The sequence below is a fragment of the Hypanus sabinus genome, chromosome 8, assembly GCF_030144855.1.
Source record: "Hypanus sabinus isolate sHypSab1 chromosome 8, sHypSab1.hap1, whole genome shotgun sequence".
In the NCBI taxonomy this organism is placed as follows: domain Eukaryota; kingdom Metazoa; phylum Chordata; class Chondrichthyes; order Myliobatiformes; family Dasyatidae; genus Hypanus; species Hypanus sabinus.
In genome coordinates, this window is record NC_082713.1 from 127,084,841 (window position 1) to 127,559,937 (window position 475,097).

The window sequence follows — 475,097 nt, forward strand, 5'->3', positions numbered from 1 at the left end:
TTGCAAGCTCCTAAGCAAGTAGAGGTGCCTTTGTGCTTTCTTTGTAATTGCACTTATGCGCTGGACCCAGGACAGGTCATCAAATGATAACACTGGAAAATTAAATCTGCTTACCCCCTCCAACTCTGATCCTGTGATGAGTAATGACTGCTTATGTTTTCCTTCTCTTGAAGTCAATCATCAGCTCCTTTGTCTTGCTGACATTGAGTAAGAGATGGTTGTTCTGGCACCAGTCAGCCTGATTTTCAATCTCCCTCCTATATGCTGATTCATCACCACCTTTGATTTGGCCAGCAACAGTGGTGTCATCAGCAAACTTGAATATGGCAATGGAGCTGTGTTTAGCCACATAATCATAAGGGTAAAATGAGTAGTCCAGGAGCTAAGCACACAGCCTCATAGTGCACCTGTGCTGATAGAGATTGTAGAGGAGATGTTGCCAACCTGAACTGACTGGGGTCCACAAGTTAGGAAATTGGATCTAATTGCACAAGGGGGTAATTGAGGCCATGGTCTTGAAGCTTATTGATTAGTATTGAGGAGATGATGGCAGTGAATGCCAAGCTGTAGTCAATAAAGAGCATTCTGATGTATGCATCTTGACTGTCCAGATATTCTAAGGTTGAGTGAAAAGCCAATGAGATAGCATCTGCTGTGAACCTGTTGTGCCAATAGGCAAATTTGAGCAAATCCAAGTTTCTTCTCCATCAGTAATTGATATGTTTCATCACCAACTTCTCAAAAAAACTTCATCACTGTGATTGTAAGTGCTACTGGATGATAATCATTGAGGCAGGTTACCACATTCTTCTTCAGACTGCCAAAGTGAGGGGTTAAAGGTTTCACTGAACACTTCAGCCAGTTGATTAGCACAGGTCTTTAGTACTTGGCCAGGTACCCCGTCTGGATAGATGATTCTCATGGGTTCACCCTTCTGAAGGATGCTTGCACATCAGCCTCAGAAACTGAAATCATATGATCATCATGGGCTGTGGAAATTTGTGATGGTTCCTCCATGTTTTGATGATCAATGCAAACATAGAAAGTATTGAGCTCTTCTGGAAGTGAAGTCCTGTTGTTGCCTATATCGCTTGATTTTACTTTATAAGAAGTGATAGCATTCAAGCCTTGCCAAAAATGTCGAGCATTTTTCATTGATGCAGTTTTAGTCCGGAATGGTCACTTCATGCAGGAGATAGCTTTCCAGAGATAGTACCTGGACCTCTTGTAACTTAATTGGTCACCAGACATGAATGCCTCTGATCTGCCCTCAACAGATTGTGGATTTCATGGTTCAACCAGGGCATCTGTTTGGGGAAGACTCTGAATGATTTTGTGAGGTCACGCTGATCTACCACTGTTTTTATAAAGTCTGTGACAACCAATTCATTCAGATCCACAGATGAGTTCTGGAATACGGCCCAGTCCATTGACTCAAAGCTATCCCATATCCACTCCACTGCCTCCCGTGACCTCCTCTTTGCTGTCCTAAACTCTAGAGCCTTATTCTTTAATGTCTGCCTGGATGCAGGTAGAAGGACAGCCAAGTGATCAGATTTCCTGAAATAAGGTCTGCGTATAGAACAGTAGGCATTCCTCATTTTAGTATAGCAGTGGTCTGGAGCATTGGGACCTCTGGTGTTACAGGTCAGCCAACCTATATAGTGATTTAAAAGTGCCATCCGTGGACAGCACAGGTTATGACTTGTGCAGGCAGAGATCTTTATAGCATGTGGCAGCATTACATAGGTACCTCTGTGCATTTGTATTGCAGATGCATAGAGGAGAAAGAAGGAAAATTGCAGGCTTTGTGCAATTTACAACGAATCCTTAATCTCTGAAAGTGATAATGCAAAGCAGAGCAAAATATAATGATGCCATTTAATTTCCAAGCATCTGCAATTCATCATTCAGTGCAACGGAAGCTTCACCAAATTCCTCTGTTTTATGTAGTTGTCCACAGCTGCACTTATTGTCCTGACCATAGAGACTTTTTCTTAGTTTCCCAAATATTTACAAAACTGCTCCTTGGTTCAGTTGCTCTTCACTGAGCTAGCAAAGAAATAAAATTTCAGAATAATGAGTCTGACATTACAGCTTCCCTTGTTGAAATGAGTAACTTTTACCTATGAATTCTACATGCTGAAAATGATAAGGAGTACCCATAGGTTCCACAGACAGGAATGATCATAAAGCCAGAAAACATAGCAGCATAATTAGGCCATTCAGTCTATTGAATCTTCTCTGCCATTCAATCATGTTTTTTTTCTCATTTAGAGCAATCTAGCAGGGATACAGGCCCCTCAGCTCAATGAGTCCAGGCAGACCATCCCAACTGGTTCCAGTTTCCTGTTCTCACCCATTTACCTCTAAGCTCTGCCTATCCAAGTGCTTATTAAATGATATTATTGTACCTCTTTCAACCAATTCCTCGGGCAACTCATTCCATATATTCACCACTCCTGGTCTACAAGAAGTTACTCCTCAACCTTTACTCAACCCCATTCTCCTGCCTTCTCCCCATAATCCTTAACCCCTTTACCAATCAAGAACTTGTGTATCTCTGCCTTAGATAAACTCAATAACTTGCCTCCACAGCACTCTGAGGCAATAAATTCCACAGATTTATTGCTCTCTGGCTGAACAAACTCCTCCCCATCTCAATGCTAAATGGCAGCCATTTACTCTTGTCTAAGCTCTCAGATATAAGAATCTCCTACTAATGTAAACATCCCCTCTATGTCCTCTTTTACCCAGGCTTTTCAATATTTGGTAGTAATCTTCCAAACACATCTTTCTGAAGTAAACCTTCTCCGTGGACACATTTTTCCTTAAATATGGAGGCTAAAATTTTTCATAATATTCTAATGTAGTCAGATCTATACCTCATATATACCTGGCAGCACAACCTTGTCTTTATATTCTAGTCCTCTCAAAATGAATGCTAACATTGTATTTGTCTTCCTCACTACAGACTCAACTATCAAGTTAATCAAGGGAATCCTGAAAAATGACTCCCATGTACCTTTGTACCTACAATTTCTGTTTTCTCTCCATTCAGAAAATAGTCTACAGTTTTAACCTGCCACACTCAGGTTGGAGAAGCAACACCTTATATTCCGTCTGAGTAGCCTCCAACCTGATGGCATGAACTTTGATTTCTCAAACTTCCAGTAATGTCTCCCCCCCCCCACCCCCTCACCATTCTCTCTCCTCATCTCCTTTCCTGCCCATCGCCTCCCTTTGGTGCTCCTCCCCTCTTTGACCACAATGCTTTCATCTCTTTCATCCAGATCATTAATGTATAAGGTGAAAAGTTCTGGTCTCAACAATGATCCCCGTAGAACTCCAGTAGATAACCTGTAGCCAACCTGAAAAGGCCCACTTTATTCCCACTTTTTTTCTTCTGTCAGTCAGCCTGTTTTCTATCCATCTAATATCTTGTCTCTAAACACCATAGCTGCTTATTTAGCAATCTTTGGAGCAGTGCCTGGTGAAAGGCCTACTGAAAATCCAAATAAATAACATCCACCTACTCTCCTTTGCCTAACCTGCTTGTTGCATTGTCAAAGAATTCTAACAGAATTGTCAGGCAAGTTCTTTCCTTGATGAAACCGTGCTGACTTTGCCCTATTTTAGCATGTATTTCCAAATACTCCTAAATTTCATCCTTATTAATGGACTTTAAAACTTAACAACTACTGAGGCCTGACTTGATGGCCTAGATGTTCCTGTCATTTCTCTCCCTCCTTTCTTGAACATGGGCATTATATTAGTAATGTTCCAGTTCTCTGGGACCCTCCATGACCAGTAATTCTTATACGATCAATACTAATGTTTCTATGGCTACCTTTCTGAGAACTTTGGGGTATAGTTCATTTGGTCCAGCAGATTAATTCATCCTCAGGCCTTTCAGCTTTCCAGCACCTCTTCAGTCATGGCCTCACCTCTGATTCCTGACTCTTGAATGGTACATCTGTTACGAAATCCCATAACTGGATCACTTACCAGCAAAGATAGAGAGGTCCGTTGAAGTCTGATGATACTATTTTTAAAAGTATTTATTGATAAAGGGCACAAAAATAAGATTAATGCAAACATACAGGTAATATACGTCGTCAATGCTAAATCTAAAGTGCGGGTTTAATAATAACCAAAAAGAAATAGCTCTATCGTTGTCTAGGGGACAAATGTATTGTCCAATGGAAATATAACAGTCACTAACAGTTCGTTCAAGCTGCAGCGTTGTTGGGTTTAAGAGCGATGCGGTTTAAACTTGCCCAGGTCTTTTATGATGCCAATCCGTTGAGTCAGGGGAACGGATTCCCCTGTTGTTAGCTAAAAGCTGTTTTCCGTGGTTCCAGTCACCAATTCCAGCCACGGAATTGAATGCACGTGGCCTCCTTCAGATGACTTCCTGCTGTTACGTGGTCGCTTAACGTTTCTTCTGGTGCATCTGAGGGACTGTTCCTACAGACCCTCTTTTATCCTGACTCGCAGGGTCGTAGATGTCAATCAGGTTGGGGGTGTGCACTCTCTCCCTCAACCAGCCCACTTTGCCTGAGGGCGTTCACGTAGTATAGTAGCTCAATCCACAAATTGGTCTCCAAGAGACAATGGCCATGTCCCGTAGCTTTACATCGCCGGGGAAACGAGCCAGCCTGCATGTCTCTTTTCCCATTTCCTGGGCCCCTTGACCCAACCCAACAGTGATCTTGCAATTCTCACAAAGGAGGGGGCTATGGACATAACACCTCCTAGCTTATTTGTCTCCAATGGTAAATAGTCATTTAGTGAAGATAAACTGAGAAAGCTGATTTTGAGCCCTGTATACCTGAGGGCAGGAGGGCCTGGACTGATAGAAGCCATGAACACAAATCTCACCATCAAAAAGTTCATATAGTGAAAGGTAAATATTGCTATTACTTATTGCAGTTCATGTACTTGACTCTTTGTTACATTTTATTGTAATTAATTTTGCAATTTAAAAATATAAATTTCCCATGACAGACTGATTCTGTGCCTCTACAATGCTTCCTGTGTTTGTTGTCAACAAGACTGCAACATACTCCTCAAGGTTTCATCACATGACCTACTTTCAACAAGCCTGCCCCTTCCCCTGCTCCACATCATCTAACATGTTCCCATCGTCAATATGCACCAACTTAGTGATGAGAAAAGGATGAAATATTTCAATAGTCAATCGGCTCTTTTGTGACTGTCTAGTAGCAGTGCCCTGCAACCTCCCCCATAACCCCCAACAATAAGGATGTTAATATATTTAATATTTTTTAAAGTTCAAATGAAAACTTTCTAAAAACTTTTTGGAGTAACCTATGTTTTTCCTCTAGGGCTCCTAACAGCACTCTCCTGAAGATTTGTCTTTAATGTCTGGAAACTTGGAGAAAATGCATTCTTCCTTCTCTCACTTCCCTAAGTCTCCCAGCATTTACATCTGTTTCTGTACGCAAATAGTTCCGCAGAGGTAAAGTGGCAGATAAACACCCAAAGGTTAAAAACAACTATCAAACTATGCCTGAGCTTTTGCTGAATAAGCATTAACAAATTAGATTTTTTGCTCTCTCTTAAAACCCTTTATTAAAGTACAATCAGGCCTACCAAAATGGATGCTTTGAATCATTCATTAATGGCTGTTGGCTGAGGAGTTATGATGATCACTGAGAGCTGCTTGTAAAGATCCAATCACAAAAGAATGTTATTGACTGCACCCTTTTCTTAATAGCGGTAAACAGCAAGTCTGAGGAGCAGGGCTAGATGTTAAACCCATCTGGTTTATGATTCAGTTAAATTATGGTTGTTCTGTATTTGAATTTATTTAATTGGTTATCAATCACATCCCTTGCTACACTTACTTAAAACTAATATTTTATGCTTTCTTGCTGAGAATTTTAATTGATTTTAAAATTTCTGGACTTCCTTAAATCAGCGATTTTAAAATATACCAGAAATGTAGCTGGAAAGTACAGCCTTCTGAGGGACTTTTGGGCCAAAAAAAAGTCTGGAGCATTTCTAAATGTGACACTGGGCACCTGTCTATTGAGAACCAATTTGTGATGCCTCATTCATCACACTCTTGAAATTGATAATATTCTTTTGTCCCTCTTTTCACACATATAGATAAATCACTTTGAACAAAAGCACCACAAAGGATTTTGAACCAACCAATATAGAGTGTCCAGTCCATGTTTCTATTTTTACACAGGAAACCCAAAATGTCTTCTGTAATCAGGATCCACTCCTCAGGGCATATTAATAATAGTCATTACCCGGAAGGTTGAGTTCAGCAGAGATTAAAAGTTTACAGGTTGTTTGTCGGGTGACATACCAGATATCAACCATTATCTGTGTAATATGACACCTCAGATCCTTTTTAATTCATCCACCTCCTACCTTAAAACTATACTTCCTTGTTTCTAATAACCTTATCATGGGGAAAAGATCTTGAAAACCCACCAACTGGGAGTACCCGGAACATAGAACAGCCTTTCCGCCAATGATGTTACACCAACCTAATAAGTAATTAAATGCCTAACACAGTGAATCCTTTCTGCTACATGGCATCCCTAACTCTCCATTCTCTCCTACTAGAGGGACAAGATTATCCAATATGAAAGGTGTTTAAAAGTGAAATAGTAGGAGTCAGGATTAGTGTGAATTTTGTTCATTTTGTGAATTAGGTTCATTTTGGTAGATCAAATATGATGGCAGAATATAGTATTAATGGTAAAACTCTTGATAGTGTGGAGGATCAGAGGGATCTTGGGGTCTGTCCATAGGACGCTCAAAGCAGCTGCGCAGGTAGACTCAGTGGTTTTGAAGGCATATAGTGTATTGGCCTTCATCAATCATGGAGTTGAATTTAGGAGCCGAGAGGTAATGTTGCAGCTATATAGGGCCCTGGTCAGACCCCACTTGGAGCACTGTGCTCAGTTCTGGTCGCCTAACTACGGGGAGGATGTGGAAACCATATAAAGGGTGCAGAGGAGATTTACAAGGATGTTGCCTGGATTGGGGAATATACCTTATGAGAATAGGTTGAGGGAACTCGGCCTTTTCTTCTTAGAGCGACGGAGGGTGAGAGGTGACCGAATAGAGATATATAAGATGATGAGAGGCATTGATCATGTGGATAGTCAGAGGCTTTTTCCCAGTGCTGAAATGGCTAGCATGAAAAGGAACAGTTTTAAGGTGCTTGGAAGTAGGTACATAGGAGATGTCAGGGGTAAGTTTTTTTGCGCAGAGACTGGTGAGTGTGTGGAATGGGCTGCTAGCGACAGTAGTGGAGGTGGATACCATAGGGTCTTTTAAGAGACTTTTGGATAGGTACTTGGAGCTTAGAAAAAGCTATGGGTAAGCCTAGTAATTTCTAAGGTAAGGACATGTTTGGCACAATTGGCCAAAGGGCCTGTATTGTACTGTAGGTTTTCAATGTTTCTATGTTTTTGTATTGCTGTAAGGATAAGAAGCAAGGATGGTTAGATTAGAGAACCGTGGTTAACTGAGCAAATTGAGGATGTGATTAGGGAAAAGAATTAAACCCTTGTCAAGAATGCAAAATTTTTATCATGAGCCCTTTGAGATTTAGACCATAGAATATGGTTTATGGTCTGCACAGTATTGTGCATTACTGCACAGTACAAGCAATTGGCATATGATGCTGTGCAACCATTTTAATCTACTCTTCAGATCAATCTAACCCTTCCCTCCTACATAGCCTTCCATTATTCTATTGTCCATGTATCTATCTAAGAGTTTCTTACATGTCCCAAATGTATCTTCCTCAACCACCACCCCTGACCAGGTGTTCCATGCACCCACCACTCCCTATGTAAAAAAAAACTTACAGCATAAAATCATAACGAGCAGGGTCCCAGAGCAGATCTCTGTGAAATACCACTGGTCACTGACCTCCAGGCAAAGTATGTTTAATCTACAACCACCATCTCCCTTCTATGGGCAAGCAAATTCGGAATGAACACTGCCAAATCTCCCTCGATCCTAATCCTCCTGACCTTCTAAATGAGCTTAGCATGGGGATCCTTTTCAAACCCCTGACTAAAATCTATATATAGTACATATACTGCTCTACATTAATCAATGTGCATTGTCACATCTTCAAATAATTGAATCTGGCTCGCGAGTCATGACTTACCCCTCACCAAACCATGCTGACTATCCCTAGCTAAGAGAAGATAAAAGAGATTAAGAAAACATATAGGAGGACAAATGAAAAGGCCCTGGAAAACATAACTAAAAATAAAATTCCACAACACTTTTAAAAATACATTAGAAGCAAAAGGGTAGCTAGGAGAGAGTTATTTCCCCAGGGTAAAGCTTTGTTTAGAGCCAGGAATATGCATGGTCTGCTGAATGAATACTTAGTGTTAGTATTCACTAGGGAGATGATGAGGGAAGGTAGGGAAGAGAGAAGGTAGAGTTGGGGAAAATGTTTGCTGATTAACTGGAACATGTGCATGTGAGAGATATTGACGTATATTAAGGTGACAAGGGCCTGATGACATCAATCCCAGCGTCTTATGGGAAGTAAGATACCAGTCTGCTGGGGTTCTGAGCTACAGGTAGGGACCAGAATGGAGGGTAGCTAATGCTGTAAGTATATTGAAGAATAGTGGTGGGGATAAGCCAAGAAACTACAATCCAGTGAGCCATATGGGAATAGTCGAAAAATTATTATGGAAAAAAGACTCTTAGTAATAGAAGTAATTATCACTTGGAAAGACGGGGACTGTTGATGGAGTCAGTGTGATTTTGTGCTTGGGAAATTCTGCCTCACAAATCTGATGGAGTTCTTCAGAGGAGGCTACCAGCAAAGATTGATAAAGGCAACTTGATAGATATGGCCTTAAGCAAGGTTTTTGACAAGGTTACACGTGGTAGGCTGGTCCATGGGATCAAAGTTTCTTGACAGACTGGATCAAGAATTACAATGATAAGAGACAGGAGGTAGTGATGGAGGTTTTTCTCCTAATTGGTAGTCTGTAACCACTGATGGACTATGGTGATGATGCTGGGATTTTCAGGATATATATATATATATATATATATATATATATATATGTATATGATTTGGATGAGAATGGCTTTGGTCTGATATATAAGTTTGCTGGTGACAGTAAGAGTCTTGGATACGTTTAGGAGCAGACAATATGGGAAAGTATTTAATTGGTGGGGGATGAATTATGATGAGTTAGGCAGGAACATGGAAGTATAAATTGGGATCAGATGAATTCAGCAAAATGTGCATTGTAAATGTGGAGGTTGATTAGAAAGCACATAGAGTTCTCAATAGGCTTGTCTTATTGAGCCAGTTGAAGGATGGTGGAGTGAAGGAACCATGGTTGACCAGATAAGTGGAATATCTAGTCAAGAGGAAGCATATTTAAGGTTTAGGAAGCAAGGATAAGATAGTTATATGGTAGCTGCGAATGAACCTAGGAAGGAACTTCGGAGAGCTAGAAAGGGACATGAAAAGGCCTTATTGAGTTGAATTGAGGAAAACCTGGAGATGTTCTACATGTACATACAGAACAACAGATGACTAGAGTGAGGGCAGGACCAATCAGAAATAAAAGTGGAAGCATGTGCCTTGAGTTGGAAGGGGTAGGAGAGGCCTTTAATGAATACTCTGCTTCAACATACACCACTGAAAGGGATCATAAGAAATATGAGGTCAGTATAATACATGCTAGTATGCTGGAACATGTAAGAAAGAAAATGTGCTGAAACTTCTGAAAAACAATAGAACAGCTATGTCCCTGGGTCTGAATGGGATATACTCCAGGCTACTACTGGAAATGAGGAGATGAGTTTGCTGCACATTAGTTGATAACCTTTGCATCCTTACTGGCCACAGGAGTAGTAACAGAAGATTGGAGGATGGCAAATGTTATGTCTTTGTTCAAGAAAGGTAATAGGGATAATTCTGGGAATTCTAAACCAATGATGGGAAAACTATTAGAAAGGATTCTTAAGAGACAGTATTTATAAACATTTGGAAATGCATTGCTGATTGGTGATAGTCAGTATGGCTTCATGAGAGGCATATTGTGTCTCATGCTTCTGATCGACTTCTTTGAGGGTGTGATGAAACAAACTGATTAAGGTAGAGAGTGGATGTGGATTTTAATAAGGCATGCAAGAAGAAGCCTCATAGTAGACTCATTCAGAAAGTCAGGTGGCATGGAAACTAGGGAAACTTGGCTATGTTGATTCAGAATTGTCTTGCCCACTGAGTGGGGAAGATAACAGTAGATGGAGCATGTTTTATCTGGAGGTCAGTGACTAGTGTTTCTCCACAGAGATCTGATCTGGGACCTCCGCTCTTAGCTATTTTTATAAATGACTTGGATGAAGTGAAGGGGAGAGGTAAGTTTGCAGATGACAGAAAGGTTGGTGGTGTTATGGATAGTGTAAAAGGTTGCTGTAGGTTTCAACTGGGCATTGACAGGATGCAGAGCTGACCTGAGAAGTGGCAGATAGAGTTCAAACTGGAGAAGTGTGAAGTGGTACACTTAAGAAGGTCACACTTTAAGGCCACAAGATTTATGGCAGGATTCTTAGAATGTTGAAAAACAGAGAGATCTTTGGGTCCATGTCCATAGATCCCTCAAAATTGCCACACAGGCTGATAGGGTGGTTAAGAAAGTGTATGGTATGTTGGCCTTCATTATTTGTGGATTGAGTTCAACAGCATGAGATAATGTTCTATAAAACTCTGGTTAGACTGCACCTGGAGTATTGTGTTCAGTTCTGTTCACCTCTTTATAGGAAGGATGTGGAAGCTTTAGAGTGCCAAGGAGATTTACCGGATGCTGCCTGGTTAGCGAGCATGTCCAAAAAGGATAAAATGAGTGAGCTAGGATTTTCCCTTTGGAACAAAGATCAGAGGTGACATGATGGAAAGTGTATACAATGGCAGTCTTACAGCCTTAATATCGCGAGGGAGAAGCCCCCAAACTATCTGGGCTGGTGTTGAAATTGTTCAGACAATTTAGGAACTGGCCCTGCCTCTTGGTATATTGTTCAGGGCCTTGATTTTGCTGCTGAAGGAGCCGTTCTTGACCTCTCCATATCTGCTTGGTGCACTGAATGATCCAGCCCTGCCTGACGCTCAGCACCTTGCCTTTCCAGTTTATATGAGCCAGCGTCTAGATTGTTCAAACAGAGGATTTTACCTCGCATTAGGACCCAGGCCTCACCACAGCATATCGCTCCGGGCCTTGAAGAAGCCATCCAGTGATTTGCTTTGGACCTGGATTTTGTTGCTGAAGAACTCGTTTTCCGCCTCTCCAATTTGGCTTAGCGCTTAGAGCAATCCACCCTCGAACCCAGATTAGTTGGGCATTGGAACTCTTCTGTCTTCTCCCCTTCAAATCCTTCACTCCAACCAGCACGGCTCCAATTCCAAATGTGTAAATTTTGGAACAGAATAAAAGTTTGGCACAACATCATATGCTTAAGGGCCTTTACTGCGCTGCACTGATGTATATCTATACCTAAAAAAGTAAACCCAGAAAAGGCCCCATTTGTTCCCACTCTTTGCCTCTTGTCAGCCAATCTTCTGTCAGTGCTAGTATATTTCCAGTAATATGATGCAAGATGAAGCTGGTGGAACACTGCAATGTTCTGCGGCCTACATACAATACTTTCACATAGACCTCTTTTGAACTATTTGCACTGCAATCTGCAGCAAGTAATTTCCCTTTAAGAAATTTACTTCTATATCAACTTGATGATCTACAGATTTCATGATCCTTTGAAGGACTCGACAGACCAAGCAAGTTTATCACCATTGCCAGAAATGAGGCAAGAATGGGGGAGGCCTCCAAGCCAGGCTGAAACACAGAAGTATGAGGCTTCCTCTACTCAGCATCTTGTTAGCAAATGTGCAGTCACTGGAAAATTAAGTTGAGGACCTGAGGGCAAGATTGCTGTATAAGAAGGGAAATGAAATTTTGTTGTGTTCTATATCTGAGTGAGACGTGGCTTTCTCCCAGCACACCAGATAGAGCAGTCAGACCTGACGGCTTCTCAATTTACCAAACGGATCAAACTGCTGCTTCAGAAAAGGCAAAAGGTGGAGGCATGTGTTTCATGATAAACTCTCAATGATCTTCTGATGTGTCAGTTTTGTTGAATTCATGTTCCCCTGACCTTGAACACATAATGGTCATATGCCGTCCATCCTATTTACCTGGCAAGTTCTGCACCATAATCTTAACCACAGTTTACATACCACCAGTGGCCAACTATAATCAAGCACTTGAGATACTGCATGATGACCTCTCCAAGTCTGGTGACCAAGAAAGTTACAAGAGGTCCAGGTACGATCTCTGGAGATCTCTTTTAAAAAGATGAATCAAACCACATTGATGACAGCAGATCTTTGCTTTCAGATTAGCTGAATTCCTTCCATGCTTGTTCTGTCAAAACATGAAGGAACCAGCACAAACTACGACAGCGCCCGATGATCCTGAGATTTCACTGTCTCAGGTCGACATGTGAGCAGTCTTCAGGATGAACCCATGAGAAGCATCCAGCCCAGACAGGATACCTGGAAAAAAAGCAGAAAACCTGTGCAGATCGACTGGATGGAGTGTTCACTGAGATATTTAACCTCCTGCATCTGAGGTATCCACCTGCTTCAAGCAGGCTTGAACTGCAGTGTGCCAGTGCCTGTGAAGAACATGGTAACTTACCACAGTGACTATTGTTCAGTAGCACCTATGTCCACAGTGATCAACTGTTTTGAGAGGTTGGTGATGAAACATGCCAACTCCTGCCTGAGAATTGACTTGAATCTGCTCCAATTTGCCTACTGGAGCAACAGGTGCACAGCAGATGCCAACTCATTGGCTCTTCGCTCAACCATGGAACATCTGGGCAGCAAAGATGTATACATCAGGATGTTCTTTATCAACTACAGCTCATATTCAACAACATCATTCCCTCAAATCTAATTAATAAGCATCAAGACCTCAGCCTTAATATCTCCATGTGCAATTGCATCCTCAATTTCCTCACTTGCAGACTCAGTCAGTTTGGATTGGTAATAACGTCTCTTCCATGATCTCCATCAGTGCAGGTGTACTACAAGGCAGTGTCCTTAGCCCCCAGTCTACTCACTTTACACTTATGACTATGTGACTAACTTTCAAGGACACTTCATCTTGCATTCTCAATATCTATTGCTTATTTATTATTATTTTTTCTTTACTTTTGTATTTGCACAATGGTTGAATGCCCAAGTTGATGCAATCTTTCATTGATTCTATTATAGTTCTTATTCTACAAATTTATTGAGTATGCCTGGAAGAAAATATATCTCAGGGTTGTATATGGTGATATACAGTGCCTATAAAAAGTATTCCCCTCCCCCCTCCCCCAGAAGTTTTCGTGTTTTATTGTTTTACAACATTGAATCACAGTGGATTTAATTCAGCTTTTTTGACACTCAGCAACAGAAAGATTCCTTTCTGTCAGAGTGAGAACAGATCTCTACAAGGTGACCTAAATTAATTACAAAACACAAAATAATTGACTGACTAAGTATTCACCCCTTCAAGTCAGTTTTAGTAGATGCACCTTTAGCAAGAAATTACATTCTTGAGTCTCTGTGGATAGGTCTCTATCAGCTTTGCACATCTGGACACTGCAATTTTTCCCCATTCTTCTTTACAAAACTGCTCAAGCTCTGTCAGATTACATGAGGATCATGAGTGAACAGCTCTTTTCAAGTCCAGCCACAAATTCTCAATTGGATTGAGGTCTGGACTCTGCCTTGGCCACCCCAGGACATTAACTTTGTTGTTTTTAAGCCATTCCTGTGTAGCTTTGGCTTTATGCTTGGGGTCGTTGTCTGACTGGAAGACAAATCTTCTCCCAAGTTGCAGGTCCCTTGCAGGCTACATCGGTTTTCCTCCTGTATTTCCCTGTATTTTGCTGCATTCATTTTACTCTCTACCTTCACAAGACTTCCAGAACCTGCTGCAATGAATCATCCTTATGGCATGATGCAGCCACCACCAAGCTTCACAGTAAGGCTGGTGTGTTTTGATGATGCGCAGTGTTTGGCTTATGCCAAACATAGTGTTTAGACTGGTGGCCTAAAAGCTCAATTTTGGTTTCACCAGACCATAAAACCTTCTTCCAGCTGGCTTCCCAGTTTCCCACATGCCTTCTGGCAAACACTAGTCAAGATTTCATGTGAGTTATTTTTTCAACAATGGCTTTCTCTTTACCACTTTTCCATAAAGTTGCAACTGGTGAAGCACCCGGGCAACAGTTGCTGTATGCGCAGTCACCCATCTCAGCCACTGAAGCTTATAACTTCTCCACAGTTGTCTCTTGGTGTCCTCCTTCAATAGCTCCTTCTTGCATGGTCACTTAGTTTTTGAGGACAGCCTAGTCTAGGCAGGTTTACAGCCGTGCCATATCCTTTCCATTTCTTGATGGTTGATAATTGTACTCCAAGGGATAATCAGTGGCTTGGAAATTTTCTTGTATCCATCTCCTGACTTGTGCTTTTCAATAACCTTTTCGCAGAGTTGCTTTCAGTGTTCTTTTATCTTCATGGTTTAGCTTTTGACAGGATATTGACTCACCTGTAGTTGGACCTTCTAGATACAGGTATATTTTTACTACAAACAATTGAAACACCTTGACTGCACACAGGTCTCCAAAAACAGATCTCCTTTTAACTTATTATGTGACTTCTAAAACCAATTGGCTGCACCGGTAGTGATTAAGGGGGGAGGGGTGAATACTTACGCAATCAATTATATTGTATTTTATATTTGTAATTAATTGAGATTACTTTGTAGAGATCTGTTTTCACTTTGACACAAAAGTGTCTTTCTTGGTTGAACAGTGTCAATAAAGCCAAATTAAATCCACTGTGATTCAATGTTTTAAAACGTGAAAACTTCCAATGGGAGGGAATACTTTTTATATGCACTGTATATGTACTTTGATAATAAATTTTCTTTGAACTTTGATTACTTTTATCTTGTTAAGTAGCCTCATGTGTGACACCTTGTCAAATGCCTTCTGTAAAGCCAAGTAAACAATATTCACTAACTCTCCTTTGTCTACATTGCCTGTTATTTCCTTGAGTAATTCCAAAAGATTGGTCAGGCAAGGTTTCTCCTTAAGGAAACCATGTTGACTTTGGTCAGTTTTAACATGTGCCACCAAGTACCCTGAAGCTTCATCCTTAGTAATAGACTCCAACTACTGAAGTCGTTAACTGGCCTATAATTTCCTGTCTTTTGCAATTCACCCTTCTTAAAGAGTAGAGTGAAGTTTGTAAATTTCAGACCTCAGAAACCAATGTACAATCCAGTGATTCTTAATAGATTACTACTAATGCTTCTACAATCTCTTCAGCTATCTCTTTCAAAACACTGTGGTGTAGTTCAGTTGGTCCAGGTGACTTATTTACCTTCAGACAGTTCAGCTTCCCATGCAGCTTTTATTTAGAAATAGTGACTGCACTCAATTCTGTTCCCTGATACTGTTGATTTTCTGGCATACTGCTGACTGACACAAAGTATTTATTGAGTTAATTTTCTGTCCCCATTACTATCCCTCCAGTGTGATTTTCCAGCATTCTGATATCCATTCTTGTCTCTCTCTTATTCTTCATATATCCAATAAAAGTTTTGGTATCCTCTTGAATATTATTGGTTGGCTTACTTCATATTTCAACTTTTCTTTCCTTATTACTTTTTTGAATTGCCTTCTGTTTATTCAAAGGTTCCCACTAATTGTTGCTATATTATATGCCCTCTCTTTTGCTTTTATACTGTCTTTGACTTCCTATGTCGGCTACAGTTGCCTCAACCTCCCTTTAGAATGCTGCTTCTTCTTTGGGATGAACCGATCCTGTGGATTTCGATTTACTCTCAGTAACTCCAGCCATTGTTGCTCTGCCATCATCCCTTCCAAACAATTTTGGTTAGCTTCTCTGCCATACCTCTGTAGTTCCCTTCACTCCACTGTAATACCGATACATCTGATTTTAGCTTCTTCCTCTGAAACTGCAGACTGAATTCCATCATATTATGATCACTGCCTCTGAAGAGTTCTTTTATCTTAAACTGTCTAATCAGACCTGGTTCTTCTTAACCTTGCAGTTTCTTAATCCAAAGGGATGTGACACTTTCTGTTTCTAAGTCACTTCTTTCTAAGGATTTGATTTTTTTTTACTGATCGATCCTTTACTCTTATGCCCACCTGCCTGCTTTTTCAACACAATGAGTATCCGGGAATATTAAGCTTCCAACTGTGACCTTCTTTCAGCCACAACTTAGTGATAACCACAACGTCATACCTGCTAATTTCTAACTATTCTATAAGATCATCTTCTTAAACTATACTTCATGCTGATCTTTGCCATTGCACTTTCTTTTATCCATTTTCTTTCATACCTTTACTCTTTCCACCTTTCATCTTATTTTTCTCCATCTCCATTCTCTCACAAAAAAAATCTGCCTACTCCCTGATCTCTCTGCTCTTTCTTTTCTACCTTTGTCTCTTCTAAAACTGTTAGTCATTTTTATCCTCTTTTTTACTTCCACAAGCTTACTTGAACCAAATGGAATAAGTTCACTCAATTTCACTTGCCCCATCATTGAAATGTTCCCACAACCTACAGACTCACTTTCAAGGACTCTTCAGCTCATGTTCTCAATGTTTATTATTTATTTATTTATCATTGTTATTGTTTCTTTATTTTTGTATATGCACAGTCTGTTGTCTTTTGAACACTGGTTGAACACTGAAGTTGGTGCGGTCTTTCATTGATTCTATTTTGGTTATTATTCTATTACAGATTTATTGAGTATGTCCACAAGAAAAAGAATCTCAGTGTTGTACATGGTGACATTTATGTGCTTTGGTAAAAAATCTACTTTGAATTTAGTCAATCAAATTAGGTATCTCATTTATCAAAAAACACTGTAGCCAATGTGAAATGCCCACTGGTGCAATTCAGAGAGCAAAGTGCTTGTCTTAGCACAACACACAACTCTTCAGGAAACCAACTCTGAATAAGACTCAATATTTGGAAAAGCTGCTTTATCCATAGCAAATGAAACTGGAAATGTTGACGATACTAGGTGAGTGAAGCAGCATATGTGGAGAAACTTCTTGATCTGTATTACCTTTCAACTGCCTCATACAAGGGGAAGCTTATTCAAATATCTGTTATTAGCACCACTAACCACAGACAGCATAGTTCATGAAACATATTCACTCACCTTCCGGCATCCTCTATTTATCAGGCCTCATATCTAGCATTTATTTACTCCAAATGAATGCCACAAACCTAGAAGAATGTGATTTGTGCAGGAACATGATAACTGCAAATTTCCTTCCATGTCCACCAATATATATAACTTTGCAACACAAACTGGCAAATGAAATTAATCAGCAAATTCTAAATGAGGCATTCTGTATGCTTCTTCGGCAATGTGTACTTAAGAATAGTAGTTGGAATAGTGAACTCCAAACTGACAGTAATGATATATCAGCTTTGCACTGACTGAGATTATGATTTACCAGTTTGGCTATTTTTTGAAAGCATTCATTGTGGACATCCTTGCTAATATGTCTACCATGGCTTATTCATGTCCACACAATTTCGGTGTTGTTTCAGTGCCTGAGCAGCATCTGTAACATTCAAAATTAATGATGTCATTGTTTTAAATTTCAGATTCCACCTCTGATCATCTGACCATGAGGGTTCCACAACTGTTATCATTTTGCTATTACCTCCACAGACAAAAATCACTTGTGAAGATTGACCAGATTAGGAAATGAGGAAGAGGCAGAAATTTGAATTAAGTTGTTTGTGATGATGGATTTCCATGAGAAAGTCTTGATAAGATAAGGCATAATAGACACACAAGTGTCAGAAAATGGAGAGTTGAGACTTAGATAGTTGAATGTTGGGTACAAGGCAGTAGGTAGAGAGAAGGAGATAGCTCAGATTAACAAGAGATACAAAGTGGTATTCCACAAAAATTGGTGCTGAAAATTGCTCTTCACTTATATAATGGATATGCAAGTGTAATTTCAAAATTAGTGGATAAGCCAAATTTAGGTATATAATAGAATAGAAGTGGAACAATACATAGGAAGATATTAATAAGCTTCCACAGTAAGAAAATAGCAAAGAATTGACAAGATACATGTGAAATTCAGAGACGTGTATTTTTTAAAGCTACACTAATAAACATTTCATTTTGAAACAGATTGTATTGTGACTATTTCCATATGGAGATTGGCTAGAAAGATTTAACAGATTTAGTAGCATTTGTAGAAAGAGAAACATTTAACCTTTCAGATCATCCATCATTGATCAGAACTTTGGAAATTTTTTTGGGCACTTTATATTGTGATAAAAGTGCTGCATTACTCTATAACATTAATAGTATTCGTGCTGATTACAGAATTCCACGTCAGCCAGGTGTAGAAATTATATCACATTGTTCTGGGGTACAGCTGTCATTGAACTTAAACAGAATAAAACCTTAATAACACTACTATTTTTGGGAACTAGCCCCAGCATAGTCTCTTTAATATAATTACTTAACATCTTCCTCACCCCCAAATCCAATGGGCTCTCCATCTGCACACTGCAAGATTACAAAGTTTGGCTAATTTGCCACCTACTAATCACCAAATGGTACCAACCATCTTTCACCCTCATCTATTTACAACCAGCATTGAATTTATGACCCCTTTCGACCTCCAGGCCCCAATCAGTTACACCTCTCTAATAGAACATGATCAACTTCTGGATCAACACCTCAAACTCCTAATGAAATATAGCTGCTGGTGTGCCTTCTTCATAATTGCATAAAATGTTGAGCCCAACAAACTTCCGAGATGTTGACTCCTAAGAATTTGAAGCTCCTCACCTTTTCCACTGCTAACCCTTCGAAGAGGACAAATGTCTGTTCCCTCAACTTCTCCTTCCTGAAGTCCACAATCAGCTTCTTGGTCTGACTGATACTGAATGCAAGGTTGTTGTTTTGACACCACTCAACCAGCTGACATATATGTCTCCTTGTCGCATCTGAAATTCTCTTGTTTCTTGGTGTCTATTTTGATTCAAATGCCTGCAACACAATTAATCTCAGGGTGATGTACTGTATGTACTTTCACAATAAATTTACTTTGAAGTCATCGGCAAATTTATACATGGCTTTTGAGATGTGCCTAGCCACACAGTCGTGAGTGTACAGAGAGCAGAGCAAATGCTTTTTTCTCAATTCCAGGAGACAAAGAGTTGTTCACTTTGATGTTCCATAATTCCATGGGGGACCAGAAGCATTTCAATATTGTCATTAGCATCAAAGTAGTTGAAATTTCATCAAATTTCTACTCTTTACCTGTTGAACTGCATTGAGGTTCAAAAAGCACACAATCTTCTTTGATACTTCCACATACTCCACATACAATGGCAATTTGCCAGTGCACTACTAGTAAAAGTTAGTAAGTCAATCCTCTTTCTCCTCGCCCCCGCCCCCGCCCCCCCCCCCCCCCGAATCCTTGTTGTTTCAAGAAGTCAAAGCATTGTAGGGCAACTTTCTTCCAGTCATGTGTATCTTGATGCTCAGTTTAGCTGCATTAATGATCTACAGTGTACATTTAATCTTGAATAATTTGTTTTTTGTAAACACCCTCAAGCCATTAAAAGGAAACTTGATCTGGTGCCATTGTTTTGATCAGTGGCTCATTGAAAACAGTACATGTAGCTGCAAAGGCAAATTGTTCACAGTCTTCTGAGTAATTTTCCATTTGTGTTTAGCAGACCCTGTCCAACTTTGCTCACAACTCTATTTTGAGCGATGTCGTCATCTCCAGAACATTCACCTAAGTCATAATGTTTGGGTCTATTTCAATAAGGTAGCTGTAGAACCGAGTCTGCAATTCTTTGGAACCAAATAGTGGAGGCAAGTAGATGCTTATTGTTGTCAAAAAAATAACTGCTGCAGGGCAATGCCATTGCACACTCAGATAGTGCTGTTGTAGTCTGTTAGCACTGACGTTTGTACTGCTCAAATTGCAGATGTACTTGCATAAGTTTAGAGTGGTGCCTGAGAAAATTGCAAATGCCACAACATTGTTCAAACAAAAAAAGGCATAGCAATAAATCAGATAACTATAGATCAAGCCATACTAATGGGAACATTTCTAAAACAATGATAAGGGTCAAAATTAGGGTTATTAGGGAATTAGCAGTTATTTGAACATGTGGATAGGTTAATATGGATACGTTGGAGGCAAATCACATCTAACTTATGTTTTTTTCCATAAATTACAGGGTTGATGTGGGAAATGCAGTTTCCAATAGATGTTTCATGAGATTCAACATAATAGGCCTGATAACAAGACTGAAATCCAATAAACAACGGGGGCTACTCCAGAGATCGCTCACACCAGCCAAAACCACCTGGCCAGAAATATCTGTCTTGTACTCTCAGTTGCCTCATGCCATGGAAACTGGCATAAGCACCGGCCTGATGAATTTAAAAATTTAAAACTTAAAAACAAAATCTTTTGAAAATAGTTTACAGAATTGGTATAATGTGAACAAGCTATCAATGAAAAGGCTGAGGAGCCTTCAAAATTTTAAAGACATTTGAAAGCAAGCGGTGATTCCAAGTCTAAGGGTAACAAATATATGATTTCATAAATAAATTCAATAAAGAATTCAGAAACTCAGTAGCAGGAGTGTGGAACAAGTAGTAGTTTAACTGTAGTTGAGTAGAAGCTAGTTAAGTGCATAGAAATAAAGAGAATAAAGGGTATATTGACAGCATTACATGAATTAAAGTGGAGGAAGCTTCATGTGTTGCATAGGTTATAAGAACAAGTAAAAACATGATAGGCCATTGTGTCCATGCATGTCTACTCTGCACACCAGCTGTCTCCACAGCTATCTCCTGCAGAGCCATGGGACACAGGACATAGTGTCCTGGCGATTTATATACAGCCTTCTAGTTGCATTAACTTTTTCCAAAAGTAATATATTTATTTTTTTACATTTTTTGCTCTTTTCTCTGAGCTCCTTATTTACACTAGATCCAGGATGAAGAAATCCCATCTATCACAGGAAACCCCATCTAGTGCCTAGGGAAATGGTATGATGACAGCCTGAAGGATGTTAACAACGGCAGACGCCTGGAGCAACAAACAACAGAAAGGCTGGTAAAGATTGACAGATTATGTTTACCAGGAAAGTTCAAGCCATGGATCTTCCAACATGGGCTCCTACCCAGACTAATGTGGCCAATGATGCTGTATGACATCGCCCTGGACATGGAGAGGAAGATTAACCGGTATCTGAGAGGTGGTTTGGAGTACCGTGGTGCTTCTCTTCAACAGGGCTCTACAGCAAGTCAGCCAAGTTCTGATTTCCCCTCTCCTCGGTTGAAGAGGAATTTAAGGCAGGGAAAGCACGCCTCATTATGACCCTCGAAGACTCCAAGGACGAGAAGGTCAGTGAAGCAGGAGTCAGGATACAGACAGGGAGCAAATGGAAGGCGGCGGAGGCAGTAGAAGAAGCAGAGACCCGACTTCGCCACAGAGATGTTGTCAGAAGAGTGTGTCAGGGCAGACAAGGCCTGGGATGTGTCAACAACCAGGTGGAGGGAGGCCAACCCTAAGGACAGACGGCACTTGGTCCAGCAGGAGATAAGAAAGAAAGAGGAGGAGGCTAGATATGTGTCAGCAGTGGAGATGGGGAGTCAAGGGACCTGGACAAAGTGGAAAACAGAACAGAGAGTGTTGACATGGGATGACATATGGAAATATACATCTTACCAACTTGAGTTCTTACTGAGGGCTGTGTACGATGTACTACCAACTCCAACAAACCTGCGGAACTGGGGAATAACAGAAGACCCAATGTGCCATCTGTGCCAGAAACCAGCCAACCTAGAGCATATTCTTTCTTCATGCCAGGTTACCCTTTCCCAAGGACGGTACAGATGGGGACACGACCAGGTTCTGAGAGCACTCGCCAACTTTGCAGACAGAGAGGAAGAAGGACCACAAAAAGGATAGCCAACCAAACTTCATCAACTTCATCAGGACCAGGGAACATGCTGCAGCACAAACAAGCGCAGAGATGGTATCCTGAGCATCGCAAAGGATTGGGTGAAGGTCGATTTTGAAAAGAAGCTGGTGTTCCCACCAATAGTAGAGACCACACTTCGACCAGACGTTCTGCAGAAGCTCACGGTGATAGCGCTAACAGTACCATGGGAGACCCGATGCCAAGAGGCCCATGAGAGGAAGCTTGTGAGGTATGAAGACCTGGTGGCGGACTGCAGACGGCAAGGCTGGCAGACATGGAACTTCCCTGTCGAAGTGGGGGCAAGAGGATTTTCCATCATGTCATGCTGGACGATGATCGCAGCTTTAGGGAGAAAAAGGGAGAACCAGGAAGACAGCCACTAACTCCATGGCTCAAGTAACAGAGAGAGTGTCCAGTTGGCTTTGGCTGTGAAGGGACGATAGTAGCTGGAAGTCTGACCATCAGGGGTAGAAGATTGATTACCTTCTGCTGTCCTACCATCCCGAGGATGTCCTGGAGACGGGGATGAAATGTCTGGAGACAGATGGACCTGGCTGATGACTCGACGGTCCAGCAGCAGAAACAGCACGGCTGTTTAAGGTAATGTTTACTATATCTGCGAAATTTGGTCCAAACCTAACTCAAGTTAAACCAATTCAAAGGAAACAGCTTCTTCCTTCATCAGTCTGACGTCAATGTCCATGAACTGAAAGTGGCTTCTCTATCAAGTCCAAAGATTATTACCTTTGTGGTTTTGATTTTTTTTTCTATAAAAAGCTCATATTCTTCCAGCCTAATCTTACTTCTATGTCCTAGGTTCTTAGAAGGACCAAACAAAAGTATCTTTCACTTCTACTCCATTCCTCTCCAGCTTCTAAATGTCCTTAGCTTCTAATGCCTTTGGAACTCACATTTACCGCTGCAGGGAACAGTATCTATCTCATATTACAACCACAAGAATAAGAACTGAGACTTCCTCAGTGTTTCCTTCTAGATCTCCATTCCTGTGTTTACATAATATTCGCTGATTACATAACTTTGCGCTATGGAAAATCACAACGCCAACTATTTTTAAGGAATGTAAACCCTCACTCCTGTACCTTCCTCTTGAATAACATGCTAAAGAGCACATTCAAAATAATTCCACGCTCCACATTTACTGTGGCAAAAAAGATGTGTAAGGTATGATGTAATGGAAATGAACCATCAAGATACTCAGTAGGTGCCTTGGACATTAAAAAAAGAATTGGAAACCACATTATCAGAAGCCAAAATTGGATAGCATTAAATCAACTCAATGCAATTATGGATCACAGTATGAAATTTGCTTCAAGTTTACCAGTCCCACTGAGCGGACCTTGACATGACTTATGTGATGAAAACATCATATTGGTGCAGTAGTGAATATTCTTTTTCATTTAGGGAGATATACAGTATATCGTTAAGAAAGAAAAGAAAGTACATTTATTTTCATCTTGCTGAGCTATATTTGATTTAAAGATTGAAGCTGGTGATTTTTTTCCCCCCACAGTAAGATAGAATTCAGAAGGGGTATTTCCAAAACTACAGCCATCTGATAATTTCCCTTCTTTGCCTACCTCCTTTTTCTTTCAAATCTTTACCAATTTCCTCTCAATAGTTACCTGAGAGTTTATTCCTACCAGTTTTCATGGTTTTTACATTATATTGTAATAAATTACAGTGTAGAATTTGTTTACAAGTTAAATATTTTTTTATAATTTAGTGTATTCATGTACTTACTTAATTTAAAATGTAAAAAAAATTTTTTACTGTGTCCTAATTGCACCTGAATATTAGTGAAATTGACTTCTGCACTGAAAGAATGCTGCTCTTGGCGGAGCTGAGAGAAGGGCTCTACCAGAAGTCTTCTCCACCTTCTCTCAGTCAGCACCATCAGCATCCAGTCTCTCTTACTCTCCACCCTAACACACACATACCTTCTTTGAAACTTAAAACATGTTTGATTTCTAACTTTTATCTGTTCTGATGTAAGGTCAAAGACTGAAAATATTGATTCTCATTCTCTTTCAACAGATCTTGCTAGACCTATAGAGTATTTTCAGAATTCCTTGTTTTTATGTTGGATTTCCAGCAAATTTCGTCTTTTCTTCTTCAGTCTGTTCTGTTCAGAGGCACCAAAGATTGACTGAAGTTGAAGGGTCTTGTAAGCTTCAAAAAAAAGGGCATTGTCTATGAAGGTCATATTATAGCCAAAGACAGACTATATATTTAGAAAGGCATAACTATTACAAATCACATAGGGCTCTGAGTTCACATGCAAGTCAGAACTCCATGGGCCTTCAGAAAGGAGACCATAATGCTAACAGTTGCTGGTCAGCAACATGGTGATGTTCATTCAGTACAAGCAAGAGTAACAAAGGCAACAATGAGCCTGAGTCTATGATATATATCACCGATCAACAGTTAACATTTGGAATGATCCAAAGATCAACAAAACAATGTACCTCCCTCACCAGCACAGGCATAAGTTGCTGGAGCTGTTTCCAGAATAAAAGGTAGCTCTGTCACCACTAAAAGAAAACCTTGGACTTGGGGAATTCGCATTGTGGACAAGGTGCCGCTGAGTAAGATTTTTTATTAACTTTCTGCAGAGAGTGTGTAATAGTACTCCAACGCTTTTAGCCTCTCCTCTTACTACTGGTTGCAAAGTTTACTCAGGTGGACCACCATTAGAACACTTATAGCAAAAGAAAAGAGATGAAAAATGTTGTTTTGAGCTCTCTAGCTCAAAAAATTATTGTTGCTTCATTCTTGGTCATCCAAGATGCTGTGTACAGGGACATTAACAGGGGACTTTATTAAGTGATCTATACATTATCTTAATCAGAAAGATGTGATGTCATTTCGGTAATGTTGAAAAACTTTTGTACAGTGATTAACATTAGCCCACACGCAATCTCCTCCATACCCTAATGTTTCCACATTCAAAAGTGTTGCTAATAATATTGAATGCTGCATAAAAGTGTGTTTTTTGTGCTAAACCTGTCTTGTAAGAGAGGCTTTCAACTGCATGGTGTTTAAGAAACAAGAGTTGAGGATAAACTTGTTCATCTTATTGTACAGCACCATGTGAGATATTTGCAATGGAAAAATTTGAGCAGCAGAGGGAGGAATTTCTCCACCATTAGTAACAGATTCCGTCATACTCCGCAAGTCTCAGAGTGAGTAATTGTTTCAGAAATTGGCCGATATGAATAGTGCCTCATAACTACATCCTTCTCTGGATGAATACCGCAAATATCCCAGATATTAAACATATTAGTTTGGCTCTGTGCTTGCTCCAGATATTAGTGCTGCTCTCAACTATGAAGTAAATCAGATTTTGTAAAAGTCATTCATAGGAAATACAGGGAAAAAAAGCCCAGGAAAGTATATTTTGGAATACTCTCTTTTTTAAAAGTAAACTTGCAGTGGTCCTAGCAGAGATATTTAGAAGTCCTTAGCAGCATATGAAGTGTTGGAGGATTGGAGGATAGCTAATGTTGTTCCATTGTTTAAAAAAGGCTGTAAGAATTAGCTATGACATTATAGGCTTGTGAGCCTAACATCAGTAGTGGGTAAATTAATAGAAGATATTATAAGGGACTGGATATATATGTATTTGGATAGACAGGGACTGATTAGGGATAGTCAAGTTGTCTTTGTCTGCAGTAGATTGTGTCGAACTAGTCTTTTAGTTTATCGAGGAAGTTCCGAGAAAAATTGATGAAGACAAGGCAGAGGATGTTGTCTACATGGACTTTAGCAAAGCCTTTGCAAAGGTCCCACATGGGAGATTGATCAAGAATGTTCAGTCACTTGGCAATCAGGATGAGGTACCAAATTGGATGAGACATTGACTTCATGGGAGAAACCAGAGAGTGATAGTAGATGAAAACACAAAATGTTAGCAGAACTCAGCGGGCCAGACAGCATCTATGAGAGGAGGTAGTGATAGTAGATGGTTGCCTCGCTAACTGGAGTCCAGTGACATGTGGTGTGCACAGGGATCACTGCTGGGCTCTTGTTGTTTGTCATCTATATCAACTGTGTGGATGATGATATAATAAATTTAATCAGCAAATTTGCAGGTGACTTTAAGATTGAAGGCGTAGTGGATAGCAAGAAAGCTTGAGGCGGTATCTGGACCAGCTGAAAAATAGCAGATGGAATTTAATGCAGGCAAGTGTGTGGTATTGCACTTTGGGAGGACAAATCAGAATATAATTTACACAGTAAGCAGTAGGGCACTGAGGTGTATGGTAGAACAGAGGGATCTGGGAATACAAATCCATAATTCCTTGAAAGTAGCATCACAGGTAGATAGGGTCATAAAGAGAGCATTTGGCACAATGGCCTTCATAAAACAAAGAACATGAGTTGGGATGTTACATTGAAGACACTGGTGAGGCCTAATTTGGAGTAATTGTGTGCAGTTCTGGTCACCTACCTACATGAAATATATCAATAAGATTAATAAGAGTGGCGAGAAACTTTGTAAAGATGTTCCCTAAACTTGAGGACCTGAGTTATAGGGAAAAGTTGAATAGGTTAGGACTTTATATCCTCAAATGTAGGAGAATGAGTGGAGCTTTCATAGAGGTATACAAAGTTTGAGGAGTATATTTCCACTGAGGTTGAGTGAGACTAGAACAAGGGTTAACAGTGAAAGGTGAAATGTTTAAGGGAAATATGAGGGGGAATAGTTTCACTCAGAAGGTGGTGAGAGTGTGGAACAAGCTGCCAGTGGAAGTGGAGAATGGGGTGGTTCAATTTCAACATTTAAGAGGAATTTGGATATGTACCTGAATAAGAGGGATATGGTCTGGGTGCAGGTTGATGGGATTGGGCAAATTAATAGTTCTGTTTGGACTAGATGGCCAAAGGGCATGTTTCTGTGCTGCAATGGTCTATAATGCTAAAGTACTTACGTTTGTTTATTTTTTATCCAACAATTATCTGAAATTTGACTAAACTATCCAGATGGGTATGAGGTCTCTATCATTTACTCCATACACTAATGCATCACAAGCCCAACAGAGAATCTCTATTGGTCAAACCAAACATTATTATTCCCAGGTGATAGAATCCACAAGAGCAATGCATTCACAGGTCACTTGTTGTTGGCAACCGTCAGTCTTGAGAGACCATGGATCTGTGCCTGGTTTTTCCAGGGCGCAGGCCTGGGCAGGGTTGTATGGGAGACCGGCAGTTGCCCAAGCTGCAGGCCTTCCCCTCTCCACGCCACGGATGTTGTCCAAGGGAAGGGCACTAGGACCCATGCAGCTTGGCACCGGTGATGTCGCAGAGCAATGTGTTATTGAGTGCCTTGCTCAAGGACACAAACACGCTGCCTCAGCTAAGGCTCGAACCAGTGACCTTCAGGTTACTAGTCTGATGCCTTGCCACACGCCAACACCACAGGTCACTAAACACGGTCATTAAAGAGAACAAAGGTCAAATTTACAAGTGTAATAAATTAAGGAACTCTAGGATAATAATATCAGTTAATTTGATAGCCTCTGGGTCTAGTTAATTGAGAGATTTCTCTTATTTTCCACTGACTTCAATTGTACTAGGTCCTTGACTCCAACAAGGCCAAATGCTACACTGACGTCAAGGGCACGCACTTACAGTACACCATAGAACTGTAGGTATTCTTCAGAAGAAGTTATAAATAAGAGGTTCTTAATTGATAAGGTTTGAAGCTGAGTGGTACTTGAAAAATCAGACCTGAGAATCAATGATCAATATACCAATTCAAATCACAGTTAATGATTAGAATCAGAATCGGGTTTATTATCACCGGCATGTGATGTGAAATTTGTTAACTTAGCAGCAGAAGTTCAATGCAATACATAATAAAGAAGAGAGAAAAACAAACAAGCAAATAAATAAATAATCCATTATAGTACACATTTATTGAATAGATTAAAAACATGCAAAAATCAGAAATACTGTATATTAAAAAAGGTGAAGTAGTGTCCAAGGATTCAATGTCCATTTAGGATTCGGATAGCAGAGGGAAAGAAGCTGTTCCTGAGTCACCGAGCGTGTGCCTTCAGGCTTCTGTACTTCCTACCTGATGGTGACAGTGAGAAAAGGGCATGCCCTGGGTGCTGGAGGTCCTTAATAAAGGACCCTGCCTTTCTGAGACACCACTCCCTGAAGATGTCCTAGGTACTTTGTAGGCTAGTACCCAAGATGGAGCTGACTAGATTTACAACCCTCTGAAGCTTCTTTCAGTCCTGTGCAGTAGCCTCACCCCCACCCCCCAATACCAGACAGTGAGGTAGCCTGTCAGAATGCTCTCCACTGTACATCTATAGAAATTTTTGAGTGTATTTGTTGACATGCCAAATCTCTTCAAATTTCTACTGAATTATAGCTGCTGTCTTGCTTTCTTTAAAACAACATCTATATGTTGGGACAAGGTTAGATCCTCAGAGATCTTGACACCCAGGAACTTTAAACTGCTCACTCTCTCTACTTCTGATCCCTCTATGAGCATTGGTATGTGTTCCTTCCTCTTACTGTTCCTGAAGTCCACAATCAGTTCTTTCATCTTACTGATGTTGAGTGCCAGGTTGTTGCTGCAGCACCACTCCACTAGTTGGCATATCTTGCTCCTTTATGCCCTCTCATCACCACCTGAGATTCTACCAACAATGGTTGTATCGTCGGCAAACTTATAGATCATATTTGAGTTGTGCCTAGCCATACAGTCATGTGTATATAGAGAGTAGATCTTCTATCATGTTGCTAGTAAGACAGTCATTGTTCAGATTGGAATTTTACTACATCCAACGTTAAATATCCCCACATTCCAGGCCAAGCCTTCTTCTTGCTCCTACTGCTGGGAAGAAGGTACAGAGCCTTAGGTGTCACACCGCACATTTATTACCCAACAACCATCAGGCTCCTAAAATGGAATAGCTAAATTCATTTACTACTGCTCTAAACAGATTTATGACCTATAGACTCACTTTTAAGGACTCTTTACAACTTATCAGTATTAATTATATTTGCACAGTTTGTTTTACTTTGCACATTGGTGTTGGTCAGTCTTTGTCTGTTTATGTACGTTTTTTCATAAAATTCTACTGTATTTCTTTTGTCCTGTAAATGCCAGGAACAAAAGTAGTAAAGTTCAAAAGTGTCAGAGTTAAGTCAAAGAACATTTATTATCAAAGAATGTATATTTTATACAATCTTGAGACTAGTCTTCATACAAGCAGCTATAAAACAAAGAAACCCAATTGAACAGATCAAAATAAAAGACCATCAAGCACCCAATGTGCAGAGAAATAAAGAAAAAAAGTGCAAATAATAAAAATAAGGAAACAGTATTCAGAACTGCAGTTCACAAAAGTGAGCCCACACTGTGATAGTTCCAAGCCACAGCCACAGTTCAGTATAGAGTTGAATAAACTTCGTGGAGCAACCAGTTGAAGTTCCTCCAGAACTTCACTGTATTTTGCTGCATTCATTTTATCCTCTACCTTCACAAGCCTTCCAGAGCCTGCTGCAGTGAAGCATCCCACAGCATGATGCAGCCACCACCATGCTTCATAGTAGGGATGGCGTATGTTGTTTGGCTTAAATAAAATTTAGTGTTTAATCTGATGGCCAAAAAGCTCAATTTTGGTTTCATCAGACCATCGAACCTTCTTCCAGCTGACTTAGAGTCTCACACATGCCTTCTGGCAATCTCCAGCCGAGATTTCATGAGAGTTTTTTTCAACAGTGACTTTCTCTTTGCCACTGTCCCATAAAACTACAACTGGTGAAGCACCTAGACAATAGTTGTTGTATATGCCGTCTCTCCCATCTCCCCATCTCAGCCACAGAAGCTTGTAACTCCTCCAGAGTTGTGTTAGGTCTCTTGGTGGCCTCCCTCCCTAGTCTCCTTCTTGTATGGTCACTCAGGTTTTGAGGACAGCCTGCTCTAGGCAGATTCAATCCACTGATTCAATGTTGTAAAACAATAAAACATGAAAACTTCAAAGGGGAGTGAATACTTTGTATAGGCACTGTATATCCTGAAATGTGTTGTTTTGTGGCAGTACAGTGCAAATCATTAAAAATTACTTTAAGTTACAAAAAAATAGTGAAAACGAGGAGTAGTGAGGCAAAATTCATGGATTGTTCAAAAATCTGATTGGAGAGGGGGAGAAGCTGATCCTAAAACATACAGTGTGGGTGTTCGGGCTCTTTGACCTCCTCGCAGAAGGTAGTAACACAAAGCAGGCAAATCCTGGATAGTGAGGGTCCTTAATGATGGATACCAACTGCTTGAGGTAGTAACATTTGAAGAAGTCCTTGATGGTGGGGTGTTGTGTCTATGATAACGCTGGCTGATCCTACAACACTCTATGGCATCTTTTGATCCTGTGCATTGAAACCTCCATTCCAGGCAGTGATCCAAACAGTCAGAATGCTCTTTGCAGTATATCTGCAGACATTTATTAGAGTACTTGGTGACATACCAAATCTCTTCAAGCTCCTAATGAAGTATGGATGCTGGGTCCCTTCTTCTTGATCATGTCAATGTTTCTGGAGCCTCTATCTTCTCTCATTAGTTGTTTCATATACTCCTAGAATCATAGAAACCTACAGTGCAGAAACAGGCCCTTCAGTGCATCTAGTTCATGCCGAACCATTTAAGTTGCCTACTCCTTTCAACTGGCACTGCACCACAACCTTCCATACCCTTCCCATCTATGTACAGCACCTATCCAAACTTCTCTTAAATGCTGAAATTGAAATTGCATCTACCACTTGCACTGGCAGCTCATTCCACACATTGATCACCTTCTGAGTGAAGAAGTTTCCTCTCATGCTCCCCTTAAAATTTCACTTTTCACCTTTAACCCATGACTTCTATTGTATTCTCACCAAACCTCAGTGGAAACAATCTGCTTGCATTTACCCTTTCTACATCCCTCACAATGTTGTATATCACGATCAAATTTCCCCTCAATCTGCTTTGTTCTAGGGAATAAAATTCCCAACCTATTCAATCTTTCCTTATAACTCAGGTCCTCCAGTCCTGGCAACATCCTTGCAAATTTTCTCTGTTCTCTTTCAATCTGATTTACATATTTCCTGTAGTGAGGAGACCAAATTTGAATACAATACTCCAAATTAGACCTTACCAATGTCTTATAGAACTTCAATATAACATCCTAACTCCTGTAAATACTTTTGAAGGCCAATGTGCCAAAACATTTCTTTCCTGGTAACTTCCTCAAAAAAAAAATTCCATACGATTGGTTAGACATTACGTACCATGCACAAGACCATGTTGACTATCCGTAATCAATCCCTGTCTATCCAAATACTCGTATTTGATCCCTTAGAATACCTTTCAATGATTTTCCCACTACTGGTGTCAGGGTCACTGACCTATAACTTCCTGGTTTATTCTTAAACAGCAGATCAAAACTAACTCTTCTCCAATCCTCCAGTACCTCACCTGTTGCTAAGGATGATATAAATATCTCTGCTATGGCCCTCGCAATTTCTGCACTTGCCTCCCACAGGGTCCGAGGAAACACCTGGTTAGACCCTGGAGAAATGCCTACCCTGATTTGCCTCAAGACAGCAAACACCTCCTCCTCTGTAATCAGTACAGGGTTCATAACATCATTGCTGCTTTGCCTCGCTTCTATAGATTCTGTGTCAGTCTCCCGAGTAAATGCAGATGCAAAATATCCAATTAAGAGATCCCCCATCTCTTTGGCTCCATACATACATTAGCATTCTGATCTTCCAGAGAACCAATTTTGTCCCTAACAATCATTTTGCTCTTAACATATCTGTAGAAGTCCTTATTCTCCATCACCTTGTCTGGTAGAGCAAACCTATGCTTTCTTTTAGCCTTCTGATTTCTTTCTTAAGTGTTCTCTTGCATTTCTTACACTCCTCAGGTACTTGTTCCTACCTGCCTATACCTGCACCTTTTGTTTCTTAACCGGGGCCTCAATATCTCTCAAAAACCAAGGTTCCCTAAAGCTGTCATCATTGTCTTTTATTCTGATAGGCACATACAAGCTTTGTACTCTCAAAATTTCACTTTTGAAGGTCTCCTACTTACCAAGTAGATCAATGCCAGAAAAGAGTCTATCCCAGCCCCACTTGGCAGATCCTTTCTGATACAATCAAAATTGGCCTTTCTCCAATTTAGAATCTCAACCTGAGGTCCAGACCTATCCTTTTCCATAATTACCTTGAAACTAATGGAATTATGATCACTGGATGCAAAGTGTTCCCCTACACAAACTTCTGTCACCTGCCCTATTTCATTCCCTAATATGAGGTGAAGTATTGCACTCTCTTTCATTTGGGACTTCTTATATACTAATTAAGGAAGCTTTCCTGAACATATTTGGCAAACTCTATCCCATCTAGTCCTTTTATAGTATGGGAGTCCAAGTCCACATGTGGAAAGTTAAAATCACCTGCTATCACAACCTTATGTCTCTTGCATCAGTCTGTGACCTCTCTACAAATTTGTTCTTCTAAATCCCATGGATCATTATGTGGTCTATAATATATCCCCATTAACGAGGTCATACTTTACTTATTCCTCAGTTCTACCATAAAGCTACTCTAGATGAGTTCTCCAGTCTGTCCTGACTGAGCAGTGCTATGGTATTTCTCTGAGTAGTAAAGCCACCCTTCCCCCTTTAATTCCCCCCCACCACCACTCTACCGTGTCTAAAACAATGAAACCCCAGAATATTTAGCTGCTTGTCCTGCCACTCCTGCAACCAAGCCTCACTAATGGCTACAATATCATAATTCCATTGTTGATCCATGCCCTGAGCTCATCTGCCTTTCCTACAATACTTAATGCACTGAAATATATGCAGCTCAGAGCATTAGTCCCACCAAGCTCAACCTTTTTATTCCTGACTTTGTCTGAGGTCTTAACAACATCGGTCTCCACAACCACTCTATTATCTGTTCTGCCACTCTGGTACCTTCCCCCCACAACTCAAATTTAAACCCCACCCCATGTAGTACTAGCAAACCTTCCCTCTTGGATTTTAGTCCCCCTCCAGTTTATATATGAAACATTGTATTGGAACTTCACCTCATTGCTATGTATTTCTGGTCCAATTCCTGAACTTGTAAAACATGCTGAAATATAATTATACACCTAGTCATGGTTCACAGTGCTTCTTGGATATAGAAGTTCGATTTGCTAGAATCACTAAATTGGTTTGCTATACAACTAAATTCAACGGCTGTGTCTAACAACAACATTCCCATTTAGCTATGTCCATACATGGCCTCCTCTACTGCCATGATGAGGCCCATCTCAGGTTGGAGGAGCAACACCTTATATACCGTCTGGGTAGTCTCCAGCCCCTTGGTATGAACATCGAATTCTCTAACTTCCGGTAATGCCCTCCCTCTCCCTTCCCCCATCACACTTTCACTCTGCTTCCTCTTCCAGCTGCCTATCACCTCTCTCATGATTCTGCCTTCTTCTACTACACATAGTGCTTTCCCCTTACATTCCTTCTTCACCTCTCCTGCCTATCCCCTCCCTGCTTCCCCTCCCCCACCCCTTGATCTTTCCTCTGATTGGTTTTTTACCTGCACCTTCCTCCTCCCCCCACCTTCTATATAGGGCCCCTACCCCTTCCTTCTTCAGTCCTGACAAAGGGTCTCGGCCTGAAACATTGACAACTCATTTCAACGGATGCTGCCCGACCTGCTGAGTTCACCCAGCTTGTTTGTACGTGTTAAAAATGGAGAATCTTCTTAATACTTCAGTCACCATAATTTCTGACTTTGAATTTATATGCCACTGGTAAGCAGTCTTTATCTTACATTCATTAAATACTATTAATATAATGAATATATAATGAGTGCAGGTTAACAAAAGCAGTACAGTAGCATCAAGAGAATACCTGAATCAGCTGTTGAACAACCAACAAATGGCAGGCTTTCGGTCTCCACCTATGATGTCCTGTTTTGATTAAAATGTTACAATATACTGTATTTGCATTTTACTCTTTTTAAAGTTTTAAGTACGGTATAAAAACAGCCAACATTGTAGACTTATTCTGGTGTTAGATTTTCATCAGCGACAACCTTGGTAAACTCATCAATGAATTTCTCTGCTGGTTCATGATCAGTAGACCCTCTAAAAATTTAATGCCGTGCCTTTTCTTAAATTTCTTGCTGAATATTCACAATTACCTTCAATTTTCAGTTTATCATGATAGATCTTTGCTTGTTTCATGATCAACATATTGTTATGTCACCGACGCTGACAAATCAATTTTCAATATATGATTGAGATCTTCATTTTTCACTTTGTGCAGTTTTTTTCTATTTTTCTTTAAATTCTGTTCATTATGTATGTGGGGTCACTTCTCAAAACTGTCTGTGGTATGCAGAAACCTACACATTGCCTGGGAACCTCCCCAGCACCTTAGGAATTTTCCATTTATGACGTGTCAGAGTTCAAAAAATTCGGTTTTCAGAAGTTTTTGGATATTGGATTTTTGGATTAGTGGTACTGAACCTGTATTAGGATTGGATCTTTTCTCCATGATGACTAGGATTTTTTCTCTTAGGTTAGTTCTCTAGTCACATGTCATTTTGTTTCCTCAGAGATTTACAACTTAATGTTTTTTTTTGGTTTATTATATCAACAATATAAAACAATTATATTGTCACTACTGCTCATTTCCTGAAAATATAGGAAAAATAATGGAGACTTAAGAGCACATCATTGAATATTTTCTGAAAGAAATGGATTCAGCACAAACATATTTGGTTTTGAATGCTTATGCTTTGTGTAAAGTTCATTTATTAACATTATTCTGGACTTAAATCCAGTTTCCTAAGAATTAAAGGGTAATGTTATAGTACACAGTACACCAGTCAAATGTATAATAAATGATTGCAGTTAACATAGTAAACTATTACAAGTTCTTGATGCTCCATTAGCATTAAATGCAATGATGCATGGAATTGGATTGTATGCTCCATTAAGCCTTAATGATTGTAGAATATTTTGAAAAATAAATGTATTTTAGAATTACCTGAATGTGCAAATGACAATTAGTGTTTGAGAAGAACAAATTAGGCAAAACTAAGTGATGACAAAGTCTGATTTACCCATGTTCTAAATATTTTAGAAACACAAAAGGTGCTCCTTGATTTATCCACACCTACTCTTGGAAAAAAATATTCTTTTTAAAGATGTTTTAAAAGCTACTTCATCAATTAAGTACTTGGTCATTTAACTTAAATCTTTAACGAGACGCTACGTTTTTATTTGGTGATTCATGATGAAGTGTCTTGGAATGCTTTTCAAAATTAAAGATTCTTTGAGGAAATAACAAGCAGGATAGACAAAGGAGAGTTAGTGGATGTTGTTTACTTGGATTTTCAGAAGGCCTTTGACAAGGTGCCACACATGAGGCTGCTTAACAAGATAAATGCCCATGGTATTACAGTAAAGATACTAGCATGGATAGAATATTGGCTGACTGGCAGGAGACAAAGAGGAGGAATAAATAGGGCCCATTCTGGTTGGCTGTTGGTGACTAGTGTTGTTTGCAGGGTTTTGGTATAGGGATCATCCCTTTCTACATTATATGTCAAAGACTCGGATGATGGAAATGATGGTTTTGTGGCTAAGTCTTCATATGCTACAAAGATAGGTGGAGGGGCGGATACTGTTGAGGAAGCAGGGAGTCTGCACAAGGTCTTAGCCAGATTAGGAGAATGAGCAAATAAATGGCAGATGGAATATAGTGCAGGATTGTGCATGGTCATGTACCTTGGTAGAAGAAATAAAGGCTATTTTCTGAATAGGAAGTTACTTCAAAAATCAGAGGTGCAAAGGGACTTGGAAGTCCTTGTGGAGGATTCGATAAAGGTTAACTTTCAGGTTGAGTCGGTGGTAGGGAAGGCAAATGCACTGTTAGCAGTAGTAGCAGAGAGTACTGTAGTAACACTGTAGATGCATACAGAGTGACATGCATTCAGCAGGTCACACAGAATCATGGAGGTAGGGAAGAAAATTTCAATGTTTTAGGTCAAAACCCTGCACCAGTCCTAATGCAGGGTTCCAACCCGAAACTTGGACAATTTCCTACCACCAACGTTGATCAATCTGATAAGATCCTCCAACAAACTGTGTTGTCCAGATTCTAGCACCTGTAGTTTCTTGCATTTTTGTATGTAGAGAGCAGTTATTTTGCTGTCCTAGAATCCCAAAACAATGGACCAGAGATATTTTCAATTCCATCATTGCTGTACAATTCAAATTAGTTAATTAAATCTGGGTGTAAAAAAGGTGATTGCAATAATAGTGAATCCAGATGTCATGCAAATCCATCTGTTACTGTTTACTACTGTCCATTTAGGAGAAATTCTATTATGCTTAACCAATTTAGCTTATGTTTGATTCTAGATCCAATACAATATAATTAACTTTTATTTGCTCTCTGAAATAGCAAACTATTATTACATGTTGTTCTAGTAAATAAAAAATCAGAGACACCTCCATTGATTGATGTTTGGACTGGATTTATTAAAAGCCAAAGCCCAGTACACCATTCACTACTGCAAAACTGGTGAGATTGCCCTATAGAGTAGGCAAACTCTGATAATAAGTAACCTTTATAACCATGCCTTTCTGTCAATACACCATAGTCCTTGCAAAAAGAAATACCCATCGGACAAAAACATCCATTGTAATGTATGGTGGGCCAGAACATCTCTACCCATAGTATTTTCTTATCCAATAACCCTGGTAGTGACAGAATATTGCTCTGTCAGGTGTGTGTGGTTTTCGGAGTTTTCAATAATAACTTTAGATCACAAGGAATCATAGAGCAAAGAAACTGTTCTTTGGCCCATAATGTTCATGCTGGCATTCAATCCCTACCTGTATTAATTCCATTTTCAATTCATCTTATATTTCATGCCATTTCAGATATTTTTCTAAGCCCATCGTAAAAGTTGTGAGAATAACAGTCTGTACCAGGTACACATACTTCAATCACTCTGGGTGAAAAAGAAATCATAACCCCTCTCATTCTCCTACCTTTACCTTAAACATCTGTCTTCTGCTAAGGAGGAAAGTTTCTCATGATCTACACGATCAATACCCTTTGTAAACCTGTATCAGTCAATCCCCACCACCCCTCACACCCAATCTTCTTCAATCTAAAGAAAACAAACCCAATCCATGCAAATTCTTTCAGCTCCAAACCATGCAACAGGCTGGTGAATCTTGTCTGCACAGTCTGCAGCACAATCACATCCTTCTTATAGTACTCATTCATGTTGAATGTAAATTTTAAAAAGGGTTGAAAGGAATGAGTGCATGCAAGTAATTTTGATGATGTTTTTAATGTAAATCATCAGGAACCCCCTGTGACTGAGATGACTGAAGAATTCAACTATCAGATGAAGCTTTCAACAGGTCAACATAAAACCAATATTGGGGGGGAGGGGAAGGGGATGGTGTGGGGGGCAGGGTTGAGGAGGGTAGGCATGTGAGAAATCTACTATACTCGATCTTGCTCTCATCTACGCACCCATTGCAAAAGAACGCTTGAATGACCCTCACATGGTCCATACGAAACAAAACCGTTTGAAGAAATCCTCTTTTGTGTTGTATACTACAACTGGGAAAGAACAGATCTAGCAGCTCAAAAGCCCTGTGGACCATCAACACCAGAATTTAATCCAGTCAATTGCAAGCCTGCATGATCCTGATTGTAATATTATCATCAAGAGATGGACCAACCAGGAGGAGAGTGGAAGACTATCAGAGGTAGCAACAATGCATACTAAAAAGCAATGAGATACCATTCTGAGAAACGTACAACTCAACACACGTGCTTGACTGTGCTAGCATGAGGCAATATTCAAAGCTGTGATGCCATTACTTTGTGGGTGGGTTACTATATCTGTTCACTAAATATGAAACAATTGGAGAAGTTTCTGAAAATATCCCCATCCTTGGAGATGTTTGGTGCCTACATGAATGCAAAAAGCTGAAATGTTTGCAACTGTCATCAGTCAGAAGTGCTGAATTCATCTCACAAGATCCCCACTGCACAGAAGCCAATCTTAAACCAAATTAATTCACTGGTGTCATGACATCATTGACTGGACTAAACGCAGCAAAAGTGAGAAAACTGATTTGTACTGCAGAACTAACAAGAAAAAAATCTGCAGATGCTGGAAATCTAAGCAACGCACACAAAATGCTAGACGAATTCAGCTGGCCAGGCAGCATCTATGTAAAAAAAGTACAGTTGACGTGTTGGGCTGTATTTTTTCCATAGATGCTGCTTAGCCTGCTGTTCCTCTAGTATTTTGCATGTGTTGACTGCAGAACTAACTTCACTTTTTGCCATTCCAATGTACTGACAAATACAATGTTTGACAATTTTAATCTGTTTTTCTCTCGAGATTTAATCTGAAGAGACTGTTCATGAATTATAGAAACCACTAAGTCTACAGGACATATTGATTATAATCACTAAAGATATATTATGTGGCATCCTGTTCAAAGAACCAGACACAATGGTTACAGTGCATTCTCAAAATCCTGATGGCTAACACCGTGTGACCACGACAGTCTTGTTCTGCAACCCCCATCCCCCACCACTGCTGCTTCGGTGTTTAGTGTACTCAGGTTCTTCTGATTCTGTTTGCTTTGTTTCTCTCACTGTGATCTCATACTTAGTACACTGCTTCTCTTTGATTTTCATAGTGAACAATCAATTCCTTATCTTACTTGTGGTCATAAAAATTACACTTTATGTTTCATTCATTACTCTCCCCATCATTTCTTTTACAAATTAGCTTCCTTATCATCCTTGCTGCTATCTGGCATAAACATGGATCCCTAGCATTGCAAAGGATGCCTCTGGCTTCATTGCTGTGTAATATCCATTTAGTTGGACCTTGCTGGACTACCTGACCTTTGTGAAGCAATTCCTTCAGGAAAACATCTTGGACTGAACGTCTGTCATGTCGTGGTGCCATGTAATGTGTACGGTTGGGAAGGAGGAACGGAGCTTTTTTGCTGTTGTTGTTGTGCTCTGTATTGTTCTGCAAGCATTGTGGACATGTTATTCTGGCACCAGAATGTGTGGCAATGCTTACGAGCTGCCCTCAGCACACTCTCAGGTGTGTTGGTTGTTAACACTAAAGAAGCACTTCATTGTATGTTTTGAGGTATGTGCAACAAATAAACTTGAATCTTGGTCAGCATAGAAAATCCTGCATGCCTTTTGGGAGAAAGATATAACTGATCCTGTGACAGTTTCCCAAGCAGACTGTCAAAGTCATTTGATAGAATGCCTCATTACCAGAATTCATCAACAAGCATCAAGACCTCACTTAGCTGGTGGTGAGAGAGCCCTTCCTCATTTGATCCTTCCCGCACAGTCAGTTTATCACTTGCAGTGCATGCTGGCCTTGAAATGGCTGTGATGAATACTTCTTTATGGGCTGTGGTTTTGCAGAGAAAGTCCGTTGAGTTTCATCCTGAGCAGGGGCATTACAGACGATGCTCTGATCTAAGGCTGCTCCTAGGGATACATACTGAGCAAATGTCAAGTGCCTTTATATGATGATCAACTTTCTGAAAGAAGTACTCTGCTCCACCCAAAACTTGCACAGTACAAAAAGATGCCTGTCAGGGAATGTGCCATTTGGCACATTCAAGACTGCAGGAATGTATGCTAAGCGATTGAATGAAGCTTCATGCAGATGATGCAAGGCTTTTTAGAGGAGAACAGTCTATTGTCCTACTGCCACAAGACTACTAGATGATCCACTAGATATTTCTTCTTAACGATGATCACTTCAATTGGTCGTCTTTAATTTCCCTTTTAGAAATGTACTTTTGAACTGTCTAAATGAACTAGTGATTTTACAATCTCCTGAAGGATTTGGTGAATTTTACTCTTGAGAATGCAGGTAGGGCCATCTCTATGGCGACCATTGCTGGAGGTAGATGCTGCATTGAGGTCCAAGAGCAGATCAGAAACTTGTGCTCAGCTCCATTACTCTGTGCCAATTAAAGTGCTGAGCTAAATTAAAGCATCAAAGTCCGAGAGTGGAAAATGAACTGGTGTTTAGTGCCTGCCTATGTTTGAGGTGTCTCCCTTTTTTCTCACTACTACCATTGGAGGGAGGTGCAGATGTCTTGGGTCCCATGCTGCCAGGTTTAGTAGCAGTTGTTGCCCTATAGCCACTGGGCTCCTGGACTGGTTTCACTTGCCTCAGTGCTGAACTGACTCTGCAGCTGTGGACTCATTTTCTGGTACTCTGCAGCTCATGTTCTATGTATTATTTGTTTACCTTTTTTTACTATTTGCATGATTTGATCTCTGTTATATATTGGATGTTTGTCAGTCTTTGTTTTGTGTGATTTATAGTGTTTCTTTGTTGTATAGGTGCCCGCAAGAAGATGAATCTCAATGTCATATTTGGTATATATATTTTGATAATAAATTTGAACTTTGAAATTGAGGGTTAACATTTCCATAAAAACCTCCCAAGCACTTGAAGCATATCATCCTTGAAGGCCACGAGTGGCAATAATACCTCTTACATAGAATGTGCTAACAGAATCAATGCATATACTTGTTAATGCTGGGAATACATAGACTGAATGATGTTATGAATGCAAATAAGATCGATACTGTTTTTCTATTATATAAATATTTTTTGACAAAAGGTTTATGTTTGAAACAAAAAAAAATTCTGTCCCATGCTATGTCAGCTTCCAACAAAAACTAGTCCAAATCAGCACATTACCTTCACAGCATTCAAGGTTTTCATATAATTCTATTTCTTCACATCATTGCAATTGGTATCTTTGTTTTTAAATTAATGGAACATCATGTTTTGACTTTTGATCTTATGTTAATACATGCAGAATTTGCTTTAATAATCTTTGCACTGTTCCATTTCAGCAAAAATAAAACATAGGCACAACTGAGCAACACACACAAAATACTTCAGGGTCTCTAACCAAAATGTTAACAGTTTACTTCTCTCCATAGATACTGTCTGATCTGCTGAGTTCCTCTAGAATTTTGTGTGTATTGCTCAAGATTTTCAGCATCGGCAGAATCTCTTGTGTTTATGACAGGCACAACAGAAACACTTCATATTATGTTTATTTAAACATGATTTACTTAAATTACTCCTTACAGTAGGCCCTCTGTATCCGTGGATTCTGCATCCGCGGGTTCAACCAACCACGGATCAAGAATATTCAAAAAAAAAATTCCAGAAAATTCCAAAAAGCAAAGCTTGAATTTGCTGCACGCCAGGCACTACGCTGAATCCAAGCGAATGAAGTGATGTGTAGGCATACCCTGCTGTAGCCTCCCGCCATTTCACAGATCCTCAGTCTCTCTCTCCAGCACTCATTGTTTGAACATTGTTCACCTCACGTCTTGTTCGTACGTTACTTGTGTTGTGAGCGAGAGGAGGGAGTTTAAGGCTAGTAAGGGATGGCTGGCTAGCTATGTAAAGCGTTACAGCCTCAAGAACTTAAAGATCACAGGAGAATCAGCATCGACTGATGCTGAGGCAGCATCAGCGTTCCCAGAAGAGCTGCAATGGTTGCGTCTGTACTGCACATGTAGAGTCTTTTTTTCTTGTCATTATTCCCTAAAAAATACAGTATAACAACTATTTACATAGCATTTACATTGTATTAGGTATTATAAGTAATCTAGAGATCATTTAAAGTACATGGGAGGATTACATGGGTTATGTGCAAATACTATGCCATTTTATATAAGGGACTTGAGCATCCACAGATTTTGGTATCCACAGGGGTTCCTGGAACCAATCCCCTGCAGATACCAAAGGACAACTGTATAAAATATAGACTGCTAACTGCCAAATTAGAAAATTGACCATGTTTCTCTTATCCAAGAATGTACAAATCTACAAAGTATTTTGACTGTTCTCTAATTACAATTACTGTATTAGCGAAATAATGGAAAGGGTATCAACTATGATACCCAACTTTGCACATTACCCAACCCAATGATGCAGGGTTTGCACTGCATGCATTGGAAGTGTTTCATGGCAGATCTCAATGCTTCCTTGCCTGAAATACTGGCAAAAAGAATCAGAATCAGGCTTGTTATACATACATTGGCTTATATAGGCTTATTATTACATATGTTGTGAGATTTGTTGTTTTGTGGCAGCAGAGCATTTAACTGACTGTAGCAGCAAGAACTCCTGTAAAATAGAAATTAGTGTGAACCATAGAAGAAATCTTCTTAGCTGGAGGCACAAAGCAAGGCATTTGTAATTGGCCCTGACATCTATAAGACATTATTGGCATGCTCAACTGCTTCATGAAAGGCATTCCACCATCATAAAGTGGGATTATATGCTGATGATTGCAATGTTCTGCACCAATCACAACTCTTCAACAAGAGAAAATCTCACACCTCCACTTGACTTTCAATGCTATCATCAACCTCCCACCACCAAGATCCTGGCAAAAACCACTGACCCGATACTTAACTTTGTAGATCACAACCACTGTGTCCGTAAGAATTGGTCATTGAAAGGTTAGTCTATGGTGTATGTCTCACCTTCTCATTCTCCAAAGAATATCCAGGAGGTGCAAGCATGTTTGAGTGCACATTCCAGAATAAAATGGCTCATTTAAGTTCTTCCAGCCTTAAATATCTGACTCTCTCCACCATGTGCATGCAATGTGGTTCTAATGTCCATGTGTACATTCTGTGTCATTTGCCCGATTCGTTGTCTGCAATTCCCTGCAACATATTAGGACAAAGCACCTAGGTACATATCAACGCTATACGAGGTGATAGTGTCAAACACTACTAAACACTATCCTCACTTAGAAATATAGTATCACACCTCCATCACTGCTGAGTTAGAATCCTGAAATCTACTACCGTGTGTATCTGTGTTAGGAATGTAGTGGTTCAATAAGGTGGCTCTTTTCTACTTTCTCAGGTGCATCCAAGAATAGGCAATAAATGCTGGAACTCACATTAATGCTCAAAATTGCCAAATGAAAAATCTTACTTTGAATGACAGAGAGGGACAGGAGCTGTTCTGATATTGTCAATTACGATGATAGTAAGGGAAGGAAAATGAGTTAAAGGAAATATTTAGTTCAAAGTAATTCTAATATTGGCAGAGGAAAATCAGGCTGGCAGTACTTGACGTGGTTCAGCCAGATAAAAAGATGAATTAAATCAACAGAGCACTGAATTACTTCAAGTTTCTGCAATGACAAAATGAACACAGGAACAAACAAGATATGAAAAAATAAAGAGGATTTTGGCATCAAAATGGGAATAAATTTTTAGCTACATGACTCAAGGTTCAAAGTAAATTTATTATCTAAGTAGATAGATGTCACTAAATACAAACCTGAGATTCATTTTCTTGCTGGCATACTCAATAACTCCAATAACTATAGCAGAATCAATGAAGGCTGCACCAACAGAGTGGCAACCATGTGTAAAAGGCAAATACAAAACTGTGCAAATACAAAAAGCAAGAAATAATAAATAAACAAATAAATAATCAATCAATCAATACTGAAACCATAAGATGAAGAGCCCTTGAAAGTGTCCATTGATTGTGGGAATAGTTCAGTGATGGGACAAGTGAAGTTGACTGAAGTTATCTCTGGTTCAAGAGCCTGATGTTTGCTGGGTAATGACTGTTCCTGAATCTGGTGGTGTAAGTCCTGAGGCTCATGCACCTCCTTCCTGATGGTAGTAGTGAGAGGAGAGCATGACCTGGGGGAATGGGTGATGCTAATGATGGTTGCTACTTTTCCTGAGACAACACTGTATAGATGTGTTCAGTGGTGTGGAGATGGTCCTGGGATGGACAAGGCAGTATCTACTACTTTTTGTAGGATTTTCCGTTGAAGTGCGTTGGTGTTTCCATACCAGGTTGTGATGCAGCCAGTCAGTATACTCACCACTATACCTCTATAGATGATTGTCCAAGTTTTAGATGTCATGCTGAATCTTTGCAAACTTCTAAGAAAGTAGAAGTGCTGCTGTGTTTTTTTTTGCAATTGCACTTACATGTAGTTAGGTGTTGAGGCCAAGGTCTTAAAACTTATTGATTAGTTTTTAAGGGACGCTAGTATTGAATGCCAAGCTGTATTTGATAAAGAAAATCCTGATGTATGTATCCTGTCCAGATGTTCCAGAGTTAAGTGAAGAGCCAATGAAATGGCATCTGCTGTGGACCTATTGTGCCAGAAGTCAGATCCAAGCTACTTCTCAGGCAGGAGTTGATATGTGCTACTGGACAATAGTCATTGACAGTTTACCAAGTTCTTCTTAGGCACCAATGTAATTGAAGCCTACTTGAAGCAGGTGGGTACCTCGGACTGCCAAAACGAGAGATTAAAGATCTCAGTGTACACTCCAACCAGTTGATCAGCATAGTTCTTTAGGACTCAGCCAGGTACCCCATCTGTGCCAGATGCTTTCCGTGGGCTCACCCTCTTGAAGGATGCTCTCATGTTGGCCTCAGAGACTGAAATCACAGGGTCATCAAGGGGTGAGGGAGTTTGTGATGGTTCCTCCATGTTTTGAAGGTCAAAGCAAGCATAGAAGGCATTGAGCTCATTTAGAAGCAAAGCACTGTTGTCACCTACTGTATGTCACTTGTAAGAGGTGATAGCATTCAAGCTCTGCCACAGCTGTTGAGAATCCTTCATCGATTCAAGTTTAATCTGGAATTGCCACTTGGGAGATGGCTTTTTAACAATTGTACCTGGACCTCTTGTAACCTTCTTGGTCACCAGACTTGAATGCTTCTGATCTGGCCCTCAGCAGATTGTGGATCTCTTGATTCATCCAGAGCTTCTGATTGGGAAAGACTCTGAATGATTTTGTGGGGACACACTCATCTATGACTGTATTTATAAAGTCTGTGACAAATGTGGTGTATTTTGGTGCATAGATGAGTCCTTGAACACAGCACAGTCCACCAACTCAAAGCAATCATGTAGCTGCTCCTCTGCCTCTTGTGACCACCTCTTTGTTGTCTGAATCTCTGTAGCCTGGCTCTTTAGCCTCTGCCTGTATGCAGGTTGGAGAAGGATAGCCAGGTGATCAGATTTTCCAAAATGCAGACTGGATATGGAACAATAGGCATTCCTTATCTTAGTACAGCAGTGGCCTAATAAATTGGGACATCTGGTGCTACAGGTTATATGTTGAAGGTAACGCTGATTTCTTCAAACAAGCCTGTCTGAAATCCCCGGTATTGATACGAAATGCATCCGAATGGACTGTTTCTTGTTCGGTAATAGTATCATGCAGTATTTGAAGTACTTGTTTATAGTCGGCCACTAATGGTATGAAAACTGTGGTCAGGATCACAGAGGAGAACTCTCTCGGTAAATAGAATGGTCAGCATTTGATTGTTAGGTGTTCAAGCTCGGGGGAACATGGGAATGACAAAATCACCACATTGGATCACCATAGGGAGTTTATCATGAAACAGACACCTCCACCTTTTGCCTTTTCCAAATCAGCAGCTCAGTCCATCCTGTGTATTGAGAAACCTTGGGTCTGACAACCATTATCTGGCACATACTTAGTAAGCCATATCTTGGTAAAACACAGAACACACAACTCCTCATTTCCCTACAATACAGCACCCTTCTCCTTAGGTCCTCTATTTTGTTCTCCAGTGACTGCGCATTTGCTAAAAAGATGATGGGTAGAGAGGACCTCATCCCTTTCAGTTTCAGCCTGGCTTGGAGTCTCCCTCTCCTGCTTCACTCTTGGTCATGGTAATGAACTATTGTAGCGAATGGAAAGCCAAAATCTAGACAACTGTTAACTTGTCTCTCAATTTGAGCATATATGCTCTCTGGTCTGAGATCACATTTTGTAAAAATGTTAGAAGTCCTGAGGGCATTAATCTAATATTGATATTATGTACTGTGATCTAGTTCCCGGGATCTTAAAAGCAAAAAAAAAAATCACTTCACAGTTCAAAAATATGACAGAATAGATCTTGACGAGTTAGGAAGATAAAAGATAAAATGAATGTGCCAGAGGGAAATGCAACAGCTATTTCAGAAGTTGAGTCCCTTGGTATGTATTTGCTCAATCCTAGTTATCTTTGGCCAAGTTTGTAATTCATATATCTTCATATTTGGTTTTATTTCTCCAAAAAGAAACATATGTTCTCCTTTGTAATTCATGTCCATTTCCTAAGCATTGCATATTCAGACTATTATGTAGGAATTTTCCACTACCCATTTTAAAGCCTTACTTTGAAGATGACTTTAATCTCTAAGGTATGCATAGAAATTCTATATATAAATATTGATCACCCACCAAACAGTAGTGTTCCACCATCTTTATTTTGTTTTGTCCTGATAATTTTCTATCTCCTCCACATTTCAATTTCAAGATTCACAGCTTATTGGATCTTCTGATCAATATCTTTGGTTGTGGTTAGAATTACTGCAATGAGAATTAGTTTTAAAAATTATTTAAATATAGATAAAACACTTAATAAAAGAATAATTTTTCTAAATAGTATCTATCAAATGTTACAAAGATATATTACCAATAATTTCTAAAAGGTTAGAGCAACTTGAATTTATAATCAAGGGTCCATTCAGCGCATTATTAATGCACCATGAATGTCAGACTATAGAGTATCTTCATGTTGATGTTAGTATGTCTCACTATCTACCACTAAAAGTAAAAATAATATAACTTAAATGCTTATACCATCTTTCAGAATGTTCTGAAGTATTTTCCAGTTATATATGGTAAGTCCTCACTTGATGCAACATTAGCTAAAGTGGCAGCTGATAAATGTAACATTGGAATAAAGCACAAAATTAATTGGATAGAAATACTTCAGAGATAGGAAATTGATGTTATAGTATGGGATCATTGGCCTTTGCCAGCTTTGCACATGTACTCCTGACAATAAAATATCAAGCATGGGGCTCAACAATGAGCAAAATTTGTTTTTAAATGGCCATTACTCTGTTAATTTTGCCTCCAGCTGCAGAAAGAGAGCAAGAGAAGGACATTGCAGAGCGGGAGAATTCAAGTGAGGATACAGGTCATCCTGAGGTAGGTAATACATTGGTTTTGTGTTTACAGCCGACTTTGTCCTTAAGTCAGCAAACACCAAAATCACTTGATGTGGTAACCATACCTCCACAGGATTGTAATGAATGGCATTAAAAACACACAGGATCAAAAATGACTAAAAGTGGAGAAATGGAGTGTTCCAGCTTTCACAGGAATGAAGCTATGTATGTCAGACTTTGAAATTAACATTATGTAGGAGCCCTCCATAAATTCAGCAATCTGAACTCACAAGCTTCAGTAAGAAAGAATGTAGCTGGAAAGACACTTCGGTGGAAGGGTAATCAAAGAAGGGTAATGCTGATGATAGCATCAATGGGTGGACACAATGGTGGAAGCAAATGTCAAAGGATGGTTGTGACTCTTGGGTATGGAGAATTAGTTAGTCCAAGGCAGCAATAGTGAGATTCATTGTGGGAAACATTTTGTGTCAGGTCATTATGCTTGACTGGTTGAGTAGGATCCTATCAAATAGTGGGAGATATCTGCAATTGGATTAAACAGAAAGCAAACAAAAGGGAAGTGGTTGATCTCACAATTAAATGCTATTTAGTGTCACTGGTTTAAGACAACACCCAAATGTCAAATGCCAGAAGAGGACAATGGAATCAAAAATTATATGAAACGAATTGCAGGTCTTTCTATAGGATAATAGGCACCTTGGATTGCCAAATGGCATATCCAAGTTTGTCCCCTTTAACTAATGCCAATGCAGATCTCAACTTTCCAGTTGTGGCTACACTGTTTGCAGACTTAAAGCATTCAATTTGCATAAAAAGCATGAAATTGTGTTGTGAAAATGCACGTTGAGATTGGTACATTTGCAAAAAGTGCCTCAGCATATTTAGCATTCTTTGGGTAAAATACGTTGTGTGCTGTATAACATCTACAGTAATTATTAATAAAGTTTCAATAGCAGCCCCAGCCCAGGTCGCCTGTTTATCTTCAAATATTGTTATGAAATCTTTCGCATGCATGAACACAGACAAAAATAACTTCAGTTTTAACTTCTGGAATTGACAACGTAGTATTATCTTAATGTTTATAAGCCACAATCAAGTCTGGATATTTCACGCTTCCTGGGTTGATGGCTATCTTGGCGATCTTGTGCATGCATGGATAGTTGATTGAAAATTCAACAACTTGCAGAAATCATTGATTAAGTACCTTTGCAACATTTTCTGGAATACTCCGAGGAAAGCGACCGAACTATCAATCTAGGTTGAGGAAATTTCACAGAGGTGAAAGGCTAACTGCTGCGGTTCACTTTTAACAGAGGCTGATCATCTGCAGGTTTTTATTTCGGATACTTCAAGGCCGGGAGCGGTGGCATGGGACTAATTTCACCTCCCTAGCCGGTGGTAACGGCGCACGTGCCCAACGGCCCCCAGTCCCGGCGGCGGGAGAAATCCGGGACGGGATCAGGGATTGGTGGGATCACAGTGACGTAACAGGGCGCGTTCACTGGGAAGTCGCGGTCCGGAGACGTTGGGGGAGACACTTGCTGCCGCCTCGATCGATTAGGCGGGCCCGCGCCTCGGAGCGGCAGCGCGCTTGGCCTTGTGAGCGAGCAAGGGAGAGCAGAGCAGAGGGAAGCATCGGGGTCGAAGCAGAGAGGGAAGAGTAATTATGGAAAGTGCTGATGTGCGGCGGCGGCGGCGGCCGTGGCTCTCTCCCCTCTTTACGAGCTCCCGAGCTCCGGCGCGGTGCAGACTGCTCGGGAACTGCAGCCCCCTGCTCGTGGCTTCGCTTCTGTTATGGCTCCAAGCTCCTGGCAGCACATCTGGTAAGTAGCGGTCCTGATCTGTTGTTCGCTCAAAATGCAAAGCCAGCCCTTACATTGCTCGTCATTTTTTTTTCCGCGTTGACGGATTTAGTCTGTTCTTCATTTGCTGTGAGATATTGGTTGTACGTATCTTTCTGTGCGCCATAAACGGTATTGTTTAAAGTGCTGTTAAATTTCTTGTCCAGTAGAGCGGTGATGTGGCTCGCAGTCTGACCCCCCGAAATTATCATCTTGCTGTTCAAAATGCTCACGTTATTGGTACCGATGAAGTGTTACATTGTGTGCGAAGTTCATACCAAGGTTGGGTTTGAAACTAGTGTACTGGGTATCATTCCCATTGTGATTGCTTCCCAACTCATTACAAGTAGCGTTGCTGTTCGGTAGGCAGGATTGTAACTGTGCCCCGGGTACTATGGATAGAAATTAGCATCATATCTGCGGTTGGGCGAGGAAATACAGAGTGACAATGTTGCACTAAATTCTATAGTGTGTGTGTGGGGGTCTCTGGATTGGTTCTCAGTCTTAGTTGAAAGCAGCCCAGCTGACATTTGGGCAAAACTGGGATGATGAAGGAAATCATTGGTCGGATTTCTCTTTCTAAATGCCGCCCAAATGGCTCGTGAAAGCCAGGGTAGGATTGTGCTTGGCTGTGATGTCTTCCATTGCACTGATGTTCATAGGTAAAGGCTCTTTTCCTAAAGGAAAACAACAAAATAAAAACGGTAGAATCCTGAAATAAAAATGGAAATGCTGATGGGTAGTAATTGAAGAGAGTCATTGATCTGAGGTGTTAAAAGAATGGGGTTGAGTCTGGCTGTAGTTTATTACAATAAAGTTTTGGTTTAAAAAAATAAGAGTGAAAACAAGCATGTGCTACAACATTGACCAAGCTGTACACTTATTGTTAATGGATTCTATTGTGATGATGTTTTATTTGAAGGGTGACACTGATAGAGCTGTTGGATAGGGAGAATGGGTATTAGAAATATTTTTCAACCCATTTTTTGTTTGGGTCCCTGTTGGACATTGTCTTGATTGGTGAGTGTGTAGATTATTTCAGTGAAAATACTGAAATGCAATTTGATTAATTTGTAATAACTTCCCAATTTCCGTGTATATTTCTCTTGGTCTTCAACTTGTAAGTAGTATCAAAGTCCCCTTTGCTGAAATCTTCACAGAAAGTATAATAGATAACAGTTAAGTAAGCTTGGCAATTATGTCTTTCTTCATCCTTGCCACTGAACAAAACTTGTATTTATTCAACACTAAGTGCTCCTGCATTAATGTCATTGAGCTTGTGCAACAGAAAAAATATTGGAGAGTAATGGTGGCACCTGTATCGTAAAATTGGATTTAGCATAGTGACAACAAATGGACAAATTTTATGCCAAATGTGATGAACAACAGCATCCAAACTCTTTGGTTAATACAACAATGCAGGTCTGTGTATAAGGTCCTCATGCTGACCAAGCATGTGCTACAACATATTATTGTTGATATGACATTCAGTCTTTGATGAAGCAATGGAACAGTAACAGTTACAGCTAGGAGAGTGAATGAATAGGATCAGTTTTCAAAGTTATTACCTAATTGAAGCCTTCAGATTGCTTTTGGTTCTTGGGTCGATTGCAGTTTTAAATATCGTATTCCACCTCAAGATTAGATTACAGTTATAAAACTCTAACATACTATCTTCTTTTCAATAGTATTAAACACTTTGTTTAACCTTATGCAATTCACACATTAACAGAGCTTGATGTGTGTACAATTTCATTTCCTAAGGTGCAAACCACATGTAGAATTGTTTTTGTTGAACCTCCTTCCCCAACACCCCATCCCATCTTTTGCACCCAGTCTACACAGCCCTCTACTGCTTGGCAGTCCTGACCATCACTCCTGTCTCCATTCACACCACCTATGCTCCATCTTTCTAAGAGTATCTATTTTATGGAAACCAAATCCTTGCCCTTATTTGAGCGTCCATTCTGCTGATCATTGTGTGTCTTCACTGGAAGATATTGCTCTTTTGTAGACATTGCTAATAATCCTTTAAATAATTCATACATAATCTGTGTCATAACAGTATACAGACAGAGGAGCAGGTTTAGTGCAATCTGGCCCAGTAACTCATTTGAAATGCAATTCCTCTGTATTTGCGGCAGTTAGTATTGAAGTGAATTGTCAGCTGAATTGTACTGAGAAACTGTGTTGGTCATAAATCCAAATTTGCCTTGAGGTGAGAATGTTGTCACCATGTGATGGCCACACGAAATATTCATTTGAATGAACATTTTTTTTTTGTGTAAGCCTTTTTAGTTTTTTCTTTGGTGGGATCAATGTTCTATTTGCTATATTTAAGGTTCAAGTGAATAATATGTTCAGAAAATTTTACCAACATGTTATTGCATTTTAGTGAAATCCTAGAAACAAACCTTTTTTTATCCAGGATGGAATACACCTGCTGTTGGCTGAGATTTATTGTGTCTCCTGCAGCCCATCTTTATTTTCTGTGGCCCTTAACAGAGGTTGCTCTACAAGCTACACACACAAAGTGCTAGATAAACTCAGCAGGTCAGGCAGCATCTATGGAAATGAATAAAAAGTCATTGTTTTGGGCCGAGATTCCTCTTCAGGTCTGAAAAGGAAGGGGGATGATGCCAGAATAAAAAGGTGGGGATAAGGGAAGGAGGGCAAGCTAGAATGTGATAGATATTTGAAGAACAAAAATCAGATTCTTTCTTCCCCAGTTCTTTACCTTTCCCACCCACCTGGCTATAAATAGTGGACTGAAGTGTTGATTTCTTTACTCTCTGACTCATTGTTTAAAGAAGCTCTTTGAAGAAAGATAAAATTATGTCACACGCTTTAAATGATTCAGATTGTACACCAGTAAATTTTGTAGGGTCAGAAAATATAACGGCATAGGTTAACTGAAATAACTATAACAGATGAACAGATTATCAAGTTTTTACTGTCTGCTCCAAGGAAATTCCCTAAATAGATGGAACGTTTTACAGCATTGGATCATTAATTTCAAGATATCACAAGCAATGGTACCGTTCTCTCAGTTGTTCAGAATTTAAATTTATGTTTTGGATGAAAAAGCAATGTGTGACTTATCCAAGTTTGCAGGTGATTCAATACTGTTTTGTCAGTAGCTATGAGAAAGACATGGTCAAATGTCTCTATTACAATAGGAAAATTGATAGCAGATGACCTTGAATGTGGGAAAATGAGGTTTTGTTATGTTTGGGGATAGAGTATAATCAGGAACTGGTGAGAAAATGTCCAGTGGAATCTTGCTGTGCTAATTCCCAGGAAATGACAAATAAACAGTCAGGAACAGGAAGCATTTAAGAAGGAGCAATGCAGAGGAACCATAGTTATATTGCAGAGAAACTGAATTGGTTTAACTTATCCATGCTAACCAATGTGCCTACCTAAGCAAGAGTCTGAAATCCTTTCCTATAAATGTATTTGTCCAAATATACATTCAAGGGGCACTTTTTGTTATGTACTAATTAGCTAATCATGTGGCAGCAACTCAATGCATAGAAACATGTAGCAACAGTCAAGAGGTTCATTTGTTTAGATCAAACATCAGAATGGGGAAGAAATATGATCCAAGTGACTTTGACTTATGGAATAGTTGTTGGTTTCAGACAAGACAGTTTGAGTACCTCTGAAACTGCTGATGTCCTGGGATTTTTCATGTACAGTATTCTCTAGAGTTTACAGAAAATGGTGAGAATTTTTTTTAAAAAACACAGTAACCGCTAGTTCTGTGGGCAAAAGTGCCTTGTCAGAAGAGAATAGCCATACTGGTTTGAGCTGACAAAAAGGCAACAGTAACTCAGTCACCACTCAGTCTCCTTCACTCCAGGAAAGATAATCATGGCCTATCCATTAAAGTTCCAGCAACGTTCTTGTGAATCTTTTCTGCACCCTCTGGCTTAATCACATCCTTCCCTCAGCATGGCAACCAGAACTGCACACAATACCTAAACTGCAGTCTCTCCAACATCTTGTATGAATGTAATATGACATCCAAATTTATTTGCAACACGAGTGAATCTGCAGATGCTGGAAATAAATAAAAACACAAAATGCTGGCAGAACTCAGCAGGCCAGACAGCATCTATGGGAGGAGGTAGTGACGATGTTTCGGGCCGAAACCCTTCATCAGGAGGGTTCATCATCCACACTCCTGATGAAAGGTTTCGGCCCGAAACGTCGTCACTACCTCCTCCCATAGATGCTGTCTGGCCTGCTGAGTTCTGCCAGCATTTTGTGTTTTTATTCCAAATTTATTTACTCAGTTCATTAACTGGTGAAGCCAATGATTCTTTTATGTCTTTCTAATTTCCTTCTAAAGTGTACTTCTACATCCCTTGTACTCTTCAAGACATTAACTTGATCCCAGTTGCCTAAACCTGGAGTATGATTCCTTTTTTTTTGTAAACAGCACAATGGTACTTCACCAATGTACAGCGGCATTCCACTGTGTCGGCACCACCTAACATTGTGGTGAATCTGACTGGCTGTCATTAATTCACTCACTGTTATAGTGCTGGGTGAACTAGATGAATCCTGCAGGTCTAAGCAGCTTCTGATCCAGTAATGTATGTTGGTTTTTATTGCTGAAGGAAGTGTTGGTGAAACTATACAGAACTTTGGTACATTATGTACGTTATGTATTTTTAGCTTCTGGATCTAAGGACAATGTACATGCTCGATGATGAAACAATGTTGATTCATTACATTATTTTCATTGAGGCAGAAGGTTTGGAAAGAAATAATGTAGCAGAGTCAAACCTTCTTTCCATGGATTGGAAAATCTACAACTATGAAATATCTCAGGAAATGGTGTTGACAACTTGGGTCTATGACCTGCAGAAATCTTTCTGCACATGATTTTAAATCTTTGGTATCAATACCACAGAGTGTTGTAGTATTAATCTTTAGTAATGCACAGTTGTTGAACATATTAAAGGCTCAGACTGAAGAAATCTCTAGATACAGAGTTGAGAAAAGAGTGGATGGAGTGCAAAATTAATTGGACATACTCATCTTTAACACTGAAACAGGCCCAGGGGACCACGTAGCCTAATTCCTTTTTGTTTCTTTTTGTGGGAGGGAGATCTGATGTATGAATACTGTGTCCATTTCTAATTAGTAAGCTGAAAGGAAGTATTTGAATCTCTGGAGGCCATTGGCAGGTGAATTGTGAAACTGTTGCCCATCATTGAGCTGGGAATGAAGAAAGAAATGGTAATTTGGGCTTTTTCCTGGAAAACTTAAATTGGGATTGAGAGAACTAGAGGTTATTGAGAATATAAAGAACAGTTAGTTTGAAATATTACTCTTAAATTGGTTTAGGATCTGAGAGAGAAGAATATTTGCTATCAATGCTATGAAATCTCAGCCAGGTTCTGGCATTATAGCTGGATTTCATGAGCAAACTGCAGTTGGGGATTGGCAAATCGTATGGAATGCATTGTGTTACTCAGCATGGTAAAAGAGAATTAATTACACATTCACCTTTATTTTTTATCTCTTGGTTGCCTCAGCAGACCACATTATCCTCCACCTGATGGTACTGCTCAATACGAGTGTTCCCCAGATTTCCTCCTCCTCTATATGTTTATCTGCAAAAAAAATATTGATAATTAAAGCCACAGTGCTAATTAAATTGTAAGTCTAATAATTGGTTAAAATTAAGTGGCTGTTTAAAATGGGATGGATGTGATTTATAGAGAGGGCTATGCAATCTCTTTTACAGATAATTTTTGACAGCCAAACCAAATTTCCATTGACTAATGTTTTTTTTAAGAACACTTTATTATACAAGGGCAAATCTATATTGTAGCTTTGAGGGAGTAGAAAGTATACAATATTTGGGATTTGACATTCCATCAACCCAAAAGAAACCTTGTTTTGAACTTGGGCATCTAAACTGAGCCTATTGCTGTTAAGTTGTGTGTAGCTCTGTATATTCTCTGTAGTAAAATGATTTGGAAAACACTTGCCCATGCTACCTTGCCACTGCTCAGTTTTTTTTTTCTCAGGTGAAAGATATTAAATATACCAAGACCAGTCACAAATTACCTAGTTTATGAGGCATAATGGAAACAAACAGGCCAGTTCTTGAGTCACCCTAATCAAGCTCTTTGTTTCCTTCCCATTGCGAATATCCTGACTTGTGAAGAAACAGTTTCCAGTAGTGTGCACGCGTACACGCACACACACTTCTTATAAGATAGTGGGGTTATTCAGTTGTAAAAGCATTCTTCGATAACTTTCATACTCAGAGCTCAAGCCCAGACCTGGCAAATAGAAAATACTGGAAACACTCAGCAGATCAGGCAGCATCTGTGGGCGAGAAATATATTTCAGAAATGACCAAGGGGCTATGATTAGAAATGTTAATACTGTTTCTTTTTCCATGGTTACTACCTGGCTAGCTGAGTGTCTCCAGCATCTTCTGTTTCTCTAAAATAGTGAACATTGTTTCAAAAGAACTTGAAGCCATCAAGTGGGGCATTTGTGTGTGGGGGGGGGGGGGAAATCAGTGATTGGCCAAATAACCTTGTTTATGCTGTCAGTGATTTGTGGGCTGTCCAGCTGTTATCTCTTGGTCACATAGCGTACTCATTCACATTTGTTCACGTAAAGTAACTTAAGGCATTGGCGTATCAATTTCTACACCAACAAGTTTTCCTTTGTATGGAAAGGGTGGAGAGAGGGATATGAATGAGTATCACCCCAAAATGTACCTTTTTGAGGATTAGAAGTGTTCGAAATCGGGTATAACTTCTGAATTGTTTGAATCACGACATATAATTAATATTTACAGAAAGCATTTAAAGAATTCCAATATGATGGTTGTTTCCTCACATCCAATATAAGTTTAGCAAAAACAGTCTACAGTAATTTGAGTGATGAGATGATTTTTGGGACACTCCTAGGGTCATTTATAGTGGAAAATGGCTTGTAAATATTAATGTCTCATTCACAATGAATGGGAGGACTGTTGGTTTTTGTCCTTTCGTTAAGATCAGATGTGGACTCTTACACTGCAAACACTATTCAGTAAATTGATCATGCAAAACTTGTTATATGGAACTCTATTTAGGAGATAGTAGTGTTTGTTTGAATCATAATCCAGTCAAACCCAAATGTATAAAGATAGCATAACTGAAGACACTGGTTGATAATAAATTACCCTTGGACTTTTCAGCTGCACCAAGACTGCAGTCATTTCTCTTTCAATCTTTTACAGTTAATCATCAAATCACAGAAATTTTTAAAGATAATGGTACTAAGATATCCGACCATTCTGAAATTAACAATATATTTAAAGACTTTTACCTGAAGTTGTATCAGTCTGATTCTTCTTCAGATGATATCTATATGAATGCTTTTTTCCGTAATATCAACATTCCTACATTGTCTGCTGATAGCCTAACACAGTTAGATCAGCCTATTTCCGGTGAAGAAGTGGCTGAGGTTATACATGCTTTACATTCTGGTAAGACCCCAGGACCTGATGACTTTCCTGGGGAGTTTTATAAAACTTTCACTATGTTACTTACACCTTATTTCTCCACTGTTTTATCAGAGTCCTTTAAATCAGGTAAACTCCCTCAATCTTTTTATGAAGCTTTTATTTCTCTTATTTAAAAAAAAATCCAGCTGAATGTTCTTCATACAGACCGATTTCTTTATTAAATGGTGATGCAAAAATTTTATCAAAAATATTAGCTCGACTTGAAAATATTTTACCATCTATATCACATGACCAGACAGGATTTATTAAAAACCGTTACATTTTAATAAAGTCTGTTATTGAATATGATATATTCACCATCCAAAAAAATATCGGTGTGTATTATCCTTAGATGCAGAAAAAGCCTTTGATAGGGTTGAGTGGAATTATCTTTTTAAGACCTTAGAAAAGTTTAATTTTGGGCCTAGTTTTATTTGTTGGGTTAAATTAATTTACTTGTCTCCTACCGCTCAGGTTATTACTAACTCTCAAATTTCTAAGCCCTTTAAATTACAGCGGGGAACTAGACAAGGTTCCCCTCTTAGTCCTTTACTTTTTGCTTTAGCTATAGAACCCTTAGCAATAGCATTTCGAGAATCTAAGGACATTTCTGGTATACTAAGGGAAGGTATGATTCATAAAATTTCATTATACATTGATGATATTTTACTTTTTATCTCTAACGCTGAAACTGCTTTACCTTTGGTTCTTTTTTTAATTTCCCAGTTTAGCTATTTTTCAGGATATAAGCTGAACTTACGTAAAAGTGAGCTATTTCCTTTAAATTACCTAATGTCATCAAATGCCAAATTTCCGTTCCAAGTTCTAACAAGTCAATTTACGTATCTAGGTGTAACAATTGCTAAAAACTTCAAGAATTTATTTAAAGAAAACTTAAACCTTTTATTGAATTATGTAAAACAAGATGCTTTCTAAATGGTCTCCTCTTTCTTTATCCCTAATTGGCCGAATTAATTTGATAAAAAAGAAGATTCTTCCTAAATTTTTATATCTTTTTCAGGCATTACCTATTTTTATTCCTAAGACCTACTTTGATTCTTTAGTTTCAATTTTAACATCTTATATTTGGAATAATAAACAAGCTCATTTAAGTCAGTTTACCTACAAAGAAATAAAGAGATGGGTGGATTAGCCTGACCCAATTTTAGGTTTTACTATTGGGCTGCCAATATAAGGAATATTACTTTTTGGTCCTATTACATTTATTGTAAAGATTGCCCATCATGGGTCTCCTTAGAAGTTAATTCTGTAAAAAAAAAATCCTCTATTGTCTCTCTTCTTGGATCATACTCTTCTTTTTCAGCAAATAAAACAACAGATAATATAATTGTTAAGCAAATTTTAAGGATCTGGTCTCAATTTAGAAAAAATTTTGGTTTAGCAAATTTTTTCATTATCATCTCCCATTCTCCTTAATTTTTTTTTATCCCTTCCATGACTGACAAAGTTTTAAGGATTGGGATGAACTAGGTATTGTGTTTTTGGGACCTGTTTATCTCAGGGTCTTTTGCTTCATTTGATCAATTGTCAACTAAATTTGCACTGCCAAAAACACATTTTTTACAGATACCTTCAAATTAGAGATTTCTTACGTTCCCAATTAACTACTTTTCCTATTGGTCCTGATAAAAAAAATTTACTGGGCGATCTTTTAAATTTAAAACCTTTTGTTAATGGCTCTATTACCGGTATCTATAACTTTTTGATTGATTCTAGACAAGACTTTTTAGATAAAATAAAAAAAACTTGGGAGGATGTCCTAAATTGTCAGATTTCTGATGAAAGATGGAATAAAATTCTTAAACAGGTTAATAAATCATCTTTCTGTGCTCGTCATTCTCTTCTACAATTTAAAGTGGTTCATAGAGCTTACATCTCTAAACAGAAGCTGTCCAGGTTTTATCCTAACGTTTCTCCACTTTGTAATAAATGCAGCTCTGCTGATGCCTCTTTAATCCATATGTTTTGGTTTTGTCCTAAAATTGAAAAGTTTTGGCAGGAAGTATTCCATACCTTCTCACAACTTTTTAGGGTCCAATTTGACCCAAATTCCCTTACCGCCTTGTTTGGTATTATTGCAAATGAAGATATAACTTTAAATACTCCTAACTTACAGGTTTTAGTTTTTAACCTCTCTTTTAGCAAGGAGAGCAATCTTGCTTAAATGGAAAGAGTCTACCCCTCCTACACATCTTCAATGGCTACGTGATATTATGTCTTATTTAAATTTAGAGAAGATCCGCTGCTCATTCTTAAATTCGAAACAATCCTTTTATGATATCTGGGGACCTTTCCTAAATTACCTTTCCAATTTATAAAGCTGAACAGTGCACAGACTTTTATGGATATTTCTATCTTCTCCTCTCAAGCGAATATCTTTTTTTCCCCTAATTATCCATTATCATCCATCAGCTTTTTTCTGTGGTAGTTGGTAGGGGGTGGTCTTTTTTTATATAAAAAATTTCTTCTATAATGTATGACCTATCTTTAAATTTTTGATTACGTAGTATACCTTTGTGTGATGTGCTATAACATTTTGATCAATTTTATTACAATATATGAATGCACACACTTTATGTTGAGATGTATCTGTAAATCCTTGTTTTTTCTTCTGAATAAAAATATTGGGGGGAAAAATATAATATATAATTCTGTTTTAGTTATCCTGTATCAGCATCAAATAATAACTTGTAAGAGTTATTTGGATAAGTAAACTCTGTCTATTATGTCCTGGTAACTTGAGGTACAGTGTGTTCAGTTTTAAGCCAATACAGTACAGTGAATCTGAACTAGACGAGACTCTAGGTGCTTAAAAGTGTTTTCATTCCTAACCCAACCCATGAAGATAACAATCTCAAACATGCTATTCGAATGCAGTAATACAAAGCAAATCATCCTGTACTCAATCAAGCCTGAACCAGGCCAGCATAATCCAGCCTGGCCTGGCACAACTCAATTAAATGTTTCACTAGTATATCCATCCAAAGGCAACGCACACAGCCAGGTTTTGTCAGGCTTGGATCTGGAAGCCAGCAATGATGTGTTTTGGCCACTTATATACTGCTGAGAATTCTTTTTGTTTCATTTTCCATTCAAGCTTCTGATTTAGATCAGCTGGTCGTGGTATCTTGGTCCCACTTTGTATTTTGTTTCTGTATGCACAGATTAAGCATTGAGACAGATAATCTTATTTCCTAATAGGCATTCATTCCATTAATCTTAGCTGGATTTGAATGTGGTCCTTTTGGAGACCTAACAAAACAATTTGATCATGAATTATAAATGTTTCTGTTATATGACATCCAGATTTGAAATACTTCATTTTACCTTGTTTAACAAAAATTTAAGAAGTAATTTCTGTCTAGAGTTTAGATGATAATTATGGCTTGTGAAAGGCTACTACATCTGTTGTAGTTTAAGGAAATGTTGGTCAACTGACGTGTATCAAACTGTCAGTGCTTCTATGGAAAATGTTGCACTTCTTTTCCAAATATTGTATTGTGCTTTTGATTTATTTTGAAGTGCATGTAAATACTGTTTTTAATTTTAATAATAATTTCTTATTTATTTTATAACAATGACTTGGAGAAATAGTACTTCTGGCTAACAACCATGAGTATTCTCTTTTGGAACTCCTTTCTATAGTGCCGTCTTCTTTGTCTTCTCATTATGACTGGAGTGCCTGTTTGACAGAATTTGTTTAGACCTTGCCTCTGAAACTATGGCGTTGTAGATTAGGCCCGTGAGTCTCTAGACATTGGAACCGTCATAATAATGTTAGTCTCTAACTGTAAACACAAGAGATTCTGCAGACGTTGGAAATCTAGAGCAACACACACAAAATGCTTGAGGAACTCAGTAGGTCAGGCAGGATCTGTGGAGAAAAATAAACAGTTGAATTTGAATCTTAAAAAGGAGTTTCAGGAGAATTGGTATGTCACCAAGGATGTTCATAAATTTCTACAGATGTAACATTGAAAGCATTCTAATTGATTGAATCACTGCCTGGTATACAGGGGCCACTGCACAGTATTTGAATAAGCTGAAGAAGATTGTAAACTCAGCTAGCTCCATCATGGGCATGGGCCTCCCCAGCATCCAGGACACCTTCAAAAGGTGATGCCTCAAAAAGACATCATCCATCATCAAGGACCCCATCACCCAGCACATGCATCCTTCTCAATCCTACCATTAAGGAGGAGGTACAGGAGCTTAAACACACATTTAATGTTTCAGAAACAGCTTCTTCACCTTTGCCATCAGATTTCAGAATGGACAATAAACCCATGAGCACTTCTTCAGTTCTGTTCACTCTTAGTTCTACCCCACCCCCAGTGCACTACTTAATTTTTTTAATATATATACTTAATATAATTTAGTTTTTATTATTGTATATTGCAATGTACTGCTGTAGCAAAACAACAAATTTCACAACATATGCTGCTGCTTTTAAACCTGTTTCCAATTTATTTCCTTTAAAATACAAACTCCATTTCCAGAAAAGTTGGGATATTTTCCAAAATGCAATAAAAACAAAAATCTGTGATACGTTAATTCTCGTGAACCTTTATTTAACTGACAAAAGTACAAAGAAAAGCTTTTCAATAGTTTTACTGACCAACTTAATTGTATTTTGTAAATATACACAAATTTAGAATTTGATGGCTGCAACACACTCAACAAAAGTTGGGAAGGAGTTAAAATAAGATTGAAAAGTGCACAGAATATTCAAGTAACACTGGTTGGAAGACTCCACATTAAGCAGGCTAATTGGTAGCAGGTGAGGTATCATGACTGGGTATAAAAGTAGCATCCATCAAAGGCTCAGTCTTTGCAAGCAAGGATGGGTTGTGGCTCACCCCTTTGTGCCAAAATGCGTGAGAGAATTGTTAGTCAGTTCAAAAGGAACATTTCTCAATGCAAGATTGCAGAGAATTTAGGTCTTTCAACATCTACAGTACATAATATTGTGAAAAGATTCAGAGAATTCAGAGACATCTCAGTGTGTAAAGGGCAAGGTCGGAAACCACTGTTGAATGCGCGTGATCTTCGAGCCCTCAGGTGGCACTGACTAAGAAGCCGAAATGCTACTGTGACAATTATAGCCACCTGGGATTGGGAGTACTTCGGAAAACCATTGTCACTTAACACAGTCCGTCGCTGCATCCAGAAATGCAACTTAAAACTGTATTACGCAAGGAGGAAGCCATGCATCAACTCTATGCAGAAACGCCGGCGAGTTCTCTGGGCCCGAGCTCATCTTAGATGGACCAAAAGACTGTGGAACCGTGTGCTGTGGTCAGATGAGTCCACATTTCAGCTAGTTTTCGGAAAAAACGGGCGTCAAGTTCTCCGTGCCAGAGATGAAAATGATCATCCTGATTGTTATCAGCGAAAGGTGCAAAAGCCAGCATCTGTGACAGTATGGGGGTGCATTTGTGCCTACGGCATGGGTGAGTTGCATGTATGTAAAGGTACCATTGACTCTGAGACATATATTAGGATTTTAAAGAGACATATGTTGCCATCAAAGTGACATCTCTTCCTGGGACGTCCATGCTTATTTCAGCAGGACAATGCCAGACCACATTCTGCACGGGTTACAATAGCGCGGCTTTGTAGACACAGAGTGCGTGTGCTTGACTGGCCTGCTGCCAGTCCAGATCTATCTCCTATTGAAAATGTATGGCGCGTCATGAAGAGGAGAATCAGACAACGGAGACCACGGACTGTTGAGCAGCTGAAGTCTTATATCAAGCAAGAATGGACAAAATTTCCAATTGCAAATCTACTACAATTAGTATCCTCAGTTCCAAAATGATTAAAAGGTTTTATTGAAAGAAAAGGTGATGTAACCCAACTTTTGTTGAGTGTGTTGCAGCCATCAATTCTAAATTTGTGTATATTTACAAAATACAATTAAGTTGGTCAGTAAAACTATTGAAAATCTTTTCTTTGTACTTTTGTCAGTTAAATAAAGATTCACGTGAATTAGCATATTACAGATTTTTGTTTTTATTGCATTTTGGAAAATATCCCAACTTTTCTGGAAAAGGGGTTTGTATAAATATTACTTCTCTCTTTTTTAATTCTGCCTTAATCGGGTATCTCTTTCTTATACCTGATGTGGCATTGGACAGTTATAGATAAAGAGCACTGAAACAGTCCACAGAGTATCATAATCATATAGTGTAATGCATCTCAAAAACAGGCACTTCAGCCCAACTGGTCTACGGTGACTGTGGCATCCTCCCTGCTAGTCTTAGTTGCCCAAGTTAGCCCATCAGCCTCCAATCCTTCTACCTATCCAAATGCCTCTTAAATGTTGTAATGTATCTACCTTGACTAATTCCTCTGGCAGCTCATTCTAGGTACTTACTCCACGCTATGTAAAGAAGTTACCTCTTGCGTCTCTTTTAAATCATAGCAGGTATTTGGACAGAGGCTGGCTGTCCACCTAATCCATACCGTACATGATTTTATAAACCTGTAAGATCAATCCTCATTTTTCTCTTATGCTGCAAGGAATAAGAACCAGCGTTGTCAAATTGTTCCTTATAACACAGACCTCTAGTCCATGCTTGATAATGTCTTTCCAATATCAAGATGACCAAAACTCTACTCAATACTCCCAAGTTCGTTTACACCAATGACTTATAAGACTACAGCATAATATATTTCTAAACTTGATGCTCTGACTAATGCTAAAAGCCACCTTCACCGGGCTGCTTAATTGTCTGGTGGCTTTCAGCAAACTGTGCACTTGTACTCCACATCCCTGTATTCCATAACACTCGTCAGTGCCCTGCCATTCATTGTAGGTCCTACCCTGGTTTGATGAGACACAATAAATGAAAATAAGATAAAGGTAGAATTGACTTTTGAATGAAAGAAACATTTTTGACTAGTAAGTACAAATTGACTTTAATTATCATAACTGTTCTAATGGGTACAGGTGAAGAGAAAGGACCATTAATAATTAGTCCAGAAATTAAATTATTTATAATAAGTAAAATCTTCCACATAACCACGACAAAAGGTGACCTGATGGTACAAAAGCTGTACCTGAACTATTAAATGAAACTGAATAAGACTAACATTTTATTTCATATTTCCTGGATTTGAATTTTCTTTTTTTTTTTAAAAAAAAAAGAGGATCCACAGAGAACATTGTTTGGCTTTGTTCAAATAGATCACATTAAGCACATCAGTGTTTAAATCTTGAAGTCACATCAGCATCTTACTATGTGCTGTGTCTGTTGTCAAAAAGTGAAATTGATTCTGAAGTTTCAATGACCAGAAGAAGAGTTAAAACAACTAAAATCCTGAAGCAGAAGGTTACAAATGCAGGAAATGTAAACAGAGCGGTCAGTGACTGCAGAGGGAATAATGTGAACTAAATTTCAGGTCGATTATTACATTTTGTCAGGATGTCTCTGTATTCTAGCTCAATAAAATGAGCCAGGTCCAGATTAGAGAAGTTTCATTGTAGCTCCAAGGATAAAATTGTTTTCAATCTAAAATCTGTGGTCAAATATCAGAAGATCATTTGAATTCGATTTCAAATAACTGAATCAACATCAAACAGATTAAAATCAAGAGATTTGCATTTATTCTGTTCTGTGGATTTATATGTATGAATTAGCAGTTACAGTACTTAAACTCTTTTATGTAGCCTTTTAATTGTAATGAAGTTCAAATCATATAAAACAGTAGGAATAAACCTGCAACACACACAAAATGCCGGTGGAACGCAGCAGGCCAGGCAATATAGGGAGAAGTACAGTCAACATTTCGGGTCAAGACCCTTCATCAGGACTAACGGAAAAAAGAGATAGTAAGAGATTTGAGGGGGGAGGGGAGATCCAAAGTGATAGGAGAAGACAGGATGGGGAGGGATTAAGCTAAGATCTGGGAAGTTGATTGGCAAAAGGTATACAAGGCTAGAGAAGGGGGAGTATCATAGGACGGAAGGTCTTGGAAGAAAGAAAGATGGAGGGGAGTACCAGAGGAAGATTAAATACAGGCAAGGAGTTATTGTGAGAAGGAAAGAAAGAGGAAAATATATAATAAATAGGGATAGGCTAAAAAGGGGAGGGAAGCATTAATGCAAGTTAGAGAAATCAATGTTCATGCCATCAGGTTAGAGACTACCCAGATGGAACATAAGGTGTTGTTCCTCTAACCTGAGTGTGGCTTCATCTTGACAGTAGAGGAGGCCATGGATTGACAGATCGGAATGGGACGTGGAATTAAAATGTGTTGGCACTGGGAGATCCTGCTTTCTCTGGCGGACAGAGCGTAGGTGTTCAGCGAAATGGTCTCCCTGCCTGCATTAGGTCTCACCAATATATAGAAAGCCACACCGGGAGCACCAGACACTGTATATCACACCAGCAGACTCACAGGTGAAGTGTCGCCTCACCTGGAAGGACTGTCGGGCCCTGAATGGTGCTGAGGGAGGAAGTGTAAGGGCAGGAGTAGCACTTGTTTCACTTACAAGGATAAGTGCCAGGAGGGAGGAATAAACCTGATTCTGATTCATTTCCATTACTTGATGATTAGAAGAATCTGATGTTCAAAGTAAAGTAACCTCCAGATTCATTCTTGCAGGCAGGCACAATTCAAGGAAATAAGGTAGAATTCATGAAAAAACCCTTACAGCCAAGTCCAACAAACATCCTGTGTGTAAAAAAAACAAAACAAAACAAAAAAAAAACAAATTGTACAAACAAAAAAATGTAAATAAATAATACACAAAACATGAACCACAGTTCCCAAAAGTGAGTCCAGAGCCATAGAACCAATTCAATGCTGATAGCAGTGAGAATTGAGGAAGACTGGTCAAACCCAAGCAGGTGGGATGGGGGAGTCCAAGCTCAGGTGGGGGATCTTGGCTGGCATGGAGAAGTGAGCTGAACACCAGTTTGACCTTTGCCCTTGGCCTCAACACCTTAATCCTTTCAATCTGGTTTGGCGCTTAAATCAGCTAAACAATGGTTCATTTTTTTTGCTTTTGGTTCCCCGTGTTCTAGTCGCAGCAGTGCCTCGAGGGTCCACATCACTGAATCCTTCAGATGGATCATTCAGACAGTTGAAAAGCACACTTCCCAAAGAGAGCGCACATTTTCCAAAGGTGGGGAGCACACCAACGTAGTGGTGGAGGTTTTGTATGTGCTTGCACTAACTTTCTGGCAATGTATTACATATATATCAGACTTTTGAATTTTAATATTATAGGAGCTCGTACATATGTTAAGTGTTACATGGAGTTGTTGCGTAACATAGAAACAGGCCCTTTGGCAAAACTGGTTCATGCTGACCACAGCATCTTCCTGCTAGTCCTAGTAGCCCACATTTGGCCCATAAGCCTCCTTGTGCCTCTTTATGTCACAGTGGTACCCACCTTGACCACTTCTTCCAGGTATTCATACTCAGTTTTTTTAAAAAAAATAGTTACCCCTGTCGGGTCTCTTAAAATCTCTCTCTTATTTTCTATGTGTCCTCTAATTAAATGTTGCATATCAACAAGTCAACCGGGGACAGCCTATGGTAAACTTTTTAATGTTTTTTATGAACAAGAGAAAATCTGCAGATGCTGGAAATCCAAGTAACACACACAAAATGTTGGAGGAACTCAGCAGGCCAGGCAGCATCTATGGAAAAGAGTACCCTTTGGGTCTTGACCCGATACATCGACTGTACTCTTTTCCATAGGTGCTGTCTGGCCTGCTGAGTTCCTCCAGTATTTTGTGTGTGTTAATGTTTTTTTTATGCATTGTTTTAGAAAACCATATACATTTTTCAATTTAGTGTATTGAAAACTTAGAATTTGCAGGTTGCTCAAAAGGTTAAGCAACAGTCTTACTTTTCCACCCTCTTCTTATTTCCTTCAGTGAAAGTAGACCTCCAGCCTCAGATTAGTAGTAGATAATGTTATTAGCATGGAAATTCAGACTTTCTCCAGATAGTGAGGCTTTCTCTGGATTTATGTTATCAATATGTGAAACATTTAATGAAGATGCATTAGAAATTAACAATTTATTATTCCCAACTCCCTTAAATATTTGCAGTTCTTGTGATGAAGCCACTTGCAAATTACTTTTTGGGAGTTCCTTGAGTATGACCCAGTAAAGATAAAGAAGCAGACATATATTTCTAAGTCAGGATGGTGTGTGAGTTTGGAAGGGAACCTCAAAGTGATGCTATTCCCTTTGGCTTGCTATCCTTGTTTTTCTGGGAAGTAGAGGTGGCAGATTTTGTAAGTGCCACTGAGATGTTTTGTAACTTGCTACAGTGCATGCTGTTGATACACATGTTGCAACCATGATTTATTGTTTGTTGAAGGAAGGAATGGTTTAATTGGTGATTGTGAGCAGTCCGGTGGATTGCTTTGTCCACAATGATGTCAAGCCTGATAAGTAGTGGAGCAGAGCTTCAAATATTCAGACTACAGGAAAGTATTCCAGCAACACACACAAATTGCCATATGAATTGGTTGAATGTGTGAAGAACTGCAGGTGGAATAGATTTTTGTGCCAACTTAAGCATATATTTCCATCTGATCCTTTGAATGTCTTTGATGAAGTGGTGAGAAATGTCTCCTATTAGCTTCAATGCAACTTGCTTTTTTTATATATATATATATATATATATATATATATATAAATAGGTCATAACCAGGAGTTAAGGGCACACACACATCCCCCCCCTTTACAAAGGTAGAGCGTTCCTATGAAACCTTTCTAAAGCCAAAATGGCATAAAGTGAGGCAACATTAATTTATATGGGAAAAATTTTCGTAAAAGCGAAAATCCTCTTTGTAATGTGAAAACAGGTTACTAATGTAGGCCTTTCGTAAAAGCGAAGTGGTGTAAAACAAACATTTGTAAAGCGGGGGACGCGCGCGCGCGCGTGTGTGTGTGTGTATATATATATATATATATATATTTGGTCAAATGTTGCCTCACTGCTGAAGACAGTTACTTTTCGCTTACCTGTGGAATTTAACTTGTGTACGTATTTAGACCAAGCCCTTAAGTACTGTACTGGAGCTGAGTATTAATGACACAATCCAAAGTCAACATCACTAAGTACATTGCATAATTGGATTGTTTTTTTCCATCAGAATCTGAAGATGGCCAATTAAATAGCACATGCTTGAAGATTCTGCTTAAAACTAAAATGCTTATGTTCTTAGAATGTAGTCCACTGAGCTGGTCTTTTACTTGCTATACTTTGCATCTATTCATTAGCATAATAGTTTTTAAGCAGAGGGCAGTGTGTGATCCGCATTTCAAAATGGGGTTAAACTTGGGATTTTACAATAACTGTTGCTTGAAGTTGTGTCAAATCCAAATAATCTTTAGTTTAACTTTTGATTCTCATTGATTTTGTTGGCAGCAATTCCAAATGTCTGATCTATTTATGACAGTAGTTTCCAATCTTTTTTTATGCCATGGACCCCTACTTACCATTAACCAAAGAGTCCATGGACCCCAGTTTATGACATTTCTTATCTTCACAATTCGTATTGTAATTTTGCTGTATTTGAGGTTATTTATTGATAACCTCACTATTGATCCTTGAATCCAGTTTATAAATCATTCATTAACGGTCTCAAAGTGCAAATATATTATGAACTGGTTATAGAATAGTCACTAATATATTGCATTCTTATTATTGTCATTTTTTTTACTCATTAGGAATTCTGCTACTTGTTCCCAGTAATTATTCTAAATACATTCCATGTTTTTACATTAACTGCCGTTCTCTACCATCAGACTTTTAATCTATGAAACATAGTAACATTACAGTTGCCCGCTTCTAAATAGACCATTGCCAAGCTAACTTTGTCTTTGTTCATTTCCTGTTTCTAAATTTTCACAATTCCCTATAGGCTTTGTTTTATTGCATGCATGGTGAACTATTTCTAGCAATAGTTAAAATACCTCATTACATGACTACTTTGAGATTCATTTGTGTTGTCAACAACTGCTGAATCAACTGGGCTAAGTTGGTGTTATTTTTCTAGTGCAAAAATGTCCAAACCCTCTGGAAGAAGGATGTGAACCAATTGCATTCTCTTCTAGGCAAACAAATAGAACATTGCAACTCTCATGACACTCAGTTAGCTTTGTTGGGAAGTCTATGTTGTTGGCATGCATTAGAATCTGCAAGCAGTTTCAGACTCCTGGGAGTGCACAGCACACACCTCAGACACAACTTTGCACATCCCTACTTGTGTCATTCTACGGATGCGCAGTAGAGAGCATCCTAGCAAGCTGCATTGCTGCTTGGTACAGAAAGTGCACTGCAGCGGACTGGAAGGCTCTACAATAGGTAGTCGAAACTGGCCAACTCACCGCTGGCATGTCTACCCATCATCAAAATCATATATACGAAAAAGGGCCAGTAACATCGTGAAGGATTCCACACACCCTGCTTATGGGCTGTTTGTCCCACTCCCTTCAAAGAAGAGGCTACATAATTTCCACACCAGGACCTCCAGATTCAAAAAGTTACTTTCCCCAAGTAGTAAGACTGATCAATATCTACACCTAACAACACCACCACTACTTTATTATTTACCATCAGACATCTTATGTACAGCCTAGCATCAACTATTGGCCATATAAACAATCTGCGTTTGTAAGCTATGTTGTGTATTTATATTTATTCTGTTTTTTATTATTATTATTTTCTTTATCTTCCGTGTTTTTTTTTGTGCTGCATTGGATATGGAATAACAATTATTTCATTCTCCTAACACTTACAGTGGCATTCAAAAGTTTGGGCACCCCGGTCAAAATTTCTGTTACTGTGAATAGCTAAGCGAGTAAAAGATGACCTGATTTCCAAAGGGCATAAAGTTAAAGGTGACACATTTCTTTAATATTTTAAGGAAGATTACTTTTTTATTTCCGTCTAAAGACTCTTAGCTGGCTACAGAAAGTGTTTACAAGCTGTGATACTTGCCAAAGTGGGTGTTACTAAGTACTGACCATGCAGGGTGCCCAAACGTTTGCTTTGGGCCCTTTTCCTTTTTTGTTATTTTGAAACTGTAAAAGATGGAAATAAAGTAATATTGCTTAAAATTTAAAGATGACACATTTTTTAAATCTTTGTCTTTTGGAAATCAGGTCATCTTTTACTTGTTTAGCTATTCACAGTAACAGAAATTTTGACCAGGGGTGCCCAAACTTTTACATACCACTATATATACAAAAATTAAACAATCTTGAATGTTCGAATCAGGAATTCGAAACAATTACAAACGAGAAAATCTACAGATGCTGGAAATCCAAGGAACACACACAAAATGCTGGAGGAAATCAGCAAGCCAGGTAACATCTGTGGAAAAGAGTATAGCTGACATTTCGGCTGAGACCCAAAATTCTTCATAGTTTTTGGACACCAGTTGGCCTTTTTTTTCCACTAGAATAGCAACCTTTTCAGCTTTTCCTGATAAGAACAATACCAAATTGTAAGGATGTACTTGAGAATCATTTTTGCATATATCAGAGTTCCTCTTGCCTTTTATTTACAATATGGAAAACAGAGTTGTGCATTGTCCACCCATGCATGACCTTCAGGCCTAGTTTTATAACAGATAAATTTGCAACATAGCAAGGAAACAATTTAGAAATGAAACACAGGTGGTAGCTTGTCTCCCAGGTGCCAGGGTCCTGGATGTTTCTGATCGTGTTCACGATATCCTGAAGTGGGAAGGTGAACAGTCAGAGGTTGTGCTCCATGTTGGTATCAACGACATAGGTAGGAAAAGGGAGGATGTCCTGAAAACAGACTACAGGGAGTTGGGAAAGAAGTTGAAAAGCAGGAGACCAGAAAGGTAGTAATCTCAGGATTACTGCCTGTGCCACATGACAGTGAGTAGAATAGGAATAGAATGAGGTGGAGGATAAATGCATGGCTGAAGGATTGGAGCAGAGGGCAGGGATTCAGACTTCTGGATCCTTGGGACCTCTTTTGGGGTACGTGTGACCTGTACAAAAAAAGATGGGTTACACTTGAATCCAAGGGGACCAATATCCTGGTGGGGAGGTTTGCAAAGGCTATTGGGGAGAGTTTAAAGTAGAATTGCTGGGGGGTGGGAACCAAACTGAAGGGACGGAGGAAGGGGTGGTTGGCTTACAAATAGAGAAAGCTTGTAAACTGTGAGGGGGAGGATAGGCAGGTGATAGAGAAGGGGTACTCTCAGACTGATGGTTTGAGATGTATCTACTTTAATGCACGGAGTATTGTGAACAAAGTGGATGAGCTTAGAACAGGGATCAGTACTTGGAGCTATGATGTTGTGGCCATTACAGAGACTTGGATGGCTCAGGGGCAGGAAAGGTTACTTCAGGTGCCAGGTTTTAGATATTTCAGAAAGGACAGGGAGGGAGAGAAAAGAGGTGGGGGCATAGCACTGTTGATAAGAGATAGTTTCACAGCAGCAGGAAAGGTGGACGCCAGGGAGGGATTGTCTATGGAATCTCTGCAGGTGGAGGTTAGGAAAAGGAAGGGGTCAATAACTTTACTGGGTGTTTTTTATAGGCTGCCTAATAGCAACAGGGATATCGAGGAGCAGATAGGGAAACAGATCCTGGAAAGGTGTAGTAATAACACAGTTGTCGTGATGGGAGATTTTAATTTCCCAAATATTGATTGGCAACTCCCTAGAGTGAGGGATTTAGATGGGGTAGAGTTTGTTAGGTATGTTCAGGAAGGTTTCTTGATACAAAATCTAGATAAGCCTACAAGAGGAGAGGCTGTACTTGGTGTGGTATTGGGAAGTGAACTTGGTCAGGTATCAGATCTCTCAGTGGGAGAGCAATTTGGAGATAGTGATCACAATCCTATGTCCTTTACCATATCATCGGAGAGGGATAGGAACAGACACGTTAGGAAAGCATTTATTTGGATTAAGGGGAAATATCAGGCTATCAGGCACGAACTTGAAAGCATAAATTGGAAACAGATGTTCTCTGGGAAACGTATGGAAGAAATTTGGCAAATGTTCAGGGGATATTTGCTGCGTGGGGTTGTGCATAGGAACATATTCCAATGAGACAGGGAAAGGATGGTGGGTACAGGAACCATGGTGTACAAAGGCTGTTGTAAATCTAGTCAAGAAGAAAAGAAGAGCTTGTGAACGCTTTGGAAAAAAAACAGGTAATAATAGAGATCTGCAAGATTATAGGGCTAGCATAAAGGATCTTAAGAATGAAATTACGAGAGCTGGAAGGGGTCAAGAGAAGGTCTTGGCAGACAGGATTAAAGAAAACCCCAAGACATTCTACAAGTATGTTAAGAGCAAGAGGATAAGATATGAGAGAATAGGACCAATCAAGTGTGACAGTGGAAAAGTGTGTATGGAACCAGAGGAGATAGCAGAGGTACTTAATGAATATTTTGCTTCAGTTATTCACTATGGAAATGGGCCTTAGTGACTGTAGGGCTGATTTACAGTGGACTGAAAAGTTTGAGCATGTAGATATTAAGGAAGAGGATGTGCTGGAGCTTTTGGAAAGCATCAAGTTGGATAAGTCACTGGGACTGGATGAGATGTACCCTAGGCTACTGTGGGAGGCGAGGAAGGAGATTGCTGAGCCTCTGGCAATGATTTTTGCATCATCAATGGGGATGGGAGAGGTTTCAGAGGATGGGAGGGTTGTGGATGTTGTTCCCTTATTCAAGAAAGGGAGTAGAGATAGCCCAGGAAATTATAGACCAGTAAGCCTCACTTCAGTGGTTGGTAAGTTGATAGAGGAGATCCTGAGCGGCAGGATTTATGAATATTTGGAGAGGTATAATATGATTAGGAATAGTCAGCACGACTTTGTCAAAGGCAGGTCGTGCTTTATGAGGTTGATTGAAATTTTTGTGGATGTGACTAAACACACTGAAGGTAGAGCAGTAGATGTAGTTTATATGGATTTCAGCAAGGCATTTGATAAAGTACCCCATGCAAGGTTTATTGAGAAAGTAAGGAGGCGTAGGACCCAAGGGGACATTGCTTTGTGTATACATAATTGGCTTGCCCACAGAAGGCAAAGAGTGGTTGTAGACAGGTCATATTCTGCATAGAGGTTGGTGACCAGTGGTGTTCCTCAGGGATCTGTTCTGGGACCCCTACACTTCATGATTTTTATAAATGGCCTGGATGAGGAAGTGGAGGGACGGGTTAGTAATTTGCTGATGACACAAAGGTTGGGCATGATGTGGATAACTTGGAGGGCTGTCAGAGATTACAGCTGGACATTGATAGGATGCAAAACTGGGTTGAGGTGGCAACAGGAGGAAATCTGCAGAGGCTGGAAATTCAAACAACACACACAAAATGCTGGTGGAACGCAGCAGGCCAGGCAGCATCTATAAGGAGAAGCACTGTCGATGTTTCGGGCCGAAACCCTTTGTCAGGACTAACTGAAAGGAAAGATAGTAAGAGATTTGAAAGTGGTGGGGGGGGGGGGAGGGGGAAATGCGAAATGATAGGAGAAGACTGGAGGGGGTGGGATGAAGTCAACAGCTGGAAAGGTGATTGGCGAAAGTGATACAGAGCTGGAGAAGGGAAAGGATCATGGGGCGGGAGGCCTCGGGAGAAAGAAAGGTGGGGGGGAATTGCCAGAGGGAGATGGAGAACAGGCAAACAACTAAATATGTCAGGGATGGGGTAAGGGGAGGAGGGGCAATTAACGGAAGTTAGAGAAGTCAAAGTTCATGCCATCAGGTTGGAGGCTACCCAGCCGGTGTACAAGGTGTTGTTCCTCCAACCTGAGTTTGGATTCATTTTGACAGTAGAGGAGGCCATGGATAGACATATCAGAATGGGAATGGGACATGGAATTTAAATGTGTGGCCACTGGGAGATCCTGCTTTCTCTGGCGGACTGAGCGTAGGCGTTCAGCAAAACGGTCTCACCAATATATAAAAAGTCACACCAGGAGCACCGGACACAGTATACCACACCAGCCGACTCACAGGTGAAGTGTTGCCTCACCTGGAAGGACTGTCTGGAGCCCTGAACGGTGGTGAGGGAGGAAGTGTAAGGGCAGGTGTAGCATTTGTTCTGCTTATAAGGATAAGTGCCAGGAGGGAGATCGGTGGGAAGGGCTGGGGGGGAATGAATGGACAAGGGAGTCGAGTAGGGAGCGATCCCTGGAGAAACAGGGAGGGAGGGAAAGATGTGCTTGGTAATAGGATCCCGTTGGAGGTGGTGGAAGTTAAGGAGAATTATACGTTGGACCTGGAGGCTGGTGGGGTGGTAGGTGAGGACAAGGGGAACCCTATCCCAAGTGGGGTGAGGGCAGATGTTCAGGAAATGGGAGAGATGCGTTTGAGAGCAGAGTTGATGGTGAAAGAAGGGAAGTCCCTTTGTTTAAAAAAGGAAGACATCTCCTTTGTCCTGGAATGAAAAGCCTCATCTTGAGAGCAGATTTGGCAGAGATGGAGGAATTGTGAGAAGGGGATAGAGAAGTGGCAGATGGATTTCAACCCAGATAAGTGTAAGGTGGTTCATTTTGGTAGGTCAAATATGATGGCAGAATATAATATTAATGGTAAGACTCTTGGCAATGTGGAGGATCAGAGAGATCTTGGAGTCTGAGCCCATAGGACACTCAGAGCTGCTGTGCAGGTTGAGAAGGCATACAGTGCATTGGGTTCATCAATCGTGGGATTGAGCTGAGAGGTAATGTTGCCGTTATATAGGACCCTGGTCAGACCCCACTTGGAGTACTGTGCTCAGATCTGGTCGCCTCACTACAGGAAGGATGTGGAAGCCATAGAAAGGGTGCAGAGGAGATTTGCAAGGATGTTGCCTGGATTGGGGAGCATTCCTTATGAGAATAGATTAAGTGAATTTAGCCTTTTCTTCTTGGAGTGATGGAGGATGAGAGGTGACCTGTTAGAGGTGTCAAGATGATGAGAGGTTTTGATTGTGTGAATACTCAGGGGCTTTTTCCCAGGGCTGAAATGGCTAGCATGAGAGGGCACAATTTAAAAATGCTTGGAAGTAGGTACAGAGGAGATGTCAGGGGTAAGTTTTTTTTTAATGCAGTGTGATGAGTGCGTGGAATGGGCTGCTGGTGGCAGTGGTGGAGGCAGATACAATAGGGTCTTTTTAAGAAACTCCTGGATAGGTACATGGAGCTTAAAAACTAGAGAGCTATGGGTAACCCTAGGTCAGGGGTCAGCAACCTTTACCACTGAAAGAGCCACTTGGACCCGTTTCCCACAGAAAAGAAAACACTGGGAGCCGCAAAACCCGTTTGACATTTAAAATGAAATAACACTGCATACAACGTTTTGTTTTGCCTTTATGCTATGTATAAACAAACTATAATGTGTTGCATTTATGAAATTGATGAACTCCTGCAGAGAAAACGAAATTACATTTCTGCATGCAACAGAAACATTTTGAACTCCGAAAAAAAGACGTTAGGTTAAAGGTTACTTTTAAGTAAAATACTCAACGTCTATTTGAGTCCTTCTTGTATTTATGAAAAACGCCAAACTTAAATTTGCCGCCAGCAGCAAATCAAAAATAACATCAGCCAGCTGTCAGCCTGAAAAATAAAAGGACTATTTCACTGAACAATGAAAACATATGAATATACGTAAAATAATAGGCAATTAAAATATTTATCATACTTGTTCAGGTTGACTCACACCTGACAATGCAGTCGTATTCAGTAGGGATGGATCGATGCTTAGGGGAGTGACCGGGAAGGATAATGTGTTTTTTTCCTCTCTGAACTCACAGAAGCGTTTCCCAAACGATGTTTGCATTGCGATGATTGCAGAATGTAAATACTCCGAATTTATCATGTCGTGACATTGTTTGAACTCTCTCAAATTGGGGAAGTGAGACAATGTGCCTTTCTGTAAATCTCTGGCAAGCACTGTCAACTTGCGCTCGAATGCCAAAACATCCTCCAACATGTGCAGGCCTGTACGTCCTTACCCCGTTGAAGAGCTGTGTTCAGCGTGTTCAGGTGCGCTGTCATGTCTACCATGAAGTGTAGCTTTTCCAGCCACTCTGGCTGTTCCAGCTCAGGAAAGGTGAGTCCTTTGCTGCCCAGGAAAGCTGCCCTTTGCTGCCCTTTTCTTCCAGACACGCGACAAAGCGTTTCAGCACCTTCCCTCTGGACAGCCAGCGATAAAAACACGTAGCGGTTGCTACACGCAGTCAGTAAACTGCAGTCAAAGATAGCTTTATTCGAACTAAACAGCCTTGCTTTTAAGCCTCCCTCAACCCGCCCCCCATGGGCGCGGATGCTGCAAAAGACACGTACTCACAAACCCCCGTAGGCTATCTCCCTTAGCCTGAACGCTGGCTAATTGTGAGCCGGTTCGGATGTGTCAGGAAATGGGTCACCACAACGTCTTATTTAGATTGTACAAGATCACCATAATCTTCAAATTTAGATTTACATTTCAAAAACTAACAAACTAACATAAAATACATTTTAATTAAATACTGACCATGTAGCGGTGTGCTACACGCAGCGCTAAAATTACGACACGGAGTCGGTAACTGCAGTCGAAGGAAAAAACCTTATTCGAAATCTTCAGCCTCACTTTTAAGCCTCCCTCAACCTGCCCCCCATGGCGCAGAGGCTCCAAAGCTCTGTGCTCGCAAACCCCCGTAGGCTGTCTAATTGTGAGTCGGTTCGGATGTGCCAGGAAAAGGGTCGCCACAACCAATTATTTCCCAAAGTAACAGGGAGCCGCAGCACAGACGTAAAAGAGCCACATGTGGCTCCAGAGCCGCGGGTTGCCGACCCCCGCCCTAGGTCATCTCTAAGGTAAGGACGTTTGGCACAGCTTTGTGGGCTGAAGGGCCTGTATTGTGCTTTAGGTTTTTCTATGTTTCTAAAACTAATGTTAATAATAGTAATCCAATTTATCTGATAAAGTGAAAGTTTCAATTTGTCTTTGAACACAATATGCATTGTGTTCTGTTTTTGAGCTACATCAATCAAAGGTTTTCAGATGTTGTTTGATGTCATGAGGCTTGGCTCCTTGACATCTATTTGCTGGATGAAAATGTAAACTGAGAAATTTCGGACTCGTTTTTGATGACATTGCTCCTATCTATACAGAGTTAAGGTGGTAATATAGTGTTTATGTTGCTGGACTCTATATTCAGCACCAAGTTCCTTCAGCTGTGGGAATATTAATTATTAACAAAAAAATAATTATTAATAGTTAATTGTTAATAATAGTTTTTATTACTCAGTAATTTTCTACTTGTAACTGGGGCAACTACTAGATCGATTTCATTAGCCCATCTGGTTCACTGTGGGGGAAAAGCCATACTTGCTTGGTGTGTGCATTAGTATGTATACAGGTGACTCCAACTGTGTAGTTGGTTTTTATATCTGCTCTGAAATGGGCTGGGAAGCCACCTTCTTCAGGCATTTGGGCTGTACAATAAATGCCTTATGACCCAACCCAGTTCATCTTAAAAAGAATCCATTGCTTTTGTGATTGTGTATAATGTGAATTTGCAGTAAAGTGTGTGTAGAATAATTCTTGTGTGTGTGGGGGGGGGGGGGGGGGAAATGCCTTGATGAATGAAGAATTGAGAGTTACTGCACAGGTCTTATAGTACATCTAGATTACATTCAATTCTGAATAGCATAAGCATAACTACAAGCTAAGAAACAAAGTTGTCAATATTCTTGGCAATTTTGTAATATGAATCTAATTTTTTGGAAACCACAGTTCAACAATAGAAGATCTAGAGTTCTTCAAGACAGCTCAGGATTATCATCTTGAGAGTAATGGATTAGATGATTAATGATGGTTTTACATAAAATTACATGGTACATACTGTACATAAACGGGCAGTTTGACCTAATCAGTTCCTAACAATGATGTTCCATTCAGTCCTGCTCTTATCTTAAGATAGAATCATCATCAATTTCTCTCACATACTTCTCCAGCCTATTAAATACACCTATACCGTTTGTGTCAACCATTTCCAATGGTAACCAATATTGCATTCTCGCCATTTCTTGAGTAAAGGTGCTTATTCTGAATTCACTACCCAAATTTCAAAGTAAAGTTTATTATCAGAGTACATACATGTCTCCATATACAGCCCTGAGATACTTCTCCTGTGGGCATACTTAGCAAATTATAGAACAGTCACTCTAGGCAAACTGTGCAAATGCAGATATAAATAAATAGCAATAAATAAGGAGCATGAAATAACATGAAATAAAAGAGACCTTAAACGTGTCCATGAGTGTAGCTATCCCTTTTTTTCAAGAGCTTGATGGTTGAGGGGTAGTACTGTTCTTGAACCTGGTGGTGCAAGTCCTGAAGCACCTGTGCCTTCTACCTGATGATGGCAGCAGCAAGAGAAGAGCATGGCCTGGGTGGTGACGATCTTTGATGATGGATGTTGCTTCTCTATGGCAGCATTTCATGTAGATGTGCTCAAAAGTTGAGAGGATTTTACCTGTGATGTGCTGGGCTGAGTCCACTATTTTTTTGTAGGATTTTCTGCTCAAAGGCATTGGAGTTCCCACACCAGGCCATAATGCAGCCAGAGAGCACACTTTCCACCTCACTTCTATAAAAGTTTGCCAAGGTTTTTGACTTGTTGATCCTGAGGAAGTAGAGGCACTGTTGTGCTTTTTTTGCAGTTATATTTATACAGTGGCATGCAAAAGTTTGGGCACCCTTGGTCAAAATTTCTGTTACTGTGAATAGCTAAATGAGTAAAAGATGACGATTTCCAAAAGACAAAGTTAAAGATGACACAATTCTTTAATATTTTAAGCAATATTACTTTTTTATTTTCATCTACAGTTTCAAAAAAGGAAAAGGGCCCAAAGCAAAAGTTTGGGCACCCTGCATGGTCAGTACTTAGTAACACCCCCTTTGGCAAGTATCACAGCTTGTAAACGCTCTCTGTAGCCAGCTAAGAGTCTTTCAATTCTTTGGGGGATTTTCGCCCATTCTTCCTTGAAGAAGGCTTCTAGTTCTGTGAGATTCTTGGGCTGTTCTCCATGCACTGCTCTCTTGAGGACTATCCACAGATTTTCGATGATGTTTAGGTTGGGGGACTGTGAGGGCCATGGCAAAACCTTCAGCTTGCGCCTCTTAATGTAGTCCATTGTCGATTTTGAGGTGTGTTTAGGATCATTATCCTGTTGTAGAAGCCATCCTCTTTTCATCTTCAGCTTTTTTTACAGACAGTGTGATGTTTGCTTCCAGAATTTGCTGGTATTTAATTGAATTCTTTCTTCCCTCAACCAGAGAAATGTTCCCCATGCCACTGGCTGCAACACAAGCCCAAAGTATGATCGATCCACCACCGTGCTTAACAGTTGGAGAGGTGTTCTTTCCATGAAATTCTGCACTCTTTTTTCTCCAAACGTACCTTTGCTCATTGCGGCCAAAAAGTTCTATTTCAACATCATCAGTCCACAGGACTTGTTTCCAAAATGCATCAGTCTTGTTTGCAAACTTCTGACGCTGAATTATGTGGTGAGGACGCAGGAAAGGTTTTCTACTGATGACTATTCCATGAAGGTCATATTTGTGCAGGTGTCACTGGACAGTAGAACAGTGCACCACCACTCCAGAATCTGCTAAATCTTCCTGAAGATCTTTTGCAGTCAAACAGGGGTCTTGATTTGTTTTTCTAGCAATCCTATGAGCAGTTTTCTCGGAGAGTTTTCTTGGTCTTCCAGACCTCAACTTGACCCCCACCGTTCCAGTTGACTGCCATTTCTTAATTACATTATGAACTGAGGAAATGGCGACCTGAAAATGCTTTGTTATATTCTTATAGTCTTCTCCTGCTTTGTGGGCATCATTTATTTTAATTTTCAGAGTGCTAGGCAGCTGCTTAGAGGAGCCCACGTCTGCTGATTGTTGGGACAATGTTTGAGGAGTCAGGGTACTTATAAAGCTTTGAAATTTGCATCACCTGGCCTTTCCTAATGATGACTGAACAAGTCATAGCCTTAATAAGCTTAAGGTCTGAGACCTTGGTAAAAGTTATCTGAGAGCTCAAATCTCTTGGGGTGCCGAAACTTTTGCATGGTGCTCCTTTCCTTTTTCTCACTGTAAAATAGTACAAAACAAAAATAATACACTAATCTTGCTTAAAATGTTGAAAATAATGTGTCATCTTTAACTTTATGACTTTCGGAGATCTTCAACTCAACTATTCACAGTAACAGAAATTTTGACCGTTGCATGCCACTTTATGATCTAGGATAGGTCCTCTGAGATAGTGACACTTAGGAATTTAAAGTTACTGACCTTCTCCACCTCTGAGTCCACAGGACTCGTGGACCTCTGGTTTCCTTCCCTTGAAGTCTATAATCAGTTCCTTGGTCCTGTTGACATTGAGTGAGAAGTTGTTGTTATTACACCACTCAGCTGAGTTTTCAGTCTCTCTCTTGTATGCAGATTGATCACCCCCTTTGATACAGCCCACAACAGTGGTGCCATCAGCAAACTTGTATATGGTGTTGGAGTTGTACTTAGCCACACAGTCATAGTGTAAAGCGAGCAGAGCAGGGGGCTAAACACACATCCCTGCAGTGCTCCTGTGCTGATGGAGATTAGTGGAGATGTTTTTGCCAAGCTGAACTGGCTAGAATCTGCAAGTGTGGAAATCCAAGATCTACTTGCACAAGGGTGTATTGAAGCCCAGATCTTGGAGTTTACTGATTAGCTTTGAACGGATGTTGGTGTCAAATTTGAGCTGTAATCGATAATGAGCATCCTGATATATGCATCTTTGCTGTCCAGGAGATCCAGGGTATTGTGAAGAGCCAACAAGATAGCATCTGTTGTAAACCTGCTGCTTCGGTAGGCGAATTGAAGTGGATCAGAGTCACCACTCAGAAGCTGATATGCTTCAACACCAGCCTCTCAAAACACTTCATTGCAGTGGATGTAAGACTCACTGAGTGATAGTCATTCTGACAGGATGCCGTGCTCTTTTTTTAGGCACTGGTATGATTGAAGCCTGCTTGAAGCAGCTGCGTACCACATACTGCCAGAGCGAGAGGTTGAAGATATCTGTGAATATCTGGTGTGGTTTACTGCGTCTGGTGCTCCCGGTGTGGCCTTTTATATATTGGTGAGACCCGACGCAGACTGGGAGACCGTTTTGCTGAACACCTACGCTCTGTCTGCCAGAAAAAGCAGGATCTCCCAGTGGCCACACATTTTAATTCCACATCCCATTCTCATTCTGATATGTCTATCCATGGCCTCCTCTATTGTCAAAATGAATCCAAACTCAGGTTGGAGGAACAACACCTTATATACCGGCTGGGTAGCCTCCAACCTGATGGCATGAACTTTGACTTCTCTAACTTCCGTTAATTGCCCCTCCTCCCCTTACCCCATCCCTGACATATTTAGTTGTTTGTCTGTTCTCCATCTCCCTCTGGTGCTCCCCACCCCCCTTCTTTCTCCTGAGGCCTCCCGTCCCATGATCCTTTCTCTTCTCCAGCTCTATATCACTTTCGCCAATCACCTTTCCAGCTCTTAGTTTCATCCCACCCCCTCCGGTCTTCTCCTATCATTTCGCATTTCCCTCTCCCCCCACTACTTTCAAATCTCGTACTATCTTTCCTTTCGGTTAGTCCTGACGAAGGGCCTCAGCCCGAAACGTCAACAGCGCTTCTCCCTATAAATGCTGCCTGGCCTGCTGTGTTCCACCAGCATTTTGTGTGTGTTGTTGTTTGAATTTCCAGCTTCTGCAGATTTCCTCATGTTTGTTCAGTGAATACACCAGCCAGCTGGTTGGCATAGGTCTTCAGTACTCAGCCAGGTATTCCTTTTGGACAGAATGCTTTCCTTGGATTCACTCTCTTGAAGGCAGCCTGCATGTCATCTTCAGATACTGAGACCAAAGGATCATCGAGAGGCATAGGGGTGTGTGATGATTCATCCCTGTTCTGGTGGTCAAAGCGAGCATAGGAGGCATTGAACTCACTTGGAAGTGGAGCTCTGCTGTCCCCTATGATGCAAGATTTAACTTTGTAGGAAGCTATGACATTCAAATCCTGGCACAGTGCCGAGCATCCCTTGTTGATTCCACGCTAGCCCAGAATCTCCATTTTGCTCAGTGATCATACCTGCACCTCTTGTAATATTCTTGAACTCCAAGTTTCAATGCCTTTGATTTGGCTAACAGCAGGTTCTGGATTTCATTGTTCATCCAGGGATTCTGATTGGCTGAAAAACCTGAATGATTTTATGGGGACACACTCATCCACAGCTGTTTTAATAAAGTCTCTAATGACTGTGGTGTAGTCATTCAAGTCCTCAGATGAGTTCTTGAACACAGCCCTGTCCACTGACTCGAGGCAATCTTGTAACTGTTCTCTGCCTCCCGCAATCACCTTTTAGTTGTTTTGATCTCTGGAGCCTTGCTGTTTAGGCTCTGTCTGTATACAAGTTGCAGGAGTACAGTTAAATGATCCGACTTGCCAACATTCGGTCTGTGGAAGGAATGATAGGTTTTCCTTATAGTAGTGTAGCGGTGATCTAGTGTGTTGGGATCCCTGCAGCAACAGCTTGTGTGCTTGTGATAATTAGGCAGGGTTTTCTTCAAACAGGCCTGGTTAAATCACAAATAAGAGAAAATCTGCAGATGCTGGAAATCCAAGCAACACACACAAAATGCTGGAGGAACTCAGCAGGCCAGGCAGCATCTATGGAAAAGAGTACAGCTATCGTTTTGAGCTGAGACCCTTAAGAATTGGGTGGAAAAAAAAGATGAGCAGACAGAGTTAGAAGTTGTGGTGGGGGGGGGGGGGGAGGTAGAAACACAAGGTTAATGGTGATACCGGTGGGTGGGGGGGCAGTGTCAGCGGGGTGGAGTAAAGAGCTTGGAAGTTGATTGGTAAAAGAGATAAAAGGGGAATCTGATGAGAGAAGACAGAAGGCCATGGAAGAAAGAAAATGGGACAAGAGCACCAGTGGGAAGAGATGAGCAGGCAAGGAGATGAGGTGAGAAAGTGAAAGGGGAATGGTGAAGGGGTGGTGGGTGGCATTACCAGAAGTTCGAGGAAATCGATGTTCATGCCATCAGGCTGGAGACTACCCAGATGGAATACAAGGTGTTGTTCCTTCAACCTGACTGTGGCCTCATCACGATGGTAGAGGAGGCCATAGACTGACATGTTGGAATAGGAAATGGAATTAAAATGGGTGGCCACTGCGAGATACTACTTTTTCTGGAGTGCGGAGCGTAGGTACTCAGTGAATTGGTCTCCTAGTCTGTTGGGTCTCACTGATATACAGGAGGGCACACCAGGAGTATCAGATATGGTGAATGACCCCAAAAGACTTGGGTGAAGTGTTGCCTCACCTAAAAAGACTGTTTGGGGCCCTAAATGGTAGTGAGGGAGGAGGTGTAAGGACAGGTGTAGCTCTTGTTCTGCTTGCAAGAATAAGTGCCAGGAAGGAGATCAGTAGGGAGGGACAAATGGACAAGGGATTTGCATAGGGAGCAATCACTGTGGAAGGCAGAAAGTGGAGAGGGTGAGGGAAAGATGTGCTTAGTGGTGAGATCCTGCTGGAGATGGCGGAAGTTATGGAGAATTATGTGTTGGATGCGGTGGCTGGTGTGATAGGTGAGAACAAGAAGAACCCTATCCTTGGTATGGTGGTGGGAGGTTGGGATGAGGGTAGACGTGTGCAAAGTGGAAGAGATGCGGTTAAGGGCAGCATTGATGATTGAAGAAGGGAAGCTACTTTCTCTGAAGTAGAACATATCCTCTGTTCTTGAATGAAACACCTCATCCTGAGAGCAGATGCTGTGGAGACGGAGGAATTGGAAGAAGGGGGTGGAGATTTTACAAGTAACAAGGTGGGAAGAGGTATAGTCCTGGTAGCTGTGAGAGTCAGTGGGCTTATAATAGACATCAGTAAATAAGCTGTCTCCAGAGTGTCAGAAATGGACCAGGTACATTTGAGGGCAGGGTGGAAGTTGGAGGGAGAATTGAAGTCGATGAGCTCTGTGTGGGTGCCAGAAGCAGCACCAGTGCAGTCGCCGATGTAGCATAGGAAAAGTGGGGGAGTAACACCAGTGTAGGCTTGTAACATGGACTGTTCAACGTAGCCGACAAAAAGACAGGCATAGCTAGGATCCATGCAAGTACCCGTGGCTACACCTTTTGTTTGAAGGAAGTGTGGGGAGGACAGGGAGAAATTATTATGAGTTGGAACAAATTCCACTAGACTGAGGAGAGTGATGATGGAGGGGAACTGGTTGGGTCTGGTGTCCAGAAAGAAATGGAGGGTTTTGAGGCCTTCCTGGTGGGGGATGGAGGTGTATAGGGACTGGACATCTATGGTAAAAATAAGATGATCGGGGCCCGGGATCTTGAAATCAATCCCTCTGTCATCCCTCTGGAAATTGACAGATTTAGTTTCATATGCAAAATGCTGGAGGAACTCAGCAGGTCAGGCAGCACATGTGGAGGGGAATGAACAGTCAACATTTTGGGCTAAGTCCCTTAATCAGTACTGGAAAGGAAGACAGCATAAAGCAGAATAAGAAGCTGGGGGAGAGGGCAAGAGGAGAAAATAAAATCTGGCAGGTGATGGGTGAGACCTGGTAAGGGAGAAGTAACTGGGTGGGGGAGGGAGGATGAATTAAGTAGTTTAGAGATGATACTTGGAAGAAACATTATTTTTTGGATCTAGTGTTTCCAGTATAGCTCCTCCATGTCGGCAAGATTGCAGATTGAGGGACTACTTCATTGAGCACCTTTGCTCTGCTGCAAAACAGAGGATCTCTCTGTGGCTACCCATTTTTAAATTGACATCCCATTTCCATTCTGACATATTTGTTCCAGGCTTCTACTGCCGTGATGAGGCCATCTTAGGTTTGAGGAGCAACACTTTGTAGTCCATCTTTGTAGCCTGTAGCCTGATGGTATGCAAATTAACTTCTATAGCTTACAATAATTACTCCCCTCCCTATTCTCTTTTTTCCATTCTGGTTATCCTCTTGTCCATTATCGCCCATCACCTCTGGTTCTCCTCCTTCCCTTTCTTCCATGGTCCACTGACTTCTATTAGCTTCCTTATTCAATCCTTTACCTCTTCCACCATTCACCCCTCAGCTTCTTGCTACATTCCCCTCCCCCACCCATCCACCTTCGCTTTCACCTGGCCACACCTGTCACCTGCCAACTTGTAATCCTTCTCCTCACCCCACCATTTTATTCTTCCTTTCCAACCTGATGAAAGGTCTCAGTCTTAAACGTTGGCTGTTTATTCCCTTAAGTAGATGCTGCCGGACTTGAGTTCTCCAGCACGTTGTGTATGTTGCACAAGATTTCCAGCATGTGCAGAATCTCTTGTGTTTGTCATTTTCAGTTTGCTTTACTTGGTAAATATTTTCATGGTTTGTATGTTTCTGTTCTAAGGTGCCTTTTGGTCTGCTTCCTAATCTAAATTCACAGCTTCCAAATAGCAATAGATCTCCTTATTCTGAGGTGGATTTTTATCTGTCTGGAAACTTGTATGCTGATTACTGGCCCATTTTTCTGATTTATGAATGTCTTCCTCTAACTTACTGAAGTATCAGCACTTACCAATGCTTTACTACCCACCACAACAGTCCCATTGCCCATCAGTATTAGATATTATCCATCAATGTTGATAATTGTGTTCTTGATTCCAAGATTTAAATTGTTAATGGATTTTGTGAATAGCAGTGTTAGCATTGATTCTTGTAAATTAATTGCTTACATTTCTCACTGTGCTCTTCAACTCCATTCAATGCTTTGTCTTCAAACCAACTAGCAATCCATTTTACTTCACATCCCCCCCCCTCCACTCTGTAATCTCTGACCTTATTAACTTTATTCATTGCTGTATCTGATTATAGATCCATTAAACAAACAGTACCTGCATCTTGTGAATTCACTTTTAATGAACTAGGTATCATTTTCCCTTCACCACGCCTCCACATTTCTCTCATTTCTGTAGGATGCTCGTTTAAAATTCTTTGACCAAGCCTTGAGTTGTTTGTTTTAACATCTTGCGATGTTTTCTGCCAAATTGTGCAATCCTGCTCAGTTTGTCTTGCAAACAGCACAATACAAAATTGTTGAAGCTTGTTTAGCAGAGTCAAAATGGCTTGGGACTGAAATATGAAGCAGATTGCAAAGTGCAGCAGGAAAACTATTTGTACAAGCAAGATGCCAGCATGTTTATAGGCTACTGTCTATTATGTCAAAGCATTCACTTGCAACTTGGAGTATCAGCTGTCTAGCTGCTTTAATAATGCCACAAAAATTATATTCATAGTTTGGATATATTGATGGAATTAAACAGATGAAGGAGCAAATCAAAATGTGCTTTTATGTTGATAATGGTTGTATTAACAGCTGGTTAAACAAAATCTTGTTGTTGACCCAAAGACAGGAATTGTGACAGATTTTTATTCTTTATTTCCTTATTCATGTAGATAACAGTGAGGAAGACTATCAAAGCTTGCAGTGAGATCTGGACCAGTTGGAAAAACTGGTCTGAAAAGTGGCATACAGTATTTAATTCAAATTCAAGGTACATTTATTATCAAAGTATATAGTATACAACCCTGAAATTTGTCTTCACCATAGACAGTCATGAAACAAAGAAGAACCATGGAATTAACTCGTTAAAAGAAAAACATCAAACATTAAACCCCCTCTCTCTCCCACAGGCAAAAATTTGCACAGGCAGCAAAAATAAATGAGTGAAAATACAGAATATAAAACACAAAATCAAAAGACATATTTCAGTTCAGTTAGGTTCAGTGCATTTCAGCTCGGCGTTACATTATCTGCAGGCGGCCCCAATTCAAAAATCACCCAGAAGTAGTTGCAAAGATTGACCTAGAAACTAGAACACTCATAATCCTGAATTAGTCCAAATCCACAATCTGTGTCAATTAACCTTTGCTCCAGCACCACCCGCCGACAGTATCGAGTAAGCGACAGGTCACTCTAACACGGGTCTTCCCTTGAGAGCAGCGAGTGAGGCACTGCCACTTGCAGACACCTTCTCTGGTAACAGCGAGCGAAAGGCTGGCAGACGTTGCTGAAACTTGCTCACATTCCTGGCTGCCTCAATGATTTCAATCTTCCTGAGCATGTTGATCAGCAAAAGATGGAGTCAGTCATGGGCTTGTGCCCCATCTCCTGACTTCCTGGCCTCGGTGATTTGGTTGCAGCCTCGTTGAACACTCTTGGAGATATCAAATACCTGATCGGCCCAAAATAACACTGCTAGAATGTAGATTACAGGCTCAAACAGTAGCAGAATCAGATCTGAAATAAAAAAGATGTAAATTAATCGAATTGCTTCGTGACCCATCTTGAGGATGTCACTTTGGTACCGTTGTTCGCTGGCACCACCTTCTTCTGGATCCTCCTGAATGCAGATAAATGGGAGGTGTTGCACTTTGAAGTGACAAAGTTGCTGTGTTGAGGAAAATTAAACTGTACAGGCAGTCCCCGGGTTACGTACGAGTTACGTTCCTGAGTCTGTCTTTAAGTCGAATTTGTACGTAAACAAGTACATTGTCGAAACAAGTAAATCGGTACATATTATTTAACGTCAGTTCATCAAACGTTTGTCTTAGTAACACACACAAAATGCTGGTGGAACACAGCAGGCCAGGTAACATCTATATGGAGAAGCGCTGTTGACGTTTCGGGCCAAGACCCTTCCGTCAATGGAACAGAAGCACTGCGGGCTCCGCTGGACCCTAAGGACCACCGCACTGAGACAGGTTAAGTGGAACAAGGGAGTGCTGTGCTGGGTTTGGGTATTTGATCCTCCACAATATTCTGCGTGGGAATTTAAACTGGAAGTGGCAGTGTTTTTTTTAACGAGGTAGAGTTGCGAGCTCGTCATCAACCTGGCACGGATGGTGCAGGAGTCACTGGAATGACGTCAACCTGGCATGGGAGCGGTCTGTCACTGGATCGAACTCGGGAACCCCAGCACTGATCTCACTGTGCTACCAGCCGACCGGAATGGTGGGGGCAGGGGGGCTGTCAGGGTGAACCTTACTAAGAAAAATTTAAGCCAAATACAAAGTTAAATACTCAACACAGTGTCAACAGCAACGACTTAAAATGGCGGACAGCGTTCTCTTTCCTCGTTTCGTATATGCGAGTTGTCTGTAAGTCGGACGTTTGTAACTCGGGGACTACCTGTACATAAGATGTATGATGGTCACATTGCTAATTTTCAGTAACTATGTATCCAGGTAGAGATTTAAGCACTTTGACAATATTGAAGACCTCTATCGAGTTATACTGCTGGTTTTTTTAATTAGAGAAAACAGCAATTTGTTTAACCTTACCATTTTTGTATAGTCCTAATACAGTGAATAGTGATTAATTGGGACACATTGGGAGTAGTACATTTTTGCCCAATTAGCCGAAGTTTCATAAAAATAGTTAAGGCATAACAAAAATGAACTAATTTTTAACTGAGTAACAAATTATGTATTTAAATTAAAAACAGAACAAATTGGAACACTATCAATGTTACTGCAGTACTATAAAGTTATGTATTAGTTCCTAATACAGTAGTTTCGATGGAGGTATTTGCCCAGTGTACACTGCTGAGTTTTTTTGACTGCAAATTAACATAATCAGTGCAGACACGTAATATAGATAATGGACTGTCTTCACACAATTCTGTGATGATTGCATCCTCCAAATCTTCATTTTCTTTGTAACATTCAAGTTGATTGCTGATACCTTAATTCTTTGTAGTTCTTAACTTGTTGAAATAGTGAAATTATTTCATTTTTGCTCCATACCATTTCTGGCATCTCCAAGCTTGAATGCCTGTAACTGCGGTGAGCAAACAGCTCCGAATTATCTTGCTGCTTATTTTTCATCAACTATCAATGACAAAAAATACCTGCTTTCTGAATACGAGCACATGCAACTGACACTGTTTAAAAATTATTCACTCTAAGCACGATGTAATGTAACGACCATGCAAGTGCATGTGACTGACACTAGTTAGAAACTGGCAACCGTCTCCTGTCCCAATTAAGTGGCATAGTGTTCCAAATAAATGAAGAAAATCCCAATTATTTTCTGTATTAGTTTTTCATTCTTTGGGAGTTGTCACAAATAAGTGACTGCTCTGATTAACCAGTGACCTAATTATTTGGGCTTTGTATCTTCTGTAGAATATACTTTATTCACTTTGTACTATGGAGATCAGAGCTAATCACAGCACACAAGATTGAATGGTCTCACATTTCTCCAGATTATACAATTTTAATTTCCCCTCTTAATCTTAATCCTTGTGTCCTCTTCTCAACTTGATTTACCTACTGATCTTGGTATCTTAAAAAAATTTGGTTGTTATCCACTAAGTACCTTCATTTAAAAATGAATAAGCCTCAACAAATAATGCCCTCAGTCAAACATCAGCCACAAAAGATGAGGAATTCACAATAATTTTGAACAACAAAATTACCTCCATTAGGGAGAGTATTGTTACAGATACTGGTAACCCCCATGTCATAAAAAGATGACAACTGTGTCAAAATTTACAAGTATTTCTGATGCAAAACTCTATAAGATTGTAATAAAGTGCAAGCTGTCTATTTGCAGTCTCAGCCTTGTCCTGTCACATTTTTTAAGAACTCTTAATGGTGTTTTCAAATCTGTTGGAAAAATTAATAACACAACCCTTGAAACTGGAGTTTTTCCAGATGCCTGCAAAATTATGGAGTCAGCTACACCACCTCCCATGTCATTAAAAGCCAAACCTTGATAATGTGATAGTAGCTAACTACACAGGCTTGTATCAAATCTTTGCTTCTTGTGCAAGATTCTTGAAAGTAATTTTCAACCAACTCAACAATTTTCTGAATGAGAATAATATTCTAGAAAAGTTTCAGTCAGGTTTTGGAGTAAACCATAGCACAGGGATGGCCCTAACCCAGGGGTGGGCAAACTTTTTGACTTGTGGCCCACAAAGGGTTCTAAAATTTGACGGGGGGCCGGACCAGGAGCAGATGGACGGAGTGTTTTGGTAATACACCTCATAAGAGAAAATAAAATATCATGGGATATGTAGAAAACATGTGCTTTAATTTCAATTGAAAATGAACAAATGCATTACAACAAAATATCTGTCTTTGAAGTCCCATGGTATTTAGCTATTTATTGAAATGACTTTTAAAACACTGAAAATTAAATGAATAAAATACAGCTTTTTTTAATAGTAACAGTTATTATTTTAAAGCACTGAAAATTCTGTTATCCTTCAAGATATTATCATCATCACTCTCCTCCTGACTGTCTTTATTTCAAAAACGGTAGGAGATGCAGGTCTACTTGTCCTGCTGCTTCTTATTCAATTGTCCCCTGTGCCAAAACTCAACAACGACCAGCACAAGGACAGAACAGTGACAGTGCGCCAGTATGCGGAGCGCGTTATTTGATCTGGAGCGCATTTTTTATTTTGAGAACGTACGTGCACCTGCGCACTACTCATGTCCATCACTTAACAGAAATGACATGTAACATGTAAGGCTTATTGAAAAAAATATTTTCAAATGCATTTTTTACATAACACAACGAAGAAACTTATTTTTAATTTCAGGGGGAATAGTGTTGTTGGTCTCCCTTTTTAGCCAGCGCATCAAAGTCTGGATTTAGTTTTGTTGTGGCGATTCTCAGGATGGATCTGAGGTGTTGGTCAGTTAACTTGGATCTGTGGCTGGCTTTGTTGATGTTCATGACGCTGAACGCCTGTTCACACAAATAGGTCGAGCCGAACAAAGAGTAAAGCGCAAATGTGGAGTAATACGCTGCACCTCAACAAAGCTCAATGTATATAGAGTGCGTCATCTATTGGGAAAATGCCAGAATGGCGGGGAAAAAACGTTAACAAGGTTTATTAATATTATTTCATCAAGTTCTGCGGGCTGGATTAAAAAGCTTAACGGGCCGTAGTTTGCCCATGCCTGCCCTAACCAAAGTTGTCAGCGGCCTTTGGCTCAGCATCTATACCAAAACAGCTTCGGTTCTAATTCTTCTGGATGTAAGTGCTGCTTTTGACACAATTAACCATAACACTCTCCTAGATTGCCTTGAGAACTAGGTTGGCCTCTCTGGTGGTGTCCTTAATTGGTTTCGCTTGTATCTCAGATGTTTTTTTTTGGTCTGTCTTGAAGACTATTTTTCTAAGAGATATGATGTACCTGTTTCTGTTGCTTAAGGAAGCTGTCTTGGTTTCTTACCCTTCATTTTATACATCTTCCCCTTAGGAGACATCATTAGAGGGCGTGAACTTGATTTCCACAATTGTATATCTCGGTCGATCCTGGTGATGATAACACCCTATCTGGTTTGACTTCTGATAAGGCTGCAACAAACAAATGCGTGAGCATAATTTCCTAAAACTATTTGAAGTTAATACTGATATTTTTAGTTGGCCCCAAAGCCAAAAGAGATGAACTTCTTGGAAACTTTGCTCCCCTTGCAACATCAGAAGTGACAAGATTGGGTGTTACACTTGATTCATATTTGAATTTTAAATCCCCCATAACAAACGTGACCACTCCAGCATTTCTGCACTTACGAATTATTGCAAAGGTACATCTGCTTGTCACGCAGTGATGCTGAAAAAATAATTCACACCTTTATATCAAAAAGGCTAGATTACTGCAATGAACTTTTTACTAGCCTTCTAAAGCAATCTATTGACAAACTTAAACTCATTCAGAATGTCGCTGCTAGACTTAAAACTAAATACAGCATGAAGGAGCATATGACTCCAGTCCAAACTGCTCTGCATTGGCTTCCTATTTCTTTTAGAATTGATTTTAACATTCTTTTACTTTTCTTTAAGGCTTGTGATGGTCTGGAACAGAAGTATATCACAGAATTGCTTTTGTTTTATAGTCCTTCTTGAGCTCTCAGATCTTCTTTTGCTTGTCCCTTAAATTTAAACCATCTCCCTCAAAAGAAAATTGGCATGTCAGCTTTTTATTAACTGTGGAGCTCAGTATCTACAACTTTAAGGATTGCTGACTTAGTTGATACTTTAACTAGCTCAAAACCCATTTACTTAACCCTGATTTTACCTATTTTATCTTTAATTTTTATGTTTTCATTTTATCCCATTATAAAGCACTTTGAACTACATTGTTGGTATGAAAATAAGTTACTATTACACCAAAAGATTTATAAATAATTGAGATCCCAGAGTGATCCCAGTGGCATCCTAATAATTACAGCTATTCAACCTGAAAATTATCTGTTTATTCCCACTGTTTTGTTTGTCATACAAAACTAGTCTGTACTAGCATATTACTCAGAATTCATTGAGCTATTGTGCAGTAATCTTTTTACTTTGTGTCTTAGTAAATGTCTTCCAGAAATTTAAACATGCTGCATCTACTGGTTTCCTCCATCCAAGCCCTACACAACTTTTATTCATCCTGTTTCTTACGTCCTCATAAATGCTAATATATTTGTCAGAGGCACACTGTTTCTGCTTGAGTCTAATATGCTTTTCTCATATGTCCTGGTACTAGAGGGGCTCCATATGTTGTAGATGACCCAACGTGCCACATTCTGACATGATGCTAGTTCTCCTGTGTTTTTAAAGCATTTTTCAAGATAGTAATAATAAAAAATGTTTTTCGTATTCACTAATGATGGGATTCTGTATTTATTTTGTTGGTTTAATTACGTGTAGTGTTAATGTGATTATTCAATGAACTGAAGCAATTATAGCAAGTGTTTATAGAGAAATATGATATGGGTTGCTGTAGAAAATGGACATTTCTGACTTGGCAGTTATGGACTAATGGACAGTTCTCAGGAATGGATCCCTTGCATAACTTGAGAAGCAACTTGTATACTCTTCATATTTTCTAGCATTTACTCAAGAGCAGATGTTGGGATGTTTAGGCAATAACTTGCTTTCTCTCTCCTACCGTTTTTTGAAAAGGGAAATTACAGTTGCAAGAAAATGTTTGTAAGCCCCTTGCAGTTACCTGATTTTTCTGAAAATAATTACTCATAAAATGTGTACTGATCTTCATCTGGGTCACAATAATAGACAAACACAATCTGCCTAGACTAAACTAATAACACTTTCCTCTTCAATACTGAGTGCATCATTTAAGCAATCACTGTCTAGGTTCAAAGAAATATGTGAACCTCCGGGGTGATGCCTTCTACAAAAGCTATTTGGTATTCCAGTCAATGAGATGAGATTGGAGGTGTGGGTTGTCGAGGTGCCCAGCCTATATAAAAACAAAGACCCGCTATGTCAGGTTACTGACAGATCCTGCTGCTCTCAAGAAAGATCTGTTAATGTGCTCCATGCCTCAATTAAAACAACTTTCAGAGGACCTTGGGCTGCATCCACACTAGACTGGAAAATTTTGAAAACGCCGCTTTCACATAAAAACGATAGGCGTCCACACCAAGCGTTTTTGAAAATATCTCTATCCACACTGAAACGGAGATTTCGGCGAATCTGCTCCTGCTGCGCATGCGCAGGACACGTCTACCAAAAACAAGCGACATGTTTGGTGTCAAATCTTGCCGTAGAAGTGCGTGTTTGTGTAGTTACAGACTAGAAAAACTTAAAACGACGGATGGCTGTTGAACTTAAAACTAAAAAAACAAATACTGGAGCGTACGGCAGCAACCAACAGGGAATTCACGGACAGATTGACCCGGCTGACGACGAACATTGAAATACTGACTAACTCTGTTGCATTAATAAAGCACCTTGTTAAATGTGTAAAACATGTCTGCATCAGTGTTATCTTGTATTTCCGTACAATGTTACATTAGGCTGTTACACATCTATTTTCAGAGAAGTACTTGCATAAATAGGTAAACCACCTTCATACGATCAAGGACAGAAAACAGGGCAAAGTGAGTATACTTAGTTATTCAGTAAGTTATGGGTCAAAGTACAGAGGTGCTGCTCGCAAAAAAAAACATTGCTGCAAATGTCAAGTTTGCAAAAGACCACCTGGATGTTCTACAGTGCTTCTGAGACAATGTTCTGTGGACAGATGAGACCAAAGTTGAACTTCCTGGCAGAAAAAGTTATGTTTAGAGGAAAAAGGCACAGCACACCAACACCAAAACCTCATCCCAACTTTGAAGCTTGGTGGATGGAGCATCATAGTTTGGGGCTGCTTTGCTATTTCACGGCCTAGACAACTTGCAGTCGTTGAGGGAACAATGAATTCTAAATTGTAGTAAGGCATTTTGTCGGAGAATATCAGGGTAGCAGTCCGTAACCTGAAGCTTAATGGAAGTTGGATGGTGCAACAAGACAATGATCTACAACACAAGAGTAAATCAACAACAGAATAGTTTAAAAAGATGAACATTTGTGGTTTGCAATGGGCAAGTCAGAGTCCAGACCTTAACCCATTTGAGATGATATGGCATGACCTGGAGGGTTGTTCATGCAAGACATCCCAGAAATATTGATGATCTGAAACAGTTTTGTGTAGAGGAATGATCTAAAATTCCTCTTCGCCATAGTGCAAGTCTGATCAGCAACTACAGAAAATGTTTGGAGAGGTTATTGCCTCTAAAGGAGGTTTTACCAGTTATTAAACACAAGAGTTCACATACTTTTTCTAGCCTGGACTGTGAATGATTAAACAATATGTTCAATTAAGACAGAAAAAGTACAAACTTTTTCTTACAACTGTATATTTGTAGTTTTCTAGTTCACTGGAGTTTGCATCCACAGTCTTTGTAGCCACTTCCTTTAAGGCATGAGAATATAGTACATCGGGTTCAGAGCCATAGTCAGCTTTCAGTTTCAGTGGTTTATAGAACCATAGAACATTACAACACAGAAACAGGCCTTTTGGCCCTTCCTGGCTGTACTGAACCATTTTTCTCCCTAGTCCTACTGACCTGCACCTGGACCATATCCCTCCATACACCTCTGATCTATGTACCTGGCCAAGTTTGTCTTATATGTTAAAAGTGAGCCCGCATTTACTACTTCATCTGGCAGCTCATTCCACACTCCCACCACTCTGTGTGAAGAAGCCCCCCAATGTTCCCTTTAAACATTTCCCCCTTAATCCTTAACGTCTATCAAATCTCCCCTCATTCTTCTACGCTCCAGGGAATTAAGTCCTAACCTATTCAACCTTTCTCTGTAACTCAGTTTCTCAAGTCCCAGCAACATCCTTGTAAACCTTCTCTGCACTCTTTCAACCTTCCTGTAATTCAGTGACCAAAACTGCACCAATGTCTTGTACAACCTCACCACAACATTCTAACTCTTATATTCAATACTTTGATTTATAAAGGCCAATGACCCAAAAGCTCTCTTTACTACCCTATCTACCTGTGACGCCGCTTTTGAATCTGTATTCCCAGATCCCTCTTCTACTGCACTCCTCAGTGCCCTACCATTTACCTTGTGTATGTTCTACCTTGGTTTTTCCTTCCAAAGTGCAATACCTAACACTTGTCTGTATTAAACTCCTTCTGCCATTTGTCAGCCCATTTTTCCAGCTGGTCCAAATCCCTCTGCAAGCTTTGAAACCCTTCCTCACTGTCCACGGCACTTCCAATCTTTGTATTTGCTAATCCAATTTGCTACATTATCATCCAGATCATTGATATAGATGACAAATAACAATGGACCCAGCATTATTTAATAACATTTCTCTCTTCTGTTCAACTCTGATCATCTTGACGTTTGTGCTACTTTCCATGTGTTCTTGTATCAATACAGGTATCTTTGTGGTTCTGTAGTTTAATTCAGACTCCGATTCCTCAGTCCTTACTGGAGTCTCTGTAATTAGTATGTATGTGGACACTGACAACTGGATCTTTCTAAGCTCATGATGATATTATGAAAGGTTAGCCCAGTTGTTTTTTTTATCTGCTTCCTTTCCTCTTTATGCTAGTTATCTTCCCTCGCCACACTTGGGTATTGACCTGAAACTTTGACAGTTCTTTTCATCCATTGATACTAGTCAAACCATGGAATTCCTTCAGCAGTTAGATAGTGGCTATTGATTCCAGCATCTGCAGTTTTGATTGTTCCAAAGAACTATCTATAATCCTAACACCTGACAAGAAATGCATCCCTTTGGACCAGTTAATGAGAACAGAGAATTTCCTTTCCTACTCCTTACTACTACAACTGGATGTCCAAAATTTTCCTTTTCATTTGACTAACTTGTTTGGTCCTGTGGACCACCCTGATATGCTTAGAATGTTCATACTCCCTGTGATCTCTCCACTCAGAATACAACTTCATACGCATGCTGTATTAGGAATCCCCACAACTTGTCCTGTTTGCAGTATTCTAGTGGCCAGATTTAAAGCACTTAATCCGTAAATGCCTCTTGAAATAGTGTCCATGGAACCTTCCTCCTCTATGATGCATTGCCCAAAGCTCAGACTCCAGCTCAATAATAAATTGAATTTCTTGACTACAGATACCTCTTAAAAGTGTGGCCTCCGAGTGGTTTCTGTCAACTGTCACATGTTATGACACAACTTATCACCTACTTTAATTAGGTTTTCCTCCTGGATATTTATAATTTTGAGTTCTAATTTAATCTAGTTAAAATTTAGTTTTAAAGTCCTAATTTTAATTACACTGTTTTAATAACTGGACTATAATTTAGTGTGAATTTTTTCAAGATGAAGAGTAAAATATGCTGCAGAACTTAATTATTTGCTTGCCATTTTATAATGTCACATTTTGATTTTTTTTACTCAGTTCCGCAACCTCTTGATCTGGGTTGCAGCTGCTGTTGTGTTCTCTTTTAACCTTTTGTTTAAGAATGCAAAAATAATATTTTTCTTTGAAGTTTTCAGTCTCACCAAAATGTTCAGATGGTAATACTTGTATGCAGTGGAACCTGATTTTTATGCATTAGTTATTGTTAGTAGAATTTAATAGAATGGAATGCTGCTTAAGTTCAAAGGTTCAAAGATACATTTACTGTCAGAGAAATGTATACAATATACATTCTGAAATCCTTTTTTCTTTGCAAACATCCATGAAAACAGAGGAGTGTCCCAAAGAATGAATGACAGTTAATGTTAGAACCCCAAAGTACCCCCCAGCTCCCTCCTCCCGTGCATAAGCGGCAGCAAAGCAACAAACCCACCAGCAAAAAAAAACATTGGCACCCCCCCACTGAGCAATCAAATGTGCAGCAAGGATCAATAAAGACACAGACTTGCAGTACCCCAAAGACTACTCGTTCACCTGGTATTTGATATATACCCCCCCTCCCTCCCACCTTTCTCTCTCTCCCCCCACCTCTCTCTCTCCCCCCCACCTCTCTCTCTCCCCCCCACCTCTCTCTCTCCCCCCCACCTCTCTCTCTCCCCCCCACCTCTCTCTCTCCCCCCCACCTCTCTCTCTCCCCCCCACCTCTCTCTCTCCCCCCCACCTCTCTCTCTCCCCCCCACCTCTCTCTCTCTCCCCCCCACCTCTCTCTCTCCCCCCCACCTCTCTCTCTCCCCCCCACCTCTCTCTCTCCCCCTCACCTCTCTCTCTCCCCCCCACCTCTCTCTCTCCCCCCCACCTCTCTCTCTCCCCCCCACCTCTCTCTCTCCCCCCCACCTCTCTCTCTCCCCCCCACCTCTCTCTCTCCCCCCCACCTCTCTCTCTCCCCCCCACCTCTCTCTCTCCCCCCCACCTCTCTCTCTCCCCCCCACCTCTCTCTCTCCCCCCCACCTCTCTCTCTCCCCCCCACCTCTCTCTCTCTCCCCCCCACCTCTCTCTCTCCCCCCCACCTCTCTCTCTCCCCCCCACCTCTCTCTCTCCCCCCCACCTCTCTCTCTCCCCCTCACCTCTCTCTCCCCCCCACCTCTCTCTCTCCCCCCCACCTCTCTCTCTCCCCCCCACCTCTCTCTCTCCCCCCCACCTCTCTCTCTCCCCCCCACCTCTCTCTCTCCCCCCCACCTCTCTCTCTCCCCCCCACCTCTCTCTCTCCCCCCCACCTCTCTCTCTCCCCCCCACCTCTCTCTCTCCCCCCCACCTCTCTCTCTCCCCCCCACCTCTCTCTCTCCCCCCCACCTCTCTCTCTCCCCCCCACCTCTCTCTCTCCCCCCCACCTCTCTCTCTCCCCCCCACCTCTCTCTCTCCCCCCACCTCTCTCTCCCCCCCCCACCTCTCTCTCTCCCCCCCACCTCTCTCTCTCCCCCCACCCTCTCTCTCTCCCCCCCACCTCTCTCTCCCCCCCACCTCTCTCTCTCCCCCCCACCTCTCTCTCTCCCCCCCACCTCTCTCTCTCCCCCCCACCTCTCTCTCTCCCCCCCACCTCTCTCTCTCCCCCCCACCTCTCTCTCTCCCCCCCACCTCTCTCTCTCCCCCCCACCTCTCTCTCTCCCCCCCACCTCTCTCTCTCCCCCCCACCTCTCTCTCTCCCCCCCACCTCTCTCTCTCCCCCCCACCTCTCTCTCTCCCCCCCACCTCTCTCTCTCCCCCCCACCTCTCTCTCTCCCCCCCACCTCTCTCTCTCCCCCCCACCTCTCTCTCTCACCCCCACCTCTCTCTCTCACCCCCCACCTCTCTCTCTCACCCCCCACCTCTCTCTCTCTCTCTCCCCCACCCCCACCTCTCTCTCTCTCCCCCCTGCTCCATAATAAGGGAAAAAGAGGTGTCCCTGTTTCACAATGAGAGGTGAGACATAACAAGCAGCTCGCTGATTTACGATGTTAAAAGTCTGTTGCGTTGCTTTTTCCGAGCTCTGTGCCCAAAGAACTTGGGTCTCTGGGCACACAGCCAGCTCTCTGCTTTCGATCTTCCATCTCCCACGACTCACCAGTTTCCTGTGGCGGCACTAACCTCAAGTCCGCCTGCCTCCAGAGCCTCAAAATCCCGCAACCCTGAACGCTGGTCTTCTAGGCCGTGTCCCTGGCATATCAAGTAGCGGCCAGTCGGGAGACCACAAGAGCGGGTCACATTCCTGCAAAGAACCGAAGTCCGCGTGCAGTTCCAGGTCAGGGTCTTCAAAAGAACCCTGAAAGGGAAAATTATTAAAGATAGAAATAGAGCTGTTTCCGAAGATGCAAGCACTGTTAGGCACTATCGTTCTCCTAAACTCAGATTTTTATAACAATCTGCATCGTTGTTCAGAAAAACTGGGAATAAAAGACAGTATCTTAGGAAGGATCACATGTTGTATGTTTATAGTGCAGTGAGAGGTTTAGATGGAATTGTTAATTGAATTTTAAAGACTTTACAACAGAATTCCAAGGAATTGAAACAACAGTGCTATTGTTTACTGAGAATATCTGGAGCTAGATTCCCTAAGGCAGTCCTACGTTATCAGCACTAACTGATAACTGTTGCATGAAGAGTGGGAGCCTGCTATATGGACAACAGCTTGCTCTCCATATCATACTGCCCTGGTTTGCGTATCACAAGGACAGTTGGGACACAACATGTATGGTCAACTCTGACCAACCCCAGATTACTGTGATCAAGGGACACAATTTCCCAACAAATGATTACATAAGTAGTTACACAACTTTTCAGTCATCTAAATTTATAGTTCAAAGTAAATTTGTTAACAAAGTACATGTACTACCTTGAGATTCATTTTTTGCAGACATTACAGGGAAAAAAATAATTCTATGAAAAACTACACATGAAGACTGACAGAACAACCAATGTGCAAAAGAAGACAAACTGTAAATAAAAATAATACTGAGAACGTGTTTCCAACAGTCCTTGAAAGCAAATCTGTAGGTAGTATTATCAGTTCAGAGTAGTGGTTGACAGAGTAGTTATTGACACTGGTTCAGGAGCTAGATGTTTGTAGGGTAATAACTGTAACAAAATTTGGTGGAGAGGGACCTAAGACTCCTGTACCACCTGAATGAAGCAAGAAATGGACTTGTCCTAGATGGTGAGGATGTGGGGTGGGATGGTACAGTCTTTGATGATGGATGCTGCTTTCTTGTGGCAGTGTTCCATGTAAATGTATTCAGTGTTGGAGAGGGTTTTGCCTGTGATAGAACAGGCTGAATCCAGTCAGGATACATTGTACATCTGTAGAAGTTTGTCAAGTTTTTTGGTGACATGCCATATTCTATGCAACCTTCAGAGAAAATAGAGGCATTGGAGTGTCTTCTTTGTGCTGGTAGTAGGACAGATTCTCTGATCTGATAACACCAATAAATTTAAAGCTACTGGCCCTTTCAACTTCCATTCTCCTAATGAGAACTGGCTCATGCATCTCCGATTTCTTCCTTCTATCGAAGATGTTGTTATGGCATGACACAACCAGATTTTCTATCTCCCTCTGTCTCTCTGTCTTATAAGTTGCCTTTGTGCCTTTCATACTTTCCCTCCACATTTTTGGTCTCTGTTTTATTCCCTTCTCCAGCTTTCTCATTTCTCAATGCAGTTCTCACCTCTAGCTCTGTCTCATGTTCTCAATACTCTCCCACCATCTGTTCCTGGGCATTCTCTTCCCTATTTTCATCTATTCCTTCCTCTTCCTTTGTAGTTTGACTTGATTGTTCTATGCCTTTCAGCTGCATGCCATGAAGGATTAGTGCAGGTCAAATAATTTGTTCTGGGTATGTTAACGTTGAGGTCCCATAAAAGTGTTTTAAAGGAAACATATCAAGCAATTTGTAAGGTCCTTCTTTGTGCTCCTAAATATTTGCAGTGTAGTTCCTTCATTTAAAAATCTTCCTCTTGGAAGTGAAAAAATGAGTTGCTAAAGACTTTTAAAATGTAAAATTGGACATGCAGCTGGAGATGCAAGCTGACTTTACTTAGACTTGAAGGGAAAGGTCAGGTCATATTTTGTTTTAAGCACTGAAAGCTGTGTGAAGTGGATTGGCTCACCATGAATGATAATGGAAATATGATCCATAATGTTTTAAGTAGATTCAAAATTTGAGAAAGAAAATCTGAAAGGTCAATGGAAATGATTATTGAATGGACAGATTTTGTGGGAAACTTGCTTGGATAGAATATCTTCATGGCAAATGGAGAGTTTGCATCTGAACTGCTATGATCTATTCTGAATTTCATGTTGAAGTTTATTGCATGACAAGGACAATCATGTTCACTAGCTGAGGAAAACTACAGAGACCTCTTTTGTAGCTGGTATATGGGATATAGCATCAGAAATCAGGTACACAAATTAAAAGATGTTTTTTTAAAATAGCTCATCAGAGAATTTTGGTATAAGTCTAAATTTTTGACAAAATCTATTTGTAATCCTAATTGGACCATTTTTTCCTCTTTTAGTCAAAGTGACTTATAATAAAGCATAAATTAAAGCTGTGAGGCACTGATAGATTGGGAAATTGTTCCTCTGATCAGTGTTCCAGAGAATGAGTTCCTTGCTGTATGAACACACACACAAAATGTTGGAATAACTCAGCAGGTCGGAAGCATCTATGGAAGGAAATGAACAATTAACATTTTGGGCTGAGACCTTTCATAAGGACTGGAAAGGGAAGCAGGCAGAATTTCTTTTCCATACAATCATCAGGAAACTGTGAGTTGATGTCAAAGTATAGCTTGGATTTATTATAAATAATTGGCCCAAGCAACAAATGTGATGCCTGTGTTGAATGTGCATGCCAGATACACTTGCAGGTAGATCTATTAAAATGCAGAGTTCAAAGTAAATATATTATCAAAGTGCATACATGTCACATACACTACCCTGACATTCATTTTCTTGCAGGCATTCACAGTAAAACAGAGAAATACTTTAGAATCAATGAAAAACTACTCACAAAGCCCAATAAATAAAGATTGACAAATAGCAAACAAAAACTGGCAAACAATCTCAAGGAAATGAATCAAGAAAATGAATGTCAAGGTATTATATGGTGATTTGATAATACATTTACTTCAAACTTCCAAGATTTTGTTTTGAACAACATTTTAGTACATTCCATTTGAAAATAATCAAACTGGTCTGGCCCAGCTTTAAACTGCTTGAGTAATGTTAATAGTTCTGTGTAGCAGTGCCTGGGAGGGGCAGAGGTTTAGTTTTGTGTTTCTTTCAGGCTGATTGCTGACCATCTTTTAGGGTTATTTTTAACTTTCCTACAATCATTTCACTGTCTGGTAATTTGAATTACTCAGAATGGCTCAGACTTATCTCTTCATCAAAGAGCTCACAACAAACTTCTAGCTCTCCACCTTCATAGAATACTTTTGCTTTCTTGTCATAAGGAAAGAATCAGACCATATGCTTCGTGTTTGAAGTGTAATTGTTTAATGTAGCAAAAGGGAACAGCTGTGAGCACTAGATCAGTTAAAATGTGATTTTTTTTTGTTAAAAGGGTATTTTTTTCCTGCATACTCAATATATGAGTGCTTCCCTGCATGCATATGACCCAGCATTAGGCTGCAAATGCAGTTGGGTTACAGGTTCAAAATTCAAAATTGAAATCTTGATTACTTTGTTCTCTATATTACATGGGCTTTTCCATTGTTATGTGAAATTAACTTAAGTAATGTTCTCAATTGGCCAGATTCTTTTTTGCTGCATGGGTCACTGTGGATAGATTTTCCCACTCTCTCCAATTTCACAATTTTTTTTGTGTTTTCCTCAAACCACCTCCATTCTTGTCCAAGTCATACATATGGATCCCGCCACTGAACTTTGTGGAACATCACTGCTCACAGACCTCCAATCAGAGTAACACCCATCACTACACAAATTTTGAATCTGAATTAACAGGATACAATGTGATTTAATCTTCTGGTTCAATCTACCAGGAGAGACCTTGCAGATTCTTCACTAAAGTTATGTGGACAACATATACACTCAGCTAACCTCATTAGTCATAAAATATGGGGATAAAATTGTCAGGATTAAGCAGAAATATGGAATTAAGTTTTCAGTCAGGTTAGCTATGATCTCATTAAATGGTAAAGTGGACTTGAGGAGCCAAAATAGCCTCTTATTGCCCTAATCTACAGATTTGTATGGTTACAAAATAGCTAGATGTTCAATGAGAAATAGGGCTTGTAATTTATGAGTTCCATCTTGGCCTATCTCATCAGTAGAATAGATATTTTCATTGTAGTTCGCTGGTGTGAATAATAAAGAACATTTGTGTTGCTGACTTGCGTTTTGTGGTTGAAGTAGTATTGTCATTATTTATGTCTAGGACACAAACTTCTATAACTGATGACAAAGTAGCGAATCATTTATGTGGCTTTTAGCATCTATCTTTTTTAATTAAATCTGAACATGCAGAAGCTGGATTCCCTTCCAGCCATGAAATGATATAGTTTTTAATTAGAATGCCAACAGATATAATATAAAAGCATTATTATTTAATTATTTATGGTTTTATATTGCTGTATTTCTACACTATTCTTGGTTGGTGCGACTGTAACAAAACCCAATTTCCCTCAGGATCAATAAAGTCTGTTTGTCTGTAAGGAAGGTCTTTCAGGTTGGGTATTTCCAAGCAAGTCTTAACTAGTGGCCAATCTAGTTTGGTCCTGCCATGAGTGAAAAGAGTACTTATTGATATACCGAGCCATATAGATGAAGTCCCAATGATGTTTTCTCACTGCAACTACAAACGAAATACAGGAGGAATTCAGTGGTTCAAGCAGCATCTTTGGAGGGAGGTGGTCAATAAATGTTTGGAGTCGGAGCCCTTCATCTGAACTTGAAAGATTCAGGGGTGATGGCCAGTATCAAAAGATGAGGTGAAGGGGTGGAGCAAGAGCTGAAAAACAAAAGTGGAGGCAGGTGAGGAGGAGTGATAGGAAGAATGGAAATTACTGTAATAGGTAGAGGCAACAAAATGCAGAAAATAGGACCTAATAGGAAAGTAAGGTGGAGCATGTAATCAAATAAAGAAAGTGGTGTGAGCATATGGATACACTAGAAGGGAGGGGGTCCCATTGGGAACAGTGTGTGGAAGATGGATAAGTGGCATGGGTGGAGGAAGGGAAAGAACGATGATGAAAGTTTAGGGGTACTTATTAGAGGACCTGAGTAGATCAGGAGGGGTAAGTGAAAGCAGACAGGTAAAGACAGAGCAATTTATCTGAATTTGGAGAATTCAGTCTTCATGAGGTCTGGTAGTGGAGGAGGTCATGAATAGACAGGGAGGGGGATTAGAAGGGCTATTAGTCAGGAGCTCCAGAAGGTTATAGTGAATAGAGCACAGGTGCTTGGCAAAGCAGTCACCGAATCTTTCTTTGGTCTCACTGATGTAATAGAGGCCACATTGAGATCATGGAATGCATAAGCAAGGTTGGAGGCAATGTATGTGAATCTATACCTCACCTGGAAGGGGTATTTAGGAGCTTAAATGGTGGTGAGGTGGAGGGACATTTCCTCTGGCTGCAATGCCTGGGGAGAAGATTTCTCAGTCATTTGAGCTAATCTGAAGAGCTTCATTTGGTTTTATTGCCTTGGGACCATGAGATGGAGTGAAACAAACTTTAAAAAATGTATCGAAATAGCGCAGATTGGTCACAGCATTCAGGTTCTGAATGCCTTAACATCTCAGCCTTTAGCTGTAAATTAGTTAGGAACCTGGAGAGATATAAAAGTAATTCCTGCATGTCAAGTTCTTAGGGTGATTAAGTGGGAGGAGACTATATTAAATGTTTTTATGGGTGTTTTAAGCAGTGGCTTTGACCTTGAAGTGATGCCAACTTAAGGGATTCTGATGATCATTAAGAGCTGTGTATCTTCTGTTGTTTAAGCTAGTAGAATCCTGCTAATACATTTTATACTGAATTGGCTTGTGTTTAAATTGCATCTGAAGTTAAAAATTGATGTTCACACTTGTATTCATGCCATGCATTTGTTTGCTGCTAGAGAATTTGTACAATGCTATGACCACAGAGTCTTCTTGTGCATTTGTACATCAGGCAAAACATTTGTGAGGTGTGATGGATACAGTTCAGAGTTATCTAGGTAAGTCACCACTTCTGGGTAGAACACGAAGTCACTGATTTTCCATATATAATCAGGAGAAATAATCAGCTAGAAAAAGTGTCATTGCCTTCCTGGAATATGTTTGTGTGTGTGTGTGTGTGGAGAATTACAGATGAGTTGTGTGCAGATGGCTCTTCATGACTGCTGCAGCTGGAATTTCAGAGTCAGCATGGAATGACATCATTGTTGGCAATTTATTGATAGTCAAAGGAATGGATATTAAAAAAATTGTATTTCTCCTCCACGAGGACGTGTGTGTACACTGGAGTCTTCTAGAGACTACAAATAGGTTGGACCAAATGCATGCAGATTCACTACTGTTGCCATTATGGCTAGAGAGAGGTGTTGGGGAGTTGGGAATTGGGCATGGGTGATTAGCATACATTTCTTTCTGTTCAGGGTGCCAGTGGAGGTCACATGCAGTGAGATGGTCATAACTCATTGCGAAAATTAGTCAAGATTCAGAGGGAGGCCATTAAATTGATTGACAGGAGGGAAAGATCATGAGATGAAAACACTGACGGTAATTCATGCCATAGATCATCATACAAAACAGAAATACACCCTTGGGTCCTTACCTACCGTGTTGCCCATCTCAGTTAATCTCGTTTATCATGTTTGTTCAATATCCCTCAAACCTCTCTGTCCATGTGATAAAGTATGTAAAGGGTTAACAAGTCAGTTAAACATAGCAACCTGTTTTTCTGCAAGAAACAGCTGATGATCAATAGATGTGTTAATCTTGCTATTCAAAGCTGAGCCATGTTTCTTCTTGCAGTGAGACATTTAGTATTTCAAGGTCCTTGTCTCTTTGTACAGTCATGCACATAGGTAAGATTAGTTCCAGCCTGTCCTGTGTACGTGAGCCATTATATCTATTTTGTAATTTGTCTCTCTGCACTGTCATGCACATGGATAAGACCAGCTCCAGCCTGTCCTGTGTAGGGGTATCTGAGCAACTATATCTGTCCTGCAAAGAGAAACTACCAGTTAGTTGGTGGACTGAGTAGGAGCAGTCGCAGACTGTTGCTGTTAGAGCAACTAACCGAAGTGCCCCAGAGGTTTTGAATAAAGGGTTTATACTTAGACGGTATATACTGAGTGAGTTTATCCAGATTCGACTTCCACATATGTATCTGTTGAAATGTGTTGTAAATGCTGTTACTGTATTATGTTCTTACTGTTTTTTCCTGCTGGGAACTAAACAAGAAAAGGAATTCTACTCGCATGATTCTTGACATCAGTTAGATAAATAATGAAACCAATGCTTGTCATTAGTTTAAGTGAAATGTCTCATTGAGTGAACTACACACAAATTATCTTCTAAGTTCATGTACAATTTGGTCAACACTTTCAGAATGTAGACTCCCTTTCTCATTCAGATTTATAAATAAAATGCACAGACATTGTCTGATTGAGACAGTACATGATGGGTGTGAAAGTGAAGCAATTATGACTTGCAGTTGACCATTCTGACTAGAGTTCTCTCAATTATAGGTCTGATTTTGGGAGATCCTAACAGCTAGGTTGCAAGATTCATTTAAGAGTACAACAATCTTAATATTTTCACATCCTAGTCATTCTAATTGGTGGTAGGGAAAGGGTGGAAGAATTGATAATATGTGCCCTCCTAACTTGCAGGCTACAGAGAAACTGACCAGGGTTCTCACTCTGAACTATTGTGTTGGCATGCATGCAACTTCCACTGTCAAAATGCCAGGAATGGACTGGGCCAGCACATGTGAAGTAAACTAGCTGGGCTTGGTTCCTGTAAAGCTGTTGATGTTGACGAAATTGAATCCAGGCAAGGGTTAGTGCCTTCAAGAGAGGAGAATGGAAGGTGGAGAGAATGACATTAACAGTAGTTTTGAATACTTTGAATTCTGTGATTAAATTAGAATGGTGTTACTCTTTCTAGCAAGCTGCATGAAGTCCTGAAGTCATTTTCAGCCTCAAAGTTCAAAATACTTAACTTTAACTTGGATGCATAACAATTGCAGGACAAAATCGCCTTGTTTTTAAATTTAAAAAAATGATGAGGCTGCCTCAGGCCTTGCAAAGTGATGAGATTGCAGGGAGCGTAAAGGGTCTACTATTCCTGTTATACATACCCTTTCAATACTGATATATTTAGTGCTTCCAGGAAGTATTATACAAAAATTTTGGTTACTTGATCAGCAAGTCACTGCACAAGTTGTGTAGGTATGAATGTGAAATATTGCACTCCAGACCACATAAAAAGCCCTGAGCCACCCAAGGAGTATGAGACAAATTCTCTGTGCAGTCCCACTTACTGGCAAAGTGCACATTCTTAATATTCATGTGGTCTTCCTTTTTCCCTTCTACCTCTTTGTGCACTTCCCTGCCACCCCCTCCCCATTTCCAGTCATCTGGGCTATGAAAATTGGTGCATTTACAGAATTGACTAATTACTACTTTGAGATGTTCAGGTTTAGTTGTCATTTAACAATGCACATGTATGCAGCTAAACAAAGCAGCTTTTCTTGGAGGCCAAGGGAAGATGTTGGAGTCCATTATTAAGGATGTTGTTATGGGGTACTTGGAGGCACAGGATAAAATAATCAATAGTCAGCATAGTTTGCTTAAGGGGACATCTTGCCTGGTAGATATTTATTTACAGTGCGGAGTAGGCCATTTCCAGCCCTTTAAGCTATGCCTTTCCAGGAACCCCCCTACACAGCTGATATAACCTGAACCTAACCACAGGACAATTTGCAGATACCAGTTAACCTACCTGGTACATCTTTGGACCATGGGGGTTATGTACAGAAACTCCCTCACAGAATGGCACCAGCGATGAACTCCAGAACATCCCAAGCTGCGATAATGCTGTGCTGTCGCCACTGTTTGAATTCCTTGTGCTGTCACTGGACTACTTGTGGAGTCCATTCTCTGAGTATGATATGAATGACAGCTTGAGGGCATGGGGTCTTTAATATCTGCAATAGTATTTTAGTTTGTCACTGTGGCACTTATGGAAAAGTAAGTTGTGTATAATTGAGTTTTAAAAGTAGAGCAGTATTGTGGTTTTATTACTAGAACAGTAGGTCAGAGGTTGTCAGTACAGATTGCACCATTAACTGTAGAGTAGTGTGTGCAAACATTAAATGATGTTAATGCTGTCTATATCCCAAGGAAATAAACACAATTGAATGTTATGTTGAGAGAGTTTTATTGAGTGAATAGCATTAAATCTGACATTTGAGGTTATCTATACCTGAAGTTTTTGTATAAAAGATAATGGTTCAATTGACAGCAAACAATGATTGGGGTGTAATTGGTGTTGATTTGGTACAGATGTTTTTATTAAATCTCTAGTACACTAATCTGTAGAACGATGCTTTTTTTGGGTTTAAGAGAGAAAATGATTGTGATATGAATTCTGCAGGCCAGTTTGTTAGATTGTATTTAGTTCTGTGAAAACATGCAGAAAATTACAGACTGATACCCACTAGTATTCATCGTTTATGGGGAAGTCCTGTGGTTGGTGCCTGAGACTTCAAGGGTTCTAAGCCTGCTTTTGAGAGATTCACAAAGGTCAGCCTCTTGTGAGTATGTTCTTGCCAAGTAAGCCTTTTGTCTGTGCATTATCATTGAACTGTCTCCTAGGGTGGATTTCGCAATTAAGTTTTGTAGTTAGGCGTGAGTGGCCTGTTAAAGTTTTATTAAATATAGTAAAACAAAGCAGTGTCATCATATCTGGAGAAAATCCTCTAATGTATGCTGTGTGGTCTCCTATTTAGCTTCCCAGCAAAGCTATTAATCAGAAATGTTCCTGAGTACAGTCTTTGATGAAACAGAATTTGACATTGGCTTAACACCAGAAATAATCAATGTTTTATATTGGCTTGAGAATGCAATGTTCAAACAGAATGCTGAAGGCTGGAGCCTTTAAGATTTAGCCACATCAAATTACTCAGATATGGAATATAATATTGGGCTAGAAGACATAGGAGCAGAATTAGGCCATTTAACCCAGCGAGTCTCTTCCACCATTCAATCATGGCTGATTTATTTTCCCTCTCAGCCCCATTCTTCTGCCTTTTCCCCTTAGACTTTAATGCCCTAACTAATCTAGAAACTATCCACTTCCACTTTAATTTAACTTGGCTTCCAAAGCAGTTTGTGGCAATGAATCACAGCCATCTGGCTAAAGAAATTCCTCCTCATCTCTGTTCTGTAGGACGTTCTTCTATTCTGAGGCTGTGTCCTCTGGTCCTGGACTCCCCCGTTATTGAAAATGTCTTCTGCACATCCACTGTATCTGAGCCTTTCAGTATTCAATAGGTTTCAATGAAATTCTCTCCTCATTCTTTTAAACTCCAGCGAATACAGGCCCAGAGCCTTCAAATACACCTCCACATGTTAACACTTCATTCTCAGGATCATTGAATACATTAATCCTTTCACTCCCAGTCCATTTGTCCCAACTCTTCCACACAGGATTCCTAAATTCCATTACAGGAATAAGCTGTGTCTTATTCTTTCATATCCCTCCATTTCCTTCCTATTTTTGCATTTGTAGCCTTTCCTTAATTGCTGTAGATATTTACCGTAATAATAAGTTGCAGCATTCTCGCCAATCATCTTCAGTCATTTATACAGATTTCCCTCTTTTATTCCAATATTATATTGGTGATCTCTGCATTTATTTCTTCCTGTGGTATAACAACAAGTGTTGTATCCTCACAGTACTAAGGATCCAGGTTCAGCCTGATCTCTGCTGATCCTGCTGACCACATGGATTATTGTCTGGTGTTCTGTTTTCCTCTTAAATTTCAAAGAGATATTGGGAGGTTAATTTGCCACAGTAAATAGCCCTTAATGTAGATATACAACAAAAGAATAAGAGAAGATTGCTCATCAGAGGGAATAAACTACAAGAATGTGTATGTTGAGAGGTAATGGAGCTTGGAAACTTTCTCTGCTGGAAACTGGCATGGATGAGCAAAATTAAGCCAGAATTGTACAGGTCTCTACCCTGACATTTGGTACATTGTTATATGTATAATATTGCTTTTCCATCACCATGATTTCTTTCATCTTCTTTAGGTTCTTCAAATAATACAAAGGCCAGAGCTGTACTGTCTCCAGGTATGATCTAACCAACATTTGGTACTGATACTTTTCAATTTTGAGGCTCTCAAATTAAAACTTGATATACATTTATCTTTTAAAGCAGCCTCTTAGAAATTTTACACATTGTTTTTTTTTTCCTGTGCTGCCAGATCCCTTTGGCCTTTCAATTAATTTTCCAATATGTGACTTCTTCATCTCACCACCATGAAGCACTTTGAAATATATTTAACCATTGTGTGTATGTGTTTATTAATCCCAGATGACTTGTTGCAGTCCTCCATGGAATTGACTCCAGACCTCTTCTCCCTCACCCCCAATCAAAACAATGGCTGTTCAAATCTAGACATTGTATTTTTTTAATGGAGCACTGATCCTGTTAGGTCCAAGCCTTTAACTCCGCAATTTTTGATTGAAATCGTAGTATTTCATACATTCAGATGGTTTAAACGTTGTTAAAATTCCAATCAAATGGTTGATTGCAAGGAATGTAATATTCTTACCTGATTTGTTTAAATTGTGACCAAGATATTCTATTACGTGTAACATTCAGTCAAAAAATGTGTAGATTTGTCTGCAGTGAAAGAGATGCCTGTCATGATGTAGAAATAATAACGCTAATAGGTGAGTATGTTTCATGTGGGTTTCTCATATTTCTGCTCGATGATGCTGTACAAATGAACACATATCATGTGGCATACTTTATATTTATGGCCTGGTTTATTTGCTTTGGGAGCCCAGCATCTCATCCTTGCAAATATTGTTTCCTCTTTTGTTTTAAGATACATGGACCTCATTTGAATGGAATTGAGATTTTGATTTTAAGTGTATTTTACACTTAATTTGGAGAGTCACACGAAATCAAATCAATTTGTTTATTACTGAAGATTTTAAGTTTTTTTAGATCCTTAAATGTGATTCCAGAACATTTATTTGCTATTTTTCTTAAATTTGTACTTGGGCTTGAAATGCTTGATATAAACATCAATTTTCATTGTCATTTGATTTTTTTTTCTAAGACCAGCTTTGCTGACAGCTTATGAGAATCACTTTACTTTTGAAGTTTCCTTTTTTAAGTTGTTTCTTTCTCAAAGCTTGAGCTCTGTTGTTGAGATAGTGTTCAAAGGGATCTAGATGTCTTGTGACATGTCACCCAAGAAGCCTCTTATGATTTTGAAGAACTTCAAGTGTCTGCTCAACTCTTCCACCTGATAGTGACATAAGCGGTAGCCACTGAACAGAAATGGGAAGCTTTTTTTCTCTTTTATTTCTTACAAACTAAAGAAGAGTCCAATTGGTGCATTACTTAGAGGCAAGATGAAATCAATATTTAATGTGCATATTGCCTTTGCTCTTCCCACTGCATTGAGTTTGAAATAGGTCAGCTATTCTAACAAGGTAGCTAGGAAAAAAAGTCCCAGACAGCTAATGCTGTTAGAATGTTAACCCAAAAGGAGAGTTAATAGGGTTGGCCTGGAGAGGGGTGAATGTGTTGATTGTGGAGGAAGTAATATGCATAAATATAAACCGTAGTGGTTTCTTTTAAAGAAGTTAACTGTTCAAAATTGATGGAAAATTACACTCTACAGTGTTGACAATATTTACTGCCAAGAATGTCAACATTGAGCAGGGCACAACACTTTCCATTTACAAACCAAATAAAGTCAAATGTTAAATCACATCAAGTTCTATGAGATATGTAAAACACTGATCTATTTTACACCTATTAACCAACTTCATTTCCTACTACTGATAATATACACAAATATTAATGTTAAAAATTCTGAATCGACCTGTTGAGAAGAGGAAGGTGAAATTACCAGATATGATGGTTACAGTGGTTGTTCTTGAATAAATCCAATGGAATATGAGCAGTCATTACCTAATTTACTGATTCTTGATTGTCCTCACATTTTCCAGCATGCATGCCCAACTATCAAAACGGCTACTAAAAAGAATATAAAAAGTAAATTGTTTTTGTAACATGGCCTTGGAAGTAACAAAGCTGTACACTCATCTGTAATCCAGACAACGTTCCCCTCACTAAAATTGCAAGTGGCTGTCACACATCATACTGTCAATTTGCATTCAGACTTGAAGATAATGTTTGAAATTTATCTATCACCAACCCAGTGAATAACCTGAACCATTGGTAGCGGTAAGTTTATCCTACACTGAGTTAAATCTATATTCTTGAGGATCATAGTATCATGTTGCATATGTGAAGTAACCCTGTTTATCATAAACTGTCCTCCCACAATTAATGAATCAGCACTCTGGAAGAAGCACAGGTGTTCTGTATAGGATTTTGGTGTCTATTTGCAGTTGTCACTTAGTAGCATCCCCACTGATCAAGGTGGCCAAGACCTAGTGCATGGGTTCCATACTGGACCTCTGGGAGGTGGTAAGAAAACCAAACAAGGAAATAACACTTTGACCATTCTATGTTTGTGGTTGGTCCTTTTAATATTACTGTGAGTGAAAACATAATGGCTCAAGACACTCAACACATCAGGCAGCATTTGTGGGAAGAAAAATAATTAAATCATTAAGCCTAGGACTCTGCAGAACTGGGAAGGAGAGAAATAAAACTTCGCAGTATGTTTAGATGGAAGCTGAGGTGCTGTTCCTTAAACTTGAGGTAGTGGAAAAAGTGATAATTGTGCAGGTTTTGGAGAAAGAAGGTATCAATCACAATAATGACGCCATTAGTTGTTTTGAGTGTCACCTCAGCTATGCAGATACATTAAAAACAATTCGTCTCTGCACAAAATTGTATTCCAGAATATACAGCATTCTCCATTCCTGATAATATCTCTCACTTTACTACCTCCCTCTTTATTAAACTTCATTATCGTCAAGCTAGCACATTAGTCCATGTTTAATGAAGGTAGTGGTAAAACCTGCCTTATGTGTGGGACTAAGGGGGCAGGAGGGAAATAGATTAACTGGAGGGCAAAGTTGGTATTGCATGAAAATAAAGTATCTCAAACAGACACATGCAGACGGATATGACTTGGGGGAAAAAAGGGGAAAAAAGCGGAAACAACTTGATAAAGATGAAATTCCAGTCTGCAGTCTGTTTCTTTTACATAAGGGTCTATTATGATATGATAGAACAACAGCAAATATTAAGGATGTTATACAATATTTCTTGAGAGGGAGTTTAATATTTCAGGTCAGTGACCTTGCATCAGAACTGGAAAAGTGAGGAAATGAGTTGGGTGGAGAACAGAGGGAAAGTCAGTCATAAGACGGATTACCAAGATTGTATGGGTAATACAATTACTTTTGGTGTTATCTAAACGAAAATGAAATTAGCTAATAACTTGAATTTTATGGAGGCGTGTACATAGTGGGAAATAAACTATGAAGTAAGTAGGAAGGGAAAAGCATGTAGCAACAATTAGAAATAATAGAATCCTGAAAATACTTGGCAGTTTGATATCCTTAGGGAGAGCAAAGGATAATGCTGTGTGCATGACCTTACATGAGGACAGGCCAGTTCAGGCACAGACAAGAAATGGTGGTTATTTGAAATGGTTGAAATTAGTCCATAGGAAAATATCCCAAGGTGGAAAATAAGGTTCCTTGAGCTATAATTGGTTTTATTGGAGTAGGTAGGTACTCAATGACAGGAAAGTGGGATTGGAATAAAGTATTGAAGTGACAAGCAGCTGAAGCTTTGGTTTACTTTTTGAAAATTCTCTTTCCTTTTTCCAATAGGAGTTCCCTGAACTGGAAGAAGTGCAAATGAATTGCATTTCATCTAAGAGGATTGTTTGCATCTCTAGATGATAAGGGAATAGGAAACAAGGGAAGTGTTTCATCCCCTTGAAGTGTTTCTGATAAAGCTCAAAGATGAATATTGTTACAAGGATATTGAGGTACAAGGATATTGAGGTACAAGGATGATGGATGGACTGGAGTGTAGGAGTAATAGGAAACTTATCCTTTCTCTGGCTGAAAGCAGAAGGTGAAAAGCTAAGTTGAGGAAGCAGAACTGATGTAGTTAAGAGCCCTTGACAGCGATGGTATAGTGGACAGGATGTCTGAGGATAAAGGAAGATGCATTAGAAGAGATACAACAAAGTCAGATTTTGAGAGGAAATAACGGAATCCTTACAGAAAGCAGGGTAGGAAGATGTGAAATTGATGCAAATCTAGGGATTTTGATCACTAACTCATCCCCAAGATAGAGAAATCAAGAAAGGGAACAGAAGAGTTGGAAACTGGCAGAAAATTGTAAGGAAATTCTTGAGTTCTGATGGATTGTGGGAAGCAGCATCAGATACAGTTAAGTGTACTGTTGAGCCCAGAAGAGAATGGGAAAGTGTTTGCTTCACATATCCTATGAAGAGATGAGCATAGCTTGGGCCCATGCAGGTTTAAATATATCCAATGACTTGGCCTCCACAGCGGTCTGTGGCAATAAATTCCTAAGATTCGTCACCCTCTGGCTAAGGAAATAGCTCTTCATCTCTGTTCTAAAGAGAATTCATTCTATTCTGATGCTGTGCTCTCTGACTCTCCCACCATTAGAAACATCCTCCACTCCATCTCTCCCTTTCAGGATTGGATAGGTTTCAGTGAGATTTCCCCTGCCCTTTATTCTTCAAACGCCAATGCCCCAGAGCCGTTAAATACTCGTATGTTAACCTTTTCAGTTAGCTTTTAAAATACAGAACATTGAGAATGAATTGACTGCTTCCATGTTTATAAAAAGTCAATTCCATAGTTTGAACATAGCTATAGAGTCCTATAAAAGTACAACACAGAAACACACCTTCTGACCCATCTAGTCCTTCCTGGACCATTTTAACTACCTACTCCCATCAACCTGTACCGTGTCCATAGCCCTCTATATCACTACCATCCATGTATCTGTCCAAGCTTCTTTTAAACATTGAAATCGAGCTCACGCACCACTGGTGCTGGCAGCTCATTCCACACTCTTATGACCCTCTGTGATGAAGTTCTCCCTTCATATTCCCCTAAACTTGTCACTTGTATTCCCACCCAACCTCGGTGGAAACTTGAAAAGCCAGCTTGCATTTACCCTATCTGTACCCCTTGTAATTTTGTAGACCTCCATCAAATCTACCCTCCGTTTTCTGTATTCCAAAGAAAAAGTCCTAACCTATTCAATCTTTTCTCACAACTCAGGTCCTCCAGACCCAGCAACATTCTTGTAAATTTTCTCTGTACTCTTTCAAATTTATTATATCTTTCCTGTAGGTAGGTAACCAAAACTGCACACAATACTCCAAATTAGACCTCCCCAATGGCTTACACAATTTCATCATAAAATCTGATCTCCTATACTCAGTGCTTTGATTTATGAAGGCCAAAGTGCCAAAAGCTCTCTTTATGACCCTATTTATCTGTGATGCCACTTTCAATGAATTATGGACCTTTATTCCCAGATCCCTTTGTGCCTGACTGTTCACTGAGTAAGGCCTACCCTGGCTGGTCCTACAGAAGTGCCACACTTTACACTTTGCTTGTTGAAATCCATGTAGACAACATCCACTCCTTTACCCGCATCAACTTCCTTGGTAACTTCCTCAAAACTCTATAGGCTTGCTTAGACACAACCTACCAAGCATGTCTACCCAATTGCTCATATATCTGGCGTCTTAGAATACCTTCCACTAACTTTCCCATTAATGATGTCAGGCTCATTAGCCTGTACTTTCCTGGTTTATTCTTAGAGCCTTTTTTAAACAGCAGAACATCATTGGCTATACTTCGATCCTCTGGTACCCCACCTGTTGCTAAGGATGATTAAAATATTTCTGCTAGGGCCATGGCTGTTTTTACACTTGCCTCCTACTGGGTATGAGGGAACACCTTGTCAGGCCCTGGGGATTTATCCACCCTAATTTGCCTCAAGACAACAAGCACCACCTCAATAATAAGTCATAATTATTCTGCATAGATTTAAAAACGAACATTTTCTAGGTACTAATTTCACGATTAGATTTTGTACTTAATTAAAATTGTCAATTTCTTACCTTTCTTATGATTGCCATTTGAGGGGGGAGCATTTAAATGTATAGAATCATTACAATGGAGGTATTTGGGTATAATTTTTACAAAAATTTTAGTTGCTGAAATGCAAAATGTATACATAGACTAATATTTTTTGGATTTTCAGTCAAATCCTGAGTCATTGTATTACAGTGTTTTGAGATAGCTTGTCATTTTGATATCCAATCACCATATTGGTACCAGTCTAAAGGAAAGTGTTTTGGGATGTTGGTAAGGAAATTCCTCTTACTACCATTGTTCTATTGAACCCCTTGTTACAGTACATCGAATGAATGTTGAACTTGTTTGGTGAAGGGTATTTAACTTTAATTGGAAGAATTGCTTACTTTGTGTCATACTAAAATCAACTTAACCTGTTCACAAAGTGGGCACTCAATTCAAGCAAGTGTTTCACATCAAGTTTAATATAATATAAGAGTATTTGTAGGGATTGAATAGGGAGCTATGAAAGAAGATTGAGTGCATTTTAAAAATGATCATTTGTAGAGAGATGGAGCAATGGGCCATTTTCTTACAGGGGAATTAGATTTCATGATCAACCTTCTTGAGCCATGGATTGAATTTGAAGCTGGATTCAAAGGTGAAAAATTCTTGTCTTGTTCATCTTTTTCCATGCAAGTCATTTGGAGAATTTCTTAGAAGTCGTACAATAAATTGCAGATAACTGACATATTTAATGATTTTTATGAGAAAATGAAAAATGCCAATGCATCTTAGAGTGTGCTTTTTACTTGGGTGCTGAATTACCTTGTGTGACAAAGTAGATGAAATTTTAGTTATTAGGTTTAAACAAGGTGATTTTGTTTACATTGAATCCTTAAAAGTTCTTGCAGATGCTGGTATATGTGCCTCAATCATTGAACTACTTGTCGTATGAGGAGTGTTTGATGGCTCTGGGCCTGTTTTCTCTAAAACTTGGAAGAATGAGAGGGGACCTAATTAAAACGATCGAATGGTGAAAGACCAGAGGACACAACTTCAGAATAGAGGGGAGTCCTCTTAAATCAAAGATGAGGGAGAATTTCATTAGCCAGAGAATGGTGAATCTTCTACTTCAGGAATTGGACAGTGCTTCTACTTCCTCACGAGTCGGCAGAGATTCAATATCAAAACCCTTGGCACACTTCTATCGATGTGTGCTGACTAGCTGCATTATGGTCTGGTATGGGAATACCAATACCTTTGAGTGGAAAGTCCTACAAAAGGTAGTGGATTCGATCTAGTACATCACAGGTAAAACCCTCCTAACCACTGAGCACATCTACGTGAAACGTTGCCATAGGAAAGCAACATCCATTATCAAAGATCCTCACCACCCAGGCCAAGCTCTTTTCTTGTTGCTGCCATCAGGTAGAAGATACAAGTGCCTCAGGACTTGCACCACAGATAAAAGATCAGTTACTACCCCTCAACCATTAGGCTGTTGAACAAAACTTCATTCATTTAAGGACTCTTAGATTATTATTGCTTGCTTGTTATTTATTGCTATTTATTTATTATCTACATTTGCACAGTTTGTTTACAGTTCCAGATACTTTCGGGTTACAGTTCTATACATTTGCTATGTATGCTCACAGAAAAAATTCTCAGGGTTGTATGTGGTGACGTGAAAATAAAATTTATTTTGAACTTTGATTCTGTGCAATTCAGTGCACAGGCAGCTGTGGCAGCCAAGGCTTTATGTATATTTAAGGCAGAGGTATAGAGAAGATAGATGTTTGATTGGCCAAGGCATGAAAGGGATATGGGAGGAAAGTTGGTAATTGGGACTGAGAAGAAATGGCAGAGCAGACTCAGTGGACTGAATGGCCTTATTCTGCACCTATATCTCATGGTCTCATCAAGAAAGCTGTCCCACATGGTCAATTCAAAGTCTGACGTTGATTCATATGCAGAATCATAACTTTCAACTGATGTCCTGCCATCTTCCTTCATGATCATCGCGTGCATCCTGGAGCACTGGTAGGATATACCTACTAGAGGTGGTGGCACAATCAAAGTTCTCAACATTGACCCTTGTGTCATCAACAAGAAAATATGTTTATTACTATTTGTACTTATTGATTAATTAGTATTTTTCCATCTTGAAAAATATAAGGAAAAAACATTGAGTAACACAGGCACAAATTAACTCTGGGTACCAAGCGGGGCTTTTATTCAGATTGTATTGATCAGACTGCCATTGATCAAAAGGCTGGTTTCCAAAGGATATATCTGGACCTTTGGTGGGAGAACACCTTGAAAGAGAAGTCTACTCAACTTTGTTCTCAGTAATTTAATTAGTGCAGATGTCATTGGAACTATCATAAACTATATTGGCCGTGTATATGCTTTGTCTATTATACTCAATCCAGAGAAGTGACCCTGATTCATTGAGAAGTGTTGATATCATACTGTGAGTACATTAAGAATTTATTTAAATCCAAATGAAGTTCAAATTTGATGATGCACAACATGCCCATTATTAGAAGCAGTATCCTTTAGAAACAAAAATTGAAAATGCTGGATATACTCAACATATTAAGCAACATCTGTGGGAAGAGAAACAAACACAACTTTCCACTGGCTGAATATAGAGTATATTTGTCACATGGAAAGTTTGTTGTGACTGTTGGAAGACATTATCTCAGCCTAGAATAATGCTCTAGAGATTTCTCAGTATCCTGTCCTTGGTCTAGCTATTTTTAACTCTTTCATCAATAATCCTCCCTTAATCATATCAGAAGAAGAGATGTTCACAGATTTAATAGTCTTTTGCTCTATTCACAACTGCTTAGGTAATGAAGTATCTTTGCATACTTGCAGTAAGAATTTAACAAAATTCAATTATGCATTAACGAGTCTTGAAAAGCAAGTGCCATGTTCTTCAGGATGACCTTTAAACACCCCATATTACCATTTCTAGGGCGTAATTGCCCAGAAAGTAATTGGATCAATTGCATAAATAATATTGATGCAAAACTTTATCAGAGGCTGCATTTTTTAAAAATGAAAAGTGACTTGCTTCCCCATATCTTAAGCCCTTAAGCCAAGTATGGTGAAATAATCTCTATTTAAAAGAATATTGTTCCAAAATCACATTAGTTTGGAATCCTATTCACCAATCAATTGAACTACCTGCAATCCTGGCTTAGGTTTGAAATGTTTATCATTTAGAAGTTACAACATAGTCAACAGTACCTCCCAGATCTAGGACTTTAGCTGCCAAGCAGGCTAGAAGAGCAATCAGTATGGGTGTACAATAATCAAGTTATTCTTAAAGTTCTTTGGGCAGATCACTCTTCCTTCACTGGAACTGGATCAGAATCCTGGATCTTCCTGCTTGTTAGCATTGTTGATGTACAGTACTGTGCAAAAGTCTAAGGCACAACATGTGCATCAAAGACTTTTGCACAGTACTGTAGTAATTTTATCTATTGTAATGTTTCTGCAAAAACCCCCCCAAATTTCTTGACATAGGTGACTGATGATAAACCGGATTCTGATGCGGGTCTCTATTGTGGACCGAGAATGGGAAGGTGGCAGGGAGAAGGGAATCATGTTGGGAAAAGGGAAAGGGAGAGGGAAGCACACAAAGAGACATTCTATAATGATCAGTAAACCAACTGTTTGGAATCATATGACCTTGCCTGGTGTCTCAGGGCTGAGTACATAGGCACCCAGCGCAACCACCCCCCACCCCTCCCCCGCCACCTGACCCACACCACCCTTTCACGGTGCGCCATCCTCAGTTCCCAACATCCTTTGCTTCTGTCAGATTTCCAAACTCACTCTCCACTCCACGTTAACAAATATAGTGCAGTCCTATGCACTATATATAGGTGTTTGATTTGGGATGTGAGATTGGGATTTTGCAGTGAAGGGGTTAACTTCTGCAATAGATCTTTAATCAGTTGAAAGCATTTTCATCAGCAGTTTGTTCAAGGATTATATTTAAACTATTTAGCCTGTTGCCCAAACAAAATATTGTTATACTAATCAATGTTTTTTTTTCCAATGTTATGTGGATTAGAATTATTCTCAGTGTTTAATATTCACAATGGTGAGAATGAAACAAAAGCAAATGTTGCACCACTGTTTGCAGTACAGAAAATCTATAAATTATAAGATTTTAAGCTGACAACAGAATATGTGCAAAGGCACATTGTCCTTGAAGTATTCCGACTTGAAATCTAAAACTAAGTTCCTGTTTGACAGATAAATAATCAGCCAAGTGCACATGTGCAATTTTTTAAAAAAAATTAGAAGCTAGATTCTGTTATTAGCATTTCTGGAGCCTGTTTTTATTTCCTTTTCCTTTTTTGTTAACTGAGGTTTTAGTGTTATTTTTCTGCTAGTTCTGGCTAATTAACTTCATTACATTAATGTTATACCATCATTGTAAACAGAAATTGTGGAAAATTAAATCTCATTCTAATGTTGCATCTCACAATTAATCAAGAACACTCTAATAATGTAACCACAGTAATCTTTAAATGTATTGCAAATACTCCATTGTGTTTACCAGCCAATTTACATGAAATCATTTAACAATTTATTCAATTATATTTTTAAATTCATTACCAGTTCATTTATATCCAATGACAGATGAAACAGTTGAGAATTACAGAGGATACATTTATACTTTTCCCCCAAAACTAGTAAATCTAATTTGCAAGAGAATATAATAATAGCCTTATACTCAAAAGATCTGCTAAAAAGGTTCAACTGAGAAAGATTGTGGTGAGGAGAGGAGAGGAGAGGGAGAAGACTTGATTCTTTGCTGTGCTGAGGAAGCCCCCCCCCCCCCCCCCTGCAGGAATTATCTGTTTGCTTCCCATTGAATTTTGCAGATAAGATGGATAGGGAAAATCTTCCATATGCCTCTTTCTTTTGTTTTGGGATGTTGTGTTTCTTTCAAGTGACATGCAGAGTTGCACATGTATTTGACTGACATACTCAAATACTTGTTGACCATGTCTGAACCACATTGGTATTAGGAATAGGAAAAGTCAAAATTTACTTCAATTCTTTGAAATTTCATTAATATTGAATTTCCCTCTGCTAGAAAGAGTATAAAAGTATTTAATAAGTGTCCATGTCCGGTATGTCTGCACATCCTGTTTGTCTTCACAGCCAGAGGAATGGTGTGCAGTGGGTTCAAGTGTTGCTGAAGTTGTTGATGTTCCCTTGGGTGGAAATACCTGATGTTGTCTATTTAGTTCAGGTTGCTAGGTTGCAATGAACTAACTGAAGCAAACATTTATGCAGTGTACTTTGATACGACTGTCTAAGCTGCTGTCAAAGGAGATTTGTTACTACTTTGTCTTTCTATATGGCTCTCACCTTTCTCCTATTACCCCCTTCTTCCAACCCCCACATCCTCACAGTTTGTGCTTTTGATAGCTTTCTCTTTTCTCCCTGTATTTTCTTTCTGACTCAATGCCTTCATTCTTTTTGCATCCTTACAAAAGAGGTGTCTGTTTTCTCTTTACAATATTTTCCCATAGCATTCATCTTTTCACTCTCGTCTTAGTATTTTTTATTCCCCATTTTGTTGAAATAAAGTAAGGTTTTGTTGGTGTCAGGATCTCTATTGATACAAGAACATGTGAATTGTGAGCTGAATTATAATTTAGTTTGGAGACATGTTCATTAGATTTTTTTGCATTCTCTTGTTAAAATTTGGATCACTACACTGAGCCTTTTGAATCATGTTAAAGTGTGGAATTAAGTTGTGAGTAGCAGCTGCAATATTTAGTAATTGGATGGGCTTGTATTTCTTCTCTTAGAAGGTTGTACTCGTATGTGGAATGTGGTAATGCTTGAATTGAAGAAAAATAGTTTTCCATTAAGAAATAATGGAAATAGGGAAAACAAATTCCAGAGGAGAAACAATTTGGGGTCATAAAGAAAACTTTTGGCACACTGGCCTTCATAAATTAAAGGAATAAGTACAGGTTTTGGGATGTTAACTTGATGGTGTTGAGACTGAATGTGGTGTATTGTGAGCAGTTTTGGTCACCCAACTTCATGAATGATATCAATAAACCTGAAAGAGTACAGAGAAAATTTATAAAGATGTTGCTGGGTCATGAGGACCTGAGTTCTAGGGAAAGATTGAATTAGGTTATAGTGGTGCTAGAAAATTGCAAACCATGGAATAATCTCCATTTCTGCATAAATATTACCTAAAATGTGATCAGATCTTCATGCAAGTCCTAAAACTAGATAGAGAACCCAATTAAATAAATAACAGAAAAACATTATATGTACTTGTTCGTTTATTTGTTGAGAAAAATGATCCAATGCTACATGTATTTGTTGGGGAGAGTATCTAAACTGTTGCTTTCATTAACTGGTGTGACCTCCTTGTACAGCAGTAACTTTAACCAAACATTCTGGTAACTGTTTTGCACATCGGTTTGGAGGAATTTTAGGCCATTCCTCCTTACAAAACTGCTTCAACTCTGGGATGTTGGTGGACTTGCTTCAGGAACTTCCACAACATCACTATAGAATTAAGACCAGGCCATTCCAAAACACTCATTTTCTTCTTTTAAACCATTTTGTTGTTGATTTACTCTTGTTTTGGATCATTGCCTTGTTGCATCATCCAACTTTTATTAAGCTTCAGGTGACAGACTGTTACCCTGACATACTCCTGTAAAAATGTCTTGATATGATTTTGAATTCATTGTTCCCTCAATGATTGCAGGTTGTAAAGCAAAGCAGCACCAAACCATGATGCTCTTTCCACCATGCTTCACAGGTTTTGGTGTTGGTGTGCAGTGAGGCTTTTCCTCCAAACGTAGTATGTATTTCTGCCAAAAAGTTCAACTTTTGTCTCATCTGACCACAGAACGTTGTCCCAGAAGTGTTGTGGAATATCCAGGTGGTCTTTTGCAAACTTGAGACGTGCAACAATTTTTTGTTGGAGAGCCGTGTTTTCCTCCGTGGTGTCTTTCTGTGAATACCATTCTTATTCAGTATTTTTCTTATAGTGGACACATGAACAGAGACTTTGCAAATTCTAGAAATTTCTGCAGTGCTTTTGCTGTTACCTCTGTTTTATTTTCACCCCTTTCAGCATTGCATGTTGAGCTCTTGGTGTGATCTTTGCAGGATGCCCACTCCAAAGGAGAGTAGCTAGTACTGAATTTCCTCCTTTGTAGACAATTTCTCTTACTGTGGACTGATGAACACTTAGGTCTTTAGAAATGCTTTTGTAGCATTTTCCAGCTTTATGCATCTCTACAGTTCTTCTAAGGTCCTCTGAAAGTTGTTTTGATTGAGACGTGGTGCACATAAACAGATCTTTCTTGAGAAGAGCAGGCTCTATCAGTAACCTGACTTTGTGTGTTTTAATAGGGCAGGGCACCTCCACAATCCACACCTCCAATCATAACTCATTGACTGGAACACCTGACTCCAATTAGCTTTTATAGAAGGCATCACCCCAGAGGTTCACATACTTTTTCTAACAAATACATGTAGTATTAAATCATTTTTCTCAATAAATAAATGAACATGTATAATTTTTTTGTGTTACGTATTTAATTGGGTTATCTTTACCTTGTTTTAGGACTTATTCACACTTAAGGTCATATTTATGCAGAAATAGAGAAAATTCTACAGGGTTCACAAACTTTCTAGCACACTGTAGGACTTTATTCCCTGGAGGATAGGAGAATGAGGGGAGCTTTGATAGAGGCTAAATTTTTTTTGAGTGGTAGAGATAGTTAATTCAAGCAGCCTTTTTGTCTGAGACTGGGTGAGACTAGAACTGGAGGTTAAAGGTGAAATATTTAAGTGGAACTTTTTCATTCAGAGCTGGATGGTGCAAGTGTGGTATGAGCTGCCAGAGGAATTGATGGATACAGATTTGATTCAGCACTTGGAGAAGTGTGGATAAGTACATGGATTGGAGGGGTCATGAGGATTGTAGTTCAAATGTTGGTTGATTGGACTAGTTATAACAGTTTGACCTGAGCTAACTGGGCTGAAGTGCCTGTTTCTGTTCTGTAGTGCTCTGTGACTCTTTATGTATTTAACTTACGGGGTGGGGGTGTGTGCAGTGGCAAATATATACAGAACTTTACAGATTTGTAAGAAAAGATCTAGCAGCAGCAGTGTTAAGAGGAAGATGAAGGATAGAAATTTAGATGTTTACATTGCCTTTTGTATCCATTTCAGAAGATTCCAAAACACTTCCATTGAAGCTTTACTTACAAGTATGGCTGCTTAAGGCTCAGTGGCATTCTCTCCCTCTTCTCCACTGTAATATTCTCTTCAATCAATACTGTTCTTCTGTTCTTTCTTTCCCTGTCCTTCCTGAATCACTCCTAGCATCTCTCCAGATCTTGATGACCTTACCACCATTTGAGATTATATTTTTTGTCTCCAGGCAACTGCTAGATGGAATCATTCTGAAATTAATCATGCTGTGATGAAAGTAATATGGTTGCTAATGGTTGTGTCTGTAAGATGCAATTTTGAAATGTTTAGAGTACAGCTCTCTCTTTCTGACTCAGTCGGGACTAATAACCTTTTGGTCTGCTGCTGAATTGAATGTTACTGTGTGTGTGGTTTGAATGCCATTTCTATGAAGTTGCATCATGTATTGGCAGTGCCTTAACCCAGCCCATCTGTTTATATTACTGCTGCTATTTTGCTTTGATTATGGTTGACACAGGGTTGTTTATAGCATCTAAAACCTAGCTTGCTTGAAGATTGTAAGCTTTTTGTTTTAGGAAACTTTGTGGATGTTTTTCTGAAGGCGAGGCTATGAAATAGAGGAGCTTTTGGAAAACTGAATCAAAATATTTGATCTCTGCCTTAGATTGTTAACTAGATGAGGTGTATCATCCACAGAGCTGTTTCATTTTTTTTTAGTGTTTCATGCTTGAAACCTTTATTTTAAAGGAATGTTGGAACTTTACATGGAGATTGAGTGCAGCTTTATAAAGTTAATGGTAAACTAGCATTAATGCATTCTTCCATACCAAGTATTTCAATTCAGCTGGAACAACAGTTGCCTTGTGCCTCACAGCTAGGTAATATGAAAGTCAGTCGTGGTTTCCTTCAATTAATTTATTAATTTCGTTATAGCATGATCAAACGTGATGTCTATGTTTGAGTTGCATTTTGGTTCTCCAGCCACTATGAAGTAGTGCTGGAGAGTAACTGCCACCTATAAGAACTTACTGCACCATGACTTTGCTTTCCAGAGAAAGAGTAAGAGACCAGAGCAAGAGGCTAACAGTTCTAGTGTTCTTTTCTTGTTAAAGATTCCTTGACATGAAACAGCTATACACCACTCCTTAATTAAATGCCTATTTCCAATCAGCATCTAAATTAGTTCAAAATTGCCCAAAAGACCTCAAGGTTGGGGAAAACTGCATATTTTCCATGCTGACGGTATTAATGTTATTGTTATATATCTAATTAATTAGTATCTCAGTAGTTAACAACAGTAGGTACCTCCACCAACCTAGAAAGCCCATAGCCTTTGTCAAAGCTGGAGGCCAACCACACTCTCAGCCCAGATAACCAGTAGACTTGCTCGCCATGGCATCAGACTGGCAACTGAAAATCTATCTTGGCAAGCAATTAAAGTTCCCTGACTTCACCACTTAATCATCCCTGAGGCCTGACGTAGTCGTTCTGTCAGAAATCTCAAAGTGGATGGTCACGGTAGAACTGACAGTTCCTTGTGAGAAAAAAAGGCTTCCATTTATGTACTGCATTTATAGGTTTTCAATACCAGTTATATGGGCTTTACATATTAAATTATTTGAAAATATTGCCTGACTATTCTTAAGTGAAACTGCTAAACTGCAGTTTTCCTTTGGATGTGCCATTTTACAAGAAATAGAATATTAAGATTTATTAAATTTTCCAGCATCTTTAATTCATATTTCCATCAACTGCAATATTTTTTACTATTGGTGCTGAATTAGTTACATTCATGTACTAAATTATTATTAAAGTTGGTTGCTATGTGAAATAATTCACTTCATTCCAAGTAGAGATGACCTGATGGTATTATAAATTAAAATCTGTAGAGTGGACCAGTTTTACCAAGCTCTTCAAAACCATACTTGTTCAGATTCTGCCTGATGTTAATATGGAATGTTATAAATGTACCACAGCTCTGAGGGGCCGAAGGGGCGGGAGCAGCCCCCTCCTTCCGGACAATCGCAAGAGCACTATTAATTCGGGTCTCGGTCCCAGGCAAATGAGAGACAATGTAACGGTTTTGGCCGTGGCTCTTAGAGACACCTGTGCTGAGGACATGACCCTGCTATGTAACAACTGGGTGGGGATTGCATCACCCTACTTTGATGGACATCTACAACTCTGCAAGTCAAGATAAAAGGGGATTGCCAAAGGCGGTACCCCAGAGAGAGAAACGCACCAGAAGGACTCAATTGCTCAATGCTCCCGTGATAGCTGGAAGCCAGTCAAAAGCAATGTGCGCTCTGTAACTTCTCTGCCTGGGGAGCAGGTGGCTGATAACACCTAGAAGGACTTCGAACTAATAACAGGGAAACAACGCTCCCCTGATTCAACGGTGTTGCTTCGTCAAAGACCCGGGCAAGTTTTTCCCGTTTTCTCCTCACTCTCTTTGAAACACGTGAAACCCAGCGATTCCCCAGAAAGGACTGAAGGCTGCAGACTTCTGAGTGACTTTTGTGTTCCCAACGGACAATATATTATCCCCTAGACAACAGTCAAGATTATTTCTTAATGATAATTATTGCTATACCTGCGCTTTAGATTGAGTTTTGCCAATGTATATGTTCTGAATGTTTGGTTTAACCTTAATTTTGTGCCCCCTTTATGAATAAAACATTCGAAAATAGTGCCATCAGACTCCAACGGACCTCTCTATCTTTGCTGGTGAGTTATCCATAAAATATAGGAGCAGGAATAGGCCATTTTGGGCCTACCTTTTGCATGCTATAGCATTTAATGTGATCATAGCTGCCATCTACATTGGTACCCGCTAGCTGCCTTCTCGCAAAAATTTACCATCACTTTGGCATTAAATAAATGCATTTCCTTTGTGGATATATTTAATGACTCAATTAGCTTCTGTTGTAGAAAACTACAGATTCATCCTAATCTGGATTAAAAGTTCCTCTAGCATTTTTGTGTTCATTCCAAAAGCTGTTCCAAATGCTCTACTCTATATCTTGAGGTATCTTGAAGTATCTTTTCTTTTGTTAAATTATTTTAACAGGTTCTGTTACAATAATCAGAAAGGATTATCAGAGTTGATACAAGATTGGGATCCCTGTATCAACTCTGGTCCTACTAGATTATTACAAATTCTTCTATGAGACATCTGTCCATTCCGTATTATAACTAATTTCTCCTAAGACATTAGTCGCCATCCCAGGAATCATTTTAGGAAACCTAGGTTCACTTTCTCCAGGGCAAGAACATCCATTCTTGTATAAGAGGATGAATACCAGTATACTACTTGCCATCCAATCTGCTGCACCAGAATACTTCACCAGCTGCAATCAATCTTTAAAGTTCAGTTGTTTATATTTAGGCCAAAACTGTGATGAAGCCTGGAATTTTATGTTCCTGGCAAAATCCGAGTGAAATGTCAACGTCAAGTCTTGCTTGATAATACTAATGCCTTCTTTCATTTTCATGTTTGAATAAATTGCTGAGTGGTTTTTTTAGATGTGAAAGTTAGTACAAGAAGTCTGTGATGAAACATTTTAAAAGTAGAATGAGGCTAAGTAATATATGGTATGGTTTAATAAGATTTAAGACTCTGGCATAAGCCATGGAGTTTGTTGTTTGTGGCAGCAGTACAGTGCAAGCATACAAAATTATTATAAAGTTTCAATAAAAAGATAAATAAGTAGTATAGGAAGAGATGGTCCATGAACTCATAAACACCATTCAGAAATCTGATAGCAGAAGGAAAGAAACTTTTCCTAAAATGTCATGTGAGGGTCTTCAGGCTCCTATACCTCCTCTCTGCTGGTAGTAATGAGAAGGGAGCTTGGCCTGGGTGGTAAGGGTCCTTGGTGAGAGATGCTGCCTTCTTGAGGCACCTCCTTTTAAAGATGTACTTGATGGGGAAGCTTAAAGCCTATGATGGAACTGACTGAGATTTCGACCCTCTGATTCACGATTCAGATTTATTTACTACATGAATCAGAATCAGGTTTATTATCACTGGCATGTGACATGAAATTTGTTAATTAAGCAGCAGCAGTTCAATGTAATACATTATCTAGCAGAGAGAAAAAAATATAAATAAAATAAAACATAAATAAACAAGTCAATTGTGTATATTGAATAGATTTTTAAAAAGTGCAAAAACAGAAATACTGTATATTTTTTAAAAAAAAGTGAGGCAGTGTTCAAAGCTTCAATGTCCATTTAGGAACTGGATGGCAGAGGGGAAGAAGCTGTTCCTGAATCAGAGTGTGTGCCTTCAGGCTTCTGTACCTCCTACCTGATAGTAACAGTGAGAAAAGGGCATGCCCTGGGTGCTGGAGGTCCTTAATAATGGATGTTCCCTTTCTGAGACACCACTCCCTAAAGATATCATGGGTACTTTGTAGGCTAGTGCCCAAGATGGAGCTGACTAGATTTACAACTTTCTGCAGCTTCTTTCGGTCCTGTGCAGTAGCCCCTCCATACTAGACAGTGATGCAGCCTGTCAGAATGCTCTCCACAGTACATCTATAGAAGATTTTGAGTGTATTTGTTGACATGCCAAATCTCTTCAAACTCCACAAAGTATAGTGGCTCTTTTGCCTTCTTTATGACTACATCGATATGTTGGGACCAGGTTAGATCCTCAGATTTTGACACCCAGGAACTTGAAGCTGTTCACTCTCTCCACTTTTGATCCCTCTATGAGGATTGGTATGCGTTCCTGAAGTCCACAATCAGCTCTTTTGTCTTACTGACATTGAGTGGCCGGTTGTTGCTGCGGCACCGTTCCAATAGTTAGCAAATCTCACTCCTGTACATCCTCTCATCACGACTTGAGATTCTACCAACAATGGTTGTATTGCCAGCAGATTTATAGATGGCATTTGAGCTATGCCTAGCCATACAGTCCATGTGTATACAGAGAGTAGAGCAGTGCGCTAAGCACACTCCCCTGAAGTGCACCAGTGTTGACTGTCAGCAAAGAGAATATGTTAACACAAATCCGCACAGACTATGGCCTTTTGGTTAGGAAGTCAAGAATCCAATTGCAAAGGGAGGTACAGAGGCCCAGGTTCTGCAACTTCTCAACAGGACTGTGGGAATGATGGTATTAAATACTGAGCTATAGTTGATGAACAGCATCCTGACACAGGTGTTTGTGTTGTGTAGGTGATCTGAAGCCATGTGGAAGGCCATTCAGATTGTGTCTGCCATGGACCTTTTGTGCCAGGTCCTTGCTGAGGCAGCAGTTCAGTCTAGTCATAACCAACCTCTTAAAGCATTTCATCACTGTCACTGTGAGTGCCACCGAGCAGTAGTAATTTAGGCATCCCACGTTATTCTTCTTGGGTACTGGTATAATTGTTGCCTTTTTGAAGCAAGTGGGAACTTCTGCCCGTAGCAGTGAGAGGTTGAAAATGTTGAAACATTGAAACATACAATGAAGTGCTTTGTTTACATTCACAACCAACACATCCAGAGGTTGTTCTGGGGGGCAGCCTGCAAGTGTCACCACATATTGCAATGCCAACATAGCATGCCCATAATATGCCCACCCATCCATGCACTTGCACTGCCCTCCAATCCTAGGACAAGCTATCTTCAGCCTCCAGTGACACTCAAACTCTGACTCACAGACATTTTCTCAATGTTCTCCCTGGGATTCACAGCGATTTGCAGTCACAGGCTTTGAACTCTGGATTTGGTACTGTTAGGACCCAGAACACTAGGACTCAAACTCTATTCTCACCAACTCGCGTAACCAGGGGTCATCAGACCTCGTTCATTCTGCCAGCATGGAATTCCAACTACAGAACCAACTGAAAACTTGCAGAACCGTGTGGGGGGTGCGGAATAGGACCAACCCTCCCCTGCACTGGTCTGGCAGCCTGAAATCTGGTCATGGATGTCCCACATGCATGTCACTGGCCTTCAAATATGGAGTGGAGGCTTAGGCTTCAGCTGATCTCTCATTCTTCCCCATCCTTCAACCCTAACTCTCCTCTTTGTACCCCTAACTTATCCTTACACACCTTAAAAAACAAAACTAAATTTGAGCTGTGAGCTCGGTGCCATCTTGAAAAAAAATGCTTCCATGCCAGGCGGTGATTCAACTAATCAGAATGTTCTCCAGCATATATCTTCTGTAGATTTGTTAGTCTTTGATGACATACCAAATCTCCTCAAACTCCTGATAAAGTATAGCCTCTGAGATGCTGATAACCAGGAACTTGAAACTACTCACCATTTCCACTACTGACCCTTCAATGAGGATTAGTTCATATTCTCTTGATTTTCCCCTTTCTGAAGTCCACAGTCAATTCTTTGGTCTTGCTGACTTATTTATTGTAACTGCTGTTCTATTTCACTCATGAACACTTCCTCATCACCATCTGAGATTCTGTCACCAACAGTGGTGGTATTAACTAGTTTATAGATGGTGTTTGAGTTGTGCCTAGCCACACAGTCATGGGTGTAGAGTGTAGAGCAGTGGGTTTAACCATACATCCTTGAAGTGAGCCTGTGTTGACTTTCAGAGAAGAGGAGATGCTATTTTTGATGTGCAATGACTGTAATCTGATGGGAAAAGTCAAGGAACCAATTGCAGAGAAGTTACAGAGGCCCAAGATTTAAAGTTTGTCGAATAGTATTGCAGGCATGATGGTATTGAATGCCAAGCTATAATCAATTTTAAAAAGCAGCTTGACATAGGTATTGCTGTTTTTCGTAACAAACCCTACCAATTCCGTCTCTAACTTCACACAGAATTGCCTTTTCGCTCTCACGGCCTTCCATAGAAAAGGAACCTGGGGCAGTTTAAAAGCCAGAGATGAGAAATGATGTGTAATTCTCTCCAGATGTTGAGATTAGCAATGAATTCTCATGGAGTTATATGAAGCTCTACAAATCGTTCCGTTATTTTTAGTAGTACAAAGCGTATCCTAGCTCATGATGTGCAGTAGACAAACACATTTTGAGATTCTCCTGAATTAGTGTCTGAACTAAAGCTTGTTGACCATCAGTTCATGCATAGATTGTCTCAAGATCTGTGAAGGAGAAGAAAGGTCAGTCGCTAGCATATCCTGGAACTTTACTGATAAATAAAGACATTTCCTGAGATCAAGCTAATGCCTCAAAATTATTTAGACAGCAACTGGAGATTAAATTCATTCTGAAATCTAATCTTACTTTCACGCTTCAAATTACTCAACTAAACTGTTCTTGATATCTTTACCACAACTTGATAGCCAATGTATGACTAAAATTCAGTTAAGTCCTTCTAATTGAATAGCAATCCTAACCATGCAACACAACCAAATCTAATCCACCATGTGGTCTTCTGATATGTTGACTTTATTGTACCACCTGTAGAATCCAGTTTAACAGATGTCAATGTATCTCACAGGATGCCAGATAAGATAACACTTAAAATTTTTACAGCATCTGTCATGTGCTATAACTCCTAACATGTTTCTCCAAGCAGCAACTAAAGACAAACTCTACAAGGAGATTCGGTAAAGATATCTAAATGAGCTTGAAAAGGCAGAATTTATTGACATTCAACAATGCATCATTGTAATCAGAATCGGGTTTATTATCACAGCCATGTGTTGTGAAATTTGTTAATTTAGCAGCAACAGTAGAATACAATACATGATAAAGAAAGCGAAAATAAATCAATTAGTAGATAGATATATGTATATTATATAGATTAAAATAGTGCACCAACAGCCGTAATACAGAAAAAAGAACTCGTGTTAAAGTGAAAACAGATCTCTACAAAGTGATCTGAATTAATTACAAATATAAAACAATAATTGATTGCATAAGTATACACCCTCTTCCTTCAAGTTTGTATTTAGTAGATGCGCCTTTGGCAGCAACTACAGCACATCAGGACATTGCAATTTTTCCCCAATCTTCTTTACAAAACTGCTGAAACTTTGTCAGATTGCATGGGAATTGTGAGTGAGCAGCCCTTTAAGTCCAGCCACACATTCTTAGTTGGGTTGAGGTCTGGACTCTGACTTGGCCAATCGAGGACATTAACTTTGTTGATTTTAAGCCACTCTTGGGTAGCTTTGGCTTTATGCTTGGGGTTCTTGCTTTGCTGGAAATCAAATCTTCTCCCAACACCCAGTTCTCTTGCAGAATTCATCAGGTTTTCCTCCAGGATTTCCCTATATTTCGCCACATGCATTTTACCCTCTACCTTCACAAGTCTTCCAGGGTAGGGATGGTGTATTTTTGATGATGTGTGGTGTTTAGCGTACAGCAAACATGGTATTTAATCCAACGGTGATAAAGCTCAATTTTGGTTTCATCAGACTGTAGAACCTTCTTCCAGCTGACTCCAGAGTCTCCCAGATGCCTCTGGCAAACTCTAGCCGAGATTTCACCTGTTTTTTTCAAAAGTGGCTTTCTCATTGCCATTTTCCTGTAAAGCTGTGACTGGTGAAACACCCGGATAACAGTGTGCATGTTGGCTCCCATCTCAGCCACTACAGCTTGTAACTCCTCCAAAATTGTCATGGTAGCCTCCCTCACTTGTCCCCTTCTTACACGGTCACTCAGTTTACGAGGAGGGCCTGTCCTAGGAGACTTACAGCTGTGCCATATTCTTTCCATTTCTTATTGATTGACTTTAACTCTACTCTAAGAGATATTCACTAACTTGGAAATCCTTTGTATCCATCTCTTGACTTGTGCTTTTCAATAACATTTTAGTGGAGTTGCTTGGAGTGTTCTTTTGTCTTCATGGTGTAGTTTTTGCCAGGATACTGACTAACCAGCAGTTGGGCCATCCAGCTACAGGTGTATTTTTACTAGTCAATCGAAACACCTTGATTGCACACAGGTGATCTCCATTTAATAGTAATTTGACTTCTGAAACCAATTGGCTGCATCAGTGATGATTTGGTGTGTCATATTAAAGGGGTGATTATTAGTAATTAATTTAGATCACTTTGTAGAGATCTGTTTTCACTTTGACGTGAAAGAGTCTTTTTCTGTTGATCAGTGTCCAAAAAGCCAGATTAAATTCAGTGTGATTCAATGGTGTAAAACAATAAAACATGAAACCTTCCGGGGGGAGGGGGAATACTTTTTACAGACATCATATATATTTGTAAAAAAGGTGATGTCATGTTCATGGGTTCAGTGTACATTTAGGAATCAGATGGCAGAGGGGAGGAAACTTCCTGAATCACTGAGTGTGTGCCTTTAGGTTTCTGTACCTCCTTCCTGGCGGTGACAATGAGAAGAGGGTGTGCCCTGGTGACGGCGATCCTTGATAATAGCATCATCTTTCTGAGGCACGGCTCCCTGAAGATTGGTACTATGCAGGCCAGTACCCAAAGTACAGCTGACTAATTTTATAATTTTCTAGAGCCTTCAGTCCTCTGTAGTAGCCCTCCACACCCCCACTCCCAAATACCAGACTCTGGTGGCAGCCGATTAGAATGCTCTCCATTGTACATCTATAGATGTTTTCGAGTGTTTAGATGACAAACCAAATCTCTTCAAACTCCTAATGAAATATAGCAACTGTCTTGCCTTCTTTATAGCTGCATCGACTTGTTGGGACCAGGTCCTTGGAGATCTCATCCCAGGCTTTTACCATTATTCACCATATTTGAACCCATGAAGCATGAAAATTTGAGATTTGGGGCTGCAGTCGTAATGTGGAGCAAAAACAAACAAATGGAGGAGAGGGATGATGGGAGGGGAAGGGAAGTGGAATTGAGCAACAGTGGCTGGTAGGCAGGCACATATAAGGAGAAAGAAGGCAAAAAGGGATAGGTGGAGCAAGGTGGAAGGATGGAGGTAGGGACAGAGGCTAAAAGATGGTATGCAGAGACTTTTGAGGTTGCAGATACTGGAAACTGACTTAAGGAAGGTGATAAGTGAAACCAGGGAGGGATGGTGACAGGTGGATTCAGTTGGAGGAGGGGCTAGGAGCCCCAGTACATAAAGTATGTGTGTCACAAGCAGTTGGGACCAGGTAGGTAAGAGGAGTGAAACTGGAAGACAAAGGGCTATTGCAACCTGAATGGATCAGGAGAGAGGAGGGAGGTCATGAGGAGCAGGTTGCCTGAAATTGGAAAATTCATCATTCATACTCAGTGCAAGGTACTATTTTTCTAGTTTGCATTTGGCCTAATGCTCGCAGTGGAGAAGGCCAAAGACAGACAGGTTGCATGGGAATGGAAATTGTCATCTGGGCTACCAGATGCATGCCACTTCAAAGGATCTTAATACAAATAAAAAAGAAGGCAGGTAAATCCCTTTGTCAGCTTAATGTGTTGTAAATAGTGTAATGTCTTGTGGGTTTGGATTTGCAGGTGGTACAGACTGTGTAAAGGTAGCAGATTTCCTGAGTTACTTATCTAATAATACAGTTGCATTTCATTTTTCACTTGATTTTTCAAAGCTTCCACTGCGGCCTTCTGAAGCCTTGTATCATTCTTCATGTTTTCCCAGGTTGGAGCACTCATTGGGGATGCAAATCTAATCTGTCCAAGTAGTTTTAGGTTGAGAGGGAAAATAAATCAGCCATGATCAATTGGGGGAGAAGACTTAGTGGGTTGTTTGGCCTAATTCTGCTCTTGTGTCTTAATGGTCTAAATGTATTTTAGCTATGAGATAGTTACTACACTTGCTATTACATTCAGTGTGTATGTTTTAATAGGATGTTGTGTCTAATTCAAAATGATGTTTCTTATTCTTCAGCTGGTGAAATTGAAAAGTAGCCATTGGACAAATTTGATTAAAACATTGACCCACAATAGTCAAACTGTTTAAAAAGTGACAAGTGGAACATGAAACTCTAAATTTGATTGTAATTGTAGATTTATAATGTTTCTATCATCAAGTTCAGCTTTCTCTGTTTGCCTTACAATTGATGTTCACTTGATCTCTTTTAAAAATATTTTTGTTCTTCCACGTCATTTTAAGGACCTTGAATTCAATTTCCACCCTAGTTCTGACATTTAGAAGTGTACTTGAAGCATAAGAACGTGCAGGTCCATGGTGTTTGGTTTTTGAGATGAGACTGGTAGTGCTTTTTTAATGACATGAGCCATTATTTTACAGTTAAATATATATTTTCTGAACTTGCTAAGGCTTCCCATGAGTTGTATCATTGGAAGGAGGTGCTGTACAGAAGAATGGAAATACACACTCAGTGATTCAGGAACAGCTTCTTCCCCTCTGTCATCCGATTTCTAAATGGTTACTAAACGCATGAACACCACCTCACTATTTTTTTAAAAATTAGTTTGGTTTTTTTTGCACTACAGATTTTAACTTTAATATATATAGTTACTGTAATTCAGGCTTTTTAAAATATATTTATTGCATTGTACTGTTGCCATAAAGTTAACAAATTTCATGACGTGATGGTGATATTAAACCTGATTCTGACATAGTAAGGTTGTACTAACACATTGTTGTACTTAATTATGATTTTTTTAAAGTGTTGAAGTTCGCTCGCCTAAAACTAATGAGACCCGAAGCCAGGAGATAGAACACAAAATAATACACACAAAATGCAGGAGGAACACAAAATAAACCTTTATTCTGTAAACCATGCAACTACAAACATCTCCAAATTCAACAGTATGTCCCAAAACACAACTGTTTAAATAGTTTACCCAAGAACATTTGAGACGTTGACAGGACCAATGTCTAATCTGAAAGTCAACCTGACCAATTGGTGTAGGCTGATCAGTAAATGTTGATCCTTTCAGCTCGCTGTAACACCTACCTCTTGAAGGTGATTACTTGAAGGTTTTGAGCAGAGTTGATTGGGATTGGAACAACCGGCTATGCTAGCACTGGTAGTTGGTTTTGGTCTGTGTAAATTGAACTCTTCCAGGAGATGATGAAGGTTCATCTCTGATTGATGATCTGTCTGACAAATTTATGCCTATTGGGATATGTGGCCATAACTAGTTGACGTGGGGACGCCAGCGATGTCTGTATATGACAACTTTTCCATTTGTGTTGGATGCAATGGTGCCACAGCATCCAAAACAGCAGATGGTCAGGTGCACAAAGGCAACCACACAGGTTCAAGCCTGTGGTTGCAGTGTGGGCCAGACAGTATTGCAATGGGCAAGGCTGATCATGCCCAAAAATGATTGTAAAGTACTGACATCTGACGGTGGAGGCATCTTTTAGCTAGCAGTGATATTTTTTGGGATCTGGACGATGACCATGCTCATCTATGTTGAATGCTAGATACACTGTTGAAGACATTAGAAGACTGCATTTTTCTACCTGAAGTTGAAATCCAAAATGTGGTCCAGGTGTTGGCACAGTTCTGTCTGATCCATGCCTATTACAATGATGTCGTCAAGGTAGACATCTGCTCAGCATGGTGTCTGTAAGCTGTTAGAAAATTGAAGGAGAGACCTTTAGCCTGAAAGGCAGACAGAGGAAGGAAAACAACCCCTTATATTGTAATGGTGAAGCTTAGTGAATTTTCTACCACTTCTACCTGGAGATAGGTTTCACTCAATTTCAACTTCGCAAAGTAGTGACTGCCGTTCAAATTTACAAAGAGATCTGGTGGCAGGAATGTATGCTAGTGTACTCCAGCGTAACAATGAGACCAGCTGGGAAGTCTGTTCATAATCTGTACTTTTGGCTTTTTTGATGAAGACTGTTTGTTGAAGAGTGCCTAAGGTGAGTAATTGACAGTTTTGATAACATCAGCTTGTTACAGGCAATCTAACTCTTGCTTTATGATTGGTAAGTCTGCTTTATACAGGTTTTTTGGAAGAGAAGACTGGCTTTGCATCTGGACAGAGGAGTTCTGCATGCATTTTGTGCAGCAGCCTAAACCTTGAAACACTTGCATAGTGCTGTTACAATTGCTTTATTGGCTTACATACTGATGGTAGCGTGGCGTTGACTGACATGGTCAATATCTTTGTAAAGACCTCATGCAGAGAGTTGTTCCAGAGACAGATCTGGCTGGACTGTTGGGTAAAGCACACCATTGACTTGGTTATCATTCATCTTCACCATGCAGTTCAGTTTGATAATCAGCTGGAGGGCTGCACCTGATGAACTGCAGGCAGAGTGATGAGTGTATATGTATGTGCCACAGATGACTTCTTCACAGACTTGTACCGCCTAGTATTGAGGCCAAAATGTTGCACTTTTATTTCATCCGACCACAAGATCTTTATCCACATCTTTACAGTATCTTCTAAGTGACACTTTGCAAAGACTTGGCAGGCAAGGATTTTTTTTTTAGCCAGGACTTCTTTGTTGCTGTTCTTCCTGAAGTAGAACAAGGAAGGCCTTGTACAAGGCCTTAGAGATTGTGGAGCCATGAGCTTCATCTCCAGTTGCAGCCACTGACTTCTGCAGCTTACTCAGAGTCACTCTTGGTATCGCAGTAGTCTCTCTTACAAGTGTCATTCTTCCCTGATGACTAAGTTTAGAAGGATGGCATGATCTTGGCAGTGTGGCTATGGTCTCAGAGTGTGAACTGAGTTGAGAGTATGCTCAGTGTGGTGTTATACCCTTCTCCAGATTTGTGCTTCTCTATTACCATTTTGCTGACTTGTCTTGAATGATCTTTTTCCTGCATTTTGGTTTGGTCTGTTGAAAGTCTATCGTAGTGTTGGTACTTGAGAGAGGGGGGATTTGAGTGAGCTTGTAAGGTAATACTGTATATTGCAACTAAGGAAAGTTAATGTAGCAATTAGAAAGGGGATGAATACTTTTCCAGCCTCAATTTTGGTTTCTAATTTTTCATAATCTGACAGGTTTTGGAATTTTTATTTTGACATGCACAACATTTTGTAGATTAGCTCAAAAAATCCTACTTCAATATATTTCAAATTTGGACAATGAGACAGTAAAATGTGAAAATAGTTGTGGGGGCTGAATACTCTTTCAAAGCACTGTATTACTTAAAATCTGAATAAAAATAGAATTAGTTCAATGCAAAATCAGTTATGAGAAAGATTTGATTTAGGAAGAATTAAAAATAGAAAGTAATGTTTATTTTAAAGGAAATCAGAGTCAGGTTTAATATCACTTAGTGGGCGTATGTTGTGAAATTTGTTGTTTTGCAGCAGCAGTACATTGCAATACATAATAACTAAATTACATTAAGTTTATACTAATAAGTAGTGCAAAATGAGAGGAAAAATAGTGAGGTAATATTCATGGGTTTATTGTCCATTCAGAAATCTGATGACAGAGGAGAAGAAGCTGCTCCTGAAACATTGAGTGTGTGTTTTCAGGTTCCTGTACCACCACCTTGATGGTAGCAATGAGAGAAGGGCCTGGTGTGGGTGATAGGATGATAATGATGGATGCTGCCTTTTTGAGGTTCATTTTTATTTTGAAGGTGTCTTTGATGCTGGGTAGGTTAGTGACCATGATGGAGCTGGCTTGAGTTTACAACTTTCTGCTGCATTTTCTGATCCTGTGCAGAGACCCCTCCATTAAAGACAGTGATGCAACCAGTTTGAATGCCATCCACGGTACATCTATAGAAATTTTTGAGTGTCTTTGGCCTTCTCCTCAAACTCCTAATGAAAGATGGCCACTTTTGTACCTTTTTAAATGCATCAATATGTTGTGCCCAGAGTAGAATCCTGGAGATGTTGACACCCGTGAACTTGAAACCACTCAGCGTTTCCACTTCTGATCCCAGGATGAGGACTGGTGTGTGTTCCCTCAACTTCCCCTTTATTATCATTGGCATGTGTCGTGAAATTTGTTAACTTAGCAGCAGGCAAGTTAAAATAAATAAGTAAAACAATTACATTATATGGATATTGAATAGATCAAAAATCGTGCAAAAACAGAAATAATACATATTTAAAAAGTGAGATAGTGTTCACAAGTTTATTGTCCATTTTGGAATCGGATGGTTGGTGGTGGGGGGGGGGGTGCGGAAGAAGCTGTTCCTGAATTGCTGAGTGTGTGCCTTTAGGCTTCTGTACTGTACCTCTTTCCTGTTGGTAACAGTGGTGTTACGAACCCCGTAACTGGGTGTCTTACCAGCAAAGATAGGAGTATCCATTGGAGTCTGGTGATACTGTTTTTAACAGTATTTATTAAAAATACACAAAAATAATATCAATGCAAATATACAGATAATATATGTCGTTAATACTAAACCTAAAAGTGTGGGTATAATAATAATCAATAAGAAATAAGCTCTATCATTGTCTAGGGGATAATGAATTGTCCGATGGAAATATAAAGTTCAGTTCAGTTCATATGCAGGCTGCGGTAGTTGTTGGTCGCTGTGTTGCAATTGTTGGGGAGAGAGAGAGAAAGCAGTAATAGCTATTGACTTGCTGACTTTCCTTTACGATCTTGATCCGTCGATGTGTTGTTGTTGTGGCCTTTCACGTATGATCCCTCCGTCCTTTAGCTAGACTGTTCCGTGGTGGACTTGTCACCCAGGCAAGGGTGGACACACACACAAGCCCCCACCGGTCTCGTAGCGTCTCTCCTGGTGCGTCTGAGGGGTGTTGCCTTCTTGACACCCAAGAACTTTTATACCCACTCACGGGGTCTCAGGTGTCAATCAGGTTGGGATGATGCAACCCATCAAACCCAGACCACTCTGGTTGCCCCCTGGGGGGGTTGCAATGAATAGAACAGTACCTAGTACACAAACCTTTTCCAAAAGGCAATAGCAGTAATCAGTGATTCCGTTCCGCTTTTGTTAGGAGGAGACATTCCACTTTGTGTATCTCTGCGTTGTCTCTCTCTCATTAACTGACGTGAGCTGTTTATCAATAACAACTGTCTTGGTAGATTTCCTTTTGTCCCTTTCATTTCCTTGGTAGCAGCCTTGAAGCAGCCTTGCGATTTCTCCAAGGGGAGGGGGGCGACTTTGTACCCTTCTGCCCATCAGAGTTGCTCCTCATTCGTAACAGTGGAAAAAGGGCATACCCTGGATGCTGATGTCCTTGATAATGGACATTGTCTTTCTGAGACACTGCTCCTTGAAGATGTCCTGGTACTTGTTGGCTAATATCCAATATGGAGCCGACTAAATTTACAACCCTCTGCAGCTTCTTTTGGCCCTGTGCAGTAGCCCCCCCCCCCCACCCACCATCCCTCTCCCATACCAGACAGTGATGCAGCCTGTCAAAATGCTCTCCACAGAACATCTGTGGAAGTTTTTGAGTATATTTGTTGACATACCAAATCTCTTCAAACTCCTAATTGCCTTCTTTATAACTGTGTCGATATGTTGGGACCAGGTTAGGTCCTCGGAGATCTTAACACCCAAGAACTTGAAGCTCCTCACTCTCTCCACTTCTGATCCCTCTGAGGATTGGTATGTGTTCCTTCATCTTACCCTTCCTGAAGTTCGCAATCAGCTCTTTCACCTTAACTGTTGTTGAGTGCAAGGTTGTTGTTGCGACACAACTGCATTGGTTGGCATGTCTCGCTCCTGTATGCCCACTCATCACCACTGAGGTTCTACCAACGATAGTTGTATCATAAGCAAATTTATAGATGGTATTTGAGCTATGTCTAGCCACACAGTCATGGGTATATAGAGAGTGGAGCAGCGGGCTAAGCACCAGTGTTGAACATCAGCGAGGAGGATATGTTATCATCAATCTACACAGATTGTGATCTTCCGGTTAAGAAGTTGAGGATCCAATTGCAGAGAAGTACAGAGGCCCAGGCTCTGTAACTCCTCAATTAGGATTGTGGGAATGATGGTAGTTGATGAACATATGCTGACGTAGCTGTTTGTGTTTGTGTTGTCCAGGTTGTCATATAAGAGCCATTGAGATTGCATCTATTGTGACAATAGGCAAATTGCAATGGGTCCAGGTCCTTGCTGAGGCAGGAGTTCAGTCTAGTCGTGACCAACCTCAAAGCATTTCATCACTATAGATGTGACTGCTACTGGGCAATAGTCATTAAGTCAGCTCACATTATTCTTTTTGGATGCTGGTATGATTGACAAAGGTGGGAACCTCCGACTGCAGCAGTGAAAGTTTGAAGATGTTCTTGAATAATTAAAATATGATGGAAGATAGAGCAATGGTTGAAGAACTAAATACAAGTGTCAAATGTAGCTCAAAGCACAGAGTGAAATGATTATGTAGACAAAAGTGCAGAAGGCATCACTTTCTGTGCTGAATATATTTTATTGTTTTATGTAAATGCGGCACCTTTGTCTGTTGAATGCATTTCAGTATACTCTACTGTAAGATTTCTGTTAAATTTGTTGAAACATAAAACAGTACAGCACAGGATGGGCCTTTCAGTTTCAATGTTGTGCTGACCTATATAAACCTACTCCACAGAGTCTCTTGCATATATGTCCTCATTGCATCAGCCTCTACCACCACTCTGGCAATGCATTCCAGGCACCTGCTACTCTCTGTATATTTAAAAAAAACCTTCCTCTGACGTCTTTCCGACATCTTCCTCCACGTGGTGGGAGGAGCTACAAAGTAATATTTTTAAAGATTTCCTGTGACATGTTTTAACAGCATCTTTAAAGAGTACTTATAGAGCATTTTAACTCTGTTCTAAGTTGCTTCATGGGAAGATTACTTTGAGACAGAGCCATAAAAGGAGATATTAATAGAAGTAACTAGGTGGTTTTGAGGAACATCTTGAAAGAGAGAGGTAATAAGGGAGAAAGGTTTAGGAATGGAATTCCAGAGTTGGTGCATGGGTAACTGAAGGCGCAGGTAGGTGCTAGTGATGTTGGAATGAAAATGATCAACAGGGGTTGTGGAAAAACATGGATCTTGGAGAAGGATAGTTTGCACAGATTCATCTTTTGCCATTGTGGCACCTTCCTCCAAAGGATTTGGTGGGGGTGGGGGAGAATAGCTAAGAATTTTAAGGTGATGGTATTGTGGGTTCAAGAGCTAATACGAGCTAAGAGCTGATTAGTGCGTGTAGTTCTATAGTTGGTTTCCATGCTTTTGTTTTTGAACAAAGTCATATCGGCCTGGAGGATTGCTCACTATTTCTTTTATTTATGTTCACAAAGCTTCTGTTTCCTTAGAAACTGTAACTCAGCAACAGATTACCAAATGCAGGGTTGACTGCCTCCTGTGATGTGGTCATCTTGTAAGGAAAAGCCTTAGAAAAACACTCAATCTACAGCTGCTTCCTGAATGAATTAATTCAGTTGGTATTGTTTAATGTATTGAGAATACAAGGAAATGTGTAATGGTGTGGTGTTTTCTACTTGCTTCACGTTACCTGCTAGTTTATCCTCAGCCAGTGGCTTCTTGGACATCATCACTTTAATTTGTTAATTCAGCCTTGATTAATGATCTAAACTTTTGATTGAACAAAATTTCTACCTGAAAATTGGCAACTTCCAGTCTGTATTGGTCATTGAATACCATTTCTATCCTTACGAGGTTTTGATTGTGTTAATATTGTTGTATGCCTCAATAAAGAATCCAGATATTCAGATATAATTATGAAAGGAAACTAAATTATTTTATCAGGAAGCAGAAACATAATGGAGTATAGTTCAGTGGAAAGCCGTTTCTTTTTTCTTCGTGCTTTTGAAGTCTCATTTTTCTGAATAACAACTGCAAGGTTCCCCATTTGTTCCAATTCATATTAGTAATTTTAAGAATACACATTGTGCTTAAAATTTAATCTGTGATGCTAAATGACCCATAATGCAAGTGATTATGTTTCAAAGTATGACAAACACTTAATCAAAAAAGAGATTTCAGTCATTCAGAGTGGAATCTCTTTCTCAGTATTGACATAAAATTGATAATCTGCTGTCTAATTGTTTGGCACCTAGCTTAATGAGGCCCTGTTTCTAGTGCTCTTTTTAAACTTGGACACCATTTCCAATGTTCCGTTTTTAAACCCACTGGCGTCTGATTTGCTGCAAACCCTTTAAGCCTGCAAAATTTATAATACTGTTATGTAACATCTTTTTACAGATTTGTATGCTATGCTACTAATTTGACAGCATTTTGTTTTGGTCTGGAATATTTCACCACTATCAAAATCCTCGGCCAGCTGGATTATCAGGTTTTTTTTGTATTTGGTATCACATGATTGTTAGTATTTAGAGGAAATTCTCAAGAGACGTTTTTGAAGGTGCTTTCTGCAAATATTTACAAATAGTTGTCTGCAGGTAGTTTTGAATCTGTTGTCTTACTAGGAACTTTTCTTGTCAGCTTTGAAGCATATAAGTGTAACCAGTGATTAATATCTGGTAGCTTCTAATACTCAAGTCAAGTCCCAGTAGATCCCTGATTACTGCACTGAACATGTACAAGTGATCATAATGTGCTTTCCGTCATCTGTCCGCTAAAGTGTGGCCCGTAAGTTATGGTGATCCTATTTTAAGGAAACATGGAGCTTTGGGAAATAAGACAAAGAGCATAAGAAATAAAAACAGGAGTAGGCCATCTGTCTCGATGAGCCTGCACCCCATTTAATAAGATCAAGGCTGATCTAGATGACAAAAGTCTGCAGATGCTGGAAATCTGTAGAAGCACACAATGTTGGAGGAACTCAACAACTCAGGCAGCATCTTGCGATGGTAGTGTGCACGATGTGCCAAGACTCTTCTTTGAAATGAGAATGAAATAGGCCAGAAGCCAGAATAAAAGTTAAAAGCTCAAATTCAAAGTGAATTTATTAACAAAGTGCATACTTGTCACTATATACAACCCTGAGATTCAATTTCTTGTGGACATTCGCAGTAAATACAAAGAAACACAATAGAATCAGTGAAAGTCTCCACACAAGACAGTCAAATATCCAATATGCAAAAGACACAAAGCTGCAAATATAAAAAGAAAAAGTAGTAATAAGTATTGAAAACATGAGATGAAGATTCCTTGAATGTGAGTCCATAGGTTGTGGTAACAGTTCAGTGTTGGGATGAATGATGCTATCCCCTCTAGTTTAAGAGCCTGATGATTGAGGGGTATTAACTTTTTCAGAATCTGGTGGTATGTGTCCTAAGGCTTCTGTATCACCAACTTGATGGCAGCAGCAGGAAGAGAGCATGGCTTGGATGGTAGGGGTTGTTGCTGATGGATGCTGCCTTCTTGCCACAGTGCTCTGGGTAAGTGAGCTCAATGGTGAGGAATGCTTTTACCCCTGATGGACTAGGCATAACCATTACTTTTTGCAAGCTTTTCCATTCAAGGGCATTGGTGTTTCTATTCCAGCCAGTGATGCAGCAAGTCAGAGTAATCTCCATCACATATCTTTAGAAGTTTGTCAAAGTTTTAGGTGGCATGCCAAATTTTCTCAAACTTCTAAGAAAGCAGAGGTGTTGCCGTGCCTTTTTTGTAATTGCACTTACTGTTCATGCTTGGCCCAGGAGGACAGATCTTCTGAAATGGTAAAGCTGTGGAGGGAGGGAGAAGATCACAAGCTGGCAGATGATGGCTGAATCCAGATGAAGAGGGGGAAATTGGAAATGGTTTTTGTTGTAACTGGCGAAAATTGAGCCACACAGATGCTGCAAATGGGAAATGTAAAGGTCTTTATTCACATACCAAACCTTCAGGAGAGAAGGTAGGGGGGTGGTGGAGGAGAAAGTGAGAGAGAGAGAGAGAGAGTCCAAGAGAAACTCTTGCACTTGACATACTGTTTGAAACTTCAACACAGATAATAAAGGGTTAACTAGTTTCAATTGCTACGATCACCTTTTTAACTTTAACATTTTGAATATGGTCAAAATGCTTGCTGGTACTTTGCACCCATTTTATCTACCAGGTTAGTTTAGCCACACCATATTGCTTGCTTACATTCCGCCTTCCTGATGCTGCACGTGACATCGTATACACTACCATCGCCAGACTCCAAACTCAACACCCCAATGTGTTCATTGCAGTATCGGGAAACTTCAGCCATGTTTCTCTCTCGACAATCCTACCCACCCTCGATCAGTTTATCAAGTGTCATACAAGAGAAAATAAAACACTGGATCTTTTGTATGCAAATATTAAATATACATACAGCTCCACAGCTCTCCCCCAGTTGGAAGATCAGTTCACAAACTGGTTCATCTCATGCATTTGTATGAGCCCAAGGTACAGCAACAGCTAGCTACCACCAAGGTTGAAAAGAAATTGTGTTCAGGGGCCTTGACTGGCTGTTTTGAGGTTACTCAGTAAAATGTGCTTTGTAATCAGATGGGGAGGACATTTACAGACTTGCTGATTGCATCACTGGCTACATCAACTGTGTGGACATTAATACCATCAAGGACTGTATAAAGGGAGTTAGGTTTGTAAAGGGAGGAAGAGGATGAACACGGGGTCCTGGTGGAGGACTTTGTCAAATGGTGCACACTGAATCATCTGCAGCCCAACATCAGTAGGACAAAGGAGATGGTGAAGGACCTTAGAAAGACTAAGCCTGCACTGCTCCCTGTTACTATTGATATTGAGGACGTAGATGTGGTGAGGACCTCCAAGTACCTTGATGACGCATTTGAGTGGAGCACCAGCATGGAGGCTGTATTCAAGAAGGGCCAGAGTTGCCTCTATTTCCTGAGGAGACTGAGAATCTTTGGAGTATGCAGGCCTCTCCTTCACATGTTCTACCAGCCTGTTGTTGACAAAGCAATCTTCTATGCAGTGGTGTGCTTGGGCACATCAACATGGGTGATACCAACTGGATCAATAAACTAATTAGAAAGGTTGGCTCTATTATAGCAGTCAAACTGGACACACTGGAGGCTGTTGTAGAACTAAGGACCCTACGGAAAATCCTAGCAATTCTGGACAATGTTTCTCACCCTCTACATGCCACCTTGGCAGAACAGAAGAGCACTTTTAGTAATAGACTAAGACAAATACGGTGCTCCAAATTCTTGCCCATGGCCATTTCTATAATGAGTCAACCTCTTGCCAAGGAAGTGATGACACCCCACCTCCCCCAGAGGAGAGTTTGTCTGTTTGTGGTCACTTTTTATTCTTCTAATATTTGTAAACTTGTATATTTGTGCACTTGTACAGCCTCTGTGACCCTGTAATATTTCCTTTGGAATCAATAAAGTATCTATCTAGTCAGGTAAATTTATAGAATTACATATTTACAACAGTAGCACATCCCAATGATGAGAATGCTGTGAAATGAGAATATTTAATACCGTGTCTGTTCCAGAGTACTCTGAGTGCAAACTGCAGACACCCAAAATATATCCATTTTGTTACAGTGTAGAACAATGGCTCAATGAAGGTTGAGTGATAAAATAGACCTGATCTGAATTGAACATTAAGTAACAGGGACCACTTTTAACAATGTGCTAATTGCAGCAACATTCATCCACTGTTTTTCCCATATGTAATTTCAATGGAACAAAATCAGAACAATACTCAACATTGGGTTCTACTAGCCTCAAATTACAAGTTGGAAGTTAAATTTCCTGAACACTGGTGCTCATCTTAGTTCATCCATAGTTATGCTGCCTACAATGTTATAACTCCAGAGTGATCCCTCACTGTTTGGGGGGGGGTGGGGTATGGGAATGAAGTGTGAAGCTCAGAGGTGAAGGGTGGAAAAGACAAAGGGCTGAAGGAGAAATCTAATTTGAGAGGATAGCAGACCATAGAAGACATCAATCCAATATCATCGAGACGGCAGCGATTGGTGTTGACTCTTTGTGAGCAGCTCCGATAGGAATCATCATCTTTCCATTCAGGACTGCTACAGCTGGAATCCATAGTCACAGCCATGCTAAGCAACAACTTTTTATGACATTTAAACATTAAATATTTGATACTCAAAATCAATGTTTCCTGGACCGCAGACTAAAGTTGCAAGTGCAGTCCCCTTTTAAGAAAATGGAAACAAGCTGGTTTGCAGGGATCTAAGTTGGCTTTTTTGAGCTGATCAACAGAAAGACTTGTGTCAAAGTGAAAACAGATCTCTACAATTAGATCTAAATTAATTACAAATACAAAACACAAAATAATTGATTGCATAAGTATTCACCCCCCCCCACCCTTTTAACATGACGTGCCAAACTATCACTAGTGCAGCCAATCTGATTTAAACTCAAATAATTAGTGAAATGGAGATCTGTTTTTAGAGACTTGTGTGCAGTCAAGGTGTACCGATTGATAGCAGTAAAAATACACCTGTATCTGTAAGGCACAGCTACTGGTGAGTGAATATCCTGGTTAAAAAAGATCAAGCCCTGTGCGGATGAGTATGGTCCAGAAGATACCTAAACCAAAGACCTTAGAGGAACCAAGAGATTTGTAGTGCGCTGAGGTCTAGATGTGTGGTATTCAAGAGAGGATACATTGCTATACAAGAAGTCCAGCTATGACCTACGGAAGGCTATTTGAAAGAGCAAAAATACTAATCTTATTGGGATTAGAGACAGAATCGGATACACAAAAGCTTCGGTAGAGTTTGCAGGCCATTAATTCCTAGAAAGTAAAACCTAACATCATGTTTGGCTATGTTGCTTCACTTCAAGTTGACCTCAACACTGAAAGTACAAGCAACACATACAAAATAGTGGAGGAACTCAGCAGGCCAGGCAGCATCTATGGAAAGAAGTATATTTGACGTTTTGAGCCGAAACCCTTCAGCAAGACTTGCTGCCTGGCCTGCTGAGTTCCTTTGTTTGTGTGTGTTGCTCGGATTTCCAGCATCTGCAGATTTACTCTTGTTTGTCAATAACTTTCTATGTATGTTTTGAAAGGGAAAATAAAACTACACCTGTGCAGATCCCTGCAGCGTCTGGTGATCCTGTCTTAGAAGCCAACGTCAGAACATCATCAAGAGGGTAAATCCTCACAAATCATGAGGCCCTGAAGGTCTTTGCGCCAATTAACTGGCGGGAGTGTTTAAAGACATCTTCGATCTCTCACTGCTACGGTCAGAGGTTCTCACCTTTTTCAAAAGAGTGACAATCATGCCAGTGCCCCAGAAGAGTAGGGTGAACTACCTCAACAACTATTGTCCATAAGCACTTGCATCTACTGAGGTGAAGTGCTTTGAGAAGTTGGTAATGAAAAGAATGAACGCCTACCTAAGCAGGGACTTGCACCTGCTGCAATTTGCCTGTCATCACAATAGGTCCACAGCAGATGTAATCTCACTCTCCACTTGGACAGTAATAATTCCACAGACAATAAGACATAGGAGCAGAATTAGGCTATTTGGCCCATCAAGTCTGCTCCATCATTCAATCATGGCTGATCCTTCCCCCCCCCCCCCCCCCCCCCGCCCCCTTTCAGCTCCATTTCCCGGCATTCTCCCCATAACCTTTGACGCCGAGGCCAATCAAGAACCTATCTGCCTTAAATACACCCAACAGCCTAGCCTCCAAAGCTGTCTGTGGTAACAAATTACATGAATTCACTACCCTCTGGCTACAGAAATTTCTCCACATTTCTGTTTTAAGTGGACGCCCCTCTATTCTAAGGTTGTGCCCTCTTGTCCTAGACTCCACCACCATGGAAACCTTCCTTTACATCTGCTCTGTCTAGGACTTTCAGCATTTGAAAGATTTCAATGAGATCTCCCCTTATCCTTCTGAATTCCATCAAGTACAGAAACCATCAAATGTTCTTTGTATTATAACTCTTTCATTCCTGGAATCATCCCTGTGAATCTCCTCTGCAATGCCTGCACATCCTTTCTTAGATGAGGACCCCAAAACTGTTCACAATACTCAAGATGAGCCCTCACCAGTGTGTCCCTGCTCTTGTATTCTAGACCTCTTGAAATGAATGCTAACATTGCACTTAACCTTCCACTCCACCAGCTCAACCTGCAAGTGAATCTTTAGGGTGTTCTGTACAAGGACCTTTGCATCTCAGATTTTTGGATTTTCTCTAATTTATAAAATAGTCTGCAAATTTAATTGTACTACCAAAGTGCACCACCATGCATTTTTCAACATTGTTTTTCATTTGCCACTTTCTTGCCCATTTTGCTAAACTCTCTAAGCCCTTCTGCAGTCTTCCTGTTTCCTCAACACTGCCTGCTCCTCCACCAATCTTCATATCACCAGCAAACTTGGCAACCAAAGCCATCTATTCCATCATCTAAATTATTGACATACAACATAAAAAGCAGTCCCAATATCGACCCCAGAGGAAGACCACTGCTTCAGCCAACTAGAAAAGGATCCTTTAATTCGCATTTACTGCCTTCTACCAATCAGCCAATGTTCTAACCATGCTAGTTACTGTAATAAATGGGCTGTTAACTTGGTAAGCAGCCTTATGTGGCAACTTGTCAAAGGCCTTCTGGGAATCCAAATATGTATCCTCTTCATCTATCCTACTTGTAATCTCAAAGAATTCTAACAGGTTCGTCAGGTAAGATTTTCCCTTAGGGAGACCATGCTAACTTTATCCTATCCTATCTTATCCTATCTTCTCCCATGTCGCCAGGTGCTCCATAACTTAACAATTGTCTCTGACATCTTCCCAACCACTGAGGTCAGGCTATCTAGTCTACTATTTCTTTCTGCTGCCTCTTTGCAATTTTCCAGTCCTCCGGAATCATGCCAGAGGCCACTGATTGTTGAAAGATCATTACTCATACCTCCACAATCTCTACCGCTACCTCTTTCAGAACCCTAGTTTGCAGTTCAGCTGGTCCAGGTGACTTATGCATCTTTTAAGTCTTTCAGCTTTTTGAGAACCTTTTCCCTAGTAATAGTAATTGCACTCATTTGTCTTCCCTTACACCCTTCAACACCTGGCACTCTGCTCGTGTCTTCCACAGTGAACACTGATGCAGAATACTTATTTAGTTCATCTGCCATCTCCTTGGCCCTTGTTATTATTTCTCCAGCCTCATTTTCTAGCAGTCCTATATCCACTCTCATCTAACACACACAGACTGCTGGTGGAACACAGCAGGCCAGGCAGCATCTATAAGGAGTAGCACTGTCGACTCCCATCTCTTATTTTTTTAATACTTGAAAAAGCTTTTACTATCCACTTTAATGTTGTTTTCTAGCTTGCTTTCATGTTTCATCCTTTTCCTCCTAATGATTCTTTTGTTTTCTATTGGCTGTTAAAAGCTTCCCAATTCTCTATCTTCCCACTAATTATTGCTTTGTTGTATGTCCTTATTTGTTTTTACATTAGCTTTGACTTCCCTTGTCAGCCACAGTTGTACTATTTTGCCATTTTGAGTATATCTCTTTTTTTTGGAATATATCTATCCTGCATCTTCCTCATTTTTCCCAGAAACTCAAGCCATTCCTGCTTTGCTGTCTTCCCTTTCACCATCACCTTCCAATTTACTGTGGTTAACTCCTCTCTCATGCCACTGTAATTTCCTTTATTCCATTGAAATACTGCTGCATCAGACCTTAATCTCTCCCTATCAAATTTCAAGTTGAACTTGATCATATTCTGATCACTGCTGTTGAAGGGTTCCTTTACCCTGTGGTCCCTAATCGCCTCCAGTTTATTACATAACACCCAATCCAATATAGCTGATCCCCTAGTAGGCTCAACCGTTCAACAGACGACGCCATTGCCATCACCCTCCACCTGGTCCTAACCCACCTGGACAAAAAAGACACGTATGTTCGAATGGTGTTCGTAGACTTCAGTTCAGCATTCAACACAATCATTCTTCAGAAACTGATTGGAAAGCTAAGCCTATTGGGCCTGAACACCTCCCTCTGCAACTGGATACTAGACTTCCTGACTGGGAGACCTCAGTCATTTCGGATCAGAAGCAGCATCTTCAACACCATCACACTAAGCATGGGGGGCCCCCCAGCTCTGTGTGCTCAATCCACTGCTGTTCACTCTGCTGACCCACGACTGTGCTGCAACACACGGCTCGAACCACATGATCAGGTTCGCCGATGACACGACCGTGGTGGGTCTCATCAGCAAGAATGACGAGTCAGCTTACAGAGAGGAGTTGCAGTGGCTAACGGACTGGTTCAGAGCCAGCAACCTGTCTCTGAATGTGAACAAAACAAAAGAGGTGGTTGTTGACTTCAGGAGGGCACAGAGTGACCACTCTCCGCTGAACATCAATGGCTCCTCGGTGGAGATCATTAAGAGCACCAAATTTCTTCATGTTCACCTGGTGGAGAATCTCACCTGGTCCCTCAATTTCAGCTCCATAGCAAAGAAAGCCCAGCAGCGTCTCTACTTTCTGCGAAGGCTGAGGAAAGTCCATTTCCCAATCCCCATCCTCATCACATTCTACATAGGTTGGCTTGAGAACATCCTGAGCAGCTGCATTGCTTCCTGTTTCGGAGATGGTCCCATCTTGGATTGCAAGACCCTGCAGCGGATAGTGAGGTCACGACAGTGGCTATATTTTATTTGCAGTTTGAGGAGACTTGGGACGTCACCAATGACCTTGTCAAATTTCTATAGATGTACCATGGAGAGCATCACAACTGGTTGTATCATCATCTGGTATGGAGGGGCCACTGCATAGGATCAGAAAAAGTTGCAGAAATTTGTAAGCATCGAATTCACCTTCAAAAGGTAATGCCTCAAAAAGATGTCATCAATCATTAAGGACCCAGCACAAGCCCTCTTCTCATTGCTACCATTAAGGAGGAGGTACAGGAGCCTGAAAACACACTCTCAATGTTTCAGAAATTGCTTCTTTCACTCCACCATTAGTTTTTTAATGGACAGTGATCCCATGAACACTACCTCACTATTTCTTTTCCCTCTCTTTTTACACTACTTAATTTAATTTTTTAATATAAATATTGCAATATGTAGTTTATCATTATTATATATTTATTTCACGGTGTACGCCAGTGATATTAAACCTGAAACTGATTCTGATTCCAAAGGTGGATAAATCAGAAGAAGGAAGGTGTAGGTGATGGAGAAGTCATGAGGGTGGACAAGGGAGTACAGAATGGGTAAAGGAGTCAGAAGGGTAAGGGAAACAAAGGGGAGGGGACATCAGAGTAATCTGTCGATGCCATAAAGATGGAGGCAGCCAATGTGTCATATAAGGTGTTGCTCCCCATTTATGTTCAGCTTCAACGGGGCAATAGAAAATGGCTTGGGCAGACATGTCAGTACTGGAGTGGGAAGTGCAATTGAAATGGATGGCCACCATACGACCCTAGTTGTTAAAGCGGACAGACTGCAGGCTGTTTGGCGAAGTGAAGCCCCCAATCTGCATCAGGTATCACTGATGTTGGGAAGGCAGCACCAGGAGCACTGGATGCAAAAAATTAATTGAATTGACTTTATATCTTACATCCTTCACGTGCATGAGGAGTAAGTATCTTCATGTTATGTCTCCATCTAAATGTGCAATGTGCAATCATAGAAATTTATAATAAATAGAACAGGCAGTGTAATATAGGGTACACTCAAATTAGCGTGAGTTCATCAATCTGATGGCCTGGTGGAAGAAGTTGGCCCGGAGCCTGTTGGTTCTGGCTTTCACACTGTGGTACCACTTCCCTGATGGTAGCAGCTAGAATAGATTGTGGTTGGGGTGACTCAGGTCCCCAATGATCCTGCGGGCCATTTTTACACATCTGTCCTTGTAAGTATCCTGAATTATGGGACGTTCACAACTACAGATGCACTGGGCTATCCGCACCACTCTCTGCAGAGTGCTGCGATTAACGAAGGTACAGTTCCCATACCAGGCAGTGATGCAGCCAATCAGGATACTCTCAATTGTGCCCCTGTAGAAATTTCTTAGGATTTGGGGGCCCATACCAAACTTCCTCCACTGTCTGAGGTGAAAGAAGAGCTGTTGAGCCTTTTTCACCACACAGCTGGTGTGTACAGAACACGTGAGATCTTCAGTGATGTGGATGCCGAGCAACTTAAACTCTTAACCTCAGATCCATTGATGTCAATAAGGGTTAGCCAGTCTCCATTCCTTCTGTAATCCACAACCAGCTCCTTTGTTTTTGTGGCATTGAGGGAGAGGTTGTTTTCTTGACACCTCTGTGTCAGAGAGATGGCTTCTTCGCTATAGGCCATCTTGTTATTGTTTGAGATAAGGCCAATCGCTGTAGTGTCATCAGCAAATTTAATTAGCAGATTGGAGAACCCTAAATAACACAGCTGGATTGACGTGTTCAAATTCAGGTTCAAGTTTATTGTCACATGACTGTACATTTACACAGCTAAATGAAACAGTATTCCTCCAAATATGGTACACCCACAAAACATATAACACATAGCACATAAAGCAAAATATTGCCATCAGTAAGTTAATAAAATGTAATTCAAAATGCATGTAGTACACATCGCAGGTAAACCATACAGTAAACTAATTTGCTCGCTGATCTAGTGACAAGATCTTGGTTGTGGCAGGGTGTTCATTAGTCTCAATGAGTGCGGGGAAGAAGCTATTACCCAGTTTGGCACTCCTAGTCCTGATGCTCCAGTACCACCACCTTGATGGTTGTGGGTCAAAAAGGTTGTTGGATGGGTGGTAGGAAAGATCAACAATGCTTCAGGCCCTTCATATACAACATCCCCAGTAAATATCACAAATGGGGAGGGAGATCCTGGTGATCTTGTTTCTTTTTACTATCCCCTGTAGGGTCTTGTGATCTGATGCCTTGAAGCTTTCATACCACTTAATGATGCAGTCAGACAGGACACTCTCAATGGTCCTCATGTAGAAACTTGCTAGAATCGGGGCATGGAACCTTGTACGCCTCAGTCTGCTGTGTTTTCATGACAAAGGAAGAGAAGTTGTCGGTGCAGGTTAGATAGTCTGTTATATGCACACCGAGGAACTTTCCTCTTCATGCTGTCCATGGCAGAGCCGCTGATGTCCAATGGAGAGTGGTCGATCTTAGCCTTACTGATGTACATAATCATCAACTTTGTCGTGTCTGCATTGTGACATTTGCCTCACCTGGAAAGATTGTTTAGGTCCCTGAATGGTGGTGAGGGTAGACGTGTAGTTGCAAATGTAGCACTTAACATTGTGCAAGGATGAGTAGATGGACTGGAATCAGTGGAGAGGAACAAACACATGGGAGAGGGCAATCCCTGTGGAAATGTGAAAGGTTTGGAATTCTGGTCTGTCTTTTAAATGTCTAGCTAGAACTGTGGTGAAATGTTGCATGTGCATACAGTGTACAGTGAAGTGCCATTGAAAAGAGTGGCTAACACTTAAGTACTTGAATAGGTACAGTGTTCATTTTGGATCCAACAGAGTAGGTTTTATCTGCTGTTTAATTTTGTAATATTCCACCTCATCTTTTAAAAATGTTTGTATCTCAAAAAAAGGCTCAAATAATCTAAATTTGGTGGGAATCACTGGTAAATAGTATTCATACTTTGTGTAACAACATTTGTATTAATTCTGTTACTCAGGCTAGGAATGACAGTCGAGTTATGTTTTATGTAATTCTGAACTGCAGGTAAAATATCTCGTGCTATTGATATTATTGACTTACATGGACCTAGTTATTTCCAACATATTTTCTGTTGCTATTTTAAAATAACTGATTTAATGACTTGTTGAGTATTAACAGCATTTTCATTTCTTATTTCAGATTCTTGAAATGCAGCACTTTAATTTAAATTCAAAGGCCCAATTGTGGAATGACAGTATAGTACCGTCTACTCTAGTGCTCTAGTAGCTTTCTAACTCACTGACTTCACATCTCTACCAGGCATTTGGGCTAATAGCAAACACAGACAAGTTGCAAATAAGAGAATTCACCATTACACTCTTGAACAATTTATAGTCAGTGATAAAATATAACAATTCTCAGATGGGCCATTTGGCAGGTGTAGAGCTTGTTTTGCTGCCAGTTCATGTCGCATGAACATCTATGTTGAAGTAGCCAATCGTGGGAGTAGCTGTGTGCATGTTGTGCTAAATTAACTTCACTGTAACCTTTTGGCATTCTCTTATTCAACATTAATATGCTTCTCTCAGTAAATACACTAGTCATGCTGGTGGTTGTTAATGAAAAATGAGTTTCTCTGTCACACTTGCATCAAGCAGTGTTGTAATTTAGCTGTTGGATACTAAAATAAAATTAGATTTGTATGAATGGGATTTAGATTTGTGTCACTGTCTATTTCATGGGGCTTAGAACTCACTGGGAAGAGAGGATCTGTTGCTTAAGATGAAAAATAATGTTTTCATTAGGACAGCTGAATGGCTTTTCAAATTGCTGATAATTAATGCTTTTAAATAATTTGAGCATGCACAATTATTTCTTTCCTCTAGGTTGTGAATTTTATCATCTGGGAGTGTTCAAGCCTGCCGCCATGCCATGGAACATCATATATGACAGATCGCCATGCTGGTTTAGTAGCATTCATAAGAAAAGAAATTCCAAGTCTGTTTGCAATCCATCATGTAATTCATCATTAACATCTCACAGCCAAAAACCTTAGACAGCGATTTTTTTTTCCCAAGCCTGACTCTTGTAATTTCTGTGATCAACTAAATTAAAGCCCAACCATTAAATAGCAGAATATTTTGCCAGTTATGCAAGATAATGATGAAGTTTGAACACTTGCTTCTTCACACTGAAGTGCGTTAGCTATAAAAAGACTACTACTTAAAACTTTTTTAAAATCTTTTTGATGCTGTGGTTGAACTGTTGCTCAAAGTCAACAGGAGCTTGAGAAATGGGATTGAACTTGTAGTTGGAGATGTGACATACCTAGCCAATCTGTACTGTTACGTACCCGTGACACGTGACAGTGGTGTACTTGTCATGTGACGGGGTTGAAGCTATACTGGACTTGAGGTAATGGTCTTGTAATGGTGGAATGATGTCATTTTCCCACCAGTAGAGGTCACGTGACAGGTTTTTTTTACAGGGTGTAAAAGGAGGACCCCTCCCTGTGAGGAGGGGCAGTTCGTGGCTGGATTTGCCATGTTGACTTCATGCCACTGCGTGATTTAATGATATGACGCAGTTTAGTTGGAAGATGAAGTTTTATTTAATGCCTAAAGTTAAAAGGTCATTGCCAGCAGTTTCTTTCTATTACTGCTAGTTGAGAATCAGTGGAGAGTGAAGATTGGAGTTCGGGAGTTAAAAAATCGAGGAGAATCGATTTCGACGATGAAACAGGTTCGACCTTGTTTGATCCTCATTCGGAAGGAATTCGTTGACTGTTCTCATGTTAATCCCTGTGAAATAGCAGAAAGGATTGGGAACAGTTTTGTAAAGGAAAGGTCAGTGCCTTTAAGCCGTTTTGTTACATAAATTCTTCGTGGGAAAAGTTTGATTTGGGAACCGAAACAACACGACGTGGAAGAGAGTTTAAATCGTCTTAAAAAAGTCTCTCCCTTAAATGGACTGTAAGCATTTTGAACTTTTGCAATACTACTTTGAAGAATTGTTTTTGCAACATCGCTTTAAGAACTGTTTTTGCAACATTGCTTTAAGAACTGTTTAAGCTGCCGGACAGCAGCTGATTTCCGGTTATGTTAGTGATTTGTTTACTTTTGGGGGGTTCGTTTTCAGTGTTTAATAAACGTGTTATTTGTTATAAAAACCCCTGCCTCACTCATATATTTATTGTTGCTTGAATCCGTAACAGTATGACAAAATGAACAATCTAAATATGAAACTGCAGGGTGAGAATTTCAATTTAATCCAGGCAAAAAGTGCAGTGTCCACTTTCATCAGAAGATTGGAAATATATAAGTAAAACACTGGGAGAAGAATGTTCTCCTAGTTTCCCTGCATTGAAAGTATGGCATACTCTTTCACAGACGGTGATTTGCAAGAGTACTGCTTACAACTACATTCTCTGAAGATGGATTTTCAGAATTGTTTTGCAAATGGGATGAAGTTTTAGTGTTGGTTTGCAGTGCCGTTTTCCCTCCAAACACAGCAGTGCGCATTTCTGCCAAAAAGTTCAGCTTTTGTGTCATCTGTCTCCAGAACATTGTCTGAGAAATATTTTAGGACATCCAGGTAGTCTTTTGCAAACTTAGACATGCAGCAATGTTATTTTTGGAGAACAGTGGTTTCCTCTGTAGTGTCCTTCCATGAACATTCTTGTTCAGTGTTTTTCTTATTGTGGACACATGAACAGAGACTTTAGAAAGTTCTAGAGATTTCTGCAGATCATTTGCTGTTTTATCCTTGGGTTCTTTTTCACCTCCTTCAGCATTACACATTGTGTTCTTAGTATGGTCTTTGTAGGATCCCCAGTCCTAATGAGAGTAGCAACAGTACTAAATTTCTTCTATTTGTAGGCAATTTCTTTAACTTGGACTGATGAACACTCAAGTCTTTAGGAATGCTTTTGTAGCCTTTACCAGCTTTTCGTGCATCACTACAGTTCTTAGGTCCTCTGAAAGTTGTTTGATGGAGGCATGGTGCATATAAACAGATCTTTTTTGAGAAGAGCAGACTCTGTCAGGCTGAATTTGTGTGCTTTATTTTTTTTATAGGGCACGGCACCCCCTAAAACCCACACCTCCAATCTTATCTCATTGATTGGAAAACCTGTCCCCAAATAGCTTTTGAAGCAGGCATTACCCCAGAGATTCACATACTTTTCCAACATGCATGTAATATTGGATTATTTTCCTCAATAAATGAATAAGTATAATGTTTTTTGTGTTACTTATTTAATTGGGTTCTCTTTATTTAGTTTTAGGACTTGCATGAAGGTCTGATCATAGTTTAGTTCATATTTATGCAGAAATAGAGAAAATTCTACGGGATTCACAAACTTTGTAGCACCACTGTATGTCAGGATGCTGCTTTTGACTACAGCTCAGTGTATAACATCATCATTCCTACTGTTCTGATCAAAAAGTTCCAGAATCTGAGCATCTGTACCTCTCTCTGCAACTGGACCTTCAACTTCCCAACCAGAAGACCTCAATCTATGCAGATTGGAAATGATATCTCCACCTCACTGATACCACTGGTGTGCTTCAGGGATGTATGCTAATCTGACTGCTCTACTCCCTCTACACTCATGACTGTGTGGCTAGGCTCCACTCAGATGCCATCTATAATTTGCTGATGATACAACCATTATGGGCAGAATCTCAGATGGTGATGAGTGAATGTACCACCCGTTGAGTGGTGTAGCAGCAACAACCTTGTACTCAATATGAGAACTGATTGTGTGGACTTCAGAAAAGGGTAAGATGAGGGACCACACACCAGTCCTCAAAGAGGGATCGGAGTGGAAAGAGTGAGCAATTTCAAGTTCCTGGGTGTAAATATCCCTGAAGGCCTAACCTGGACCCAACATATCGATGCAGCTATAAAGAAGGCACAACAGGGGCTATATTTCATTAGGAGTTTTAGGGGATTCAGTATGTCACCAAAAACACTTGCAAATTCCTAAAGATGTATTGTGGAGAGCATTCTAGCTGCAGAGAGTTGTAAAATTAGTCAGCTCCATCATGGACACTGGCCTAGGTAAAATCCAGGCCATCTTCAAGGAGTGGTGTCTTAAAAAGGTGCAGTCCTTCTTTAAGGGCCTGTCACCTAAGACATATATACTTATGGTAATTCAAATTTTTTTCTCTTATTATGTATTGCATTATACTGTTACCACAAAGTCAACAAATTGCACGACGTATGCCAGTGATCTTAAACCTGAATCTGATTCAGATCTTTGCTTGTTTTGAGATCAGTATACTGTTAAGCAGCATATGTTCACTTCAGTGCTGATGAATTTACTCTTTCAATCCACTATTGAAATCTTCCTTTTTCTGTTTTATGTAATATTTTTCTATTTTCATTAAATTTTTTCATTACATATATGAGCTAAATTTGTTCATTACACCTCAAAGCTATCTGTAGTGTGTAGAGTCCTGTGGATCATCTGGGAACCTTCCCAGCACCTTGTGAAATTTTCCAGTTGTGACGTCATGTCAGTGCTCAAAAAATTTTCGTATTTGAGGTTTTCAGATTTTGGAAATTTGGGTAAGTAGTACTGAACCTGTATTTTTAAAATTCCTAGTTCAATTCCATTGCTTCTAATTACCTTCTATTTGGTGGGTTCATTTCACATAGTTGAATAGATACAATATCCCTCACTTTATAGATGCTTATTTGGCTAGCTTTTGCTATAAAGTGATTGATTATTAAGGATGCATGTCCTTGATGTACGAAGCAATTTGCAGTGCAACAAACAATGCTTTCTGCTAGGGGAATGAGGAAGAGATATTTTATCAATATTAGCCTGAAGTAGCAATTGCAGTCCTAAACACAGCAGTATCAAAGAAGACAACAAGACTCCTGTCCAATAGTAGTGATGAAATACACTGCTATTTACAGAAACTATTGACAAGGACCTATTGAGGCAAAAACTGCATCTTATTGACATAATTGACTGCTACAAGTAGACCTCAGTTTTAGCACGACATTACACCAGAAATGATTTGTGTTGTGAAGAGTGGGGATATTATAATGGAGAAAATGAAAAATAAAGTGTATAGTTAGATCAGAATTAATAGGATGTTAACCAGAGTTTGATGAGATAATGATCCAGGAAAAATTGAACCTTTACGGCAAGAAGATAAGGGAATGTGGTGGATAATTTTCGAAGAAGCATGGAAATCTACATACTAGTTCATGAGATAGCTAGTGTGCAAGTTACTTTAGCTGAACCAAAGTAACTGATGCAGATCTTCAAGAAATATGGCTATTCATCTAAACAACTGTTTTACAGAGATGAGACCCTTTTGGAAGAGGATGTCCTTGCACATGTTAATCTCATGGGATGAGAAAACTACTCCAAATTACCAGATAAAGATTGCTTTAACAAGGATAACTAAAGATAAACCCGATCAAATACTGATCTTCTAGTTGTGACAATCTAACAAAACCTCTAGATAATGGCACTAATCTTCCATGATTATATTGATCTACCACTTCCTTGATCTATATTGTGTGCAGAATAACACAACAGGGTTTTAGTATTTATCAACAATGCTGCTGGACATCTGGATTACGTCAAAGACTTGGATAACATCCAGGAAAGGTTCTAACTCTTTAATCTCATTTCATTGTTATACCCATGGACTAGGGTGCCATTATTACATTCAAGATTTACTCCCTGCATTGCTTGTTATCATATCATTTTGGAGTGCAGTGATAATAACAAGCTTGCTGCTTGAAAGAGGTTTACAAACCAAGAAAACTGGAACTCTTCAGTACCTCTTGGAATATACTGAACTGTGTCAGTATATGAAGTAAATTATGGTCAAGTGTGTACATGTTTTTGCTTGGTTGGTTTACAAACTTGAAGTATCTCAAAGGAAACATTGTCAATTTGTCAAATAAGGCTGAGTTTGATGGAATAGATCAGGATGATGCTAGGAGAGTTACTGGAGTCACGAGGTGAAGGATTTGTTCGAATTTGCACAAATGGGTGTGCACGGAGCCAATATCATGTTGAGAGAGCAATGTACATCTTCAAAGTTGACGATTTCAGCTTGTGCACAGCACAGTTTTGTAGCCACATGTTGGCAAATGCTTGTTTATAACCAACTTTGATTTTAAGAAAAGGTGAGTTGTCCAGATGTTTGTTTATGCTTTCATTATGCCTTATTGATCAATCACCCAAGAAGAAACTTTGGCTTAAACTTTGCTATCTCCATCAAGTTCCGATTCACCATCACCACTTGCTGTCAGAACTTGCTGTTCTAAGGACAGGCCATCACATGAAGGTTAGTCACAAGCCAACTGTTAGTGTTAATTCAGGAGTTTGAGATACATACCTTTGTTCGGGGAATAGGCATAATTAGTTTTCTTCTGAATATAGTGGTTTTCTCAGCATTGAATTTTATTGATAAAGTTTTTGAATAGCAGTTTAGTAAATTTTTAGTTTCTTGGGTTTAGCTGGTTTCACATACTCTGTCAATTACATAATACTGAATAATATGCTGGGTGTCCAGTGGAAGATAACTGCTTATTTAACTACAGTGATTGCATGTTTCGATTTGCAGTTGAACTATTTTCATTTGATTCGTGTTTGTAATCAGAACTGAAAGATTTCTCCATATTGGTATGAATGATTAGAGTGTACTTGGTGCATCTAAAATAACAGCTACTAAAGAAAAACTTGTGTTGTCTTTCCTCTTTGGTTTGAGTGAGTGAAATTCTTTAAAACATAATGTAGCACGAGCTGTAATGAATGATCTATATGGCATTTGATATGTTTAGGATCTGCAGATTTAATTTGATTGTTATTGCGTAGAAAACTCTTTACGGTTAAACTGTTAAAAAGGCAACTGGAAAGAACGAAGTACAGGTTTCCCCCACTATCCGAAAGTAGAGAAGCCAAAATGGCATAAAGTGAAGAAGTAATTACCATTAATTTATATGGGAAAAATTTTTGAGTGTTCCCAGACCCCAAAAAATAACCTACCAAATCATACCAAATAGTACATAAAACCTAAAATAACACTAATATATGGTAAAAGCAGGAATGATATGATTAATACGCAGCCTATATAAAGTAGAAATAATGCGTGTGGAGTGTAGTTTCACTTACCAGGATTGGGAAGATTTAGCCAAAAACCGATTTATAGAGGAAAAAAATCTGCACATACATGCATGTGCACACCCTTGCCCACGCAATGCTTCACGGTCATAGTAGTCTTTCTCGGAGTAAACACAAGTTTAAAGTGGGCACCTTTTCTCGTAAAAGTGAAAATCCTCATCGGATTTCTTTTGTTTTTCAGTTTCGAAAACAGGTACTAATGTGAGTCTTTTGTAAAAGCGAAGTGGCATAAAGCAAACTTTCTTAAAGCAGGGGACACCTGAGCCATTTGTTTAGCACTTTCTACTTTTTGCCATTTTATCAAGTTTATTTAAACTCCAGCATATAATGAAGCTCAAAAGTTTGATGTTTTGTAGTTTGTTCTAGGATATTTAGACAGAATTTCATTATTAATCCAGCTGGCAGTTTAATTTTTAATAAAATTATTTGGAGAGAGATCAGAGGAAAGTAGTATTCATACTATTGTCTAGGCTGAAGATTCTCTGAAAAAGATCAGGTAACTTTTTTTTGCAGTTGTGCATTTCCATATTTTTGATGTTTGTTGTTCTTTTTCATTTCATTAATGTAATTGATTCCAACAAGTGATGAATTGTTTCATTGAAAGTGACATTTTCTGGAAACTATACTCAGTGGAGTCTTTATTAGGTACCTCCTATACCTAGTAAAGTGGCCACTTATGCTTAAGGTCTTCTGCTTCTGTAGCCTATCCACTTCAAGAGTCGATGTTTTGTGCATTCAAAGATGTTCTTTTGCACACCATTGTTGTTGCGCATGGTTATCTGAGTTACTGACACCTTCCTGTCCGCTTGAACCAGTCTGCTCTGACCTCTAATTAACAAGACTTTTTTGCCCACAGAACTGCTGCTCACTGGATTTTTATTTTGTTTTTCACGTCATTCTCTGTAAACTCTAGGGACTATTGTGCGTGAAAATCACAAGGAGATCAGCAGTTTCTGAGATGCTCAAACCACCCCGTCTGGCACTGACACCGACAATCATTTTACCGTCAAAGTCACTTGGATCACATTTCTTCCCCATTTTGATGTTTGGTCTGAAGAACAACTCTTGACCATGCATTTATGCATTGAGTTGGTGCCACATGATTGGCTGATTATATTCCTTTATAATAATTAGCAAGTTTGCAGGTGTACCTAATAAAGTGGCTGTCAAGTATAGTTTGAAGATTTGAGGAATTTATTTATACATGCCTTGTAACTAGAAAACTTACCAGTTCATTAAGTTCAGTTAGGACCCTCATTATCTTGGACACTGTCTCCTCATTGCTACCTTCAGGGAGGTACTCAGCTTATTTCACTCCCCCCCCCCCCCCCCCAACCATTATCAGATTCCTGAATAGTACATAATACTGTTTTGTGCATTCTTTGTTTTCTGTAAATTCTTGTCTTGCACTGTACTGTTGCTACAAAACATATTTCTTGTCATGTGTCAGTGATACTGTACTTCTAATTCTGAATTGTGGAACTAAACCTATTGTTTCTGTTTTGCTAAAATAAGAAGGGTGGGGAGGGGTGGTGAATCTGGCAGATTAACGTGTTAGTTTAGAAGAGAGTTATACATCGAGTTTTCTCTCCAATTAATATTGACAATATTAAAAGTTCAAACTTTGCCTGTTACTGACAGATCTTTAGGAACTATAAAAGGGCCAATACTAAATATGTAAAGTAATAGAGTAATTACATGATAGATGCAAAACAAATTTTATGGAATCAGTAAGCAATCCACATCCTATATTCAGTTCATATTTCTGTTGGGCTAGTTCTTAAATGCTGTAAATTTTAGCTATGCCTTCTACTCCGGAATCCCTATTGTAAAAAGCACAGCCTCTGAGATGCTCCTTAAACCATGCAAGTTCTTGATCATCAGTTCAAATTCTTTTTTGTTCCCCCCAGGATGTAGCTTTCATGAGATGGATTAGTAGTTATTGCCCAGCCCAAATTAGCTCATGAACTGCAATGCTAACTTTGGTGTGGATTCGGGCCAAACTGCTTTAAATGAGTAATTGGTGGATTTTGGTCACAGTTAATCCCACTGGTTTGTTTCTTTTTATTGCAGATATGTTTAAATTAATGTTGTAGAAATTCATGTTGTGCCTTCAGATTAAGTCCAAGTCTCTGGATACCTGTCTGATCACTTAATTACTTCAAAACAATGATGCACACAACTGTGGTACAATAGTGAAGTGTTTTAGTAAAGCACACGTTGTTGATTATTGGTATTAATGAAGAAGGGAATACTGTCCCAGATCACTCTTGAATGTAATGATTCAAAGGATCATATAAAGAAACAACATAGTGAATTGTAGCATTTGCCAGCTAGCTTCTTGTAAAATCACATGTAATACTATCAAGAGTTTAATTGAGTGAAGGGGCACACTTGCACTCCCAGCTTTTAAAGGGATTTCAGTAAAACAGAATCGTCAGATTTCCTGCAAGTTCAGATATATTGGTTGAAAAATATTTGGATATAATTATTTCTTCATAAATGTTCTTTATCTGATAATAGAACTACATTTTTTGTTACCTAGTGTTATCTTTTTGAGACTGAGATTGTGAGGGGTCTTGAAATTTGCTAGTATTGATTAGAGTTAGATCTGTATTGACAGTGTTTATCTTCTTTCAGATTTATTTGCCCCAGGATGTATAACAATTTTTGTAGAGATTTGCAGGAGATGTAAGGCCTCTCCAAGAATTTACTAGTGCTTGCAGGGTCTTGGTAGGAGCATGCCTGTTTATAGACACCTGTTTGGGATTTGCTTGTGTTTGGAGCAACATCTGAGGAATGTATTATTGACAAAAACACTCTGGAAATTTGCCAGTTTTTGAGTCATTTCCAGGTGGGTGTAACAGTAATTACAGGAGTTGGAAGTGTGGCAGTAATTGCTCGAACTTCTAAGGAGTGTGCTGCTAATTGCTAGGGCACCTTGGTAGCATGCCATAAATTGCAGGGGCTCCTTGGGGCTTTGCCAGTAATTGTTAGGACTCCTCAACAGTGCGCTGTTAATTGCTTGGGTTCCTTAGTCTTATATCAGTAATTGCTAGGCTTCCGCAGCAAATGTGATGGTAATTAACTCTGCTCGTTGGGGATGCTGTAGTTTTGCTGAGACTCATTGAGAGTAATTTCTGGGGGTTTTTGGAGAGTGTGAGTAACTTCAGGGCTCCTTGGGCATTTTTATATTAGCTAGGACTACACAGAAGGGTCACACTTCTTGCTGACATCCTTTAAGAGTGTGTGATTCATTTTGTTTTGGCTCCCAATGTAATGTGCTCAATGTATTGCTTTAGAAGGTACACAGGCCACTCTTCATAGATGTATCAATGTTTGGTCAACTCAAGGTAATTTGGAGTTTATTGGTAATGTTTCTACTTGTTAGGTGTTTATCATTCACTCTTGCTGTTCCTTAGGAAGGTCCTCCATTGCTGAAGCTCCTCAACTAACCTGATCTCCTCCTAGTTTACTGAACAGGACTAAGGCTGCTCTATAGCTGAAACTTGATTCCAGCTGGTTCAGTAGTAGTTAACAGTGCATCTGGCAGCTTTTTTTAACCACCTCAAGATCCAAAAGTGCAAACTGTGATAGAAGTGCTTGAGTTCTGAATGGTAAATCTGTAATAGATTGAGATTTGCATGTGTTCCTTGATTAAAGACTACACACTGTTACTAATTTGATTGGGGACTTTACTCTTGAGACTCTTATTCAGGCCTGCTAGAGATAAGTGCAATACACACAAAATGCTCAAGAAACTCAGCAAGTAAGGCTAAATCTACACTACACCCGATAAATCAGTAACCAAATCTTTTTCTCTTAGTTTTTACCCGCCGTCCACACTAAAACAGCGCTTTCGTCTCTTGAAACAGGAGCTTTTCAAAAACGCTTTCCAAGGTGGATATTTTTGAAAATGCTACTTGGGCAGATCAGTGTGGACGGGGTAACCGGAGACTTCTGAAAACGCTATCAGACAGCAGCACGCTATTTCATTGTTTTCTTGAACACAACCTAACGATTTCAGAACAGACGGCAATGAGACTGAAGCCAGAAGAGTTAGAAATACTTTGATCCATAACTTACTGAGTAAATAAGTATACTCCCTTTGCCCTGTTTTCTGTCCTTGCTTGTATGAAGGTGGTTTACCTATTTATGCAGGTACTTCTCTGACAATAGATGTGTAACAACCTAATGTAACGTTGTATGGAAATACAAGGTAACACTGATGCAGACATGTTTTACACATTTAACAAGGTGCTTGATTAATGCAACAGAGTTAGTCAGTTTTTCAATGTTCGTCGTCAGCCGGGTCAATCTGTCCGTGAACTCCCTGTCAGTTACCACCATACGCTCCAGTATTTGTTTTTTTTTAGTTTTAAGTTCTCCTGCGTGAGAGCCAACAGCTGTCCGTCGTTTTAAGCTTTTCTAGTCTGTAACTACACAAACGTGCACTTTTATGGCGAGATTCGACACTGAACATGTTGCTTTATTTCAGTAATGTGAGAGTAGGAGATTCGCTGAAATCTCCGTTTCAGTGTGGATAGAGATATTTTCAAAAGCGCGTAGTGTGGACGCCTATCGTTTTTATGTGAAACTGGCGTTTTCAAAATTATCCGGTCTAGTGTGGATGTAGCCTTAGGCAGCATCCATGGAAGGGAATAAACAGTCGATAATTTGGACAGAGAACTTTCATCAGCACAAATGAAGTCCTAATGACTTCATCATTGTTCCTGATGAAGCGTGTCGGCTGAAACGTGAACTATTTATATCTCTATAAGTGCTGCCTGACTTTGAGGCTATATCCACACTAGACTGGATAATTTTGAAAACGTCGGTTTTGCGTTTATATAAAAAAAAAATAGGCATCCACACCAAGCGTTTCTGTAAATATCTCCATCCACATTGAAACAGAGATTTCGGCGAATCTCCTCCTACTGCACATGCGTAGGACACATCTACCGAAAACAAGCGACATGTTTGGTGTTGAATCTCGCCGTGAAAGAGTTGATGCACATTTGTTCAGTTACAGACTAGAAAAACTTAAACGACGGACAGCTGTTGGCTCTCGCGCAGGAGGACTTAAAAATAAAAAAACAAATACTGGAGCGTATGGAGGCAACCGATAGGGAGTTCAAGGACAGTATGACCCAGCTGACGACGAACATTGAAAAATTGACTAACTCTGTTGCATTAATAAAGCCCCTTGTTAAATGTATAAAACATCTCCATCAGTATTATCTTGTATTTCCATACAATGTTACATTAGGCTGTTACACATCTATTGTCAGAGAAGTACTTGCATAAATAGGTAAACCACCTTCATACGATCAAGGACAGAAAACAGGGCAAAGTGAGTATACTTATTTATTCAGTAAGTTATAGGTCAAAGTATTTGGTGAGTACATTTCTAACTCTTCTGGCTTCAGTCTCGTTGCTGTCTGTTCTGAAATTGTTAGGTTGTGTTCAAGAAAACAATGAAATAGTGTGCTGCTGTCACCATCCGTTCCCGCACGTCATGACAGCATTTTTAGATTTCTCCGGTTACCCCGTCCACACTGCTCCGGCCAATCTAGCGTTTTCAAAATTACACACTCTGGAGGCCGTTATAGAAAACCTCTGTTTTCGGTGGACTAAAACGCTGTTTTAGTGTGGATGGAGGGTCAAAACGAAGAGAAAAAGCTTCGGTTATGGATTTATCTGGTGCAGTGTGGACGTAGCCTGAGTTCCTCTAGCATTTTGAGTGTTTTGCTCAAGATCTCTAGCTTCTGCATTCCCTCTTGTGTTCCTGCCAATAATATGCTAGATTTTAATGTTAATCCAGCCTCTCTGAAGCACTTCGCCGTGGTATTAAGATGTATAGTCCCACTTGGATCTAGTGTTTAAAACTCTCTGCATTGCTCACGTCCTTGTATTGCTTCTACTTTTCTTCTTGCAACGAGCGTGCTTTTGATTTGCGCAGATTGTAAGAACATGATTCGTATTTCGATTTCAGAGTTTCAAATGAAGTGACAAAGTACTATCATAGCTGTTTTTCCATCTAAATGTTAAGGATTCAGTGGGATTCTTTAAAGTATGATCAAAAGAGCTTCTCTGTTGTTCTCATGAGAAATTAATTTTCAATTAATGCTACCTGAATGGATTAAATGTTTGTTAGTCTTATTGATGTGTATATGACTACACAGTGTACAATTCGAAACTATTTTAGAAATTATCAAAGTTCACTGGTCATTATTTCAAAATAGTCATTTTTTTCTTTCTGATTTCAGAACTCTTGCTGTAAATGTTTGCATGCAGTTATTAAGACTTCCAGTACCATTTATCTATGCTTAATAAGAACATTATTTCTTATATTGAGCTCTGTAAATTAATTTAGGTACAAAAATATATGTACAATTGCAAAATTCAATAATAATTAGAATAAAATGGTCTAAACTATGTTTTGCATGCATAATATATATTTTAAACTACATTGAATTTCAGCCAGGTCACATTTGTTTTTCCTCTGTTCACCTGCAGATGAATACTTCTCCAGCCACTTATTACTGTCGAGCACTGTGCATGAACAGAGTTTGGGACTGAATGACACATTGGATGCTTCAATAATAAAAAAGCAGGACAAAACTGTAAACGCAAGTTCCATGCAGTCAACTTTGCAGTCCAGTTTGAAGCTGGAAGAAGAAATTCACCTGAACTTTGAAGAGACCACAACACAAGTAAAAGATATCAGCTGGTCAGGAAAATTTGTGCTCTCTGATGACTTAGAATCCTCAGCTGCTTATAACAGCCTGGACATGGTCCCTTTATCACAATCTTTCACCACAGTCATTACTAAAGAATTCCAGCCAACAATGCCACTGCCTTCGATCACAGCAGTATCATCAGTATCTTCTAGTTTTTTGAGAAATAAAGCCACCAGTCAGTTGTCAGATCTCTTCATCTCATCAACTTTTTTCTCCAGTTCCAATTTGGTTCATTCGGTATCCTTTCTAGCTAAGTCTGCTATGCCGATTCTGCCACCAAGTGAACAATCATCTCAAGTTGTAAGTTCATTCTTTTCTTCATTTTTGGTCAGTAACCATGGTACATGGCAATCCACCGTCATTACGACACCAACAAATTGGAACAGCTTGGATTTTTTGGAGGAGTACAGTGAAACAGCTTTGCTTAATTACATTGATGTGGCATCCAATAGAACAAAGAGCCCTGTTAACTATACAGAAGGAGAAAATGAGCTATTTCCAATTTCAAATGGCATTGCATTACTAAATAGCACAGGAAAGTTTGAAATCATTGGAGAATCTACCATTGATCAAGTTGAAACTTTTCATATTGCTTTAACACCAGAACTTGTTTCTACAAGTTCAACGTCTGCCTTGCCTCCCTTGGAAACATCTGATGCTGCTTCATCTGAAAAGAATTCAATAAACTATGGAGTGATGTTAACTGAATTTAATAGGTCGATGCTTTCCATTCATTCGTTTTCATCACCTTCTACTCATGGAGCTATATCTTCTTCACATGGCTTGTCTCAGACACAGTTGTTTGATAATGATTTTGGATCTGGTGATAACCCGGAAATGACAACACTCAGTATATCAAAGACTGCTGAGTTTGTTCCAAACTCCAACTTGATTTTTGATTCATTTGATCCAGATTTACTAGAATCCCAAGTCTACAACACCTATTTTCTAACAAGAGCGGTTCCAACTGTTTCAACAAAATTCACAGCTTGGCCTGTGCCTTTGTTGATTTCCTCATCTTTGAACACCATCAATCCTCCAACAACCCATTCTTTAAATCAGAAATTGTTTTCATCAATTGAGGATAATTTAGTTATTAGTTCAGTTACTCCCTCTGTGTTGATAAGTGAAACCCCAGTATTGGTACCTACAGTCAATGAAAATTTTTCATTCATTGTAGCTGATATGAATCTAAAACCAACAGTATCACTGAAGGCAAATATAAGTTATCCTCCACAAGTTACAAGTTATTTAACAAATTTCATAGCAACTGATTCCCTTAAACCAACTAGTGGGTTAGACTCTTCAATGGACTTTGTTTCATCTTTGAGAAGTGTTTTGTCGATGGAATCGGGTTCTGTTTTGTCGACTGAATACTCAAGCTTATTTGAACAACAGATAGAAACTCCAACAATGTTTGAGACAGTATCTCCTGGAACATTATTTAGTATTTTAACACAGGAGTCCACATTGATAGAACCAGAGCCTACAGCATCTGATTTGTTGGTAGAAAACAGTAATAGTACAAATCTTGTCATAATTCTTGAATCTTCATTTAGCAAATCTTATTCCAGTAGTACTTTTGAAAGGACCTCTTTCTTTGAGGCATCATCACTTTCAGTTGATGAAGTACAACCCACATTAATACCATCTACTTATGAGTCAATTTTTACTGCCAATAGCACTACAATAGCTGATCACACTACTGAAAGTTTGGAGCACTCTTTGCCAAATGTCACGCTAGTCAGTTCCAGTTTGATGTCTTCTACAATTGCTACCACAGCAGATCCTTTAATTATTCTGAACTCTACTGTTGAAATGCCATTTTCTTATTTTCCAACTTCAACCGCACATGTCTTTCCAGATGTTCTCCCATCAACTACAGAGACAAGTTGGATTTCTGCTTCTCTCCTGTTGACTCCGCCTCCCCCATCAACTGGAAACTCTTCAAATCCTAACCCTGTGGAAACTTTGCCTGCAACAACCATTGCAATCCCAGTCCACAATCTCACAGCTACCCCAAACAGTGATATCACAACTGCGGTAAGCAGCAACACAGGTTCAAAACCACCCTTCCCCATGACAACCCAAACTACAGTTTCTGCAACAACCAAGAATTTTGTGTGTGACGTTAATGAACTCGATTCCTATCTTGTAAGAGCAGGTAAGCTATTTCAGTTGAATGTCCTAGATTTCACTGCACTGTGAAGGGCCTTTGTTCATGACATATGATTTGTTTGGTCATATTGAGACAAATTTAATAAAAGGATACATTGTGATCAGTATTAATGTAAAACTGTGCCATTGTGGTTGAGGATATTTTAAATGAGATTTGCATGAAACTGCAAGATGGGAACTATTTATTACAGACAGACATACTTTATTGATCCTGAGGGAAATTGGGTTTTGTTACAGTCGCACCAACCAAGAATAGTGTAGAAATATAGCAATATAAAACCATAAATTAAATAATAATAAGTAAATTATGGAAATAAGTTCAAGACCAACGTATTGGCTCAGGGTGTCTGACACTCCGAGGGAGGAGTTGTAAAGTTTGATGGCCCCAGGCAGGAATGACTTCCTATGACGCTCAGTGTTACATCTTGGTGGAATGAGTCTGGCTGAATGTACTCCTGTGCCTAACCAGTACACTATGGTGTGGATGGGAGACATTGTCCAAGATGGCATGCATCTTATGTAGTAAATTAGTCACAGAGTGTAAGATGCTTTTATCCAACTCCATTTTAGATTATTCATAGCCAGTTACATGACACACTAAACTTCATGCTGGCTTTACAATAAATTTGGAACAATAAAGTGGAACTTAAGTTAATTGGCCTTTTAGACGATTCGTCTGAAGATACCTTGTAACACTGACTACAGCTGGAGTTCTACGCAACTCCATAGTTCACAAGGGATGATAGCATTAATGTGTAAGTTGTCCTTTTTAAAGAAAACTTCAGATTAAATTCTGATAAGACATCTGCCAATTTATCTTCAATATCAATATATATTTATCACATCATTTATTAAGTGTGTAGTGAGACATATTAACCTAATTTTCAACTTGAGTTCACTGAAAATAAGTGACTTTCTCAGTTCAAGCAACAAATGTATTGTTTGGAATTGATTGCAAATATAAAGAGGTTATATTTGGTAGGTAGGTTGTTGGTTAAATCATATTTAGAGTACTGACTTAATTAAGCAAATATGCTAATGTATTGATAATGGGACAAGAGTTCTTAAACTAATAAGTTCAAGATCACACAGTATATACAACGCACCATGCACAACCACAATTAAATTGACAAATAATGTCAAATAGGTCAGTTTGGACATATTAGGCTTGAGTAAATTCAGCACATAATTAAAGTACTGATTCAGTAAAGCTGCTTCTCTTTGGGCTAACCCCTATTGACATTAATGGATCTGGGTTTGGGATTGTAACCAGCTTTAAATTCCTCAGCATCCACATCACCAAGAACCTCACATGGTCTGTACACACCAGCTGTGTAGTGAAAAGGCACAACAGTGCCTCTTTCACCTTAGGCAGTTGAGGAAGTTTGGTATAGACCCCCAAATCCTAAGAACTGTCTACAGGGGCACAGTTGAGAGCATCCTGACTGGCTGCATCACTGCCTGCTATGGGAACGGTATCTCCCTTAATTGGACGACTCTGCAGGGAGTGGTGCAGACAGCCCAGCGCATCTGTAGTTGTGAACTTCCCATGATTCAGGACATTTACAGATAGGTGTGAAAAAAAGGATCACTGGGCACCTCAGTCACCCCAACCATGGTCTATTCCAGCTGCTACCATCCAGGAAATGGTAGCACAACATGAAAGCCAGGACCAAAAGGCTCTGGGACAGCTTCTGTCACCAGGCCATCAGACTGTTCAATTCCCTCTGATTTGAGTGTGTTTCTATGTTCTATTGACTGTTCTATTTATTATAAATTATTATAAATTACTATGATTGCACATTGCACATTTAGATGGAGACATAATGTTAAAGATTTTTACTCATGTACGTGGGGGAAAAAAATAAAGTCAATTCAATTTCCAGCCTTGTCCTGTTTTCCAGCTCTAGGTCCACAGCCTGTTGCACTTCAAGTGCATAGCTAAGTGCTTTTTAAGCCTTTTGTCATAGGAAATGTTAAAGATCCTTCATCATCTTCATTTGTCATGAAACTATAATATACTGGCACCCGCAGACCAGCAGACTTTTCAAACTGATGGATGTTATTTCTATTACTACCCCAAAACATTTTTCACTTTATTTGTATGTTATCTTTTATTACAATATATTTCCAATGAGCAGGTAATTGTGAAGGAAGTTCAGGGACCAGTTGTAGACCTCTATCACTGGAATGGAAGAGAAAATCAGTCCTCAAACTCTACTACGTTTTATATCTATCCCTTCAGTTGTTTTTCTGCAGGGTAGAGGTAGATCTATTCTTATCCATGACTCACAAATTAATTTGCAGATAAATTTCCCTCTGCCTTATTTGTTTCAGAACTGAAACCTAAGCCATATTCTGTCCATTCTAATGCAGTTACCAATTTCCTGTTTCGGGATGATCAGAACCATAAGATTATTTGAGATGTAATTTATCATTTGGCACAAAAATTGAAAACCAAGAGAACAGAAGATGCTGGAAATCCAAAATAAAAACAGAAAATTCAGGAAATGTTTGAGCTTCACACCTTTTGTAGAGAGAAGAAGAATTAATGTTCCAGGTCAAAGACTCGTCATCAGAGTGGATTTTATAGGTCCTAGCTTATCTTCCATGTTTGTATTTCATGCTGTGGCTAATAAAGGAGAGTTTTCATAAGCCTCTTTAATCACTTTATCTTTCTCTCCTCCAGCATGTGGACATAGGTACAAGTTGTGGGATACTTTCCACGCTGTTTAATTTGTAACCAATTTGTAAATGAAAAATATACTATAAATTTATCTCAAATGAACAAACCCCAAAAAAGCAAATTAATAAAGCATATTCAGGAAATTATTATTTTGAAGGCTCGAATATATATTGCAGGGATGATAAATAGACATTTTCTGTCACACTAAACCAGAAAACTGGGACAGCAATTCCTTGCATCTGAGTGTAGTTTTACAAAATTAATTCTTCTTTCTTGATGAATTGTAACTTTTTGGATGGATGCCCTGCCTAGAGAAACCTCAGCAGTGTAATTAAATTCTTGACAAAGCAATTTTAAGAAATGGTCAGTACAATGAATGTTTAAAGAAGATAGGTTGCGTCATATTCATGCTTCTGGTACTCATTCAATTCAGTGGGCTGAATGATCCATTTGTTTTGTCAACATGCATACCAAAAAGAGTTGGGAGAATATTTTCATGAAAGAACCGCAAATATAGATTTTTGGATTGGATATGTTTTTGAGTTTGGTGCAGAACTTAATCTGGAATAACCAGAGTGCCTCCACTTGTTCCATGAAAATATAGGTAGGTCAAATTGCTTTTGTCACATACAGTTATATAGCAGTATGTTATTATGTACTATACAATTCCCCACTCACTAGAGTCAAGGTGAATTAACATTCTGCCTCGTAATTATGGAGGCGTTAAGCAAAATGATATTTATTGTGTCAAGTAATATCATTTCTCAACAATATAATTATTATTTACAATTTTTACTATTTTCAGTGCCAGAACAGCAGAAAAATGAATGTAAAATTGATGCTCATTTTCACATGATGAAATATTGCCTATCTCTTCCAGTGTTGTCAGATCACACACCTTTTACAGCAATATATTTTTAAATAGTCGCAGTCTGATACATAAGTTACCTGCCTGTAAAAGTATATATGTTGCTTGCAGACCAGTTTAGATATTAATAGCCTAAGCTTTATTTGTTTGTGTCAAATTCAGTAACAGTGCTCACTTAAAAATCCTTTCCTAATGTAGCTTTTTCTATCTTATAATATATTTGCTATTTAACACATGCACCAGATCTAACGAAGTAGAATGACATGTTTTCCGTGGGCTGCAGGAGAATCTAATCAAGAAAGACCAGAAAACATACCAACTTTTGTTTTTGAGGAATAATGGGATCTTAAGCATCAGCAAGAAAAAAAATCAGAACAGTTAAACTGGCATACCCCAAGGACAGCTCACACAATGTCCTTTAAAATTGTGTCTTCCATCAGGATGGGGATCAACCCACAGTCTTCAGACTTGAATTTAGCCAGGTTGACCCTGACTATTATTGACTGGCAGTGCAGCAGATTATTAGATCAGAGTACTTGGAGTATGCATAGTGCTGAAGTTTCAGCATGATGAGGTAGTACACCTTAGTTGGATCTATTTAAAAAGGGTTTGTTTATTTGGCTTTGACTTTGCTAGGAAAAAACTTAAAACGAATTGGAAACCTTCCTGATCTATGTGAACCATCTGTGCTATTTGCTTTCCCAAGTTGTTGGTCAAATTCAGGCCATGTGAAAGTTTATTGGAAACATTTTAGAAAAGGCAACTTGCAGGATTGGTAGTGTCTGTAATGATTTTTCCTGCCTATTTCTTTCTCCGTTCTGCAACTAATGACCTTTACTGCAGATTACTGAGGGAAGGATTAAATTCATTTTGTTGGTTAAAAGAATGACACAACATTATGGGCCAAATGGCCTGTACTATGCTGTAATATTCTATGCTCTATATACTTGGGACATACCTGAGTTACTACTTCTCATTCATAATGACCAACACTTGTTCCACATTCCCTGTTTAACGTGGTAGATTATTTCAGAGTCCTCTTCCTTCAGGGTCAGTTACATTGTTTGGTACACAAGAATAGCATATAGTCAGGTATGGAAGACAGATTTTCTTTTATAAAGAACACTGAACCAACAGTGTTTTTGTGACAATTAAGTGAAGATGATCGCTGTTGCTAAGACAGATTTAATTAACTGATTTTAAATTCTTCAGCTGTCTTAATAAAATTGAAATTTTTGCTTCCACGTTATTGAGCCAGACAATATTGACTTGGTCTGCAAAACCGGAGTCACTGCTCATTGCTGCTACTGACTTAAGCACTGAATTCTGTCCAATGTATTAAAGTTAGCCATGCATATTAATTTCATTTTATTCCTCATGTATTTTTATTGACACTTCCTCCCTAATTGTGCTGGACACAATTACACTGAGTATCATTGATAACCTTATAATTCATATCTTTGTCATGTGGTAGAACTTTGTGCACCCAGGAGAAAGTCACATTATTTTGAGTTGTTATACAAGCTTCACACAGCAGCATTCAGCCAGGGTGGATGTAGAAAGCCAGTGTTTCAATATGTTTGCACACTGATTTCAGCATTAAGCTCTAATTAAGGATTGGGTTGCAGGTATCATTGCCTGGTGATCCCAATCCTGCAATGTCTCTTGATTTTATTTTATTTTATTCATTGATATAGTGCGGCATTGGCCCTTCCGACCCTTTGGTCCTTGGTACCCCAGTAACCCCCGACAATCACAATTAACCCTAACCTAATCACAGGGCAATTTACAGTGACCATTTAACCTATCTGGTACATCTTTGGACTGTGAGAGGATAATAGAGAAACTGGGGAAAACCCACACATTCCTCAGGGAGGACATTCATCTTCACTTAATTGTCACATCCTTACAGAATGGCACCAAAATGAACTCCAAACTCCAGAACATCCCGAGTTGTAATCACATTGTGCTAATCACTATACTACCGTCCCTCATAATAGAAGACAAAGCTGGGGGTGGAGTATTGTTAAGTTTAAGCTTCCAGATATCTTCAACATTTAGAGGTAGATATAACTAAAATTAAAAAAAAACACTAAGTTAAATAAAAACATTTTAGAAATATAAATAAAAGTAATGCAAAAAAGGTGCCTTTCCCATTCTAAACTTCTAAACTCCGAATTCCTAAACTGTTGTCCTCCACAACATCTCCTCCATGATCACAATCAGCACAAGTGCACCACAAGGCTCCAATGCTCCAATTAAGTTTGCTGATGGCACCGCTATTGGCCAAATGAAAGGTGGTGAAGAATCAGCATATAAGAGAGAGATTGAAAATCTGGTTGAATGGTACCACAACAACAACCTCTCACTCAACATCAGTGAAGCCAAAGAGCAGATTATTGCCTGTGGGGAAAGAAACCATGGTTCATGAGCCAGTCCTCATTAGAGGATCAGAGCTGGAGAGGATCAAATCTTTAAATTACTTGGATTTATCATCTCTGGATAGTGTATGGTGGCATACGTTCTTTGATAATGAATTTATTTTGAACTTTGAACTTACAAACCTAATTGAAGTCAGTGAGAATTTGGTTCCTATGCTGGTCAGACAATGTTCCAGATGGTGATTTTTCCCAATGTTATGCAGTAGGCTGTACTGACAGATTAGGTTCCCCAAACCCGTCAGTCAGTTCTATACTTGAGTGTTTCTCAGCACAGGCCAGGACTGACTTCATTACAGCTGGGTATGGAAACACCAAACACTTCTGAATGGAAAATCCTACAAAAAAAGTAGTAGATTAGGCCCAGTCCATCATGAGTAAAGTACTCCCAACCATTGAGCACATCTACATGAAATACTATTGTAAGAAAGCAGCATACATCATCAGGGATCCCCACCACCCAGGAAAAGCGCTGTTCTCTTTGCTACCATCAGGAAGAAGGCACAAGAGCCTCAGGACTTGCACCTCCCGGTACAAGAAATTACTTCCTGTCAACCATCAGGCTCTTGAACAAATGATGATAACTGCACTCAACTTCACTACTAATAATTGAAATGTTCCCACAACCAATGAACTCACTTTCAAGGGCTCTTCATCTCATGTTCTCATTATTTGTTGCTATTTACAGTATTTATATTTGCAATTGCACATTTTGTTGTCTTCTACGCTATGGTTGATCTTTCATCGATCCTGTTGTCGTTACTGTTTTTTTAGATTTGTTGAGAACACCCACAAAAGAGTGAATGTGAGGATCGTACAGGCACAGTGCTTATAAAAAGAATTCATCCCCACCCGGGGATTTCATGTTTAATTGTGTTACAACATTGAATTACAGTGGATTTATTTTGGCTTTTTTTGACACTGATCAACAGAAAAAGACTTTTTTGTATCAAAATGAAAACATCTCTACACAGTGATCTAAATTAATTACAATTATAAGACACAAAATAATTGATTGCGTAAGTATTTGCCCCCTTTAATATGACGCACCAAATCATTACTGATGTAGCAAATTGGTTATAGAAGTCATATAATTAGTTAAATGGAGATTACAGTGTGCTGTCAAAGTGTTTCAATTGATCATAGTAAAAATACACCTGTATCTGGAAGGAACAACTGCTGGTGAGTCAGTATCCTGGCAAAAACTACATTAAGAAGACAAATGAACACTCCAGGCAACTCTGCGAAAAGATACTGAAAGCACAAGTCAGGAGATGGATGTAAGAATATTTCCAAGTCACTGAATATCCCTTGCAGTACAGTTAAGTCAATTATCAAGAAATGGAAAGAATATGGCACAGCTGTAAATATGCCTAGAGCAGGATGTCCTCAAGAACTGAGTGACAGTGCAAGAAGGAGACTAGTGAGGGAGGCTAGCAAGAGACCTAGGACAGTTCCGGAGGAGTTTCAAGCCTCAGTGTCTGAGATGGGAGAGACTGCACATACAACAGCTGTTACCCGGGTGCTTCACCAGTTGCAGCTTTATGGGAGAGTGGCAAAGAGAAAGCCACTGTTGGAAAAAAAAACTCAAATGAAATCTCTGCTGGAGTTTGCCAGAAGGGATGTAAGAGACTGAAGTTAGCAGGAGGACCAAAATTGAGCTTTCTGGCCATCAGACTTATCACAATGTTTGATGTAAGCCAAATGCCACACTTCATCAAAAGCACGCCATCCCCAATGTGAAGCTTTACTGCAGCAAGTCCTGGAAGGCTTGTGAAGGTAGGGGGTAAAATGCAGCAAAATACAGGGAAATCCTGAAGGAAAACCTGATGCAGTCTTCAAGAGAACTGTGACTTGGGAGAATATTTGTTTTCCAACAAGACAATGACCCCAAGCATAAATCAAAACTATACAGGAGTGGCTTAAAAACAACTAAGTTAATGTCCTGGAGTGGCCAAGTCAGAGTCTAGACCTCAATCCAATTGAGAATGGCTGAACTTGAAAAGGGCTGATCACTCACGATTCCCATGCGACCTGACAGGGCTTCATCAGTTTTGAAAAGAAGAATGGTGTAGCGGTGTGCTACACGCAGCGCTAAAATTACGACACGGAGTCGGTAACTTCAGTCGAAGGAAAAACTTTATTCGAAATCCTCAGCCTCACTTTTAAGCCTCCCTCAACCTGCCCCCCGTGGCGCAGAGGCTCCAAAGCTCTGTGCTCGGAAACCCCTGTAGGCTATCTAATTGTGAGCCGGTTCGGATGTGCCAGGAAATGGGTCGCCACATAACCCCCCCCCCCCCAGAACCGGCGATACACCCCCCAATGTCCACAGTCTGGACCAGAACCTGCTTGGGAGGTCGGCCTCTGCGCCGAGGTGCCGGAAACTCGGCCGGTTGCGCCAGGTCCACATGGGCCGGTTTGAGGCGGTCCACCGTGAAAACCTCCTCTTTTCCCCCCAACGTCCAGCACGAACGTGGACCCGTTGTTCCGGAGCACCGTAAACGGCCCCTCGTATGGCCGCTGCAGCGGTGGCCGATGCCCGCCCCTTCATACAAACACAAACTTACAGTTCTGTAGGTCTTTGGGTACGCAGGTCGGGTGCCGCCCGTGCTGTGAAGTGGGTATGGGGGCCAGTTTACCGAGCTTCTCGCGTAGTCTGCCCAGGACTGCTGCGGGATCTTCCTCTTGCCCCCGTGGGGCTGGTAGGAACTCCCCAGGGGCACGCCGTATACCAACTCGGCCGACGAGGCGTGCAGGTCGTCCTTGGGCGCTGTGCGGATGCCGAGTAGGACCCAGGGAAGCTCATCCGCCCAGTTGGCTCCTCAAAGGCGGGCCATGAGGGCCGACTTCAGGTGACGGTGGAAATGCTCCACTAGCCCGTTCGACTGTGGGTGGTAGGCAGTGGTGTGGTGCAGCTGAGTCCCCAAAAGGCTGGCCATAGCTGACCACAGGCTGGAGGTGAACTGGGCGCCTCTGTCGGAGGTAATGTGGGCTGGTACACCAAAGCGAGATATCCAGGTGGCGATCAGGGCTCGGGCGCAAGATTCGGAGGTGGTGTCGGTGAGCGGGACCGCCTCTGGCCATCTTGTGAACAGGTCCACGATAGTCAGGATAGTCGCGCTCTGCGCGACACTGGCAGGGGCCCCACGATATCCACATGAATGTGGTCGAAACGCCAGTGGGCGGGATGGAACTGCTGCGGTGGGGCTTTGGTGTGCCGCTGCACCTTGGCCGTCTGGCAGTGCATGCACGTTTTGGCCCATTCACTGACCTGTTTGCGGAGTCCGTGCCAAACGAACCTGCTGGAAACCATCCGGACAGTTGTCCGGATGGGGGGATGTGCCAAGTTATGAATGGAGTCGAAAACACGGCGCCGCCAGGCTGCTGGGACGACGGGACGGGGCTGGCCGGTGGCGACGTCACAGAGTAGGGTCTTCTCACCCGGGCCCACGGGGAGGTCCTGGAGCTGCAAACCGGAGACTGCGGTTCTGTAACTCGGAATCTCCTCATCCGCCTGCTGCGCCTCTGCCAGTGCCTCAAAGTCTACCCCTTGGGAAAGGGCATGAACGGTAGGGCGAGAGAGCGCATCCACCACGACATTGTCCTTACCCGAGACGTGCCGGACATCCATCGTGTATTCAGAGATGTAGGACAGGTGGCGTTGCTGGTGGGACGACCAGGGGTCGGACGCTTTCGTAAACGCAAAGGTAAGCGGTTTGTGGTCCGTGAATGCGGTGAAGGGCCGACCTTCTAGGAAGTACCTGAAATGCCGGATTGCCAGGTAGAGCGCCAACAGTTCCCGGTCGAAAGCACTGTACTTGAGCTTGGGTGGCCGCAGGTGTTTGCTGAAAAACGCCAGGGGTTGCCAGCGACCTGCGATGAGTTGCTCCAGCACCCCACCAACTGCCGTGTTAGGTGCGTCCACTGTGAGGGCGGTAGGGGCGTCCATTCTGGGATGTACTAGCATTGCGGCGTTCGCCAAAGCTTCCTTCGTTTGAACGAAAGCGGCAGCGGACTCCTCGTCCCAGGTAATGTCCTTGCTCGGACCCGACATCAGGGCGAACAGGGGGCGCATGATCCGGGCAGCTGAAGGGAGGAAGCGGCGGTAGAAATTGACCATACCTACGAATTCCTGAAGGCCTTTGATCGTGGTGGGTCGGGGAAAGTGGCGGACCGCATCTACCTTAGTGGGCAGAGGGGTTGCCCCGTCTTTAGTAATCCTGTGGCCCAGGAAGTCAGTGGTATCGAGTCCGAACTGGCATTGGGCGGGGTTGATTGTAAGACCGTACTCACTCAGTCGGGCGCAGAGTTGACGGAGGTGGGACAGATGCTTCTGACGACTGCTGCTGGCTATGAGGATGTCATCCAAATAGATGAACGCGAAGTCCAGGTCCCGTCCCACCGCGTCCATTAACCGCTGGAACGTCTGTGCGGCATTCTTCAGGCATGCGGAGGAACTCGAAAAGGCCAAACGGGGTGATGAGAGCCGTTTTGGGGACGTCGTCAGGATGCATCGGGATTTGATGGTACCCTCGGACGAGGTCTACCTTGGAGAAGATCCGTGCGCCGTGCAGGTTTGCTGCAAAGTCCTGAATGTGCGGCACAGGGTAGCGGTCCGGTGTGGTAGCCTCGTTCAGCCTGCGGTAGTCGCCGCACGGTCTCCAGCCTCCCGTCGCTTTGGGTACCATGTGCAGGGGGGAGGCCCATGGGCTGTCGGACCACCGGATGATCCCCAATTCCTCCATCCTCTGGAACTCCTCCTTTGCCAGTCGGAGCTTGTCCGGGGGAAGCCGCCGAGCGCGGGCGTGGAGGGGTGGTCCCTGGGTCGGGATGTGGTGCTGTACGCCGTGCCTGGGCATGGCCGCTGTGAACTGCGGTGCCAGAACCGATGGGAAATCCGCCAGGACCCTGGTGAAGTCGTTGTCGGACAGCGTGATGGAGCCGAGGTGAGGGGCTGGCAACTGGGCTGCACCCAGGGAGAACGTCTGAAAGGTCTCGGCGTGTACCAGTCTCTTCCTGGGCAGGTTGACCAGTAGGCTGTGAGCTCGCAAAAAATCCGCACCCAGAAGCGGTTGGGCTACGGTGGCCAGTGTGAAGTCCCATGTGAACTGGCTGGAGCCGAACTGTAGCTGCACTTGACGGGTGCCATAGGTCCTTACTGTGCTGCCATTCATGGCCCTCAGGGGGGGACCCGGTGCCCTGCTGCGGGTGTCGTAACTCATCGGAGGTAAAACGCTGATCTCAGCCCCAGTATCGACCAAAAACCGGCGTCCCGACCTTCTATCCCATACATACAGGAGGCTATCCCGATGGCCAGCCGCCGTAGCCATCAGCGGCGGCTGGCCCTGGCGTTTCCCGGGAACTTGCAGGGCGGGCGACAACGGCGGGCTTCTGCGCCCCACCGCTGGTGGTAGAAGCACCAGTGTTCATTGGGCCGGGGGTTGGCGGGCTCTGTGGCCAGGCCTGGACTGGTTTGCTGCTGGGAGCGTGGCTGGGAGATCTGTGCGATGGATGCCCCGCTCACCTTTTTGGCGTTCCACAGCAAGTCCGCCCGGGCTGCCACCTTCCGGGGGTCACTGAAATCCACGTCGGACAGCAGCAGGCGAATGTCCTTGGGCAGCTGCTCCAGGAATGCCTGCTCAAACATGAGGTAGGGTGTGTGTCCGTTGGCGAGAGACAACATCTCATTCATTAAAGCCGATGGGGGTCTCTCGCCCAAGCCATCCAGGTGCAGTAAACGGGCAGCCCGCTCGCGCCATGAGAGTCCGAAAGTCCTGAGGAGCAGGGCTTTGAATTCCGTGTACTTGCCGTCTGCCGGGGGCGACTGTATGAACTCTGCGACCTGGGCCGCTGTGTCCTGGTCGAGGGAGCTCACCATGTAGTAGTAGCGGGTGTCTTCTGAGGTGATCCGGCGAACGTGGAATTGGGCTTCGGCTTGCTGGAACCATAGGTTCGGTCGCTGTGTTCAGAAACCCGGCAGTTTCAACGAAACCGCATGAACAGAGGCGGCGTCGGTCATTTCTGGTCCAAAAATCGTTTGGACCGTTGGGGTCACCAATTGTAGCGGTGTGCTACACGCAGCGCTAAAATTACGACACGGAGTCGGTAACTGCAGTCGAAGGAAAAACTTTATTCGAAATCCTCAGCCTCACTTTTAAGCCTCCCTCAACCTGCCCCCCGTGGCGCAGAGGCTCCAAAGCTCTGTGCTCGCAAACCCCCGTAGGCTATCTAATTGTGAGCCAGTTCGGATGTGCCAGGAAATGGGTCGCCACAATGGGGAAATATTGCAGTGTCCAGATGTGCAAAGCTGATAGAAACCTATCCACACAGACTCAAGGCTATAACTGCTGCCAAAGATGCATTTACTAAATACAGACTTGAAGGGGGTGAGTAATTATCCAGTCAATTATTATATGTTTAATAATTGCAATAAATTTAGACCAATTTGTTTTCACTTTGTCATGAAAATCTAAAAAGCCAGATTAAATCCACTGTGATTCAATGTTGTAAAACAATAAAGCATGAACACTTCCAGAGGATGAATACTTTTTATAGGTACTGTATGTGGTGACATAAATGTACTCTGACAGTAACATTTACTTTGAACTTTAAACTGACTGGCAGCAAGCATCGCATCTCAGCTCATTAGTCCAAATCTTTTTTAATCCTGTATTGCAACTATTATGCCACCAAATCCGATTTTATAGTTTCCCATAATCTAAAATGATGTTATATTGCTTTATATTAACCATCTCAAATAAATGAGTCAGGAGTTATTTGGGGAGAAATAGTGTCTTACGAAGCATCTATTAATAAAACATAGTTAACTTGATGTGTCAAATAATTCAAATGCATGAATTTGTATGTCCTTTCTATAATCTCCCTCTCACTTCAGAAGCCGTAGACAGAATAGAATTCTAAAGATCATTAGCCCCGAACATTGCTACATAATGTACATCTCAAAAGCAATATTCAGAAGTGGAAAGAAAGTAATGGCACATACATTTTCTTCCACAGTGCTCTCTGACAAAGTGACATCACTTCAGGATGTGCTTACACCATTAAAGGATGTACTGAGCCAGCTTTTCAAACGGGATGTGGAACTTCAGGTATTCACTGCATATCTGGTCTTGACCCAGGGATTTGGATGTGATGGTTTGTAAGTTTTTAGTTCAGGTCCATTGTTTGAACTATATTGAATATAGTTAATTATTTATTATTGAAGTTTGTTTCTCATTGTCACAGTGTGAGTCAATGTTATTTTAATTTTGTCTGTTTGATCCCCAAGGTATTTCCCGGTGACTTTCCAAATTTGTTGGTTACACATTGTTTATGTTAAGCTTGTGGGCTATATTCCACTGAGGGCTACATTGTGTGATTTCTACAGAAGATGTAGAGTGTCAGTGGGTGAAATGATATCTTAAATGTTTATGGTACACTTGTGCTAGATACCTGGCTAATTGTTGTTAATATAAAATTTTATTATTCCAATAATGCAACTTTCCTTTTTATTCTAATAATGTCCATTTAAAAAAACTTGAACTTAAACTCTTTTTACTATTTCTTAAAACATGATTTATGCTAATACTAAAGTCAGGATGTTGTGCCTGCATTTCATGACTTGAAAATAGACTCCTTGTGAGATGAGCTGGAGTATTATGTTGGTGTTGTGGTGCCTGTCTCTCCTGTCATAGAAGTTATACTTGATGTTGGTGGTATTGTACTGCTATTGCTACTCTCTGCTTTGTCAGTTCTAGTATCAGCCAAAGATCCTATTCCATTTCATTTGCTGGCTTGTCTTGCTCTGGATTATGTATGTCCTTGGAACATCAACATTATTGGTAGCTTTAATTGAGTTCTGTGTCTTCATGACTCTATCATGTAGACATGTCCTGTGTCTTCTCAACAACCTGAGTGATGATTTAATACAATTATCATAGTGTTGACTTCCTTTTTTCTATTGATAGTTATGAACTTATTGTTACTTGTTCTTCTGAAGGGTAGATTTAGCCTGGAAATATTCTGCTGTACTTTCTGAATTCTGTAGCTTGGCTGGAAATTTCCTGACAAACTTAAGAAGTAGTATGAAATGACATATACCGTTTGGAACTTCCTTCATTTATCTGCAGTTCATAAGGATGCTTCTGACCATTTGGATATTTACTTGAAACCATGTCATCTTCTGCATGTGGGAAAGAAATACTAGCGTTGAACAACAACATACACAAAATGCTGGTGGAACACAGCCGGCCAGGCAGCATCTGTAGGAGAAGCACTGTCGACGTTTCGAGCTGAGACCCTTCGTCAGGACTAGTGTTGAAGCTATGTCACTTTGCAGACTCTCAAGATAAATTGTCACTTATAGGTTTCTCAGGAATCCCTTATTATGCAGTTATCTTGCAAACATGATTGAAACTGCTGTGGTAATCATGCAGCTCTCAAATCTTTAATTCCTGTAATGAATGGGAGCATATTATACTTGTCTACAATGACGTAATGACTTTGATTGTATATGCATGTATTGATTCCCAATCTCTGCCACATTCCAGGTGGTAGCTTGTAGTGCATTCTGTGTTTACAGCATTCACTACATACTAGATCTTTTATCAGTTAATCAAATATACAACAACTTAGGCAAGGATACATCAGATATGTAACTTTTGGAGTAATTTCCTTTAATCTTTTTTGGTATGATGATTCCAGATCCAGCTACTTGAACACCAGCTTCCACTGAAAAATTTTTTGATTGACCAGTAACATCTTGTGTTCACTGTGTTTGTCTCTCCTTTTCATTCCACTCATGAATAATGTGCTGAGGAAGTATTGGTTTTACTTCTGATCCATTTTTGGCACAGCTTGTTCAAATTTATTAGTCAGTGTTATTTTCACATCTGGATCTCTTGTGCTTCTCCTGTAGCCACATTGAGATAGGGTACTTGCTATCACCATTTCTTTGCTTAATCTATTTTACAAAGTAAAAATCATAACTAAATTGAGAGCAATTTTGTAGCTTTGTGGGCTCTATAGATTGTTTTTGCAGTTAGCAAATAATTTATATAAGCATACTATTTCATTGTTATATTTCATTACCAATATGAAGTAATGCTTCTCTATTAAGGTTAATTAGTAAGGTTTCTCTATTAATCGGGATAAGAGTGAACTAATGCTAGTTGCTACAGTGGTTAATACAGAGTATTTACAATCTATTCCCTTTAAAATAACTTACGATAATTTTATCTATCTTGGTGTGTCTATTACAAAAAACCCAGATGACCTTTTGCAAGTGAATTGGTGAAACAAAGTTGAACAGGTTAAACGCAATATTGACTTTTGGAAAACCCTTCCAATTTCTTTGGTGGGGAGAGTTAACACAATCAATATGATTGTACTGCCATGATTTCTTCATCTTTTCCAGTCAATTCCATGTTTTATTCCTCTGTCATATTTTAAGCAATTGGATTCAAATATTATACCCTTTATTTGGATTTATAATGCCATTAGATTTACTAAAAAACACTTGTCAAAGCCCAAGGAAGCAGGAGGTTTTGCCCTATTGGACATTAAAATGTATTACTAGGCTGCCCACCTATCCATTCTTGCATGGTGGAAAAAAGGACCACCCTCTACCTCAGACTCGTGTCCAGCATGGTTACTCATAGAGCGAGTGCTTTGTAAGAAGACTTCCTTACCAGCTCTCCTTAATAGCCCCTGCAGTCAATAAGTCACATTTTAGTAACAGCTTTGTGGTCAGCAGCACTATAAGAATTAGGAAGCAGAGTCAACTACACATTAAGGCCCCAAAGACTTGTATTGACACTCTGATTTGTGACAATCATTCCTTTTTGCCTGGCCTGAATGATTCTGTTTTTTTCATCCTGGAAACAGAGTGGTATCTGTAGTGTAGGTGACCTATATATTAATGGAAACTTTGCCTCATTTGCGCAGTTACAAGCAGTTTACAATATCTCTGCATCTAGTTTTTTATAGATATTTACAAATTCGAGATTATGTTAGGAAATATATACCTAATTTTGACATTTTAGACGAACATGAGTCCCTGGAGGCAATAAATAAATTTGATCCGGTTACTCATAGTGCCGTATCCTGTTTTTATCAAATCCTACATAATGGAGCTCAGGTGAATACTGCAGGTCTTAAACAGGCATGGGTGGATGAATTGGGTATAGAACTGACAGAGGCGGTCTGGGATGAGTGTTTAAAGAGTATACATGATGGTTAGGTCAATGTCAGACACAGACTTTATACAGTTTAAGACAATATTAGTATTGAAGGGAAACATTTTAGCCTGTTAATTCATGCCAACTTGGAGAGCAATCCCCATTTTTCCGTATTTTTACTGGCAATTTCAACTCCTTTGTTTCTGTCAACTCCCTCACCCCACTGCCTCCAGATTCCATCATTATCTGACTCTCATTGAAAATTTACAGTGGTCAATTAACCTCCCAACCTTATACATGTGTTTATCTTTATGGTTCAATACAGTATGCAACTGATATAGCTCAGTTGTCATTAATCATGACCCAAGAGGTCATGTATCTTTTGGATTGATACTCCTTGCACCCATAATCACAGGGTGAATGCACAAACTCCACATAGTCAAGAACAGAGGTCAAGGTTGAATCTAGGTTACTAGAACTACAAAGTAGTGTGCAGAAGCAGATGTAAATGTTCATTGAGATCATGGTTAATTTTCAAGTTTGTCCCTTTTCAGTACTATCACCATATCCATTGTTTCTTATATTCAGAAACTTAGATTTTGGTTTTGAGTGAACAAAATGACTGAGCCTCCAATGTCCTCCAGGATAGAGAATTCCAAAATATTACCCATCTCCTGGTAAAGGCACATTTCCTTTTTCCTATTGTTACGAACCCCGTAACTGGATCACTTACCAGCAAAGATGGAGACATCCGTTGAAGTCTGATGATACTATTTTTAACAGTATTTATTAGTAAAAATACACAAAAAATAATATCAATGCAAATATACAGAGAATATACGCCGTCAATACTAAATCTAAAAGTGTGGGTATAATACTAATCAATAAGAAATAAGCTCTATCGTTGTCTAGGGGATAATGTATTGTCCGATAGAAATATAAAGTTCACTCAGTTCATGCAGGCTGCAGCGTTGGGGACCGCTGTGTTGCAATGGTTGGCGAGAGAGAGATTTGGAGAAAAACTTGCCTGCTTTCCTTTCATGATTTCGATCCGTCTGGAGTCTCGTTGTCGTGGCCATTCACTTGTGGCCTCTCCTTTAGCTAAACTGTGCTTCCGTGATGAGCCCGCCATCCTGGCAAGGGAGGATGCACATGAGCTCTCACCGGCCTTTGCTATAAAACGCTATCATGGGATTTCTAGCGTTTCTCCTGGTGCATCTAAAGGGGTTGTTCCCTAGACCCTCTTTTATCCTTAGTCATGGGGTCTCAGATGTCAATCAGGTTGGGATGATGCAATCTCTCAACCAGACCACTCTGGTTGTCCCCTGAGGGGTTTCAATGAATAGTACAGTACTCAATACACAATTCCGTCTCCAAGAGACAATGGCTCAGTGGTTCCGTTCCGCTGAGGCCAGGACACATTCCAAACCTTGTGGATTCTGCGTGTCTCTCTCTCTCATTTCCTGGGTCCCAGACCCGAATTAATAGCGATCTTACGATTCTCAAAAAGGAGGGGGCGACTTTGTACCCTTCGGCCCCTCAGAGTTGCTTCACATTCATAACACTATCTTAACTGGACTACCTCTTATTCCAAATGGCATATTAGTCCTGGATACCTCCTGCATGTAGGTATTCTAGTCCTTTAAGAATTTTGTAAGTCTTGATGAGATCCCTTCTTGGTCTTCTAAGCTAGGCAATATTTTTCACACTTTGAGAACTCAGATGTGGGACTGTGAGAGACCATCGGTCTCCCTGGTAACTAATCTGGATGAAGTGAATCAAACTGTAGCTCCTTGGAGACAGTGTTAGGGAACTGGAGCTGCAGTTCATTGACCTTCAGTTCAAATGGGAGAATGATGAGATGAGAGAGAGTAGCTACAGGGAGGTAGTCACCCCTTAAGTTGCAGGAGACAGTTGCATGGCTGACTGTTAGGAACAAGAAAGGGAATAGACAGCTAGTGCAGTATTAATCTGCAGCAGTTTACCTCAATAATAAGTATATCACTTTGAATACTTTGGGGACAACCTACTGGAGGAAGCTGCAGAGGCCAGGGCACTGGCTGAGAATGGAAGTGGATGGAAAAAGAGTGCAGTCATGATAGGAGATTCCATAGTTAGAGGAGCAGGTAGGAGGTTCTGTGGATGTGAAAAAGACACTGGGTGTTTTTTTTGCTTCTCAGATGTCTGGATCAGGGATGTCTCAGATTGGGTCTACAGCATTCTAAAAGAGGAGGGTCAACAGCCAGAAGTTATGATACATATTGGTACTAATGACATGAATAGAAGGGAGGAGATCCTGAAGAGAGGATATTGGTAGATAATGTAGAAAGCTGAAAAGCAGGACCTCCAGGTTATTAATCTGTGGATTGCTACCTATGCCACATGCCAGTGAGTGAGAATAGAATAATTTAGCAGATGAATATGTGGCTGAGGAACTTGTTCAGGGTGCAGGGTTTCAAATTTCTGTATCATTGGGATGTCCTCGGGGGAAGATATGACCTGTACAAAAAATGCAGGTTACACCTGAACCCCAGGGGAACCAATATCCTTGTGGGAGAGTTTGATAGAGCTGCTAGGGAGGATTTAAACTAATTTGGCAGGGAGATGGGAACTGGAGTGATAGGGGTGAAGATGGGGCTGTTAGTATACAAGTATATGCAGTGTGTGGTGAGACTGTGAGGAAGGACAGGCAGATGATTGGGCAAAATTGCGGTCAGTGGGCTGATTTGAATTGTAACATGGAGGCAAAAATTGAAAATGGTGATGAATACAGGACGAGTTAGTATATTTGAATGAACACGTTATACGGAATGAGATATGTTCTCGTAGCACAATTAGAGATTTGCAGGTATGATTTAGTGGGCATCGCTGAGTCATGGCTGAAAGAAAATCATAGTTGGGAGCTTAACATTCAAGGATACACATTGTATTGAAAGGACAGACAGGAAGGCAGAGTGGATGGTGTGTTTCTGTTGGTTTAAAATAAAATAAAATAAAATCCTTATAAAAGATAATCAGAATGTGTAGAACTCTTGTGGGTAGAGTTAAGAAACTACAAGGATAAAAAGATCCTGATTGGAGTTTTTTCAGTAGCCAGGATGATGGGCTACAAATGGTAATAGGTGAAAGAAAAGGGCAATGTTACTATAGTCATGGAGGATTTCAATATTCCCAATATATGCAGGTATATTTGGGAAAATCAGATTGGTACTGTATCCCAGGAGAGGGAATTTGTAGAATGCCTATGAGATGGCTTTTTAGGGCAGCTTGTGATTGAGCCCAGGGAAAAGGCAATTCTGGATTGTGTGTTGTGCAATGAACCAAATTTGATTAGGGAACGAACCTAAGGTAAAGGGACCCATAATATGATAGAACTCATCCTGCAGTTTGAGAGGAAAAGGATAAAGTCAGAAGTATTCTAGTGAAGTAAAGGGAATTACATGGGCATGAGAGAGGAGCTGGCCGAAGTTGATTGGAAGGGGATTATGGCACAGCAGCAGCAATGGCTAGAGTTTCTGGGGGCAACTCAGAAGGGATTGATCAAAGATGAAGTATCCTAAAGGAAGGAAGGGGATGCTGTTTTGGATTATGGCACAACAGCAATGGCTAGAGTTTCTGGGGGCAACTCAGAAGGGATTGATCAAAGATGAAGTATCCTAAAGGAAGGATGAGGCAACCACGGCTGACCAAGGAAGTCAAAGGCAACATAAAAGCAAAAGAGAAGGCATGTAATATAGTAAAAACTAATGGAAAGTTAGATTATTGGGAAGCCTTTAAAACCCAACTGAAGGCAACTAAAAAAATCCATAAGGAGAGAAAAGATGAGATGTGGAGGAAAACTAGACAATAAAATAACAGGATATCGGAAGTTTTTTTTTCTCAGTTATATGAAGAATAAAAGAGAGGTAAGAATGGGTATCAGTCTGTTGGAAAAGGACACTGGGAAGGTAGTAATGGGGGACAAAGCAATGGTTGATGAACTTAACTATTTTGCATCGTTCTTCACTGTGGAAGTCACTAACAGTCTGCCAGAGGTTCTAGAGTGTTAGGGGCCTGATGTGAGTGTAATTTCTAATAATAAGGGGAAGATGCTTGGGATGCTGAATGGTCTGAAGGTAGATAAATTACCTGGACCAGAAGGACTACACCCTAGGGTTCTGTAGGTAAAGATTGTGGAGGGATTAGCAGTGATCTTTAAGTAATCATTAGATTCTTGATTGAGGTTGATATACTCTTGATTAGTTTAGGCGAGAAGGATAATAACTCAGGCATGATGGAATGCCAGAGTAGATTTAATGGGCTGAATAGCCTAGTTCTGGTCCTCTTTCTTATGGTATTACTTCTCATTCATTATGCATACAGTACGCTCATTATACTTGGAACCAATATGTACTTCCTCTGTAGTATGTCTTAAGTGGGGGGAGCAAAACTACAAGGTATTCCTGGTGCATTTTCACAAAGGGCCTATAAAGTTTGAGCAGATTTTCTTCAGGGCCAGTGATCATCTTCTTTGAGATGCAGAATCTCACATCCCTATTTTATTAATGTTAGCATTCCTTTTTTAAATTTGTGCGCTTGTTTCTGCATTATTTGAATAGAAGTGCTATGAGCTTGTACTAAGGTAGGCTTTAACAGAAAATCTGAATGTTATTGATTGTTTTTGTTTCATTTAGTGTAACGTTACAGGCTTGTTTTGGTGTACACCACCTCCTTATTAAAACATAATTTCATGGGATTGTGAGCATCTGATATTAGTTCTTTCAGCTTTACCTTCTGATCTAACAAAGGAGGAAATGAAAATATTTATTGGAACAACCCTCACCTCAACCTCCAAAATCTTTCCTCTTATCCTTTCATATTTTCAATTCAGTGTTAGATGTGTTAGATTTTTCTCGACTTGGCATGATTTTTGACTTGTCTGCAGAAATGATTCTAAGGACAGGCATTATTTTCCTTTCTGATGTATTTCTTTTGCATCCAGTGTATCAGGTTTTTGCATTATCTTATGGAGATAACAGTTGTGGGTTTTGCCATACACTCCATAAATCTGCATGTCATTTCCTTTGCATACTGCTATATTTCATCCTCTGTAAATATCATCTACAGTATTTACTACTGAACCACCACCACGTTGGATATATATTGGAACTTCTACTGTCAAGGGCAGTGGTAATTGCTGAAAATGGAGATTTTTCATTAAACTTCATACTTCATTACATGTTTCTGGTAAATGTTTCTAAGGTTTCCCAAAAATCTTGACCTCTCCAAGCGTGACATGCTTTTATCCAGTGTTGGATTTTGTTAATAGTCTCTCTTAGTCACCCATATTCAAGTCTTTTTTTGTTTAGGCAAATCCTTACTGCGCATTAGGTTTCTCCCTGAGCAATGTTCACCTAGTTGTTTGACTTTGATTTTTGCCATTATACCACTTGTTCCACCTCAATCCCTGTTGAAGCTTTCTTTAGTACGTGACATGAGAGTGAATCACTGAATTCACGGACCAATTTTCAAAATAATCATAGCATCAAAGGATTTTGGATACACTTGAATAAAGTCTGTTTTGCTCCTTTTATAATCAGCACGTTACTGTCATTTTTTTCTTTTCTTTATCTGCTTGTTTAGTAAAATTAACTTCAATTGTCCACATCTTCTCAGAACCACGGTAGCTATTCTTATAACACAGGATACAAGACTATTCTCCTTTTAGCAGGTCTCTTTGATGTAACTTGTTGATAATTGTGGAATGTTAGATCCTGCATATGACTATGCTTCACTTCAAGAGTTTTTGTAGGTAACCTTCTTCCATCTTCTTTCAAGATTGCGGAAAACCTTTTGGTGTAACCTGAGTGGTATGACATGTCCTGCCCTCCCATACCAATTTCTACTTTTATATTTTTGGTGAGTTTGCTTCTCACCTACTGATCTGGGTGGTGGTGTGAATTTAATTTCTCTAGGAATTGGTACATCTTAGGAATTGATATATTCCACTCTAAGCAATGGTATTGTTTAAGTATTTCATGTGCCTTTGCATTATGCCCTTTTCCATGGTATGGCTGTTCTGATTTCTCTTTTTTCCCATCATTCCTCTGTGTTTTCATGATTGACAGATCTTTTATCATCAGTAGTTGGCTTTCCACATAATTAGAGGTCTTCCATATAAGGTGTACTCTTTTTTTCCCTGTGAATTCATGTGGTCACATCTACTGGACAGCTGCCTTTCAGCTGGCTTTCATTCTCTTCCTTATGATGTATTAACTGAATCAGCTCTATTTACTTTTCTAAGACTGATATGAATGCTGGTCGTTTGACTAGTTGGTGTCTTACTCTGTAATCAGTGAGCAAGAAACTATATGCTGGAAATTTGAAATTAAAACAGAAAATGCTAAAAGTTTACTTGTCTATCACAATATAGACCCCTTTTCATTCTTTTGATAATTCCTTAGAAAAAGTGCAGAAAGATCTGTTTAAATGTTCTTCTTAGGTTATCCTTTCAGGCAGGAGGAGTGGGAATGTACTTCAAGCTTCACAAAGCAATCAATGGGACTATTAATCAGTGATTCCTATTTATCTCCATGTAATATGTAATCTTTTTTGAGTGCTCATATCACCATTTAAATTGACTTTCTTAGGGACTTTAATATCTGTATCATTGATGCCTGGTAGAGGCATGTCTTTCCATCCAACTTCTTGACATTTTTATGGCACTGACAGGGTTATTGGTGAGACAGTTTTCTCTAGATTGGAGGGTTTAGAGCTGGGGAGCTTTGTCTCAGTAGCAGAAACTACACTGTTTGGATAAAGATGAAAAGGAGATCTTTTCTCTGAGGATTGAATATATTTGAAATCTCCATGCAGTGGATAGCATGTTGAATATTGTTAAGCCTGATCTATAGATTTTTGGATATTTTGGTGAAACCAGAGGAATTTCTCAGGAATATTCAAGCAAATCAATGGCCTACTTTTGTTTCTTATTTTCTTGTTAATGTGGAAGTGCAGAGAAATTGAACAAATAATCCGTGACTTTACATAAAATGTGCTGTATTTAAGACACATTTTAAAAGAATCTGTTGTACTTGTGAGAACTCTGAACATAATAAGAGTGACTCTCTCCATATTGAAGCAGCAAATCTGATTAAATCTCTTGGACCTGATAATATGGCCCATGAAGTTTTCAAAGATTTTCGACGTTTCCTTGATTCTATAATAGTATCTGTAGATTGGAAAGTAGCAAATGCTAGAAAAGAGGGAGGGAGAAAATGGGTGACACAGTGATGTAAATTCAGTCACATCCAATGCTGTCTGTGTTCGGAATTTGCATATTCTCCCCGCGACTGTGTGTGAGTCCTCAGTCTGCTCCAGTTTCCCTCAACATGGGTCAGTCACTATAAGTTGCTCTATTGAGTGCTCAGTCTGTGGTAAGTGGGTGGTTATTGAGCACATGAGAATAAAATGGGTCCGAATACAATTAGTGTTAAAATTGGTTGGTGAATGCGATGGATTTACAGGTCTGTTTCCATGCTGTATCTCATTGACTGTAATTTTACAGGTGCATTACGGAAAATAACTTATACAGGCGCTTTCTCATCACAGCTTGTAATGGCAACTGCTCTGCCCAAGACCACAACAAATTGGAGAGAGTTGTGAAAATGGCCCAGTCTATCACACATATCAGTCTCTCCTCTACTGACATTGTCTATATTCCCCGCTGCTTCCAGAAAGTGCCTGTTATAATCAAACACACACCCCCCCCCCCCCCACCACTCTGGTCATTCTTTCTTCTCTTCCCTCCCCCTCCATCAGATAGAAGATGCAAAAGAAAGTGTACTGCGAGGCTCAAGGAAATCTTCTTTGTTGCTGTTATAGCGCTCTTGGACAGATCTCTTCTAAAATAGAGAACTCCTAATCTCTGTGCTGAATTTCGTCCGCTGAATCTTAGTTGAATTACCTCTCTTTTTTGTGTGCCATACTCTGCCAGAGCCTCAGCGACCACTTTTTTCAAAGTGGTTGTCTTGGAGGAAAGATTCTGTGAGTGGTCCCCCAAGTCCTTCTCACATCGCAGTTTTTATTTTACGACCCAAGTTGTGAGCTCGACACTCAAACTGGCACGGATGGAAAGTATGCACAGGAGCGGCCTGACTGGATTTGAACTCGAGAGCCTTCATTTCGGAGTCTGGCGCTCATGTCACTGTGCCATCAGCCGGCTGAATTACCTTTAAGATCAGATAAACCTGATTCTGAGTCTTTAACTACTCCAATTTCAATGACTACAACCCTATTTTGTGTTGGCTGTCCTCAAATCCAGATACCATTGAGGTAAATCTAAGCTGTAATCAAAGCCAATATATTATCCCTAAGGTATAGTGCCAAGATTTGCCCAGTACTCAGTTTTTGGAGTTTTTTTTTGTCAGATACTTGAAGGACATGTAGCTAACTGCATTGAATTGAGGGCCTGGTGGGAATGTTTGCTTGGAAGATTACATTGACATTGAGCTAGCTTATCATGTTAGTAAATTAGGAGGATTTTGTGAAGGTCGTCTTGTTTTTCCAGTGTCTTGAGATACCTAATATAGGCAGTCCAAGTTGCAGATATAAATAAAAAGAGATTATGAGTTTTGTCAGTTCACATGCCTAAAGTTTCAGATATATTTTTCCTTCATTCTGTGTTGCTACATTGAAAGTGATCATGACATTTATCATTGATGGCTACCTCTGCCAAAAGGTCACTGCTGAGATACAGAGTACTTATGTCTTGCACGGTTTGTCTATGAGTCTTTATTATCAGAAGGCAATGTGATGCAGCAGGGCCAGGTTGTTACAGGATCTTTGACTCGCAGATGTGGATTATAAACCTCCAATATCTTGGATGCTTTTGTGAGTCAGTCCTACCTAAATTCCATCAACATGCTGGTTTCACTACCACAGGCTATGTTACATCAGACCTGGTTTATATTACCATACCACTTGTATGTAAAGCAGCCACTCAGCCCCACATTGGACTCTCTGGTCACTTATCTGTAATGTTAATTCGAGCATACAAATCAGTGATCAAGAGGGTCGAACCAGTTCTAAAGGTGGTGGAAACTTGGCCTGAGGGTGCAGTCTCTGCACTGCAGGACTGCTTTGATAATACACACTGGAAAATGTTCAGGGAAAATGTTGCAGAGAATTTCCAGCCACTTCGGTGATACCAGAGACACGAGGCACATATGACAGAGAATTCAGAGGTTTACAGACTATAATTCTACCCTGTGTATCAGTGACCAGGATGCTTCACTCCTTGAGAGACTGAATGTTTTCCATGGCCAGTTTGATGTACAGAATGAAGAGCTTGCAAAGAAGGCACTCTATCACCCCAGGGGAGCAGACACTCTATCTGATTCAAGCTGAGGTGAGGAAGGTCCTGGCTGGAGTCAACACATGTAAAACTGCAGGACCTGATAATATACCAAGTCGGGTTCTGAAAGACTGTGCAGCCCAGCTGACGGATATATTCAACATCTTTCTGGAACAATCCATTTTCCCCTTGGTTTTCAAGGTGGCAACCATCATTCCAGTGCCAAAGAAAGCGACAGTAACCTACCTAAGAGACTGCCGTCCGTGGTATTAACATCAGCCATTATGAAATGCTTTGAGCAACTGGTCATGGAGCACATTAAAGCCTTTCTCCCAGCTAAATTGGATCCCATCCAGTTCACTTATTGCTCAAATTGATCCACCGATGGTGCAATAGCTTCTGGCTTGTCCCACCTGGAAAACCAGGTCTCTTATGCCAGACTGCTGTTTATAGACTTCAGTTCGGCGTTCAATGCCATCATATCCCAGAAACTGGTGGGAAAGCTGTCCTCGCTGGGTCTCAATACCTCCCTCTAAATTGGATATTGGACTTCTTACCAGTAAGGCCACAGTCAGTCTATGTGGACAGCAACATCTCTTGCCTTGCACTGAGCGCTAGCGCTCCCCAAGGCTCTGTGCTCAGCTTACTGCTGGTCACACTGCTGACACATGACTGTGTCCCAGGATCCAACTCAAACCATATCATCAAGTTTACAGATGATACAATAGTGATTGGTCTTATCAAGTATGATGATGAGATGGAGTATTGAGAGGAAGTGGAGCGACAGGTGTGAAGAACAACCTAAGCCTGAACGTGGAGAAGACCAAGGAAATCATTGTGGAATTCAGGAAGATGCAGACAAACCATCCTCCTCTGCAAGAATGTATGTTTCCTCTGAAGAGAGAATTGAGTGCACCAGGTTCTTGGGAGTTCACATCACAGATGACCTGGTCCCTTAATATCACCTCACTGAAAGAGAAGGTACAGCAGCACCCTCACTTCCTTAGAAGATTGAGGCAAGCAAGGCTTCTTCCTCCTCCTCTTCCCCCCTCCCCCCCCACAATTTTAACTGCATCTTATTTTACAAGAACACCATTGAGCATCCTGACAAGTTGCAACCCCATCTGGTATTACTAGTATGGGAGCAGTCGAGCATCGGACCTCAAGCCCCTACAAAGGACTGTGAGAATAGCTGAGAGGATCATAGGGGTCTCCCTGCAATCCTTTGATGATATTTATCAAGAACGCTGTGTCCACAGGGCCCTTTGTATTATTAAGGATCCCATCCATCCATTCAGTATAGTCTTTGACTTTCTACCATCAGGCAGGGGACTATGATGCATAAAAGCAAGAACAGTCAGGGTAAAGAACAGTTTCTACCCCAGGCCATTAGGCTTCAAGCTCCGTGCTGCATCATATTCAAAGTGTCACTGGTTAATCTGTTCCGTATCTTACATTGTTTAATATCAGTGTTAGTTAGGTATGATTCATCTGTAAATTTTACCCTTGCCTTCATAAGTAATCATGCGTTATGTGTACTACTGTGCTTTACACCATGGTTCAGAGAAACGTCTCATTTCTACATACATTATATGGTTGTATACATGTATGTAGTTAAATGACATTAAACTTCACTTGAATGTTGACTTGTGAGCTTCTGCAGAATCAAATATCATTTGTATACTGCAGCTCAATTACTGAGGTTTGAGCAACTTTGATTTTGGAGTGTGCCTCCATATGTTGAATAGCTTCCTATTAGTTCAAAAGACTTGATTCATTTCCATGGAAAGTGTGTTGAGCTGAGACTCAACATTGCTGTAAGAAAGCTTGAGGAAAGTGCTGAAGCAATGATGCAACTTTGTTTATCGCCAGTTTTCAGTGAGAATGGTTCTGTTGTCTACTTGTTGGTTACAATTATAGTTTGTCCCCATGAAGGAAACAAATTTCTAAAGTCAGCTGATTTGAGGGAGGTATTCTACATTCATTCCTGATTGATGGAGTCAAAAACTTTAGTGAAGTCAAGAGAAGCCACGTGCTGCTAGTTTACATTTGCTGGTGTAGTTGCACAGTAAGAATCATGTTCCTTTGTGCCTCTTGATGGGCAGAATCCACACTGTGGATCTGTCCACTGGGAGGAGGCAAATGAGAAATACCTCGTGAATGACTCTCTGTTGTGGACTGCAGGAAGATCACTTTGTATTTACTGTTGACATGTCTCGGGTATCCTTGAATAGCATTCTAATGCACCTTTGCCTTGAATAATTGTCCATTGAAACATGCTCTTTTTGTATTCCCACTGTGCTCGCGTTCCTCAAATCCTTCCTGCTTCATTTCTAATTTATCCTGCTATCTTTTTCTTTACCGTTCTAAGTTTTTATTGATTTATAAATAACTTCATGATTTTACCATTTGTATTCCCTTTTCCCTAAATTTGTTTCTCCTGAATTAGTTTTACCCAGCAAAAACTTCTACTTCTCTTACATTACGAAGTCCATAATTTTGTGTGTGCCTGTTTTTAACTCATTTTAATTGCATGTCTGCAATTAAATCCTAGAAGGTCCCACTTTTCCTGGACTATCTGTTCTTGTGTGAACGTGTCTGGTCTGTACTATAATCATCGCCAATACTTTCATTTGAAGGATGGCATATGGAATTCTCTTTAAATTTTATTACTTCATTTAAATTTGTAGATCTTTTATAGATATCCCATTGTCCTCCTACTCAGACAAGAATTTCAATGGGAATAAAATTGAAGGGATGAGGGTGGGTGGTGGTCTGGGGGCAGAGTTTTATAGGTGCAAATATGCTCATATACTGTAGAGCAGAGAGAATGAGAAACATCATGGAGGACAGAAATTGAATTTTCAAGTTAGGTGTAACACTGGGAGTAGAGAACAATGATATGGATCACCAAGAACTAGAAAAGGGAGGAGGTAGAGCACAAAACAATTGAACTTGTATGGGAGAGAACAAGCCAGAGTAACAATGAATTGCAAGGAGCGCAGTGGAGAGCAAAGAGTAAATTTGATATGAAATTATTCTGCTGATTTATCTGAAAACATAAGGTTGGTCAAACTGCCAACACATTTAATTAAGTTGTCAACAATGAAGGATTTGGTTTTAAGATGTGAAATTTTTAAATATTAATAGTGCAACTATAAAGATAGTCATGGCTGCTGGTGCTATTGTTGAGTTAAAAATGAGTAATGTACACATTCATCACTGAGGTAGGAAAATATTTTGAGGTGGAACTAATTTGAAGAACAATATAGTCAAATTCACATGTAAGCTGACTAGCTAAAAAAAATTGATGTGGCAGAATGCCAGGGGAACTGCAAAAGATTGGAAGCACACAAGCACCATTTTATTCTGTTGATCTCTTATGCCTGAGGTTATAAATAATTCAGATAGAAATGTCATTATCAATTGTAATGAAGAGTTGCTGAACTACAAAGTCTAATTCAGTACATGCATTGAATTTTCCAATATAGTCAATGAATAGCCAATTAAAAATTTATTTAACTGTAAGTTAATTATTAAACAGTGAATAATTATGACAATGAGTCAGTTAAATTTACTGAGTAGGTTATTTATAAATAGTGGCATCATAAAAAGAATTTTATTTAAACTTAGAACTTTGAGCTTTTATTTTAAAATTTAGTTTTGAGATTATTTATTGCAGGTTGTACATCATTTTTTTTTAAAGATTACTAGCAATGCCAACTTAAAGGCAGTCCCAGCAGATTTATGCCAACATTTTCCCAAGAAAATGTGTTTTGTAAAATACAGACTTTTTTTCATTTTTATACAGTACTTAATTAAACTGGTTTCATATATTGTACATGAATGGTTTGGAACTAATTATTGCTGCCAAAAAACATTGAGTCTTCGTATGTTTTTAAAGCAAAGGTAGGTATCTTTTTTGACAAGCAGTAGGTGGAAGGTTACAGGGAATGTAGAGTTGAGATTACAATGAGATTAAATATGATTATATTAAAAGGTAGAGAAGGCTTGAAGGACTGTATCGTCTATGAAATTCATACATTTATATGTTGGTTTATTTTTGAAACTTAATTCTTGTTAATTACTTGATATTTGTATGTACAAGCAACTCATTACAGTCTGTAATCTTGAGAAAGGTGATGACCAGAAATTTAGAAGAGACCCTGTTCCTTTACTATAGACCATTTATATTCACTCCAGCAGGCACATGGAAGGAAAAGGTGGTGACTTGGAAATGCTTCTCAGAAAATATTTTTTTGTTTTTTTTTTGGAAGGGGTGGGGGAATACAAAACCGAACTAACAAAATACTTGCAGGCAAATGTTATTTTCATTTTTGTGAGTCTTCCACCCTTTAACATGTAATTAGGATCCGTTCAGCTGCAAATGGGAAATACAGCTTTAGGCAGTGATTATTTTCCTGTATATCTCCACACATGTAGCCATGATGATTGTTAATAAAATAACTGTCATCACCCTTTAACATAATTTAAGTTTTTCAAAGTTACTCAATTTGGTTTAACGGTTAGAGAAGCAACTTAACAGATCTTGTTTAACACTGAAGAGAAATGACCATTTAATTGGTATCAGAGGAGGTTCTACCCACTGTTAAATTCACTGTAAAATCTCATCAATTTTTCCTAGTTTTCCAGAAGTCTTGGATAAAAGCATCAAATCTAAATCTTGGCTTGGATTTGACACTTATTAAAATGGTGCTTGTGAGTTTCCTTGTTTTTTTTTACCTTGCCTTTGAATAAAGACATAAAAATTACTTTTACAGAAATTGATTTAAATCTACTTGGGCTACACAACAGAGAATCACTGGTTAGTGCCACCACACAGTACACTGATTCATAATAATCTTTTGCTCATCCAGTTTGAAGTCTGGGATGTATGTAGATCCCTGTCAAAAAGACATCTGGGACTGTATGCTACTGTGCCAAAAACCTGACACCTGACATGAACTCCTGTCGCTAATATTACAATACAAAATTATATTTCAAAAGCCTTTCCAGAGATAATTGTATGTTAATTTCCCATCCACCCCATTATTCTGATCACTTGCTTATTAATCAAAAAAAAATTCTTTCTTTGCTCAGACTGTCAAAGCTCTGTATAATTAGCACAATCCATTGAATCTTCAGCCTTGTGTTCACTATTGGTAATGTGGAAAACATATCAGTATATTTTCCTTCAGCGAGAGTTCTATCTTATGGAATCTGTGGAAGGCGTGCTTTAACTGTAATCCCCTTACTTGAATGCATCATTCAGAATTGCACGTTATAATCAATGTTCAGTATACCATCATTATCCTTTTTGCTTTATTGCCTATTTGTACAAGCCAAATTCTGCTGGCCTTGCTATATTATATGCAAGGAATTCTGTAAATCTGTAGGCTTCTATGCAAATCTTTGTCTGTGCCTAAATTTGCATACATATTCTGTGATTGGTCAAAAAAAGATCTCATTTATTTATCCCCTCATGCTTTTCCAAGAAGGTCGAAATGTCTTCATACTGGCCAAACAGTCTGTCTTCCTACAGTTTCCTTGCATATATCTTCCTTTTGAGTTGCCAGCAAATCATTTTCACCATACAGCCATCCCTGGGTTACAAATACTCTGGATTTATGGTCACCAGTATATAGTCATAAGCAGCCAGATTGTTACATTTGCAAGTCTGATGTACATACATACAAAGAACAGAACGAATTTCCACAATGGCTTTCCCTCATGCTCTCTCGCGCTCTGACACTCTCAGGTATGTTTACCACATAATGATTTTTGTTTATTTTCTGACTTGTGCACAAAATCAACTTCTGAATGTCTATATCGGTTACCTCAGGATAACCTACATTTGTTGAAGTAGTTCCAGCAGAAGGCCCATCATTTCAAGGGAAGCCAAGAATAGCCAATAAACGTATATTATTTTTGAAAAATTCTAAAAATGGACTCCAAGACTCCATGTGCTCATTTCCAAATACTCATTATAACAAGAACAAATCTTCCAGCCCACAACCTTGAGTATACTGCATTCTGTTCAGGTTGATACCCTAATCCTGTGTCAAAATGCAGTAGCTATTAATTGAAGAAAAGAAGCAATTCTTCCCAATTCTTCTGGAAATGTTCCTTCATTATTTACCAGAAATAGAAAACTCATGACACTTTGGTTTATCATATCTTGTGGTCCTTACCTACTTGATAGTTATCATTTTGGACAATAACCTATTGCACTCAGGATTCATTGAGATATTGAATGGCATGATGTTTTTCTTATCAAACTCGTTCTTATTTTTTCTTAAAGATCAATGCTATTGTATACTGTGATCTCCCTTCTTTCTATGAATGAACCTACTTGCCATTTATGTGAATAATTTTTATACATTTGAATGGTTGACCTGAATTCTGTGCATAATTTTATGTTTAATCCAGTTGTTTAGTGTATGCTATGGAATAAAATTATATCAAAATATGCTTTCAATCTTAGGATCTAGAAAATAAAATTTCAATGTGTTATTATTAAGATAAGTAATATAAACATGGCTTTGTTTAGTATTTTTTTTTGCTTTATTTTCTCTCTTAATTTTCTGCTACTAGGTTTTTCAACCGAATCAAGAGTTCATGTTCATGGTGACGGCAGGCCCCGTTGTTTTCTCTGCTCCAGCTGTGCTCAATGCTCTGTCTCAAAGCACACTTGTTAGTGGCACTTCTCCACTTATCCTGTCTCTCCAGCCAGCTCTGACATCACCAGACCACCAGGCGCAGGTTCAAATCGGTGAGAGTCTATAATGTTGTTTGATTCTGTAGCAAACTGTACATGCTGTAATTGTGCACCTTGCTGGAGATGTTTGTGTGTTCATGGCACAATAACATTGCAGCCAGCTATCAAATAGGTGACATCTCAATATAGGGTCATAGTTCAAAAACCAAAAGGATTAGGGAGCTTCCTGTATAGTGTGTAATTGAGTGGCCTGGGTGAAAAGGGCCTACGATCAAGCCATTGTCAGTTCTAAATTGATACTTGTAGTTGCCTGAGGCACCTAAACTCAGAGATTTGCCAGGTTTTCCTTGTCTTAGTGCTGTACAGTTAAGTCAATTTTGGTCTTAGTTTTCCTGGCCAAGTTGGGAAGTTGAGGGGAAAAGACCACTGATGTTTCAGTACATAATCTACCACAATGTATGCATCTATGCAGCCAATTTTTGGGGCCTTGAAGGATTGAAATCAACTGAAGTTTGACAGCATGTCCAATAAGGAGATGATGCCCTGAGATTCTAAGATGCATTTTGGTGGAAAATGACTTAGCCTTCACAACTGTCTTTAAATTAATCATTTTCTCACTAAAGAAATTCCCCCTCATCTCTGTTTTAAAAAGACATCCTTCAGTGCTGACCCTGTGCCCTTTGTTCCTAGAGTCTCCCACTATTAGAAGCATCCTCTTCATGACAGTCTATCTAAGCCTTTCAAAATTCAGTAGGTTCCAATACGGTTCCCCCTCATTCTAAATGACTGCAGGCCCAAAGCTATCAAAGGCTCCTTATACATTAAGCTGTTCTTTCCCAGGATTATTCTCATGAACCTCCTCAGCACCCTGTCCAATGACAGAATGTCTGTCTTATATATGAGGTCCAAAACTCTGCCACACCTTGTCAAAAGAGTTCTGAAAATCCAAGTAAACATCCACCGACTCTCCTTTGTCTATCCTGCCTATTATTTCATCTAAGAATTCCAACAGATTTGCCAGACGAAATTTCCCCTTAAGGAAATCATGTTAACTTTGGCATAATTTATCATGTGCCTCCAAGTACCCTCAACTCTTTTTTTTTTCTCTGTCTCCTGTTGGAATTTGTACTCCACATCCTCGCTACTTTTGGAAGCTCTATATAACTCCTGTCAGGGTCTTTTTACTGTTGCAATTTCTTAACTGTACCCATGAAGATCCTGCATCTTCTGATCAGATTTCACTTCTTTCTAAGGACTTAATTTCAATTTTTACTGACAATGGCACCCATCATCCTCTGCCACCAGCATGTCTTTTCAATACGATGTGCATCCTTGGGTATTAAGCTCCCAACTGTGACCTTCTTGCAATCGTGACTCAGTGATGCCCACAAAGTCATAGATTACCACCAATTACCAGATGTTGGAGAAATCAGTGTTCATGCTATCAGGTTAGATGGCATATGAGGTTGGAGGAGTAACACATTATATTCTGTCTAGGTAGCTTCCAAACTGATGGCATGAATATCAATTTCTCCAACTTCCATTGATATTCTCCCCCCCACCCCCACTCTCATGGTCCCCTCTACTCTCCTATCAGATTCCTTCTTCAGCCCTTGACCTTTTCTATCTATCATCTGCCAGCTTCTTACTTCATTCCCCCTGCCCTAACCACTTGACTTCAGTTACCATCTTCTAGCTTGTCCTCCTTCCCCTCCCCCACCTTCTTATTCAGGCATCTTCCCCCTTCCCTTCTCGTCCTAATGAAGAGTATCAGCCCGAAACATCAACTGCTTGTTCATTTCAATTGATGCTGCCTGACCTGCAGAGTTCCTCCTGCACTTTGTGTGTGTTAACCTTATTTTGTTATCTTTTTCTAATTCAATCTTGTTGTTTTAACCTTTCTTTCAGCTCAGTTCCCATGTTCTCTCCTTTTATTGCATCCTTGCACCACATGGGCCGATGACAAGATGGCATGCTTCATCTGCAGCATGCTTTTCTTACCTTTTGAAAGTTGCTTCTTTAATGAGGTTTTTTAAAAGGAATTACAAGTGTATACATAGTAGAAAGCAACATGACTGAAAATTTTTGAAAAGGTGTTCTCATTGATGTATGTGCAGAACCATATGTTGGGATTAAAATGATCCGGAGAATAGAGCTTCTGTATTATGCAGGAACTAAAGGAACTGACATTGACCTACTTAAAATAAGAGTGATTTTGATAGAATGGAAACAGTTATTAACACTGGCAGAAGTGTCAATAGATAGAAGTTATGAATTGAAGATAATTGACAAAGGAACTGTGGATGGGGGAATAATGAGAATTGCTGAGCAAGTTATGTGGAATTTGGTCTTGAAACCATTGCATGATTATGCGCAGGAGGAATTATCTTTAATTATAACATTAATGGCTGGTTTAGTATTAGTTGTCTGTTATATTTCCTTCGAAAGAAAAGTATTGGGCAAGTTTAATACTGCCATCTAAAGTCACATTTCCTACCCCAACAACTCCACCCTATTGACGATAAAATGCCACCTACTGATCCAACTGTGTATCTACAGACAATAGGTTTATATTCATACTTTCTTAAATGTGGGCATTTATGATAGACTAAAATAGAATAAATACGCAAGACAAAGGTTTGCAGGAGCTCACCTTTTTTAAAAAAAATTATAATCTAAGCTGCTACTTGTCACTGAAATGGGGACTGTATTTCAACTTTAAAATCTTGTACTTCATATTCTGAAACCATAATTCAGTTTATTCAGTGACTCAGATGAACTGTGATCAAAGAAAATCATCGCTCCTTTGTTGTGTAGCAGTGGTGTATGCTGTTGACACTACTACAAAGGGAAATGAAACAGGAACAGTTTTTGAAGTTGTATGAGTCGTTCATTAATTCAAATGGACCAGACCTAATTAGTTACCAGTTGGACCCATTTGAACTATGATTCTACAGTGCTGTTGGCAGTGAAGTGACAGCATAATCACTGCAAGTGCCAAAGATTGCAGTTGGTTTGAAAGGAGCATCAAATCAGGCTTAACCCTCAAATTTAGAATAACAAGGCTAGATATGCCCCATCCTACAGCATTTCTGTTAGCCAGTTGAGATCCCCAGCAGCCAACCATTTAAGAAAACCATTGTTGCCAATCAGCAGAAAATAGGACCAATTAGCAGATGCAGTTCTCCAATTATAGAAATGCGCCACTTCCAGCCTCCACAACAGCTCTGGTCCAAGTCAGTCCCAACAGCTCTTCCAGCACATAACTGAAGAGTTACCTGGAATGAGGCTAGGTCATTGGGTGCATTTAAGGCAGAGCTTGATAAATTCTTGATTGGACACGGCATCAAAGATTACAGGGAGAATGGGGCTGAGGAGGGGAAGAAAGGGTCAGCCATGACCGAATGGTGGAGCAGACTCAATGGGCCAAATGGCCTAACTCTGCTCCTATGTCTTATGGTGTTATGGAATTGCCATTTCTAGCAACAGCAGCCTAATTATAGCGGAAATCAAAAACTGTAGGTGTTGGAAGTTTGAAACAATCAGAAGACGATGGAGAACCTCAGTAAGTCAGATAGTGTCTGAAAAGAAAATCAGTCAATAGTTTAACTCTGACCCTTTGTTAGAACAGTTGTAGTGATAGTTACCTGCTTCCTGTCTCCCTTCTGTATCAGGCATTTGGAAAATGTGTCACAGGATAGATATTATCGGAACCAGCTACATTGAATCGGGAGTTTAGTGATTGCGAAAATGTTGATTTCTTTTTTATTTGAGTTGAGTCCATGATGGCTTGATTGCTTAGAATGAAGTGAACTGCATTTTGTCAAATGAAGCATTTCTTCCCAGGCCAAGAGGGGTTCCTTTCAGAGCTGTGTTGCTCTGAATGCCATGTGTATTTGTCCTTTTGAGAAGTTGTAGGTAGTTAGATAGCTCCTATTCCTACTTTACCATATTTGGCCAACTGTCACTACAGTGCATTCCTGGATAACTGATGAAATGTTGGAAAGTTATGAGAAATGACTTCATTCTAGCAAATACATAACCTCCTGATGTACAGCGTAGGTAACCAAAAGGATAAACAGGTAGCTGGAGTAATTACAAGACCAATAATGAACATTGTTTTTCAGTAGACCAAAGTAATTGATTCAGATTTATTTACACGTATATCAAAACATGCAGTGAAATGAGTTGTTTGCATTAATTACCAACACAGCAGGGGGCAGAGGCAGTTTGCAAGTGTTGCCACACATTCCAGGGCCAACATGTCAGCTTGCTCAGTGTGCTCAGAATGTTCAAAACAACAACACAAGCAGTAACAGAACAAAAACACGACTGCAACAGAACAAGCAAATTGACTCTGTTAATGAAGAGTTCTAGGTATTGCCTGCATTGAGTAGACGTACCTTTGAGAGAGCACTTGATTGTTTTCATTCACTGAGAAATTTCTTCATTTCAGTTCTTCCTTTCACTTGCTCGTACTGCTGTCAGATTTGTGTAAGAGCTCTCTGAGTCACAGTAATATATATTCATGGACATTGCAGACAATGTCAGTGCTTGATGTCTATAGGGCCCAAACAATAATAGTAATGTACTGTTCTGTATACCTCAGGAAATTAGAGCTGCAAAAACCAGGGTTAATACAATGATCATTGGAGAGGCTTTAATCTACCCATGATCTGGGCTCATCAAACATGGTAATATAGTGGAGGTCGAACTCAAGGATTGCAAGATGGTTCTCTAGATACCATGTTGTGGAATTTGCAATAAAGCCATAATCAGTGCGCCAAATGAACTTGGCAGGTCACACAGCATCATATTTTTCCAAACTTCAGCATCTACAGTCTCTGCTATGTAATGAAATAAAAGGTGAATCAATAATCTTCAGTAAAGGAACCTTGGAAAGGAAGGTCAAATTGTGATAGAATTTTATTTTCTAACGTTATTGAATGTGAAGCTGGCTATGATGCTGCCAAAAAAGGTAAAATTTTGAAGTTCAAAAGAAGTCCAAGATATTGATAACAAGATGGGAAATACCATAATGATACTGGTGAGTCTGAAAAGAGACTAAAAGCTGCTGTAGTTACCAAATGGTAAGCTTACAGCTCAGAACTATTTCTGAGCTGTTTGGTGTGCCTCTTGATTTTTGATACAAATTTTATTTGCTTAGATTTACTAAGGAAGCAAAACAATACATTTGCTTCAAGAACAAGGACATTTTTTTGGGATTATTGGCCTTGAGATATTTGATGCCATTTGAGAGTTCGGCTGATTATGGGATGACTACAGGAATTTTCAAGGATAGAACACCCCTGAATTTTGTCATTGTGTTAACAGTAATATTATACTGCTGCCAAAAATTAAAATACACATGTTGTTTGAAGTGGAGTGAATGGAGTTTGGTAATTCAAATCAAATATAGTTCATTTTCAATCAGACTCATTTGATGGTATCGACAGTTAAGCAGCCAGATAATAGTGTGGCGCTATTGCAGTTTGAGGCGTTGCATTTTGGAGTTCAGTTCTGGCACTGTATGTAAGAAGTTTGTATATTCTTCCCCTAACCATGTGAATTTTTTCCATGTGATCTGATTTCCTCCACCGTCCAAAGATGTCCCCATTAGTTGGTTATTTGGTCATTGTAAATTGTCCTCTGATTAGGCTAGTGTTAAATAGGTAGGATAGACAGATGGAAAGAATTATCAGTGTATGACACCAGACAAGACTTGAGTTTTGCCTCTAAAACATAATATGGTCACAGTGGAAAGACTAGGAAGGCAGGGACTGTGATTTGGATAACGACAGGAAAATGAGCAATAACACTACAGAGTTAATTCTACCACCTAATGAAAAGCGGTCTTTAATGGGGATTACTGTGAAAAGGCATGATTATTATCACTCATCTTGAAACTGATAGTATTTAAAGTTGTATTCTGTTCCAGTCCCTTTTGGTTCTCCTAGATAGCCTATTCCTAGACAAGAGTCATCGACTTGTGAGATCCATGCTGCTCACTGAAATGTTTGTGGTACTCAAGAAAGACTCAAAGTTCCACAGGAACTTTGAAAACCTTAATACCCTTTAAGTTCTCCCATTTTATTCTGACCTTCTAGTCCTGAGGCCCAGCTGTTTGTTTAAGCAAAGCCACATTCCCTAAGGTCTAGTAAGCAGAGGCAGCATCTGGAGCATATGAGCCAATCACTTCTGGCTTCAGCTGCAATATGACATGCCCCAAGTAGATGATCTAACCTGCCACCAACAGCAGCACAAGCTCAGGGCAGTCAAAACAGCCTTGCTTCCACAAAGTGGGCTTTGCCTAAGTCACTGCTAGTTCAAGCAAATGTTCCTGTCCAATCTCTTATCTCCACTCTGGAGCACATGTGTCCAGCATCCTGTGTGGTGAGTAATGAAGATTTACTTCAAAAATACACCCAATGTGAAATTCCTAATCTCAGGATAGTGTAACTGTTTTTTTCCAAAGGTGGCCTGCTAATAAAATGTACTTCATAAAATGTCAGTGCTTATAGTATCTCCTTTCTCCTCAGTTCTTCAGTTTGTCCCTCGTTACGTTGATGTGAGATTCTGCAACTTCACTCAGAGAATTGAGAGGGGACTGACAATGGCATTTGCAGAAGTGCGCCGAAGGCAACATGAAACTGAAGGCTTTGTCATTCAGGTGAGAATGAATTGCAGTGTTCAGATGAAATATACAAAGGTTTCAAAAAGGAAATGTACTTCAGAAAACTAGGTTTTTAATCTCTCCTTTCTCTTTAGTTGGCTATCTTATGACATATCCATGCAAGCCAGAATAAATAACTATTTTCATAATATATTTGAAGTTAGATTTAAAGTAGTGTATTTAAGGGTCAGAGTGGCAAGGGCCAAGTTAATAGCATTCTGTGATATCATACATCGGTTAAGTGTGAAGATTCAGATTTATTTATCACATGCACATCAAAGCATGGAGTGAAGTGCATCATTTGCATTAACAACCAATACAGCCTAGAGATGTGTTGGGGCAGCCTGCAAGTGTCACCATACATTCCTGCACCAGCATACCAACAATACTCAACAGAACCCAACAAGCAAACAAAACAGCAACAAACAAGCCCTGCTTTCCCCCTCCTACCTGCTCTCTCACTGATTAACACATATGACAGTCTTTCAGCTCCAAGACAGGCAGGCAGCCTCTATTATCAGGCTTTGACTTCCAGACCACCAGTTGACCTTTGAGCTCTGATCTTTGGTATCAACCCCCCCAAACTAACTGATAAAGGGAACCCAAACTCTGGGTATGCCAACTGACCAGCCCTCATGTCACCAGCTTGCATAGACTCCTAGTCACTGGCCTTTGCGTGTTGAGCAAAGGCCCAGATTGCAGACGTCCTTTGTCACTTGTCCACGTTGCTGGACTTCAAATGCAGAGTGTGGAGCAGAGGCCTGACTTCACATTCGATTCCTTCACATCACGGTCCCTAAACCCTAACCTGACCTCTAATTTCCCCCTCTGTTCCCAAGACCATCCCTACAAAATTTTTTTTTAGAAAAGCAGCTAAGCCATGATCTCAACAGATACTGCAGCTCAGCACCATTTTAACATAGGAAAAATTACCAGAAGTTGGAGAAATTGATGTTTATGCCATCAGATTAGAGCATGACGTGTCACTCCTCTAACCTGAGAGTGGCATCTTTTTGGCAGTAGAGGAGGTCATGAACTAACATGTTGAAATGGGAATGGTGACTAGAATTAAATTGGTTGGCCACCAGGAAATTTCACTTGTAGATGGAGCAAAGATGATCAACAAAGTTCAAAGTAAATTTACTATCAAAGTGCACCCAGTATATCTCAACATATACTACCCTGAGATTCATTTTCTTACAGACATGCACAGTAAATACAAAGAAACACAATGGAATCAATAAAAAATCACAAGTAACAAAGATGGGCAAACAATCAATGTGAAAAAGATGACAAATGGTACAAATACAGAAAAAAAGAAATAATAATAAAAAAATAATAAAATATGAACAATAAATATCAAAAACATTATGTTTTGAAACTCCTAAATTTAAAACTAATTGGAAGAAAAACAAGTGAGTCTAGAATGCAAGTCTAACTTCATTTTCACTTTTAAGCGAGGCGCATACATGTGACATGGTAGCTTCATGACGTATGCAATTCACTTATTTTTACATATGACCAGTAATTGAATTACTTAAATAAAGAATACTTACTTAAACAATATGTTTACAGTATTACTGAAATACTAAATACACAGCACTCCTCTCTGCTTAGCTGCAAACTCCAACTCAATGGAGAATGCATTCAGCTACATACACAATATACTATACAACTACTATATACAGACATCCACAGCATTGTAAATTTTTAAGTGTCCTGTTCAGGCCTAAAGGTTTCATCGCTGTGGAAGATTTTTTACTATTGTCTCCATCTACATTAACGGAGCTGTAGTGGAGCATATATCGAGCTTCAAATTCCTTGGTGTCCACATTTCTGATGATCTCACCTGGTCCCTGAACTCCTCCATCCTGATCAAAAAGGCGCAGTAGCATCAAGAAAGTTCACCTCTGTCCCAGGATACTGACGGACTTTTACCGCCGTACCATTAAGAGCATACTCACCAACTGCATCTCAGTGTGGTATGGCAATTGTCCCGTATCGGACCGTAAAGCACTCCAGTGGGTGGTGAAAACTGCCCAGCGGATTATCAGCACCCATTTGCCCACCATTGAGAACACCTACCATAAACGCTGCCTGGGCAGGGCAAAAAGCATTATCAAGGATGCATTTCACCTTAACCATGGACATTTTACTCTCCTTCCATCTGGTAGGCGCTACACAAGCCTCTGCTCCTGCTCCAGCAGGCACAGAAAGAGCTTCTTCCCTGAGGTTGTGACCCTGCTGAACCTCACATCACAGCGCTAAACAGTATTGCACCCATATTGTACTGTCTCAGTACTTTTATATTTGTATGCTGTAGCACTTATTTTTTATTCACAGTTATTTTGTAAATAACACTATTCTTTTTCACTTCTGGTTAGATGCTAATTGCATTTTATTGGCTTTGCATCTGTACTCGGCACAATGACAATAAAGTTAAATCTAATCTAATGGTTTTCCTGACAAGGGAAGTCACTCTGCTTGGCAGGTGAGACTTGTGGCTGTGAAAACAATCTTAGTTCTGGAGCCTCTTCCGTGGTGGTTGTACAGGTTGACTCTGAGACTGCAAGACGTTGGTCTGACAGCTCTGGACAGCTTTCTTCTTTTCTTTCTGGATCTACTTCAATCCTTCTCTCGTGGTCCTTGTTTCTTTCTCTCTATCACAGTTTCACTCATGGTCTTTCTTGCTATCTCTTCTCTCTATTTTAACTTCGTCTTTTTTTTCCTCAACTTTTTTCTTCAAATTTCTTGTGAGTATCTCTGAATTTACTAACTTCTCAAGAAATTAGGTCTCGTTTACCCTCTTCCTTTTCCATAGCATTTATATCATCATCCTCTTCCCATTTCTTCTGTGTAGTTTGTGCATCTTCATCTTGAGGAGGTGCATTTAGTTCACTGAAGTATTCACTTATTCGTCCTTTTATTGCTCCCCATTGCAATCTGATCTCTTCTGTTTCCTTGTCCACAACGTCATCTAATGAATCTTTTGTTTTCATTTCTCCTTTCAGTCTTTTTGGCCTTCCATTCATCCCCCTGGGCTTTGGGCTTTGGTCTTTGCATGCACTTTTTGTCTCTCCTTGAAGCTCATGCTATAACTTTAAGATACATAGATACTTTATTGACCTCAAAGGAATTTACAGTGTCACAGTAGCATTGCAAGTGCACTTAAATACAAATATACAAATGTAAAGTATATTCTGGTTTTTCATACTCACAAAAGCCAAATGCTTGCAACTTTACTGAAGTTCCTTTAACTATCTTCCAGTTTAAACCCAAGCCACATTTTGCAAGTAATTGTCAAATGAACATTATAGAAACTTTCTTAGATATGTTGCTTACAAAAAAGCAGTTGAACCACTGCTTTTGTCAATCACACTATTCCTTTGAACAGCATGGTCCTTCCTTAGTCCAATATGCTTTCCATCCAAAGGCACAGAGTTTGGCACCAACATCTGTTTGCCCTCTGTTGATAGTAGTTCATGGTGTACAGCATGGGGACAGTTGTGGCATCATCCAGTACCTTTCTTAGTTCACTTTCAGTTGACTCTATTCAAGTTGTAGTTGTCTCAGCCACTCATGCCCTCACAATGCTGGCCCTCCTGTTTTTACCACATACAGTACTGTGCAAAAGTCTTAGGCCACCCTAGAGAAAAGGATGTTGGAAATGTGAGGGTGGAGGGGTGTGGGGCAGATGGTAGAGAAGGAGTACTGAGGTGGGGTTGGGGTTTGTGGTAGTGTGTGTGCAGGAACAGACAGCCCTGACACAACAGGCACAGTCATTTGATTCCAATCAAATAGTTTATTGATCATTACAGAATGTCCCTCTGGTGCTTCCTGCTCCCTCCCCTCTCCCTTCCACTTTTCCCAACCATGATGCCCTTCTCCATGCCCCCTTTCCCCTTCCCACTCTTAGTCCACAATGGAGACCCATATCAGAATCAGGTTTGTCATCATTCACACATCATGATTTTTTTTTTTGCAGTATCAGTACAGAGCGTTACATAAAATTACTGCGGTACTGTGTAAAAGTCTTATGTACCCTAGCTGTATGTATGTGCCTAAGAGTTTAGCACAGTACTGTACAAGCCCAGTGTGGCTTGTATTTCACTGCTACAAATGTCATTTCATAGAAGTTATCTTTACAGCAGTGTAAGTTCTTCATTGGATATCTGCAGGCTTCAGTTCAGTATCTTTGAAAAGCCATTCAAACTAATTTTGTGGAATAACTGAAGCAGCTGAGCCAGTGTCCAATTTCATTTTAATTAATTTGCCATTCACTTATGGTGTAAGGTGAATTGCACATCTTTTGCTAATTTTCATTTTTATTCTTAATGTTATCTATCCGGTCTTGCATCACTCTCATCATTATCAGATTTTTCATCAACAGCATTTAGATTAGTGCTCTTTTTGAAACTTCAGCTTTTTATCTCTTTACTATTCCCTGTACAGTCCATTTATTTTTTTATCTGCCCAGCATGCTCTTTGAAAGTGTCTTACTTTGTTGCATTTTCTGCAAGCTTCACCTTAAATCTGCATTGGTCTGTTGTACGTAAGCCTCTGCCACAATGCTAACGCAGCTTGTTCTGCCAGGCCAGTTTCTGTTTAGACATTGCAATTGCAATTTTGTTCATGCTTATTTTCATTCTTGACTTAACTCAAATCGTGCCTCTTTGAGTTTTCTGTTAATACATCTATTTCAACTGCTCTTTTAAATGCAAGTTGTGCTTTGGATGCCATTTTTGGATGTGTTCTTGAAAGACTGCACAAACTGAATGATCTCTCAGTGAATCATTAAGCCCATTACCGAACTGAGAATGCTCATAAATTTCAACTCAGCCATGTATGCTGGAATAGAATCCCCTTTATAAGCAAAATCAAAAGGAAGCCTAAAGTATTCTGCAGCCAACAAGGGTTTTGGTTCTAAATGTTCCTGCTTTCATGATATCAGCAAAGCTCATTTTGGATTGTTTGGTTGGAATAGTCAAACTTTTAAGCAAACTGAATGCCTTTATGTCCAATGCACCCCACAAAGTTTGTACTTGTTTCTTATTTACTTTAAAATACTATTCAATCCATCCAGTATGCAAAATCCAGTTATCACTTGTGCAGTCAAATCAATCTTCTCAATGTAGTCAGCCATTTCTGCATTTTAAAAAATTGATTATTAACATTAACGCCTGATAGTTACTATTTATGAACCTGTGAATACATCCATTTTCTGCATTTTTCTTTTAACTTGATCATCTCCTTTTCCAAAGAAACCTCGTGTTGCAGTTTTTTTTAACTGAACTGTTTCCTGCTATGCTGCCTCTTTTTTTTAAAACTCGATTGTTTCTCGCTGAGCTTCAACACATGGGTAGTTGTCTTCAATTTGTTTAATACTTCCTCATAGTCACTGTTATGTTTTGTAACTCCAAAACATAAAACTAATTGAAAGAAAAACAAGGAGGTCTGGAATGAGAGTCGTAAGTTCATTTTTACTTTTAAACGAGAGAAGTATGTATGATGTAGTAGAGTGGTGCTATACGCAAATCTCATATGTTTTACATATAACACATAATGAATTACTTAACAAACAAAGAATGCTTACTCATACAATATATTTTCAGAATTGCACAAATATTACTGAAATATTAAATGCACAACAAATGTGAGTTGTAGAGTCCTTGAAAGTGAGTCCATCGGTTGCGGAATCAGTTCAGTGTTGGTGTGAGTGAAGTTCAGTGAAATTATCCACCTTTAGTCAGGAGCCTGATGGTAGAAGGGTAATAACTGTTCCTTAACCTGGTGCTGTGGAATATGTGGCTCCTGTACCTCCATTCCACTGGTAGCTGTGAGAAGAGAGCATGGCTTGGATGATGTGGGTCCTTAATGGATGCTATTTTCCTGCAATGGCACATCTTGTTGATGCGCTGAATGGTATGAATGGCTTTATCCATAGGCTGCATCCACTGCTTTTGTAGGCTTTTCCATTCAAGGGCACTGCTCTTTCCATACCAGACCATGATGCAACAGGTCAGTACACTCTCCACAGCACATCAAGAAGTTTGTCGAAATTTTAAATGTCATCTGGAATCTTCACAAGATTCTAAGAATGTAGAGGCACTGCCTCTAGTACAGACCCTCTGAACTGATAACACTGAGGAATATAAACTTGCTGACCCCCTCCATCTCTGATCCCCTGAGTAGGACTGGCTCATGTACTTCCACATCAATAATCAGCTTTTTGGTCATGCTGACATTTACTGAGAGGTTGTGGTTGTGGCACCACTCAGCCAGATTTTCAATATCTCTTTTATATGCTGATTCATCACCACATTTGATTCAGCCAACAACAGTCAGCAAACGTAAATATGGCATTGGGGCTGTGCTTAGCCTCAGTCTTAAGTACAAAGCAATTAGACCGGGCGACTAAGCACAAAGCTTGGAGGTGCACCTGTGCTATTGGAGATTGTGGAGGAGATGTTGTTGCCATTCAGAACTGATTGGGAACTGCAAGTGAGGAAATTAAGGATCCAATTGCACAAGGAGGTATTGAGGCCTGGTTTTTGGAGTTATTGATTTGTTCTGAAGAGGTGATAGTGTTAAATCCTGATGTATGCATCTTCACTGTCCAAATGTTCCAGCATTGAGTGGAGAGCCAAGAAAATGGCATCTGCTGTTGACCTGTTGTTGTAGGCAAATTGGAGAGGATCCAAATCGCTTCTCAAGCAGGAGTTGATATGTTTCATCAGCAACCTCTCAAAATATTTCATTAAATGGATGCATGTGCTGCTGGACGATAGTCATTGCAGTAGGAACCATGTTCTTCTTGGGAACAGGTATGATTGAAGCCTGTTTTAAACAGTTGGGTACCTCAGACTATCGAAGTGACAGGTTAAGGATGTCATTTAACCTCCTGTCAGTTGTTCTTGTCCAGGCACCCTGTTTGGGCCTGATGCTTTCTATTGGTTCGCCCTCCTGATGGTTGCTGTCACATTAGCCTCAGAGATTGAAATTACAGAGTTGTCAGGAGTGGGGGTGGGGGGGTGGTTAAGAGAGTTCCTGAAAGTGGCTCCATGTTTTGTTGGTCAAAGTGTTCACAAAAGACATTGAGCTAAGCTGGGAGTAAATCCTTTGTGTAATTTATGTCGCCTGATTTTACTTTGTAGGTGATGATAACATTTGAGCTCCGGCTGAACTGTCAAACATCACTCTGTGATTCATACTTAGTCTGGAATTATCACTTCGCATGTGAGATGACTTTCCGGAGGTTGTATCTGGACCTCTCGTATTTTACTTGGTCACCAAACCTGAACACCACTGATCTGGCCCACAGCAGTTTGCAGATCTCTTGGTTCATCCAGGGCTTCTGGTTGGGGAAGATTCTGAATGATTTTTTTAGGATACACTCATCCACGACTGGGTTCATGAAGTCTATGATAATGGTAGTGTATTTGTTCAGATCCTCCCTTCTGAAGCGGTCCCCCAATATACACGAGGGCACACCAGTGTAGAGAAGGCCTCTTTGTTTTAAATTTAATCTCAGCTCATTATTAAAGTGATGCTGTGGACAAGAGATGGTCATTTTCCATCCTGTATCAGTAACTACATTCCAAAACATTCTTTATTGTGTGCATATTCCTTCAGGATATTGAGGGGAAAGCTGCTGTATGAAGACCTATTTATCTCTCCAAATAATTAGAGATTTCTGATAAAAGGATATGTTTTATATCTTTCTGTTCCTTTTATGTTAGAATACTGGAAAAGATGTTATGTATCTCCACATTTTTAAATAAGCTTGTATTATCCTCAGATGTGTGATACCAGATGATGTATGAGGAATATGAGGAAGATTAGAGTAGATAGGAGAGCTGTCGTTCCATTAAGAGGAAACAAGAGCAGAAGGTAAATACCATTGTATTCGATTTATGAGTTGCTGCTCACTTTGCAAGTTATTGAGACTTTTGGTGATCACATGCAGCAGTCTGCCCTTTTAATAGTGGGTAGCTCTGAGCAAGATAATCTAAGTATTGAGGAGAAACCATTTGGGCATCGTGGGCATAGTTCCATCATTACAGAATTCATTGGTTATTCAAGATTCAAGAGATTTTACGTTTGTTAATTTATCTGAGAATGTTATGTGTGAAGATTATTTATCTCAATTTTTTTTATTAATGTACTGTAAATTTTGTAGCAATAGTTCTATAGGTTCTCTAACAATGTCTTTCTGAATAAACAAATCACTTACAATAATGATATTGCAGTTGAAATAAAAATATTTCTGAATGAACAAAGTACAGTCGGCCCTCCTTATCCGTGGGTTCCGCATGCACGTATTCAACCAACCGCAGATCGGAAAAACCCGGAAGTTCCCTCTCCAGCACTTGTTGTTTGAGCATGTCCAGACTTTTTTCTCTTGTCATTATTCCCTGAACAATACAGTATAACAACTATTTACATAGCATTTACATTGGATTAGGTATTATAAGTAATCTAGAGATGATTTAATGTATAAGGGGGGATGTGCATAGGTTACTGCGGATTGGGAATTGAAAAAAAAAACGGAGGTTCTCTAAGTTGGAACAGGTACATCCGGTATAATTTAGCGTCAGTTAGTCAAACGTTTGTCTTAGTATATAGTATATATTTTACCTTTCTATGCATATAAAACACCTAAGAAATACATGTATTTCAATAATTAAACCACTGCATTGCTTAGTAATAATTGTAGCTTTCATCGAGGCAGGGCCTTCCATTAATCTCACTTTTTCCCAACTGTAGCTTAACATTTTTCCAATGACCGATGGTGTTTCACCTCTTTCCGATCGCTTTATTGTTTCCATTTTATTTTCAATCATGATCATTTTCTGGAACAGAAACACTGCGGGCAGCAGGCCCCGAGCTCCACTGAGTCCTAAAGTCCACTGCACGGAGACAGGTTAAGTAAGCTCCAGAGCTCCGCCGGGCCCTAAAGTCCACCGACTTGAGCATCTGTGTTTTTTGGTATCCGTGGAGGGTCTCAGAACCAATCCCCCATGGATAAAGAGGGCCGACTGTAATAGTATGTATTTATATGCACTAAATTTTGCTGTAAAATGACTTTTATTTTGAAATACGTTAGTAAAATTGTAGTAGAAGACATTAAATTGAAAATATGTGAAGGAAACATAAGAAATTGTTTATTTTATTGCAACAGAGTACATACTAATAAGTACTTTACCTTTGCCTTTTGCATTTGTTGGTTCTGACTCCTGCATCATTTGTGGGAGTAACTTCATCAGCTGGTCTGCAACAACTCAAGGGCAGCACAAGGATAATTAGGAAAAAGCAGTTTGTTGGCCTTGCAAGAGATATCCGATGGGTTTCTATGGGCAACGATGCAAACTTTGTAATAGCTTTGTGAAAACATTGTACAGAAAAATATGTTTGATTTGTAACTAAACACAGCAAACTAATGTTTTGAGATAACATTCCCTGGAGCAGAATATAAATTTTCGATGTCTTTCCAATAAGGTGTATCGTGGATGACCTAGTGAATTGATCCAGTGTGTGGCATTTCTGAAAAAGGCGTAAAGAGAATCCCACATTATAAATTTTTTAAAATGCTGATAATAACAGACCAGGCAGCAACTGTGGGGAAAAGTTAATATATCAGGTCAATGAGTTTTAAACAAACTAACATGTTATTGATTTGTGAATAAGGAACTATAGACAATAGACAGTAGGTGCAGGAGTAGGCCATTCGGCCCTTCTAGCCAGCACCGCCATTCACTGTGATCATGGCTGATCATACACAATCAGTACCCTGTTCCTGCCCTCTCCCCATATCCCTTGACCCCGCTATCTATAAGAGCTCTATCTAACTCTCTCTTGAATGCATCCAGAGACTTGGCCTCCACTGCCTTCTGGGGCAGAGCATTCCACATATCCACCACTCTCTGGGTGAAAAAGTTTTTCCGCATCTCTGTTCTCAGTGGCCTACCCCTTATTCTTAAACTGTGGCCTCTAGTTCTGGACTCACCCATCAGCGGGAACATGCTTCCTGCCTCCAGCGTATCCAATCTCTTAATAATCTTATATGTTTCAATCAGAGCCCCTCTCATCCTTCTGTTATAACCTTGAATAGTGACTCTGTTATGGCCCTGCAGAAAATCTCCACTCTGCCGTTGTAACATTGGTTGAGAGTTCAAGTGCTTTGGACTAATTTTCAGCATCACTGGCTTTGGAACTTAGAAGAATGTACTTCACAATTTTTTGATCAGAATTGCATGCAGAGAGATATTCCAACCTGATGAAGTCCCTACTCATTCATTAGGCACCATGGTAGCATAGTGGTCAGCATAAAACTGTTCGAACTCGGGCATCGGAGTTCAGAGTTCAAATCTTGCATCATTTGTAAGAAAATATGTATGTCTTCCTGTGTGTGCATAGGTTTCCTCTGGTTTCTTCCCATAGTCCAAAGTGCATTGAGTTAGAAAATATAAAAACAACAATAGATGCAAAATCAAGTATAACAACAGCAGAGAGGGTACAGTGCAGGTAGACAATGAGGTTCATAACTATTGTGAAGTTAAGAGTCAATTTTATTGTTCCAGGGAACCATTCCATCGACTTCCAAACAGCAGGTTAGAAGCTTTCCTTAAGCCTAGTGGTACATGCTGTCAGATGTTTGTGTCTAATGGAAAAGGGGAGAGAAATTGCCAATGAAAATGAAAGTGATGCTCATTATAAGCCATGGTAGCAATTAACCATTTCAAGGTGTATGATAGGAAAGAACTAGTGAAGTTTCAGTGTTAAAAGCACAATGGTTCACTACCTTCACAAGTTTGTTGTATCACTCTTCCATGGAAAAGTAATTATTTTTCCTGCTGCTTTCCATCCTGCACACAGGGAGGACTGTCAGAGAACAGCAGCATAAAAGCGATACTGTGGCGACCCACTTTCTGCGCAGGTGAACTGGCTCACAAATAGCCAGCGCGCGGGGGGAGACTTTGGTAATGCACCTATGATGTCATTTCCGCCCGGAGAGGGCGGGCGCTAGGGATTAAATGCCAGCGCCGCGAAGTTTGAATAAACTAGTTTCGAAACAACTTACAGACTGCGTGTTGTTACTTCAGCACTGTGTGTGGCACATTGCTACATTGGTGACCCCGACAGTCCAAACGGGATTTGGACCAAAGATGACCGACTCTTCATCTGTTCACTCAGTTTCGCTAAAACTGCCGACTTCCTGGACGCTGCGACCACGCGTGTGGTTTAGCCAAGCAGAAGCCCAGTTCCAGATTCAGCAAATATCCTCTGATTCCATGCGTTACTATCACGTGGTGAGCACCCTTGACCAGGAGACGGCTGCCCAGGTTGCGGATTTCATGCAGTCGCCCTGGGAAGAAGGCAAATATGAAGCATTCAAAGCGCTGCTCATTGAGACCTTTGGCCTCTCACGGCGTGAACGAGGTGCCTGCCTGCTTCACCTGGACGGTTTGGGAGACAGACTGCCCCTTGGGAGATGCTGTCCCTGGCTGATAGACACAACCCCTGCCTCATGTTCGAGCAAGCGTTCCTAGAGCGACTGCCCGAGGACATACATCCGCTGCTGGTCGATACAGGTTTCAGCGACCCCCCCCCCCGGAACGTGGCAGCCCGGGCAGATGTGCTGTGGAAAGACAAGAGGGAGAGCGTGGCGTCCGTCGGTCAGATTACCAGGTCACGCGCCAAACAGCGGACCAAACCAGGCCCGGCAGGGGGGGGGCGCACACTACACAGAGGCAGGAGTGAGGATGCCAGTGAACAGTGGTGTTTCTACCACCAGCAGTGGGGCATAAAACCCCGTCATTGTTGCCCATCCTGTAAGGGCCAGGGCCAGCTGCCGCTAATGACAATGGCAGCTGGCCACCAGGACAGCCTCTTGCACATCTGGGACAAACAGTGGGGATGCTGCTTCTTGGTCGACACCGGAGCGGAGATCAGCGTCTTACCCCCAGCGGGGTACGACACCCGCAACAGGAAGCCAGGACCCACCCTGAGGGCCGCAAACGGCAGCACGATACAGACCTACGGCACCCGCACAGTGCAGCTGCAGTTCGGCACCAGCCAGTTCACGTGGGTCTTCACACTGGCTGCGGTGGCCCAGCCACTCCTGGAGGCGGACTTCTTGCGAGCTCACAGCCTGCTGGTCGATTTGCAAGGGAAAAGACTGGTATATGCTGAGACTTTCCTGGGTGAAGCCAAGTTGCCAGCCCCGTACCTGGACCCCATCACGCTGTCGGACAACAAATTCACCAGAATCCTGGTGGACTTTCCATCGATTCTGGCACCGCAGTTCACGGCAGCCATACCTAGACACGGGGTACAGCACCACATTCCGACCCAGGGACCAGCCCTTCATGCCCGCACTCGAAGGCTCCCCCTGGAAAAGCTCCACCTGGCAAAGGAGGAGTTCAAGAGGATGGAGGAATTGGGGATCGTATGGAGGTCCAACAGCCCATGGGCCTCCCCCTGCACGTGGTGCCCAAAGCAGCCGGGGGTTGGAGACCATGCGGTGACTTCCGCAGACTGAACGAGGCTACCACTCCAGACCGCTACCCTGTGCCGCACATACAGGACTTTGCAGCAAACCTGCACGGGGCAAGAATCTTTTCCAAAGTAGACCTCGTCTGGGAATACCATCAAATCCTGGTGCACCCTGAAGACATCCCCAAAACAGCACTTATCACCCCGTTCGACCTGTTCGAGTTCCTCGGAATGCAGTTCAGCCTGAAGAATGCCGCACAGACATTCCAGCGGCTAATGGACGCGGTAGGACGCGACCTGGACTTTGCGTTCATCTATTTGGATGACATCCTTATAGCCAGCAGTTGTCGTCAGGAGCATCTGTCTCACTTCCACCAGCTCTACTCCCACCTGAGTGATTTCGGGTTCACGATCAACCCGGCTAAATGCCAGTTCGGTCTCGATACCATCGACTTCTTGGGCCACAGGATTACCAAAGACTGGGCAACACCTCTGCCCGCCAAGGTGGACGTGATCTGTCACTTTGCCCGGCCCAACACAGTCAAAGGCCTGCAGGAGTTCGTTGGTATGGTGAACTTCTCCCACCATTTCCTCCCCTCAGCAGCCCATATCATGCGCCCTTTGTACACCCTGAAGGCAAGGACATTACTTGTGTCGAGGAGGCCGTGGCCACTTTCATTAAAGCCGAGGAAGTCTTGGCAGATGCAGCGATGCTGGTGCACCTCAGAACGGACGTTCCAACCGCCCACACAGTGGACTCATCCGACACAGCAGTTGGTAGGGTGCTGGAGCAGCTCATCCAGGGGCGCTGGCGACCCCTGGTGTTCTTCAGCAAGCACCTACAACCACCCAAACTCGAAGTACAGTGCTTTCGACCGGGAGCTGTTGGCACTGTATCTGGCAATCAGGCATTTCAGGTACTTAGAAGGCAGGCTGTTTACCGCGTTCACAGACCACAAACCACTGACCTTCGCGTTCACAAAGGTGTCCGATCCCTGGTCGGCTCGCCAGCAGCGGCATCTGTCCTACATCTCTGAGTACACGACGGCCATCCAGCATGTCTCGGGAAAGGACAATGTCGTGGCGGAGGCACTCTCCAGACCAACTGTCCAGGCCCTGTCCCTGGGGGTGGACTATGCAGCACCGGCGGAGGCGCAGCAGGCAGACGACGGGATGCCCAGCTACAGGAGTGCAGTCTCGGGTTTGCAGCTGCAGGACTTTCTCGTAGGCCCAGGTGAGAGGACCCTCCTGTGCGACGTGGCTACTGGCCAACCTCACCTCATCGTCCCGGCAGCCTGGAGACGGCGAGTTTTTGACTCCATACACGGTTTGGCGCACCCATCTATCAGGACAACCGTCTGGCTGGTCTCCAGCAAGTTCGCGTGGCACGAACTTCGCAAGCAGGTCAGTGAATGGGCCAGAACGTGTGCGCAGTGCCAAACAGCCAAAGTGTAGTGGCACACTATAGCCCCACCGCAGCAGTTTGAACTCACCCGCCGGAGGTTCGAGCACATTCACGTGGATATCGTAGGCCCCCTACCAGTATCCCGAGGAGCGAGGTACCTCCTTACTATGGTAGACCGGTTCACGAGGTGGCCAAAGGCAGTCCCGCTCACCGACACATCTGCCGATTCCTGTGCCCGAGCACTGATCGCAACCTGGATAGAACGCTTTGGGATACCGGCCCACATTACCTCCGACAGAGGTGCCCAGTTCACCTTCAGCCTGTTGGAAACGCAGCTACACCACACAACTGCCTACCACCCACAGTTGAACGGACTGGTGGAACACTTCCACCGTCACTTGGAAGTCGGCACTCATGGCCCGCCTGAGCTGACCTAACTGGGTGGACGAGCTTCCCTGGGTCCTGCTTGAAATTCGTACAGCGCCCAAAGAGAATCTGCACTCCTCGTTGGCCAAGGAAGAACCCGCAGCAGTCCTGGAAAGACTCGGCAACCTGGCCCCCGTACCAACTTCACAGCATGGATGGACCCCGACCCATGTACCCAAAGACCTGCAAAACTGTAAGTTTGTGTTTGTACGAAGGGGCGGACACCGGGCACTGCTACAAGGGGCCATTCAGGGTGATCAACAACAACAGGTCCACATACGTTCTGGACATGGGGGGGAGAGAGGAGGTTTTCACGGTGGACCGACTCAAACCAGCCCACGTGGACTTGGCGCAGCCGGTCGAGTTTCAGGCACTGCGGCACAGAGGCAGACCTCCCAAACAGAGGCTGATCCAGACTGTGGACATTGGGGGGGGGGTGTATCGTCGGTTATGGGGGGGGGGGTTATGTGGCGACCCTCTTTCTGCACAGGCGAACCAGCTCACAAATAGCCAGCGTGCGGGGGGAGACTTTGGTAATGCACCTCTGATGTCATTTCTGCCCGGAGAGGGTAGGCGTTAGGGATTAAATGCCAGCGCCGCGAAGTTTGAAACGACTCACTGCGTGTCGTTATTTCAGCGCTGTGTGTAGCACATCGCTACAATATTTCTTTTTGCAACATGGCCCTGTATTTCTCAGTCTCTCATAGCAGTCCCATTGTCAGAGGTTGCCATTATTGGTACTGGAAGAATAGCCAAACAGAAAAGAAAATTTCCAACATAAGGATAATAATATTCCACCATTGCAAGAATAGCTGACAGCTACAACATCAATTCCTTCAATTTACAATTCTATGCTCCACAGCTGTGATGCAGGCCTCATTTATTTGTAAAGCACCCTGCACTGGCTAACAGATAACAAATGTGATCTTGAGCTACTCTACTAGGAAGGCAAAGTGTTAAACAGTCTTACCAGGTTATGCACTGAGGCAAGCAGTTCACAGACCAGTAAGATATCTCTATGTACCCAAACATATCATTTTCCAACATTTGAACATTTGTTCTTGGTGCTTGGGACAGATTGAGGAGAATGTTTGAGTGGTTGGAATGCAGGTACTGAGGAGAGGATAGTCACAGCTTCAATGAGTATCTGTGTTTATTTATGTCTGTTTTTTAAGTAGCCTGCACTTATCTATGTATATCTTGACACAAAGCTTATTTTGGTCTGCTCTTTGGTACAAGTATTTTCATTACTGGAAGAGTCTGAGAGTCACTTCCTGCTGCGGTCCTTGTTGCAGTGGCTTTGGAAGATCTGGTGCACACATGCACAGGATCTAACTCCTATACATATCCCATTGACCAGGACTTCAATGTCCCTTTGTGTGAATCTGGAATCTGTGTCTGTCTCTCCCCAGCCATTGCATGTGTGGCTGTTACAGGGAGTGCCAGTTGAGGGGCTGATGGTGTTCTGTGATTTCTACACAGCAAATTATTAGATGTGCTCAAGTGAGCACAGTCTCATGATGAAAAGCGTATTTCAGTATTGCTTTCTCGATATAAACTATACTGGTGCTCTTTTAAGTATCTTTTTGACCAATTTCTTTATTTCTTTCATGTGATACTTGATTTGCTGCTAATATTAAAGTGAACCAAAAAGGGTGAAATCCACTTTCTAGATTGGTATGTTTGGGGTAACTTATTTAATAGATAAAGTCATGGTTCTCCCTTTTTGTTATGTAATGTATTTCCAGAAAGTATTTTTGTGATTACTTTTGGGAGGATGTGAAATGTAAGCACGTGCTTGTCATATAAATGGGAATGGAAAGATGGTTGGAATTTCAAGTAAATTTACTATCTAAGTATGTATATGTCACCATATACGACCCTGAAATTCATTTTATTGTGGCCGTATGTAATAAATGTGGCGTGTGGCCAAGTAGTTAAGGCGTTGGACGAGCGATCTGAAGGTTGTGAGTTCGAGCCCCAGCCGAGGCAGTGTGTTGTGTCCTTGAGCAAGACACTTAACCACCCAGCTGAAAATGGGTACCGGCAAAATGCTAGGGGTTAACTTCACGATAGGCTGGCATCCTATCAGTGGGGGTGGAACCTCGTGCTCTCAGTCACTTCATGCCATGAAAATCAGCATCCGCCTGATGAGCCTTTAAGGCTCGGGACAGACTTTAACCTTAATATGTAATAAATCCAAGAAATATAATAGAATCAATGGAAGACCACATCCAACAGGATGGACAAACAACCAATGTGCAAGGAAAAGCATTACAATAAGGTAACAGTTTCGATACAATTCGCAGCCTACGATAGGAATGTGCTGCTTCATGGTGTGGCTCACTGACCAGTGAAATTCTGTAATGTTTCACAAAAGCTTTAGAAGGGTCATTAGCTGAAGAGTAATTGGTTATACATGGCTTTGCATCAGGGTGTGAAAATATGCTTGTGTTTCTTTGATTTTGCGTGCTCATTGGATACCCTTTTTTCTTGAAAATGAGCATCAATGTCTCAAAGGCATCATCTGTAAATGTACCTTCACTGCCTAGTAACATTTGTTCTGCAGCAATAAGCACCTCCAATCACTGCATACTCTGTTAATTTGAAATATGGTACTACTCATTTCATTTCGACCCCTCAGGGACTCTTATTTCATCTGCACTGCTAGTTAGTAGATATCCTAGTAAAATTCATGACCTTGAGCACCAGACTGATGGTTCGGAAAGCAGTGTTAAACTGAAGCTTCATCTTTGTTTAAGTAGATGTTGAAGATTTCATATCCTGTGATGATTTCAAGCAGCGTCTTTTAGTATCTAGTCAGCATTTATCCTTGAACCAGAAGCACCTAACTTTTTGTTAGTAATATTAGCGCCTCACTGCTGTAGAATGGAGACAGCATTCAGTGCCCCTTGTGATTAAGAATGCCTTGTTTCTACTTCAGTTCTGTAAGTTCTGAGATGGCTCATGAGACAAATGTGGAAACTACAGTCTTTGCAACATATGACAGAAGATACTTGATGGGATGCATGATTTTTAAAGAAATACACTCTTTTGATGTATTTCCCTGTTTTTGATGAATGGAGTCAAAGCTTTTGGTGCCATTCCATTTGCTGCTTCTCCACTTGGGAAGCTAAGGGATCAAGGATTCTAAGGAACCAGACAGTGATGGTGTACTTTTACCAAGAAGTATCGAGATCAACCTCGGAGCTTTCTTGAGTCCAGCTGGAAATTTCTTCCCACAATGGAGCTAAGAATAGTTATGCCTGTTTTGAGAGTGGACAATATGGCTTGATATCAGGATCTTAATATTAAGTACTTGGTTTGATGGAGGATGCTATTGTTGTTTAACTTATTTTGTTGGTGGTATTTCTTCAATGCCTTTAGGTGCCTGCTGTAAGTATCTAAATCTCAGAAGCATTTGGAAGCAGCTGCCCAGTAGACCATGTTTGTGCTGAATCAGAGTGTTTATTTTCTAGTACTCTTTATCTGTAGAAACCATAGACTCTGTTGGTGCACTGAAGGCATCTCGTCATTGATTTCTGATTTTACTGACAGGTGGCTCCTGCGATATGATCCACGTTATCCAGTGGATCTTTATTTCCACTCCATCTTCCGTTTGTGCACATTCAGACAACAGTTTCCAAGTCATTGTCATTGTGTGCACTTAAGCATATGAGAGGATGGGCCTAAATTCAATCTCCACAAAATATAGGTTCTCTACCAGCTAATCCCTGCAATAGAACATTACAGCACAGTACAGGCCCTTCAGCCCTCCATGTTGTGCCGACCCATATAATCCTTAAAAAAAAGTACTAAACCCACACTACCCCATAACCCTCTATTTTTCTTTCATTCATGTGCCTGTCCAAGAGGCTCTTAAATACCCCAAATACTATGTCAAAGTAATTCCAGTCCTCAATATTTGCATACTTGATTAAACAGCAGTTGCTTGTTTCTGAAGAATGATTCATTTTTCAGTACCAATTAAAAAAGTTGCCACTTAAATGGCATTGGTGCCATTCCATTTGTTGCACCTCCTGCATAGATAGATGGCTATTTGTCCAGCTTTGCTGTACACACCGCAGAAATGCAAATTTTAAACAGCTTATTTACATTTAGACAAAGGTCTTCAATGTATTTCAAATAACTTTTTATACCAGATGGAGTAGTGACTACGGTGATTCTGGATCCAAATCCTCTCTAATAGATGTAATTATAAAGTAATATTTTACAAATGTATGTTAATAACAGTTACAATTGCACTGTCGTTCATGTACCATCAGCAAATCTCAAACACACGAGGCAATTGTGTGCAAAAAAAGGCTGCTAGGATCTAGATACAGTATGTGTCTCATCTGGGGTGAATTTTAGGTGAATTCCATAGCCCAAGTCTCCTTTAACAGTTTTGTCTTTGACTGATAATTGTTATGATTAACTATTTTATTGGGAAGATGAGAATTTTTGTCAGTATACATCAAAATTTAGACCTTCTTCCAGCCAATCTCTGCTGTGTCAAAATTATCTTGAGGAGTAGAAATAGAAAACATTCAAGATGAAATGGCTAACTATAGACCACTGATACTGAAATTTGTGAGAGATGAAGTTCTAAACAACCTATTTTCATTAATTCATGCTCCAGTTAATTTATGTCATAAACAGGCCATTCTAAGGAGAAAATACCTTCTTACCCAGTGTGAAGTAGGACATGAAGCTGTAAAATGCTTATCCGTTTAACTTTGTCTTGCCAACGTCCTGGTCTTAAATTTCCATAACTGCTGTTATACCTTGGTGCACAGTTAACTTTTATTTGGCGTCATTTCTTGCAGATAATAAATGTTACACATACAGTGCAGAATTTCGGAGGATTGCGGCAAAGCCCCGTTAATATAACCTTCGCTATTAACAGTCAGCGGGGATTCCTGAATGGCTCAGATGTCAGCGACTTGCTGAGGATACTGAATCTGGTAGAATTTAGTTTTTACCTTGGATTTCCTGTCTTTAAGACAGCTGAACGTAAGTTCTTTTCCCATTTATTCAAGTTATTTAATTATTTTGATGTAACAGTGCTCTCAAATTTGTGGATGCACATGGAAGCAAATTAGTTGAACTGATTTGGAAATTACTTGTGTATGATCCAATTTAAAAAATATACCAGCCAACTTGTAAAAAAAAAATTAGTTTTTAAAAGTGCTGAATTTTCTAATTTAGGTATTTTAGTGTCAGAATCAAACACACTTATTGGGTATTCAGAAACAAACTCTGACCCACAACATACAACACATCAGAATCAGGTTTATTATCACTGATGTATATTGTGAAATTTGTTGTTTCTTGGCTGCATTATAGTGCAATACATACTACATACTGTAAATAGTTATAAGAAATATATATTCAAAAATTAATGCAAAAAGAGAGCAAATGTAGTGAGGTAGTATTTGTGGGTTCATTGTCTGTTCAGAAATCTGATGGCAGAAGGGAAGAAGCTGTTTCTGAAGCAGTATGTGTCTTTAGGCTCTTGTAACTCCTCTCTGATTGGTGGCAATGAGAAGAGAATATCTCTTGGGTGGTGGGGATCCTTAATGATCGATGCCACCTTTTGAAAGTATCTTAGATGCTGGGATGCTCGCGCTCATAATGGAACTGGCTGAGTTTAAAACTTTCTGCAGCTTTTTCTGATACTGTGCAGTAGCTCCTCCATACTAGGTGGTGATGTAACCAGTTAAAATGCTCTCCACGGTACATCTGTGGAAATTTGCTAAAGACTTTGGTGACATACCAAGTCTCCTCAAATTTGTGTTTAGAATTTAAAAAAAGCCCAATATTGTTCATTCAATTTCTACATGTATCAGAAATGTATCATTCAATTTCTATATGTACATGTATCAATACATGTACATGTATTGGCAAGGAATGCCTGTAATTCACAGTGCAGAGTACTCGATGAACTTTTTCCATTAATGCTGAACCTGAGCTGGTTCCATGCAGATGTGAGAAATGTTCAGTCTAACATCCACAGAAGTGGCTATCTGCATCTCACTGTTCCCATTAGAATCAATGACTTAAGAGATGGTTAACATATTTACACTGAGGCCTGCTCTTTCCTCCCTGATTAGGGAAATTAAAAGTTACATGGTTGTATTACAATGAGTTTGACATCCTTAAGGATACTCAACCCTTAGGAAACATGATTTATGAGATACAGTCAACTCTTTAAAAATTAAATGTAAATAATCTGCTTTATACTGACATTTTAGATATGTCATCCTTAGGAGGTGTCAGTTAGATTTAGATGTTCTGTAGCCAAAGGCTCTCAATTTTCTAAATTCAAGAGCCTAGTAGCCTTGCTGCCAGAAAGTGCTACTGGTAGGAATTTAACACCAAAAGCTATCAAATTTTGAGCATTTTCTATTTTGCTACTGTAGTCAATAGCCTGGTTATCTTTAAAGATCATTACACAGGCTTAATAAGCACACAGCTTCCTTCCGTAATTAGGAAATTTCCAGCAAGAAAAGTAAATCATACACAATACCTGGGGAGTATGTTTAAGAATGTATTGTACACTGCTATATCTGCTGATGATATGGCTGACATTTTCATTTTTACATTACAGTCTGGTGATTGTCATATGGATCTGGCCCTGATAGAATTTCATTTTATGCTTTCAGTAATTCTAGTAACAGAGGTGCTGCATGAAAACAAATCTAGGAAGAATTGACTGTGAAATATGTGACAAAAATAAGCACGCCATGTGTTTTAACTCCTATGAGGAGAAATCTGTAGAGATGTAAACTACTTGAAATATTCAGTTTCACATAAAAAATCTGCATTTCTAAATTTTCACAGCTATCTATTACCCTGAACTTAACCGATCATACTTACTGATGGCTTCTTGGATAAAGACAGGTAGGTTTCTGCACCTCACGCATTTGGCACATCTACAGTCATGTTAAAAGATTTAGTAATGTGGACTCCTGTTGAAGACTTGACAGCACTAGGCCTAAATAGTGGAAAAAATAACTAGCCATATGTTCTTAATTGCTGAGGTAACATTTTACATTGACTAGTCACTCAGAAAGCTCTATGTGTTAGCTGCTAAACAGGACAGATGAACCTTACAAATTAAGGTTTTTGACAACAGGAATTGTAGCTGAGCCTGGTCCTTTTCTAGTTTTAAAGCTTCAGCTAAGATTAGCTACCTGAACACAAATTAAAATCATGCTTGAGACCCAGTTAAAACTTCTCATTGCCTCCAATGCAGCCCAGTCATTGGCCAAATGAACCATGGAACTGTAGAGGTGTTTGTTTTGGTTTAATCAAAGTAACTTAACCAAAATTGCTGAGGTTGAGATGAATACAATAACAGTTATCATGTGAAAATGAGAAAAATGTAACAATCCCATGCTGACTATGAAGAGAGGGCAAATCATTATTAAAAGCTTGTTCATAGATGATAAATATGCCAACAGCTCCTAGAGCTGACTAAAACTGTTAAGATTAAATACTGGAATGGCCATTGGAAAGGAAAGAATTCACAAAGATTCATACAATTTTGGACATGATCATTCCTACTATCAGAGTATGTATACAGTAACACATCCTCAAATGATACTGGAAAGACCTAGGAGAAGATTAAACCTCAGGGATTACTAGGAACTATGAAGCCCATCTCCAGGGAATTGATCTACGAAGTAAAATTAGATAAATCACAATTTAGCCATGAAAAGAATATATTGATTTGATCATGCAAAGTTCACGTGAATACATGTCACTCAATATGTTGTTGTAATCTGGTGTAGAAAATAGGAGCAGGTGTAGATCATTAGACCCTCTGGACTTTCTCTGCCATTCAATCCTAGCTCATAATTCACGGCAGTCTTCAGTCCCTACTTTTTGCCTATATTCCTTGATGCTATTAACATTTACAAATATACCTACTTCCTTCTCAAATATATTTAATAATTTCCTTCTGCAATGAAGAATTCCAAAGGTCTTGGGTGTAGAAATATTTCCTGATCATTATTCTAAAAGACACGCTTTATGTTTTGAGCCTGATTTCTGTTTTGGACTCTGCAACTCTCGGGAACATCCACTCTCTATCTTGTCTGTCTACTTCTATTAGAATTGTACAGGTTTCTCTGAGATCCTCTCTCATTTTTCAATTAGTCACTGAACCTAAGCAGTCAACCCTCCTTTATATATCAGTCCTTGCATCGCAAGAGTTAGTCCTGTAAACTTTTATTACGTTCCTTCTGTGGTAAGAAATTTGTACCTCTGATAAGGAGAGCAGAACTGCCCACAAAACTCCAGATAGGCTCTCGGTGAGGTGATTGCGGCTGAAATGTACATCCTTATTCCTTAATTTAAATTCTCCTACACCGAGGGATAACAGACTACATACTTCTATCTGCCTGTTCAACTGAGTGCTTTGCTAACAGCAATTGATACACAAAGACCTCTGCATGTTATCTTTTCCCATTCTATCACTATTCAGAAAGGTTTTTTTTCTGATTTTCAGACCAAAGTTGATAGCCTCACATATATGTATGTTGAACAAATTTGCTATGTATTTGCCCATTCAACCAACATCTGTTATCTTGGAGCCTCTTTGTATCCTATCCTATCTTTGCATCTTGTACTCTACACACATGTTGCATTTAGTCTTTTCAATATATGTTGTAAATAACTGAGTTACAGCCACTGACCGCTGCGGCATTCCTCTAACCATCCAGAGAAAAATGCAGCTTTTCTGAATCTCTCTCTTCAATCTGTCAGCCAATTCTAATTCCATGCCATTATAGTATTTGTAATCCTACGTGCTTTAATTTTGCACATGAACCTCGTAAATTGCAATTATAACAAAAGGGAACACAAACAAGAGACAATTTGCAGATGCTGTAAATCCAAGCTTCTTAACAAAAGGAAAAGTGAGTGGAATTGCTCTACTTATGGAATAATCAGCATAGAGTAAACTCTGATATTGTTAGAGGAAATAGTTTTGGTTGAAGATGCAAGAATGTTGAAATTGGCAAGAGTTGCAAAAGGCTTTTCTAGAAAGCATCCTTATTTATATTTTGTTTCAAATTGTCAGTTATCCTCGCAAAAAGCTTCTGATGTGTTTTAGCGATCTGGTCAAATTTTATATCACTGTGTGAATACTGCTTTTTAATTTGAGTTTGTAATGCTGGCCATTATTTCTCCACTCAGTACTTCTGGGTGTGCATGACAACCATATACAGGACAAGACCTTTCAAGCTGAACTTGAGCGAAAGCTAGCCCAACTGATCTGCGAAGCAACTGGGTCAGCAAGGCGTTGGAAGCGAGCAAGCACCTTGGGGAATAATACTGTTCAGGTAGGCAGTGCCTTGCAAATATCAGGCATCATGCAATGACTTGCTTTCTTCATTCTTCAAACTTCTGCTTCTGAATGAAAGGCAAGGTTGGTCTGTCAGTATATTATTTTCCTTGGTAAGCAACTAATGTAAAGAACATTCAGAACAAGTTTGTCTGTGTAAAGATGGTAGATGTGAAAAAACTAATCAATTTTGTATTACTTGACCATGCTTTGGAACTTGAATGGCCTATAATCTTTTTGTAGTTGATATTCTGTCCTATTCATATAATATTAATCTGATATAGGGAACTTTTTATTGCTGTATTAAAATCTTTTGTACTTGTTCAAAACTTTGGTATACTCATGACTTTCTATAAACTTAATTTAAAATTAAGGTATCATTGTAATTTGGAACTAATATCTGATTATTCATTAATTTACAAATATTTTATTTTATATTGGACAGTTGATGCCTGAAACAGATTACCATTCATTTATGGAATGTTACTTCACTCAAGACAGTCATTAGTCTTTTTATGAAGCTGCTTAAACTGATTTCACATTTCTCTTTGCTTCTTATACTTGACAAAGCTATCTAATTTGGGTTAGCAAGTTGTAGATTGATACAAACAAAAATAGTAATGTCATATAGGAATTCCATAGACTGTTGAAGGAACATTACTTGCAGGGAAATTTGGAGGAGATGTGACTAGCGTGATTGTTTGGTGGGGAGCTGGATCAGAATGAATAGGCTGAATGGCTTCCTTTAGTGCACTTTGTGAAAGATGATCAAGGTGCTTGTAAGTCTGCTTCATTCACAGGGGATTTGACCAGTATGGTAGGAGAGGCCTTTATTCAGTATTCACTATTAAATGCTTTCTATTGCTAATGCAAAATTATGGGAGTAATTCAATATTGTTTACCCAGTACATGAGTATAAAGGAAAGTGAAATAATTGTTACTCCAAATTTGATGCAGCACAAAAAAAAACACAATAATAAAAAACACAATAAACATAACAACATAAAATAGATTACACTGGACAACAAATTTTCTTGACGCAGTTGCTTCTTCAGAAATGTGTTTTTGTTTATGATTGATTCCTTGAAGCTGAACACAAATATAATTTCAGACTACTTGTGTCATGTAGGAATTTGGAGAAAGAAGAAATTAAGTTTTAAGGAATATAACACATTTAATTACATAATGGTGCTGATACTTGGCAGTAGTTCAACTAAGCTAAAAATGTTTCCATGATTTTCATTTGTACTTGGTGTCTGAGGCTTCTAAGGCTATGTCCACACTTCCGTAACCGAAGCTTTTTCTCTTAATTTTTACCCTCCATCTACACTAAAACAATGTTTGCGTCCCTCAAAACTGAAGATTTTCAGAAAGGCTCTCCAGAGTGTGTAATTTTGAAAATGCCGGATTGGCTGGAGCCGTGTGGACGGGGTAACCGGAGAAATCTAAAAACGCTGTCATGACGTGCCCGAACAGATGGTGACGGCAACACAACTTTTCATTGTTTTCTTGAATGCAACCTAACAACTTCAGAATAGACAGCAACGGAAGCCAGAAGAGTTAGAAATGTACTCACCAAATACTTTGACCCTTAACTTACTGCATAAATAAGTATACTCACTTTGCCCTGTTTTCTGTCCTTGCTCGTATGAAGGTGGTTTACCTATTCATGCAAGTACTTCTCTGACAATAGAGGTGTAACAGCCTAATGTAATATTGTATGGAAATACAAGATAATACTGATGAGGACATGTTTTATAAATTTAACAAGGTGCTTTATTAATGCAACAGAGTTAGTCAGTTTTTCAATGTTCGTCGTCAGCCGGGTCATACTATCCGTGAACTCCTTGTCAGTTGCCTCCATACGCTCCAGTATTTGTTTTTTTTTAGTTTTAAGTCCTCCTGCGCTAGAGCCAACAGCTGTCCGTCATTTAAGTTTTTCTAGTCTGTAACTAAACAAACGCGCACCAAGTCTTTCATGGCGAGATTTGATACCAAACATGTTGCTTGTTTTTGGTAGATGTATCCTGCGCATGCGCAGTAGGAGGAGATTCACCGCAATATCCGTTTTAATGTGGATAGAGGTATTTTTAGAAATGCCTAGTGTGGACGCCTATCATTTTTACGCGAAGCTGGAGTTTTCAAACTTATCCGGTCTAATGTGGACATAGCCTAAGTTAAGTGTCCAGCAATAATCATTAAAGGATAAAAGGAATAAAGCAATTAGCATTAAAGGCAACCTTTTACCATGCTCGTCACTGACAGTGCTGAGATTTGGACAGAAGAAATCTGAATGGAAATACAGAAAATGAACCTTAAGTGACATGTTGTACTTCATGGTTTTATATGCTTGAAGTATGTTTTCAACTAGATGCACATAGTTTGGTGCTCTGTAGTGGCCAAGAAAATTTTCAACATCCTTGAATGTCTCCCGTGCAATTTCCAGTCCAACCAGAAGTTCTTTGAATTGCCTGTCATCGATGACCTGTTTGATTTGTAGATGAACAAAAATGCCTTCCTTAATTTTGGCATCAATATAGGCAATTTCAAAAAAATGATTCACGGTAGGGAAATTTTATGGTGATTTTTCATGATTATCAGTCCAAAATCCATAAGTTACACACAATTATATGTACATAAAGTGACACTAGGTACAGTATCTGTACGTAAGATGACAGACAGGAAATGATAAAGGTGAGGTGGGTTAATGGGTAGAGGTGTTGATTAGCCTTAATGATCAGAGAAAGTACTTTTATTTGAGTTTGGTGGTCCTGGTGTGGATGCTACATAGCCTTCTCCCCTATGGAACTGGGACAAAACAGTCCCTGAGCAGGGTGGATAGGATCATTCATGAATTTGCTAGCCTTTTTCCAGCACCATTCTGTGTATATATATATATATACCTTTGTTGCTGGGTAGGCTGGAGCCAGTGATGCATTGGGCAGTTTTGACTTCCTGTCATAGAGTCGTCCTGTCCACCACAGTGCAGTTTCTGTGCCATGCACTGACACAGCATGTTAGAATGCTTTCTACTGTGCATCTGTTGAAAGTTGTAAATATTAATGAGCATAGTCCAACTTTCTTCACAGTCTCTGCAGAAAGCAGAGGTGTTAGTGAGCTTTCTTGATTGTGTTCTTGGGCCAGAAGAGATTGTGTGAAATGTGCACTCCCAGAAGCTTGAAACTGCTTATAGTTTCTACTAATGTGCTACTCATATGTAGAGGGGTATGAGTGGTTTGAATTCTCCTAAAGTCGATAACTATGTCCTTTGTCTTAACGACATTGAGGAAGAGGTTATTTGCCTGGCACCAGGCCACAAGGTTTTCTGTCTAACAACACACACAAAATGCTGGAGGAACTCAGCAACCTGGTGAAGAGTAAACAGTCGACATTATGGGCCAATACCCTTCATCGGTAAACACAAAGTACACTGCAGATGCTGTGGTCAAATCAAGAAGTACAAAAAAGCTGGATGAACTCAGCAGGTCGGACAGCATCCGAGTTCATCCAGCTTTTTTGTACCCTTCATCAGAACTGGAAATGAAAGGAGAATTTAGAGTTAAAAGGAGGGGGAGTAGTGAAAGTACAAGGTGGCAGATGATAGGTGAAACTGGGAGAGGGGGTGGGGGTGAAGTAAAGAGCTTGGAAGTTGATTGGTGAAAGAGTTAAAGGAATGGAAGAGGAGGAATCAGACAGGAGACCATGGAAGGGAGAGAGAGAGAAACTCTAGAGGGAGGTGATGGATGGGTAAGGAGATGAAGTGACTTCCTCTCTGTAAGCTGTCTTAATGCTGGTGATGAGACCTGTCATTGTTGTGTCATTAGCGAACTTGACATTGTGATTACATTGCAGTCGTGTGTGAGCAGAATGTACAGCAGCGGGCTCAGCTTACAGCGCTGGGGGGCACCTATGTTCAGGATGATGGAGGGAGGAGCAGTTATGCAGCCTGACTATCTGAGGTGTGTTATTTAGGAAGTCCAGCACACTGCAGCAGAGTGGTGTATTTCGACCAAGGAGTTTGTTCACCAGCGTCTGGGACAATAGTGTTGAATGCCAGACTGAAATCCACAAAGAACATTCTGACGTAATTGTCCTTGTTTTCTAAGTGTGTCAGGGCCAGGTGTATGACAGATGCTATGGCATCTGAAAGCAAACCTCTCAGCTTTCTAATTAGACAAACAGAAGTTTGAGAATCCCAATTGATTGAGACCTCCAGTTCCAGAAGGATCACAAGCACAAAGCCCTTCAGTTCTCAAAAGAGCCAAACTGCTCATTTATTAAGAGTATTGAGTCACTTTTTTTCCTTCAATTTTCTTTACTTTCAAAGCTGAAACCAGTTCCCTGGATACCCCAATCTGCTTACTGGTTGTTTTCCATTAATAAAGGCAATATCAACTTATTATGAAGCCTGGAGTGCCAGCTGTGATCTGGAGTGATGATTATGACTGATGTGCCCATCCCACTGTGCAAGCTCAAAAATGTGATGACCATTATTAATGCGCAGACTGTAACATGAAACGTGATGTGGTGTACAAAACAAGCACTGCACTGTGGATTGTAACTGGGTATTAATTCACAGTCATGATCAAACTCATTTCTTTACCTGTGATTTGACATCACAAGGTAGTGTTATCAGTAAGTTATAATCACTAATAACCTCTACTACTGGCACATACATCACACCTCCAGTATATACCTTCAGAAGAATGGGGTTGAGAGGGATAATAAATTGGTCATGATGGTGTGGTGGAACTGTTTTGTTGGCGGAATGGCCTAATTTTGCTTTTGTGTCTTGTGGTCTTAAAGAAGTGCAGTACATGCCACTGCTGCTGCCAGTACCTTTATATTTATGTTTTTATCTCCAAACCTCATTAGAATAAAGAAATATGTGGTAAGGTGCTTGCAAACAAAATTTGCAGAAGAATCAAGGAATCATAAGGTGGGTTCAGTTGAAAGTATTTTGGCCCATTTGGTCCAGTCTCCCAGCATGCTTTCTTAAATTGTTCCTGCCTTCCTACCAGACAATTACAGCTATTCTGCTCTCTTTCAAGCTTATGATATCTTTTCTGCTCGTAAGTTATCAGAATTGCACACAGATTTGGTCTCACCAATGTCTTGTACAACTGCAACATAAAATACCAACTTCTCTACTCAGTACTCTGATTTATGAAGGTCAATGTGTCAAATGTGCTCTTTAAAAATGTATCTACACGTTACAACTCTTTCAAGGAATTCTGAGTCTGTATTCTCAGGTCGCTCAATTCTATCACTTTCTTCTGTGCCCACCATTTACTGCTCTAAATTCCATCTGCCATTTTTCAGCTTATTTTCAGAGCTCATTTTGAAAGCCTTCAACACTCTCCATTATACCCCCAATCTTGATGTCATCCATAAATTTGCTGATCCAGTTTACCACATTATATTGATTTGGGGTTCCCAACCTGGGGTCCATGGACCCTTCAGTTAATGGTAGGGGTCCATTGCATAAAAAAACATTGGGAGCCCCTGATATAGATGATATACGAAAATTGACCCATTATTGATCCCTGCAGCACACCCTTAGTCACAGGCCTCTCTGGCTTCTCCCACTAAGGCAATGGTGAATCCAGTGGACTGTATCACACTGAATCTTCTAGACCTGTGTCTTATGCAGGATTTGGTATAAGGCCCATTATACTCTTATACTCAAGGGTCTTGGTAAAGTTCATGTAGACAATATCCACTGCCTTTTCTTCCTCAAACTCCCTCAAGAAACTCCCTATAAGAATTGTTGGACTCAACCCACCAAGTAAAAAACCATATGATGCGCATAGAAGGTTCTTTTACTTTCAAGCTAGGAAGTCCTTACTTGATTGTGCATTGTTGATAACTTATCCATCTATAACTGAGAAAAGCCCAACCTTCAAATGTTGGAGATCTGAAATACAAGCATGAAAATCTGACCACATCAGATCAGCCAAAATCTCCGGAGAGATTATCTTCCGTTAATGGCCTGTTATCAAAACCAAGAAAAAATTCTATTTGAATCCAGTGAAAATGGCTGAAATTTACCAGGCTACTGGGCTGATTCCTGAGGTGAAAGGATTGTCCTTTCAAGAAAGGCTGTACAGCTCGGGTCTGTATTCCTTGGAGTTGTGAAGAATGAAGGATAACTCTAATCGAACATATCAGATCTTTAAATGGTTTCATTGGGTAGATATTCAGAGGCACATAAACGGCTAAAGTTTTAGAGGATTGTAAACTCTGTCATGGACACAAGCCTCCCCACCTTTGAGGACATCTTCAAAAAGTGATGCTTCAAGAAGGTGGCATCTAACTTTAAAGACCCCCACCATTCAGGACACGCCCTCCTCATTACCACCATCAGAGTATATGTATAGAAACCTGAAGACACACACGTAATGTTTTAGCATCAGCTTCTTCCCCTTCACTGCTGGTTTTCTGAACTGTCCATGAATCCATAAGCTATCTCAGTGTCTCTCTCTCTCACACGCACACGCACGCACGCACACACACACACACACACACACACACACACACCTCCTCCTCCTCCTCCTCCTCCTCCTCTTCCTCCTCCTCTCCCCCCCCCCCCCCCCCCCCCCAGGTAGCATTAATGGAAAAAACTAAACTGATGTTTCAGGCCAAGACCCTTCTTCGGGACTGGAAAAAAGAGGTGTCACAGGGCACCTGTCTCGCTAATTTTGCTCTCTTTTTGCACTTTTTACTTTGTATTTTTTATTTTAAGAGTATTTTTCATTCTGTATTGCACTGTGTTGCTGCTACAAAACAACAAATTTAAAGACGTATATTAATTGATAATAAACTTGATTCTGTTTCCTGATGAGTCCTGATGAAGGGTCTCAGCTTTAAACATCGGCTGTTTACTTCTTTCCAAAGGTGCTACCTAGCCTTCTGAGTTCCTCCACCATTTTGTGTGTGTTGCTTGGATTTCCAGCATCTGCAGATTTCCTTGTCTTTGATTCTGTTTCACTGGTATGTAAGTTATGGGCAAGGAAATAGAGCAGCAAAGTAAGAAGCTGCTCATTTGAAAATGAGGAATACAAAATGGTGAATCACTGAAATTCCCTGCTCCCCCAGAGAGGGAGGCCATGTCATTAAATATCTTTAAGGTGAAAATAGGTAACTATTTGAAAGATTGAAGAACTGAGTGTAATGGCGAAGAGGAGTTGAGGTCAGATAGGTGTGTTTGATGGGGCAGGCTTGAGGGGCTTGGTCTTGCTCCTATTTTCTTATGTTGTGAAATGGTAACTTTTTACACATGTTGTCTAACCTGCTAAGTAAATATGATAATTACTTTTAATAAACTGAAGCAAATCTATCAGAATTCCCTTGGGTTTATTTATCCCCATTATGTACTTTGCTTTCTGAACTTTTCTTTCCATGCATGTAGGATAGTAGCTTATTTTACCTCCGACCAAATACACTGAAGTTGCTGCTGAGCACTTTATGATATGCTCCTAAGTGCTATTTGTTTTTATTAAAGTTGGTTACTAAATTGTGCAAAGAAATTTGCATTGTTAGGATTATGATCCCAACAAAATTTAATTTAAAGATTTTACTTATTTAAGACTTGCGCAGTGTGAATTTTATTCAGGCCAAACCTCTTCCCTTGTGCGGCTTGTAATTGTCTCATAAATATTCACTCAATCTCACTGTAAGTACCCTGGGTTTATTCGTATACTTCGTAATAGTTACCTTTGAAATGTATTCCTTCTGTGGGAGTGATTTTGAATCTTGACGATTGATTTTACTTTCTCTAAGCATAGCTACTTTTTCCTCTATTTTTCCCCTTTGCATGCCTGATAAAGTGTTTATTGGAAAAAATAATAGTGATTTCAGCAGTGGAAAATGAAGTTAATGACTCAGCAATATTATCCCTTCTGCTTTCTGTGGCCTATTGTATGCTGCCATGGGTACAAACTGTCCTCCAGTAACTTGACCTAGCATTCATTCTCAGTTATCGCAAGAAATCAGCCAGCATCAATTGAAGCATGTGCTTTGGCATTGATATTTGTATGCACACCAGCTGATATTTTAAACTTGATATAATATAGGATAGTCAAAACAAAAGTAATATTCATTAAATTGTTCTTTTTGCAAATATCATTAATGCAGGAATTCCCATTGTACTTTCATTTTGGAGAGGTTACATTTAGTTTGGTTTATACATAACCACAGAGAATGTGTTCAGAGTATTTTTTGGAAAGCTCTATTTTGAAGTTTGTCTGAGTGTTTTCTTTCCACTGCAGTTAATAATATAAATTAACTGAGTCCTCCTGCTGTAAATGCCTATTAAAAAAAAGTAACCCACCCCCCTCCCGCTTTGGAAGTTTTCACAGTGATTTGAATTTGATTGAATTCGGCTTTTTTTTCCACCGATCAGTAGAAAAAGACTTTAGTGTCAAAGTGAAAACAAATCTCTACAAAGCTACCTAAATTAATTACGAATGCAAAATGCAAAATAATTGATTGTATTAGTATTCACTCCCCTTTAATATGATACACCTAATCATCATTGGTGCAGCTAACTGGTTTTAGAAGACACATAATTAAATGGAGATTTGTTTTTGGAGATCTATGTGCAGTCAAGGTGTCTCAATTAATTATAATAAAAATACACCTCTATCTGGAAAATCCAACTGCTGGTGAGTTAATATCCTTGCAAAAACTACAGCATGAAGACAAAAGAACACTCCAAGCAACCAAAATTGAGCTTTCTGGCCATCAGACTAAATGTTATGTTTGGTGTGAGCCAAACACCACACATCATCAAAAACACACGAACCCTATTGTGAAGACTATGGTAGTTGCATAATGCTGTGGGGATGCTTCACTGCAGCAGGCCCTAGAAGACTTGTGAAGTTAGAGGGTAAAATGAATGCAGCAAAATAAAGGGAATTTCTGGAGGAAAGCCTGATGCAGTCTGAAAGAGAATTGGGTCTTGGTAGAAAATATGTTTTCCAACAAGACAATGACCCAAGCATAGAGCCAAAACTAGACAGGATTAATATGGAATGGCTAAGTCAGAGTCTAGAGCTCAGTCCAACTGAGAATTTGTGGCTGGACTTGAAAAGGCTGTTTACTCATGATCCCTGTGCAATCTGACAGAGCTTGAGCAGTCTTGTAAAGAAGAATGGGTAAAAATTAGTGTCTGGATGTGCAAAGCTGATAGGAACCTATCCACACAGACTCAAGGGTCTAATTGCTGCCAAAGTTGCATCTACTAAATACTGACTTGTAGGGGGTAAATACTTATGCAATCAATTATTTTGTGTTTTATATTTGTAATTAGGTCACTTTATAGAGATCTGTTTTCATTTTGACTCAAATGTCTTTTTCTGTTGATCATTGTCAAATAAACCCACTGTGATTCAATGTTGTGAAACAATAAAACATGAAAACTTTCAAAGGGGTGAATTCTTTATAGGCACGGTATCTGCACAATGAATGTGTATAGATTTGTCCCATTTCATTTTTTGAAATAACATTGGATAGAAGTATAGGTTATGCCTTTGGAGGACAAAGAAGTTATCCAGCATTTCACTATTCTGCCCCTATCTCTGTGACATTCTCCCTCACACAAAGAAAGGGTCAGCCATGATTGAATGGTGGAGCAGATTCAGTGGGTCAAATGGCCTAATTCTGCTCCTATGTCTTATGATCTTATTTACTTAAACTCTTCTTTGATTCTTCTACCATTTGCCTGCCTTAGGGGGTAATTTATAGTAGGCAGTTAATCTACTGGCATGCTTCATGGGAGAAAATCCATCTGGTCACCGAGAGAATGTACAAATACACAGGCTAACTGCTGCACCATCATACTATCCACAAGCAATTTATAAACGATTCTGTCATGGAAAGTATTGCAAAGAGGCAAAATATATCATTGCTATTGAAAATATTACTCCCACTTGATCATTTTGTTTCTTAAACTGTCTGCTGTAGAATTTTGAACCTATCAATTATAATCAATCATTCTCAGGGGACTTCTCCACTGGCTGTTTAAGAGACCAACTAATTTACAAGCTCTTATTGGGGTGTGCTGTTACTATCCTAATTCATAACCTTGCTGTTTTAATCATTTCTGTTGAACTTCACTAGGGACATCAGAAGGATTTTAAAAATTAAACAGAATATGTAAATACTTTGTCTCAAGCAGTTCTGCAAAAAAATAAGTTACTGTTTAACATGAGCATATTCAGCAAAGATACACAAAGTTAAATTAATAAGCAACTATATTTTGCATAGAACTAGGAAGGAATGTTCTCTGTAACACTGTTGATTCTGAAAAGTTTGTATATTCACCTGAGCAAACATCAAGAGCCACAGGTTAATATAATTGGCATTTCCATGATGCAGTGCATGACACAGCAGAGTGCTTTAGTGGATGAATCAAGGCTATGGTGCAGTATAAAACTTTGAATTCCAACTCTGTAGTAAACGTGCAGCCAACTACGTCAGAATTTCAGAATAATTATTGTTGGCCTCTTGGGTCACCACCATCTTTTCCCAAAACCATGATGTTGGTGTCCTCCATTTCTTCTCAACAACTGTCCTGCAGTTTGCTGTTAGTCTGCCCTGCTCCGTCGTAGATTTGCAAACCCTTTCTATTCCGTATTTCTTCTGTTATTGTTGAAAATGCCTAAATGCATTAGCACCACTCGGTTATGAATCTCAGTTAAGTTCCAGTAATGCATGTTTTAAATCGAGTTTCAAAATCTCCACATCTCTGTTGGTTTGCAGGTTGTGAATATCACTAAGATTATTGGTGATGGGAGTCCAGCTGAACTCATATACTTTGTGGAGAAGCAGAATGGGGAGCGCCTCAATGCAAATGAAGCAGCCAACCTCATCAACAAAGTAGATATACAGAGAGCAGCAATTGTTCTAGGCTATCAAATACAAGGTGCATTGGCACAACGTAAGTCTGGCTTTTATTTTACAAAGCTCAAAAAATGTAGAATGTACAGAAAGTAAGGAAGTAAGTTGATGGTACTGATCCAAAAAATTATTCCCATCATATCTCTCTGTTGTAAATCCAAAAATCAGTCTCTTTGATCTATCGGTGACCAGCTGAGCCATGCAAACTAATTTTGTGCTAATCCAATAGGTTGATATTGGTTATGAGATTTCAGGATTCTGTAGTTAATTCTGGCAGCTCTTGAGCTTTTACCACTTAGCTGCTTGGCCGGGCAGGGAATATCTGCCAGAGATAAGGAAGGTTCATTTGTGTTGTCCACAGCTCTTGTGTGCTGCATCTTTATACTTATCAAGCAGAGGTCTCCAGAAATCTATGTATTAATAAGGAACATGTGCTTCAGTATTTAAAGAACAAAGAAAAATGTACAGCAGTTGGGCGATTTAGGAGAACAAAGAAAAGAATTAACAAGTAGGAAAAACTGTTCCAATCAAAATCATGACGTTCAGGAAATATTTGAGGTTCAAAAAATCTGCATGGTGTCCTGACTATTTATTGGCCATTCTGTGTGCTTTGCAAAAGTGATTTTTCAGGCTACCCCTTAAACCACGGTAAGTATGCCTTGTGGAATTTCGCATTAATCCAGCCATATCAGACAAAGGAGTAGGACAATCAGTCCTTCAGTCCACACTGAGATTCAACAAGATCAATTTGTAAACTACTTGTGTTAACAACAACCAATGACTGCTTTATACGAATGTCACTCTGCACCTTGAATATTTGCAATGACTCCAATTCCACAGCACATGGAGAAGAAAATTCCAACAACTCAACAAAGAAATAGCTCATCATCACCTTAGCTGATTAGATCCTTATTCTGTAAGCATGCTTCTTTATTCTAGAAAACCCCAACGCAGAAAAGTCTTCCAGCAACCAACGTGTACTGCATATCTCTCTCTCAAAACTATTTATTTCCATAAAATCACCTCGTATCCTTCTAAACAAATATAGGTACTGTCTGTTCTACACATCTTCTGATGTCAATCTTGTTTGCCCAATCATCAACACAGTGAACCTTCTCTGAATTATCTTCAATGCAAGAATATAATTCCTTACATGGAGATCCACCCCAGATAGGGTTCTATTACTGTGACCTGTCCATAATCCAATCAGTTCATGTCAGAAACATACTGTGAACTGAGTTCCTATTGGCAGAAGATGCCTGCTGAATTACAAACATGAAAACATAAGAAATAGGAGCAGGAGTAGGCCATCTGGGTCGTCAAACCTGCTCCACCATTCAATAAGATCATGGCTGATCTGGCCATGAACTCGTCTGCACCTTCCTGTCTTTTCCCCATAACCCTTAATTCCCCTACTATGCCAAAATCTATCTAACCTCGTCTTAAATGTATTTACTGAGGTAGCGTCCACTGCTTCATAGGACAGAGAATTCCATAGATTCACCACTCTCTAGGAAAAGCAGCCCCTCCTCATCTCTGTCCTACACCTACTCCCTCGAATCTTGAGGCTATCTCCCCTAGTTCTATTCCCAACAACCTGTGGAAACAACTTTCTTGCCTCTATCTTATCTATCCTTTTCATAATAAGATCTCCTCTCACTCTTCTGAATTCCAGTGAGTACAGTACCAGGCAACTCAATCTCTTCTCATAGTCTAACCCCCTAATCTCAGGAATCAACCTGGTGAACCTCCTCTGCATCTCATCCAAAGCGGGTATATCCTTCCTCAAGTAAGGAGACTAGAACTGCACCCAGTAATCCAGGTGTGGCCTCACCAGTACCCTATGCAGTTGCAGCATAACCTCCCTGCTCTTAAGTTCAATCCCTATAGCAATGGCCAACATCCCATTTGCCTTCTTGATAGCCAACCTTTTGTGACTCATGCACAAGCACTCCCAAGTCCTTCTGTACAACAGAATGCTGCAATTTTTTACCATTAAGTAATAATCTGCTCTTTCATTTTTCCTTCCAAAGTGGATGACCTCACATTTATCAACAACTGCCAGACCCTTGCCCTCTCACTTAACCTATCTGTATCTCTTTGCAGACTGTCTGTAATTTTGCAGAATTTGTTTTTCCACTCAATTTAGTATCATCAGCAAACTTAGATACACTACACTCAGCCCCCCCTTCCAGATAGTTAATGTACATCGTGAACAGTTGCGGGCCCAGCACCAACCTTTGCGGCACACCACTCACCACTGATTGCCATCCACAAAAATACCCATGTATCCCAACTCTCTGTTTTCTGTTGGTTAATTAATTCTCTGTTTGTGCTAATACATCACCTGGAACTCTCTGCATCCTTATCGAATGGATGTCTTTTATGTGGCACGTTATTGAATGCATTCTGGAAATCCACTTAAATAACGTCCATCTGTTTCCATCTGTCAACACTCTCCTTGTTATATCCTCAAAGAACTCCAGTAAGTTTATCAAGCAGGACCTGCTTTTGCTGAATCCATGCTGCATTTGCCTGATGGATCCATTTCTTTCCAGATGCCTCGCTAATTCTTCTTTAATGATAACTTCAAGCATTTTCCCAACTACAAATGTTAAACTAACTGGCATATAGTCACCTGTCTTTTGCCTACATCCTTTTTTTTTGAACAGTGGCGTGACATTTGCCTTCTTCCAATCTGCTGGGACTTGCCCATAGTCCAGAGAATTTTGATAAGTTATCACTAGAGCCTCAACTATAACCTCTGCCATTTCTTTCAGTACCCTGAAATACATCCCATCAGGACCAGGGGACTTCTCTATCTTTAGGCTCAGAAGTTTGCTCAGAGCTACCTCTTTAGCGATAGCTATTGTATCAAGGTCCTCATTTCCCATCGCATCCATGTCATCTCTCTTCAGCATGTTAGACCACTGAAAATTGAAACTAAATAGACATTCAAAATTTCCTCCATTTCCTTATTAACTAATATCAATTACCCCTTCTCATCCTCCAAGCGAACTACATTCAGTTTGTCATCCTTTTTTATATAATTACAAAAGCATTTAATACCCGTATATTTTGTGCTAGTTTATTTTCATAATCTAGCTTCCCTTTCTTTATTGCTTGCTAAGTGGTTCTTTGTTGCTTTTTAAAGTTTTTGCAATCTTCCAGTTTCCCATTACTGTGGACGACTTTGTATGCACAAGCTTTTAGTTTGATGCCATCTTTTATTTCCTTCGTTTTTCATGGCGGGCTTTCCCCACCCTTACTGTCCTTGCTTTTAACTGGAATATACTTCTGTTGAGCACCATGAAAACTCTCTTTGAACATCTTCCATGCCACTATTTAGAATGTGTTCCCAGTCTATCCTATCCAACTTCTCCCTCATCTGAGTGTAGCCTCCCTTGTTTAGGCATAATACACTGGTTTTAGATTGAACGTTGCACCTTATGAGAAACTTGATGAGAACCCCAATCTTCACACTCTTATACAGTAAATTTTTATGCTGCACCTTATTAAGTAGAGTCATAGTGTATATAGCACCAAAAAAGACCCTTCGGCTCATTTCATCCACGCCAACCTGACCTGCCTCATCTCAACTACTTGACCATATTCCTCTATACCTACTTCATCCATGTACTTGTTCAAGCTTGTCTTAAACAAATCACATTAGCCACTTCTGCTGGCAGCTCATTCCACATTTGTACCACCCTTTGTGTGAAGAAGATTCCCCTCAGATTCCAGGAAAGTTTGCTAGTACTGCACCAGCACTGGGGGGAGGTGCAGGGTATAATTTAAAATTGTAGTGGGATGGGAACCAGAGCACCATATCAGTTAGTGGAGTAGGTGCGAGGAACGATTTTGTTAGGCCTACATACTTTGTCAGGAATTGAAAGGTTGAGCATGGTGAGAAGTAATGTTCTGAGTTGTATATTTTGATGCAAAGAGTATTGTAGGAAAGAGTAATGCAAAGAGTATTGTAGGAAAGAGTAATGCAAAGAGTATTGTAGGAAAGAGTAATGCAAAGAGTATTGTAGGAAAGAGTAATGCAAAGAGTATTGTAGTATTTTGAGGGTTCTAAAAGAGGTGGCTCAGGAAATTGCGGATGCATTGGTAATCATTTTCCAATGTTCCTTAGATTCAGGATCAGTTCCTGAAGATTGGAGAGTGGCTAATGTTGTCCCACTTTTCAAGAAGGGAGGGAAGGAGAAAACGGAGAACTATCGCCCTGTTAGCCTAACGTCAGTCGTGGGGAAGATGCTTGAGTCCATTATTAAGGACGAAATAGTGGCACATCTAGATGGCAGAAATAGGATTAGGCCGAGCCAGCATGGATTTACCAAGCGCAAATCATGCTTGACTAATCTGTTGGAGTTTTTTGAGGGTGTAACAAGGATGTTAGACGAGGGTAAGCCAGTAGATGTTGTGTACCTAGATTTTCAGAAGGCATTCGATAAGGTGCCACATAGGAGATTGGTGAGTAAAATCAGAGCTCATGGCATTGGGGGCAGGGTTTCAACATGGATAGAAAACTGGTTGGCAGATAGAAAGCAAAGGGTAGCAGTGAATGGGTGTTTCTCAGACTGGCTGGAGGTGACTAGTGGGGTACCACGGGGCTCTGTATTGGGACCACAGCTCTTTACGATTTATGTCAATGATTTAGATGAGGGCATTGAAAACTATATCAGCAAGTTTGCTGACGATACTAAACTGGGTGGCAGTGTGACATGCGAAGAGGACGTTAGGAGAATACAGGGAGACTTGGATAGGCTGAGTGAGTGGGCAGATACTTGGCAGATGTCATTCAATGTGAATAAATGTGAAGTTATCCACTTTGGAAGCTGGAACAAGAGGGCAGAGTATTGTCTGAACGGTGTCGAGTTAGGTAAGGGAGAAATGCAAAGAGACCTAGGAGTCCTAGTTCACCAGTCAATGAAGGTGAATGAGCAAGTGCAACAGGCAGTGAAGAGGGCAAATGGAATGTTGGCCTTTGTTACGAGGGGAATTGAATACAAGAGCAAGGATGTTCTTTTGCATTTGTACAGGGCCCTGGTGAGACCACACCTGAAATATTGTGTACAGTTTTGGTCTCCAGGTTTAAGGAAGGACATTCTGGCAATTGAGGAAGTGCAGCGTAGATTCACTAGGTTGATTCCTGGGATGGCAGGGCTGTCTTACGCAGAGAGATTGGGCTTGTACACGCTGGAATTGAGGAGATTGAGAGGGGATCTGATTGAAACGTTTAAGATAATTAAAGGATTTGATAGGATTGAGGCAGGAAATATGTTCCAGATGTTGGGAGAGTCCAGTACCAGAGGGCATGGATTGAGAATAAGAGGTCAGTTATTTAAAACAGAGTTGAGGAAGAGCTTCTTCTCCCAGAGAGTTGTGGAGGTGTGGAATGCACTGCCTCGGAAGACGGTGGAGGCCAATTCTCTGGATGCTTTCAAGAAGGAGCTGGATAGATATCTGATGGATAGGGGAATCAAGGGATATGGGGACAAGGCAGGGACTGGGTATTGATAGTGAATGATCAGCCATGATCTCAGAATGGCGGTGCAGACTCGAGGGGCCGAATGGTCTACTTCTGCACCTATTGTCTATTGTCTAAAGATGGATGCATTTAGGGCTTGGATCAGTATGTGGAATTATGACATTGTAGTCATTAGTGAGACTTGGTTGTAGTAGGGGCAGGACTGGCAACTCAGTGTTTCAAGGTTCCATTGTTTTAGATGTGACAGAGTGAGAGGGATTAAGGGGAGAAAGGTGGCATTGCTAGTCAGGGAAAATGTCACAACATTGCTCATTTCGAACAGACTGGATAGGTCATCTGGTGGGAGTTTATGGGGAGCAATGAAGAATAAGAAAAGTATGACTGTGTTAATGGGATTATATTATAGACTATCCAGCAATTATATTATAAACTACCCAACAGTCCATAAGATTTAAATGAACAAATTTGTAGAGAGGTTGCATGAAATATAAGTTTGTAATAATAGGTGATTTTAACTTGACACATTGACTGGGACTCTCATACTGTAAAAGGGTGGGATGAGGAAAAAGTTCGTTAAATGTGTTAAGGAAAATTTCCTTAATAGAGGTCCCAACTAGAGAGAGTATGATGCTAGATCTCCTATTGGAGAATGCAACAGGGCGGGTGACAGAAGTTTGTGTAGGGGAACATTTTCCATCTAGTGATCATTGCAGTTGGTTTCAAGCTAATTAGGTCTAGGCCTCGGGTTGAGATTCTAAATTGGAGAAAGACCAATTTTGACAGTATCAGAAAGGATCTGGCAAGTGTGGTTTGAGATAGGTTGTTTACTGGCAAAGATGTTCTTATTAAGTGGAAAGCCTTCAAAAGTGAAATTATACAAGTACAGAGTTTTTATATGCCCTTCAGAATACAAGCAAGGAGAACAGGTTAATGGAACCTTGGATTTCAAGAGACGTTGAGGGCCTGGTTAAGAAAAAGGAGGTGGTGTATAGCAGGTATAGGCAGGAAGGAGCAAATGAGATACTTGAGGAGAACAGAAATGCAGGGGGACATTTAAGAAGACAATCAGAAGGCCTAAAAGATCAGGAAGTTCCACTAGCAGACAAGGTGAAGGAGAATTCCAAGGGCTTCTACAAATATATTAGGAACAAAAGAATAGCAAGGGTTAAAATTGGTCTTCTGGAAGATCAGAGATATCTATGCATGGAGTGAGAAAGATGGGGAAGATAAATGGACTTTTTTGCATCTGTATTTGTACAATGAGTCATAGATTTGAGGCAGTGCAGCAGAGAGGGCATGGACTCTATAAGATCACTGTCTTGGGGCAAATTAGGGTGGATAACCCTTCTAGGCCTGACGAGGTGTATCCAGTGCAGAAACTGCAGGGGCCATAGCAGAGCTATTTACAACATCCCTAGACATAGGCGAGGTGCCGAGCTAATGTTGTTTAAGAAAGACTTTGAAAATAAATCAGGACATTATAGGAGAAGGAGCCTGACAGCCATAGTAAGTAATGGAAGGTAATCTAAAGGACCAGATATAAATAAGTATTTGGACAGACATGGACTGATTAGGGATAGTCAGCTTGGCTTTGTGCATTGTGAAACCAATCTAATAGTTTTTTGAGGAAGTCACCAGGAATAGTAATGAAGGCAAGTGTGTGGATGTTGTCTACATGGACTTTAGCAAGACTTTTGACAAGGACCCAACCCACATGGGAGGTTGTTCAAGAGGGTTTGGTCACTTGGCATTCAAGATGAGGTAAATGAATTGGATCAGACATTGGCTTCATGGGAAAAGCAGGAGGCTGATAACAGGTGTTCGAAATTTTTACAAGGATGTTGCCAGAACTTGGGGGCCTGAGTAATAGGGAATGATTGAATATTTTAGAACTTTATTCCCTAGTGTGTAGAAGAATGAGGGGAGATTTGATGGAGGTATTCAAAATTGAGGGGTATAGACAGGGTAATGCCAGCATGCTTTTTCCACTGAGGTTGCATGAAACTACAACTAGAGGTCATGGGTTAAGGGTGACAGGTGAAATGCTTAAGAGAATATGAGGGGGAAATTTTCTTTCACTTGGGGTAGTGAGAGAATGGAACAAGCTGACAATAGAAGTGGTGAATGTGGGTTTGATTTAAACATAAGAGAAATTAGATAGGCACATGGTTGAGAAGGAAATGGAGGGCTATGGTCCAGGTGCAAGTCGAAGGGACAAGGCAGATTAATAGCTTGGCATGGACTAGATGGGCCGCAGGGCCTATTTCTGTGCTGTAGTGTTCTATAATTATTTCACCATTCGCCTAAACCTGTGACCTCTTGTGCTAATTTCTTTAAATATACTGGTAGTACCCTTTTATGTCGGATCCCAATGTTACATATTAAGCTATAACTGCACCATAGTTTACTCCTTTCTGAATCCCTCTATTATATTTGATGCTTTTCAATGCGCTGGCACTACTTCAGAGTCCAGGGAATATTAATGGACTACAACCCACAGAAGGGCTAAAGAAAATTAGTAGGAATGTGAGAAAATTTTATTGAAAAGATTGAGCCTAATAACTTGCAAATGTAATAAATTGTAACTTTAGAATTCTTGCATTGGCCTCTTCAAATCAGTACTGATGCAAGAATATTGGAACTTTGTAAACTTGAACACATTTAATGTGTGTTTAAAAACTTCAGTTTTGGTGGGGGAAAAATCAGGTGACACTTTATCAAAGCCAGGAACAGTTTATCTTAATTTAAGGGGCCGTGGCCTGGGACTTGTTCATAGGGTATCTTGGACTATCCAAACTACCAAACACCAAAACCTTGTGTTTTCTCACCAAGTACTGGGTACTCTTCCCTCTATCAACTTCATTGCTACACCTAGGTACTTGTCATAAATGACTCATTGTCCTTGAATGAAAAGAATTGTTGTTGTTTCTATTTTCTTGATTAACAAACAATTTCAGCTCCTTTTGATTTCTGCAGACCATTCAAATAAGTGACTACTTTGTTGGTGGTATTGTAAGGTTTATCTTGACACATTTATGGTTTATTTCATTGTTCCAGAGGCATTTGAAATTCCTATGATACTGGATTGAGCTGCATTTGTTCTTAATTTTGAAGTGATAGACAATGCTGAAAGAGGATAATTAATAATGCACTTTATCACATTCCAAAATGCTTTACAGTCAATTTTATAATGTAAACACATCAATAAGCAGAGAGCAAAGATCCACAGTTTGTTTTGATTGATGGAGAAGGTGCAGGTCTCTGGCCAAGTTCCAAGCTCTTGTATATGACTTGACATCACCTGAACGATGGACAGAAAAAGAGAGCAGTCTGTTATTTATGGGATATTGTAATGCTGCCTCAGTTCTGAATTGAAGTCGCAGTTAAAATTGTCTTCCGATGTATTGCTTAGACATTCACTCAACCAGAAAATGATTCTAGCACGAACTGTATACAGTGCCTGTATTCAGCCCCCACAACAACTTAAAAATTTTACTCTCATTTTCGAAATTTAAAATATACTGAAGTTGGATTTTTGAGCTAATCTACCCAATGTTATGTATCATGTCAAATCAAAAGAAAAATCCCAAAACCTGTCAATAATTTACTAAAAGCTAAAGCATGAGAAAGTCTGCAGCTGCTGGAAATCTAAGCAGTACATGTAGGAAAATGGAGGAACTCAGCAAGTCGGGCAGCATCCATGGAAATGAATAGATAGTTGATGTTTTGGTAGAGACCATTCTTCAGGATTGAGAATGAAGTGGAAAGATACAAAAACAAAAAGGAGGAGGGGATGGAGGCAAGCAGGAAGGTGAATAGTGAAGTCAGGTGGATGGGAAAGGTCAAGGGCTGGAGAAGAAGGAATCTAATTGGAGAGGAGAGTGGATCATCGAAAGGGAAGGAGGGGAAGCAATAGGCAAGTGAAAAGAATTAAGAGGCTTAGTGGGTGATAAAAGAAGAGAGAAATATAAGATGTTGCTCCTCCGCAGGTGGAGGCCATGGACTGACATGTCAGAACAGGAATCAGAATTAAAATGTTTGACCACTGGGAAGTCCTGCTTGTCGCAGATGGAGCGGAAGTACTTGACAAAGCAGTACCTCAATTTATGAAGGGTCTCCCCAATGTAAAGGAGGCTGCATTGGGAGCACTGGATGCAATAAACAGCCCCAGCTGATTTGCACCTGGGGCCCTGAATGGAAGAAAGGGAGGAGATGTATGGGCAGATGCAGCACCTTGACCACTTTCAGGGATCAGTGCTGGGAGGGAAATTAGTGGGGAGGGATGAATGGACAGGGGAACTGCGGAAGGAGTGATCCCTATAGAAAGTAGAGAGGGTGGGGAAGTAAAGATGTTTAGTGGTAGGATCCCTTTGGAAATTAAAAACTGAAATTGAGACTGAAAAAATATACATTCCCTTTGTAATTACTATACTAATATTCCTCATTAGCTTACCAGCTCACCCAGTTTTATGATTTAGAAATTGGAGGATATCCTGTTTTCAATGATTTCATAAGAATACTGCAAATGCACCCTCTCTCTCCAAGGTCCAACAGGATGGTAGATTTTCAACAGACCAAACCTAATCTAAATGAAGGCAAAAGCACATTCAAAAGAAGTCAAGGAAATGAAAATAGAGAGGGACAAATCTGGGGAAGGATACAAGACCATCTCAAAGGCACTGAACATAACTTGGAACTCACTGTGATCCATTGTTTTAAGAAACAGTGATAAAAAGTATGAAACCATAGCCACACTGCCTAGGTCAGGTTGCTTCTCTAAACTTAGTCACCAGAGAAGAATTGCACTTGTTACTGAGGTTACTGTGATGCCAGTAATCACTCTGAGTGGGCTGCAGAAGTCAGTGGCTGCAATTGACGATGAAGTTCATGGATCCACAGTCTCTGAGGCCTTGCACAAAAAAGAGTATTTATGGAAGAGTGGCATGGAAGAAGACCTAGTGCATATCTTTGCCCGAAAAGGCATTGCGAAGTGTCATGTAGAAGATACTGTAAAAATGTGGAAAATCTTGTGGTCAGATGGGATTAAATTGGAACTTTTTGGCTTCAACAAGCGGTTATGCGGTGTAAATCCAATACTGTGCATCAATTACGCAACACAATCCCTTCTCTAAAGAATGGTGGAGTTACCATCGTGCTGTGGGCATGCTTTTTCAGTAGCAGTGACTGGAAATCTGGTCAGGATTGAAGGGAAGATGAAGATGAATGCTCCTAAATACAGAGATCCTGGATAATAACCTGCTAGTTCTGCCAGAAAGCTTAAACTGGGAAAGAAGTTCGTCTTTCAGCAGGACAATGACTCAAAGCACACTGCCAGGGCAACCATGGGGTGATTTCAACTGAAGAAAGTTGATGTCCTTAAGTGGACCAGCTAGAGTCCTAACCCTAATGCGATTGAACATCTCTGGAAAATCCTGAATATTGCTGTCTGTCACTGTTCACCAACTAACCTGATGGAGCTTGAGCAATTGTGCAGTGAAGGATGGACAGATCTTGCTCCATCATGTTATACAAAGCTAATAAAGACTTATCCAAAAAGGCTACTGGTTGTAATAGCTGCGAGAGTTAGTTCAACTAAGTAAAGGGGATGAATAGTTTTGAACTTTTAACATTTCAGTTTTTGAATTTTTAGTTTTCCTTCCTTACAATTTTCCCAGTTTATTGGGCTGTACCATTTACAAAAAAGGAGCATGTGATTTACAAATACAAATTCTCAGATAAAATGATGAAAATCCCTAGTTGTAATACCCATTCATATGAACACAGGATTGGGGACTGAATACTTTTTCAAGGCACAGTATGCAATACTTCTGGGTTGAATCTCTAAATCATACATTGATAGGCTGTTTATACCAAATATTTTCTAGCTGTAGGATATGTCTACTCCAACTGCAAAACAATTAAAGATCTTGTTAATTTTTCACTTCATATTTTGGGTGATTAATTTCCTGAGTGAGTAATGGAGAATAACAATAATTCAGAAAAATAATGGAGAATTTGAGCAAGATAATTCTCCTACTGAATAGCAGTGAAGTTGTACATAGAATACCCCTCCACTACCATTTGGTTGATCTAGTAATGTGCCTCAATAAATTGTAAATTGTTGCAAGAGGTGACATCTATCAAGTTGCCTTAAGCTGCATTGAGTTAATTAACAATTTGGTAAGCTCTTGCATATAACATACTCCTGTGATCTTATTCAAGGTATGCTAATGTAAACACTTGTGGTATGTAAGCAATGATATCTTGGCATGTGAGTCCAAGATTGTGCTCCAGGAGCACTGGGTGAAATGAGCAAATTTTAAGCTTGCTTGGATTTATGATATCCCCATTAATTACTTAATTATTCCTCCCTCATTTCCCTGTAGACCCGCAACTTATTTTCTCTCGTATGTACACCATTTGTTTTCTTTAATTCCTTTTTTCTTTGTCTAAACATAAAGGATAATTTTCACTAACTAATTAATCTTTGCAATGACATGGGTTTCCACCAGATGTTCTGGCTTCCTCCCACATTGCAGAGAGATTGTGCTGACTCTACACAGATAGCACTCGAGGTCAGGATCCGACCTGTGTATATAGAGTTAAGAGGCAGTGGAGCAAATTGCTGCACCATTATGCCATCTGTATGTGCTACAAAATGAAAAAGGGAGAAGACCACACTGCTAGCTCTGGTCACTTGTCCCGTAAAGTCTTTCAGAATCCAAAAGTCACTGTTAGTAATTTTAGTCCAAGTAGAATCTATGTTGTGTAGTGCAATCAATTGTACTTGTGTTAAATATGAGTGAAAATGAAATAATTCATGCCAGTGTATGCTTTATCAGAGAATTTAGTAACATAGTTTTTTAAGAGTTTCATTAGGTGCCACATTTGGTTGTAATTTTCCTTTTATAGCGGTAGAGAGAGTTCCGACCTCATCTCCAACCGATGAAAATAGAAGTATGTGGATCATTGTGGCTGTGCTTGTACCAGTGATTGTGGTCATCATCATCATCATGATTCTGTACTGGAAGTTCTGTCGAACAGACAAACTGGAATTTCAGCCGGACACCATGAGTAACATTCAGCAACGACAAAAAGTAAGAAATTATATAAATCAAAGTCTATTGATGTTTCTAGTTGCAGAGCTTATGGTGAAGGACTGTAGTTGGATTTGAAAAGAATTTGGTGTTATATGTAAGGAAATAGTAATCAGGTTAATCGTACAGTAATTTTATAAGAAACAAAAGGAACGACAGTTTGAGTCATGAATTTGATAAATCAGAATTAGGTTTATTATCATATGTTGTAAAAGTTGTAGTATTGCAGCAGCAATACAGTGCAAGTCGTTTAATGTCATTTAACTATATACGTGTATATAATGTATATAACCATATAATGTACAAAGAAGTGAGACAAAATTTCTCCAAACCTGGATGTAAAGCACAGCAGTACTCATGACATACAATAACTTATGATGAGGATAAAATCTGCAGATAAATCACATGTAAATAACAAACTAAAGTGCATTAATATTAAATATTGTAAAGTACAGAACAGATTAACCAGTGGCGCTTCGAATACAATGAGGCAGGGAGTTCAGAAGCCTAATGGCCTGGGAGAAGGAACTGTTTCTCATCCCGACCATTCTTGTTTTTATGCATTGTAGTCTCCTGCCTGATGGGAGAAAGTCAAAGAGGATGCTGGATGGATGGGTGGGATCTTTAATAATACTAAGGGCTCTGCGCATGCAACACTCCTGATAAATGTTCACGATGGATGGTAGGGAAATCCTCTCAGCTGTTCTCACAATACTTTGTTGGGATTTCTAGTCTGAGGCTCGACTGCTCCTATACCAGATGGAGATTCAACTTGCCAGGATGTGCTCAGTGGTGTTCCTGTAAAATGTAAAAAAAAACTACTAAGTTACAAAAATAAATAAGCAGTGTATAAGACAAATAGTGAGTTACTATTCATGGACCATTTGGAAATCTGATAGCAAAGAGAAAGAAGCTGTTCTTAAATGTTGAGTATGGTTCTCCTGTACTTCCTGTCTGATGGTAGTCACAAGAAGAATGGTGAGAGTGTCACAAGAAGAATAATGGGCAAGGAGGGTTATGCCCATGATGGCTGAGTCTACAACCCTCTGCACCCTCTTGTGATCCTGTGTATTCGAGGCTCCATACCAGGCTATGATGCAGCCAGTCAGAGTGCTCTCTACTGTACATCTGTAGAAATATGCGAGAGTCTTTAGTGGCAAAACAAGTCTCCCCCCCCCCCCCCAACTCCAAATGAGCTAGAGCTGCTGTAGTGATGGATTCCTCTGAGGCATTGACCCCAGAACTTGAAGCTGCTCACCTTTTCAAACACTGACCTCTCGATGAGGATTGCTGTGTGTGTTCTCCTGACTTCCCCTTCCTGAAGTGCACAATGAATTTTCTTGGTCGTTCCGAGGTTGAATTGCAACATCATTCAGCTAGCCAGTTATTGCTACTCCTGTACACCTCATTGCAATCTGAGATGCTGCCAACAGTATGATGTCATAGCGAATTTATAAGATGGGGTTTGAGCTGTATCTAACCACACAGTTATGTATAGAGAGACAGAGTCCAGTAGGCTAAGCTTGCATCCTTGAGGTGTGCCTGTGTTGGTTGTCAAAAAGAAGGAGCTGTTATCTGCACTGACTATGGTTGCCTGATGAGGTTAAGGATCCAGTTGCAGAAGGAGGTACAGACACCTGGGTTTCAGCTTATAGGTTAGTAGTAAACGCCAGGCTGTAATCGATAAACAGTAGCCTGACATATGTTTTGCTGTTGTCCAGGTATTCCATAGTCAATTGGAAAGCCAGTGAAATTGCAACTGATGTATTGTGGCAGTAGTTTCAGGACTGTGCTCAGGTAGGGGTTAATTCTAGCCATGACCAACCTCTCAAAAGCACTTCATCACAGTAGATGTGAATGCTACTAAGTGATCACTACTGGAGCAGCTCACCCTGCTCTTCTGTAGCACTGGTATGATTGATGCCCTTTTGTAGCAGATGGAAACCTCAGACCACAGCAATGAGAGCTTGAAGTTTTCCTTGAACATTTCAGCTAGTTGGTCATTACAGGTGTTCAGTGCCATATCAGGCACACCATCTGACTCTGCAAGGGTTCACCTTCTTGAAGGTGTTCTGATGTCATTCTCTGAGATAGAGATCACATGGTCACCAGATGCAGATAGCGTAATAATTTAAACAGTAAAGGTGTGAGGAGGGAAAAGACATTTTATTTCATCCTAGAATGAAAGGTACAGCAAAAGGCTGTTAAGTCTCTTTTGTCTCATTCATCCATGCAACAGAAATCTGTTTTGGTTGAATTACAGTCAGGTGATAAGAATGGCAGTTGAACAATAATGGAAAGGTTATGAGGATAAAAAGAAATAAACTCTGTGACAAACCTGTGTAATTAATTATTTTCAGCACCTATTTTTAATTCAGATTTCCACTATATTATATTTTTGCTTCTGTGTTGTTGAATCAAGCAGTATGTTTTCTGAAATCTTGCTCCAGGATCTGTAATGGAATAACCTGCCGAGAAATATTATGTCCTTGGAAGATGTTTCTCAGGTTGAAAACTTTAGAAACATACTGGAATTTGGTGATGTGACTTAAATAGAAAAGGGAAACAATAACTAAACAGAAGGAGGAGGGAAAAATTGATGCTGGTGGAAAATGTAGCTCTCTCTTATGTAGTCATTAGAATAGTCCTATTTCCAAACTGAGGTTTTGCTTATCTTTATGAATACGTTGTTTAGAAAATGTGGAATTTAAACACTCAAAAGGAAAACGAGCTCTCTGTTTCTAGTAGCAGTATATCCTGTTACCCAGCAACTCTTAGATAATGTCAGTCATCAATAATAGAAAGGATGCTTTGTGCTAAAGCAAGGGATCTCATGTTTCCAGAGTTCTATAAAATGGGCAAGTTGGAGCGATTAAAAGGATGAAGTATTCTCTGTGTGCGCGAAAACACGGTATTTAAATGAGAAATAATTTTATCGATGTGAACAATTAGTGCACTAATTGTGAATATATGGGGATGGGAATAGGCTACTTGGATTCAGTAGATAGTTCCATCTCTCTAGATCTTAGCTGACCTGAGACCTAATCCGTATATCTACCCTATTCTCCGTCTGTCCTTTAGTATCCTTGCTATTTTAAAATATGGAATTGAGCATTTTTGCAGAAAATGGCCAAACTTTCCTGTCACAAAGAAGAGAAAATCTGCAGATGCTGGAAACCCAAGTTACACACGAAAAGTGCTGGAGAAATTCAACAGGCCAGGCAGCACCTATGGAAAAGAGTACAGTCAACGTTTTGGGCTGAGACCCTCAGCAGGACCTGCAAAAAAAGATGGGGTCAGAGTAAAGGGTGTGGGAGAGAAGGAGATGGAGAAGCACAAGGTGATAGGTGATACTGGGAGGGGAAGGGGTGAAGTAAAGAGCGGGGAAGTAGATTGGTGAAAGAGATACAGGGCTAGAGAAGGGCAAATCTAATAGGAGACCACGGAAGAAAGAAAAAGGGAGAGGCACACCAGAGAGTGGTGATGGGCGGACAAGGAGATGAGGTGAAAAAGGGAAATGGGAATGGGGAATAGGGAAGGGGATGGGGGGATTAGCGGAAGTTTGTGAAACCAATGTTTGTGCCATCAGGTTGGAGGCTACCCAGACGGAATCCAAGATGTTACTCTTCCAACCAGTGTGTGGCCTCACGTGACAGTAGAGGAGGCCATGTCTGGACAGGTCGGAATGGGAATGGGAAGTGTATTGTGCTGTAGATTTTCTGTTTCTATGTTAAAATGGGTGGCCACTGGGAGGTCCCTCTTTTTCTGGGGGACGGAGTGTAGGTTCTCAGTGAAGTGGTTTCCTAGTCTGCACTGGGTCTCACCGATATACAAGAAGCCACACTGGGAGTACTAGATACAATAGATGGCCCCAACAGACTCACAGGTAAAGTGTCGTCTCACCTGGAAGGACTGTTTGGGGCCCTAAATAGTAGTGAGGGAGAAGGTTTAGGGGGCAGGTATAGCACTTGTTCTACTTGCAAGGATAGGTGACAAGGGAGGGAGATCAGTGGCGAGGGACAAATGGAACAGGGAGTTGCATAGGGAGCGCTCCCTGCGGAAAGCAGAAAGTGCAAGGTACCCAGAGGGAATATGAGGTGGTGTTCCGCCAACCAGAGTGTGGCTTCATCGCGACAGTAGAGATGGCCGTGGATTGAAATGTCAGAATGGGAAGTGGAATTAAAATGGTTGGCCACTGGGAGATACCGCTTTTTCTGGCAGACGGAGTGTAGGTGCTCATTGAAGCACCTTCCATGGCCTTCTGTCCTCTCCTGTTAGATTTCCCCTTCTCAAGCCCTGTATCTTTTACCAATCAACTTCCCAACTCTACTTCACCCCTACCCCCCTCATGATTTCACCTATCACTTTGTGTTTCTCCCTTCCCTCCCTCCACCCTTTTACTCTGACTCCTCATATTTCTTTTTCCAGTCCTGATGAAGAGTCTTGGCCCAAAATGTCGACTGCACTCTTTTCCATTGATGATGCCTGGCCTGCTGAGTTCCTCCAGCTTTTTGTGTGTGTTACCCAAACTTTTCCCAATCTGCATATGAAAGTATTTCTTAACATTATTCAAGTTAGATATGTTTCCAGTTTTCAAGCCATGCCGTCCAGAATTAGACTTCACAGCAGTGGCAGTGATTTCTGTTTATGTATCTTTTTCAATTATTTTTAATGTGTTAGAAGTTTAAATATCTTCCTTGATGAACTCTTCATTTCACAGGCTGCCTTGTTGTGGTCCTTGCACCTTTTTGTTTACCTACTCTGCTCTTTCTCTGTAACTATAACACTATATTCTGCAAACATGAGGAAATCTGCAGATGCTGGAAATTCAAGCAACACACTCAAAATGCTGATGGAATGCAGCAGGCCAGGCGGCATCTATAGGGAGAATCACAGTTGACGTTTCAGGCTGAGACCCTTCATCAGGACTAACTGAAAGAAAAGATAGTAAGAGAATTGAGAGGAGGAGGGGGAAGTCCGAAATGATAGGGGAAGACAGGAGGGGGAGGGATAAAGCTAAGAGCCGGAAAGGTGATTGGCAAAAGGGATACAGAGCTGGAGAAGGGAAAGGATCATGGGATGGGAGGCCTAGGAAGAAAGAAAGGGGGAGGGGAGCACCGGAAGAAGATGGAGAACAGGCAAGGAGTGATTGTGAGAGGGGCAGAGAGAGAAAAAATGGAGGGGGGGGATAATAACTAAATAAGGGATGGGGTAAGAAGGGGAGGAGAGGCATTAACGGAAGTTAGAGAAGTCAATGTTCATGCCATCAGGTTGGAGGCTACCCAGACGGAATATCAGGTGTTGTTCCTCCAACCTGAGAATGGCTTCATCTTGACAGTAGAGGAGGCCATGGATAGACATATCAGAATGGGAATGGGACGTGGAATTGAAATGTGTGGCCACTGGGAGATCCTGCTTTTTCTGGTGGACAGAGCGTAGGTGTTCCGCAAAACTGTCTCCCAGTCTGCGTCAGGTCTCACCAATATATAGAAGGCCGCACCGGGAGCACCATACGCAGTATTTCACACCATCCGACCCACAGGTGAACTGTCGCCTCACTTGGAAGGACTGTCTGGGGCCCTGAACAGTGGTGATGGAGGCAATGTAAGGGCAGGTGTAGCACTTGTTCCGCTTACAAGGATAAGTGCCAGGAGTGAGATCGGTGGGAAGGGATGGAGGGGACGAATGGACAAGGGAGTCACAATAGGGAGCAATCCCTGCGGAAAGCAGAAGGGGAGGGGGAGGGAAAGATGTGCCTGTAGTGGGATCTTGTTGGAGGTGGCGGAAGTTACGGAGAATTATATGTTGGACCTGGAGGCTGGTGGAGTGGTAGGTGAGGACAAGGGGAACCCTATACTGAGTTGGGTGGCAGGAGGATGGTGTCAGAGCAGGTGTGTGTGAAATGGGAGAGATGCGTTTGAGAGCAGAGTTTGATGGTGGAGGAAGGGAAGCCCCTTTCTTTAAAATAGTGGTCGCTAACCCATCGATCACAATCGACTAGTCGATCTTTGAGACTTTCCCAGTAGATCCCGAAAAAAAAAAGAAAAATAAATGCACAAATACTGTTGAGAGATAGTTTCTGGGTTGCAGGGTTTTAGTTCCGTTCTTTCTGCCCAGTGCGCATGCGTGTAGCTCCCCTGCACTACACAGTATAATTCAGTGGTCCCCAACCACCAGGCCACAAGGAAACGATACGAGTCAGTTGCACCTTTCTTCGTTCCCTGTTATGCCCACTGTTGAGCTTGAACCCACGCGAGGTCATCAGTTGCCTAAATGCAGTGATACCCTTGCGCCTTGTGGCTTCGCACGGCCGACGGGAAGTGCCGTCGCTACTGACCTGGAGCGCTGCCTCTAAACCTGTTTAACACACTGAATGTTCATGGGGAACCTGGTGCTAAAATATTCGCAGACGACCTAATTTGGGCTCAGCGATTTGTAAGTATCAGAGCAGCTACCTCGCTGCAATCTACTGAAACAAACTTTTGTCATCCTACAAGGGGGGTGCGCGTGCCTTATTGCACTCCTCGCTTGGTCACTTGCTCACTCTGGACTGTGACCGCCGCAGCCCCGGCACAGGGACCTCCGGCCCTGAGCTTGTCCTCTCAGCCGACCCACGACCAACTGCACTTGGCCAAGGCGTCTGGCCGCGGGCGGGCAGGAGGCTGTCCGAGGCAATGAAGCCCTCAAAACTGCTTCGGTACCTTGAGTCCAAGCGCTCCGCACTTAAAGACAAACGCGTTGAGTTTTGTGAGTGGAAAAAATGTGAGCAAGTGGGACAGAAGCTAAGTGCCGAGAGCTGCGAAAACTAAATTGTGGAATAGACTGGACATAAGGAACCTGCTTCGAGTATCGCTGTATTCCCGTCGTGTTTACCCCCCCCCCCACTGTCGGCCGGTCCACAAGAATATTGTCAATATTAAAGTGGTTCGCAGTGCATAAAAAGGGTGGGTACCCTGGTGTTCATACATTATTTCTACTTCCGGGTTGCGGGGTTTTACTTCCAGTCTTTTCTGCCCTGGTGCGCGTGCGTCTAACTAATTGATCTGGGGTCGATCTTGCCTTGAACTAAGGCTGAGGTAGGGGATCTTGGGCTTAAAAAGGTTGGTGACCACTACTTTAAAAGGAAGACACCTCCTTCGTCCTGGAATGAAAAGCCCCATCCTGAGAGCAGATGTGGTGGAGACAGAAGAATTGCGAGAAGGGAGTGGCATTTTTGTAAGAGACAGGGTGGGAAGAGGAATAGTCCAGGTAGCTGTGAGAGTCCATAGGCTTATAGTAGATATCAGTAGATAAGCCGTCTCCAGAGATGGAGATAGATCAAGAAAGGAGAGGGAGGAGTCGGAAATGGACCAGGTGGGTTTGAGGGCAGGGTGAAAGTTGTAGGCAAAGTCAATGAAGTCAACAAGCTCAGCATGCATGCAAGTGCAGTCGTCCACGTAGCGAAGGAAAAGTGGGGGACAGATATCCGTCCTATATTCTGCATGCTTTTGTGCTTTTCTCTTTGTAACATTTCAATGCACATGTGTTTTGAAATTATCTGTATGGACAGAAAGCAAACAAAAGTTCTTCACTGTATTGTGTGTGACAATAATAATATGAAGAAAAGAAAGATCAAACATGGTTTGTATGGTTGTGCATAGCTCAACCATTTTTCTTGTTGGATGTTTGCACCTCAAAAGTATATACTTGTTGCATATAAAATACTAATTGCTGTTTATGATGTATATAAATGACCTGGATGAAAATATAGACGGATGGATTTGTAAGTTTACAAATGATACAAAGATTGTTGGTGTGGTTAGCGTGAATGACTGGCAAAGAGTACAGCAAGATAAAAGTCAGTTGTAGATTTGGACGGAAATGGCAGATGGAGCTTAACCTGGCTGAATGTGAATTGTTGCACCTTGGAAGGTCAAGTGTAAAGCGACCCTTAACAGTATTGTGGAGCAGAGCGGTCTTGGCATCCAAGTTTGTAGCTCCCTGAAAGTAGCTACACAGGTTGATAGGTTAGTTAAAAAGGCAAATGGCATGCTTGCTTTTATTAGTTAAGGCACTGAGTTCAAAAGTCAGTAAGTTATGTTGCAGCTTTATAAAACTCTTATTTGGGCTGCATCTGGAGTATTGTATACAGTACTAGCCGACCCATTAAAGGAAGATGTCAAGCCTTTGGAGTGGGTAATGAAGAGGTCTACTGCGAAGCTGCCTGTATTAGAGAGCATGTGCTCTACTGAGAGGTTGGACAAACTTGGGTTGTTTTCTCTGGAGTGGCAGAGGCTGAGGTGAGATCTGATAAGCGGTTTATAAGATTATGAGAGGTATAGACCGAGTAGACAGACGGTATTTTTTCCCTGAGTTTGACATGTCTAATTCCAGAGGACATGCATTTATTGTGAGAGGGGATCATTTCAAAGGAGATGTGAAGGGCAAGTTTTTTTTTGCCCAGAGTGGTGGGTGCCTAGAATGGGATGATGGTAGAGGCAGATACATTGGAGACTTTTAAAGAGATGTTTAGATAGGCATATAAATGGAAATATATGGATGTTGTGTAGGCGGAGGGACAAGTTTAGTTTGCAATAGATTACTAATGTACTTGGTTTAGCACAGCATTGTGGGCTGAAAGGCCTGTTCCTCTGCTTAATTGTTCTGTGTTTTATTATGAATGTTAGTCATTGTGTATGTTATGCCTAATAATGTAGTTTTCCAGTGCACAAAAGCCAGCTTGTGCCTCATATCTTTGTAATTTGCTTTGTTTGATTCATGGCCCAGCTTTTGAATTGAACCAAGTCATTTCCAAAATTTTAAATATTTTGATTCATAGTCCTGCTTTTAAAATAGCCTATTTCCCATAAGTTCTTTAATATTCTGATATAACAAACCACCTCAGGTACATTTCATGAATTTGTCCTTTATGCTGTTCCTCAATTGTTTTTATCTGGTCTATGTGAAGCTATGATTATTGTTTTATCCTTATTGTGTCTTTGATTTACTGTTTTATGTTTTGCCCTGCATTACCACTGTAGTTTTCTACCTTTAGTTATTTCTTAACTCAACTGAAATTGGTATTGCCTCTTGGTTTTCTCCGATCTGTTCTCTGTACTGCCTTCCTCCCATTCTTGATCACCAGGATTATCCCTGCTTTTCCATTTTGCCTGACTCGTGTGAAAGTTCAACATCCTAGTGTATTTAATTCCCAATTTTAATTTTTTTGTTTGGCCTGTCCTCACTAGATGTTCATGTCTACCTTCCAAATGTGGTTGGACACTGGTTGGAAATCAAAAATACTTATCTGATCTTTTAAAACATATTTCTCTTCAACTTACTCTCTTTTAAGTACGCTTATTTGCAATTTCCTAACCCATCAAAAACCAGGAAGGAGTCTACTGCAGTAGAGTAGAATAGAGAAAATCATCTTGTTTTTAATTCTCAGCAGTGAATCTCAGCAATGAATTTCCTAGTATATTAATTCCATTCAAATTAACTCTTCACTACATTTTGACACTTTTTTATATTTGAGCAACAAATTTTCTTTCTTTTTCAATCTTTTTATTGAATTTCATATATATAAAGAGAAACATAACATAATATAAATAGGTTATAAATGCATTAGTTTTAAAGTTAAATTTATAATAGGATAACAATATCTTATTAAATATCAACCAAAGAAAAAACTTATAATAAACAATCAAACCTATTTTGATTGAACATGAAAAAGAATAAAAATAGTCATCAAAAGAAAAAAAAAGTAAAAATGCACGAAGAAATGTATATTACAAAAAAAATAAACCTAAACTAACATGGGCAATAATACCAGTTTATATGAGTATGATAGTGTCAAAAACTCCGGAACTCCATACCAGAACAAGAATAAAAAGAGAAAAGGTCTGGAAGAGGCCAAATTAATTCATATTAAAGTGTTGAATGAACGGTCCCCAAGTTTCTTCAAATTTAATTGATGAATCGAAAATAGTACTTCTAATTTTTTCTAAACTCAGACAAGAGATAGTTTGAGAAAACCATTGAAATGTGGTAGGAGGGTTTACTTCTTTCCATTTTTGTAATATAGACCTTCTGGCCATTAATGTTACAAAGGCGATCATTCGTCTAATTGAAGGGGAAAGTCGACTACCATCCTCATTTGGTATACTAAAAATTGCAGTAATAAAATGAGGTTGTAAATCAATATTCCAAATTGAGGAAATGGTAGCAAATATGTCCTTCCAATAGTTATGTAAAGTGGGACATGACCAAAACATATGGGTCAATGAGGCCACATCTGAATGACATCTGTCACATTGAGGGTTAATATGAGAATAGAATCGAGCAAGCTTATCTTTAGACATATGAGCTGTATGTACGACCTTAAATTGTATTAAAGCATGTTTAGCACATATAGAAGAAGAATTAACCATTTGTAAAAATTTTTCCCATTTTTCTGTTGATATATTATATTGAAGTTCTTTTTCCCACTCTTGTTTAATTCTACCTGATATTTCTGGTTGTATCTTCATAATCCTATTATAAATAAAAGCCACTAATCCTTTCTGACAAGGATTCAGGGTAAAAATCATGCCTGAAAAATCTATCAAAGTTGAATTGGGAAAGGATGGTAAAACTTTATATAAAAAATTTCCAATTTGTAAATATCTAAAAAAGTTAGATTTAAGTAAATTAAATTTGTTGGAAAGTTGGTCAAAAGACATCAAACTACGTTCAAAAAAGGGATCACGAAAACATATTATACCTTTCCTTTTCCATATGCTAAAAGCTTGATCTGTTAAAGAAGGTTTAAAAAAGAAGTTAAGTAAGATAGGGCTATCAAGAACAAAGTTTTTCAGAGTAAAAAACTTACGAAACTGAAACCAAATTCGTATTGTGTGTTTGACAATAGGATTGGATATCTGTTTATTGAGTTTAACTAAATCAACCGGAAGAGAAGAACCAAGAATGGAGAATAAAGAATATCCTTGTGCAACATTACATTCTAAATTTACCCACTGTGGGCACAATGGTGAATCCAAATCTAGTTTCCAATATATTAAGTTTCGAATATTATTTGCCCAATAATAAAATCTAAAGTTAGGTAAAGCTAAACCACCATCTTTTTTAGATTTCTGTAACTGTCTTTTACTTAACCTGGGATTTTTATTTTGCCACACAAATGAGGAAATTTTTGAATCAATGTTATCGAAGAAAGATTTAGGAATAAAAGTTGGTAAGGCTTGAAATAAATATAAAAATTTTGGTAAAATCATCATTTTAATAGCATTAATCCGACCAACTAATGATAAGGATAAAGGAGACCATCTAGTAGTAAGTTGTTGAATTTGATGAAGCATGGGTAAAAAAATTCAGTCTGAATAAATCTTTATACTTCTTAGTAATTTTTATACCTAAATAAATAAAGTTATCAGTAACAACTTTAAATGGTGTCCTGTCATTCAATAAAGTTTGCTCATTAAAAGGAAATATTTCACTTTATCCAAATTTAATTTATAACCAGAAAAACTACCAAATTGAACCAACAAAGATAGGATAGCGGGAATAGACCTATCAGGATCAGAAATATATAACAACAAGTCATCAGCATAAAGTGATAACTTGTATAACTTTTCATTACGAGTAATACCAAAAATATTAGGAGATTCACGAATAGCAATGGCTAAAGGTTCTAATGTGATATTAAATAATAAAGGACAAGGGACAACCTTGTCTCGTACCACGAGATAATTGAAAAAAAGAGGATCTATAATTATTTTGTAAAAACAGAAGCAACAGGTTTATAATATATTAATTTAATCCATGATATAAAATTAGAACTAAAATTAAAATTTTTCAAGGCATTAAATAAGTATGTCCATTCAACTCTATCAAAAGCTTTTTCAGCATCTAATGAGATAACACATTCTGAGGTTGTGGGTGAAGAAGTATAAATTATATTAATCAATTTTCTAACATTAAAAAAGGAATACCGATTCCTAATAAAACCAGTTTGGTCTTCTGAAATAATCTGTGATAATACTTTTTCTAACCTAATAGCTAAAATTTTTGTAAGAATCTTAGAGTCTACATTTAATAGCGATATAGGGCAATAAGATGCACATAAAGTAGGATCTTTATCTTTTTTAAGAATTAGAGAGATAGTAGCTTCATAAAAAGACTGAGGTAATCTCTTCTTAGTAAATGCATCATTAAAGATTTCACATAACCAAGGGGAAAGCAAAGAAGAAAAAGTTTTTAAAAATTCTATAATATAACCATCAGGACCAGGAGCTTTCCCTGAATTCATTGATGAGATAACCTCTCCTACTTCGGCCATAGAAATAGGAGCATCAAACACACTTCGATCTTCATCTGTCAGTTTGGGAATATTTAAATTGTTAAAAAAATTATCCATCATGGACAGATCGCCATCAAATTCTGATTGATATAAAGATTTATAAAAATCTTGAAAAGTATTATTAATTTCTTTATGATCAGTAGTCAGATTACCGTCTTGTTTATGAATTTTAATAATTTGTTGCCTAGTCGAAATAGCTTTTAATTGGTTAGCTAACAATTTACCAGTTCCATCACTATGAATATAAAATTGAGCCCTGGTCTTGATTAATTGATTCTCAATTGAAGAAGATAATAATAAGCTATGTTCCATTTGAAGCTCAACTCTCTTCTTATAAAGTTCTTTGGTAGGAGTAACGGAATAAATCTTATCAATTTCTTTAATTTTATCCACCAATAAAGCTATATCTAAATATCTTTGTTTTCTTTTACCAACGGAATATGAGATAATTTGTCCACGGATAAAAGCCTTGAAAGAGTCCCAAAGTATTCCTCTGTCAATCTCTTCGGTATAGTTTGTTGAAAAAAAATAAGTCAATTTGTTGTTTTATGAAGGTAATAAATTCTGGATCTTGAAGCAAAGTAGCGTTGAGTCTCCAAGATCTAGTATTAATGGAAGAGTCCGAAATCTTGATAGATAACTTCAAAGGTGCATGATCCGAAATGGCAATAGAATCATATTTACAATCAGTAACATCTGTTAATAAACGATGATCAATAAGGAAATAATCAATTCTAGAATAACTATGATATACATGTGAAAAAAATGAAAATTCTTTATCTTTAGGGTTCAAAAACCGCCATATTTCAGTAATTCCCGAATCAACCATAAAAGAATTAATAAGTAAGGCTGATCTATTCGGAAGAGTTCGAATAGATTTAGATCTATCCATCAAAGGATTCAGACAGCAATTAAAATCTCCACCCATTATCAACATATATTCATTTAGATTAGGAAGGGAAGTAAATAAATGTTTAAAAAATTCAGGGCAGTCAAAGTTTGGAGCATAAATATTAACTAGAACCACTTTTCGATTAAAAAGTGAACCAGTAATCAACAAAAATCTGCCCTGTAATAATTTCATGATGTGTAAACGAAATTGAGGGGTCTATAAAAACAGACACACGCCTAATTTTGGCGGTACAATTCGAGTGAAATTGTTGATCCTTCCAGAACCTAAAAAAGCGTTGATTATCCTCCCTCCTAATATGGGTCTCCTGTGCAAAGATAATATTAGTATTCAGTCTATGGAATACTTTAAATATTTTTTTACGTTTAATCGGATGATTTAAACCATTAGTATTCCAAGAGATAAAATTAATAGACTTATCCATCATGCCAATATTGATTGTGTATATCATAAAAGGTTAAGAAGACACATAACCCATAATTCAGGAAGAAGAAAAAATGATTCAGGAGCAACTGGAGAAAATGACACCTCAACAATATTAATAATTTAAAGTTGGCCCATAAACTAAAAGCAAAAAAATAAAAAGCAAAAGCGTGAGAAAAGATCCCTACCCCCTCCCCCAAACCCTTGAAAAAAAGCCAAGTGGCAGGCGCACAAACTAATACTAATATTACCCCCATTTCAAGATAGCATCTCTATGAAAAGATAAAAAGAGATTATAAAACACCCAGATTTAAGTACAGGGTTGCAAAAAAAAATAATATTTATCAATCAAAATAAAAAAAAGTAATATAATAAAGTAAAAGATCATTAATTAAAAAAGGATAGACGTTAAAGTTTGAAACAGTGTAATATGCCTTTAAAAAAGATTCCATATTCAAATACAAAAAAATGACATTTCAAAAGCAAAGACTTATGGGAAGAAGAAACGACATTTTGAAAAAGCCATATTACAAAATATAAATGTAAATTCACCAATCTATTAAAAAAAGTTTATAAAAAAGGTTATCAAAATAGAATTAAAAAAGGATTCAATAATCACTAAAATATAAAAAAAGGGTCCAAAAATCCAAAACATTCGTCCCATTCTCAAATACAAGCAAACAAATGAATGCTTACAGAAAGCAAAGTCTTATGGGAAGAAGAAACGACATCTTAAAAAAAGAAATCATTATTACAAAATATAAACATGTATATCCAATTCAGAAAAAAAAATAAGAAAAAAGACATTATAGTAAAATTAAAAGAGCATCTATAAACCATGATAGTAAAAAAAAACCCGGGTCTACAGACCAAAGTAAAAAGCTATAACGCAGCTTCACAAGTTAAAGCCCAAAACAAAATAGCATCCTCTCTCCAAAAATTCTTCAACATAACACATAGTTCAGTTTATGCTGGAAGATCGATGTTCTTCAACGAATTTCTTCGCATCTTCCGGAGTATTAAAAAAGCGCTGAGTGTCGTCACTCAACGTAACTCTGAGATTCGCTGGGTATCTTAAAGCTTGTTTAAATCCAATCGAATGACTCTCTGCCATCACTGATTTAAAAGCTATTCTTGCTTTCATTACTGCAAATGAATAATCTTCAACAATACGAAATGTGTTGCTTCTGTAAGAAATCATACCTTTCTGACGAGCTAGTCAGATTAAAAGTTCTTTCTCCCGAGGATAATGGAGGCGAACAATCACAGCTCGTGGCTTGTCTCTCGAGATCGAAAATCTCGAAACTCTGTGGGCACGATCAATAGTAGGTTTAGCTTTCAAAACATCAGCGCCAAAAACTTCCCATAATAAGTTAGAGAAAAATTCAGTTAAGTCACCAGATTCAACATTTTCGGGAAGCCCGATGATTTGCAAATTCTGTCTGCGAGATCGGTTTTCAAGATCGGTGATCTTAAACTTATAATGCTCTACTGTTTTAGCAGTCGACAATACCTTCTTCTCCAGTGTTTCGATTGTACGTATTTTTTCACAAATTAACTTATCAAGAGCTGCGAACTTTTCTTCATGTCGTTCAATATCTGCTGCCTGCGATTGTAACTTGGTATCAAACGATCTAACGACTTCTTCGAGCCCAGACATTTTCGCAGTAAGCTTATTTTCCAGACTTGTTATTTTACTTTCCAAACTTGCAAGTTTAGTATCCAGAAGATTAGAAATTGCGTCAATAGATAGAGGCTCTTTAGACGATTTCTTAGGTGCAGACATTTTAAGTTTGGAAAGATTAAATCAAGTATTATTTTAGAAAAGAAATAAATCGTAAGTATCAACCCATGTAATAAAGATGAAAAGATTTGATTAAAGGGTGATTATAGTTTAAAAAATGAAGAGGGCCTAAAAGGCAGATGTTTACGTCGCCATCTTGAAACTCCGCCCCTGAGCAACAAATTTTCAGATCTGTACAGAAGTACTAAATGTTAGGTTAGAGCATCCTATGTGTTCCCTTATCCCTAATGCATGTGACAGTTTAGTGAAGAGAGCTTCAAAAGGAGACATTATGTCTTTTGAAAGCAATGTTTGGAATGGTTTAAACAGCTAGTTCCTTGTATAATTTGGAAAACTTTTGAGGAACCGCAAGCATGGAAATTAATTGCATGAGTTCAACTGTGAAGAGAGATAGATGCATTTTCTTTGTAATTTTAACATTTTGGCTAAAATTTTGGCTTGTGATTGAATTAATTTTACTTGTAGAGGATGAATGCACAGGCACCTCCTGGCAGGTGGCTTGGATGCACAAAGTTGTCATTTTTGCTAGCATATATTTGGTTCAGAAGAGCTTGATGTGCATTGCCTGAGGATAGGGTGATGAGCTTTCATGCTTTAAAAGATTCTAGGTGAACTTTGGAAGTCAGTACTGTACAGAACACCTTCCCATTGTGAAAAACATCCTGAAATAAGAAGGAAAATAAATTACACCTTGTCCCATGACACTTCCGTACAAAGAATACAGTGCCAATGTAGTCCAGTGCATCTGTAGCACTGACATTGGACAGTAATCTGTTCCATTTTGTCAGAATAAAGAAATATTATCTTTTCTCAAACCTGTCGGACAACACCAAGAATGCTAGAATGAGTAATGGAATAAAATAAATGAGGTCACATGCTGTTAGCAAGAGATAAATTATAAAAGGTTGTCTTAAAAGTATCAAATTATCAAATAAACAGGAATATGTTATCCTTCTATTTCAGCTAAAATGTTGTCTTGCATTGGCTAAAACAAAGGGATTGAAAGATAAAATCATATGGCAGAGGCTTCACCACAGTTGTTTATATTCATCTAAAAGGCTTTCAAATTCTTTGTCTCTGTGAACATGAAAGATGAATTAGGAAATCAAATTAAGCTGGCAATAAATTTTGCCTGGTTTCTCCAACCTTTTGCTGGATGGAACATGAGAACAATTGGTTTTGTCTATTCTATCTCTTTCTTTTCATTGGATATGATAAAAAGCCTTCTTTAGAATTTTGTTCAGGATCTGTGCACCACTGATAAAGCCAATGTGATTGACCTCAAACATCCACAACCATCTTTCTTTGTTAATGATTTCCCCCTCAGTGCTTATTATAACACAGAAAGGAGTCATTCAACTCATCCATATGACATGGGAGTAGAATTAGACCGTTTGACTTAAGTACCCTGATTTCTTTCAGCTTTTTGAGCACCTTCTTCCATGTAATAGTAACAGCACTCACTTCTCTTCCCTCACACCCCTCAACATCTGGCACTCTGCTAGTGTCTTCCACAGTGAAGACCGATGCAAAATATTCATTTAGTTCATCTGCAAATCATTGTCCCAGGTTATTATTTCTCCAGCCTCATTTTCTAGCTGTCCTATGTCTACTCTCATCTCTTTTTTTTATTTTTTACCTACTTGAAAAAGCTTTTAATCTCCACTTTGATATTGTTTGCTGGCTTGCTTTCATATCTCTTCTTTCCTAATGATTCTTTTTGTTGCTCTCTAAGTTTTTAAAAGCTTCCCAATTTTCTATCTTCCCACTAATTTTTGCTTTTTTTATGTCCTCTCTTTTGCTTTTACATTAACTTTGACTTCCATTGTCAGCCACAGTTCTGTTATTTTGCCGTTTGAGTATTTCTTCATTTTTGGCATACAGCTATCCTCATTTTTCCCAGAAAATCCCACCATGTTGCCATCCCATCCAGCATCTCCTTCCAATTTACTTTGGCCAATTCCTCTCTCATACCACTGTAATTTCCTTTACACTGAAGTAAAGGAAGTCCACTACACCAGACTTCCCTTTCTCCCTCATCCGCAGAGCAATCTGGTCAGTTTTAACCCTGCCCCACTTGTATCCTCGTAACTTATTTTCCCCTCAACTCCTCTTTTGAGTCTTTGCCACGAATCTACATCATGGTAAATTTTCAGGAGCCAGTTGACCTTCCAGTGTATCTTTGAGACTTTGGAAGAAACCAAAGTACCTGTTGAAAATCACATGGCCACCAGGAGAATGTGCAAACTCCACACCGGCATTCCCTGAAATCAAGAACAGACCTGCGTTGCAAGAGCTCTGAACCGGTGATTCTAAGAGCTGCATCTCTGTGCCAATTGAAATGCATAATGCTGCTGGGTCATCTTGATTAAGCTTTTGGATTAACAAATGTTAAAATAGTACATACGTTTCAAAATAGTTCACTCTCCCAATCACACTGCAAACTGTTAGTAATGACGATACTTGTAGATTATTTCAGTGTAATTCTAGAACGATTTTCTAACTAATTTACATTTGAACTTCTAAAACATAGTCTCAACTTCATTTCCTAACTTACCTTTAATGGCACATATTGCTGGTGCCTGCCCAAAAAGAGCTATGTGCAAAATATCTTGAAAAGTTTCAAATATTAAATTGTAATAATCCCTTTTAAATATGGAGGAATTTAGATACAGCTCCTGTTAAAATTTTAACGTACAGCCATCAAGATGATAGCTGTTGTACTTTTGAAAACTTAGTTTAATTCTGTGCTAACAGTTTGTACTCAGCAATGAAAACCGGATGCTCCACAAACCACTCAGCAGCAGTGGAGAGAAATGAAGTCAATGTTTCAGATCCTCTCAGCAGAACTGTCCTTTGCAGTTTCTTGCAAATAGAATTGCATTGTCGTTGTCTCAGCTGACAATGTCCTGAATAGCCATTTGCAAAGCGATAACCACTAGAAGTATTTCCAGCAAGACAGCAGAAGTATGTCAATAATTCCTACTGGTATTCAGAGCTGTCAGTATTTGGAGAGAGCCTTTATAAAGTGCCATTGATTGCACGAGTAATAGTAGAGATACGAGAGATGAATGTTGGCCAGGTCTTTGGGGAGATATGGCTGCTGCTTCTTAAAATGCTATGAAACCTCTTCCCTGACAAGACTGGCTCTAATGACACCTGAATTATGGCACTTGCTTAAAGTTGTTTCAATAACTTTTCAAAGTCCTGTAAGTTTTGTGAACAAGGATGAATTAATAAAATATTTAAATATAAAATTTGTTTTTGGGAAAAGGGTGCAGTGGTCTAAATATACACAAGAATCAATGGAAAACAGAAACTAAACATTAATTCAAGACTAATTTATAACTGACAATTGGATACAAAAGACTAAACTATAACTAAATTCCTTCAAAAGAGATGAGTCGAAACTTGATATCCAACAGTACAAGTAAAATGTGAAGAATCTAGGACAGAAAGAACACTTGAAGCTGTCTGGGAAAAGACCTTTATTGCATTCACATTTTTTCTTTATTATTTGACTCTGACAAGCAGAAATACTGAAATTGACATTTTTAGGGCATGGAATAAGCAAAATTGTTGATCATGGCCCTGACTTACAAAGACACTGTTCTGATTTTTTTCATTCTAGGCTACGTATTAATTCAATAAACAACAGTTATCTTGGTTTAATGACAAAAACAAATATTGAAGCTAAGGCCATTTTTCTTCAGTACAGTCAGATATAATGGTCAGAATTTAGTAGAGTGATATTGGAGTAGCCTGTTTTTTTAGCAATGCTGATGACAACTTTAGGATTTCATGTTTGAAGATGGAAGTCCAAAAATAGCTATGGTGTGAACATACAAGGGTTTCAACACTGAATTCAGCACAATGTTCAACAAAGTAGTATAAATTTGAGTGAGATGCTCTCTGCTTATGGGGGAAACTTGTCTGATGATTTGATGTGAGATCTTAAGAGGAAATATACAGTGTTTTGCTAGCTATACAGAGGACAAAGACTATGAGAAAGTTTGAGCAATTGTTAGTTTGATTATTTTAGAAAAGATTCTCCAATGCATTTTAGCTTAGTTCTCTTTTGACCTTAAAGTGTTGTGAGGATTAAAAGTTCTTTTGTTTCTTGTGTATTGAACATTTTAAAAATATTGGACCTATTTACTACAGCAATGCTTAGACTTTTTATAAGGTTAGTGTTTGTAATAATTTAGTTAAGTCTGGCTCTGTATTATTTGTGAGCAACCCTGGTTTTGGCCAAACAAGTGATGCCACTTTCCACCTTAGTAATGTGAAAGTTGGATGTGCAGGATTATAGCAGGATAAGCTATAATAATAGAAAGAGAAAAAGTGAGTCAAAGTCACAGATAGATCACACAATAGTCAGTTCTGATACTGGAAGAGTGTGTTACCTAAATTTGGAAAATTTTATATTGAGTTCTGAAAACTATAACATACCCAGACAGAGAAGCAATGTTGTGCTGCCAGGTTTGTCTTGTGCCTTATTATAAAGCAGATAAAAGGGAACACCACCACTTGGAAATCCCTCTCCAAGTCACTCACCATCCTGACTGGGAAACATATCGCTGTTTCTTCATTGTCACTGGGTCAAAATCATGGCATTCTCTCCCTAACGGCACTGTGGGTGTGCCTACACCTCAGGGACTGCAGTGGTTCCAAGAACACAACTCATCACCACCTTCTCAAGGGCACCTAGGGATTGGCAATAAATGGTGGCTTAGCTGGCAATGCCTACATCCCATAAATAAATACAAGCAATCCCTGGGTTATGAACAAGTTCCGTTCCTGAGTCCGTCTTTAAGTCAGATTTGTACGTAAGTTGGAAAAAGTACATTCGGTATTAGCATCAGTTAGTCAAACATTTGTCTTAGTATATAGTATATATTTTACCTTTCTATGCATATAAAACACTTAAGAAACGTATGTATTCCAATAATTAAACCACTGCGTTGCTTAGTAATAATTGTAGCTTTCAGCGGGGTAGGGCCTTTCACATGCTCCATTATTCTCACTTTATCCTTTATCCTTTAAAATTGTTCCAATTATTGACCGACTGTAGCCTAACGCTTTTCCAGTGACCAATGATGTTTCACCTCTTTCCAAACACTTTATTATTTCCACTTTATTTTCAATCGTGATCACTTCCCGTCAATGGAACAGAAACACTGCGAGTGGCAGGTCTCAAGCTCTGCCAGGTCTTAAGGACCACCACACATGTTAAATGGGACAAGTGGGGGCTGTGCTGGATTTGCGTATTTGATCCTCCACAATATTCCGCGTGGAAATTTAAACTGGAGGTGGCTGTGTTTTTTATACGAGGTCAAGTTGCAAGCTCGACATCAACCTGGTGTGCTCAGGAGCGGTCTGTCACTGGATCGAACTCGGGAGCCTCCATTCTCGAACCCGGCGCTGATCTCACTGCACCACCAGCCGACCGGAAAGTGGTGGGGTGGGGGGTGTCAGGGTGAATCTTGCTAAGAAAAATTTAAGCCAAATACAAAGTGATGCACTCAACACAGTGTCAGTGGGTTGGAGCTTCAGAACAGAGTAGACAAGCTGCTTGAGAAATGCAGAATGTTCCACAATAGAAAGACAAACCATTCAAGAATTAAGTAGATTGAAATTCTTCAACTAAAACCACTGTCTCAATTGTACTGCTGGATTTGGCATGTGAAATAGGAAAGGGAAGTTGATGTTTTTGGGAGATTCCTTTCAATAGCAGTAGAAATTCATTGAGGATTTCTGGTCCCATTTAGTCATTCCTATGTCTCAACTGCTCTGTATCCCACCTCAGTGGCAGAACCTTTTAATGTCATATCCCTCAGCTTCAGAATTACACCCCCCACCACCCAAAGCCCAGGTCATTTGTAAGGTCCTTTTGTTCAAGTTCATTATAAAGCTGTGCCTACATTGAATGGAAGTCAGGACAGAATATCCATTGTAACTCAGATTTAAAGTGGCAGCTCTGTCTCTGTGCAATATACCGTGATGGTGCAACCCTTGTAGTAAATTTCATAATTTAACATTTTTTCATCGTTCTTTAGATGTGGCTGTTCCTTTCTCTTTCAGTTGATTGTTTTTTCACCTTCTGTTTCTAAACGTCAGTTTTTAATGTAATTGATACCTTAAGAACTTTGATGTATCCTGTAACAGACATTCTCTTCATTTTTTTCCACCCTCCCACCCTGCAATTTGTACATATTTGCTTTTAAATTTTCCAGTCTTGAATCAAAGATCCTTGATATAAAATGTCATCTCTGTTGTCTTTCCATGGATGCTGCCTCATGGATTGTGTTTTTATTTTGGATTTTAACCATCAGCAACTTTTTTCTTCCAAGAAAAATATTTGATGTGTTTTAAGGTTTGGCAGTTTAACTGTACTCTGAGTCCAATGCTTCAAGTCAAATAATATGAACTGGATGCAACTTGCATCTCAACCATTTGTGAAATGAACATCATGATTCTTATCATTTGGCAGTTTGTTTTATCATTGATTTGCAAGAAAACATAAACAAAAAAGGTCCACTTTGCAAAGGGACCCAAAAGCAGAGCTTAGATCAGAGACGGCATCCAAATAATGCCACCTTGGACTGATCAACTTATATGTCAGATGGCCACCTACTTAACAATCCCAAAGTCCTTCATACTTGAAGCTACAACCCATACAGATAGTCACCATACAAGTTGCTGATGGTGGCAGGAATCGTGCAACAGGGCATCATATTTCCACAAATAAAACTTTCACATTGCTGCTTTTACTTTCTCAGTATGTCATAGAGTAAACATGTTTGGTAAACCCAAAATTAGAATCCATTACATCAATGCTGACTACTCAGTTTTTATTTATTTGTTTGCTTATTATAACTTATAGGAATTTGTATGTCTTGCACTGTACTACCACAAAACAACAAATTTCATGACCTGTTATTATATGATAGTGATAATAATTCTGATCCTGATCCTCATACTTCTGATCTTTGGAAATGACTGGTCCTTTTGTATCTGAGTGTGAATTTGCAGTATTGCTGATTCTTCACTCTGAGTGCCTACATCTGCATTCATTATGATCAGTGTAAGCATCACCATAGTCTATCTACTGCATGGATTCAAATTTGGGGTACCCAAATCAATCAAAGTTCTGTTAGCTTATTGAATCATTTAACTATGTAGATGGCAAATATCAAGACCAGCACCAAGTTTTGGGAGTGCACATAAGGGACAATCTCATCTGGTCCCTCAACACCACCTCTTAGGTCAAGAAATCACTGCAGCATCTCCACTTCCTTAAGAGATTGAGGCAAGCAAGCACTTCCCTCCTCCAATTTTTACATGAGCACCATTGAGAGTGTCCTGACTAGCTGCTTCCCATGTCTAGTACGGGAATTGCAAGGCATCCGAGGGCAAGACCCTATATAGTATTGTGAGGACTGCTGAAAGGATCATGAGTGCCTGTTTTCCATCTATCCGAGATATTTATTAGGAGTGCTGCATGCACAGGGCCATTAGTATTATTAAGAATTCCTTCCATCCTTCCGACAATCTCTTTGACCCCCTGCCGTCATTCAGGAGGTACTGTAGATTAGGACAAGGGCTGTTAGATGGGAAACAGCTTCTTCCTTCAGGCTCTGAGACTAGTGAACTCCCTGCCACCATCAGGTGTCATCACAAATGAAGCGCCAGTCGCATTATACTTTTTAACTTGTGTCATAAGTTCACATTATTCTTTAAGTTATTTGTAGTAATTGAATGACAATAAATTTAAACTTGATCTAAGCTGAGATTGAATGCCTGTAGTTAAGAGCTTAAGAATATTGAAGTTTCCTCAACCATAAGTGCTTAGAAAGTCATCTTAGAAACTTAGACCGTGTCAATGCAGAAAAGAAAGTGAGTGAAGATGAATGGTGTTTTAAATTACAAAGGCTAGCTTAGTAAGAATTTTTTTTAAAAAGCTTGAGTTTTGTCACTACTCCAGGCTATATTTGAGCATGATGTTCAACACAGTATATCACTTAGGTTCTCCATGTGTTATAATATCTATATCATCAGTTCTAACGGATCATTACATTTGTTTTGTCAGCTTCAAGTGCCAAGTGTTAAAGGTTTTGACTTTGCCAAGCAGCATATTGGTCAACATGGTAAAGATGACATTTTGGTCATCCATGAAGGTTTGCCACCTGTCTCAGCAAAGGACAACTCACCATCTGAGAACGGTGATGTGTCCAGTCCTCAGCCGAAGACAGCCAAACTGTCCAAAGGGCTTCGACAGAGAAGTCGGTAAGCATAATCCATTACACAAAGCATTAACTGCTCAACAGCTAGTGTTTCTTTCATTCAACGTGAAATTCCAATAAATGATGATGCCACTTGAGTTTATGCCTCACTTCTCATGAGAAGTTGAAAAATGGCAGTGTCTTAAGCAGATTTGCTTGTGCACAGCGGTGAGGCATTGACCAGATTTAATGCAAAACTTGATCCTTGGCACCAGAGGATGAGGAAGGAAAAGAGAAATGTAAGTTTTACATCAAGAATGTGTAACTTGGGTGTTAAGAATTTTCCATTTTTACTTGTAAAATGCATTGCTAGAGAATTTAACGAGTACAAGTTTTAGAACATTTTGTTGAATTCCCACATGTTATGGTAGAAATACACTAGAAATAGTCAGTGCAGACCCAGTTAGATTTTTCCAAGATGCTAAATGTAGAATTGAAATGTTTTATTTGAGACTTAGCCTGAGGTCCTGACATCCTCATGACCCTAAAATCCTCCCTTGATGGCCTGTTTCTTGCTGATTTGATCTCTTCACTTATCTAATATAGAATAGTTATTCTGAGAGCTGGCAGTCCAGAAACCAACCCATTTCTTCCTGCTTTCCTTGAAATTGACTGAAGTCTTACTTTAGCAGCATTACCAGTTATCGACAAGAAAACTGGAGTAAAAATTGATGTTTAAAGTTATTAATTAATGATGAGCTCTGCTGCATGTAAGACTGATGTTTAGAAAGTGAGATAAGAATGTCAGTGTTAATTATTGAACTTTTCCACACACATAAGGAATGTTTGAAATGGTGTCGATTTGGTGTGGATTATGGTCAATTTCTCTTGGAGCCCTATCCCTGTGACAGTGGTCCGTGATGTGTTTAATCCTTAACACAGTCCTTATCGCTCTTGCATTTTTCTAAGTATTGATTTGTTTTGACAAGTGGATCATTCCACTGTGAAGTTAATGACAAAGTATTAATTGCTATCTGCAATTACAGTAATAATGTATTTGTGCGGAGACTCTCCCTTTTGTCACAATTGAGTGCTCTGATATAAATTTTTCAAACTAATCTTCAAACTTCAGAAGTCAAATTAGAATCCCTCATTTCCTGATGTTGCAACTTGTTTTGGCTGACATTTTATTATACTAAGGCATTTGTGATGTATAACAGCTCCTAATCCACTATCATGAAGAAAGAGACAGCATTTTGTAGTGTAGGGGGGAGAATAGGTCTATAATTGAAAATTCTGATACATTCTCTGAAGCTAACTGTGGCTTTTGAAGGTTATTACACATCCTGCAATCTGCATTTTAAAAACAATCAGAAATCCAGTTGCAGTTCCAGTGAATTTATCTGAAATCTGTCTCATGTAAACTGGGCGAGTGGGGGGGCGGGATTTGATGTTTTAAATGCAATGTCTATCTTTGCAGTGTTTCACCTTCTGAAGCTGAATCCACTGCCAGTGAACAGTCCAGTGACAGAGAATCTGTCGAGGATATTCCAAGAGCTCCTGCAATTCCTAGTGGCAATAAACACATGACAATCAGAAATGGTTTGTATCCTCTAACATATTAGTAATACATTGCAAATTTATACATGACATATTTTGAAATGAAAGAAATAAATTAAGCAGGAGCCAGTTAACATTTAGTACAGTAATTACTTGCATGATTTGGAGTTGACTCTGAGTACAGCCTTTGCAGAAGATGTTTTACCTTTAACGTGCAAACACATGTATTTCCTGTACAAGATTAAAGTGGAACCATTTCTTTTGGTGGCCTTTCCCACCTATTATTCCGAACACATGGATGAGCCTTTTTTTTGTGTGTGTCATTTCCCAGTTGACCCCAAAGGCATTTTGTTTCTCAGCTCTATCCTAGGGATATTCCAGTTACTGAGGTAAACCCAGTGGCATTCCAGTTTCCCATGAACCTGTGACTAAACTGTTTACAATAAACCAAGTTTATTTTGTACATAGTTCTTTCGGGAGAAGGATAAGAAGCCTAAGCAATTAAGGTAGCGAGAAACTCTGCAGTTAACAAAGGCAACATTCAGCTTTGTTTTGTGCATTATTCTCAAATTCAAGTTCTAATCCAAATACTGTGCACTTGAGGTTACTATATAAACATAACTGCAGCCAGTATCTTTACAGTGAATAGGCAAATGCAAACTGTCCATGAGATACAAAATTACAGGCAACATTTTTACAGCTATATGAATGGCTGCAATATCATTAAACAAGTACACTGTTATTTACAAGATCTCAGTATACGCCATTGTTACTTATGTAGATATATTTGTACATGATCACTGACTCTAAAATATTCTGTCCTGCACCAATTTGGAAGCATTGTTTATCCATGTGCTAATGTTTTCAGAATCAGGTTTAATATCACTGACATATTGTGAAATTTGTTTTATGACAATAGAACAATGGAAGACATAAAATATTACAATAAGTTATAATAAGAAATGTATTAAAAATAAAGGGTGCAAAATAATGAGTTAGTATTTGTAGATTCATGGACAATTCAGAGATGTTTTAGAAATAAGTGCCCAATTATTATTACAAAACCATTATTTTTTATTTTGATATATATAATATGTGTGTGTATAAGTAATATAACCATATAACAATTACAGCATGGAAACAAGCCATCTCGGCCCTTCTAGTCCATGCTGAATGCTTACTCTCACCTATTCCCACTGACTCACACTCAGCCCATGACCCTCCATTCCTTTCCTGTCCATATACCTATCCAATTTTACTTTAAATGACAATACTGAACCTGCCTCTACCACTTCTATTGGAAGCTTGTTCCATACAGCTACCACTCTCTGAGTAAAGAAATTCCTCCTCGTGGTACCCTTAAACTTTTGCCCCCTAACTCTCAACTCATGTCCTCTTGTTTGAAACTCCCCTACTCTCAATGGAAAAAGCCTATCCACGTCAACTCTATCTATCCCCCTCATAATTTTAAGTGCCTCTATCAAGTCCCCCCTCAGCCTTCTACGCTGATAAAGACCTAACTTGTTCAATCTTTCCCTATAACTTAGGTGCTGAAACCCAGGTAACATTCTAGTAAATCTTCTCCATACTCTCTCTATTTTGTTTCTCTTTCCTATAATTCGGTGACCAGAACTGTACACAATACTCCAAATTTGGCCTTACCAATGCCTTGTACAATTTTAACATTACATCCCAACTCCTATATTCAATGCTCTGATTTATAAAGGACAACATACCAAAAGCTTTCTTCACCACCCTGTCCACATGAGATTCCACCTTCAGGGAGCTATGCACCATTATTCCTAGAGCACTCTGTTCTACTGCATTCTTCAGTGCCCTACCATTTACTATATATGTCCTATTTGGATTATTCCTACCAAAATGTAGCACCTCACACTTATCAGCATTAAACTCCATCTGCCATCGTTCAGCCCACTCTTCTAACTGGCCCAAATCTCTCTGCAAACTTTGAAAACCTACTTCATTATCCACAACGCCACCTATCTTAGTATCATCTGCATACTTACTAATCCAATTTACCACCCCCTCATCCAGGTCATTAATGTATATGACAAACAACATTGGACCCAGTACAGATCCCTGAGGCACACCACTAGTCACCGGCCTCCAACCTGACAAACAGTTATCCACCACTACTCCGTGGCATCTCCTATCCAGCCACTGTTGAATCCATTTTACTACTTCAATATTAATACCTAACGATTGAACCTTCCTGACTAACCTTCCATGCAAAACCTTGTCAAAGGCCTTACTGAAGTCCATATAGACAACATCCACTGCTTTACCCTCGTCAACTTTCCTTGTAACCTCTTCAAAAAATTCAATAAGATTTGTCAAACATGACCTTCCATGCACAAATCTATGTTGACTGCTCCTAATCAGACCCTGTCTATCCAGATAATTATATATATCATCTCTAAGAATACTTTCCATTTATTTACCCACCACTGATGTCAAACTGACAGGCCTGTAATTGCTAGGTTTACTCTTAGAACCCTTTTTAAACAATGGAACCACATGAGCAATGCGCCAATTCTTCAGCACCATCCCCGTTTCTAATGACATTTGAAATATTTCTGTCAGACCCCCTGCTATTTCCACACTAACCTCCCTCAAGGTCCTAGGGAATATCCTGTCAGGACCTGGAGATTTATCCACTTTTATGCTCCTTAAAAGCGCCAGTACTTCCTCCTCTTTAATTGTCATAGTTAACATAACTTCCCTACTTGTTTCCCTTACCTTACATAATTCAATATCCTTCTTAGTGAATACCAAAGAAAAGAAATTGTTCAAAATCTTCCCCCATCTCTTTCAGCTCCACACATAGCTGTCCACTGTGATTCTCTAAGGGACCAATTTTATCCCTCACTATCCTTTTGCTATTAGTATAACTGTAGAAACCCTTCAGATTTATTTTCACCTTACTTGCCAAAGCAACCTCGTATCTTAGCTTTTCTAATTTCTTTCTTAAGATTCTTCTTACATTCTTTATATTCCTCGAGCACCTCATTTACTCCATGCTGCCTGTATTTATTGTAGATATCTCTCTTTTTCCTAACCAAGTTTCCAATATCCCTTGAAAACCATGGCTCTCTCAAACTTTTAACCTTTCCTTTCAACCTAACATGAACATAAAGATTTTGTACCCTCAAAATTTCAACTTTAAATGACCGCCATTTCTCTATTACATCCTTCCATAAAACAAATTGTCCCAACCCACTCCTAAATCCTTTCACATCTCCTCAGAGTTAGCCTTTCTCCAATCAAAAATCTCAACCCTGGGTCCAGTCCTATCCTTACCCATAATTATATTGAAATTAATGGCATTGTGATCACTGGACCCGAAATGCTCCCCAACACATACCTCCGTCACCTGATCTATTTTATTCCCAAACAGAAGATCCAACCCTGCCCCTTCTCTAGTCGGTACCTCTTATGTATTGCCGCAAAAAACTATCCTGCACACATTTTACAAACTGCAAACCATCCATCCCTTTTATAGTATGGGCTTCCCAGTCTATGTGTGGAAAATTAAAATCTCCCACAATCACAACCCTGTGCTTACTACAAATATCTGCTATTTCCTTGCAAATTTGCTCCTCCAATTCTCGCTCCCCATTAGGTGGTCTATAATACACCCCTATAAGTGTTACTACACCTTTCTCATTCCTCAATTCCACCCAAATAGTCTCCCTAGACGAGCCGTCTAATCTATCCTGCCAGAGCACCACTGTAATATTTTCTCTGACAAGCAACGCAACACCTCCCCCTCTTGTCCCTCTGATTCTATCACACCTGAAGCAATGAAATCCAGGAATATTTAGTTGCCAATCACAGCCCTCCTGCAACCATGTTTCACTAATAGCTACAACATCATATTTTTCAGGTATCAATCCATGCTCTAAACTCATCCACCTTTCTTACAATGCTCCTAGCTTTAAAATAAATACATGTAAGAAATTCTCCACCTCTTCCTCTCTGTTTATCTCTTACAGTACAAAGAACTTTACTGTCTTCTTTTTCTTCCTTCTCCCGTACATCTGTTCCTACTCTTTAATGTGTGCCATAGATTATGATTCCATCATATATTCCAAAATATTTTCTGAGAACTGTACCACAAGCTGTTGGGGGAGGCCTGTAATCTTTTTACTAAGTGCCATCGTAACAGAATATTTAGTGAAACAGATAATCATTTGGAAGCCAGTGGTTTGGTATATTTCAAGGCCTTTGAAGATAGATGTACTCAGATGCTTGGTTGTGGTTTCCATGGATACCAGAACCACATTTAAGTCTGCTAAGAAAATCTGCTGCATGGGTTCAGATTGCTCAGTGCTTAGAAAGCAATGCTGGTGCCCTCTGGCTGTCTGAAGTTGTTACTGGAATTGGTATATTTGGAAAAAGAGCAATTGATACAGTCCAAATGAGAATCGAACCACAATCAATGATCACTGGTGCTGTAAAGTGATTACATTAGGCTCTATGCTACCATGCTGCCTAAGTGATTCTATACAAACATAATTGTATAATGAAATCGCAGTGACAAACAATTACCTTTGTGGTTCACTTTATTAAAACCCTGTTAGTCAGAAATAGCTGAAGTTCCATTACTAATTTGCATGATTAAATTTCAAACTGATGTACTCCCAGCAGCCTAACTTATTGTATGAAGATACTGAGATCTCACCCACTATCACTTTCAGCACTCCTAGATCCCCAGTTCCAGTTGCTTCCCTTCCATGGAGCTGCCACTCCTGTTCCCTTGTTGTTCATCTTCTTTATATCCCAAATCCCATGACTCCAGAATCTCTTGCTCATTTTGGCTGCTGCTGCTGCTCTACTGCTTTTATAGGCAATGAGCCCATAATTTCTGCCACTCCAGCTCCTCTGCTCCTGTTGCTCTGTCAGTATTACAGCTTTCTAGTTCCTGGACCACAGCTTGACTGTTCCCCTGCCTCTGGAGCTGTGGTTCCCTCTGATCCCCTGCCTCTAAAGACCCTACTAAGCTTGGCCGTGAACTCTCAAAGTTCAAAAGTAAATTTATTACCCAAGTACATATATGTCACCATATACAACCCTGAGGTTAATTTTCCCGAAGAAGAAAATACTGAATAAATCCACAATAGAATCAGTGAAAGACTGCACCAACTTGGGTGTTCAACCAATGTGCAAAAGACAGCAAACTGCAAATACAAAAAGAAATAAATAATAATAATAAATAAACTATAAATATCAAGAACATGAGATGAAGTGTCCTTGATGTGCCTTCTTCATAGTTGCAGATATGGGGACAGGTCCTCTGAAATTGTAACATTGAGGAACTTAAGGTTACTGAGCCTCTCCACCTACAATTCTCTGATGAGGACTGTCTCAATAATGAGCTCTTTGGTCTTGCTGACATTAAGTAAGAAGTTGTTGTGGCACAGCTCAGCCAGATTTTTAGTCTCCTGTTTATTCTGTGCACCACCATCTCTACCCCTTTGTCATCTGTTCCTGTACATCTGAAGGACTACCTCTCATAGTTTCCCTTGACACTGATGATGTTTTTAATTATAAATTTAATTAGGATTTGGGTACCTTAATTCCAATTGTATTTCCGTATTTCATTATTTTCATGCATTCTTTTTAACAAGCATGGAGCCAGACAACCCTAATGAGTCAAGGCCAGCAGAACAATCCTATTATTTCCCTTCAACTTATTCCCATTAATAACAGCTGTAAACCCCCCCCCCCCACCACCTCACCTCCATGCTTGTTGTGCCACTCTCCGTCTATATTGAAGAGATTTACAGCAGTCAATTCACCAACCAACCAACACACCTTAGGATATTGAAGGAATCTGCTGCATGCAGAAGAAACCCATGCTTACAAGCTCCATGTAAGCAGTAACAAAGGTCTGCATCAAACCTGATTGGCAGAGCCTCTGAGACATCTGCACTTCCTACAGCACCCCTGTTTCCTATGGGATCTACAGCAAAGATATAGAATCACTGGAGTTTAATTATCCAGCTGGATGAGCATAGCCACTTATTTCCATTGAATTTCCAACATCAAATTTTTTGGGAGCCAGAGCAGAATTGATTAATCCTAGAAAGTTGGTTTGTTTGTAAGGTATGCAGAACATTCATTCAGTCAATATTATTCAGTGATTGCCATCTGTTCCTAAAAGTCAAAGTAGAGTTCATTGTCATAAGCACAAATATTTACAATGAAAAAAATATTATTTATAGCAGCATTAGAGGCATGTAGAATCGAATCATATGAGGAGCTTACAAAAGAAAAGCCAAAATTAAATGTACATTATACATAATTTTTACAAGAAACAGCTGATAAGAACTTTTAAGAAGTCCACTTTAATGCGGAGTGGTCATAGCGTTGCTAAACTGGAGTGATTGGGTGTGTGTCAGTTGGCTTGAGAAGTATCTGTTGAACATGGTGGTCTACAATTTCAGACTTATGTATATTCAGCCCAGTAGTAGCTGTGAGAAGATGCCATGGCCTGGATGATGGGGATCTTTAATGATGGGTATTGCCTTCTTCAGGCAGCACCTCTCATGGAATACAACCAGTAGTGTAGAAGAGATTTGCCAATGATCTGGGCTGAGTCCACTACTCACTGAAGGTTCGTGCATTCCAGTGCATTTGAATTACTGTACCAGACTATGATGCAGCAGTCAGGACACTTTCAACAGCACATCTGTCACAGTTCATTGAAGTGTTGGGCAAAAAGCTGAATGTCATTAACCTGCGAAGAAAATACAAATGCTGGCATGCTTTCTTTGTGGTTGCATCTACACGCTGGGACTGGGACAAATAATGTGATACACTAATACCCAGGAATTTAAAATGGCTGAATCTTTCCATGGTCAGTTCCCCAATTTAGACTGGTACATGTTCATCCTCCTCCCCCTTCCGGTCAGCTCATTACTCTTATTGACATTGAGCGAGATGTTGTTATGGAACCAGGTGTCCTTTCTGACTACTGTGCATGGAGTCACTGAGATACATCCAACAATAATGGTGCCATTGGTGAATTTGTTTATGGCATTAAAATGCTTAGCCACATATTTATGTGTGTATAGATTGTAAGGCAGGGAGCTAAGCACACAACCTTGAGGTGCACCTGTGTTGATAGTCAGCGAGGAGATGTTGTTACCAATTCTCACTGAGTCTGTGGATGAGGAACTCAAGCATCCAGTTGCAGAGGGAAGTACAGAGGGGTGGGTCTTGAAGTTTAGTGATGAGTTTAGATTGTATTCTTGTGTTGAACACAGAACTGCAGTCAATGAACAGCCTGACATATGAGTTCCTTTGTTCAGTTAGTCCGGAGTAGAGTGAACATGTTATGCACATTGTTTTCAATGGAATGAACACCACTCCTCTGAGAATGGGGTGCACCCTATCAGCTTGTTCTGGGAATGAAGGAGATCTGAATACAAACCAAAATAATGATTTTAAGTATTTTTCTCAACCTGTCCTGTCTTGATATTTGATGTTACCATCTGATTTCCAAAATTAGAAAAAATTCTTTATGGAAACCACCATAAGGCATTTCATCTTGGAAACCATTTTACTGGATTGTTAGGCTTTTGATTCAAATAATATGGTCTAGTAGTAACATTACTGTAATGTTGGATCCCAAATTACTGCATTAGATTTTCACCGGCGGTGTAATTTGCCAGTGGTCCCTACCAGTCATTCACTGTCTGTGCTCTGATGTTCATGTTCTATTCCAGAGGCTCATCAGACTGACAAGCCTGATGAGCAGCCTTCCTCCGCTTCCATTTTTGATCATGTTGATCGGATGTCACGCCCATCAGAAACAGGCAAATGGCTACCAAACAAAATTCAGCTGATCGCCATGCAACCAATTCCAGCCCCTCCTTTACAGAATCCATTACTTCCTGAGCGAGTGGCTGAAACAAACAAAATCAATAAAGAGGTAAGATTTGCTGGGTTCCTCAGAGAAATGGAATAGAATTTTGCAGTACAGGGGTTGCTTGAATCTTTTATACTTTAAAATGTTTTTCAATAAATTACATATCATTCATTGTGAAGGCACTTGGCACTTAATAAATAACAAGCTCGCTGACTATGAACTGAAGTATACAAAACATGGCTATCATCATTTTATCTCACTTTTGTCATGTGTATACACATAAACATACTCAATCATACACGCTACGGGTCGAGTACCCCTTATTCAAAGTGCTTGGGGCTGGAAGTGTTTTGAAATTTGGATATTTTTAAAGTTTTGATATATATAATAAGATTGGTTGGGATCGCTATCATTTCCATCTCTGAATTCATGTGCGACTGGTAAGCAATCTTTGTCTTACACTTGTTTATCACACTTATATGTATTTACTTGTAAAAATTACTCCATTTCAAAGTAAAATTTATTATCAGAGTACTTAGGTATCACTACATACAACCCCGAGCTTCTTTTTCTGTGGACCTACTTAGCAAATCTCTAAAACAATGACTGTAAAGAGGATCAATAAACAACAACCTGTTCAAATGCAGATATAAATAAATAGCAATAAATAACCAGCATTTTATAATAAGATAAGTCTTAAATGAGTATATTTACTCCCTTTTGTTCAAGACCCTGATGATTGAGGGGTAATAACTGTTCTTGAACCTGGTGGTGCGAGTCCTGAGGCACCTGTACCTTCTACGAGATGACTGCAGCGAGAAAAAAAACATGGCCTGGGTGGTTAGGATCTTTGATGGATGTTGTTTTTCCACAACAACACTTCATGTAGATGGTGCTCAGTAATGTACTGGGCAAAATCCACTACCTTTTGTAGGATTTTCTGCTCAAAGACATTGGTGTTGCCATACCAGGCTGTAATGCAGCCAGTCAACCCAGTCACTTTCCACCGCACAGCAGTAGAAATTTGCCAAAGTTTTTGACGATGTGCTGAATCTCCGCAAACTCCTGAGGAAGTAGAGGTACTGTTGTGCTTTCCTTGCAATTATATCTATATAATGATTTATATTACATACCATCAGTATAATGAAAATATAATTAATGTGTGCAGGGTAACAAAAGCAGCACAGCAACGTCAGGAGAATCAGCTTTTGAACGAAAACAAATGGTAGATTTTCAGCGTCAACCTACAGTGCCGTGTTTTGATTAAGAAGTTGTGAACTCTATCTATATTTTATGTTTTTTTAGTTTTTCCTGTATGCTATAAAAATAATCTGCATTATAGACTTATTCTGGTGTTAGATTTTTATCAGCGCCAATCTTGGCAAACTCATTTGAGTCCTCTGCTGCTTGGTGATCAGCAGACTTAAAAAAAATTTAAAATGCTATGCCTTTTCTTAAACTTATGCAACCAGCATGCTGAATGTTTGCAATTACCTTCAATTTTCAGTTCACCGTGATAGATTTGCTTATTTCATGAACGGCATACCATTAAGCAGCATATGCTGACGAATCGACTCTTTCACTCCACAATCAAGATATTAATATTTCACTTTATGCGGTGTTTTTCTATTTTTCATTAACTTCTGTTCGTTATGTATATGAGGTCAATTATTAGAACTGTCTGTAGTGTGCAAGGATTTGCACATTGCCTGGGAACCCTCCAAGCACCTTGTGGAATTTTCCATTTGTGATGGCATATCAGCACTCCTAAAAAATTTCAAATTTCGGAGGTTTTAGAATTTTGGATAAGGTGTACTCAACCTGTATCTCTATCTTTCTCACTCTCACAAGAGGTCACATGTGCCCATGTACTCTCTCTATTATGAGCATGCTCCACTTTTATATTTATTTTTTTAAAAAGCCTTGTCTCGTATCCCGATCATCACCTTTGACTCATTTTCACTAATTACCAATAAAGTACTCACTTATTCAACTATTGTGATGATGAGTAGTTGTGAATTGATTGCTCACCTGTTTTTAGATTCCTCAAATTTGTAGTCATTGCTATAGAAAGTCCACTGTGCTTTACTGTGTTTAAATCAGATGTGTAAACCAACAAAGTTATCCAGCACCTTATCTACCTCCCAGTACTAAACCAGATTTGGTTATCTTTTGTGTATGTTAGTTGAAACTCCAAAATTGCTTCTGCTGTCCTTTGGTAAGCCCCCACAAAGGTGCCAGAATGATAAACAAAATTCAATATCTTCCCATTTCTACTTTAGGTTCAGAGAGCTTTGAGACAGAAATCTGAAATTGAACATCATCGCAATAAGATCAGACTCCGGGCTAAAAGGAAAGGACACTATGACTTCCCCATCATGGATGAAGTTGGTACCATTGAAGCAAAGGAGCGACGCCGAGTCTACCGCAGGGCTCAAGTTCATATTGACAGGATCCTTGATCCCAGTGCAGATGTCCCTGTGGAACTGAGGAAAAGGTGGGCACATAAGATCTCTGTATGTATTACAAAGTCATCTTGAAATAAAACTTCTGATAATGAATAAATATGTAAATAAATGAACTCCAAGCTATCTTTACCCAAGTTAATATTTTAAAGTTCCCAAGTTTAGTTCTGGAGAGGAGCATACTGTTGGCCTGTACCTTCCACTACCATTGAAATGGGACAAGCTGGATTTAAATGATGACCAGGAGTGAACACAAAATTATCATCACTGAATACATCAATAAAATTATCTTGCATGTGTAAAGGGGGTTTCTTTTTTCTCTTTGTTACTGTTGGGAAAGGGTTTCCTTTTGTTAACTAGCAGGAATGCTAATTTACTGATAACGAGAATGGTATTCCTTTGTAGACCAAATGGGGATTAATGTTCTTTCTTCTGAGTCTGTAAGCTTTTGTTGACCGGCTTTTGGGCAGATCGGCGCGAGGGGGTCAAGAGAGAGAGGACGCAATGCTCTAAGCTGGGCGAGGATCGGACCCCAAAGGGGGGTCCGAGGCCGGGAGATTCTCCGAGGGGGCGGGGGGGATGAAGCTAGATGTGCTTGGTTGACCACTCGGAGGATCCTGAGCTGCGAGTCGAGGATTTCGGAGGGGATCGAATGGTGGCCAGAAGACTTCAGTAATTGAGCTCCAACGGCTGTGCACGAAGTGGTTTGGACTTTGATAAGTTTGGCGCCTTTTCTTTAATTTGCTCTTCATATATACTGTATCGTTATTAATCACTTAGTTATAGTAACCTTTATAAATTGTACTCATTTAATCGCATGTGGTGTACTGTCTGTTTTTGGGCAAGGCGGGGACATCACACAGCATCCACACCAGCTGATTACCCAGTTTGGCGGGGCCGAAGGCTGCTCCCCCTAGACGAGAACGAGCTGAGCGAGCCTGAGGCGACCCAGGGGGTTACACATATAATGAATAAAACATGAAAGGAAGCATTATTAATTGTATTCTTAATTCCACATTGGTATGGTAGACTAAGCATGGGCAAAAATAAAGTGATGCATATACCAAAGACAGCCACATTAAGCTCTCCTCTTCCTCTCCTGTCCTCATCAATTGGCCTACCTCCCATCGGACTGACCTCACTAACTAGCAGTGTTCTTTATCTTCTCAAATCTGTACTTCAGAATCCATTTACAACTGCAGGTGGTCTTTTTATAATTTTAAACTGAAAAGAGGCTATATATTGAAGCATCACATTTTCTACATGATTTTTGAGCATTCCTCAATTTCTCTGTGCTTACAAATAAAATGATCCTGAAATTAATCTTTTGGTCTCATTCATTTCAGCTATCGTGGGAAAAGATCTCCACGCCAGAGGCGGAGACATCAGGTGAACGGCAGCATGACAGATGCAGAAAAGGACAGGCTGATAACCACGGATAGTGATGGGACCTACAAGAAGCCACCTGGAGTGAACAATGCAGCCTATGTTGTAAGCATGGAAGAACCTTAATTGTCTGCAATTTCTTCCTATAAGTCTTAAAAATAATTTTTCTCTCATTGTTATAAAGTACTTGCATTATTTTCAAACGAACAAGTAAACAAGCACTAAGCTGCAACACAGTTGTTACTTTGCACCTCAAAACCTTTCTCTTTGCAAGCTTTTTGGTTTCGCCACTGTTCTCTTGTTTCCTGTTAAGTAACTGAGAGTCAAAATGCCAACCATCAAACGCACATTTACACTTATCATACATGAGTCCTATTTTCTTGTCCTCCTTTATCAGAACTCCTCCTAAGTTGTTGAATTGGGCATCTGGGCTCCTGAGTTGAGTAATTTACAGGAGCTAATTAACCTACAACTCTTGTGTCTTTGCGATGCATGGAAAGTACCAAAGCATCCAGAGGGAACATAGAGTCATTGGGAAAACATTGTCAACTCCACACTGCACACTGTTGATTGTGGTCACTAGAACTGTGAGGAACCACTCTACTGGCTGGGCCACTGTGCCTTCAGCTGCTTTCTTAAAGAATACAAGATGCCCATGACTTCTGGTAAGGGCCATGAACCTGCCTCACTGTTCAATATTATGACTAATCCTGGGGCTTTTGTACTTTCCCCATCTGATCCCATATTCCACTTCAGTCAAGCTCCAGTAATCTGCTGTCGAATTATACAAAAAGTCTTGATTGTTCTGCTAAGTGGTTAATGGTTCTTGTGCTCTCTTTAAACCACCATAGACCCCTTGCATAATAATATTGGTCCATGGCATAAAAAAATTTTCAGAACTCCAGCTTAAAACTCGCTAGGACACACTTTCCATCGTACTGTTAAATAACCTGGGCTCCATTCCCTTGCTCCTTTTAATATCTGCTAGTCTGGCACCTCCAAAGTCCCGAGGGTGCCATATTTTGAATTCTACAGTACTGCTTATCCAAGTATCTACCAATTGTAATAACTAATAACCTTCCATAACTTATTGAGGCAGAGAAATCTTTACCCCATTGACTTCTTATCAGAATTTTAAATATTTCACCTCTATGCTGAGAATTCAGCTCTAGTTTGAATTCTCCAGCATTAGAAAAATTCCCCTCAGCCATTACTCTCTGTCCCTTCTAAACAAAAAGTATCAACTAGTCCTTTTCACCTCCTTATCAAGTCCTGGGCTTCAAACTGGTGAAGCTGCTCCACAATGTGTCTTCTTCATTATAAACATGAAGGTTGCATCCAAGTTCACATGAGGTCTTGCCATCGTCAATTACAATATCAGCAGTGTGTTTTTTCTCTGATTGCTGGCTGTGCGGATCAAACTACCACTTTCTAATTACTTGCTGCAACTGCATGTTTACTTTCTGAATCTCATGAACCAGCACATCCAGATTCCAACCCAACATTAAGTAGTTTCTTCTCATTTAAGCAATTATTTTAGTTCCATTCTGCTCTTCCTTCTTATTTTCCCACATCACTTTGTAGTTGTTCCTTTTGGCCCGGCCAGTGAATATGCCAATATCCCTTTATGTACTTGAACACTTGCTTATTATCATTAATGTTATAGGGTTTTTCATAAATTGTTTGTCTAAAGCACCAGAAAACATCCAAGGATACATTTTGTCCCTAACTTCTTCTCTAACACCACCTATAGGGGACATTTAGGTAAATTAAGAGGGAAGCCTACATCCAACCTTTGTCATGTCAGAGCTGAAATGTTCTCATGCCCCTCATACTGCTCTACAGTGGATTTTTCTAGACCTTGGTTGAAAAGTGTTTGTGTTACTTTGGAAAGATAAGTGCACACAATCACCTTCATTTAGATTTTGAAAGAAAATGAAATATTTCAGTCCTTATAAACATGAGGTAGATGGAGTTTACTTGTGTTACTTAATGATTGTATAAAGCGACATTATACCTAGTGTGTAGGGAGGAAGGGGACCACTTAAAGTGAATAATTTCAGCATGATTGACTGTACAATCCTTACTAGGTCACCACATTCTTAAGTTTTTGCCCAAGTATGGAAGAATTGACCCAATATGCAGAAAAGTTTAACAGAAGTGAATAATGTTTAATTTTCAAGGAAGCTAAACTGCTGCAAGATTTGTATCTAAGAGTTTTTTGGACCAGCCTACAGTAAACTATCCAGTCTGTGAGGTTGACATTGATTGCTTCTCATTTTACACCACCTCATACTGGAATATTTTGAATTTGGAACTGGCTAAGAATTAGCCTGTTATTGCAAGCCTGCATCTTGCTGCTCCACAGCACAACTTGTTGAAGCTCCAACTAGCCGTGAAATTAGTCCAGCTAGCACACTTGTTAAATGGTTAATTGAACTGGATTTCTGGATTATGCCACTAATAAATTTTGCAACATAATTTTTCTGTGATTGCTTCCTTGTTCTTTCACAGAATTATGAAAATGCTAATGCTTGATTCTGAAAAGATAATTTCAATAAAAGCTCTAACACTGGGTAGAAATACAATGTTAACCACCTTCCCACAGCATTCCCACAGAACAATTGACCTTTACGTTATCTCCTTTCATTGCCCCAACCCCAGTGACCTAATCTTGATGTGGTTCTGTATTTTACAGTCGGACCCTGACCTGCCTCCGGAGCCTAGACCTCACTCTCCATCTCATACTCATCCTCCCCCTCCTGCCCCCCCACCATATCTCCCACCACAGCCATCCATTGAAGAGGCAAGGCAGCAGATGTACTCTCTGCTGGATGATGCATTTGCTTTGGCAGCTCCAGGTAGTCCTGGAAAAGTCTTATCAGCAGTCAGCCATGGTCAGCCAACCACCAGCACTCCTATCAGGGGAACCAAAGTTTCAGCTAACAACCACTGGACTCCAGTGTATGAACAACCCCAGAGTCTCAGCAATCCATATGTAACGGTATGTAACATGTAAATCATTCCACACAAGTGTGTTCAAACATGTGTAAACACTTCCTTGGTGCATGCACTGCTGAAGTCCCAGCAGTATGATATTAATTTTTTTTCATCATGCCATCACATTTTATTTTGACTTTATTTTCATCCAAATTTTTAATCATTGGGGTAATGAAATATAGTTAGCAGTGTTCAAGAGGTGCTGATCTTAGTGAGATGAAGCTTAGCAATATTTGGAAAAGTCTTGAGCTGCCAGGTACTATTTGCAGGGTATGTACTGAATTGAAGTGAGATCTTGCTTAGGATGGCAACTTTCCATTCCAGCCTTCTGAAGGTGATCCAATCTAAATACCAAAATCAAAGGACATTAGAATCTAAATTTGTCATAAACTCTGTGAGTCACTTAAAACCACAAAAAGTCTGTGAAAAGTCTTATTACAGACTTTTTAAATCACAATGTTTCATGATTAAAGCAATCCATAACATTCAGTTGCCCTTTCTTTAACTTTTTTTTCTTTTCCAATAACAAAACCTGACTCTGTTAGTGTAAAAGAGCTTTTTCTGTTGGGCGTTTGTGTCTACTGGAACAGAGAGGGAAGTTATTGATCAAAGTGTGTGTTAGATAACCTAGCTATAGTTAGATTTTTCTATTAACTCCTGACGGTGCCAAAATTCTTACACTCTTGCTTTCCATCGGTTACAATGGGTTGGAGCCCTAGCCTCTCTATGCACCTCTCTATGATAATATTGCAGTAGTAATGTGGAGAAATCTAATGCTGGAAGTAGAAGTGGAGGGGCTGATTAAATGTCACCAATTTTCATGCATTGTTCCTTAATTTAGTCTGCCATTGTTACTTTTGGCAGTGATCGTCATTTTCAAAATTGAAAGAATCAAGGTTAGCATTTAACTAATAAAATTGTTTCTTTGGTCCACAGAGGTATGAAGATACAGGGTCAAATCAGCCTTCTGCAGCAAGCCACCTGCACAGGTAAGAAACAAACAAATGCACTTACTGAGATAATAAGGAGCACTGCTAAAGCATGCAAGTGAAGTCACCTCAACCTTTACTGTTTCAATTCAGCAAAGCCTTGTCAATGAAAGCAATTGGAGCATGTATCTTGAGAAGGGACAAAAGCCAAACTGAGGATCTTAAATGTTATATTTTAAGGTATCTAAATAATTTAAAAGTATAACATTTAAGGATGTGTTAGATGGTCATGCTTATCTGTACATCATATTTACTTATCCAAATTCTGTGGGTTGCTAGGGATGAAGATGGTGCAGTACCTCTGCTTACAATTGTAGGTAACACAATACAGGTTGAGATTTTTTTTAAATTGTTAACCTCAGTTGTCCTTTAAGTTGTGTTGGTCATTGTTGTGTTCATCTATTTACCCTCTTGACACATTTTTCACAACAGCTGTGTGGTTTCTGCTGCTGGCATTCAGACAACATACAGAGAGATCCTTCAGAGGCTTGTGATTATAGGTTAATGATCTAATAAAGCACACAATTTAACAATGCAATTAAAACATATGCCATACCCAAAGAACAGCAGTCTGTCTCCCATAACAAACATGTTTACGATCCATTTGATGTTAATGATCAGATTGTATCTTTCAATCCCAGCAGTATTCTTATTCATTACTTATAAACTCATTTGCAGTCAGGGTCATTTTTTTTATATACAGAGCCCCTGATTCGAGACAGTTTGAAAATGCAAGCTAGGAGAGCTGACAGCCATTCATCCAAGGAACTTAAGAATCATACTAAAACCTTTTAATGTCTGATGTGCTCTCCCTTTGGCATATGAGAATCAAAGATATCCAAGTGGAATTTTCCAAATTTTACTCAACGGTTCATGGTTTCACCTCTGATGTTTCCATTCCAGTTTAATGTGTTTGAAAGCCTTGCACAACAGAGGAAAAAGATCTTGACTTCCTCACTACAGTTCCCTTTGCATTCTTCCAATCCAAAACATCAAGCAATGCTGAAAAACTTTCATACACAGACTAATTTCTTCATCCTTGGAAAAAGAACAATATATTTTAAATAATGCAATATAATGAGCTTTAAATTTTAGAAGATAAAAAAAACAGTGACCTTTTCCCAAAAAGTAACCAGCAGTCAAAGTTAACCAATTCAGATCCAGGAGATAGCATGTTGCCACTTGCACAAACTTTCTATGCAGCTCTTCTGTACACTAGCAGCAGCTAACAAGAAGTAGACAGAATCAGCAGCAGAATACTCGAAGCCCATTTCTAAACTACCTTTTTTAACTGCAAGCTGATACTTAACTCCTTCATCTGTCTTCTAAATTCATGGAATTCACACCATGAAGTAAAATAGTATTTAAACAAATTAACCCTTGCATGTCTGTAAGCTGTCCAATTGTGAACCAGTACAAATGATTCAGCATTTTAATTCCAGTTTTTACTGAACCATGAACCTTTATTTAAAGCATTTGTTGGGGACGTTTAGCAATACATAATCCTTTATCTCCTTTTGTGTAAAATACCGAAGAAGAAATTTGCGTGTATTACTAAATGTTTGTTTCTAATTTCTTCCTTATATGTGATTCAGTTCTGGATATATGCGGCCAGGAGAAGAGATGAGGCAAGAGCAGTCCCAGCAGGAAATCCTATACTCAAACAGACCCATGTATGCTGATGAATTTCAAACAAGACCTCCAGGAAACAATCCTGGTACGAATGTATAGTGTGTTGATGGTTTTAGAATGTATCATCTGTGATCAATTAGTTCCTTTTCACAGTACTCACTATTACTGCATTAATGTGAACAATTCATGTGAATGAAACTCCTCAAACCTCAGAATCAGGTTAATATCACTGGCGTATGTCATTTTTTTTTTTGTTTTGCAGCAGTAGTTTATACATAACAGTAAAGAAACTATAAATTACAAAAAGAAGTATATATAAAAAAAAATTAAATAAGTAATGCAAAAAGGGAGGGAAAATAGTGTAGGTGTTTCTGGATTCATTGTCCATTTAGAAATTTGATGGTGAAGAAAAAGAAGCTCTCCCGAAACGTTGAATGGGTATTTTCAAGTTCCTGTACCGCCACCTTCATGGTAGCAATGGGAAGAGGGCATGTTCTGGGTGATGGGGGTCCTTAATGATGGATGCCACTTTTCTGAGGCATTGCCTTTCGAAGGTGTCATTGATGCTGGGGAGGCTACTACTTTATTGTCACCAAACAATTGATACTAGAGCGTACAGTCATCACAGCGATATTTGATTCTGCACTTTGCGCTCCCTGAAGTACAAATCAAAGTAAATATAATAAAAAATTAAATTATAAATCATAATTAGAAAATAGAAAAGGGAAAGTAGGGTAATGCAAGTCAGGTCCGGATATTTGGAAGGTACGGCCCAGATCCGGGTGAGGATCCGTTCAGCAGTCTTATCACAGTTGGAAAGAAGCTGTTCCCAAATCTGGCCGTATGAATCTTCATGCTCCTGAACTTTCTCCCGGAGGGAAGTGGGACAAAAAATGTGTTGGCTGGGTGGGTCGTGTCCTTGATTATCCTGGCAGCACTGCTCCAACAGAGTGCAGTGTAAAGTGAGTCCAAGGACGGAAGACTGGTTTGTGTGATGTGCTGGGCTATGTTCAGGATCTTCTGCAGCTTCTTCCAGTCTTGGACAGGACAACTTCCATACCAGGTTGTGATGCATCCTAGAAGAATGCTTTCTACGGTGCATCTATAAAAATTAATGAGGGTTTTAGGGGACAGGCCAAATTTCTTCAGCTTTCTCAGGAAGTAAAGATGCTGGTGGGCCTTCTTGGCAGTGGACTCTGCTTGGTTAGACCAAGTCAGGTCATGTGTGATGTTCACCCTGAGGAACTTAAAGCTTTTGACCTGTTCCACCTGCGCACCTGTGGGGCACCGGTGCTCAGAGTGATTGTAGAGGAGAGCTTGTCCCCTATTTTTACAGCCTGGGTCCTGTCTGTGAGGAAGTTGAGGATCCAGCTGCAGATCTGAGTGCTAAGACCCAGGTTCCAGAGCTTATGAATCAGTTTATTTGGAATGATGGTATTAAAGGCAGAGCTGTAGTCGATGAAAAGGAACCTGTTACTCCGGTAGGCGAATTGCAAAATGTCGAGGTTGACCGGTAGGTTATGGTTGATGTGTGCCATAACCAATCGCTTGAAGCACTTCATAGCAACTGATGTCAGAGCCACAGGTTGATAGTCATTCAGGCATGCCACCTTGCTTTTCTTCGGCACCGGGATTAACGTTGCCTTCTTAAAACACGAGGGGATCTTAAACTGAAACAGGGAGCAGTTGAAGATGTCAGCAAACACTCCAGCTAGCTCGCTTGCACAGGCCCGGAGAACCCGTCCCGGGACGCCATCTGGGCCTGTCACCTTCCTTGGATTTATCTTCAGGAAGGCTCTTCTAACGTCTTCCTCGGTGACAATGAATTTCGATGCCACCAGGTCCAGTTCATCCGGAGGAGGCAGGACACTCCTTTTCTGTTCAAATCTTGCGTAGTTCGTTAGGAAGCACTACAGTTATTGATATTCCCAGCCCTTTCTTTGCGCCCAGTGATCTCATTTAGACCCTGCCATAGTCTACTGGCGTCCCTCTGGTTAGCCTGGGCTTCCAACTTGGCTCGATATTGCCTCTTGGCACCCTTAATGGCTTTCTGGAGTTCACACCTGGAATCCGTGTAGTGACTGGTATCCCCGGACCTAAAAGTGGCAGCTCTGGCCTTCAAAAGGAACTGGACCTCATAATTCATCCAAGGTTTCCAGTTAGGGAATACAATCATCTTCCGAGTCACACAGTCCTCTGTGCATTTCCAGATAAAGTCCGTGACAGCTGAGGCATACTCATTGAGGTTAGCTGCCGAGTCCTTGAATACTAACTAGTCCACCGATTCAAAGCAGTCACGGAGGACCTCATCCGTTTCCTCTGTCCAGCGCAACAACACTTTTGACACCATGACCTCCCGCTTCAGTTTCTGTTTGTAAACTGGGAGGAGGAGTTCAGCCTGATGGTCCAATTTTCTGAAGTGAGGTCGTGGGATGGAGCGGTAGGCATCCTTGACTGCTGTGTAACAGTGGTCAAGTATATTCGGGCCTCTAATGGAGCAGGAGACGTGTTGGTATAACTTTGGCAGCGCTTTTCTGAGGTTGGCCTGGTTAAAGTCCCCGGCTGTAATGAGCAAAGTCTCTGGATACCTGGTTTTAAGTTCACTGATGTTGGCATACAGTGTATTCACAGCACACTCCACATCCGCCTGGGGGGGAATGTAGGCCGCTGTCAGTATGACCAAGGTGAATTCCCAAGGCAGATAATAGGACGACACTTCACCGACAGATGTTCCAGGTCTGGACTGAAGGAGCTTGTCAGTGCCACTGTGTCCGAGCACCATGCAGTGTTGATCAGTAGGCAGACACCACCTCCCTTAGTCTTGCCCAAAGATGCCATGCGGTCCATCCGATGGATGGAAAATCTCTCTGGTCAGGTGGCACCATTGGGGGTGGCAGGGGAGAGCCAGGTCTCTGTGAAACAGAATAAACAGCAGTTCTGCATCTCCCTGCAGTAGGTGAGTCTCCCTTTAATATAATTCACCTAGTTCTCTATGGCTTGCACATCAGCTAGTACGATGGTGGGCAGAGAGACCCTAAAGTCCCTCCACTTCAATCTGACCAGCAGCCCATCTCTTTTCCCACGCTTCCTCGGTAAATAGTGCATCTTTCCAGGTTTCCATCGATGCGTGTGCTGTTGGCAGCTCTTTGAGGTTGGTGGACGTGTCCCGCGGGGATCAATCGGGTGGTCGCGTCGTTGGGTGCGCCAGGTCGGGCCGAGTGACGGGGGAAGCTCTGCTGCCACTTTCAACTGCTGGGGGCCTGGGCTGTCGATTGGGTCTGGCCCTGAAGCAAAACACTTAATCCCAGAGGGCTGGGCTGCCAGCTGAAACAAGTCCGTGAACTGAGTCACGGTGGCAGAGGCCTCTGCTCCAGCCGAGCCCCGGGCTCAATTTCCAAGGTCGGCAGCGGAGGCCTCACTTCCGGCAGCTGTGGATGGCCACAGCTTGTGCTCATGATGAGCCTGCAATTTTCTGCAATTTTTTTTCAATCCTGTGCAGTGGCCCTTCGAGAGCAGATTGTGATGCAACCAGTTGGAATGCTCTCCACACTACCTCTAGAAATTTTCAAGTGCGTTTAGTGACATACTAACTCTTCTCAAACTCTTAATGAAATATAGGCCCCTTCTTGGTAATGTGTGTGCATACCTGTGTGTCTTAATGCTGCTCTCAGACCAAAATTGATTTTCATTGCCCATTAACTTCTGAAAAGCTGCTCAAATGGTAATCAGCATCTTATTTAATTAAAGTAAGTGTATAAAAATTATAAAAAATTGGTAAGAGTGTCATAGATATCTAAAATTATGTTCTTCCATTACTGAATAATTATTGGATTTAGTATCTGAATATCATTCCCAATTAAACTGAGGATGTGGATGTAACTGTTTAAGTTCTTTAGCAGCCAGGAAACTTCATGACTGCTAGATCTTGCCTCTCTCTTGAGCTGAGAAAACCAGAGTTTAAATCACAACAGGAACCTTGCACCAGATGTTACAGGTTAATTACCAAATCTGTTTGGATTAATAATTGACTTGTCAAAGATTTACAGTAATTTATCTTTACTTATTTGTGCACCAGACATTTGGAAAAACTTTGGCCAGTCTTTAGATTACCATTTTTCTTTTGGAGTCCTTGTTTCTGTGGACAAAAGTGATATGGTTCCCAAAATGTGTATGCTTAGGAAGGTATTTCACAAGTGTGCCCATGTAGCTTCTTGAGCAGTATAGGTATTTGCCCAACATGATTTAAATCGAAAGAATATAAATTTTCTCTGCTTCTTTGTAATGATTAACCATTTTGATCTGATGTTTGAGGTAAACATGTTTCATCCAAGGCTGGATGAGATGTACCCCAGGCTACTGCGGGAGGCAAGGGAGGAGATTGCTGAGCCTCCGGAGATGATCTTTGCATCATCAATGGGGACGGGAAAGGTTCTGGAGGATTGGTGCGTTGCGGATGTTGTTCCTTTATTCGAGAAAGGGAGCAGAGATAGCCCAGTAAATAATAGACCAGTGAGTCTTGCCTTAGTGGTTGGTTAAATGATGGAGAAGATCCTGACAGGCAGGATTTATGAACATTTGGAGAGGTATAATATGATTAGGAGTAGTCAGCATGACTAAACACATTGATGAAGGAAGAGCAGTAGATGTAGTGTATATGGATTTCAGCAAGGCATTTGATAAAGTAGCCCATGCAAGGCTTATTGAGAAAGTAAGGAGGCATGGGATCCAAGGGGACGTTGCTTTATGGATCCAGACCTGGCTTGCCCACAGAAGGCAAAGAGTGGTTGTAGACGGGCCATATTCTGTATAGAGGTCAGTCACCAGTAGTGTGCCTCAGAGATCTGTTCTGGGACCCTTCCTCTTAGTGATTCTTATAAATGACCTGGATGAGGAAGTGGAAGGATGGGTTAGTAAGTTTGCTGATGACACAAAGGTTAGAGGTGTTGTGGATAGAGTGGAGGGCTGTCAGAGCTTACAGCGGGACATTGATACAATGCAAAATTGGGCTGAGAAGTGACAGATGGAATTCAACCCAAATAAATGTGAAGTGGTTCATTTTGGTAGATCAAATATGATGGCAGAATATAGTATTAATGGTAAGACTCTTGACAGTCTGGAGAATCAGAGGAATCTTGAGGTCCGAGTCCATGGGACGCTCAAAGCAGCTGTGCAGGTTGACTCTGAGGTTAAGAAGGTGTATGGTGTATTGGCCTTCATCAATCATGGAATTTAATTTAGGAGCCCAGAGGTATTGTTGCAGCTATATAGGACCCTGGTCAAACCCCACTTGGAGTACTGTGCTCAGTTCTGGTCACCTCACTACAGGAAGGATGTGGAAACCATAGAAAGGGTGCAGAGGAGATTTACAAGGGTGTTGCCTGGATTGGGGAGCATGCCTTATGAGAATAGGTGGAGTGAACTTGACCTTTTCTCCTTGGAGTGAAGGAGGTTGAGAGGTGACCTGATAGAGGTGTACAAGATGATGAGAGGCATTGATCGTGTGGATAGTCAGAGGCTTTTTCCCAGGGCTGAAATGTTAGCCACGAGAGGACACCAGTTTAAGGTGCTGGGGAGTAGGTAGAGAAGAGATGTCAGGGTTAAGTTTTTTTTTACTCAGAGAGTGGTGAGTGCGTGGAATGGGCTGCCGGTAACGGTGGTAGAGGTGGATACGATAGGGTCTTTTAAGAGGCTTTTAGATAGGTACATGGAGATTAGTAAAATAGAGGGCAATAGGTAAGCCTCGTAATTTCTAAGGTGGGGACATGTTCAGCACAACTTTGGCCCTAAGGGCCTGCATTGTACTGTAGGTTTTCTATGTTTCTGTGTAAATCCTTACTCCAAAGTATGAAACCTAAATGATAAGAATTGGATTAGATGTTTGAATTGAATTCTGTACTTCTAGTATGCCAACCAACTATGATACATATCTACAAAACTCTATCTAGTGAGTTGTTATAACTATAAAAAATGGAATCTATTGGGTCCTTAGTTTGAGCTCATGAAGTAGTATTGCGGGTCTTACAGGTCCCTTAAGTGGATGTGTCACTGCTATGAATGGATGGGTCTCCCAATGTTGTTTAACAGTATTCCTAAAGCTACTGAGACAGTACCCAAGTGTTATGTAGAGTTGATTCATGAGGGTGAATATGTATCCATATGATAAGTGATCATAGATCGAATGAATTTCATGACCCTAGGCCGGAACACATTGAGCACCAAATGAAAAATGTTCTTCTGCATTCCCCATATTTCCATCCACCACACTCCCCTGCCAACTGACAGCACCTTCATGGAGTGACATTGTATTTATCTAATACTTAGCCCATGTGGATATCATAGACTTTATCATGCTGAAAGTGTGTATTTGAATCTCAGCCTGCTTTTCCTTTCTTTCTTTCACTACGTACACCTCCTATATTCATCCTCAGTTAATATAGCACAAGCCTGGTTAATATGATATGTATGCAAAAGGAAAGCATGACTTAAGTCAATAATAAATATTGTATGAGACTTTTAATTTATAGTCATAGTGGTATAGTACAATATGGGCCATTCAGCCCACCACATCCTTGGCAACCTAGTAGCCCATGTACATTGATCCCATTTCTCTGCATTAGGTTCGCATCTATCTAACCTTGCTGCCTTGAATATACATAGTAGTTGTACCTGGCTCCACCACCACCTTTGGCCACATAGCTGATATCAAATGCAGCCTATTTCTTTTCGGGAAGCCTTTCATAATGGTATGATGATGTACTCATAATAACACATACTCCTAAAGTGCAGGAGGAACTCAGCATGTCAAGCAGCATCTGGCCCTTAAATTCCCTTTAAAACCCCTTCCTCTCATTTTAAACCTATACCCTCTTATTTTTGATACTCCTACTAGGGAGGAAAAGATTCTGATATGTATATTCACTAAAGAAATGAAAAGTGATTCATGTAGAAATTTGAATGATCCTTTCCACCACGAAAGGACCCATGTTTTTTTTTAACTGACTATCCACCTGTTCCTGATGTCTTGGCACTCTCTCTTGATCTTACCTGCCATGCATCTTTTTGCCCTCCTAAGTTCTCTTCAATACTCTTTATACTCCTTGGGAGGCTTCCACAGTCCCAGTCTACTGAAATCCACCTTATCCCGTCTCAACCCCTTACCCTAATCCCATTCCATAACTACTTTGTAGTTTACAGAATTATATTCACTGTTTCTGAAGTGTTTTTTCCCCCTCCCAGCCATTTTCTCCACTTGCTCAATTTCCTTTCCTTAAGATCAAGTTCAACACTACCCCATCTTCAGTATTACTCCCTATATGTTGACTATAAAAAACACAACTTGGTTCAAGCTCTCATCAAGTTTGTTAACACAGTTTGATTTCAAAATTGCTTGAACCGTGAAATGTTTTTTTTAATCCATCTGAAAACAAAGCTTCTATACAACTTCATCCAATTCCATAATGTTGAGACTAAAAGTTCAATAATGACTTGCTAATTTATTTTTGTGAAGGCCTTCACAACGGTGGGTGTGACGATGTACTCATAGTAACATATACAAAATGCTGGAGAAACTCAGCACGTCAGGCAGCATCTATGGAGATGAATGAAGAGACACCATTTTGGGCAGTCCTGTTGAAAGGTCTAAATCTGAAGTGTCAACTGTTTTTCCTCTCCAAAGATACTGCCTGACTTACTGAGTTCCTTCAGCATTTTGTATGTATTACTCTTGTTCCCAGCATCTGTAGGATTTTCGTGTTTATGATTTGTATCCATAGTTGATAGTTTCCTAGTCCTTGTGCAACCATAGAGATGAATTGTTAATCCATTATGTTTCTGACTTTGTTCTATTAGCTGTTTGGCATTATACTGCTGGGTAGACTTTATGATTCTTTGGTTGAAGAATTTTGGGACTTGATTATTCTGTTGAAGAAGTAGCTTTACAAACGGTGTGAAGTAGAAAGTGGAAGTTTGCTGTGAAAGGAAGATCATTATGGAGCATGGCAATCACGTGGATCTTTGTCTCATTATGCTGAACTTTATTTGCTTATTTAGTGTTATTATGAGGTTGTATTGGAATGAACTTGCTTTCTGAATTTCCCTAACTAGTAGACAACTCAGTATTATAAACAGGGTCCATTGTTCTTAGCATCTATATAGTCAGCCATCAACCACTGCACCAATTGCCAAAGTGATGGTCAAAAAAATATTAGTGTGTTACGTACCCCGTAACTGGGTGTCTAACCAGCAGAGAAAAAAGAATTTGTTGGAGTCTGGTGGTACCAAACTAAAGGTGTTTATTAATAAAAATAAGCAAAAACCATACCAATAATGCAAATATACATATAAAACAAGTTAGCAGTAATAAACCTAAAAGTGGAGGAATAATAATAATCAATAATAAACAAGCTCTATCAATGTCTAGGGGTAAATAAATTGTCATAGAAAAGTATAAAGTTCAGTTCAGTTAATGAGTGCTGATGTAGTTATGGTTGTTGTATTGTAATCGTTAGAGAGAGAGAGCAAGCAAGATGTAACGGCTACAGTCAGGCAAACCTTCCTTTGCTTTCTTAATCCGTCGTATCAGCGTGGTCATTCAGTTATGACCTCTCCATCCTTCTGCTAGACCGTTCTTCTGTGGTGGACTCATCACTCTGGTATGAGTGGACACACACACACACACACCCCCCCCCCCCCCCACCGGCCCTGCTTTAACACTGTGAGCCTTACTGACCGATCTCCTGGTTCAGTCTCCTAAGCCCCCACCTTTCTTGTGGGTTCCAACACTCAATCAGTGGCGTGTCTGGAGGGTGTCTCTGCAGACCTGTCTTTTATCCCTTCTCATGGGGACTCAGCTATCCATCACTCCTGAATGACTGTGTCCATCAAATAAGGCCACTCCTTCAGTCCACTGAGGAATATTTATGAGCAAACTATTGTCCTTGCAGCAAAACAGTAAATAATTCAAAAAGGAGTCACAATACGGTTAATCTGCAATTTCCCCCTCTCTCTTATCTGTAGCAAATGTTCTTGCCTGGGCTTTATCTCTCTCTCTCATGGTCAGCATAGCAACAGTAATAGTTTGTGTTTCTCGGGGGGGGATGGTTAACTCTTCACCCCATTGTCCATCAGGTCTGTTCATCACTCATAACAAGTGGTAAACCTGATACTGTTTCTGTGGGTTTGCAGCTAACGTGCATTGCACACACAGAATCCAGGGAGAACTGTTGTGCTGTCAAAATACGGAACAGAAAGTGATGGAAATACTGAGCAGGTTAAGCATCATCTGTAAAGTGATGAAGAGTGAGAGAGAACTGTTTTGGATCCATGCTTATGGATTTCTGTGTACGAAGTAATATAATGTCCAATGTAGAAATTTTAATTCGCAATTCCACATGTAGTTAAATTTTCCAAGTTCTGATAAAATGTGCTTTCTTACTCTTATATAAAGGCTTACCTATGTCCTCATAATTAATTTACTCTGTGAGAAATCATTTGAAACTTCAAGTCAGGACCATGGTGCTGTTTCATTACAGCAAATTAAAGTATTAATTTCTGAGAACTCAGTACAAAATTCACTACTTAAGGATTGAATGAACCACGAAAAGAAAGGTATGTTAACAGCAATCTGGAAAACAAGCAATGCAATATACTGCATCTGTGGAGGTGACCTTCTATGAACCTGTGAATAGTAAATTAAATCTAAGCAAGCTAAGATAATCAGGATAAATATTTATAAGGCAGGCAGTCAATACCATCAATCCTTCAATCAGTAGTAATATGTGCTTTAGCTTGGAGCAGTTTTCTTTTATTTTCGGTTAATGTGTGAGAATTTCACAGGCAGTGTAGCAAGGTCACACACTCATGTTCTTCAGCTCTCAACCTTTTCTGCATTTAATCATTCTATTTACCTTCTTGGATTTTGTTAGCTGTTAAACCATATTTGGTATAAAGTATTAGTTTTTGTTTATTAAAATGTTTCTTTGGAAATTGGCTATTTGACCCAGCAAGTCTCTGCCAGTGTTTATGCACCATGCACATTCTTATAAACTTTTTTCATCCTATTGAGTTATCCTCCTTTTGCTTTCATGTTTTGTACATTTATTTCTATCATTCACACTTAGTACCAAAGATGGTGGGGAAAGCACTTAGTGTACCTCAACTTTGCACTGGCAAATCTTTAAGGGCAAGCATAGGCAGTTGAGCATCATGTCTACTCTGTCAGTAAATAAGATTATGGCTAACTGTTTCTATCTGCTCCTTCACTAATCCCATTTCCATTGAATCCCAATGATTTATTTTTACTCAGAAAGAGAATCCAAGCAAGTTTGGATCTGCAATGATCTTACGGAATGACAGAGTACACTCAAGCGGTCAACTTGTCTATTCCATATGATCTGTCTTAAATATGCTCAGCAACTGAGCTTCTGGAACTGTTTTATCCAAAGAATTCCAAAGATTCATTGCCCTCTCGGTAAAGGTCATTTCTCCACGTCTCTGGCTCAGTGTTGGTCCCTTTAATTTGAGTCTGTGACCCATGTTTCCTGATAGCCAGTTAGAGGAAGCACCCAACCTACACGACAGCCCTTTAAAGAAGTGGTATGATCCAGTAAGATCACTTTTATACCTTGGAGAGCATAGACTTGGATGATGAATTTGTTGTTGGAAAAGAGATTAAGCAGAGTGAAAATCCACCATCAAGACTCAATCAAATGAGATTTTCCTCTACTCCTCTTCACTAAGTGGGGAGATCACATCTATCTGGAATGTTCGAGAGGTGATCTCAACACAGCCCTGTATCATTTCACTAAGATGCCATACTGTTATATTCAAGTTATCCCATAGTAAAGCCCATGACACGTATTGTTAGCCTTCCTAATCACATGTGTGATAACTCTGAGTGATTCATGTCTAAGGGCACCATCTGCTTTCAGTCTATCACTATTAAAAAGAATATTGTGGTTTTTTTAAACCAGAATAAATAATATACTTTTTCTGCATTTCTTCTGTCCTGTCTCACCCATTTATTTACTTTCCCATAATATTACTGCATCCACTTCACAGCTCACCCTGCCACCTAGTATTTGTATCATCAGCAAGCTCAGATACATTGGACTTGCTTCCCTCATCCAAAATACTGATATAATGAGCAGCTGGAACTCCAACACCATTCGCAGTGGCATCCCACTAATCTCCCAGTCTGATAATAGCCCATTCGTTCCTTGTTTCCTATTCATTAAGCAATCCTTAATCAGCCCTCTTCTATTTCATTGGAGAATATAGAGGGCCTAATGATTGTTTCTTCATCAGCAAACACGAGGAAATCTGCAGATGCTGGAAATTCAAGCAACACACACAAAATGCTGGTGGAACGCAACAGGCCAGGCAGCATCTATAGGGAGAAGCTCTGTCGACGTTTTGGGCCAAAACCCTTCGTCTTGACTAACTGAAAGGAAAGATAGTAAGAGATTTGTAAGTAGGAGGGGGAAGGGAAAATGAGAAATGATAGAAGACAGGAGGAGGGTGGGGTGCTGACAGCTGGAAAGGTGATTGGCAAAAGGGATACAGAGCTGGAGAAGGGAAAGGATCATGGGACAGGAGGCCTAGGGAGAAAGAACGGGAGAGGGGAGCACCAGAGGGAGATGGAGAACAGGCAGAGTGATGGGCAGAAAGAGAGAAAAAAAAGGAGAGGGGAAAAAGGATGGGGTAAGAAGGGGAAGAGGGGCATTAATGGAAGTTACAGATGTCAATGTTCATGCCATCAGGTTGGAGGCTACCCAGCCAGTATATAAGGTGGTGTTCCTCCAACCTGAGTGTGGCTTCATCTTGACAGTAGAGGAGGCCATGGATAGGCATATCAGAATGGGAATGGGACGTGGAATTAAAATGTGTGGCCACTGGGAGATCCTGCTTTCTCTGGCGGACAGAGCGTAGGTGTTCAGCAAAATAGTTTCCCAGTCTGCGTCAGGTCTCACCAATATATAAAAGGCCACACCGGGAGCACCGTACGCAGTATACCACACCAGCCGATTCACAGGTGAAGTGTCACCTCACCTGGAAGGATTGTCTGGGGCTTTGAATGGTGGTGAGGGAGGAAGTGTAAGGGCAGGTGTAGCACTTGGTCCGCTTACAAGGATAAGTGCCAGGAGGGAAATCAACCTCAGATTGCATTTCTTCTTGCAGTTGGCAGTTTTCTAGGATCAAAGTAAATTTTTAGTGAGTGGATCTGGGGCTTCATTTGTAGTTTAACAGTCAACATATTTGGATGATATTTTTATTGTTGCCCTTCACTTCAGCTGATCAAGCATAATGGAAGTAATACACACAAGATGCCGGAAGAACTCATCAGGCTAGGTAACATCTGTGGAAAAGAGTAAGCAGTCAACATTTCAAGACCCTTCATCAGGACTGTGTGCATTACTTTGATTTCCGGCATCTGCAGAGTTTCTCTTGTTTGTGAATCATAATGGAAATTCGCGTTTGAAATTTTCTGGTAAAATTCTATCAACAAGATAAAAGAATGCAGAATCTGTAAATTTCAACACCTTTGTCATTACCACTTCTGAGGGGTACTCCCCCTCGTCCTCACTATCCCTTTCTCTACCATCTCCTTTCCTGCTCCATACACCATCTTTCCCATTGCCACCATCCAGTCCTCTTACTCTTGTCCTCTGTGACTACTATGCTCAATTATCAGTGTCTGTGCTGTATTCAGTCAGTTCTGTACTCTTTCTTCAGAATGCCCCTTGTCACACTCTTGCTTGCTGTGTGTCACTTGCTCCCTCTGGCTTGCACGTTGTTTGTACTCCATTGTTCTTGGGTTTGTACAGCAATGCATGTTCTCTCTCTGCCTCACTTTGCATCCTTCAAAGTCTCACTGGCTTGCCTACATCTTTCCCTGCTACCCTAGCTGGCACCAGACCCACTCCATCTCTGCATCATGCTGGCCAGTCATCTCTATATCCACTCTGCTAACTGACTCTAAATGTTTATTTCAGCCCTTCCTTGCTTACCTGCATTCTCCCCTTTGTTTCCTCTGATCCTGCTCTCATCTGCTTCTCTAGATTAGCCAACCAATATTTGAAGTGTTTCCTTAACCAATTTTCCTTATTGTTCACATTTATCATTGTCGTCTTTATGTGTTATTTTGCTTGTCTTTTGTTATTCAGTCCCTCCAAACTGATTTCCCAATGAAGCCTTTCCTGAAAATTTGTACAGGATTATTCCAGGCTTATTCATTGTATTATATTTCATGCTGTTAGAGAATATTGTTCAATTATGCTTGCACCCTTTGCTATTACAAACCATTAGGTACATTTTGCAGTCTTGAAGTTTTAAATTTAGTCAAGACATGGAATTAAATTGCTGCAATGGCAGAAGATGAATCAAATCACTGTAAAAAGAGAGGTACTTGTAACTCATGTAGGACTGATTTATAGATGGTTTGTTTTTTGGTAATGGGGACAGTTCTGGAGACACACCGTAAAAAGAAAGTGCAACTAAAGGTGAGGCACAAGTTATAAGTTACTTAAAAGAGCAAATAACTGTTAATTGCATGTAGTAGCTTTCTTTGTTCTTCAATCTCATTTGAGTCAGTGTAAATCATGGATTTCTATTTCTCGGCAAAAATTATGGTGACAGCTGAACTGTGAGTATGGAAGTATTAAATCAGCACCCACGTTACATTTAACAGACAAGCTTCTCTAATTCCCGTAGAAAACATTAAATCTGTACACTAACTTGTTTGTTCAGTATCACCTCAATCATGCTACTATGTAAATGGTTTCTATCTCCCCATTCTTCTTTTCTGTACTGATAGCACTGACGTGTTTTGAAGGTAAAACTCCATGAGTTTCAATATTCCTTGAATTTCATTTGTGATCACATTTGAAAGGCCAATTATTGGAGATAAAGTAACAGAGGCTAACAGTACTTAGGCTAGTGTAAATATCAAACAACTTTTGCCATTTGCTTTGGGCAGTAAAATGCAGAAACTTGGATGCTTCTGTTCAATTAACTTCATTATCTGGATTCAGAATGCCTGTAAAGTTGTGAATATTTTCCCAACACAGACCTATAAAAGACTTAATAAAATACCAATGACTTCCATTCAAATGTAAGTGAACTTTTAACAACACAATGTTTTATGTTTTTAGGAGCAGTTTCCTTGGCATTGACAATGATCTTTTTATGTATGGAAAGTTATTCCTTCACATGCAGAAAATAAGGCTGGCTCATGGGCCAAGTTTATTCCTTGATGATTTCCGACGTGCCTCCAATAAGCTGCCACACACAAGCCCCAAGGCAATGTTTGGAATACATTGCACCATGAGTTCTGACTGTTGCAGATCTTCTTGAAAGAGTGAATTGAATCACATGCAAGAGAATTTGGTTGGAGGCTAGTTGGGTATAAGAGTTGAGGTGTATTAGGGGGAAACTGATTGAAGAGCCCAGAATAAGGGAGTAGAGTAATGAGATTGTGTATGATTTGAATGTAAATTTGGAGTGAGAAATAAGAGCATGGTAGATGTTGGATTATTAACACTTGTAAGATTTATTTATAGATAGTATATGTTTTTTAAGTAGTGGGAACAGTTCAAGAAACAGACAGTGAATTTGACAAGCATGAATTGATTAGTGAAGGCTATCATGAATTTATTAAAGGGAAGCTAAGTCTAACAAGCATACACCATCAAAAGTAATCTATTAGCCAGGGATTTTCAATGTAGGAAGTGCAGCTGAATTTGTGGACTTGGAAAAAGAATTTTGAATGTTCCCATGACATTGGCTTTTCACTACGAAAAGGAGGAACAGCAAACTAAGTAACAATTAAAAGCCTTTTTTCAGTATGGAGGAAGTATGCAGTAACAATCCCCAGGAAATTCTATTAAGACACAAATTTTCTTACTGTGTCAAAAACTCAAACCAATGGACAGGGCATGATTAAAGAAAACTTAGCTTTATTGCTCAAGTACATTGAAAGATACCGTAAAATACATAGATTGTGTCAACAACCAACACAGTACGAGGATTTGCTGGGGGCAACCCACAAGTGTCGCCATGCATCCAGCACCAACATAGCATGCCCACAACTTGCTGTTACTAATCTGTATGTATTTGGAAATGTGGGAGGAAACGGAAGTACCTTTATAGACAGTGGCAGAATTGAACCTTGTTTGCTGGTGCTGTAAAGTGTTCCATTAAGCCACTACAGTACCGTGCCACTTCTACAATTTACAAATTTGCAGATGATGCAAAAACTGAATGTATGCTGACTCGTGAGAAGGATATTAATAATAGAGATCAAACCAGTGTGGTTTGGTGTTCTCAGTGTACAGTTCAGTACTGAGAAATGGGAAGTATAATAATTTGGCCGGAAGAATAAGAGATGATAGACACTAGAGGGTACAATTCTAAAAGCAAACAAGAACAGATCTGGGGTTATATAGCAATGAAATCAACGAGGCTCGTTGATAAAAAGGTCAATGAAGCACATAAGATGTGGGCATTGTAATCAAAAGCCTAGAGTCAGCAAGTTGGAATGAGCCTTTATAAAAATTCAAGCTCAACCACAACATGTGCCCTACAGGGTGGGAGATATGTAAAGGTTTGGAGAGGTTTGCTGAAAAAATTTATTACAATGATAAGAGACATTAGTCATGTAGATAGACTATACAAGCCATGAATTCTCCCCTTGGAACAGAGAAGATGTGAGAGATTCAAATGGAAGGTTTTTAAGTTGTTAAGGATACGGATAGATTATATGGTAAGAAACTGTTTCAGTTTGTAAATGTGTAACCTGAAGAAATGTTGTTTACCCTCACTATTTGATTTAATTATGGAACCATACTTTTACGGGTAATTTGTTCTGGTGTAGCTTCAATTACAGCATTCAAGGAAGCTGGTTAAGTATCTGAATGGAAATAATTTGCAGGGCAATAGGGAGAGGGCAGGAGAATAGGACTTAGTGCATTGATCACACCCAGTAAGAACTCAGTAGGTTTGATGACCTTGTGTTCGATCTTATAGAATTACAGAATGGTTACAGAGCAGGAGAAGCCTTTTTTCGTTTAAGCAAGTTGCCTACGAGACTCTTGGATATACTACCTAGGCTTGTGATTGAAACAGGCCATATTAAGAAAGTACATTATGAAGGTGATTCAAGGACTATCCAGGATGAGGAGGGGGACTGGAGATTCTCATTTGCTGGATAAAGCAGTGTTTAATCTACTGAGTCCAAAGTTCTGTTGTTGTGTTCTAATTTCACTGTAATAAATAGAATGTAATTTGGTCCCAAATTTGTATTTTCCACAGGAGTTCATGTTTATCCACTGTCTCAAAGTCGTGTAGATGGTAAAGTGACAGCACAGCCAGGACAGATGCGTGGTGGAAGACCTGGGCCTCAAGGAGTTGTGGGCTGGACACCATATGGTAATGAAGATGGATTGGTGCATCAAGCTCACAGCAGAGAACAAGTAAGTCAAACTTAGCTCTTTTGGATTTTTTTTGGTCTATTTTCTTTCAAGCTTTCAAAAGTGTTGCAGTGCAAAGGGTGGAGGGCAGGAAGCACTGCAGAGGGGAACTTGGAGGCAGCTGTGGAGAATGTTGCAGAGCTGGTAGAAGGCTCAAGGTGCTTTGAAAACCTTAATGTAGAAGCAACGTTGGAGAGGCATATTGAAAAGATCAGTGGGAGTGCTGCCAGGTTGGATAGGTGGAGGAAGCACTAATTTTTGCTTAAATGATTGTGATGGACAATAATATAGAGTACAGGTTTCCCCCGCTATTGGAAGTTAAGAGCGTTCCTGTGAAACCATTTGTAAGCCGGAATGTCGTAAAGCGAAGACGCAATTACCATTAATTCATTTGGGAAAAATTTTTGAGCGTTCCCAGAACCAAAAAATAACCTACCAAATCATACCAAGTAATACATAAAACCTAAAATAACACTAACATATAGTAAAAGCAGGAATAATATGTTAAATATACAACCTATATGAAGTAGAAATATTGTATGTACGGTGTAGTTTCACTTATCTAAATTGGGAAGACAGTGAGCCAAAATTGATTTGGAGAAAAAAAATCACATATGCACGTACACGCAGGCGCACACAACTGCCCGCACAAGGCTTCACAGTCATGGTACTCTTTCTTGGGTTAAACACACGTATAAAGCAGGCGTCTTTTTCTCGTAAAAGCGAAAATCCTCTTTGGTTAGCGAAAACAGGTACTAATGTAGGTCTTTCGTAACAGTGAGCTGTCATAAAGCAAATGTTCGAAAAACGGGGCCCAGATGTATTCAGTTTGCAATTGCACACCATATACTGTTGTATCTGTATTTGCAATAACTAGGCATGTAGTTTGGAAAGGCATATGATGGCTTATTTCTAGAAATAATTATGACAACATTTTCAGTTATTATTAGTCAGACTAACTTCGTATCGCTTCATCAATTTCATGTGTAACCAGAAGTGATTGTTGAAATATTAGTTAGGGAATGTGTAATCAAAAAGTGGTAAAGAGGGACAAAATAATGAGAAAAACACATAGCAAGTACAGAGTTGATGCTACTCAAAAAGTAATTACCTAGAAATTTGGTGTGCACCAACACTTCTCGGGCAGCAACCTTCCTCTAAACATGTTGTATATATTTCGTTATGAGGAGGGAGAGCCAGTAGCCGTAAGCTGAGAAGACATAGTGGCATGAGATATGTTGGAGTGATGGTGTGGGCTTTCAGTTCCTGTGTCAAGGTTGAGTGAGGTTAGAATATCTTGTGTAAGAGACAGCTAGAGCTTCTGTAAGGCATGAGAATAGGTAAGCATGGGACTGAGAAATGGTTACCAGAGGAATGAATGTAAAATAAGCGACTGTTTTACTGGTCTCTGTTCAATATTATGGTATGAAGACCTCGTTCTGAAGTTGCTCTGTGAGTTTTCCTGGGCCACCAAAGTTTGTTCCCTTGCAACAATCTGAGAAACAGAAGGGTGACCCAGATAAATGTTTAGGAATAAATTCAATTATATTTCTTGGCCACTGTATGAATAATGAATACTTACTGAGCAGCCCTGACTAAACAGAATTTGAACAGTCCAATGCAATGACTGAGAGAGTTGCTGTCATTTGAGCAAATGGTAATTGTCTGTCATCTCAAATTTAATTTCTTGTCATAGCTACGAGCTCTGCAGTTCTTCTGATACATCATTGTGCACTGCAGAGGCAGAGATATAGAAGCCATACCAGCAGTTACTGAGGAAGTAATATGGAGCTAGGGATGCACATGGCACATTCAATTTTCCCTGTATGTCTTGTGAGCTGAATGTGCATACCCACATCCATCTAATAGAACGCTTCTCTACTTAGTTGGCTTCCAGTTTTTGTTTTGTAGCACAGAGGCCTGGGCATTGCAGGCTGACCCAACTGCTCCCTATACTTCAGTGTTCTTCCTTGGAAGAGACGAATGGAGTGTGTAGTACATGTTTCTGCACAGTTTTATATTTCTTTGCTGTTGAATGTTTATAGCCACAGCAAACTTGAATCATTTTTATGGGCTGGAACGTGCTGGACATAGCTCACTACCAGGACCAATATACTGTTGTGCTCACCCATTGATACATAATAGTCCATATCCAATGTTTTGTAGGAACAAGATAAAGCAGGCTCTCAGCTCATTGCTGTATGTAAATATGTATTTATTTAGAGATAGATTCAGATTTGTATCACCAGCATTAGTTGCTTTGTGGCAGCTGTACTTAGTGATACATGGTAATAAAAATGATGAATTACAAAAAGAAGTGTATACAAAAAATAAATTGAACACGGAGTGCAAAAAGAAAGGGGAAAATGCTGAGGAAGTGTTCATTGTCATTCAGAAATCTGACGGTGGCAGGAAAGAAGTTGGCCTGAGACACTGAATGTTTGTCTTTAGGCTCTTGTACTCTGAGGTGTCCTCTGCGGAGGCTAGTGCCCATGATGGAGCTGGCTGAGTTTACAACTTTTCCAGCTTTTTTCAGCCCTGTGCAGTGAACCCTTCATTACAAAGGGGTGATATAACCAGTTAGAATGCTTTCTGGGATAATTCTGTAGCATACCAATTGTTCTCAAACTCCTAAAGTCATGCCACCTTTGTAATTACATCGATATGTTGTGCCCGGGATAGATCCTCAGAGATGTTAACACCCATGAACTTGGAACTGCTCATCCTTTCCACTTCAATTTCATCCTCTCTGCTCAATGAGGACTGGTGTGAATTTTCTCGACTTGCCTTTCCTGAAGTCCACGTCAATTCCTAGGTCTTGTTGATGTTGTGCAAGGTTGTTGTGGCGACACCACTCAGCTAGCTGATCTGTCTCACTCCTGCACCCCTTCTTGTCACCATCTGAAATTCTGCCAGCAATAGATGTCTCATTGGCAAATTTATAGATAGCATTTGAGCTGTGCCTAGCTAGACAGTCATGGGTGTAGGAAGAGACCTGTAGGCTAAGCATGCCTCCTTAGGTGTTCTAGTGTTGATTATCAGTGAGGTGGAGATGTTATTTGTCCCAGTGAGAAAGTCAAGGATCCAGTTGCAGAAGGAGGTACAGGAGCTTTTTGATTAGAACTGGGAGTATGATTGCATTAAATGTTAAGCTTTAGTCAATAAACAGCTGCTTGACTTAAGAATTACTGTTGTCCAGGTGAGCCAAGACTGAGTGGAGAACCAGTGAGTTTGCATCCACTGTAGACCTATTGTGGGGATGGGCAAATCGCAGATACATCATAGTAGTAGACCCTTCCCGCCCAACAAGTTTGCACCACCAAGTAACACCAATGTGGCAAATTAGATTACCTGCCCGTATGGCTTTGGAATGTTTTCATTCTGTTTTCAGCTGTTTGAAGCACTCTGGAGCATTTAAAAGTTATTCAAAAGACTTAAATAATTGAAAATATAATAGTAACTTATTATAAATTGACAATGTTAAAAATAAAGTGAAAGAACAGTTGCATGTAGTAACTAATATTTCAGGGTAAGTGACTGCAACCAGCCCCAGCATAAGGCTTGAGGGGTCAGGTGTGATGAAACTAGACCGTCTATACGTTAGTGAGCCCTGCAGCAGAGTGAAGATCAGATGCACTGGCGCCTACTTTCTTGCTTCCTCTCAGATGAGCATGTGCATCTACTGCCTGTTGATGTCAGCCTAATGAAATTCCATTGTCTACTGACTCCGGTTCATACTGCTGTACAGGCAGAGAAAGAATGAAACCAGACAGACTGCCAAGGCACTGAATTTTGACATAGCGGTTTCACTGTCATCCACAAATATTGTGAGAGCTTTTTCATAAACTAATCACGTCATATTCATCGGATCGCATTTTCCAGCTAAAGCACCTATCTCCTTCATTACAGTTTGTTCTACACAACAGTCTTGTTGCCAAAGCAAGCAGCACAGTGGTAGAAAGATAGTTTGAGTGATCGTTTGATCCTCAACCAATGTTCCATCTGATTTAGAAAGATTGTAGAGGCACTCAACACAATGGATCATACCCTATTTCCAAGTATTAAAACAAGGAGCCCTCTTCTTGATTGGAACCTACTTTCCTTGCCTAGTTAATAAACCAACACTTCTCTCATTTGAACAACATTGAATGTACTCATTGTCTAATCACCGATAGTGACTTGGTAACACCACAAATAATTGAGTTGGCCAGGTTTTGAAAGGCATAGCTGCCAGTTCGACTGTAAGGTGCTCAGCGAATGAACACAAGGGATAAATTAACATCACTTTCATCTCACCTACCTACTTGCGGAAGATGCATCGTTCATTAAAGTTTTGGTAGACAACCACTGTATTGTCTTTGTTGGGTTGAACTTCTATGTTCACGTTAATCAGAATCCGGTTTAATCTCACTAGCATATGTGGTGAGATTTGTTGTTTTTGCGGTAGCAGTACCATGCAATATATATAATAATAGAGGGAAAATGTGAATATAAATAATAGTTATATAAAATGGGTAGTGCAAAAATATTTATTTTTAAAAGTAGTGATGTAATGTTCATAGGCTCAATGTCCATTCAGAAATTGGATGGCAGAGAGGAAGAAGCTGTCCCTGAATTGTTGAGTGTGTGCCTTCAGGCTTCTCTACCTGCTTTCTGATGGTAGCAATGAGAATAGGACATGTCCCAAGTGATGGGAGTCCATAATGGTGATGCCTCCTTTTTGAGGCATCGCTCCTTGTAGATCTCCTGGATACTATGGAGGCTAGTGCCCATGGTGGAGTTGACTAAGCTTACAAGTCTCTGCAGCTTATTTTGATCCTGTGCAATAGCCACCCCCCATACCAGACAGTGATGCAGCCAGTTATAATGCTCTTTACGGTATGTCTGTAGAAATTTGTGATTGTCTTTGGCAACATACCAAATCTCCTCAAACTCCAAATGAAATATAGCTGCTGTTGTATCTTCTTTATAGCTGAGAACTGGAAAAAGATGAGGACTAGTTTGTGTTCCCTCATCTTAACCTTTCTAAAGGCCACAATCTGGTCTTACTGATGTTGAGTGCAAGGTATTGCTATGACACCATTCAACTAGTTGGTATATTTTGCTCCTGTATGCCCTCTCATTACGATCTGAAATTCTGCCAATGACAGTTGTGTCACCAGCAAATTTATGGATGACATTTGAGCTATGCCTAGCGACTCAGTCATGGGTGTAGAGAGAGTAGAGCAATGGGCTAAACACACATCCCTGAAATCTTTCTTAAAAAAAAATTATACTGATCTGACAGCTCAAAACTAAGCATCTTTGAGGAGTTGTGGCCATGATAAGCAGAGAAAATGTAAACTGCCATAATCAATAACATTGTGGTCCAGCTATTGCACACTATCATTGGAATCAAGCCAGGGAATTAACACTGCTTCAAGTAATGAAGGCCATACCAGAAACATTTAGTTGTACTTGAAAATGCCAATCTTAGAGAAATGCAACACAATAACATGCAAAGTTGACATCCGATATTCAGCTAAGTGATCCCACAATCAATAGATCAGATCAGAGCTGTGCACTCCTGTCACATTTACTTGTAAATGGTGTTGTGCAATTAAACCAATAATAGGAGGCAAAGTTTCTAAGAACAAACCCTTCCTGGATGGCCTGGCGCACCCTGTGATTGCTAAAGAAGAGCTGAAGTACTCCTAACCATATTCAATCAAAAATACTGAATAGTTTGTCCATCTGGACTTTCTTCTGCAAATCCAACTTTAACGGAAGTCAGTTTCAATTGGATTCAGTCCACATGATAACACAAAAAAAAAGTTGATAGCCCTGGATACAGCAAGGGCTATGGGATAAGATAAAACCCTGATCTTTGTACTGAAGACTTGTACTCAAGAACTAGCTGTGCAGCTATCCAAACTGCTCCAGTGCAGTTCCGAAGCTAGCATCTACTTGAGAGTTGGAGGTTTTTACCCTGGCCATTAAATCAGGACAACTGTATTCTGGTTAATTTCCACTCAGCCAGACCACTTTCAATCATCACCAGGAGGCTCTTATTCACTAATGCCTAGTTTGGGTTTTACCAGGACCAATCAACTTCACCCTTCATCACAGCCTCGGTCCAAATGGAGGAAACTGGGTTACGAATTCTAATTCAAGCAGTCTTGCCCAAGCAAGAAATAGTGCCTTGTATGGGGAGTTGGTGGTGGGCGGGGGAGGGGAATTAATTTAATAATCCTAAATATGTGGTGGTCATAACCATTTGAAATACTTGAGTTTTTGTTTCTAAAATTAATGATAATTGAGCTGACTGCTAATTAATTGGCTACCTGTTTACTTTTTTTTAAAGATGTTACGCCAACCATTGCAATTTTACACATCCTGTGTTCTGTGTTTTTTAGCCAAGTACTCGAGCGCACCTGGAATATGTGTCACCACTCTATCCAATGCAGAGAACGTCCCTCCGTGACCCTTCAGCACCATCTTTGCACTTGCAGCACTGCAACGCTCAAGAACCCAGTGAAGGCTTTCGCTCCAGTTGCACAGAAGAACTTGTATCTGGCCAATCCTCCACATCCCTTATCAAAGCCATTCGTGAAGAGCTTCTCAGACTTTCACAGAAACAGTCAGCATTTCAGAACATGCACAGCTGATCTTGGGGAAGAGCGTCCCTGAGTTATTTGCTTCCTATGGAAGCCAACTGGAAAAATCTACAATTCTATCTCTGAAGAAGAGTTACTTGTTGGTGAATAGAACCACTGATGTGTTAAGATGTTCAGCACAACTAGATTCTCTTTTAACATCATGCTTCCAAACAAAGGTGGCGCCACCTTCAGGTTACAGCCTGTGAGCTGTACCTTTCCATTCTGTTGAAATTAATGGTTATTTTCATAGTTGTAGATGGGGGTGGAAGTTATCCAACTAGTTGCTGTAAAAACTTTAAATTTCATTCAGCAGGCAGGAAAAAACATCAGCAAGCAAAAGAAGAAACTCCCTATCTACCTTGGGTGTTCTCTAACTTGGTTACATCCCAGTATCACTACCCCTCCCCCAACTAAGCACGCGAATTCTGTCTGAATTTTGACATAAGAGCCTCTAGGAATAGAACAGATTGGGAGGAAGAAAAGGCAAATGAGAGAGGGCCACATTGAACATTGCAATTTATGATGGTAGTAAAACTTGAGAAAGAAAAAGTTTCAAAGGAAGGAAGTAGTACTGTGAACAGTTGGCCTCGGATAGCTTTTTCATAGCAAACGATCGGGGTTAGATTTGAAACAATTAGGTTAATGAGGCTTTGATAGATTACCTAATTGCTTTTTAAAATGAAACTTGAGAAGTTGTAATTTGGACGGATTTTAATAAATTATCAGGACATGGGCAATAATCAGAAAGTATTGAACATGACCCGAAGTAGGAAATCCAAGGCAGGCAGTATTGTGAACCTTTTAAATGTTATCGAAAATTTTTCTTCTTTGATGGAAAGATATTTGGTTCACGTGCATTATTAACAGAATAAGCAAGAAATTATATTGTGTAGTGAGCAGAAAATGACGGAGGAATTTTTACCCTTTCTGGAGAAGAGAATTGGATATAGTGGTTGAACTTCATCGTACAATTCTCCTGAGATGGCACAAATGCATTCATCTTCTACCAAATCAGCACTTGATTCCATTTTTATATCACTTCAAGAAAAGACTAAATGCAGAATCATCGCAGATGCCTGTGACTGATGTATGGCACCACTTGTCTTACTTGCTTTTGTCTATGACCACTACAGCATAGTAGAGTAAGATGCAATACATTTCCTCTTTGAATTGGATGAGTTAAAGGCAATGCTCTGGGGATTCCAGAAATCTTCAATTAATTATTTTCACTGGCATTCCTTGCAAGTTATAACTGACTTATTGAGATTAACCATGACCAGGATAACTGGTCTGCTATGACTGAAAAAATCAGCTTTGTCCTTTCCAAAGCGGGTTCCAAGACATTTGTCAGTATTTTGAAGGTCAGGTTCTGTGATTCATTCCATTTTCACATGGCCTTGATTTTAAAATGTATAGGTGCTACAGGCCAGAGTATTGTGATTTTTATTCTTTCAGCCAGTGTTTTGGTGCATTCTGCTCATTTGTGGCCTTTATAATACACAATCTCAATGGTGCAGTATATGTACGGACTTTCAGCAAATGAAATAGTAATAGTGCAAATCAACTGGATGAATTAAAGAAAATTAATAGTAGGCTTTCCAAATTACCATCAGTGTTATCCTTCTCCCCGTTGCTTTTATTGAGTGAAGACTCTTGTGTAACCAGCAATTAATTTAGCGTCTATTGCAACAGTAATCTGAGCTTTGTGATTACCTAGATAATATACACAAAGCAACTGTGAGCAGGCAGAAAAAGCTTTTCTGTTTGCTCAGAGAATACCCTTAATACTCCCATTTCTCTTGTATGCTTTTTGTTTTGGAAATAAGGTGTGAGACTTGTTTGTGTTCTTGTTTTTATTTTTATCAGAAGTGTTGGCAGGCCCAACAAATGTTTTGATTTGAGGTTTTCTAGTTGTATTTATTTTGCATGTTCTACTGATTGCTCTCCTGAAATGAAATGTGTACCTTGCAATGTTTTCATCCTGCATGTCTCATACCAGTGTTAATGCAATGGCAATATTTTACCTTGATTATACTCTGCAAAGCAATAGTACTGTGTCCTTGCACAATCAGAATTCAGAATTTATTCAGCATCAGATTTATTATCGATGACTTAGATAACTAAGTTCACAAAGTATTCTTATTGGTTAAAGTTCCCATTTTTTTAAGAAACTGCATGATAGATCATTAGAGATCACGCACAGTAAAATTGTCCCTGCAAGAGTGTAATAGAAAGAAATATCATATGATGTCTTACTAAGACTGGCTAGAAAGTCCAGAATTTAATGCTGTTCAGTGAACCAGTGAGTTTAATTGAACCTTGTGCCTGAATTACAGCAGTTCTGTCACTGTTTAATAAAATACGCATGTTAAGTGGTGGAAGCGTCAGAATCACCTGCAGTGCTTTCCATAGTCCAGGACTATGCTGAGGCATTTTCAAGAAAAATGTTGTGAGTGGTCTCGACTAGGAACAATTTCCTTGACTGTCGAAACCTTCAGCGGAAGTGGAGAGAATTGGTAAAATAGGTATTAGGGTAATTTTATTTTGTTGAAGGCCTCTCTTCAAAATCATGGTAGTTCCTCTGTATATTTCAACAACCAGTTGTTTCATGGGCAGATATAAATTATATACGGTAATTTACAGTGTCTGTTTCCCCATCTGACAAGTATTTAACATATTAAATTTGAGCTATCTCCCCACTATGATTCCAAAGCTTTATGATGCTCTCATGTGGTTATAGATCTCAAGATTGCGGTATCCCAAGTTGAGGACAGAATAATCTTTAATGGTTTCAGCAGCAAAACGGTGCCTATTGTCAAAAGCAAATTAATTTATACTTGGAGCAAAGCAGGACATCATTCCTTTTTAAGAATAGCACTCATTATGGTCAGAAATTTTTAATGAGAAAGCTATGAGTGATTTTAATACAGACTTCAGAGAGTAATAGATCATGTTAAATACTACAGTGGCTTCTTGGCTTCTGTTGATGAATTAGCAATCGAGTACCAGTGTGCAGTGATGTTTCTTACTTTAGACCAGCAGTTCATATTTCCAGTTGTGAAACAGTAGATCGCTGTTACTTTTTATCCCAATAAAATGCATTATCCAATCAGATGAGGGGGAAATCCCTTAAGGCTGTCCTTTTTCTTAAGCACTTTTCCACATTCAAAAACATTGCTTCCAACAGATATTTCAGCATTTAAGAAGGTAGGGTACATAAGTTGAGCAAAACATAGGTAATGGGTCTATACCAACCTAGCTGATTTCAGCTGTAGAAATATTAATCTTTGCCCCTGAAGCAGAGAAACATTCAGATTCTTATTTGTGATCCACTGACATCTGGTGGTAACCCAACATATCAGGACATGAAGTAAGAAGCAAATAGAATTCAACTGTGATTCTTTCTGTGGTGATTAGCCTAATGAGTGACTAGCATGTTTGCTAGAGTGAAATTCATCTGGGACTATTTCCTTTTACAAGTCACCGTGCAGAGAAGAAGGAAGACTCAAAACTGAGGGAGAAATGACAAGCTGATCAGAGTGAATATCACTTGTAGATCCCCCAGTCATTCCATTGATTTTATTTCAAGGCACTCTGATATGATTTCTATTGTAATTGGTAAAGTAAATATTCCCTCATAAAAATTCAAGTAAACCCATCAGCATACTGTAATTTCAGAATGTGTGGATATTATGACTAGAAGGCAAAATGCAAAATTAATAAACATTGATCACTTTTTCTTGTGGCTTACATTAAATTGAACTTTCTGACCCAAACATCTATTACCAAAATATTAAGTAATTAAATAAGTCATTGGTACTTTCTCCGATATTCCTGCTCTCCTTTCATTACTTGAAATTTCCTAATTAAAATTCTTGAGTGTACAGAGCAACCTTTCCTCCATTAAAATATTATTGAGTGTATTGAAAGAAATTACCAATTGTAAAACCACAGGAGCGGCCCATGGTGCTTGCAAGATCATTCAAGGAGCTGTTAAGTCTCAAGCATTCCTTCTGATTTTATGCGCTAATTTTGTTGTTTAAGAATTCATTTTAGGGCCCTATAACAACTTTTTTTTGATAGTAGGTTTATATTTTAAAATACACTTTTAGTTGGGATTCATGTTATTAACTTTCTGATCAGTGTTCTCCAAGCCTAGTGAATCAGTTTGTATAATGGTTACTGAATAAAAATAGAGTTTTAACGTTGGTACTTGATTAAACGAATTTCTTCATTTTGCCCTGTTTGCTTTCCATTTTCCCTCTGCCCCATTGCCCCTGCTCTGCCCTCACAACCTATCCATCACCCACACCCTCCGCCATCTGGTTCCCCACTTTATTCCCTATATTTCATGATCCATTATCCTCTCCGGTCAGATTCCATCTTCAGCCCTTTACTCTTCTACCTATTCCCTCCCAACTTCTCACATCATCCCACTTCTCCCCCCCTCAGCCCACCTACACATCTCTGGATTCACCTGTCAACTCATGCTTATCTGCTGCCCCCTCCCCCCAATCACCCTTGTATTCTGTCTTCTGGCCTCGAACCAGTCCAGCTGAAATATCTTGTTCCTAAAAGTTGACTGTTTATTTCCTCCTCAGTTGTTTGTGTGTTGCTGCATTCCAGCAACTGCAGTCTCTCATGTCTGTGCTTCATGTCCTTGATGTCATTGAAATTAGAGTAGGCCATCAGTCCCTGGAGTCTTTGTCAGGTCTGTCTCTGATCAGGTTTTGAGTTGAAATTCAGCTGTAGCAAATGTATGTAACATTCCAAAACAGTGCAACATTGCCTTGAGGACCATTATTGTTTGAGTGGTTAAACCAAGGTACTCTGAATGTTCTGAGCAGTTTTATTTGACTGTTAGAGCATAAGAGTCCAGAATTTTGTTTTTCACCAGAATTGCCCAAATTGGTTATTAATTTAAGGATCCATCCATAGTGTAGTTTTGGGTGCAGTACATTCTCAATACAGCTTTAAATGTCTGGTTATGTGATCAAGTCTCACGAATTGAGCCTGTGAACCAAAGCTCATTCTTCAAAGTTTTGGATTCAGAACAAAGGCGGCACAACTTCCAATTAGATTATGAGGCACTTTGGGATGATTTTAGGATGTAAAAATGTGAACTCTTGTATCTTTATTCTATCATTTTACTGTAGGAATTCAAATTTTCATATATATTATGGTCAGTAATATGGATTAACTTTTAGTTGTCTGAGATAAAAATGGGTCTTTGGTGCAGCATCGTCTTATTTAAAAAAAAGAGATTGGCGTGATGCCTTTGGGGTTTTTTTTTAAACTTAACTGTATTTTCCCCTATCACAGAAATCACTTGTAAATTAGCATTTGAACCCTGATTCCTGCAAAGAAAAACGTAAGTATATACTAAATTAGATATAAAGGTTTTCTCCTATGTATGTACACATGAACCATTTTCTTTTGCTTAGTTACTCCTTTTGTTCATTTTCTCAATTTACTCCTGTAAAGAATGAATGGTTTCTGTTTTACCACTGGGTACAGAAACAACTGTTAGAGAATTTATTTAGATTATAATCCACATTTTCAAAAGTACATTTAATGTCAGAGAAATGTATACAATATGCATCCTGAAATGCTTTTTCTTTGCAACCATCCATGGAGAGTGCCCCAAAGAATGAACGACAGTTAAATGTTAGAACCCAAAGCCCCGTTCCACACATAAGCAGCAGCAAAGCAACAATCCTCCTGCCTCCACCAACCACTCAAGCCTGCAGCAAAGCATCAATAAAGACACAGACTTGCAGTACCCCAAAGGCTTGCTCGTTCACCCGATAATTCAACATACCACAGGCTTGCTCTCTCCCTAATAAGGTAAGAAGAGATGTCTGCGTTTCACAGCCAGAGGGGAGACATAACAAACAACTCGCTGATTTACGATGTTAAAAGTGTATTGTGTCGCTTTTTCCAAGCTCTGTGCCCAAAGAACTTGGGTCTCTGGGCACATAACCAGTAGCCAGCTTGCTGCTTTCAATCTTCCATGTCCAACGACACACCAATTTTCTGCAAGGGCACCAATCTCAAGTCTTCAGAGCCATGAAATCCCCAAAACTCCAAAGGCACACTATTGTTCTAGGCCATGTCCTTGGTATATCGAATAACGACCAGTCGTGAGGCCGCAAGAGCGGGTCCCATTCCCACAAAGAACTGGAGCCAGCGTGTAACTCCAGACCAGGGTCTTCAAAAGAACCCTGAAAGTTAAAAATGGAGATATTAAAGATAGAAATAGAGCTGTTTCCCAAGATGCAAACAAAGAAGTCGCCATTAGGCACCATCGTCTCCTAAGCTCCACCCCCTTCTTTTATCTTCCATTATCTTAGCAAAGTTAATAATAACCCCACTATACAGAAAAACTAACTAGAAAGTTTATTCACTCTATCAAAACAATTCATTATATAGCCTACTTATCCTCACAGCTTGCAAGGTCAACCAGCTTTGCGAGTACAAAGCTCTTAAGTGATTTACTACTTCTCTCTGACATGTATTCATGTTTAGCACAGAAGCTGAAAGATTTCTTATAGTCTTATATATATTTTTCATGGACGTATTTGACAGAAATATTTGAGACGGATAATGTGCTTTGTAATTTATAAATTAACTTCAAAGATGAGGAACAGCCACCTCTTAAAAACTAGACGCAGAAGAGTAAAATCATTTATAATGAAACTAGCATCACATTCGAACAAATGACTGAAATAGTTTACAGTTGTGTTTGAAACTTTGTTACTCCCTTGAGAATTTGTGATCAATCAAATTGGATAAAATATGTTTTCTAAAGCTGTCTAAGCTTTTGTTTTTATCATGAAGAATTAAAGCTAATTTATGTAAAATGTATCTCGCATATGAAACCATTCCAACTGGTTCCCAGGAGCATAATAAGAATTGAGGCTTTATAGAAGGAGGTGTCATCCCTCAAATGAAACATTAGCCTAAAGTTGCTGCTTTCCATCATTTTAGGAAACACCAAGGGTTTTCTTTAAATCCTGCTTAAAATTATAAATCAATGCTAAAGCATTACTTGTACATGTGGGCTCTTGCTTCTGTGCTCTCACCTATCCAATGTTATAGTGTGATCTGTACCCCAAGCTTACTTAGTTGGCAGTGAAGTTCTTTTGGACACATGGTTCTGAAAGATAATATATAAATTGAAGTATCTTTAAGCTTGATTGCATTAGTAGTACTGTTTGGGATTATAGTAGGCAGGTTTTACTTTGCTTGTCCATGGATTAAAGGTTTGCAATCTGAAAGGAGAAGCATCATTCACGTTTGATATCATCAGATATCCATCTTTCTCATCAATGCAGTGAGTTAACTAACTAAGCTGTGATACATAGTCCATGAAACCCCTTGTTCAGTTGTGGCCTTTGTGTATTCCAAACCATGCACTGACCATTGCAGTCTACTATTGAGGCAGAGAGGATGCAAGTGCCTATTTTATCAAATCTGCTCAGGCATTTCAAGAATAATGACCCCTTGAAGTACTCGTGTCATGAACTAGGGTAAGAAGATTTGCAAAATAGATGGACAAATGCAGACAATGAGTGTTATTGAAAAGTGACCATTGTGACATTCTGTCAGCATGCAATGCAAGGTTATAAATAATTTCTTCAAAAAGGCTGAGAAGCAGAGTCATAGAAAAGTACAGCACAGAAACAAGCCCTTCAATCCATCTTGTCCCTGCCAAACCACTTAAAGCTGCCTACTTTAATCAACCTGTACCAGGACCATAGTCCTCCATACCCTTACCATCCAAGTACCTATCCAAACCCTGTTAAACATTGAAATCAAGCTCACATACACCACTTGCGCTAGCAGCTCGTTCCACACACTCACTCTCATAACCCTCTAAGTGAAGAAGTTTCTGCTTGTGTTCCCCTTAAACATTTTACCTTTCACCCTTAATCCATGACCTCTAGTTGTAGTCCCACCCAACCTCAGTACAAAGAGCCTGCTTGCATTTACCCTATCTCTACTCATAATTTTGTATACCTCTAGAAAATCTCACTTGAATCCTCTACATTCCAAGGAATGAAATCCTAACCTATTTGATCTTCCCACATAACTCAGGTCCTCCAGACCCAGCAGCATCCTTGTAAATTTTCTCTGTATTCTGTCAACCTTATTCACGTCTTTCCTGTACATAGGTGACCAAAACTGCACACAATACAGTACTCCAACTTGGACAATACAGTCTCACCAACTTGTTGTGTGAATGAAATTGCCAGAGGAAATTACTGGTAGATACAAAGCAGGGACAGTAGGCATCTTATGGAGACGCTTTAAGTAGAAAGGTCTGCTGGCCCAATATGGGGCTCGATATTTATTTGCTAAACACAAAGGAAAATTCCATATTTACAAGGTATAGATAATGCTTTCTTTTGAAACTACATACAAACTTCACACCTTCTGATTCACATCCATCCCACAGATGCCAGCATCGTCTGGACTGGGATCCACAGCTTTTAGGAATCCATTGTTCCAAACTGAATCCACAATGCATTAACTTGGTATGTTATTTGCTAAACATAAAGGACAATTCCATATTTACAAACAATATTCAATGCTTTCTTTGAATCTACATGCAAGCTTCACACCACCTAAGTCGCATCCATCCCACAGATGCCAGCATTGTCTGTGGACAAGGATTCACAGCTTTTAGGAATGCATTGTTCCAAATTAATTCCGCAATACATTTTAAAGGAACAGAAGACTGGTAGCCAAAGCCATTTGTTAAATGTGTACAATACACTCTTTAAAGTGTATTTCATAATGGTATCTGGTGTGAATTTGATACTGTGTGCGGGCGCGAGGCATAAACTTGATTCTCACAGCACCTGCGTGTACAGGAGGTGGGGTTGGTGAGTGGCTGGATCTCCTTTTCCCCTAGACATATACCAGCCTGTTGGTTAAGTGTTACAAATGTAAATGACCTAAACCCAAAAATCACTCTAACACTAACATACAATTTCAACGTAACATCCCAACTCCTGGACTGAGTACTTTGCTCTATGAAGCCCAATGTGCCAAAAGCATTCTTTACAATCCTATCTACATGTGATGCCACTTTCAATGAATTTATGTACCTGTGTTACCGAATGTATTTTGTTTTACAACAGTCCTCACTGCCCTACCATTCACTGTATTAGACTTGGTTGGTCTTAACAAAGTTCAACACTGTGCACTTGTCTGCATTGAATTCCATCTGCCATTTTCCCAGCTGGGCCAGATCCCATTACAAGCTCTTCTTCACTGTACACTACATCCCCAATCGTGGTGTCACCCACAAATTGCTCATCAAGTTAACCACATTATCATCCAGATCATTGATATAGATGGCAAACAACAACGGATGCAACACTGATCCCTGTGGCGTACCACTGGTCACCTTCAGTCAGAGAGTCAACCTTCCACTACCACTCTGTGGCTTCTCCCACAAAACCAATGTCTAATCAAAATTACTACCTCATCTTGAATGACAAGTGAATGTACCTTGACCAGCCTCCCATTTGGGACCTTGCCAATGCTTTGTTAAAGTCCATGTAGACAACCTCCACTGCTTTACCTTCATCAACTTTCCTGGTAACTTCCTTGAAAAACACAGATTTTTTTAGACACGACTGACCATGCGTGAAGCTATGCTGACTATCCCTAATCAGTCCATGTCTATCCAAATACTCATATGTCTGGTCTCTTAGAAATTCTTCCAATAACTTCCCCAGTACTGATGTCAGGCTCCCTGGCCTATAACCTCCTAGTTTATTTAAGAACCTTTCTTAAACAGTGGAACATTAGCTATCTTCCAATCTGGTACTTCAACTGTCGCTATGTGTGATTTAAATATCAATGCTAGGGCCCCTGCAATTTCTGCACTTGCTTTCCACAGGGTCTGAAGGTCTCCTTGCCAGGCTCTGGAGATTTATCCACCCTAATTTGTACTCAAGAGGGCAAACATCTCCTCCTTTGTAATCTGTATAGGGTTCATTACCTTGCTGCTATTTTGCCTCATTTCTGTGGACTCTATGTCCATCTCCTGAGTAAATACAGGTGCAAAAAAAATACATTTAAGATCTCCCCATCTCTTTTGGCTTCATGCATAGATTACCATTCTGATCTTCCAGAGGGCCAATTTTGTCCCTTGCAATCCTTTTGCTCTTAACATATTTATAGAATCCCTTAGGATTCCCCTTCACCTTATGTGTTAGGGCAATCTTATGCCTTCTTTTAGTCCTCCTGATTTCTTAAGTGTTCTCTTGCTTTTATTATACTCCTCATGTACCTCATTTGTTCCTAGACCTGCTATGAACTTTTTTTTTCTTAACCTAGGGCCTCAATATCTCTTGAAAACCAAGGTTCCTTAAATCTGTTACCTTTACCTTTCATTCTGACAGGCACATACAAATCTTGTACTCTGAAAATTTTAATTTTGAAGGCCTCCTACTTACCAAGTACACCTTTGCCAGAAAACAGCCTGTCCCAAACCACACTTGCCAGATCCTTTCTGTTACCATCAAAGTCAGCCCTTCACCAATTTAGAATCTCAACCTGTAAACCAGACCAATCTTTTTCCATATTCATTTTGACTAACGACATTATAATTTTTTTTGTGTGCCACATCCTTCTCACAGTGAAGTTGTTTTTTTTTTACAAGGCCGAGTTGCGAGCTCGACACTCAACCCAGCACGGATGGAAAGCGTGCCCGGGAGCGGCCCTACTGGGTTCGAACTCGGGAACCTTCGCTCCAGAGTCCGGCACTGATGTCACTAGTAATTATAATTACTAGATGTAAATGTTCCCCACACAAACTTCTGTTGCCTGCCCTGTCTCATACTCTAATAGCAGATCAGGTATTGCATGCTCTCTTGTTGGGACTTCTATGTACTGATTAAGGGAACATTTCCTAAACACATTTGGTAATCTCTACTCCATCTAATCCTTTTACACTATGGGACTCCCGGTTAATATGTGGAAAGTTAAAATGACCTACGAAAACAACCTCAAACAAGAGAAAACATGCAGATGCTGGCAATCCAAACAACACACACAAAATTCTGGAGGAACTCAGCGTGCCAAGCAGCATGTAGGAAAAGAGTACAGTCGGCATTTTGGGTGAAAACCCTACTAAAACCACCGTAATGCTTCTTGCAACAGTCTCTCTACAAATTTATTCCCCTAAATTCTGTGGTCTGTCGGATGTCTGTAAGTTAGCCCCACTAACATGGTCATATCTTCCTTATTCCTCAGTTCCAACCACAATTCCTCACTGAGTGCATTCTCCAGTCTGTCCTGATTAAGCAATGGTGTGTCACACTACCCCTTCTTTAATCCCTCTTGCTCTGTCATGTCTAAAACAACGGAACCCTGAAATATTGAGCTGCTGGTCCTGCCCTGCCTACAACCAAGTATCACTAGTGGCTACAACATCATAATTCCAAGTGTTAATCCATGCCCTGAGCTCATCTGCCTTTCCTATTATACTACTTGCAGCTTAGAACATCAGTCCCATCATACTCAACCTTTTGATTCCAGTCTTGTTTGAGATTGTAACAACATGTCTCCACAACCTCTCCGTGATCTGTTCTGGCATTCTGGTTCACATTCCCCTGCAGTAATAACCCACCCCCCCCCCCCCCACCTTGCCCACTCCATGCAGCACTAGCATGCCTTCCTATCGGGGTGGTGTTATGGTGGGTAAAGTTTCTAGATTGGATGCATTTGAGCTTAAATGTACCATGTATACGCAATATCACAAGTTACTGTATTTGTGTTGCCAGAAGCCTAAGTCGTTGTTCACATCACTGAACCTAGAGCCATGAAACCGTGCAAGTCCAAAGTTCAATTCTCAGACAACATATGTTAAGTTTTCTTATAATTGTGGTGAAGCAGGATCCATTGATATTTTTGGCTTTGTTGTGGTGCTGAAAGTTAAGTAGTTTCCAAACCTTGATCATCTGTAGGGGTCAGAGCTGTAATGTTTTCAGTAGCTGAATAACGAGCAGAATCTCCATCTGAGCTTGCCTTCTTATAAAAACTCTCAGAGAAGTGGAAGAAGTATGGCGAGCAGACATCTCTTTGAAAGAGCAGGAGCACACCAGCTGGCATACAGATTAGCTCCATTCAGTAAATCAAAGCTGGCAAAGGGTCATTAAAGCCTAATGGAAGCTGGTATGTTTTCAAACCAAAAATAACAGGAATCGTTTCAAACACTCAGTGCATCAGGGAACAGCTGTGTAGAGAGAAACAGTTCCATTTTAAAAGAGTGACCCTCAACAAAGTTAGAAATCAAAGATAAATTTTAAGCCAGAGAGAGATGGGTGAGATAGAGAGAACAGTAGGAATGTCTGTGAAAAGATGGAGCAAAAGAGACTGGCTCCAGTAATGTTCATGCAGGTGAGCTGGTCTATCTGGAGGCAGTGTAAATAGGAGATTAATCAAAGCAGAAGGAGAGAAAGAGCTGGCTCTATCTATCACCCATGTTTATCCCAAGCCATGTTTTTACTGTTGCTTCTGATTGTTCTCCTCTGATTCCAAGCAAGCATCCTTCAGCAGAGGCCTCAAGTCATACCTTTATGGTTCCATCTTATTAAATGAGCCCAGCATGATGTAGCTTTCTACTCTGCCTTTGACCAAGAATCTGCAGCCAAGACTGTGGATTGGCTTGTTAGTCTGGAGAATTCCTGATCCACCAAGATTTATTTCCTCTGCGTGCTCCTCCGTCTCATTATGGATCCAAGACATTAATGTAGTGGTCCTAATGTGTTGGAGAGAAATGCTACTATAGATGTTCCTCTATTCTGGAAAAACATTGAACTACTGCCCCGTTCAGTTAATATGTACAAATCATCGTTGATATTCAATCTGAAGTAGGGTCTTGAGATCTGTATATGTATGCTGAAGGAAAATGCAGTGCAGAACTAGTGAATAGAGAAGTGGAAGACAAAATACTTGAAATGTAATGACTCTTACACTTTGACAGTAAAAACTACAAATGCAACTGTACTTCTGTATTCAGTGGACCCTGTCAAAGTCGAGCTTACTGTTGTACGGACAAGTACAGATATGCACAGGTACAATAAAAACATGCAGCAGTATCACAGGCACATGATTAAATGAACAATATTCACACACAAAAAAAATTTGTAAAAAAGAACACAATTAGAGCAAGAAGAAATCCATTGTAGTGCAAAGTGGTCATGGTATTGCTATACCTTACATAATGATTAGGTTAAGAACTTTTTAAAAGCTATTTATTAATGCTTTTTGGGAGGGTGATTTTAGATGCATATCATATTTATACTGAGTTAAATACTGTATGTAATTAGTTTTGCTACAATAAGTGTATGGGACAGTGGAAAAATGTTGAATTTCCCCTTAGGGATGAATAAAGTTTCTATCTATCTAGTTCAAGAATTGAATGGTTGGAGGTGAGTTGCTTTTTTTGAACTTGGTGGTGTTGGAGTTCAGGCTTCTGTATCTCCTGCCCAGTGCTAGCTGTGAGAAGATAGCATAGCCAGGGTGGTGGTGATCTTTGATGATAGATATTGCTTTTGTTGAGGCAGTGCCTCATGTAGTTCCTACTGATAGTGGGGAAGGATGTGCTCATGACGTGTTGGGTTGAATCTAGGGCTCTCTGTAGCTTGTGGTCCTGTGAATTTGAATCTCTATACTAGGCCACAATGCAATCAGTCAGAATACTTTTCACAGTACAGCTATATGTTTGTCAGTGTTTGGTAATGAGCCAAACTTCCTTATCCTAAGAAAGTAAAGACACAGGCACACCTTGTGATTGCGTCTATGTGCTGGGCACTGGGCAGGTTATCCAATATGTTAACGCCCAGGAATGTAGAGCTGCTGGCCTTGTCAACAGTCAATCCACCAATGTGGGTTGGTGCATGTTCAACCTTCTTCCCCTTCCTGAAGTCAACAATCAGTTCTCTTCATTAATGCTAAGAATGCCATCAGCCTGTTAACACCCCTTTTGACTTATCGGCCACATTCAAAGATTTCAAAATTCTTGCCATCAAAACATATCACTCATTAAGTTTCAAGTGTTGTACCTTCCACTTCCCCATTCTCTCCTGCATTGCATTTTCCTTCCTGCATTTCAGAAATTGTTACAAATCCAAGTCAATAATGAACATCAAAAGTAGGAGTAATCCCAATGTTTTCCTATTCTGGGAAAAACATTGCTCTACTGTCCCCTTTCTGTTAATTTTCTATTCTGACTCTGTCCCTGTAATCCTTTAATTTGCTTACACATCTTTTTGTCAATTGCCATTTGAGAATCTAAACTTTCAGCATCACATTCACAGCACAGGGTAGTGGGGAAGAGCAAGGAATTTGAATAGTTTGATCAAAGAACTAGAATTTGTATTGGAATGTATTTTTCAAAGTTTATTTTCAATACTGTGGATCAAAAGCTGTAGTTAGCAAATTTATTGTGAGTAACACACAAAAATGCTGGAGGAACTCAACAGATCAGGCAGCATCTATGGAAATGAATGAACAGTCTTGACGTTTTGGATGGAGAGCCTTTGCTGTCCTGAAGAGGGGTCTTGGCTCAAAGCGTTCTCTGTTTATTCATTTCCATTGATGCTACCTGACCTGCTGACTTCTTCCAGCATTTTGTGTGTGTTGCTTTGAACTTCCAGCATCTGCAGAATTTCTCATGTTTAAGATTTATTCTCATTTTTTTTGGACAGTGATACATTTGCTATGTTTTTTCCCTTTGGCCCCACTCCAATTGTAAGGAAGTGTGTCAAAGTATATGCAACTTAAACTTTCTTTCCCAGCAACTTGATCGTGTTTTTGCTTCTTATTGTGCCGTTTTGACCTCTTTAGTTATTCATACAAAATACCATACAGCAAACCATTGTTCTGGATTGGACAGTGCCTAATGTGTTTTTATTTAAGAAAACCTACAAGAAAAATCTTGGGAACTCTAGATCAGTGAGCCTAATATTAGTGGTGAGTAAATTACTGGGGGAGATTCTGAGAGACAAGGAATGGTTAGAGGTAATCAGTATAGGTTTGTACATGGAGAGTTGTTTCATGAATTTGGTTGAGTTTTTTTTATAAGTGGTGGCCAAGTTGACAGATGAATTGAGTTGACTTTATTTCTTATATCCTTCACATACATGAGGAATAAAAATCTTTACATTATGTTTCCATCTAAATTTGCAATGAGCATTCATAGTAATTTATTATAAATGGAACAGTCAATGTAACATTGAAAAACACTCAAATCAATGTGAGTTAATCAGTCTGATGGCCTGGTGGAAGAAGTTGTCCCGGAGCCTGTTGGTCCTGGTTTTTATGCTGCAGTACCGTTTCCCAGATGGTAGCAGCTGGAATAGACTGTGGTTGGATGACTCAAGTCCACAGTGATCCCTCGTGCCCCTTTTTCACACCTGTCTTTGTAAATGTCCTGAATCATGGGAAGTTCACAATTATATATGTGCTGGGTTGTCCGCACCACTGACTGCATAATCCTGTGATTAAGGGAGGTACATTCATACACCAGGCAGTGATGGTCCCAAAAGCTATTGGCACAGCACAGTAGTTTTGTGCCATTGAAATCAATCCTATAGCCATTGCAATTGCAATATTCTGCTACCACCGTTTTCTCTGCGTAACCCAAAAAGATCGACCTCCTGGGCTCCTTGATGTGTCCATTGTGCTGAATTATACTGTTCTGCATCCACAGGGAATCCTGTAAACACCAGGATCCTGTAAACTGCTGTGCCATGCCAATGGGCTTGGGACTGCTTGGTGAAGGAAGCCATTGAAATAAAAGAGAAAAAGAATTTTAACAAAGACAAAGGCCTTGCTCTAAGTAAGAACAGGAATTTGATTGTAAACAAGGTGAGGCAGTGGAAACATGATTGGATGAGGATTCAAAGAGCCGAGGCATCATCCCTGATGAAGATGGCAGAGTTTGTCTTAGAAACCTTGGTTAAAATCAATGTCTGTACACGGCTGGAAGTGTGAGAAGGATTTATTCGCTGGGAAAGCACTAGATCCTTTTGCAAATGAGGTAAGTTCAGTCAACCAAATGGACTTTAGCAAAGCTAAACCAAGGTATCACATGGTGTGGTAGTCCAGAAAGTTAAATTGGACGGCACCCTGGCAAAGCTGGCCAATTGGCTTGATGGTATGAAACAGAGGATTGCAGTAAAAGTGTTTTTTCTCAGACTGGAGGACTATGACCAGTGATATGCTACTGAGGCTGGTGTTGGGTCTTCTGTTGTTCATCATTTATATTAACAATCCAGATGATACTGGAAGTTGCATGGTTAGTATGTTTGCAAATGATTGCTGGTATAAAGGTCAGTGAAGAAGGTTGAATATTTTGCTGCCTTTCCATTCTGCCTGGTGACTCATGCACAGATAACTCTTTCAGTTTCTCCTTTATATTACATGCACTGTCTGTATTTAAGTTAGCACGAGTGTGAATGTATGGTACAGCAGGTGACCAGTTGACTCAAAAGGTCTCTATTGGTTCCCAGGATCACAATCCCATCAGTCCTTCGCTTTATTTCCTTGCAGACCTAAAACTTATTTTCTCTTGCCCACCACCCATCAAATCGCCCTTAATTATTGTGTCACTCATCTACACTAGATGGGAATTTACGTTGGTTAATTAATCTTGCATCTCGACTTTGGGATGGGGAAGGAAATGGAAATACCCAGAGGGAAACATGCAATTACAAGGAGTACGTACAAACTCCATGCAGACAGTAACACAGTAGCAAAGGTCCGGATCATACCTGGGAGTCTGGAACATCTCAGATTTCTGAATGGTGAAATAAACTTTGTAGAAATATGGTGAAGGAAGACGTGAGTGAGTGAAGCCTTCATCGGTCAGAGTTGACCATAGATATTGTACCCTAGCTGTCTAGATACACGAGCCTGGGCCGTAACAATATGGAGAACAATCTGTTGCCCATGTAGCAAGCTCCCCCTCTCTATGCATCTGATGAACTCAGAGAAATGACAGGACTGATATAGTTTGGCACCAGCAGGGTCACAGGAGTTGCCAGTCAGAATTGAACTCAAAGTAGGACTGCCTTAGGGGCTCCAGCTCCGGATTTTTCCCTCTGGGTTTACTCCCCAGGCCTTCCCCATGAGTGGGTACAGCCGCAAGGCAGCATAAGTTAGAGATCAGAGCTTTCCTTCTCCTAGATGAGCTGCCAACCATGGCTGATGAGTCCTATCTGCCCGAAGTGACTGCTTTTAAGGCACCAGTAACTCGTCTTTGCCCCTTCTGTCAGTAAAAATGGTTCTGCTGGGCTTGGTAGCTAAGCCACACGTGAAGGTCAGAAGCTGGACTTGGTTGTCAGAGGCTATTTGATGTGCACACCATTGGGAGCTTTTAATAGGTGGTGTGAGCATGTCCCCATTATCACCCCAGCTATAACAACCTTAAGGAAGAGGTACATTCTAATATTATTAGCTGCTAAATATTAGAAACTGAGGGCTGAAGCTAGATAAAGAGAACCAAATTAAATAAATAACACAGAAAGCATTATACTTGTTCGTTTATTTATTGAAAAAATTAACCAATATTGCATGGATTTGTTGGAAAAAGTATGTGAACCTTTGATTTCAGTAACTGGTGTGACCCCTTTGTACAGCAATAATTTCAACCAAATGTGCTAGGTAACTGTTGATCAGTCAACAGTTAACAGTTTTTTGATTTATCAAGGATCAAAAAATGAATTGAGTTCTGCCCTATTGCTTCTAAAAATTGCATTAAAGGCAACACCAAGGAAATAATAGTATTGGGGAATAGATTTTTATAATATTTTCAGGACCATTGTATGTGCAAAGTAAGAAAGTATCAAAGATAAGGAAAGTCCATTGGAAAAGATATCCTGGTAACTTTGGACTTCATAACAACTGGTGTGATTGCATTAGGAAAATGCGAGAATAGGTGAAGGAAGCCTAAATTCCACCATGCCTGCTGTCTGAACACTCAGGATCATGATTTTTCTTATGAGTTCTTTGTGTATGTGACAACAATAGATGTAGTTAGCCAGAACTGCCCAGCAATATCCACTGGATGTTAGAAGAGGACTTTTCCATATTTAATTATGCCCTGCAGAAACTGAGGTCATGTGTAAAATCAGGCCTTTGCTGGTTTTTTGAGGCTAATGAGAGTTTGCTAAGTAGATCACACCTGTTTTACTGCAGCACTGTGGGACTCATAAGCAAGGGCACTGGAAAAGGTATGATAGCCCACCATGCACTATTAGGTAACTTATCTTTCCAGGCACTGAAGTAATTCCAAATCCATGGTAACACTTGAGATGCCACACAACAAAAAAAAACAAACATGCAAGATGCTGAACCTGGAACAAGGATAAGAAGTTCAAAGAAGCCCTAAGAATAAAGACAATAAAACAACAACTGACACATTTTACAATAGAGAAATGGTAGGAGCAAAAAGTAAAAATTATTTATCAAATGATCAATTCTTCAAGTGCAATGGAAGATATGAAACAACGCACAGTTTCACTGTCAGTTATTTCCGAAATCCTCGATCAATGTCGTGTAGATTAGCATAATCTAGCAGCCTGTATTGAGTTCCACTTCCAATAGATAGTCTTATTTTGCTTCAAGCAACTTGATGACTGTAGTTTGCTAAGATGATGCCAAAGGAAGTCTGAGAGCTCCCTTCTTCCTTCCCTAAGGGTTTCTTCCTCCCAGGTGTTAGGCTGAAGGGTACTTCTGTGACTCATCCGGCCTCAGCTTTGCTACTTTATTCACACAGACAAGGATGAGGGTGAGAAACCAAAGACTCCAACCGACAGCCGCAGCAATCCAGCCGTATTCATCCACTCCTGTCTGACAGCACGATTTTGTTACTGCACAAAGATCCTGGCCATTCTGAAAATCTGTGGAGATATGTAACTTGTAGTTTAATAAAGGACATCTTTTTATAATAACCAAGACCATTTTATTTAAGTCAATTTTGCAAACTGAGTTTTGTAGCCTGCCAGTCACCAGGCAGGTTAAGAGTGGTGACCCTTTGGGAACTGTTACAACACTTACTACTTTGGAAATTACTGGCAGAAAGATGTTGTCGAGGCGGAAGTGCTGTTAGAACTCCTACTATCCTCCCAGGCACTGGAAAACTTCCAGCTCTGTTGTAACATATTAAGAACAGAGGGTGCAGTGCACCTTGTTTCCTGTATGATAAAGATGCCACTTAAGAAAACAAGCATGCAAGATTCTGTACCTGAAACAAGAATAGCAAGACTTGAAAGTTCAAATCAGCACTTGGCACTGAATCCCAAGAAAACGACTTTAGAGAGTGGCCACAAGGTAACTTTTTAGAGCAGCTTGTGGTCAAGCCCACTGGGGAAAAGGCAATTCTGGTTTTGCTGTTGTGCAATGAACCAAGTTTGATTAAAGGAGCTAAAGGTGAGAGAACCCTTAGGCGGCAGTGATCGTAATGCAGTAGAATTCACCATGCTTTTTATGAGAGAGAAACTTAAATTGAATGTATCGGTGTTACAGTGGAGTAAAGGGGGGAACTACAGAGGCACCAGTGAGGAACTAGCAAAAATTGATTGGAGGGAACACTAACTGGGGTAATGTAGAGTAGCAATGCCTGAGTTCTGGAAGTAAAGAAGAAACAGCATTCTAAAGGGAGGAAGAGGCAACCATGGCACAAGGGAAGTCAATGTCAGCATAAAAATAAAAGAGAGGGCATATAAAATAGCAAAAATTAGCAGGAAGTTAGAAGATTTGGATACTTTCAACAACCAAAGGAAAACAACTGAAAAAGCAATAAGATGATAGAAGAAAGTAAACTAGACAAAAATGTAAGAGGATACCAAAGTTTTTTTTCTGACATGTAATGAGTAAAAGATAGGCAAAGGAGGTCATTGGACCACTAGAAAACAACACTGGAGAAGTAATTGACAATGACAGAACAAGCTAAATAAGTATTTTATGTCAGCCCTGATGGTGGATCTCGGTTCAAAATGTTAACCTTCTTGCTCCAACATTTTGTGCACATTGCATCAGCCTTCACTGCAGATGACACCTGTGCCATGCCAGAAATTAGAGAGCATCAGCAAACAGAAGTCATTGTAGTCACTACTACTGAAGAGAAGGTGCTTGGGAAGCTAAATAGTCTGAAGGTAGATAAGTCACTTGGGCAAGATGGACCATATTCCAGGGTTCTGAAAGAGGTAGTTGAAGAGATTGTGGAGGCAATAATAGTGATTTTTAAAGAATCACTGGAGTCAGTGAAGGTTCTAGAGGACAGGAAAATTGAAAATCTCACTTTGCTCTTTAAGAAGCGAGGGAGGCAAAAGAAATTATAAGCCGGTTAGTCTGACTTCATTGGTTGGTAAGGGTTCGTTCTTAAGGATGAGGTTTTGGGGTAACTTAGAAGTGCATGATAAACTAGGCTGAAGTCAGTACAGTTTCTTAGCTGACACATCTGTTGGAATTCTTTCAGGCAGTAACAATCAGGGTAAACAATAAGAGAGGCAGTGGGTGTTGTTTATCTGCATTTTCAGAAGATCTTTGAGAAGGTGATGCACATGAGGCTGTTGAACAAGAAATAATACATGGTATTACAGGGGAGCTAGGAGCATGGATAGGAGCTCTGCAAACTTGCAGAAGGCAAAGAGTGAGAATACAGAAGGTTTTTCCTGGTTAGCTGCCATGACTAATGATATTACGCACTGGTCAGTGATGGGTCTGCTGCTTTCTACATTATGTTAATTGATCTGTGGATAGAGGCATTGATTGTGTAGATAGTCAAAGGATTTTTCCCAGGGCTGAAATGGCTAACATGACAGGGCACAGGTTTAAGTAGGTACAGAGGAATGTCAGGGGTAAGTTTTTTTTTACGCAGAAAGTGGTAAATGCGTGGAATGTGCTGCCAGCGACGGTGGTGCAGGCGGATACAATAGGGTCTTTTAAGAGACTCCTGGACAGGTATATGGAGCTTAGTAAAATAGAGGGCTATGGGTAACCCTAGGTAATTTCTAAGGTAAGGACATGTGCAGCACAGCTTTGTGGGCCGAAGGGCCTGAATTGTGCGGTAGGTTTTCTATGTTTCTATGGAACTGATAGTTTTATGGCCAACTTTAAAGATTATGAAGAATATGTGGAGTTGAGTAAGCAGGGAGTCTGCAGGAAGACCTGGAGAAGTTGCAAAAATGGGCAAAGAAGTGGGAGATGGAATATGGTATAGGGAAGTGTACATTATGCATTTTGGCAGAAGAAATACTGAAATAGACTATCTTCTAAATGGGTAGAAAATTCAAAAATCACAGGTGTAATGGAACTTGGGAGTCGTGCTGGATTTCTTTAAGGTTAATATGCAGGCTGAGCCAGTGGTAAGGAAGGCAAATGCAATGTTAGCATTCATTTTGAGAGGACTAGAATATAAAGGCTAGAATGTAATGGCGAGACTTTATAGGGTATTGGTCAGGCCAGATTTGGAGTATTGTGGGCAGTTTTGAGCCCCGTATCTAAGAAAGGATGTGCTGGCATTGGAGAAGATCCAGAGGAAGTTCATGAAAATGATCCCAGAATGAAAAGGTTAATGTATGAGATGTGTTTGATAGCTCTGGGCCTGCAACCGGTGGAGTTTAGATGGATAAGGAGGGGATCTCATTTAAATGCTACCAAATATTGAAAGGCCTGGATAGAATGGACATGGAGACGATGGTTTCCGGATGTAGGGGAGTCCAGGACCAAAGGGCACAGCCTCAATAAAAGAATGGCCCTTTAGAACAGAAATGAGAAGGAAAGATGGCTCTGAAAGCCAAGCCATTGGGTATATTTAAAGTAGAGGTTGTTAGGTTTTTGATTAGAAAAGACATCAAAACGTATGGGGAGAAAGCAGGAATATGGGGTTGAGGAGTAAATATAAATCAGACATGACTGAATGGTGGTGCAAAATCAATAGGTTGAATGGCCTAGTTCTACCTCTTGGTCTGATGCTCGTATTGGAGGAGTTCGTGGACTTAAACTATCTCTTTCTTTATCTGTGTCCTTACCATCTAACTGCACTGCAAACACCTCAAGCAGATGACTTCAGATCTAGGTCAACCTTTGCCTGAAACCATGAGGGATATTCTTTATGTCCAATCTGTTGCTTGCTGCCTTTTCTTTCTTTCCCTGTTCTGACAGCAGGCATTTCACCGGAAACATTACTTGTCTTCCTCTCTCCATAGATGTTGCCTCATTTCTGTTTCTGGCATCTTCTGTTTTGATGGGGTTTTTTTTAACTGTTCCTTGTTGTAGCACAGCATTGCCTATGCATTTCCATACCAGGTTAATAAGTAAATTCAAGCAGAGCTAGTCTCTTTAAATGTGCCCCAGGAACATAACTGGAAGACCAACTCTGCTTGTTCAGAACTAAAGCTGACACTAATTTGGCAGCAGTGTTGTTCTGGTGGGTCTACTTCTGTTGTTTTCAGGATCTTCAGGTTTGACTACATTGAGCAGCTCATAACATAGGTTCAGGTGTCTCTGATGAGCTGAACCATTCCTTAAAAATATCTTTATAGGGTTTTTCAGAGGAAAGCGAACAAAGCAAAGTTATACAGACTGATGAAGCCCATTTGCTGTGCTGTTCAGCCTACAAGACAAACTGCTTCTGGTACCAGGACGCATGTGGTACGATAGCTATAGAAAGTGCCAAGAACACTGTGTTTTAGGAGTGACTGGATGATTGATCCACTATGCTATGATGTGCATTTTCATAATGCAGCACTGATAAAAGTGGGCCAATAAGACATGCAATAATTTTGGAATTGGTACACATTGTTGTGTTCATTTTTAAAAATCATGTTTGTAATGTCAAAAGTGATAAATCATTATGTTTATTTTTCCAGGTCAGGTCCACACCTTGGAAAGGATTTCATTCTCTACTCAGTGTTTAATATCATTTGAACTTCTGATGTGAATTGTTTATATGAGATTTTTAACAGATTGTCTACTGGCAATGTGGCATGTGGGTTCAAACGTAGTGCTAAAGGTTCAGGACAGATCAGGAAACAGAGGAAATCAGAGGCCCCCTGGGTTTACCAGCAGCGCAAGAAGCAAAGACCCCATTCATTTCATAATAGTGTGACTGGCACCTCATAAGAATAGCATTAGGTGAAGACCCAAGCCCAGTGGGTTTAGGAGCTACACGAGAGCATAGGCCCATTGGGATTATGTGAGCAGGAAATGGGAGAGCCCGTGGATTTAGGAGCGAATGAGAGATGATGGGCCCTGCGAATTGGGGTAGATTTGCTGTCAGAGGCTCCATGGGTTTATGGAAGAAGGGGAGATATATGTTGAGTGAGAATGCTGGCTGAGCAAGATACTGACATCAGGCAGTAGTGGGTGGGTGAATAAATATTCCCCCCAAGGCTTTCAGACCGAGCAGTGTGCCTTCTGTGGTTGGAGAGTGATTGACAATCAGGGTTCGGGTTAGAGTTGGAGTGAGAGGAAGAGATCCTGAAGAAGGTGAGTGGCTGTAGTTGAGGATAAATTGTAAATACCTATCAAACATAGCAACACATGAGACATTGGACGCACTGGACCCATTGTAGCTCCTAGTAGAGCACTCCATTAGTTACCTCTTTTATTCTAGATACCCCGCTATGTAGTTCCTCTGGCTTCTGTTTGATATTTTCCTACATGAAGAATCAATTTACAGTAGACAGTAACCTACCAAAATGTTTTTGGGATGTGGGAAGAAGCCAAAGCACCCAGAGGAAGGGCATGCAGCCACAGGGAAAGGATGCAAACTACCCCTCTGCAGCAGCACCCAAATCTGGGATGGAACCAAAGTCACCACAAGTGTAAGCAGTAGGTCTATTTGCTGTAGCACTGTACTGCCATTAAATGTTTCTTGTAAAATAGTTACAGCACAGGAAACTATGTCATCCCTGTACACAGTCATCCATTTATTACAGCTCTTTACATAGTCATCCAATTCCCATAACCCCATCAATCATTTTCCTTTAAAGATTCATTTTATAACTATAGCAGATTAACAGGTGAAATAAAATTCTTCACTCTTGCACCCCTAGCCCTTCTTTCTTTTGCCCATCACTTTAAATCTGTGTTCACTATCCTTGAATAGGAGGTCAATGAGAACTTTTCTCAATGTACAGTTTTGTGCGTATTTAATCACTGTATGCTGACGTCAGCTCATTGATTCATTTCTCCAAAGCTAGAGTATAACTTTCAAACATAGGCTGTGCTTTTATATAGTTGAGCACTTTCATGTTCTCTGGTACATTTCAGAACATCACTAATAAGCCAGATGAAATATTTGTTTTTTTTTGTTTTTAAATGCAAAAACTAGCATTTGCTTCACCTATAATTCAGGGAATGGGAAATTTCCTCTCTAGGTGTAACATTGACAACAAAAACTTAGTGCAACAGAACAAGTTTGCAGATTTGTTCCTGTAGGCAGGAATCCTATTGATCAGTATTTTAAGTTAATAAGCTGAACTCTTAAACATACTCACACTGTTCACACCGATCCATGTTGTGGGTCATTGAATTGTTTAAACTGAAGTTGTATTCAAGTGAGGCAGATCCTTGTTCTGAGAAAGCAATAAGAATGTTGAAGAAAGTTTCTTTGAAAGCTTGACAAAATGACATCACAAGTTCATACAAGTCCGAGTGCTTACCAATTGCAGCAGATACCCAGAACAGGACCAGGTGAGTGGGGTTTATAAGGAGACGGCTCAGTGAACTGAGATCCATGGTCTGAAGGAAATTGCTTCTGGTCTCTCTCGGCCTCGTACCTCTTTGTTATTGTTTCACAACATCCCCTTTTAAAAAAGCTGGGAGGAAAGAAACGTAATGTTCAATCTCTAGGTTAGACCCGCCTCCAATCCGTTAAAGTAACTATTGCCTGCCCAACACTAGATCAAAGAAGACAGTGGTTTGCAGCTATGCAGGATTACATAAACTGGGAATGAATTTAGGAATGCAGGTACATGGCCCTAGAGGGATGTTTAATTTTAATTAAAATTAATTTTAATTTTTCTCATGTTGAGTTGTACTTTTCCAATACCTTGTAATGTGGGGGTGGGGGATTCAGTGGATTGGATCTACACTCCATGGTTTAGAAGAATAGGTGATTAGATTGGAACAAAACTCCCATGGGGCTTGACCGGGTAGAGGCAAGTATGATGTATCCCCTGGGTAGAATAACTAAAACAGTGGTCACAATCTGAAAAGAAGAGCTCAGACAAAGAGGATGGAATTGTGAAGTAATCTGACCATCCCAATTCCTAAGCATCTGAGATCTGCACTTCTTAAGGACCACTTCTTTGGCTCCTCACATTCTTTAAGATCGTAAGATACTGTACAGGAGCAGAATAAGGCCATTTGGCCCATCGTGTCTGCTCCACCATTTCATCGTTGCTGATCCATTTAGATCCTCTCAGCCCCAATCTCCTGCCTTCTCCCCATCTCCCTTCATGACCTGACTATTCAAGAATCTATCTGCCTTAAATATACTCAATGACTCGGCCTCCATAGCCACCTGTGGCAACAAATTCCACAGATTCACATCTCTCAGGCTAAAGAAATTCCTCCTCTTCTTCATTCTGAAAGGATACCCCTCTATTCTGAAACTGTGTCCTCTGGTCTTACACTCTCCCATCATAGGAAGCATCCACTCCACAGCAACTCTATCGAAGCGATTCGACATTTGATAAGTTTCAATGAGGTCCCCCCTCATTCTTCTGAATTCCAGTGAGTAGAGCCCTAGAGCCCCATCAAATGCTCCTCAAATAACAAGTTTTTCAATCCCCGAATCATTTTCATGAACTTCCTTTGAATCCTCTCCAGTGTCAACACATCCTTTGTGGGATAAGGGGCTCAAAACTGCTCACACTACTCCAAGTGAGGCCTCACCAGTACTTTATAAAGACTCAACATTACATCCTTGCTTTAATATTCTAGTCCTCTCGAAATGAACGTTGCATTTGCTTTCTTCACCTAATCAAGTCAAGTTTACTTATCATTCAAACCATACATGGATACATTTGAACCAGGCAGCGTTCCTCTGGGGCTAAGGTGCATTTAAAATACAGTAGCAAGAGAAAGAGAAAAAAACATACACACATTGTTACACATGAAAACACATGTATAGTCCAAGTCCCTGAGCGACATGCAAGTTGATGGCAATCCAGCCTGTCATTCCACCAGTCAGACACTGGAGGGCAGCACGGATGGGAGAGGCCAGCTCCCTACATCGCCTCTGGCATCGTCTCACCTGGACTACGGCAGCAGATAAGCCCGCTTGAGGCCCTGTCCTTGCTTCAGCCAAGGCCGTGCTGCTGCATCGTCAACTGTCTCACCACCGAACAAGGGAAGCAGGCCTGCAACATCTCGCATTATCAATGTCCAATAGGGTCTGGTGATCACAAGAGAAGCATCCAAGGCAGTCACTCACGGTTGCACTGCATGCTGCTTTCACTGATCAACTCTGATGCCCTCGAGTAGCAGGCAGCAGCATAATCTGCACCCGGGTCAGCTCCTCTAGCCCGTCTACTGGCTTCTTCTCTAGACTTGCTGCACCAGCTCTTCTAGCAGCCCAGTATGGTCTTATGATCATAAAAAATGCATTTTAAAAAGCAAAGCGCACCTTTGGCTAGCTCCCAAGAGGCCGCCACGTTTGAACTATCTTACCAGAAGATCAGCTTACCATTGACTCAGTCTTCAAGTTAACCTCTCAGGAAACCTGCATGAGGACTCTGAAGTCCCTTCACAATCAGATTTTTGAATTTTCTCTCCATTCAGAATATAGTCCACACTTTTACTTCTTCTACTAAAGTGCATGACTATACACCTCCCAACACGGTATTCCATCTGCCATTCTCCTAATCTGTCTAAGTCCCTCTGTAGCCTCTCTACTTCCTCAAGGCTACACGCCTCTCCACCTATCTTTGCATCATCTGCAAACTTCACAACAAAGCCATCAATTCTGTTATCCAAGTCATTGACATAAAATGTAAAAAGAAGCAGTCCCAACACAAACCCCTGTGAAAGCCCAGAGCTCTATCCATGCTAGTGTCTTTTCTGTAAGCAGCCTTATATGTGACACTTTGTTGAAGGTCTTCTGAAAATCCAAGTGTACAACATCCACTGATACTCTTTTGTGTGTCCTGCTTGTTATTTCTTCGAAGAATTCCAACTTATTAGTCAGGCAAGATTTCCCCTGAAGGACACCATGCTGACTGATTATGGCCTATTTTATAATGTGCTTTAAAGTACCCAGAAACTACATCCCTAACAATCAATTCCAACACCTTCCCAACCACTAAGGTCAGACTAATGGTCTATAATTTCCTTTCATCTGCTTCTCTCCCTTCATGAAGAGTGGAATTTTCCATTCCTCCACAATCATGCCAGAAACCTTTGATTCTTGAAAAATCATTACTAGTGCCTCCATAATGTCTACAGCCACCTCTTTCAGAACCATGGGGTGTAGACCACCTGATCCAGGTGACTTGTCTACCTTCAGACCTTTCTGTTTCCCAAGTACCTTTTCCCTAGTAATGGCATCTTCACACACTTCTGCTCCTTGACACTCTCGAACTTCCAGCAGACTGTTAGTGTCTTCTACAGTGAAGACTGATGCAAAATGCTTATTCAGTTCATCCTCCATTTCCTTGTCCCCCATTATGATCTCTCCAACATCACTTTCCAACAGTCCGATATCTACTCTCGCCTCTCTTTTACACTTCACAGTGGTGCGAGGAAGTTTGTGAACCCTGTAGAATTTTCTTTTTTTCTGCATAAGTATGACCTAAAATGTGATCAGATCTTCACGTAAGTCTTAAAACTAGATAAACAGAACCCAGTTAAATAAATAACACAAAAAACATTATATTTGTTCACTTATTTATTGAGGTAAATGATCCAATATTTCATGTATACTAATTTACTTATAGTAACATAGAAAGAAGCAATCATTCCCTTCAGATTCACCACTGGCTCCTAGAGTGGTAACCCCTTCAGTCCCATTCACTCTCTCATTTCCCTGAGGTCTTGCAACCTGCTCTTTTGTCCATGTCACCATTCACTCCCCTTTTGATTTTTTTTTGCTAATTAGGAATCATCAGAAGTTTGGGATGTGGGACGAAACAGGAGCACCAAGTAGAAAGTCACTTGAAAACGTGCACGCACAATATACTGTATATCAGCTTTTCTCAACCTTTTTGCCCTAGAGAAACCCTTGAAATAATTCTCCGGTCTCAGGCAACGCCTGCATAAAAATTATTTTACCTACAGCTCACTGTACCATAGCATGACTGTAAGTTGTAGATATAATAATCTAAAAATAATTGTCAATGCTTTTTTGGGTAGAGAAAAAACTTCTAGCCAACCTCTATTGAAAAAAAGACAGGCAATTAAGCTTAGCTTGAAATTAATCTCTTTCTTTCCCTTTCATAAATTTTAAAAACTCATCAAGCAAACATAATAAATTTCTGTTAAATAACTGGTTTAAGCCAAAATGGGTTTTAATTTTTCTAAAGCTAGGCTCAATAGATTTAATTTAAATAAAGGTTGTAAATTGATTTTAATTAATGCTATTTACAACATGAAAATTTGTAGACAATGTTGAATGGTAGTTACTAAAAATCATAGGCCAAAGCAATATGAAGAATAATATAGCCTAAGACAATTTTATACATGACTTTGAAAAAAACATTCTTACTAAGTGACATGATCAGGTTCAAATATAGGCCCAGCAGGTGAAACCTGTGCTTGTTTTTTGCTGCACAAATATTCAATTCTGGGTCGAACTTGAGATAAGCACACATGGATTTCACCCTTAACTGACATGAGATGATTTCTACCCTTGCTCCTAAGGCTTGTTAAACAAGAAAAAAAAGTTTGCTCACACATGTAAGGTTGAAAACTGCAGCAAAATGAATGGCAGGGTACACTTCCTTACAGAAATCCAGAACTTGTCCAGGGCAGGTCAGTAATTGAGTGCACGATCAGACTGCAGTTCAAAAAGTTCTTCTTCTTCTCTCAAGGTCAAGTTCTCAGGCTGAGCAGAAATTTCAGAGAAAGGGCCCCTCACCCAGTCATACACTTCTGTTGAAAGGGAGGAAAAATACTGTTCAATTTTGTTCTGCAGTTCTTCCAGGTGGTTTTCAATAAGACTCAAGACTTTCTGATATCTTTCCTCAAGAGGAGCGAAACCTCTTATGGGGCCAACTTAGCTTTTATCTGTTTTACTGCTATCGTTATCATATGTGCTAGATATCAATTGTGCTGTGTGTGACTGTTGTACTGTGTTTTCCACCTTGGCCCTGGAGGAATGCTGTTTTGTCTGGCTGTATCCATGTGTATTGTTTAATGACAACTAAGTTTAAACTAGAACTTGACATATGTGCATCAAACAAGATGCAGAATATAGTGTTGCAGTTACAGAGCAAGTGCAGTGCAGGCAGACTGGAGTGCTAAAATGATTAATGCTTTGGTTTATCTTTCCATGAAGTGCTAACTTCAGTTGTGTCTGCACAGATGCTCCACTAGCTGCTGAGTTTTGCCCACTTTTCAACTTGCATTGGAGTTACAAACAGTCCTGGTCAAATGACAATCAATAGAGAGGAGGGAAGCTATGACTGAGATGCAGTGCTTGGAATAATGACCAAAAGTGATGTCTGTAGCATTCCCAAATTTTAACTGTTAGTTAAAGGTTGGATCTTCGATAATCAGTATAATAACACCAGAGGCGAAGGCTTTGGAAAAAGAGCAGAGGTTTTTGTTAATATTGCAGGAGAAGAGTGTGCATGTGTGCCATACACTTCCCAAAATGAAAACTCAAAGGAGAACAACCTGCTTTATGCAGAATCACAAGGAAAGCCATGCAACCACAATTTGGATCATTTCTGAAGTGCGACTGGCCAGTAATATGACTGAAAAGATGCAAATAGGGTAGTCAAGAAGACATGGGTATGGATTGGGGTAGACAATTAAACATTCAATCATAATTGCTCAAGAATATAAATGGCTTCCATCCCTTCTCATAACATCACTGTACCCTCTCTGAAGTTAATAACTGATTATTATTGCCATATATATGGAAATCAGTGGAAGGCTTCAGTTTACATGTCATGTAGACAGATCATTTCATGCACAAATACATCAAAGTAGAACTAAAGGAAAAAATACAGAATAGAGTTCCAGAGAAAGTATAGAGCAGGTAGATAAAATGAAGAGCAAGGGCCACAATGAGGTGGATGGAGAGATTAAGAGTTCAGCTTTAGTGCAAGGGAAATCCATTCACGAGTCTAATGATAGTGGGATTGAAGCTGTCCTTCAATAAAGTGGTGTATATTCACAAACTTTTGTACTTTCTGCCCAATGGGAGAAGGGAAAAGAGGGAAGCATCAGGGTGGGATGGAGTTGTTGATTACGTTGGTTGTTTTCTCAATAGACCTGGCCCACAGTCTGGACCCTTACATTGGTTGTACTCCCTGATCCTTAACTCACATTCATATCTCAAGCTGTCAGATTTTTCAAGCACTGGCATACCGTTATCTGAGTTTTACTTTAATTGGAATGTTTCTGTTTCCATTCATAACTAATCAATCAATTACTCAACAACTTACTGTCCAGACTCAGGAGCACATTTGGCAAGGTAGACAGGAAGAATATCAGTATAACTTAAAAAGGACACAAGTGATTGATTTGTTTAGTATTTTTATGCCTGATATATTTGAACTTGAACCTATTCCGCCTATGGGTGGAGATTGATCATGTGGAAATTCTCATCTTCAGTTACTTATTTTAATGTATTTCTGAAAATTCCCTGGTGACCCATTCAGTAGAATGTGATGTCACTACTTGAAAATACTGGCCCATTCATGAATCCTGCATAATCACTGTGAGAATTGATTATTAGTAATGGAATGCCAGTATTACAAGTTGTGAAATAGCAGAAAATTTAGAGATTACTTCATTCTGGAAAAATGCAGAACATAAAGGTGTCAGAATGCTGTTACAGTGATACAACTTCCAGCCCTGCTCCCTTACAGGCCTTCTGGCCCACCTCCAATCTTAAATTTGCATATTCTCTGTCTGACTGAATAGAGACGTCCTAGAGACGTGTGAGTTGGTAGCCTCATCTGCCACTGTAAATTGTACGTAGAGTCCCAGTGGGTGGTAGAGTCGGGAAGATGCTTCAGAATGTGAAGAGTATAAAGTGTGATTAGTATAGGATATGTGTACATATGCTTAATGGTTTCTGTAGCCTCATGAGGCTGAAGGCCCTGTTTCCATGCTGTATCATTCAATAAGTCTATGACAATGAGGGGCCTGGAGTCAATGTTGAGGGGTGCAGGTGAGTGAAAGCAGAGGGTGGCATTCGGTTTGTCCAAGGAGATGCTCCTTTGTTGAGTATCTTAAAGAAGGAGGAGGAGTGAAGATTTTATTTTCAGCTGGAGTAGCAAGAATTGATGGCAGCTTCTATTAAGATGTTAAGATTCAGCAGTTCTAGTCTGCATATTAACATACCCAATAAGACCAGTTTTAGGGAATAAGTAGAGGAAGGAAGAAAAACGTCAGAGGAGGTGGGTTAAAATACTACACTTGTGTCTGATTTCTGGACCTTGATTTGGAGACACACAAGTTGGAATCCAACCATAGTCGCAGAGAAATTTGACTCCAACTTTTTAAAAATCTGGGATGTTTTAACACATCCCTATTCTACTCTCTAAAGATCTGAGGCCAGTCCTCCCTGTGGGATGTGTGGGTTTTCCCGGGTGCTCTGGTTTCCTCCCTCAGTCCAAGACGTACCAGGTAGATTAATTGGTCATTGTAAATTAGGTCAGGGTTAAATTGGGGTTGTCAGAGGTTGCTGGGGGGAGGGGGGGGGTATGGGCTGGAAAGGCCCATTCAATGCTTGTCTGTAAATAAATAAATGTCCTAATTTGCATTAGATCCCAGCCACCCATCGCCCCATGTTTGTTAACTTGGGCTGGCTCTTAGCTAAGCAGAGGCACAAATTTAGAATTCTCCCCTCTGTGCTAATTCCTCTGAACGTACAAAAAACTTTTTTTTTGGAGCTGTCAACGTTTTGGGAGAGAAACGTTGACTGCTTCTTTCAACGGATGCTGCCCGACCTGCTGAGTTCATCCAGCTTTTTTGTACGTCTTGATTTGACCACAGCATCTGCAGTGTACTTTGTGTTTACTCTTCTTTAGCATGTCTGCCCTGACACCCCTGGTGTCAATGGCCATATTTATTTATTTAGAAATACAGCCTACTAACAGGCCTATCCTGCCCATTGAGCCTGTGCCGCCCACGTGACCAATTAACACACTAACCTGTATGCCTTTGGGATGTGGAAGGAAAATGGAGCACCAGAAGAAGGCCTCTCGGTTACAGCGAGACTGCACAGGCATCAGCTGAGATGAATCTGGATCGCAGGCGCTGTGCTACACAGTGCTGTGTTAAAGCTAAAGGTTTCAAGAGACAGGCAATTGATGTTACTGAGGCAATTGGTTTTTTTTTAACTTTTTTTATTGAGTTTTCAAATGATTATAGAAAGAAAAAAATATATACCCTTTCCCCCTCCCCTTAGCCCCTCCCCTATAGAAAAAAAGAAAAAGAAAAAGAAAGAAAGAAAGAGTGCCTGGATATCGGAAGATCCCCACATGCTCCACAGAGTTCGTAATAGTTTTAGTGTATATATATTTATTTCTTTCCCCAAATAACCAATTATTTTATCTTCGGAGCACCTATATATTTAATCCTGTCTTTTGTAAATAAGGGCGCCAAATTTTCAAAAATGTTTCATACTGAGGCAATTGTAAACAGAAATGAGATAAACAGAAGGTGCTGAAATCTGAGTGGCTGTGTGGTTATCTAATGCAAGCGCAAGGAATAGAGTGAAAGGCTGTGGGAGCCTGAACCAGGAGGCAGAAGGTAATTTCTCAAATATATTCACTGTTTTTGACCTTGTTAGATCATCACGTCACTCCCTACACTTCATACCCCTGTTTGCCCCATCAGCCACCTCTCAGCACGCCATCATGGCAGCAGCTACAGGCATCCTCTCCCACTGCAATCTGAGTGAATACCATACCTCCTCCTGCTGACTAGCAGTACTGATTCCAGTGAAGTATCTCAAGTCTGCTACCTTGCTTTGTGGCTCCATCTCCATACTTCCCTCGTCCTCCACATTGGCATTGATTCTTCAGGCATGGAAATTGTGCTGTCTGAGAGCAAGTCAACCTGGTGTGCAGCTTGCATGCACCATGTCCAGATGTCAGTATTATGCTTGTCGTAGAGTGGTACAGCAGTGAAAAAGGCCTTTTGGCCCATCTGCTCTGTGCTAACCGAGATGCCCATTCAAGTTGCTACTATTTGCCCATAGATCCATTGATGCTGCCTGATCTGCTGAATTCCTCCACCATTTTGTGTGTTACTCAACAGTTGCCCACATTGAGCTATATCCTTCTCTACTTTATCTATCCTGTACCTCTCCAACTATCTTTGAAAAGTTGTTATTATTACCGACTCAATCAGTTCCTCTGGTAGCCCATTTCACATACATACTACCCTTCACGCATTAAAAAAACAGTAGCCCTCGTGTTCCCCATAAATCTTTCCTCTCCCTTGTGAAACCTCAGAATTAGAATCAGGTTTATTATCACTGGCATATGTTATGAAATTTGTACTTCGCAGGAGCAGTATATCACAATACAAATTAATATTTAAAATATTCAATTACAATGAGAAAAAAGATATATAGAGAGCATATATACCTATGCCCTCTAGTTCTTGACTCCCCACCCCAGGGAAAATTACCTTTAAGCTAACTGTTACATTCATGATTTTAACCCTTTGTAAGACTTCCCCTCATTCTTCTATGCCCCAAGAAGAAAAGACCCAACCTGTCCAACTTTTGCCTTCTGCTCAGTCCCTTGGCTGAGTGGTGCCACAGTAACAACCTCTTGCTCAATCTCAGCAAGACCAAGGAGTTGATTATTGAATTCAAGAGGTGGAAACCAGAGGTCCATAAATCAGTTCTCATCAGGAGATCAGAGGTGGAGAGGGTCAGCAACTTTAATTTCCTTGGTGTTATCATTTCAGAGGACCTGTCCTTTGCCCAGCCCATAAATGCAATTACAAAGAAAGCACGGCAGTGCCTTTACATCCTTAGGAGTTTGCAAAGATTTGGTGTGACATTTAAAACTTTGACAAACTTCGATAGATGTGTGGTGGAGAGTATATTGACTGGCTGTATCACAGCCTGGTATGGAAACACCAATGCCCTTGAATGGAATTCCTATAAAAAGCAATGGGTACACTCCAGTCCATCATGGGTAAAGCCCTCCCCACCACAGAGCACATCTACACGGAATGCTGTCGCAGGAAAGCAGCATCCATTATCACGGATCCCCACCACCAGATCATGCTTTCTTCTTGATTCTGCCATCAGGAAGAAGGTACAGGAGCTTCAGAAATAGTTATTACCCCTTAACCATCAGGCTCTTGAATCAAAGTGGATGACTTCAGTCAACTTCACGTGCCCGATCACTGAATTGTTCCCACAACCTATGGACTCACTTTCAAGGACTCTTCATCTAATTTTCTCAATATTTATTACTTAATTTTAAAATTATTGTTATTATTTTCTTTCCTTTTGTATTTGCAAGTTTGTTGTCTTTTGCACATTGGTTGTCCACCCTGTTGGGTGTGGTCTTAAATTGATTCTAATATGATTATTGGAATTATTGAATGTGCCTGCAAGAAAATAAACCTGAGGGTTGTATATGGTAACATAAATGTACGATAAGTTTACTTGGAACTTTGAAATTTTGAATGTTTGAACTTCGGAGTCCATGAGTTGATTATTCACAGTCACAGCGGGAATCTCGGGATGAAAATTCCCAAGAGGGATATCTTCACTCAAATTCACTTGCCTTATCACTCCATCACTGAACTGTTCATTCAACCTATGGACCTACTTTCAAGGACTCTTCATCTTGATAATTATTGCTTATTTATTTATTATTATCATTTTCTTTCTTTTTGTACTTGCTCAGTTTGTTGTCTTTTGCACACTGGTTGTCCACCCTGTTGGGTATGGTCTTAAATTGACTCTGTTATGGTTATTGAATTTATTGAGTATGCCTGCAAGAAAATGAATCTCAGTGTTGGATATGGTGATATATGTGTACATTGATAATAGATTTACTTTGAACTTTGAGTCCTGGCGACATCCTTGTAAATCGTTTCTGCACTTTTCCTGTTTAATATTCTCCCTATAGAGGGTGACCAAAACCGAACACAATGTCGCAAACTAATAATCAGGGGACCTGACCACAGACAGAATTTACTTAATCCTATCCCCACGTGGAAGCTGGCTCCAGTTTGAAGTTGGATCTGATATTTTCATGTGCAGGTTTCAGGTCTCGATGCCCTTAACATGAAGGAGCAGGAGTGGAGCAGTACAGCCTTTAGCACTGCTCCGGTGACCCTGGTTCCATCCTGATCTCTAGTGCCGTGTGGAGTTTGCACATTAAGGCAACATGGGTTATGCCTTGGGTTTTGCTCTTCCTTCCATGTCCCAAAGATAAAGTGGAAACCAAAACACCCGGAGTAGGTAGTTAATCGGCCATTGTCAATTACCTATGGTATAAACTAGTAAGAGTCAATGGAGATTTTTTTTTAAATCACCAAAACGGGTATAAAACTAATAATATTTTTGTTTCTTTTGATTTCTAGATAGATTAAAATTAGTTCTGAAAATAAAACTCACATCTTGTTCATTCGGAAGGGGGATATGAGAGCAAATTGTAGAGGTAGAGGGAAGCAGAGAGGGGAGTGTGAAAAATGTAATTGCTCTGATTGCATGGACCAAATGGCTTGCTCTTGTGTCATAAATCATAGAATTGTACAGCACAGGCACTTTGCCCAGCTCCTCCATGTTGACCAAGTTGTCTACCTGCATTTTAACCATTTCCTCCTAAACCTTTCCTCTTCAAGTACCCATCCAAATGTACTTTAAATGTTGTAATTGTATGCAGCATGACCACTCCCTCTAGCAGCTGATTCCACATCTCACTACCCCCTGTGGGGAAAAATTTGCACCCCAATACACCTTTAAATCTTTTCCTTCTCACCTTAAACCCATCATTTCCTCATTTTAAATTTCCATAAGTACTAGAAAGTACAATGGATAACATCTTTGTATGTAGAATGTGGAATATACAAGTATCTAGAAAGATTGAGCAAATGAAGAAAATGCATTTAAGGGGAAGCTAGATGAGAATATGAGAGAGAAAGACATGATCAGGCAGGATAAGCACTGTCGCTGACATTGGCATACACCATACAGGGAGAATAACCCTTCCTATGCTGAAAATGAAGTCTATGTTAAAAATAAAAAAATGCAGAAAATGTCGTGAGGTTAATTCACAAATAGAACATAGAATATCATGTCACAGTACAGGCCCCCTGGCTTGCACTGTTGTGCCTCCTACTCTAAGAGCAATCTAAATTTTCTCTCTTGCATAAACCTCCATTTTTCTGTCATTCATGTGACTATCTAAGACTCTCTTAAATGCCCTTAATGTATCTGCCTCTACTGCCAAGCACCACTCTCTGTGTAAAGAACTTACCCTCTGACATCTCTCGAAACTTTCCTCCAAATACCTCAAAAATATGCCCCCCTTTAGAGTTGTCAGGAATGAAGTGACAATCCTGTGAACACCTGCATGTACTGAAAAACCGCTTTGAAACTCTTAATGATGCCACAAGTTTATCACATAAGTAGCCCAATACTGGAAGTGCTTAACACTAATCTGGAGGTCATTTAAGTAGCTGTGGCATGCCTCCTGATCCGTCAGATATATTACACTCCCAACAGTGTTCATGTCCATTTTGTTGCTCACTGGCTTCTGCTTGTTACCTGGAACTCAGGCATGGTGCCATTGGATCTCTTCACCATTCTTTTTCCATTCATAATGAGAAGTCTATGCCGCACGTTGGCTGCTCAGCTTCCTCCATTACACCACTGATGACATGCCTAAAGTAAATCATTGGATGTTAACGGATATGCTAATCCTACAGTTTTGTTCCTTAAATAATCATACAGGCTGTAAGCTCAAATCCTTCCCCAACTGTTTGGGAATCCATACTGTTTAAAATTCTAGAATTAAAAGCCTAAGCCTGAAAGTCACTAGTCATTTTTTTTCCACATTACCAGCGACATAATAGTTAACTAGTCATCCACTCACACCTGCCTGAGTGTCACCTCTGCCTATATTTGTTGTAGTAGGGTGGTAGGTTAGTGTAATCTAATATAGTGCCAGTGAGCACTGATAAGGGTTCAGTTCCCGCCCGCTGTCTGTAAGGAGTTTGTTCGTGCTCCCTGCGATGGAGTGTATTTCCTCTGGTTGCTCCAATTTCCTCCCACATTCCTAAGATACATGATGATAGTTACTCACTTGTGGGTATGCTATGTTGGTACCAAAAGTGTGGTGACACTTGCGGGCTGCCCTGGCACAATCCTCACTAATTTGATCTGACACAAGTGACACGCTTCTCTGTTTCGACGTACATGTGACAAATAAAGCTAATCTTTGCAAAGCCAGGTTATTTCAAGAAAAGGCTTCAAGTGCAAAGCCCATTCATGACACTATTCAGGATGATGTTTTTGCGAGTGGGAGTTTGGTGTGAGTGTTCTTATGGCATTGAATGCATTAGTAAATCACCAGAGGAGATACTGAACATTTCTTCCATTGTTACCATCATTTTCGATTTCTGCAGTGACAGTAATAGCTGTTTATGCAGTGGTGTTTACACAGCAAAAGCCCACCAGGCTGTCCTATTCCCAGTGTCTCAACAGGCAATTAAAACTATAATATTCTCTATGCCAGCAGAATTAATAAGTTATAAAACTATTGAGTTCTACGTTTTTTCTTGTAGTTGCTAAAATGATAAATACAATTAATTAGTATTACATCTATTCCAACCACCTACTCTCACATGATTCTGTTATTTGGGCTGCATGTTAACCCAAATGCAATTTTTACAGTTTGTAGAGCCCTGAATCAGAACCCCACTGGGAGGCACCTGGGCACTGTCTCCTGCACCATCACCAATCTCATCACCTCCAAAGATCTCTCCTCTACAGCCTCCATCCTCACATCTCCCCTATCCCATACTGCTTGTTCCTACCTCCTACCCAAGATCCATAAATTTAACAGCCCCGTTCTGCCTCATCCTGCCCTTCTGAACTCTTGTATGCACGCATTTAACACATCATTCTCTTCAACTTGCACCCTCTCTATTGGGATTCCACCACTAGATTCTTCTGCCTTTCCCCCACACCACTTTCTACAGGGATGGATATATATATATATATCTCTCTCCCTCTCCCTCTCCCTCTTTCCCCCCCCCCCCATTTGTCCCTCCCCACTGATTTCCCTCTTGGTGCTTATCCTTGCAAGCGGAAGAAGTGCCACATCCATCCCTACACCTATTCCATCACTACCATTCAGGGCCCCAAACAGTCCTTCTTGTTGAAGCAAAACTTCTGTGAGTCTGTTCGAGTCATCTTCTGTTTCCAATGCTCCCAGTGTGGCCTCCTGTATATTGGTGAGACCCAGCATAGATTGGGAAACTGCTTCGCCGAACACCTATGCTCCGTCTGCCAGAAAAGGCAGGATCTCCCGGTAGCCACCCAATTATACTTCCCTTTCCTATTCCAACATGTCAGTCCATGGCCTCCTCTGCTGTTGCGATGAGACCACACACAGGTTGGAGGAGCAACACCTTGTATTCTGTCTGGGTAGCCTCCAACCTGATAACATGAACATCGATTTCTCAAACTTCCAGTAATTGACCCCTGCATCTTCTTCACCATTCCTGTTTTTCTCTCTTTCCTATCTCCTTACCTGCCCATCACCTGGTGCTCCTCCTCCTTCCCTTTCTTCCATGATCTTTTACACTTTCCTATCAGATTCCCCCTCCTCCAGCCAATTATCTCTTTCACCAATCAACTTCCCAGCTCTTTACTTCACCTCCTCCCATTCTCCCAGTTTCACCTATCACCTACCAGCTTGTACTTCTTCCTCCTCTCTCCAAACCTTCTTACTTTGACTTCTAATCTTTTTTCCAGTCCTGATGAAGGGTCTCTGCCTGAAACATTGACTGTTTATTAATTTCCATAGATGCTACCTGACCTGCTGAGTTCCTCGAGCATTTTGTATGTGTTACCTTGGATTTCCAGCATCTGGAGATTTTCTAGCATTTGTGGTAAGTGCTACCTATGCCCCTACCCGTTCTGCCTCTACACCTTGCCCCAGACAATCCTTCCAGGTGACATGACACTTCACCTGCAAATCTATCAAGGTCATCTATGTTGTGTTCTTTATAGGTACAATGGGTTACTCATAAAGAAACATATTCAGGAAGAACATAACTAGAACTTTTATTTAACAACAGTAAACAGCAACCATGTTTTACACTGCCATGCTTCTTGAAGTTTCTATCATTTCTGTGCATGCTCAGAACTTTGTCCAATCACGTTCTGACACTTGACATGTGATATCACCACATCTTCCTTCCTTAAAAAGAAAAAGAATTAGCAACATTAATCAAAACAAATGCATAATTTAACACGTCTCTATCAGTCTCTCTGGGGGTTTACGAACACGAGTCGACCTTCTAAGAGGTTCACACAGTTCTTGTGTTTCGTTGTTATTTTCATGTTTTGTCTGGTCTGCATCAGTTAGTGGAAACTCTGAAGTTGGCTCTTTCTTAATGTCTTTGAGAAGAAATCACAATTCATTCATTAACTGTGTAATCTCGTTTTTATGCTGAGACCTCATCATTTCAACAAAACTTCTCAATTCCTTCACTTGTGCTTTCACTTCTTCAATTGGATCCTGATTCTTGTCACTCCTTGGCTTCAGATCCGTATTGTACTGTACCGGCAAGTTTGGTTTTGGTGGCAATGCTTTATTAGATGCTGGTAACAAAGGGATTTTTCTTTGACTTCTTTTACTTTTGCCGCATTGGAATTAAAATCCGTTCTCTCTTGCTCTTTCATCAAGTCACTGTATTCTGACTCTGTGTCACTATCCAGGTCTAAGATTCTTTTCACCAAATTCAGTCTCTCACAGGCAGATAGACCCATTATTGATTGTACATTCCTTTGCACCACCACAAATGAAAGCGTGTGCACAATATTTTTGTGTGATGCTTTTGCCACACATGTTCCTTTAACTGGAATGTCTGCACCTGAATACCCAGTCACTTTTATATTTGTCTAATGTAACTTTGGTCTTGGCTTTAATGCATTAAACTCAGATTCTGCAAGAACATTTACTTGTGTTCCAGTATCCAGTTTAAACAGAATATTGTTTTGGTTCACTTGCAATGGTATAGTCCAGTCATTCTTACTTTATTAGTTTTCACAAAGCACATCTATATAAAACTTCTCACATTCATTTTCAAGCACTGCATTTATGTGTTTTATTTCCTTTCTATGTCTGCAACAGCATGAAAAATGATTACTCTCACCGCAGTGATTGCACATTATTCCACACGCTGGACACTTTTTAGGTCGGTGCTCCCTCCCACAGTGATCACAAAGTATTTTTCTTTCAGATGATGTCTTGCTCTCTGTTGGTTTTGTTGTCTTTTTATTGTTTTTTCTAACATGTTTGTGGTTATTCACAATGTGTACGCTGCAGTTCTCAATAAAAAGCTCTTTAGTCGCGACTTAACGGTTTCCGAAGCTTTGCAGAGAATTAAAGCTTTTTCCAAATTTACATCTGGTTCTCTCAAGAGTTTTTCTTTCAGAGCATTGTCCAGAATGCCGCAAACAATTCTGTCTTTAATGAGAGAGACTGTCAGTTCTGCAAACTCACACGTTTTACTGCAGTTTCTCAACTCGGTAACAAATCAATCAATTGTTTGACCAGCTCTCTGCCGACAGGTCAAGAATTTGTACCGTTCATACGTCACATTACACTTTGGTATACAAAATGCTTCAAACTCATCGATTATCACCTTTACATTCAAATTATCTCCATTCTCAGAAGTAAAATGGTTATATACCTCAACTGCGTCGTCACCAATCAAGTGGAATAGAATGGCAGCTCTCGTCTTTTCCAATTTGTTTATCTGCTCCGATCGCCAATACATAAACTTCAAATTGCTGTTTAAATCTTCTCTAGTTCTCTGCTACGTTACCAGTCAGCTGAAGTGTTTTCGGAGGTTGCAACCCTTCCATTTGTAAAGCTGTTAGCAAACACTAAAAAAGTTTGCGCTTTTTTTTTCAATTATCTTCATTTCTCCCATGGTTAGCGAACATATTATTCTTCCAGACTGACTTCTGGCACCATGTTGTGTTCTTTATATGTACAATGGGTTACTCATAAAGAAACATATTCAGGAAGAACATAACTAGAACTTTTATTTAACAACAGTAAACAGCAACCATGTTTTACATTGCCATGCTTCTCGATGTTTCTATCATTTCTGTGCATGCTCAGAACTTTGTCCAATCACGTTCTGACACATGACATGTGATATCACCACAATCGACTGTATATAGTGCTCATGGTGTGACCTCCTCTGTCATGGTCCAGTCCATGAAAACAGCATTCTGGTTCACAGTCCAGTCCATGTTCCTTATTCCAGGTTTTCTGGTTTTCCTCAGTTTCTGTTGAGGCAGCTGATTCTCATTTGGGCTAGCTTCATAAATAGCTTCAGGATTCTGCCTCTGGCTACTGTTCCTGTCCAAACCCCCTGTCTGATTCCCTTCCCTTCACCTTCCGCCTGGAGCCTTGCCTTGCCTTCACCGCAGTCAAGTTCTACTACCAGAGCAAGATAAAGAACTGCCTTTCGTTGTTTTGAACTGTTTCTGTGTCCACGCCTTCGCTAGGTAGGTCCGGTCATTTACAGCTAGCTAGTGCTGGGAACTCTCTGTGTCCACACCTTCGCTAGGTAGGTCCGGCCGTCTGCTGCTACCCTGTATTGGGAACTCTCTGTGTCCACACCTTTGTTAGGTAGGTCCGGCCGTCTGCTGCTACCTTGTGTTGAGAACCGTCTCGTCATATTCTGCATTCTGTGTAATGAGTCCTGGCCCTACGTCCTTTACCCAAGGAAGGGTCCTGGCACTGTGTTTTGTGTAATGAGTCCCAGCCCTATGTCCTATACCCAAGGAGGAGTCCCAGCTCTATGTTCTGTGTATGAGTCCTGGCCCTACGTCCTGTTTCCAAGGAGGGGTCCTGGTTCTGGGTTCCATGTTCCTGTCTTTTCCTCGACCAAGGCTCTATGTTTCTGTCTCTTCCTCGACGAAGTCAAGGCTTTGGGGTCTCGTCCAGTCCTAGCCACATCCAAGAACCTTGTCCTGTCCAAGCCATGGCTTTGTGTTCTCATCTTGTCCATGTGCCTTGCCCAGCCCAGGAGTACCTTGTCCAGCCCGGTGCTGGGGTTCCCTCGTCCTGTCCAGGTGTCTCACGTCCAGTCCTGCTGCCTGTCCTTGTCCTGTAGCCACGTCTTGTCCTCACCTAGTTCTGGAGTCTGAGCCCAAGTCAAGACCCAGGTTCTGGGTCCTTGCCTAGTCTCTGGCTCGGAGTCCATTCCCAAGTCTCATCATGTCCTCACCTAGTTCTGGAGTCCGAGCCCAAGTCAAGACCTAGGTTCTGGGTCCTTCTCCAATCTCTGGCTTGGATTCCAAGCCCAGGCTCCTAGTTCCCAGTTCCATGTCCTGGTTCCGCTATCCTGCTCAAGTCCTAGCCCAGGCCCGGAATCCTTGTCTCATCCAGGGCCTGTATCATGTCCAGCATCCTTTCTTCCCCATTTTCCTTGCTTCCTTTTCACACCTTGTCCTGTTCCTGGTAGTTCAGTGTCTGTGTCTTGCATTTGGGTCCGCTCCCAACACCCCCATTATGAAATCCTCAACATCAGTAAAACTCAATGCAGCTCAGGGAACTGCTTTATCAAGAACCTTCTCTCTGCTACAAAAGTCAGTATCTCCCAATGGCTACCCTTTTAAATTCCACTTCCCATTCCCATACCAACATGTCTGTCCATGGCCTCTTCTACTGCTAATTGAGGCCAGATGCAGGTTGGAGACAAAACCATCTCCAGCTACTTCCTTCAGAGCCCGAGGATGCATTCCATAAGGTCCAGGAGATTTATCCACCCTCAGACCATTAAGCTTCCTGAGCACCTGTACATCAAAACACACAGGGAAAGGTAAAGGGAAAGGTATTGATTGCATAAACACCCAAGAATGTGCTGGGGGGGGGGGGGTGGGGAGCAGCCTGCATGTGTCACCACACATAGCATGCTCTCAGTGCTCAGCAAAACAACACAGAACACCATAAGCAACAAGACAAGAAACGCAAAACAAGCCTCTTTCCTCCCTCCACCCAACCACGCACATGGACAGTCTTCCAGCCCAGGACAGGTATCTGGCCCTCCAATCTCCAAGCTTCAGCTTCCGGACCTCGAATCAGCCTTTGGGCTTCTAACTTCAGCGTCAACCCCTGGACTCCAGGCTCGAACTCCAGACCTCACGCCTTCTTGTGCCTCCTGTCTGCACAGACATCTGATCCCAGGACCCACCAACCTGTGAGAGCCCAATATGCACCGATGTCCTTGGTCACACGTTCGTGGTGCTGGCTTTCGAACACGGAGCAGAGGTCTGGACTTGCGATGTCCTTCATCACCCCTTTGAGCGTGATGTAGAAGCTTGGACACCAGCTGCTCTTGTCACCCATTCACATTGCTGCCCTTTGAGTGTGGGCTACATCTTTCCTGACTTTTCCTTGTTGGATTTTTCACTTTCTTGATCCACTGTCACTTCTAATGAGCCCATTACATCTCCAGCAATGAATTCCCTTTCATTGCATTGTCATCTACAGAGCACACCAATGTTTCATAATGTTTTCTACCTTATTTGCTACCACACCACCCCTTTGTTAGTGTAATATTAAGATTGTCTGTAAAGTATCAAATAAAGATTTGATGTATCTCTGCTAAATTTGACAATATTGAGCATGTACAGCTTGGCTAATACCATTTCCCTGGTGTCCCATTCAGATTTAATTGATGAGTAACCTTGTTTTGGTATTTCTAGCTTCATACAACTCAAACTAAACTGACCATGTCCCAGTGATGTGCATTTACATTTCCAAGGCTGTGCATCCATTATCCTTCAGACTTTCAGCTTCCCAAGCACCTTCTCCTTAATAATAGCAACTACGCTTGCTTGTGCCCCTGACACTCTCGAATTCCTGGCAGACTGCTAATATCAGTGATGACTGATGCAAAATACTTAAGTTCATCCACTATTTCTTTGTTCCCCCATTACCACCTCTTTGGCGTCATTTTCCGGTGGTCCGATATTCACTCTCACCTCTCTTTTACTCTTTAAATTCTCAAAAAATCTTTTGGTGTCCTTTTTTATATTATTGGTTAACTTACATTCATATTTCATCTTCTCTCTCCTTATGGATTTTTAGTTGCCTGTTAGTTTTTAAAAGCTTCTCAATCCCTTAACTTCCCACTAATTTGTGCTATATTATATGCCCTCTCTATTCCTTTTGTGCTCTCTTTCACTTCCCTTGTCAGCCACGGCTGCATTGTCCTGCCCTTAGAATATTTCTTCATCTTTGTGATGTATCCATCCCGTGCTTTCCAAACTGCCAATGGAAACTCCAGCCATTGTTGTTCTGTCACCATCCCTTATAGTGTTCCCTTCCAATCAAGGTGCAAGCTACTCTCTCATGCCTCTGTAATTTCCTTTATTCCACTGGAATGCTGTTTCATCTGTTTCATCTTCTCCCTCTCAATCTGCAGGGTGAATTCTATCATATTGTGATTACTATCTCCCAAAGGCTCCTTTACCTTAAACTCCCTAATCTAATCTGTTTCACTGCACAACACCCAATCCAGAGTTGCCTTTCTCTGGGTGGGCTCAACCACAAGCTACTCTTAAAAAGCCATCTCATAGGCATTCTACAAATTCCCTTTATTGGGATCCAGCACCAACCTGACTTTCCCAATCTATCTGCATATTGAAATCCCCAATTATTATTATAATGTTGCTCTTTTCACATGCCCTTTCTATTTGTATTACCATAACTCCCATCAGAGTATTTTTACCCCTGCAATTTCTTAACCCTATCACAAGGATCCTACATCATCCCATCCGAAGTCACCTCCTTCGAAGGATTTGATTTCATTTTTTACCAACAGAGCCATCTCATCGTCTCTGCCAATCTGCCTGTCCTTCAAGACAAGGTGCATCTTTGGAAGATCAGCCATTCTCGTTGGACCTCTGTTTATTATCCCCATGACGGCACTGCACTGTAAACACTTTAAAGCACTTTTTATTATATATACCTGTATACATTGTAATACATTTGGTATTTATGCATATTTCATTCTATATCCATATTGTAACCTGAAGTTATTTTATGTAATTCGTTATAATTGTTGAATGTAACTGTTTGTATTTGTCCCTGATCAACACACCACAGCGAATTGAATCCCAGATACTACATCTAAATGTAAATGGTGAACAAAGCTGATCCTTGATAGGAAAAGGAGGTGGGAATATGAACATCATGGGAGAGGTAGACCGCTCTGCTCTCTTTCAACATATTCCACACTTTCTGTGATCACTAAGGTGGACTTCAGACAAAATTTCACAGCCCAGGAATCAATTGTGTGGGGACAGTTGTTGAAGAACCACTGTTTCGCTCTGATTAGTGTCCACGATTAGAGTGAGAGGGGGATCCAAGGAATTAAGAGTATCTCAGCATCTTTTTATGTGGAAAATAATCAACATTACTCTAGGTACCCTTCTTTAGCAGCTTTCTCTTTAACTGTGGGCTGTACTACACAAATCCTTTCAGGAGAGCGAGATTTAAATACGTACAAATGTTAAATATCAACTGCCTTGCAGCTTTCAAAATAGGGACGTGAGGTTATAATTGCTGACCTGTTCCCAGAACTTCTTGCTTCATTGCACCTCATGAAAATAGTTAGTGTTCCAGGCTTATTATTGTTGTTGGCAGAGTTAGCATCGTCTCAGGTATTTTGTTTTAAGTTTCAAATAGGAATTAAGGTGTTCATGAAGCAACCAATTAAGTTCTTTATTTTGGAAATAGAGTCAAGACTTGTGATGTATGTTTCAGTGGCATCTTTTCTTTTAATAAACCTGTTCTGTAAGTTCTAGCCTATGTCACGGTCAGATGGTGTGCTTATGAAGCTGCTCCGCAGATCCTCCGAGAATATTATTGGTCCTGCGTGAGGATCAGTCCAGCTGCAAAGGGCAGGGCAGTTTGCCTCAGAGCAAAATGCTGAAAAGTTAATGGCTTGAAACACACTTGGCTTTCGGGGCAGGTCGGGAGAGAACAGCCAGCAAGGTGCTCTCTGCGGGTCAAGTCGTCTCTGATTTCCGAGCCCGTACTTTGCGACGCTGAGCTCCTGACCACCGGCTTAGTGACTCCGACCCCGTGCCAAGTGCTGGCAGAGGTGGGCCAGGAGACTGCGAATCTTCCCGCCCAGTTATCAGCTTTACTGCTCATTGGGATCAAAACAGGAAATGAGCGTAAGTGTTTAACGTCTTTTGCTTAATGCTTTTAATTAATATAGTTCTGTAAAAATAGTCATTGTGAGATCATTTGTTCATCTACTCTAGTCACCCGCAATCTGTCTGTGAGTACGTCAATGGTTGGAGAGGCCATTCCACGCTTTAGAAGTTTGTTGACATTATGGACAGAGGATGGCAGTCTTGTTTGGCTGTGGTTCACAGACTCACACTTTCCTTGTCAGCCTACATCTCTCTGCTACAATTGTCCTTCCTGCATCACGCGTCACTGCACTCTTATGGAGGGAGGAGCGCCGCTCTACCCGATCCTGTGTCCGGGATTATGCTAAAGGCTTTTAGTGAAGTTTTCAGGATGTCTTTATAGTGTTTCCATTGGCCACCATGGGAAGACTTCCCTTTCTGGAGTTTGCTGCAAAGCAGTCTCTGAGGCCGACGATGGTCTGGTGTGTGAGCTACACTGCCTGCCCAGAGTAACTGGAACTGCAGCAGAATGGCGTAAATACCCAGCAGGCCTGTCTTGGTCAGCACCTCGGTGTTAGGTATTCTGCCTTGCCACTTCATGTTGGGGAGCTTCCTGGGTGGAAATGGTTCCGTTTCTTGGCATGCCATTGTACACTGTCCATGTTTTGCAGGCATAAAGCAAAGTGAGAAGTATTATTGCCCTATACACCTTCAGCTTCATATGTAGACTTATGCCTCTTCTGTTCCAAATGTTGGTATAAAGTCTGCCGATGACTACACTTACAGGCCTTTAAACCTGTTCATTGGGTGGCATCTTTGAACATTGATTGTGATGCTTGGCTTAATGTGTGTGATTTCCCTGGAAGTGGACGACGCATTACTTCCGTTTTCTTGGTGTTGTTGGTAAACCCATGCATCAGAGAACTTGTCAACACAGCACTGTATATCATCTTTTGAACCAGCATTGAGGGCATAGACATCAGCAAAAATGAAGTCTCTGATAATGGCTGTCATGACCTTAGTTTTTGCTTGGAGCCTCCTGAGGTTGAACAGTTTTGCATCAGTGCGGAATCTGACGCCAATGCCTACACCATTGTCTCTGATGTAATCAGTCAACATGGCAGAAAAACCCCAGAATGAATAGTATTAACGCCAAGATGCAGCCTTGCTTGACCTAGCTTGAGGTGGGGAAGGGCTTGGATGTGTCACCATTGCTCTGAACTCTAGCTTGCATGGAATTGCTACCCACACCATGGTGATGAATTTCCTTGGGCAAGATCTTCCACAGACCCTCTCTGTTGAAGGCCTTAATGAGATCAACAAAGCAGGAGGAGAGGTCAGTGATTTGCTCCTGACATTTCTCTTGCAGCAAATAACATGTCGATAGTCCCACTCTCTTTCTGGAATCCATGCTGACTCTCTGGTGGGAGTCCCCGGTCAAGGTGTGATGTGAAATGGTTGAGAAGAAGCCTGGTGAAGATCTTGCCTGCGAAAGAGAGAAGGATATTCCCCGATAGTTGTCACAGGACTGTGCGTTTCCCTTTCACTTATACAGGTGGATGATGGATGCGTCTTTAAATTCCTGTGGAATCGTCTCTTGCTGCCGCATGAGTTGGAAGAGCTGCTGGAGCTTTTCTGTTAGCACTGCACCACCTTCCTTATAGGCCTTGGCTGGTATTGCAAGTGGTACAAGCACTTTGCCACTAGATAGCTGATGTATCACTTGGCTAAGTTTGGTGGAGCATCCAGTGCTTCATTGACAGGTACTTGGGGTAGGCTTTGTCATTTATAGTCAAAGGATGATTCAGAACGCTGATCACGTGATCAATCCACCTACAAAGAATTTTCTCTTTGTCCATGACCAGCTTGTTCCCATCAGCACTAAGGAGAAGGGATGATCCTGATGACATGGTGTCATGGGCTTTTTCTAGTACAACGTAGAAGTTCTTTAAATCACCCCTATCTGAATACACCTGGCGTCCGTCAGACTTGTTGCTCAGCCAGGATCTGGCACAGTTTGTGTTGTATGGTCCTTTGTATGTTATTGAAGGCATCCTTCTTTGAGATGGACTTGTGCTCACTAAGGATAGCTTTGTTGGAGGTGATGTTTCTCTTCCAGCAGTTGTACGATGTTCACACAGTTTTCATCTAACTAATCCTTGTGCTTTCTGGTGGCAGGCCCCAGAATCTCTGTCGAAGTGTTATACTATAGATCAGCTCTGAAAGGGTTGACCGATCAGTTCCCACATTCTGATTGTCCGGGGGTGAAGTTTGAGTGGTCTTCCAGAGTGTCAACAAAAGACTGCTTTACGTTAATGCTTTTCAGATTAGAGACATTCAGCTATTTTGGGGCTGCCTTTCCTTGTGGGCTTCTCTTGGGCTGAATATGGACGTTCAGTTTAGAAGTAATGAAACAGTGGTCTGTCCAGCATACAGCACCACCTGTTGATTTTGTCACCCTTATATCCTGCCTGTCTCTTGTCCTGATGATGATGTAGTCAATTAGATGCCAGTGCTTCGAGCGGGGATGTAGCCACAAAGTTCTGTTACGGGTGGGAAGGCAGAATGTGGTGTTGGTGATCAACGATACAGGTTTGGCACATGTTTGGAGCAGTAGAAAATCATTTCTGTTACAGCAGCCAACACCGTATTTCACGATGACCCTATCCCGGAAGGTGTTGTCAGAGCCTGCCCTTACGTTGAGGTCATCAAGGATGATAAGCTTGTCGGCTTTGGGAACTGCGGCAATAACTGAATGTGCTTCAGAGAACTGGTCCTTGACATCATCTGGGTTGGCCACGGCTGGGGTGTAAGCGCTGATGATGGTGACAGGCTTCCTACCATGTGTCAGGGGGAGTTTCGTGGTCATGAGCTAGACATTCACGTCCTTTTGAAGTCCAGCAAGCTTTCCAGTGCAAATCCAACCCCAGCCTTACATTGGACTTCATTTCCCCTTCCACTCCAAAAGAATGTGTACCCTGCACCTCTTCACAAAGTTCAAAGAGTCATTGTGATATACAGCATGCAGATAGGCCTTTCAGCCCACTAAATCTATGTGGGCGATCAACCATTTACACTAATCCTATGTTAATTCAATTTAAAAACATTCTCCCCCACAATCTCATCAACTCCCCACTGATTCTAACACTCACTCACACAGGAGGGACAATTTGCACTGGCCAATTAGTCTACCAATTGCACGTCTTTGGAATATGTGTGGGATCTGGAGCTTCCAGGAGACATACAGTCACAGGGAGAACGCAAGAACTCCACACAGGCAGCACCGGAGGTCAGGATTGAACCCAGATCTTGTTCACTATGAGGCAACAATTCTACCAGCCATACCATGGTGCCACCTCTTAAATTTTAAATAAATAGTTTAAAAATATTTAAGTTCTCATTAACTGCTCTCAAATGCATCTGATCATCAGTGGCATTCAGAAGTAGTTAATACCTAATTGAGGGAATCATTTACGGGAATACCATTACAGCATGCTATGAGAGGAACTTCAAGGGCTGCTTGGGGCTGGCAGAATGCTCCACTTTGTGAGATAGCCTACAGTTTGCAGAGTAAATCTCCAAACAAGTGCAGGCATGGGAATGGCACAAGGGTGGGAACGTGAGTGGCCAAGACCAAGAATGAGTCAGCCTCATCTATCAGCTTTAACTCTTTGTCAAGAGTTCTGAGGACAATGTAATATATCAAGATTTTAATAATGTTTCACTTTCCTCAGTGGCAGCCTGATATCGTAGTTTTTTTTTAAGATTCTGACAACAGTACTTTTTACCTTTGTCAAAGTAATTGATGCTGGAAGACATTTATACATAGGGAGATAATACTAGAATCTTAAACAGACCACAAAAGAACAGACAAAACCTTTAGCTTATCGGGCAACCAGTTGGTGGATGGTGATTAAAGGTTATAAGTACATTGATACTTGAATATAAAAGTCAGAACTGGCCCTCTAGTGTGAAATGGTGGAATGCTGCACTGTCAGAGTAATCTCCAGATTCAAGCTTGTTTATTGTCATTCAGCAGTGCGTAAGTGTAAAGGAGAACAAAATGGTTGTTACTCCAGATCCCATGCAGCATAAAAACACTCTAAGCATAAAGAGCACAATAAATAGAAGTACGTAAGATTAGCTTATATACATAGAATGATTATATGTACATTGAGTGATGCACAGGACATAGGGTGATTCTAATAGCAAATTATAAAGTAGTGGTGATGGGGTGGGTTAATGGGTGTTGATCAGACTGACGGCTTGGGGGAAGTAACTTTTTGAGTCCGGTGGTCCCAGCAGCGATAGTATGTAGCCTCCTCCTGCTGGGAGTGGGACAAACAGTCCACGAGCAGGGTGGGTGGAATCCTCCATGATTTTGCTGGCCTTTTTCTTTTTTATTGTAATTTATTTTTTTATTGATGTTCATCAAACAAACATTTCCATAAGATGTATTTCAGACATTATACATATACATCATATAATCATATATATCACAAAATCTCCACAAAGTATTTATCTGGGGTATGCACTTACAGAAAAGAGTGGAAAGAAAAAACAAGCAAAAGGAAAGAACTATGTACAAGTGGGGATTTCTGTATACATGTCCTTGATGATGGGTAGATTGATGCTGGTGATGTGTTGGGCAGTTTTAGAGCCCTTTGCTTCCTTATCAGCAGGATGTAAAAGAGCCCAAAACACTGCCCATTGATGAGTAGGATGCTCACCTTAGTTTTTTGCCCAGTAATTATATTTAAACCAATTTTATTACCTACTTTCCCTTTTTGAAGTATGTATGGATATTAGCAATTGTGTTTTAGGAATGTCTGTAATTCAAAGTACTTCATTGTGAGGATTGTATTTCAATAGCTTCTGAGGTTGTGAACGACACCAAGTAAACGTAAGATTTTCTTCCTCGAGACTGCTTTGGGTTAGGGGTGGGTTACTGTGTGTGGTTGCTAACTTCACCGGTAGGTGTGGTTGTTGATGTGAAAGCAAACTGGCCTGGCTGTACAGTGACTGCCGCAGACCTGTCTCCCTCCCGACAGCACTGTGAATGATATAGCAGCAGCCAACTCCCACTGCTCCCTACCCACAGCCCACACATCAGGCATTGCACGTAGGACCGGGCTGCTCCCTTCGGATCAGCAATTGTCCCGGCTACACGGCAGGTGGATTGGGACTCATCTCCACACTGTGAGTTAACAACTTTCTCTTCTGATTTTCAATGAACAATTCTTTGTATTTTTCACACATGTGAAATTAGCCTTTTACTAAATTTGTAAGTCTTTTGTGTGACTTTATTTCTAGGAGCTGAACAAAGTACGTTTTCATGATGATATATTACTTTTATTCCATTTCTGCATATCTTAAAGAGCTTCACATATTGAGGGAGGGTCCCATTTCAGGGGAGACAAATGCTGAACTTGTGTTATACCATCGAACACATTTCGATCTAAACATAGTGTGACTGCGTTCGTAGAGCGTTTCCCGTTAGTTTGCCAGAGCAATGCAGGTTACATGCTAGATGTATGAACCTTGCATGAATGTCAGCAACTGCTGACTATACGAATACTGAGAATGTGCAGTACATTGCGCAGATTAGTGTCCCTACACTTCAGTGCTTTAGTCTGCCTGCCGTACCAGGGCACAGTCTTAACTTTCCTATAACTCCTCCCAGCTCTGTTCTAGTAGTGGTTTAAAAATCAAAAGCACGTTTAATCTCCCAGTTATGAGAGAACAAAGACCGTATTGCATTCTACAATTACAGCCAGTGACGTTTAAATGAGAGTTGTGGGAACTGAGAGACTGAAAATAGCACCAAATTGAGAAAGAGGTCAGCCCTCTGTGCATTTGCTCCAATGTAAATACCCAGTCATTACAGAAATCGATTACATTGGTGTATCACAGAGCTGTAGAAGACTACCAATAGTCTTGGAGCTGTATAATGTAAATGGAGTTCTTTGGGTGCAATTTTTCAAAAAGCCTTTTTGTTGGCTGCATACCCTGCTGTTTTCCTTTCATTTGCCAATTTTTTCTTATCCATTAATTTCAGAGAATTGCAACAGAATTTACTTCAATCTTCCTCAGACCTTAACAACTCACTGTGTACAAGAAGAATTCACAACTTGTTTTTGTCTATTGGCTTAAATTTATATCTTTTGGTTACCAAACCAGAAACAAGTACTCATAATATCATTAATTGAAGCCCCATGTCTTTTATGGAGAAGTCTCGGCTGTCCTTTCTCCAAAATCTGGTCATCCATCGTATGTCCATTCCTGAGCTAGGTGGCACTGCAAAATGGACAACTGCTGAAGAACGGCAAGTGGCAACAACAGGTCAGGCTGCATTTGTGGGAACAGAATTAGTATCAATAATTCAGTTGGACACCCTCCATAATCTAAAGGAAGTCAAAAGGATCTTGTTGGGGGTGGGGCTACGGTAGTGAAGAGGTCAGCATAACGCTTTTACAGAGCCAATGATTGGGGTTTTGGGATTCAATTCCCAGCATTGTAAGGAATTTGTACCCGTGACCATGTGGATCATTTTGTGTTTATTCCTCTGGATTTCCAGCATCTGCAGAATCTCTTGGGCAAACATGTTTGCCCGATGAGTGGGTGCATGAGAGAGAGTACAGAGACAAGAAAAAATGAGAGAAAACAGCTTTGTAATTGTGAAATACAGAGCAAGCGGACAGGCTGGGTATGTCCTCCTCTTCCTAAGAGAGATGTTTTGGGCCAAGGCCCTTCATCAGGACTCATGAAGGGTTTCAGCCTGGAACATAGACTCTTTATTCCTTTCTATAGCTGCAGCCTGACCTGCTGAGTTACTCCAGCATTTTGTGTGTAACTTTGAAAATGCCACCTATTTTACCCTCTAACATTTTGTGTTTTCTCTACTCCAGCCACTGAAGACAGATGGGGTATACTGTATAACCTTGTCCATACTAGATGGGCCTTCAGTGTACCCTGCTGCCTTCTGAAACGTACCTCAGGAAATTTGGATCACTTCCCTGGGTTTGTAGGTAGATGTCAACAATGAATCTCGTCATCAAGGCACTAGCTAAGCTTTCAGATGACTGAGGAAAATTGCGTTTGAGATCAAAACCTCAAACCAAAAACAAAATTCATGAAGCTCCTGGGCAGTGATGACCTCTGCCCTCTTATATATTTCTCTCACCTGGACTAGCAGGCATCTCAAGACCCTGCAAAGATATAGAGTCATAGAAAACCTACAGCACAATACAGGCCCTTTGGCCCACAAAACTGTGCCGAACATGTACTTACTTTAGAAATTCCCTAGGATTACCCATACCCCTCTTTTTCTAAGTTCCATGTAAAACTAATGTTGTCTCTACAAATTCATTGAAAGGATAAGGAAACCAAAATTGATGTCCTCTTCCAGACCACTGTCCTGACCACAGACACTCTAGTTACTCTCAGGCACTTATTTCCCATTACAGCACCGGGCTCCCCAGACGTACACTCTTTTCCACACTCTGTCATGCGAAGAGGATACCAAGATTACTGAGAAAAGATTCAAGGGCTTACCAAGAAACTCCATACCCTCCCTGCCTAACACACACACAAACATAAGAGATTCAGCTGATGCTGGAAATTTTGAGTAACACGCACGAAGTGCAGGTCAGGCAGCATCTATGGAAGGGAATAAACAGTCAATGTGTTCAGGATGTGACCCTTTATCAGGGTTGTCTTATACAGCTCATAGGATCCAGGGAGGTGCTGAAAACCACCTGACCATGCTACAGGAGCACACTAAAGGACTGTGTAGGTGGCAGGAAGAGTTAATCACCTCCTGAACCTCCCACTTGTTTTCCCCACTAGGTCCCTTCTGCCGCATTTTTAGAAGATTAGCTAATTTTGAACACACAAAACTAGAAATGTAAGCAAGTCACTCTTGATCACATGGGATTCCAGAAGACTGTATTAATCTTTCCCTAAAGGTCCCACCCTGCCTCTTATTACCTGATAACTATTTACATGCTAGTAAAAGACTTCGGGATTTCCTTTCTGTTAACTTTCTTTCTGAGATGTTGCCTGATTCCTAAGCCTATATGTCTCTCCTTAGCCAGTGAGGTTTGAGGATTGATGGTCCATTAAACCTAGTGAGTAGAGCCAAATTAGATATAAGGGGAATTTGAATTCTGAAAGTAAGAAATTATTTTTAAGTACCCACAGTTTAAATTACTTCTATTGTGAGCTTTATATCTTGTTGTGAAAAGAGGCACATGAGAAGATTCAGCTTGTCCACAATGATTTTCTTGAACCTAGAAAGGATCCTGACATGTTACATCTCCGCCTGGTACTGCATCTCCTTTCATTTGGGCCGACGTAGCCTGCAGAGAGTGATAAACATTATCCAGTCCATCTCAAACTCATCACTTCCTTCCGTCTCATCCATCTTTACAATGCATTTCTTCAGGAAGCAAACGGTATCGGCAGGGGTTCCTACCACCCTGGCCATTCCCTTTTCATTCTTCTACCTTCTGGGAGAAGATACAAGAGCTTACATGCCCGGACAACAAGAATCCTGAAGTTACTTCCCCACTGATAATCAGACTTCTGAACCAGTCACTTCTCTAACATCTATTTCCCTGTGGTGCTGCCGTGTTCTTAATTCTACTTCTTCCATTATTGTCCCTTCAGCATTTCTTCTTGTATTACTTCAGATTACATGCTTGTTCTTTGCACGATTCTGTTGTTTTGCACTCATTGTTCTGTTTACTGTTGCATTTATTAATTACCGTGTGCGCTGTTCACTTCGTGAGCTTCGTGTCGGCAAGCAGCTCCACAGCACCCTGATTTTCTCACCACGGTGCAGTATTTTTTAAAAGTTGAGTAGAACTGGATCCATTCTGCTACACTCAGAGGCATGTCAGGCCCACAAATAGGAGATTCACAGATCTCCGTAGTTTAGTTGCTACAAGTCACTGAGCCCGTCACATATTGTAACAGCAAGCACCTTAAACTCGCTGCTACTTTTTTTCCTGAAAATGCTGCACCAATATCTTTCCGTCCACTTGTAAGCATACTTCATGAAAAATCATGGAAATCCCATCAGATGGGATTAATAACTGGCACTTTCCACGCAGAATTGTGACCTTTTGAATAGTGGTGTACGGGACACTATTTGTCCATTCCCCAGAGATACAATCTGTTATGGTTACAAATATATTTGATGTTTCCTGTGCTAAATCCCAAACATGGAGTGTTTGCAGTCTAACCAAGAGTGGCATAGCTTTGGGCTATCTCTGCCTTCAGTCTGTCCTTGTGATCAGTCTAATCAAATCCAGTCCAAATGTGGGTAAAGTGAGCATAATGTTTCACAGTGGAGTGTTTCAGTAGAAACTTGCTCAAAGCTACTTCAGGCTGACGTCACAAAGAAAGGTTTTTATTATCAACTAAACTGCTGCCCCTGAGGTCAGTATACACAGATGCTGTTCCTTAGCATGACTTCCTAATATAGTGAACAGCATCTTTTTTTTTTTGGATTAATGGTTAATAAATCCTGACCCATTTCTCTTCGTAGTTAATGTAGTGCAACGCCATTAACATTGTGACCTGTTTCCAAAGAGAAGTCTTCACAAAGGTGAATGTTTGTAATTTATTGACTTTTTTGGGGTGTGTTACCATTTTGAGACCTCTGTTGGTCAGGGCGGACCATGGATGTTGCGTCTCAGCTGTCAACATGATATGGAGAGCAGGCTGTTTCCCATCAAGCAGGCTCCCCCTCTCCGTGCAGTTGATGAGTCCAATGGAACGGCAGAGACCGGTACAGTGTGACACCAGCAGTGTCGCAGGTATTGCCAGATTTTTTCTCAGGATTTACTCCTGAAGCCTTCCCCATAAGTGGGTATAGCCTCAAAGCAGTGGAGGCTTGAAATCACAGTTTTCCTTCTCCTAGATGAGCTGCCAAGCACGGCTGACAAGCCCCATCTGCCTGAAATGACTGGTTTTAAGGTGCCAGAAACCAGCCTTTGCCCCTTCTCCTGTCCATCCAAATGGTTCCGCCAGGCTTAGTAACTAGGCCACATGTGAAAGCCAGGAGCTGGACTTAGTTGAAGCTATTTGAGACATGTACCATTGAGAGCATTTAATAGGTAGTGGGAGCTTATCCTCACTTTCACCTCTGGCTCTAGCAGCCTTAAAGAACCATATGTCACTAGCATTTATTGATTACTGTAGTCCTTTAGGTGAAGGAGCTCTCACTCTACAAATAGTGATATTTTTCCAAATCAAGACGTGTGTAACCTAGTAGGGCATCTTTAGGTGGTGGTGCTCTCCCCTGCTTGAAGGCCTTCTCCTTCACAGAGTATATAACAGTACAACACAATACAGGCCATTTGGCCCACAATGTTGTGCTGACCTTTTAACCTGCTCTGAGATGAATTTAGCCCTTCCCTCCCAATTAACCCACCGTTTTCCTTTCATCCATGTCCCTATGTAAGTGTCTCTTCAATGTCCTAATGTATCTGCCTCTTCTACCACCTCTTGCAGGGCATTCCACACTCATACCACTCTCTGAGTAAAATACTTGCCTCTAATATCCCCCTATACATTCCTGCCATCACATTAAAACAATGCTCCCTTGTATTACTCATTGCTTCAGTAGGAGTGAGGTGTTTGCTGTCCACTCTCTTTATGTCATTAATCATGTTAACACCTCTAACAAATCATCCCTCATTCTCCTTCAATCCAAAGGGAAAAGCTCATGTTCTCCTAACATGATCCCTAATCCACTCAACGTTTTGGGTAAATCCCCTGTCCATCCTCTCTAAGCTTCCACAAATCTTCCTGTAATGAGGTGAACAGAGCTGAACTCCAAGTGCATTCTAATCAGAGTTTTATAGAGCTGTAACATTATCTCAAGGCTCTTGAACTCAATCCCATGACTAATGAAGGGCAGCACACCATACACCTTCTTAGCTACCCTAACAAACTGCGCGGCAACCTTGAGGGATTGATGGACGTGGACACCAAGATCCCTTTGTATCTCCACACTGCTAAAAACCCAGCCTTGTGCAAAGCCCCATGTACTGTGCCTTTAAGTTCTACCTTCCAAAGTGCATCACTTCGCACTTCTCCAGATTGAACTCCATCTAATATTTCTCAGCCTAGCTCTCTATTCTGTCTTGCTAACTGATGACAATCTTCTACACTTTCCACAACCATCATGTCATCTGCAAACTTACTAACCCACCCTTCCTCTTCTTCATCCAAATCACAAAGAGTAGGGGTCCTAGACATATTCCTGTAGAACACCACTAATCATGGACCACAAGACAGAACAAGTCTCATCCACCATCACCCTCTGCCTTCAATTGTCAAGCCAATTCTGAATCCATGTGGCCAGGCTTGCCTGGATCCCATGCTTCCTGAGTTCCTGAATGAGCCTTGTTAAAAGCCTTACTAAGATCCATAAACATAACATCCATCGCTCTGAAGAAGAAAGCCCTTAACTCTGAATGGAGTCATCGGGACGCTGTCATGACGGTGTTTTTTTTTAGCAGGCTTTCTTGTTTTTGTGAGGTCGTTGCTTGCTCGGCACTCAACCCAGCACGGATAGAAAGTGTGCAAGGGAGCGGCCCGACTGGGTTTGAACTCGGGAGCCTTAGCTCCAAAGTCCAGCGCTAATGCAACACACACAAAATGCTGCAGCAACTCAGCAGGCCTGGCAGCTTCTATGGAAAAGGGTACAGTCGTATAGGACTGCCAAAGGGTTTCGGCCCAAAATGTTGACTGTATTCTTTCCATTGATGCTGCCTGACCTGCTGAGTTCCTGCAGCATTTTGTGCGTGTTGCACTCATTTTTCTAATGCAGCCCAGAGAACGCTTCCTAGTAAACAAAGAAACAATTACTTCCATTTTTACCCGTTATTTCTAACACAGCAGAGGAATTACATGCTGTAAGTTTCAATCAGGTTTCTTTAAGCAGCAGTCACAAAATCCCTGATGAACAATATCTAGACATTGAAACAGAGATTAGTATTGGCATGGCTGATTGGCTGGACCCTTGAATGTTTAGTCACATGATAGGCAAGCAGGTGGTTCCTTATCACATGACATCAGTCACATGACTTTGGCCAGTATTGTTGCCTTTATTGTGTGATGGTGTAGTGTGTCCTGTTGATTTGGGAACCTGTTAGAGAGCAGGTAAAGAGGGAGGTAATGCTTTGACTTTGAACTGATTACTAATAGTAATGCTAAGTTTAATGAAATAACCAACAATGATGCAGTAACTCATTCATAAGGTGTAAAGCCCTGATATCTGACCTGTAAGTAGTGGTAAACCCTTTTCCTAATTAATATTTGTCTTGAAATATTCTCTGCACCCATTGCATTGTGTTATGTTCCCTAATGTGCTCTTTCAATCTCCTGAGCTGTACGGACTGCAGTTTTGTTTGGAAGTTGAGCCTGGCTGACCTTGGACTTTACAAGTCAAAGTTGGATTGTGCAGGCCAGTTTCATTCCCTTATCATTCTTGTTTAGACTGTAACTCAATACTCGGTCTTACAGCACACAGTTCAAGAGTATCCCTCTCCTCTTCCCATGTGTTTTCTTCAGTGAGAATCCTTTGTCTCTGTCTTGTTCTTCATTCTTCCACCTGTAATGATGATTTTTCACCATTTATCCAGGTCTCCTGTTCAATGGCTGCTCTCTCTGCTCTTTGCATCAATCTCCTTGCAATCTCCTTTAGCCTTTGCAAGGAATTCTGGTTTCCAGACACACCCCATGCCTCAATCTCTCTCTATATTCAAGCTTCTTTTACTAGTCTCCCTTCCCCATACTAAGTGTTATTTGACACAAGCTGAGCCTTTATCTTCCCATGATCTCATTCCCGAGCTATTATCCTTCCTTTGAATCAATACTCTCCAGTTTCCATCTCTCTCTCTCTCTTTCTCCAGCCACCTATCCCCTGTTTTCCCACATTCCCCATTCAGTCTCCAATCTACATTGCTTTTCCAGATGATCCTTCATTCCTCTGGTCGTCCCTATTCCCTGGCTCTTGAGCCTTCCTCTCCTTATTGCCTCTGTTACTCCATGATTTTCCTATTTACCACCCTGTGATTGGAGAGGGAGTGGAGGAGATTAACAAGGATGTTGCCTGGACTGGAAATTGGTAGCAATGAGGAAAGATTGGATAAGTCTCAGATCAGCTGGGACAGAGGTGGCTGTGGAACATTGAGGGGTATAAAATCACTAGAGGCCTATGGAAGGGGATTAAAGACCAATTTTGTTTGGCAGCGGAGTCAGAACCAGGGGGCATAGACTCAAAGTAATTAATACAGGGATTAGATGAAGATGAGGAAAGGTTTAGACAATGGGTTAGAACACGCTGCCTGAAAGGGTAGTGGAAGAGAAGCTATAGGATTGTGACCCGCATGGACGTAGACCAGGTACTGGGATGTGGGATACAGTAGGCTGTTCTTTTTCAATAGATAGTCTAAACTCCTAAAGATAAATTTTCTATAATTCATGTTATGATGCACTCATGTGATCTTGAGTTCCCATGACATTGAGCATCTCCAGATTTTGAAATGTGACCACTCCCCCCCCACCCCCAGTGGTTTATCTGCCACCACCAAGTCACTGCTCGGTGTTGAGTCCAGTAGCCCCCTGTCAGTGGCATGTGGTGGCAACAGTAAGAAGCTATTAAAGGTGGAGGTCCTTTTAAATGAATTTTATGGAGATTGCAGTGAAAGACACTTGGTGGAATCAAGAGACAGCAGATGCTTACATTTGGAAGAACAGTAGGTTGAACGATCTTTACTGATGGGAAGGAATTTTTGACATTTTTGATTAAAATCCTGCATCAGGCTCATCAAGCAAAACTGCAAACTATAATGTAGAGAGTCGCCTTTTTGATAGGATATACCCTGCTATTACAGAGAAGCATTCGTCTTGCCAAAAGTCACTTTGCCATGTTATAATTTCCTGTCAGTCAACCTATGCACGGATACTCCTGCACTTAGGTCACTTTTTGGACATGCAATCTATGTATATAAGCTAATCTTGTATATTTACAGCCACGCTCAGTTACATGTGCATTGTTTTTTTAATGTTTTTATAGTTATAATTTTTCTATTTAATGCTTATTGTGGTTTTTTTTCCTCCTTTGGATCTGCAGTAACAATCATTTTGTTCTCCTTTACACTTACATACTGAAGAAAGACAATAATCTTGAATTATTTTCCCTCTTGCAGCTAAAATAGATCAATTTGTCCCCCTAAATTGCGTTTACTTATTGCATTCTTTAAATTTTCCTCAGTGAAACGGCAGGATGGCATCATTGTTCCGAAGTGAGGAGATGTGTCTGACCCAACTATTCCTGCAAGTGGAGGCTGCCTATTGCTGCATTTCTGAGCTGGGAGAGTTGGGCTTCATGCAGTTCCGTGATGTGAGTAGCCATAAACTGCAGGCTCTCATTTTTTCAAGATCTATTGCGGGCAAGGAGCATCGCTGCCAAGCTTGAGTATTTACTGTTCCCACTTCTCCAACAGCCTGACTGCCTCGTATCAGCTCATGCCTCACGTTGTTTAGGAATGGGTGTTTCACTTGCTCAGGAACTGCTCAGCCAAGGCAGTCTCCAAAGCTCGGTACCAGGCCCTGTTCTGCAGTGTTCAAGGGGAAGTGTCAGCACTGGTGAACTAGTTCAATGTCCAGTCCTTCTCCATTTCCTATCTGTGAAGCTGCAGCCAGCTGGCATTGTGTTTGCTTCTGTTTGTGGTGGTTTTAAGTTTCACAGCGTAGTGCACTTAATTGACTCACAAAATAAGCCAACGTGTGTTCAAGTGCAACTTGAGGTGCATGTATGTAGCCTCACAACAATGTGAAAAGATGCGGCCTTTTTAAAAAAAATTATTTTGGAGATACAACGCAGTAATAGCGCCTTCTACCCCAATGACCCCACATCTATTACACCCATATGACCAATTAATCTACTAATCCATGTGTCTTTGGAATGTGGGAGGAAACTGGAACACCTGGAGGAAACACACATGGTCATGAGGAGAACGTACAATCTCCTTAATCTACACAAGCAATCTACGCTATCTTTCCTTGCTTATGATACAAAGGGAGGTTTTGTTCTTTCTAAGGTTGCATTTGCAATGTTTGATATATGTTTAGTGATGATATCTAGTGAATCTAGTAGGATATGAACCTGTTCCACTCAATCATCTTTTATTTGATTTTTCCTCTATTCTTCCACATTACCCCCCCTCCCCCGGCCACTGCTTCTTCCTGGAGTAGAATTGGTTTCTCACCAGCACCTCAATCGGGTTAGGTACAAGGATGGAAAATGTACAGGACTTGTTGGATCAGTATGGGCAGGTTACCCTGACAGCTCTACCAAATGATAGCTTGAAACTAGAATTAAGATTGTTTTCTATGAGGCTGCAAATCACACAACTGGTACTGGTTCTCCAATTCCGAAGTTAAGTGTAGTCTGTATGTGCTCCACCCCATTCATCAGTGGGTCATTGATTAAAACTGGGATCTTCCTGTTGCTGGTGGCCAAGTAAGCTAACATGAGATCTTCCCAACTGGTAAATGTGGGTGTGAATATGTCATTGTTTGCATGTTTGGTGCCTTTTAAATTTGTGACTTCAGAAAGTTATGGTTAGTAACTGGAATAGTGATGGTGGAATAAATACACTGTGCAGAGGTGTTGAGGGATTCCTGTCGTAATAACATGTACTGGAGGAGAACAAATCTGCAACAAATGTGTTTGTTTTTCTTCCCACAGCTGAATGCAAGTGTCAATTTGTTCCAGCGGAAATTTGTAAATGAAGTCAGGCGCTGTGAAGTGATGGAGAGAATTCTTCGTAAGTCTCCAAAATGGTTTTGTGACGTGAATTGTTTCTGCCATGCAGCTAGCATAATCAATAGAAGAGCTCTTTAAATACTTGAATTTCTGCAACAGATGAAAGGCTTCCTCAAAGTAAATTTATTATCCAGGTACATGCATGTCACCATATAGAACCATAAGATTAGTTTTCCAGCAGGCACACTCAGTAAATCTAAAAACTTTTGTAACAGAATCAATGAAAGATTGCACCCAACAGGGTGGTCAAACAAGACAATGTGCTAGAGATGACAAACTGTGCAAAAGCAATTAAATAAATATTAAGGACATAAGATGAAGTGTCCTTGAAAATGGGTCTGTAGGTTGTGGGACCAGTGATGGGACGAGTGAAACATAGAAAATAGGTACAGGAGTAGGCCATTCGGCCCTTCGAGCCTGCACCGCCATTCAGTATGATCATGACTGATTATCCAGCTCAGAACCCTGTACCTGCCTTCTCTCCATACCCCCGATCCCTTTGGCCACAAGGGCCATATCTAACTCCCTCTTAAATATAGCCAATGAACTGGTCTCAACTGTTTCCTGTGGCAGAGAATTCCAGATTCACCACTCTCTGTGTGAAGAAGTTTTTCCTCATCTCGGTCCTAAAAGGCTTCCCCTTTATCCTTAAACTGTGACCCCTTGTTCTGGACTTCCCCAACATTGGGAACAATCTTCCTGCATCTAGCCTGTCCAATCCCTTTAGAATTTTATACATTTCAATAAGATACCCCCTCAATCTTCTAAATTCCAGTGAGTATAAGCCTAGTTGATCCAGTCTTTCTTCATATGGAAGTCCTGCCATCCCAGGAATCAATCTGGTGAACCTTCTTTGTACTCCCTCTATGGCAAGAATGTCCTTCCTCAGATTAGGGGACCAAAACTGCACACAATATTCTAGGTGCGGTCTCACCAAGGCCTTGTACAACTGCAGTAGAACCTCCCTGCTCCTGCTCCTGTACTTGATGCTAACGTACCATTCGCCTTTTTCACCGCCTGCTATTAGTAACGATAGAACCCAATTAAAAAAATAACGTGTGCCATTTTGCTTGTTTCTTGTAGTATATTTTTGATCAGTACTTTATTTACCTGTTTGGAATCCCTAGTTTAATATAGCTATTAAACTAATGATTGGACACAAGGGGCATGTGCCTGTGTACAGATACAAAGGCATATCAACAACTTGGTTTAGATGAGGTTACCAACTGCAGCATTTCTGCAGATAACTTGAACTGACAGTGGTATGAAAAGAGAAAGGACAAAGTAGGCTTAAAAAAAGTTTTTTTTTGCTCTGTCAAGCCTTACTTGGCTTAGAGGGAAAAACCCTTTTTTTCATGTAGCATCCTAATAATTCCCTTTTGACAGTATTTCAGTGTAAGGCTCTAGAAAGCAAAACTCTGTGCAATTTTAATTAAAGGAAATAACTTAAATTTATGGCAATGCCTCTGCTTTTTCTTTATCCTTATCCGCTCGCAATAAACCTCAATTTGTTTTTATTTTAGTTTTAAACAAATCATTGCCCCTCTGCCCAGGAATGTGGCCTTCCAAATCCGTTGAAAATGAACTGCCTCTAGCATTGGATTTCATTTGCCATTTATCTTTATATTCTGCAAACTTATTTCTTTTACTATATTTTTGATCAGTACCTTTAACTCTGCTCTGTTTGGAAGCATCAGTAAACGTCAATGTTATACAACCTGTTTATAAATCTACATTTTATCTATCTATATATATTGACCAGCTATAGTCCTCCCATGGACTGTTGGCCCTTAACAGATCCCCTTTCTTTTTAGACTCGGAAACTCCTATAATGCTTTTCAGCAGCTGTCTTTCAATCCATTCTCCAATGTGACACCCAATTCCACAATCATGTCCCTTATGTAGAATCAAAATTTGTTGCAGACACTTTGTGACTGCAGATTATTTTTTGATCTCTTAAATGGCATGACCTCAGGCTGCATTCCTGGGGAGAGGAGCTGTGAGAATTTCCAGTTGATGGTGGTAGAAGGTCATCAGCCTGAAAGCTGAAACCTTCATCTCTCTCTGCAGAGACTGGTTGTACCTCAAGTGTTTTTGGCATTTTCTGATTTTACTTTCAGAGGTTTTGTGATTTTTTTTTCTTTTTAAGCCTCCCTGATAGTATACTAAGCCTTATACTGTTGGGTTTGCAGGATTTCTGGAAATTGAAATGGAAAGGGATGTGATTGTCGTCCAGGATGATGGAGAGAATCCACAGGCTCCTCTTCCAAAAGACATGATTGACCTGGAGGTAAGAACAGAGCCCTTGATTCAGAACATTTACACACACTGCATTGAGGGGTGGTCTCCTCTGAATCGAAGTGTTCAATCTTAGATCCTCATCTAATTCCCAGTGTGTTGAGATCACTAGTTAGAGCAGTTACACGTAAGAAGTAACAGTAGTCTCATTCTGAGCAGGGTGCAAGTGGGGACTGTCTCCTTCCCAGGAACTCAAGGAGTACATGTTTTTGTTACTACGTGATCCAACTGCTCCATTAAGCAGCACGGATGCATTTTGACAATGTGCCTGTTTCTATTTTGCCCAACTTAATGATGGAGCAATTGCTGTGATATCAGTTTAAATTGGCTAAAAGGACTGAGATAGAAACAAAAAGTTTAATATATTTTGGTGTTTGGCAGCTTTGGGCCTTTGCTTACTGGAATTTAGAAGAATGTGTGAGAATCTCATTGAAGCCTACCAACTGTTAAAAAGGCTAGATAAGCCTCAAAATTGAGAAACAACCTTTTGGAACGGAAGTAAGGAGAATTTTTTAATATATATATATATATATATATATAGTGAAAGAGTGTCTGTGGAGACCAAGTCCATGGGTATATTTAAAGTGGAAGTTGATAGATTCCTGATTGTTCGGGGCATCAAGGAATATGGCGAGAGGCCAGATGTGTGGGGTTGAATAGGATCTGGGATCAGCTATGAAGTGGTGGAGAGGACTAAATGGGCTGAATGGCCTAATTCTGCACCTATGCCTTGTGGTCTTGTTGTACTCTCTGCTCAGAATGAGACTACTGATAAAGTGGATGCTTGTGTTTAGACCAGCATTGTGTAGGAGAGACTGGATGCACCAGCAGGTTCTCCCATCTGCCATTTACAAGAGAATTAAATGCAATTGGTTGGAGTTGCAGTGATTCAGTTCATTTGGCTCAACTACCATATTAAGGTTATGTTAGGAGCTCTCTGCTTTGGATGCATTTTCCACAAAGTTTATTGTTGTGTACAGCCACAATATCTCTGGAGCCCACAGCGGTGCATTCAGTTTCAGAAAATGCATGCCTTGTGGGAAGACATTCCCATCAGAATTTGAACTCTTCTTCCAGGACCTTTTAATTCTTGCTCATTATAATGTTCATTCTTTGTTCTATGAAATGTACAATATATCTGTGAATCTCATTGAGGAGATGATCTGTTATGAGTCTGACAACTGGTCTTCCATCATGATGTTCTGGCTCTGAAACTATCTGCTTCCCGTCGCATTGACTGACATTAAGTTGCTGCTAATGAGAAACAGAAGACAAACTTAACATGTAAAACTTAAACTGCACCACATTCCTGGAATTTTAGGTGATTGTGGGGGAGGGATAGTCCATCTTCTGACCTTTGGAAGTCAGACTAGCTATTTCACAACCAAAGGCATTTCTAACTGTAGTGTTTTTCTCTACATTAGGAGGTGGAGTCAAGTAGGTGAGAGGGAGGATGGTAATATTAATGTTAAGCCTTTTCTTGGTCTGAGTAAAGTTGATTCATGCACTAAGAGATATCTCAGTTATCAGTTCCAACTGTTGGAGGAAGCAAGGCTTCCTGGCTCCATCACCTTGTTCATGGATTTAATCTCAATATTGATCACTCCATATTAGGAATTTTGTGATTCTAATCTAGTTGTGTCTTCTCTTAGTCTGAATTATACCTCCTTGCACCTAAGTACATATTCTGTAATCCAGGGAATTTTTCTTACCACCCCGCCCCCCCACCCCAACCTCCATTCTTAACCACCTTGTATGGTTCTGTAAAGTCACTTCACAGATGCCTCTATTTCTCACTGGCCAGTCCTAGCCACTCTGGACTTGTAATGTGGATTCCTGATACAGGAAATCACTTGTCTATTTTCTGCTTGGGTTCTTGAGTGTTGGTTGTTGGTTACCAGAATGGGATGTGATACTTGAGCAGTAATCAGTCTGATAGAAGCTCTATAACACAGAAAATGCTGGAGGGACTCAGCAGGTCAGGCTGCACTGATGGAAAAGAATTTAAAAAATCAACTTTTTGGGCCTGATGGAAAAATGACAATTCATCATCCCTTTCCATAGATGATTCATGAACTGTTGAGTTCCTCCAGCATTTCATGTGCTACTCTGGATTTCTAGCATCAGCAGAATCTCTTATTCATGATGCAAGCTCTGTGGTGTCTTGTGGCTCCCCTGAATGGATAATTCAACATGTTGATATTCTTTTAATTCCTCCAGATGTAACCATAACCATAAACCATAGCTACCTAACAGCTACCATTCTGCTTTTTAACTATGCTCCAATATGCTATCATGCCCTCATATCTTCACTTTAATTTCTATTCCTGCCTATTTTCTCTGTTTTCTTGTGTTAGACAAGGCCTGTGTTCCCATTTTGGAATAATTCCCAGTGACCTGTTTAGGTTTTTTCTTGTTTTTTAATCCCTTCCTCCTTTACTGGGGAGTGTAAGTGAGAACAAGAAAACCAGTTCAAAGATAGATGTCTATCTGTAATCCTTGAAATTTGAGCCAGTTGTCCAGTAAGTAGCTTTTGGTATCCAGGGTGATATTCATCACATCAGTGACACTTCAGATGCATTGTTAAACACAGGTAAATGTAAAATATTTAAGAAAATTAATGTTTGGTCCTGAAGTCCTAGCCGAAATCTATCCCTCAACCAGCGCAATAGGAACCAGTCATCTGGTAATTTGCCACGATTGCTACATTATATTCAAAAGAAAAGTGAATTTAATTGACTGTAAAGCACTTGAGGATATCTCAATTATTAAGGGTGTCAAACTTGAGTTTTGTTAATACTGAGTAATAGGTTAAAACTTTTCTACTACGTGGGGGTGGGGTGTCTTTTGCACCTGTAGATTAATATAGGAAGCTCAGCCACACTAGACCGGATAATTTTGAAAACGCCGGTTTTGCGTAAAAATGATAGGTGTCCAACTATGCATTTTTGAAAATATCTCTACCCACACTGTAACAGAGATTTCGGCGAATCGCCTCCTCCTGCGCATGTGCAGGACGCATCTACTGAAAACAAGTGACATGTTTGGTGTCGAATCTCACAGTAAAGGTGTGTGTTTGTGTAGTTACAGACTAGAAAAACTTAAAATGACGGACAGCTGTTGGCTCTCACGTAGGAGAACTTAAAACTAAAAAAAAAAACAAATACTGGAGCGTATGGCGGCAACCGACTGGGAGTTCACGGACAGATTGACCCAGCTGACGACGAAAATTGAAAAACTGACTAACTCTGTTGCATTAACAAAGCACCTTGTTAAATGTATAAAACATGTCTGCATCAGTGTTATCTTGTATTTCCATACAATGTTACAGTTACACATCTATTGTCAGAAGTACTTGCATAAATAGGTAAACCACCTTCATACGAGCAAGGACAGAAAACAGGGCAAAGTGAGTATACTTATTTATTCAGTAAGTTTTGGGTTAAAGTATTTGGTGAGTACATTCCTAACTCTTCTGGCTTTAGTCTCATTGCCGTCTGTTCTGAAATTGTTAGGTTGCGTTCAAGAAAACACCGTGGGTTAACAATAAAGAATCATGTTCTTGAAGAATCAAAGAACTTTTACTTACAGAAATAAGCAAACACATCTTAACCCCGCCACATGCTGAAACATTCTGGCAAACCCCGCGCATGTTCAGTGCTCTCCAATCAGGAACTGGCACATCATTGCACATGATGTCACCACAATGTGGGGATACTGAGCTGTATAAAATGCCAAGAGGCATAGGCAGTGGACAGCCAGCACCTTTTCCCAAAATGATAATGGCTAGTATGAGTGGGTATAACTTTAAGACGAGTGGAGGTAAGTACAGGGAGGATGTCTGTGGTAGGTTTTTTTTGTACAGTTGTAAGCACACAGAATGTCCTGCCAGTGGCAGTGGAGGCTGATATAAGGACATTTAAGAGACTTGGATAGGCACATGGGTGAAAGAAAAATGGAGGTCAATGTGGGAGGGAAGGTTTGGAATGATATTGGCATTGTTTAAAAGGTTAGCATAACATTGTGGGCCAAAGGGCCTGTACTGTGCTGTACTGTACTGTTAACTTTTCTTGAGATATCTAGCTCTCCATTTCCCAAAGCAAAGAATCGTCTATGATTACGAAACACCATGAGCTGTGTCTTTGCCAAGACTACATGACTTGCTCTTCAATCTTTACCAGGCTGTGCCTGGTACATGTTCACTTTAGAAAGACTTGGGCGTCTTGCTTATTGTGTGTATTTTTAAGCAAGAATTTTCAATCTCTTGGCTTCATTCTACAAAGGATTCTTTGACCTCACAACATGAGTTGATTTTTATTATTTTCCCAGTCTCCAATGTTGGTGGATCCCTCCTGAGGAATGATATTAATGTTCTCCTTTGCATCTGGGTAAATCCCTTATTTTCATGCATTTGCAAGGTACATTACATATTGGATGGCTTGGGCATTGACTGATCCTTTGCAGGATCGTTATTGACCCAGGGTTAGATAGTGGCTTGCTGAAGAAAGGTATCAGAGCTACTTTGAATTTGGATGGGGCTATTCACTCAGGAAAGTACTTTATCTCAAAATCGTTAAAATGTTCAACTAATATGCCTTTAACCACATTTTAAGATATTTTTATCTGAAATATTTAATTGAGCAACTTTCAACTGAGCATATGTACAGTGTTTCAAAAGCCTTTGACAGTGGGGTTCTGAGCCTTGGGATGTGGCACTTCATGATATAATGCTCAAAAACTTGTTGCTTCATCTCTTCCCTTGGCTTTAGAAGATCTGAAGGTATTGGACCAGGTCCAATACAATGAGCAGATTAGCTTCAGTAAAGCTCGAGGACTAATGCAGCAGAATACTTCCCTGCACTGAAACATCTGATGTTTTGATTTGTTGGAGTGAAAGGTCGTCTTTGGATGCTTGAATGGCTGAGTGACAACTAAGTGTGCAAGATTTTGCTCTATTTTTCAACAGGTTGTCCTCGAAAAGCTGGAGCATGATTTGAGGGAGGTCAACCAGAACCAGCAGACTCTCAAACAAAACTTTCTTGAGCTCACTGAGCTCAAACACCTGTTAAAGAAAACACAGGACTTCTTTGAGGTAACCTTGAGCACAGACACACCCGATGAAAGACTTGAAATGCTGCATTATCTTTCTACACTTTCACTCTATTTAGGAAGCCTTCATGTCTAGATGATTACAAAATAGAAAGAAAATACTGTGTGTTTTTTTTTAATTCTTGAAGCATCTGACCCTAGCAATAGAAATTAGTGGTCTGCAAGATACAATGCCACAATTCACCAAGGCAATTTCGACAGTTACTCCCAAATTGGTAATCTCTGGCACCAGAAAGCAGAGTCCAGGGAGCACACCCAGTTCCACAGCGTGCCGACTGCCCCTCCATCATTATTGAGTCAGTTTGTAAACTCCCTGCTGTGGGAGTATCTTTGCCACAAAGGCAGCAGTATATCGAGAAGGTAGCTCACCGTCGTTTTCTCAGGCATTTGGGGGTGGCCAATAGTTGTATCTTCAGAATAGGCAGGAGCATCGGGAAAGTTATGTCCCATCTTTGTCTTTTGCACTGAAATTCACTTAAAAAAAATCCTGTAAATTTGCTTTATTAACCAAACTTTCAATTATCCATTGTAATACCTTCCACATTGACTTGTTATCATGATTTGTAACACACACTCCTGTGAAGCGTCTTATATTTAAGGTGCTGTTGAATGCAAAATATTTTTGTCTCTAAACCAAATATTGCAAGAAAATCTTTGTTAGCAGTGTATGAAACACCATCTCTTGGAAAAGTGTGCATTTTTCATTCTTTGTTCAACTCTTAAGAAAAAAAAGGCTAACGGATCATTTGGGGAAGAGTGGCGATTCTTGTTAGACTCTTGACAGGTGCAGTGGAGTAAAAAGTTTGAGGTAATACTCTGGGTACAATAAGCAGGAGATTAATGATCCTTTATGTTGCAGGACACTATCCATATTCCAGGTACATTGTTAGAGGAACTTGAAATAGCAGAAGCATAGATCAATAAATCAGTAATCTCAGGGAAACAGCTGTTCAGAAATCTCAACCATCCAGGCTTAAAACTGAATGTCATAATGTTAAATATCCCCCAAAGGGAGATGCAAAATTCCTTTGCTTCCAGTTACCTGATTCTAGTGGATCAACAGGCCTCTTTCTCCATCCCAGTGACTGTTTTGAGTTGTAGTGTGCTGTTCTGCAGAATATGTTAATAGAGATTTATTTCTTGCAGACTGAAGCAAATTTAACTGAAGATTTCTTTAGTGAAGACACCATGCACCTGTTGGAATTGCAGACTGCAACTGCAGTGATTGCACCTGGCAGACTGGGGTAAGTCATCTGCAGCGATGATGTGGCAGGTCACTGCTGTAGGTCTGGTTGTTCTGAAATTAATGTCAGTCTTTGTGCTCAGGTTATGAAATGTACTTTTGATTTACTGCATTCAAAGTATGTACCTGTTATTGTCGTATGAAATCCAGAACTGGGATTTCTCATTAGTTTTCAATGGAGAATTTCTACTTGCTTTTTATGAAGTGTAAGACTCCTCTCCATTAGGGATGCTGCTCCTTCTTGCTGAAGTGTGTGTAAAATAACTGGCAAAGCTCAAACCTTTGGACCCAAAAACTTTTATCCATCAGGAATTTAGAGTTCATGCCTAGTTAACTTTGGTTGAACAATGGTATGACCTCTGGACTTTCCTCTTTGTCCATTACATTTATGATTCTAGAAATGAGCATGATACATGAGGCATGGATAGGGCAAGTACCTTTATTCAACAATGTAATATACAAAACGACAACATTCCTTTCCAAGTTAACCCTGTTTAAGTGTAATATTGGTCATCGCTTCCTTTTCCAATTTATGAGGCTGTTTGGGTTGGAAGAGAAGTAAGGAATACCAGATGATCTACAAGTACACCGTGCCCATGTGGATGAGCTTCATTTAAAAAAAAGACTTCAGTATCTTCTGTTGATCCAAATTTCAGATTGGATAATAAATCCATTCCTGAACAGCCTTGCTACAAAATAACTGAAGCTAAGGTAAAAAAAAAATCCTATCAAGAATTATGGTTGCAGAAAGAACTCTCTGAACACAATTCTGCACTGTTGGGGGGTGGGGGGAGGTCAAGATGTTCAGTGCAGTTGTCCAATTTCTATCAAAGCAAGAAACAGACTGCAAATTACTGAACGTGAGGATCTGAGGCTCCTGAGTGACATTCAGCCTGATGTTCAGAAGCTGATGTCACTGCACCAAGTCCATCCATCTCACTGAAAGGTGAAAAAGCAATGAAATAATGAATGGCTGGACAATTAATGTTTGCTCTAAAATTGTTGAAGAAAATTTTTTTATTTAATAAAGAAATTTTATTTGCAGCTTTAAATAGATTTGAATGAATTTTGCAATTATTTGCCGCTGCTTAAATTTACAGTTCCTATTTTCTTTCACTGTGCATTGTAAATCAAGATTATTTATAGTTTTTATGTAATGGGCAGAAAGGGAGAGGGGGTGCTGGGCATGTGGTCTGGGAGCCAAGTGGGTGGTAACCCTAAAAAGTTTGGGAACCACTGGCATAAGCTAACGCTGGTCCCGGGGCTCTGACATTCACTGCTTGCAAATCAGTCATTTCCTTTGTTGGTTCTTATTTGGATCCTGCATACAATGTCCGGGAATGGTTCAGCTTAATCAGACCTGGAGTTAATTCTCACAGTAAAGGCAGGAAGAATCTGTACACTGCTACGTACTCCGTAGCTGGGTGTTTAACCAGCAGAGAAAAAAGAATCTGTTGGAGTCTGGTGGTACCAAACTAAAGGTGTTTATTAATAAAAATAAGCAAAAACCATATCAATAATGCAAATATACATATAAAACAAGTTAGCAGTAATAAACCTAAAAGTGTAGGAATAATAATAATAATAAACAAGCTCTATCGATGTCTAGGGGTAAATAAATTGTCATAGAAAAGTATAAAGTTCAGTTCATGAGTGCTGATGTAGTTATGGTTGTTGTATTGTTATCGTTGGAGAGAGAGAGAGAGCGAGATGTAACAGCTACAGTCAGGCAAACCTTCCTTTGCTTTCTTAATCCGTCGTATCGGTGTGGTCATTCAGTTATGACCTCTCCGTCCTTATGCTAGACCATTCTTCTGTGGTGGACTCGTCACTCTGGCATGAGTGGACACACACACAAGTCCCCACCAGCCCTGCTTTTACACTGTGAGCTTTACTGACCGATCTCCTGGTTCGGCCTCCTAAGCCCCCACCTTTCTTGTGGGTTCCAACACTCAATCAGTGTCCACTGGCGTGTCTGGAGGGTGTCTCTGCAGACCTATCTTTTATCCCTTCTCATGGGGACTCAGCTATCCATCACTCCTGAATGACTGTGTCCATCAAATAAGGCCACTCCTTCAGTCCACTGAGGAATGTTTATGAGCAAACTATTGTCCTTGCAGCGAAACAGTAAGTAATTCAAAAAAGGAGTCACAATACAGTTAATCAGCAATTTCCCCCTCTCTCTTATCTGTCACAGATGTTCTTGCCGGTTTTTCGTCTCTCTCTCATGGTCAACATAACAACAGTAATAGTTTATGTTTCTCAGGGAAGGGTTGGTTAATTCTTCACCCCATTGTCCATCAGGCCTGTTCATCACTCATAACAACATGAATGATCTAACACGTGTTGTGTCATTTAGCAGGTCTGACCATTATCTTAACACTAGATGCTCTTGCCAGGTGTCCCTGTCCTTGATACACTTCCATCTCATCAACAGATAGTTGCCCTTTAACAGGTCGGGCAGTATCTGTGGAAATGAGCAGTCAACGTTTTGGGCCAAGACCCTTCGTCAGGGCTGATGAAGGGTCTTGGCCCGAAATGTTGACTGTTCGTTTCCACGGATGCTTCCCAACTAGCTGAGTTCCTTCAGCTTGTTGTACGTGTTGCTTTGACCCCAGCATCTGCAGTGTACTTTGTGTTTACTATAGATGTCCATTGATGTGTTGTGATATCATCATGTCATCAAGAAATATCGTGTGGAAACAGACCCTTTGGCCCAACTTGTCCATGCTGACCAAGATGGCCATATCCTTCGAAACTTCTATCAATGTACCTGTACAATCGTCTTTTAAATGTTGTTATACCTGACTCAACCACTAACTGTGGCAGCTTATTCTATACACCGCCATCCTCTGTGTGACATGTTGCCCCTCAGATCCCTTTTCAAGTGTTTTCTCTTTTGCCTTAAATCTATTCATTAGTCTTTGACTCTCTTCCTCTGAGGATAAAAGACAGTGCCTACTATCTTAGGGGCAGTATGATAGTGTAGTGGTTAGTATAATGCTTTACAGTACCAGTGAGCCAGGTGCAATTCCCGCCACTGTAAGGAATTCATACCATTCTCCCTGTGACCACGTACGTTTCTGAGATATACTGGTTTCCTCCTACACCCCAGAGACGTGTAGGTTAATTGGTCAGATGGCTGTAATCGGGCTGCACAGGCTCATTGGGACAGATACTGTGCTGTATCTCTTAAAATAAAAAAAACCAAAGCCTCTCATGATTTTATAAGCCTCTGGTTTTCAGTCCTGCTGGGATTAATTCGTTAGTGGTTGTCTCAAACTGCAGTACCCCATGCCTACAGTACCACAATGTATCCTGACTTCTTGGAGCCAAAGGGAAATTGAATTTTTATACCAGGTTTGGATAATTCTTGACTCAGAAAAACCTCCTGCTTACCACTGCATTCCCCCCCCCCCACCTTCCTGCCTTCAACCTTTACTAGATAACAGAGATAAACATTTGCAGAAAGTGATCTTTTTCACATTTCAATGACCATGCTTTTACTCTTCTATAATTTAGAACAGCAGGTGAAATATGTAAAGTTTTTACTAGGCGTGACAGGGTCGATGCAGAGTTGCAGTTTGCTCCGCTGAGGTATTCTCAACTAGGGGTTATAGTCTCAATGTAAGTGGTTAAACATTTATCACTGACATAAGAAACTTCTTCAGCTGGAATGCAGAATGTTTGTAATTCTGCACCCAAGTGAGCTGTTGCAGGCTCAGTCATGGATGGAGAGCAACCAATTTTTTCAAAATGAGGGGAATCAAGGATTATGTTAGTGGGGATGAAATAAGAGATACTTTGTGATCTTGTTAAATGACAGGAGAGGCAATGAATAACCAGTTTCTACTGTTATTTCTTGTGTCCTATGGTTTCTCAGCTGGGTTCTCCAGCGCTGTGGACAGAATAACTCATTAACTTGCAGGGATTTCAGGACAATTCCAGAGAATTGCTGACAGTCTTTCTGCAATGTACATGTTTTTCAAAGCAGATCTAGGGCACCAGGACCTGAACCCAACAAACCCAGGGTATGGCAGTAGATCTGTGTGGATGAAGAAACTGGCTTACTCAACCCTGAAACCCAAAGCGTTAGCTCGATCTGGACAGGCAGCAGTGTGTTCGTGTGGGCAGGCTGCTTGATTTGTAATCTATATCTTGCATCAACTTTGATGCAGACTGACACAACATAGCTGTGTACTTCATTCAGAGGTATTCAATCCAGTATCTTTCAGGGTTCCCTGCCCTTGGTGTGAAGGACACCAAGTTTCAAAGGGTCCCCTGCCCATTGAAATCCCTGTTTGGAGAGATCACTGCCTGGATTTTAATTCAAAGCTGAGGTCTGGTTCTGTGTTGAATGGAACCACCGGCTGAGACTGAGGTGTTTCTTGGCACATAGGATCTCCAGTTTGGAAGACTTTGCTTGGTATTTGCTCTGCCTTCTGTCCAATGCACCAACCCAAACTGCTGCCAGTGTCAATTATATCATAATCTCCAACTGAGAGGAACAAATTTAATGAGTATTTTTGGATGCCAAAGAATTTCGAAGCTACCAATGGCCATATGTGCAAGTATTTGTAAGCACAGGTGTAATGAATAAGCAATATTTGCAGGAAAAACATGAATTAAAAATGAATCACACAAAATTATCCAAGAAAGCACCCAAATAAAACAAAAAGTAGTCTAGTGATTGAAGTGGTCATAGTGTTGCTATACTAAGGTAGTGATTAGGGTTGTGCTGGCTGGTTTAAGAGCTGAATGATCAAAGGGAATTTGCTGTTCTTGAACCTGGTTCAGGTACGTAGAGCAAAGGACATAAAGCTGACTGTATATCACAACACTTCAATGTATACAACCTATAATCCTTAGTCTTCACAGACATCCACGAAACAGGACAAATGACACAAAACAGCAGAACCCCAAAGCCCTTCGCCCCTCCCCCAGACAGCAGCAAAAGCATCAACCCTCACCCTCCCCTACTTGCTCCAGCAAAAGCATCAACTCCACCCCCCTGCCACCATGCAAGTGATAGCAAAGCCCCCATGAGCGAGAGCCATTAAAAACTACTGTCCGTCCCAGCACTTCAACATCTCAAACAGGCTCTCTCTAGAGTGGGAGAGAGAGAGTTATCTCTCCTGCAACAAACAAGAAGAGTGACCAACAGCTCGCTGTTTCGATGTTGCAATCTGCTGTGTCACTTATTCAAGTTCCTCCAACTCGAGGACTAACAGACTCTCACCATCGAGAGAGAGAGAGAGAGATCATTCGAGTGCAGGGCCTTCTTTCAATAACAGCATATACTGAAGTCTCAGTGTCTGAATCTCCCACGACACTTCAGTCAGCAACATCGGCGAAGGAGCATGTCTTCCTGAAAATACCAAACTGCCAAGCTGCTCGGCAAGTTCAGAGAGCAAAAGCCCACTGCCCAGGAAGAACAATAGTTTGAGTGCAGTGCAGATCACAGAGTCTGATGGGACCCCAGCCACCTTGAAAAGGTGAGAAGAGAAGAAATTAAATTGTTTCATGGAAGATCTGGAAGAAGTTGTACAACAAAGACCTCTGGAGCCATATTTGGCTTCTCCCATTTGGTATTCACCTTTGCTATTAGTTGAAAATTTAAACCCAGAAATAATCTGGTGTCTATTCATGTGGATGGAAATTTAATCACCCTCAAAAACGCTGACCAAAAGAGATTCTACAAATGCTGTGAGTTAGGAGTAATCACACAAAATGGTAGAGGAGATGGTGGTGAATAAAGAATTGACATTTTGTGCCAAGACTATTACTCACCAACACACTTAGGTCAATTACAGGAACCAAATCCTGATGAAGGGTCTCAGCCTGAAATGCTGACTGTTTATTCCTCTCCATGGATGCTGCCTGGCCTTCTGAGTTCCTTCAGCATTTTGTGTCTCTTCCCCAATCTGATATTCTATGGTTTCCCTGTAGGAGAGAGCCTACCTACCCTGCAACCTTTCCACATAAGCAATTCCTGGTAATTTTTTTCACTTTCCACCTACTGTATTACCGTGTGCCCTGAGGTAGCGTACTCTCAAAGAGGTGAGTGACCCTTCCTTTAGCTGAGTTTGCTTGAATAAACAACAGCACCATCTTGTGTTCTGTATCATCATACACACTGCAAAATGGCCCCAGTGGGCTTTGCAGGGGTGTTGTCAAACAGGTGCTGATTGAGTGCTTCAAAGCACTCCTTGCAAAGCTCTGAGGAGCATCTATTAATTCTCCTTTATCTACTCCAGCCTTTCTCTACTGAACCTGATTAGTCTTTAGCTCCCCAAGTTTTAGTGTTACCTCACTCCTGAGCCCAGATGGTGAATGCCCCCAGATAATTCTGGCACAATGCTGTTCCTGTCCAATAGCTCCACTGTACAGATGCAACAGAAATTGCTCGATTTCTAGTGCCTGTGGTGCCATTGCAAGTATGTTTATCATTTCACTTTTGTGCACATTTGCAAAATTTGCAAATTTGTTTGTCCTCCTTTCCTCTAAATTTTACTACTCTGGTTGGCATCTGGTGAAAGCACAAATCCTTCAAGTGGTTGCCTTCCTCGGCTGCCATGAAGAGACTTAAGACGTGGATTAGGATTCACAGGTTTTTAGAAAAATTGATGTTCATGCCAGCTGGTAACCTCCAAACTGCTGGCATGGATGTTGATATTTCTGGCTTCTGGTAATGTCTTCCCCCTCCATTGCTATTCTGGTTCCCTCTTACTCTTTCACTTCTCCTCACCTGCCCATCACCTCCTGGTGCCCCTCCTCTCCTTTTTCACATTGTCCGCCCTCCTTTCCTATCAGATTCCAGTTCTTTCCTGGCTCTCGCACAGCCCGAGACCTCTTTAACAGATGTGCTGCAAGATCCCACTGGGAATAGGGGCCATCATTGGGCTGCTTGTTGATTGCATGAGGTACTAGCTGAATGTACATATGGTGGTGAGGAAAGAGGGTATTTCGAAGGTTGACTTGCACCTTCATCGAGTCACCCATCTTCTAGTCAACAGTGAGGAAGTTCCAGGAGTTACTCTCCATTTTCAGGAGCACTGCTGAAATATTACATTATACATTATAGTCCAGTAGTACAATGTAATAGTACATTATAGTCCTGATGCTGTTGTGCAAAGGTACGCCAAGGTGTTCATGGGCACTCTCTGTGCACTGGATATTTCAGGTTTATGGCTGGTGTGATTCGTAGGGAGAGGATGGCTGCCTTTGAACGCCTGTTGTGGAGAGCTTGCAGAGGAAATGTCTACATGAAGCAGTCAGAGATGGAAGTCCCACTGGAAGATCCAAGCACAGTAAGGAACTCTTATGTATTGTAACACCCACAAACCTTTAATATTAAATTATTTTTTTGTGGTCAGTGGAATGGTTAAAAACCTGGAATGAGCGCAAACATGGGAAAAATGGCTGAATATAGGCCATAAAATCTTCATTTAAAAATTGTCATTACGTCAATCTGTTATCTTATTCCATTGCCAGCAGCCTTCCCTCAGGATCTTGATCTGCGTGAAAACAGAAACGAGTGTATGTACTTTCATAACGAATTTACTTTGACTTGGGAAGTGTCTGTAAATTTACAGTGCTTGGAGCTATAGACCTGATTCTGTCATACTAGCCTGCTCCATTCATCTGCAGATGCCACCGTTTTGCTGGACAGGTTGGGTGCAGGCTGTGTGGCATTGGAGCCAGATTCATGTGCAACTCAGTTCCCTGGAATTTTCAACCTAATCCTCTGGGCGGAGAGCCTTTGACAGATGAGTCGGTAGCAGGAGATGGTTTGAATGGAAGTGATCAAATTAGCTTTGAAGGAAAGGTTGGATAGGTTGGGGTTGTTTCCTTTGCAATAAGGGAAACTGAATAATTGTGTATAACTTATGTGGAGCCTGGATAGATCAGTTAGGATCGGTTTCATTCCATTAGCTGAGGAGTTCAAGGCCATAGGGTGTTGATAAAAGTTACTTTGTTGGGGTACTAGATAAGAGATCTTGCATTCCATCTGGGTAGCCTCCAACCTGATGGCATGAACAGCAATTTCTTGGACTTCAGTAATGGCACCCACCCCCACTTTCCCCATTTCCCATCACTTTTTCCCTCTCTCACCTTATCTCCTTGCCTGCCCATCGTCTCCCTCTGGTGATCCTCCCTCCTTTCTTTCATGGCCTTCTGTCCTCTTCTATCACACTCCCCTCTTCTCCAGCCCTGTATCTCTTTTACCAATCCACTTTCTAGCTCTTTACTTCCTCCCTCCCCCTTCAGGTTTCACCTATCACCTTGTGTTTCTCTCTCCCCCCACCACACCTTTTAAATCTACTCCTCAGCTTTTTTTCTCCAGTCCTTTGAAGGCTCTTGGCCCAAAATGTCAACTGTACTCTTTTTTTCCATAGAGCTGCCTGGCCTGCTGAGTCTTTCCAGCATTTTGTGTGTGTTGCTTGGATTTCCAGCATCTGCAAATTTTCTCTTTGTGAAGAGATGAGGGAAAAGTGCTTCCACTCAGAGAATGGTGGCGGTCTGGGACTCGTGATCTGGAAGGCTGGCAGAAGCAGGATGTACCATGACATTTGAACAGGGCTTGCACATGACCAGTCCTGAAGAAGGGTTTTGGCCTGAAGCATTGAATGTTTATTCATTTCCATAGATGCTGCCTGACCTGCTGAGTCCTTCCAGCATTTTATGTGTTGCTTTGGATTTACAGCATCTGCAGAATCTCTTGTGTTTATACATAGAACTGTGATCTGCTGAGCTCCAGACTAGATCAGACCAGAGCTGGAAGGTAGGATAAGGTTGTGTAACTTTTTCACCCAGAATGGGCTGAATGACTCTCTGTACTGTAAATTGTCAATGTTAAAAAGCAAGAAGAGGAACAGATCATAAAATATAAGAACAGAAATAGTCCATTTGGACTAACAAGTCCACTCCACCATTTCATCATGGCTTATCCACTATTTCTCTCAGCCCCAATCTCCTGCCTTCATGCCCCAACCAGTTCAAGACGGCAAAGGTATTGAAGGTTAGAAAAAAGGAAGGACTCTTTTGGAAATGTCAAGCAGGGTTTTGTTTGCTTCTAAGTGCTGAGATATATGTCCTTTAAATTTGAAGAAACTTGGCGACCTTTTATTTCATATTTTCAAATGGTTTGATTTATTGCTCTTCCAGTTACTTTCTCGAAACACTGGATTTGATCGGAAAGTTTCTTTTTCTTGCTTTCACTTTCAGTATGGGCTGCTCAGTTCCCTTTTTTTTGTTTAGTGGGGTTTTTTATGTCTATATAAATTATAAAAGTTTCTTTATCTTTTTTCTTCTTTTCATGGAATGGTAAGAGGAGAATCAATTATCTTATTTTTATTACATACTATTAGATTAACACTATGTATGATCTTGATAATGTTTATTTTACCTTTTATATGAATTGTTATCGATATAGATATTTGAGATAATTTTCCTCTTGTTTATTTATAAGTACTTTTTTAATTAATTAGATTGATAAAGAAGAGACGGATGAGCTAATCATTTCTGTGCAATGGGTATGATGTCACAGTCAGCTGGGTACCTTCTGAATGTAAACTGATATAGGAAAATGATAGGTTTTCAGATTTTTCACATTATTTTCTTCAAAATGAAACCAAGGTGTTAGAGCTCACAGCTCTGAGCCTTTTTGAACATTTACCACTGTCTGCATAACTTCAGGTTTATGACAGTTATTGTATAATGGCAGCTGACTGATTTGCTTGATGGCCTTGTTTGGAGTTGGTGTTTCAAATCTCAGATTTTAAGCACTTAATTTGAACAGTCTTGAGGGAGTCCATATAATGATGGGTACTTTCCTTCAAGTTAAAGATCCCATGGTTGTTCTTCATTAGGACATTTCCCCTGTATCCATGGGTAGCACCCCCTACTGGCCAAAGGTCACCTGTCATGTTTCCATTAATGCCTTTGGATTTCAATTCTAATTAGACATGTGGCTCTGAAAGACATGATGAGTGCGTATTTTCCTGACTCTTTCAATGTGCAATATAATTACATTTTGCAGCATGTAGAGGTGCAGAAGAATGTGTTTATCATCTTCTTTCAAGGGGAGCAGCTGCGACACAAAGTAAAGAAGATTTGTGATGGGTGAGCTGATCAATGTATTATAATAGAAAAATATGTGGTACTTCCAGGAGTTTGTCCCTGGACAAGCAGATTTTCTGAATTATTGACTGCCATTCTAATTAATGCTCTTGATGCATTTTAACTTTTTAAGTCATTGTACAACAGAGGGGGAAAAAATTCCAGTGAACAATGTTTAAATGGAGCATGGGGAGCAAATCTCTAGGTTTCAGGAAGCAAAAGCAGGAGAGTTTCAAGGAAACAAAGGAACCAGCAGCCAGTGAGCCAGATGTAGAACCACCTGATTTCTGAACATTTGGAAAGTGGAATCTTGCTACAAAAAGATCAATGTACATTTGGCATAATCCATGTAATTAATAGCAGAAACATTGATAATTATTAAGAATGCAGTATGGAAAACACAGTTTATCACCCTCCACCACCTCCCTATAAGCTTTGTGGTGCAGCTTGCAAAGATTGGGGTCAACCTATTGACAGAATGTATTGCACACAGTGCACTAATGACAGTGTTGAGTACAACAATGTATTAGACATTGCTCCATGTATTGTTAAAGATGCGTGTATTTATACTCTAGTTTTTAAATATGATTCAGCATCAACTATTTATACAAATTTAGACAATCGTTTAACCATTTTTGTCTCAATACATGTGCAACTTCCACAAACTATAAATTCACTCGATCACTTGGTCTTGGTTCCCTGAGCTCTTTATAGCAACTTCCCTCCTTTGAAATATCTACGTGTGGATTGTGCTTTCTGACTGCTACTTATTTACTGCCACTTTTAGTGTTTATTTTGAGTGCCATCTGTTTATAGCTTATTGTACCTTACTGTTTCTTCAAACTGGCACTGGCATCACAGTAAAATACTCGCAACTGAAGAGCTCCCAGTCTGGTTTGAAGATGCTGGGAAAAAAAGAAACAACAGTGGAAGACCTCAGCAGGTGAATCAGTCTCTGTGGAAACAAGGGGTGTCTGTCGACACAAAGTACACTGCAGATGCTGTGGTCAAATCAACACGTACAAACAAGCTGGATGAACTCAGCAGGTCGGGCAGCATCCGTTGAAAGGAGCAGTCAACGTTTCGGGCTGAGACCCTTCATCAGGACTGAAGAAGGAGGGTGCAGGGGCCCTATAAAGAAGGTGGGGGGAGGGTGAAAAACCAATCAGAGGAAAGATCAAGGGGTGAAGGAGGGGAAGCAGGGAGGGGATAGGCAGGAAAGGTGAAGAAGGAATGTAAGGGGAAAGCACTATGGGTAGTAGAAGAAGGCAGAATCATGAGAGAGATGATAGGCAGCTGGAGGAGGAGGCAGAGTGAAAGTGGGATGGGGGAAGGGAGAGGGAGGGACTAGACCCTGCTCCAGGACTGAGAAGGAAGAGAATTGCCTGTAAATAGCAGTGTGGGGGAGGGGTGCATTGGAGGTTGAGTGGGATAATTGGAGCCAGATCTTGTGGGACAGGGGTGAGGGGGGAGGTGTGAGTAAATGATAAACCAGGTGGGGGAAGGATGGGAAGGTAAGGGAGGAAATGGGAGTTTGTACGTTCTCCCCGTGACTGTATGGGTTTCCTCTGGGTGCTCTGGTTTTCTCCCTGATGCACCATCAATAACTCACTCTGAGACGTAAAGGCGAGATATTGGCTTTTATTGACTGGAAGAAGGAACAAGCAGTGAGTGACCACCATACTACATCCTGGAGACTGAGAGGCCGGGCTCAGGCCTCAATCGCCTTTATACCGGGGTCTGTGGGAGGAGCCACAGGAGCAGTCAGCAAGGGGCGTGTCCCGACAGGTATATGTAGTTCACCACAACCTCCCACAGTCCAAAGACATATCCATTAGTAGGTTAATTAGTCATTGTGAATTGTCCTGTGACTACGCTAGGATTAAATCGGGGGAATTGCTGGGTAGTGCAGCTAGAAGGGCAGATTCCATGCTGTAACTCAATAAATAAATCTACACAGGTGTGTGTGGGCGAGAACACAGAGGGTGTGTTTCTCAAAATTAGTAAATGTGATAGTCAGGCTGTTAGTTGTGAGCTAACCAAGCAATGTGAGATGTTAATGTGAACAACGGAGAAGGCAGGTCAGTGTGGGAGTGAACAGTAGAGGGAAAATGACCTTTAAGCAGAATCTGGGCTGCTGTCGGCAGATTGTAGAGAGTAAAAGTTCACTGATGTATGTGTGGTTTCCCCTTTGTAGCAGAGGCCACATCTCGGGCACCGAATGCCGTAGACCAGTTTGGACAAGGTGCAGGCAAATCTGTCTCACTTGGATTGCCCTGGATTGTACTGAGGGAAGAGGTACTACCCTGTGGTTGCAGAAACAGTCAGGGATGGGTAGGAAGGGTAGTATTACCAAAGAGAGTGGGGGAGGAGGGGGTAGAAAGTGGCTAGTGGGAAGGGGGGAAAGGGTAATATGTTGGATGCAGAGGCATGTTTCAGACCAGTGGAACATTGTCATTGCTCTGTCTGGGAGAGGGGTGGGTACCCCTGGATGCTCCTATTTGCCTGTGTAGATGCTGTTATTTCTGTCAATTACTCTTTACAGCATTCTGTTTTTTTTTGTTCCAGTCTGATTTCTTTTCATTTCCCTAAGTAGATTTGGATTTTGCTGTTACAAAGTGAATATTTTAATTTGCATAACATCTTCCATAAACATGAACTGTGCTGTGAGTGCTTCATTGCAAACTAATTTATGAAGGTCCATCAGTTTGAAAAGCAGGCAGTAGGCGGCGCCTTGAGCACACTTGTTTCTTGGCGGGTAAGAGGAAGGATAGAGGACAGTGATCCAGTATTATTCAGATTTATGTGTAGTCTTGTTTTGATTTGACGAGAAAACTGAAATGCTGAACTGCAGGAGTTGTATGAGAGCCTGATGCTGTCCTGGTTATAGTAAGGGAAAGAAGAGAAGATAAAAATCAGCTTTATTTGTCGCACATAAGTTGAACCATACAGTGAAAAGTGTCGCAAACAAGAAAAAGTCTGTAGATGCTGGAAATCCACGCACGCACATGCACACATGCACGTGCACACGCACGCACACGCACACATGCACGTGCACACGCACGCACACGCACACATGCACGTGCACACGCACGCACACGCACACATGCACGTGCACACGCACGCACACGCACACATGCATACGTTCTGGAGGAACTTAGCACCAGGCCAGGCAACATCTATGGGGAAAAAGGTATACACGGTTGATGTTTGCATCAACTCAAGTCAGCGAGGATTGTGTTGTCACCATGCTTCCAGCGCCAACATAGCACGCCCACAACTCACTCATCCTAACCACACGTCTTTGGTAGATGGGAGAAATCAGAAGCACCCCGAAGAATCTCAGTGACAGGGAGAACGTACAAACTCCTTACAGATGGTAGTGGGAATTAAACCTGATCCGACACTGTAAAATGCTACACTGAGCATAAGGCTACCATTCCACCCCATTCTAGTAAAAGGGTAGTGTGAGCAGCCTGTTTGTATTGTAGAGGAAGCTGATTTTATCCACCTGAGAATTTTTAACTTACTTTAAATATCTCAAGACATTTTGAGAAATGTATATTTAAAAGGCAAAACTACTTGTTGGTGATGCATTGAAACAACATGGACTGAAGGGCAAAGTATTGTTAGACTAAAGGTGAATATGGAATAGTCAGGCCATGGTAAAGCCCAATGGAACACCTGAGTCCTGCTTCGCATGGAAATCTGCCACGCTTGTCTTTTTGACAAACAGTCAAACAGATGGGCTTTATTCTCAACTCCCTCGATCCATGGTTAAAAGGGAAGACTGCCTCTTTTGTTTGCAAGGCCCCTAGTGGGCTTCTCTGTGTGCTTCGCAATGCTACCAGATCCACTTCTTTAAAAGTAGAGTTTGCCTCTGTTGAATGCCTCAGGTTCCGTGCCACCGTGTACCCGTGTCCCGAGTCTGCCAGTGAGCGGCGAGAGATGGCTGCTGGTGTGAAGACGCGCATTGAGGACTTGAATACAGTAAGTGGGCTACTTGAAGCTTAGTAATCTCTCCCCAGTTCTGAACTGGGAATAGTGTGCCTGTTTGGGGAGGCTGATATTGACAATCAATATAACTTGCCCAGAGTAGTTGATTGTTGAAATAATGCATCGGTGTTGGCTTAGAAAACATTGGTTCATTTAATTTTCACTGAGGATTTTGCAAAGATAGTGATATCCTTTAAGTGACCAGTAAATTTTATGCTAGCTCTGAAATGTTGATCTTGAGACATTGTTTTCCTTAATCAATGAAAGGCCATGCTGTCACATTAGAGACAGTGATGAATTTATCAGCAATATGCACCTTCACTAAGAGGTGGTTCCTGAGATACATGGCTTGGTCCATGTGTTCTAACCTCTCGGGATAAGCCTTTGTTAATTTGAGTGCACTGCGGTGCCATGCATGAGGATGCTGCAGAGTGTGGCTGTTCAGTGCAAGGGAATCCAGGTGTCTGACTCAGTGAATGGTCTTAGTGCTGGGCCTGAGTGTGCATAAGTGTCCCTTCTGTACAAATAACTTTCTGTAATATGGTTAAAAGTGTGCCTGTTTCCTAGCTCCATCTCCATACCTTGGGAAAGAGCATTGATGGTGTTATTGTGTCTTCGAAGTTGCATATCATCTGCTTTACTGAGATTCATGTTGTCATTCTTCTGGAGTCTAGTCATCTTGGGTTGAACAGTTGATTTTTGGAATCCCTTGTGACAAGAAGCAAAGTTCCAGATGCAGAAATCAGACTTGCACCTGACTGAATTTTTTCAGAACAGTGTGATGACAAGGGCCACAGTGTTCTCCTTGTATACATGCAAATGAAGTGTGATTGAGGAAAGAGTATGTGTTTTCAGAACCCAGTTAATCAGCAATGACAATTCGGCCTGGTTGTCAGCCCTGGCCTTGACTCTCAGAGCTCCAGAAGGCCTCCCCCACTTCCACCTAACTTGGCGACAGCCCTGCACTAGCAGAACTCGGGTCACTCCCAGGCCTTTTCTTGCTGCCCTGTCTTTCTGTCACCACCACACCATCCAGTACAACGGTGGTCACTGATGGTACGTTCCAGCAGATTCTGAGGGGGAAATGTAGCATTGATTCAGAAAAGTTTGTGTTTGACCCCTGTTATAGTAGCAAATTTCTATTTCCAGATTACAATTTCTCCTTCTGTGATGATTTCTGCTGTCTGCATTGAATTGATAAAGAAATTGCCCAAGTAATCTCTTCAGCACATTGTTTTGTGGCGTGGCATTTTCTTAACAAGGGGTCTTAAAATAAGATTTTGTTTGGCGGTTTGTGTATATTATCACTGACATACATTGTGAAATTTGTTTTGCTGCAGCACTACAGTGTAATATGAGAAATATGCTATAAATTATAACAAGTGCATATTAAAAATAGGATAAGTATGCAAAAAGAGAACAAAAATAGTGAGATGGTGTTCCTGAGTTCATTGTCTGATCAAAAATCTGATGGCCGAGGGGAGAAGCTGTTCTTTAACCATTGAGTGTGCCTTCATGCTCCCGTACCTCGACTCTGGTGATAATGACAAGAGGACATGTCCTTTGTGGTAGGGGTCTTTAATGATGCTGCATTTTTTTTTTAGATGTCTTTTACTGAAGTTTTCCTCTATGATGGGGAAGCTAATGACCGCCCAACCATTCTTGATTTGAAATGTTTTTTTTTAAAAAAGGGGCTTGATCTATGTTAAGTTTCTGAAATTGCTTTTCAATTCTTCAGGTTCTTAACCAGACAGAATCCCATCGCCGCCGTGTTCTGCAGGAGGCAGCCAAAAACCTGCGGAACTGGCAGGTGAAGGTGAAGAAAATGAAGGCTATTTACCACACCCTGAACCTGTGCAACATCGATGTGACTCAGCAGTGCCTCATTGCAGAGACGTGGTGCCCTGTGGCTGACATGGATAGGATCAAGAGGGCACTCAACCAGGGGAAGGTGAGCTGTGGATCAAGAACTGGGAGCTTCTATCACCGGTGTTTGGACAAACTGTTTTTAGCAAAGTTTTTCTGAAAGACAATTACTTTGAAATGGAATTAAGTACAAAGCTAAGGAGGTATGAAGTTGGACACTTTTTAATATTTTATGTAAATAAAGCTATTGATGTAGATTGAATAGGAGATTAAGGACTATGGTGGGGTTTTTTTCTATCTCTATCATTCCCCGCCCACCCACTGGAGTGAAGATATAAAAGTTTAAGGTCACCGTCCACCAGGCTCTCATACAGCTTCTATTGCTCAGTTGTACAAAACTTTAATGGCCATCTTGTATGATGAAGAAGTGCTCTTGATCTCTCAACATACCACTGTGTCCTTTGTAATTCATTTGCCTCCCCGCACTGCACTTTCTCTGTGACATTAATATATATTCTGTACTTTTGCACAGAATGTTCTGGAATGGCTTGCAAAGTAAAGCTTTCCACTGCATTTCAGTACATGTGGCAATAAAGCAATTTCCAATTAATTTCAGGGTGTGTAGAGTGATACGTTGAGGAAGAGTATAAGAGTTGTATATTCTTGAGCAATTATCATTGAATGTAAAGTTGGCCCTCACAAATCACTACTCATAACTCTTGACTTCCCTGTTTGCATCTCTCCATTCAAGTTTCTGTCCAGGCATGCTTCAGAAATGATCCAAACTGAGTTGCACAACTTTCATTTTGATTCTGATTTAAGTAGGTTCTTCTCCTTTAGGCTGCCATTTCTGGGAAGTGTGGAACATACATCCACACTCTCCTCTGCTGCTGGTGTCATGCTGATTATCCGAGGTCCAGTCTTTCCTTAACTGCTTAAAATTTGGGAATGCCACAGGCAATTGCTTTCGGTGACTGCTTCCATCCTCTGTCTCCATTTCAACCTGACCAGGACTGATCATAACCTAAATGAAAATTGGAAAAAAAAACACGAAATGCTGGCAGAACTCGGCAGGCCAGACAGCATCTATGGGAGGAGGTAATAACGATGTTTCAGGCCGAAACCCTTCATCAGGAGTGAAGTAACATGGGGTGGTCAAGGGAGGGGTAAGAAGTGGGGGGAGGGATAAAGTAGAGAGCTGGGAAGTGATAGGCTGGAGGGAAATGGGCTGGGGGAAGGTGGAGAATTATGGGAAATAAAAGAGAAAGAAAGGTAGGGCTGGGGGGAGAGATTATAGTGAGGGGGCAAAAAGAGAGAGAAAGAGAACCAGACTAAAATAATAGATAAGGATGGGGGTAAGGGTGGGGGGGCAGGGGTATCAACGGAGGTCTGTGAGTTGAATGTTCATGCCGGCAGGTAGGAGGCTACCTAGGCAGGAGATAAGGTATTGCTCCATCGACCTGCGTGTGGCCTCATCTTGACGGTAGAGGAGGCCATGGGCAGACATGTCGGAGTGGGAGTGGTCTGTGGAATTGAAGTGTGTGGCCACAGGATGATACTCGGCAGAGCATGCAGCATCTGTGCAGAGGGAACTGAAGTTAATGTTCATGGAAAGATGGAGCCACTGGTTCCGGTCTGTTATCCAGAAAACAGTCTCATTCATTCAACTGTTTACTGTCTGTCAGTTATCAATCCATTGCAGTATATTGCCCCTAATCATGCACGTTTTAATTTTACACACTAGCCTCTTGTGTGGAATCTTATGAAAAGCTGGGCACCATGGTAGCGAAGAGGTTAATGTGACACTATTACAGCTCAGGGCATTCCGGAGTATGGAGTTCAATTCCAGGCCATTCTGTCTGGAGTCTGTATGTCCTCCTGGTGGACTATGTGGGTTTTCCACAGGTGCTCTGGTTTCCTTCTATAGTCCAAAGATGTACTGGGTAGGTTAATCAGGCATTATAAATTGTCCCGTGGTTAGGTTAGGTTTAATTAGGTTTGTCAGGGGTCAAAGAGCCGGAAGGGCCTACGGCATGCTGTAGCACTAAATATAATAGATATAGTACTTCTGAAGGATGAAATACACCACATCCATGTTATTTTTCCTTGCCTCTTCCACTTGCAGCATCCTAAAATAATATCAATAGATTGGTCAGAATCCCAACTGACCTTGTCCTGTCTGATTACTGCTTGGTGATTAGTTACTGTGTGAATTGTATTGGTTCTGAGAATTTTTCCACTGTTGCGTTATTAGGCTGTTGACTTTCTATCAGAACTAGGAAAGGTTAGAAATCCAACTTGTTAAGCTGTGGGGTGGGTAGGGGTGGGGAGAGGGCAGGGGGAAACCGGAGGGAATTTCTGCCACAGGGTGGAGATTGAGAAGCACTGAATGACCGAAGTGGTGTTGGTGCTGGCTGAGCAGATGGTGAAGATTGGTTAACCGGAGCTGATCAAGTAGGAGAAGGGGTAAACAGAACCATGTAAAGAGAAAAGAGAAACTGAGCTGTTTCTGGAAATCTGAAATAGAATGCTAAAAGTGGCTTAAACAGTAGGGCACTGAGGAGTGTGGGAGAACAGAAGGATCTGGGAATATGGGTCCATAATTCCTTGCAAATGGCATCACTATTGGATAGGGTTGTAAAGGAAGCTTTGGGCACATTGGCCTTCATAAGTCAAGATATTGAGTACAGGAGGTAGAATTTTATGTTGAAGTTGTTGGTTGGTAAGGCCTAATTTGGAGTATTGTGTGCAATTTTGGTCGCCTAACCTACAGTTTTGACATGGATTAGATGGGCCAAAGGACCTGTTTCTGTGCTGTACTTTCCTGTGACTAACTATTCAGCAAGCCAGGGACTTTGGTGGGATCATCACAGCATCAGCAATACTGGTGACTACATCCAAAGTAGGAAAACTGGTGATCTGAAATAATTGAATTCATTGAGTCCCAGGACTGAGGCATACATGGTCATAGAATGAGGTATTGTACCTTGAGTTCATATTGGCCCTTGGAGCAGAGTAAGAGATTGAAGGTAGATTAGAGTGGGATGAAAATTAATGTAACAGATAAACTGAATTTACTTTATTACTTACATCCTTCATATACATGAGGAATAGAAATCTTTGTTACATCTCCGTCTAAGTGTGCAATTTATAGTAATAGATTGGCATTGCAGACTAAATGGGGATGTTTTATAAAGCATTTGCCCAATTAGGCTTCTCTACTATGCAGTTTCTTTCCTTCAACTTTTAACATTGGAGATCTTAAATTTTCTTTCTCTCACCTTTTGCTCAATTTTCTGTAATTTGACACTGAATCAGCTATTTCAGCCAGCCCAGCTACTGTTGATTTAATTATCCTAACTATGCTTGCATTCAAACTCTGCTCTTTGTGAACAATTCCTCCACTTGATTGATGCAGTTGTTCACCTAGTTAACATTGATCCCAGGTATAGTTTCCATATTATCATTTCCAAACAACTTGGGAGGCCACTCAGCCCATTAGGTCAATGCCAGCTCTGAGTGATCTCATTCACCCACTAACTCTCTTGCAACCTATTCTCAACATAGTCCCATGGATTCACCACTCACTTACACACAGTTTGGGGGGGGGGTTGCAATTTATAGTGGTCAATTACTATAACTGCATTTGGAGTGATTGGGGTGCTGGTGTGGGAGACCATATGGTCACAGAGAGCACATACACACTTTGTAAAAAAAAGAGTAATGATTAAACTGGGGACACTGGAGCTGTTTGGTAGCAACTCTACCAGCTGTGTGACTGTGCTGTGTAGTTGTTTGTGATTTGACAGCAATTTTTCTTGCATATCAACATGCAATGTTTATGAAAAAGTACTGTTATGTGCCCTTTTGCTGTTTTCTACTTTGACACCACTGATGAGAGTTAATCATTATGTCAAGCTCTTTCCCTTTTCTCTCTCCACCCCTTCCTTTACTTTAGGAGCGCAGTGGTTCCAGTGTTGATCCGATCATGACTGTTGTGCAGACCCAAATGGCCCCACCCACCTTCAACAGGACTAATAAGTTCACAGCTGGGTTCCAGAACATTGTGGATGCCTATGGAGTTGGGACTTACCGTGAAATGAATCCTGGTGACCTTTGGTTAATTTTACATGGCTTGAATTGTGTTGTGTTGGTTAACAGTGTCCTGCCAACTATTCTAATGTGCAAACACAAAGTACACTGCAGATGCTGTGGTCAAATCAACACGTACAAAAGCTTTTGTACGTGTTGATTCTGATGTGTAAGATTGCTCTGCTGTTCTCAGTTGGGCGCTAACTGCCTTTGTGAATGGACTGGGCCAGCCTAAATTCCTTGAAATTATATCTGTAGACAAATTAATACATAAAAAAGCATTTTTTTTCACAAAAGTGTCTGAAGGTTGAATTGTATGTGAGTGTGAGCATGATGTTTTTTCACATTCTGGCCAGTCCAGTGACATTTGTAGAAGTGTAATGGTCTGGAGAGGGAAGTGAGGCCAACAACAGAAGATGACTCAGAGACACGAGCAATCAAAGTATTCTTGGCTCTTGACTGTACCTCTAGAAAATGCTGAACTTCATTAGATGAGTCAATATACACTCAGTTGCCACTTTATTAGTGCATCTGCGCACCTACTCGTTAATGCAAATATCTAATCAGCTAATCGTCTGGCGGCAACCCAATGCATGGAAACGTGCCCGGGAGGCTCAATTATTGTTCAGACTAAACATAAGAATGCGGAAAAATGTAATTTATGTCACTTTGTCCATGGAATGATTGTTGGTGTCAGATGGGGTGGTTTGAGTATCTCAGAAACTGCTGATCTCCTGAGATTTTTATGCACAACAGTCTCTAGCATTTTCAGAGAATGATGCAGCAAAGCAAAAAAAAGGTGAGTGACAGTTCTGTGGGAAAAATCACCTTGTTATTGAGAGGGGTCAGAGGAAAATGGCTAGACTAGTTCATGCTAATAGATAGGCACCGGTCATTTGAGTTGTGTATAGAAGTGCATCTCTGAGTCTCTGAGTGCACAACATGTCAAACCTTGACGTGGATGGGCTACAGCAGCAGCAGATCAAGAACTTGTACTCTGTGATCACTTAATTAGGTGCAGGAGTTACCTAATAAAGGGTTCACGGAATGTAGTTTTCATAAAATCTCTCAGACTTCTCAAAAGATAGCCACATTGACTCTAATTTCTAACTGATCCCAGAAGCCATTCCTATAAATCTTTTCTGGACCCTCTCCAGCTAGCATAATGGTTAGCGCGACGCTGTTACAGCTCCAACTGTTGGAGTTCAGAGTTCAACCCTGGTGTCCTCTGTAAGGAGATTATACATCCTCCCTATGGAATGCGTAGGTTTCCTCCCGCTTTCCAAAGACCTGCCGGTTAGTAGATTAATTGGTCATTGTAAATTGTCCTGGATTAACTTTGGCTTTGTTGGTGATACGGCTTGAAGGGCTGGAGGAGTCCATTCCGTGCTGTATCTCCAGGTAAATACAGTGAGTTAGCTCTGTAACACCCTCTCTTTCTTCCAATAATGCAGCAACCAAAATGAACACAACACTCCAGGTAAAACCAGACTCGTGCTTTATAAAGGTTCAGTGCTTGCTTCATAAAATGCTAGTCTAAAAGACCCTCTATGCCTTGTTAAATTGTTGGAACTAAAGTTCAGAGATTTAACAGAGCTGCTCAGATTAGAGGGAATAATTCTCTAGAGGGAATGATGGTGATTGGAGGGAAAAGTTAAGAGAATTGATGACAGCATGGTTGGAGATGCTTTCAGTTTGGATTTCATTGGATGAGAAATAGGTTACCTGAAATGGCACTAGAAGGTCATTCAATGGTAATTTTCTAAACAGAATCAATACATAATCACCAGAGGAATGTTTCCAAGGCAGTGAAAAGCACAGAGCTGTGGGAATAATTTTGATTGTTTTTTTCGGAAACCTGACAAGGAGCCACAAGGCTTCCTTTTGATCTGTGTGGCTCCAATGTAAAACGTGTGGCATCTCCTGGCAACTGGTGGCTGAAAGCAAAAGTATTGTTTGCAACTGACGTCACTGTCTGGGGAGCCCAGACTGTGCTGGGGATGCTTCAGTGAACTGCAGGGGAACTGCTGTGTCAGTCTTTTACTGCCAACATCGAGCTACATCTCTGACGCAGGTCACATCTGCTAACTGATGTCTCTCCTTGCTCTAACTGCAGGCAATTGACCCTGCAGTTACAGTTCTTTTCTGAAAATTAAATCTTTATGGTTCAGAGAGGGAAACCACAATGTGGTCTTCACTGGAAGTTTTTCAGGATGTCCTTGAATCTCTCCATAACATTGGCTGGGCTTTTGGACCTTTATCCAATATGTCTTTTCCCATAACTGTTACGTTCTCTATACCCAAGCTCTCGTGGACTTGGCAAGGATTCTAAAGTCTCACTCTTTTCTCACTAACACAGCAGTCATCCAAATAACGAGGAAAGCTCATTAAGATTCTGGAAACGCCAGGATCACCAGCAGCGAATGCAAGGCGACCACTTTCACTGGGGAATTGCTGATGAATAAATGAGGCTGGGTTACTGATGGCCAAATGAGATTGACTGAAATTTATCAAGGAGACTTATCAGCAGAGGCTCCCATGTAAAGCTGGTTGATGTATTGATGTTGGAGGCTCCAGGTTCTCTTCTCATTGTGAAATTATTTTTTTTCCACCTGAAAATTCAACTTGATGAAGTCTTTTGATCACTTAACCAGTCCTGATTAAGGATCTTGGCCCAGAACATTGACTGTTTATTTCCTTCCATAGATGTTTATCGGGATGGAGGCCAGTGACTAGCGGGGTGCCTCAGGGATCTGTTTTGGGCCCAATGTTGTTTGTAATATACATAAATGATCTGGATGATGGGGTGGTAAATTGGATTAGTAAGTATGCCGATGATACTAAGGTAGGAGGTGTTGTGGATAATGAGATGGGTTTTCAAAGCTTGCAGGGAGATTTATGCCGGTTAGAAGAATGAGCTGAACGTTGGCAGATGAAGTTTAATGCTGAGAAGTGTGAGGTTCTACATTTTGGCAGGAATAATCCAAATAGAACATACAGGGTAAATGGTAGGGCATTGAGGAATGCAGTGGAACAGAGAGATCTAGGAATAACAGTGCATAGTTCCCTGAAGGTGGAGTCTCATGTAAATAGGGTGGTGAAGAAGGCTTTTGGAACGCTGGCCTTTATAAATCAAAGCATTGAGTACAGAAGTTGGGATGTAATGTTAAAATTGTACAAGGCATTGGTAAGGCCAAATTTGGAATATTGTGTACAGTTCTGGTCACCGAATTATAGGAAAGATATCAATAAATTAGAGAGAGTGCAGAGACGATTTACTAGGATGTTACCTGGGTTTCAGCACTTAAGTTACAGAGAAAGGTTGAACAAGTTAGGTCTCTATTCATTGGAGCGTAGAAGGTTGAGGGGGGATTTGATCGAGGTATTTAAAATTTTGAGAGGGATAGATGGAGTTGACGTGAATAGGCTGTTTCCATTGAGAGTAGGGGAGATTCAAACGAGAGGACATGCTTTGAGAGTTAGGGGGCAAAAGTTTAAGGGAAACACGAGGGGGTATTTCTTTACTCAGAGAGTGATAGCTGTGTAGAATGAGCTTCCTGTAGAAGTAGTAGAGGCCAGTTCAGTTGTGTCATTTAAGGTAAAATTGGATAGGTATATGGACAGGAAAGGAGTGGAGGGTTATGGGCTGAGTGCGGGTAGGTGGGACTAGGTGAGATTAAGAGTTCGGCACAGACTAGGAGGGCCGAGATGGCCTGTTTCCGTGCTGTGATTGTTATGTGGTTATATGGTTATATGTTGCCTGACCTGCTGAGAAGTGGAAAGGCAGTCAGCAGTGAGATTTTAAAATTAGGATTGATGGCAACGTGGGCAGATCCTTGGTGTACTGAAAATGATCTGGCTTCCTTATGGGTGTTGAGTTGGTGGATGAGCTACTGGTGGGAACCATGGAGACTTGCATAAATGAAGCAGGACGCGGCTGATGGGGTGGGCAGGTTGACACTTGGCGAGATGACGTTCCTTCTGTTGTTTTCACACAACCTTGAGGTGCTTCTGATGCACAGCCTCGATGTTCTCAAGAAAGCTTTCTGCCCATTATCTTCCCACAGCAGAGCTTGCTACAGTGTCTGTTTGTGAGCAATGTGGCTTATCCAGCTCGGGCAGCTGAGAGTGCGCATAGCCTTGATGCTGGGAATGTTGACAATTCAAGCCAGCCATGATACCAATTAATGAGAACGACAAACTTTGGCTACAATAAACAAAGTCTGAACTTGGAGGAAACCATACGTTAACAGCTTGTGGTTCAAGTCTGAAAATCTTAAGCCACATGGGCCTTAATTCCCACCACTGCCTGTAAGGAGTTTGTATATTTTTCCTGTGACCTCATGGGTTTCCTTTGTGTACTCTGGTTTCCTCCCACAGTCCAAAGCCTAATTACTGGACAATTTGCACTGACCAATTGGTAGGTTAATAGGTCATTGTAAATTGTCCCGTAATTAGTCTAGGACTAAATCAGGGGATTGCTGGGCAGTGCAGCTTGAAGGGCTGGTAGGGTCTATTCCGTGCTGTATCTCAATAAATATGTTGGAATGCGTTTATTATATTGTACTTCATTGTAAATTCTGACACAACCCTGTAATATGGGACATTGTGAAATGTCATATCTCTGCACTTTTCTCCCCCACAGCTCCCTATACAATCATCACATTTCCATTCCTATTTGCTGTCATGTTTGGAGATTGTGGCCACGGAGCAGTCCTCCTGGGGTTTTCCCTCATCATGATCATTAATGAAAAAAGCTTTGCTGCCCAGAGAGGTGGCAACGAGGTGGGTGAAAAGTCTGCCGTGTGTTTTGGCGAGCAGGGTTACTTCTCAGGCCCAAGGATCCTGTCCAGTGCCGTTCCTAAGCAACGTGGCTCTGTATTTGAACATTGTGATCCTGAAAGGTTTTATGGCAGTAAATGAAGCTCTTCTATAGAATTAAAAAAGGACCTTGAGATACTTTGAAGTGCTTTGTCTCCATTGAAATGTAGTGTAGTAAATGGTGTCACAGTGATCCAGTACAGGACACCTTCCAGTCCATGTCATCTCCAAAGCAATTGACCCACTCACTTTTCTTTGAAGTGTTTTGAGCGTTACTACTCTACCTAGCATGAAAACAAATAAACTTTCATTTTCTGTTCAGGTACCACTGGGCTTTTCTACCTTTAAATATTTCTATTTCCTCTGATAATTGACCATCTCATTGTTCAAAACAGTATTGTTTCGATTATTCCAATAAATCTCTGATTTTGAAGAATCTATATCAAATCTTCTATCCTCGTCTTCTCCAGGGAGAACCACTCCAAATTCCAAAGCAGTTGCGCCTTGTGTACAAAGCATTTTAATATGACTGTAGTTGTGAAGAAGTATGGGGCAAATTCCACAAGAGACAGGGAGTCACCTGATCAATTGATCTGCCTTCTAACTCGTGGTTGAGGGAAATGGCTATTGAGATGCTGTGATCTTAACTGAATGATACCTGTTGAATGTTTGAATGTTTCCTGAAGAGGATGGAAGAAGCAAGTTTTTCTGCCAATCAGCAAAACCAGGCCTGATTTGTAAACTTGGTGCTGAATACCTACATTAATAAATATTTATTTAACCTTAATATTTTTTTAAAAATCTATTGATAGTGATAAACACAAAATGCTGGAGGATCATGTGCCAGTCCTAATGAAGGGTCTTGGCCCGAAACATTGACTGTTTAAACACCTCTATAAATGTGGCCTGATCTGCTGAGCTCCTCTAGCAATTTTTTGTGTATGTGTATGTTGCTCAATTTTTCAGTATTCACACAATGGAATGACTGCTATTTGTAAAGGAGCTCCTGAGCTTGTTATCTGTTTTAGTTTTTAAAAAAAAGACGGTGGATGGACCCACATCCTTTCTTACAGTTGTCTAATCTGTCAATCTTCATCAGTTGGCTCCAGCAATCTCACGTTTTGAGCGAGTATTCTACATCTCTGTTACACTTGGTGTGGAAGATGTGCCTCAAATTCATGTTAGCATGATACTAAGCAACCATAAGGAGAACACAGGCTAAGTTTGTGCAATCTTACCTCATAATTTACTTCTTAAAGTCCTGCTATTATCCTGATAATTAGTGAGATTTGTTCTACTACCAGAAACTTCTTAATGTCAGCAGTCACAACATTCCTGGGCCTTGGAGAAATTTAGATGTTCTGTTCTTAGCTGGCAAATAAGCCTAAACTGTTCTCTATTTTGCCCTCTTTTCAGATCTGGAATACTTTCTTCAGTGGACGCTATCTCATTCTGTTGATGAGCATATTTTCTATTTACACTGGATTTATCTACAATGATTGCTTCTCAAAATCCTTCAACATATTTGGATCCTCATGGCATGTCCGGGGGATGTTCCATAATGGAACATGGAAGTAAGTCTCCCACAAAACTTTTAACAGTAGGAGATCAGTCAGTTATGTAGAACATTCAGCTATATGTAGTTGATTAAAACTGAGTCAATTTCAATTTTACACCCCTTTCTGCTTTCTGCCTTCACTGACAGCTTGGGCATCAAACTATGTACCTGGAACAACAGTATTATTATTTGTATTTATAACACATGCAAGACTTCCCACTTCTTCTGTATGGTGACCTGAAATTTGATTCAGCAATGAATCTTTTGCTGGCTATCTTTTGGCAAAATAATGTTGTGAATACACTAAGAAGTTTAAGTAGCTGAAAATGCTGTTTATTATTTATAAGTTCTTATACATCTCTTGCCCTCAGTTTATTTCTAACACTCTTCAGTTGTGAAAGTATGTCTTTTCCTATGCTAACTACTACTTAATTTACCACTAGTCAGCCGGGCAGGTCTGTGGTCTTTACCAACCACTACCCCCGCAACCCCCACCCCTTTCCATAAAGTCTTTGTTACCCCTTCTGGTTAGAAAACAAAACCTTCTGGAACACCATTCCTCCCAATCCTGGCCACTCCTCACTCCTTTAAGCATGTTGTCCCATATTCGGGAATCCCCTCCTTCAATCATTCCACTCCACCTCTTTCTAATCCTTCGGCGCTCTTAAGTTCCATCTCTGTGGTCACAGTACATGAAACTTGTATGCAAACTGATATATTTAGTGTTGGTTCAATAGTCCTCTGGGACTTTTCCAGGTTGATAACAAATTGCTATTTTTAATAATATCTTATTAAAATGCAACAATTCTCTGGACTTCTGTTTGTGTTTTTGTGCAGTGAGGCGGTCGTTTCAAATAACCTGTTACTGCAGTTAGACCCTGCTGTATCGGGAGTATTCTCAGGAAACCCCTACCCATTTGGCATTGATCCGGTGAGGAATGTTAATGATCCACTCCAGGCTTGTCGTGCTAGCCACTCCTGTGTTTCATGCACCATTGGAAGCTTCTATTTCTAACGAGCTGCTAAATTGGCATAAGGTCCGATGTCTATGGTACGCCCATCATCAGGGTGACCCAAAATACTTAAAAGACCAAGTTCAGATTAATCATCAAACCATAAACCGGTGAGGTTGTTGAGTGCAAGGCTTACTGTCAGGAACTCACACCTGTTTAAACTGTTGAAGGATTGAACCTTGCAAAGTCGCCCCTGAATTTGCAAGATATCCTCACAATACAGTATATCCACAGATTGAACAATCTAGGGAATTTCTCTTTGAAGTGAAGGTGAAAGAGAGGTAGCTTGTTAGAGATACACAAGATGATACGAAGCATAGATTGAGCTGACGGCCAGGCTTTTTATTTTCCCCCAGGGCTGAAATGGCTAATGTGAGGGGGCATAATCTTAAGGTGATTGGAGGGAAGTATAGGGGGATGTCAGAGGTAAGCTTGCTTTTTTTTTATTACAGTAGTGGGTACATGGAATGCACAGCCAAATGTGATGGCTGAGGCATATAAACTAGGGACCTTTGAGAGTCTCTTGGATAGGCACATGGATGAAAGAAAAAAATTGGAAGGCTATATTGGAAGGAAGGATGAGATTGATCTTGGAGTAGGTTAAAAGGTCAGCTCAACATTGTGGGCCAAAGGACCTTAACTGTTATGTTCTATAATTGTGGACTGTGTTTGTTAATGAATGGATTGAACTGCGGAAGTTAATGAATGTTCCTTCTTTCTTCAGATCTGGAACATTGCCTCAAACAAGCTAACTTTCCTCAACTCGTACAAGATGAAGATGTCGGTCATCCTCGGTGTCACTCACATGGTGTTTGGTGTTGTCATTAGCCTTTTCAACCACATGTAGGTACATGCAAATAATTCAAAGCTCGTCTGTTCACAGACATCTTCAGGATGTCCCAAAACACTTTGCAGCCACTTGTGTCCTTCTGGAGAAAAGAAAAACAAGTCAGTCAGCAGACTGCATTGGGTGAATGATTACTTGCTTTGATGTTGACCACTGGCCAAGAAACTGGAAGAATTATTCCGCCTTTCTTTCATATGATGCCAGCTTCAGAAGATTGTCACGCTAGGATTGTAGCTATCCTCAGCACTAGATTTTTGTAGTCTAGGCTCTTGTGCCTGGTTTGAACTGGCAACCTTCTGCAAAACCAAGACAGCAATGTTGTCTGGAAGCTGACATTTCTAGCAGACTCAGGAGATGGGCTGCAGAGTCCCCTGTTCTGTTTAGAAAAATTATCATTTTCATTTCAAAACAGGTGGCCAAATATCTAGGATATGCCATCACTGAGGAGGTGTCTGTGATGGTAAATATTTTCTTAAGCTTTCTCTTCTGTGGTATTGAGAGGAGAAATATGTTTTCTCCGAGGAGAAGGTTCTAGACCTCTGGTAAACTGTCCACATCTATTGCAAAACAGTAAAACATTTCATTAACATTATATGATGAAGAATATTGTCAGTGTTTATAGAGTCGCATGCTGACTATCAAGCACCTATTTTAAAACTCTCTCCCTAATCTATTTTATTCTCCCCGCATTCTTGTCAACTCCCCTTGCACACTTACCCCCACTGTGACTCTTCCCCCTCACCTACAGTTAACAGCAGCAAAGTAAACTAGCAACTTGCACATTTTTGTGATGTGTTTGGAAGCCAGAGCAGCTGGAAGCATGGAAAACACACAACACTGGATGTCAGCATTGAATCCTGTTCTCTGAACTCTGCAAAAGTAGCTCTCCAAGCCACTGCCATCCTTTTTACTTTTGTTTTCTTTAATCACTGTGCCATTTGTTTAAACATATTGGTAAATGTAATGTATCTGGAGCATGCATCTGGGAAGAACAACTGTATCTACAATGGGGTTTGTCTTCCAAATCAGTCAAATAAATTGTTCATCTTTTCTTTTTCTTCCATGTCAATCTTCATTTCTGTGGGATTTATTGCTAATGTCTTCCACAACGTCCTCCAAGAAGAACATAATCTTGTTGTAGGGATTGGAGGCTTGCATGCCTTAATGACCCGGAGAGCTATGTTGGCTGGAGTCAGGGCCTGTGCTTTGACTCTTGGTAGGGTTACCCATGCTAAACAGGTCAAAGGGTAGAGATCAGACTAAGAGTGGTCCACCGTTCCTCCAGATTTGGGGGTTCAGCTTGACGCTAACAACCCTAACTGGTCAAAAGGAATTGTTACGGAAACAGCAATGAAGAGTCCTACATCTGTGTGAGACATGATTCCTGGGTTTCCACCAGAATTTGCACGACTGACAGTAGTGAGAACTGTGGGGAAGCCACTGGCATGATGAAGGAAGCCCTGAACACCGCCAAGATCAAGACCAAAATTTGATTTTGGAATGTAAGAACGATGTACAACACTGGCAAGCAAGCATCAATAACTGCAGAAATGTGTCATTATAACATACATATACTGGATGTAGTGAAAGCAGATGGACAGTATCTAGCAGGCTAAAGGGGGCAACTGGTGAAACAGCATTGTACTCAGGAAGGGAAGATGGTCAGCATCACGATAGTATAGCTGTCATTTTGAAGAAGGGCATTGAGAAGTGCTTGCTGGAGTGGATACCAGTCAACAGTACTCTGCGAGTCAGGCTGAAAGGGAAGCAAGTGAACATGACTGTGATTGCGCTATGCTCCAAATAACGATAGTGACCTTGAAGAAAAGGACATTTTTATGAATAGCTACAATCGGAGGTAGAGTTGGTTCCACACCATGAGATACTCATTGCCATGGGAGATCTAAATACGAAAGTGGAAAATAACAACTCACACTTCACTAGTTCACACTTCACAACTCACTTTTGCATGCCATCTTGGACAATGACTCCCATCCACTCCATAATGTACTAGTTAGGCATAGGAGCACATTCAGCCAGAGACTCATTCCACCGAGATGTAACACTGAGTGTCATAGGAAGTCATTCCTACCTGTGGCCATCAAACTTTACAACTCCTCTCTCAGAGTGTCAGACACCCTGAGCCAATAGGCTGGTCCTGGACTTATTTCCACTTGGCATGATTAACATTATTATTTAATTATTTATGGCTTTATATTTGCTATATTTCTACACTATTCTTGGTTGGTACTATAATCTGGGAGTGGGGCCAAGTACCCAAGACCTTGGCAAAGGGATTTATTGTTAGGATCCCCAAGAAAGGAACTCTAAGTGATTGCAATAACTGGGATGGCATCACATTTTTGTCAGTGCCCAGCAAGGTTTTTGGCAAAGTCAATGTCCAATAGATTACAGATACTGCCATAACATCATAGAACTGAGCACAGTGACAGAGAAAACTGTATCTGAATTTCGTGGACCTTGAAAAGGCTTTTGATAGCATCCACAGGGACAGCTGGCAAATCTTCAGATCATATGGGATCCCTTTCAAAATCGTCCAGCTTATCCAGAGTTTCTATGCTAACTTCACCTGCATAGTTGGGGACTACAATCACTTTGAAGTCGAGACAGGAGTCGGGCAAGGCTCGGTGATGTTGGTGATATTATTTAACCTGGTGACTGACTGAGTTATGAGGCAAACAATGAAAGAAATTCTGTAATTTCGAAGACCTTGACTTTACAGATGACTTCACATTACTATTACATACACACCAGCACATGTAAGGGAAAACTCAGTGGCTGTGTGGACAGGTTAGAATCAGTCAGTGGAGAGAGACTGAGACCATAACTGTCAATGACGAGTCTCCTCTTCCCATCAAGGCATATTGTGTCGACTTACCCAGCACTGGCAGGTTCACCTACCTGAGCATCCTGCCCATCATTTGGCAGGATGGTGGGACCAAGGACAAAATCAAGTGCAGACTCAGCAAAACTGGAAACATATTCAGATCAATAAGCAACATATGGGGATCAACCAAGGACAGAGTCCACACCCAGTTGAAGCTGTATAAGAGCTGTGGTCTGTCCACAATCTTATACAGATCAGAATGCTGGCACATGGCAGAATGATCTTGCCAAGCTGTTGCCATTCCACACCATGAGCCTCTGGAAGATCCTCCACATTTTCTGGCCAAGAAAGATTTTCAACCATGCTGTACTCCTTCAGTGTCACCAAGAGGACATGGTCATCCTGAAATGTTGGAGATGGTTTGGGCACAAGATGAGAAGAGAGGCCAACTCCATCAAGACAGCGCTTCGTTGGACCCCCAAAGAGCGGAGGCAATGCGGGAGACCAAAGACAGCTTAGTGCTTTACTATAGAGACAGAAGTGATGACCCTGAACCACACCTGGGGCATAACAGAGAAGATGGCCAAGGACAGATAGAGATGGAGGACCTTCATTACTGTCCAAGATGCAGATGACATAACAGGCAGTAACTAACACTTCTAGAACTTATGGGACCTCAGTTTAATTCCTAGCTGAGAGACTATCTCCTGAATGTTCAGCATCCCTGCATTCATTCTATAATTGTGCTTGGATGTAAGTGATCCCATTTTAAGTACATGGCCTTCTTTCCAGTATTCTACCACTGGTTCACCCATAAACATCTCATTCATGCTGCTATTTGTGGACTTTGCTGTGCACTTTTTAACTGCTGCATTTGCCTGTGCTACATGAGTAATTACATTTCAATAATGCTTTTGTTATCCTTGGGGTATGAAAGTAACAATAGAAATGTTTGTACTTTCTTTGTACAAATTATTAACGTGTAGATGCATATTAAGGGTTGAATTCACCTACAATTCATTTCCTTCCGTTTTGTTTCCCTATTTTGCAGCTACTTTAAAAGCAAAATCAACATTTTCCTTCAGTTCATACCAGAAATGATCTTCATCTTGAGCTTATTTGGTTACCTGATCTTCATGATTATTTTTAAGTGGTGTTATTACCATGTTGGGACTTCTCAGTCTGCTCCCAGTATTTTAATCCACTTCATCAACATGTTCCTGTTCTCCTACAATGATTCTTCCATTGCATCCTTATACCACTATCAGGTATGTTATAGCAAAGTTTAAAAGTTAAAATCTTTATCAACAACAAAATTACCCAATTATAACTCGAAACTTCCTTAAATGAATGGCAATAAACCTGCTGATGTTTCTAGCATATTGCTTTCATTCTTCTGATGTGGTGTACCCAGCAAGGGTGAATGTATCGCCCGTCAATCTAGAAAAAATGGGTTGCTTCCCTCTTACCTGGGTCAGTCCCATCACTCTCTGTCTGAAGTTGTGTACAGGTGAAGGTGACAGAGTTTTTATTTTTTACCCCCGAATGGAAATCAGTGAATTAGATGTGTTTTCATGACAATCTGGAAGTTTGTTGGCCCCATTGATATTATTTGTGTACTTAAGTTTTATTTTTCAACTGCATTAAAATTGAGCCATCATAATAGATTTAAATTCCTGATTTCAGACTATCTGTTCTGATCTCTGGAGTACTAGTTCAGTAACACACCTACACCATGGTATCGCAGGTCATATTTTGAGCACAGATTTGTGCTGGCTGCAGCATGCATAACATTGGTAATGAAGAGTGATTTTCCACTTTAAGACAGTTGCTTCTTTACAGATTGTAATTGGCCATAAGACAAAGGAGCTGAATCAGGCTATTTGGCCCATTGATGGCTTCGCTATTCAATCATAGCTGATTATTTTCCCTCCCAACCCCATTCTCCTCTCTTTTCCCCATGACCTTTGACAACCTTAATAATCCAGAATCAATTGAACTCCGCTTAACTGACTTGGCCTCCACAGCCGTCTGTGGCAACGAATTCCACAGATTCCCTACCATCAGGACATCCTTCTGTGCTGAGGCTGTGCACTCTGGACCTAGACTCCCCCCACTATTGGAAATATCCTCTCCATCTCGGCCTTTCAATAATCAATAGGTCTTAATGAGATCTCCCTTCATTCTTCTAAACTCCAATGTCTACAGGTCCAGAGCCATCAACACTCCCTATACATTAACTTTTAACATAATTAACTGCTCTTTGAGCTATACTAACGCTTGGGAAGTTTAGAAGACTGTGTGCCAAGATCATTTGAATAAACTCTTCTCTGGCTTCCAGCTGGGTACAGGTATTGGTTATAACTGACATTTTGATGATCATCTCTGCCACCTTCACCGGGGATGATGCCTGGCCATGCCTAGTCTGGTGGTATTCACACACCTGTAGTCCATCCCTCCTATTTGGATGAGAACTAACCAATCAGGTTTCCACTCTTTACAATTTAATTCCAGTTCTTATTTGGAGGAAGATCTTTTTCATTGTTAAAATTTTTTTCCTTTAGCTTTATTTCAATAACTTTAGGTGTATAAGATGAGAGGCATTGATTGCGTGGCTAGTCAAAGCTTTTTCCCAGGGCTGAAATGGCTAACATGCGAGGGCACAGTTTTAAGGTGCTTAGAAGTAGGTACAGAGGGGATGTCAGGGGTAAGTGTTTTTTTTAATGCAGAGAGTGGTGAGTGCGTGGAATGGGCTGCTGGCAACGGTGGTGGAGGTGGATATGATAGGGTCTTTTAAGAGACTCCTGGACAGGTACATGGAGCTTTGAAAAACAGAGGGCTATGGGTAACCCTAGGTAATTTATAAACTAAGTACATGTTTGGCACAGCATTGTGGGCTGAAGGGCCTGTATTAGAAACATAGAAAGCCTACAGCATGATACAGGCCATCTGGTCCACAAAGTTGTGCCGAACATGTCCCTACCTTAGAAATGACTTGGCTTACCCATAGCTCTCTTTTTCTAAGCTCCATGTTGCTATCCAACAGTCTCTTAAAAGACCCTATCATATCCACCTCCACCACCGTTGCCGGCAGCCCATTCCACGCACTCACCACTGTCTGAGTAAGAAAACTTACCCCTGACATCTCCTCTGTACCTACTCTCCAGCACCTTAAACCTGTGTCCTCTTGTGGCAACCATTTCAGCCCTGGGAAAAAGCCTCTGACTATCCACACGATCAATACCTCTCATCATCTCGTACACCTCGATCAGGTCACCCCTCATCCTTCATTGCTCCAAGGAGAAAAGGCTGAGTTCATTCGACCTATTCTCATAAGGCATGCTCCCCAATTCAGACAACATCCTTGTATATCTCCTCTGCACCTTTTCTATGGTTTCCACATCCTTCCTGTAGTGAGGCGACCAGAACTGAGCACAGTACTCCAAGTGGGGTCTAACCAGGGTCCTATATAGCTGCAACATTACCTCTCGGCTCCTAAATTCAATTCCACAATTGATGAAGGCCAATACACCATATGCCTTCTTAACCACAGAGTCAACCTGTGCAGCTGCTTTGAGCGTCCTATGGACTCTGACCCCAAGATCCCTCTGATCTTCCACACTGCCAAGAGTCTTACCATTAATACTATGTTCTGCCATCATATTCGCATCATATTGTGCTGTAGGTTTTCTATGTTCTATGTTCCTTCAGTAGGCTGTCCCAAAAGCCATTGGCATGGCATAGTAGTTTTGTGCCATTGAAGTCAGTCCTATGGCCATTGTGAATACAATGTTCTGTTACCTCCGATTTCTCCAGGTAACCCAGAGAAATCAGTGGTAGCAGAACTTTGCATTTGCAGTGAACATAGGATTGAACGGACTGGCCTTGCAACTGTGTCGCCCCACCCCTAGGAGAATAAACTTTAGAAGAATGGGAATACTTGAAATTATAATTTTAAATTTTGCAGAAGGAGATACAGAGCTTTTTGGTCATCATTGCACTCATTTCTGTCCCCTGGATGCTACTCTTCAAGCCTTTTATTTTGCGATCAAATCACAAGAGAGCTCTGCAAGCGGTAAGATAAATGTGCATGATCATCAATAATCTGATGTACATCTGAGGAGTTGCGGTTGATACGGTGAATGAAATAGAGTTCAGAGCAAATCTCACTCTCTGGCTCTGAACCCACCAGCTCTGCAGGGTGTCTTCACTGGCTTTTGGGGAATCGGTTAATTACTTAGATTGGTAACCACTTCAGAAAATTAATCCCATTACATTGTCACACCTTTTCTAATTTTGTCTTTTTGGACTTCCTTCCCAATCGTGCAGTCATCTTTCTGATGAGCCTTGCTGTATCTTCAGGCTTTGCAATGCTGTTCCCCTTAAACTAAGATGAGCTAGTTTTGCTTTGGCCAATCTCGGGTACGCTTTAATCTGTCTGTCTCACCGGATCATTGCCACAGTCACTGTGATATCCTGGATGAATGTAATTTTTGGATATTTTCATAGTTGGCGACTACTCAAGAGTCGGCAACTACCCAAGAGAATGTCTATGTGAATGTAGCTGATGCAGACATGATGCAGACCCAGCAAAGGAACTCCACTGACCATGCTGATGACCATGGGGACCAACATGGCGAAGAGGTGAGTATCACATTTAACTTGGATGTTTAAAACTGGCACTGCACTGTTAACTAACCAGCAAGAGCAGATCCCTCCCATTGCCTAATCAAATACTGGGGCAGTTTTACCTTGTATTATCAGGTGCTATGGTACTGTATCAGCACAATTGCTTCACAGGACCAGCCACCATCGACCAGGGTTTGATTCCTGCTGCTGTTTGTAAGAGTTTGTACATTCTCCACATTCAGTTCCTCACTGCTTTGACTAACTGAGGGGCTAGAGTTGCCCGATTAGATACCTACCTAAGTGGCTTTGTAGTGACTGCATTTTTAAAAATTTTCTCATATTATTTTCAGTTTGACTTTGGTGATATTTTTGTGCACCAAGCAATCCACACTATTGAGTACTGTCTCGGTTGCATCTCCAACACTGCTTCCTATCTCCGGCTCTGGGCTCTAAGTTTGGCTCATGCAGGTAAGCAAATTTTTTGGGCCCTGTGTATATGATGGGTGGGTTGAATACTCATGGCAACGAGCAAAGTGAATGGACTTACTGAACACTGAATGTGAATGTAAAGCTTTCTGCAATATGAAGAATATTGTACCATTCAGTAAAATGCCCAGTAATGATCAGAAGGTCAAAGAGAGAAAGTGCAAACAATTAGGGAATATCTTTTTAAGATAAGTTCTGTCCATGTGTCCAATCTTTATATGTTATATCCATATAAGCTCTTAGTGCAAGGTTCCCTTGTGGCCATTCCCCTCAGCAACAAGTCTACCCCTTTGGATACTGCTGGGGGAGTGATCTACCAGGACACAAGAGCAGCAGCCAGGCCTGTGGCCCTGTAGCCGGCTCTGAGGCTCAGCAGGGAAGGGTAAAATCAGGTAGAATGATAGCGATGGAAGACTTAATAGAGAAATGGACAGGAGTTTCTACAGCTGCAAAAGAGACACCAGGATCATGTGTTGCCTCCAAATTGCTATGGTCCAGAATGTTTCAAGGCAGCTGCAGAAGATTCTCAAGAGGGGAAAAGTGCTGCCAGAGGTCATGGTGCACATTGGCACCAATGACATTGGTAGAAGTGAGGAAGGGGTCCTGTTCAGTGAGTATAGGGAGTTGAGGAAGGCCTCCAAGGTGGTGGCCTCTGGGCTATTCCCAGTGCCATGGTGTATGGGGTGTCAGGGAGAGGTAGTACCTCTGACGGGGAACACGTCGTACTCTTCTGAGTAGTCCGTCCACATTAGTCCTCACCTGACACTCAGTTCTCACCAGTGGTTCCTCGGAGCTGTTTGCATGCAATAGCGGCCACACCCCGGGCAACGGCTTCAACTGGCCGGCAAAACCTGGTGAGGGTAGCCGATGGGCCTCAAACCCTCGGTGAGTTAGGGCTTGTCTACCTACGTATGTGAAGACTGAATTCGACGGACTATGCGGAGGAGACCACTACTTGGCGGTCCAACAAGTAGAAAGGCGGACCCAGCAAAGCATTGTGGAACGCAATCAGGGCACAGTGAGACACGTAGGACACTGCTGGCCATCCACTGCATCCTGACTTATCTCCAGCCATCTCGACTCCGTCTTGCAACTGGATACAGATAGGTCGGGACAAGAGAGTGAGGCTGATGATTTGCGCAACTCTCTCTCACTTTAATCCAAGTCAAGCGCAAGTCATGACTCCAAACCCATTCCGCTAAAAAACCTCAAGTCCTGTGGCGATGGCCGAGTGTCGAAGCAGCAGGTGTGGATACACTGGAAGCTGTAGTCACAAACCTGCACACAGGCGGCCCAGGGCATTTGGTCGTTCTCCGCTGGAATGAAGCAGCAGCGGAGCTCGGCAGCCCCCTGGGTGTCTGAGCAGTCCTCTTTAGAAATCGCTCTGCTCACCTCCATGGAGGAAGGGGCTAGAAAAGGTGCCTCAAACATAGCCTGCTTCACCTTACCCTGGCCAGCACACCGCGGCTGGCGGGGATCCCACTCAGCGGTCGAACTACAAAGAAGACGAAAGTAAAGGTGCTCAACCTTAGCACGTGGAACGTGCGAACTCTGCTTGACATCACCAAGGCTGTCAGACCAGAAAGAAGAACAGCACTGGTCACCAAAGAACTAGCCCACTATAACGTGGACATTGCAGCACTCAGTGAAACACGCTTAGCAGACAAGGGCCAGCTTACAGAACGTGGTGGTGGGTACACCTTCTTCTGGAGCGGTCGCAGCAGCATTGAACGATGAGAGGCTGGCGTTGGATTTGCCATCCAATCCCGCCTCGCTCGTAAACTTACCAAGCTTCCAGAGGGCATCAACAATTGCCTGATGATGCTTCAGCTCCCACTTGGCAATAAGAGGAATGCAACGCTGATCAGCGCAAATGCCCCAACGATGACCAACCTGGATGACATCAAAGATAAGTTCTATGAAGAACTTGATGCCCTCATAGCAGCAGTCCCACAGTCAGAGAAGCTTATTGTCCTCGGGGACTTTAATGCCAGAGTGGGGACAGATTATCAGACCTGGGGAGGGATTCTTGGAAGACATGGTATTGGCAAGTGTAACAGCAATGGCCTGCTGCTCCTCAAGACATGCGCTATGCATGACCTTGTCATCACCAACACCCTATTCCGCCTCCCTACCCGTAACAAGACATCTTGGATGCATCCACACTCCAGGCACTGGCATCTGATCGACTATGTCATCACTAGAAAGAGGGACTAGCAAGGCGTGAGAGTGACAAAGGCCATGTGTGGTGCTGACTGCTGGATGGATCATTGACTCTTAGTGTCCAAGTTTAAACTTTGCATCCTGCCTGTGAGAAGACCCCAAAGTCGGAAGACTGCAAAGAGGCTCAATGTCTCCAAGCTGAAGAGCAGCGTAGTTGCAGAAGAATTTCATGAAGACCTAGATAGCAGGCTGCTTGACACACCCCAGGATGACCACACCAGCATTGAAGAGCAGTGGATGGCTTTCAGAGATGCAGTCTACTCTACCGCTCTCGAACACCTCGGACCAGCAATCCGTAGACATCAAGACTGGTTCGATGAGAACAACGAGGAGATACAGGCACTGTTGTCAGAGAAACACCGACTGTTCAGAGCGCACCAGAATGATCCCACATCACAAGCAAAGATAGATGCCTTTGCCAGTGCAAGACAGAAAGCGCAGATGAAACTCCGTGAGATGCAGGATGTCTGGTTCAGCAATAAGGCCGATGAGATCCAGGGCTATGCAGACAGTCACGACACCAAGCGTTTCTACGACGCTTTGAAAGCTATGTATGGACCTCAGTTCTGGCTCCTCCCCCCTCCTCAGTGCAGATGGGACTCGGCTGCTGACAGAGAAAAAGCAGATTTTGGAGAGATGGGCTGAACACTTCAACCAGGTCCTCAACTGCCCTGCCGAAATCAATGATGAGGCCATTGCTCGCCTGCCTCAGGTGGAGATCAACCTGGACCTTGACAACCTCCCCACAGAAGAAGAAGTCAGAAAAGCCATCAGGCAACTTTCTTGTAGCAAAGCCCCAGGATCAGATGCAATCCCTGCTGAAGTCTACAAAGCAGGAGGCCCACTCATGATGCAGAAGCTGACCGAGCTCTTCCAGTCTATGTAGAACGAAGGAAAGGTCCCGCAACAGTTGAAAGATGCCAGCATAGTCCACATCTACAAGAGGAAAGGCAACCGCCAGTCTTGTGATAATCACTGAGGCATCTCCCTCCTGTCCATTGCTGGGAAGATCTTGGCTCGCATTCTGCTTAATCGCCTTCTCCAACACCTTGAGCAAGGTCTCCTCCCAGAAAGCCAGTGTGGCTTCCGTGCAGAGCGTGGAACTGTCGACATGATAGTTGCTGCACGCCAACTCCAGGAAAAATGTCAAGAGCAGCACAGCGACCTCTTTATGACCTTCGTTGATCTGACCAAGGCATTTGATACGGTCAGCAGAGATGGCTTATGGAAGATAATGGAGAAGTTTGGCTGCCCTAGCAGGTTCATCACGATTGTTCGGCAGTTCCACGATGGCATGATGGTGAAAGTTTTGGATGATGGTGACGAGTCAGAAGCCTTCCCAGTTGCAAACGGTGTGAAGCAAGGATGCGTTCTCGCCCTTACACTCTTTAGCATGGTCTTCGTTGCTATGCTGAATGATGCCTTCCGCGATTGTCAGGATAGTATACACGTCAGATACAGGACTGGTGGTGAACTATTCAACCTCCGGCGTCTACAGGCTGTTACAAAGGTAAAGGAGACCGTCGTCAGAGACCTCTTATTCACTGATGATTGCGCCCTCAACGCCAGCCCAGGGCAGAAGATGCAGCAAGAAATGGACTGCTTCTCATGAGCCTGTGACAACTTTGGACTTACAATCAGCACCAAAAAGACCGAAGTTATGTACCAGCCCGCACCCGGAAAGCCCTACCAGGAACCACACATCACAGTAAAGGGGCAGAAGCTGCTGGTAGTCGACAGCTTTACTTATCTGGGCAGTACTCTATCACGAGCGGTGAACATAGATGCAGAGATCAGTAACAGAGTGCCAAAGCCAGTGCCGCCTTTGGGAGACTCCGTGAGAATGTTTGGGAGCGGAGAGGACTCAGCCTTACCACCAAGCTGAAGGTCTACCGAGCAGTGGTTCTCACCACCCTCCTCTATGCCAGCGAGACCTGGACTGTCTACAGCAGACACGCTAAACAGCTCAAACACTTCCACTTGAGCTGCCTCCACAGACTTCTCCACGTACGATGGCAGGACAAAGTCCCAGACATGGAGGTCCTGGAGCGGGCTAGTACCCACAGCGTCTACACCCTCCTACATACAGAAAGCCCAAGCCAGATGGGCTGGCCATGTCGTCAGGATGTCTGACAGTCGACTACCAAAACAGCAGCTGTATGGAGAGCTGAGCCAGGGCAAGCGCTCAGCTGGAGGGCAGAAGAAACATTTCAAAGACTGCCTCAAAGACCTCAACATCAATCCCAGTAGCTGGGAAACTGGAATGATTGGGCTGGGATAGTAAAGTTGCTATACAAGTTGATGCAGTATGAAGTGAGACTGTAAGAAGAACAAGCAGATGATGGGGCAAAATTTTATTCAATGCAATGAGTTGAAGTGTAATATGGGGAAAAATTGAAAAGGGGTGAATACAGGACTGAAGGTGTTATATTTGAATGTGGTATATGGAATAAGATAGAGATTGGCAAGTATTGCTTTGTGGGCATCACTGAGTCATTACTGAAATTAGTTCATAGTTAGGAGCTTCACATCCAAGGATACACAGTGTATCGAAAGAACAGGCAGGTAGGCAGAGGGGGTGAGGTGGATCTGTCGGTAAAAACCGAAATTAAATCCATAGAAAGAAGTGACATAGGATCAGAAGTTGTAAAATTAAGAAACTGCAAGTTTAAAAAGACATTGGGAGTTATATACAGGCCTCCAAAAAGTAGCCAGGGTATGAGATACAAATTAAAGTAGGAAATAAAACATGCAAAAAGGGCAACGTTATGTTAGCCATGGGGGATTTTAATATGCAGGTAGACTGGGAAAATCAGGTTGGTGCTGTATCCCAACAGATGGAATTTGTTGAATGCCTGAAAGATGGCATTTTAGAGCAGTTTTTGGTTGAACCCACTGAGGGAAAGGCAATTCTGAAATGAGTGTTGTGTAATGAACCAGATTTGATTAGTAAGCATAAAGTAAAGGGAACCCTTGGGAGGGAGTGATCATAATATGATATAATTTACCCTACAATTTGAGAGAGAGAGAGAGCGAGACTGACTAAAGCCAGATGCATCAGTACTACACTGGAGTAAAGGGATTTACAGCAGCATGAGAGAGAGACTAGTCGAAGTTGATTGAAAGGCGACACCAGCAGGTTTGATGGTAGAACAGCAATGGCTGGCATTTGTGGGGGCAATTCAAAGTTGTAGATGGCATATGTGTAGGAAAGTGCATGGTCAAGTCCTCTGGGAGGAGGAATCGAGGCATAGACTAAATGGGGAGAAAATTCAAAAATCTGAGGTGCAAAGGGAATTGGGAGTCCTTCTGCAGGATTCATTAAAGGTTAACTGACAGGTTGAATCGATGGTAAGGGAGGCAAATGCAATGTTAGCATTTTTTTTGAGAGAACTATAGGATTTAACGCTGAGGCTTTATAAGGCATTGATAGACCACACTTAGAGTATTGTGAGCAGTTTTGGGTGACTTATCCAAGAAAATATGTTGGCATTGGAGAAGGTCCAGAGGAGGTTCACAGAATGATTTCAGAATGATAGGTTTAACATGTGAAGAGCAGTTGATGGTCCTTTGCCTGTAATTGATGGAGTTTAGAAGAATGGTGGGGAGGTGTGGGAGGATCTCATTGAAGCCTATTGAATATTGAAAGGCCTAAATAGAGTTGATGTTGAGAGGAAGTTTCCTGTAGTAGATGAGTCCAAGACCAGTGATCACAGCGTCAGAATAGAGGTATGTCCATTTAGAACAAGGATGAGGAGGAATTTTTTCAGGTAGAGGGTTATGCATCTGTTCAAAACATTGTCACAGATGGCTCTGGAGCCAAGTCATTGAGTATAATTAAAATGGAGGTTGATGGGTTCTTGATTATTTGGAGCATCAAGGTTACTGGGAGAAGGCAGGAGACTGGGGTTGAGCAGGATAATAAATCAGCATGACAGAATGGCAGAGTAGACTTGATGGGCTGAATGGCCTAATTCTGCTCCCATATCTTGTGGTCTTATTGGTATCAGTTTCAACAGCTACTTGTTTGTTTAGAACTTTTAAATGTCCAAGCTACATCACAGTGATCAAATCAAAATGATATTCTGGGGCTCGGGCAGCATCTATAGACGGAGAAGCAGGGTTAGATATTTAGTTCCATGACTTTCAGTTCAGCCGAAGGGCATTAATCTGAGCAACTGCGTATTTCCAGTATTTTCTGTCTTTTTTCTTTTTTTTTACTAGTTTTTTTTATACATTTTACAAATTAAAAACCCCAAATCAAAATGAGGAACATTAATACAGTGCAAAATTAAGCATACAATGACAATATGATACAAAGAAAGAGAATTTTTTAAAAAAGCACCTAAATTGAAGACAAGTAAACTTAGTATCCTCCCCAAGCCCCACAACACAAAAAAAACTCCAGACCAACCACAACACAATATAGAGAATATAAATCAGGACAATCAAACTCCCAGACTGTGAATACACCTAGCAACAGAGGATAATAATGCCTACTACCAGAAAAAAAAGGGAGCTGAAAGCAAGGGACCGAAAGGAAAAAAACCCTAGTCAAGAGGAAGGTTATGAAAGTACTCGATAAAAGGTCCCCAGACCTTATGGAACTTTAGATCTGAATTAAGAACTGAATAATGAATTTTTTCGAGATCCAAGCAGGCCATAATGCCGTTAAGCCATTGAGCATGAGTGGGCGGGGCAACATCTCTCCATCTAAGGAGGATCAAGCGTCTCGCCAGGAGAGAGGCAAAGGATAATATTCGGCATTTGGTCGGACTCAGACGTAAATCTGTCTCGCCCCAGAAACCGAACAAAGCAATTAAGGGATTTGGTTCTAGGTGCTGATTCAGAATATACGATAACGTAGTGAAGACATCTTTCCAAAATGTCTCCAAGCTAGGACAGAACCAGTACATATGAATGAGAGAGGCCTCGCCCTTCTTGCATTTATCACAAAGCAGACTAATGTTAGGGTAGAAACGAGATAGTTTAGATTTAGCCATATGGGCTCTATGAACAATCTTAAACTGTAAAAGGCAATGGCGAGCACAAAGAGAGGTTGAGGTAACCAATTTGAGAATCGAGTCCCAACTCTCATCAGATAAGGAGGTATTTAAATCCTGCTCCCATGCCATTTTAATTTTATCCACAGGGGCCCGTCGTAAGGCTGCTAATTTATCTTGAATAATTGATATTAAACCTTTACCTAGTGGATTAATGGAAAGAAATAAGTCCATAGCATTTTTTGCAGGCATTTCAGGAAAGTTAGGAATTAGAGGAGCAATAAAGTGTCTAATTTGGAGATATCTAAAAAAATGAGCATTGGGCAAATTGAACTTAACAGAGAGCTGCTGAAAAGAAGCGAAGCGATTATCAATGAAAAGATCTTCAAAATGTCTAATGCCCTTCCTATACCAAACATGGAATGCTGAATCATACGTAGTAGGTTAAAAAAGGTGATTATGTACGACAGGGCTGGAAACGGAAAAACCATGGAAACCAGAGGATTTCCTAAACTGAGCCCATATACGCAAAGTGTGTCTAACAAGAGGATTAGCTATTAATCTGGACAGACTATTAGGGAGTGCAGAGCCAAGAAGTGCAGAGATAAGTATTTTCTGTCTTGATACAAGATTTCCAGCATGACTGTTTTCAGGTTATCACAGAATTCCTAACTTCACAAGGAATGGTGAATCTCTAAAATTCTCTCTCCCAGAGGGCTGCAGACATGAATTCTAGAGATGTTTAAACTTTGGGTAATTTTGAAAGATCTCAGAGTTGAGCACTTTAGTGCTCTTCTGAAGTCCGAAAGTAGGTCAGCCATGACTATATTTAACAGTGAGGCAAGCTCAAGGGGCCTGGTCTATAATGCTTCTATTATTTTGTTCTTGTGTACTTGGACATGACCAAAAGATTGGCTAGTCAGATAGTGTCTGAAGGGTGGACAGGTAAAACACCGTGTAGAGGGAATTCAAGAGCTTAGAGCTAGGGCATTTGAAAACGTAATCAATGATGGAACAATTAAAATAGGATGCTGACAAAGATTCAGAACTGTAGCAGTAATAACAGCAGATTGTCTGTATGAGCGATTGTACAACCAAGGAAACGAGGCAAGGAGAGATTTTGAAAACCAGATTGAGAATTTTGCTTTCTTTTCCCAGGTTTCACTGTGATGTGAGGTTTATGAAGGGTAGAAAATGACATGTTTGCCAGGAATTTGGTAGAATACATGAGCACAGAGATAAATGTGTGTCCGCAGTGGATGAGATAGTGATGTAATAAGCCAGTGCTGGAAGTGGAGGGAAGCAGTCTTCCTGATGTCACTGCAGTTGACCATGAGATGTATCTAGGCTAGGTGCAATCCCAAGGTTCAGCAACCGTTACAGGATGGGGTGTATGGTCTTGATATTCAGTTTGCTGCATCTTCACGATACATTAACATAAATATTCAGTGAAAACTGCTATAGCCTTAATCTTGCACCATAAAATAAATGGTTATTGAAGCCTGGAACTACTTAGTCTATCAAGTGCAAGATAGAGAGCAAGCTGCATGTCAGAACTGTACTTCAGAATCACTTGCAAAGAGGATGCATAGAGGAACTATGAATTATTAAACAAAAATCCTGAAATCTTGCAATCCTAATCAGGAAAAACCCTTGTCTCAGTAGTCCACTCAGAATGTCATGTCTATTTTAAAATATTACAACACAGTCTCCTTTATTTCTAGAGCTGTCTGAAGTCCTTTGGACCATGGTCATGCACATTGGACTGAGTAGTGCTTCCTGGGGTGGTCTGATTGGTGTCTTCATCATTTTTGCAATTTTTGCTGTGTTAACCGTTGCCATTCTGTTAGTGATGGAAGGATTGTCAGCCTTTCTTCATGCACTGCGTCTTCATTGGTGAGTATTTCAATCTAAGTGATGTGTTGGCATTGGAGAGAGTTCAGAGGAGGTTCACGAGTGATTACAGGAATGAAAGGGTTAATGCATGAGGAGTGTTTAATGGTTCTGGGCCTGCACTCATTGGAGTTTAGAAGAAGAAGGGGGGGGGGTGGAAATCTTATTTAAACCTATCAAAAGGCCTAGGTAGAATGGACATGTAGAAGCTGTTTTCAATAGTGGAGGGAGTATAAGGCCAGAGGCTACAGCCTCTGAATAGAAGAATGTCCTTTTAGAACAGAGATGAGGAATTTCTTTAGCCAAAGGATAGTCAATCTGTGGAATTCATTTCCACAGATGGCTGTAGAGGCCAAGTCATTGGGTATATTTATAGCAGAAGTTGATAGATTCTTGATTAATCAGGGCGTCAAAAGTTACGGGGAGAAGGCAGGATAATAAGGTTGAGATGGATAATAAATCAGCAATGATCGAAAGGTGGAACAGGCTCAATGAACCAAGTGGCCAAATTCTGCTTTTTTTATGGTCTGATGCATATAAGTTGCTTTATGAGGGCTATTGTTTCAGTTTGAGTTACCTTCATCTCTTATTTTCACAAAACCTATTGTTCTAGGGCTACGTCATCTTTGTTCAAATACCTCACTAATGAGTATAGCATTGAAATAGCAACAAACTAATTTCTACTTTGAGAACTTGGAGTTCAATTCTGACTGCTTCCACTGGTTAGTTTCTGCTGATGAAGGGTCAATGGAATGGCACACTAAACTCAACTTTTAGCTTTGCAAGTGCAGGAGTGCCCAGTATTGAGTGGCTTCATAAGTCATTGAGTGCCATTGGATGTAGTCATCAGAGGGCACCATAGATGTCAGTGTGATGCTATTGCAGCTTGGGACTTCTGAGAGCTCAATTCCAGTGTCGTTCTGTAAGGAGTTTCTGTATGTCCTCCTTGTGGAATGCGTAGGGTTTTTCCTGGGTGCTGCCACAATCCAAAGACATACCAGGTGGGTTAATTGGTCATTGTAAATTGTCCCATGATCAAGCTAGGTTTAATTCAGGTGCTGAGGTTGCTGGGGTGGCACAGCTTGAAGGGCAAAAAGAGCGTACTCCGCAATTTAAAAAAATATATAAAGTAACACAGAAAAGGGCTTGTCAGGCCACTAAGTTTGTGTTGATCATCAATCTCCCTCCTTTTCAACTTCTACACTACCTGCACTCCAAGGATGATTTATAGTTGTTAATTAACCTAGCAACCCTTTGGGATGTGGGAGCAAACTAGAGTGTCTCAAAGAAGCCACCATGTCATGGAGAAAGCATGCAAACATCACATAGTCAGGATTAGACTGGGATCATTAGAGCCATGAAGCTTTTTGCCTCTCTACCACCCCAAACCTGTCACACCTGGAAAAGCAAAAAGCTCTGTGCAAGCCCACCATTACCTGCCAAGCTAAATAGAATCTTTTATTTTCCAGTATCAGGTTTATGTTGTGAAATTTCTTGTTTTGAGCAGCAGTATATGGCAATATATAATTTAAAAAACTATAAATTACAATAAGAAATATAAATATTACATTTTAATGCAAAAAGAGCAAAAAAAATTGTAGTGTACATTGTCTAATCTGAAATCTGGCAGAGGGAAAGAAGCTGTTCCTAAAATGTTGAATGTGAGTCTTCAGGCTCTTATACCACCTCAATGAGAAGACGACATATCCTGGGTGATGGGGTGGGGATCCCTATTGATGGATGCCACCTTTCTTGAGGCATTGACTTTTGAAGGTGTCCCCTATGCTGGGGAGGCTAGCGCCCATGATGGAGCTGACAGAGTTTGCAACATTCTGCAACTTTTTCTGATCCTGTGCAGTGGCCCTTCCAAACCAGACGGTGTTGCAACCAGTTAGAAAGCTCTCCACAGAACATGTGTAGAAGTTTGCGCGAGTCTTTGGTAACATACCAAGTCTCCTCTAACTCCTAATGAGCATAGCTGCTATTTTGCTGCCTTTGTAATTGTATGAATATGCTGGACTTGGGATACTGTAGATCTTCAAAGATGTTGACACCCAGATATTTGAAACTCCTAATCCATTGATGAAGACTGGTTTATGTTCCCTTGACTTCCTCTTCTTGCAGTCCACAGTCAATTCCTTGGTCTTACTGAAATTGAGTGCAAGGACGTTGTTGTGACATAACTCAGTCAGCTGATCTACCTTGCTCCACTACACCACCTCATCACCATCTGAAATTGTGCCAATTTATTGATGACGCTCGAGCATGCCTAGCCACATAGCTGTGGGTGCAGGAGAGTAGAGAAGTGGATTAAGCATGCATCCTTGAGGTGCCCAGTGCTGATTGCGAGGAGGAGATATTTCCAAACTGCACAGTGGTCTCCCGAAGAGGAAGTCAGGATCCATTTGCAAAGGGAGGTACAGAAGCCCAGATTTTTGAGCTCGTTGATTAGTACTGAGGGTGTGATGGTGTTGAACGCTGAGTTGTAATGCAGCCTGACCTAGGTAATGTTATTGTCCAGATGATTCATGGCAAAGTGGAGACCAATGAGATTGTATCCACTATGGACCTATTGTGGCGACAGGCAAATTGCAGTGGGTCCAGATCCCTGCTTGGGTAGGAGTCAATTCCAGCCATGTTCAACCTCTCAAAGCACCTCATCACAATAGATGTGAGTTCAACTAGGTGATGGTTTTGAGGTAGCTCAACCTGCTCTTCCTGGGCTCTGGTATGATTGTCGCCCTTTGATGTAGGTGGGAACCTCTGACTGCAGAAGTGAGAGATTGAAGATGTCCTTGAACTCTCCCGCCAGATGATTGGCACAGGATTTTAGTGCCCTACCAGGTTCAACATCAGGGCCTGGTGCCTTGCAAGGGTTCACCCTCTTGAAAGATGTTCTCACATCGGCCTACAAGACAGGAATACAGGGTCACTGGAAGCTGCAGGGAGTTGCACAGGGGTAGTTTTATTCTCCCTCTCAAAGCAGGCATAAAAGTTATTGAGCTCATCTGGGAGTGAAGCATCACTGCCATTCATGATGTTAGGTTTCACTTTGTAGGAGGTAATGGCCTGCAAACCCTAACAGAGTTGATGTGCATCCGATTCCATCTCTATCTCCAATCAGAATTGTTTTTTTCACTTTTAAAATGGTTTTTGTAAGTAGTACCTGGCCCTCTTGGATCACAGGTCTTCAATGCCACGGATCTACTCCTCAGCAGTCTATGAACCTCTTAGTTCATCCACGACAAGGGTTTGGGTATGTCCGGTATGTTCTGAAAGGCATGTCCTTATACACACAGATCTTAATGAAGTTGGTGATAACTGTGGTGAATTCATATTCATTTCCCATAACATTGTCCGGTCCAGAAACTCAAAGCAGTCCCGTAAGCCCTCATACTCTGGTCCTCCTCATTGATGCTGCAGTCTTTGGTCTCAGACCCAGGGAGTAGAAGTGCAGCCGGGTGATCAGACTTTCCAAAGTGTGGGCTCGGGATAACCCAGTAAATGTTCTTTATGGTGATATAACAGTGGTCAGGCTCCTCTGGATCCACAGATGATATGTTGGTGGTAGTTGTTCAACCAGTTAGCCTGGTTGAAATCCCCCAGAATGAGTGGGGAGGCATTGGGGTGCACAGTTTCGAGGCTGCTGGTCATGGTCCTCAGCTGCTTGACTTTGCGTCGGCAGGTAAAGTGGACACTTGACCAGAAGACGTTCCAGGTCAGTGAGCAGGATTGAGGTAGAACTGCCACATCTGTGCACCATGATCTGTTGATCATGAAGCATATTTCAACTCCTCTGCCCTTTAAAGAACTCAGTTGTTCAGTCTTTATGGTGGATAGTGAAAACCCTCAGGCTGAAGCGCTGTGTCCGAAATGGCGAGGGATAGCCATGTTTCCATAGAGCAAAATTCACAGCAGTCCTGATGTCTCTCAGGTGCTGCAACTTGCTCTGAGGTCTTGTTTTATTTTCCAGAGACTGTACATTCACCAGCAGTATAGTGCAGAGTGGGGGGGGGGGGGGGGTCTAAGGGCTCTGTGTTTCAATTATACCTGCAACCCAACCTACCTTTCTCGCTTCCTTTACCTTAAAGCGGAACTGCACTCATGATTTGAGTTTGCCAATCAGGGTCTGTCGATTTTGAAGGATTGATAAATTTTTAAAAATGATATTACTTAAGTACCCATGAATGACTGTGGATTCCAGCTGCAGTAGTCCTCAACAGGGATATTTGAAGATACCCTTCAGAGCCGAATGCAAAGAGTCACCACTTGTAGGTGCCATCTTGCCATTTTTTTTTTGTATAGACGCGAAAATAATATGCAATGTAATTCTTCAAAGCTGAAATTGGAAATCAGACCCCAAGAATTAAATCTGCATTCTTAGAATTCTATTCTGAAGCTTTAGAAGTTTAGCATCTGCTAGCTCCCTTGAGCCATGCTCCTAGTTGTTCATTTGGAACGTCAAGTTGAAGCTATAATAAGCTGCGCAGACAGCTTTTAAACCAAGAGCCCTGTTCTCGCTACTGCTGGGATGTCTTTTCAGTCATTTATTTTAGAATATGCAATCTCCATCCCCAGCTTCCAAAACCTACAAGTTAGGAGTTTCACATTTCCAATTTATTCCAATTTGTATTTTACTTAGGTAGGAGAGAATTTGCATATTACCATTCACAAATTAAGGTGCCAGAAACAAAGGAAATGTTTAAATTAGGCAGTGTTATAATGTAGGTAATGTGCTAACCAATCAGATTTAGTGAAATCCCATGAACTGCAGTAGAATAATTGACCAGCAGATCTATTGGATACTAACAAGTTTACCAGAGGAAGAGTGAAACTCTCAAGCTTATGAATGTGAATGATGCGGACAATGTTTGATTTCTGAAACAGAACACAGAAAATGGAGCAGTTCAGTGCAGAATAGAACAGGATGTTTTAACCTACAATAAATCAATCTAACCCTTCCCTCCTACATGACCCTCCAGTTTTCTTTCATTTGCATGTCTAACAGTCTCTTGTATGTCCCCGATGTATCTGCCTCAACCATCACTCCTTTGAGTTCATTCCATGCACCTAACACTCCGTGTAAAAACTTAGAGGAATCTATGCACATGAACTCCCAAGGTCCCTCTGTTCCATCAAATTTCCAAGAATCTTTTACCGTCTTCAAATTCAAACTTATAGAATGTATCACTTCACACTTCTCCAGTCTGAACTCTCACCTGTCACTTCTCAGCCCAGCTCTGCATCCTATTAATGTCCCCTTTTATCCTAAGACAATACCCACTATCCACAATACCACCAACCTAGGCATCATCTGTAAACTTACTGACCCACCTTTCCACTTCTTCATCTAACTCTTTTATAAGTATCTCAAAGAGCAGGGGTTCCAGGACAGATCCCTAAGGAACACTACTGGTCACTGACCTCCAAGAAACATGCTCTCTATCTACTAACACTCTGCCTTCTGTGGGCAAGCCAATTCTGAACCCATGCCAGGCAAGTTTCCCTGGATTCCATGCCTCCTGAGCCTACTGTTGGAAATCTTGCCAAATGCCTTACTAAAATCCATAAACACAACATCCACTGCTCTACCTTCATCAATATGTTTTGTCAATTCCTCAATCAGGCTCATGAGGCATGAGCTGCCCTTTTAAAAAAAAAAGTCATTCTGAACCATTCGGACTATCCCTAATCCATCTATGCTTCTCCAAATGCTCAAGTCCTGTCTCTAAGAATCCTCTCCAATAGTTTTCCCACCACTGATGTGAGACTCACAGTTCTATAATTCCCAGTATTATCCCTATTATCTTTCTTGAATAAAGGAATCACATTTGCCACCCTTTAATCTGTTACTATTCCTTTACCTAGTGAGGACGCAAAGTTTATCATCAAAGGCACAGCGGTTTCTTCCCTTGTTTCCTGTAGTAACTAGGGGTATATTCCCCCTGGCCCCAAGGACTTGTCTGTCCTAATGGTTTTTAAATGCTCCAGCACATCCATTTGCTTAACGTTGACATGTTCCAGCATGTCAACCTATTCTATTCTGTCCTCAATACTAAAGCAAAGTATTCATTAAGAATCTCCTCTATCTGACTCCAGGCACATTTCCTTTTTTATTCCTGACCAATCCTACTGTCATTCTAGTCATCCCCTTGTTCTTCACATACACATAGAAAGCCTTGGGGTTTTCCTTAATTCTACTCACCAGGGCCCTCTCATCCCTTTTAGCTCCAAGTCCATTCTTCAGCTCTTTGCTGGCCACCATATAACTCTCTAGAGCACTGTCTTTTACTTGCTTCCTGAACCTGAAGTGGATTTTTCTCCCTCTTGAAAATGATCGATGCTTCACCCTACCATTCTTTCCCTGTCTCAAATGAGGAAAACCTATCCAGAACCCTATGTAAGTGCTCCCTAAACAACCTCTACTTTTCTGTTGTGCATTTCCCAGAATACATCCGTTCCCAATTTACTTTCCCAAGTTCCTGCCTACTATCATTATCATTTGCCCTCCACCAATTGAATACATTCATATATCATCTACTTTTATCCTTCTCCAAGGTCGTGGTAAAATTCAAGGAGTTGTCATTGTCTCCAAAATACATACCCACTGAGAGATCTATACTTGACCTGGTTCATAGGATGCTCTTGCATTTCTGTACATAGAACAAGTCATGGGAATACATAGCAGAACTAATCAAATATGACAAGCATTCAATACGTGTGTGTGTGTGTGTGTGTGTGTGTTCAAAAAATTTATTACCTTCAATGAATTTCAAACTATCCATTTTTTTTTTATCTTCTCTAGGGTGGAGTTCCAGAACAAGTTCTACAGTGGAGCTGGCCACAAGTTTAACCCCTTCTCATTCAAATCGATTCTAGATGGAAATCCAGATGAATGAAATGGAATTTAAAATGAAACATTGAAACAAAAGACATCTAAGCTATAGATTCAAAAGATTGTTTAAATTGAAATCAAATCACCCATGGATCTTGCTAATCAATTAACATAAAAATTGTTGATATTTAAAGAGACGTACATCTTAAAATTTAAATTTTTCAAGTATAGGAATACCAATATGCAGGTGATATTTTGAGGGGGTTGTGGAGAGAAAGTTATGGTAAAATAGAGCATGTATATGGCAAATGTATTCAGTATCCCTGTGTTCATATTCGTATTCTCTGCATAAAATGTGACTTTTTCTGGGGGGAGAAACAAAAATCTAATTTTGATTACCTAAAAATTAATTGTGTTTGCTTCATTTGGTAAGGTTTGTTCAGTCATGAATTAGGGGTTTCTGCCTTACATGACACAATTTAGACAAAGGGTGGGAGCCTCCTTATTTAAAGGCTTTTTCAGAACACATGCTACCACATCTTAAATCTAGATGCCATAAATGCTAACTCCTTTTACAATTTTTGATTGTTGTTTTGAAGTACAGACATACAATGTTTTCTGTGGACTCCTCCAGTCAAAATCATGTTGAGCTTGTGGCTTTGATGTAGTGTTTTAAGATTTGGTTTTGGGAACAGAAGGGGGTTCTGGTTAGGATTTAGAGACCTGGGAGGTGGGGGAATTAGAGGACAAGCTGGAGTCCTCATTCATGATCATCAGCAAGTCAGTATTGAAAATTGAAGCCAGAAGGCAGATCAGAAGCCCAATGGCCAGAACCGTGAGTTCTAGGAGCTGCTTTTATTTGCATCGATTGGGTGCACACATTTAACCAGAATGTTGAGAAAATCCCAGTTGAAGAATAAGGATTACATCAGTTCTGTGCAGCCAGTTAAATGTCTTGTATTAGAAGACAAATAACTGTTATTTTGAGCAGATTGTAAAAAAAACAATCACATTGCAATGAAGGCAAGTAATGAAGTGAGTGATATTGGCTTCTTTTTGGTGCTTCTGTGTCACAAAGCCTGCTAGTTCTGATTGAATTTATTTAAATCTTTCATCTGTCCCACAATGTGAGGGAGTAAAAATCTTTGCATTATGATTCTGTCACAATGCACAGACATGTGAATTTGTAATTCTAATGGCTATTCCATAGCCTGTAGGTCCTGGCTTTAATGCTGTGGTACCGTTTGCCGGGCAGAAGCTGCTGGAACAGTTTATGGTTGGGGTGACCGGTGTTCCCGATGATCTTTCAGGCCTTCCTTACACACCTGCTGCTGTAAATGTCCTCAGTGGAAGGAAGTTCACATCCAGATAGTGAATAGCAGTGCTCCTGTTAGAAGGTCTTGAGGATTTGGGGGCTCATGCCAAACTTCTTGAGCTGTCTGAGGTAGAAGAGACACTGTTGTGCATCTATTGCCACATAGCCCATTCAGATGAGATCTTCAGTGATGAGTTTACCAAGGAACTTGAAACCTCTCAATGGTAGTCCCGCTTGATGCTGATCGGAACGAGCCTGTCTTCGGTCCTGTCTCCAGTGTTGATACACTGTTGAGTCTTCGGCTATGGTTTAACTTGATTCCTGGCATCATCCCTTCTGATTTAAAAAAAAAGAACATTTTTGCCCCCTTAGGTGCAAGAGCATCTGATTTTCTATAAATACTTCAAATCTATACATCAGGTAAGATTTTTTAAAAATTGCACTTCCTTGGATATTAAGTACATTGTGTTTGCTAATTGCACAGTTTTCAATTCCATTTGCAAGTCTAAAGTGCTTGTAGCAGCCCAGACTGCTTGCAGTAAGACCCAGACAACATTGAGGGATAGGTTAACAAGTGACAAATAACGGTCACAACACAAGTACCAGGCAATGACCATCTCCCATATGAGTGCCTAACCATTTCTCTTTATTATTCAATGTATTAAAATTGCCAAGATTTCAAGCTTCACCATCCTTGTGACAAAAAGTTTGACTGGAACAGCCAAATTATTGCCATTGACTTCAATAGTGAGTTAGAGGCTGGGCGTCCTGTGCTGGGTGACATGCCTTCTAATTTCCCCAAAACCTTTCCACCATTGGCAAGATACAAGTTCAGGAGCAAGATAAACTGTGCTTCAGCTCCAAAAATACTCAAGGAACTCAACACTATGCAGGATAAAGCAGTCCACATGGCCTGTATCTCATCCACCATCATAACTGTTCAAGCTCTGTATGACTGGCTCATGGAGGTTGCTGTGTGCAGAACATACAACATGTCTTGTGCAGGTTACTTAACGGCATCTTGCAAAACAAGAAGGACAAAGTTAGCAGCTGTTCGGGAATACTAACTCATGCAGGCTTTATTCCAAATTGCCCAGCATTTTGACTTGGGAATATTTCTGTTTCTTCAACATTGCTAGGTCTAAATCCCAGCACAATGACCCCATTGTATAATCTGCTGTAGAAGACTCAAGCAGTTGCCCACACCTTTGCAGACACAATTGGGGATGGCCAGTCAGTTCTGTTGGTGATGCCCATGTTCTGAGCTGTTTTGGACCACTCTACCAGATATCATTATGCTAATATCGTCCATCATGTCCAGATATTGAAAACTTTTAAGACTATGATTAAATATTGCCAAGATTCTACTGCAACTTGTTCAATGAAGGTGATAGATAAGAGCTACAACAAGGTAGTGACCCCTAAGTTGAAGGAGGCAGTTATCCGGTGACCTAATTGAGGGAAAGGGAATAGACAGCAGAGTACTCTTGTGACTATTCTGCTCAACCATAATTATGCCATTTTAGATACATGGGGTTGGAGAACAATCTACCAGGGAACTTACATTGACTGGGTCTCTGGCAGAGGCTGGCATTATGGCTTAAGGGAAAGGGGGATAGGAGAAGAGTGGTGGTGATGGGATTCACTGGTTAGGGAAAGAAACAGGAGATTATGTGGGCATGAAAGGGACCCCCAGGTGGTGTGTGTGGTCTCATCTCAGATCAGGCCCACAGCATGCTTAATGGAGAGAGTGAGCAGCCAAAAATCATGATTTCTGATGTTCATTACATCAAGGGCAATGAACTTAAGCGTGTACGTCAGTATATGGAACTATAATGTGGCTATTAGAGACCTGCTTGTTACTAGGGCAGGAATGGCTGCTGAATGTTTCAGTGTTTAGATGTTTCAAAAGGGATAGAGAGAGAGATAAAAGTGGTGGTGGGGGTGGTATTGCTAATCAGAGATAGTATCACAGTTGTAGAAAGGGAGGACATCATGGAGAGATTATCTAGATTGTCTACTTGGGTCAATGTGGGTGTTCAAGTCAGAAATAGGAATGGGGCATCACTCTATTTGTAGCATTCTATTTACACACCCCTCTCTCCCCAGTAGCATGGGTGACTTCAACTTCCTTAATATTGATTGGCACCTCATTAGTACAAAAGGATCAGATGGGACAGAGTTGGCCATGTCCAAGAAGGATTCCTGACACAATATGTGCTCAGCCAACAAGAGGAGAGGCCATACTGGGAGTTGGTACAGGGAGTTGTTACAGGCAATGATCCTGTTCAGGTGACAGATCTCTATATGAGTCAGCATTTTAAGAGGTTATAACCTCAACTCCTTGAGCTTTAGCATAGCCTTGACCAGGGAGCTGGCAGTGTGGGAAAGTTTAATTGGTGAATTAGACCACTATTAGGCAGAAACTTGAGAGGGTAAACTGGAATCAGTTTTACTTGGGGAAATTCACAACAAAAATTACAGGATTTCCAGCAAAGGATTCTGGATTGAGATGGGGAAAGGTTGGTAGGATGAGGGAACAATGACTGATGAGATGTTAAACATTAAGTCAAAAGGGTGAAAGAAGCATGTCTACGGTTTAGGAAGCAAGAATTGACAGGGCTCTGGAGTTTATAAGGTGGCCACAAAGGAGCTTAAGACTGGTCTTGGGAGAGCTAGAAAAAGACATAAGAAGACATTAGTGAGTATGATTAAGAAAAGCCCAAGGCATTCTACACATTAAGAATGTAAGTATGACTAGAATAAAGATGGGACTGAACAGGGATAGAAGAGGATTCATGCCTGGAGTTAGAGGAGGTAAGGGAACACTTGTCCTCAGTATTCACTGGTGAGAGGGACCTTGATGAATGTGAGGTCAGAGCAGAACAGGTTGATATGCTGCAGCATGTTGATGTTGAGAAAGAGGATGTATGTGAACTTTTGAAAACCACTAGGATAGATAAGTCCCCAACGCCAGACAGGATATGCCCCAGGTTACGGCAGGAATTGAAGGAAGAGATTGCTGTGACGTTAATCATTGAGTACTCCTGGTACATAGGTGAAGAATGTCAAGAGGCATGGGATCAAGGGAAACTGTCTGTATGGATTCAGCATGGCTTGTCCACAGGACACAAGATGGTAGTAGTTAGAGCATGATCTGCCTGGGGTGTTTACAATTAACTCTTCTGGGATCCCTGCTCTATGTGATTTTAATAAATGACTTGGATGAGGAAGTGCAAAGGGGTTAGTAAGCTTACAGATGACACAATGCTGGTAATGTTGTGGGTAGTGTAGAGGGTTGTCGTAGGTTACAACAGGACATTGACGGGATGCAGAGCTGGGCTCAGAGCTGGCAGGTGAAGTTCAACCCAACAAAGTAATTCACTTCGGAAGGTTGAATTTGAAGGCAGAATGCAGGGTTAATGGCAGGATTCTTAACAAAATGGAGGAACAGAGTGAATTTTGGGGTTCATGTCCATGGATCTCTCAAAGTTGCCATGCAAGTTGATACAGTGCTTAAGAAGGCATATGGTGTATTGGCCTTCGTTAGTTAGGGATTGCCCTCAGGAGCCATGAGGTAATGCTTCATTCAGCTCTGTAAATCCCTGGTTAGACCATACTTGGAGTATTATATTCAATTCTGGTCACCTCTTTATTAGAAAGGATGGGGAAGATAGAGACAGGGTGCCGAGGAGATTTAGCAACTGCTGTTTGAATTAGGGAGCGTGTCTTGTGAGGATAGGTTGAGTGAGCCAAGGCTTTTCTCTTTGGAGCAAAGGAGGATGAGAGGTGACTTGATAGAGGTTTATAAGATGATACAAGGCATAGAGTGAACAACCAGCATACTCTTCGCAGGGTGACTGGCTAATATGAGAGGGCATGATGTTCAAGTGGTTCCTTTTATTATCAGAGAAAATATGAACCTGGAATTAGTCTTCAGCGAAAAACCGAAAAGCCGCAAAAGAATGAACGACAGAAAAAGTTAGAATCCCAAAGCCCCCTCCCCTACACAAGCAGCATCGACATTCCCCCTCCGCTCCACCCATTTCAGCAAAAAGTGTCAGCACCCACCCCCCACCAAGTAATAGCAAAGCACCCAAAGTGAGACCATGATCTGCAGTCAACCAAAACTATTGTTTACCCATCAGTTTGAGCCAAGTGACAGATATCACCCACTTTCACAGGAAAAGGGGAGACCAAGAGTCGCTGTTATGGTGGTAGAGTTGGCCGCGTTGTTCTTTATTCTTAGATTCTCGAGAATCAGCAGCAAACTCTCTCGACCGTTCAGAGAGAAAGAGAGGGAGCGATCGCTCGAGTCCAGAGACCTTCGTCTGCAGCACCTGCTGCCGCGAAATCCTGATGTCCTTTCTCCCACAACGCCTCAGTCAGCAGCATTGGTCTGGAATCGGTCATCCACAGGGCCCCGCACGGCTACGTCACAGCATCGTCCATGCCACCCCTGGAGACTCTCGGAAAACAGCCAGTGATTAAAGGAAAAGATGAATGCCAGAGTTAGGTATTTTAGAGTTGTGGCTGAATGGACTACCCTGCCAGAGGTGATGCTAGAAGCAGATATACAAGGACATTTAAGAGACTCTTGATGGACACATGGATGAAAAACAAATGGAGAGATATATAGAAATATTTGATTGATCTTAGAGTAAACCAACATGTTAGCACAAAACCATGGGCTGAAGGGCCTATACCGTGCTGTACTGTTCTCTGTAAAAACAATCTCCTCTGCTGCATGTCACTGCATTGTTGAGCCGAACCATTGACCATTTAAGCCCATGTTTGGAGTTCAGCTCCAGAATGCAGTGGGTTACTACTGGAACACTAATGGTTGTGGAGACTGTGGCCGTCACCTGGAAGAGCTTCTAAGTGCCTTCAAAAATATAAAGACATTGAACAAATTGAAGATAAAACCTCAAAAGGGAAGTGCCATGTTAGAAATTAGTGTCAGGGTCCTTTGTGAAGATCAAGCACTCAACTGCAGCTTACACCTGTCAGTTAAATGTTTACTGGAACTCAGCAGGCCAGACAGCATCTATGGAAAAGAGTACAGTTGACGTTATGGGCCTAGACACTTAATTAGGTCCTGATGAAGGCTTTCCACTCAAAATATCGACTGTACTCTTTTCCATAGATGCTGCCTGGCCTGCTGAATTCCTCCAGCATTTTGTGTGTGTTGCTCAGATTTCCAGGATCTGTAGATTTTCTCTTGTTAGGTTTCATGCTTTTACCTTTTGAATCTGTGAACTCATGTGAATATTTGGCTCAATTAAGTTATTGCAATGTAAGCAATCACTTAAGCAAATAACTTGTTGTTTCTAAACTCTGCATTTCTGAATTCTAAGCAAATGCTCTTTGCTTGACACTTCAGATTCTTATTGATGGAGTAGCATTTCATGTTCGATATCAAACTGTTCATTGCTATTGCTGTCTAATTGTCTACCACAGAGTAGAGTATAGGAATGTTACTAAATTAGTCTGTAATCCCCACTTCCTCATCTCACTCTGTGTTTCATGTTTGCTCACTTCCCTCTTGAATGAAATGGTTAGTTTCTTGGCATTTGCTTGTTTAAATAAATCTTTCTCACTTCCTCATTTCAAAGTGAATTGTAAAACCTTGCTTCTCTTCAATAACAATCATTTGTCAGTCTTTAACCTATTGTCTCCTTTTAAACAGATCCATTTTAATCTTATTTGTTCCTAATTTTTCAAATCTCTAGTCACCCTAATCTGTAATCCTGTGATCAGCCTTGTGATTAAAGATAGATTAGCTTTATTTATCCCATGCATATTGAAATGTGTTGTTTGCGTTAAATTAAATCAGCGAGTAATGTACCAGGCAGCCCACAAACGTAGCCACACTTCCATCACCAATTTAGCATGTCCGCAACTCATTAACCCTCACCATTGGTCTTTAGAATGTGGAGGAAACCCATGGGGAGAATGTAAAAACTCCCCATGACTTCTGGTAAAATGGCAGCGAACTGAGACATGGCGGCTTCTGAAGAAGTTATTGTCATTTTCAAATGTTTTTTTACAATCACAAGGCCCTTCTGGACATTAAGAACTCAAAGTACTGTAGGTCTCCTCCATCAATGAGTTGCTTCTTGGCGAAGAAACTTCAGGGCCTGGATTTGGTCTGGATCATGCTGCTGCCTGCATCAGAGAGTTGGAGTCAGTGTGAGCACGAGGTATACAGTCAAACAGCGAGTGACCCTCTTGGTCGCTTTCCTTGTGATCACAAGACCCTGTTGGACATTGTTAATGTAGAATGCTGCAAGTCCGATTCACAGATTTGTTGGTGGGCAATGGAGGAGCTGTGTGGTCTCGGTCGTGGTGAGGATGCAGCCTCAAGCTGCAGTGTCACCTGTTTGCGGCTGTCTGGGAGGAGACTCCAGAGTCGGTGCCACCAGAGTGCTGGAGGCAGTGTGGCGTGGCAGACATGTTGGAGTCAGTGATGCCCTCTGATATTCACTCAGCGGAATACAAGTGTTAGCTGTGGACTGCTTCAACATTCATGGACTCAGGGGACTTGGACTGCATTTTGTTGTGTGATTGTATTTTACTGCTGTCTTTTATGTGCTGTATGTGCCTTGTGCTTGTGTGACTGCTGGGACTGAGTTTTGCAAAATAGAAAACCTACAGCACAATACAGGCCCTTCGGCCCACAAAGTTGTCCCTACCTTAGAAATCACTAGACTTCCCCACAGCCCTCTATTTTTCTAAGCTCCAAATACCGATCCAAAAGTCTCTTAAAAGACTCCATCATATCTGCCTCCACCACCGTGCTGGCAGCCCATTCCAAGCACTCGCCACTCTCTGAGTTAAAAACTTACCGCTGATATCACCTCTACCTACTCCCTAGCACCTTAAATCCTCTTGTGACAGCCATTTCAGCCCTGGGAAAAAGCCTCTGACTATCCACACGATCAATGCCTCTCATCATCTTAAACACATTGGCCCCAGAGTAATGCCATTTTGTTCATGGGTATTAAGTGACAATTAAACTTGAACTTGAAACTCATTACAGGCAGTGACATTACTGAAAGACAAGGGAGCAGAATAGGGCCATTTGGCCTATTGAATTTGCACCATCAGTCCACTTTGGCTGATTTATTATCCCCCTCACTCATTCTCCTGCCCATTCCCTGTCATCTTTGACATCCTCACTAGTCAGGAACTTATCAACCTCTGCTTTAAATCTACCCAATCACTTGACGATGAATTCCACCACCCCTTGGCTAAAGAAATTCCTCCTCTTCTCTGTTCTAAAGGGACATCCTTGCATTCTGAAGCTATGTACTCTGGTCCTAGAATCCCCCACTATAGGAAACATCCTCTCCCTGCATCCACTCCATTTAGGCCTTTCAATATTCAATGGATTTTATTGAGATTCCCCCCCCTTATTTTTCTAAATTCCAGCAAGTACCGTCCCAGACCAATCAAAAGCTTCTCATACATGAACCCTTTAATTCCTGGGAACATTCTCATGAACCTCCTGGGCCCTCTCCAATGCCAGCACTTCCATTCTTAGATAAGAGAAGCACAGCTACTCACATTACTCGATATGGTCTAACCAATGCCTTATAAAGCCTCAGCATTCCGTCCCTGCTCTCGTATTCTAGTTCTCTTCAAATGAATGCTAATATTACATTTGCCTTCCTTATCACTGACTCGACCCGCAAGTTAACATTTAGTGAATCCTGCATGGGGCTCCCAAGTACCTTTGCATTTCACTTTTGTGAATTTGCTCCCTGTTTTGAAAACAGTCTACATCTTTATTCCTTCTATCAGTTGCACTATGCCACTGTGCCACCCTTCTGGACATCCATTCCACTTTTTCCTTGATTGTTTCCCTCAGCACCATGCAGTCTTGGAAAAATATCACTGATTCTTCATCATCACTAGTGAACAGCAATGTGGTTGCACCCTTTACTGGGATTAATGTTTCAAGAAGGTGTCTCAGCAATTCCAGTGTCTCAACATTTTGTGCAACCCTATTTGCATTATTATTTATGTTGTAGCCTGGGGAAAAATACTCAGGACAACAACTTTTTCGGGTTTTAATTCCTTTATCTGTTTTAGATGTTTAAGTGCCAGAAGAGGGTCTTAAAACAAAATGAAGGTCTTTACAATCAGGCCCTGCCACTACATCTCCGTTTAACCTTCGATCCACACACTTCTGTCTTGACCCATTTCATATGCAGTATAAAAAATACAAAGAAAATCGCACAAAACTAATACAGTACTACTACGGTAGAGGCAATTCTGAAGGAACACAATACAAACAATATTAGAATCCCCCCAACCCTGTACCTTATACATAGCAGCAAAAAAAGTAAGCAAATACATCTCATCTAAGACGTCAATTACTTTTTAGTACTCTCGTGCTGAACCCCCGAACAGAGACTGAACATTCACGTTACGCGGTTACATGCACAATCAGTCATGATACAATAAAGTTAGACAAAAGGTACACTTTGGCACAACTTTTACAAGATATTGCCTGGTAGTTAAATTACAGGAAGACGGACCTACTTGGCTGGTGAGAAACTTCGCAAGCCATGCTGTCCAATGTCAAGTTCTTTACTCATGAAAATCTAAAGCATCCACATGTAAAGAGTGGCCTTATCAAGGCAATAGAGGAGCCATGGACTGACATCTTGGAATGGTGATGGGGGGGGGGGGGAATAAAATAATTCACCACAGGGAAATCCTCCCTGTTGTGCAAAAAAAAAGTTGTTTATAGATACTAGACAGTGCCTCACAGTCTGATACTGACTGACTGATACTGGCAGAGTTTGAACGTACTCCCCATGACCACATGGGTTTCCTCCTTCATTCCAAAGCTGTGCTGGTTATCAGATTAACTGGTCACTGTAAATTGCCCCTAATTTTGGAGGGTGGTGGGAGAATCAGGATGGAAATGATCGACACATGAGTAAGCATGAGCCAAAGGGAAATAGAATTGATTAGTCTGGGAACTGACATAGGCAAGATGAACCAATTAGCCTCTTTCTATGTTCCAAGAATATATATAAATAATAATTCCAATCCTAGAACATTACTAATCAACAATTGAATAGCCAGTATGCTATTTTGCACTGAATGGAGTAACACTGCAATCTCATAAAGCTAACTAAAGATCAACTCTTACCCAGATCAGGATCATCTGATGAAACTGGATAATTCTTCTGCCTATCCCCTGCACCCTGGTATCCCTCCCTACAGTACCACCAAATCCAAAGGTCAGTCCACTACCAGTGTTCCCTAAACTTAGCGCCCCCAGAGAATTATTAAAATGCATTGGCGTTTTTCCCAGTGCTCCCCAACCCAAGCTACAGTATGTAAAATACTAGAATTAACCAAACATCTGTAGTTTTTCATAATCTTAACCACATCTGGCTTCCTTTAAAATTAGGAATGTTGCTTGGCAAGTTATCCAGATCTTTGAGAGAATGACAATGCTGCTCAACCTGCTGAATTCATCCAGCTTGTTTGTACGTGTTGATTTGACCACAGCATCTGCAGTGTACTTTGTGTTTACTAGGGTTAAAAGACCATGTATGCGTTTGGGTAGGAAGGAGAAATTGAGCTAGCTTTTGCTGCTGGTTATTTGTTGTCTCATGTGTTCTGTGTTGTTCTGTTGTACATTGTGGGCATGCTATATTGGCGCTGGAATGTCAAGCGACACTTACAGGCTGCCCCCAAAACACTTTTGGTTGCATTGTCTATTTACACAAATAATACATTTCACAGTATGTTTCAATGCACATGTGAAGTAAATTTGAATCTTGAAATAGCTTTTTTGCTGAAAGGGCTTTTGATTCTATTTGAGCAATTGAAGAAAAGGAATTTTTATTTTTGTCCTATGATTTGAATTTAAGTGTATGGGACATTGGAGGGGTAGGATGGTAGGGAGAGGGGATGTGGCTCTTCTGGTAAAGAATGGCATCAAGTCATTAGAAAGCTGTGACATAGGATTCGAAGATATTGAATCCTTGTGGGTTGAATTGAGAAACTGCAAGGGTAAAAGGAGTTTTATACAGGCCTCCAAACCGTAGCTGGGATTGGACAATAGATTACAATGAGAAATAGAAAAGATGTGTCAAAAGAGCAATGTTACGTCAGATCCCTCAATGGGAGAGTATTTTGGAGATGGTGATCACAACTCTATCTCATTTACCATAGCATTGGAGAGGGATAGGAACAGACAAGTTAGGAAAACATTTAATTGGAGTAAGGAGAACTATGAGGCTATCAGGCAGGAACTTAGAAGCATAAATTGGAAACATGTCCTCAGGAAAATGTGTGGAAGGAATGTGGCAAATGTTCAGGGGATATTTGTGTGGAGTTCTGCATAGGTACATCCCAATAAGACAGGGAAAGGATGGTAGGATATAGGAACTGTGATGTACAAAGGCTGTTGTAAATCTAGTCAAGAAGAAAAGCTTATGAAAGGTTCAAAAAGCTAGGTAATGATAGAGAGCTAGAAGATTATAAGGCTAGCAGGAAGGAGCTCAAGAAAGAAATTAGGAGAGACAGAAGGGGCCATGAGAAGGCCTTGGTGGACAGGATTAAGGAAAACCCCATGGCATTCTACAAGTATGTTAAGAGCAAAAGGATAAGACGTGAAAGAATAGAACCAATCAAGTGTGATGGTGGAAAAGTGAGTATGGAACCGGAGAAGATAGTAGAGGTACTTAATGAGTACTTTGCATCAGTATTCACTACAGAAAAGGATCTTGGCAATTGTAGGGATGACTTATAGCGGACTGAAAAGATTGAGCATGTGGATATTAAGAAAGAGGATGTGCAGGAGCTTTTGGACAGCAACAAATTGGGTAAGTCACCGGGACCGGACGAGATGTACCCCAGGCTACTGTGGGAGGCGAGAGAGATTGCTGAGCTTCTGGCGATGATCTTTGCATCATCAATGGGGATGGGAGATGTTCCAGAGGATGGGAGGGCTGCGGATGTTGTTCCATTATTCAAGAAAGGGAGTAGATATAGCCCAGGAAATTGTAGGCCAGTGAGTCTTACTTAGTGGTTGATAAGTTGATGGAGAAGATCCTGAGAGGGAGGATTTATGAACATTTGGAGAGGCATAATATGATTAGGAATAGTCAGCATGGCTTTGTGAAAGGCAGGTCATGCCTTGTGAGCCTGATTGAACTTTTTGAGGATATGATTAAACACATTGATAATGGTAGAACAGTAGATGTAGAGTATATGGATTTCAGCAAGGCATTTGACAAGGTACCCATGCAAGGCTTATTGAGAAAGTAAGTAGGCATGAGATCCAAGGAGAAATTGCTTTGTGAATCCAGAACTGGTTTGCCCACAGAAGGAAAAGAATGGTTGTAGAAGGGTTATATTCTGCATGGAGGTCAGTCATCAGTGGTGTGCCTCAGGGATTTATTCTGGGACCCCTACTCTTCGTAATTCTTATAAATAATCTGGATGAATAAGTGGAGGGATGGGTTAGTAAATATGCTGATGACACAAAGATTGAAGGTGTTGTGGATATTGAGGAGGGCTGTCAGAGGTTACAGCAGGATATTGATAGGATGAAAAAACTGGGCTGAGAAGCAAATGGAGTTCAACCCAGATAAGTGCGAGGTGGTTCATTTTGGTAGGTCAAGAATGATGACAGAAGAAAGTACTAATGGTAGGACTCTTGGTAGTGTGGAGGATCAGAGGGATCTTGGGGTCTGAGTCCATAGGGCACTCAAGGCTGCTGCACAGGTTGACTCTGTGGTTAAGAAAGCATACGATGCATTGGCCTTCATCAATCGTGGGTTTGAGTTTAGGAGCCAAGAGGTAATGTTGCAGCTATATAAGACCCTGGTCTGACCCTTCTTGGAGTACTGTGCTCAGTTCTGGTCACCTCACTACAGGAAGGATGTGGAAACCATAGAAAGGGTGCAGAGGAGATATACAAGGATGTTTCCTGGATTGGGGAGTATGCTTTATGAGAATAGGTTGAGTGAACTCGGCCTTTTTTCCTTGGCATGTCGGAGGATGAGAGGTGACCTGATAGAGGTGTACAAAATAATGAGAGGCATTGATTGTGTGGATAGTTGGAGGCTTTTTCCCAGGGCTGAAATGGCTAACATGAGAGGGCACAGTTTTAAGGTGCTTGGAAGTAGGTACAGTAGAGATAACAGGGGGTAAGTTTTTTATGCAGAGAATGGAGTGTAATGGGCTGCCGGTGATGGTGGTGGAGTCGGATACGAAAGTATCTTTTAAGATACTCCTGGACAGATGTGTGGAGCTCAGAAAAATAGAGGTCTATAGGTAACCCTAGGTAATTTCTCAGGTAAGGACATATTCGGCACAGCTTTGTGGGCCAAAGGGCTTGTATTGTGCTGTAGGATTTCTATGTTTCTATGCTATGCTGGTCATGGAAGATTTTAACATGCAGGTAGATTAGGAAAATCAGGTTGGTAATAGATCTCAGGAGAATGAAGTTGTAGAAGGTCTATGAGATGGCTTTTTAGAGCAGTTTTTTATTGAGCTTCTAGGAGATCAGCTAAACTGGATTGGGTATTAGGTTACAAATCGAAGACCATTAGGGAGCTTAAGGTAAAGGAACCCTTAAGAGGCAGTGATTGATAGAGTTCAGCTTGAAATTTGATAGGGAGAAAGTAAGGTCTGATGTAGCAGTATTTCAGTAGAGTAAAAGAAGTTACAGTATATGAGTGAGAAGTTGGCCAAAGTAGGAGATGTTGGCAGAGAAGACAGCAGAGCAGCAATGGCTTGAGATTTTGAGAAAAATGAGGGAGGTGCAGGATAGATGTATTCCAAAAACAAAGAAATACTCAAATGACAAAATAGAACAACCCTGGCAGACAAGGGAAGTCAAAGCAAAAGAAAGGGCATACAACAATGCAAAAAATAGCGGGAAGATAGAGGATTGGAAAGCCATTAAAAACCTACAGAAAGCAACTAAATGAATCATTATGAGAGAAAAGATGAAATATGAAAGCATGCTAGCTAACAATATCAAGCTGGTTAGAAAAACCTTTTACAAGTATACAAAAAAAAGAGAGATGAGAGTGAATATAGAACCACTAGAAAATGAGGCCGGAGGAATAATAACAGGGACGAGGAGATGATAGATGAAGTAAATGAGTATTCACTATCTTCACTATCAGTCTTCACTGTGGAAGACACTAGCAGTGTGCCAGGTATTGAAGGGTGTGAGGGAAGAGAAGTAAGTGCAGTTACTATTAGAAGGGAGAAGGTGCTCAAAAAGCTGAAAGACCGAGAGGTACATAAGTCACCTGGACCAGATGAACTGCAACCTAGGGTTCTGAAAGAGGTAACAGTAGTGATTGTGGAGGTATTAGTAATGATCTTTCAAGAATCAGTGGCCTCTGGCATGATTCTGGAGGACTGGAAAATTGCAAATGCCACTCCACTCTTTAAGGAAGGAGGGAGGCAGCAGAAAGAAAATTATAGATCAGTTAGCCTGACCTCAGTGGTTGGGAAGATGCTGGAGTCAATTGTTATAGATGAGTTATAGAGTACTTGGTGACACAGGACAAGACAGGACAAAGTCAGTATGGTTTCCTTAGGGGAAAATCTTGTCTGACAAACCTGTTGCATTCTTAGAGGTGATAGTAAAATAGATAAGGGAGATTCAGTGGATGATGTATATTTGGATTTTCAGAAGCCTTTCACAACATGCCACATGAGGCTACTTACCAAGTTAAGGTCCGTGGTATGTCGTTAGCATGGTTAGAGCATTGGCTGACTGGTAGGGGGGAGTGAGTGGGTATAGAAGGATCCTTTTCTGGTTGGCTGCCAGTGTCCACTGGCATTCTGCAAAGGTCAGTGTTGGGACTGCTGATTTTTAATGTTGTTTATCAGTGATTTAGATGGCTTTGTTGCCATGTTTGCAGGTGATATGAAGATTGGTGGCGGGCAGGTAGTGTTGAGGAATCAAGAAATCTGCAGAGGAAGTTAGCCAGATTAGGAGAATAGCCAAGAAATTTGCAAATGAAATACAATGTTGGAAAATGCATTGTCATGCACTTTGTAGAAGAAATAAATGTGCAGACTATTTCCAGAATGGGAAGAAAATCATAAAATCTGAGATGCAAGGGGACTTGGGAGTCCTTGTGCAGAACACCCTAAAGGTTAACTTGTAGGTTGAGTCAGTGGTGAAGATGGCAAATGTAATATTAGCATTCATTTCAAGAGGTCTAGAATAGAAGAGCAGGAATGTGATGTTGAGGCTTTATAAGGTACTGGTAAGGCCTCACCTTGAGTATTCTGAACAGTTTTAGGCTCCTCATCTAGGAAATGATGTGCTGGTATTACAGAGGGTTCGGAAGAGGTTCACAAGGAAGGTTCCAGGAATGCAAGTGTTATCATATGACGAACGTTTGATGGCTCTAGGCCTATACTCACTGGAATTTAGAAGGGTGAGCGGGGGGGGGGGGGGGATCTCTGCTCATGATATACATTAATGATCTGGAAGAGGGGACCAAGTGTAATGTATCTAAGTTTGTTGATGACACTAAATTGAGAGGAAAAGAAAAACGTGCAGGGGATACAGAGAGTCTGCAGAGGGATACAGATAAGTTAAGTGAGTAGGCAAGGGTCTGGCAAATGGATTACAATGTTGGTAAATGTGAGGTCATGAAAAATGGAAGATCAGATTATTATTCAAAGGGTAAAAGACTGCAGCATGCTTCAGTGTAGGAGGAGTTGGGAGTGCTTGTGCATGAATCACAAAATGTTGGTTTGCAGGTGCAGCAAGATATCAAGAAGGCAAACGGAATGTTGGTCTTCATTGCTAGAGGGATTGAATTTAAGAGCAGGGAGGTTATGCTGCAACTGTACAGGGTACAGTACTGTGGAGTACTGTGTGTGGTTCTGGTCTCCTTAATTGAGGAGGGATACACTGGCTTTGGAGGCAGTGCAGAGGAGGTTCACCAGGTTGATTCCAGAGCTGAAGGGGTTAGACCATGAGGAAAAATTGAGTTGCCTGGAACTGTACTCACTGGAATTCAGAAGGATGCAAGGAGATCTTTCAGAAACATATCAAACTATGAAAGGAATAAATAAGATAGAGGCAGGAAAATTGTTTTCACTGGTAGGTGAGACTAGAACTAGAGGACACAGCCTCAAGATTCAGAGGAGTAAATTTAGGATGGAGATGAGGAGGAACTGCTTTTCTCAGAGTGGTGGTCTGTAGAATTCTCTACGCAATGAAGCAGTGGAGGCAACCTCAGTAAATATACCTAAGACAAGGTTGGATAGATTTTTGCATAGTAGGGGAATTAAGGGTTATGGGGAAAAGGCAGGTAGGTGGAGATGAGTCCATGGTCAGATCAGTCAAGATCTTATTGAATGGCGGAGCAGGCTTGACTGGCCAGATGGCCTACTCCTGCTCCTATTTCTTATGTTCTTAAACCTTTCAAATGTTGAATGGCCTAGGTAGAGTAAATGTGGAAAGGATGTTTTCCATGGTAGGGGAGTCCTGACAAGATGACAAGGATAGAGAGGTGTCCATTTAAAACAGAGATGTGGAGAAATGTCTTTAGCTAGTGGGTAGTGAAGTTGTGGAGTTTATTACCACAGGCAGCTATGGAGGTCAGGTCAGGTGTATTTAAGGTGGAGATTGATAGGTTCCTGATTGGTCACGGCATCAAAGGTTATGGGTAGAAGGCCAGGGAGTGGGGCAGAGGAGGGGGAAAAAAGGATCAGCCACAATTGAGTGGTAGAGCAGACTTGATGGGCCAAATGGCCAGATTCTGCTCCTATGTCTAATGGAGGTTGGAGGGCTTTTAATTATACACCATTTTAGCAATTGTTTTAGAAAGAAACTACTGAGTCCTGGTGAAATGCCACCTCTTTATTCCTCGCCATAAATGCTGCCTGACCTGCTGAGTTCTTACAGCATTTTGTGTATTAATTGCTTTCAACAAATTGGATGAATACAATAGCAAATATTGGATATTTAACCAAAATAAATGAATGAAGATTAATTACTTATAACCAAGTGTTGGGGGTGGTTCTTAATTTCACACTGACTGAGTTCTAGGATTTTCCACACACTCTACCACCTAATTCCCACAACATTAAAGGGGATGGATACCACAATACGTTAACGTCGATATCATTTTCAACATATGAGCCTTCCCTATTCTGCAGATAATTGATTCAGTGACGTTAGTTGTGGTGTGCCAACCCCTTTAAGAAATTAGAGGCGGATATTTAAGTTTCTTGACGGGTGTAACCTGTTTACCGGTTTTATATCTGAAGAGGGAAAAGGATATTTTCCGTACAATGACTCTGTAACTGAAGAATTGGAACTCACTTGCCAGCCAATTTCTCTTTATCTTTTATAATGGAGCAAAACAGAGCGTTCCCCTTTGTTGGGGTGACTGGAAGGTAGGTTTATGAAATGCTTTTACAGAGTAAGTGGCACGGTATTTAACAAACAGGGTCAATTGAAATACAGACTTTTTAATCATTGTGAGACTGAAGGAAGTAAATCTAAACAAAAATATTAACAATGCTCTCGCTAACAACACGCAAACTCAGAACCCTTAGGACAGCATTCGTAAAGGGGCAAAATATTTATTATATTTCAAACGTATATTTCTTTCTACTTCCTCTCTAAAAATATGAAGCAGCGGGAGCTTTGTATTCAATGGTAACACTATGGGGAAGAAAAACAGTCAGGATGAACTTATTGAGAAAGCCGCTGCCGGAACCAGGCTAACGCAGGTGTCCTTGTCAATTGTGGGTGAAGGTGCTGTGAGTTTGTGCTGGGCTTACTTTGAAGTCACAGTCTCCATGCTGTGATAATCCCCTTCACTTTGGAACTCTGATTTCCAGATTAAATATCGTTTCACTGCCGACTTCTAGCGTCCACCGACCTCGCTGGGTGGTGTTGTGGTGATACGCAAACTTTTCCACCTGCGAAATTGCTGGGGTCGTCTTTTGTGTCCAGCGCTCCCGATGCGGCCTCCTTTGCGTTGGTGAGACCCGCCGTAAATTGGGGGGACCATCTTTCGTCGAGCACCTCTGCACCATCCGCTACCAGCGGGACTTCCTTAGGGGACAAACATACTAATTCCGATTCCTATTCCCGTTTCTCTTGTGTCAAGATGAGACCACTCTCGGGATGGAGAAGCAACCCCTGATGTTGGGTGTGCGCACCTCCAACCTGATGGCATGAATATCGATTTCTCTTTGGCGAATAAAAATAACCCCTCCCCCATTTTACTATTTCTCACCTGGCTATTACTTTCACCCCCCCCCCCCCCTTCTCCTCCTCCACTCTTTCCCAACCATCAGATTCTTCCCTCTCCGGTCCTTGACCTTTCCCACCCACCTGGCTTCACCTATCACCTCCCGGCTAGCCTCTTTCCCCTCCCTACCGTTTAATTCAGGCGTCTAGCCCTTTCCCTCATCGCTGGTCTCAGATCAGAACGAGGACCGCTTATTCTTTTCCATAGATGCTGCCCGATCTGCTGAGTTCCTCCAGCATTTTGTGTGTGTTGCTTTGGATTTCCAGTATCCGCAGATTTTCTGGTACTTGCAAACAAAGCTGTTACACCAGGCAACAACAGAGTGCAGAATAAATTGTACAAAAGCCTGAAAGCACAGACCACCAGGCAGAAGGACAGCTTCTATCCCACTATTATTCAGTCTCTAGAAGAGACCTCTCATGGGCTAAAACTCCTGATCTCACAGTCTACCTCATCATGCCCCTTGCACTTTATTTGCCTATCTCCACAGCTATATTCTGTGACACGAGATTCCGCAGATGTTGGAAATCTTGATTGTCACACACAAAATGTTGGAGAAACACAGCAGGTCAGCCCAACGTCTATGGTTTGAACCTTGCATAGATAAAGAATAGATCATTCATTTTAATTCCAACTGGATGATCTATTTCTTATTTATGCAAGGTGCAAGCCATGATTATACCCGCTTAACTATAAAACAGTGACAATGTAAAAGAACAGTTAATATCTTGGGCTAAGACCAAAAGAATCTTGGCTGGATTTTATGGGCATTAGAGTACATTCTACATTCTGTGTTCCATTATGCTAGCTCAGTGTAATTATGTATTGCATGATCTTAATGGATTGCACACAAAACAGATGTTTCTCACTTAATCTGAGTATATGTGGCAATAATAAACCAATACCAATTTTGTGAACAGGACATAACTAGACAATTTTCCATACAGTTAGATGCCAGAGTTGCAACTGTACTGCAACAGCTTGGATAGAGACACAGCAAATTTCCGAAGTGCAAATCTTCATTACTATAGCTGCGATACGTTCTGGCCTCAAAACTGTTTCTGCCTCCATTGCTCTTTTAAGCACTTCCTGGTATCACAAAGACGAAACTGAGCTGGACACTGGTTTCTGTGATATGAGAACCTTAGCAAGAAGCTGAGATGTATCACCCAAATGGCATCTCTGGTTGACCACATTTGCAGTTGCCTCAGACTTGTCTTTCCCTCTCACCCACCGGGCATGCTAGTCACCAAGGATACAGAAGGTCTTGGATAGCCCTGCTCTCATTAAATGTTGAATTATTCACCATCATTCAAGAATCGGTGTGGTAGGACTGCCAAACCTCAAGTAGATCTATTAATTATGAAATCAATTTACAATGTCTTCTGCATGCTTGTTCTGTGATTAGGTCACAAACAATCCTGAATTACAGCATTACTAGGACTGGGAGTACACCATATTGCTTGTAGCTCAGCCTGTGGCTTGGGGATTCCTCGTAGAACCATTACACCCGGATTAGTCCCAGGTTTTTCATTCTTCCAACATTCTCCTCAAAATCCCCAAGATTCTGCTTTTAAACTTAAGGGGACATCAGCTGCAAAGATTGACTAAAATTTGTCTGCAAGGGTGAGGAAGAGGTAAATGGATAAAGCTTACAAAAGATTAATTCAGCTTTCTTTTTCAATAAAGGAACTGGCCTGTTCACCTCCACCACCACCCTCCTCTATCTGGCAGAACTGGATCTCGCCCTTATCAATTTTTCCTTTGGCTCTTCTCACTTTCTCTAGACCTGAGGCCGACCTTTCAGTTTGCTACTTAGAACAGTCCATGTTCCAAGCCTTCCCTGGTAATGCTCCACAACTTTTCCTCCACTGCATAGACGACTGCATTGGTGCTGCTTAGTGCACACATGCTGATCTCATCAATTTCATCAACATTGCCTTCAACTTCCACCTTGTCCTTAAATTCACCTGGTTCATTTCTGACATGTCCTTCCCCTTTCTCGATTGCTGTGTCTTCATCTCTGGAGAAAAGCTGTCGACCGACATCTTTTGTAAAGGTACTGATTCCTAAAGTTATCTTGACTAAACCACTTACGATCCTGTCGCCTGTAAAAATGCTGTTCCCGGTTCCTTCGTCTCCACTGCATCAGTTTCCATGATGAGGCTTTTCTTTCCAGGACATCAGAGATGTCCTCCTCCTTTAAAGAATGAGGTTTCCTTTTCTTCACTGTTGATGCTGTTCTCACCTGCATCTCCTTCATTTCCCTGACATCTGCGCTCACCCCACCTTCCTGCTGCCTTAACAATATTCCTTTTGTTTTTGCCAGCCACTCCATGAGCCTTTGCATCCAATGCATCTTCCTCCGCAGCTTCTGCCATCGCCAAATTGATCATACCACCAAATGTATCTTCACCTTCTCTCGTCTCTCCACTTACCTCAGAGATTGCTCCCTCCATGATCCCCTTGTCCATTTGTCCGACTCCACTAATCTCCCTCCCAGTGCTTATCCTTGCAAGCGGCCAAAGTGCTACACCTGCCCATTTACCATCTCCTTCACTTCCATCCAGAAAAAAAATCCTTCCCCCTCCCCTCTTCTATTTCCCACTCTGGCCTCTTACCTCTTCTCACCTGCCTATCATCTCCCCCTGAGTACCCCCCCCCCCCGCTTCCCTGTCCCTGTCCTGTTTATTATTGTAAATGCCTGCACTTTTTTGTGCACTTTATGCAGTCCTGTGTAGGTCTGTAGTCTAGTGTAGCTTTCTCTGTGTTTTTTTATTACGTAGTTCAGTCTAGTTTTTGTACCGTGTCATGTAACACCATGGTCCTGAAAAACATTCTCATTTTTACTATGCACTGTACCAGCAGTTATGGTCGAAGTGACAATAAAAGTGACTTGACTTGACTATGGTTCACTCTCCTCTCCTATCAGGTTCCTTCGTCTTCAGCCAGTTACCTTTCCTACCCACCTGGCTTTACCTATATCCTTCTTGCTATCGTCCTTCTGTCCCCCCCCCCCTTCCCCACCAGTCTATTCTTGTGTCTTCTCCCTTCCTTTCCAGCCCTGAAGAAGGGTCTCGGCCTGAAATGCCAACTGTTCATTCATTTCCATAGATGCTGCCTGGCCTGTATGCGTTGCTGTATTTCAGTGGGATTATTCAAACCGTGTTATAAACTTGCGTAAATGAAGATTTAGTCATTTAACTGTGGGGATGTTCAACCAAGATCTCAGCTTTCTTGATTAGTTGTTTTTGGTGAATATTAAAGGTCCAGTAAAATGGTTCAAATATTATTTGCTATTGGGGATCAACCTGTGCACAATAAAGGTTGCCCGTTCAATTATGTTGACTGATTGTTTTGGACGTACAGTTGTGATGTTTTGTGAAACATAATAAGGTATATTGAAAATCTGTCCTCCTTTCCTGATTGGAAAATGTCCAAGACGATTCAATTTGTTAGAAAGCCTCCATTCAGACAACACTTCTCTCTCAGTGAGTGGGATGCATTGGCAGCCACTGTGCTGGGACTGAGCCCATGAGCATGATGCAGCAAAGTTCTCTGGTTTGTGCTTCAGACTATTCTTAGTATAGAGAAATTAAGTGGAAATACCAGCTTGTCCATCAAGCCAGCCTTTATAATATGAAAACATCATGCATTTAAAACATAGAACATTAAGTCACACTACCAGCCCTTCAGCCCCAATATTGTGTCTACTCTTTAATCTGCTCTAATGTTAATCTAACCCTTCCCTCCTACATAACCCTCCATTTTTCTATCATTCATATGCCAATCTAAGAGTTTCTTAAATGTCCTGAATGTATCTGCTTCTACCACAGTCCCTGGCAGGTCATTCTATGCAGCCACCACTCTGTGAAAAGAACTTAGCAATGATGCTGGAGAGGTAGTTTTGGGGGGACAAAACAATAGTGGAGGAAGTTAATAATCATCTTATGTCAATCTTCACTCTGGAAGACACCAGCAGTATGCCAGAAGTACGAAAGTGTCGGGGGCAGATGTGAGTGTTGTTACTATTATTAGGGAGAAGGTGCTTGGAAAGCTGAAAGGTCTGAAGGTAGATTAGTCACCTGGACCAGATGGACTACACCCTAGTGTTCTGAAAGAGGTAGCTGAAGAGATTATGGAAGTATTAGAAGTGACCTTTCAAGAATCGCTAGATTCTGAAGTAGTTCTGGAGGACTGGAAAATTACAAATGTCACTCCACTCTTTAAGAACGATGGGTGGCAAAAGACTGGAGATTATAGGCCAATTACCCTGACATCAATAGCTGGTAAGATTTGGAGTCCATTATTAAGGATGAGGTATTGAGATAGTTAGAAACACATGATAAAATAGGCTAAAGTCAGCATAGGTAAAATCTTGCTTGACAATCCTGCTGGAATTAATTGAGGAAATAACAGGAAGGATAGATAAAGGAAAGTCAGTGGATGGTATTTACTTGGATTCCAAAGGTCTTTGAGAAAGTTCCTCACATGAGGCTGCTTAACAAAATAATATCCCACAGTATTACAGAAAAGATACTGGCATGGATGGTAGATTGACTGGCATGAGGCAAAGACTGGGAATAAAGGTGACCTTTTCTGGTTGGCTCCTGGTGACTAGTCACGTTATTTCATTCTCCTTTACACTTGTGTAGTGGCAATGGCTGCAAAAATCAATAATATGTTCTATATTATACTTCATATTAGAAGCCTAGAAACAGAGGCTACAACCTCAGAATACAATGTCCCATTAGAACAGAGATGAAGAGGAAATTCTTGAGCCAGAGTGTGGTAAATCTGTGGAATTTATTGCCACAGACAGATGTAGAGTTCAAGTCATTTGGTATATTTAAAGCAAAAGTTGATAGGTCCTTGAGTCATAATGGCATCAAAAGTTCCAGGGAAAATATATAGGAATGGGGTTGAGAGGGATAATAAATCAGTTACGATGAAATGGTACAGCAGACTCCATGAGCTGAATGGTCTAATCATGCTCCTATGTGTTATGGTTTATCACCACACCCAGAAGCTAAATTTTGCCCTTTCACTTTAGTTATTTCTGCCCGGGGGAAAAAATCTCTGGTTATCCACTGGATCATCTTATCATCTTGTACACCTTATCATGTCACCTCTCAGCCTCCATCGATCTGAAGAGAAAAGCCCTAGCTTACTCAATCTACCCTCATATAACATGCTCTCTAGTCTAGGCAGCATCTTGGTTAATTTCCTCTGCAACCCCTCTGAAGCTTCCACACCCTTTCTAAAACCTGGAGCATGGTGTGTAGTTCTGGTTTCCAGGCTGCAGGAAGAATGTGATTAAACTAGAGGGGGTGGATTCACAGGAATGTTGCCTAGACTGGAGGTCTTGAGTTATAAGGAGAGATTGGTTGGGCTGGGATTGCTCTTCTAAGAGCGGATGAGTCTGAGAAGTGACCATACGAAAGTTTGTACAACAATGAAGTGTATCGTGTGGACACTCTTTTTGTAAGGATGACTGAGTTTAAAACCAGAGGACAACCACGGTGGAAGGGAAAAGGTTGAAAGGGAATCTGAAGAACAAGGTTTTTCACACACAGGGTGGTATGTGTATGGAATGATCTGCCAGAAAAGGAGGTAGAAATGGGCAGAATTACAATGTTTAAAACATTTGTTACAGGGATAGGAAAGGGTTATAGGGATGTAGGTCAAATGCATGTAAATGGGACAGGGCTAAATGGGAATCTTGTTGGGCAGTAGGGCCAGTTTCCATGCTGTATAATTCCATGAATCTGTGGTCTCACCAAGTGAACATGTTACAGGTGAATATTGTATGAAGTATGATATAGAATATATTGTTTGATTTTCCACTACACAGGTGTAAAGGAGAATGAAATAGTTGTTAATCCAGGTCCAATGCAGCACCAAAAAAAGATAAAGAATATAATCATAAAGAAAAACATAATAAATGTAAATCCATAAGATAGCTTATATACTATGTGTTGATTTTGTGCATAAAGTGACGCTAGGCATAGAAGTGTCTGTACATAAGGTGACACTGACAGGAAGTGATGAAGTAGTGGTGGGGGGTGGGTTAATGGGTGATGGTGTTGATCGGCCTTACTGCTTGGGGAAAGTAACTGTTTTTGAGTCTGGTAGGCCTGCCATGGACGCTGCAGAGCCTCATCCCTGCTGGGAGTGGGACTAACAGTCCATGAACAGTGTGTGTGCATCTCCTTTATCTATCTCACATCATGATGTTACTGGCCCTTTTCCGGTACCTCACTTCATATATATGACCTTCCAATAGAAGGCAAGAGGAAACACTCGTGTTCAATGCTCCAGTGCCCTGTAGCCAGTATCTGAGTATAGTTACTGTACTCAGGGCTGAGTATTTATATTTGTTCCTATTTGTATGTTTTTATGAATTAGAGAGATGCTGAATTTGCAAAATTCTGATTTAATCTGTGATTTTTTTTGTTACATGGCCAAATAAATCCTCTGTGAATGGGTAAATATGAACTGATGAGTCCCAAGCTCATCTCAGAGCCTAAATCAATAAATGGAAAGATAGAGCAGAGAATTTCCTTTCCTTTGGAGCAAAGGAGGATGAGAGGTGACTTGATAGAGGGGTACAATATGGTAAGAGCCATAGACAGAGACATAGTTAGCCAGGGACTTTCTTTCCCAGGACGGAAATGACTAATAAAAGGAGGCATAATTTTATGATGATTGGAGGAAATTATTGGGGAGATGTCAAAACTTCTTTACATAGGGAGTGTGGGTACATGGAATGCCCTGCCAGGGGAGGTGGTAGAGGCTTACATTAGGACCACCAGGTTCAAGAACAGTTACTACCCCTCAATCATCAAGCTCTTGAAAAAAGGATAATTATACTCAGCTATTGAGATGTTTCCACAAGCAATTGTCTCGCATTAAGGACTCTGTCTCATTAATTCATGCCATCATTATTTATTACTATTTATTTGTAGTTACATTTCGACAGTTTGTCTTCTACACATTTGCTCTTTCATTGATCCTATTTACAGTTAATATACTATAGATTTGGTGAACGTGCCCGCAGGAGTAAGAGTCTCAGATTGTATGTGATGACACATATGTACCCTGATAATTTAACTTTGAACTTCGACATTTAAGGCATGTGTATGATAGAAAATTGGAGTGTCATGTAGGAAGGAAGGGCTAGATTGAACTTAGACAAAGTTAAGAGGCCATCACATTGTGGGCTGAAGCGCCTGTGCTGTAGTGTTCTGTGTTCTTTTATCTAAAAACAACGCACCCAGATATGTAAAAATAAGTAAATTATTCTGCCTTTTTCTATTGAGTCACAGCAAACCTGTTCCTGGTTCTAAATAAAGCACATTCATTGAAGAGAAAGACTATACAAAGGAAAGATTGTTCTGAAGGAAAGCATGGCAGAGCATGAGGGGAAATTAAGTCTAAACAAAAGAAAAGAAGTATTGATATCTGTCCAATCACTTTATACATTCTTATTAATTGAAAAATTACAACTATAGATGAGCTTACATATTTTAAAGGAACTAAACTGGGAAGTTGACGAAACCGGTTTAACTATTTAGAGATGATAATATCAAACACATTCCTGTGTGCAGAACAACAAATTAAGTATGTTAGAATACCTGAAACTAGTATCCTTAGTTTGGACTTAGGTCAATATAAGTTAAGAACTGGGGCTAATATTTGGTCCTGATCAATCAATGCCACTGTTGTCCTGTTGACAGTGAAGTGTGAGGCTGAGGGGATGGGGTGACAAGCTCACTCGCCACTGTCTGTACAAAGTATGTACATTCTCCCAGAGAGTGCATGCATTTCCTCCTGCATTTGAAAGATGTACAGGGCAGCAGGTTCATTGGTCACATGGGTGAAAATGAGGCAGAAGGGTCTGTTAGCCTACTCTAACTCTCTAGAGAAAGTTGGGAAAATTGACTCGGTTAGAAAAATCCTTCAAAGTTATCAGCAGAGATGTGATGACTTTTTATCAAGAAGATGACAAATTTAAGTAGAAGTAGGCTATCTAAGGTGAAAAGAGGCATTGAATTGACTTTATTACTTCCTTCATATACATGAGGAGTAAAAATCATTACATTATGTCTCTGTCTAAATATGCAATGTGCAACTTATAGTAATTTATAATGAATAGTATGTACAACAGGATAGTCAATAGAACATAGAAATACAGTTGTGTCAGCATGAATTAATCAGTCTGATGGCCTGGTGGAAGAAGCTGTCCCGGATCCTGTTGGTCCTGGCTTTAATGCTACAATACCATTTCCTGGATGGTACCAGCTGGAACAGTTTGTGGTTGGGGTAACTTCGGTCCCCAATGATCCTTCAGGCCCTTTTGACACACCTGTTTTTGTAAATGTCCTGAATAGTGGGAAGTTCCCATCTACAGATGCACTGCGATTGAGGGAAATACAGATCCCATATCTGGCAGTGATGCAGCCAGTCAGGATGGTCTCAATTATGCCCCTATAAACAGTTCTTAGGATTTGGGGACCCATACCAAACTTTTTCAAACATCTGAGCTGAAAGAGGTGCTGCTGTGCCTTTTTCACCACACAGCCAGTATGTACAGACCGTGTGAGATCCTCGGTGATATTTATGCTGAGAAACAAAGCTGTTCACCCTCTCAACCCCAGATCCATAGATGCCAATAGGGGCAAGCCTGTCTCCCTTCCCCCTGTAGTCCACAAACAGCTCCTTTGTTTTTGTGACATTGTGGGAGAGGTTGTTTTCTTGACACCACTGTGTCAGGGTGATGGCTTCGTCTCTGTAGGCTGCCTCATTATTATTTGAGATTAGGCCAATCAGTGTAGTATCATCAGCAAATTAGCAGATTGTGGGTGGTGACACAGTCATGGGTATACAGAGAGTAAAAGGAAGGGGCTTAGTGCACAGCCCTGAGGGGCACCTGTGTGAGGGTCAGAGGGGCAGAAATGAGGGACCCCACTCTTGCTGCTTGCCGGCGATCTGATAGGGAGACAAGACACACAGTTGTGGTATCTGTATTTACATAAACTGAGAAATGGTTTGTGGATACTTTAGCAGTGGCATCCCACTGTTAACTGATGAGTTCACTTTGGTGAAGTGCAGACTTTTTTATATGCCGAGGGAGTTCTATATATATAATCACCTCCACCCCAGCCCCACACGAATGCCGACGAAGCACTGCATGAGCTCCACAATGCCGTCAGTGACTTTCAATCTAAACACCCCAATGGTATCTTCATTGTCGCTGGTGATTTTAACCATGCAAACCTAAAGACAGTCCTACCTAAATTCCATCATTTTGTTGGTTTTGCTACCAGAGCTGAAAATACACTTGACCTAGTTTATGATAACATACCAGGTGCATGTGAAACAGGTCCCTGGGCCCACATTGGTCTCTAAAATCACTTACATGTTTTGCTAATTCCAGCATACATGGTGGCATCCGTCAGTCTCGAGAGACCATGGACCTGGGCAGGGTTGTATGGGAGACCGGCAGTTGCCCAAGCTGCAGGCCTTCCCCTCTCCACGCCACCGATGTTGTCCAAGGGAAGGGCAGCTTGGCACTGGTGACGTCACAGAGCAATGTATTGTTAAGTGCCTTGCTCAAGGACAAACACGCTGCCTCAGCTGAGGCTCGAACCAGTGACCTTCAGGATACTAGTCTGATGCCTTGCCCACTAGGCATACAAATCATTGATCAAACAGGCCAAGCCAGTTCCGAAGGTGGTGAAAACCTGGTCTCCGGGTGGAGGGCAATCTCTGCACTGCAGGACTGCTTTGAAGATATGAACTGGAGAATGTTCAGGGAGGCTGCTACCTATGGCAACCACATAAGCATCAAAGAATACATGGAATCCGTGACCACAGCTACACAGAGAAGTGTACTGAGAATGCTACCATCATGGAACACATCCAAGTGAGGGCATATCAGAAGCCATGGCTTACTACAGAGGTTCGAGCACAGCTAAGAGATCGTAATGCTGCCTTTAGATCAGGGGACGTGACAGCTCTCGGGGAAGCAAGAACCATGCATTCCCGCTCCATCAGGAACGCAAAATGGGAGCATTCCCAGAGTATTTACAACCACTTCGTCAATACCAGAGACACGAGGCACATGTGGCAGGGAATTCAAAGGATTACAGGCTACAAGTCTACCATGAGCGTCAGTGACCAGGACGCCTCACTCCCAGTCAGGCTGAATGTCTTTTATGCCACTTGATATGCAGAACAAAGTGCTGGCAAGGAAGGCACCCTTCCCCCCGGGGAGCAGACATTCTGTCTGGCTGAAGCTGAGGTGAGGAAGACCCTAGCCCGGGTCAGCCCACATGAAGCTACGGGGCCTGATAATATACCAGGTCGGTTTATGAAGGACTATGCAGCCCTACTAACTGAGGTGCTGACGGATATAGTCAATATCTCTTAGGAACAGTGCATTGTCCCCTTGGTTTGTGGCACAGAAATGACGGCAGCAACCATCATTCCAGTGCCAAAGAAGGTGACAGTAATGTGCCTAAGTGACTATCGTCCAGTGGCATTAACATCAGCCATTATGAAATGCTTTGAGTAACTGGTTATGGAGCACATTAAAGCCTTTCTCCAATTACACTGGACCCTTTTTGATCCACTGATGATGCCTTAGCCTCTGCCCTCCTCTCCTCTGTCCTACATGGAAAATTGGGTCTCATATGCCAGGCTGCTGTTTATAGACTTCAGTTCGGCATTTAAAACCATCAAGTCCCAGAACCCTATTGGGAAACTGTCCTCCCTGGGTCTCACCACCTCCCTCTGTATCTGGGTCTTGGACTTCGTAACAGAAAGGCCACAGTCAGTCCTTGTGGGCAGCAATGTCTCTCTCACCATTATGCTGAGCACTGGCGCTCCCCAAGGCCTTGTGCCTAGCCTGCTGTTTTCACGCTGCTGATACATCACTGTGTCGCAGGATTCAGCTCAAACTGTGTTATCAAGTTTGCGGGTGATACAACAGCCTCCTCGACAA

General features: G+C 40.6%; 3 protein-coding genes and 1 long non-coding RNA gene across 13 annotated transcripts; 2 read left to right on the plus strand and 2 right to left on the minus strand.

Moving 5' to 3' along the window:
* Positions 1–41,328: 41,328 nt before the first annotated feature.
* On the minus strand, positions 41,329–48,637 carry LOC132398404 (uncharacterized). 2 transcript variants are annotated; one of them, XR_009513643.1, is made up of 3 exons: positions 48,499–48,637; positions 46,558–46,686; positions 41,329–41,845 (listed from the first exon to the last, which is right to left on the minus strand). It is a non-coding gene; the product is annotated as an uncharacterized LOC132398404 (long non-coding RNA). The 2 variants fall into 2 exon arrangements; XR_009513644.1 differs by lacking the exon at positions 41,329–41,845 and adding an exon at positions 42,847–42,978.
* On the plus strand, positions 48,505–326,363 carry LOC132398401 (UPF0606 protein KIAA1549-like). 6 transcript variants are annotated; one of them, XM_059977778.1, is made up of 22 exons: positions 48,978–49,117; positions 86,170–86,267; positions 109,735–109,776; positions 167,952–170,339; positions 183,363–183,454; positions 202,452–202,629; positions 209,115–209,245; positions 228,404–228,590; positions 230,421–230,480; positions 232,782–232,927; positions 243,694–243,871; positions 256,238–256,422; positions 279,989–280,185; positions 281,602–281,723; positions 289,436–289,641; positions 291,861–292,075; positions 293,390–293,534; positions 296,128–296,433; positions 297,366–297,418; positions 299,014–299,135; positions 315,359–315,519; positions 321,912–326,363. In XM_059977778.1, the coding sequence occupies exons 4-22, from the start codon at positions 168,074–168,076 to the stop codon at positions 322,161–322,163; spliced, it is 5,202 nt and encodes a 1,733-aa protein (XP_059833761.1). In that variant the 5' UTR covers positions 48,978–49,117; positions 86,170–86,267; positions 109,735–109,776; positions 167,952–168,073; the 3' UTR covers positions 322,164–326,363. The 6 variants fall into 6 exon arrangements, with proteins under 6 accessions (XP_059833760.1, XP_059833758.1, XP_059833759.1 ...); XM_059977775.1 differs by lacking the exon at positions 86,170–86,267 and having other exon boundaries at positions 48,506–49,117; XM_059977779.1 differs by lacking the exon at positions 109,735–109,776.
* A 13,348-nt stretch (positions 326,364–339,711) lies between these two features.
* On the minus strand, positions 339,712–347,010 carry LOC132398405 (transmembrane protein 213-like). The gene is made up of 3 exons (XM_059977786.1): positions 346,853–347,010; positions 346,688–346,765; positions 339,712–341,083 (listed from the first exon to the last, which is right to left on the minus strand). The coding sequence occupies exons 1-3, from the start codon at positions 346,926–346,928 to the stop codon at positions 340,899–340,901; spliced, it is 339 nt and encodes a 112-aa protein (XP_059833769.1). The 5' UTR covers positions 346,929–347,010; the 3' UTR covers positions 339,712–340,898.
* Positions 347,011–368,346: 21,336 nt separating this feature from the next.
* Positions 368,347–445,892, plus strand: LOC132398406 (V-type proton ATPase 116 kDa subunit a 4-like). Of its 4 annotated transcripts, XM_059977788.1 has the most exons (22): positions 368,347–368,793; positions 373,806–373,953; positions 383,048–383,176; positions 384,527–384,605; positions 386,797–386,894; positions 391,869–391,994; positions 393,158–393,255; positions 400,438–400,564; positions 403,297–403,379; positions 407,273–407,366; positions 409,111–409,323; positions 413,197–413,347; positions 417,976–418,115; positions 419,568–419,725; positions 420,547–420,640; positions 421,447–421,565; positions 425,469–425,685; positions 428,385–428,492; positions 428,927–429,061; positions 429,397–429,514; positions 438,483–438,654; positions 445,457–445,892. In XM_059977788.1, the coding sequence occupies exons 3-22, from the start codon at positions 383,060–383,062 to the stop codon at positions 445,548–445,550; spliced, it is 2,541 nt and encodes an 846-aa protein (XP_059833771.1). In that variant the 5' UTR covers positions 368,347–368,793; positions 373,806–373,953; positions 383,048–383,059; the 3' UTR covers positions 445,551–445,892. The 4 variants fall into 4 exon arrangements, with proteins under 4 accessions (XP_059833771.1, XP_059833770.1, XP_059833773.1 ...); XM_059977787.1 differs by lacking the exon at positions 373,806–373,953; XM_059977789.1 differs by lacking the exon at positions 368,347–368,793 and having other exon boundaries at positions 373,801–373,953.
* Positions 445,893–475,097: the final 29,205 nt, after the last annotated feature.

Coding starts and splice junctions, on each gene's coding strand:
- LOC132398406 (XM_059977788.1), top strand. CDS start 383,060: ATGGCATCATTGTTCCGAAGTGAGGAGATGTGTCTGACCCAACTATTC. Junction 391,995..393,157: donor AAACACAGGACTTCTTTGAG/GTAACCTTGAGC, acceptor TATTTCTTGCAG/ACTGAAGCAAATTTAACTGA. Junction 425,686..428,384: donor CATCCTTATACCACTATCAG/GTATGTTATAGC, acceptor TAAATTTTGCAG/AAGGAGATACAGAGCTTTTT.
- LOC132398405 (XM_059977786.1), bottom strand. CDS start 346,928: ATGGATCTCAGTTCACTGAGCCGTCTCCTTATAAACCCCACTCACCTG. Junction 346,766..346,852: donor CTGGGTATCTGCTGCAATTG/GTAAGCACTCGG, acceptor TTGCTTTCTCAG/AACAAGGATCTGCCTCACTT. Junction 341,084..346,687: donor CATGGATCGGTGTGAACAGT/GTGAGTATGTTT, acceptor ATATCTCCACAG/ATTTTCAGAATGGCCAGGAT.
- LOC132398401 (XM_059977775.1), top strand. CDS start 48,961: ATGGAAAGTGCTGATGTGCGGCGGCGGCGGCGGCCGTGGCTCTCTCCC. Junction 202,630..209,114: donor CCAGGCGCAGGTTCAAATCG/GTGAGAGTCTAT, acceptor CTTTCTCCTCAG/TTCTTCAGTTTGTCCCTCGT. Junction 232,928..243,693: donor TGGGGAATAATACTGTTCAG/GTAGGCAGTGCC, acceptor GTTGGTTTGCAG/GTTGTGAATATCACTAAGAT.